The sequence below is a fragment of the Heterodontus francisci genome, chromosome 6, assembly GCF_036365525.1.
Source record: "Heterodontus francisci isolate sHetFra1 chromosome 6, sHetFra1.hap1, whole genome shotgun sequence".
Lineage (NCBI taxonomy): Eukaryota > Metazoa > Chordata > Chondrichthyes > Heterodontiformes > Heterodontidae > Heterodontus > Heterodontus francisci.
The window spans coordinates 52,268,911-52,845,626 of NC_090376.1; the positions used below are offsets into that span (position 1 = coordinate 52,268,911).

Below are 576,716 nucleotides of genomic sequence, written 5' to 3' on the forward strand. Positions count from 1 at the left end.
AGACTGTCAGCCAGGACTCAGTTAGTAGCATTCTTGCCTCTGAATCAGAAGGTAATGGGTTCAAATCTGACTCTAAGACTTGAGCACAAAAATCTATGCTGATACTTCAGTGCAATACTGAGGGAGGGCTACACTGTTGGAGGTCACAGAATTGTTATAGCGCAGAAGGAGGCCATTTGGCTCATCATGTCTGCACAGCTCTCTGAAAGAGCAACTCACTCAGTTCTATTCCCCAGCCTACTCCCTATAACCCTGCACATTCTTCCTTTTCCTATAACTGTCTAATTCCCTTTTGAATGCTTCAGTTGAACTTGCCTCCACCACGTTCTCAGGCAGTGCATTCCAGATCTTAACCACTCGCTGTGTGAAAACGTTTTTCCTCATGTCACTTTTGCTTCTCTTACCAAATACTTTAAATCTGTGCCCTCTCGTTCTCGATCCTTTCATGAGTGGGAACAGTTTACCTCTATCTATTCTGTCTAGACCCCTCATGATTTTGAATACCTCTATCAAATTGCCTCTCAGCCTTCTCTTCTCCATGGAAAACAGTCCTAACTTCTCCAGTCTGTCTTGATAACTGAAATTCCTCATCCCTAGAACCATTCTCGTGAATCCTTTCTGTACTTTCGCCAATGGCCTCACGTCTTTCCTCAAGTGCGGCGCCCAGAATTGGACGCAATACTCCAGCTGAGGCCGAACTAGTGTCTCATACAAGTTCAACATAACTTCTTTGCTCTTGTACTCTATGCCCCTATTAATAAAGCCCAGGATACTGTACACTTTACTAACTGCTCTCTCAACCTATCCTGCCACCTTCAATGACTTATGCACATATACACCTAGGTCCCTCTGCTCCTGCACTCAATTTAAAATTGTACCCTTTATTCTATATTGTCTCTCCATATTCTTCCTACCAAAATGAATCAGTTCACATTTCTCTGCATTGAACCTCATCTGCCACCTGTCTGCCCATTCCACCAACTTGTCTATGTCCTTTTGAAGTTCTACACTATCCTCCTCACAGTTCACAATGCTTCCAAGTTTCGTATCATCTGCATACTTTGAAATTGTGTCCTGTACACCAAGGTCTAGGCCATTAATATATATCAGGAAACGCAAGGGTCCCAACACTGATCCCGGGGGAACTCCACTACAAATCTTCCTCCGGCCCGAAAAACATCTATTAACCACTACTCTTTGTTTCCTGTCACTCAGCCAATTTCGTATCCATGTTGCTACCATTCCTTTTATTCCATGAGCTGCAAGTTTGCTCAAAAGTCTGTTGTGTGGCACTGTATCAAATACCTTTTGAAAGCCCATGTACACCACATCAACAGCATTGCCCTCATCAACCTTCTCTGTTACCTCCTCAAAAAACTCCAGCAAGTTAGTTAAACATGATTTTCCCTTAAGAAATCCATGCTGGTTTTCCTTCATTAAATCGCATTTGTCCATGTGACTATTGATTTTGTTCCCAATTATTTTTTTTAGAAGTTTTCCCACCACAGAAGTTAAACTGACTGGCCTGTAGTTGCTTATCTTTACACCCCTTTTGAACAAGGCGTAATGTTTGCAATTCTCCAGTCCTCTGGCACCACCCCCGAGTCTAAGGAAAACTGAAAAATTATGGCCAGTGCCTCTGCGATTTCCACCTTCACTTCCCTCAGTATCCTTGGACGCATCTCATCCAGCCCTGGTGTTTTGTTCATTTTAAATACAGACAGCATATCTAATACATCCTCTTTACCAATTTTAAACCCCTCTAGTGTCTGATTTACCTCCTCTTTCAACATTGCCTGGGTTGCATCTTCTTCCTTGGTAAAGACAGATGCAAAGTAGTCATTTAATACCTCCGCTATGTCCTCTGCCTCCATGTGTAAATCCCCTTTCTGGTCCCTAATCGGCCCCACTCCTCCTTTTACTATTTATATGCCTATAGAAATCTATTGGATTTCCTTTAATACTAGCTGCCAGTCTCTTTTCAAGCTCTCTTTGCTTCTCTTATGTGCTTTTTCACTTCCCCTCTGGACCTTCTATATTCTATCTAGTTCTCAACAGTATTTTCTACCTGGCATCTGTCATAAGCGCACTTTTTCTTCTTTATTTTAATCTCTACCTCTTTTGTCATCCAGGGAGCTCTGGATTTGTTTGCTCTACTTTTCCCCTTCCAGGGAACATACCTTGACTGAGCCTGAACTATCTCTTCTTTGAAGGTAGCTCATAGTTCATCTACTGCTTTTCCTGCCAGCTTTGACTCCATTTTATTTGCCCCAGCTCCATTCTTACCCCATTGAAGTTGGCCTTCCCCCAGTTAATTGTTCTTTTCCATAGTCAGCCTAAACCTTATGATACAATGATCACTATCCCCTAAATGCTCTCCTACTGATATTTGATCCACTTGGCCCACTTCATTCCCAAGAACCAGGTCTAGCAGTGCCTCCTTTCTCATTGGACTAGCAACATACTGTTGTAGAAAATTTTCTTCAACACACACTAGGAACTCTTGCCCCTCACTGCCCTTTACACTACTACCATCCCAGTCAATGTTTGGATAATTAAAGTTCCCCATTATAACCACCCTATAACTTTTGCACCTCTCTGTAATTTCCTCGCAAATTTGTTCCTCCACGTCCATCCCACTATCTGGTGGCCTATAGACAACACCGAGCAATGTAATTGCACCTTTTTTGTTGCTTAGCTCTAGCCAAATTGATTCTGTTCTCGAACCCTCTGGAACATCCTTTTTCTCCAGCACTGCAATGCTCTCCTTAATCAATACCACCACCCCTCCTCCTTTTTTCCCTTTCCTATCTTTCCTGAACACCTTGTATCCAGGAATATTTAACACCCAGTCCTGCCCTTCTTTGAGCCAGGTCTCAAGGGGAAAAGTAGAGCCACAACATCATATTTCCACACGGGAATCCTGTACCTCACCAGTCTTATTAACCACACTCCGGGCATTCACATACATGCACATTTACACTGATTCAGACTTTATTACATTCTCCGTTACTCTGACCCCACCCAATAACGTACTATTCCCTACTCTCATGCTATCTCCCCCAGTATTCTGTGCACCTTGGTATTCCTCTCTGATACTTTCTCCTGGTTCTCACACCCCAGACAAGTTACCAGTTTTGCTTCCCTCCAATCTAAGCTCCCTCTCAGGTTCCCATCCCTCTGACAATTTAGTATAAACCCTCCCCAACAGCACTAGCGAATCTCCCTGCGAGGATATGTGTCCCATTCCTGCTAAGATGCAACCCATCTATCTTGTACAGGGGTCCCACCTGCCCCAGAACCTGTCCCAATGTCTCAGAAATCTGATGCCCTCCCTCCTACACCAGTTCTCCAACCATGTGTTCAATCGCTCAATTCTCCTATTCCTATGCTCACTTGCACATGGCACTAGGAGTAATCCTGAGATACTGCTTTTGAGGTCCTGCTTTTTAATCTCCTTCCTAACTCCCTAAACTCTGCTTTCAGGACTTCATCCCTCTTCTTACCTATGTCATTGGTACCAATGTGAAGCACGATCTCTGGCTATTCACCAGTCCCCAGAAGAATGTCCTGCAGCCACTCCATGGCATCCTTGACCCTGGCACCAGGGAGGCAACACACCATCCTGGGGTCACGTTTACTGCCACAGAAATGCCTGTCTGTTCCCCTAACTAACAAATCCCCTATCACCACTGCTCGTCCACTCTTCTTCCGCCCTTCCTGTGCAGCTGAGCCACCTGTGGTGCCACAAACTTGGCTCTGTGGTGCTGTCTTTTGGATAAGCTGTTAAACTGAAGCCTGCTTGGATGGATGTAAAAGATTCCCCGGCACTATTTCAAAGAAGAGCAGGGGAGTTATCCCCAATGTCCTGGCCACTATTTATTCCTCAATCAACAGCACAAAAACAGTTTATCTGGTCATTGTCACATTGCTTTTTGTAGGAGCATGCTGTGTGCATATTGGCTGTTGCGTTTCTTACATTACAACAGTGACTACACTTCAAAAAGCATATCATTGACTCTAAAGTGCTTTGGGACATCCTGTGTTTGTGAAAGGCTCGATATAAATGTAAGTCTTTTCTTTTTTTTTACAAATATTCAATTATTTATTAACCCTTCTCTGTGAAAAACAATCTTTACAGCTCCAATTTATGTCACTTTTTGAAAGCAACTTCCAAAATTTGCATGAACAAAGTCTACATGCCTAACAGCTATTATATAATCATGATTTTAATTAGAAAGAGAAGGAAAGAACTTGCATTATACAGTATCTTTTGCTCTCAGAATGTACCTAAACTCTTTACAGCCAAAAGATGACGTCTGAAGTGCAGTCACTTATTATAAGGATAATTAGAACAGCCAATTTGCATGCCTTGGGGCACCACTCACACAAAGCAAATGCAGATAATCTAGTTTTGAAGGTGTTGATTGAAGGATGAGAATGGGAGAGAGATTGTACTGGAAATAACTCACACAGAAACTCTACTTAATCGGCCATGCTGTCTCACTCTTTATTCAATATAACCTCTCAACAGAGAGAGCAGTATTACGAAATTATCAGCTCTTACCATATTCTACAGAGATGTATCATCCAACTTCCAAAGGATTGGGCTGTGAATAGTGCCATGGAATATTTTACATCCACCTCATCAGCTCGATGGATCCTTGGTTTAAAGTCTCATCCAGCACCTTATTCAGTACTGCACTGAAATGTCAGTCTAGATTATATATTCAGTGCAGTTGAATACCACCACCTCCTGACTCACAGGCAAAAGTGCTACCAACAAAACAAAGTTGACCATTTGAAATTAGAAGCTCTATATTAGGTGTGAACTAGTGCTGCTTGCCAGAGTGCTTCCCTCTGTACTATCTGGTCCATTGAATGTGTCCTATTTAGTCATGTTGCAACTGGGCAACATAATCCTCTGTGCTCCTCACCCACTAGCAGCTATGTAATATCCTGTCAGAAAGCTGACCCAATGTGATCAGTGAAACCCTGTGTGATTCTTGTCTTCAAACCAGCCCCAATCCTTTGGAAGGTGTATGACACAGCTCTCTCCAACATGGCACCTCCATTTGGCAGCAGTTGAACATTCACAAGGTGCACACTGCACTTACAGTCTTTGTCACTGGGACCTCTGCTGCAAATGTCCCTGGAAATGTCATATGCAGAGTTGTGAATCCATCCTCCAATGGCCTGTTAGTGCAACTAGTGGGCTCCTCCCCCGAGGTGTCCTCTGCAGCACACAGTCTGGCATGGCCCTCAATCCCTATACTGGTGCTTGATATTAGCAAGCTAGATTTTTTTTTTAAAGGGCATATGAAATGTAGAACACCAGGCTCTATGCAATCTGACCCACTGGCCAACGATGTCATTCATCTCAAATGCCCCCAAAAATAGCACCTCTTGCTCACTAATTCTCTGTCTGCCACCTAACACGCTCCCTTCTGGCTCACTTTCTAACTCTCCCCAAGGTTGATGTCTCTGAAATGGTACTTGGGAGAGATTAAGTGATTAACAGCATGTAGTGTGAAGTACTGGAAGTACCAGTTGTGCTCAGGAATGTAGATTCTTCTCAGGCAGATTTAGAGAAGGAAAAGAGGAACACAAATTACAGAGGTATCCAGATGAGCAGAGTTCACACATAATGTCCAGATTTTGCACTCAGTTTGAATGGTGCTTGCTGCTGACCTGGAAGAAAGCTGCCCACAAAGATCTAGCGATCTCTGTGCCATAGACCTCCCCCTTCCCAACAGCACTTTACATCTGGTGTCAAGTCAAGGAGATCTCCAGGCGTGCAGCAGCAGTGATGTCGGGAAACAGGGTAAGGAATCAATCACATTGAAGTATTCACATACAGGAAACCAGGAAGCTAAAAGCACTGAGTCCCTTTACTTTTAATTAAAACTTTCAGGTGGAAAATTAATGATATATGATTGGATTAAGATAAAAGCTAAATTAAAGATAAACAAACATCAAAAACATATTATTTTAATGGAGAATTTTGACATTCCGCAAATATAAAATTAGCTTCCCAGGGCCAGTGAGGCCGTTTGGCAGTAATAATGAAGTTAGTAACCACTAAAAACTCAGTTACACATCATTCAACAAGATGCAACTTTTTCAAGGAATTTTACCATGAGACCAATAGTGTAAGAGTGCAGGTTCTCATCAATTCACAGAAATCCCATTGATTCCAGTTTGGGAGGACCTGAACTGCACACCCTCTGGAGAAGCACAGAATTGCTGACAGCAAATTCTGGATTTCCATGTTACTCTGCATTACGTGTGGACTCCAGAAGTTGCTGTAAGTCTCAGTGGAATAATGACAGCAAAAACTGACCGTTTCATTGCCATTACCACTGCAGAGTCTGGGCCATTGTACAGCATAACGAGTGAGCTGAGGATTTCATGATGGCAGTATTGGTACATTGATGACTGTATCGCTGCCGTTTCCTGCTCCCGCCCCGAACTGGAATACATTATCAACTTTGCTTCCAATTTCCACCCTTCTCTCACCTTTACATGGTCCATCTCTGACACTTCCCTTCCCTTCCTCAACTTCTCTGTCTCCATCTCTGGGGATAGGTTGTCTACTAATATCCATTATAAGCCCACCGAATCCCACAGCTACCTCGACTACACTTCTTCACATCCTACTTCCTGTAAAGACTCCATTCCATTCTCCCAGTTTCTCCATCTCCGACGCATCTGCTCTGATGATGCTACCTTCCATGACGGTGCTTCTGGTATGACCTCCTTTTTCCTCAACCGAGGATTCCCCCTCACAGGGCCCTCAACCATGTCCGGCCCATTTCCCGTACCTCTGCCCTCAACCCTTCCCCCCCCTCCCAGAACCGTGACAGGGTTTCCCTTGTCCTCACTTTCCACCCCATCAGCCTCCATATTCAAAGGATCATCCTCTGCCATTTCCACCACCTCCAGCGTGATGCCACTACCAAACGCATCTTCCCCTCCCTTCCCCTGTTAGCATTCCGAAGGGATCGCTCCCTCCACGACACCCTGGTCCACTCCTCCATTACCCCCACCACCTCGTCCCTGTCCCATGGCACCTTCCCCTGCAATCGCAGGAGGTGTAATACCTTCCCATTTACCTCCTCTCTCCTCACTATCCCAGGCCCCAAACACTCCTCTCAGGTGAAGCAGCGATTTACTTGTACTTCTTTCAATGCATTCGCTGCTCACAATGTGGTCTCCTCTACATTGGGGAGACCAAGCGCAGACTGGGTGACCGCTTTGCGGAACACCTCCGCTCAGTCCGCAAGCAGGACCCTGAGCTTCCGGTTGCTTGCCATTTCAACATTCCCCCCTGCTCTCATGCCAACATCTCTGTCCTGGGATTGCTGCAGTATTCCAGTGAACATCAATGCAAGCTCGAGGAACAGCATCCCATCTACTGATTAGGCACACTACAGCCTGCTGGACTGAACATTAAGTTCAATAATTTCAGAGTACGACAGCCCCCTATTTTACTTTCATTTTTAGTTGTTTTTTCTTTTTTTCTTTTTTACATTTTTTACAATCTTTTTTTTTGCATTTATTTCATTTCATCTTAGTTTGTTCAGTTTGCTTACCCACTGTTTTTTTTTCATGTTTGCACTTGCTGCTGTTCAATAATTCAGTCCGTTAACACCTTATCTGTACTAATGCTTTGTCTTTCAACACACCATTAACATATTGTTTGCCTTTGCTCCATGACCTTTTGGTCAGCTATGTGGTCTTGTCCAATCCACACCTTCTCCTTTGTTATCTCTTGCCCCACCCCCACCTCACTTGCTTATAACCTGTGACATTTCTAATATTTGTCAGTTCCGAAGAAGGGTCACTGACCCAAAACGTTAACTCTGCTTCTCTTTCCACAGATGCTGCCAGACCTGCTGAGTGGTTCCAGCATTTCTTGTTTTTATTAATTGAGGATTTCATGATATGTTTTTCAGAAAATAATTGCAATGTTATAGAGTCATAGAGAGATACAGCACTGAAACAGGCCCTTCAGCCCACTGAGTCTGTGCCGACCATCAACCACCCATCCTACATTAATCCCATATTCCCTACCACATCCCCACCTTCCCTCAATTCTCCTACCACCTACCTACACTAGGGGCAATTTACGATGGCCAATTTACCTATCAACCTGCAAGTCTTTGGCTGTGGGAGGAAACCGGAGCACCTGGCGGAAACCCACGCAGTCACAGGGAGAACTTGCAAATTCCACACAGGCAGTAGCCAGAACCAAACCTGGGTTGCTGGAGCTGTGAGGCTGCAGTGCTAACCACTGCGCCACTGTGCTGCCCCAAAGGTGTTTAATAGGGAAAAAAGAAAATCTAAGAGGTTTACAACAAATCTGTAGCTGACACCTGCTCTTATATTTTGCCCTCTTTGTCACCCCATACAGCTTCACTACCCAGAATTTGAAGTGCTTCTTCCTAATATGGGGTGAGAAGTCAAAGATTTGGTGGTCACACCTGCCCTAGCTCTCTTTTGACTATTATAAATTGTCTTGTCCTTGGAAGAAAAAAACAAGTGAGATAATTAACTTTTGTTGGCATGATATACTGTAAAACCCAGGTATTGATATGCAGCCCCTAAAAGGTGCGATGAGTGCTTCCAATGTTTTGTTAAATTTTGAGGATTTGTGTTTTAAAATGGAAAAGGAGTCATAGAAGCATAGAAAATAGGAGCATTCGGCCCTTCAAGCTTGCTCCGCCATTCATTATGATCACGGCTGATCATCCAACTCAGTAACCTGTTCTCGCTTTCCCCCCATACCCTTTGATCCCTTTCGCCCCAAGAGCTATGTTTAACTCCTTCTTGAAAACATTCAATGTTTTGGCCTCACCTGCTTTCTGTGGTAGCAAATTCCACAGGCTCACCACTCTCTGGGTGAAGAAATTTCTCCTCATCTCAGTCCTGAAAGGTTTACCCCGTATCCTTAGACTATGACCCCTGGTTCTGGACTCCCCCACCATCGGGAACATCCTTCCTGTGTCTACCCTGTCAAGTCCTGTTAGAATTTTATTGGTTTCTATGAGATCCCCCCTCATTCTTCTGAACTCCAGCGAATATAATCCTAACCAACTCAATCTCTCCTCATACGTCAGTCTCGCCATCCCAGGAATCAGTCTGGTAAACCTTTGCTGCACTCCCTCTATAGCAAGAACATCCTTCCTCACATAAGGAGACCAAAACTACAAACAATATTCCAGGTGTGGCCTCACCAAGGCCCTGTATAATTGCAGCAAGACATCCCTGCTCTTGTACTCGAATCCTCTCGCTATGAAGGCCAACATACCATTTGCCTTTTTTACCACCTGTTGCACCTGCATGCTTACCTTCAGCGACTGGTGTACAAAAACACCCAGATCTCGTTGATATTCCGCTCTCTCAGTTTATAGCCGTTCAGATAATAATCTGCCTACCTGCTTTTGCTACCAAAGTGGATAACCTCACATTTATCCACATTATAAAGCATCTGCCATTCATTAGCCCACTCACTCAACTTGTCCAAATCACCCTGAAGCCTCTCTGCATCCTCCTCACAACTCACCCTCCCACCCAGTTTTGTGTCATCTGCAAATTTGGAGAAATTACATTTAGTTCCCTCATCTAAATCATTAATATATATTGTGAATAGCAGGGTTCCTAGCACCGATCCCTGAGGTACCCCACTGTTCACTGCCTGCAATTCGGAAAAAGTCCCGTTTATTCCTACTCTTTGTTTCCTGTCTGCCAACAAATTTTCTATCCATCGCAATACACTACCCCCAATCCCATAGAGTCATAGAGTTATACAGCACAGAAACAGGCCCTTCGGCCCATCATGTCTGTGCCGGCCATCAAGCACCTAACTATTCTAGTCCCATTTTCCAGCACTTGGCCCATAGCCTTGTATGCTATGGCGTTTCAAGTGCTCATCTAAATACTTCTTAAATGTTGTGAGGGTTCCTGCCTCTACCACCACTTCAGGCAGTGTATTCCAGATTCTAACCATTCTCTGGGTGAAAAAAATGTTCCTCAAATCCCCTCTAAACCTCCTGCCCCTTACCTTAAATCTATGCCCCCTGGTTATTGACCCCTCCGCTAGGGGAAAAAGTCTCTTCCTATCTAACCTTTCAATGCCCCTCATAATTTTGTATACCTCAATCATGTCCCCCCTCAGCCTTCTCTGTTCTAAGGAAAACAACCCTAGCCTTTTCAGTCTCTCTTCATAGCTGAAATGCTCTAGCCCAGACAACATCCTGGTGAATCTCCTCTGCACCCACTCCAGTACAATCACATCCTTCCTATAGTGTGGCGACCAGAACTGTACACAGTACTCCAGCTGTGGCCTAACTAGCATTTTATACAGCTCCATCGTAACCTCCCTGCTCTTATATTCTATGCCTCGTCTAATAAAGGCAAGTATCCCATATGCCTTCCTGACCACCTTATCTGCCTGTGCTGCTGCCTTCAGTGATCTATGGACAAGTACACCAATGCCCCTCTAACCTTCTGTACTTCCTAGGGTCCTACCATCCATTGTATATTCCCTTGCCTTGTTAGTCTTCCCAAAATGTATCACCTCACACTTCTCAGGATTAAATTCCATTTGCCACTGCTCCGCCCATCTTACCAGCCTATCTATATTGTCCTGTAATCTAAGGTTTTCCTCCTCACTATTTACGACACCACCAATTTGCGTGTCATCTGCGAACTTACTTATCATACTTCCTATAGTCATGTCTAAATCATGAACGTACACTACAAACAGCAAGGATCCCAGCACCGATCCCTGTGGTGTACCACTGGTCACAGGCTTCCACTCGCAAAAACAACCCTCAACCATTACAGTCTGTTTCCTGCCACTTAGCCAATTTTGGATCCAATTTGCCAAATTGCCCTGGATTCCATGGGCTCTTACCTTCTTAACCAATCTCCCATGCGGGACCTTATCAAAAGCCTTACTGAAGTCTATGTAGACTACATCAACTGCTTTACCCTCATCTACGCATCCAGTCACCTCCTCGAAAAATTCAGTCAAGTTAGTTAGACATGATCTCCCCCTGACTATCCCTGATTATTCCCTGCCTCTCCAAGTGGAGATTAATCCTGTCCCTCAGAATTTTTTCCAATAATTTCCCAACCACTGATTTTAGACTCACCGGCCTGTAATTACCTGGTCTATCCCTGCTACCCTTCTTGAATAATGGTACCACATTCACTGTCCTCCAGTCCTCTGGCACCTCTCCCGTGGCCAGAGAGGATCTGAAAATTTGTGTCAGAGCCCCTGCTATCACCTCCCTTGCCTCACACAACAGCCTGGGATACATCTCATCTGGGCCTGGGGATTTATCCACTTTTAAGCCCGCTAAAACATCTAATACTTCTTCCCTTTCAATGTTAATACGTTCAAGTGTATCGCAGTCCCCCTCCCTTCTCTCTACACCTGCATCGTTGTTTTCCACTGTGAAAACAGATGAAAAGTGATCATTTAAAACTTCACCTATGTCCTCCGGCTCCACACACAGATTACCACTTTGGTCCCTAATGGGCCTTAGTCTTTCCCTGGTTATCCTCTTGTCCTTAATATACTTGTAAAATGCCTTAGGATTTTCCTTTATATTGACCGCCAATGTTTTTTCATGTCCCCTCTTCGCTCTCCTAATTACTTTTTTAAGTACCCCCCTACACTTTCTATACTCCTCGAATGCCTCCGCTGTTTTCAGTGCTCCAACTCTGCTGTAAGCCTCCTTTTTTTCCCTGATCCAATACTCTACATCCCTTGACATCCAGGGTTCCCTGGACTTGATGGTCCTACCCTTCACCTTAACAGGTACATGTTGGCTCTGAACCCTCACTATTCTCTTGCGCTTTAATTTTACATGCTAATCTCTTATGTGGGACTTTGTCAAAAGCCTTCTGAATGTCCAAATAAACCACATCCACTGGCTCCCCCTCATCAACTCTACTGGTTACATCTCGAAGGATGCTAATAGATTTTTCAAGCATGATTTCTCTTTCGTAAATCCATGCTGACTCTGTCCAATTCTACCACTGCTCTCCAAGTGCTCGGCTATAAAATCTTTGATAATGGACTCTAGAATTTTCCCCACTATCGATGTCAGGCTGACTGGCCTATAATTCCCTGCTTTCACTCTACCTCCCTTTTTAAATAGTGGGGTTACATTAGCTACCCTCCAATCTGTAGGAACTGTTCCAGAGTCTATAGAATCTTGGAAGATGACCACCAATGCAGCCACTATTTCTAGGGCCAGTTCCTTAAGTACTCTGGGATGTAGATTATCAGGTCCTGGGGATCTATCTGCCTTCAATCCCAACAATTTCCCCAACACCATTTCTCTACTAATAATGATTTCCTTCAGTTCCTCCTTCTCACTAAACCCTGTGTTCCCCAACATTTCTGGTATGATATTTGTGTCCTCCTTTGTGAAGACAGAACCAAAGTATTCACTGGAGAGCGTGCAGAGGAGGTTCACTAGGTTGATTTCGGAGTTGAGGGGGTTGGCTTATGAGGAGAGACTGAGTAGATTGGGATTATATTCATTGGAGTTCAGAAGAATGAGGGGGGATCTTATAGAAACATATAAAATCATGAAGGGAATTGATAAGATACAAGTAGAGAGGATGTTTCCACTGGCTGGTGAAGCTAGGACAAGAGGGCATAGCCTCAAGATTAGAGGGAGCAGATTTAGGACTGAATTAAGAAGGAACTTCTTCACCCAGAGGGTTGTTAATCTATGGAATTCCTTGCCCAGTGAAGTAGTTGACGCTTCTTCAGTAAACGTCTTTAAAGCTAAGGTAGATATCTTTTTGAACAGTAAAGGAATTAAGGGATACGGTGGGAGCGCGGGTAAGTGGATCTGAGTCCACGAAAAGATCAGCCATGATCTTATTGAATGGCGGAGCAGGCTCGAGGGGCCGGACGGCCTACTCCTGCTCCTAGTTCTTATGATCTTATTTAGTTGGTCAGCCATTTCTTTGTTCCCCATAATAAATTCCCCTGTTTCTGATTGTAAGGGACCTACATTAGTCTTCACCAATCTTTTTCTCTTCACGTACTGTAGAAACTTTTACAGTCAGTTTTTATGTTCCCCGCAAGCTTACTCTTGTACTCTATGTTCCCCTTCTTAATCAATCCCTAGGTCCTCCTTTGCTGAATTCTAAACTGCTCCCATTCCTCAGGTCTGTTGTTTTTTCTGGCGAATTTGTATGCCTCTTCCTTGGGTCTAAGCTATCTCTAATTTCCCTTGTAAGCCATGGTTTGGCTATCTTTCCTGTTTTACTTTTGCGCCAGACAGGAATAAACAATTGTTGCAGTTCATCCATGTGCTCTTTGAATGTTTGCTATTGCTTATCCACCATCATCCCTTTAAGTAATGTTTCCCAATCCATCATAGCCAACTCGCGCCTCATACCTTCATAGTTTCCTTTATTAAGATTCAGGGCCCTAGTCTCAGAATCAACTACGTCACTCTCCATCTTGATGAAGAATTCTAGCATATTATGGTCGCTCATCCCCAAAGGGTCTCGCACAAGTAGTTTGTCAATTATTGCTCTCATTGCACAATACCCAGTCTAGGATGGCCTGTTCTCTAGTTGGTTCCGCAAAGTATAGGTCCAGAAAACCATCCCGTATACACTCCATGAATTCCTCCTCTACGGTATTATGACTAATTTGATTGCCCAATCTATATGCAGATTAAAGTCCCCCATAATTAGAGATGATCCTTTATATATCTTTTCTTTTTTCTTCAAGAATTAGCAAGTATTTTGGCCAATGTATTCTTTTTTTGATTTTTTTGTCCTATAGCTTTAAAGAGTAAATTTCAATTTTTTTTGGTTAACTGGTGTATGTGTGTGTGTGAGGAGCTAAGGTTTGTGTGTGTGAGGGGCTAAGGTAAAAAGGGAACTTTTATATTTTGATCTGTGTGTTTATGCTTTTCTTCATTACTGCTTAAGACTTGTTTTATAATAAACTGACAATTTTGTTGTCTATTAAAGAAACTTGGTTGGTGTGTTTTATTCTGTTATAAAAATAAAGTCTATGATTGACCGTATTGGTAAGTGGGAAAAAAATTAAATATATGTTGTTACCTGAGGAGAATTGGAACTAGAATAAATAGTGCACTCCTCCCGCCTTGGGAGTTAATTGGGGGCTCTTTGCAGATAATCCAACACTGACAGCGTGCAATTGTAAGTGGGGTGATACTAATTGAAAAGAGGGGAAAAAAACAGGTTTCTTGTGCAGTAGATTAAAGTTTACTCTACCGGAAAGTCTGTGACTGTCGGTTGCTGTGACTTTTTTGGAGAAGGAGGATATATCCCTGAATGATTTGAGAAACTTAACCAAGGCTAGGCTAAAGGATTTGGCAGAACTGTTGGTGCTAGAGTTAAAATCAGGAGCTAAGAAAGCAGACGTGATTGAAGTAATAGCACACCATTTGAAATTGGAAGAAGAAGAAAGCAAATCAGAGGTAGTGCAGTTGAATTAGCTAAAATTCAGTTGCAGACTGAGCAGGAACAGGAAATAGAAAAACTTAAGCTTCAACAGAAAAAAGAAAAAGCAATAGAATTGAAAACACTTGACCTTGAAAGAGAATTGACAATGAAGTAGCTTGAATTTGAAAAAGAGGAAAGGGAAAAAGAGAGAGCATTTCAAAGAGAAAGAGAAGGAAGGGAATTTGAAGTCAAAAAGACGTAACTAAGACAAAGGGGTAGTCTTGACTCCAGTGAAAGTTCTGGTGGGGAAAGATCTGCTCCAGCTCAGGACCCAGTGGGGAGCTGTTTAAATTTGTGCAAGCCCTCCCTAAGTTTGAGGAAAGGGATGTAGAGGCATTTTTCATTTCTTTTGAAAAGATAGCCAGACGGATGAAGTGGCCAAAGGAAAGATGGAGACTGCTTATGCAGGTTGATGGGCAGAGCTCATGAAGTCTATGCCATACTTTCTGAGAAAGCTTCTGCAGACTATGAGATGGCAAAAAAGGCTATTTTCACTGTGTATGAGTTAGTCCCTGAAGCTTACCAACAGAAGTTTTGAATCCTCCGGAGATTGTCTGGACAGACTTATATAGAATTTGAGAAGGTAAAGGAAATTAATTTTGATCATTGGATACAGGTGCTAAAGAAGGAGGCTATATATGAGAACCTTAGGGAACTAATTCTCCCGGAGGCCTTTAAAAATTCACTCCCTCCATGAGTAAGAACCCATGGAGAGAATCTGAAGGTTTCAACGGCCAGCCAAGCATCAGAAATTGCTGATGATTACGAGCTTGTTTGTAAGCCATAACCCTTTGTCCGTCACCCCCACAAACCTGAGAAGGATAGAAGGTGGGAAGGTGAAAGGAAGGCAAGTAGCCAGGGACAAGAAAGGACACTTAGGAATGCCCGAGGTTCTCCTCCTCAGGCCAGAAATGAAGATGCTGAGGGTGAAAGTGAGGTCCACAAGCCTAAGTGTTACCACTGTCACAAGGTGGGATATCTTTGTGCAGAATGCTGGAAGTTGTGGGGTAAACCCACGGGACCTACTGGTGTCCACAAAGAGAATGCAGAGAAAGGGGCCCTGACCGAGAGTACTACAGATCAGGTTGTAGCTCTGACTGCAGCTGTAAGGCTAAATACAAAAACCACTGCGAGTGCAGCAGTGAATAAGATAGTTGAGAGTTATAGGGAATTCTTGTCAAAAGGAAAAGTAACTCCTTATCCCTCAAGTGAGGCAGGTAAAACTATAGTTATACTTAGGGATAAAGTAGCCACCAAACTCTTTTGCTGGGTAAAGGCATAACTTTTCCACCAGAGAGCGTACTGAATGTCAAGGTTTTAGTGAATGGTACTGGCGGCAATTATATACCCGTACCTTTGTATTGGGTGCACCTAGATTATGACCTAATGTCTGGAATGGTAACTGTAGGAATTGTCCATAGTTTGCCAGTAGACGGAAGTGACCTACTCCTGGGGAATAATTTGGCTGGAGAGAAGGTAGCAGCTTCTCCAGTTGTCATGGAAAAATCAAATGAAGTTAAAGAGACCAGAACAGTTGCAGGAAAAGGTTCCAGAAATTTTTCCTTTATGTGTAGTAACCTGAGCAATGACTAAACAAGTTCCATTGTCGGAGGTAAAATTAGCACCCCAGTCAGGTAGTCGAATATCTGAAACTTTCTTTGGGGATTTGAATAATCCAAAGGAAATGTTTAATAAGTCTTCTCTGATCAAGGCTTAGCAAGCCAATCCAGAGTTAAATAAAGTGGCACAATGAGCTCTAACAGAAGCTGAGGCACAAGGAGTTCCAGAAGGCTACTATATTAAAGATGGGATTCTGATAAGGAAGTCCTCACAGACCTGCGGAAGAAGAATGGACGGTTGTTCATCAGAAAGTGGTACCGCCAAAGTATCGTCAGGAACTATTAAGGATAGCCCATGAAATTCCTATAGCGGGACATGTGGGGACCCGGAAGGCCCAATCACATATAAGTCGACATTTTACTGGCCAGGTCTTTCCAAGGACCTGGTGCAGTTTTGTAAAACATGCCATAAGCGCCAGATTGTTGGAAAAATACAACCTGCCATAAAACCGACACCTTTAATTCTCATACCAGTTTTTGGGGAACCAGTTAGTAGGGTGTTGGTAGACTGTGTAGGACCTTTACCAAAAACAAAAGCGGGGCACCAATATATGCTCACTATCATGGATATGGCTACTCAGTTCCCAGAGGCCATTCTCTTGAGAACAATTTCTGCTAAGGTAGTGGTAGAGAAGTTAACCCAGTTCTTCTCTAGATATGATTACTGATTGAGATTCATTTGGATCATAGTTCCAATTTTATGTTTAAAATTTTCAGAAAGTCATGGGTAATTTGGGTATAACACAGTTAAAGTTTTCAGCATACCACCCACAGACACAAGAAGCTTTAGAAAGGTACCATCAGACCCTGTAAACAATAATCAGGGTCATGAATATTCCCATGATTGGGATAAAGGGCTAGAATTTCTTTTGTTTGCCACTAGGGATTCACCTAATGAAAGAAAAATTCAAAGGAGAGGACCATCCGTGGTTACCTAAAAAAGTTAAAGATTGTATCAAAATTAAAGAAAAAGCACATATTTATGCAAAGATGGGTGGCAGGTCAGAAGATAGGATAGAATATAAAAAACAGAAAAGAATGACTAAAAGATTGATAAAGAAGGAAAAATTAGAGTATGAGAGAAAGCTAGCTAGAAAAATAAAGACAGATAGTAAGAGTTTCGATAGATATTTAAGAAAGAAAAGAGTTAACAAAGTGAAAGTTGGTCCTATAGAAAGTGAGTCTGGGGAATTAATCATAGATAATAAGGAGATGGCAGATGAATGGAACAGGTATTTTGCATCGGTCTTCACTATAGAGGATACAAGTAATATCCCAGAATTAGCTGTAAGTCAGGAAATGGAAAGGAGGGAGAAACTCAAGAAAATTACAATCACCTGGGAAGTGGTACTGAACAAATTGTTGAAGCTGTGGGCTGACAAGTCCCTGGGGCCTGATGGACTTCATCCCAATGTCTTAAAAGAAGTGGCTAGTGAGATAGTTGCTGCGTTGGTCTTAATTTTCCAAAATTCCCTTAATTCAGGGAAGGTTCCATGAGATTGGAAAATAGCAAATATAACTCCTTAATTCAAAAATGGAGGGAAACAGAAAGTAGGAAACTACAAGCCAGTTAGCTTAACATCTATCTTATGGAAAATGTTAGAAGCTATTATTAAAGATGTTATAGTCGGGCACTTTGAAAAATTGAAGGTAATTAGTCCGCATTAACATGGTTTTGTGAAAGGGAAATCATGTTTAACCAATTAAATGGAGTTCTTTGAGGGAGTTACATGTGCTGTGGATGAAGGTGAACCGGTGGATGTATTGTACTTAGATTTCCAGAAGGCATTTGATAAGGTGCCACATCAAAGTTTATTGCAAAATATAAAAGCTCAATATGTGGAGGTAACATATTGGCATAGATAGAAGATTGGCTAGCTATCAGGAAACAGAGAGCAGGCATAAATGGGTCATTTTCTGGTTGGCAAGATGTAATGAGTGGTGTGCCACAGGGATCTGTGCTGGGGCCTTAACTTTTTACAATTTATATAAATGACTTAGAGGAAGGGACTGAAGGTATGCTTGCTAAATTTGCTGATGACACAAAGATAGGTAGGAAAGTAAGTTGTGAAGAGGACATAAGGAGGCTACAAAGGGATATAGATAGGTTAAGTGAGTGGGCAAAGATCTGGCGAATGGAGTATAATGTGGAAAAATGTGAAATTGTCCATTTTGGCAGGAAGAATAAAAAAGAAACATATCATCTAATGGTGAGAGATTGCAGAGCTCTGGGATGCAGAGGGATATGGATTCCTAGTGCATGAATTGCAAAAGGTTAGTATGCAGGTACAGCATGTAATTAGGAAAGCAAATAGAATGATATTGTTTATCGCGATGGGAATTGAATACAAAAGTAGGGAGATTATGCTTCAGCTATACAGGGCATTGGTGAGACCACATCTGGAGTATAGTGTACAGTATTGGTCTCCTTATTTAAGGAAGGATGTAGATGCATTGGAAGCAGTTCAGAGAAGGTTTACTAGACTAATACCTGGAAGGGGCAGGCTGTCTTATGAGGAAACAGTGGACAGGCTAGGCTTGTATCTGCTGGAATTTAGAAGAATAAGAGGCGACTTGATTGAAACATATAAGATCCTGAGGGGTCTTGACAGGGTGGATGTGGAAAGGATGTTTCCCCTTGTGGGAGAATCTAGAACTTGGGGTCACTGTTTAAAAATAAGGGGTCACCCATTTAAGACAGAGATGAGGAGAATTTTTTTCTCTCAGAGGGTCGTCAGTCTTTCGAACTCTCTTCCTCAAAAGGAAGTGAAAGCAGAGACTTTGAATATTTTTAAGGCAGAGGTAGATAGATTCCTGATAAGCAAGGGGATGGAAGGTTATCGGGGGTAGGTGGAAATGTGGAGTAATCAGTTCAGCCATGAACTTATTGAATGGTGAAACAGACTCGAGGGGCTGAGTGGCCTACTCCTGCTCCTAATTTGTATGTTCGTAATGAATCTACTGGTTTTAGTCCTTTTGAATTAGTTTATGGATATGAGATAAGAGGTCCTCTAAAACTAATTAAAGAAAGTTTTTAGAACAGAGGGACAAATCTTTTGTGTTAGATTATGTATCTGTGTTCTAGGAACAGCTCACAAGAGCTTGCAAAGTAACTCAGGGACACCGTAAAGCTTCCCAAACTACTATGAAGAAATGGGCAGATAAGCATGCCAAGACCTGAACATTTCAACCAGGGATTGAGGTGTTAGTATTACTGTCTTTACAAGTTGAACCGCTGAAAGCATGGTTCAGTGGTCCATATAAAGTGGTCAAGAGAGCTGGTAAATTATTTGATTGACATCCCAGATCACTGGAAAAAGAATTGGCTGTGTCGTATCTATATGCTGAAACAATATTATCACCGGGAGGAGGATAAGCAAGCATAGGTATGTCAGGTAGCAGGGACAGAGAAGGATGAAAAGGATAGTGACAGTGAGGCAGAAGGAGGCCTGGACAATTCTTAAATTGAACCTCCTACTATCCCCTTAGCTAATACCGAATTGTTAGGGAGATTGGACAGCATGCTTTCATATTTAGATGCAGAGCAACGAGAAGACCTAACAAGGCTACTCACAGCATTTAAAAGAGTCTGTAGGGACAAGCCAGGATATACAAACTTAGCCACACATGGTGTGGATGCAGGGGAATCCTTTCCTATAAAACAGCATCCTTACTGCTTAAGTCCAGAGAAACAGGCCCAGGTAAAAGCAGAAATCCAATACATGCTGGAAAACCACCTAATTGAACCCAGTCAAAACAGCTAGAGATCCCCAGTAGTATTTCTTGCCTAAACCTGAAGATTCAACAAGAATCTGCATAGACTACAGAAAAGTTAATGCAGTTACAAAGGCAGACTCCAACCCAATTTCTCGCTTGGAAGACTGTTTTGACATAGTGGGCAGTGCCACGTTTCTTATAAAAATAGATTTGTTAAAAGGATACTGGCAAGTTTCTTTAACATCCTGACCTAAAGAAATATCGGCCTTTGTCACATCAGATGGTTTTTTCCAATGCTGATTGATGCTATTCGGGCTAAAGAATGCCCCAGCAACCTTTCAGAGACTAATGAACCAAGTGGTAGCCTAACTGTGTAGTTTACCTTGATGATGTGCTGGTATACAGTGACACTTGGAAGGACCACTTGGAACAACTAGAAGCTCTGTTTAGGAAATTACAATTGGCTGATTTAGTAATAAACCTTGCCAAAAGTGAACTTGTAAAAACGAGAGTAACCTACCTTGGACATATAGTAGGCCAAGGACAAGTGTTGCCAAGAATAGCGAAAGTACAAGCATGGGTGGAGTTCCCTACCTTGAAGCCCAAGCGAGAAATCATGAGGTTTTGGGGATGTGTGGTTTCTACCGCAAGTTTGTACCAAATCTTAGTACTATAGCTGCTCCACTGACAGATTTAATATAGAAAAAGAAAACCAAGGTAGTGTGGCTGGGGGCGTGTCAAGCATCTTTTGAGAGGCTGAAAGCTATTTTGATTAATTAATCAGTGTTGACTGCTCCAAATTTCACTAAGCCTTCAAGGTAGCAATTGATGCTAGTGACCTGGGGGTTGGTGCGGTCCTGTTACAAAACGATGAATCGGGCATTGAAAGGCCAGTGGGATACTTTTCCAAAAAGCTAAATCGACACCAAAAAACTTATTCAACAGTGGAAAAAGAAATCCTAGATTTATTTTTGGCTGTTAAACATTTTGAAGTCCATGAGTTGGATTTTACCAGCCCCTTGGCGTTGTGGATCATGGCGGAGAGGCCCATAAAATGCTTGTGGGACCAGCCCACCACAACCCATGACACTGAGAAGTCCCACCAGATATTAGCGGTGGCGGCAAGGCCTTGGTGCAGTCCCCCCGGCAACAAGTGGCGGGGCCTTCATTAAAATATTGAAATGAGAGTAATAAAAATGATAATTAACTTACCTCCTCCCAGTGGCTGTCACACGCTGATTTTACCGCTGCTGGCCGCAACTTGCACGCCTTTGGAACTCTGTACAGAATTCCGAGGCGAGACACTGGTGGGGAGGGGGGTGGAGTCACATTATCTGGGCGGCGGGAGCGGAAAAAAACTTTTTCATTGGCTGTGGGGATGGTAGGAAGGGGTTTAGAGTCAAAGGAAATAAAGTTTGGGGGGGAAATGCCGTTACTAGTAACTAAGTTTTTTGGGGGGATAGGCCCAAAAATTAGCTATTTATGCATTGGTAGGGGGGGGGGGGGCGGTGGGAGGGAGGATCACAAATGTGGACAAATCTTTATTTAATTTTTGATAGAACCAGCACCTTTAAAAATTTAAATATCTCCTGAAGGGCTTGAAGCCCTTTAAAAATGGTGCTGGCGCCTGTGCGGTGGCGCCGGATGCCGTTGCCAGGGATGCAGCAGCCACTCCCTCTATATCATGTTAAAATTCAGCCCTGTATCCATCACGACTACAGAGAGGCAGTATATACTGATCATAACTCCCTAGCCCTTGTGGAAAAATTTAAAAACCAGGATACCAGACTATTCTGATGTTCGTTACTATTGCAAACTTTTCACATTATCCACATTGTAGGTAAATATAATTTAATTGTAGATGCTTTATCTAGAATCTAACTTAGCTTTGAGTTATCTGACTGCAAAGATGGTACAAAACAGAATTGTATTAACTACAGATGAATGAATATTAGTGTGTAAATGTGTTTAAAAAATTTTCATCTTTTTTTCCCACACTTTGTAATGAAACACATTTAAAATGGCGTTTCATTCCTCCAAGGGTGGAGGTGTTACGAGTACTTCCAATTTTTTTTGTTAAATTTTGAAGATTTAGGTTTTAAAATTGAAAAGGAGTCCATGGATTTTTTTTTACAAGGGTCACTGAGAGGTCTGTGTTATAAACAGTTACTGGAAGGCACCTGTCTTCAAATAATTACCCAGCAGGGGTTGCTTTTGACTTGGGGAAAGATGTTTACAAAGAAGTGACAGGTCAAAATTTATAGGGGTCAGGTGGCTTGATTCTTGTGGCATTGTTTTTGGTTCCACTTTGGAAAGTGGATTGAGATACAGACAATGGTTTGAAAAGACAATTGGAGAAAATTTGCCAAGGGATCAAAACCCAGCTCAGTCTGTTCCTGTTCTTTGAAAAAGCCTGCCAGTTTTCCATCTCTTGAGAATCTGAGAAGCAAGTGTAAGAAACTGCCTGAAACCCCTGTTGCTGCATTTTCCCTGGAAAGCCTTCCCAAACTGATCTTCAACGTCGCCTGACAAGAACTGTTCTAGGAAAATCCAAATGACAGCTGTCTATACGTATTAGGGACGCCAAACCAAAAAGGACTTCTGACATCTTTTCATATCTTCTCTTTTTTCTTCAAGAATTAGCAAACGTATTTTTTTTTGGTTTTTTTGTACTAGAGCTCTAAAGAGTAAATCTTTTTTTTTTCAGTTCACCGGTGTGTGTGAGAAGCTAAGGTAAAAAAGGGAACTTTTCGATCTGTGTGTTTATGCTTTGCTTCATTACTGGTTAAGACTTGGTTTATAATAAACTGATAATTTTGTTGTTTATTAGAGAAACCTGGTTGATGTGTTTATTCTGGGAGAAAAATGGAGTCTCTGGTTGACCATATGTAAGTGGGAAAAATTTAAATATATGTTGTAATCTGTGGAGAAGTGGAACTAGAATAAACAGTGCACTCCTCCCGCCTCAGTCGTAACAAGGGTAAACGACAAGTGTATGCGCCAAGCATTTACATTCTACGAATGGCTTTTACTGTGGTAAGAATTTGAAAGAAGAAAGGTTTACAGGTAAAGGCTAGGGGTTGTCAAGGGCATTGAGCCACCTCATGGGCATATATAGTAATAGCAATTAAAGTAGTTTAACACATTGTGATGGGGAGGATGTTATTGCTTAATTTCGTGCATTCTTGGAAGGTCTAGTTGGTTACATTTAATAGCTGACTTAGCCTGCAGCAGTTGAATTAGCACCAACTGACTTGGCCACACGTTCCCATGGGGAGGTCCCCTTGGGACCCTGTGGCAGTCCATGCCAACAGAGGCTCTCCTTCCTCTGCTTCACTTGCTGCAACCACACTTCCACTACAAACCTATGGTCTCGCTGCCCTTCTGCAGACTTAGCAGACATCTTAGGGTGAATTTTCCTCTAGATTCCGATGGCAGTTCATTTTTGGCAGAGCAGGAGTTCTGCTCACCCGACACCAGCGCCTTATTCCCAGATGAATTCCTGGGATCAGAGTCATTATCATAATATCAGAAGGCTCTTGGCACTGTTTATGCTGTTGGCTGGTAACCTGCCTCAGTGAGGGAGGGAAGTGGCTGCAGTAAAGAGATCCAGGACCTTGACAGATGACCAAAAAATAAATCAGAAGATGTTTACGATTTTTAAACCTCCCAACTTGCCCAGTGTAATTGACCATCTTAATCAACTGCACTAAGCAAAAGGCCCTTTGAAGTCTAAACCCACCTGCTAGCACCTGAGCAACGTTTAATGCTAGGAATGCCTCTGTATTCCCACAGTCCAGTGTTGCTATGAGGTAAATGATGGGAAATATGTCTTCTGATGTTTTCCCAACATTTGGAGTCAGTGTTGGGACCACTGCACTTTTTGGTATATAGTAATGTCCTGGACTTGGATATATGGGGCATAATTTCAAAGTGTGCAGATGGCACACAACTCAAAAATGTAGTAAGTATTGAGGAAGCTAGTGACAAACCTCAGGAGGACATAGACAGACTGGAGAAATGGCTAGATACATGGCAGATGAAATTTAACAGAGATGTGTGAAATAATTCATTTTGTTAGGAAGAATTAGGAGAGGCAATATAAACGAAATGGTAGAATTTTAAAGCGAATGCAGGAACAGAGACACCTGGGGGTGTACATACTAAACTCTCTGCACGTAGCAGGACAAGCTGAGAAGGCTGTTAAAAAGGCATATGAGATCCTTTATAAATAGAGGCATAGAGTACAAAAACTAGAAAGTTATCCTAAACCTTATAGAACACTGCTAGACCCTAGCTGGAGTACTGTGTGCAATTCTGGGCAGGAAGGATGTCAAGGCCTTAGAGAGGGTGCAGAGGAGATTTACTAGAATGGTGCTAGGGATGAAAGACTTCAGTATTGTGGAGAGACATTGTTCTCCTTAGAGCAGATAAGGGTAAGGGAAATTTAATTGAGGTATTCAAGATCATGAAGGATTTTGATAGAGTAAATAAGGAGAAACAGTTTCAAGTAATAGAAGGGTCGGTAAACAGAGGTTACAAAGTTATGGTAATTGGCAAAAGAACCAGAGGTGCCAGGAGGAAAAGAAAATTATGAAGTGAGTTGTTATGATCTGGAATGCACTGCCTGAAAAAGTGATGGAATCAGAATGAATAATAACCTACAAAAGGGAATTGGATAAATACTTCAAATGGAAACATTTGCAGAGTTATAGGAAAATAACAGGGAAGCGGGACTAATTGGATAGCTCTTTCAAAGAGAATGCAGAGGCATGATGTGCCGAATCTTCTGTCGTGTAGCATTCTATCATTCATTACAATAGGCCTCCCATATTTGGGTGGACATATTGTACACTCAATGTTACTTTCAGTGTGAGAAAATAGAAGTAGTGTTGAGCACTGGACAGTCATATACATCCTCCAGCCTTCCTACTGCAGTTAACCTGGGGAGATTGTGTTAATGCAAAGAAACATCTGCCTTCTTCTCGGAACATTGTTTCAAGCAAAACAAAATGACAATGATGCCTGCATGTTTAAGCTGCGCAGCCCTTTAAATCTTGCAGCACCAATATGTGAACCTCCATATGCTTGGAGCTTGCCCAAAATATTATGAAGCTGACCTTGGAAATTAAGGAAGGCTCAATGCCCATGAAGTTGAGCAGGCATGCATCATGCTGTACCACTTTGCCTGATTTGAAAATCTAAGCTTGCCTATTCAAAAGTTTATTATGTCCAAATTATAAATGAGAATTTTAAATCTGATTTTTCTATTACAATATGTCCATCATCTTGAAATTTCCCATTCCAATCGTAGGGCTCTGACTACTCCAAGTCATTCAAGGACATTGCCGATAGGGGCTTTGATCTTGTACTTACAACCACAATCCTGCCTCTGACTGATAGGATCCTTTTCCATCTCAAGAAGAAAATACTAAATTAGACAATTGCATCTTCTTTTCACCAATTTTCCTCTCCCTCATCTCCTGCTCAAGGGACAGTTATTTACATGGGAGTCTTGACTGTGAAAGTTGACAGTCTATTTGGCTGAAAGAGATCGATCATCTCTTCAATCATAATCAATATACACATCTTTTCAACAGGAATCATTGGATAGGGTTAGGAACCATGTATGGTTGGATGGTTCCCCTCCCTAACCCATGAGCTCTGGGGCCAATTGTTACTCCTCTGAGAACAGCCAACATAACACATACTGGGATAAAATTTGTGATCTTGCTGACTTTTATCACATGGGTACTCACTGAATGAGTTCACTGAGTCACTGGAAAAAGTGAGAATTGCATCATCAAAGAAAAATCTGCTCAAACCTTATCAGTGGATCAAGATTGAGTTGGATTTAACAACTGATTCTCACTTCTAAACAACAACAACTTGTATATGTATAGCACATTTAAGGTAGTAAAATGTCCCAAGGTGCTTCACAGGAGCATTATTTAGGTGATAGTTTTAGGATAAAGGGTAACAGATTTAAAACAGAGATGAGGAGAAATTACTTCTCTCAAAGGGTCGAGAGTCTGTGGAATTCACTACCCCAGAGTACGGTGGATGCCGGGACATTGAGTAAATTTAAGGAGGAGATAGACAGATTTTTAATTAGTAATGGGTTAAAGAGTTATGGAGAACGGGCAGGAAAGTGGAGTTGAGGCCGAGACGAGATCAGCCATGATCGTATTGAATGGCGGAGCAGGCTCGAAGGGCTGAATTGCCTACTCCTGCTCCGAGTTCTTACGACCTTTCATTTGTTCATGGGATGTGAACATCGCTGCCAAGGCCAGGATTTGTTGCACATCCCTAATTGCCCTTGAGAAGGTGGTGGTGAGCTGCTTTCTTGAACTACTGCAGTCCATGTGGTGTAGGTACACCCAGAATGTTGTGTGGTAGGGAGTTCAAGGATTTTGACCCAGCAACAGTGAAGGAACAGCAACATAGTTTTGAGTCAGAATGATGTATGGCTTGGAGGGGAACTTGCAGGTGGTGGTGTTCCCATGTGACTGCAGCCCTGGTTCTTCTAGGTGGTAGAGGTCGCGGGTTTGGAAAGTGCTGTTGAAGGTGCCTTACCGAGTTGCTGCAGTGCATCTTGTAGATGGTACGCACTGCTGTCACTGCGTGCCGGTGTTGGAGGAGTGAATATTTAAGGTGCTGGATGGGGTGCCAATCAAGCGGCTGCCTTGTCCTGGATGGTGTCGAGCTTCTTGAGCGTTGTTAGAGTTGCACTCATCCAGGTAAGTGGAGACTATTCCATCACACTCCTGACTTCTGCCTTGTAGATGGTGGACAGGCTTTCAAGAATCAGGAGGTGAGCTACTCGCTGCAGAATTCCCAGGTCTGACCTGCCCTTGTAGCCACTTATTATTATATGGCTGGTCCAGTTAAGTTTCTGGTCCATGGTAACACTCAGGATGTTGATGGTGGGAGTTTTAGTGATGGTAATGCAGTTGAATGTCAAGGGTAGATGGTTAGATTCTCTCTTGTTGGAGATGTTCATTGTTTGGCACTTGTGTGGTACAAATGTTACTTGCCACTCATCAGCCCAAGCCTGAATGTTGTCCAGGTTTTGCTGGATGCGGGCGCAGACTGCTTCAGTATCTGAGGAGTTGTGAATGGTATTGAACACTGTGCAATCATCAGCAAACATCCCCACTTCTGACCTTATGATGGAGGGAAATTCATTGATGAAGCAGCTGAAGATAGTTGGGCCTAGGACACTACCCTGAGGAACTCCTGCAGCAATATCCTAGGCTGAGATGATTGGCCTCCAACACCCAAAAACCATCTTCCTTTATGCTACGTATGACTCCATTCAGTAGAGAATTTTCCCCGATTCCAATTGACTTCAATTCTGCTGGGGCTCCTTGATACTACACTCAGTCAATTGCTGCCTTCATGTCAAGCACAGTCACAATCACCCCGCCTCTTGAATTGAGCTCTTTTATCCATATTTGGTCCAAGGCTGTAATGAGGCCTGGAGCCAAGCGGCCCTGGTGGAACCCAAACTGAGCATCAGAAAGCAGGTTGTTGCTGCTTAAGTGTCATTTGATAGCACTGTCAGTAACACCTTCTGTCACTTTGCTTATGATTGAGAGTAGACTGATGGAGTGCTAATTGGCTAGTTTGGATTTGTCCTGCTTTTTGTGGACAGGAAACTTAGTTGGGTAGACGCCAGTGTTGTAGCAATACTGGAATAGCTTGGCTAGGGAGTGGCTGGTTCTGGAGCACAAGTCTTCAGTACTACGCCGGGATGTTGTCAGGGTCCATAGCCTTTGCTGTATTCAGTGCATTCAGCCGTTTCTTGATTTCACATGGAGTGAAAGGAATTGTCTGAAGACTGGCACTTGTGATGCTGGGGACCTCATGAGGAGGCCAAGATTTCTCATCCACTCGGCCCTTCTGGCTGACAATGGTTGCAAACGCTTCAGCCTTGTCTTATGGTCTGACGTGCTGAGCCTCCCCATCATTAAGGATGGGGATGTTTGTGGAGCCTCCTCCTCCAGTTAATTGTTTAATTGTCTGCCACCATTTACTACTGGATGTGACAGGACTGCAGAACTTTGATCTGATATGTTGGTTGTGGGATCACTTAGCTCTGTCTATCTCATGCTGCTTCCACTGTTTAGCATGCATATAGTCCTGTGTTGTAGCTTCACCAGATTGGCACCTCTTTCAGCTATGCCTGGTGCTGGTCCTGGCATGCTCTCCTACTCTTTCAACCAGGGTTGATCCCCTCTCTTGAGCTGTTTTGTTCTATCCCATTTAGCATGGTGGTAGTGCCACACAACATGATGGAGCGTGTCCTTAGTATGAAGAGAGGAATTGGTCTTCACAAGGATTGTACGGTGTTCACGCCTACCAATACTATTGTGGACAGATGCATCTGTTACAGGTACATTTGTGAGGAGGAGGCCATGTAGGTTTTCCCACCTGGATATGTGGCTGTCTATTCCATCATCTAAGTCATTAATAAATACTATGAATAGTTAAGGCCCTGACACAGATTCCTGTGGAATGCCACTAATCATATCCTGCCAATTATCTACCCATTATCCCTACTCTCTGTCTCCTGCCGCTTAGCCAATCTCGTAACCAGGTAAATAATTTGCCCTCAATTCCATGAGCTTCAACTTTAGCTAACGATCTCTTATAAGGTTCTTTATCGAATGCTTCCTGGAAGTCCAAATAATATCCATAAACATTTCACTGTCCAGCACTTTAGTCACCCCTTCAAAAAATTCAATCAGGTTCATCAGACATGACCCATCCTTTACAAATCCATGCTGGTTCTCTCTGATCAGCTAAAATTCTTCAAGGTGTTCAGTCATTCTATCCTTAATTATAGACTCTTGTAATTTCCCAACAGATGCCTCTTTCACTTTTCTTAAATAGTGGAATAACATGCGCAGTTTTCCAAACTAAAGGAATAGTTCGCGAATTGAGAACTTTGGAAGCTAAAAACAGATAATGCTGGAAACTGCCAGACCTGCTGAGTATTTCCAGCATTTTCTGTTTTTATTTCAGATTTCCAGCATCTGCAGCATTTTGCTCTTGTATTAGAACTTTGGAAGATCATGGTGATGGCATCTGCACCTACTTACTTTAAAACCCTTAGATAAAAACCATCTAGTCCTGGGGGTTTGTCACTCTTTAGTGCCGTTATTTTTTTCATTACTGTTAATTTGCTTACATTAGTTATTTTGGTGAGTCACCAACCCTGATTCAATATTTGTTTCCTTGGGATGTCTGGCATGCTATCCTCTTCCTCTACAGTAAATACTGATACAGAACAATTATTTAACATGTCTACCATTTCCTTATTTTCGTTGATAGTATCACCATTATCAATTTTAAAGGGGCCTACATTGCTCTTGACCACCCTCTTTCCTTATATTTTTAAATGATTTTGTGTTGATTTTAATATCCTTGCAAGTTTCTTTTCATATTCCCTTTTTGTAGCTCTTACTATATGTTTTGTAGCCATTGCTGTTCTTTGTATCTCTCCCTTTGCCAGAATCTGTGCTATGTTTTGCATTTTTGTATGCCTTTTCTTATAATTTTATGTTAACCCTTATTGTTTCTGTATCACATTAAATTATTTTTTGAAGATCTCCCACTGATCTTATGTCATTTCACCCATTAACTGATTTGCCACGTTTACTGTGCACAGTCTCTGTCTCATCCCATTGAAATCAGTCTTACTTAAATCGAGAAGCTTAGTAGTTGTTTAGTGTTTCTCACTTTCAAACACAATCATCTATGGTCACTATTGGATAAATGTTCACGCACTGTTAGACTGTTAACTAAAATGTGGCTCATTGCACACTATTGAATCATATATAACAGCTCCCTAGTTGGTTATTGGACATATTGCGGCAGAAAACTATGCTGAACACTCAAGAGATTTGCTACCTTTCTGACATGAGCTTGTCTGATTATCCCAATCCTGATGGAAGTTAAAATCCCCCATTAAAACCACTCTGCCTTTACTATGTGCTTGTCCAATCTCTGAATTAATACATTCTGCCATTTCATAGCTGCTACCAGAACACAGTCTTAAATCCTTTTCTATTTCATAATTCTACCCATAAAGCCTCCACTGTTGCTTACATCCCCTTATATCATCTCTTATCATAGCAGTAATTTCATCCTTAATCACGAATGCTACTCCTCCCCCTCTACCAGATTCCCTATCCTTCCTGTAAACCTTATAACCTGGTATATTCAGTTCCTAGTCCCGACTGTCTTGCAGTCATGTCTCAGTAATGGTTTTCATGCCGTACCCTCTAAGTTGAAATCATTTAATTAGTTCCTTATACTCTGAGCGTTTGTACAAAGAACACTTTTTTGGGCCACATACCCTAACTTGTCCTTCTGCTCTGATGTTTTTCCTCACTTCCTCTTCTGAGTTAATTACATTTTTAAGTTTTCCCTTTACCTATATTGCGAATGCACAATTTCTGACAATTTCTCTACTCCCTTTTCATTTGTTTTATCATATCCTGATCACTCTGTGAGAATGTCCTGATATCAGTCCTTAATTACCTTTTACAAGTTTAAACCTGTGTCCCCTCGTTCTCCTCTTGCAGTTTCAGTTAAAGGACTTTTCCAGTGTTGTCATTTATATAGCTCTTTAAAGGGGTCCATATATCTTTGAAGGTGGCAGGAAAATCATAGAAACATACAAAAATTTACGGCACAGGAGGCTGTTCAGCCCATCATGTCCATGCCGGCCGAAAAAGAGCTATCCCGCCTAATCTGACTTTCCAGCTCTTGGACCGTAGCTTTGTAGGTTACTGCACCTCAATTATCAGGGTCTTGTTAACCCTGAATGCTGTTGCACCTTGAGCATTCTTATCCCACCACAAGCCTGACTATTTATAAAATTTAGGTGTTGGTGCAAGTGCACCGCAGGACGAGGGCACGGTACGTGCGGAGTAGCCTGTAAATGATCACACTGCCACCCGAGCACAATCATTTAAAAAAGTGTCACGAAATCTTCCTCCTAGGCCTGGGTCTGGGGCCCCGCCCCCTTTTGGAATGCCAGCGCAGCGACGCGCGCGCGGCCACGTGACCTGAATGGAATGAAAACAATGCAGAGCGCGGCTGTCAATCAGGAGCGTTCCGAACTCCGGCCCACATTCTGAGAGGGAAAGAGTGAGGAGAAGATAGAGTCTGATCCAGAGCCTGCGCCCTGATACAGGCTGCATTTAAAATACTACACACTCATTTCAGAAACATCAAAACCTGATATCAGGACCGGGAAAACCAAGTCAACTAAATTGCGAAGTAAGGATAAACTTAAATCTCAGCACACATCTTTACGCAGTTAAATTGTATTACTGTGTTTCTGTCATATATGCATACGTTTTATTATCTAGGATCTATATAAAATTTCTTGGCCAACATGCTACTGCTGAACTATTCTGTGAGACAAGCCATTGTGTTCTATCTTCCTAGAGTATTACACCGTGATGCTTGTTAATAATTTATATGAGTTATTGTTGCAGACTAACCAGGTTTATAATACGACTTTTGTTGGTGAATTAGAACTTTTTCAAAAAAATTCACAACATGCTGCAGCTGGCAGATTGAAATGTATTTTCTCCCTGCTGTGGAATGCGGTTGCTCGGTACGAGGTACGTTCCATTGGCTCTGCTCCGCATAACTTAGCGCAAAAAAAGAGAAACTCCAGCGGTTCAAGACTGCTATCATTTACTCCATTAATGCGGGGACAGATTTCTCGGCAGACGTTCTGTATTACGGCACAGTTAACGAGAGGGAGAGTGCGAGCCATTTCTTCGATGGCAGTGGTAATGTATTATTTAAATTCCTTCTTGTGCTGTCACGTAATAAAAAAAATTCTCTCTACTAACTTGAAGCATAGTTTCTTTTTAACTGCAGTCTCAGCGACGTAATGCAGAGAAAACATCTTTCACAAACTTCTTCGGCTCTAATCAGTTCGAGGGTAGATCGCACTTTAGCAGAGTTCGTGTGTCGCCTTTGATTTTTTTTAAAACACGGTAACGATTTCAGAACACTTTTTGAGGCCGTCCAAAAGACTCAACGATGACAGCTTGGGGTAGCTGACGGTGTCTGCTGAATCAGGGCCGCAAAATAGTCAGCGCTGAAATTTGCATGCTTTCGGGAGTCTGTCATCGGTAATTCTGGATGTCGGGTTAGGTATATAGCGCAAAGCTTCATGGAGTTTAAATTCGCTTTCGGACTCTTTTTAGATTAGACCGTGCACATTTCCGATTGAAGTCTTTTAATTCCTAGCTACCATATTTTTGGTGTTGATCTAAGAAACTGCAACCAAAAGGGACGGATTAACATTTCAAAGAGTCAAATATTGTTGGAAAAGGTGCTTTGAAATGATCGATTCTTGTTTAACCCCTCTATTATTTTGTTTTAACTTTAGCATCTCATATTGACTAAACACCGCAGTTAACATTAATGTTCATGTTAGTACTGTATCTGATACATATAACGACGGTCCAAACCTTTAATGTATGTATGTATTGTATAATTACTGTTTTTCGTCGCAGCAATCTGCAAACATGTAATCCAAAATGGTGTTATTTTATGATATATTTCTGCGAGCCGATATGTTAGTTTACATTTTGAAAACAAATGCGTGACTTTTCCTTGTGTATACACCCAACATAAAGCAACATTTTAGTGAATGCCATTTTGATTGGTGTGTCTTCCTGTTGTCTTGAAAAATCACAAAGCAGCACTGTTGATAGCGATCACTTTGTACTTGGGAAAACTTGATTACTATTTTTTGAACAAATTAACTACCGCATGCTTTTCACCTGCAGGATAAGTCCCTCTGTATGTTACTATTTTCCCCCTGAACATTGGTGAGCATTTCCGAGATGTTTACAACGCAAAACAACTTCTATATACACAGTGGTATTATACATTATTAAACTAACTACAGTTATTTGAAATGAAATCTTTATATAGTCGATTGTATAAATCATTTTAAATAATTATAAAATTTATATAGTTAGTTAATAATTGGCCATTCTGATAAATTTGTTTAAAAAGTAATGATTTAATTTAGTGCTGTTGAGCGCATCAGAATAACCTGAGCAGTACATACAATACAATAAGATTAGGGTGGATAATGTGTTTGCCGATTGCTGTCACAGAAGACAATAATTTACAATACATATATGACATTTTTGATAGTCATTATATGTATTAAATGCGGTACTGACATCAGCATTAGTGTAGGTGCTGGTATTTACTCAGTTAAACTGTCAGCTGACATGGTTTTCATCATTTGTAACTAAAATGTTTAAAATTGTTTGAATTAGTTTTAAGATGTTTCTTTTGCTTGTTTTAATGATATAAATGATAACTACAGTCCATGTAGATTTTGTCAGCTATTTCCATTTAGTTACTAGATCCCAGTGGAATACAGAATTTCAAACTGGGGTCTGTGAATCCTGGGGTGCAAAGTTCATCAAATTTCTGGTGGGCTGGGCATTGTCATATCATGCTCCTGAGAACAATATCTGGAGACTTTTGTATTTTTTGTATTTGTTGACTTATTAGCAAGTTATGTCTGTAGCTGTATTTCTGTTACGCCCTGTGGGCAGTGTTTTCCTGTGGGTAGCTAATACTCTTCCAGCAGTTAGGACAGGGCATCAGTATCTCCTACTTATTGCTTGGTGATTAGGATGCAAAATGATTGTTACAATAGATACTGAGCAGTCATTGTGTATGGAGAGCTTTAGTAAGAAAGTTGTAGAAAATAGGGAGGCAAGTATAATATGGTTATTCATTGATGCCTAAACATATATGTTTGTATTTGTTTATATAATATTTGGCTTTTAGGAGAAGGATTCTTTTGTGTATTAGGTATGCAATTACAAATTGAAGAGGGAATACTCAACAAAATCGATTTAAGACAATTTTGTCAACATATGTTAGAATTTTGATAGAGACAATTAAAAGTGACAGTAACCATATCATTTATTAAATATTTGAATTCTTCAAAAAATACCTGTTTTAAAAAATATTTTGTAAATCTTTATGATTTAATTGTGATTAAAGTATGTTAGAGGTATTGTAGCTTCATAAAAAAATTAAACACTATAATCAAGTCCAATAACAAAATGTATACCACTTTCTTAAAATAATTAGCAGGCAGTTAGCACTTGTTAGCTTGTGAAATGTAAATACTTTTAATTACTTAACAAGTATAACAAATTGTTTTGTTTTCCTATTCAAGTCTTTGCAAGTTGTCGCCCCCTTGATTGACACTACTGAACTGTTTCATTCAGGGTTAAAGGCAAAAGAAATTGAAGGAATATTGCAATAACTTGCCTATGCTTGTTATAAAATGCACAATTTACATTTTTTCTACACAGTGCCTATAGCGAAATGAAAATGCAAAAATATAAATACTGTTCCATTTTTATAAATTGAATATTAATAAAACAAACTGGCAATTGTTTTAAATTCTGCATTCTAGCTACACAGCTCCTGACCAGGAAAATGCAAAACTGACTGCTTTGTGTATTTGAGTGTCACATTCTATTGAATGGTCCTCCTTAGGTTATATTTTATATGTACACAAACCTCGTGAGATAATTGTCAACTGCTGTTTAAAATATTAAGCAATAATCCTTTTTTTCCTCTTTGTGATTTTATTTGTCTGGTTGTGGTGGTTATTGATGTCTTTTTGTGGAGTCTTTCTGGAATTGTAATTTATAAGGTTCTTTTTGGCATCCTGTTAGGAGAAGTATTCACACTGCAATCCAGAGGGCAAAGGTTCAAGGTCTTGCATTCCCTGATAGTAAAATTTGGCACTTTTGACTATGGTGAGTTTTATTCTTTTGTAGTGTGGCCACTTCAGAGGAAGGAAATAACTAACATTGTCTGCTCTGGCCCAGTACAAGTATTTCTCATCCCTGTTGACCAGTCACAGACAGCATATCTGGCAGTTGTTGAATAGTGGGGAAACTAGATTATATTCCTCTTCTTTCCGCTGCACATAATGACATGTTCCTGGGGACTCCTACCTTAATTTTAAAAAGAGAATGGCAGCTACCCAAAGGAAAACATGCTGTAGTTGCAGAAAGAGTTACTTTATGAACATACAGCAACCAAAATAACATGTTAGTAAATCAACAAATATAGAAATAAACATAGGATACCAAATTAGTGCTCAGTGTACGGATGGCCCCAGTCAGATAGGAACCTGATGACTTTCCAGATACTGTATGATCTGCAGGGATGACAACAAAATGTGGGGAATGGGAGGTACTTCACACTGCATAGTTAACCAGTCTCACTTAGTGTTCTGATGTTGAGAAGTCTAAATGCAGAGTATTAGACTTGCTTGAGGTGTGGTAATTAATTTTTCATATTTTCTCCAATGTTGGCTTTTTAAAACAAATGGCTGAGTATGGGAAATACAAATCTATTTCTTCATAGAGTCATTTATGGTACAGAATGAGGCCATTCAGCCCATCGAGTCCATGCCTCCTCTCCATGGAGCAATCCAGTCAGTCCCACTCCTCTGTTTGATCCCTGTGGCCCTACAAGTTTATTTCCTTCAAGTGGCCATCCAAATTCCTTTTGAAGTCATTGATTGTCTGCACTTCCACCACCCTTATGGGCAGCAAGTTCCAGGTTATTACCACCCCCTGCGTAAAAGGTTCTTCCTCCTATTCCCCCTGCATCTCTTGCCCAAAACCTTGTACCATTAGTTAATGGGAACAGTTTTTCCTTGTCTAACTTATAATTTGTCATAATCTTGTACACCTCTCTTAAATTCCCCTCAATCTCCTTTGCTCTAAAGAGAACAACCCCAGCTTTTCTAACCTAACCTTGAAACTAAAATTCCCCATTCGTGGAACTATTATGGTAAATCTCCCCTGAACCCTCTCAAGGATCCTCACATCCTTCCTGAAGTGTGGTGACCAGAACTGGATGCAATACTCCAGTTGGGCCTAACCAGAGCTCTATAAAGGTTCAGCATAACGTCCCTGCTTTTGTACTCAATGCCTCTATTGATGAAGCTCAAGATCCCGTATGCTTCACTAACCACTCTTTCAATATGTCCTGCCACTTTCAAAGATGGATGCCCATGCACCTCCAGCTCCCTCTGTTCCTGAACACTCTTTAGAACTGTGCCGTTAAGTATTATTGCCTCTCCCTATTCCTTCTGCCAAAATGCATCACCCCACACTTGTCAGTATTAAGTTCCATCTGCCACTTGTCTGCCCATTCTGCTAGCCTATCTGTGTCCTATTGCAGGCGGTTCATACCATCCTCAGTGTTTGTCACGCCTCCAAGTTTGATGTCACCGGCAAATTTTGAAATTTTACTCTGTATTCCAAGATGCAAGTCATTTATATATAGCAAAACAGTAGTGGTCCCAGCACTGACCCTTGGGGAACACCACCATCGACCATTCTCTAGTCTGAGAAACAACCATTTACTACGACTCACTGTTTTCTGTCCTTAAGCCAATTTCAGTTAGACACTGGCCCTCCTATTCCATGAGCCTCAATTTTGTTAACCAGCCTATTTGGTACCTTATCAAACGCTTTCTTAAAATCCATATAAACAACAACCACTGTATTCCCTTCATCAACCTTCTCTGTTACTTCATCAACAAATTCAATTAGATTACTTAAGCATGATTTACAAGGCACAAGTCAGGAGTATGATGGAATGCTCTCCACTTGCGTGGATGGGTGCAGCTCCAACAACACTCAAGAAGCTTGACACCATCCAGGAAAAACAGCCCGCTTGATTGGCATCCCATCTACAAACATTCACTCCCTCCACCACCGACGCACAGTGGCAGCAGTGTGTACCATTTACAGGATGCACTGCAGCAATGCACCAAGGCTCCTTAGACAGCACCTTCCAAACCTGCGACCTCTACCAACTAGAAGAACATGGGCAGCGAATGCATGGGTACACTACCACCTGCAAGTTCCCCATCCTGACTTGGAACTATATCGCTGTTCCTTCACTGTCGCTGAGTAAAAATCCTGGAACTCCCTTCCTAACAGCACTGTGGGTATACCTACCCCAAATGGGCTGCAGCGGTTCAAGAAGGCAGCTCACCACCACCTTCTCAAGGGCAATTAGGGATGGGCAATAAATGCTGGCCTGGCCAGCGACGCCCACGTCCCATAATGAATTTAAAAAAAAATTTCCCTTTACAAATCCGTGCTGGCTCTCCTTAATTAACGCGAACCTATCCAAGCGTCTGTTAATGTTTTCCCCGATTATTGTTTCTAAAACCTTATCCACCACTGATGTTGAACTAACTGGCCTGTATTTGCTAGGACTGTCCTAACACCTTTTCTAGAATAAGGGTATCACATTTGCCACTCTCCAATCCTCTGGCACCTCCCCCATATCCAGGGAAGATCGAAAGATTATGACAAGCCCTTCTGCTGTCTCCACCCCCGCTTTCTTTAGCAAACTGGGATGCAAGCCAGGTGATTTATTTACCCTAAGCATAGCCAGCCTTTTTAGTACCTTCCCCCTCTCAATTTTTGCCCTATCCATTGCCTGTACTCTCTCTGCTTCTACTGATATTTTGTCAGATTCCTCTTCCTTAGTGAACACTGATACAAAGTACTTATTAAGTGTATTAGCCTTGCCCTGTGCCTCAAGGCATATATTACCCTCTTTGTCCCTAATAGGCTCCACTCCACTCTTACTACCCGCTGACTATTTACATGCCGGTAAAAGATTTTTGGATTACATTTTATGTTGACTGCCATTCTATTCTCATGGTCTCTCTTTGGCAGTCTTATTTTCCTTTTCACCTCCCCTCTCAACATATTGTATTTGGCCTGGTTCTCACTTGAAGAATTTACCTGACTTAGTCCACTTGGCCCATCTTATTTCCCAGCACCAAACCCAGCAATGCCTTCTTTCTAGTTGGGCTGAGAACATACTGATCAAGGAAGTTCTCCTGAACACATTTCAGAAATTCCTCCCCCTCCTTACCCATTCCTCTAATATCCCAATAGATATTAGGGTAATTAAAGTCCCCCAATGTCACCACTGTATAGCAGGTATGAAATTCACCCTTTGTTTTTTGTTTCATCATAATCGCTATCCGCCTTGTCAACCTGTTTTTGGTTCTCTTACCTTTCACCCTTGTTGCAATGTTCCTAGCCTGTACATGAAGCATCTCTTCCTTAAAGATAACCCATTGTTCTGATACAGCATTTCCTGTCAGTTTTTGGTTCCATATTATCCTGGCTAGATCCCTTTTCATCGTATTGAAACTAGCCCTCTTCCAATTTAGCGTTCTACCTTATTTCGTTCCTTGCTTTTCTGCATTATTAAGCTAAACCTTATGATACAATGATCACTCTTACCCAAGTACACCCCCACAGACACTTACTCCACTTGGCCCATCTTATTTCCCAGCACCAAACCCAGCAATGCCTTCTTTCTAGTTGGGCTGAGAACATACTGATCAAGGAAGTTCTCCTGAACACATTTCAGAAATTCCTCCCCCTCCTTACCCATTACTCTAATATCCCAATAGATATTAGGGTAATTAAAGTCCCCCAATGTCACCACTGTATAGCAGGTATGAAATACTACTTTTGAATAGCATTGCTTTTCTCAGATATGGGGATATATAGGGGCCTTAACACCCCTGGCTAGGAAGGAGTAGACATCAGCCAGAATTCCTGCTTTCTGATTGTTATCCAGTGTCTCCTGTTGCAAATTATGCCAATGCAGTCACTTGGTGAGGTCAAGGTGAAGCTTGGCTGTGATATCCTCCATAGTCACATCGCCTGCCTCGGTGCCTTGGCCCATGTGTAAATAATGGCCATGAGGGAGCTATCCAGCGCTGCTGACAAATGTATAACCGTATCCCATCAAGAGACAGCATTTTTATGAGAGTAGGAAAGAAGGGGGGAGATATTAGAGGGGGATAAACTGTGCTCTTAAATATTCAAGTAGTCAGTTACCCTACTGATGAATATAAGATGTTCTCAGCAGCTTTCAAAATATACACATTTTTCACAGTTCAGGATACTGTAAAATCTTCATTGTGAATATTCTGAAATAGATATAGACAAATATGTCAAAATGCATAACATTTCAAAATATTCTCGGAAAATCAGAATTTGCAACCATGGTTTTTTTTACTGTAGTCCTCAGAAGATTCATATATGTGTATGTGTAAGTAAGCAACAAAAAGAGATGGAATAAAGTGAATACAATCTAGTGACTGTTCAGTCAGCAATTTCGCATTTAATTTTCTGTTGTCACAGATTACATCATGTGTGACTGTGGAAAAGGTAAATTCTCCCTCCTTGTCCTTCTTGACCTGCTTGCAGCCTTTGACATGGTTGACCACACCATCCTCCTCCAACACCTTTCCACTGTCATCCAGCTGGTTGGGACTGCATTCTTCTCTATCTAAGAGCATCCAGAACATCATTCCCTCTTGACTGATCCCCCAAGGATCTGCCCTTGGCCCCTCCTATTTCTCATCTTCAAGCTGCCCCTTGGCGACATCATCTGAAAGTACAGTATTAATTTTCACATGCATGGTGATGACACCCAACTCTACCTCATCACCACCTCTCACGACTCATTCACGGTTGTTAAATTATCAGACTGCTTATCTGACATTCAGTACTGGAGGATCAGAAATTTCTTCCAATTAGTCGGATCATAAGATCACAACATAAGAAACAAGAGCAGGAATAGACCATTTGGCCCCTCGAGCCTGCTGCACCATTCAATAAGATCAGGGCTGATTTGATTGTGGCCTTAACTCCAATTACCTACCAGACCCCATAACCCTTGACTCCCTTGTAGATCAAAAATCTGCATAACTCAGCCTTGAATACATTCAATGACCCAGCCTCCCCTGCTTTCTGGGGAAGAGAATTCCAAAGATTGACAACCCTCAGAGAAGAAATTCCTCCTCATCTCCATCTTAAAAGGGAGACCCCTTATTTTGAAACTATGCCTCCTAGTTCCAGATTTCCCACGAGGGGAAACATCCTCTAAGCATCTAACCTGTCAAGCCCCTCAGAATCTTATATGTTTCAATAAGATCACCTCTCATTCTTCTAAACTCCAATAAGTATAGGCTCAACCAGCTGAACCTTTCCTCATAATATAACCCTTTCATCCCAGAATATTGGGAAGACTGAAGCCATTGTCTTCAGTCACTGCTTCAAACACCATTCCCTAACTACCGCCTCCATCCCTCTCCCTGACAACTGTTGGAGACTAAACCATACTATTCACAACCTTGGTATCGTATTTGACCTTGAGTTGAGCTTTCAACCACATATCCACGCCATCACTTATCACCGCCTATTGCCACCTCCGAAACATCGCCTGACTTTTCCTCTTCCTCAGCTCATCTGCTGCTGAACCCCTCATTCAGGAATATCAGGAATAAAAGAATGACTAGAGTTAGATTAGGGCCAATCAAGGATAGTAGTGGGAAGTTGTGTGTGGAACCAGAGGAGGTAGGGGAAGCGTTAAATGAATATTTTGCGTCAGTATTTACAGTAGAGAAAGAAAATGTTGTCGAGGAGAATACTGAGATTCAGGCTACTAGGCTAGATGGGATTGAGGTTCACAAGGAGGAGGTGTTATCAATTTTGGAAAGTGTGAAAATAGATAAGTCCCCTGGGCCAGATGGGATTTATCCTAGGATTCTCTGGGAAGCTAGGGAGGAGATTGCAGAGCCTTTGTCCTTGATCTTTATGTCGTCATTGTCGACAGGAATAGTGCCGGAAGACTGGAGGATAGCAAATGTTGTCCCCTTGTTCAAGAAGGGGAGTAGAGACAGCCCTGGTAATTATAGACCTGTGAGCCTTACTTCGGTTGTGGGTAAAATGTTGGAAAAGGTTATAAGAGACAGGATTTATAATCATCTTGAAAAGAATAAGTTCATTAGCGATAGTCAGCACGGTTTTGTGACGGGTAGGTCGTGCCTCACAAACCTTATTGAGTTTTTCGAGAAGGTGACCAAACAGGTGGATGAGGGTAAAGCAGTGGATGTGTATATGGATTTCAGTAAGGCGTTTGATAAGGTTCCCCATGGTAGGCTATTGCAGAAAATACGGAAGTATGGGGTTGAAGGTGATTTAGAGCTTTGGATCAGAAATTGGCTAGCTGAAAGAAGACAGAGGGTGATGGTTGATGGCAAATGTTCATCCTGGAGTTTAGTTACTAGTGGTGTACCGCAAGGATCTGTTTTGGGGCCACTGCTGTTTGTCATTTTTATAAATGACCTGGAAGATGGTGTAGAAGGGTGGGTTAGTAAATTTGCGGATGACGCTAAGGTCGGTGGAGTTGTGGATAGTGCCGAAGGATGTTGTAGGGTACAGAGGGACATAGATAGGCTGCAGAGCTGGGCTGAGAGATGGCAAATGGAGTTTAATGCGGAAAAGTGCGAGGTGATTCACTTTGGAAGGAGTAACAGCAATGCAGAGTACTGGGCTAATGGGAAGATTCTTGGTAGTGTAGATGAGCAGAGAGATCTTGGTGTCCAGGTGCATAAATCCCTGAAGGTTGCTACCCAGGTTAATAGGGCTGTTAAGAAGGCATATGGTGTGTTAGCTTTTATTAGTAGGGGGATCGAGTTTCGGAGCCACGAGGTCATGCTGCAGCTGTACAAAACTCTGGTGAGACCGCACCTGGAGTATTGCGTGCAGTTCTGGTCACCGCATTATAGGAAGGATGTGGAAGCTATGGAAAGGGTGCAGAGGAGATTTACTAGGATGTTGCCTGGTATGGAGGGAAGGTCTTACGAGGAAAGGCTGAGGGACTTGAGGTTGTTTTCGTTGGAGAGAAGGAGGAGGAGAGGTGACTTAATAGAGACATATAAGATAATCAGAGGGTTGGATAGGGTGGATAGTGAGAGTCTTTTTCCTCGGATGGTGATGGCAAACACGAGGGGACATAGCTTTAAGTTGAGGGGTGATAGATATAGGACAGATGTCAGAGGTAGTTCCTTTACTCAGAGAGTAGTAGGGGAGTGGAACGCCCTGCCTGCAACAGTAGTAGACTCGCCAACTTTAAGGGCATTTAAGTGGTCATTGGATAGACATATGGATGAAAATGGAATAGTGTAGGTCAGATGGTTTCACAGGTCGGCGCAACATCGAGGGCCGAAGGGCCTGTACTGCGCTGTAATGTTCTAATTCTAATTCATGACTTTGTTACCTCTAGACTTGACTGTTCCAACACACCCGTGGCTGGTCTCCCACATTCTACCCCTCTGTAAAGTTGAGGTCATCCAAAACTCTGTTGCTAGTGTCTTTACCCACACCAAGTCCTGTTCAGCTATCACCTCTGTGCTCGCTGATATATATTGACTCCCGGTCAAGCAATGCCTTGATTTTAAAATTCTCATCCTTATTTTCAAATCCCTCATTGCCCTGCCCCTCCCTCTATCTGTAATCTTCTCAAGCCCCACAGCCCTCCAAGATATCTATGCTAATCTAGTTCTGGCCTCTTGAGCATCCCCGATTTTAATTGCTCCACTTTTGGTGGCTGTGCCTTGAGCTCCCAAGGCCCTAAGCTCCGGAATTCCCTCCCTAAACATCTCCAACTTTTTACCTCTCTTCCTTTAAGATGCTCTTTAAAACCTACCTCTTTGACCAAGCTTTTAGTCAACTGCCCTAATATTGCCTTATGTGGCTCAGTGTCTAATTATGCTTTTTAATGCTGCTTTAAAGTGCCTTAGGGCATTTTATTATATTAAAGGTGCAATAGAAATATAAGTTGTTGTTGTTTTTGTCGCAATCTTATTGTGACCTCTTCTACATTTCAGGTTATGATGCCTATAAGAATGAAGTCAAAGTAAACTTTATGTTGAAAAAAATTTAAGGACCACAAGTAGGCATCAGTAAAAGGAATAAAACTACAATGATTACAGAAAACTAAACGTTAACTTTCTGAAAATCTTTGCAGCACCAGAAACCCAAAGACAGCTTATTTATGATAAACAAAAGTTGGTTTTGTGATGAGGCCAAAGACATTTCCAGCCACTTTGTATGCTGGAAACAGCCGCCAGAGACTGCAGGAAATTCGGGAGGGGTTGAAGCAGCCACATAAACCTTCAGGTCAGGCTTTAAATGTTGGCTCTAACAATGAAACCCAGCTTGATCCGAAATCCACGGTTGGAAAGGATGCCACCAGACAGCAGCAGATGCGACCTGTCCCAAAATTTGGGCCTTATCAGAAAGCTCTCCGAGAAATCAGAAATTCCCTGATGCCGTTTGCAAATGAGTCGGGTTCATCTACCAGTGTTGAAGTAAACAGACAGATGCTTCAAGAATTGGTGAATGCTGGATGTGATCAGGTATGTCACATAGATATGACTTTTTGCTGTATGTCATTATTTTATAAGTTTATGCTTCATTCTTGAAAGTTTTGAGTTCTGCTGGGTAGCAGAAAATATACTGATCCCAGATATCCATGGGGCCAGCTGCAAATTCAGGGTGTAATTTGGCCAAGAGCTCAGGAAAAGAAATAGGGCAGGACTCAGAAATGCTGGATCCTAGCCCAGTCTTATGAATTTCTGTCAGGGCCTGTTGTGTGGAACTCTGTCTGCATCATATATGGGCGATGACGTCTGAGGGGGCATGGCTACCAGGAAGTGAATTCTGACACTAGGAATTTTCTCAGAGATGTTCTGCGTTCTGCTATGCAACTAGGATGAACCCAGCATACAGGTCAACTAAGGGGTCGAAGTGGCCATGATATACAGGCTTGAGACTTGGCCTGAAAGATCTCAGAAATTGTCTCCTCTGACAAAGAGACCTGATTATTTTTGCCGCTGCATTTTCTGGAAGTGGGGTGCAGACAGTGGTTTACTCTCCCCCCACCACCTCCTCCCCAACCTCACTAAGCAAGCATTCGATGCTGCTTATCCCACCTCCTTTGGTGGGTACCAAAAGCAGATCAACAGCAGTGTGCTGCACTTGTCACTGCCATGTAAATGAGCTGACGCTGGATACTCAGGACTGGAAGTCACTGGAGACTTCTGAGTGTACTTCTGCCAGCAGGCCACGCCTGAGGATTTCCGAGGCCATTGTTTCATTAAACAATGCCTCATTCCCAAAAATTGTGGTTAGAAAAGAGATTTTTCCCTTCTCTGATTTCCCTCCCCCAGGATACAAGTGCTCTGTGGGTGCCTGCCAGCTGTCCTCCAGTATCTCATCCAAGTAATTAATCTCTATATAAGCCTAGACAGTGGATGTTGGCAGACTGTTTAATTGTGGGAGTCATTCTGTCTTCTTTTGACCTTTTCACATGCACAACAATCACTGGATGGTGATCAGGAATGAGAATGCTACTGATGTTATACTTTTTCCCCTAATCTGGGAAGGTGAAGCCAGCCGGAGAGTGTCTGCCGCTGTTCTGCTGAGATTAACAAATTCAGCATAGATTGGAGTGAGTTCTGGGGCTTTTTGGTCTGTGTGGCTCGGCACCACTTCACACAGTACATTTAATGCCTAAGCTTTGGGGAGTCAAAAGAAGTGTTCTAAAAGGGTTGGAATTCTGTTCAAAAGATTCATAGTGTTTTCTTTGTATATTTGCTAAATAACTCCCAATTGGAGAACTTCACATGCAGGATGTTGTCTGTCATCACTTGGTATTAGTCTGTGGTATATCCTGACTGTATGATTGCAAAACCTGCACATGCGTGGATCCACTGTCATGCAGTCTTCCCATGAACTCATTTGGTTTTTTTACTCTTAGTTGCTGTTTACTAAGAGAAATTTTATATATCACTGTTGCAGAATTCCAAATGCATGAACATTGACCCTGTCATTGTCTTATCATGAAGTTCTGGAATCCTGTCTATGTATTTTCTGTTTTACATTTTTCATTGATTGTATATTACTTTAGGTCTCTTCTGTAATTGGATAAGGTTTAAGAACTGAAGATGTTTGCTGAACCTTGATTTCATCATATTACTATAGTTTTATCTGAGTTGTGTTTTCTATTACTAATAGATAATAACACATCTCCATTTTGCATGTTGTCCTAAACATTTTCTTGATGTTGATTGAACTTAGGTTAAAATGTAAAAAAAAAGCTATTAAAGATAAATATTTTTAAAATATTTTAATTAATTGAAGAGAAAAATGACTTTTTCCTAATATTGGCAAAATATATATACTTTGTGAAGATACTCTTGTACTACTGGTTATAATTTATATTTTACTTTCAAGTCAGGTATAAAATGTTGGTGTTTGAGGAACTTTTATACGTTCTTCCTATATATTCACTTTTGCTCTGCTAAATATAAAATGGATCCATACTGTTTGCACAATAGGTTACATGATTAGCATTTTAAAGGTTAGCAAGGACTTTTGACAAAGCTGCTCAAGTTTTAGATTATAGAAAAAAAGACGCTATCGTATTATCTTAAGTTATACTTGTCTTGCTAAGGACATCTAAGAGCCGTGTTTTGGTCTGGAAAGAGGGAAAGGGAGGAAAGGTTTCATCCATTTTTTATTCTTTCATGGATGTGTGCATCGCTGGCAAGGCCAGTGTTTGTTGTCCATTCCGAATTGCCCTTGAGAAGGTGGTGGTGAGCTGCTTCTTGAACCAGTGCAGTCCGTGTGGTGAAGGTACTCCCACAGTGCTGTTAGTGATGAAGTTCCATGTTTTTGACCCACCAACAGTGAAGGAATAGCAATATAGTTCCAAGTCAGGATGGTGTGTGGCTTGGAGGGCAACTTGCAGGTGGTGGTGTTCCCATCTGTCTGCTGCCCATGTCCTTCTAGGTGGTAGAGGTTGTGGGTTTGGAAGGTGCTGTCGAAGGAGGCTTGGCAAGTTACTGCAGTGCACCTTGTAGATGGTACACACTGCTGCCATTATGTGCCGGTGGTGGAGAGAGTGAATGTTTAAGATGTTGGATGGGGTGCTGATCAAGGCTTTGTCTTGGATGGTGTTGAGCTTCTTGAATGTTGTTGGAGCTGTGCTCATCCAGGCAAGTGGAGATTATTCCATCACACTCCTGACTTGTGTAGATGGTGGACAGGCTTTGAGGAGTCAGGAGGTGAGTTACTGTACCAGCCTCTGACCTGCTCGTAGCCATGGTATTTATAGTTAAGTTTCTGGTCAATGATAACCCCCAAGATGGTGATGGTGGGGGATTCAGCGATGGTAATGCTATTGAACATCAAGGGGAATGGTTAGGTTCTCTCCTATTAGAGCCTATTAGAGATGGTCATTGCCTGGCACTTAGATTGCATAAATGTTACTTGCCACTTATCAGCCCAAGCCTGAATGTTGTCTAGGTCCTGCCGCATGCGGGCATGGAATGCTTCAGTATCTGAGCAGACGTGAATGGTACTGAACCCTGTGCAGTCATCAGCAAACATCTCCACATCTAACCTTATGAAGGAGGGAAGGTCATTGATGAAGCAGCTGAAGGTGGTTGAGCATAGGACGCTACCCTGAAGAATTCCTGCAACAATGTCCTGGAGCTGAGATGATTGGCCTCCAATGACCACAACCATCTTCCTTTGTGCTAGGTATGACTCCAACCAGTGGAGGAGAATTTTCTCCTTGATTCCCATTTACTTCAGTTTTGCCTTTGCTTCTTGATGCCACACTCCGTGAAATACTGCCTTGACGTCAAGGGCAGTCACTCTCACCTTGTATTTGGAATTTAGCTCTTCTGTCTGTGTTTGGACCAAGGCTGTAATGAGGTCTGGCGCTGAGTTGCCCTGGTGGAACCCAAACTGAGCATTGGCGAGCAGGTTATTGCTGAGTAAGTGCTGCTTGATAGCACCGCCAATGACACCTTCCATCACTTTGCTGATGATTGAGAGTAGACTGATGCGACGGTATTTGGCCAGATTGGATTTGTCCTGCTTTTTGTGGATAGGACATACCTGAGCAATTTTCCACATTGTTGGGTAGGTGCCAGTATTTTAGCTGTACTGGAACAGCTTGGCTAAGGGCGCTGCTAGTTCTGGAGCACAAGCCATCACGACTACAGCAGGGATGTTGTCAGGGTCCATAGCTTTTGCTGCATCCAGTGCGTTCAACCATTTCTTGATATCACGTGGAGTGAATTGAATTGGCTGATGAATGACATCTATGATGCTGGGGAACTCAGGAGGAGACCGAGATGGATCATCCACTCGGCACTTCTGGCTGAAAATGGTTGTAAATGCTTCAGCCTTGTTTTTTGCACTGGTGTATTAGGCTCCCCCATCATTCAGGATGGGGATATTTGTGGAGCCTCCTCCTCCTGTTAGTTGTTTAATTGTCTACTACCATTCACGGCTGTATAAGGCAGGACTGCAGAATTTTGATCTGTTGGTTGTGGGATCATTTAGCTCTGTCTGTCTCATGATTTGGAGAATTCCAAACCCATTCCTTTCTTAAGAGTAAATCTACATGGGATTTACACCAGCATATTAGCGAATTAGAAGGTCTTGCACCAACATTGTAATCTGTCACAATGAATTTTGGCTAAATAGTTAAAAAGAATTTGACCCTATGTTTTTAATTACATAGAATAATCTTATAATTCTTAAAATTATGTACAATGTATAGCACACCCCTCTTCATCTAACCCTATCAGCATAACCTTCTGTTCCTTTCTCCTTCATTTGTTTATTTTAGTTTAGAGATACAGCACTGAAACAGGCCCTTCGGCCCACCGAGTCTGTGCCGACCATCAACCACCCATTTATACTAATCCTACACTAATCCCATATTCCTACCACATCCCCACCTGTCCCTATATTTCCCTACCACCTACCTATACTAGTGGCAATTTATAATGGCCAATTTACCTACCAACCTGCAAGTTTTTTGGCTTGTGGGAGGAAACCGGAGCACCCGGAGAAAACCCACGCAGACACAGGGAGAACTTGCAAACTCCACACAGGCAGTACCCAGAATTGAACCCGGGTCGCTGGAGCTGTGAGGCTGCGGTGCTAACCACTGCGCCACTGTGCCGCTTCCCCTTAACTGTATATATGCAATATGCCACAACTACTCTTTGTGGGGTAGAGAGTTCCATGTACTATCTACTCTCTGGGTAAAGAAGTTCCTTCTAATTCCCTATTGGATTTATTGGTGGCTATCTTATATTTAGAAACCCGAGCTTTTGTCTCCCGACAAGTGGAAACATATCTTTTATGTCTACCCAATCAAACCCTTTCAGAATCTTAAATACCTCTATCAATTCATTCCTCAGCCTTCTATTTTCTAGAGAAAAGAGCCTCAGCCTGTTCAACCTTTCCTGATAGGTATAACCCAGGGTTGTCCAACCTTCTTGCGTGGGTTGGAGGCGGGCCCATTACAATTTTGTCTTACAACGAGAGCCAGTGAGACCATTTTGGAAAGATAAAGGCATTAAAAATTTATCTTACTATTAATCAAAACAACAACAAGCATGCATTTTTGTGAAGTAGCTTTAAATGAGAAGATTAATTTATTGACTTACTTTTATGTCACTATGCTGGACACTGATTTTGTGAGATACCAGGCATTTTTTTGCTTGCACAAGTAGACAATGTGTGCCCGCACACTTGTAGCGATGCGGAGTATTCTGGATAGATGTCCATCTGTCAGGAGTGATCTTGATCACTCTGTCTCCATCTCTCTCGCTCTGTCTCTGTCTCTCTCTCTCTGTCTCGCTCTCTCTTCCCCCTCTCTGTCACCCCTTTCTCCGTCCCCCCTTTCTCTCTGTCTCCCCCCCCTCTCTCTATCCCCCCCTTCTCTTCTGTCCTCCCCTCCCACCCCCCCGGTTCCGCATTCTGTCTCTGTCCACTGCCCTCTCTGTCCCTCCTCTCTCTCTCTGTTTACCCCTCTCTATCTCTCTGTTTACTCTTCTCTGTCACTCTCCCCCTCTCTCCCTCCCCCCTCGCTGATAGTTGCAGAGAGCAGGAAAGCTCAGCTGAGCAGCTTTGTGGTTGGCCAGTTTTTTTTTTAAATCGCAAGTCAGTTTCACAGCTAATAGGTGCTGGGAACGGGAACAGTGGTTTCCAAACTTCGGACAGATTCGTGGTTTCCCAGCGGGTTTCGACTTTTTTTTAAAGCCTGCCGGAAAACCCCAAATCTGTCCGAAGTTGGGAATTATTCCCGCTCCCAGCACCTGTCAGCTGTGAAACTGACTTTTGATTTTTTTTAAAGAGCCGGTCTGGCAGAAGAAGCGAATGGGAAATTTTTCATTTCTGAAATACATCCACGGGCCAGATGGAGGAAATCTTTGGTATAACCTCTCAGTTCTGGTATCATCCTTGGAATGACTATCTTTAATAAGAAGCTACATGGGCCTTCAATACCTGGAAGGAATTTTTTTGCATGCAGTTGCTGTTTTCAGGAATCTAAAAAACTTTGATAGAATGCAATTACATAGTTGGTAAAATTACTATACAGTTTTGTCACATGGTGCATGTAGGACAATACATTTAGGGTTGTTGAAAAAGGTTCTTCACATGTTGAGAAACCTGTTTATGTGAAAATGTTGAGGTTAATGGCAGTCTTTCTAAATTCTTTCAAATTCTGATTTGAACAAAATCAACTAGATATGCTGTTTTATTAGCACAGAACAATCTCCACAACAGGTAGCAAATCAAATCAAATTCTATCAATACACTCACTATATTCATAATTTTGTTTCAAATACTAACGTCCATGACCAAAATGTTTTGTTCCTTGTACGATTATTGTAATCTCAAAGTACAAAAAAAAACCCTTCTCATTATTCCAAAATACAAAAATTAATTCTCTACTACACTTTATCCTGCAACCCCAACAAAGTCCATCCCATGTAACTAAAACAATTATTTCCTTGATAGTATAACACATTGGCTTAATCTTAGCTAAAATAAATAACATTAATGTCACCATCATTGTACTTTGTGATGCACCATCCAATCCATCTTTTGGATGAGATGTAAAACCAGGGCCCTCTCAGGTGGACATAAAGAATCCCATGGCACTATTTGAAGAAGAACAGGGAAGTTCTCCTCAGTTTCCTGGCCAATATTTATCTGTAACCCACACTGCAAGAAATAAATGATCTGGTCAGTAGTTCCTTGCTGTTTGTGGGATCTTGTGTGTAAATTGGCTGCCATGTTTCCTATGTTACAAAAGCAGTAACACTTCACTGCTGAAAAGCACTTTGGGATATCCTGAGATTGTGAAAGCCACTATGTAAATGCAAGTTCTTTCTTTCATTAATTTTTCACAACGATTGTATCACATTTTAAACTCCCTTCCTTCAGCAACAACATGAAGATCCTATGCCTTGAAATGATGCTATGAAGGGAGGTGAAGAGAAAATTTGTATTTGTCCAACATTTCAAGTACAAAGCAAAAAAAGTGTCATATGATGCCAAGATACGCTGAGATAATGTTATTTTAAGATGGTGTAGCCGTAGATCTGTGCTGCCAGATTTAGTATTAAAAATATGAATTTATCAACTTGAACTCTTGGGAAGCGATTGCAACGGCATTATAGCTGCTTGAAAGTTGTTAGTAACCAAAAACAAAGTAGCCCATTGCATTTTCTGTGATTTGTAGTAATCCCAGCAGTGCAGCTACAGAAATGAGTCAGGAATTAATTCAAATTAGAAGACTTATCAATAGTTCAACAATACTGCGACCACATTTAAGCATCAAATAAAATACAGATTGTGTAAATTTATGTGATTTGGTAGTGGTTCACGTAGTCTATATTATTTTCCCTGTTTTCTCCTCTCATTTGTAATATACCATTAAACATGCAAAAGAATTTTTAAGAAAAGTGAGATGCATTGCTATAGCGGTAGATTTTTGTTCTTATCGTGTGGGTGTTAAGCATTGCCTGGGCGGAGCGCAGAAAAGCAAAGATGATGGGTGGACTGCATGCCAGTAACAAAATAAACAAGATTTTCTTCCATTTAAGTGAATGGAAGGAACATCTGGCAGATTATGCTACTGGTGAGGAATCCTCCCTACCAGATTTTTCTTTTGACACGCTGTATAGGAGATGATTAATGCTCAGTGCTTAAGGACATCCCAAGGCACTCACAACCACTTAACTACTTTTGAAGTGTAGTCACTATTGCTATGTAGGCAAACACTACAGCCAATTTATACACAGCAATATCCCACAAACAGCAAATAAGATGGATGCTCAGTTAATCTGTTTTAATGGTTTTGCTTGTGGGTGAAATGTTGGTCAGGACACCAAGAGAGCCCCTTGCAGTTCTTGGAATAATGCCATGAAATCTTTTACAGCCACCTAAATAAGTGAGTACAGCTTCAGTTTAACGACTCACCTGAAAGGCAACATCTCCAATAATGCAGCACTCTGTCAGTATTCCTCAGAAGTGTCAGTCTAAATTATGTGCTCTGGTCCTGGTAGAATCAAAGGGAAAGATGTTTGTTATCTGTTGAACAAAGTTGACGTTCATTTGTACAAGTTAATGGGAGAAAAATTATATTCAAAATGAACCACAAAGCCTGCAGAAGGGGCTAATACATGTGTGCAAAAGATTTTGCTGACTTTATCAGCTGGAAAAATGTAATGTTCATTCTGCCCCTTTGCAAATTTTCCACCTGAATTTAACTTTTTTCCTTTCTTGACACATTTTACTCTTCCATTCTTACCTGACATTATTAACTCCTTGCTGAGTAGAGTTCCATGAGCATCAATCACCCTCCATCTTCTTCTTCTTTGGCCTCCTTGTCTCGAGAGACAATGGGTAAGCGCCTGGAGGTGGTCAGTGGTTTGTGGAGCAGCGCCGGGAGTGGTTATAAAGGCCAATATTAGAGTGACAGACTCTTCCACAGGTGCTGCAGAAAAAATTGTCGGGGCTGTTACACAGTTGGCTCTCCCCTTGCGCTTCTGTCCTTTTTCCTGCCAACTGCTAAGTCTCTTTGACTCGCCACACTTTAGCCCTGCCTTTATGGCTACCCTCCATCACCTTACACATTTGGCCATTCATTATGTTTGACTCTTGACAATGTGCAATGCTAGGCTATTTGACCAAGACAGTGGAGCCCAATTCTGTTCTCACCAAACTTATACACGCACACACTTCCAGCAGATGTCACTGATTAATGATCGGAAACCAGAAACCTAGTCAGTTTTCCCTCCCTGAGACAGCGGCAGTGAAGCTAATCATAGTGCACTTACAGTAATAGCTAAATCAGCATAGGAATCATACGTAGGATGTTCTTAATCCAGGATAGTGTAGGAAAGAGCCATTGAAGTGGATGATCAGCCATGATCGTATTGAATGGCAGGGCAGGCTCGATGGGCTGAATGGTCTACTCGTGTTCCTATATTCCTATACTCAGTGGGTAAACATGCTAAGTCATTGAGATGTCAGATTAACCTTGTTTAAAATGAAAACTGAACAGCTTCTGGAAAATCTGTAAAAGTTAAACTGAAAATGAAGAGCCCTGTCTTTGCAGTGTTCAAGTGTGTCATTGTTGCACAATTTTATTCTACTGATTTGGAGAGCATAATGTTATAACTGATTTCCTTCCCAGTATTGTTAATGAACTGCATCCTTGCATTTTTCAGCATTTACCTCCTTTTAAATGAGAATTCTTTCACAGTGGATTGCAGTTAGCTTTAGTGGTAGAGCATTTTTTTAACTAGCTAACAGAAGTTAATTTATGTGTAACAGTTCAGTCCTTGAGTGTCAATTGTTTTCAAATAATTTCTGTGACATGATTGCATAAGTTAATATTTGCAGCCTAGTTTTGAATAAGACCTCTTATTTGCTCACCAGAAATTATGAGGCCAGACACAAAGTGATGATAGAGAATGTCATTGAACTAAACAGGAAAGGTCTGGTATAAACTTCATGAATGTTATGTTACATTTCCTCTTGCATTGCTGAATTTTACAGATGCATAGCTTAGGGAATATGTGCAACAATTCCTACAAACCACAAAAAATACTTCAAGGCTGCTAGCAAATGGATAATCACTACCTGAATTAATTAGCAATTTACAGAGAGAAATGGATGACATTTTAACAGGAAAGTTATTGTTTGGTACTAGGCTGTTAATTGGGTCTTGGAATTTAGTAACTCAGTTGGCAGGATGGCTATACTTTTATAGCGGTTGCATTGGAACTGTTTGCCAGAATTGGATTATTGTTTGTAGTTTTTTTATTGCAACATGTTTTTCATCTCATTTGACACTAGCTTGTTTCAGGAAAGCATAAGCAATATTTTCAGCATGATATCCAATATATTTACAGATTTCTGGGAGAAAATGTTTGTATGTCATGTGTTTGTACCCCATGCCAATTTCCTGTCCTTTTCCCTCTCCATTCCTGAAGCCAGTGATGGGATCTGGTTCCAAGGGCCATGTTCCATCATCCTGGTTTTTAGTACCTCACCCAAATGACCATTCTTCATGTCTCAGTCTAAGCAATGAATATTGCCAGACTATTCATTTTGGGGTGTGGTGGGAGTGAGAAGATTGCCACAGTCAAGCTTAATGCCCGCCCCCCCACTTTGAAGGCTGCACGCATGTGTTTTCTGTCAAAGGTCACTCAATAATAAATAAGGAGTAGGTACCCTGGCTGACTTAGTATATTAGGTTAGGGAGAGGGAAAAATAAGGTCAATTGTAATGTTATCATAACTACAACCAACAGCACCCCATTTGAGATCAGGTGTTGCAGTAAATGTATCCACACAGATTAAAATAATGAAGTTAAATCAGACAATTAAATTGACAAAGTACTTAGTTGACACATGGCTCAAGATGATCAAATAATGGTCTATGTTTTTGAGAGACTAGTGCCACAAGCCACACCAATTGCATACAACGTTCCTGCAGGGATGCTGATTAACGAATTAGCATCCAAGGAACATTTTCCCCTTCAAAAATAGTCTATCATTTGATCAAAGTTTTCTGGACCTGGGATACAGACAAATTGTGCAGCTATTTCAGTAGTGTCTGCAAACTTATCACCACTTTTAAAAGACATGCATACATGCCTAGTAGGATGAAATTGCTATTTTTGTCACTGTCGCGACTGTCCAAATTAAAAATATTTCCTGACGATGAAATGTGTGATATAATGGTCAGGAATTTCCTCAGAGCTGCTCCCGCTCCAGTGTTGGGAGAATTTACTTGTGTAAACGGGGTTGCCGCCATACTTCTGCTGAAGGCAGCATGTTGGAACGGGGCATTTCCGAGGAAATTCCTGGTCATTGTTTTAAAAACACAGATTTGTAAAATCAAAGCATGTTTTTGAGAAAGATGTGTATAAAATGGGTAATCAGTATTCTGTGAATGCGATCCTATCAGGACCATAATAAATTATCGGGCATAGCATTTGGTTTTGTAAGCAAAACTGACTATAAAGAAATGCATTTAGCTAGATACCAGCCCCTGGTAGCTTGCTTTATAACAGTATCTGAACTGTAAGATTTATGTATTTTCTAAGCTATGTGGATTTAATAGCGTCATAATTTCTAGAAATTTCAAACATATGTTATGATCTGGAATGCACTGCCTGTAAGGGTGGTGCAGGCAGATTCAATAATAACTTTCAAAAAGGAATTGGATAACTACATTTATTTTCATTTATTCATTCATGGGATGGCCAGCATTTATTGACCATCCCTAATTGCCCTTGAGAAAGTGATGGTGAGCTGCCTTAGTGGCTTTCTGGGCCATTTAGCAGGGCAGTTAAGAGTCAACCACATATAGGCCTGACTGGATAAGGACAGCAGGTTTCCTAAAGGACATTAGTGAACCAGTTGGGTTTTTACAACAATCTGATAGCTTCATGGTCACAATTACTGATCCTACCTTTTTATTCCAGATTTATTTAATTAACTGAATTCAGTTCACAAGCTGCCATGGTGGGATTGGAACTCAGGTCTCCAGATTAGTAGTCCAACCTGTTGATTACTAGTCCAGTAAAATAACTACTATGTTATCGTACCCGAACTTGAAGTGGGGAAAAAGTTGAAGGGCTAAGGAGAAAGAATGGGGGCGGGGGACTAATTATGTAGTTCTTTCAAAGAACCGGTAAAGGCATGATGGGCTGAGTGTCCTCCTTCTGTTTTGTATCATTCTGTGATCCTCTGATATAAGTGTCTTCTAAGCTTATTTACTCCTGCAACTTTTTTTTACTGATATCACTTGAATCTTGGAAGATTTGTGCACCTATCCTCAATTCTGAATCATGTATAATGAATAATATTTATACAAACTAATTTTGCATTGTCTTGAATATTGTTTTTGTGAGGTGATCAAACAGAAAGCAATCCCAGTTGCAACATATATCTTTGTGAGCTACATAACTTGGAATGTTTGCAGCTATTGCAGAACAGGAAAATGTAAATAAATCCAAGGCTAGAATGTAAGCATGACAGCTGGAATTCTCAGGTCCTGTGAGGCATCCAAGAGCATTTGGAACTCTTGTTCTGGTGTAATGTACATCTCATATTGGATGGTGCTTTCAAAAGTTCTAGAAAAGTATAATTTCACTTTTTTTCTAAAGGTCTACTGCACGTACAAGTTGAAGAACACCATTCATTACTACTGTATTAAACATTACAGTCTGAATATAATGCTTCATCTTATGAGTACAATATGCTATAATGTCAACTCATGAAAAGCCTGTTTTGTGTCAATTAAGCTTAACTTTGAATATTAATATTTAAATATAATATTAAGTTATATTGAAAATACATTAACAGATAAACTAATGTCAGATTCTTTGGAGACTTATCATATTTGACATATGCCTTGGAAATGGCATTTTACTACATTAACTGCCGTAGCATTAAACATGGGGTCCAGACCAAGTGCACTGTTCAGGTTAAATGGGAATAGAGGGATAATTAGACTAGGGTTAAGGATAGGATTGTGAAACTAGAGGCCAGGAGAGGGAGGTAGAGCACAGTGTGGTGAATGGGAAGATTGAGCAAGGTTAGAGCCAAGAGAGCAGGAAATGCGGATATCTGTAGCTTAGTAAGAAACCCAAGGAGAGAAGAGGCCCTGTGGGGGTGGGGGGAAAGAATCAAGGGACCACCAGAGAATGCGGCAGGGTGCTGAAGACCAGGGAAGGGGCTGCATTGCTGCAACCAGTGACAGCAGAACAGGAAGCCCAACTAGAGTGGATGTGAGGGAGGAGAGGCAGTTTGGGAGAAAGGATAGGAGTGAGATAAGGAGAGAGGGAGGAAGTAGAGGGAGATGTTATTAAGGAAACCTGTGTTAATTTCTTGAAGTTTAATTTTAAATATGCATCTGTGTTGTCAAAGCTCTGAATATGATGGAGTGGTGGCAGAGGGCGAATCATTGATAGTGTCTGGCAGCACTGGGTTATTTTTGCATGGGTCAAGGCTGGCATGCTGTTCACAAAGATTTCTGTTGTGGGATGGGCCATCAGAAATTATAGCCAGGACAAGGGCTAGGGCACAAGAACTGGTTGGGCAGCTGCAGTCTGCAAAGATTTCGACCCAGGTTGGAAGCTAAACAGCAAAGGCAGGCAGGGCAACAGTAAAGGAGGATAAAGAGGGCTGAGAGGAGAAAGGAGCAGGTAGCCAGAGGAATGTCCTAGCGTGGGAGAGGATATGGCTGATTTCTGCTCTAAGTAACACACCAAGCATGATCGTTAGGCCCTTATGCCGGGATATGACTGCCACTGCATTTTGAATCCAATGGGTGTGAATTTGGTCTTTGACAGAAGCACAAAATGGCCGATATCAAATCGGCAGCCTGTCTTACACCTCGTCCGATTTTCTTTTGTATTGATTATCCTAGCCCCTCATCACCAAATGGCAATGGCCCAAATCACACCATCTGCCAGAGAAGGAAAAAACCCGAGACTAATTTAGGAAAAGTTCTGTGAAATTCCTCTCTGGATCCTTAGCAAAACTACAGGAGACCGTGGTAACCTATAACTCCTTTGAACCCAGCTAACCTGCAATTTACCCTTTATAACTGGAAATCTCTTACTCTTTCAGCAATTTGTTCAGCTCCCCATTAAAAGACTGTGGGGAATCCATATTCATTGTGTAATTTGGTTTCAGAGGGTGAAGACTGTGAAAAGAAATACTTCTTAACATCTATCTTAACTATTTGGGAAAGAAGACATTAACCTTTTTTTTTAAAAGAGCATTTGCAAAGAGGGGCATACGTCATATTGAAAGTATTGTTCCCATCACTTTGCTTCCCATTTATACTTGGAAAAATAATCAAGTACATTGAATTGGGAGTACAGTCTACAAGCAATGCATAGTAATCAGGTATGCTAAAAAATGTTGAGAGCTAAAATATATTCACAAATGTAACTTCTCAATATTGCTTGTATTAGACTTGCATCTATCCCTGTTCACCCATCATGCATATCCTTGCTAAGTTAGGGCCAACTTCAGTGGAGTGGGAACAGATCTGGCCCAAGTAAATTGGAATGAAAGATTGGAAGGCAAAAATGTAACTGGACAATGGGCTGCTTTTAAAGAGGAGATAGTTCGGGGACAGTCAAGATACATTCCCACGAGGGAAAAAGGTAGGGCAAACAGATCGTGAGTTCCTTGGATGGCGAAAGAGATAGAGAGTAAGATGAAGCAGAAAAAGGGTGCATATGACAAATATCAGGTGGATAATACAAGTAAGAATCAGGGTAAATGTAGAAGGTTCAGAGGGAAAGTGAAAAAACAAAGAGAAGCAAAGAAAAAGTATAAGAAGAGACTCACGGCTAACATGAAAGGAAATCTAAAAGTCTTCTATAGGCATATAAATAGTAAAAAGGTGGTAAAAGGAGAAGTGGGGCCATTTAGGGACCTAAAAGGAGATTTACACATGGAGGCAGAGGGCATGGCTGAGGTACTAAATGAGTACTTTGCATCTGCCTTTACCAAGGAAGAAGATGCTGCCCAAGTCATGGTGAAAGAAGAGGTAGTTGAGACACTGGATGGGCTAAAAATTGATAAAGAGGAGGTATTAGATAGGCTGGCTGTACTTAAAGTTGATAAGTCACCAGGACTGGATGAGATGCATCCAAGCATACTTAGAGAAATAAGGGTGGAAATTGCAGGAGCACTGGCCATACTCTTCCAATCCTCCTTAGATGCAGGTGTGTTGCCAGAGGACTGGAGAATTGCAAATGTTACACCCTTGCTCAGAAAAGGGTGTAAGGACAAGCCCAGCAACTACAGGCCAGTCAGTTTAACTTCGGTGGTGGCAAAGCTTTTAGAAATCATAATTCGGACAAAATTAATCGTCACATGTACAAATGTGAACTAGTTAAGGAAAGGCAGCACAAATTTGTTAAACACAAATTGTGTTTAACTTGCTTGAGTTTTTTTGATGAGGTGACAGAGAGGGTTGATGAGGATAATGCTGCTGATTTGGTGTACTTGGACGTCCAAAAGCATTTGATAAAGTGCTACATAACAGGCTTGTCATCAAAGTTAGACCCCATGGAATAAAAGGGACAGTGGCAGCATGGATACGAAATTGGTTCAGTGACAGGAAACAGAGAGTAGTGCTGAACGGTTGTTTTTCGGACTGGAGGAGGATATATAGTGGGATTCCTCAGGGGTCGGTGTTGGGACCCTTGCTTTACTTGATATATATTAATGACCTAGACTTGAGTATACAGGGCACAATTTCAAAATTTGCAGACGACACAAAACTTGGAAGTATTGTGAGCTGTAAGAAGGATAGTGGTAAACCTCAGGAGGACATAGACAGGCTGGTGGAATGGGTGGACAAGTGGCAGATGAAATTTAATGCAGAAAAGTGTGAAGTGATTCAATTTGGTAGGAAGAATGAGAATAGGCAATATAAATTAAAGGGTCCAATTCTAAAGTGGGTGGAGGAGCAGAGGGACCTAGAGGTATATGTGCACAAATCATTGAAGGTTGCAGGACAAGTTGAAAAAGGGTTAATAAAGCATATGGGATCCTGGGCTTTATAAATAGGGGTACAGAGTACAAAAACAAATAATTTATGATAAACCTGTATAAAACACTGGTTCGGCCTCAGCTGGAGTGTTGTGTTCAGTTCTGGGCACCACACTTTAGGAAGGATGTTAAGGCATTAGAGAAGGTGCAGAAAAGAGTCATGAGAATGGTTCCAGGGATGAGGAACTTCAGTTATGTGGCTAGGTTGGAGAAAGTGGGGCTGTTCTCCTTAGAGAAGAGAAGATTAAGAGGAGATTTGATCGAAGTGTTCAAAATCATGAGGGGTCTGGACAGAGTAGATAGGGAGAAACTGTTTCCATTGGCGGAAGATCCAGAACCAGAAGACACAGATTTAAGGTGATTGGCAAAAGAAGCAACACTGACATGAGGAAAAGCTTTTTATGCAGCGAGTGGTTAGGATCTGGAATGCACTGCCTGAGAGTGTGGTGGATGTAGATTCAATCGAGACCTTCAAAAGGGAACTGGATAATAATCTGAAGAGAAAAAAATTGAAGGGCTACAGGGAAAAGGCGGTGGAGTGGGACTAGTTGAGTTGCTCTTACAGAGAACTCGCACAGACAGAGTGAGCTGAATGGCCTCCTTCAGCACTTTAACCATTCTAGGATTCTACAATTCTATGAACTCCTGGTACCTCAGTACTTCAAATTTAAAATTCTCATCCTCATGTTTAAATTCCTTCATGGGCGTTTGTGAGACCATCAGAAAATCTTTGCATCCACTCACGTTAAGAGGCTGTGACTTAGAGTTATGGCATTCCCAATAATTCCTTTGACATTTTTAGCTATTTTGATGTAGTTAAAGGAAGAGCAATATGGAATGGAGCAAAGGAAGGTGAGATAGCATTTGAGGGGGAAGTGCTCCATAGATTATTAGCCCTTTCTGAAGAATTTGGACTGAATTAATGGGCTGAATTTTTCTGCGTAATGGCAAATCCCACAGTCGGGCTGGAAAGCAGAGGCAACCTTGCTTTGGTGGGCGGTGGGCGGGGGGACCCAGGGCGGCGGGACCCAGGGCGGCATATTGCCGCTGACGGCCAATTAACAGGCTGCGGCCAAGAGCTACCATCCAATTAAGCATGGCCGACCACCCCCCCATCAGAGGGCTGGCAACTCAGCATTGCCATTGCTAACAGTGGCCATTTCTGAGGTTGCAGCTCCAGGGAGAGGGCACCTCAATGGTGGAGTGCCCTTGAAGAGAGTTGAGGTAAGTTTGGGGAAGCCAAGGCCTGGCAGCTAGGCGATGGTGATTGGTGGGGGGTGGGGGCATGGAGCACTGGCGACACCGTTGCTACAAGGGTGGTCATTACTGCTAGGGTGCCCCTCTGTGAGCCATTCAGTGCCCACTGAGTTTCACTGGGTGGTCTTCCCACACAGTGGCGGGCCCTCCTGACCCGGGAAAAATGCCCGTGCAGGCAGCAAGTAGCACTTAATTGGCCACTTAAGTGGTTCAAATTGGCCACCCAGTGGGCGGCCAAGCTGTCAACTTTCTCACCGCTGGCAATATGGCATGGCAGCAGGAAGACGTTGGGCTGCCTTCCCCTGCCATTTTCCCAGCCCTCCCGCCTCCTAACCCATCACTAATGGGCTGGGAAAATTCAGCCCAATGTTTCAGGTCTATGATCTTTCTGAGTTCTGATAAAAGGTCACAGACCTGAAACATTAACTCTATTTCTGTCTCCCCAGATGATGCCAGACCTGCTGAATTTTTCCAGCATTTTCTGTTCTTATTATAGTACAATAAAACTTTACAATTTTATCAAGTTACTGGGTTCTACAAATTGCAGGGCAGAATAGATGGCACGCATCTGGATTGTGAGCTCTGGTAGTAAAATTTCTAAACTTTCTGAATAGAAAATGTTTGCAATTGCTGAATCTACAGATCCTGTGTGATCAGAGGCAAAGAATTCTGCATGTCAATGTCAGATTTGCTGAAATTTGCCATGTTATTCCTTAGGAATTCTGCCCTCCTTGATTTCTTCAGGGAAAAAATGTGAAGTTTTATGCGTGACAAGGCATACAGCCGCGGCCATGGATGATGACCCTGCAACTGAAGGACGCTACAATGAGGGGCATGCTTCTGCAGTTTGTAACTGAGAGAACTGTCAGTTGTCCTATGCTACTTTGTTAGAACTGGAAGAGCTCTAATATGTTCCCAGGCTGTTATCCTATGCCTAACACATCATGCGAGATAGTCACTAAATCCCTGAAGCCACTGTGCTGTGAGAAGGAGAACATGCAGCATATCATATTAGAGGATTAATTGTCTTGATCATGGGCTGCGTTTGTTATATACTATGCTCCGAATAATAGTTCTGGCACCAGAGGGGGATTTTGCTGCTAAACTAATGGCCAATGGAATGTTTTTGGTCAGGACATTGTGTGTTTTATTTATTGCTTGGATGGGAGGCTGGGGACCACACAAGTGTTGCAACTGCTCTCCAGTGAAATGGTTGGCTCTGTGAAGTGTCATGTTGGTTAGCTGTATGTAAACTATATGAATAATTCTTGTAAGCGCCCTCCAAATGCATAGAAACCTGACCCTGGGATAATACATCCTGCTCATTGTTGTGACATAGAAAGTTTTGTTAGAAGACTGTGGAATGCCTGGTTAACTAACTGTTTGAGTGGTTTATGAAGTATAAGCAGAACTACATCATCAGTGTTGTTTGTGGAGGAGTGCATAGCTGTTGCACAATCCACAATAACGTAGGCTATGGATTACTGATAGATTGACAAATGAACTGTTTGTCGAAATTCACTGTTTTATTCTATTCATGGTAGAATGATGTTTCATACCTACTTAAATTTATCTATTAAAGTATTTTTCAAGGAAATAGTTCATGCACTAACATTATATGGCAAGACAGAGGGGCAGGTGACTGACCAACATTCAGAACTATGCTGGAGGAACCCCATAATCACCTATGAGGTGGCACTCAAGAGTTGACTGGGTGGCGCACCCTTTGCTTCGCAACCTGGGATGAATCTCTGCTACCTGCACCTTTCCAAGTGGCACAGGTGAAATTAGGATTTCTGCATATATAAAATAATGGGCAAAAATCTTACTGTGACACAGTGAGACCAGTTTTCCTCATTTGAAACCTGTTTCTGGAGAAAAGGGCAATCCAGAGGCATCCTGTGGCATGTGAACGATGTGGGAGTGATATCAGAATGCCTCCTGCATCATTTCCAGTATTTCTGCCAGGTAGACTGCTGGAGGGAAGATTGCCCAAAGTAAGTGGGTGTTACAGGTCAAAAACAGGTCAAGAAAAATAACTTTCTATGGGCCAGCAAGGAGGAGCAGAGATATTTTTGACAGCAGCTATAAAGTCCAGAAGCTGGTGAGAATTTGCATTGGTCTAGGCCTTTTAGTTCTGCAGCAGTACGCAACTTCTGTCCCCTAAACTGGGATATCTGCCCATTCATGGGCAGCATTCCCACCTGCATGAAGACCAGCCGTGCAAATGAGCTGAACCTGGAAATGTATGTCCAACAACAATATTCATTTAACAAATGGCATATAAACAGAAATAGATAACATTCATAAAACGTAAGTCACTCTATCTGCATGGAGTGATCTTTAAGACCATGGGCAAGCACTCTCGCTTTGATCTTCTGAGTTTCCATGGCAGCAGGCAGTTTGGAAAATTGGCAGTTGACCTTGTATAATGATTTTAACTCTGTTGCCTTTCTGTTTCAAAGGCAACTTGAAGCAATAAAATTAGGCCACACTGATGGTATTATTTGAAGGAGAAGAAAGATTCTTGTCTCTTAGGAGAACAGGGCATTCAAGGCCACTGGCCCCACTGAAAAACTCCCTGGCAGCATAGGTGCACCTTTGGCCTGCATGTCTTGGCATCTGTTTGCTGTTCCTTGGCAGCTACCTTCACCTTGAAGGAAAATGTGCTGTGCAGGAAAATGAGAGCATGCTAATGGGCAATGGTTCTATTCAGTGCTTCAATTGCTATCTCCAAGACAATGCAGTAAGTCTCGACATAGGTTTGTGCCATGCTTGAAAAGACCAATGAAAAATTAAAGCCTGTAATTACCTTTACATTCTTTATGATAGCATCAAACTTCTTCCTCATTTGGAACTAGGTACAAAGGATGCAAGTATCTATATTAATTAAGTGGGTGATCTCAACCCATGTTGTTAGCAGCAGAATTTTACTAGTGGGTGGGCTCCACCCCCAAAAAGGACTGCCCTCCTTTGGTGTACTTCCTGCAACAGGATTTCCACCCAATCTACATAAAAATGTTTGAAACAATGGCCGGAATTTTACAGCACCCCAACGAGCTGGTTGGCGGCAGGGGTGGGGGGAGTGTGGCGTAAAATGGAGTGGGAGGCACCGGGAGACCTTCCCGACCCGCTCCCGCCACTTTACGCAGGGTGGCGGCGGCGAGAAACAGCCCGCCTGCCCCAGGCCAATCAAGGCCCTTAAGTGGCCATTTAACGGCCACTTAAGGGCCTTCGCCCGCCTCCACGCGGATTTTACCCTGTGCCCGATCTGGAGGGCCACCCCCGCTACCCCAACCACCCCCAAGACGCAACGTGGCCCCCTTCCCCCCCAATTGACTACCCTTGCCTCACCGGGGCCTGACCAATTACTCCCCGGCGAGGAATCCAAAAGTTACCTTCCTTCCCAGTTTCTCAGCATGCTGGGCTGCATTCCCAGCAGTGGCGCTGCTGGGACCAAGAGCTGCCGGCTCGCTGATTGGTCGGCAGCTCTATTAGGCGGGACTTTCCTATCTCAAGCGGGTGGATGTCCCGCTTCACACCAATTGAAGCCCGGGGACCCGCAAAATACGGGTCGGATCCCCAGGCGAGGTAGAAGGGGTTCGCCAGCGACTTTTCAGTCGGTGGCCAGCTCCCGTCCACCTCGGGTAGAATTCCGGCCAAAAGGACATAGACAAGTTGGTGGAATGGGTAGACAGGTGGCAGATGAAGTTCAATGTGGAAAAATGTGAAGTGATAGATTTTGATAGGAAGAACATGGAGAGACAATATAAAATAAAGGGTACAATTCTAAAGAGAGTGCAGGAGCAGAGGGACCTGGGTGTATATGTTTAGTTTAGTTTAGAGATACAGCACTGAAACAGGCCCTTCAGCCCACCGAGTCTGCGTCGACCATCAACCACCCATTTATACTAATCCTACACTAATTCCATATTCCTACCACATCCCCACCTGTCCCTATATTTCCCTACCACCTACCTATACTAGGGCAATTTATAATGGCCAATTTACCTATCAACCTACAAGTCTTTGGCATGTGGGAGGAAACCGGAGCACCCGGAGGAAACCCACGCAGACACAGGGAGAACTTGCAAACTCCACACAGGCAGTACCCAGAATTGAACCCGGGTCGCTGGAGCTGTGAGGCTGCAGTGCTAACCACTGCGCCACTGTGCCGTCCTGTCATTGAAGGTGGCAGGACAGGTGGAGAGCGCGGTTACTAAAGCATACAGTATCCTGGGCTTTATTAATAGGGGCATACAGTGCAAGAGCAAGGAGGTTATGTTGAACTTGTATAAGACACTTGTTCGGCCTCTGAAATGAGAACAGAAAGTGCTGGAAATACTCAGCAGGTCTGGCAGCAACTGTGTAGAGAGAAACAGAGTTAACGTTTCAGGGCTGTGACCCCTCATTAGAACTGGCAAAAGTTAGAAATGTAACAATCTTTGAGCATGTGAAAGGGGGGTGGGGAGAAGGACAAGAAGGAAGGACTGTGATAGGATGGAGGGGGAAGAGATTAAATGACATGTCCTTGAACAGAATGCAAATGAAGTGCTAAATAGTTGTAGTGAAAGACAAAGCACAAGTCCAGAGAGAGTGCTAGTGGTAGAATAATGAACAGCTCTATGAAAGCAAAAACATAAAAAATAAGTTTTAAGACTAGCACAGGGTTAAAAAATAAATATTTTTAAAAAAGAATATAGAAAAATTTTAAAATAGAGCATTAAATAAGAGTAATAAATAAACAAAAAATAACGGGGCTCATCGTCTAAAATTATTGAACTCAATACCAAGTCCCGAAGGTTGTGGAGTGCCTAATTGGAAGATGAGGTGCTGTTCCTTGAGCTTGCGTTGATGTTCACTGGAATACTGCAACAGACCGAGGACAGAAATGTTGGCATAGGAACAAGGTGGAGAATTAAAATGGCAAGCAATCGGAAGTTCAGGATTATGCTTGCGGACCGAGCAGAGGTCACCCAATCTGTGTTTGGTCTCCCCAGTGTAGAGGAGACCGCACTGTGACCAACGAATACAGTATACGAAATTGAAAGAAGTACAAGTAAATTGCTGCTTTACCTGGAAGGAGCATTTGGGGCCTTGGATGGGGAGGAGGTAAAAGGGCTGGTATTACACCCCCTGTGATTGCATGAGAAGGTGCCGTGAGAAAGGGAAGGGGTGTCGGGGGTGATGGAGGAATGGACTAGGGTGTTGCGGAGGGTGCGGTCCCTTCAGAATGCTGACAGGGGAGGGCCTCAGCTGGAGTATTGCATCCAATTCTGGGCGCTTTAGGAAGGCTGTGAAGGCATTAGAGAGGTAAAGATTCACGAGAATGATTCCAAGGATGAGGAACTTCAGGTATGAAGATAGATTGGAGAAGTTGAGTGTTTTCCTTGAAGAAGAGAAGTCTGAGAGGAGATTTGATAGAGGTATTCAAAATCATGAGGGGTCTGGACAGAGTAGATAAGGGGAAACTATTCCCACTCGTCAAAGGATTGAGAACAAGAGGGCACAGATTTAAAGTAATTGGTAAAAGAATCAAAAGTGATATGAGGAAAAACTTTTTCACGCAGCATGTGGTTAAGGTCTAGAAACCCTGAGAGTGCAGGATCAATTGAGACATTCAAAAGGGAATTAGACAGTTATATGAAAAGGAAGAATGTGCAGGGTTATGGGGACAAGGCAGGGGAATGGCAGTAGGTGAAATGTTCATTAGGAGAGCCATTGCAGACACAATGGGTCACATGGCCTCCTTCTGCGCTGTAACAATTCTGTGATTCTATGAAAAGCAGGTCACAGACTGGGAATTCTGCAACGAGTAACTCACCTCCTGAACAACCCAAAGCCTGGCAACCATCTACAAGGCACAAGTCAGGATTGTAACAGAACACTCTCCACTTGCCTGGAGGTGTGCGGTTCCAACAACACTCAAGGAGCTCAAATCATCCAAGACAGTGCAGCCTACTTGATCGGCACTCCCTCCACCACCAGTGCACAGTGGCAGCAGTGTGTACCATCTACAAGATGTACTGCAGCAACAGCCGAGGCTCCTTCGACAGCATATTTCAAACTTACGACTTCTACCACTAAGAAGGACAAAGGCAGGAGACGTATGGGAACACCACCACCTGCAAGTTCCCCTCCAAGTCATTCACCATCCTGCTGTTCCTGGGGAGACCAAATGCAGATTGGGTGACCGCTTCGCAGAACACCTCCGCTTGGTCCGCAACCATGTGCTAATCTCTAACTTATTTTTAATGTTTTCATGTTTACTAATTCTCAGGCAAATGTTACACAGTTTAACAATATTATTTTGGGGAATTTTAAAGGACTATAATTTATAATGAACTGCTGCAACTCCTGTAAAAGAAAATTCAAAAACAGAAAAGTAATCTGTGCTGGCAAGTCTGCTAATATTCTTACTCCTTATTGTACAGTGAAATGGCTATTTGTAGAATTTGAGTGGGGGTCAGATTGGATTTGGCTGTGGTGCCTCGCATGGTCAGTATGCCTGTTTCACTCACTCTCTGTGATTGCATATGAAAAATAGGTACTTTGGTGAGGTGCTGGATGACTGATGTGGAACTTTATCCCAGTGTGAATTTAGCATCTTCAGCAGAGGAGGAAACCTGAAGGACAGAAAAAGACAATTTAAAATTAATCTTGTCATACTTTTGTATCTTTTTTATGTGCTTTATGATTCCCATTAGATTGTTTAAGAATTATACTTCATAGATCATGCCCCATTACCCAGCCAAGCAGGCAGACAAAAACTTACACCCAGGCCTTTGCCAGTGCTACTTTTTAACTAGCATCTAGGAGGAGTTCAAGAGTGAAACATTCAACAAGTTTCTGGAACAATTTTTTAGCACACCAATTTGCTGTACAGTACTTTTGCAATAATTCATCAGTATGGTATTCTGTTCCAGACCATGAATAACAATGCTCAAAACAATCATCTTTACATTTGTGGGATCTGGAAAAACCAAAACATCTGTTGTCAAAGTAAAGCTGCAGTCAACTGTCTACAAGTATTAACACCAACACCAAATGCAGATAACAGAAATGTTAATCAACAAATCACTTCAGGTTTGAATAACAGTTAAATGGAATAATTAGGAATAACATATGGTGGATGACCTCAAGACGTTCTAGGCCTTAGGGCCTGCCTACAGACTGGTGATTCACCATGGGAATACCCCATCTCTAGCCTACACACTGCAGCATCCCGACTTGGGCCAGGCTAGTCTAGCCCAGTTGGCTCTGTGATACTTAACAAGGGCATTGGCTGAGTGAGCGATGAGGAGCAGGCATTCTGTCTTCAGCACTCCTAAAGCTCAGCTTGAGAATAGAGTGCAGGAGAGAAGTGATGCTATGGAAACCTTTTTCATCACTGGTCCCTATAGCCATGGTGGAAGCTGTCAGAGCTGTCACCAGAGGCTCCATCCGTCATGTTCATGGAGTTGACCATTTGCACGAAGCCCCGGTACAGGTTATAGCTAGATTCCTCCAAGCTCTCAGCCACTCTGCGCAAGCTTGCAGGCAGGTTTCCCAGTGCACCTAGCATTCCCTGTGTATGCTCAAAGCGTTCTTGGATAGTCTGGGCATTTGAAGTCAGCATCTGGATCTTCTGCAGCAGAACAAGTATGTGATCTCGCATTACAGCAGTCTGGCACCTATGGTGTCCTATACTCCTGCCCTCGCCCCTGCTTACTTGTGCCTGCTAATTCCCCATGTGAAGGTTAAACCTCTAGCCTACCCTTTAAAGCATGTGTACTGTCAGTCTCTGAGCTGGTGCTTGCTAGGATCAGGTCAGGTGATGTAGCATCTTCAGGAAGACTACTGTCCTCTTTCTGAACTGGCACTGGAGCCTCATGTATGAGAAGGAGGTGGGGTGAAGTGTGGTCCAGTGATAGTAGGAAAGTGAAGGAAATGGGGAGGAGAGTGTTATGATTAATGGATTTGCAGGTTGGGTAGGTGTGAGGAGAGAATAGTTAAGGTGAGAGGTAGGATTCTGAGTACATAGATTTCTGGGAACATAGAGCATAAGAAATAGGAGCAGGAATAGGCCATACGGCCCCTCTAACCACTGATATGCTACCTCAACTTTACTTTCCCAACCTATCCCCTTAATTTCCAAAAATTTATCGATCTCAGTCTTGAATATACTATTCTTACCTTGACAACTTTGCTGAGATCAATACTTTTTTTTGACAATGTCAGCCATGACTTGGGATCTAAGCTCTTGAGCGTTAACCTCTGCAACCTCTTTCCACTAGTGGTGTAGGTGTTGCCTGGAAGGCTTTCTCATCCTCCCCCATCCCTGGAAAGAGGATTCACTCCCTCTGAACCAAGACACTAAAGCAGCATAGGAGAACCTGAGGGCCCAATCTGCAGGTCTTGCAGCAATTTCTTTCCCTACAAGCATTCCCTGAGGTTTGCAGCTCCCCTTCAAGAGGTGTAGGCTACCTTAAGTATCGTCAAAGATACCCAGTTCCCCAAACTTGCCTCCTGCAAATAGTCGTGGAGCCAAAAAGCAGACTGCATGTCTGACCCATGGTAACGAGCTGCTAGTGCCAATTTTACATTCTCCCTGTGTCCATGTGAATAGGCATGTATCCTGCTCTCTGTGCACCTGTCAAATTTCTAGACCAAAGCTCAAATGACTGTAATGTTTGAAATTTGAATGAAAGATGTTAAAAAACTGCAAATGTGAAATCTGACAAAAACGCTGAAAATGCAGGAAATGCACTGTTTGAAACAGAAAAGATAGGCTAGTGTTTTGGTTCTAAGTTTTCATTAGAACTCATTTTACATAGAAATTCCAATGTTCTGTTGCCACTGGAAGATAAACTGTTTCAAATATACCATATTAAATCTTAACCTGCTTCATTATAGACGCATGCTAAACAAAAATGATCACTTAGTTAATCCCAAAAACTAAAGTAACACCCTCAGTGGATACCTATCGGCTTCAGAACTGACCTCATTAGTGACAGAGATAAAATACATCTCCCATGAAAGAATGTTATTCATTATCACATTAAGATCGTGCTGGTATTGACATTAATTGCATCTCAGATCCCTATCATTAATCAATATTTTGGCTCAATGAGTTTATGCAATGAGCAGGTAAACCATACAGATCAGGAAGGAGTCAGGTTCAACTCTTGTGTGAGCTAGCTGATCCAAAAAGCGTGCAATAGGCCTGAAATAATTAACCTCAGGGCTCCTGGATTGGCAGGGCAGGAAAAATATCTGCCAGTGCTCTAGTTGCTGATCTGTATCTTTTATCACTATTGGAAGTGTATGTATGTGGGCAGGATCAGGCTCAGTTGTGATGCCCCTGTGGCTGAATACTCACACATGAATAACAATGATTTGGGCGAGGTATTGAGGAGTTACTAATGCTCAGGGAACTGTACCTCAGCAAAGCATCACAGCATTGAGAAAGATGGGAGAAAATTGGCAACAAAAGAAGAATCAATTGAATAAATGTCATCAGAATATGTAAATTAGCCCCTGTGGGTTTATTGAACACAAGAACACAAGAAATAGGAGCAGGAGTAGACCATATGGTCCGTCTAGCCTGCTCTGCCATTCAAAATGATCACGGCTGATCTTAGAATTCAACTCCACTTTCCCGCCTGCTTGCCATACCCCTTGATTCCCTGAGAGACCGAAAATCTGTCTATCCCAGTCTTAAATATATTCAACGATGGAGCATCTACAACCATCTGGGGTAGAGAATTCCAAAGATTTACAACCCTTTGAGTGAAATAATTTCTCCTCATCTCAGTCCTAAATGATTGGCCCCTTATCCTGAAACTGTGCCCCTGTGTTTTAGATTCCCCGACCAGCGAAAATAATTTCTCAGTGGCTACCCTATCCAGACCCTTTAGAATCTTACATGTTTTAATGAGCTCACCTCTCATTCTTTTGAACTCCAGAGAATACAGGCCCAGTTTACTTAGTCTTTCATCATAGGACAAACCCCTCATCCCAGGGACCATTCTAGTGAACCTTTGTTGCATTGCCTCCAAGTAAACCCTTTCTTACATGTGGAGACCAAAACTGCACGCAATATTCCAGATGTGGTATCTTCAAAACCTTGTACAATTGTAGCAATACTTCCTTATTCCTGTAATCCAATCCCCTTGCAATAAAGGCCAACATGCCGTGTGCCTTCCTAATTGCTTGTTGTACCTGCATGTTAACTTACTACATTCCTTGTACAAGCATACGCAAGTCTCTTTGAACATTGACACAAGTTGCACACCTTTTAAAAAATGTTTTGCTTTTCTATTCTTATGATCAAAGTGTATAACTTCATACTTCCCTACATTATACTCCATCGGCCATCTTGTTGTTCACTCACTTAACCTGTCTATATCTCTTTGCAGCCTCTCTGTGTCCTCCCACAGCTAACCTTTCTACCTATCTTTGTATCATCAGCAAACTTAGATACATTACTCTCTATTAGTATTATTTATTATTGGGGATCATGAATGCCACATATTGGTTTTATATTATTTTCTCATTGCAACCCTTTGTCCTGTAGCTTACCCAAGAAATCACTAACTATAATTACACAACAGAACGATGACTAAGTGTTAATCCTGTACTTAAAGGTGGAAATGAAGTGACATCTTCATTTATCGCGGTAACTGATGTGACTAGCAGTTTCCGAATAGTTATCATTGCAAGATATTCATTCTCGAATGGAAATTGACTTACTTCAGGAATACTATACCAAGCTTGCAGTGTGAACCTGTAGCATTCTGTTGCTTTACGACTAATCACCAAACACGTAAGACTCGATTTTCTGACTGCTTTTAGCTGAAAGGATTCAACAAACACTGAGCTGGGGCCAGTTCTGCTTGCTGAAGTAATAATTCTGGCCCCAACCCAGGGTTTGTTGTAATCTTCACCTATTCTTTCTCCTCATCCCATTCCCCATTTGATCAATGATGTCCCAACATATATAGAAATACTTTAACAAAAGACCCTGTCTGTGGTCTCTTGTCCCAGGATTTGCAAGACCGAAATACTGTCGCTGAAATAGCAGTGGAAGCTGGCAATATAGGCAGTTGTTTCACAGTCAAGAGAAGCAAGGGATACTACATTTTATAAAAAATGGTGGCCAGATATGTGGATCCTACCTTATGGGCCCACAAACCTGTGTCACCATATCAGCATGAGTGTCGGGATGCGCCCAACTATAACCTCAGGCTCTGACACTAGCAGGAATTGTAGGGTTAGTGAGCAGTACCCCTATTAGGATGCTCTGGTTGGTGTCTGCACCACTAGGGGTACATCCCGGGTACCAGCATGCCCAAGAAAGCAGACATTATGACAGGTGATGCCAGGCCTGGGGTGGGGGGGGGGGGGAGCAAATTTCAGAGCTCCCTGCTCTCCAGAAAAATGACTTGTGCCACATTGTCTGAAGGGGGTCAAAATATTTATAAAAATTTTCGGCATTATTTGGAGGTTCAATCTACAATTCAGTTTGGACTCCCAGGTTGGCCCCACACCTGCTGCTTGGCAGGCCAGTACACTTAATCCAGCCCATTAGTCTTTCATCAGGTCAGGGATGAGGAAACTACTGGCCTGGGGTGTCATGATTGTATGTGTGGGCTTCAGTATTAGAGAATATATGGTACTTTGGAAGGGAAACTGCAAGTAACTTTCTGCTTTGGGGAAAACACCTGACCTGGGGTTGTTGTAAGGTCAGATAAGTTTATGCTGCTGTAGTGAGAAAGTGAACTGAACTCTACAGAAGTCTTCAATAAAACACTTGTTAAATCTGTGTTAAAGTTAAAGCTGTGATTTCAAGTGTGATTCATTTCAGCCTGAGATGTGACATTGGCAACGAGGTTATAAAGACAAATGATACAAAGGTAAATTCGGAGATATTTAGGTTTGTGTCATGGCATTTGCTGGAGCTGATATGTCTGCAGTCCGGAAAATTGAGCCGTTTGATCCGATGGGCGATGCCACTTCTGTCAGTGTGAAATGGAAAGCGCGGCTAAGGATCTTGAAGTGTATGCTGATGGTTGTGGTTTGATTTTGGATGGAGCAATAGAGGGGCAGAAAGCACAGCGATGCGCCTTATTGCTGTTCAGTACAGGTACGTTGGTGAGGGAGACTTTCAAGACGTTGCCTGACACGGGAGAAAAGGTGGATTATGAACATGCAGTGAAAGCTTTGAAGGACCATTATGTGGTGATGCCAAATGCCACATTTCAAATGCATGTTTTCCATCAAATGAGACAGAAAGAGGGGGAAACAGTAGCCCAATATGTGACTCGTTTGAGGCAGGCGTCGAATGGATGCAATTATGTTGTGATGGATTTGAATAGCCAGATAATGAATCAGGTGGTCCAACATTGCAAGTCGGATAAGTTGAGGCGTAGGCTGCTGGAAAAAGGGGATGACACGTTGGATGACACTTTGAACTTAGCGGCTGCATTGGAAGCAGTGGATGGACAAGTTCACAGCATGAAACGTGGTCCCATTTCCGTCATCGGCACAACATAATCTGAGGTTAATCGAGTGACACAATGGAATCCAGGTATGCGTAAATGTAAACAGCGAAAGTCTGAGAATGTTTCAGATGTGGCAACTTGGGGCACTATGGAAGAGATGATTGGTGCTCTGCCAAGGGAAAGATATGCAGAAAATGTGAGGGCAGTGACCATTTTGCCAAGAAGTGCAGAAGCAAAGCTGAACAAAGTGGCAAGCCTGGCAAACCATGTAAAGGAAAGAGAGATGGAAGTAGTACAACTGTGAGATGAGTTGAAGAAGATGCAGAGAGTAAGGAATGATTAGCAATTGTGGATACATGTTTTCTGTCAATGGAAACAACCATGAGAAAGTTCCAGTGATTGTTGGGGGTGTTGAAGTGAGTAGATTCAGGCAGTGACAGTAATCAGCAGAGCACTGTGGGAGGAACTGAAGGCAAAGAGAATCAAGTGCGCTTTGCGAAAACGTGTCAACAAGCTTTATCCTTACACATCTAAAACCCCACTTCAAACTATTGGATGCTTCACAACGAGTGTAAGAACTGGAAACTGGAGTGTAGAGGCAGAATTTGTAGTGATTGAGGAGGATGGTGAGCCTCTTCTGAGTAGAGAAACTGGCCAAGCCCTGGGGGTGCTACACATTGAATTGAAAGTGAAAAGCTTCGGGAGGAGTTTGGACCAGTGTTTCAAGGAATTGGGAAGTTGCACAACCGCCAGGTGAGATTAACAATTGACGAGAACGGGAAGCCTGTAGCTCAGCCTGTACATAGAACACCTTTTGGTCTGAGAGGGAAAGTTGAGGTAAAGATCAAGGAACTGGTTGACCAAGACATCGTAGAGCTAGTAGAAGGACAAACGTACTTCACTTGAGAAGGTAGCTGAATCATTCATGCAGTTTGTGGCAGTTCATGGTACACCGAGAGCAATAACAACTACAGAGATTGAAAGAGAGTCAGACAAAGATCCAGAATTGAATGCCATCCAAGCTGGAAATTGGGAGAATTGCCCATTCAGAGCATACATTATAATACGAGATGAACTGTGCACAGTTGGGAAGTGTATTCTCAGAGGTAACAGACTTATAATGCCACAAAAGCCTACGCCTAGATTAGTGATGCTAGCTCATGAGGGTCACTTGGGAGTGGTTGAGACTAATAATCTCCTGGAGCATAGATTGCTAGACTGCTGCGAGTACCTGCATGCACTTTTTGAGCACTGGTATCCGCAGTCATGACAGTAGCAGTCTGAGCCTGCATAACAACAAACATGGATCCCATGACCTCAGCTTGAGTTTAAATTGCAACATTGAGAGGTTGGGTGGCTGCTGCCTTTGCTACAATGGAAGCTGAGACATCTGCCACCAGACGCTGTATCATGGCTGGGTCCATAAGGCTGTCATGGAGTTCACCACCACTTCCATTCTGGAGAGGATGGACTCTGAGCTCTGTACAAAGCCATGTGCCAAGTTGGAGACAAGCAGAGTGGGACAGGAAGGGACAGAGAGTTTGATGGTAATAGTGTGCTCTTTATCTGAAAGCACAAAGAATTTGTAAAAGATAGATGAACTAGCAGCATAAATATAGATAACTGGTTTAGATCTAATTGCCATTACAGAGACATGGCTACAAAGTGACCAAGGTTGGGAAATAAATATTGCAGGGTATGCAACATATCATTTTGGTGGTGCCCTCTCACGCCGTTGTTGTATCAGGAACTCTGGTCACCACATTAGGATTAGGAAATGTCGTTGGCCTCTCTGGAACCTATGTTTCTTCCTATGGATAGCAAATTGTCTGCCTGCCAACAGCATCACTGGCTTGGACATCTGGATTGCTAGATGTCAGCTTCAGCTCAGCTCCTACATCTGGTTCATCTGCTGTTTTGTCTTGGCCACCCTGATACATTTTAACACATGAAGAATTTCTGTCATACAGTATTCCTTCTGGCAACTGCACAGTCACACTGTTTCCCTTCTTGGCAATAACCATGTACGGCTTGGGATAATATGGTGTATTCACCTTATTCAGACTCTCCCGTCTCAGCAATACTTCATCACCTGGCATCACATCAGACTATTACAGACTGCCTAGGTCTCCTTCTGTGGTCTACATAAAACTTTGCAGCACCTTTTTTGTCAGCATCATGATCTCGAAACTCCTGAACAACTCTAATGTCCCTCAGCTCTGCTGGGCTCTTTGCTGTCATCATGTGTGTAGTTGCTCTATACATGGTGACATATGACAACAACACCTACTTCAGCCTGAGCAATCCTTATCCATTTCTCTAAGGATTGGTTTTGTCTTTCCAGTTTCCTATTTACCTGTGGCCATTTAGGTGTTACTCTGTGATGGTGAATACCTGTGACTTGCATGTAATCTGCAAAGGTCTGTAAAATGAATTGTGGCCCATTGTCTGAATACAAAGTGACTGGTAGACCATGTTTTGCAAATATTTCAGTCAATGCAAACACCATTTTCTCTGCCATTGTAGACTTCATTACCACATACTCATAATAATGGCTGTAATAGTCAATCACCACTAGTATGGACTCTCCTGATGGAAATGGACCTAAGAAGTCAACCGCTATATCCTCCCATGGTCCAGCCGGTAACAGTGTACTGCGTACTGGTTCTGGTGGATTGGATCTACTGACAAGTTGACATCCATGACATGTTTGGACAAACTGTTCCACATCTTTCTCCATCCCTGGCCATCATACTTTGGATCGTAAGTTTTGCTTGGTACAAATCGTGCACCACAATCTCCGTGCCTGCTAATTGAAATTTTGCCTCTGTGACTTTGAGAGACAGTTTTCTGATGCAAATTCCAAAATTTTCATTGTTACTACATTACCTGTGTCACAAGTCTGCTGATGTGCAGCTTTTTGGAGAAAATTCTAACAAGAACATGAGTTATATTGTGGAGCATTTAAACCAGGGGTATCCAACCTTTTCATATGGGGGTCACATTACAATTTTTGTCCTACATAGGGGGCCGGTGAGAACATATTGGAAAGATAAAGGCATTAAAAATTTATCTTACCATCAAAACAATAACAAATGTGCAGTTTTGTGAAGACTCTTTAAATGAGAAGATTAATTTATTGACTTTCTTTCTCGTCACTGTGTTGAACACTGATTTAGTGACATACCTGGCAGTATGTTTGCTTGCATAAGTACTCAATCTCTGCCCACAAACTTGATGTAGCGATGTGGTGTATTCTGGATAGATGTCCATCTGTCAGGAGTGATCTTGAGCTCTTTCTCCCCCTCTCCTCACCCCCTCCTCCTCCTTCTCCCTCTCACCCATTTCCCTCTCCCTCTCCCCCTCTCTCACTCCGCCTCACCCTTCCTCCTCTCTTCCCAATCCCTCTGTGTGTCTCTCACTCCCTGCTCCCATTCCCCATTCCCTGCCTCCCACTGCCCACTCCTCATTCTCCACTGCCCTCTCCCCCCTGCCTGCTCCCCAATGCCCACTCCTTGCTCCTTGCTCTCCAGTCCCCACTCACAGTAAATGTATATTATAGAGGCAGGCTGTGAACACCGCCTCTCCGCTGGGTGCAGCCATATTGTGTGGGAGCAGGGCCCTAACAAACCTGTAGCTGCCCGCCGAGGTGCCTGACATTCCGGCAGTTTGCAGCCATGGGCCAAATGGAAACCTTTGGAGTGCCGGACTCTGGCCCGCAGAGTGTATGTTGGACAGTCAGGGTTTAAACTAACTTGGCAGGGGTGTGGGAACCAGAAGATAATACAAGAGAGGAACACCAAGGTGCAGAGAATTGGAAGAGACAGATAGCACTAGAGTAGGAAATAGCAAAATATTAGGTGGAGTCAGAGTGAGAGTGTTAGTACTCGAGAAGGGAGTAGTTCTGTATTAGATTGGAATGGACTGAGAAGGACTATGAGGAATGCAAAGACAGGATTACAATGCATGTGTGTAAATGCACAAAGTGTGGTGAGCAGGGATGGTGAGCTACAAGCACAAATTGCAGTATGGAAATATGATGTAGTGGCAATCACAGAGACATGGCTTAAAAATGGTGAGGACTGGATGCTCAATATGCAAAGATATAAAGTGTTCAGAAAAGATAGAGAAGGAAAAAAGGGAGATGGGGTGGCAGTTCTGATTAGGAAAGACATTGCAGTGTTGGAAAGGGAGGATGTCCTTGAAAGGGCAAGGACAGAATCCATTTGGTTAGAGTTGAGGAGCAAAAAAGGGCATGATAAATCTACTCTGGGTATTCTATAGGCCTCCAAATAGTGAGAGAGAGATAGAGAAGTAAATGTGCAAGAACTATAGAGTAGTGATATTGGGATACTTTAATTACCCAAATATCGATTGGGATAATATTAGAGTAAACGATAAGGAGGGAAAGGAATTTCTGAAATGTGTGCAGGAGAACTTCCTTGATCAGTATGTTCTCAGCCCAACTACCAAACAGGCATTGCTGGATCTGCTGCTGGGAAATGAGGTGGGCCTAGCGAACCAAGTGTTTGTGGGGGGGCACTTGGGTAAGAGTGATCATCATATAACGTTTAGACTAGTAATGCAGTAAAGCAAGAATCACAATAAGGTAGATGGTCTAGATTTGAAGAGGACTAATTTCAAAGCAATGAGAAGGGATCTAGCCAGGGTAGAATGGAGCCAAAGACTGGCAGGAAGAAAACAAGAAATGCTGGAATCACTCAGCAGGCCTGGCAGCATCTGTGGAAAGAGAAGCAGAGTTAACGTTTCGGGTCAGTGACCCTTCTTCGGAACTTCCGAAGAAGGGTCACTGACCCGAAACGTTAACTCTGCTTCTCTTTCCACAGATGCTGCCAGACCTGCTGAGTGATTCCAGCATTTCTTGTTTTTGTTTCAGATTTCCAGCATCCGCAGTATTTTGCTTTTATTTTACTGGCAGGAAGAGCTGTATGAGAACAATGGGTTATGTTTAAGGAAGAGATGCTTCAGGTACAGGCTAGGAACATTCCAACAAAGGTGAAAGGTAGGGGAACCAAGACCCTCCTTGGTTGATGAGGGAGATAGAGATAATGATGAAACAAAAAAAAAGAGGGTGTGTGAAGCATGTCAGGTGAACTCATCAAGTGAGAACCAATAAACCGATATATAATATATTGAGAGAGGAGGTGAAGAGAAAAATAAGCCTGGCAATGAGAGAATATGAAAATAGAATGGCAGTCAACATAAAAGGGAACCCAAAGATTTTCTACCAGCATGTAAATAGTAAGCGAGTAGTAAGGGGAGGAGTAGGGCCCATTAGGGACTTAGAGGGTAATATATGCTTAGAGGCAAGGCTAATAGCCTTTATGAGTACTTTGTATCAGTGTTCACTAAGGTGATGGAGGCTGACAAAATATCAGTAGAAGCGGAGAGAGTAGAGGCAATGGATAGGATAAAAATTGAGAGGGGGAGGTGCTAAAAAGGCTGGCTATGCTTAGGGTAGTTAAGTCACCTGGTCTGGATGACTTGCATCCTAGGTTGCTAAAGGAAGTGGGGATGGAGATAGCTGAAGGGCTTGCCATAATCTTCCAATCTTTCCTGGATATGAGAGAGGTGCCAGAGGATTGGAGAGTGGCAAATATGACACCCTTATTGAAGAAAGGGTGTAAGGACAGTCCTAGCAACCACAGGCCAGCTAGTTTAACATCAGTGGTGGATAAGGTTTTAGAAACAATAATCAGGGAAAATATCAATGGACACTCAGAGAGGTTTGAGTTAATTAAGGATTTGTTAAAGGTAGATCATGCTTGACTAATCTAATTGAATTGTTTGATGAAGTAACAGAGAAGGTTGGTGAAGGGAATGCAGTGGATGTTGTTTATATGGATTTTAAGAAAACATTTAATAAGGTACCACATAAAAGGCTGACAGCATAGTTCTGTGCAGAGCCGGTATGGACTCGATGGGCTTCCTTCTGTGCCAAAAATGACTCTATGACACGATTGATGATGCAATTTTAAAAAATTGAAATATGATTGCTTTCCTTCCTTTCTCAAAGGCAATGACTAAGGTGCAGTGTAATTCCACAGTCAGGGTCTATGCTTCAGAATCACATCATGTGAACATAAAACTTAATAGGGCAGCTCACCACCATCTTCTCAAGGGTAATTAGGGATGGGCAATAAATGCTGGCCTAGCCAGTGATGCCCACATCCCATGAACGAATAAAAAAAAAACAATTGCCACATTTTTAGTCAGAAGAGGAGAAAAAAATGCATCCTTTCACTATCCTATCTTACCAAAGAGTTTACCAAACCAGCAACTAACACAGCCTGCAGCAACTGTAAGTGTTACTTACCTATCCACTTTGTTATGTAACTGCTTCCTAAACACAGCCAATGTTGGTCATCTCAATCTGAAAGTTATTATTTTAGTTCTACATTTTAAATTGTTTTTGCTTTTAGGAAATGGCAATCCGAGCGCTCAAGCAGACTGGTAGCAGAAGCATAGAAGCGGCTTTAGACTACATAAGCAAGATGGGCTATCTGGATCCTAGGACTGAACAGATCGTAAGAGTTATTAAGCAAACATCACCAGGTAAACCCACAACATCAATTCAAACAAATAAACTTAACGCTGCCTTGTAAAAAGTTGCATTCCATTTTTTACATTGAGAATTGTGGAGATTACATAAGGCATGATTTTCTGTTCCCTGTCCACCACTTTTGGCTGAATGTGGGGCAAGTATGGGTGGGAGATCCAGGGAGCCATTCTGCTGGTGGCCCATTAATTGGCACCACATTTGGGATTTTCCACCAGAAGTAATTGCTCTACCAAAGAGCTGGCACAGAATGGGCCATTGTAGCATCATTGGATGTAAGGAACATCAGCATACTTCTGCTACGGCAGGCAGAAGGGATTAAAACGTTCCGCCACTGGAGTGAAATCACAAAATTATCTGTGATATGTATTAATAGCCTTTTGACATTTATGTGACTGATTTATCACATGCAGGTAGCAAAATGTAGCTATGCTTTCTGTAGCTTACAATACATACAGGTAGAAATAGCCTTTGGGAGGTGGCTGTTACTTGTATAATTACATAGATTCTCAGCAATCTGTTACTTTTTGTAACATACTGAGAGTACTTGAGGTATCACATAAATTGTGACAGGAAAACCCCAGGTGTGATGCTAAGTTTATGCTGAGTTAGCTAACTGCAACTGGGGTGGCCATAGCAATGTTAGAGTAGGCCTCATTGGCCTTGGGTGCAGAGAGGAAAATTAACATAGGTTGACAATCCTAATAGCTATCCAGCAACCCTGCTGGAATCATAGAATCATAGAAATTTACGGCACAGAAGAAGGTCACGCAGCGCACCATGCCTGGGCCTGCCGAAAACAAGCTATCCAGCTTGATGCCACTTCCCAGCTCTTGGTCTGTAGTCTTGTAGGTTACAGCACTTCAGGTGTATGTCCAAGTACTTTTTAAATGGGATGCAGGTTTCTGCCTCTACCACCCTTTCAGGCAGTGAGTTCCAGACCCCATCACCCTCCTCAACTCCCCTGTAATTCATATTGATCTAATAGTCATTTGGGAGTACAGAACTTGAACATTGCTGAAAATAGAAACATGTTGTTGAAGCTTTTCGCCTTGCACTCATCAGGACAATCTGAAAGAATACCAATATAAGGAAAAGCAACAACTTTATACTGTATGAGAAGAGAGTGCTGATTGGTTGACAAGTGAACTCTGATTGGTAGAGGCATTGCCATGGAGAATGCACCAGTTTATGGTGACTAGTCCCCAGACTCACTCATGCCTAGGGGCTACTTCACTATGAGATTATTAATTAATCCTATCTCGTTGCACAATACCAGGTCTAGTATAGCCTGCTGTCTGGTTGGCTCCAGAATATTCTGTTAGAAGAAAATATCCCGAAAACATTCTATGAACTCTTCATCTAGGCTACCTTTGCCCATTTGATTTTTCCAGTCTATATGTAGATTAAAATCCCCCATGATTATCAATGTACCTTTCTGACAAGCATCCTTTATTTCTCTCTTTATACCCCGTCCTACCTTGTGGTTACTGATAGGGGGCCTGTACACTAGAGCGTGGCTACCCGACCCGAATCTGACGGGACCCAACGATGTGTCAGGTTCAGGTTGGGTCGGGTCTCTCTTCCGGGTCCGGCGTTCGGGCTTAGGTCAGGCTGGGTCAGGCCAGCTCAGACACAATGACAGCCAGGACGTCAAGGCAGGAAACACTGTGCACTAGTCTGCAGTGAGCGATTCCATCCAAGGTAGAGCACAACCTCTTTAATCAATTTTATTCCAGTGGTCGGGTCGGGTCGGGCGCAGGAAAAAAATGAAAGGACTCGGGCCGGGTCGGATCTGGTTCTGTCAGGCTTGGCTCGGGTTTCATTTAATCTTTTTGCCTTTATCATTGCTCGTCTCGGCGCAAACCGCTTCTCCATCCTGGTTTCCTGAACTTAGGTCATGCCTCTCTATTATGCTAATACCATCATTAATTAACAGAGCCAGCCCTCCACATTTTCCTAGCTTCCTGACCTTCCTAAATGTCATGTACCCTTCAATATTCAGGCCCCAATCTATGCCATCCTTTAGCCATATCTCTGTAATGGCTGTCAGATCATACTTATGGCAGAGAGTAAGAGGGGGAAGAGGGAGGACAGAGAGAGAGAGATGGGAGCAGAGAGTGAGAGAGGGGGCAGAGAAAAAGAGAGGGGGCAGAGAAAAAGAGAGGGGGCAGAGAGAGGGCAGAAAGAGGGGGGAACAGAGAGGGAGACAGAGGGGCCTGACATTCGGGGCAGAGCAAACCCTCCCTTCATCAATGCCCACCTGGATCTAATGCTGGAGGCAGTGAAGGAGAGGCAGGATGTCCTCTTCCAGAGGGTGGCAGGAGGAGGCCACCTTGTCATGCAGTAGGGGCACCTCTCTGTTCAGTATTATCACCCTTTGCCCCCCCCACCCTTCCTCCTCCTCTCTTACCTCCTGTTCCTCCCCTAATGAACTGTCTCCTTCCTGGGCCTCAGGGTCCACACCTCTCTCTGGAGGGCTATGTTATGGAGACCACAGTAGACCACCACAAAGACCGAGACCCTTGCAGGAGGGTATTAGAAGGTGCCACTCGACCAGTCTAAGCACTGGAGTTGCATCTTCAGAAACCTGATGGCCTACTCAATGGTTGGCCTGCTGAGCAGGTGGCATTGGTTGTCTCACCTCTGTGCTTCTGTGAGACTCCTGTAGAGGCGTCAGTAGCCATCTCCTCGAGGGATTTCCCTGGTCCCCTTGGATCCAACCTTGCACTTTGGGGGATGGAGTTAAGTACTGAGGCAGCCTGGATCGGCGGATGAAGGAGTCATGGTAACTGCCAGGAAAGTAAGCACACACATAGAGGAAGCTCCTGTTGTGGTCACGGACCAGTTGGATACGGAGGCAGTGGATGCCCTTCCTGTTGATGGATCTCACTGACCGGTTGCTGGGTGGCTTGATGGCCACATGGGTGCAATCGATGAGGCCCTGCACCTGGTGGAATCCAGCGGTGGAGGCTGAACCTAATGCTCTCTGTCCCTGCGCAGGCCCATCTGTGTCAAAGTGAGTGTAGTCCCTGCCCTTCTGAATTTAGCATCCATGACCTGCCTGAGGGCCTGATGAGCTGCCAACTGCTAAATGCCATCTAGGTCCACAGCTGATCCCTGAAATGACCCAGTTGCATAGAAGTTTAGGTGAACGGAAATCTTGACGGCTGCAGGTAGGGGACTGCCACTGGGGGCCGCGAGCCCTCAGCTCATCATGGATCAGAGCACACAGGATCGAGACCATCTGCTTTGATAGGCGCAGGCTCCAATGGCACTGGCGCTCTGTCATTTGCAAGGATCTGACTCTTCGGCTCTGCACCTGATGTCTTGGGTAGTGCCTTCCTCACCTTGTAGCACCCCCGCGCTATGCTCCTCTGACCTTCTGTTGTCAAGGAGGTTGCATCTGCCGCAGATCATCCTGGCTGCTCTGTCCAATGTCAGAGTAGCCTGTTCCCATCTAAACTTCCTCAGCTGGGCTTTGTTCGTTCACCAGGCCTTCCCCTGTGAACCCCACAGCCCAAGCGATGCCAGCGCCCTCATGTCCCTCTTCTTAGAAAAGAAGTCTTACAGCTGCAGCAGTGGCCACTCTGTGGCACTTTTGAAGCAGCTGAGCTTTTTTCTGGGCCTCTGCAGTCTTTTAATCAGCCCTTCCCATTGCACTCATGCCCGTCCCCCAGTGTTCACATCTGGAACACCCTGTTGTGTTCCCCCCATGGTTTCCTCCGTTCCCAAACTTAAAAAATTAAAACCTCCAGCTAACAAGCCTGTTAACGAGGTTTTCAATGAGCTCAACAGGCAATTAATTGGAGGTGTGCGCCCGACCTTTAAAAATGGCGATGTGTTCCAGAGACAGCGGACCCCAGTGCTGATCTCTGTGAACGCGATATTCAAATTGTGCTCCCCTCCGCCCCCGCACTCAGTGGGCTTTAAAAGTCCGGAATGTTGAGCTGCCATTTCTGCCCTTCTTTAAGCCATGTGTCAGTAATAGCTTTGATATTATACTGCCAAGTGTCTAACTATGCCCTCAGTTCATCTGCCTTATTCACTAGACTCCTTGCATTGATGTATATATCATTAAGTACTGCCAAATTCCTTTGTTGTCTACTTTCTAGCCTTTGTTTCTTCTGCTTTCCACACGCTTACTAATTTTCTGTCTTCCATTTCCAGCTTTGCACCTTTCCCTGCTGAATATACACTCAGGTTCCCATCCCCCTGCCATGGTAGTTTAAACCCTTCCCAACAGTACCAGCAAACCTCCCCGCAATGATACTGGTTCTGACCCTGTTCAGGTGTAACCCATCTGGCTTGTACAGGTCCCATCTCCCCCAAAACCAGTACCAGTGCCCCAGAAATCTAAAGCCTTCTCTCCCGCACCATCTCTGCAGCCACACATTCATCTACAATCCTATTTCTGTACTCACCAGCATGTGGACCTGGAAGTAATCCAGAGATTACTACCTTTGAGGTCCTGATTATTGATTTCTTTCTGAGCTCCCTACAATCTGCTTGCAGAATCTCATCTTTCTTTTTACCTATGTCATTGGTATCAATATGGACCACGACCTCTGGCTGTTCACTCTCTCCCCTCAGAATGTTCTGCAGCAACTCAGTGGTTTCCTTGACCCTGGAACTAGGGAGGCAGCATTCCATCCTAGAATCATGTCTGCGGCTGCAGAAACACCTGTCTGTTCCCCTAACTATTGAATCCCCTATCACCATTGTTTTTCTGACTTTCCTCCTACCCTCCCTGCACAGCTGAGTCACACATGATGCCGTGGACTTGGCTCTAGTTGTATTCCTCAAAGGAAGCATCACCTACACCAGTAGTCAAGGCTGAATACTGGTTAGCGAATGAGGTTCACTCAGGACATTTTTGCACTACCTTCCTGTTTCTCTTTGTCTAACTGGTAGTTACTCATTCCCTCTCTGCCTGCACACTCTTAAGGTATAGGATGACCACCTCCTGAAACGTTTTATCCACGTAGCTCTCAACCTCGCAATGCACTGCAATGACAGCAGCTGCTGCTCAAGCTCAGAAACTTGGAGCTCAGGCTCCTCCAGCTGAAGACATTTCCTGCACCTACATTTCCTGTAGCCGTCCAGGACATAAGAAGCGTCCTGGAGTCCCCGCATAGCACAGGATGTTTCGATGGGACTGAGATGCCCTGCCATGCCTCTATTTATTACACTACTGTCTAAACTGACCAGAACTAAACCTAAGATTTATCCTTGATGTGGACAAAAAAACTCACTACCTACTCACCAATCAGCTCCTTCCCTTGTAATGATGTCATTAAGTGCTTTTTACCTCACTCCTGATGTTCACGCTCCCTTACCTCCGGGCTCTCCCATTCTTGAACTAATTGATCAGCTGCTAAAATACTAAAACACACAAAAAATGGTATATAGAAACTTAACCTATATACTTGTCTTAAACCCCTCCAGTTCTGCTCCTCCTCCATCTGTGTTGATTTTCATGTCACTCTGATGCCACTTTTTCAGTTTCTCCTGTGTTTGATTTGGTCTGCTTCCACTCCTTTATCTCTTGCCTCCGACCTCTCGGCGACCTTTGAAAGAAGTGCCTAGGTGGACGTTAGGTGACAACAAGATCAGACTTGACTGAAATGCTTCGCACAACTAAATAGTCTGACAAATCTTTTGTGAGACACAAAGGTGATAATGGCCACTTGGACGATGAGCCAGAAGGAAGTTGGCTCCGTGGAACTGTAACCCAGCAAGGAGTCAAAATCTTAAAGGAGAGGAGGGGAGACAAGACAATTGGCAAGAGGGGACTGAACAAGTAAATAAATAATCTTGAGAGTTAAATTCTGACAGTTATGGGGTTTTGGATGAATATTCATAAAGTATGTTTTATCTGTATAAAACAGGAGAAACTGTGGGATTTTTTGCTTCAAGGTTTTGTTTGTGTCTATCCATTTTGGAATTTGTGGGCAGATTTTCTACTGGGATAAAGAACTTGCCAAAAATTTAGGCACAAGTTTGTCAGTCTTCCAAGCTGCTCACCATTTTCCATTAATCAATTTTAATTTATTTATTGTTATTTAGAGATACAGCACTGAAACAGGTCCTTCGGCCTACCAAGTATGTGCCGACCAACAACCACCCATTTATACTAACCCTACAGTAATCCCATATTCCGTACCACCTACCTACACTAGGGGCAATTTACAACAGCCAATTTACCTATCACCTGCAAGTCTTTGGTTGTGGGAGGAAACCGGAGCACCCGACGAAAACCCACACGGTCACAGGGAAAACTTGCAAACTCCGCACAGGCAGTTCCCAGAATCGAACCCGGGTCCCTGGAGCTGTGAGGCTGCAGTGCTAACCACTGCGCCACTGTGCCACCCTTAATGGAATGAAAAGCGTGAGCACCTTGTCCTGAATTTGTGATAAAAACTTCCACCCTGCCAGGCTCCTGGACCTGGATGCTGAAGAGCTGTAAAATGTTGCTGCATGGCACCATGGTGTATGGCACTCTGACAAAATTGATACTAAGCCAGGATTTGCTACTAAAATGCAAAAGTTTCTCACATGATTGGGAAAATGTTTTACGGGAAAAAAATGAAATTAATTTTACTGGTTTATACATTTTCTATTTAATTTTGCATCCCTAAATACCACCAACACTATTACAGCAGTAACATCAGCCCCTATTCTCCAACCAGTGAAGAGCATTAGAGGTCCAAGACCTGAGCCTCAGACAGCTGTGGTACCTTCACATCCAGCATGGTTACAGAATCAAGGTACAACAACAATGACATAATAGACTACAATCCATTGGCAGTAGGTGGAGCTGCAGCCTATATCCATGAGCCTGATGATTAATTTTATTTCAGTGCAGATTTTTGCCCACATTCTATGCCATTCCTTGACTGACTTGCTCTCAAGCCTCTGCTGTTTTTCTGCTTTCGGAAATATGAGAATGGCTCAGACTAACATACATGTACACACACAGTTCTAGCAGGATCACTGAACAGCAATCAGAATTGGAACTGCTGCTCAATTTTTAAATTCCCTATCCTGAGAGTGCTTAAGCTAATTGTAACAACCCTACTGCTGCTCCCACCGAGGTATTACTTGGAATTAAATCTGGGACTATCCTGGTACATATTACTCAGCTACTCACTGAATAAACTCACTAAACCACTGGAGGAGTCTCTATTACCTTTAGGGCATCAGGCCATCTTAGGGTAGTACAAACTGACTAGAAACTTGGGGCTGAATTTTATTCGGGTGCCGCGCTGTGCGGTGGTGCCCTTTAAACTCAGCGGGGTGCCTGCATTTAACGGCCGCCGCAGAGCCCCCGCGATATTATGCGCGGGGCTCATTAGCATCACGGCGCAAAGCCAACCTCCCCATATTACGTGGGGAGAGGCGGGACATTTGGCGCAATGAGAGACCTTTTGACAGCTGTGCAGCAGGTGCTGGGGCCCTATTTTAAGCGCCCCAGCACCTGCTTCCTGACAGCTGTCAAAGAATACTTACCTGACTGCTGAAGAGTGGGGCTACTGTCAATCTGGCAGCAAAGCAGAAAGTGCTGTAGAAATCCGGCAGGTCAGGCAGCATCTGTGGAGAGAGAAGCAGAGTTAACTTGTCCAAGTTCACAGACCTGAAATTTAACTCTGCTTCTCTCTCCACAGATGCTGCCTGACCTGCTGAGTGACCCCAGCACTTTCCGCTTTGCTGCCACATATCTACTCTGCTGTGTCCCAGTGTCCTGTGAAGTTGCGAACCTCTTCTTCCACTCAAGTGTAACATTCCTTCTTATAGGTTTGCCGCACCTGGGTGAATAATCTTAATTTTTCACATTCCAGGACGTGAGACTTAAATAGACCAAAAAAGCTATCACAGAGGTTTACAGAGAACACACTGACACAAATGGGAATGCACGGGTGTCACAGCAATGTAAATACGTCTTTCACTAAATGTTCCTCACCAACATGTGTGTCCTTTTCTCTGTGTGAATGATGTGTGCCAGCATGTAGCGCAATGTCACATCCCTTTGCACCGTTGGCCCTTCAGGAGAGCCAAGGTATGCAATAACATCATTGCCATGCCACCATTACTCATGAGCGCCTCCACAGAAATGCTGAAGATGTGGACTGGTATACACCAGGTGAGCGAGGGTGATGTGTGGCTCGCAGAGCTCATGTCGGTTCCTATGGAGCAGACAGCTTTGTCTGATAAGCTACTGCCATACATCCCTAGCTCACTGCTAGCCCTGTGTGCAGAGCCTGGGTGCCATCTGCCCTCCCATGCATCTTTCATCTTGTAGGTCCTCAGCGTCCTCATAGTCCGAGGAGGAATCCTGTTAATGCCTCTCCTCATCGTGCCAGGCCTGGCCTCTATTGTGTGCACAGTTGTGCAGAGCAGCAAAGAAAGGAACTGGCCTTTTCAGCCCTTAGTACAGGGCATCACCTTATCCATCCAGGCATTGGAAGCGCTTTCAGCATGCCGATCTCCTGCTCAATGGTGGCTCTTGTAGCTCAGTGGCTGGCGTTGTATCTCTCCTCTTCAGCAGTGGTGGGGTCTCTCACTGGTGTCGGGAGCCATGTCTGCAAGGAATAGCCCTTATCTCCAAGAAGCCACCCCTCCATCTGAGCCAGTTCAGTGAGCAGCGGTGGCAGCTGTGACTGGCGCAGGTCCCAGGTGTCATGGCAGCTGCCTGAGAAGCGGTCACAGATTTGTATGAAGCATCTGCGGTGATCACATACCAGCTTCAGCTAAATTGAGAGGATTTCTTTAATGGTGAAGTCTGCAGGTGGTAGCCTGGCAGGAGGCCTGATGGCCACATGAGTGCAGCCTATGAACTTTACAACCTATGGTTGTCTGGCAATGGTGCCGAGACCAATGGCCTTCTGGGCCTGGCTGTAAGAGTCCATCCTAAAGCGGACACTGGCCCTCCGGTGCAGGGCATTGGTGATCTCCCTGATGCAGCGGTGCACTGCTGACTGTGTGACCCCACAAAGGTCTCTGGTAGGCTCCTGAAAAGCTGCTGAGGCATCAAGCTTGAGAATCACTGTCACTATTAGGACCAAAGGCATAGGATGTCCACCAATGCCCATGGGCTGCTGGTCATCTTTGAGCAGGACACAGAGACATGTCATCACCCTCTCTACATGCACAATCGCCTCTGACACTGGTGCTCTGGCATCCGATGGCATGTCATGTGGGGCCTGTAGATGCACGGCAGTCGTAATAGCGAGCTCCCCTTGGAGGCTGCTGCTCACAACCGGGGGCTTCTGTGTGGATCACACCTGCCTGCTGATTTTGCCTCTGGCGCATACGGATCCTCAGAAGCAGAGGATCACACAATGTAAGATAGGCCATACCTATTTCCATGTGATAAATAATTTTGAGCACTTCATGTATTTGAAGGTTCCTAACAGGCAGGAATTGGTGTTGACGGGTACATCAGCTGCTTTCATGGGTCAACTATGTGGCGTGCCATGGCATTGCCCATCTTGGTCAACACTGGGTGGCACAGCATGATCACATCAAGGTCCTACCAGTTGAATCGATTGCTCCCACCATCCATATAACCTTAATGCTCCTACCCTTTCTGGCACCTTCCCCACACACAGGGTGACTAGAATGCCATTGCTCCTTCACAAACACAAACAAACGCAGAGCATACACTGTTTACGGAGAGAGGGTACACATTACCTCCCTTCATGCCTGCAGAGCTTTCCCTCCAGTAATCCCAGACCCCCTCCCTCCTCCCTTCCAGTATGCAGAGTGAGATCCCTGAATATCCTCCCTCCCTCCTCCCTTCCATAATGCAGAGTGAGACCCCTGAATAACAGAACTTATTTTCGCTGGCGACAACTTATGCCTCTGAGGACCCGCTGGCTTTTCCAATCATGAACGGGATGGCACGTGACTGCCTCCCATTCAGCGAAAAATCTGGAGGTGTCCATGGAAAGGGGGCAGGCTGCATAATCTGCAGAGGTAAGTATCGTTTAACATATTCTAATTCTGGTGTTGCTGCATGCAGCAGGGGGGCCCCACTGGGGTCCCCCCGCTGCCGGTAATTTGTGGCGGGCCCTTCTCGACGTCTTGGGTTGAGGCGGGCCTCTCTCCACAGAATTTTACCAGCCCCCATGCAGCGATCCGCGGCGTCGAGGGGCTTGTAAAATGCAGCCCTTGATTTATTTTTAGCCATTTTCCAGCCTTTGATAACTGCAAGGAATGGATTGTGATAATAATGTCATCCCATTTGTTTATTTTAAGGAAAAGGTATTGGACCACATCCTCTTGATCGTAGGCCAAGTTTCGAAGGATCAAATGACTCTTTGTCCACCTATCACCAGATGGGCAATCCAATGTACGAAGTAGCAGATTCCGGAGCCGAGGGTGGAAATATACATAGTGATCTATCACGGCAATATGCAAATACGCCCAATATCAACTTTTTGGTTGCTACTGGACAAGCTATGACTGTCAATACTCCAGGGCAGAGGTGCTCTCCCATAGGACCTCACTCTGCAATTGGTGGACAGAATCCTTCATCAAATGCTATTTTCCCATCCACAACCTGTGATATTAAACATCAACAAAAATCATATTCAGCCAAAGGAGAAACAGGCCAACCTCTTCAAATGATGAATTACACTCTCTCAAATCACAGCAGCCAACCAATTACATTGCAAGGCCCTCAAGTGTCAAACAATCCACATTATATGAGGCAGCATTTAATGGCTCAAGGAGAAAACAGTGTCTCCTTAGGTTATGCTGTCCAAAGAAGCTCATCTTTCCAAAATAAGATGCAACAAGAGGGAAATTATGGAAACCTTCAGAATAAAAGCCCTGTTACTCAAGGCATTCCTGGCCATACTTTCCAGCAGCCTCCAACAGTTCTATACTTGCCACAGTCCCATCATAGACAACAAAGTCCTACATCTCCTCAAATACAAATGTTGTCAAGCATAGCTCCACCATTTGGAAATGAGTTTTCAGAACTCACCCCAAATATGATGACACCCTCAAGAAATAGCCTGAACATGGATATTTTTGATATTAACCCTTCCCAGGTACAACATTGGCAAGTACCATCTCCATCAAGGAGGGATTCCTTGCAGAACACTGGACTAGAAACATTGCCAAGACAAGCTGGCCATCTTAGGCCAGATGCCCAAATTCCAAACCGAACTAATTCATTCAACAATCAACTGCAGACATCACCGTCAGTGAGACAAGTTCAAACTAGCAAAACGGAATCATCCCTAAATACCACCAACACTATTACAGCAGTAACATCAGCCCCTATTCTCCAACCAGTGAAGAGCATTAGAGTTCCAAGACCTGAGCCTCAGACAGCTGTGGCACCTTCACATCCAGCATGGTTACAGAATCAGGGTGCAGATAACAATGACATAATGGACCAAAAACCATTGGCAGTAGGTGGAGCTGCAGCCTATGTCCTTGAGGCTGATGATTACACTATGAAAGAGCGTAGATGTCCTCCACCACCATATCCAAAACATTTATTACTTCAGAATAGTGCAGAGCAATTTGATACTAACTGTCTCTGCATGGGTGTGGAGCAAGGTATTCGTGGTGTTCACAGTTTGACATGCAATAAAACTGAGGATAGCAGCAATGAGAAAAGTGAGAAAAATAGCAAGCCTAACAAATCGGAGAAGATGGGAAAGGACAAAAAACGCATTCAAACATCACCTGTACCAGTTCGCAAAAATAGTAAAGATGAAGAGAAGAGGGAATCGAGAATTAAAAGTTATTCCCCTTTTGCTTTTAAGTTTTTCATGGAACAACATGTGGAAAACATCATGAAAACATATCAGCAAAAATTAAACAGAAGGTTGCAGTTAGAGCAAGAGATGTCAAAGGTATTGATTTTTAACATTATGTGAAATTATAACTAGTCTGTACATTTGAACCATTTAATGCATATACTTTACTCAAACTAAATCGTTTCTTTAATCAGCCTGTTCTTTGAAGTGAAGATTTCAAGAGTTTAGTTTTCAAAGGTAGCATGCTACACCATGGAGTGGTTGGAAGCATATTTGAGTCTCCACTTGACTTAATTCCTATCACAGATGTATCATTTTGGATTAAGGTAATAAATTGAGGCCTATAATCTGCTCATAGGAAAAATCAGCAAGAAATTTGTTCCCAGGCTGCAGTTGCACATCTGCTGTTGGCCGTTTCAGAACACTGATAGAGGTCTGAGAGCTGATCATGCTCTTGGCACCAGTAGTTTATGACAGAATGTCAGTCATTTGGATGAGAGCCCGATTTTGCAAATGTGGTAAAAACAGATCAGGTGGCCCATGGCATTAGCTGATCCGCAGCTAATCTGATGAACCATGTTGGATTTTGCTATAAGAGGTTCTTCTTCCCTAAATTGACTAAACTGTTGGCAAATGAAAAACTAGCCCAGAGAGCTTGCCCTGTAGCACATGTAGAAGGGAAGCATAAAATTTGTCATGGCAGCAGTTCTTTAAGGGCTGCAGACTATCATGAAAGGGGAATTGGCAGTGGGGATTGAAAAGTGGACTAATTGTTCACCGGCACAGAGGAGAAATTTGGGTGAAGCTGGTTCCTTTACTGAAGGGGTGGAGGTGGCAGCTACAGGAAGGGTGCCCAAAGAAGAGTCAGTCAATTTGGGGCTGAAGGCCACTCTCTAATAAATGTAAAAGAAAACTCTTTACCTGCATTGAAACTATGTTCTCGTATTAAGATGTCAGTTATATTTTTCTTCCCTTCATTTAAGATCTTCCCCATGAAATTGTAATTCTCCTGCTCCTAGGACTTTCCTAATGCCGTCTGTAGCTGGCGATTGGAAACAGGAGGTTTATTCATGACTGTCTTACTTGTGATTTTCCTTTCCTCTCTTGAAGGCAACAGCTGATGCTGAATTATGTGTTCACAGGACCCTCCAGTATCTGAACTATTTTGCCATTCTTCTTATTAAAGTAGTAAGAGTGCTTAGAAAATGAGTAGTAGCATGCCATTCAACCTTTGTGGCATCACTTTAAATCCTGCAGCGTCTTAAAGGGATAGGCATTATAATTTTTGAAATTTGGAAGCAAGTAAGATTATAATCAAAATATGCCAGGAAAGAGTACAAGTGAATGCTCTGATCTTTTGTTGGGGCTTAGAAATTCTACTGGAAGAAGGGAGGTAGAGCAGGGGACCAGTCTTCAGCAGTGAGTTTTACGCTCTTCTGCTGTGCCTCACTTCTTCCAGTAGCTCAAAGGGCTAGAAGCAAGTGCCACTGGTATGAAAGTGCATCTGGACACAGTGCTGAAAGTTTAAGACCTTGCCAAGGCACAGGTTAGGAAAACCCACCATGACCAAAAATACCATCATGAATGTCCATGATGCACTGGGTGTTCTTAGCACCCTAAGCCTTCACCTGCAACTGTTCCTTCAGTCACAGCCTTATGCATGTTTAGCCTGGATGAATCCATCAAAAGTAGCTAACTGTTGTATGTACATATCATTACGTTGCATGCTGACACTACAGCCCCAGTTTTAACCCCTCATGCCTGACAAGAATGGGGCGTTCAGGGAGTTAAAATCCTTGCAGCAACCTACTCATCTGATCTTTGCTGGCCCTGCACTATTTTAACGGGAACTTTCTGACTAGACAGTGAGGTCCTCGTACTAGGTACATGAGGACCTTGTTGAATTCAGAAGTCAGGGTCTGATGATGTCATTCAGACCTCGATTATATTTTAACTCTGGTCAGCTACATTGTGCACCCGATGCTGATCTCACTTGAGCCCAAAGGAACAGCTGGCGCAGATGACACTGGAAAAGCTGAGTAATTTTTTTTAGTTTTCTAGTGGGTCAAGTGGAGTGGGGTGCCTAGCCTTCCCTCCTTCAACCATGAATACCAGTAATGCCAGGGTTGGGCAAAATTTAGGCCTGCTATGTCGACCACCACCCACCCCTCCAACCTCAGCAGTTAAAATCATGGCTTTGTTTATTACTGCTTTTCATCTTAACAGTGGGATATTTTTAGCTCTTTCTACTCTGCTTTCAGGAGAAGACAACCATTTCAACAGAGAGAGAACTTACACAGCACTCCTAGTTATTTACCTCTAACACTAAACCAAGAACACAAGAACATAAGAAATAGGAGCAGAAGTAGACCATTTGGTCCATCAAGCCTGCTCTGCCATTCAATATGATCATGGCTGATCTTGGGCTTCAATTCCACTTTCCTGCCCGCTCCCCATATCCCTTGATTCCCTGCGAGACCAAAAATCTATCTATCCCAACTTTAAATATATTCAGTGATGGAGCATCCACAACCCTCTGGGATAGAGAATTCCAAAGATTCACAACCCTTTGAGTGAAGTAATTTTTCCTCATCTCAGTCCTGAATAATTGGCCCCTTATCCTGAGACTGTGTCCCCATGTTCTAGATTCCCTGACGAGTGGGAACAATCTCTCAGCTTCTACCCTATCAAGCCCTTTCAGAATCTTGTGTGTTTCAATTAGATTGCCTCTCATTCTTCCAAACTCCAGAGGATATAGGCCCAATTTATACAGCCTCTCATCACAGGGCAACTCTCTCATCCCAGGAACTAATTTAGTAAATCTTCCCTGCATTGCCTCCAGTGCAAGTATATCCTTTCTTAAATGTGGAGACCAAAACTGCACACAGATGTGGTCTCACCAAAGCCCTGTACAATTTTAGTAAGACTTTTTTATTCCTGCACTCCAATCATCTTGAAATAAAGGCCAACATGCCTTTTGCCTTCCTACTAGCCTGCTGCACCTGCATGTTAACTTTTTGTGTTCCTAGTACGAGTACCCCCAATTCTCTCTTAACATCACTTACCAGTTTCACACCTTTTAAAAAATATTCTGCTTTTCTATTTTTACAACCAAAGTGAATAACTTCACACATCCCTACTTTTTACTCCATTTGCCATCTTGTTGCCCACTCACTTAACCTGTCTATAACTCTCTGCAGCCTCTCTATGTCCTTCCCGCAGCTTACCTTTCCACTAAGCTTTGTATCATCAGCAAACTTAGATACATTACTCTCTGTCTCTTCATCCAAGTCATTAATATAAAGTGTAAATAGCTGAGGCCCCAGCACTGATCCTTGCTGCACTCCACTATTCACTGCCTGCCAACTTGAAAATGCCCCATTTATGCCCACTCTCTGCTTCCTGTCTGTTAACCAATCCGTGCAAATATATTATCCCCAACACCATGAGCCCTCATCTTGCCTATTAATCTTTTATGTGGCACCTTATCAAATACCTTTTGAAAATCCAGGTATACTACATCTACTGGTTCCCCTTTATCTACCCTACTAGTTACATCCTCAAAAAACTCTTAATAAATTTGCCAAACAGGATCTCCCTTTAGTAAAACCATGCTGACTTGTTCTAATCATACTATTCTCTTCCAAGTGCAATGTTAAGACTTCTTTAATAACAGTTTCCAGCATCTTCCCAACAACTGATGTTAGGCTAACTGGCCTGTAGTTCCCTGTTTTCTCTCTACCTCCTTTCTTGAGGTAACATTTGCCAACTTCCAATCTGATGGGACCATTCCTGAATCTAAGGAATTCTGGAAAATCATAGCCAGTATATCTACTATCTCTTCAGCTATCTCTTTTAGAACCCTAGGATGTAGGCCATCTGGTCCCGGGGACTGGTCAGATTTTAGTCCCTCAAGTTTCTCCAATACTTTTTCTCAGCTGATATCAATATCCTTAATTTCCTCACTCTTTTTAGCCCCTAGGTTACGGCCTACTTCTGGTATGGAACTTGTGTCTTCTACTATGAAGACAGACACAAAATATTTGTTCACTGCCTCTGCCATTTCCTCATTCCCCATGATAATTTCTCCTGTCTCTGCCTTTAAGGGACCAACGTCTACTTTAGCTACTCTCTTCCTTTTCATGTACTTATAAAAACTCTTACAATCTGTTTTTATATTACCGGCTAGTTTACTTATTCTATTTTTTCCCCTTTTTTATCAACTTTTTGGTGGCCCTTTGCTGGTCTCTGAAACACTCCCAATTCTCAGACTTGCTACTATTTTGTGCAACATTTATTAACCTCTTCTTTTAATCAAATACTCCTTAACTTTCTGAGTGAGCCACAGATGGGTCTTTCTTGACGAGTTTTTGTTTTTGAATGGAATGTGCTTTTGTTGAACCATTTGAATTGTTTCTTTAAATGTTTCCCACTGTTCATTTACCGCCATACTTTCCAGTCTGTTTACCCAATTAACCTTAGCCGGTTCTCCCCTCATACCTTCGTAATTGGCTTTGTTTAAGTTTAAGATTCTTGTTTCTGATTGAAATATGTCACTTTCAAACTTAACGTGAAATTCAATGGTATTATGATCACTATTTCCCATTGGATCTTTTACTGACATTGCTTATTAACCCTGCTTCATTACACAATACGAGATCTAAGATAGCTTTTTGCCTAGTCAGTTCAACAACGTATTGCTACAAGAAACTGTCACAAAAGCATTCTACAAATTCATTTTCTAGACCACTGTTGCCAATTTGGTTGTTCCAGTCTATATGCAGATTAAAATCCCCCATAATTATTACATTATCTTTTTTATATGCTCAAACAATTTCTTGTTTAATGTTCTGTCCAATAATATAACTACTGTTAAGGGGCCTGTAAACTACAGCCACCAGTGTTTTCTGACTCCTGCTATTCTTAATTTTCACCCAAACTGATTCTACTTCATGATCTTCTGAGGCTAGATCCCTTCTTGTTAATGTCCTTATGCCATCCTTTACAATCAGGGCTACCCCTCCTCCTTTGCCATTCTGTCTGTCTCTTCGAAATATTGTGTACCCTGGAGTATTCATTTCCCAACCTTGATCTCCTTGTAACCATGCCTCGGTAAAGGCAATTAGATCTAGATTATTTACCTCTATTCGTGCCACTAGTTCATCTATTTTATTACAGATGCTTCATGCATTCAGATAAAGGAACTTTAATTTATATTTTTATCTCTATTCCCTGCCATGACTATATTTGCCAATGTACAATTTTTGTTAAACTCTTTGTCCCTTCCTGTACCATTCTGTTGGGAGTTACCCACATCACTATCCTGCACAGATGCCCTGATGCCTCTCTTTGGATTTCTAAATTTCCCTTTGCCCAAACCCTTCCCCCCACTCTGTTAGTTTAAAGCCCTGTCCACAGCCCTAGTTATGTGATTGGCCAGGACACTAGTTTCAGCCCGGTTCAAGTGAAGCCCATCCCAACAGAATAGCTCCCTCTTCCATGAGTACTGATGCCAGTGCCCCAAGAATCAAAACTCCTTCTTCCTACACCACTCTTTGAGCCACGCATTTAGCTCTTTAATCTGCTTGACCTGTGCCAATTTGCGCGTGGCTCAGATAATAATCTAGAGATGATTACCTTTGATGTTCTGCATTTTAGTTTGGACCCTAACTCCTCAAATTCCCTAAGCAGAACATAATTTCTGGTTCTACCTATCTCATTGGTTCCCACATGGACCACGACAGCTGGATCCTCCCCCTCCCATTTCAGGTTCCTATGTAGCCATGAGATGTCCTTAACCCTGGTACCGGGGCAGGCAGCACAGCCATTGGAGCTCCTGATCGCGTCTACAGAGAAGAGTATGTAACCCCCTGACTATACTGTCTCCTATCTACCACATCTATCTTCACTCCCCCCACTGGAATGGCATCTTTCAGCATGGTGCCATGGTCAGTCTGCTCATCCACCTTGCAGTCCTTCTCTTCATCCACACAGGTAGCAAGGATCTTGTACCTGTTGGATAAGATCAAAGGCTGAGGCTCCTTCATCATTACATGCTGATTCCCCCTACCTGCCTCACTCACAGTCACACCCTCCTGGCCCTGACCATTGGCCATGTCTAATGGCCTCCCTGCTCTAAGGAGTGGAACAAAGTGTCCAGGTAACTCTCCCCCTCCCTGATGCGCCGCAATGTCTGCAACTCAGTCTCCAGCTCAGCAATTCTGAGCCAAAGTTGCTCAAGTTACAGACACTTACTGCAGACATGGCTGTCCGGGATTGCAGTGCATTCCACAGATTCCCACGTGCTGCAGTTGCAGCACAACACCAGCCCTGCCATCTCTGTACAACCTTATTTTTATAATTAGCCAATTAGTTAATAATTCAAGCTGAAATAATGGAAAGTTGCACTTACCTACCTTGGAGTCAAAGGAGGATGACTCACCAACTGCTGGAGGCTGAAAAAGATAGGAAAAGGAGCTCCTCGTTCCCCCTCTGCACCGAATTCCCACATGCATCAAATTTCCTACTTCACTCTGGCAAATGTCTCATTCAGGAAACTGTCTTTTCTCAACTGCGTTCTCTCACTGCCTATCCTACCCTTAGAAATCCTGGGATCGCAAGGCATAGACAGCGCAGGAGATAGGGAAGTAGGAGAACGCCTGCTCACTCAGGGTTGCTTTTTCATCTCATCTAATTCTGACTACAAAACATATAATGAAAGCCACTATCAAATCACTTTTTCTACTGAAATCTGTATGTAAAGGCAGCTCATTGTAACTTCTCTTCCTTTAGGTATGACAGAGCAAGTAGAGTTAGACCCCAATAGATCTTCACAACACACAACAATTTGAATTTATATTGTGCCTTTCATGTGATAAATGTAACTCACTCTATTCCTCACAAGTACTAGCTCAAATGTGTATCCACTTTGAAGATTTAGACAGTGAGCCAGAGAAGATTGCACTGGATAACACACATGGCATTAATGAGCATGATTATCTGGTGATAGCAGAGGAACCTGGTGTTCGGTGGGCTAGTTTGCATCTGAATCTTATGGACCTGATATTAAAACGTAGAACTCTTTCTGAGCATCAAATGCTAGTTCGTTCATTGGCAACCATGCTACGTCATGTGCTGCAGATGCTGACCTTGGTACATGCTTGCATGGGCCCTGCTTTGCTGCTCAGTTTTACTGCAGTCCACTTTGGAGTGTGTGGCAACTCTCTACGGGAACCGCACATGCCACAGGCCCTAAGGGTAGTCGATACTTCTCCTAAGGAATTATCAGAGGGGTGTTAGGGTATAATTGCAGCCCTTTGGACCTTCAGGAATATTTGTCACTCAGTAAAATTCACAACCTTCTCTTGCTGTTGTCAGTTGTCCCTGGGGAACATTGGCTACTTGCTTTACACTTGGACAGCTGATTGGTTCATGTTGATATGTCCCCAGTGACAGCCTGAAAGCATACAAGGTAAAGGTGGTTGTGACATTGGACATTTGCTATAACTTTGGTGAAGTTTGTATATTTGCCACAACTGTCATGGCACCCATTACTAAATCAAAGCCTCCACTGTGCCTATGATGAAAGGCGGTATGTCTGTAATCCTAGTGTGGGGGTACTGGTGGGTCCAGAGCATCAATGATGTAGCCTGTATTACCTGACATCCCTATTAGTCTTCCTTCAAAAACCAGAGGTGCAAGGGGAATCCCGTGGGAAAAACCCTTGTGATGCTATTGTAGCTGCAGTGTAATAATTTTTCAAAAGCTCTGAACAAGTAAGTTGTAGAAAAATGGCTCTAGAAAGGCTTGCAAGGCTCTTTGTCAAAGTTCTTTCAAAGAATACCTCAGTCCTTAGCAACCCTGAGGGCCCATTTCATATGAGTAGATCATGCCATACAATGCACATATACAAATGTCAGGAAAATAAATGGATATCAAAATGATGTTACCTGAACATTGAATTGTTTCAGACAGGAGCTTCTTTCACCTGATAATCCCTGTTGCCTGCTGTCCTTCCGGACATTCATGTAATGCACAAAAGAGGAAGAGATCTGGCACAACAAATCTTCACCTCATTTTCCAATTGGTAGGATTCACTTTGCTGACAGGAAAACATACCCTTGGATAAGGAGAGACTTGTAGTGAGGTGGAATGTCCTCCCTGGTCAAAAAGCCTGCCAGAATCCATTAGTCAGGCCCACATGTGCAGAATAACAATGGGAAGGACCTGAGGACTGCCAGTATGATTGACCATCCTCCAGCAGGAGTCAGTGAGGGGCGAACTTAGAGGACAAAAGTCAAAACAAATATTTTTCATATTAGTTCTCATTTGTTCTCTTAATGGTGATAGCAAATAATTGTTTCTCAGAAACTGAGAACTCCATATACTTCTCTTCCAACAGAAGTTACTGAATATCAATCAAGAACTTTGACTTTGGCAGATATTTTTTCTTCCTTAGACTTGAGACACTGAGACCAATTGTAGCACATCTATTGCTGCTCCATCTGAGATCCCAAACTGGGAATTGAAGCTGAAACTTTCCTGGTCATTGGCTCTGTATTACTGGTTGGCATATTTGCCCAATGAGCCATCAAGGGAGCTAACTGTAGTTTACAGTAGAGGACATACCAAATATCCTTTCAGTTCTTTTGTATAGTTTTAAGTTTTTTCTGATACAGTTCACCTATTTTCAAATAATTTATAATATATGACTTCCAAAGGCAGGACTATCAGAGGCAGAACAGGAACAGATGAGGAAAATGCTTAATCAGAAAGAATCTAATTACAACAGACTGAAAAGAGCAAAAATGGACAAGTCACTGTTTGTAAAAATTAAGACACTGGGAGTCGGTGCTTTTGGGGAAGTCTGCCTGGCTCAAAAAGTGGACACCAATGCTCTATATGCAATGAAAACCCTACGGAAAAAGGATGTACTGAGTCGTAATCAAGTGGCTCATGTGAAAGCAGAGAGGGATATTCTGGCTGAAGCTGACAATGAATGGGTAGTCAAGCTCTACTATTCCTTCCAAGATAAAGACAGTTTATACTTTGTGATGGATTACATCCCAGGTGGAGATATGATGAGTCTCTTGATACGAATGGGAGTTTTCCCAGAGTCATTGGCAAGGTTCTACATTGCAGAACTGACTTTAGCCATTGAGAGCGTCCACAAAATGGGATTTATTCACAGGGATATTAAACCTGACAACATCCTGATTGATCTTGATGGGCACATTAAACTCACAGACTTTGGTCTCTGTACTGGATTTAGGTGGACTCATGATTCCAAATACTATCAGAAAGGTAAGTCCTGGTTATATAATTTCTAATATTATCCTTTAGTGCTTTACACATTTTGCCTGTACTAATAATATGATTGAATTTTTTTTGTATTTGTTTATTTATCTCATAATAGACCAATATTGTACTTGTATTGTTGTACTTGTTTGAGTTCCTAGCATCAATTTACTTACTCTCTACTTGTATGAGTTTGTTGGTTTGTCGAAGAAAGATCTTTAATCCCAACTGTATGAGGGGATGGAAATAAATTATCCAGCTTGACCTGCATGATCTAGATTCCTGGAGCAGTGTTGACAAGAATTATGGAGTAGTCCGTGTTCTATGAAGGTCTCAGATGGAGGGAGATTATAGAATCATAGAGTGTCCAGTAACTTCTCCACATCCATTGTCAAGGGTGCACTGTGATGGTTTGAGAGAATCTGTTACATCAGAATTTGGAGAGGACAAAGGAAAACTAATCATGCTAGCTTTTCCGTCAACTAAAAGCATTTAGTGCTGAGGACTGCTCCGTTCAAACAGCAAGGTGCAGAGTGACCATTTTAGGCACTTATATTAGGTTATCTTGTTGAGGTTAAAGGTGTTCTTTCCTTATATATTGGTTGTGGAAGACAGATGCCAAGATGGGTTCCACTGTTCTTCATTTATGTTATTATTTGCTTCTGCTCTCCCATAAACACATTGGAGGTCAATTCCAAGCAGACTACAATGGGCCTGCAAGAGGATAAAGGCAAGTGACAATATAAACCATGTAAAAGATTGCTCTTGACTTTTGAATTTTTCCCACAAATGTAAAAACATATTTAGATTTGGTGGCCCTGAGGATATCATCGTGGATTTGAAAATTGATATGAGCTGGTTCTATGTAACAGTGGGCTCACATCATGGCGACGGGGGTCTCGACTACCGACAAAAGCACTGGAGAGAACCCCACGCTGCCTCCTCTGGGGAAGGCCCGGCACATCAAGTGCCAATTAGACACTTAAGTGGACAGCGGCAGGCTTTTCCTGGGATCAATGACCCCGACGACAGAAATCCCGCCTGCTGAGAGATGTCAGCCAATCAGAGGCTGGCAACTCCTTTACTGAGCAGTGCTACCACAGTAGTGGTGGCTGCTGCCGGTAGAGCACTCAACCGAGGCCCTGGCACCAGGCCACAGGTACGTCTCAGTGGGAGGGGTTTTGCGGGGTGGGGGTCATGGGGGATAGGGGCATAGGAGGGCAACAAGGACAGTGGGGTGGCTCTCAGCGGACCCCCCCCATTCCCGATGCCGGGTCCCTTGTTCAGGCACTAAGTGCCTTTAAACAAAGGAAATGCCCCCCATGCCACCCCCTTACTGGAGCTGACATGCAACCCGCATGGGTTTGCTTGGCATGCTCCCTGTGCGGCAATAGGCCCACCCACTGCTGGGCTGATTCTGCCAGTGGTGGGATGAAGCCCTTAATTGGGCATTATTTCCCCACTTAAGGGCCTCAATTGCCGGCGGTGTGGGAAGGCCTTCACAGATTCCGACCACCCCCCCCCCCGCCCCACCACCATCCCGCCCCATGATATGTTCTCCCTGCTTCCAAACCCAACGTGGGGGAGAGCATAAAATTCCCTCCCAGATTACTAACCTGTGACCTGTACCACCTAGAAGGACAAGGGCGCAGATGCATAGGAACAGCACCACCTGCAAGTTCCCCTCCAAACCATACACCATCCTGATTTGGAACCATATCGCCGTTCCTTCACTGTTGCTGGGTCAAAATCCTGGAACTCCCTTCCTAACAGCACTGTTGGTCTACCAACACCATAAGGACTGCAGCGGTTCAAGAAGGCTTCTCAAGGGCAATTAGGCATGGGCAATAAATGCTGTCCTACCCTGCGACGCCCACATTCCACAAACGAATATTTAAAAAAACTAATGCTGGAAATGTACATTTTGGGTTCTGATGAAGAGTCATCAATACACTAACTTTCCTTTGCCTTTCAAATGCTGAATAGCCTGTGCATTTGTAACATATTCTGCTTTTCCTATAAAAATATCCCCTGTTACCAGTAAGACTTTTTTCTATGCTACTTTGGGCTATGTGGGATGCACTGAACTCAGAGCACTCAGCAGGTACCGGGGACCCAGATTTTTCTGATAACAGAATACAAGATTCATAAAAATTGATTGCTCTCAAAGGTAAAATCACCTTCAGATTCAAACTAGGTAGCAGTAGGGGCACTACAGTTTATTAATGACGGACTAACCGTCTTGTAAGAGGTTTGCCACTAATTGCTGTGAAACAACTGCTGGAAGTGTGTCGGGGTGTGAGGTGAAGATGGGATCAGGTCAATGAGACTGTAACAATAAATTTAAAATAATGACAGAAAGAATTAAAGGAAGTTACAAAAATGCTTTTTCTCTCTTTCCTATTCCGTCTTTTCCTCTTTTGCTCTTACTCTCTTGCTCTTTCCCTCTTATTCCTGATCTCTCACTTTCTCTCTTTCTCCTCTTCAGGCTCTCTCTCTCTCTCTTTCTCTCTCTGTCCCACCACCCCCCTCTCCACCCCCCCGCACTGTCTTCCTCTCCCCTCCCCTCCCCACCCCCGACCCCTGGTTAGAATGTGGAATTTTCTGTCACAAACCTGTGTTGCAGCATAGAGTCATTACAGCACAGAAGGAGGCTATTTGGTACATTGAGTCCATACTGGCTCCCTGTAGAGCAATACAATCAGTCCCATTCTCCCACTCTATCCAAGATTCTATAGACTCTGGAACAGTTCCTACAGATTGGAGGGTAGCTAATGTAACGCCACTATTTAAAAAGGGAGGTAGAGAGAAAGCAGGGAACTATAGACCAGTCAGCCTGATGTCGGTAGTGGGGAAATTTCTAGAATCCATTATCAAAGATTTTATAGCCGAGCACTTAGAGAACAGTGGTAGAATCGGACAGAGTCAGCATGGATTTACGAAAGGGAAATCATGCTTGACAAATCTACTAGAATTCTTCGAGGATTTAACTAGTAGTTGATGAGGGGGAGCCAGTGGATGTGATTTATTAGGACTTTCAGAAGGCTTTCGGCAAAGTCCCACATAAGAGATTAGCATGTAAAATTAAAGCGCATGGGATTGGGGGTAGTGTATTGCGATGGATAGAAAATTGTTTGGCAGACAGGAAACAAAGAGTAGGGATAAATGGGTCTTTTTCCGAATGGCAGGCAGTGATTAGTGGGGTACTGCAGGGATCGGTGCGAGGACCCCTGCTATTCACAATATACATTAATGATTTAGATGAGGGAACTAAATGTAATATCTCCAAATTTGCAGATGACACAAAACTGGGTGGGAGTGTGAGTTGTGAGGAGGATGCAGAGAGGCTTCAGGGTGATTTGGACAAGTTGAGTGAGTGAGCTAATGCATGGCCGATGCAGTATAATGTGGATAAATGCGAGGTTATCCACTTTGGTAGCAAGAACAGGAAGGCTGATTATTATCTGAACGGCCATAAACTGAGAGAGGGGAATATGCAGCGAGACCTGGGTGTTTTCGTACACCACTCGCTGAAGGTAATCATGCAGGTGCAACAGGCGGTAAAAAAAAGGCAAATGGTATTTTGGCTTTCATAGCGAAAGGATTCGATTACAGGAGCAGGGATGTCTTGCTGCAATTATACAGGGCCTTGGTGAGGCCACACCTGGAATGTTGTGTGCAGTTTTGGTCTCCTTATCTGAGGAAGGATGCTCTTGCTACAGAGGGAGTGCAGCGAAGGTTTACCAGACTGATTCCTGGGATGGTGGGACTGACGTGTGAGGAAAGATTGAGTCGGTTAGGATTATATTCTCTGGAGTTCAGAAGAGTGAGGGGGGATCTCATAGAAACCTATAAAGTTCTAACAGGACTTGACAGGGTAGATGCAGGAAGGATGTTCCCGATGGTGGGGGAGTCCAGAACCAGGGGTCATAGTCTAAGGATACGGGGTAAACCTTTCAGGACTGAGATGAGGAGAAATTTCTTCACCCAGAGAGTGGTGAGCCTATGGAATTTGCTACCACAGAAAGCAATTGAGGCCAAAACATTGTATGTTTTCAAGAAGGAGTTAGATATAGCTCTTGGGTCTAAAGGGATCAAAGGGTATGGGGCGAAAGCCGGAACAGGCTACTGAGTTGGATGATCAGCCATGATCATAATGAATGGCGGTACAGGCTCGAAGGGCCGAATGGCCTACTCCTGCTCCTATTTTCTATATGTTTCTATGTATCCCCATAGCCCTGCAAGTTTATTTCCCTCAAGTACACATCCAATTTCCTTTTGGGATCATTCATCATCTCCACTTCCACCACCCTTGTAGGTAGCGAGTTCCAGGTCATTCCCACTCGCTGCGTAAAAAAGTTCTTCCTCACATCCCCACTGCATCTCTTGCCCAAAACCTTAAATCTGTGTCCCCCCAATTACGTGTACCATCAGCTAAAGGGGACAGCTTTTCTTTGTCTACTTTATTTAAACCTGTCATAATCTTGTACAGCTCTATCAAATCTCCCCTCAATCTCCTTTGCTCCAAGGAGAACAACCCTAGCTTCTCCAACCTAACCGTGTAACTAAAATCCCTCATCCCTGGAACCATTCCGGTAAATCTTCTCTGCACCCTCTCAAGGATCCTCACATCCTTCCTACTAAAGTGTGGTGACTGGAATTGGATGCAGCACTCTAATTATGGCCTAACTAGAACTTTAGAAAGATTCAACATAACTTCCTTGCTTTTCTATTCAATGCCTCTATTTATGAAGCCCAAGATCCCATATACTTTGCTAACTACTCTCTCGATATGTTCTACCACCTTCAAAGATGTATGCACATGATCCTCCAGGTCCCTTTGTCTATGTACACTTTTTAGAACTAGTTGATATTGCCTCTCCCTATTTATTCTGCCAAAATGTATCACTTCATACTTCTCTGTATTAAATTCCATTTGCCACTTGTCAGCCCATTCTGCGAGCCTATTTATCTTGTATTGCAGTCGATTGGTATTATCCTCACTGTTTGCCACACCTCCAAGTTTGATATCATCGGCAAGTTTTGAAATTTTACTCAGTATTTCAATATCCAAATCATTTTTATATATCAAAAAGCAATGGGTCCTCGCACTGAACCTTGGGGAACATCATTGTCTACCATCCTCCAATCTGAAAAACATCCATTTACCACAACTTGCTGTTTTCTGTCCTTAAGCCAATTTTTTTATCCAAGCTGACACTGACCCTTCTATTCCATGAGTCTCAATTATGTTAACCAGCCTTTTATGTGGTACTTTGCGAAACATTTTCTTAAAATCCAAATAGACAACATCCATTGCTTTCCTAAAAGCAAAATACTGCGGATGCTGGAAATCTGAAACAAAAACAAGAAATGCTGGAATCACTCAGCAGGTCTGGCAGCATCTGTGGAAAGAGAAGCAGAGTTGACGTTTCGGGTCAGTTCCGAAGAAGGGTCACTGACCCGAAACGTTAACTCTGCTTCTCTTTCCACAGATGCTGCCAGACCTGCTGAGTGATTCCAGCATTTCTTGCTTTTGATCCATTGCTTTCCCTTCATCAACTTTCTCTGTTACTTAATCAAAAATTTCAATTGGATTCGTCAAGCACAATCTGCCTTTTACAAATCCGTGCTGGCTCTCCTTAACGAGCTCAAACTTTGCCAAGCATCTGTTGATTTTTTCACCTGATTATTGTCTCTAAAACTCTAGTCTCTAGTTATTAGCAAGATCCTTATACCCTTTCTTCAATAAGTGTGTCACATTTGCCACTCTCCAATTCTCTGGCACCTCCCCGTATCTAGGGAAATTTGAAAGATTATGGCAAGCCCTTCTGCTAGCTCCTTTAGCAACCTGGGATGTGAGCAATCAGACCAGGTGAATTATCCTGTCTAAGCACAGCCAGCCTTTCCAGTATATCCTTCCTATGAATTTTCATCCCATCCATTACCTCTACCATCTCCGCTTCTACCGATACTTTGTTGGCATCCTCTTCATAGTAAACATCGATACAAAGTACTCATTAATTATTCTAGCCTTGCCTGTCCCTCTCAGCATATATCACCCTCTTTGTCCCTAATAGGCCCCACCCGGCCTCTTAGTACCTGCTTACTATCTACATGCCGATAGAAGAATTTTGGGTTCCCTTTTATGTTAACTGCCATTCTATTCTCATTCCTTTTGACAGTCTTATTTTCTTCTTCAACTCCCTTCTCAACTTATTATGTTTGGCCTAGTTCTCACTTGAAACATTCACCTGATATGCATCATACACCTCTTTTTCATTTCATCATATTTTCTATGTCCCTCATCATCCAAGAAGCCCTGGCTTTGGTTCCCTTAACTTTCGTCGTTTTTGGAATGAACCTAGCCTGTACCTGAAACATCTCCTTAAAGATCATCCATTGTTCCGTTACAGTTTTTCCTCTCAATCTTTGGCTCCATATTACCCTGGCTCGATCCCCTCTCATCCCATTGAAGTTAGCCCTCTTCCAATTTAGAAGTTCTGCTTTAGATTGTTCCTTGCTCTTCTCCATTATTAATCTAAACCTTATGATCACTCTTGACCAAGTGTACCCCCACAGACTCTTAGTCCATTTGGCCCATCTCATTCCCCAGCACCAGATTCAGTAATGCCTCCTTCCTAGTTGGACCAAGAACATACCGGTCAAGGAGGTTCACCTGAACACATTTCAGAAATTCCTTCTCATCCTTCTCCTTTACTAACATTATGCCAATCGATATTTGGATAATGACCCCCAGAATCACCACTGTATAGTTCTTGCACATCTCTGTGATTTCCCTTTAGATTTGCTCTGCTATCTCTCTCTCACTATTTGGAGGCCTGTAGAATACCCCCAGTAGCATGATCAGCAGAATCCACGGGGAAATTAGATAGATGCTTTGAAAAAGAGAAATATTAAAGGTTCTGAGGAGAGCAGGAGAGTGGAAATAGACTAGATGGTGCATGTGAAGGAAAATGCCAATCCAGATTTTCTATAACATTCTATGATTCCAGAACCAAAGGGAATCTGGTGCCCATATAACCATAACCCTGCAGTCAACACCATCAAGAAGGAACCAGAAGAGAAAAAACAGAAAAATGGCAGAGAAAAAAATCTTATTAGTAGCATAGGGGCATTTTAGAGTAAAGGCCAAATATGTTACAAACACACAGGTTAATCAGCATCTGAAAAGCAAAGATAAGTTAGTATATGGTTGACCCATATACCTGGTTTTCTCCGGGTGCTCCGGTTTCCTCCCACAAGCCAAAAGACTTGCAGGTTGATAGGTAAATTGGCCATTAGCAATTGCCCCTAGTATAGGTAGGTGGTAGGGAAATATAGGGACAGGTGGGGATACGGTAGGAATATGGGATTAGTGTAGGATTAGTATAAATGGGTGGTTGATGGTCGGCACAGACTCGGTGGGCCGAAGGGCCTGTTTCAGTGCTGTATCTCTAAACTAAACCCTTCATCAGAACCTAAAATGTGCATTCCAGCACTTCTTGTTTTGTTTAGAATTTCCTGCATTTGCTATTTTCCTCTTAAACACTTTTGGAGCAGTTGATTGGGAGTAAATCATCATCAGAGCAATGTAAACAAATCCTGAATTGCGTCTGACCCATTCCTGAGCTGACAAGCTTGCAGTGATTAGTCACACAGTGGAAGAATATTACATCAGCCAGCACTGTCACCCCACTCCTTTATGAGCATGTCATACAGTACGATTAACAAGCCTTTCACGGCATCAGCCACAGCCCTAATGCAATGCAACAAAAGATCAGGATTGGGTTGATAATATTGCCTGAACATCACGCTGGCACCTATACCCAGATGGGTTGACCTTACTGAATAACCCCAAAGTCAGCTCAATTTCATAACTTACTGCCACTCCAGGCATGTCTCTGATGGGGCAGCAGGAACTCCAGGGCTACATTATGGAGTGCCAACAACCACTGAAGGTCTGCTGACTGCCCATTGTGCACTCACTGGGCTCAATTTTATTCTTCTGCAGCCGGGAGCGGCGGTGAGTGAAAAAATGGTGGCCCTACACCACCGCGATATAGTGTGCGGTGGCTCATTTAGATACACAGGGCGGGCCACCCAACTCCCCGCCCCCCACAAAACTATGTTGCGGGGAAAGCCTCAGCGACGCCATGAACGGCATCAGTGGCCTCTGCGCAGGCGCTGGTGCCATTTTTAAAGTGCTGCCAGACCTGTGCAGAAACTGCAGAGTTGAACCCCGTATCCCTCCCCACTACACTGTAAATAAATTTCTGACCCTTCTCCTCCCCAATACACTGAAAATAAATTACCTTCCTGTTACTCCCCTCCCAAAAACACATTGAAGATTTGACTCCTTCCCCCACCCCCCTACACCAGAAATGCAGAGTTGACCACCCCCCCCCCCATGGAGGATCGAGCCTGGCAGTCCCGACGTCGGGCTTCATGGCGGGCCCCTGCAACCTTCCAACTCCCCCTGCCATGGAGCCCGACATCTGGAGTTCAACAAAATCCTGGCCACTGTTACCCAGTGTTGGGGAAGGGATCAGGCACAGAGCAAGGGTGACAAAGGCAAGAGTACTGGAAGAGGCAGCAGTGCCCAATTTTTAAAAATTTTAATATCGCATCTTCTTCAGCACTCGTTCCAAACTGTGATTGTTTGGTTTTGTACTGCTCAGGTTTTCTTGCTGCACTACAGGGTGGGACAGAGCTACTGACCCCATGGAGATAAGCTGAGCATCTTATGCAATTTATAGGCTTCAATCCTCCACAATTTTCTGGGAAGTGGGCATCATCATGTTGTCAGCTCATGTATTTCTGAGATGAACGTGTACAATAACACAATGCTGAATAACTTTGTTATGATATTGGATTTATTGTCTCTTTCAGGCAATTCCTCTCTAATATATGACTTTAAAAAACCATATATTGCATTAGGACTGTTCATCTTGTATTCCTTAATCTGTATTTTACACCATAGGTGGAATTTTATGCTCTCCCCCAAGGCAGATTTGGAGGCGGGGAGAGATAAAATCGGGTGGGATGGAGGTGGGAGGGACACTGCCACCATCCCGCCTCTGCCGAAATTTAGTCCAGGGCAGGAAGTCCTGTGAATGGCCTTCCCGCTTGGCTGCCAATTGAGACCCTTAACTGGGTAATTAATCCCTAATTAAAGTCCTCTTCCCACTGCGGGGGAGGGTGCGGGGGTTGGGGGGTGGTAGTTTCCCTCGTTCAAAGGCACATAGTGCAAGGGAAGGGGGTTCAGCAGCAAGGGCAGGGGGTGGCCCTCAGCGGGCGCTCCCCCTTCCCGATGCTGGGTCCTTAGAGTGCCTTTGAATGAGGGACCCAGCATCGAGAAGGGGGAGCGCCCGCTGAGAGCCACCCCCAGCCCTTGCTCTGACCCCCCTCCCCGTGACCCCCACCCTGTGAGTCCCCTTCCACCCTGACCTACTTTAGCCTGGTTCCAGTGCCGCTCTTCGGTGTCTGGTCGCTTCAACTGCAGCAGCAGCTACCACCTCCGCGGTCGTGCTGTAGTTGCCAGCCTTTAATTGGCCGGCAGTTCCAGCAATGGGGTCCTAAACCCTATGGAAAGCCCGCCGCTGTCAAGTTAAGTGCCTGATTGGCACTAAATTCGGTGGGCCTTCTATACAAGAGGCGATGCAGGGATCTCGGCGTCAATTTCCCCAAACGCCGAGACCCCCGCCGCCAGCATAAAAGTGCACCCCATGTGTCAGTCATTTAAATGGAAGATAGAATTTGGCATGAAACTTAATGTAATCGACTTGAAATGCAGCTGCCATTTTGAAACTGTTCATTTTCCCACCCCCAAAATTCCAGTGTAAATAATTATTTTGATTAATCCAATTCAGTAAAGTTATTCACATTGCATTCTGACAAGAACTTCAATTTTCATGGTTTGGTTGCAGGAGATAAATATCTAGACTCAAGTTAATAAAAAAAAATTGGAACTATAAGCAAAATATTTTGCTGTGATAGTTAATACTAAGAGTGACAAAGTTTTGGTTTCATCTGTTTTATTTCCCAATTTAAAAAAGGGAGCCATGCCAGACAGGACAGCATGGAGCCAAGTGATCTCTGGGGAGACTTGTCTGACTGTAAGTGTGGCGACAGGTTAAAAACCCTCGAACAGATGGCTGCCCGACAGCACCAAAGATGCCTAGCCCACTCGTTGGTTGGAACTCCAAACTACATAGCTCCTGAGGTTTTATTACGAAAAGGTTAGTGCCACAGGGTTTGTTTGATTTCAGTATATTCTTGAATTAAATACATAGCAGCAAAGTATTGGAGTCAAAATTCCTCAGCCATTCTGACAGACTCCATCCTAACTCTGACAAGAGTCCATCAGAATGGTCACAAACCTCAGATTTCCCTGGTCCCAGCAACAGGGCCTAATTTTTGGGATGCATTGGTGAGGTGGAGCTGCCAGCTCCCCCTACAAGATCATTGATTGATATAAGGGGGCAAGGCTGCGGAAAAAGACATTCCCTTCCATCTCAGTAAACACTGGCTGGAGTGTCATAACTTTGACAAGCGGGGCACTGTGTATGAGCCCTCAAACTGCCAAAGGTCCACTTCTCCTGGCCCCTCTAATTTTAGTGGGATTACCAGTGGAATTCAGCAGCAGGCATGTATTTGCCAGGATTGTGCTGCTAAAGCAGTTCCAGTGTCTTATTTGCAAAGTAACCTCAGGAGGCAAAATACTCCATTCTTCAAATTTACAAATTGGAACATAAGAGCATAATAAATATGAACAGGAGTAGGCTATTTGGCCCTTCAAGCCTGCTCAGCCATTCAATAAGATCATGGCTGATCTTTGACCAGAACTCACCTTCTGCCCAATCCCCATATCCTTTCATTCCCTTAGAGTCCAAAAATCTATCAAACTCAGTCTTGAATAAACACAATGACTGAGCATACTGACCATGACATCACTTTTTGAGCTTTTCCCTCCATTTGTCTGGTATCAGCTGCTGTTTTCTATCGCTGCTTCTTGATTTGCCCTGATTTTCACGAAGTTCCTCACCAGCAGCATCATAGGGGTCGCCAGTGACCAAAAGCTGAACTGGACCAGTCATGTCAACACCTTGGCTACAAGAGCAAGGCCGAAGCTGGATAATCTGCCAGAAATAGCTCACTTTCTGACCTCACTATGCCTCCCCACAAGGCTCAAGTCATTTACTACTGATCTGGATGTACTCAACCGGGAATGGGCTATAAAGTGTGGCCCAAATCTCAAAAACAAATGACATTTTTTAAATCACTGCCATTCCACAGCTGTGGTCAAAGCAATCAGTAGAGACTAGGTCATAGAGTTATTATGGCACAGAGGAGGCCATTTGGCCCAGCAAGTCCATGCTGGCGCTCTGTAGAGCAATCCAGTCAGTCCCATTGGCCTGCTGTCTCCCCATAGCCCTGCAAGTTTCTTTTCCTCAAGTGCCCATCCAATTTCCTTTTGAAATCATTGATCGTTTCCGCTTCCACCATCTTCGTAGGCAGCGAGTTCCAGTATGTTACCACTTGCTGCGTAAAAAAGTTGTTCCTTGCATTCCCCTCTGCATCTCTTGCCAACAAGTATCAAATCTAAAACCTTCCTGGTCTTTATGGCTTCTTGACTCAAGTGTATTATTGTAAGGTACATGAAAAGCCCAATGAACACTCATTTCTTCTGTCCTGTACTTTTGGGTCTGGCATTGTACTTGATTTTTCCCCAAAATGCAGTGTAATGCTGATAGTGCCTGTAACTTGTGGAAGCAGATGGGACAAAAAATGTTCAATGATACAAAGAAGAGCCATCGAAGGGATCAGGCTACAGTTGGTACATTCAAGGCAACACAGGCACTATCAGCATTTTGGGGAAAAATCAAGTACAATGCCAGACCCAAAAGTACAGGACAAAAGAAATGTGTTTTTTAGACCTTTCATGTACTTCACAATAATACACTGAGTCAAGAAGCCGTAAAGACCAGAAAGGTTTTAGATTTGATACCTGTTGGCAAGAGACGCAGGGCGATGCAAGGAACAACGGTTTTACGCAGCGCGAGTGGTAATGTACTGGAACTCGCTGCCTATGAAGATGGTGAAAGCAGAAATGATCAATGATTTCAAAAGGAAATTGGATGGGCACTTGAGGAAAAGAAACTTGCAGGGCCACGGGGAGAGAGCGGGTCAATGGGACTGACTGGATTGCTCTACAAAAGTTCAGCATGAACTTGATGGGCAAAATGGCCTCCTTCTGTGCCATAATGACTCTATGATTATGGAAAATTAAGCAAAATAAAAACCCTCTAACAATATTTATATGTTGCATGAAATAAGCGTTCACAGTTACTTTGCAAATGTTTTGGATTTTTTTAAAGTCATATATCTAAACTGTGCTCATTGACTTTTTTAAATTAATCTTGTTTATCTTTTCTATCTCTTTCATCCCTTTATTATTTCTCTTTTCATCCCTTAATGTAATACATAACCTACACTCTTCAGCATAGTTGAAAACATCTGGTCAGGTAAATGGAACAAATCTACCTACACTAAGGAGCATGAGTAACAACTGTGGCTAGTGACACTTTTATTTCCCTCGCATTCAATGCATATAGAAAGAATTGGCATTTAGATAAGGTCTGATTGTAATGTCCGACAGTGATGGTAGTGGATTGGCTGGCTGTTGCACATCTCGCCTGATTTTTGAGTCAATGCAGAAGGAAGTATCTTGAAGAAAAATACATCACCAGTTACATCTGCCTGCCTCTTATCCTCCTTCATCACCTCCTGACTTGATAATACAGTGCTTTTCTGGCTAGCCTCCCATCCTCCATAAACTTTAGCTTATCCAAAATTCTGCTGTCTGTGTACTATCCAGAAATAAATCCCACTCACCCATCACTCCAATCCGCAATAACCTACTGTTGGCTTCAGTCTGCAAGTGCCTTAAACTTACGATGCTTAATCTCATGTTTAAATCCCTTCATGAACTGTGCTTTCCTATTTCTGTATCCTCCTTCAGACGCCTCCCCATTCCTCTGATTCTGACCTCTTGTGCATCCTTTGTCCTACCCCCTTTCCCCCATAATTGGGAGCTGTGCCTTCCGTCAAGCCTTCAAATTCTGGAATTTCCTCTCTATACCCTTCCTCCTCCTCCCTCTTCTACTTTAAGACCCTCCTTAAAACAGCTAACATTTGAAAATGCCTATCACAGCACCACCTACAACAGAAAGGTGTATGCTGTTAATTGAGTTTTCAATGAAATGCATGTCCCACATACTGAATTTTATAACAGATGTTCAGTCCATTGTACCTGTGCCAGCTATTTGTTAAAGGAATTGAAAACTAATAGCACTGTGCCATTCTCTCTCTGTAGCCCTGTAAAATCATTTGCTTCAAATAATTATCCAATTTTCCTTCAAAAGACGATTCAACCATTACCCACTGCAAAGCATTCCATGCTGCAACAGCCTTCTGTGTAAACAAAGTTCTTCTATTCCCCTTCCTCATGCTTCTAGTACTAATTTTAAATTGATGAAATTCTTTCTTCCTCTCCTGAAGATGCTGACACTTGCTGGGTATAGTTCCAAGGGCACTGATTGCTCTTTGGTATCTCGCCTAAGTGTTTTTTTTTCACATGTATGCCTAGATAGTAAATATCATCAGCCTGAACATGCTGGAAAGGGCAAATAGCCAAGTCTGATCCTTTCTTTGTGTGATGTTCACACATGTGCAGGGCTACGGGAATCGAACAGGGGAGTGGGACTGACTGAATAGCTCTGTGGAGAGCCGGCATGGACTCGATAGGCCGAATGGCCCCGTTCTGTGCCGTATATGACTCTATGTGCATTTTTAGCAAAGATCACCAGGTAGTGATCAGGAGCAAAAGCCTTGGTCAAGTTTTACTCCCTAATACAGGTGTACTGAGGCCACGCAGTGGCCCTACCTCCACCTGGACTGAGATCAGCTAATCCAACACAGATTGAGAACTGAATCTGCAACCTTCCTGGACCATGTGACTCAGTTCATAGAAAATCTCAAATTGACCCTATGGAGGCTGATTTTCCTTCCTCCACTCCATTTTTCTAAGCACACCTGAAGTGCACATCACTTGACAGGACCAGAACCAATGTTTCCTCTAAGTTTTTTTGATGTGCGTAGCCTATTCCTTGAAATGTGCTGGCCCTTTAAAGGTTTTTGCGTGGCCTAGCATGTGTGGTAACCTATAGGGGCCAACTTGTACTTTCACCAGAAAACACGTGTATTTGTGCTTTCAGGTCATTATAATGGTCCCAGCAGTTCCACAGCTCAGAATGCCATTGGAAGGGTCTTGCACCGAAAGGTAGGGGAGGACACTGTAGAGCTGCTGTAGACCTGAGAGGCCTGCATCAGCCTTAATGGCCACCACCTATGAGCCTTGTGGCTGCCCTTCTATTCATCTCTGGAAATCTCTAAAGGTGTGTACAAAAATAGTAGCCAGAAAGCTTCGAGGCCCAGTGATCATCTGAATGGTCCTGGGGAAAAACAACCTGCCTTTTTGGAGCTTTTAAGAATTTTCTGCCCTTCTCGGATTTTTTTTTCAGATCTTTTCTCTAAAAAAGAGAAGGCTGAGGGACGAACTGATATGGGTCTTTAAAATTATGAAGGGGTTCGATAAGGTAGATGTAAAGAAAATGTTTCTACTTGTGGGAAGTCTAAAACTAGAGGCCATAAATATAAGACAGTCACCAATAAGGAATACAGGAGAAATATCTTTACTGAGAGGCTGGTTCAAATGTGGAATCTGCTATCACATGGAGTAGTTGAGGCGTATGTATAGTATAGACATATTTAAGGGGAAGCTAGATAAATACATGAGGGAGAAAGGAATCGAAGGATATATTGATAGGGTGAGGCATACTCAGGTGGCAGGCGGCTCAAGTGGAGCATAAACACCAGCATAGGTCAGTTAGGCCAAATGGCTTGTTTCTATGCTGTAATTCTATGTAATTTTATGATCGGAGGGGTCTGGAAACAAACACTAAGACCTGTTTGCTACGGGTATAGTTACATTTGGGTCTCTTCCAAGCAGAGATCCAGGAAAATGAGAGGAGAGGCATGGTGACAGCACTTTCAACTCATTACCACAGTATTAACATGCCTGTTCCAGACACAACTATGCTCTGTCCTTCTATCCATCTCTGGAAATCTCTAAAAGTGTGTATGAAGTGCAAAAGACATGGGCACCTGACATCACCAATCTCTGCCTCTTTTTCCTCTGGATTGTGTCTAGAAAATGTGTATCATAAGTAAAGTTCAGAGGAAAATCAACGCTCATATATCCATCCAGCTCGCCTTAAATTAAAAACAACAGCTTTTCCTATGTCGTATTCTATTCCTGACTGAGAGGCTAAGCAGGCAATCTGTTTCCTCATTTCTGAAAATGTGATTATTGATCCAACTGCTAACAGGTATTTGCGAGCAGACATGGGCCATACTTAATTCTTTGTCTCTTGTTGTGTAGAGAAATGGTGTATAACAAGTGGTAGAGGGAGGAACTATAACATAAATAAATATACATCATAATTGTCATCTATATACAGATTTTGATTATAGACCAATTCTGTTGAACTTTTTACATTGAATTTACAGCACAGAAACGTGCCATTTGGCCCAACTGGTCTGTGTCAGTTTTAGCATAGTTTTTGATATAAATACAAGCTAATTGCCCTATTCCAGTCTCAGTCATCTACTTGTTTTTACTTATATATGAGGATTGTCTGAACTAATAGTGTCTCCCTTTCAGGGTACACTCAACTTTGTGACTGGTGGAGTGTGGGAGTTATACTCTTTGAGATGTTAGTGGGACAGCCTCCGTTTCTTGCTCCAACACCTGCAGAAACTCAAATTAAGGTAGGTACCTCGAGCAGTACGTCATTACCCTCTTTAAGTATTGTTCTTAGATTGGTACATAAGAACCGATATTAAGGTGCTTGGTACAGTATCTCATAATGGTGTACTATATGAGGGAATAGTAGTATTGTGGTAATGTTACTGGACTAGCATTCGGGAGACATGAGTTCAGATGCCCCAATGGCAGCTGGGGGAACTTAAACTCAATTAAGTAATAAATCTGGATTAAAAAGCTAGTCTCAGTAATGATGAACATAAAACTACTGGATTGTCCTAAAAACTCAGTGTCCTTAAAGGAACGAAATCTGTTGTCCTTAACTGGTCTGGCCTACATGTGACTCCAGACCCACAGCAATGTGCCTGACTCTTAACTACCCTCTTAAATGACCTAGCAAGCCACTCTGTTGTATCAAACCACTACAGAAAAGTTGAATAAATGGACGGACCACCCGGCATCGACCTAGGCACTGGAAACGACAAAGGCATACCCTGCCCAATTGACGCAACAAAGTCCTCCTCACTAACATCTGTGGACTTGTGCCAAATTGGGAGAGTTGTCCCACAGACTAGTCAAGCAACAGCCTGACATAGTCATGCTCATCGAATCATACGTTAGACAATATTCCGGACTCCTCCATCACCATCCCTCATTATGTCCTGGCCTACTGTCAGGAAACACTCACCAGAGATGACAGCAGAGGTTTACAGTTGGGAGGAAGTCACCCTAGGAGTCCTCACCATTGACTCTGGACCCCATGAAGCCTCATGGCAACAGGTCAAACATGGGCAAGGAAACTTCCTGTTGATTACTGGCTGCTGCCCTCCATCAACTGATGAATAAGTACTCCTCTATGTTGAACATCTCTTGGAAGAAGCACTGAGAGTAGAAAGGGCACAGAATGTACTCTGGGTCGGGGACTTCAATGTCCATCACCAAGAGTGACTCGGTAGCACCACTGCTGACCGAGCTGGACGAGTCCTGAACGACACATCTGCCAGACTGGGCCTGCAGCAGGTGGTGAGAGAACTGACAAAAGGGCCTTTCTCGCCTATCTCCCCTCATACTAGCTTTGAGCTTATCTTGTCCATGAGACCCAGCCCCTGCTCCCTCAATCCTATTCCCACTAAACTGCTGACCACCCAACTTTCCATCTGGTCCCATGTTAGCCGATATTGTAAACGGTTCTCTCTCATCACATGCCATCACATCCCTCTCTCCTTTGAATATGCCATCACTCCTCTCATCAAAAAAAAACCCTTGACCCCACCATCCTTGCAAACTACCAACCCATCTCCAACCTCCCTTTCCTCTCCAAAGTCCTCGAACATGTGGTTGCCTTCCAAATCCGTTCTGATCTTTCCAGGAACTCCATGTTTGAATCCCACTAATTAGGTTGCCACACCTGCCATGGTACCGAAACAGTTCATATCAGAGTCACTAATCACATCCTATGTGACTGTAACAAATGTAAACTTTCCTTCTCCATCCTTTTCGACTTGTCTGCAGCCTTTGACACAGTTGACCACTCCATCCTCCTCCTACTTCTCTCCACTGACATCCAGCTGGGTGGGACGGCTGTCAAATGATTCCATTTGTAGCTATCTATTTATAGCCAGAGCATCACCTGCAATGCCTTCTCTTCCTGCTTCCACACCGTTACATCTGGTGTCCCCCAAGGATCTTGGCCCCCTCCTATTTCTCATCTACTTGCTGCCCCTCGGCGACATCATCTGAAAGCACAGAGTGAGTTTTCACATGTATGCTGACGACACTCAGCTCTCCCTCACCTCCACACTTCCACTGTTGCTAAACTATCAGACTGCTTATCTGACATCCAGTACTGGATGAGCAGAAATTTTCTTCAACTAAATATTGGGAAGACTGATGTCATTATTTTTGGCACCCGCTCCAAACTCCATTCCCTAGCAACTAACTCCATCCCTGTACCTGTTAGAACCTTACTTTGTTCTTGGACCAGACAATAAGAATTCGGACAAGGAGACACCTGATGTAGTGATATCAGGATGAATTATTAACGGCTAAAAGATTAATAAATCCAAGGCAGTCAATATCCTAGTCCAGGTGGCCATTATTTTCCACCGGCTCTAGTAGCACAGATGGCTCGTGACTCCTCTTGTCTCTCCCTTTGTCATCTTCAAATCTGTGTGCCGAACCTCTCCAGGTCTGTTCTTTTATTCTTTGTAGCCAGTGGCTCCTCCTGTGCACTGATTGGTTGGTTCATACATATCGCTGCTTCGATTGGTCCTGCCATTTCGTTTGTCAGTACTTCCATTTGTACATTCATCATGATTACATGCGCAAAACAATGTGTCCTTGATACACAAACAGTCCATTATAACCTTGAGGTCCATTAGATCATATATTTCCAGCGAGACTCATCCTGCTTTTCTGTTACATTTTGATCACAACTTGTTACATAGTTTTCGATATCTGTTCTTTTCTTTCCCTTTATCTGTTTATGTTATTAGTGCGCATCACAATGTAATTCCGGTTGACTGAAACTTTACAGGCAGCATTTTTGTTCAGCAAGATACACAGCTAAAATTAACTATTTATTTACCAAAAATTGATACAAAACATATTTGAAATTATGTAAAACTCATAATACAAATGATATAAAAATGACACAATCAACATTTCTTACAGTCCCCAACTTGAGGATGAAATGTGGCATTGCATTGATTCCACACAATTAATTACTTTTCCCCCTAATAAGGTAATTTCATTCAGCATTTGACCTCTGAGGGTAAGTCTTTTGGTAACACATTTTAAACAAAACAATGCAAGAATAACAAGTGCAATCAATATGACTTGCACGTGGTCTCCCACCATTGACTCTCTCCCAGTTTTTTGATTGCTTCTCCTCTTTGTTCATTGTTCTGCCTCATCTTCACTAGATGTTTTTGGGATGTCGTCGTTCTTTCTGTTATAGATTTCAGATTGAGAGACAGAGGGTGTATGGGATGTCCAAACTAAGCTACCCCCTTGCAACTCAAGGTTCATTCCTAGTTCCGTGATATTGTGAACTGGTACAGGAAACAAAACACTACGTCCTATCTGGGTGGTGTGGGTGGGTTTGAAGCAGAATGTGGACTTCGAGGGGCACCATGTTGTTCCATGTTTCATTTTCAGAATGTTAGTAGTGACACAGTAGATTCCCTTGTATAGGTACATGTATCAATTATACTGTTCTCCTCACTTCTGTACACCCATATCACTGTTTGGTTATTCCGGGACTAAAACAAACCCGCAAGCTGTTTTCCCAGGGTTCCTGACATTGCATTGACACATATAAATTCCTCCTCTTTCTGAACAATTCGAGGCTCGGGCTCTCACAAGTGTAATCTCAACAGATCAAGATGGTTGGGTGGGATTTACAGGATACATGAACATCTTGTTCCAGGTTCTGTTTGATCTTGGGGACCATGACAGTGAGGGTGAAATGTCCTGGAATTCTCATTAGCCTTCCAGTCAAAGAACAAAGAACAGTACAGCACAGGAACAGGCCATTCGGCCCTCCAAGCCTGCGCCGATCTTGATGCCTGCCGAAACTAACACCTTCTGCACTTCCGGGGCCCATATCTCTCTATTCCCTTCCTATTCATATATTTTTCAAGATGTCTCTTAAACGTCGCTATCGTATCTGCTTCCACCACCTCCCCCGGCAGCAAGTTCCAGGCACTCACCACCCTCTGTGTAAAAAACTTACCTCGCACATCCCCTCTAAACTTTGCCCCTCGCACCTTAAACCTATGTCCCCTAGTAACTGACTCTTCCACCCTGGGAAAAAGCTTCTGACTATCCACTCTGTCCATGCCGCTCATAACTTTGTAAACCTCTATCATGTCGCCCCTCCACCTCCGTCGTTCCAGTGAAAACAATCCGAGTTTTTCCAACCTCTCCTCATAGCTAATGCCCTCCAGACCAGGCAACATCCTGGTAAACCTCCTCTGTACCCTCTCCAAAGCCTCCATGTCCTTCTGGTAGTGTAGCGACAGAATTGCACGCAATATTCTAAGTGTGGCCTAACTAAGGTTCTGTACAGCTGCAACATGACTTGCCAATTTTTATACTCTATGCCCCAACCGATGAAGGCAAGCATGCCGAATGCCTTCTTGACTACCTTATCCACCTGCGTTGCCACTTTCAGTGACCTGTGGACCTGTACGCCCAGATCTCTCTGCCTGTCAATACTCCTAAGGGTTCTGCCATTTACTGTATACCTCCCACCTGCATTATACCTTCCAAAATGCATTACCTCACATTTGTCTGGATTAAACTCCATCTGCCATTTCTCCGCCCAAGTCTCCAACCGATCTATATCCTGCTGTATCCTCTGACACTCCTCATCATTATCCGCAACTCCACCAACCTTTGTGTCGTCCGCAAACTTACTAATCAGACCAACTACATTTTCCTCCAAATCATTTATATATACTACAAACAGCAAAGGTCCCAGCACTGATCCCTGCGGAACACCACTAGTCACATCCCTCCATTCAGAAAAACAGCCATCCACTGCTACCCTCTGTCTTCTGTGACCGAGCCAGTTCTGTATCCATCTTCTGTGACCGAGCCAGTTCTGTATCCAGTCATTGCCTGATAGGGTGACAGTCTGAGATTAAGCCAGTCCGTTCGCAACCTTGGTGTCACATTTGACCCTGAGATGAGCTTCCAACAACATACTTGCGCCATCACTAAGATCACCTGCGTAACATCGCCCAACCTTGCCCATCTCAGTTCATCTGCTGCTGAAAATCTCATTCATGTCTTTGTTACCTCTAGTCTTGACTGTTCCAATGCACTCCTGGATGGTCTCCCACATTCTAGCCTCTGTACACTTGAGGTTATCCAATACTCTGCTCCCCCTGTCTTAACTCACACCATCCTGTTCACCTATCACTCCTGTGCTCAGTGAACCTACATTGGCTTCTGGTCAAGCAACGTCTTGATTTTAAATTTTCTTCCATGTTTTCAAATCCCTCCATGGCCTTGTTCCTAAATCTGTAATCTCCTCCAGCCCCACAACTCTCCAAGATTCCTGCATCCATCTAATTCTGGCTTCTTGAGCATCCCTGATTTTAATCATTGCACCGTTGGTGGCCTAGTTACCTAGGCCCCACACTCTGGAATTCCCTCCCTACACCTCTGTGCCTTTCTACCTCACCTTTCCCCTTTAAGACACTCCTTAAAACCTACCTTTTGGTCATCTGATCTAATAACTTACGTGGCTCAGTGCCACACTTTGTTTTATAATGCTCCTGTGAAGAGCCTTGAGATGTTTTATTATGTTAAAGGCGCTATATAAATATAAGTTGCTGTTGGATGGGTTTTCCAGTTCCAGCTTCTGTTTGCTGTCAAAGGATCTGTGTTTGTGCCTGTGGTGGGAGGCACAGTTAAAATAGTTGACTGAAAAATAAACCATTGCTTCTCAGCTAACACTTGGTATAAATTAATCTAAAATTTGGTGCTGAAATAATCCTATGCCTTATAATTTTTGTTCCTCAGGTAATAAATTGGGAGAGTACACTCTACATTCCACCACAAGTAAAGCTTAGTTCCGAGGCAACAGATCTCATCACAAGGCTCTGTTGTGGAGCCAGTGACAGAGTGGGTGGAAATGGAGCAGATGAAATCAAGGCTCATCCTTTCTTTACTTCCATTGATTTTTCTGAGGACATCCGCAGACAGCCAGCACCCTATGTCCCAAAGATTAGCCATCCCATGGACACTTCCAACTTTGACCCAATAGAAGAGGAGAGCTCATGGAATGAGAGCAGTGATAGCACCAAGACATCTGACCCATTAACTAGTCATGTTAGTGGCAACAAGCATCCAGAACACGCATTTTATGAGTTCACCTTCCGAAGATTCTTTGATGACAATGGTTATCCCTTTCGGTATCCAAAACCCTTGGACAGTGGCGAGCCCAAACAAAATCAGCCAGATTTGAGCCAGAGGGATTCTATTGACCATCGTGAAAGCTTTCAGCCTGTATATGTTTAAAGAGTATATGTAACATTTTTTGTAAATTGTTGTTTTTATTTTTTTTTTGTTCCAGCATTTGAATCAGTACAGTCTATAAGATTGATGGCTGAAAGCAGAAAGCACTTACCTTGTCTTAGTGGCATATTGTGCCCTCTAGGGATGACTGTTGAGCTCCTGCTGCTAAACGTTTTCTTTTTAAAATGTGCGATATTTAGCATCAGCACTAATTTTATAGCAGAGAGTAGAACTAGATAGTAAGTAGACAACAAACTCTGAATACATCTAGAATATATAGACAGGATTACAAATATACAGAGAAAGCTGAAAGAAGTTTTGAAAACTGGCTAAGTGCAATAATATGTAAATCAATATACTATGTTTTTATATATAGTGCCATTAGTAACTGTAATACAATAAATGTACAATTATCTTATAAACATTCTGTTAATTTTATAATAATCTATATTGAAAGGTCTGGAGCAAATTACATTACACTGATGCTGCTTTATGTCCTTGTATGATACATTCAAAGTATTTTTCAATACAAAACGTGAAAAGAGTGATTTGATGAGTGGATTATGCATCTTGATATGCGTTTGGTGTGTGGAACTGATGCATGAACAGTATTTTCTTCTTTTCAGTTAAACTAGTTTATGGAATACTTTTAAACCACAGGCAGGTCCTGTGTGAGTCAATTCATTTATATTAATTAAAAAATATCAAGCTCCTTCTTGAGAAGCTATTATGTTAGTCTTTATTATGCCTCTTTAGTACTGTCACTAATTTTATAATCTGTGTCCTTTGCGTGTTCTCCATCTCATAAGGTTTTTACATTTTTTTTCTATCCACAGTACTGATACATTTTTAAGATGTTATGGTAGTCTTACTAAGCCATTTCTTCAGCCTTTTTACAAAATAATCCGGACACAGAATGTTTCTCTGTTAATCAGCGTCAAATGACTACGGTCCAGTGAAAAGTATGTTGTAATAGTCTGAATGTAAAATTATTGACAAGGTACTATTATTAGATACTGTCTGAGAATGTTGTAATTATTTATAAAAGATAAACTTTTCCACAGATGTATAATAACTGAGTGAGTCCTGCAAAGTAATTGATAAGTTTCTTAACTGCACTTAATTCATTTTCATTTATATTGATAAACACCAAAATTATCAAATTTATCTTACATTCTAACCTTTATGGTATATTATTTTAAAAATTAATTTGGACATAATCAAAGAATAATGGATGTGTGTATACTCTGTGTTACTTGAATATCAATTAGATGATAGAGTTTGGTCCATTAATCCTAGTTTCAGTTGTTAAGATATTTACATATTCATTATTCCGTCACACCTGTTGGAATGGCTCAATGTATGGAAATAAAGTGCAAGAATAAGGCTGTACACAGGTTGGGTTCTTTATAGGTAGTTGGAACACCGACCTAGACACATCTCACGTTTAGGAATACTGATATTTTCATCCTTTTTGGTCAAATCCTCAACTGTGCGTAAAACTTCTATCTTGTGGCTGAATACATCATCATATCATGCCATCATGTCAAAGTCTTCTCAATCAACTCAACAATTAACAATTGATAAACCCCATATGCTACTATTTATTTAATGAGATGTAATTGGATGTAAATTTAATTTCAAATCTTGATTTGATTTCTTTCAAGATCTGCCCAAATATTAAATAGTCAATTTAAAAGAGGTATATTCTATTGTTGCTGTTTCCACTTTGACACATTTTTCGGGGACCTAATAACAGCTGTTTTTTTTAGGGGTTAGATAAACTTCCTTGATTTTTCAAAGATAAAATGATGTACAGATAGCAACTATTGACAAGCCAGTGTAACAAAAAATTACTAGTTAATATTTAGTTTTGATTTAAGGCAAAAAAACCTACAACAGTTGTTAAGTTGACAGTTACAATATTAGTGAAATAACATTCAGTGAGATTTTTGTTGTAAGTATTGTTCAACAATTCATAAATGCACAAACATAAGTATTCAGTCTGCATCCTTTTGCCGTTTTGTTTCCTGATGACCAGTTATGTCAATTTTTCTTCCCCCAGTTTTACTACCCTTTTCTCCCCTCTTCAGACAATACTGAATTACGTTGAAATATTGTTCTACAAGTGCTGAAAATGTTACAATATTTTACCCAACTGGCCATTTTCAAGTGGGAGCATAAACTGTAAATATTGAAAGAATATTCAATATCACCATGAGGAGGGTGGTGTCACAGCTGGCATCCTATCTCATGCCCTTTCCCACACGATCACTAGCTACTGATCAGGAGCAGGATTCCTGGCTGCCCTAGCTGACGATGTTATGGCCAGTTGCAGAACTCATACTGCTGCCACAGCTAAGTCAGTGCAGACCAAGGATTAAACCTGCTACCTTTCTGGCGTATATGGCTCAGTACAACATTACACAGTGCCATTTGCTATCCTGTGCTCTGTTAAAGAGATTAATACTTCATGAGAAATTTGAAATAAAACTGAATAGCATTTTGAAAAGAAATGCAGGCGACTGGGTGCAGGAAACAGCTCAAGAAGTACAATGGGAATGTGTGTATATATTGAGCGGTGTGGATGGAGGGGTTGGGGGCAGCAGGAAGTGTGCTAGAGAAGAAGTACATAGGAAAAGGTTACTATCCAGAATAACATTCTGTGTCAAATTACAATGTAAGGAGGTTGAATACTTGAAGATATTTCTGTTATGCAATCATCATAAAATATGCCCAAATCTGATTTGGGGAACTGATCACTATTTAGCTTAATTGCATATATGTTTATTATAACACTTATATTTGGCTGTATAACATATCAAATTCTGTTATTTTGAAAAACTTGGAGTATATATGCAATGTGAAGATAACAATTAGTAAATGTCATTGTAAACCTTATAGAGCACACACAATCTTTTCTAAAATAAAAAGCATATGGTTTTCATCAGACTTTATGAAAAATGTTACCTATTTTGTATGAACTTGTTTACAATTATGTATAAAAGGGGTGTTCTGAACATCTGACAATTGTGTTGTTCTGTGACAGTCTCTTTTTGATTATCCAGTATTATTGATTTTATAACTTTGTCAATTATACCTAACAGACAAACTTTCTCATGTTACGTTTTTCCTCAGGAATTCAAATATAACTTTATTTATTAGTGTAATATGAATGCCATTTTGGATTCTTGTTTTGGCAAAACCACAAAAGTAAAAAAAATAAAATGTTTTCTGTGCCTTTGTGACAATTTGTAAATGAGTTAAATAATTTGAAAAGATCCATAACAGTTCTGTTGCCATTGTATTTAATCATTTGAATATATTTTATTGACACTGGAAATTGGATATACTGTATCTAGAAGAATATGCTTATTTTAGAAGTTATTTTTTTTCATTGCACTTTGCACCATTTCTGACCAAGAGGGCAGAGCAGTAGGCAACCAACTCTTCTTCTGCCACCTATTTCACTGCATAATTGATTACACGTGAATGCCCTGGTGTGATCCTGTTACTATTTGTTTCCTATCTCCATCTGAGAGGATGTACCTAGCCTTTGCTCAGCAATTTTTCAACCACAACACTGATGATTAACTATGTGATTAAATCACAGTGTAAATGTCTGCATTGTTACATAAGAAATCATGAACATCAACTTCCCTGATGGCTTATTAAATGTACCATCTGAGATATATAGATCAGGAATGACCCAGATTTGCTCCCTGGTCTGCACTGAGTCAGCTGACCTCAGCCAAGGTGGCATCAAGAATATTACAGTTGGCCTCAGAATAATAGAGGCAGGCAGGGAGAAAAATGATCAGAAATGCCCATTGCTATCTAGTGACATCTGCTGGAAATTCATATGTATAGCTAGCAGGTGAGGACACATCAGGGTTGTCCTCTAGAATCAAATAATGACTGACACTTGTGGGATAATTTTCCAAACTTGTTCTTCCGGTGGAGAGCCTTGCTGATTGGGAACACGTTTGGGAATAAATGGTTGAAAAGTTTGTGCACAAATTTCATTCTGCACTCCCAGCAGTCACAGTTTCTCACCATGTGTAACGGAGCCTGTTGATTTTCCATTCAGTTAAATGAATAGAAAAAGTGAGCGTGTAATTGTTCCTACTGATTTTCTTTGATATACTGCACACAGGTAATATTTTTATCCAATTGCAATAAAGGTATTTAGCAACAACAAAAAACTGCACTAAATGAATATTTACGACAGAATAGAATGCCAAGTCTACAATGAAAAAGTGAACTTTAAATTGCACAGATCTGGGGATTGGATTATTTGCTCCCAGCTCTTGGGCTGCAGGACCAGAACAGCGGAACAGCCAACCCCATTCGATCTTCTGGAGTTAGCACTTATTTCACATGCATGGCGAGCTCCCAGCTTGGAATTGAGCCTTGCACTGAAAGCTTGCACATTATCAACTCTTAATGGCAGTCAGGAGTTAAAGAGATGCAGCCACTTACAGTTACGTGTCATAGTGAGTATAAAAAAATTATCTTTCCAAAGGCTTTGTGTATCTTGATATAGTAGCTGCTTGCCCAAAAGATTTCTGGAGCAAAAAAAAAACTGAAGACAGTGGAGTACAGAAAATACATGAAAGCAAGAAATGTATGTAAGTGATGGAGCAGTGCAGCATCCAAACCGCTTTTTGATGGCCATTGAAGTGGAAATCCAAAGAAGGTAATTTGCAAGGCTATGGGGAAAGAGCAGGACAGTGTGAATAGTTCTTTCAAAGACCTGGCACAGGCATAATGGGCCAAATGGCCTCCTTCTGTACTGTAAGATTCTACCACACACCATAAAGCAAGTGTGGAACATTCCTTTGCCACTCCAGTGTCCTCGTCCCAGAGTACAGCAATACAGCATCTCTGGCAGGAGGTGGCAGCCGTAGTCATTACTGTGCACACTCCTTTTGATTGATTTGAGTGATGGTAATTTACAAAATGGTTGCATCCTAGCTCCAATATAATTTGATGTGGTACTACACTAATATGAAAGGTTGCATTGTCAGAACCGATACAAAGGAGATGAAGAAACTGGGAGAATGGAATAGAGTCCTTATGGGAAGTGGGGAGTGGAGTGTGAACAATTGTAGTTAAGGTAGCTGTGGGAGTCAGTGAGCTAATAGTGAATATTGGCTGATAGCCTAGCCCCAGAAATGGAGAAAGAGAAGTCGAGGAAGGGTAGGGAAGAGATGGACCATGTGAAGGCGAAAGAAGGGTGGAAATTGGAAGCAAAGTTGATGAAATTTCCATAATAAAGCAAAATACTGTGGTTGCTGGAAATGTGAAATAGAAAACAGAAAATGCTGGAAAATCCTCAGCAGGTCTGGCAGCATCTGTGGAGAGAAACAGAGTTAAGGTTGCAGGTCTGTGACCTATCATCAGCACTGGCAAAACGTTCTTGCTTTGAGCAAGAAAATGGGGGGGAGTGGGGAAGAACGAAAGGGAAGGTGTGTGATAGGGCGGAGGACAGGAGAGATTAAACACCAGGGATGTCAAGGAGCAAAAGGCAAAGGGAGTGCTAATAGTTGTAGTAAAAGACAAAGCATTAGTCTAGAGAAAGTGTTAATGGCAGAAAAATGAACAGCTCTGCCTGTTACATTTCTAACTTTTGCCAGTTCTGGTGAAAGGTCACAGACCTGAAACGTTAACTCTGTTTCTCTCTCCACTGCTGCCAGACCTTGCAATGTATTTCCAGCACTTTCTGTTTATATTGATGAAATTTTCAGTTCAGGGCAAAAGCAGGAAAAGGCACCGATACAGTCATCAATGTACAGGAAAAAGAGGTGAGAGGGGCCTGAGTAGGCCTGGAACAATGAATGTTCCACATATCCCACAAAAAGACAGGCATAGCTCGGACCCATGGGGGTTTCCATAGCAACACCTTTTATTTGGAGGAAGTGAGTGGAATTAAAGGAGAAGTTGTTCAATGTAAGAACAAGTTGAACTAGGTGGAGGAGGGTGGTAGTGGATGGGGACTGGTTGGGCCTTCGTTCAAGGAAGAAGCGTCCTGGTGGGGGATGAATGTGTAGGGAGATTGGACGTCCATTGTGTAAAGGAAACTGTTAAAGAGAAGGAGGGCATCGGAAGAGTCAACAGATGTAGGTGGGAGAGACCAGACAAGGGAGAAAAAATAAGTTGAAGTAGAAATCAGTTCAGTGGGGCAGAAACAGGTTGAAATTATAGCTCTATCAGGGCAGTCCTGTTTGTGCATCTTGGGAAGGAGGTGGAAGCAGGCTGTTGGGAGTTGGAGGACTATAAGGTTGAAGGCAGTGGAGGGAGGATCTTCAGAGGAGGTCAGTGACAGTCTTGGAAATGATGCCTCGATGTCCGTGGTGGGGTCATGGTCCAGGGGAGGTAGGAGGAGGTTTCAGAGTTGGCATTTGACCTCTGCTAGGTGCAGGTCAGTATGCCAAACAACAGCATTGTAATGAGCCATGGTTATATCACATTTGGAGTACTGTGTACAGTTCAGGTCCCCATATTACAAAAAGGATATAGAGGCACTGGAGAGGGTGCAAAAAAGATTGACGAGGATGGTACCAGAATTGCAAGGGTATACCTATCAGGAAAGGATGAACAGGTTGAGTCTCTTTTCTCGTGTAAAGACAAGATTGAGAGATGACCTAAGAGGTTTTTTAAAATTATGGAAGGTTTTGATAGAGTACACAGAGAGAATGTTTCCACTTGTGGGGAAAAGCAAAACTAGAGGCCAATCAATACAAGATAGTCGCCAAGACATCAAATAGAGAATTCAGAAGAACATCTTTACCCAGTGATGAGAATGTGGAACTTGCTACCACAGAAGTAGAGGCGAGTAGTATAGATGCATTTAAAAGGAAGCTAGACAAGCATATGAGGGAGAAGGGAATTGAGGATTATGCTGATAAAGTTAGATGAGGAATGATGGGAGGAGGCTTGAGTGCAGCATAAATGCCAGCATGGACTGGTTGGGCTGAATTGCCTGTTTCTGTACTCTATATCCTATGTAATTCTCCACAGCAGAGAAGAAATTGTTCAGTAATTTCTTCTTTCCCATTGCAGCTCCTCTGAAGCTTAGACCTGTGACAAATCACCAAACACCTTTGGATCTGTTTTGTAGCAACTTCATAAGAATTGCAATAGGATCTTTAATATTTTTGACTGCTGTCTCCACAAATGTATTATGGCTCAATTGCCATTAAACATCAACACCCAGCTTTAACATGAAAAGCACCCCATAGCTGACTGTGCTATGTTTTGATGAAAGGTCATTGATCTGAAACATTAACTCTGTTTCTCCACAGATTTTGCCTGATCTGTTGAGTATTTTCAGCATTTTCTGTTTTTATTTTATGACCCAAAACACTTAATTAATAAGCACATGGATGACAAATGCCAGGAAAGAATAAGAGTGAATGGAATGTTGGTTAAAGAGATGGGTTTTGTAAAAGTTTTAAAGGACAAAGGAGTTTGGAGGAAGAATTACAAAGAATAAGACCCAGGTGTCTGAAGACTCTGCCACAGATGGCAGGCTGAAGGGAGAGGAATACACACAAGAGACTGGAATAAGAGTAATAAGTTTAGAGTTGGTATAGTGCTGGAGGCCATTACTGAGATAGGGTGGAGTGAGACTACAAAAGGATTTAAAATTGAGAATGAATATTTTCAACATGAGGGCTTGGAAGATGGGAAGCCTACATAGGCCAGCTAGAACTGGAGTAATAGGCAAGCAGGACAGGATGCATGCAGCAGTTTTGCACAAATTAGATTTTGAGAGTGGAGGCCAGTTAAGAACATTGGAGTAGTTGAGCCTGAAGGTAACAAAGACAAGTATAAAGGTTTCAGCAGTAGAGGGGTTGAGGTGGGGATAGAGGCAGAAAATGCAGAGGTGTAAATAATCAGTCTTTGTGAAGGGAGAAAATATGGGATGTAAAGAACAGCAAGTTTGTGAACTGTCCTGTTCAACTTGAAAAAATTGGAGGTGGAGGGTGAGGAAGAATCAGTGGAAAAAAGCAGAATTTGCTTTGTTCTTCCTAATGTTGGGTTAAAAGAAGTTAAGAATTATTTGAGACTGGACCCCAGACAAGTACAGGGAAGCAATTTACACTGAATACTTTCCACATCAGCAAGGAGTTAATGTGTTTCATAGAAATTGCTTAGCGGCTCAGTATATAAACAGAATTGTTGGCAGAGCGTGAAGGCAGGGCTTTTTACCTACCCTCTTTGTTTGGAGAAATTATACTTAATATGGGAGTATCTAAGAAGAAAGAAAAAAAATGTAGGCGAATTAGTTTGAATATTTTCCAATTTAAAAGTGGCAGGGGCAAACACTGTTTTGCAGCAAGTTCTGGTTCTCTGCTCTAGAAAGCTATAAATAAGGAAAACATAAAGACAGGGGCACTGAAGCGAATTGTCACCTATGTCAGCAATGCTAGGTAGTGAAGCCAGGACCATCCTTATGCACTGTGTAAACTCATTCAGCCACCAGGTGAGCTGGAATTCCAAGTGAGAACTGAATCTACTCAGAAAACTTATTTCATTCCAGCTCTTAAAAAAACAGGAAACAAAAAAATGGAGCGACAAATACTGAAATTTGGCGAATAAATGCACGTGTTGCTCCAGCTACTCTTGAACTTTGCCAGTATGAATGGATGGATGGAACGATCCCTCTACCCATCCTTGCTTCTGCTTCTGGCCTGCTTGGGCCCCACCGCTTTATCCCACAATTCCCCGCATGGCGCGTCACTCAGAGAGACCATGATGGCGGCTCATAATGCACCAGAAGTGATAGCACAGCTGGAAAGCGCAGCCAAAGTTTTAATGGTAAGGCCTGCTCACCTCTCTCCTTTCTCTCTCTGTTCACATGGTGTGCCGGCAGCTACCTGTTCTGTTTTTATTGTTTGCCGTAGGTTACATGGAGCTGACAGGATGGGGAGTGAAACGCTGTGCGTGGCGCAGTCCCCCCAGACCGGGGTTTCATTAAACTCTCCACCCGAGAGCGTCGGTAGCTCAGCTCTACTTTTATTTCTCTGCTTTAATCACACATACTTCTAGCTCCCAATTATTACATGAGGCATTTTAAAGATTTATTGTAATAAGGGAGTTATTGAAATTCATGCCAGGTTGTTTGCTGTCATCAACAGTGGTGATGTTGGTATTTTTGAAAAATGTTTTGAAGATTTTTTTTGACTTGCAAGTCAGCGTAGCCCATGGGGGGGGGGGGGAATAAATTTTCTATCATTTGTGCAAATTGGAATTGTGATGCTTAAATCGAAACTTTTAGTGAAATACTGTACTTGGGCTTTAAAATGGCGTTTTATCTCAGGTTAAAGCTCTGGTGGTTCTTGGTGAGACGTTCCCCCCCGCCCCCGGCCAGGTACACCACGGATAGGTGGTTAGGGGTTCAATCTAAATCAATGTGTCCACTGGCTGAGGAGTTGTGAAATGGGGACTTTATTTTGTGCTGTATAAAGTCATTTGAATTATAAGGTTAACGCTATCATATGAATTAGGATTCTAAACACCATGACTCATTGATTGCTCTAATGTTTGAATTGTTAAAGGAGAGCAAGAAACTAAGGAGCACATGCTCATGGAACTAATATGGCATACCCTGTCTGGTCTTTAATTGTATTACTGTATTGTATTATCCAAAGGAAAAGGTGTCTTGACTGTTTTAAAATGCATACGATGTCAAATTGTTACTCTTTAGATTCCTTCTTCTTCTTTGGCCTCCTTGTCTTGAGAGACAATGGGTAAGTGCCTGGAGGTGGTCAGTGGTATGTGAAGCAGTGCCTGGAGTGGCTATGAAGGCCAATTCTAGAGTGACAGGCTCTTTCACAGGCGCTGCAGATAAAACTGGTTGGCGGGGCTGTTACACAGTTGGCTCTCTCCTTGCGCTTCTGTCTTTTTTCCTGCCAACAGCAAAGTCTCTTCGACTCGCCACTCTTTAGCCCCACTCTTTATGGCTGTCCGCCAGCTCTGGCGATCACTGGCAACTGAATCCCACGACTTGTGGTCAACATCACAGGACTTCATGTCGTGTTTGCAGACGTCTTTAAAGCGGAGACATGGATGGCCGGTGGGTCTAATACCATTGACGAGCTCGCTGTACCATGTGTCCTTGGGGATCCTGCCATCTTCCATGTGGCTCACATGGCCAAGCCATCTCAAGCGCCACTGGCTCAGTAAGGTGTATATGGTGGGGATGTTGGCCCCCTCAGGGACTTCTTCGAGGACTCTTCAGATTATAACTATAATAATTTAAATGCTTACTTATATTTTGATATAATTTAGATTTATTTGCATATTGCTTTAAGTTTATTTAAGTGTATTTTTTCATTCACCAATTTCTTCCTTCCCATGCCCTCTGAAAGAGATTGACTCCTTAATGTTATATAGTTGTTCGGTGCTGGTCACCCTCCAGGCCCTTTTCCCATTGTCTTTTGGATGCGACGGTAAACCCTTTCAGGTGGATGTATAAGATCCGATGGCACTATTTGAAGAAGAACAGGCGATTTCTTCTGGAGTCCTGGTCAACATTTAATCATTTAACCAAAACACATTATCTGGTCATTTATTTCGTTACATTTGGACCTAGACTGTAGTGTTTCCCTAGATTACAACAGTGACTATGCTTCAATTCCCGTAAAGTGCATTGGGACAGTCAGAGGTTGTGAAAGGTGCTATGTAAATGCAAGTTATTTCTTTTTAATGCCTGTTATTCAAACATGAGTTGAGTGATAGCTATAATCCATTTCTCTTCTGACTTTCGATGACCTTGAATTCTGGGATTGAGTCTCTGAATTCTGCTAGGGAAGATTTGACCACAGATGATGTGCCAGTGATTTCCTTGCCTCCGCTACTAAAGTTGCAAACAAACTGAAGCTAAAGCCTGCTACTAAGAAGCTCCCTATTAAGGTAATTGTAAAGGGAAGGAGTGTTGTTTGTTGAAAGCAGGGTGCCCTTTTGGAGTAATTGATCTCCTGCAAAGGTAAATTATAATGCAATCTGTTGTGATGCAAAGGCATAATTATTTAGAAAGGTGAAGTAGGACCAGTGGATTGTATTTATTCGCAAGTGTGTCCATTGACACATTAATCATCCTGAATAGTTTTTCTGTTGGCTAAAGTCTGTCGTGAGTGTTGGTCAAAAGATTGCTTTTGACCTTGTGCCTCAAGTGGTTCTTTTGAAGAAGGTGGAAGCAATGGAAATACAAGGTCAAATCTTAGATTTTATCTGGGCTGTATACTCCAGCTCCAAGATGTCTAACAAAGGGGTATCTGTCTTTTATAGGCATATAAATAGTAAAAGGGTAGTAAGAGGAGGGCTGGGGCAGATTAGGAACCAAAAAGGTGATCTATGCATGGAGGCAGAGGGCAGAGCTGAGATACTAAGAGTACTTTGCATCAGCTTTACCATGGAGGAAGATGCTGCCAAAGTTGTAGTGAAAGAGGAGGTGGTTGAGATACTGGATGGACTAAAAATTGATTGAGGAGGTATTAGGCTGGCTGTACTTAAAGTTGATGAGTCACCAGGACCAGATGAGATGCATTTGTGGATGCTGTGGGAAGCAAGGGTACTGGCTGTATTCTTCCAATCCTCCTTTGATACAGGGGTGGTGCCAGAGTACTTGAGACTTGCAAATGGTACGCCCTTGTTCGAGTGTGTAAGGAGAAACCCAGTAACTACAGAACAGTTGGGTTAACTTTGGTGATGGGAAAATTTAGAAATGATAATCCAGGACAAAATTCTTAACAGTCACTTGGACAAGTGTGGATTAATTAAGGAAAGCCAGCATGGATTTGTTAAAGGCAAATAGCGTTTAACTGACTTCTTTGAGTTTTTTGGTGAGGTAACGGGGAGGATTGATGAAGGTAATGCAGTTGATGTAGTGCATGTAGACTTCCCAAAGGCATTTGATAAAGGGTTTCAATTTTGCTGGCAAGCCTCTGGAATAAAAGGAAAAGTAGCAGCATGGATGCAAAGTTGGATGAGTTTTAGGAAACAGAGTAGTGGTGCACTGATGTTCGGACTGGAGGAAAGTATACAGTGGGGTACTAGGAGCATTGATACATATTAAGGACCTAGACTTAGGTGTGTAGGGCCCAATTTCAGAATTTGCAGATGCCAGAGAACCTGGAAGTACTGTGAGGAGGATAGTGATGGACTTCAAGAGGACATAGGCTGGTGGAAAGGGCAGACATGTGGCAGATGAAATTTAATGTAGACAGTGTTAAGTCCTTCATTTTGGTAGGAAGAATAATGATAAGCAATGTAAAATAAAGGCTACAATTCTAGAGGGGGTGCAAGAACAGAGACCTGGGGTGGGGTGGTGGTGGGTATGTGTGCACAATTCATTGACAGGGTAGATTGAGAAAGGTTGAAATATGGAATTTTGGGGCTTTAAAAAGAGGTCTGGAATACAAAAGCAAGGAGGTTATGATGAACCTTTATAAAAATCTGGTTTGGCTTCATCTGGAGTATTGTGTCCAGTTTTGGGCACTGTACTTTAGGAAGGATGTGAAAGCTTCAGAGAGGGTGCAGAAAAGATTTACAAGAATGGTTCCAGGGACGCAGGACTTTGGTTATGTGGATAGATTGGAGAAACTGCGGTTGTTCTCAGAAGAGAAGATTGAGAGCAGATTTGATAGAGGTGTTCAAAATCATGATGGATCTAGACAGAGTAGATAGAGAAAAACTGTTCCCATTGGCCGAAGAGTCATAAACCAGAGAACGCTTGAGTTAATGTGATTGGCAAAAGGACCAACAGTGACATGAGGAAAAACCTTTTTACGCAGTTAGTGGTTAGGATCTGGAATGCACAATTTGAGAGTGTGGTAGAGGCAGATTCACTCGTGGCTTTCAAAAGGGAATTGGATAAGCACGTGAAGGGAAAACATTTGTAACGCTGAAAGGAAAGAGCAGGGGAGTGGGACTAGCTGTGTTGCTGAGAGCCAGCACGGAAACGATGGATTGAATGGTCTCCTTCTGTGCTGTAACCACTGATTCTATGGTAGATGAGATTCTTGTTGATACTTTCTCTGAAAAGAAGAGTGAGGCAAGGTTATACACGGTCAGTCATCCTGTTTGATGTCTTCACAAATGATGGCATAGTACAGTACTGTCTCAGGATGTCTGTTCCATGCCTTTCTGAAAATGTTGCGAAGCTCTAAAGCCGATGATATTGTGTTGCTGGAAGAAACACTTCGGAATTTAGTGTGGTCCGCTCACCATTTTGAAGACTGGTTATTCCGTAGGTTGTGGTGGTATCTTTCAAATGTATTATTGTCTTGCATGGCTCAAGAGGAGGTCTTCAACATGTTGGTCGTTAAATACGAGGTGCATCTTTCCCAGTTGTTGTTATTGGTACCTAGGGATCCTGATGGATACCAACTTCAGCCTAGTCACAGTTACCTGGGATCATATTGAGAAGGGTTAAAGGGCGCTTTGGTCTGTGGTAATGAAGTACTTTAGAATGTTTTGAGATCATGAAAGGCTCTATATAAATGCAAGCTTTTTGTTACTGAAAAAATTTGAGAAGGCAAAAATGAAGACAAAATGCAAGTTAAGCTTTTAGCTTATTAGACGTCCAAACTGTTTTAACATTATTCTACATTCTGATTGATGTTTTCCTTTGCTTTGTTTGTCTTCTAATTTTGATTACTACTTTTCTGTTACCAGTTTTGCTTCCCTCCAATCTGAGCTCCCTCTCAGGTTCCCATCCCCCTGCCAATCTAGTTCAAACCCTCCCCAACAGTAGTAGCAAATCTTCCTGTGAGATTTAGTCCCAGTCCTGCTAATATGCAACCTGTCCATCTTGTACAGGTTCCACCTGCCCCAGAACCGGTCCCAATGCCTCAGAAATCTGATGCCGTCCCTCCTACACCAGTTCTCCAGCCACCTGTTCAATCGCTCAGTTCTCCTATTCCTATGCTCACTAGCACGTGGGACTGGGAAGAATGTCCTGTAGCTGCTCCATAACATCCTTGACCCTGGTACCAGGGAATCAACATACAGGGTTACGGCCGCAGAAACACTGTCTGTTCCCCTAACTAATGAATCCCCCATCGCTACTGCTCTTCCACTCTTTTTTTTTTCCCCTCCTGTGCAGCTGAGCCACCTGTGGTGCCATGGACTTGGCTGTGACTGCACTCCTGTGAGGAACCATCGCCCTCACCAGTATCCAAACCAGAAAACCGATTCCGAAACCCGGAGCTCGAGCTTGTGCAGCTGATGACACTTCTTGTTGATGTGTTTGTTTAGGACACATGGTGCGTCCATGACTTCCCAAGTGCCACAGGCTGTACGTTCCACTTGGCCGAGCTGCCCTGCCATACCTTAACTTTACAGACTATTTATTATAAGTAGAATAGCTCAGCAGTTACTCACCAACCAGCTCCTCCCACTGTACCGAAGTAAAAACCAAATGCTGGAGGATGAAAAGGAAGACCTCTTTTTCACCCCCCCACCCCGCACCTTAACCGAACTCCTCACTCTCCAAACTCGTAACTGCACACTCTGCTTACAATTTGCACTCCACAGCATTCAACCTGGTTTGATCATGATATTCTTGCCAATGTAACTCATTCAGCATTGTGGCTGTATTTGCATGGTTTCATTCTCTTGTATCCACACCTAGCCAATAAAGTCCCTCTGAATCTGTGCATGGCCTGCTTGTCTTCCTCCATCTACATGCTGCCCCTCTGTAATGTCATCTGTGGACATGGGGCCAGTTTCCATGTGCATACTGATGACCTCTTAACCACCTCTGGTAGTGTAGCATCCATTCTTGGATGAGTCATTTCCTCAAGCATAACGTCAGGAAGGTTGAAGCCATTGTCTGTGGCCCCTGCTATCAACTCCACTCCCGATCCCTTGCCAATCACTATCTCCGATTCAACCAGACTCTTCAGAACATTGGCATTTTGTCTGACTCGGAGCTTAGTTTCAGACCATTTATTGTCTCTTCCACAAATACAACTTATTTTCATATCTGCAACATTCTTTGCTATTGCTTCTATCTCTGTCCATTTGCTAACACCTTGATGCATGCCTTCATTGTCTCCTAACCTCGACTCTCCATAAACTTCAACTTATCCAAAACTGCATGTGGCTCCCTGCCCTGCAATGCTTTGATTTTAAAATCCTCATCTTAAAATCTCTCCATAACCTTGATCCATTGGATATCTGGAATCTCCAGCCCTTATGCCCCCTCACTGCTTTTCTTCCCCTGTGGCGCTGCCCCCCCCCCTTGACTAAACACAGTTTTCTCTGACCTCTTATCTTGCCTTTAGCACTGTTAACCGAACCTTCAGCTGCCTGGGGCTGCTGTCTGGAATTTTTTAACGAAACCTGGTCGCCTTCCTCTTTTTAAAAACTTTCTGAAAGTTTCTTTTTGATCTCTTCTTTCTGGCTCAGTGTCCTAATGCTTGACTGAAATGTCTTGGGATATTTTTAAAGGATGCTATATAATTGTAAGTTGGTGTTACTTTCTGGTCATGGTTGAGTGAGGTATGTCCCTTCAACAATTTGTATTTATGTAGTGCCTTCAATGTAATAAAAGTCCCATGGCACGTCACAGGATTATAAAACAAAATTTGATACTGAGCCACATAAATTAGGGCAGATGAAGGAGGTAGGTTTTAAGGAGCCTCTTAAGGGAGGAAAGAGGCAGATAGTTTTAGGGAGGGAATTCCAGAACCAAGGGCCTTGTCAGCTGAAGGATCGTCAACCAGTGGTGGAACAATTAAAATCAGGGATGCTCAAGAGGCCAGAATTAGATTAATGCAGATATTTTGGAAGGTTGTGGGACTGAAGGAGATTAGAGGTCAGGATGGGTGAGGCTATGGAGGAAATTGAAAACAAGGGTGAGAATATTAAAATCAAGGCATTGCTACACTGGGAGCCACTGTAGGTAAGCAAGCACATGTGATGGATGAACAGGGCTTGGTGCAAGCTAGGAAACAGGCAGCAGAGTTTTGGGTGATCTCAAGCAAGGGGGTGGGGGTAGAACATGGGAGGATGGCCAGGACAGTGTTGGTATAGTCAAGTCTAGAGGTAACACGGGCATGGATGAAGGTTTCAGCAGCAGATGAGCTGAGGCAAGGAGAAGGAGCCTGGCGACACTATGGAGGTGGAAATAGGCGGTCTTGGGGATGGTGTGGCAATGTGGTCGGAAGCACATCTCTGGGTCAGATATGATACCAAGGCTGCGAAGGGACTGGTAGATAATGGCTGATCTCATTGTGGTCTTAACTCTATTTTCCTTTCTGCCCCTCATAACCCTTGACTCCCTTGTAGATCAAAAAGTTGCAGATCAAAAGGGGTTGGCGGTGATGTAGCGGTAATGTCACTAGACGAATAACAGAGCCCCAGGCTAATGTTCTGGGGACATTGGTTCAAATCCCACCATGGCAGATGGTGGAATTTGAATTCAATTAATAAATCTGGAATTAAGAAGCTAGCCTAGTGCTAACCATGAAACCATTGTTGTAAAAACCCATATGGTTCACTAATGTCCTTCTGGGAAGAACATCTGCTGTCCGTACCTCGTCTTGCATGCCCTCTGAAATGGCCTAGCAAGCCACTCAGTTGTGTCAAATCGCTACAAAGTCTAAGTAAAGGAATGAAACTGCACGGACCACCTGTCATTGAGCTACGCACTGGAAAGAACAATGGCAAACCCAGCCCTGTCAACCCTGCAAAGTCTTCGTTATTAGCATCTAGGGGATTGTGCCAAAATTGGGAGAGCTGTCCCACGGACAAGTCAAGCAACAGCCTGATGTAGTCATACTCATGGAATCATACCTTGCAGACAATGTCCCAGTCACCATCATCCCTGGGTATGTCCTGTCCCACCAGCAGGACAGACCCACCAAGGTGGCGGCATAGTGGTATACAGTAGGGAGGGAGTTGCCCAGGGAGTCCTCAACATTGATTCCGGACCCCACGAAGTCTGATGGCATCAGGTCAAACATGGGCGAGGAAACCATCTGCTGATTACTGCCTACCACCGCATCCCCCCCTCGGCTGATGAATCAGTGCTTCTCCACATTGAACGCCAATTGGAAAAAGCACTGAGGGTAGCAAGGGCACAGAATCTACCCTGGGTGGGGGACCTGCTGGCTGAGTCCTAAAGGACATAGCTGCAAGACTGGGTCTACAGCAGGTGGTGAGAGAACCAACAAGAGGGAAAAATTTGACTCATCCTCCCCAATCTACCTGTCGCAGATGCATCTGTCCATGACAGTATTGGAAGGAGTGACCACGGCACAGTCCTTGTAGAGACAAAGTCCCGTCTTCACGCTGAGAGTACCTGCCATTGTGTTGTGTGGCATTACCGCTGTGCTAAATGGGATAGATTTCGAACAGATCTAGCAACTCAAAACTGGGTATCCATGAAGCGCTGTGGGCCATAGCAGCAGCAGAATTGTATTCAAGCAGAATCTGTAACCTCATGGCCCGGCATATCCCCCACTCTACCATTGCTGTCAAGCTGGGGGAACCAATTCTGGTTCAATGAAGCATGTAGGAGGGCATGCTAAGAGCAGCACCAGGCCGACCTAAAGTTGAGGTGTCAGCCTGGTGAAGCTACAACACAGGACTACTTGCATGCCAACCAGCGGAAGCAGCATGTGATAGGGCTAAGTGATCCCACAACCAACGGATCAGATCTAAGCTCTGCTGTCCTGCAACATCCAGTCGTGAATGGTGGTGGACAATTAAACAACTAATTGGAGGAGGAGACTCCACAAATATCCTCATCCTCTACAATGGGGGAGCCCAGCACATCAGTGCAAAAGGCAAGGCTGAAACATTTGCATCAATCTTTAGCCAGAAGTGCCAAGTGGATGATCCATCCCAGCCTCCTCCTGAGGCCCCCAGCATCACGGATGCCAGTCTTCAGCCAATCCGATTCAATCCACGTGGTATCAAGAAATGGCTAAAGGCACTGCATACTGCAAAGGTTATGGGCCTTGACAACATTCTGGCAATAGTACTGAAGACTTGTGCTCCAGAACTGGCTGTGCCCCCAGCCAAGCTGTTGCAGTACAGCTACAACACTGGCATCTATCTGGCAAAGTGGAAAGTTGCCCATTTATGCCATGTCCACAAAAAGCAGGACAAATCCAACCCAGCCATTACTGTCCTATTAGTCTACTGATCATCAGCAAAGTGATGGAAGGGATTGTCAACCGTGCTATCACGTGGCACTTGCTCAGCAATAACCTGCTCACTGATGCTCAGTTTTGATTCTGCCAGGGCCCCTTCAGCTCCTGACCTCATGCACCTGGTCCAAACATGCACAAAAGAGCTGAACGCCAGAGGTGAGATGAGAGTGACTTCCCTTGACATCAAGGCAACGTTTGACCGAGTATGGTATGAAGGAGCCTAGCAAAACTGAAGTTAATGGGAATCGGAGAGAACGCTCCGCTGGTTGGAATCATACCTAGCACAAAGGAAGATGGTTGTGGTTGTTGGAGATCAATATTCTCAGTCCTAGGACATTACTGCAGGAGTTCCTCAGGGTAGTGTCCTCGGCCCAGCCATCTTCAACTCCTTCATTAGTGACGTTCCCTCCATCATAAGGTCAGAAGTGGGGATGTTCGCTGATGATTGCACAATATTCAGCACCATTCACAACTCTTCAGATACTGAAGCAGCCCTTGTCCAGATACAGCAAGACCTGGACAACATCCGGGCTTGGGCTGATAAGTGGCAAGTAACATTCACGCCGCACAAGTACCAGGCAATGACTATCTCAAACAAGAAAGAATCTAACCATCTCCCCTGTACATTCAATGGCGTTACCATTACTGAATCCTCACTGTCAACATCCTGGGGGTTACCATTGACCAGAAACTGAACTGGAGCAGCCATATAAATACTGTGACTACAAGAGCAGGTCAGAGGCTGGGAATTCTGCGGCAAGTAGCACACTACCTGTCTCCCCAATGCCTGTCCGCCATCTACAAAGCACAATTCAGGAGTACGATGGAATACTTTCCACTTGCCTGGATGGTGCAGCTCCAACAACACAAGAAGGTCGACACCATCCAGGGCAAAGCAGCTTGCTTGATTGGCACCCATCCACCACCTTCAACATTCACTCCCTCTACCACCGATGCACAGTAGCAGCAGTGTGTACCATATACAAGACGCATTTTAGCAACTCACCAAGTTTCCTTCGACAGCACCTTCCAAACCCGTGACTTATACCACCTGGAAGGACAAGGGCAGCAGAAGCATGAGAACACCACCACCTGCAAGTTCCCTTCCAAGCCCCACACCATCCTCACTTGGAACTATATTGCTATTCCTTCACTGTCGCTGGGTCAAAATCCTGGAACTACCTTTCTAACAGCACTCAAGGTGTTCCTACACCTCAGGGACTGCGGTGGTTCAAGAAGGCAGCTCACCACTACCTTCTCGGGCAAGTAGGGATGGGCAATAAATGCTAGCCTAGCCAGCGGCGCCCACATCCCCTGAATGAATGGAAAAAAAATCAGCCTTGAATATATTCAATAACCCAGACTCCACTGCTGTCTGGGGAAGAGAATTCCAAAGATTGATGCCTTCTGAGAGTAGAAAGTCCTCCTCATCTCAGTCTTAAAATTGAGACCCTTTTATTAAGGGATATGGGATTGTGCGGAAAAATGGCATTGAGGGTTGAAGATCAGCCATGATCTGGTTGAATGGCCTACTCCTCCTATTTCCTGTGTTCCTTTTATTTTGAAATTGTAGCCCCCCCACCCCAGTTTTAGAGTCTCCCACGAGTAGAAACATCCTCTCAACATCTACCCTGTCAACCCCCTTCAGAATCTTGTATATCACCTCACAAAACTCCAATGAGTATAGGCCCAACCTGTTCAAACTTTTCTCAAGACAACCCCTTCATCCCAGGAATCAGACTAGTGAACCTTCTATGAACTGCTTCCAGTGCAAGTATATCCCTCCTTAAGTAAAGAGACCAAAACTGTACACCGTACTCTAGCTGTGGTCTCACCAGTGCCCTGTACCGTTGTAGCAAGACTTCCTTACTTTTATACTCCATCCCCTATGCAACAAATGCCACCATTCCATTTGCCTTCCTAGTCACTTGCTGTACCTGCGTGCTAACTTTTTGTGATTTCATCTACAAGGGCACCCAGACCCTTCAGTCTGCAGAATGCTGTGATACATTCTCCATTTAAATTAATATTCTGCTTTTCTATCCTTCTACCAAAGTAGATGTCCCCACATTTTCCCACATTAAACTTCATCTGCCAATTTTTACCCATTTAGTTAACCTATATATGTCTCTTTGCAGACACTTTGTGTCCTCCCCACAACTTGTTTTCCTACCAATTTTTGTATCGTCTGCAAATTGTGCTACAATACACTCAGTCCCTTCATCCAATTCATTAACATAGAATGTAAATACTGTGGATTGCGGTGTATAAGTCTACTTTTGAAGCCTCCAAATATTGTTGCAAAAACAGGGGTTGACTTGTATGCCGAGTATAAAATGTGATCCGCCGGTGTGGGTGGTTGACATTTTGAGATGTGAAACGAAATATAACACCGGTAATTCATATTCAGTTAATGTGGTGTGGTTTACTGAACAAATTAATTCTACAAAGATACCTTTAATGACCATCAAAACATTTTTGCCACTGCCTGACGAATCGCTGGAAACTGGTAATTTTGGCATTGGAGTCTTTTGGTAGTCTCTGAGCAATCTTGACTTTCTGCTACAACACTAGACATTTTTGTTCTGTAAAGTGACTACACCAACTCGCTGTTGCTCTGAAATCTTTACTGGACTCTGGGTTTGATTAGGCTCACTTCAGCATGTATACGCACATTGTATTTCTGGTGACAATATCACCATTCTGACAATTTTTGAGGACCCATTCCAGTGCATGCTTCTCAAGATCAGGCCGGTGACTGGTCCCTGTTCTCATGGCACATTTGGTCTTGGGCCTCATCTTCTCATCTTCAGGGCAGATTCCTCCTCCTTCCATTCTTGCACCAGTTTTTTGCCAACACCGAATTCCCTCTCTGCAGCACAGTTATTTGAGTTATTTGTTTTGCTGGAGGACCCACGCGGGGTCTACTCTGTGTGGACGTGTCTTAAACTCCTGTGCATCTTTGCAATACAGTCCATATTGCCTGCTTGATTCCTTCAGCCCAATTATAAGGTAAGTGAAACATGCATTTGTGGGGCGAAAAAATTGAGGCTGAATACTAATGCAAGTATAGCATGTCGGGGCTGAAAAGGTCAACTTATACACAGAGTATATGCAGAAACACTTTTAGGTTTGGAGAAACGGGGTCGTCTTATACACTGGGTTTACTTATACGCTGCGATCTACAGTGGTTTGAGGCCCCAGCATTGATCCTTCATTAGCTACAGCTACTTCATTAGCTACAGTTTGCTCGCTTGAAAATGCCCCATTTATCCCGACTCTGTTTCCTGTTACCAATCCTCTATCCATGCTAATATATTACCCCAACACCATGAACTCTTGTGTGTCATGCTGTGGTGGTGGTCTGCCTGAGGGCAGGTCCTCTGCTTTTTTTTTCCTCCACCAGGAAGAGGAGCATCAGGGAAGAGGGTATATGAGGTGGTTTCCCGTTGTCTTCCTGAGACCGGAACAGGAATTGAACCCTCGCTGTTGATGTTCTGAACCATATGCTAGCCATCTAGCCAAGTGAGCTATCCGGTCCCCCTTGTCTTGTGTAGTAACCTTTTATGTGGCACCTTGTCGAATGCCTTTTGGAAATCAAGTACACTTCATTTACTACTACTTCTTTGGCCTCCCTGTCTCGGGAGACAATGGGTAAGCACCTGGAGGTGGTCAGTGGTTTGTGGAGCAGCGCTTGGAGTGGCTATAAAGGCCAATACTAGAGTGACAGACTCTTCCACAGGTGCTGCAGAAAAAATTGGTTGTCGGGGCTGTTACACAGTTGGCTCTCCCCTTACGCTTCTGTCTTTTTTCCTGCCAACTGCTAAGTCTCTTCGACTCGCCACACTTTAGCCCCGCCTTTATGGCTGCCCACCAGCTCTGGCGATCGCTGGCAACTGACTCCCACGACTTGTGATCAGTGTCACGGGACTTCATGTCGCGTTTGCAGACGTCTTTAAAGCAGAGACATGGACGACCGGTGGTCTGATACCAGTGGCGAGCTCGCTGTACAACGTGTCCTTGGGGATCCTGCCATCTTCCATGCGGCTCGCATGGCCAAGCCATCTCCAGCGCCGCTGACTCAGTAGTGTGTATAAGCTGGGGATGTTGGCCGCCTCGAGGACTTCTGTGTTGGAGATGCGGTCCTGCCACCTGATGCCAAGGATTCTCCGGAGGCAGCGACGATGGAATGAATTGAGACATTGCTCTTGGCTGACGTACGTTGTCCAGGCCTCGCTGCCGTAGAGAAAGGTACTGAGGACACAGGCTTGATACGCTCGGACTTTTGTGTTCCGTGTCAGTGCGCCATTTTCCCACACTCTCTTGGCCAGTCTGGACATAGCAGTGGAAGCCTTTCCCATGCGCTTGTTGATTTCTGCATCTAGAGACAGGTTACTGGTGATGGTTAGAATTAGAATTCGAACATTACAGTGCAGTACAGGCCCTTCGGCCCTCGATGTTGCACCGACCTGTGAAACCATCTGACCTACACTATTCCATTTTCATCCATATGTTGAGCCTAGGTAAGTGAACTCTTGAACCACTTCCAGAGCGTGGTCACCGATATTGATGGATGGAGCATTTCTGACGTCCTGTCCCATGATGTTCGTTTTCTTGAGGCTGATGGTTAGGCCAAATTCGTTGCAGGCAGCTGCAAACCTGTCGATGAGACTCTGCAGACACTCTTCAGTGTGAGATGTTAATGCAGCATCGTCAGCAAAGAGGAGTTCCCCGATGAGGACTTTCTGTACTTTGGTCTTCGCTCTTAGGCGGGCAAGGTTGAACAACCTGCCACCTGATCTTGTGTGGAGGAAAATTCCTTCTTCTGAAGACTTGAACGTGTGTGAGAGCAGCAGGGAGAAGAAAATCCCAAACAGTGTAGGTGCGAGAACACAGCCCTGTTTCACGCCACTCAAGATAGGAAAGGGGTCTGATGAGGCACCGCTATGCTGAATTGTGCCTTTCATATTGTCATGGAATGAGGTGATACTTAGTAGACTACATCTACTGGTCCCCCTTTATCCATCCTGTTTGTTACATCCACAGAGAATTCTAAAACTTGATTTCCCTTTCACAAAACCATGTTGACTGTGCCTGATTGTATTGTGATTTTCTGCATGTGAAGCTAACTAGCCTATAGTTTTCTGCTTTCTGTTTCTCTCCTTTCTTGACTGGAGGTGTTTCATTTGTGGTTTTCTAATCCACTAGAATCCTTCCAGAAACTAGGGAATTTTGGAAGATTACAACCACTGCATCCACTGTCTCTGCAGCCACTTCTTTTCAGACCTTCAGATGCAGGCCTTCAGGTCCAGGGGACTTGTCAGCCATCAGTCCCATTAATTTTCCTAGTACTTTTTCTCGAGTAATATTGATTTTTGTTTTAAGTTCCTCCCTCCCATTTGCCTCCTGATTTTCTACTATTCTTGGGATGCTTTTTGTTTCTCCTACTGTGAAGACAGATACAAAACACTTGTTCAAAGTCTCTGCCATTTCCTTATTTCCCATTATTCCCAAGTCTCGTCCTCTAAGGGACCAACACTTCAGCTACTCTCCTTTATATACTTGTAGAAGGTCTTACTGTTATATTTATTGCTAGTTTACTCTCATTCTGATTCTCCTTTTTTTTTTTGCCATCCTTTGCTGGTTTCTAAAATTTCCCCAATCTTCTGGCCAGCCATTAATCTTTGCTGCATTTTATGCCTTTTCTTTCAATTCAACACCATCCTTCACTTCCTTAGTGGATGATGCATCTTTCTCAATGGAATATATGTTTGTTGAGAGTTATGGAATATCTGCTTTAAATGTCTTGGCTTTTAACTTATTTTCCCTGTCCACTTTAGGCAACTCTGTCCTCATATCCTTGTAATTGCCTTTATTTAATTTTAAGATGCTAGTTTCAAACCTGAATTTCTCTGCCTCAAACTGAATATGAAATTCATTGTTCTGATAAGTCTTGCTTAGAGGATCCTTTATTATGAGGTAATTAATGAATCCTGTCTCATTACATATTACCAGATCTAAAATAGCCTGCTCCTGGGTTGGTTCCAGTACATATTCTAAAAACCTGTCTGAATACATTCTATGAACTCATCTTCTAGGCTACCTTTGCCAGTTTGATTAGTTCAGTTTATATGAAGGTTAAAATTGCTCATGATTATTGCAGTACCTTTCCTACAAGTCCCTGTTATTTTTTAATTTGTACTCTGTTCTACAGTGTAGCTGCTGTTGGGGGGGCCCATAAACGTCTCCCTTTTCTTACTTTGCTCTTATCTCCACCCAAACACATTCTACATCTTGATTTTCTGAGCCTAGGTCATTTCTCACAACTGTACTGATCTCATCTTTTATTAACACAGCTACCCCAACTCCTCCTCTTCCTTTCTTTCTATCCTTCCAAAATGTCAAATATGCTTGAATATTCAGTTCCCAGCCTTGGTCACCTTGCAACCATGTCTCTGTAATGGCTGTCATACTCATTTATTTCTATTTGTGCTATCAATTAATCCATCTTGTTAAGAATGCTGCTGCATTCAAATAAAGAACCTTTAATTCTGTCTTACTATTTTTCCTTACTCTGACCTTATTTGCTGGTGCACTCTTATGTTTGTACACTCTCCCTTCCTGTCACACTCTGGTTATTGTTGCCCTGCACTATTACCTTGTCCTTACTCGTTAACTTTCTAAATTCATTGTTTCCTGACAACGCAGACCGATGGCCTATGTCATCCCAAGTACATCCACATTTGCTAGCTTGTCAGCATTAATCCCTGCATCCACATCCGCCTGCTGACATCAGTATGCACTTTATGTTACCACATGATGAGCGAGCGGCGGGGGGAGGCAAGCGAGTGGGTGGCGGGGTGGGTGCAAGTGGTGAGAGGGAATGAATAGTGAGGGAGCGGGGCGCCGAGCGGCAAAGCGAGTGGTGAGTGGGGTGGATCGAGTAGCGTGGTGTGTGGGTGCATGAGCAGTGAGCGGGGTGCCAAGTGTGGGACGGGGGGATGAGCTGTTGGATGAGGGAGGGAGTGCTGTCGGGAGCGGCGCAGTCGGGCGTGACGAATAGAGAAGCGGGCGTTGAAAGGGGAAGGGGGTGTTTGCGTTTTGTACCAAATTGAGCAGTGCCAACATTATCACTGGCAGCTGCCTTAGACATCGCAGACAGTGATGTTTGTCAATTGCACATGCAGCAGTAGTGTGCCACCTAGTGGCATTGTCAGCAAACGTCCTTATAAGTTTCCCCTCACCTGAACACTTCTTCCCCCATCCACTCAGCAACCCACCTATTAAGTTTAAAGCCCCCTCTACAGCCCTAGTTATACAATTGTCAGGACACTGGTCCCAGCGTGGTTCGGATGAAGGTTGTCCCCGCCCCATGTATCGAAACCCATTTCTCTCTCTCCAATCTTTGAGCCACGCATTCAACTCTCTGATCTAATTTACCTTGTGCCAATTTGCTTGTGGCTCAGGTAGTAATGCAGAGATAATTGCCTTTTGTGGTTCTGATTTTTAATTTAGCCCCTAGCTGCTCATATACTCTCAGCAGAACCTCTTTCTTGGTCTGACCCATGTCACTGGTACCTACATGGACCACAGCAACTGGATCCTTCCCCTTCCACTTCAGAGTTCCTCTCCAGCCCAGAGGAGATGTCCTTAACCCTGGCACCGGGCAGGCAACGTAGCCTTCGGGAGACACGCTGTTGCTGCAGAGAACAATATCTATCCTCCTAACAATACTGTCATCTCCTGCAACTACATCCCTTTTTGCTCTCCCCAGTTGAATGGCTCCAGGAGTGCTGAGGTCTGTTTGCTCATCCTCCCTGCAGTCCCTGCTTTCATTCACACGAGCTCCAAGAACCTCGAATCTGTTGGACAAGTGCAAGGGCTAACGTTCCTCCATTGCTGCCTTCTGGATCCCCATGTCTGCCTCACTCATTGTCACACCTTCCTGTCCCTGAGGACGGACCAAATCTGAAGTACCTAGCCTAAGGGATGTGACTGCATCCTGGAACAAAGTGTCCAGGTAACTTTCTCCCTCCCTGGTCCATTGCAGTGTCCAAATCTTGGACTCCAGCTCATCAACTCTGAGCCCAACTTCCTCAAGCTGCAGACACTGTAGATGAGACAAAGAAGCAAAGGATGGGCCTAGCGTTTGTGTAATTGAGGTAGCAGAGTCTTTACCAACAGTTGCTGTCTTTTTAAAAAAAAAAAGGCACTGGTGGTGATCCAAAATTATTGAAGTTGATGTTGAGTCTGGAGGGCTGCAAAAGTGCCTAATTGAAGGGTGAGAAGCTGTTCCTTGAGCTTACATTGAGCTTCAATGGAACAGTGTAGGAGGCCAGAGTGAGATAGGGAACTAAAATGACAGGTGACTGGAAGCTCAGGGTCACGCTTGCAGACTGATCAGAGGCGTTCTGCCAAGTGGTCACCCAATCTGTGTTTGGTCTCCCCAGTATAGAGGAACTGCAGCAAGTACAGCATACTAAATTGAAAGAATATAAGTAAACCGCTGCTTCACCTGGAAGAAGCATTTTGGGGCCTGGGCGGTGGGAAGCGAGGAGGTAAAAGAGCAGGTGTTGCATCTCCTTTGCTTACATGGGAGGGTGTTGCAGGAAGTGGGTGTTGGGGGTTGAGTCATGGAAAGAACGATCCCTTTGGAATGCTGACACGGGAGGATAAGATGTGTTTGGTATCTTGGAGGTGGTGGAAATGGGAGAGGATGATCCATTGAATGTGGAGGCTGCTGGATTGGAAGGGGAGGACAAGAGGAACCCTATCATAGTTCTGGGAGGGAGGGGAAGGGGTGAGAGCAGAAATGTAGGAAATGGAATGGACAGGCTCAAGGGCCCTGTCAATCATGGTGGGGAGGAATCCTCGGTTGAGGAAAAAGGAAGACATTTGTGTAATTGAGGTAGCAGCGGCTTTACCAACAGTTGCTGTCTTTAAAAATAAAAGGCGCTGGTGGTGATCTGAAATTGTTGAAGTTGATGAGTCTGGAGGGCTGCAAAAGTGCCCAATTGAAGGGTGAGATGCTGTTCCTTGAGCTTACATTGAGCTTCAATAGAACAGTGTAGGAGGCCAGAGTGGGATAGGGAACTAAAATGACAGGCGATTGGTAGCTCAGGGTCACTCTTGTGGACTGATCGGAGGCGTTCTGCGAAGGAGACTGAGAAACTGGAAGAATGGAATAGAGTCCTTTATAGAAAGCTGGGTGTGAAGAAGTGTGAACAAGGGAGTTGATGGGCTTATTGTGGATTTTGGTCAATAGCCTATACTCAGAAATGGAGGTAGAGAAGTCAAGGAAGGGAAGACTTGGAGATGGACCATGTGATAGTGAAGGAATGGTGGAAATTGAAAGTAAAGTTGATGAAATTTTCCAGTTCAAGGTGAGGGTCCAATAGGCATCAATGTACTGGAAAGGTGTTTGGAGAAAGTGAGTGGAATCAAAGGAGAAGTTGTTTAGCCGGAGAAGTTGTTTAGCCGGAGAAGTTGTTTAGCCGGAGAAGTTGTTTAGCCGGAGAAGTTGTATAGCCGGAGAAGTTGTATAGCCGGGCGGAGGAGGGTGCTGGCAGTTGGGGATTGGTTGCGCTAGATTGGAAGAAGTGGAGGCCATCATGGTGGGGGATGGAGGTGTAGAAGGATTGGACTTTCAGGGTGAAAAGGAGACGGTTAAGGCCAGGAAACTGTTTAAAGTGGTAGAGGGTATCAACAGGATTGCGAAAGTCTCTCGACAATTTCCTATATTTTGATTGTAATGGTGCCATTTCCTGCTTGTACTTTCAATTTAGTATCCTGTATTTGATGCTCACGATGTGTTCTCCTCCACCAACTGCAGATTGGGTGATCGCTTTGCGGAACACCTATGTTCAGTCCAAAAGACTTGCAGGTTGGTAGGTAAATTGGCCATTAAAAATTGTCACTCGTATAGGTAGGTGGTAGGGAAATATAGGGACAGGTGGGGATGTTTGGTAGGAATATGGGATTTGTGTAGGATTAGTATAAATGGGTGGTTGATGGTCGGCGCAGACTCGGTGGGCCGAAGGGCCTGTTTCAGTGCTGTATCTCTAATCTAATCTAAGTGTGACCCCAAGTTCCAGTCACCTGTCATTTTAATTCTCCACCCCACTTCCGCTCTGACCTCAGCCATATACACTGAACCAATGAAGCTCAACATAAGCATGAGAAACTGCATCTCATCTTTTGATTAGGCACTTTACAGTCTCCTGGACTTCTACATTATTCAGATCATAACCACTGCCCCCATTGTTTCAAAGAGCAGCTGTTGGTACCGATCCTGCTATTCCCATTTACACCTCCTCTAGACCCATCCTTTGTTCTTGTGTTACTACCTTCCCCTTTTGCCTTGCACTGCGATCCTTTTTTGTCATTTAATTGCTCCTGCCTTCCTCCCCATCACAGATCTTCCCTTTAGTTCTTTCCTTCCCTCCCTGCCTCTGTACTTGCTTAAAACCTGTTACATCTCCAACAGTTTTTAGTTCTGAAGCGAGATCATCAACCTGAAATGGTAACTTTGTTTCTCTCTCCACAGATGGTGCCTGACCTGCAGAATATTTCCAGCATTTTCTGTTTTTATTCCATTTTAACTTTAGGCTGTTTCTTATGCTATTGCTATGGAGGTACGCTACGTTTATCCCTTCGAATGGCCTCCATTATTTTACGTCATGCTTAACTTGAAGCTAATGGACCTGTAGTTGCCTAGGTAAAATTCATTGTCCCTTTTCAAATTAAAAACTTAATTTGCTTGCCCCCATTTCTGCAGTGCCTAACAATTCCTTTTGTGATGATTATTGTCTTTCAAATGGATTTCTTGGTTTGCTTCAAGTCCTGATAGATTTCTTGATGGGCATTAAAGATTTTTGTGTTGGTTGTCTCTTAAAGGTTTTGGGGATTGTGAGTTATGGGGTGGGATACTAAGTTACATGGGCCAGAATACAATAGGTCAGGAAAGGAGTGGAGAGAATCCTCTTAATGCTAATGGACGTTGCTGGGGAATGGTAGGGTGAAGTTTTAGCTCCCTACTTTAATATATTTCTTATTTCAGCTTCACAGTTGCAGGGAGGGAAGAAAGTCATGTGAAGGCCTCTTCAGCAACTAGCAAACCTGTGCCCTCTGCAACCTAGAAGGTCAAGGGCAGCAGGTGCTTTGGAACACCATCACCTCCAAATTCCCACCAAGTAGTACATCATTCTGACTGGAAAATATATCTTTGTCCCTTCATTATTGCTGAGTCAAAATCCTGAAACCCCAGCACTGTGGGAGTACCTTCACCACATGGTCTGCAGCAGTTCATGAAGAAGGCTCACCGCCATCTTCTCGAGGGTAACTATGGCTCAGCAATAAATGCTACCCTTGCTAGTGATCCCCGTATCCTGGGAATGAATAAAAACAAAAGTGACTGGCTTGTGTAATTTTGGACAGTAATCTGAGTTTGGATTGTATCGCACCATAGTCTAATTCTGGCTGATACCAGGTGACTCCTCCATGTGGGGGTATCGATCTGGAGCAAGAATTCATTCTCCTCCACCCCGATTCCTAGCCCAGATACATTGAAACTAATTGTAGAACCTGTACTACTTTCCTTGTTGAAATCAATCAACTACGCACAGATCGTGAATTAAATTTGAAATCTTACCATGGCTTAATACCACACTGGGTAGTGACTGGGAATTTATTTATATTTACTGGTCTACTCTGGAGAAGTGTTGTCACCATTTTAAACAGCTATTAAATTCACAGACATTGGAGCTAATATGAATGCCTAGTTCTAATACTTGTTTATAAATACAGAGAACAATAATTCAGATTTGCTTTTGCCTTAATCAGGACTGCAAGGATAAGGTAGACTGTTGAAAGTCTGGTTGGGTATTCCTGTAAAATGTCTGATTCGGGAAGCTTTTATAATGGACCAAAAGATAGTTCTCAGTACCTATAATTTCTTTGAGGCTGTTTGCGTGGAAAGTATACAATTTAACACGTAAGGACACTAAATATTTAATACAGAAGGTTTGAAGATAAACTGGCTGTACATGTGACTTTCTTTTAAAATATCTCAGTTTTTGTAGTAGCCAGTTCAAAATTGAAGTCAATGTCAGGTGTCGCAGGTAGCTTTTGATGGGTAGCGCCTGCTGTTACGGGTTTGAAGGGAAATGGTTTTGGGAAGTCATTACTTGCTCAGTAGATAATTCAGCTGAAAAATAGTCATGGTTGTAGCAATGTTTGTGAAATGAAATATCGCAAGTGTATGAAGGGATTGCTTTTTGATGCTGAGGTAAGTTATAATAAATCCTTGGTGCTGCATATTGTTTCAGCTCTCTACCAAACTGTACATTGAGATGTTGAAAAGTATAAAAATGTTAATGTCCCTATCATACTTTTTGTGACTTGATGGGAAATGTGTATTAAGCATTCTTTGCACATCTAAGTATCCAAACTTTGCCTATTGCTTACTTGTTTTAGTAATTGTTCCAAATTCACTAATTCCTATACAGAATCCTCAAAAAATGCTTCGGAGCTGACAAAGAATATGGGGTTGTTCAAAAAATAAGATCAAGACTTTTTGTTTTGTCTTATGAATCATTTCCATCCATATTGAGATTGTTATGATTATAAGGGGCTGTGTATGCTGTCTCTACTATAGTGAAGATGTTGTTAGCACTGATATCCCTGTAGCGCACAGTTTTGAATTCAAAACTTAAATGTTAGATCTGTTGGATCCAACTTGTTGGATTCCACATTTTAGTAGCCATACTATTCTTTGGAGTAACTGTGCATTTATAAAGTTTGCCTGCCTTTGATTTAGGTAAATTTAAGTAAAATTCAACACTGTTTAAAAACAAAAATTGGCCTACATAAGTACAATGAGAGAACCACTTGCTCTGTTGGGTAAACCTGAGTATGAAAGTTGTGTGGTGGAGTTCTTGTAAATATTGACACTCCTGGCACCCCTGTCCTTCTAAGACAGTGTTCACAACCTAAAGGAAAGCATGCTGCCACTGCAGAAAATGATTATGTACACTGATAAATGAATAAATAAATATAGAAGTTGGACGATAATTTGATGACACCCCTCTTGCCCTGGCTCAGGATTTGCTTTGTGAATATCCGAGGTTCAGAAACCCTAGTTTGAAAATCTGATGCTTTATCGTAGGTATCCACTCTATTTCATCGTGCTATAGAGCAGCACTGGCAGAGACCTGCTACCTTGACTCAGATGGTATGTGGCATAGAGTGAGGAGGGAGAAAGTGATAAAATACAGTAATAGTTTTGCCCTTTCAAAAAAAAACGCACAGCCCCTTTTCTAACAAATTTTGGAAATTTTTTCATAATTCTGTGCTGCAGCCATTGTTGAATCTTAATCAGAATACAGTTTTTAAATACAGGTGAAGTGGCAGATTTAACTAATGTTCCGGCCCACAAGCAGACTTTTATCCCTTAGGCACTGTATGAGTCATAAATTGGTTACAGCACAGAAGGTTGGGGGGGGTGGGGGGTGCCATTTGGTCCATTGTGTCTGTGCCTGCTCTTGGCAAGAGCAACTCAGCTAGTCCCAGTCCTTCACCCTTTCCCTGTAACCCTGCAAAGTTTTTCTGTTCACATACTTATCCAACTCTCATTTGAAAGCCACGATTGGATCTGCCTCCACTACACTCTCAGGCAGTGCATTCCAGATCCTAACCACTCGCTGTGTAATAAGGTTTTTCCTCATGTCGCTGTTTTGCCAATTACCTTAAATCCGTGTCCTCTATTTCTCAACCCTCGGCCAGTGGGAGCAGTTTCTCTTCATCTAATCTGTCTAGACTTCTTATTTTGAATCTTCTCTTTAAGGAGAACAACCCCACCTTCTCCAGTCTATCCATGTAACTGAAATCCCTCATTCCTGGAACCATTCTTGTAAAACTTTTCTGCATCCCCTCTCAAACTTTCATGTCCTTCCTAAAGTGTGACTCCCAACATTGGACACAATATTTCAGTTGAGGCCAAACCAGAGTTTTATGAAAGTTCATCATAACTTCCTTGCTTTTGTACTCTATGCCTCTGTTTAAAACCCAGGGACCCGAATGCCTTTTGAGATACTTCTCAACCTCCCCTGCCACCTTCAAAAATCTGTGCACAAATACCTGTAGGTCTCTCTGTTCCTGAACCCCCTTTTAGAATTGTACCCTTTATTTTGTATTGCCTTTCCTCATTCTTTCTACCAAAATGTACCACTTAACACTTCTCTGCATTAAATTTCTTCTGCCACGTGTCCGCTCATTCCACTAGCCCATCTCTGTCCTCCTCACAGTTCATAATACTTTCAAGTTTTGTGTGATCTGCAAATTCTGTAATTGTGCCCTGTCACCCAAGTCTAAGTCATTAATATATATCAAGAAAAGCAATGGTCCCAGTACCTACCCCTGGGGAACCGCATTGTGTATCTTCCTCGAGTCTGAAAAACAACTGTTAATATGATAGAGATTAGTATAGTAAGCTCTCAATGGGGGTCTGTAATTTACTGCCTTGGAGACTAGGCCCCGAGGTTGTGCTTGCACAATTACACTTAAGGGGAGGGAGAAGATGAGGGTTTGTTCTTTTCACAAGTATAAATTCTAATAGTATTCATGGTTGCATAGCTAAGTTTTCTAGAAGCAAATAAACATCTGTAGGTCAGCCACTTTTATTGTTGCAAGTATTTTAGAGGTTTTAATGTTTGAACTGTACCCTTCTTAAATACTTAATTCTAATTAGCATCCACATTTGCAGGTGAATACCCAACACATTCAGGTAATATTCATTCTGTGTATTATTTTGGCCAAGGCATTAACTCGCAAGATAATTCCTGTGTTAATTTGTGGATCTGTAAGGTAAGCAGAGATGAGGTGAGGGATAAAATGAAAGACTTCTTGAAGGTTGTGTAAGAGTTTGATGAGTAAAGTTGTTTTCACTTGTAGGAAGAGCAAAACTAGGGACCATAAATAAGAGTCATTAATTAATCCAGTAGGAAATTCAGGAAAAACATTTTTACCGAGTGAGTGGTTAGAATGTAGAATCTTCCACCACAAGGATTAGTTGAGGCGAATAGCATAGATATATTCAAGGGATGCTAAGTAGTTGAGGGAGCAAGGAATAGAAAGTTATGATAGGGTTAGATGAAGTGGGGAAAAAAGTAGGCACGCATGGATTGAGCATAAACACTGACATGGACTGTTTGGGCTGAATAGCCTGCTTGTGGACAGAAGAATGTCATGCCAATGGTTTAAGAGTTTTCCCCCAATATCTCCAACAGCGATTTCAAGGCTCGTGCGTGCACTAACATGAAATTACAGAGCAAATTCTAGGCAATTGTGTAGAGTTAGAATTGTGAATATGGAGAGCACTACTTTCCCTACATATCTTTTATTCTTCCTTCCTTGGATAAGTTTTGAATTACATCCTTGATAGCATTTATTTAATAGAAATTTAGTGTGACTCTTGCATATAAGATGCGATGCAGCAACTCGTCAAGCCTTTCGATAGCACCTTCCAAACCTGTGACCTCAACCATCTAGGACAAGGACAGCAGACGCATGGGAACACCACAATCTGCAAGTTGTCCTCCAAGCCTTCCACCATCCTGACTTGGAACTATATTGCAGTTCCTTCACTGTCGCTGAGTCAAAAACCTGGAACTCTGTTCCTCGCAGCACTGTGGATATACCTACACCGATGGATGGTAACAGTTCAAGAAGGCAGTTCAAAGACATTGAGGGATGGGCAACAAATATTGGCATTGCCAGCGGGGCTCACATCCAGTGGATGAATAAAAAAACCTCTCATCATGAAGCATAGAACACATTAGCAAGAGATGATAACTAAACGCTACTGTGAATACAATCCTGGTGTTTGATTGTGAAATAATTCAATTAAGTACAGTGCCATTGTTACGTCTGCAATTATATTGTACTTTCTTAGGTGTAGGTGCAGTTTGAAAACTACAAGAAGCTGATGTGAAGAATACTCTTTAAAATCAAATTTATGATGATTCTGATGAAAGGTCACCGACCTGAAACATTAACTCTGTTTCTCTCTCCACAGATGCCGTCAGACTTGCTGAGTATCTCCAGCACTTTGTTTTTATTTCAGATTTCCAGCTTCCACAATATTTTGCTTTTATTATGACATTTCTTCCCTTGCTTCCACTTCTCCCTCCTATTGAAGTGGGGTGTATTTTTGGTAAAAAGGGAGTTGTATGCCTCCGATACTAATGGGCATAATTCTATTGGTTCATGTTATTTTGTTATTTTAAAATTCCAACATTACTTGAATCTAGCAACAGTAATTGTAATATGCTAACTCCAAAGTTGTAGATTAGGTTGTCCCTGTTGGTGTGATTTTTATTTGAGTCTTTCACTGTGTGAAGCCTTGCACAATTTGTTCCTGTTTTAGAAACTTGATAGCAAACCTAAAACCAGTCTGACAGAATTCTTAACATATAAGGGCAGCGCAGTGATTAGCACTGCAGCCTCACAGCTCCAGAGACCCGGGTTCAGTTCTGGGTACTGCCTATGCGGAGTTTGCAAGTTCTCCCTGTGACCACATGGGTTTCCTTCGAGTGCTCCGGTTTTCTCCCCCATGCCAAAGACTTGCGGGTTCATAGGTAAATTGGCCATTTGTAAAAATTGCCCCTAGTGTAGGTAGGTGGTAGGAGAATTGAGGGAAGGTGGGGATGTGAGAGGGAAAATGGGATTAATGTAGGATTAGTATAAATGGGTGGTTGATGGTTGGCACAGACTCGGTGGGCCGAAGGGCCTGTTTCGGTGCTGTATCTCTCTGACTCTATAATTATTTATTGAAGTTTTTCAGTTAGCTGGCAGATTTGAATCAAGGAGAAATCGGTCACAGTGTGTGAATCAGTTACTTTAAATCTACACCTCCTGGTTATTGACCTTTCTGCTAACAGAAATAGGTCCTTCCTGTCCACTCTATCTAGGCTCCTTAATTTTATACACCTCAATTAAATCTCCCCTCAGCCCATCTGTTCCACAGAAAACACCCCCAGCCTACCCAATATTTCCTCATGACTAAAATTCTCCATACCTGGCAACATCTTCATAAATCTCTGTAAGCTCTGTAGTGCGATCACACCCTTCCTGTAATGAGACAGCCAGAACTGTTCGCAATACTCCTAGCTTCAGTCTCATTTTATGCTGTTCTAGCATAGCCTTCCTGTTATACTCTACACTTTGGCCATTAAAAGAAAATTTCTCATGTGCCGCCTTAACCACCTTATCTATCTATCTATCCTACTACCTTTAGGAATCTGTGGACTTGAGCTCCAAGGTCCTTCTGTTCCTCTATGCTTCTCCATATTCTACCATTTTTTGCCATCCCCAAATGCATTACCTCACACTTCTCTGGATTGAACTCCATTTGCTACTTTTCTGCCCACCTGACCAGCCTATTATCTTCCTGCAGTTTGCAGCCGCCTTTTCTTCTTCAATCATACGTATTATCTGCAAACTTATTAATTGCGTCCCTACATTTAAGACTAAATCATTGAGATATACCACGCATTATAAGGGACTAAGTCCTGCAGAACCCCACTGGAAACAGCCTTCCAGTCACAAATACCCATTGACCATTACTCTTTGCTTCCTGGCCACTGAGCCAATTTTTTATCTAACTTGTCACTTTCCCTTGGATCCCATGAGTTTAGAATTTTCTGACCAATTTGCCAAGCTGGACCTTGTCAAAAACCTTGCTAAAATCAGTGCAGACTACCTCAAATGCACTACCCTTATCGACCCTCTTTGTTACTTCCACAAAAAATTCAATCAGTTGCCGTTGAATTTCATCGCGAAATAATGCTAAGATGACTAAGAATGTTAAAAAGACAAGCCTAAAGGCACTGTGTCTCAATGCGCGGAGTATTCACAATAAGGTAGACGAATTAACTGCGCAAATAGATGTAAATGGATACAATATACTTTCGATTACGGAGACATGGCTGCAGGGTGACCAAGGATGGGAACTGAACATACAGGCGTATTTAATATTTAGGAAGGACAGGCAAAAAAGGAAAGGAGGTGGAGTAGCGATGTTAGTAAAAGAGGAATTCAATACAATACCATGGAAGGATATTAGCTCAGAGAATCCTGATGTGGAATCTGTATGGGTGGAGCTAAGAAACACCAAGGGGCAGAAAACATTGGTGGGGTTGTATATAGACCCCCAAACAGCAGTGGTGGTGTTTGATGCCATCCTCTACAAGAAATTAGAGACGCATGCAATAAGGGTGCAACTGTAATTACGGGTGAATTTAATCTACATCTAGATTGGGCAAACCAAATTAGCAATAATACTGTGGAGGAGGAATTCCTGGAGTGCGTATGTGATGGTATTTTGGACCAATACGTTGAGGAATCAACTAGAGAACAGGCTATCCTAGACTGGGTATTGTGTAATGAGAAAGGATTAGTTAACAATCCTGTTGTGCGGGGTCCCTCGGGGAAGAGTGACCATAACATGATAGAATTCTTCATTAAGATGGAGAGTGAGAGAGTTGATTCAGAGACTAGGGTCCTAAATCCAAATAAAGGAAACTATGAAGGTATGAGGCGCGAGTTGGCTATGATAGATTAGGGAACGTTACTTAAAGGGTTGACAGTGGATAGACAATGGCTAGCATTTAAAGAGTGCATGGATGAATTACAACAATTGGTCATTCCTGTCTGGCGCAAAAATAAAATGGGAAGGGTGGCTTAACCGTGGCTTACAAAAGAAATTAGAGATAGTATTAGATCCAAGGAGGAGAAATATAAAATGGCTAGAACAAGCACCAAACCTGAAGATTGGGAGCAGTTTAGAATTCAGCAAAGGAGGACAAAGGGATTGATTAAGAAGGGGAAAATAGAGTATGAGAGTAAGCTTACAGAGAACATAAAAACTGACTGTAAAAGCTTCTATAGATATGTGAAGAGAAAAAGATTAGTGAAGACAAATGTGGTTCCCTTATAGTCAGAAACGGGGGAATTTATAATGGGGAACCAAGAAATGGCAGACCAATTAAATACATACTTTGGTTCTGTCTTCACAAAGGAGGACACAAATTACCTCCCAGAAATGTTGGGGAACATACGGTCTAATGAGAAGGAGGAACTATATGAAATCAGTGTTAGGGAAATTGATGGGATTGAAGGCCGATAAATGCCCAGGGCCTGGTAATCGACATCGCAGAGCACTTAAGGAAGTGGTCCTTGAAATAGTAGATGCATTGCTGGTGGTTTTTCTAAATTCTATAGACTCTGGAGCAGTTCCAACAGATTGGAGGGTAGCTAATATAACCCCACTATTTAAAAAAGGAGGCAGAGAGAAAACAGGGAATTGTAGACCGGTTAGCCTGACATCAGTCGTGGGGAAAATGCTAGAGTCCATTATAAAAGATGTAATAGCAAATTACACGATCGGACAAAGTCATTGTGGGTTTACGAAAGGGAAATCATGCTTGACAAATCTACTAGAATGTCTTGAGGATGTAACTAGTAGAATAGATAAGGGAGAACCAGTGGATAAGGTCCCACATAAGAGATTAGCCGTGCAAAATTAAAGCACATGGGATTGGGGGTAAGGTACTGACATGGATAGTGAACTGGTTGGCAGACGGGAATCAAAGAGTAGGAATAAACGGGTCTTTTTCCAAGTGGCAGGCAGTGACTAGTGCGGTACCGCAGGGATCAGTGCTAGGACCCCAGCTATTCACAATATATATTAATGATATAGATGAGGGAATTAAATGTAATATATCAAAGTTTACAGATGACACAAAGCTGGATGGGAGTGTGAGCTGTGAGGAGGATGCAGAGAAGTTCCAGTGTGAGTTGGACAGGTTGAGTGAGTGGGCAAATACATAGCAGATGCAGTATAATGTGAATAAATGTGAGGTTATCCACTTTGGTGGAAAAAACAGAAAGGCAGATTATTATTTGAACGGCAATAGATTGGGGAAGGGGGAGATGTAGCGAGACCTGGGTGTCCTTGTGCCACCAGTCGCTGAAAGTAAGCATGCAGGTGGAGCAGGCAGTTAAGGCAAATGGTATTTTGGCCTTCATAGCGAGAGGATTTGAGTACAGGAGCAAGGATGTCTTGCTGCAATTATACAAGGCATTGGTGAGACCACATCTGGAGTATTGTGTGCAGTTTTGGTTTCCTTATCTGAGGAAGGATATTCTTACCATGGAGGGAGTGCAGCGAAGGTTCACCAGACTGATTCCTGGGATAGCAGGACTGATGTAGGAAGAGAGATTGGGTCGATTAGGCTTGTATTCGCTAGAGTTTAGAAGAACAAGAGGGGATCTCATAGAAACCTACAAAATTCTAACAGGATTGGACAGACGAGATGCAGGAAGGATGTTCCCGATGGCGGGGGAGTCCAGGATGAGGCGTCACAATCTAAGGATAAGGGGTAAGCCATTTAGGACTGAGATGAGGAGGGACTTCTTCACCCAGAGAGTGGTGAACCTGTGGAATTCTCTACCACAGAAACCAGTTGAGGCCAAATCATTAAATATATTCAAGAAAGAGTCAGATATAGTTCTTGGGGCTGAAGGAATCAAGGGATACAGGGAGAAAGCAGGAACAGGGTACTGAGTTTAGATAATCAGCCATGATCGTATTGAATGGCGGTGCAAGCTCGAAGGGCCGGATGACCTACTCCTGCTCTTATTTTCTATGTTTCTATCTGCCACTTAAATCGCCCATTTACAGATTTTATCTAATTTATTTTGTGGGTGCTTGGCTCCCCTTCACCCCGCAGTTTGGTATAGTCTGACTTTTTTCTTCTTTGTTCTCTGGGTGTGGTGACACTGGAACTGAAACGTTTATTGCACATCCCGAGTTGCCTTGAGAAGGTGTGGTGAGCACTTTCTTGAACCACTGCTGTCTTTGTGATGGTGGTGCTTACAAAATTGTGCTAGGTAGGGATTTCCAAGATACTGACCCAGAGATGATGAAGGATCAGTAATATATATCTCTAGTCTTGACGAGGACTCTTCATAAGGTGGTCACTTCTACCAATGCTATTTTGAACAGATATGTCTAGGATGAGGTCAAATAGAAATGACAACAATACCGCTCTTGTCCTAATCAGTGGTGGAGGTTACAGAAAAGGGAGGTGTAATTGAAGTAACTATGGTGAGTTGCTGCTGTGCATCTTGTCCATCATGTGCACTTCAGTCACAGTGCACTTGTGTTGGGGGGTCGATATTGAGATGTGTGGCGTGGGCACCAGTCAAGCGAACTGTTCTATCCTGGATGGTATCTAGCTTCTTGAATGCTGTTGCAAGAAATGAATATTCTCTCCCACTCTGGATGTCAACTTTGTGGATGGCGGAGAAGCTGTGAGGGGTTAAATGCTGAGCCACTAATTGTAGACCAGTCTGTACGCTGCTTTTGTAATCAGTGTTGGTATGGCTTGTTTAGTTCAGCTTCTAGTCATTGGTGACCACAAAGATGTTGATTGTGGTGGTCTTGGCAATAATGGTGTGTTGAAGGTCAGTTAGAGATGACTGGGCTTTCTCTTCAAGATGGCAGTTGTTACATGTGATGGGAATGATATATTGGTCATTTTGCGACCTAAACTTGGATGTTATCCAAGTCTTGTAATCTGTCATGGCCTGCTTCATTATTATCTGTGAAAGGAGCTTAACACTAATCATAAACAAACAAATCCACTCCTGACAGTATGATCAACGGAAGGTCATTGAGGAAGCAGCAAAAAATGGTTCGACTGAGGATGCTTCCTTGAGGATCTCCTGTGCGCTGTGATGATTTTCCTCCAACAGCCGCAGCCGTCTTCCTTTGTGTCAGGTGGGACTCCAGCCGTGGAACTTTTCTGTTGACTATCATTGGCTTCAGGTTTGCTAGAGCTCTTTGGTGCCATTCTCATTGGAATGCTACCTTGATATAGAGGACAGCTGTTCTGACTATTTTGTATTGGATATCTGAATCAAAGTCATTAATGTAGAATAGGAGCAGTCGGGATCCCACCAATGATCATGGGGAACACCATTCAGTGCTTTCTTTCCCCTCTTTCTCCGCACCCTGACATTACTCATTTAATGAGTGCTTGCTACTTTTCCTTTAATTAGATTTTTGAGCTTCACTACAAATCTTGAGCATGTAATCTAGGATGACACTCAGCACTGAGGGCACACTGCATTGACAAAAGTGCTGTCCTTCATCCATTCCTTGCATGAGTTGCTTAACTGAGGGCCGGTCTTCTGATGGTTCGTATTGGTGTTACAGATCCCATGGCACTATGCAAAATTAATTGAGTTAATCCAGTGTCTTTACATTCCTTCCTCAACCAGCAGAACCAAAAATGGTCACTCATTTCATTGCTGTTTTTGGCTCTTGTGTGGTGCAAAATGGCTGCTGCATTTGCCTAGATAAGTCACTACACTTCAAAGTAATTAACTGCCCACATGATGCTTCCAGGAAACATGATGAGGCATTGTATGAATGCAAATCTTTTTAAAAAAATTCTCCTTGGGTCATTTACTGTTCTTTACCAATGCTAGAAGGTAAATTTAAAACAGCCTGGGAATGAATTATTCTCCTCTTCCACCCCTCACCTCATCAGCTCAATGTATCTGCCCCAGCATGCAACCTTTTATCAGGTGCTCAGTTTGGAGAGGAGCACATCTCTATTCCACCACTTTATACTGTTGCATATGTTGTTTCAATGCACTAACATGGTAAAACAGGCATGTACAAATAGAAAATATTAGTGACTTATGTAACAAGAATTTAACACTCTGTTCATACTTCAGAAGCAGCTAAATGTTCTGTCTCTGCTTGAAACATTTGTTTTGCTCTTCCCTGTTCTGTGTAGTCTTTCTGATGTTGAATGCCTTTGTACAGAGATTTTCAGCTTTCAGCTGTGGTGACATAAATTGAAGGTGAAATTCTTAAATAAAAGCAAAATACTGCGGATGCTGGAAATCTGAAATAAAAACAAGAAATGCTGGAATCACTCAGCAGGTCTGGCAGCATCTGTGGAAAGAGAAGCAGAGTTAACGTTTCGGGTCAGTGACGCTTCTTCGGAACTGGTTCCGAAGAAGGGTCACTGACCCGAAACGTTAACTCTGCTTCTCTTTCCACAGATGCTGCCAGACCTGCTGAGTGATTCCAGCATTTCTTGTTTTTATATGTGAAATTCTTAAATATAGCAGCTGACGTGTACTTTGTTTCAGCTGCACCGACTCCTGTGACATGGGTCCATAATTGTTTGGGAGTTATTAGATAGAGAGTGGTGTCAGCAGCAGCTCAGTGGTAGTGTTCCTGCCCGAGTCTGAAGGGTATGGGTTTGAGTCCCACTCCAGGCACTTGAGCGCAAAATGTTGGCTGTTACTCCACTGCAGGACTGAGGGAATCCTGCAATGTAGGAAGTGCCATCTTCAGCTGAAACATTAAACCAAAGCCCTGTCTGCACTGCTGTGGATGTAGAAGGACTCACTAACAAATTGGTCATTATCACCCTTTGTGATTTGTAGGACCTTGTACACAAATAGGCTACTGCGTTTCCTACATAATAGTTACAACACTTCTAAAAGCACTTAATCGGCTGTAAAATGCTTTGGGACATCCTGAGGTCATGAAAGATGCTTTCTTTGAAGAGTTTGTTTTCAGGCAGCATTTTGTGTGCCTCGGGGATCTGTATTATGGCCTCAGCTTTTCACCATATAACTTGGATGAAGAAATAGAGAATTATATATCCAAATTTTCAGATGACAGTAAGGAAATGCAGTGCATGTGGGCAGTCTGAGTGGACAAAACTATGGCAGGTAGAATTCAATGTGAAGAAGTATGAGATCGTCCACTTTGGATCTGAGGAAGACAAATTGGTATATTAATGGTGAGAGACTAGAAGCAAAGGGATTTAGGTATCCATGTACACAAATCATTAAAAGGTACAGGTACAAAAAGTAATCAAAACATTATTGGCCTTATCTCAAGTGGGTTGGAATTCTAAAGTGAGGAAGTGATGCTTCAGCTATACAGAGCCTTGATCAGACCTCATCTGGAGTATTGTGTTCAGTTTTGGCCACTGGACCTCATGCATTACATATTGGCCTTGGAGGCAATACAGCATGGATTCACCAGAATGATACCAGGGCTGAAAGGATTAAATTATAAGGGTAGGTGGCATACACTTGATTTAAATTCCCTAGAATTTAGAAGGTTTAGGGATTGTTTAATTGGGGTATTTAAAATGATAAAGAGGTTAAGTACCAATAAACTAGGGGCAATCCAGATCGAGAGGGCATAGTCTTAATATTACAGCAAAATTTAGGGGTGAAATCAGGAAGCATATTTTCAATTGTGTATAGCAAACATACAGTAAAGCATGTGAACATAGGAATAAGGAGCAGGAGTAGGCCATTCGGCTCTCAAGCCTGCTTCGCCGTTTGATAAGATCATGGCTGATCTGACTCACTCTACTTTCCTGTCTACCTCCATACCCTTTGTTCCCTTGTCGATCAAGAGTCTATCTAACTCAGCCTTAAAAATGTTCAATGACCGTGGTCACCTTGTAGCCACGTCATACATATCAGGTCATACATATTTATTTCTATTTAAGCTGGCAATTCATCCGTTTTGTTATGAATGCTATGGGCATTCAGATACAGAGCCTTTAGTTCTGTCTTTTTACTATTTTTGCAAACTCTGGCCTTATCTGCTGGCACACTCTGTCCTTTTCTGCCACACTCTGAATGTCATTATCCTTATTGTTACCTTGCTCTCTTGCCTTGTCCTTTCCCTTTTAATTTACCACATCTTCCCTCACGTGATCCCTCGCCCCCACTATTTAAAGTCCTCTCTACCTCCCTAGTTACACGACTCGCTTTGCTCTAAATCTCTTGTATTTAATCTTGTATCTGTGGTGCCTAGTTTGTGACTCCCACCCCCCCACTGTGCAAAACAATTTGCTTCTATCTACCTTGTCTCATCTTCATAATTTTAAACACATCTGTAATGTAATCCTGTGATCTGCATTGTCCTAACAAAAAAAGGAACCGATTTTGAGTTTTTTTTGTTATTTCCTCACGAATGTACATTAGACCCTTAAAAAGTCTCCGTATCCTTCCTATAGTGTGGAACCCAATGTTACACACAGTACTGTCAATTACAGTTTTGTATAGGTTCATTATTACTCTTGGCTTTTATATTTATTCTTTAATTCTTGATAAAACCTAGAATTTGATTCACTTTTTATGGCTTTATCAACCTTTGGCGTTGCCTTAATGTCCTGTCAACCTAAACCTTCAAATCCTCTGCTGTTGCACAGCACTCAGCCTAGAATATAATTATTGCTGTTTCATTACCAAAATACATCATCTCACACTAACTGACATTGAATTGTATTTGCCACTTTTTAGCCTATTATATCAATGTCTATTTGCAGTTACCTTTGATTTTTCAAGAATGGACTAAACCACCTTTTTTGGTATCGCCTGCAAATTTTGACAGTACTCCCTCTGGGCAAGTCATTTATGTACACAGTGAACTTAAGTGGTCTGAGAACTGAACCCTGTGGGACATCATTACCATCTTTTGTCAACTCTGGAAAAATTACTCTTTTTTTTTTATATTCCTCCTTGGGATGTGAGCACTAATTGCCCATCCTGAATTGCCATTGAGAACTGGTGGTGAGCACCTTCTTGAACTGCTGCAGTCCATGTAGGTATACCCACAGTTCTGTTAGGGAGGAAATTCCAGGATTTTGACACGGTGGCAGTGAAGGAACGGTGATATAGTTCCAAGTCAGGATGGTGTGTGGCTTGGAGGAGGACTTGTATCCCATGCATCTGCTGCCTTGTCCTTCGAGGTGTTGGAGGTCGCGGGTTTAGAAGGTGCTGATGAAGGACACTTGGTGAGTTGTTGCAGTGCATTTTGTATTTGGTACAACTGCCACTGCACCGATGCTGGACGGGGTGCTGATCAAGCAGGCTGCTTTGTCCTGGATGGGTGTTGCTCTTCTTGAGTGGTGTTGGAGCTGAGTTCATCCAGGCAAGTGGAGGATGTTCCATCACACTCCTGACTTATACCTTGTAGATGGTGGACAGGCTTTGGGTTGCACAGGAGGTGAATTACTTGCCACTGAATTCCCAGCTTCTGACCTTCTCTTGTCGCCATAGTATTTATATGGCTAGTCTGGTTAAGTTTCTTGTCAGTGGTAACCTCCAGGATGTTGATGGTGGGGGATTTAGCGATGTCAATGCCATTGAACGTCAAAGGGAGATGGTTAGATTCTCCTGTTTGAGATAGTCATCGCCTGGCATTTATGTGGCGCGAATGTTACTTGGCCACTTATCAGCCCAAGCCTGAATGTTGTCCAGGTCTTGCTGGATACGGGCACAGCCTGCATCAGTATCTGAAGAGTTTTGAATAGTACTGAACACTGCATTCATCAGCGGACGTCCCCATTTTTGACCTTATATTGGAGGGAAGGTCATTGATGAAGCAGCTGAAGATGGTTGGGCCTAGGACACTACCCTGAGGAACTCCTGCAGCGATATCCTGGATCTGGATTGGTAGAGGGCATTTTCCTTTGTGTGAGGTATGACTCCAACCACTGGAGAGTTTTCACCCCAGTTCCCATTGACTTCAATTTTGCTAGGGCTCCTTGATGCCACACTCAGCCAAATGCTGCCTTGATGTCAAGGGCAGTCACTGTCACCTCACCTTTTGAAATTCAGCTCTTTTGCCCATGTTTGGACCACGCCTGTAATGAGGTCTGGAGCTGAGTGGCCCTGGCAGAATCCAAACTAAGTATCAGTGAGCAGGTTATTGCTGAATAAGTGCTGCTGAATAAGTGCTGCTTGATAGCACTGTTGATGACTCCTTCCAGCGCTTCAGTGATTGAGAGTAGAATAATGGGGCAGTAATTGGCCAGATTGAATTTATCCAGCTTTTTGTGGACAGGACATAGCTGGGCAATTTTCTACATTGACGGGCAGATGTCAGGGTTGTAGGTGTACTGAAAAAATTTGGTTAGGGGCGTGGCTAGTTCTGGAGCACAAGTCTTCAGTGCTACAGCCGGGATGTTTCAGAGTCCAAAGCCTTAGAGATATCCAGTGCCTTCAGCCATTTCTTAATACCACGTGGAGTGAATCGAATTATCTATTTTCTCCAGTTTGCTATCCTGTGCCTAATCGCATACCCCTTAATCTTCTCTAGTCACTTCCCATGTGGTACTCTGTCAAAGGCTTTCCTCAAGTTCATGAGCGCAAATGTGCTGCATTTACTTCATCAAATATGTTACCTCCTTTAAATAATGTTTTGGTGGTGATGGAGGAATGTTGAGTAAAGCATTCGGGTAGCTGTTCTCCTTTTCGAATAGTTTTACAGGATCTTTTGTGGCCACCTGAATAGGCATAGGCAGATGGGGATTCGATTTAACATTTCATGTGGAAGATGCCACCGATGATGTAGCACTCGTTCAGTACAAGTGTCAGCCTGGATTGTATGTTCAAGTCCTGGAGTGGGGCTTGAAATCAAATTTCCTGACTTGGATGAACCAAGCTGGTGAGCCTAGTGGTCAGTGCTGACATCTGGTGTGACATGAAGCTATTCTGATCGACTGTGGCTTCCTGGGCTAAGGATCAACTATGTTCTTCCTCCTGTGAGCTATCCAGTAATCTCTGTTAGAAAGTGTGTGTCGAGGTCCAGTGAGAACAGGAGTGGGTCAGCTTCTTTGAGGAGCATTGACTTTGGGGAGTAAAGGTGAATGAATGACTGTCTGTCTGTCTCAGGTGTGTCTGCTGCTCTCTAGAATGATGCACAGACCTGAGTTCCAGCTATCACTCAGTCTTGCTGCAGATTTGCTTTTGCACACAATGTGACCTGTTGTGTTTATCCTTCCAAAATGAAACAGGAATTTAGACTGAGCCCTGTTTATGGGAGGGGGATTCTTAGCATTGTTGCAACTTGAATTAGGTGCTGATCATAACTGTATTTTACTTGCCTACACCAAAATGGTTGCTTACTGAGATGGCAAAGGAACAGAAATGTAGGCTGCTTCACAGTGACACCTGGTGGCTAGAGCCTACAATTTTGTGCAGACTGTACTAGTGTGGCATTACATTTTGTGCTCCGAGCTGTTTTAGCAGCTAATATTATGTGGAGTTCAAGATTGAAAATCCCAATTGCAATGCCAGCTACAAGTGTAACGTGCACTGCTGGTAAATTATAACTAATGTTCCCTCTAAACCACATGGGAACTCGAAAGTTCTTGCATAGGCTGTGCACAAGTCTGTCGCCTAAATTTACTGTGCGTGCATGGCTGCGCAAAGTAACGGGCCCGCGCACTACAAAAAAAATTGAGGGTATGTTGCTTATTAAGAGTTTTCCCATTGAGATAGTGTGGCATGGAATATTTCAGTACAATTTGAAATGTTAATGGCTATTGATGAGTGCCATAGACTTCAGAATAGGTTGCCTGACTAAATTTGATTACAGAATTCAAATCTAAAGCACATTTGACTCGTACTGGTTTGCAATTTAAAAAAAAAAAGAGATCCACTAACAAACTAAAATTACTGCAGCGTTGTACAAACATACATATGTTTCAAGTAACTTTGTAAAAAAGCCTCTGCCTTAAGCTCCCTCTGTATGGGAGAGTACATTACAGATTGCGACCATACATTGACCTTGGAATGAAATCTTTATTCCATATAACTCATCACATTTATGCTGTTGACTGTTCATTACTTCACATATTGATTTTTGTCTAACTTTCAGTTGTGACAAATGCTGGGGGATGGCATAACTGAAGGCAATGGCAACAGGGGAAAGAAAAGTTTAGGGTATAAGATAGCAAGATAAAATAAATCCATAACCTGAACTGAGATGTAGGTAATAATGGTGTGATATTTGTTGTTTGTAACTTCAATCCATTCTTTCCCATTTCTGACTCTCTCTTTCTTCCCTCACTTCTTCATCCGAAAGTGCTGACGTCTTGGTGATCTAGGGTGGGGGGGGGGGGGGGAGCGACGCGGGTCGGGGGGGGGGGAGGGGGGGTGCGGGGAGGTAGCGGAGCAGCCGGAGAGAACAGCGAGGTGAGGGAGGGAGCGGAGCTTGACGCATGGGTTAGCATTGCATTGCTGTACGTGTAAAGCGCATGCGCAGAGGCCGACCAGGCGCGTTGCCCGAAGATGTACATGTCACGCGATGACGACATTGGCACATGTGCTAACCAGTCCTGGCATTCGGAACGCAGCGCACGTGCAGAGAGCAGGAGACTGCGCATGTGTGCACCTTGGCGCAGCCTGATGACGTCAGTGGCCGGCTGCGTTGTCAGGAATCACTTTGTGTTTAAAACGGTAACTGTCTGTCCAAACTTGTCAGTGTAATTACACTCTTTCCCCAGCAGAGTTGCTGCAGCATCACAATTACAAGATGTATAATTATACTGTGACAGGTTTACATAGGCAATTTCCATAATAAATATGGACACTGGAAATTATAATAGAAATTTATAAAAGTGGCTCAATGGAGGACCTTAACATGGAGACTGAATTACGTCTAACACCTTGGTTCAATTAATCCCTGGCCTCTAAACCTGCTTCACCCAAAGCAAAGATAAAGCGAGATTATAATTTCTACAGCCAAGTAGATAAATTATAAACAAGAGACTCCTGGTGGGACAGTTAGAACTAATGTGGCCAAGTTTCAACTTAGTTCACATGGCATAATGGACAAAAGGCGCAGAGACCAGCAACACCAGATCGCTGCTCTATTTGCATATGACACACATTTACTCTGGGCCTGGGGGCTGTTATAATATTCAAATGACCCACAAGTAACCTTATAAAATCTATAATCTTACCCACTTTTTTTTCATGTTTGCACTTGCTGTTCAATATTCAGTCCGTTAACACCTTTTCTGTACTAATGCTTTGTCTTTCAACACACCATTAACACATTGTTTGCCTTTGCTCCTTGACCTTTTGGTCAGCTATGTGGCCTTGTCCAATCTACACCTTCTCCTTTGTTATCTCTTGCCCCACCCCCACCTCACTTGCTTATAACCTGTGACATTTTTAATATTTGTCAGTTCCGAAGAAGGGTTACTGACCCGAAACGTTAACTCTGCTTCTCTTTCCACAGATGCTGCCAGACCTGCTGAGTGTCTTGTTTTTATTTCAGATTTCCAGCATCTGCAGTATTTTGCTTTTATCTTATAAAATCTATGTCTCTTCCTGGCTTTAGCACTTGCACACCATCAGGTGAAAATCATAGCGACTTAATGTTTAAAGTTGCCACATCAGCTAAAATATTTAACACCTTGAACATAGAAAAACAGCCCAAAGTGCTACAGGGAGCTATAAGGACAAATGTAGACTTTACCAAAGGAGGAGATATTAGAAGGGGTGACCAAAACCCTGGTCAGAGATGGGTTTTAATGGAGGGACTTAAAGGAAGAAAGAGAGAAAGTTTAAAGTAAGATAGGTGCACAAGAAGCCAGGAGAACAGAGTTTGAGGGGGTGGTGAGGATGTTGCACATGGATGGATTTAAGCTCTAGGATAAGAATTTTAAATCTGAAGCATTGGGAGACCAGGAACCAAATTTAGATCAGGTGAGGACAGGGGTAATGTCAAGCAGGACTTGGCATAGGTTAAGTTACAGGCTGCACTATTTTGTGATAGGCTGAAGTTTATGGAGAGTGGTAATATAGTCAAGAGCACAACAGAATCATTGAGTCTGGGGGCGAGAAAGGCATAGAGTTTTAGCAGTAGATGGCTGAGATGGGGACAGAAGCAATATAATATTACGGAGGTGGAAGAAGTTATTAGTAAAAATGAGCATGCCCAAATTACACATTTTACCTGCAGTTCAAATTGCAGTCACTTTCTCTAACTTTTTTTTAAAAAAATTCATGCGGGCATTGATTGCCCATCTCTAACTGGCCCTCAAGAAGGTGGTGGTGAGCCGCCCTCTTGAACCACTGCAGTCCTTGTGGTGTAAGTACCCCCTGCTGTTATGGACAGAGTTCCAGGATTTTGGCCCAGCAACAGTGAAGGAACGGTGTGTGTCAAGTTGACAACTACTTTAGTTCACAATTAAGAGCAACATGAAACTTAATATTGCAGAAAACACATGTTGTACATTATGTAATTGTATCTAACAAAACTGTCCTGCAGATTCCTGGTAGGTAATTACATTTTTAAACCAGGTTATTAATTTTCAAGCAAACTACAGGATCTCCTGATTGCTCAGCAGGTTTATTAACAAGCTGCATTTATCCATCATTTTTCATGTAGAAAAACATTCCAAGGCACTTTGCAGAAATGTAATCAAACAAAATGGATGCCAAACCAGAGACAGAAATATTGGGGAGGGCGATATTACACTTACTGGGCTTAGTCAGATAGGTGCGTTTTAAGGAGGGTCTTATGCCAAGTGGCTGAGCCATACAAAACAAGGAGATCTCAGATCCAGTCACCATGTTTGCGCTTAGCCAATAGAAGGGCTGATGCAATTGATCAAGGCCCTTAATCGGGACGGGGGGAACAAAAAAAACAGTGATTCCTGACGATGCAGCCGGCCACTGACATCAGGCTGCGCCAAGGTGCGCACATGCGCAGACGGTCTCCTGCTCCAGCCTTTTAAACATGGCCATCGGAATTTATAATGGAAAAAATTCACGAAATGTGGCCACAGATGCAAGAAATATTGATCATCTGTTTGATTCCCACATATGCATGGTCGGTGGAAGAATGGCAGGGTCACAACTAAAGCATCTGCTTTGGGGTCATTGATTTCACGTTTCACATTGCCCAATCTAAGGCACCATTAGACACGCCCAGCCAAAAGCTAGTGAAAAGCGCTGCTAAGAATTTGGACAATGACTTTATATACCATATTGGTCTACTGCACTGCTAGTATTTTATAATTTAAAGCAAAGAAGGAAACTATTGTACCTGTACCAGTGCTAGGTCTTCAACTGCAGCTATCTAATCTCATTTCTATGACCTTTCCCCATCTTTTTATAGAATTTTACAGATTAGGAGGTGGTTTTTGGCCCATTGCACCCATGCTAACTTTTAAAAGAGCTAACCAGTTAGTCTCTTGTCATGCGCTTTCTCCCTATTATTTTTTTTCTTCAAATATTTATTTTCTAAATTAGTGCATTTCGTGCTGTAATAACTTTGTGAAGGAAAACTCTCCTTGCCTCTTCCTTTTGGTAATGATTTTTAAATTTATGCTTTCTATATAATCCATCAATGGAAATATTTCTTCCTGCTTTATCTTATCAAACTCTTCATAATTTTGAAATCCTATCAGGTAAAAGAGCCCATGTTTCCCCTTATACCTAAAGTTTCATTCCAGGTCTTTGGCATTCTTAAAAGCACCCAGACTGGACACCGTATTCGAACAGTGGCCTAACCATTGATGTGTATATGTTTAGCGTGACTGCTTTTGTAGTCTATGTTCATTTATTATAGATCGATAAATATATAAATTATATATATATCTATAATCCCACATCTTTTTTTGTTTGATCAATTTGTCTCCCAATGTATCTGAGCTAAGTCTCTTTGCTTTTCTACTTGCTTCAACGATTTATCAATTAGCTTGTATGTTTTTTCTCTTTTCCCCCCCCCCCCCCCCCCCCCCTCAAAATGTATCACATCACATTTCTCTGCATTTAAATTTCAGACGTCTGCCCAAACACTACTGTTAGCTTGAACTTTAGTTGAATATTCGCTTGGGAGAAAAATGGTGGCCTTTTGTGGGATAGGAAATAATTAGCAGTAACTTTTAGGAAGAGGACTGCATCATTACTGGAGGTGTTTACAGTTAATGTTTGCCAGAGCCACGATGTTTACATGGGATAATCTCTCAGACAAAGCTGCTAGTAAGAACGCACATGGATTTCATTAAGTCAAAAATAAGAATAACACAATTACTGCTGCTTTGAATTTTGGACAGATATGACAATAGTGCATTACAGTTTAGTGTCTTCTGCGATAATGTCAGCTTTGTTGTACTAATGTTTCTTGTAACAGGGGATGCCAGTGCGATGAATTAATTTTATTGCCCTTAGTTCTATACTTTCCTTCTAACTAGATTTTAACCTTAACTGGGAACTAGTGTGATATATGCGGTGGTTATCTTTTTTCCCTCCCTCATGTGGAGACTAGTATATCTGTCTTTGTTTCCCTCCTTCGCCAAAACAATGGCTTGGCTTTGTTCAGGAATGTACTTTTTTTTTTAGAAATTATGTTGCTGCATTGTTTGTCTCATAAGTTGGTCCTGCTGGATCCATTTTGTCCTGCAGCATGCTATAAGTCAGTAAATCAAGGAGCTGAAGCCCCTTTTACAATGTTCAGATTCTAGGAGACGCAGTCTTATCCCTATGTCAAAGTCATGGACGTTTTTTCTCTGGGTCTATGATTATTAGAATATAGGAATTGGGTTATAGTAGTTTGTCCTCCAGAATTTGACGTAAACAATTAACAGTGTAAAAATGCCCGAGATGTCACAAATTGATGTCTTAAACGCAATATTTGTTCGTGAGCAGCAGTTTATGATAGTGTAATACATCGGAACAGTGATTTCTTAATGTATCCCATTTTTGTTTTGTCATTAAGATGCTGTGGGAGACCTTGGACTGTTGGCGTTGATTAACACATGGGAATATGATATTATTGCTATCACAGAGACATATTGAGGGAAGGGCAGGACTGGCATCTCTATTCCAGGGTATAGAATCTTCAGGCGTGACGGGAGGGGGGTGGTGTAAAAGAGGAGGTGGCATTGCACTATTGATCAAGGAGTCAATTACTGCAGTAAGGAGGGATGATATCTTAGAAGGTTCTTCAAATGAGGCCATATGGATTGAACTTAAAAACAAAAAGGGGGCAATCACTTTGTTGGGAGTGTACTGCAGGCCTCCAAACAATTAGGGAGTGATAGAGGAGCAGATATGTAGGCAAATCTCAGAAGTGTAAAAATAATAGGGTATTAATAGTAGGGGATTTCAACTTTCCCAATATTAACTGGGATAGCCTTAGTGCAAAAGGCTTAAAGGGGATGGAATTCTTAAAGTGCATCCAGGCAAGCTTTTTGAGCCAGTATGTAGAAAGTCCTACAAGAGACAGGGTGGTACTGAACATAATCCTAGGGTATGAAGCCGGACAAGTGGTGGAAGTGTCAGTGGGGGAGCATTTCGGGGATAGTGACAATAACTCTAAGATTTAAGGTAATTATGGAAAAGGACAAAGATGGACTGGAATTAAAGGTAGTGAATTGGGGGAAGGCCAATTTCAATATGATAAAACAGGATCTGGTCAAGTGGACTGGGAGCAGCTACTTGTAGGAAAATCTACATCAAGCCAGTGGGAGTCTTTCAAAAAGGAAATAGTGAGAGTTCAGAGCCAACATCTTCCCGTAAAGGTGAAGAGTAGGACCAACAAGTCCAGGGAACCCTGGATGTCGAGGGATATAGAGGATTGGATAAGGGGGCAAAAAAGGAGGCTTATGGCAGATTCAGAGTGCTGAAAACAGCGGCGGCACTAGAGGAGTATGGAAAGTGTAGGGGGGTACTTTTTATAAAAAAAAAAAGTCATTAGGGGAGTGAAGATGGGGCATGGGAAAACACTGGCGGGCAAGATAAAGGAAAATCCCAAGGCATTTTATAAGTATATTTAGGGCAAGAGGATAAGCAGGGAAAGAGTAGGGGCCCATTAGGGACCAAAGTGGCAATCTGCGTGTGGAGCTGGAGGACGTAGGTGAGGTTTTAAATGATTACTTTTCATCTGTGTTCACTATGGGGAAGGACGATGTAGGTGTAAAGATCAGGGAGGGGGATTGTGATATACTTGAACAAATTAGCATTGAAAGGGAAGAGGTATTAGCAGTTTTAGCGGGCCTAAAAATGGATAAATCCCCAGGACCAGATGAAATGTATCCCAGGCTGCTATGTGAGGCAAAGGAGGAGATTGCAGGGGCTCTGACACACATTTTCAAATCCTCTCTGGCCACAGGAGAGCTGCCAGAGGACTGGAGGACAGTGAATGTGGTACCATTATTCAAGAAGGGTAGCAGGGATCAACCAGGTAATTACAGACCAGTGAGTCTAACATGAGTGGTTGGGAAGCTATTGGAAAAAATTCTGAAGGACAGGATTAATCTCCACTTGGAGAGGCAGGGGTTAATCAAGGATAGTCAGCATGGCTTTGTCAGGGGGAGATCATGTCTAACTAATTTGATTGAATTTTTCGAGGAGGTGTTTAGGTGTGTAGATGAGAGTAAAGCAGTTGATGTCGTCTACATGGACTTCATTGAGGCTTTTGATAAGGTCTTGCGTGGGAGATTGGTTACGAAGGTAAGAGCCTGTGGGATCCAGGGCAATTTGGCAAATTGGATCCAAAATTGGCTTAGTGGCAGGAGACAGAGGGTGATGGTCAAGGATTGTTTTTTGCAATTGGAAGCCTGTGACCAGTGGTGTACTGCAGGGCTTGGTGCTGGGACCCTTGCTATTTGTAGTGTACATTAATGATTTAGACGTGAATATAGGAGGTATGATCAGTAAGTTTGCAGATGACATGAAAATTGCTGTCGTAAATAGTGAGGAGGAAAGCTGTAGATTACAGGATGATATAGATGGGCTGGTAAGATGGGCAGAGCAGTGGCAAATGGAATTTAATCCTGAGAAGTGTAAGGTGATGCATTTTGGGAGGACTAAAAAGGCAAGGGAATATACAATGGATGGTAGGACCCTAAGAAGTACAGAGAGTCAGAGGGACCTTGGTGTACTTGTCCATAGCTCACTGAAGGCAGCATCACAGGTAGATAAGGTGGTTAGGGAGGTTATGATGGAGCTGTATAAAATGCTAATTAGGCCACAGCTGGAGTACTGTGTACAGTTCTGGTCGCCACACCATAGGAAGGATGTGATTGCACTAGAGAGGGTGCAGAGGTGATTCACCGGGATGTTGCCTGGAGCATTTCAGCTATGAAGAGAGACTGGATACGCTAGGATGGTTTTCCTTAGAACAGAGGAGGCTGAGGGGGGACCTGATTGAGGTATACAAAATTATGAGGGGCATAGATAGGGTAGATAGGAAGAAACTTTTTCCCTTAGCGGAAGTGTCAATAACCAGGGGGCATAGATTTAAGTTAAGGGGCAGGAGGTTTAGAGGGGATTTGAGGAAAGCTTTTTTCACCCAGAGATGGTTGGAATCTGGAACACACTGCCTGAAGGGGTGGTAGAGGCAGGAACCTTTGCAACATTTAAGAAGTATTTAGATGAGCACTTGAAACGCCATAGCATACAAGACTACGGGCCAAGTGCTGGAAGCTGGGATTAGGATAGATAGGTGCTTGATGGCCAGCACGAACGTGGTGGGCCGAAGGGCCTGTTTCTGTGCTGTATAACTCTATAACGTGGGAAAATCCCCACTTTGGTGGGAAGAATAGAAGAGCAGAATATTATTTCAATGGAGAGAGACTGCAGAATGCTACTGTAGAGGGAGCTGGGTGTCAGAGTAGAATGTTGGCATTTATTGCAAGGGGGATGGAGTATAAATATAGAGAAGTTTTGCTACTGCTGTACAGGGCATTGGTGAGACTATACCAAGAGTACTGTGTACATTTTTTGTCTCCTTACTTAAGGATATACTTGCATTGGAAGCAGCTCAGAGATGATTCAGTAGGCTGATTCCTGGGCTGAGGGAGTTGTCTTATGAGGAAAGGTTGCGCAGGTTGGACCTGTACTTATTGGAGTTCAGAAGAATGAGAGGTGATTTTATTGACAGACATGATTCTGAGGGTGCTTGATAGGATAGATGCTGAGAGGATGTTTCCCCTCATGGGGGAATCTAGAACTAGGGTGCACAGTTTAAAAATAAGCTGTCTCCATTTAGACTGGATGAGGAATTTCTTCTCTGAGGGTCGTTTATCTTTGGTATTCTATTCCCCAGAGAGCAGTGGAGGCTGGGCCGTTGAATATATTCAAGATTGAGTTGGACAGACTTGATCTACAAGGGAGTCAAGGGTGATGGGGACAAGCAGGAAAGTGGAGTTAAGGCCACAGTCAAATCAGCCATGATCTTATTGAATGGTGGAGCAGGCTCGAGAGGCTGAATGGCCGACTCCTATTTCATATGATCTTATGATTAATTATCTGTGATAGCAAGATACATTCTACTACTGATGCAGGGTTTATAGTAGCTTCTTTGTATTAATCATAGTTTGTAATCTTTTTCATTTTAAGAAGAGGATGTTTTTGATGTACACCTGGAAAATGGAAAGAAACATGTAGAGTTCCAGTCAGATTCTACCATTTGAGCTTTGCATAGATAATAATGGAAAACTTGGAACAATTTCTTGCATCACGTGGTAAATAAGATTGGTGAGCTGCAGGCAAAAATAGGCACGTGGAAATATGATGTGGTGAAAACTGAGACCTGACTCCAAGAGCAGGACTGGGAACCAAATATTCCTGGATATAAGGTGTTCAAGAAAGATAGGGAAGGAAAAAAAAGGAGGAGAGGTAGCAGTATTGATTAAGGAGAATATTACAGCGCTGGAGAGAGGATGTCGTGGAGCGGTCAAGGACAGAATTTACAAATTTGTAAGGAAATTGCAGAGAGAATTGCAGAAAACTATAGTGTAGTGATAATGGGGGGACTTCAGTTATCCTAATATAGACTGAGATAGGCAGAGTGTAAAGGGCAGAGAGGGTGAAGAATTTCTGAAGTGTGTTCAAAAAAATTCTGATCAGTATGTTTCTGGCTCAACGACAAAGGCATTGCTGGATCTGATTCTGGGGGATGAGGTGGATCAAGAGTCAGTAGGGGAACATTTAGAAAACAGTAATGCATTATAAGGTTTAGATTTGCCATTGAAAAGGACAAGGAGCAATCTAGTGTAAGAATACTTAATTGGAGGAGGACCAGTTTCAGTGGAGTGAGAACCGATCAAAGATTGGCAGGCAAAACTATAATGGGACAATGGGCTGCCTTTAAAGAGAAGGAGTTTTGGGTACAGTTGAAGTACATTCCCACGAGGGCAAAAGGTAGGGTAACTAAAGCTAGAGCTCCCTGGATGACAAAAGATTGTGTAAAATGAAGCAGAAAAAGGGCGCATATGACAGATTTCAGGTTGATTCTATATTCAGTCTGGTTCTCATTTATATACAGTTCAGAGGGGAAGTGAAAAAGTAAATGGGAGAGGCAAAGAGAGAGTATAAGAGGAGACCGGCAGCTAAAATAAAAGGGAATCTAAAAGTCTTTTATAGGCACATAAATAGTAAAAGTGCAGTGGTAAGAGGAGGAATGGGGCCTATTGGGGACCAGGAAGAGGATCTGCGCATGGAGGCAGAGGTCATGGCTGATGTACTAAATGAGTACTTTGCATCTGTCTTTACCAAGGAAGATGCTGTCAAAGTGATAGTGAAGAGGAGGTAATTGAGATACTGAATGGACTAAAAATTGATGGAGGTTGTTGGCTGTACTTAAAAGTTGATTAATCACCAGGACAGGATCAGATGCACCCGAGGCTGCTGAGGGAACTTAAGGTAGAAATTGCGGAGGTACAGGCCATAATCTTCCAATCCTCCTTAGATGCGGGAGGACTCTAGAATTGTAAATGGTTACACCCTTGTTCAGAAAAGGGCTCCTGACATCATTACAGCCTTGGTCCAAACATGGACAGAAGAGCTGAATTCAGGAGGTGACGTGAGTGACTGCTTTTGACATCAAGGTAGCATTTGACAGGGGGCAAACTCTCCACTGATTGGAGTCATACCTAGCACAAAGGAAGATGGTTGTGGTTGTTGGAGGTCAATCATCTCAGTCCCAGGGCATCACTGCGGGAGTTCCTCAAGGTAGTGTCCTAGGCACAACTATCTTCAGCTCCTTCATCAGTGACCTTCCCTCCATCATAAGGTCAGAAGTGCGGATGTTGGCTGAGGATTGCACAGTTGAGCACCATTCGCGGCTCCTCAGATGCTGTGTCCATATGCAGCAAGACATGGACGACATTCAGGCTTGGACCGATGTGTGACGCAAATGTAACTTGCCACTTAAGTGCCAGGCAACGACTATCTCCTCTTGACATTCCCATCGCTGAATCCCCCACTATCGACATCCTAGGGGTTACCATTTGACCAGAAACTAAACTGGACCGGCCATATAAGTACTGTGGCTGCAAGAGCAGGTCAGAGACTGGGAATTCTGTGGCGAATAACTTACCTCCTGACTTCCCAATGCCTCTCCACTATCTACAAGGCACAAGTCAGGAGTGTGATGGAAAGCACTCCACTTGCTTGGATGAGTGCAGCTCCAACAACATTCAAGAAGCTCGACACCATCCAGGACAAAGACCCCATCCACCACCTTCAACATTCACTCCCTCCACCACTAATGCACAGTGGCAGCAGTGTGTACCATCTACAAGACACACTGCAGCATCTTGCTAAGGTTCCTTCAACACCTTCCAAACCCACGACCTCTACCACCTAGAGGGACAAGGGCAGCAGATGCATGGGAGCACCACCACATGCAAGTTCCCCTCCAAGCCCCACACCATCCTGACTTGGATCTATATCGCTGTTCCTTCACTGTGGCTGGTTCAAAATCCTGGAACTTCCTAACAGCACTGTAGGTATATCTGCACCACATGGACTGCAGCAGTTCAAAAAGGCGGCTCATCCACCACCTTCTGAAGGGCAATTAGGGATGGGTAATAAATGCTGTCCTAGCCAGCAACACCCACATCCCATGAAAGAAAAAAAAAGTTGGCTGAGTGACAGGAAGCAGAGAGTAGTGGTGAATGTTTTTGTTTTTTGAACTGGAGGAAGGTATACATACAATGGGATTCCCCCAGAGGTTGGTTCTAGGTCCAGTCCTACACAGGCCCCCTCCCCCAACTCTTTTTCCGGTACATTGATGACTGTATCGGTGCCGTTTCCTGCTCCCGCCCGGAACTAGAAAACTTAATCAATTTTGCTTCTAATTTCCACCCTTCTCGCTCCTTCACATGGTCCATCTCTGCCACTTCTCTTCCCTTCCTCGACTTCTCTATCTCCATCTCTGGGGATAGGCTGTCTACTAATATTCACTATAAGCCTATTGACTCCCACAGCTACCTCAACTACACTTCACACCCTGTCTCCCGTAAGGACTCCATTCCATTCTCTCCGTTTCTCCGTCTCCAACGCATCTGTTCTGATGATGCCACCTTCCACGACAGTGCTTCTGATAAGTCTTCCTTTTTCCTCAACTGAGGATTCCCCCCACTGTGGTCGACAGGGCCCTCAACCGTGTCTGGCCCATTTCCCACACCTCTACCTTCACCCCTTCCCCTCCCTCCCAAAACCTCGACAGGGTTCCCCTTGTCCTCACTTTCCACCCCACCAGCCTCCAGATCCAAAGGATCATCCTCTGCCACTTCCAGCGTGATGCCACTACCAAACGCATCTTCCCCCTCCCTTCGCCTGTCAGCATTCTGAAGGGATCGTTCCCTCCGCGACGACCTCGTCCCCTTCCCACGGCACCTTCCCCTGCAATCGCAGGAGTTGTAATACCTTCCCATTTACCTCCTCTCTCCTCACTATCCAAGACTCCAAACACTCCTTTCAGGTGAAGCAGCGATTTACTTGTAGTTTCAATTAAGTATACTGTACTTGCTGCTCATAATGTGGTCTCTTCTACATTGGGGAGACCAAACGCAGATTGGGTGACTGCTTTGCGGAACACCTCCGCTCGGTCCGAAAGCATAACCTCGAGCTTCCGGTTGCTGACCATTTCAACACCCCCACTCTCATGCTCACATCTCTGTCCTGGGATTGCTGCAGTGTTCCAGCAAACATCAACGCTAGCTTGAGGAACAGCATCTCGTTTACCGATTAGGCACTCTACAGCCTGCTGGACCGAACATTGAATTCAATTATTTCAGAGCATGACGGGCCCCCCCCTTTTTTTATGTTTATTTCTTTTTTTTCCTGTTTTATTTGGTTATTTTATTTTAGGTTTTTTTAGTGTGTTTAGTTTGTTTCTACCGTGCTTACCCAACGTTTTTGTTAAATTTTTTTTTAATGTTTGTGCTTGGAGTACTTTGTGCTTTACAGTCTTTTCACACCCTCTCTACTAACGCTTTGTCTCTCAGCACACCATTAACATACCGTTTGCCTTTGTTCCATGACCTTCTGGTCAGTTATTCTCTGGGACCTTGTCCTATCGACACCTGTTTTGTTATCTCTTGCCCCACCCCCCTGCTTTACTTAAAATCTTTTCTATTTCTAATCGTCAGTTCTGACGAAAGGTCACTGACCTGAAACGTTAACTCTGCTTCTCTCTCCACAGATGCTACCAGACCTGCTGAGTATTTCCAGCATTTCTTGTTTTTATTTCAGATTTCCAGCATCTGCAGTATTTTGCTTTTATTATATTGGAAGTATTGTTAACTGTGAGGATAGTGATAGAATTCAAGGGGACATGGGCAGGTGGAATGGGCAGGCATGTGGCAAATGAAATTTAATGTAGAGAAATGTGAAGTAATCCATTTTGGTAGGAAGGACAAAGAGAGGCAAACAGGGTAGAATTCTAAAGTGGGTGCAGGAACAGAGCACAAATCGTTGAAGGTGGCAGGATAGGTTGAGAAAGTGGTTAAAAAGGGATATGGGATCCTGGGCTTTATAGATAGAGGCATAGAGTACAAAAGCAAGGAAGTTATGATGAACCATGATAAAACACTGGTTCAGCCTCAGTTGGAGTAGTATGTCCAATTCTGGACACCATGCTTTAGGAAGGATGTGAAGGCCTTGGAGATGGTGTTGAAAAGATTTGTGAGGATGGTTCTGGGGATGAGGGACTTCAGTTATGTGGATAGTTTGGAGAAGCTGGGGTTGCTGTCGTTGGAGAAGAGTAAGTTGAGAAGAGATTTGATGGAACTTTTCACAAGCGTGAGGAATTTAGACAGTAGATAACAGAGCACATCTCAGTGGGATACCTGAATTACTGTTTCAAATATCAAATTACATTATTTGAACATCGTTTTTGCTAGTTTCTATTCCTACAGTTATACTTTGAGATTGAACAGCTAATTTAATTTAAAAAGAAACCCCATCCACTGTGCCAGTTTGATTTGTTAAATACTCCTGAAATTCCAATGTATGACATTTCTGATATATGGAGCTGTTACAGATCCAATGATATTAGCAGTTGTTTTGAGAAACTTAATTGTAGCAACTTTCTTCCTCCTTTAAAAGTAGAAATGTCGAATATATTCAATTTGGTCTTTGTTTATATTTTATTTATCTCCCATGTTTTCTCTCCCTCATTCATGAAACTGCTGATTTTTAATATTGAAATCCATATCTACGATTGCTGGGTGCTTTCTAAAGTCTCACCTGTGGTCTTTGTTTGGATGGTAAGCATGAGTTGCAACTCACAATTGATAGTTTTGGCTACAGACAGGAGTAAAACTGGCTGAATGATTGAGAAATTTCATGATTAAAATTTCACGCTTAAAATTAAAAATAAGAAGAATCCGGAGGGAGAATTGCTAATTAAATATAGTGGTGGAGGCACCAAGAGTGGTATTAGCTAATGATGTTGCTTTTCTTCTCTCCCATATGCACTCTTGTGATATGAAAATGACAGTTCTTCCACTCAACTTCCTGCTGGCTGCAGCTACTGATTTTAAGCTGCAAAGGTGCATTTAAAAGGCAATTCTTCTTTATGATTATGCATTAACTGATGACTCAATAAAATGAAGTTATGTAATCTTGTGGCAAAGTTGTATGAAAGTGTAGGCCTTGAAGTTTTGATTTACTTTAGATTTTTCAACTTTGCAAAGCCACCCAGTTTGGCTGTAGAAGACTTTTCTATGTTCTTAATGGATCACTTTAAGGCCAGTTGATTTTGTCTTTAACTCCATCTGGGCAAAGCATTTGTTTGATTTTCAAATCTTTTCAAGAATCCTTTTACCCCACTCCCTTCATCGCAGTAGGGAAGCAGCTGAGTACCATCGAGTACCTTCTCTCAATAGTTCTGTGAAATGGTGAATTTGGTGGAATTAAGAATCCAAGCTGCATTTTTCATTCTCTGGTGACATGTTGATACTGCAATGCACAATACCACTTCACTGTCCCCAACAATATACTATCAGCTGAATTGGGTTGAAATGGCCTGGGCATGCCATTAATATGCTGTTTGAACCTCATTCGCAGTATACTACGAAAGAGGTGTGCAATGGAAAATGAAAGAGGGTAGAACGGAGGTTGAGAATTGGTGCATTTATTTGTATCACAGTAAAATGTGTGCACGTTAAATTTGCATCAGGTGGTTGAGTTAGTTTAAATTATTGTAGCATGACTCTAGCTTAAATTTTCCCGATTGGAAAATTGGGCAAACATATTTTCCACACACAAAGCATCAGCAGCAGGTCTGGAACTGCAAGATCTTTATTGGAATAAGTAAATTAGCCTCCCACTGTCCTACATTGAATTTCCCAACATTTTTCAGTGGAAGATGTTCATTCATAATTACATCCATATGAGATGACCATCTTGAGTGCTAGATAATGGTAAATATGCAGAAGTTAGCAAAGAGCATAGTAGTGTTAATGAGTTAATAAATGACTGAAAAAGTTTTTTTTTCTACTGGCATTGAGTTTTCCTTAGCCTTTGTATAAATTTTTTTCTATTCATTTGTGGGATGTAGGTGTCGCTGCAAGGCCAACATTTATTACCTGTTCCCATTTGCACTTGAGAGGGTGGTGGTGAGTAGCCACCTTGAACTGCTGCCGTCCGTGTGGTGTAGGTGTTCCCACAGTGCTGTGGGTAAGGAGTTCCAGGATTTTGACCCAGTGACAATGAAGGAATGGCGCGATGTAGTTCCAAGTCAGGATGGTGTGTGACTTGGGGAGCTTGTAGGCTGCCCTTGTTCTTCTAGGTGGTAGAGGTTGCTGGCTTAGAAGATGTTGAAGAAGCCTTGCTGAGTTGCTGCAGTGCATCTTCCAGATTCGCCTGCCAAGATGACATCAATCATGTGCAATCATGTTATACCTACGTGGCAGTGCCTGTGGATTACTGTCCTCACGGGTCTGGCTCACCAGACAGCCAGATGAAGAGTTGTGCCATCTGGTGTAAGGGCACCTGCAGCTGGCATGCAGCATAGAGCTGGTGTGGTTAGTGACCAAACTGGACAACTGTGACCTGAAACCTGCATCCACCTCTTGCAATGCTGACCTATAGTGATGCTTTTGAGTGGCAAAGATGGCCATCTTCCTCTCAGTAACCTCATGCCACTCCACCTCTGTTTCAGCAGCCATCTGTCACTTTCCTGCAGACTTCTACTGGCATTTTCACTTTGGTTTTGCCTTGCTCTTTTTACCCGTGCACCTTCAGGTTTGCCAAAGGCTTCTAATGGTTGAAATGCCTTTTGAGCCTCTCCTAAGTGGTAAGCATTTTTGTCATTCCTGTTCTGACACTTTCCTTTAGTTGTCAATAATTCACCTGCATCACAATTGTCTATACCCACTGCACTTTGTTTTATTCATTCATGGGATGTGGGCATTTCTGGCTAGGCCAGCATTTATTGCCCATCCCTAATTGCCCTTCAGAAGGTGGTGGTAAGCTGCCACCTTGAACTGCTGCAGTCCATGTGGGGAAGGTACACTCACAATGCTGTTGGGAAGGGACTTGCAGGATTTTGACCCAGCGACAATGAAGGAACGGCGATATAGTTCCAAGCCTACACCACCTAATTCGTATGTTTGTCAGGATGGTGTGTGACTTGGAGGGAACTTGCATGTGGTGGTGGTGGTCCCATATATCTGCTGTCCTTGTCCTTCTAAGTGGTAGAGGTTTGGGAGGTGCTGTCTAAGGAGCCTTTGTGCGTTGCTGCAGTGCATCTTGCAGATGGTACAAACTGCTGTCACTGTGTTGGTGTTGGAGGGAGTGGATGGGGTGCCAACCAAGTGGGCTGCTTTGTCCTGGATGGTGTCGAGCTGCACCCATCCAGGCAAGTGGAGAGTATTCCATCACACTCCTGACTTGTGCCTTGTAGATGGTGGGTGCACAAGCTTTGGGGAGTCAGGAGGTGAGTTACTCGCCACAGGATTCCTAGCCTCTGATCTACTCTTGTAGTCATGGTATTTGTATTGCTTCTCCAGTTCAGTTTCTGGTCAATGGTAACCCCCAGGATGTTGATAGTGGGGGATTCAACGATGGTAATGGCATTGAATGTCAAGGGGAGATGGTTAGATTCTCTCTTGTGTGGCGCGAATGTTACTTGCCACTTATCAGCCCAAGCCTGGACTTAAGCAAATTTACTCCAAAGGTATGCATAATCATATCAGCTGACTACAGAAAGCCTTGGTTGAGCTTATTTCCTATTTCAAACCATTCAGGTATAAGCTATCTTATCACTCTTCCAGATAAAAATAAGTTAATCACTTGCCAGTGCTGCTTACAAATCATAGCAGTCATCCTTGCAACTGAAACAAATTTTAAACAATGTGAATGACTTTGAACTTGCATTTAGGGGTGCAAAGGTATTAAAAATAAAGACCCCAGGTCTCCTCATCAAAAATAGAGCATCGGTTAAACATAATATTAGCTATGTTGTGTTCCGTTAAAGAGCTAGAGATGTGAACTAGGCTCATGATTGCAGTGGTTGCCAGACTGATGTGGTAGGAAGGAACTAATCAAATGATTGAAAGAATAGTTTAGTTTAGTTTTAGTTTAGAGATACAGCACTGAAACGGGCCCTTCGGCCCACCGAGTCTGTGCCGACCATCAACCACCCATTTATACTAATCCTACACTAATTCCATATTCCTACCACATCCCACCTGTCCCTATATTTCCCTACCACCTACCTATACTAGGGGCAATTTATATAATGGCCAATTTACCTATCAACCTGCAAGTCTTTTGGCTTGTGGGAGGAAACCGGAGCACCCGGAGGAAACCCACGCAGACACAGGGAGAACTTGCAAACTCCACACAGGCAGTACCCAGAAATGAACCCGGGTCGCTGGAGCTGTGAGGCTGCGGTGCTAACCACTGTGCTGCCCAAAGTGTGCCAAGGTAATCTGCCATTTTTGATGGAGACCATTGAAGAGAACTAGTTAGCCATAGCGGTTCTCGTGGGTCAAATAAAATATTACTTTTGAAAATGGGGAGCTTTGCAGGGCTCTTGTATGTGGTTGTGTAAACTTCCATTTGACACAGCACTGTGTAAAGTTTGGAGCGGAAATATTTTGAGGTGAGAAGTGAACAAGCAGGCTAATTGGAGCAAAGTATAAATAAAGAAAATAAAAGATGCATTTTGAATTTTAAAGACTTCAAAACAAAATGGTGGGCAAATTTCAAAGAACCAAGAACTATATAATTAACCTCATTTACTCCTGACTATATGAACTTTTTGTCTTTATATTTTTGAAAGAGTGCTAATGATATTCAGAGGTCTGCTTTCTGACCGAGATCTTCTGCGTGGTGCAGTTTAATATGCAAAAGCAAAGCCAGAATGAGTGAAGCACCTTGAGTTAGTGAATCTAGTCATCTCCCTGATGATTGGGTCTTTTCCAGACCGTTCTTGAGATGATGTCTTCAATTTTTTTTTAAAGATTACAAATAATAAATAATGGGCAGGATTTTACAGCCCCCTGGGAGGTCCGTGATGCTTCCAGTGTTCCGGACGACTACATCTGCAGGAAGTGTACCCAGTTGCAGCTCCTCACAGACCGCATGGGTCGGTTGGAGCGGCAACTGGATGCACTTAGGAGCATGCAGGTGGCAGAGAGCATCATAGACAGGAGTTTTAGAGAAGTGGTTACACCCAAGGTGCAGGCAGATAGATGGGTGACTGCTAGAAGGGGCAGGCAGTCAGTGCAGGAATCCCCTGTGGCTATCCCCCTTTCTAACAAGGATACTGTTGTGGGGGAGGATGGCCTATTAGGGGAAAACAGCAGCAGCCAGAGCAGTGGCACCACGGCTGGCACTGTTGTTCAGGGAGGGACAAAGCGCAGAAGAGCAATAGTTATAGGGGACTCTATAGTCAGGGGCACAGATAGGTGCTTCTGTGGACGTGAAAGAGACTCCAGGATGGTATGTTGCCTCCCTGGTGCCAGGGTCAAGGATGTCTCTGAATGGACAGGGGGCATTCTGAGGGGGAGGGTGAACAGCCAGAGGTTGTGGTACACATCGGTACCAATGACATAGGCAGGAAGAGTGACGAGGTCGTGCAGGGGGAGTTTAGGGAGTTAGGTAGAAAGTTAAAAGACAGGACCTCTAGGGTTGTAATCTCGGGATTACTCCCTGTGCCACGTGCCAGTGAGGCTAGAAATAGGAAGATAGTGCAGCTAAACACATGGCTGAACAGCTGGTGTAGAAGGGAGGGTTTCAGATATCTGGACCATTGGGATCTCTTCAGGGACAGATGGGACCTGTACAAGAAGGACGGGTTGCATCTAAACTGGAGGGGCACAAATATCCTGGCTGCGAGGTTTGCTAGCGTCACTCGGGAGGGTTTAAACTAGTGTGGCAGGGGGGTGGGAACCAGAGCAGTAGGACAGCAAGTGAAATAAATGAGGGGGAACTAGTAAATAAGGCCAGGTAGACTAAGAGGAAGAGCAGGCAGGGAGAAGTTGCGGAGCACAGCGGGACTGGTGGTCTGAAGTGTATTTGTTTCAATGCGAGAAGTATAACAGGTAAGGCAGATGAACATAGAGCTTGGATTAGTACTTGGAACTATGATATTGTTGCTATTACAGAGACTTGGTTGAGGGAAGGACAGGATTGGCAGCTAAATGTTCCAGGATTTAGAAGCTTCAGGCGGGATAGAGGGGGAAGTAAAAGGGGTGGGGGAGTTGCATTACTTGTTAAGGAAAATATCACAGCTGTACTGCGGGAGGACACCTCGGAGGGGTCGTGCAGTGAGGCAATATGGGTAGAGCTCAGGAATAGGAAGGGTGCAGTCACGATGTTGAGGGCTTTCTACAAGCCTCCCAACAGCCAGCGAGAGGTAGAGGAGCAGATATGTAGACAGAATTTGGAAAGATGTAAAGGTAACAGGGTTGTAGTGGTGGGTGATTTTAACTTCCCCTATATTGACTGGGACTCGCTTAGTGCTAGGGGCTTGGATGGGGCAGAATTTGTGAGGAGCATCCAGAAGGATACTTGTGCATAAGGATAAGAGTAGTCCTCGGGTGAAGGTGCTAAATTGGGGGAAGGCTAATTATAACAATATTAGGCAGGAACTGAAGGATTTAGATTGGGGGCGGCTGTTTGAGGGTAAATCAACATCTGACATGTGGGAGTCTTTCAAACGTCAGCTGATTAGAATCCAGGACCAGCATGTTCCTGTGAGGAAGAAGGATAAGTTTGGCAAGTTTCGGGAACCTTGGATAACGCAGGATATTGTGAGCCTAGTCAAAAAGAAAAAGGAAGCATTCATAAGGGCTGGAAGGCGAGGAACAGACGAATCCCTTGAGGAATATAAAGACCGTAGGAAGGAACTTAAGCAAGGAGTCAGGAGGGCTAAAAGGGGTCATGAAAAGTCATTGGCAAACAGGATTAAGGATAATCCCAAGGCTTTTTATACGTATATAAAGAGCAAGAGGGTAACTAGGGAAAGGGTTGGCCCGCTCAAGGACAGAGATGGGAATCTATGTGTGGAGCCAGAGGAAATGGGCGAGGTACTAAATGAGTACTTTGCATCAGTATTCACCAAAGAGAAGGACTTGGTGGATGATGAGCCTAGGGAAGGGAGTGTGGATAGCCTCAGTCATCTCATTATCAAAAAGGAGGTGGTGTTGGGTGTCTTGCAAAGCATTAAGGTAGATAAGTCCCCAGGGCCTGATGGGATCTACCCCAGAATACTAAGGGAAGAAATTGCTGGGGCCTTGACAGAAATCTTTGCATCCTCATTGGCTACAGGTGAGGTCCCTGAGGACTGGAGAATAGCCAATGTTGTTCCTTTGTTTAAGAAGGGTAGCAAGGATAATCCAGGAAATTATAGGCCGGTGAGCTTTACATCAGTGCTAGGGAAATTATTAGAGAGGATTATTTGGGACAGGATTTACTCCCATTTGGGAACAAATGGACTTATTAGCGAGAGGCAGCATGGCTTTGTGAAGGGGAGGTTGTGTCTCACTAATTTGATTGAGTTTTTTGAGGAAGTGACAAAGATGATTGATGAAGGAAGGGCAGTGGATGTTATGGGGTGGCGATCCGCCCCAGCCATTTTAATGGAGGGGTACGGCAGCACTGCAACATTTTTGAAGCTTACTGCCGAGATCATTGGTGAGTTTATACAATCCAGCCCAATGTTTTAATTTGTCTAATTGCTTTCAATATTTTCTATTCCTTTTATTCTGTGTGCTAAACTGTCTTCATGGTTAAAAAATGGGCTGAAAGTCTGTTTCCAGGTATCTGAGCTCTGTAACTAAACAGTGGAAGGCACATGAATGAATGACTGACTGAGTTTGTGTACTTTTCTTCCTTAACAACAAGTAACATTTAGATAGCTCCCATAACCTTCTAGAGTGTCTCAAAGAGCTTCACACGAGGGGCAGGAGTATATCAAGTAGGGAGGGGAGAAGAAAACGAAAGTACTGTTGACAAGAGACTTTCAATGGAAGGCAAAGAAGTATTCGGAGACAGTTTCAAAGAACATGGTTGTACTGACTAAAGGAGTGTGACCTGCACTAGTGAAACAGAATAAGTGGGCGATAAGTAGTAATACTGAGTAACAGCATGGAGGGTGTGGACTGTGATATATGATTGACGAAGTTTTCTCAGGTAATATAGAATGAGATCTTGGAGGGACCTGAAAACAAGATCTAGGAAGTTATACACTGGAGTAGAGAGCCACTAGAGTTTGGGACGGTGCGATGAGGCAGTGGGGTAGATTGGGGAGAAGGGGGAGGATGACAGAGAGGGAACAAGAAATTAATCAAGGTGATGTAGGTATGGATTAGATTTTTGGCAGCAGAGGGAAGGAAGGTGAAGGTGCAAGTGGCAGTGTTCCAGAGAGCCAGAATGCTGTCTGGGTTCTGTTGGAAACTCTGGACTCTGCTCGACATCTCTGGTGTGGTGTGTGTAGTGGAGATGTGGGAACTTTATGGGGATTCAAAAATGTTTTAACCATTGTGATGAAGTGCAGGGGAACATGAGTATTAATGTCAGTCCTTTGCAATTAATTTTTATGTGGTTGAATTTTTTGTGGCACATTTGGGGAGGAAATGTAGTTTGCACAAAAATAACTGAAGCAATCATTGATCAACAGTGATTTGAGTCTGCAAATATGTTACGGAATTGATAAATCCACATTGCAAATGAAATCTTGTTGCCTCATTTCTGTTAATTTGTTTAGTAATGCAGCAGATACAGTATGTGTCTGCACTACTGATTCTCGGGTAAAGAGGGGGCTGTAGGCTGAAATATTGAATTTATTTAGGTGAAGTTGTTAGACTGTATGAGAACAGTTGAGTATTCCTGTTCATCTAAAGGGGTGTCGATTATTTTATGCCCTTATTACGTAATTTGCTTCAGCAGCTGCTTTCAAAATAGGTTAGTACCAAATTGCCGACTAATAGTTCAATTTAGTTTGCGTTTACATAAGCACGGGTGAAGGTGCTAAATTGGGGGAAGGCTAATTAGAACAATATTAGGCAGGAACTGAAGAATTTAGATTGGGGGCGGCTGTTTGAGGGTAAATCAACATCTGACATGTGGGAGTCTTTCAAATGTCAGTTGATTGGAATCCAGGACAAGCATGTTCCTGCGAAGAAGAAGAAGGATAAGTTTGGCAAGTTTCGGGGACCTTGGATAACGCAGGATATTGTGAGCCTAGTCAAAAAGAAAAAGGAAGCATTCATAAGGGCTGGAAGGCGAGGAACAGACGAATCCCTTGAGGAATATAAAGACAGTAGGAAGGAACTTAAGCAAGGAGTCAGGAGGGCTAAAAGGGGTCATGAAAAGTCATTGGCAAACAGGATTAAGGATAATCCCAAGGCTTTTTATACGTATATAAAGAGCAAGAGGGTAACTAGGGAAAGGGTTGGCCCGCTCAAGGACAGAGAAGGGAATCTATGTGTGGAGCCAGAGGAAATGGGCGAGGTACTAAATGAGTACTTTGCATCAGTATTCACCAAGGAGAAGGACTTGGTGGATGATGAGCCTAGGGAAGGGAGTGTGGGTAGCCTCAGTCATCTCATTATCAAAAAGGAGGAGGTGTTGGGTGTCTTGCAAAGCATTAAGGTAGATAAGTCCCCAGGGCCTGATGGGATCTACCCCAGAATACTAAGGGAAGAAATTGCTGGGGCCTTGACAGAAATCTTTGCATCCTCATTGGCTACAGGTGAGGTCCCAGAGGACTGGAGAATAGCCAATGTTGTTCCTTTGTTTAAGAAGGGTAGCAAGGATAATCCAGGAAATTATAGGCCGGTGAGCCTTACGTCAGTGCTAGGGAAATTATTAGAGATGATTCTTCGGGACAGGATTTACTCCCATTTGGAAACAAATGATCTTATTAGCGAGTTGCAGCATGGCTTTGTGAAGGGGAGGTCGTGTCTCACTAATTTGATTGAGTTTTTTGAGGAAGTGACAAAGATGATTGATGAAGGAAGGGCAGTGGATGTTATCTATATGGACTTCAGTAAAGCCTCATGGCAGACTGGTACAAAAGGTGAAGTCGCACGGAATCCGAGGTGAGCTGGCAAGATGGATACAGGACTGGCTTAGTCATAGATGACCGAGGGTAGCAGTGGAAGGGTGCTTTTTTGAATGGAGGGATGTGACTAGTGGTGTTCCGCAGGGATCAGTGCTGGGACCTTTGCTCTTTGTAGTATATATAAATGATTTGGAGGAAAATGTAGCTGGTCTGATTAGTAAGTTTACGGACGACACAAAGGTTGGTGGAGTTGCGGATAATGATGAGGATTGTCAGAGGATACAGCAGGATATAGATCGGTTGGAGACTTGGGCGGAGAAATGGCAGATGGAATTTAATCCGAACAAATGTGAGGTAATGCATTTTGGAAGGTCTAATGCAGGTGGGAAGTATACAGTAAATGGCAGAACCCTTGGGAGTATTGACAGGCAGAGAGATCTGGGCGTACAGGTCCACAGGTCACTGAAAGTGGCAGTGTAGGTGGATAAGGTAGTCAAGAAGGCATACGGCATGCTTGCCTTCATCGGTCGGGGCATAGAGTATAAAAATTGGCAAGTCATGCTGCAGCTGTACAGAACCTTAGTTAGGCCACACTTAGAATATTGCGTGCAATTCTGGTCGCCACACTACCAGAAGGGCGTGGAGGCTTTGGAGAGGGTACAGAGGAGGTTTACCAGGATGTTGCCTGGTCTGGAGGGCATTAGCTATGAGGAGAGGTTGGATAAACTCGGATTGTTTTCGCTGGAACGACGGAGGTGGAGTGGTGACATGATAGAGGTTTGCAAAGTTATGAGCGGCATGGACAGAGTGGATAGTCAGAAGCTTTTTCCCAGGGTGAAAGATTCAGTTACTAGGGGACATAGGTTTAAGGTGAGAGGGGCAAAGTTTAGAGGGGATGTGCGAGGCAAGTTCTTTACACAGAGGGTGGTGAGTGCCTGGAACTTGCTGCCGGGGGAGGTGGTGGAAGCAGGTACGATAATGACGTTTAAGAGGCATCTTGACAAATACATGAATAGGATGGGAATAGAGGGATACGGTCCCTGGAAGTGCAGAAGGTTTTAGTTTAGGCAGGCATCAAGATTGGCGCAGGCTTGGAGGGCCGAATGGCCTGTTGCTGTGCTGTACTGTTCTTTGTTCTTTGTTCACTTTGTGTCCCTCCCAGATGTCACAAGAAGCTTCATTGTTTTAAAAAAAAATGAAGTGCAATTACTTTTGAATGGATTAACGGTGTTGCCAATTTACTCAGTAAGGTTTCAGAAACAGCAAGATGAGTAGCCTGTTTTTGATTATGTTGGTTGAGGGAGAATTCCCAGTCTTTTCCTTTTGCGTTGTAAAGTGTGATCTTTTTCGGTCTACCAGATCGATGGGAAAAGACAGTCAGGGGCTTAGTTTAAAGTCTCATGGGAGAGGTTGCAGTTCTGACATTGCAGTACTCCTTCAGTACTGCAGTGAAGAGTTAAGAGCATTTAGTTTTCATTTTGGTTTAAATGGTTTTGCACCATCACTAAGACCACGTATTTCCACCTCAGTAACATTGCCCAACTTAGCTCATCTGCTGTTGAAACCCTCATTCATGCCTTTGCTACCTCTAGACTTGACCATTCCAGTGCACTCCTGGCTGGTCTCCCACATGCTCACCCCGTAAACTTGAGTTCATCCAAACTCTGCTGCCCGCTTCTTAACTCGCACTCAATCCCATTCACCTATCACCCCTGTGCTCGCTGATTTACATTGGCTTCTGGTCAAGCAATGCCTTGATTTTAAAATTCTCATCCTTGTTTTCAATTCCCTCCCTAACTCTGTAGTCTCCTCCCCACAACCCTCCAAGATATCTTCGCTCATCTAGTTCTGACCTCTTGAGCATCTCCGATTTTAATCATTCTGTCGTTGGTAACCGTGCCTTCAGCTGCTTATGCCCTAAGGTCTGGAATTCCCTCCCTATACCCCTCTGCCTCTTAACCTCGCTTTCCTCCTTTAAGAAACTCCTTAAAACCTACCTCTTTGACCAAACGTTTGGTCATCCTGACCTAATACCTCCTTTATGTGGCTTGGTGCCATATTTTGTTTTATAATGCTCCGGTGAAGCCCCTTGGGGCATTTTATTACGTTAGATGCTATATAAATAAGTTGCTGTTTGAGGCTGTAAAAGCAGTGATCCTGGTTCCGCATATTGTTTTCTTTTGCTCATGCGTGTAGCTGTAAATTTACAGTATTAGACTTGTATGACAGCTTCAGCATTTCTGTTAATGATTCAAAAAATGTATAGCTAGGTTATAGAATGCTTGCATTTAGTGTTTGCTGATTTTCATATTCAATGAAGACTGAACAGTCAATTGTAATGAATAACTTATTTTCCCCTTCCCACAGGCACCCCCATCCATGGTCAGTCACGAACAACGTCAACATGCAGAACACATATTCCTGTCATTTAGAAAATCAAAGTCGCCATTTGCAGTATGCAGACACATATTAGGTAAATCTGCCCTGTTTCTGTCTACTTAAAATTAAGATTACTAAAAGTCTGATAATTTTCTGTTTACTGCTTTATAAATCTTTTTGTAAGTTTGCCTATAGCCCAGAGGAAATTTTCCATTCATCAGTTGTGAAAACATACTGAAATGTGTGAAATAATGGAGCCTCTGCTTCAGAATTTTTTTTTTAATGGGAGTGTGAAATTTGATATTTTTTCTCTCTCCATGTGTGTCTAGCTGAGCCATACACCTGCTACAGTATGAAGGGTTAGGTAGGCATCCTTCTGTCTGCCTTCTGCCATTGATGATCTTCTGCTAGTCATTAGATGTAGCCTGATAACTTCCCCATTGCTTTTTTTCTTTCTCCCTACCATGGCTAGGCACATATCTTTCACTCAACAGTTCTCCACACCAACATGGCTAAGATTGGAATGTGGCGAGAGTTGAATTTGTTCCTCCGCTCTGCTGTAATAGATTTGCTGCTGCAGCATGTGTAAAGACTTTGTTTCCATCAACGTGTAGCTATGTCTTTGAATTTTGAATACTGCCCGCAAGTGTGAATTAGTATTTGCTTTTTATATATCCCATGGGCAATAATATTGACAGTTCTGCTTGTCAAATGTTATGATTTAAGTTCACAGAAATACTAAAATGATTTAAGCTAGTGAACTGACTAGTTCTGCTTGCTGTAAGATCTTGTGAAATAAGTTTTATCTCATCTTGAAACTCTTACAATGCACTTTGAGTTGGAAATTATTTGTGCGGTCACTAGGATGACTGTGGAAAATAGTAAAATTCATATTGGTACAGTAGCAGTTGCTGTTCTGATATTGCAATTAAAGCACATCGTTGGAGCAAAGAGAAGGGACTTGCACCTGACCTGGAAATTCTTGGCTGACTCTATGAAATATGAATTAACCAAGTGGAGCAACTGTTAGTTCTGTGAGTGAGACTTTGAAGTTCGATAAAACTAAATGTACAGAGCTTCAGATGTCAAATAGTGGTAGATCTCAATCCAAGTAACTGTGCATAGGGCCATCAACAATGAGTTTGTTTTATCAGCATAATTTAAAATGCTTTTGTACACTATACTTTAGGAAATAAGTAATTTCTCTCCCCTACCTGTGCTCATCTGCCATATCACTTCCTGACTCAGCTGATTAATGGCCTTGCCCTGAGTGTCCACTATTGTGGTTCTGTAGACATCTGGTAGAAAGGGTATGAAAATACTGAATTTAAGCGTGTGTTCAGTTTTCCTTTGTACTTGGGGCAAATGGCTTCCTCGGCTGTCTAGCTGAGAATGGCACCTCCCATGTGAGGAATTGTGGATGTATACCTGGGACGCAACATGTTAATGTGGTTCAATTCCTGCTATTCTCATTTCCTGTTTTGGTATAAATATTGATGCATATTGCAGTTCGTGAAACATTTCCCACAGTTATTTCTAATGTGGAATTTGCCAGTGTTATACAATCCTATATAATTAATTGATTATAAAAAAGATGATTGTCTGAATTTTTTTTGCTGTCTTTACAGAAACAAGTAAAGTTGACTACGTTCTTTTTCAAGCTGCCACAACCATAATGGAAGCAGTTGTGCGTGAATGGGTACTCTTGGAAAAAAACAGCATTGAGTCGCTACGGACATTCCTATTAACTTACGTCTTACAAAGGCCTAAGTGCGTACTATGTAAATTGGGTCTTGGGATATAATGAGAATTCATTATTAAAGTAGAGTACTCCAGCAGTTGTCCGAAGACTTTCACAAAATAGTTTTTCTTATTGTTGGAAGTGTTTTGACTTCAGAAATTCTGTTGTAGTTAAGTGGTAAATTCAAGTTTACAAATTATATTTGAGACTGCCTATAAGAATGTGTGCTAGTAACTGCTATTCGAGAAAGTTAAAAAGGAGAGAAAATCAGATCATGCTGTGCAAATTACTAATTAGTTGTCATCCTGATCTATCTCTTCATAATGTTACCAGAAGATGGAAGATGTAGCAAGTGGTGATCTGATGGAATCAGATTATATTTTTGGAAGGAAATTTCTGTGATGCTCCAGCATTCCTGAAATCCATTAGGGTTACAATGTAATATTGAATCAAAATGATGTCTTTAAAGTTAATCCAGTTTCCATAAGGAGAAGAATGTGTCTTCAGTACTTCATAATATGTTCAACAAACGGCAGTGAAAATGGTATTAGCCTATAGTATTCCACTGGCAAACGATGGAAGTGTCTCCTAATGAGGTAAAATTTGGTGTGTGAATTGTCTTAAAATGCATTTGCTGATGGAAACTCTCTGTCACACATTGTACTCTAACATTGTATTATATTAGGAATTATTCAAGTATGTTACCTGAACTTGATTTTTGATTTTTCCTTTTGTAGTCATGTATTTCTGGTTTGTTTGGAGTATGTTTCATATGTGATACATGCTCCAATTGATTATTATAAGCCAAGCGCAAGTAAGCAGTTTATCAGGTAACCATTAATTTGAGTCTGTTTAGTGAGTTTTCTTTTAAGCATTAAGCCAACAAATCAGAGTGGATTTTATTTCTGGGGGCCTGCCAATTTAATGCTCAGTTATATCACAGATCTTACACTGCAGCAGTGTGGTCTTCAGACCACTCCGAAGACCAAACCTGCAACTACCAACGTTGATCTGGTATCACAATGCAGTTGGAACCCCACCTGAGAAAAGTAGTCCCAGTGCAATAGTACTATTGGTACATTGCAGTTTTAAAAAAATACTATGGATTTTTTTTTAAACAAAACCCTCAGTTTTAAAAATTGTTAGAAATTTAACTGCCAGTTAAATTTCTCTTATTTGAATACATGTTTGTAGAGCTTTGCCTTTTCTCCTTTCTGTAGTAATTTGGTACAGATGTCAGGAAGTATTCCTCGCCACTGAGGATGATCTCCAGCTGGAAGAGTCATTGAAGCAACTGTACTCATTTAAGAAATGACTAGGTGCTGTAATGAATTGGTACTCTGGAAAGTTGAGAGCAAATAAGCTGAAGGACCATTCATGTGAATTTCTTTTAATATACAGTTCTTTTGATACATTTGATACATTGTTGATCATCGTTAATCAGGTTAATGGTATAATCTGCCATAATTTTCTCTTGAAAGTCGTTAATGTTTTTGTTGTTTCTTTATAGCCTTCAGAAATATGTTCGAGAGCAGATATTATTAGCTGTAGCAGTAATTGTAAAGCGAGGGTCATTAGACAAAACCATTGTCTGCAACAGTATCTTCCATGAAGTCAGCCACTTAATAAGCAGTGGTAACCCAGCAGTGGTAAGTACTCATTGATGCCTTTTGGTTTTTTGCATTGTTGTGGTTATTGCTACCTTTGCTAGTGGTGCTTTATTTTTGTGCACTTCTGTCAAAACGCAGATGGTTTGACTTCTGATTATTGTCTTTTTCTGTCCACCAGCTCTCTGCTTGTAGCTCCTGCAGGGGCAGGGAGAAGAAAATCCAATATTTTCTACATTTGGCATTAATTTCCAATTGCCAAAAATTGAATGTGGGAGCAATATCCTAATGCATTCAAGATGAAGAATTGGTGGAAGCTCTACAACTTCTTCGCCATCTCCACCCAGTCCTCATTGTATCCAGCTCTTCCATGAGACCCAAATTCAACCCTTCCAGCCCCAGCTGCCTCTCCTATCTGACATTGTCAGTTGTTCACCTTGACTTCATCTTGTTTTAGCTCCCAGATATGCTCTGGATGGGTGCAGCTGCAATAACACTTGAAGCTGAACACAGTCCGTGCCCTTGCTGATGACCTCAATGTTCACCGCGTCCATCACTGGCACATGGTGGCTACAGTATGTAGAACCTGTAAGATGGACTGCAGAAAGTCACCAAGAAAGGTTGCTTGGACAGCATCTCCCTTTCCCTGCAACCTTTCGCACCAAGAAGGATGAGAGAAACAATGTCATGGGAACACCATCCACTCCAAATTTCCCATCAGGTCTCACCATCCTGACATGAACGTATATCGCAAATTCTTCATTGCTGATGGGCCAGTATTTTGGAATGTCCTCCCCTAACACCATCGTGGGAGCACTAGCATCACGAGGACATCAGTGGTTTGTGGAAAGTGTCATCTCCGGCCATATGTCCCCTCTGCTGCTCTATTACTGGCCTATTTCCCATTCCCTGCTGCCTCCACTCCACCATCAACAGTTGCTCCTTCAACAGCTCTGCCACCATCCTCTGGAACTGTCCCGCTCTGTGTCCATCCCCCTTAAAATGCTTCGAGCCTTTTCTATATATGAAGAGCGCTCCAAAAATGTAACTTGTTGCTCCCCCTTCTTTGGCGCTGTTCTATCGCCCACCCCCCGCAAAAGTACTGTTATCGCTTTCCTTGCTAAAACACTCATTTTCCACTCTACTGTCCTCTTCAACTACTCCATCTTGAAACCCCTCCCCTACCCCTCCCCTTTCTCAAATACCTGAATATGTAATCGCCACGCATATTAACGCACCGCTCTTTCCTGTTTGGGTCCCTTCAATCTGATCTCAATTCCGCCCATAAACTCAAAGATCGCCCTGGTAAATGCAGCAAATAGTATCCTATAAGACTGCAACTTTGGTGTTTTATTGCTTCTTGACCTCTCGATGGCCTTCGAGTGGTTCAACCAAAGCCTCTTTTGCATTGTTCACTTTTGTGACGTGATTGCTAGAAGGTTGTATTTCTGTTTTTTCCAACGTAACCAGTGCACTATCTGCAATGGCTTTCCCTCCCTTGTCTACTCAGTCACCTCCAGTGTGCCCCAAGGTTCCATCTTTTGTCCCTCAAATTTTTCTTTTAATATTATACCACTTTGTTCAAATATTTGAATTTAGTGCTAATTTTCAGCTGCCAGTCATTGCCAGTACACTTAGTAAAATTTTGTACTATAGTGTTTACAAGCATCCAGTGGTAGGTAAACACATACTGTTTGCCAATGGGACATGCTTGATGGACTTCAGTTTTTCCATGATAAATATATTTGAAGTTAGCAAAACAAAATGTTTATCTTTTAAAGGGCATTAGAATATTAACTTTGCATCACCCTATATGGAGGAGAAATGAGCATTATCAAAGCTTCTTCAAAAATAACTTGCTGACGGAAGATATTCTGATGTGTTCCTTTCAAAAAATGCTTGGAAGGATCACTATTCCAGGTCTCCTCGTAAAATACAAATGACATGGGGGACAGACCTGGATATTTGCTATTCTACTGAGCAGAATTGGCCTTCCTAATTGCGTGCTGATTCTGCAATACCAACATCTTAAAGGTCATCACTGACTGTTTTATTGCCAACAATCTTGTGTCTCAATACTTTGATGCAGAATGGTACATCAGTGTATCATATTAGTTGATGTAAAAAGCAGGTGATATGTACTGTATATTATTCAACCTAATGTTGGATAGTCTCGAAGGAAGTAATACCATATTAGATAGGAGCAGACTAAGAACCACTACAAGAAATACAAAGACAGGTTTGGAATGCATGAATGCAAGAGCACAAAGTATGGTGAATAAGGTTGGTCAGCTACAAGCGTAAATAGTTGTGTGGGATTATGATGTAGTGGCAATAACGGAAATGTAGCTTAAAAATGGTGAGGACTGGGTGCTTACTATTCAAGGATACAAAGTATTCAGAAAAGATAGGGAAGGAGGTGGAGTGGCAGTACTGATTAGGGAAGACATTGTTATATTGGAAAGAGGATGTCCTTGAGGGGACAAGGACAGAATCCATTTGGTTAGCTATCACGCTACTTGGGGTATTCTATAGGCCTCCAAATAGTGAGAGTGCGCTAGAGGAGCAAATCTGCAGGGAAATCTCACAGATGTGTAAGAATTATAGAGTGGTGATATTGGACTTTACCCAAATATCGATTAGGATAATGTTAAGAGAAAGGAGGGGAGGAATTTCTGAAATGTATTCAGGAGAAGTTCATTGACCAGTATGTTTATCGTCCAACTAGGAAGGAGGCATTGCTGGATCTGGTCCTGGGGAATGAGGTAGACCAAGTGTCTGTTGGGGAACACTTGGGTGAGAGTAATCGTTATTTTATAAGGTTTCGATTAGTAGTGGAGAAGAGCATGGAACAATCTAAAGTTGAACTTCTAAATTGCAAGAGGGCTAACTTCAATAGCATGAGAGGGGATCTAGCCAAGGTGAAATGGAACCAAAGACTGATGGGAACAACTGTAACTGAGCAAAGGTTGATCTTTGAGGAGATGATGTTTTAGGCACAGGTTAGGTACATTCCAATAAGAGGGAAAGGTAGGGGAACCAAAGCCAGGGCTCCTTGGATGACGAGGGAGGTACAGAATATGATGAAATAAAAAAGAGGGTGTACGATGCATGCCAGGTAAACAGTGAGGATGGTACCAATTGACTGCAACAGGTCATATATAGGCTAGCAGAATGAGCAGACAAGTGGCAGATGAAATTTAATACAGAGAAGTGTGAGGCGATGCATTTTGGCAGAAGGGTTAGGGAGAGGCAATATGGACTCAGTGGCACAGTTTTAAAGGATGTGCATTAACAGAGGGACCTGGGGATTCATATGCATGGTTCTTTGAAGGTCACAGGACATATTGAGAAAGTTGGACTTCATAAATAGAGGTATTGAGTACAAAAGCGGGGAGGTTATGCTGATCCTTTATAAAGCTCTGGTTAGGCCACAACTACAGTATTGCACCTAGTTCTGGTCACCACACTTTAGGAAGGATGTGAGGGTCCTTGAGAGGATGCAAGGGAGATTTATCAGAATGGTTCCAGGGTGAGCATTTAGCTATAATCTTAGTTTGGAGAAGCTGGTGGTCTCTTTAGAGCAAAGGAGGTTGAGGAGAGAGGTGTATGAGATTATAACAGGTTTGGTTCAGGTAGACAAAGAAAAGCAGTTCCCATTAGCTGATGGTACAAAGACTAGAGGGGCACAGATTTAAGGTTTTGGGCAAGAAATGCAGCGGGGATGTGAGGAAGAACTTTTTTTTTTCCACACAGCAAGTGGTACTGGCCCGGAACTCGCTGTCTTCAAGGGTGATGGAAGTGGCGACGATCAATGATTTTGAAAGGAAGTTGGTTAGGAACTTGAGGGAAATAAACTTGCAGGGCTACAGGGATAGAGCAGGGGAGTGGGACTGGCTGGATTGCTCTACAGAAAGCTGGCCTTGACTCGTTGGGCCGAATGGCCTCCTTCTGTGCCATTATGACTCTGAATGTGTAGCTGAAGTCAGATCTGCTTCAGAGGTTTGGATTCCACTCCAAGATCGGAGTAAATATTTCTGCACTCTTTCCACATAGGAATTTGCTATGAAACAGCTGCACCAAATGGAAGTTTACAACTGTAATATAAAAGAGACTTTTGAGCATTTATCAATGATAATTGAAATGTACCAACTCCAATCTACACTTTTTCCATAAGCACAGTAACTTTACTATTTGAATAAGTGAAGTATTTGATGCTGGAACAGACGTCTCCTTAAAACAAATTTCCTATTACATCTATAATTGACAACCATGGTTATCATAATTTTATTAATTACTTTGTCAAATTGGGCATTGACTATATAAAGGTATTGTCATCTTATCACCAGGAGCAAGAATTTCCACTGAATACTTATATGTGGCAAAAATGTAAACGTGTTTATAAATAATGGGGTTATAGTTTTGTTACACTGCACGTAGGAAATCCACCAGCACCATATTTTGCCCTACACCCCGCCCCAATTTCAGGTTCTCCGTGTCTTAGTGGAGAATGAATGTAAGCTGATTTTAGATTTGCTTATCACAAAATTAACTCTCTTGATGGCTTTTGCTGATTTAAAAAAAAAAGCTGCTAACGAGTTCTGGCTTTCAAATTGAAAGTGACAAGATTATGAACTAGCTACTCGTGGCTGTGAATCAACCATAGTTTTCACAGAACCAATTGCTTTATGAAGTGTGTTGCATCCGCACAAACTTGATGAGGCATTGTCCTTTTGTGCCTTGTTAGAATTTGGCTCCTATTCTGTACTGAAAAGATATAACGCTTGTGTATCTTTATATTCTGTGACTGGGGCCTGAATACACTTAGACTCAACTTAAGCTACCAAGGTCAAGGTATTATTCATGAGTGGCATTTCTGAACTGAAATGTTGCAGCTGACCCAACAGCATTACTTCAGCTGTTGTGTGCAGCTGTATAAATAGAAACACACTGGTAACATACTTTCAGTGTATAGTGATTAACTAGGTAGGAAGACGCACAGCAATTTCCCTCTAGACATTGGCTTCACAGACAGCTTTGAACATCAACACTTCTAAGGACCCCACCTTGGCACCATATGGTCTGGGCTTCTAGCCAGTCACTTTGAAGTTGTAACAATGCTGACAATGATCTTGGGATAAATCTACAGGGGGAGAGGAAGCATTGAGATTGATTCAAAATTGTCATTCCAAGAATGTACCACTTCTCCCCCTTGTTGCGTGACTAATGCATAATTTCATACATTGTGTGGGCAACATTAAAACTATAACAAAGCCATGACACTTTTTCAATCATCTTGTACACCGCTGCATTACCTTTATAAATTACTAGGAAGGAGCAATTTGAAATCTTTTTAGTTTTCTGCCAGTGTCTATTGATTAGAGAAAAATTGGAACATCGTGTATTGAAGTACAGATGAATTATTTGTAGGATTGGCATTCATAGGTGCAGACACGATGGCATGAATGCTTTTTTAACACTATCCAGAGCTCCCTTTGCTTCAGCTGTTGTTTTTGCCAACTTTGTGGACGCCTCTCCCTTTTCCAGCTCTTAAGTGCCAGCAAGTGTTTTCAGCTCTTCTGCCTCTGGTCACCACTGCAACCCATTCTCCCTCTGTTCTATTTCAGTAGTAGAACCTTCAGCTGTCTTGGCCTGACACTATAGAACTCTTTTTTCCCTAAATCAAGCTGCCTTTCCATTCTTTGAAAGACCTTCTCAAAACCTATCTTTCGACAATGCCTTTGGTCAACTCCATAATCACTTTTTGTTTTAACTTTTTTAAACACTGTTATGACCAGATGAGAAAGAGGTCTAGGGTTCCCTTTCAGCCTCCACCTGGTCTTACTGTAACAGGGTTTAATTTTTAAACACCCCATGTTTTCAGCTCCCCTTGGTGAATCCTTGTTCACTGCTTTCCAATTATAAGGTAAAGAAGCTAGCATAAAAAGGCTTTCTTCGGTTTAAAGAAGAAAAGTTGAAATTTATTAAACTTAAACTCTAATTCGGTTAATGCCTACGGATACACGACACACCCACACTAGCATGCACATGTGATACAGACGGGCAGAAAGAGCAGAAGAAAAATAAAGTGGAAAAGTTTGAGGCAATATCTGAAGAGGGTTTTTTGTTGCTGTGCTTTGAGCTCGCTGTAGAGTCCTTGATTGTAGGTAGATCTTGCTTTTCGTTGGGGCCCAGCATTATTCTTCAACCTTATTCACAGTAGGAGACTTCTCTCTCTTGGGGTTCACGTGTCTTCAGTGGATTCAGAGGCTTGTGAGAAAGAGATGGGAGCAGACAGGAGAGGCTGTGGCAAGCCAGCTAGGAGAAGTCTTTTCAATCCAGGAGCAAACAGCTTTCTGCAGGCTCTCAGTTCAAACTCAATTCAGAAACCCCGGTTGCCAAGCAGGTTAGTCATGTGACTAACTAGTCTGACCATGTCTTGACTCTGTGTATTGCATGTCAGGGAATGGTCCATTGTCCTTTCCAAGCACTGTCTGTTAATATGCAAATGTCTTTTTTCCAGCCAAGGTCTGGCAGTCCTTGAAATAGACCTTCTCCTCTTCCCAGCAACAATTTGAAATATTATGTTCATGTGGTGAAATTAATAATGCCTCATCCTTGGCAGGTGGGGGTCTGCATGACAACATCTTGGAGCAATTACTACATTGAAGACGCTAATGCAAATTATTACTTTCTTACTGAATTACAGTTTCACTATTCTGTCTGTGACCGAGATGCAGCTTTTGACACAGTGGATCACACCACCCTCATCCAACGTCTCTCCTTCATTAAAAGCAAAATACTGTGGATGCTGGAAATTTGAAATAAAAACGGAAAGTGCTGGAAATACTCAGCGGGTCAGCCAGCATCTGTGGAGAGAGAAACAGAGTTAACGTTTCAGGCCGATGACCGTGCATCAGTTCAGATGAAAGGTCATCGACCTGAAACATTAACACTTTTTCTCTCTCCACAGATGCTGCCAGACCTGCTGAGTATTTTCAGCACTTTCTGTCTCCTTCATTGTCCAGCTTAATGACTTCCTTGGTTCCACTCTTAACCTATTTAAATATGGTCAGACGCAGTCCAGCATTGGTTTCCCTTTTCCGCCCTTGCACCATTATCTCTGTAGTTTGCCAAAGATCAATCTTTGCCCCCCCCCCCACCCCCTCAACTTCCTCACTTTCATGCTGTTCCTTAAAGACTTCATTGAAAATGTGGTTTGCTGTCTCCATCATCTCTCTTGCTCCCTCCACTAGCTTGGTGGAGTTAGATTGCTTGTTTGACATCCAATCTTGTAAGAGCAACAATTTCCTTCAGTTAAACATTGGGAAGACCAAATCCATCATCTTCAGCCCAGTTACAAACTCTGAAGCCTCACCACAGATTCCTTACCCCTCCCCAGACATTGTCTCAGGTTCAGCCAGTCTGTTCACAACAGTGGCATCTTATTTGACCCTGAGCTGAGCTTCTGACCCCAAATCCTCTTTTTTTTTTAACAAAGATGGCTTACTTCCACCTCTGTAATATTGTTCATTTCCCCCCATTTCTTAACCCATCTAATCTCCAGATTCAACTATTTCAGTGCTGTCCTGGGTGGCTTCCCACCCTTCATCCTTCATTAACTTCAGCTCATCCAAAATTGGCAGCCATCTACCTGTTACCTTTCACCTATCACCCCTGTGCTCGCTGATCTATATTAGCTCCCAGTCCCTAAATGCCTCAGATTTAAATCCTTTCATGGCCTTGACCCTTCTTAGCTCTTTAACCTACTCCAGCCTTTCAATCTTTTGCAGACTCTGCATTCTTCTCGCTCTAGCCCGTGTGCACTGTACCGCACCAACCCCCCAACTTTTGTGTCACCAATGATAGTTGTGCATTCAGCTGACGAGGCCCTATTGGTTCTGCAATTCCCTTCCTAAACCTTTCTGTTGTTTTCTTTTGAGACCACCTTTAAAGCACACCTCTTTGACCAAGCTTTTAGTCACCTCTCCTAATATCTATTTAGCTCTGTTATCTATTTTTGTCTGATTAAGCTTCTGTGAAGTGCCTTGGGATGCTTTCCTACATTAAAGGTGCTTTATAAATGGAGTTTGTTGGTTCTTCTGATAACTTGCCCAACAGCAATTAATCATGAGAGACCTGAAAGTGCCAGAAATACTCAGTAGGTCTGGCAGCATCTGTGTAGAAGGAAGCCGAGTTAATGTTTCAGGTCTGTGATCTTTCATCAGAACACTTCATGTGCTATTCGTCCAATGGGGTTGTCATATGCTCCGATGTCCATACATGCACACTTCTAGCAAGGGATCTCTGGATAGAGGTTAAGACAAAGAAATCTGTCTCGCTTTCCCTTCATGCAGGACAATGACATCAATTATAGTGTCCCAACTGCCATTCTAGCTGAGATCTATGAACTTAACTTATGCCGTGGATCTCTCCGTAGTTATTGATTGGATAACCTTACTAAGCTGAATGGGGCAGTGTTATCTCTTTCTTGTAGCCTTGGTGCCCAAACTTATTAATAACTCAGCATTTATATTCTTAGCAAAATTTTCTTTCTTGTGAATAGTGATTTTTTGGGGGGAAAATTTGAATCTCGAGTTAAATTGCCCTATGTGCTGTATATGTCTGGTTCAATTTCAACCTGGCTCAGATGATCACACATATACCTCTGCATGTTGGGGATTTTGGTTAGATCCCTGATCCAGAACTTGAGTTCATAGCTAGGCTGACACTCCAGTGTTATACTACCTCAGTAGTTGCTGTCTTCCAGATGGACATTAAAGCAGTTGCAGATACAATGATGGTATTCAAAGAGCCTGGTGTTCTTCCAGTAGTCTCGTCAACGTTTCTCTCTCTAACTAGCAACATGAACACAAGATGATTAACTGGTCACCGCTGGGATATTGCTATGCACACAATGACTGCCATGCTTATCTACATAACTGTGGTAACTCCTACTGAGATGTGCACATTTTGCTTTCCAATTTCCAGTTTGCATTATAGATGAAACCCAGATAACATCTGTCATACCAAACCAGTGCTGATCATGCCTATTTTATAGAACCTCTGATCCAACGTTAAATATTTCTTCAGTTATCTTTAATGAAAACCATACAAGGTCAACACAGCCCATTCCTGCATTTTTCCTAGACACATTTGCATATTCTGGGAGTCTAACTACATATGTAAAAAATGATTATCAACTGTATTTTATATGCCGATTTACTTCCTGAATGAGTAGTTTAAGCAGGAGCTTTTATTTTACCTAAGGTTACGAGCCAAAATCCCAAACAGTGGCTTACTTGAGGGCTGCTACTCACACTATAAGGGAACTGCATGTTAATTTTTGAAACCGAATGCATGGTGTATATATCTAGAGCAAGTGTTGCACATGTTGTATTGCGTTCTTGCCATGCTTTTCCCATCATGCTATTTACATCACATCAGCCAGGCCTGCTTAAAAACCTTCCTACATTAGAACAGTGACGGCACTTCAAAAGTACTTCATTGGCTATAAAATGCTTTGAGATGTCCAGTGGTCGTGTAAAGTGTGATATAAATGCAATCCTTTTTTTTCTCTCGAGTTGTTCTAGCTCTTTCTTTATGATAGGTGGCACTATGGCACTGTTATCTACAGCACCCCTTGCCTGAAAGTCAGGAAAGTTAAGACTATTGTCTGTTGCTGCCTCTGGCATTTCATTCTATCTGTTTCAGGCTTTTACCACTGCTTGACCCTTCTCTCCCTCCTCCTTGCCTCTTACTCCTCTAATCCCCTCCTAAGCACTATTGCTTCCAACACCCTCCCGTGTCCCCCTGCATCCGCCCCCCACTGCCTCTTCCCCTTTCGTTCAAGCTCTTGGGACTTCCAGGAGGATGATGCCAAAATGCACTATTGAAATATTTGTTGTCCATGAAGATTTATTTAAGTTGTAGCTACTGCAATTGAAATTTTAATATTACTTGAATTTGTCTTGCAGCAGACATTGGCCTGTTCAATCCTAACAGCATTATTGAGTGAGTTCTCAAGTTCCACTAAAACAAGCAATATTGGCCTCAGTATGGAGTTCCATGGGAGCTGCAAAAGAATGTTTCAGGTAAAGTTTGTGTGCCGATATGCATCTTTATAAAATTAAATATACTATATCTTTTAAGAAATAATAAAACTAAATATCTCCGTGGACAAACCTTTTATGTCTGACCGTATTTGAGTTGGACCATTATCCCTGACTTGAGATCTGAAACTTTTTGTAATGACTTTATCCTTGAATATTTAGTACAGGTTGCACGTCCAAAATCTGGCTGTCCGAAAACTGGACATTTTTGAAAATATTTCATTTGATATGTGAATTAAATGAAATTCGGACTTATTGCCCAAATACAGGGACAATTCTGCTAGGTGCTAATTCCAGTTCCCGTGCTGCGAGTCGACCCGAATGACTATCGCCTCACCCAAACTGTCCAACCTGAAAAAATTGTACATTATTGGCCTGTAAGGCAAAGTAGGACAGTGCATTAGTTCCCAGCTGTACCATGGGTTGCATGATTTGCACCAAGTTCAGTTCCTTGTCTTAACTGTGTGCCATTATGGAAAGGTTCCATGTGGAGACGAGACATTTTCCTGCAAGGAGGAGGGAAAAATAATGAGAATCATCCTGACCAGCCTTTCTGCACTTCTTCATGGCTTATTTTAAATTGGGAGAAGCGGACTGCTTACTTTCTCTTAGATGGTGTAAAGAACGATGAGACTTGGTGCAATGGGAGGCAAAATCTTTCAAAATGGTAGAAGTTTCAGCTTTCTCGTGTGTCTCCATATTTTATGGTAAGTCACACAATGGTACTGTATTAAGAGGAAGAGCAGACCAATATACTTCTCCAATATAGAGATGAAGGAAGTTCTAACAATCTACATACATTTAAGAGGATAGGCACTTGTCCAAAATCCGGGAAGATCTGAAATCCAGCATGGTCTTGGTCCTGAGGGTGCCAGATTTTGAACATTCAACCTGTAGTTATTTTTAAAGCATTGCATTTTAATACTTATTGTCATGTAGCATTCATCCTAAGATAATCACCAGGCCAGGGTACAAGTGTACAGTGGACTTTGGTCAGGGTGCATTTGTCCCCTGGACGACTTGTCTTTTCACTTTGTTGTCTTAACTGATATACAGGCATGTCTGGAAGCTGCTGCAACAGTGACAGAAAAACTGAGCTAGGCCTGAGAAGGAGCTAAATGTTTTAAATTGACTAGTAGGAAACTAAATAAAGGTCAGGAGAAGCTGGAGTGACCTTGGCTATCTTATCCTCTAATGGTTTGGAAATATGATCATATAAAGAATCACTTATTGGACGATGCCAATCAGCCTGTCTTGTCTCTCCTGCTGGCTCTTGATGCTACTGGAGTTATCTACTGTAGTTATATTTTACTGCACTTCCCTTGTACCTTTTATTTTCTTATGGAACGATCATGTACTCCTATATAGTCTTGTATATTGTGTTTTAACTTTTCATGTTCATATTCCTGAGAGAATGTTTTACCAACTCTTCATCTCCTTCTCAATCATGTAGCCTGTTTTTGGAGATTTCATTTGGAGTCCCATGTGTTCTTATGGTTATTTGGTTTTTTTTGGGTACAGTTCTGTAAGTGCCAGTTACCCTCTGGCCCCTCAGCAAATGACCATTGTTTATTAATAAGCCTTGCATTTGAATGCCAGAAGACTATTTAACCACAGGCTGCATTGCAGGAGAACCCAGTCCCATCTTTATTTGATGTCTATGTGCACTTCCAGCAGGATTGTTAATTAGCAATCAGAAAAGAGAACCCTGCCTAGTTTTTCTGCCCTGAGCTCAGGGGGCACCAAGGACAGTTGCAGTTCCCTCCTTTTATCCTGGCTGAGATCAGCTAATTCAGCACAAACCAGGGAATGGCCATTGCAGTGTCCTGTTCTGTATAGCCCAAACATTCACTTGGTTGATTAGGTTAGCTCCCTTTCCCATGGCAGCTGATCCACTGGGGGAAGGCGCTAGCCTAATCTACTAGAAACTCTAAAGTACTGTCTCCATAATGCTGCATATTGCCTAACTGAGATAGGAATGAATGAGAAAAGAGGGAAATGCATGCAGAAAACGAACAACAATTTAGCATTATACTTTTACATGCAAGCACAAACATGTCAGACTTTAAAAGCAGTTTCCCAATGATGCATGTTCTTTTCATCTTTACTATATTTTCTGAAAAAATTATACATAGTAATGTGCAAGCAAATAGACAGGATCACTATGGTAGAAAATGTTTAAGCCTAGCTTTGTGAAAAAAAAAGTAGAATCAAAATACTTTTATTAGTATTGAATTTAACTAGATCATGTGTGTGTTTATTTTTGTTCCTGTTACCCAAAATACAGGAAGATGACCTTCGCCAAATATTTGTTTTAACGGTTGAGGTGCTTCAGGAATTCAGCCGACGGGAAAACCTCAATGCTCAGATGTCTTCTGTGTTTCAGCGTTACCTTGCGCTAGCTAACCAAGTCTTGAGCTGGAACTTTCTTCCACCAAATTATATCCTTTCTTAAACTTCATTTTTTTATTTTGTGTGTTTGGGGGTGGGGGGGGGGGGTGGTATGTGGTGGGGGAGTGGAAGACGTATTGTGTTCATTTGTTTGTTTTGTAATTGGAGGGACAATGAAGGTTGACTGTGCTTTAGAGGATTTTTTTAAAACCCATTTTGGTTGCAGTGAAGTGCCACTATCACTAAGGAGAGAAAGACGCCACCTCTAAGTGATACAAACCACAAAGTTCTTGAGTGAAATTTCTGTTCTGCACTATTAGTTGATATCAGCCACAGTGGCAAATGGACACTGCAGTTGACCTCTGCAGCCTTGGCTGGAGAAGGGTAAATGATCTGGAGTCTCAACTCCAGATTAATGATCTCCGATGGATTTTTTTTTTGTGTGAATAATTGGGTGAGAACAAGATTGGATTTCACTGTCATGGCCCCTTCCCAAAATCAAATAATCAGCCAGCATTCAAATCTGAAAATAGGGACTTGGGTGGAGGGCAGTACCCAAGCAAGCAATCAATATCTTTAGGAGAAGAGAACAAAAACAAATTGGAAAAGCAGAGGAGAAAACATGTAAATTCCACAGGTTGGCATTTTTTTTCATTAATGATTTCATTTGGTTGTTAACCATTTTAATAGTTATGGTGATAAAAAACCTATATCACACAAGATTGAAAATTACTTAAGTGCACAGTCAAAATTGATTACTATAAAATGTTGGATTTATTAAGTACAAAATGTCCAGGTCTAGCACACAGTAGAAAAAATGCTGTAGTCCCTTACCTTGGATTGCGCTATTATAGGCAGAAATTATATGGTATCTGTTAATATTGCAACCTCGTTTAACTGAGTAACTAGCTATTGCGAGTTCTTTGAGAGTTGTTACGAACTAAATAGCATAGTAATCCTATAGTGCCAAAATTGTCATCAGTACATTAGTATGAATTGTCTTACTAAAAATAACAGGATGTGACTGCTAAATATTGCGGCTGGTTAAAATAGGGCCAATAAATCTAACTGCTTTGAAGAGATCACGAGTTGTCTCGTGCAGTTCTGATCATTTGAGGTAAGTGAACATGTTAAGATTTGATCATTTTGCCTTTAATTCCAAATTGTTATGATGTCTGTAATTTAATACCTGTTCACCTCATTACTTTGAAGAATGTTTTTTTTTCAACTGTTTGACTAAACCAAGAAACATGACTTTTCTGCACGTGAACAGTTGTCTAAAGTGATCATGGAGAATTTTCACATCTTTATTACATCCCAGACATCCTAAGTGACCTTTGTTGTTTTATTCAGCAGTTGGTATTCAGGTTAAATATTGGTTGTATGGATCCAAATTTCATTTTAAACCATTTAAGCAGAGCTTTGAAAATAATTATTTCTGATTCTTCTTTTGATGTTTATGGGGCATGGGATTTTGTTTTAACTTCAATTCAATTTGTAAAATATGCTGAAACTTTAAGTGCGGTTATCTGTGGTAGACGGTTATAGCTTGAACTATAATTTGTAAAATAATTGCATTTGAAATGTTGGTGTAACTTGTGACTTAAAAGGGTGCAAAACTACTGTCATTTAGACTACTACCAGCATTCTTGGCCAAATGAGAGCTAGATTTTGCCAGAGCACAGTGAAATCTATGGAATGCCTCCCAAGTCAAAAGAGCCAAACAATGCATGAGTGCAGCAGGCACAAGCTATATATAGGTGTTCCTTTCAAGTGGGATGCTCTTCAGCTGTGCTTTTTTTTTAAATTATGTGCACTTCACAGTTTTCTCTAAACGTATAAAGTAATTATCACGTAACTTCAGCCAGGGATAAAATTTGCCAGACCTCCAGCAGCAATAGTCGAGATATTGCTAATAGGTATGTAGGATTTTTACGATATGTTTAGATTTCCCAGCACAAAATCAGTTTGACTTCAGAGATTAAAGCCTGATCCATTTGAAACAGCATGTAAAAATTAATTTTTGTATTCAATAAAACATAGTTATATCTTTTTTTAAACAGTCAAGCAGCAACTTTGCATTGTTCATGTTGAATAACTTTTAGTGGAACTAAAGTATTGATGTGAAATTATGCTGGTCATTTGACAATCTTTTTAAAAATAAAAAAATTGCTTTAAATTTTAAGTCAGCTAAAAATAATGGCAATCAGACAGGTGTAATTCTGCCTTTTGTTCTTGTTGCTGTGTTTGTAGTGCTTGTGTGTTGCCCAGTCTTTTATACCAAAATGAAAATCCAATTATGCTGGCATATCTGAGATTCCATGTGTGTGATTTTGTGCTACTTTGTGCTTTAAGTCTCTGCATTTTGTAACAACTAAAATACATTAAGTAGCTTTTGTGTTTTTCAATTGAGAACAATCGCATTTGATTCCAAGGTTTATCCAAAAAGTATTTAAAAAGGATTCGTTAAAGATGGCCTTTTGCCTTCCTTGAAATTACAACAAAAAAGTTACAAATGTTGAGTCTGCACATGCTACAAAAAAAAGCTTGTGTTTATATAGTGCCTTTCACACCTCAGGACATCCCAAAGTGTTTCACAGTCAATTAAGTAGTTTTGAATTGTAGTCATTGTTCTAATGTGGGAAAATGTGGCAGACAATTTGTGCACAGAAAGCTCCCCAAAACAGCAATGAGATAAATAACTAGACCATTTCTTCTTAGTGCTGATTTTAGGGATAAGTGTTAGCTACTGGAAGAGCTTCTTTGAATAGTGTCATGAGAATTCATCTTTTCTGAGAGGGCAGACCAGTTTAATATTTCATATGAAAGTCTGCATCTTTGAAGGTGCAGCACGCCCTCAGTAGTGCACTGAAGTATTCGTCTTGATTCTGCGCTCAAGTGTTTAGAGTGGAGCATGACCTCTGACTCAGGCAAGAGTAGCACCACTGAGCCAAGGCTGACACCTGTTGTACGTACATTTGCAGCATCAAAAGAGTGCCACAGACTAACGACTGTTTAAAACCTCAGCGAATATTAGAAATGGTATTGGGGCATTTATGGAAAAATACTGTACTATCACTCATAAATCATGACACCTGTTAATTAAAGCTCCTGTTGCGGTCCCCCGCCCCCCTCCCCACTGCCGCTCGTCATTTCAGATACTTTGGTCATCCATGTGATCATATCACAATGGAATGCCACATGATTGTAATCGAACTTTTATCTTGCGACCATTCGTGGGTCTTGTTTCTGAACAGTTAAATGCTTTTATTCCTTGGCCTCATGCTGCAGTTATTCCATGTATTTAACATGGCTTAAAATTTATTTCCATTACATTCTCCCTCTGAACTCATCTTAGTTGTAGCTAAGAAGTATTTTCCTCCAGTAATGCTCCTCTATTGACCTTGACTCCAGATAACTGGGCAGGCATTATATAGCTATGTTTGAATCCTCCCAAAATGTGATGTTAAAGCCAACAGAATCCTGGCGGGAGACACTTCTGGACAGCAGAGTTATGGATCTCTTCTTTACAGTAAGTAGTATTCTAAAACTATATGCAGTAATTGTGTTGAAGACCAGGAGAAGCTGTACCATTGTAATTTCTGCATTATGTTTGTTATTGATCATGTGTTATGGTAGAATAGGTCTTCCCCACCCTTGAGAGGTTTTTTTGGTAAATTATTTAAATATTTGCATACTTTTGCAAGAAATTATAATGTGGTAGTGTGTTTTTGTTTGTGTATCTTTTAGGTTTGTTCCAGAAGATGTGTTGTATATGATGCTAGATGACACACACAGCTAATTGTGCCTGTGAATGATAGATTGATGCTAATTTTGTACCACAGCTTACTTGGTAATCTGCTATACCATTATTATTTAGACAAAAACAGTTCAGTTTAAATCCTGTAACTTTTACTGCACGATACAAATGTGAAGTAGTTAAAAAATGTCATATTAGATTCTGCAGTGTTCTCTTTTACCTTGAAGTGCTGAACTGTTAATCCCAAAATTTAATATAGCTGCTAATATAATCAGCTGAGAAACAGACATTTAGTCAAAATGACAACCATTTCTTTCCGCTTCAATTACTTCACTGTTTCCTGTAGGACGTGCTGCACCATTACCTGCAAAATTTACAGAATTACTACTATTACTGCAACACAAGTGTCAAGAGTACTTCAGGGACAGAATAAATCCGAGCTGACCAGAATGTTCAGAAAAAAATATATACCTTGAGACTCCCGTTGAAACTTCTAGCTATGTGTGTCGTCCATCCATCGATATTTTACCTTTACATTTTACCATTAATATCACTTGGATATTATTAGATTTACATCTAAATTCAAAAATTGCTTCCAGTCTTCAGATACTGTGTTAGTTAGAAAAGGTATTTTGGGAGCCAATCATACATGCTACATCTACAAACGCTGACTTGCCTCAGTGACTTAAATATTTAAAGTACGTGATAACCTGTTGTCAGATGCATGGATTTTATTTTTGTAATGAATTCTAAGGGAGGAAAAAGAACTGTATTAGGATTCTGCTACCTGTCCTAAAGTTCTAGAGTTTTTAAGTATTGGATACATATCATTTTAGACAATATATATTGTAATGTGTTTTCAGCTTTGCAATAATACAAAATATCGTGCCATTTCGATATGAAGTCATGTGAATTGTATTTTGACATGAGATATAAGACGAGCTCACGGAGACACTATAGGCAATACATTATGTGCAAAGCAAAGTTTAAATTGTTGACAGTTGGTGAAACTGATGTTTGCATGCTGATGGGTGGAGCTTTCTATATGTGTTCAAGCACAATGCACAGTGCTCCATTTTGCTTTACCAGAAGATGACTAAATTTCTCATAATTGTGATCTGGCTCCGTGGTGTCAGTAGAAGATACTGATTTTGTTGTTGGAGTGAAAATAACCCTATTGTACTTCTTTGTGAAGTGCAATGTTTGGATTGTCTCATAAATGGAAAAATCGCTTTTGAAACATGATCATAGGGAGTCAGTGATGTGCCAAAGTTGTACATTGTACTCTTCAATGTTAACTAAAGGTGCAACAATGTTTCAGAATTCCTAAGTGATTGCTAACTTTGTGCTTTAGCTCAAAACACAATGCAACCCGTGAAAGACCCTTAAATAATTCAAATGAGGTGAATTAAGTGCCTCCCCATTATTTGCGGTAGTTAGGTGTTCTGATGGCATTGAATAATAAGATTTTGCATTTGCTGACAATCATCACTATTGGATATATATGGAGCATTGGACACTGCCCAGAGTACACATTTGCTCACGTGTTAGCTATGTTCCGAATCATTTTGGCGAAACGATAGAAAGATTATCTTGCTGCCTGTGACATTTTGGATTGTGACTCTTTTTTGATGCATTCTGGTGATTTGATCATGTGACATGACTGCAGGCTATTCAGTCGTGACTGTTCACGGGATGCTTAATCACGTGGCATTTGATCACATGATACTTGCCTGCTGTTTGCAAATTTGATTGCGTTTACCTGAGTTGAATGTCTCAGTATCACCAAGCCCTGAAGAAAATATTTGACTTTGTTTTATAGTAAGATGGATAACACAATTTATCAGAGTGCAAAAGGATAGAAAGATTTAAGGAAAGTAATGCTTAAATAAAAGCTACTTCTGTGATGTTTCTCTTTGCAATCAGTAAAGTAGAAGCACTAGTAAATACCACTAATTCAACAAAAACATCATTAAATTTTATGACTTTTTACAATGTACAAGTTACAAAAATAGTAAAACACAAACAAACCTAATTCAATTCACTAACTTCTAGACCCCAGCCGCTGAAACCCAGCATATTAGGGTTGAGGCTCAGACCTTGGAGAAGCACCAAGACTACCTGACTTCTGCACAAAAAACATATTGTACAGTAGCGCACATTATAGATAAAAGTGAACTCCCCTTCCCTCAATTTGTGTTGCTCTTTCGCCTCTCCCTTAGTTAGAGTTACTCTTCCTTCCCAGTTTGTGTTGCTCGCCTTCCCTCCCCCCGCCCCCCGTTTGTGTTGCCTGCCCTTGCTGCCTATCCCCTCAGTTTGTTGCAAGGACAAAAAAAAATTGCTAGCAAAAAAATTCAGGACCACATTAGCCATTTGCAGATTGGATTCATGTTACCAAACTTCTGGATGATAGAACAAGCAGCTGAAGATTTGATCAGTTAAAATGTGGGCAGAAAAGGACAATTCGGGATGGGCAAAATATCCTGGCCTTGTCAGCAATGCTTATTACCCGAGGACGAATTTAAAAACAAGACAAATTTCGAAGATGATCTTAAATAGAGGTTAGATGCATTGAATGTTTGAGGAAAATATGGATAACAAAGGCCTAAAATATTCAGCTATTCAGACTCATGGTACAAAAAGAGGCCCTTCCATTCATTCAGTAAGTAAGAAACTCAAAAGTTCAAACTTCCAGTGGCTGGTTGGACTTTTGTAAAGTCAATATCAATATGTTTACTGGTATGAATGCGAATGTAGCGCAGGAATGCTATCAGTAGTGATCGGCTGTGAACTTAGACATTTTAACATGGATGAAACTAATTATGTTTTATCATGTGATCCTAGATAAAGCCTGTTTTTCAAGGGGAGTATTGTAATTTCAGGAAGAAAGTGGCCGCCTGTACATGGCTTATCAGACTGGTCCCATAGGTGACTGGTATGGATAGGTTGCTATCTGTCATTATCCCCTTTGAATGCTTTACACTTTCTTCCATGTTTTAATATTTTTGTGGCATTTATATTTCCTGGTAATGCAGTAAAACTGATCTATATTCAATGTATATTTAACAATACATTTTTTATTATTGGCAACATGCCAGTAACTTAAAGCTGCTTTAATTTCTTATCCTTGACGATTAATGCTAAAACAGATGTCAGTACTTACTTGCCAAAGCTGTTTGCAATTTGCCACCAATTTATATTAAATAAGCAAGCACAATAAAATCAACAATCTAGTGATAGATTGGCTATCACTACTGTAGTATTTTGTAATAGTAATGCAGAACGATCAGTTTCAGTTCTCAAACTAAGATGTCATTAAATATAACTCTTTCCTCTGGCCTCACTTGCTCAATTTTGACTTTTACTTGGGCAGTGTTCTGATGTGTGACAGACAGATATACAGGGGCATTAATTTAAAAAAAGGACTTGTCTTGGTTTAAAAAAAAATGTTGACTTGTAAAGCATGAAACTCTCAAATTTGGTCCAATAACAATACCATGTAATTGCTAAGTTTAGTATGTCTGATTTTACACAATTTGCACCATTGTATTCATTTGCCAATTTGACTATTGTCACTATTGACATTCATATGTAGTGAATTGAGACCAGAACTGGCCCTCAAGAGGTCATGTGTATAGGCACCAAATGCCATTGTTTTTCAGATTTTTGGTGAGCCTCAGGCAGTTTGCTATTAGTTGAATGGTTGCCCATTTTTTGGCAATCTAATTACAAATTTCCTTTTTCCTTATGACTCTCTAGATATGAGAAAAATCTGTTCAGTGAGCAACAGCTTACCCAACTTTGCATTGATTTTTATCTGGGGTGATCTAGATGATGAAGCATAATAACGACTAAGAAACCTCTTTGAAGTCCTAACTTTTAATACATATACTGAAATTTAAAGGGGGAAGTTTGAATTGACATGGTTTCTTTTCTCGTGTAGGTACATCGTAAAATCAGAGAAGATTCTGACATGGCCCAGGACTCCTTGCAATGCCTGGCACAGCTGGCCTCCATCCATGGACCTATATTTCCTGATGAGAGAGCACAGGTTGATTACCTGGCACATTTTATTGAAGGATTGCTCAATATGATTAATGGGTATGTTTAGAAGTTATAAAGCAGCAGGATGAATCTTTGTGTCCTCACAGAATATTTAAGGAATAATTTAGTTCTATGATAGTTTAATCCCAAATCAAAAACTATAAATATAAATCAAACTATAGAACTCTGGAGACTTTTTTTGTAAAGCAAATGTTTCTTTTTTGTGTTTTTGATTATTTTGATTTATGTTTTGTGGATGTTGACTTCAAGCCCATTTAATTTTCTAGGATAGAAATCGAGGATTCTGAAGCTGTGGGAATTTCCAATGTAATGAGCAACTTGATTTCAGAGTTCCCACGCAGTATCTTAACTGCCATTCCAAGTGAACTATTTTCTTCCTTCATAAACTGCCTCACACATCTCACCTGCTCTTTTGGACGGAGTGCTGCCCTGGAAGAAGTAGTGAGTATTTTTTCATGTTAGTGTAACATGTTTTGCCTTAATTTCTGACTTGAAATCAAACAGAGACTGGACTACTGACACATTTCTAGTGTTTTCTGGTCTCAAAATTGCAACTTTTAGTCCAAAATTGATTGATTATAGAATTAAAAAATGCATGGACTAGCTAATTCTGAAAGAATCTGAATGCTACCAGTACGGTTTTGATATTAATCCTAGTATATTTTCCTATATAGTAAATTACATAACCAAAGAGCTTTGATGCATGTATTTGTGTGACATACTGTTTTGTTCTGAAGAGAGAGAAATTTATTTTATTACAACATTCTTGGTTTTTAATAGTTTGACATCATGGCATACTAGTTAGAAGGGTTTGCCAAAAAAAGGTTCAAAGTGGAAATTGGCTCTGTTTAATGGAGGGGGTAACATATTAGTATGGATAGAAGATTGGTTAGCTAACAGGAAACAGAGTAGGCATAAGTGGGTTGTTTTCAAGTTGGCAATCTGCAACTAGTGGAGTGCCACAGGGATCAGTGCTGGGCCTCAACTATTTGCAATCTATATCAATGACTTGGATGAAGGGTCCGAATGGATGTTTGCTAAATTTGCTGATGACCCAAAGATAGGTAGGAGAGTAAGTTGTGGAGAGGACATAAGAAGCCTGCAAAGGGATATAGGTAGGTTAAATGAGTGGGCCAAGATTTGGCAGATGAAGTATAATGTGGGAAAGTCTGAACTTGTCCACTTTGGTCGGAAAAATAGAAAGTCGACATATTGTTTAAATGGAGAGAGATTGCAGAACTCCGATGCAGAAGGATCTAGATGTCCTAGTTTGTGAAACACAAAAAGTTAGTATTCAGGTGATTAAGTGATTAAGAAGGCAAATGAAATGTTGACATTTATTGCAAGGGGAATGGAATATAAAAGGAGGTATGTTTTGCTACAGTTGTACAGGGCATTAAGAGACCACATAATATCAGAGTCATAGAGGTATACAGCACAGAAGCGGGCCCTTCAGCCCATCGTCTCTGTGCCGGCCATCAAGCACCTAACTATTCAAATCCCATTTTTCAGCACTTGGCCCGAAGCCTTGTATGCTATGGCGTTTCAAGTGCTCATCTAAATACTTCTTAAATGTTGTGAGGGTTCCTGCCTCTACCACCTCTTCAGGCAGTGCGTTCCAGATTCCAACTACCCTGTAGGTGAAAATTTTTTTCCTCAAATCCCCTCTAAACCTCCTGCCCCTTACCTTAAATCTATATGCCCCCTGGTTAATGACACCTCCGCTAAGTGAAAAAGTTTCATCCTATCTAACCTATCAATGCCCCTCATAATTTTGTATACCTCAATCATGTCCCTGCTCAGCTTTCTCTGCTCTAAGGAAAACAACCTTAAAAAAACAAGCCTTTTCAGTCTCTCTTCATAGCTGAAATGCTCCAGCCCAAGCTACATCCTGGTGAATCTCCTCCGCACCCTCTCCAGTGCAATTGCATCCTTCCTATAGTGTGGTGCCCAGAACTGCACACAGTACTCCAGCTGTGGCCTAACTAACATTTTATACAGCTCCGTCATAACCTCCCTGCTCTTATATTCTATGCCTCGGCTAATAAAGGCAAGTATCCCATATGCCTTCCTAACCACCTTATCTACCTGTGCTGCTGCCTTCAGTGATCTATGGACTACATCAAGGTCCCTCTGACCCTTTGTACTTCCTCGGGTCCTACCTTCCGTTGTATATTCCCTTGCCTAGTTAGTCCTCCCTGTGTGAAGTTTGCAAGTTCTCCCTGTGACCGTGTGGGTTTCCGCCGGGTGCGTTTCCTCCCACAGCCAAAGACTTGCAGGTTGATCGGTATGTTGGTCATTGTAAATTGCCCCTAGTGTAGGTAGGTGGTCGGGGAATTGAGGGGATGTGGTAGGAATATGTTCAAATAATGTAATTTGATATTTGAAACAGTAATTCAGGAATCTCACTGAGATGTGCTCTGTTATCTACTGTCTAAATTCCTCACGCTTGTGAAAAGTTCCATCAAATCTCTTCTCAACTTACTCTTCTCCAAGCCCCAGCTTCTCCAAACTATCCACATAACTGAAGTCCCTCATCCCCAGAATCATCCTCACAAATCTTTTCCATACCAAATCTTTTGGAGTGGCGCAGTGGTTAGCACTGCAGCCTCACAGCTCCAGCGACCCAGGTTCAATTCTGGGTACTGTCTGTGTGGAGTTTTCAAGTTCTCCCTGTGTCTGCGTGGGTTTCCTCCGGGTGCTCCGGTTTCCTCCCACCGCGAAAGACTTGCAGGTTAATAGGTAAATTGGCCATTGTAACTTGCCCTTAGTGTAGGTAGGTGGTAGGAGAGTGGTAGGGAATATGGGATTAATGTAGGGCGGCGCAGTGGTTAGCACCGCAGCCTCACCGCTCCAGCGACCCGGGTTCGATTCTGGGTACCGCCTGTGCGGAGTTTGCAAGTTCTCCCTGTGACCGCGTGGGTTTCCACCGGGTGCGTTACCTCCCACAGCCAAAGACTTGCAGGTTGATGGGTAAGTTGGTCATTGTAAATTGCCCCTAGTGTAGGTAGGTGGTAGGGGAATTGAGGGGATGTGGTAGGAATATGGGATTAATGTAGGATTAGTATAAATGGGTGGTTGATGGTCGGCACAGACTTGGTGGGCTGAAGAGCCTGTTTCAGTGCTGTGTCTCTAAATAAAAATAAATAAATAAAATAAAATGCATCACCTCACACTTCTCGGGATTAAATTCCATTTGCCACTGCTCCGCCCATATTACCAGCCCATCTATATGGTCCTGTAATCTAAGGCTTTCCTCCTCACTATTTACGACACCACCAATTTTCGTGTCGTCTGCGAACTTACTGATCATACCTCCTATATTCACGTCTGAATCATTAATGTACACTACAAAAAGCAAGGGACCCAGCACCGATCCCTACAGTACACCACTGGTCACAGGCTTCCAATCACAAAGACAACTGTCGACCATCACCCTCTGCCTCCTGCCACTAAACCAATTTTGGATCCAATTTGCCAAATTGCCCTGGCTCCCATGGGCTCTTGCCTTCTTAACCAATCTGCCATGTGGGACCTTATCAAAAGCCTTACTGAAGTCCATGTAGACTACATCAACTGCTTTACCCTCATCTACACATCTGGTCACTGCCTCAGAAAATTCAATCGAGTTAGTTAGACATGATCTCCCCCTGACAAAGCCATACTGACTATCCCTGATTAATCCCTGCCTCTCCAAGTGGAGATTAATCCTGTCCCTCAGAATTTTTTCCAATAGTTTCCCAAACACTGATGTTAGACTCACTGGCCTGTATTTACCTGGTTGATCTCTGCTACCCTTCTTGAGTAATGGTACCACATTCGCTGTCCTCCAATCCTCTGGCACCTCTCCTGTGGCCAGAGAGAATTTGAAAATGTGTGTGAGAGCCCGTGCTATCTCCTCCCTTGCCTCACATGACAGCCTGGGATGCATCTCCTCTAGGCCTGGGGATTTATCCACTTTTTAAGCCCACTAAAACTGCTAATACTTCCTCCCTTTCAGTGCTAATATATTCATGTATGTCTCAATCCCCCTCCCTGATCTCCACACCTACATCGTCCTTCTAGAGTATTGTGTACAGTTTTGGTCTCTTTACTTAAGAAATGATATAATTGCATTGGAAGCAATTCAGAGAAGGTTCACTCAACTGATTTCTGGGATGAGAGGGTTATCTTATGAGGAAAGGTTGGACAGGTCGGGTCTGTATTTATTGGAGTTTAGAAGGATAAGAGATGATATTGAAACATCTAAGATCCTGAGGGGACTTGACAGGGTGAATGTTGAAAGGATGTTTCCCCTTGTAGGAGAGACTAAAACTAGGGGGCACAGTTTAAAAATAAGGGGTCACCCATTTAAGACCGATGAGAAGAAATTCTTTCTCTGAGGATCCTGAGTCTGTGGAACTCTCTTCGCTGGAGAGAGGTGGAGGTAGTGTCATTGAATGCTTTTAAGGCAGTGGTAGACAGATTCTTGATACCCTCGGATTCCCTTGTTTATTGGGGTAGGCAGGAAAGTGGAGTTGAGTCCACAAACAAATCAGGCATGATCTTACAGAATGGCGGAGCAGGCTTGTGAGGCTGAATGGCCTACTCCTGCTCCTAGTTTGTATGGCTTGACTGGTTATGGCTGTGTGTAGCTGAGCCGTACATACCTTTTAATAGGGAAAACCTGATGCTGTCTTCATACAACTGCTAGCCATCTTACTGTAGCATTAGCAGAAGGTTGAAAGCATTCTTAAAGAATGGTATGTAGTGGAAGTGAGAGAAATAGTGGGTATGAAGAGCAATTGAAGAAACTTTAAAAAAAAAAAAGTAGCTAGATTTGTAAGTGAACAAGGTCCAAGTGTTGCGCTGAGTTGATGGGGTGGCATTAAGTGTGCAATGAATTGTCTCAGTGCCCTGGATTGTTGATGGAAAAATTGGTTGCCTGTCAAAAATCAACTATTGCTGGGAGTACATGCATGTAGATGTTGAGTGAAGGCAGGATTAGAATAGACTGTGATGTTCCCTGCAGTTGAATAACCTGCTGGCACTCAGGCTAAACTTAATGTGAAGAGTGACTATTTCCACAAGGTACCGGAGAATGCCCAAGTCCCATTAAACCATATCCCAGCAAGAAATAATTACCTTCAGGCAACGAGGAATGAAGGAAATTGTGGGGGGAGAAAGATGGGAGGGAAAAATTTGATACAAAATGTTTTATGACTGTGACTTGGTATATTTCACATTGCATGTGAATGGGATCTGGCTGTGCAGAGATGGCTTTCAGTAAGTTTTAACAAGGGAGTTTGAAAAGCTTAGTAATACAACAGATTGCGTAAAGCAGTAATCACAGAATCTCAGAATTATTACAGCACAGAAGGAGGCCATTTGGCCCATCGTGTCTGCACCGGCTCTCCGAATGAGCAGTTCACCTTGTGCCATCCTTCCACCTTCTCTCTGTACCCCTACACATTCTTCCTTTTTAGATAGCAGTCTAATTCCCTTTTGAATGCCTCGATTTGAACCTCTCTGCACCACACATTCAGGCAGCGCATTCTTGACCTTGACCACTCGCTGTGTGAAAATCTGTGCCGCCTTGTTCTTGATCCTTTTACGAGTGGGAACAGTTTCTCCCTATCTACTCTGTCCAGATTTTGAATACCTTTATCAAATCACCTCTTTGCCTTCTCTTGAAGGAAAGCAGCCCCAACTTTTTAGTTTTAGTTTAGTTTAGAGATACAGCACTGAAACAGGCCCTTCGGCCCACCAAGTCTGTGCCAACCATCAACCACCCATTTATACTAACCCTACACTAATTCCATATTCCTACCACATCCCCACCTGTCCCTATATTTCCCTACCACCTACCTATACTAGGGGCAATTTATAATGGCCAATTAACCTATCAACCTGCAAGTCTTTGGCATGTGGGAGGAAACCGGAGCACCCGGAGGAAACCCACGCGGACACGGAGAACTTGCAAACTCCACACAGGCAGTACCCAGAATTGAACCCGGGTCGCTGGAGCTGTGAGGCTGCGGTGCTAACCACTGCACCACTGTGCCGCCCATCTTCTCAAATCTATATTCATAACTGAAGTTCCTCACCCCTGGAACCATTCTCGTGAATCTTTTCTGTACTCTCTCCAATGCCCACACTTCTTTCCTAGAGTGCAGCGCGCAGAACTGGACGCAATACTCCAGCTGAGGCCGAACTAGTGCCTTAAACAAATTCAACATAACCTCCTTGCTCTTGCACTCTGCCCCTATTAATAAAGCCCAGGATACTGTATGCTTTATTAACTGCTCTCTCCTGTCCTGTCACCTTTAATGATCCAGGTCTCTCTGCTCCTGCACCCCCTTTATGTTGTACCCTTTATCTTATGTTGGCTGTCCGTGTTCTTCCTACCAAAATGAATCACTTCACATTTCTCTGCATTGAACTTCATCTGCCACCTGTCTGCCCATTCCAACAATTTGTCTGTCCTTTTGAAGTTCTACACTATCCTGCTCACAGTTCACAATGCTTCCAAGTTTTGTATCATCTGCAAATTTTGAAATTGTGCCGTGTCCACCAAGGTCTATGTCAATATATAGCAGGAAGAGGAAGTATCCTACAACACTGACCCCCTGGGGAACTCCACTCCAAACCTTCCTTCAGCCCAAAAAACCACTACTCTTTCTTTCCTATGTCATGCCCGCTGGAAGTGTGAACACAAGAAGTAGGAGCAGGAGTAGGCCATTCAGCCCCTCGAGCTCAATAAGATTCAATAAGATCATGGCTGATCTGTCCCAGGCCTCAACTCCTCTTTTGGGCCTGCTCCACATAACCCTTGACTCCCGAGATTTCAAAAATCTGTCTACCTCCTCAAATATAGTTAGTGGCCTGGCTTCCACAACACTGAGGTAGAGAATTCCAGAAATTCACCACCCTCTGAGAGAAGAAATTCCTTCGCATCTCAGTTTTAAATCTGTGCCCCCATATTCTGTAACTATGTCCCCTAGTTCGAGATTCCCCCACCAGTGGAAACATATTTGTCAACATCTACCCTGTCAAGCCCCCTTAGAATCTTGTATGTTTCAATAAGATTACCTCTCTTCTAAACTCCAATGAATAGAGGTCTAACCCGTTTAGCCATTCTTGATAAGACAACCCCTTCATCCCAGGAATCAGCCTCGTGACCCTTTTCTGAACTGCCTCCAATGCAAGTATAACCTTCTTTAAATACGGGGACCAAAACTGTACGCAGTACTCCAGGTGTGGCCTCACCGACACCTTGTACAGTTGTAATAAGACTTCCCTATTTTTAAACTCTAACCCCCTAGCAATGAAGGCCAAAATTCCATTTGCCTTCCTAATTACCTGCTGCACCTGCATGCTAACTTTGTGTTTCCTGTTCAAGAACATCCAGATCCCTCTGTACTGCAGTATTTTGTAGTCTTTCTCCATCTAAGTAATCTGCCTTTTTATTCTTCCTATCAAAGTGGATTACCTCACACTTTCCCACATTGAACACCATCTGCCAAGTTCTTGCCCACTCACTTAACCTATCTATATCCCTTTGCAGATTCTTTGTGTCCTCATCACAACATGCCTTCCCACCTATTTTTTGTATCGTCAGCAAATTTGGATACTCTACACTCTATTAATGACTTGGAGGAAGGGACAGAGATAGTAAATAGTTGAGGCCCGAGCTCCAATCCTTGTGGCACCCCACTAGTTATGGCTTTCCAACCTGAAAAAGACCCATTGATCCCGACTCTGTCTTCTGTGTGTTAATCAATCCTCAATCCATGCCAACACATTACCCCCAATACCCTGAGCTCCTATTTTGTGTTATAACCTTTTATGTGTCACCTTATCGAACACCTTCTGAAAATCCAAGTACACTGCATCTACTGGTTCCCCTTTATCCACTCTGTGTTTGTTTTATCCTCAAAGAACTCCAGCAAATTTGTCAAACGTGATTTCCCTTTCATAAGACCACGTTGACTCTGTTTGATTACATTATGTTTTTCTAAATGTCCTGCTATTTCTTCCTTAATAGTGGACTCTAACATTTTCCCAATGACAGATGTTAAGCTAACTGGTCTATAGTTTTCTGTCTCCCTCCTTTCTTGAATAGGGGCATCACATTAGCAGTTTTCAAATCCGCTGGTACCCTACCGGAATCCACTGAGTTTTGGTATATTATGACCAATGCCTCTACTATCTCTGCAGCCACTTCTTTTAAAACCCTTGGATGCGGGCCATCAGGTCCTGTCTTTAGTCCTATCAGTTTGTCCAGCACCTTTTCACTCGTGATAGAGATTTTTACAAGTTCCTCCCTTCCATTTACACCTTGCTCATTTATTATTGTTGGGGTGTTTATAGTGTGAAGACCGATGCAAAATATTGGTTTAAATTATCTGCCAGTTCCCTGTTTGTTAATTCCCCAGTTTCATCCTCTAGGGGTCCCACACTTACTTTAGCTACTCTCTTCCTTTTTCTATACCCGTAGAAGCTCTTATTGTTTGTTTTTATATTCTTGCCAATTTACTCTCGATCAATTTTCTCTCTTTATTAGCTTTTTAGTCATCCGTTGCTGGTTTCTACAAAAAATTCCTAATCCTCTGGCCTACCACTAGCTTTTGCCGCATTATGAGCCTTTGTTTTTCATTTGATACTCTCCTTAACTTACTGTTATCCACGGATGGTTCATCATTTTCTTCGAGTCCATCCTTCTGACCGGAATAACGATGATGCAACAATCATGGACTAACTCTGAAGAGTTATGAAAAATGGACTTTGTCTTTAAAAAAAAAATGAACCCTTGTTTTAAAAGGTGAACGATGGTCCAAAATGAAGAAAAGGGGATTGGCCTTTTGTGTATTCAAACTGGCTGACAAAGACAAAGGACAAATCTTCAAAGCCAAAAGGTGTTAATGAAACCCATCTTGCAACTGTCCTAAAAACATTCCAGAGTTGAATGTCGTCTTCTGAAACAAAGGAGGTGTAATGTAGCCACGTCCTGGGCAATTGTGCAATCACCACGGGGCAGAGAGGAGAATGTTTCCTACTAGGAGGTGAGAGGTGATGCAATTTTACCTTATATATAAACAAAAAGACCGAGAGAGAGAGACTGACCCAGAAGGTGAAGCTACTTGTAACAGCTCAAGTTCCAGCCTAGCCAGGTAGCACAGTGCCCTGCTGAAAAAATCTGAAATTCTACAGTATACAGCAGTGAGAGCTAGAAGTAACCCACCATCTTCAACAGGTCCTTCAATCAAGAGAGAAATCTACAATTGTCCCAGGCCTACATCCATATAGAACTTGATTCTCAAGAAAATTCAATAGGTTTATCGTAACCATTCCCCCCACTAAAAACCACCTTCCTTTTTCCTTTCTCTGTTTCTTCGTGTGTGTTGTGTGTGCGCGAGCGAATACGCAAGTGGATGTTGCGACCATTTCAGGATAAGGCATATTGATCAATAAACAATTGACTTTGTTTTTTAAAACCTATAAGAAAACCTGTCGCTGTCTAGTTATTTGTAAAATAAAACGCCAAGAGGCTAAACTCTACTACAAATACTCTTGCTGTGGTCTCGTGGGGAATGGAATGGTGGGAGCACTCGCGTCACACAATGTGGCCACAATGCCTGTCATTCAGCCAGTTTCATATCCAGGTTGTTACTGTCACTTTTTTATTCAGTGAGCTATAACTTTCCTCACAAGTCTGTTGTGCAGAACTGTATCAAATGCCTTTGGAAATCCATGTACACCACATCAACAGCATTGCCCTCATCAACCCTCTTTGTTTCCTCTTCAAAAAAAAAACTCCAAGTTAGCTAAATGTGATTTTCCCTTGACAAATCCGTGCTGGCTTTCCTTTATAAACCCACATTTGTCCATATGCCGATTAATTTTGTCCTGAATTATTGTTTCTAGAAGTTTCCCCACCACTGAACTTAAACTGACTGGCCTCTAGTTGCTGGGCTTATCTTACACCCTTGTTCAGAAAAAGGGTGTAAACATTTGTAATTCTCTAGTCCTCTGGCACCACACCAAGTCGAAGGAAGGCTGGAAAATTATGGCCAGTGCTTTCGCAGTTTCCATTCTCTTCCCTAATTATCCTTGGATGCATCTCATCTGGTCTGGTGCTTTATCAACTTTAAGTATATACTATTTAATACCTCCACCTTATCCATTTTAAACCCTTCTGGTGTATTAATTACCACCTCTTTCACTGTAGTCTGGGTAGCGTCTTATTCCTTCGTAAATACAGATGCAAAGTATTAATTTAGCACCTTGACTGTTACCCCTCCTCCATGTGTTAATCCCTTTTTTGGATCCTAATCGCCCGTATTGCTCATTTTACCACCTTTTTGCTATTTATATGCCTATAGAAGTCTTTGGGGTTCCCTTTTATGTTAGTTGCCAGTCTCTTATCATACATTCCCTTTGCTTCTCTTAATCTCTATCTCATTTGTCATCCAGGGAGTTCTAGATTTGTTTGCCCTACCTTTCCCCTTCGAGGGAATATATTTTGACTATGCTTGAACTATCTCTTCTTTGAAGGTAGCCAATTGTTCAGTTACCATTTTTCCTGCCAACCTTTGATTCCAATTTATTAGGCCCAGATCCATTCTTAACCCAATGAAGTTGGCTTTTCCCCAGTTAGTTATTCTTCCCCTGGATTGTTCTTTGTCCTTTTCCATAGCCAACCTAAATCTTATGATACAATGATCACTGTCCCCTAAATGTTCTCCTACTGATATTTTATCCGCTTGGCCCACCTCATTCCCAAGAACCAGGTCCAGCAATGCCTCCCCCCTCATTGGACTGGAAACGTACTGCTGTAGAAAATGTTCCTGAACACACTATGAACCCTTGCCCCTCTCTGTCCTTTACACTACTACTATCGTAGTTTATATTTGGATAATTAAATTCTGCCTTTTAACTACTCTATACAGGTGTTTTTCCATTTTGGAAAATTTAGGAGTAGCATATCGCTATGTGTGAGAATATTGATTGTCTTCGTAGTTTGTGTCGATTGTACATGGTTCTTAATTCTTGTCATGCTAGCTTCATCTCTTAATTTTACTATCAATTTGTAAAATTTAATGTTGACATTCTGTAAAATATCAATCAATATTTGCTGTACTTTTGAGTATCATCCACATTTGGTTCTAGTTCTGGATGTGTTAACTAATAGTCCCTGCTAATTTGTTTCTTTTGGTAACATTCCTACCTACTGAAAAATGTATTTCTAACATGGCACACATGAAAATGAATGTGTATGATTTTGTAGTGACAGGAAATTAAGAAACTAGGATTAGGAGTCAGTTGGGCATGTCTTTTGACAACTTCCCAAGAGTTTGAGTTTCCAATATCATTCAGGATTCTTTTCCAAAAAGGAAGGATTAATGGGAAAAAACTGATACGGTCTTCGTACAACTGCTAACCATCTCACAGCATTAGCAGAAGCAGGAAGGCATTCTGAAAGAAGGATGCGGAGTGGGAGAAATTGTGGATATAAAGAGCAGTTGGAGAAACTTTTAAAAATGATTTGTAAGTGAACAAAGTCAAATTCACATTCTGTAGTACAGACAAAAGAAAATTCCTATCCAGTGTACATTGGTACCATTACAAGTTTGCTCAGACAGTGTTGTATTGGCGGTGTCTTTCATGTAAGTTGAGTTGCACCTTTTTAATGTGTGCACCTATTCTGCAGAATTTGCAAAACATGTTAGAAATGCAATATTGTAAATGTGAACTTTAAACTATAAAGACTAATGTTTCTTCAGGGCGTTCTCACTCCAGCTGCTATTGGTGTTTGTAAAATAAATATATCCTACTATAAATAAGACTTGAGTTAGTTTTAATAATCCCTGGATTTTAACTCCTAAGCATGCTTGTTCATATCTGCAGCATATTTTCCTTTCTAATAAGGTTTCTGGAGAAAGAGAAAGCTAAAAGTGACATGATGCATGAATTGAATTCATTATTTACTCACTCGAGTATGTGGAAGATTCAAGCTGTTAACTGTGGAATCTTTACTTAATACTTGGGATTCCTGCAATAAGATGGCTTTATTTAGAGAATTATTTACTTTTATAAAAGCAAAATACTGCGGATGCTGGAAATCTGAAATAAAAACAAGAAATGTTGGAACCACTCGCAGGTCTGGCAGCATCTGTGGAAAGAGAAGCAGAGTTAACATTTCGGGTCAGTGACCCTTCTTCGGAACTAGCAAATACGAAGAAGGGTCACTGACCCGAAACGTTAACTCTGCTTCTCTTTCCACAGATGCTGCCAGACCTGCTGAGTGGTTCCAGCATTTCTTGTTTTTATTATATTAATTATTTACTTTTGCCTTTTGTATCCTGTTTTTACTCTAGGCATAAACTGTACAAACAGTGTCTCCTTTGTGACTAAATTCAAACTTCATTTAGGAGTACAAAGTGCTCAGTATTTCTTCATCACACGTTTTATGAAGGAATATGAATAGTGCAGTGCAATTCTGTCTAGTTTTGATCATTGGTATTGAGAGAAACATTCCGATTGATTATATTGCGGAAAAAAAAAAGTTTTTACGGTACTGATCTTGCTTATGGGCTTTCAGGAAAGTGGGGGAAATATTTAAAGCTTATAGTCGTGTAGGTATTCTTGCAATACTGTTTTTGTTTGGAGAAATGGATGTTCATTTGCTTCTATACATCTACTTTCCATTCAATTGAATAATTTACTAAAGAGTGACTGATGCAATGTACTTATTTATAGCTGGACAAGGATGACATGGTGTATATGGAGGCGTACGACAAACTGCTCGAGTCGTGGCTTACACTCGTACAAGACAACAAGCATTTCCATAAAGGGTTTTTCACTCAACATGCTGTACAAGTTTTTAATTCCTACATTCAATGCCATTTGGCAGCACCAGAGGGCACAAGAAACTTGGTGAGTCCTCCATCAAGGTTTACTCTGTTTATTTTCCTTCGCCTTTCCTTTTCTGATATAAAAGATGTAGAGCATTATATTTTTCAACCAGCAAAAGATTTTAATTGTAATAGAGTAGCATATCTTTCTTTCATCCCCTCTGGCCATTTTTGTTTCAGAGGCATCCAATACTACCTGAATTTTATTGGTGTTTTGAAATAATCTTGCAATTCATATGAAAATGTTTTGCTTTTAATGATGTGGAGGTGCTTTGTGTCAGATCATTCAATCTGCAGAAGAGACTGCATTTGATTTGAAATTCCTCCTTTGCCCATTCATTTTTCCTCCCTTATTCTTTTCCCATGTCTCTTGAAGATGTTGGATCCAGGGGTGCATATGCATGGTCACTAGGTTTCCTCCAGTGTCTCAGCCAAGTAGCTATTTATCATGTGAGCCTTAACAAGTGACTTGCCAGGCTATTTGACATTTTGGGGGTATCACAGCTGAACATGATCCTGTCCTCCTGTGTGACACTGTGGCATGCAGTTTCTGGGGTGGGGAGTGAGGGGTCAATGGACAGCAACAAGGGTGATTTTTGCTTCCTTAATCCTGGAAGGTTTAAGCCAAATGTACCACTGCAACTGCTATTTCACCTGAGACTGGGTAACAACACACATTGGAAATTAGACCTGGAAATGTGTGGGCAGTCTGGCTGCATTGCATGCTAACTTTACCAACTAAGCCATATGGGAAGGAGTTTTTAAACTGGAAAAATCAAGTGTGCAATACTTGATAGCCTAATTTTATGTGGCAGGATACACTGGGCTAGCTTTTATGCTAGAGGTGGGGCTCCCAGCGCCGGGCCAAAAAGGCGGGGAAACCCTGCCTCTTTTCAGACCCTGGAGCGTTCCTCTGGTCTTTTGGGGTGAAAGTTTGAGACTGGATCCCCGTCCCTTTAAAGACTTAATAGGGACAGGGATTGTACACCCAAGAACTGTCGGCCAATCACAAATACTGCAGAGGCCTCGGACCCAGGCCCAACGCTAGAACCCTGAAGAAGAGGTAGGTGAGGCGGGATTGCCGGGGCTAGTCCGGAAGGCCCCAGGGGGCGGGGGTCTTGGAGGTACAGTTGTTCCTGATGGTGGCTCTCCGTGGGCCACAAATGAAGAACCCCCACCCCCAAGCCTATAGGGAAGGCACCTTGTTCTCCAAGGCGTCCTCCCCGTGTGGCAGAGCACCCCCCCCCCCCCCCTCCATGCCGCTGGTAAGATCCCAGCAGCGGCGGGAAGAGGCCCTTATTTGGTCTTTGGGCAGGAAGGTTGTCGTCAGCTTATCCCGGGCCTATGATTCCATGACGGACGATTCTGCCCTGGTTCTCCACCCACCCCAACCCCCGCTACAAAACCCACATTGGGATGAGAACAAAATCTGCTGAAGATCAACTCTCCTGATTAATTTTTCAGTAAATAATTGCCTCTTGTGGATCATTAATTATAACTCCAGCTTGTTTTGTTCTCCGTGATGTGTTTCTGAAGTTGGATGTGGTATTGCAGCAGAGGTAGAGATTGTTAAATATCTTTTAACAATAGACATTTCTTTCATACAATAAACTGATGTAGACTACAGTTGAGTTCTTGTCATCAAATACCAGATAACTTTCACAAAAGGGACATCAAACTTAGAAACTTCTGAATAACTTCTCTTTATAAAATCGTGGTAGGTTTATCTTGGTGAGGTTATCCTTCGGTGCTTAGTTTGTGTATGATCAGCTAGGTCAGGTGTGTGCTTCAGCAGTTACTGAGAGCAGTATTTTTATGTGATAATTTACCCAAGGGCTGTATATGCAAATCCTGAATCAAGTAATCATCCCATAATTCTGGGAGGCAATCCTGTAAAGATTTTATGTACTTGTATGCCTTGGTTACTGATAAAGACTCCATCTAAACTGTAGTTAATGTAAGGTAATTTTCTGACTTTAAGTTCTGGCACAACGTGGTGGATTTCCCTACCTTTTAGTGCTATCTTTTGGTGTCATCTTGCCTCAGTGATATTACTTTCGCCTTGGAGTCAGAAAGTTGTTCATGAAAAATAGGTTTCAAGAACACAAGAATTGTTCATCATGCAACCCATTGTAGGTGAATTCTCGAATGTGAACCTAGGTTGTGTTGGAAGAATTTGTGTATAACGTTCCTTTTGGATGTCAGCGTGACTAACTTCATTTGTAAGTTGCAGCTTGAATTTGTGTCAAGCTGCAGTATGGTCATTCATAGTAAATATTCAAAGAGCTATAAAATTGTCTGAGGAGTACTTTGCATTGGGCAGTACTCGGAGAATAACAGGTCATGAGGAAACATTTTGTGGTATGCATACTTAGGGCAGTTATTTGATATTGGAATCTTTAAGACCGCTTTGCTTTGGCAGCTTTCCTGAAGTCTTCCATCTCTTTCCACATTTGGAGCCAGGTTCTCTGGCCATTGCTATATTTGCCCATCCACTTTCTCTGGCTGTACACTTTGAACCATGTTTTTCTGAGTAAGCTAGGCATGTATGCCAAAGAGAGCAGCTATCCTTTGCCTTACTCACTCTAATATGATTTTAAAGGTAGCATTGGTGAATGTGTGTGCAAAGGTGAGGAAACTCCATTTTGTCAGAATACTGCAACTTCAGTCCCTTTCCTTTGTACTTTTCTTGCCTTAACACCAATGAATGGCTAATGCAGCGTTTTGAAATTCCGGTCAATGTATGAATGCTCCCTCAAGCTGCCCACTTTACAAGTGGGAACTTGCTCTGATTATGAAAATTATAATTAAATTTTTACCGTCAAGCCAAAAAGTCATTCTGCCTATCACACAAATGAGTAATGTGGCATATGAATTTCAGTGTCATTGTGCTGCTAGGTATATAGGCTGTACATCCCAAAGACTGGTGGATTGCATCAAACAGCATGTCCTTTCCACTGTTAGCAGCGGGAAAGGTACAGACGGTACCCAGCCAGCCCGTGCTTGCAAAACTTGAAACACTGTATCCAACATTAGATGTGATTCCGTGTTTGGATAACATTTGCTAAATAATTCTCAGTGTGCTAAGAATTAGGCTGACAACCAATTTAAGATTCAGTCGGGTTCACTGGCGCATTTGCCACATATTAATACACAGGGCCCTGTTCTTTTTAGACAGAAAGAACATGTACATATTTTGTTTAGCTGAAACAGGTGCAATGTAAGTGTTGGCCATTCGCTGGTTCATTCCTCAGGGCAGTGTCTTGACCAGAGTCAGGCTGCCTGATTTAAATTTCATGTACTGGTACATTCTCCACGGCAATGCCTCGACCAATCAAAGTCCACGTGCCAACAAATCAGCACTGTCTTCTCCTACAGTATAAATTTGTTGCTTTCTCTTACATTTGTATTCTTGCGAATTGTCCTAATAAGTGCAAGATGAAAAGCTTCAACAAAATGTCTGTTTTCAGCAATATTTTAATTTATTTAGATGGAAAATTTCTGGTAAGAACAGCCGTGTCACAAAATATAGCAGGATCTGCCACTTCCCACTCTCTCTGGATTGCACAAAGACATGAATTTCTACTTTGACTTTGTTTTCAATTTATTGCCACTCTCCTAAAGCTGTTTAAATCTTGCTGCGTTATACTTCCATGTGCAGCAGCAGCAGCTGCCCTCTGTTACCTTTCCCAAACAATCTTTCATGTTTGAGCCTAGATGGTGTGTTAGTAGTTTATTCAGTTCTACAGAAACAACAGCCGATTCCAGTCCTTTCGTAACAAGGTAACATCATGTGGCCAGGAGTTCTACTGATAATCATCAGGAACCTTGGTTGTTTCTTTTTCCCCTCCTTAGCCTGGGGTGGTACCCAGCTGAGATCTACTTCAGGACAGTCTGGGAATTGAACATGGCACCCTCCATCTTGTTGGTTTAGTATTACACTGGGCATTGCTGTTACCTGGCCACTGGGGAAACGTCAGAGATTATTAAGGGGCAGGATATCTTCAACTTCCTGATTAGAACTTAAAAATTTTTCATTGTATTGTAAAGGTTAATTTTTGGATAACTTCATTCAAGGAATCAGCGATAACTAAATGGTTATAATTTTATGTAGGCTTCAGAAATAAGACATAAGAAAAAAAGATTTGCATTTAGATTATGCCTTATCACAACTTTGGGTAATGTCTCGGCACATTAAAAATGTTTTTGAAGTGCAGTTAATTGTATTAACAATTTTCACAGATTTTTCCCCAAAAATATACTTTTTTTTTTGATTAGAGATACAGCACTGAAACAGGCCCTTCGGCCCACCGAGTCTGTGCCGAATATCAACCACCCATTTATACTAATCCTACACTAATCCCATATTCCTACCAAACATCCCCACCTGTCCCTATATTTCCCTACCACCTACCTATACTAGGGGCAATTTATATAATGGCCAATTTACCTATTAACCTGCAAGTCTTTTGGCTTGTGGGAGGAAACCGGAGCACCCGGAGAAAACCCACGCAGACACAGGGAGAACTTGCAAACTCCACACAGGCAGTACCCGGAATCGAACCCGGGTCCCTGGAGCTGTGAGGCTGCGGTGCTAACCACTGCGCCACTGTGCCGCCCTACAAACATAAACATAAAATTTGTTAATGTTCAATACAGATCAGTTTCTTTCAATACAGTTCATGAGGTGCCTCATTGCACTTACCATTATTTTTACACAGCAAGATTCAGCAAACAGCAGTAAACTGAATAACCAGTTAATCTGCTTTTAGTGGCAGTGAATGAGAGAGGAATGTTGACTGAAACACTTGAATGTCTATATGCACAGGTAAAACCTCTATTTTAATAGAATAGTACAGCAAGAAGGAGGTCATTCAGCCTATTGTGCCTCTCCTGGCTCTTTGAAAGAGCTATCCTTTTAATTACCTCCTCTTTATATATTTTAATCTTCAATGTCTCTTTTACCTCTTTTTACTGTGATACTGAGAGTATCCTCTTTTTTTAATGAAGACAAAGTGGGCATTTAGTACCTCAGCCTTCTGCCTCCACACGAAGAAATTGTTTGTTTCCTAATTTGCCCCACCCTTCCTTTGACTCCTTTTACTTGAGTATTGCTGAAAATAGAGACGTGTTGTCGAAGCTTTTCGTCTTGCACTCATCAGGACAATCTGAAAGAATACCAATGTAAGGGAAAACAACAACTTTATACCATGTGAAGAGAATGCTGATTGGTTGGCAAGTGAACTCTGCTTGGTAGAGGCGTTGCCATGAAGAATGCACCAGTTTACGGTGACTGACAGTTAACTGCCAAACTTTTTGAAATTTAAACGAGGCAGCTTGACTCTGGTCAAGGCATTCTCCTGAGGAATGAACCAGCGAGTGGCTGTCACTTATTTTGTTTAGCTGAAACAGGCGCAATGTTTGTACATGTCTTTTCTGTCTGCAAGGAACAGGGCCCTGTGTATTACTATATGTAACTTCCAGTACATGCAAATGCGCCACACTGCGCGCCCTACTGACCATCTTAAATTGGTTGTCAGCGTAATTCTTAGCACACTGAGGATTATTTAGCAAATATTATCCAATTACGGAGTCACATCTAATGTTGGACACTGTTTTGAGCTTTGCAAGCATAGGTTGGTTGGGTACGGCCTCTAATTTGTCCGTTGCGAACAGCCAACCAATCAGCACTCTCTTCTCATACAGTATGAAGTTGTTGTTTTCCCTTACATTGGTATTTTTGTGGATTGTCCTGATGATGAGTGCAAGATGAAAAGCTTCAACAGCATGTCTCTATTTTCAGCAATACTCAAGTTCTGTACTACTAAACGACTATTTGTATCTTTTTACTCTTTACTTGCCATCCAAAGGTTGGTGCTCCTTTAATACTGTACTAAAGTGCTATCTTGGGTTTGGTTTTTACATCCTGGAGTGGGATTTGAACGTCTGATTCAGACGATTATCCTATCAATTGAGCTAAACATAACTATTATGTTTTTTTTTGACACTTTGTTTTAAACTTTTTTTGTTGTATCCTTACTTATGTTATTTAAGGTGTTCTCTTAACCGTAACAAAATATTCACACTTATAAGCTTGGCTTCCCCCCTTCATGATTACAGAATATTGTATTTCCTTTGCATGCAGTTAAACCACTGAATGCTAAATGAAACAAGCTTGAATTTGACCAATAATGCTAACACGCTTACAAGTATTGATCAGGGCATTTTCCATAAAATATCTTTCTGACATTGGGGATTCTGTTTTCTTAGTTTGTTAACACATATGAGCAGCATCCTCTAAAATGAAGACCGAGTCAGTAATAAATTCAACCATACAGAATTCTTACCAAGTATCATTGCAAACATTCCAACATATTCAGAGAATGCTTTCTAGTGGTATCGCACTTGTGTAACACTATCATTTATGTAAGGAGTAGAATGGACATATACTCATTGTGAATATGTTTTCAGCTGGATATTTAATTTAAAAAAAGGATTCTTTTGAGGGGTTTAAAATCCCAGGCCACTCTGATCAATCAGATTCCGAGATACAAGAATGTCTAGGTCATTGCTGGCGATGTGTTATTTTATGCACTTGGGTGTTCACTGAGAGAGATTGCTTGGATTCCTGGCATGTTTGTGAAACTGATCTTGGCAGTCAAGTCAGTCCTTCCTGCTGAAACTTTGAATTTGTTCCTTTTATTTTGTTGATTTTTTTGTTAATATGTTCACATATTGGAATTTCTGCCTAAAAACAAGAATTACAATTTCCATATGCACTATTTAGATGGATGATCTATAACACTGGTTGCTGCAGTAAACCAACATCAGTACTGTTATTAACTATATTTAAAAACTTATGAATATTAGGAAAAATATCTACAGATTTCGGTTGATGAAGTAACTCATCATGACTGAAGTCACAATGGGGTTATCTGTATCATAAATAGCGAGGTGTTTATCAGAATCTCCATGCTGATCATGTAATGTTTTGTGTATGTAACAAATTTCTTTGGTGTTTACTTAGCTGCACATTTTATTTAGTTTAATGGTAGCTATTATAAGTGTCTTAATATTCCCCATTATGTCATGCAAACTGCCTCTCACCTTTTCTTCAAAGGTGCCTGGCTATCATCGTGAAGTCAAGTACTTATATTATATTTCACTATCTGACTACTGATTTCAGTATCTAGCCCTGCGTTCCATGAAACATTTATACGAAACTGAAGATTGTTGGCTTGTGATCTTAGTTAACACTTGCTGTACCGTCAGCTGTAGTGTAGTAAACGGTATGTGTGCACACAGTGCCCTTCTCAAGATCCTGACTATTCAGAGCTTAGACTATAATCATTACTTTTAGATGATAAATGCATTTTCTGCTAAAATTTAAACTTGCCTAAGCACAGAAGGGTGGTATATCTTGATCATTTAATAGGAAGCCTGGGAAACTGATCCACATTCACAAATTTTGCATTTCTTAATACTTCTGCTATGCTCTTTCCTAATGTGTAACATTTTTAAGTAAACATAGGTGATACTGCGAACAATATTAAAATGCATGTTAAACTAATCTAGTTCTGGGCTCTGGTTATTTCAGAGAATGTTGAATATGAAAAAATTTCAAAAAGCTATCCTCAACAATCTACCACATACCTTCCCTAGCTGAAAGGCAGACCTATTCCAAGGATTCTGCTAATGCTGCTATGTAAACAGGTCACCAGGAGGTGCTAAGATGAGGCCCAAAATTATTCTCCAGTTCAGTTTTTTGCCTCAAAAGAAAAAAAGCTGCATTTATGCATGTTCTGTGTAAGCTCTGGTCTCCATGAAGCATTATACCTTTAGAGCATGGCTGAGTGTAAATTGTGTGAAACTGTAAGCAGCGTACCATGTCTTTGTATTTTTACCCAGGATAAATTATACCCCACAATGCAGAGAATTTAAGTTTATATTCTGTATTAATCGTTGTAGTTGTTGACTGGTCTATGGTGCAGTTATACTGCTGCTTCTGACTCTGTGGTCGTGGTGCCAGATTCTGATTCACTTGTGTACTAAAGCTAAGCAGTGACATCACTCCAAGCCCTTTCAATTCATTTAAAGTTCACACATACTGCAGTATAACTCCAGGCTAATGCAAAGTTGCATCTTAAAAGTACATAATGGACCTTGTGGATTCGTTTAACTTTTCATGTATTTTATTATTAGTTCATTAGCTTCTGGGGGAACAGAGCTCTACATAGAGTTTCATTTCCACCTACCCAGTGAAACATTGATCAGTATGCTGTATACCAAGGATTTGCTAACTCTGCATCACAGCTGGGAAATACTGGTCTTGGTTCAGTATTTGCTGTATAATTGAATCCTTAAAAGCTGACGGGGAACCATTTGTTCAGCTGTGTTGCTGGATCTGACACAACTTTTTGAAAGCAGATGAGGTGTGCACATATAATGGTACTTGGAGTTATGCTATGTTACGAGGATTTCCATTTTTGTATTAAAACCTGGGATTCTATATTTTTTAAAAACTGAAAAGTATTTCAGTGGACATTGAGACGTATGGAGATAGCTGAACTTTATGGATGCTTTTGGAAGGAAGGCAGGGTCAACGAGAGGTTCCTGGTTTTGACCAGTAAACAAATAATAGAAACCAGGTAATTTCAAGGAAACCAACAGGAGGTTTGACCTCAGAACTACCCTTTTTGTGGCGAGAGATTTTATGACTTGGCATGTGACTTGTTCTGGAAGGTTTTGGTTTCATTTTTGAACTGTTTAAAAGCCAGTGGGTTTGGACTAAAGCAGGCGATTGGAATTTGATTTGGACCTGCCTGGAGATCAGAAGAAGAACCAGAAAAGTATTACCTCTCTGTAAAGAATCCTTGCTTTGAAAAGCAAAAGCTTGTTTAATGTGGTACTGTTTCCTCTTGCATTTTCGAAGAAACCCTGAATTTGCAGAAATCTTGCATCCTTAAGAAAAAAAGGACTTTTGCATGGAATGTGAGAACTGACACCTGTTGCTACACCCCTGATGGAAGACCTATGTGAAGCCTTCTAGTGTTGAAGTTCTTTGAACACCTACCCATCACAGACTGTTCATCCACCTTTTTTTTGGGCGGCGCAGTGGCGCAGTGGTTAGCACCGCAGCCTCACAGCTCCAGGGACCCGGGTTCGATTCCGGGTACTGCCTGTGTGGAGTTTGCAAGTTCTCCCTGTGTCTGCGTGGGTTTTCTCCGGGTGCTCCGGTTTCCTCCCACAAGCCAAAAGACTTGCAGGTTGATAGGTAAATTGGCCATTATAAATTGTCACTAGTATAGGTAGGTGGTAGGGAAATATAGGGACAGGTGGGGATGTTTGGTAGGAATATGGGATTAGTGTAGGATTAGTATGAATGGGTGGTTGATGTTCGGCACAGACTCGGTGGGCCGAAGGGCCTGTTTCAGTGCTGTATCTCTAATCTAAAAAAAAAATCTAATCTCACCTCGCCTGGAAAGACTTCTAGTGGCATCCAACTATTTGACTTTGGGACACCTCGCCAAACAAAAGAACTTCCTTCCAGATCATGGCAGTCTAAAGTTGTTTTTATTACTTTTATTCCTATGAAACAGTTGTAAACCAAAATCCCTTTTTTTTTGCTGGTTAACCGGTTTTTGCATGTATGTGCGTGTGCATGAGGGCTAGGGAAAAAAAGGAGCTTTAATATCTTAATTCATATATATATTTACTTAATTATTGGTTTATACTTGGCTTTAAAATCAGTTAATTTTGTTGTTTATTAAAGAAAGCTGTTCATGTGCTTTATTCTGGAGACCAATAGAGTATCTAATTGTCTGTTTTCGGTAAGTGGGAAAATTTATTGACATGCTATGACCTGTGGAAAAGTGGGACTGAATTCACAGTGTACTCCTCCTGCCTTGTTCGTAACATCTATGACAGTTGTAAACAATTTAAAATGTGTGTTGTGCAGCAATGTTGATGGTGTTAGGTAAGACGGGGTTTAGTCATTGAACACAGTGTGCTGATCCATTAGCTGCATCTGCTTGCCAATGGCTTTTATGTTTTTTTCAATCTCAAAATTTTTTTTAGACGTAGTGACCACTGCATTGGATTGAAAACTTGTGTTGTTGTCTCTATGTGGTTTGTTGTATACAATCCTTGAAAGAACTGGGCTCAAAGGGAATGCCTTGTTTTTAAAGATATGGGAGTAAAAAATACAAATTCATGCTGACTGCAGACTCCATGCGGTTCTTCTGGTACAAGTGCTCCCTAGTATTAATACATTTATTTTATATTTGCACAAATTATATTAATTGAAACACCTTTCTGCTTGTGGCATACAGAGCCATAGAATGATGAGGTTTGAGTTTGTACTCTCAAAATCTTTTAGTAATCTTATTCAGGCTGCACAGTGAACAACAACTTATTTATATAGCGCCTTTAACGTAGTAAGACATCAAGGCACATTAGAGCATTACAAAACAAAATATTACACCAAGCTACATGAGATATCCAAGCAGATGACCAAAAGCTTGGTCAAAGAGGTAGTTTTTAAGGTGTGTCTTAAAGGTGGAAAGTGAGGTAGAGAAACCGTGGGGTGCAGGGAGGGTATTCCAGAGCTTGGGGCGGAGGCAGCTGAAGGCACAGCTACGAATTGTGGAATAATTATAATTAGGGATGCTCGAGGTCAGAATTAGAGGAGCAAAGATTTCTTCGAGGGTTGTGGAGCTGAAGGAGATAAAGAGAAATGGAGGGGTGAGGTCATGGAGGGATTTGAAAGCATGGATAAGAATTTTAGTATAAAAAAATTTCCTTGGCCGGGAGCCAATTTAGGCCAGTGAGCATGGGTGTTAGGTGAAAGGGACTTTGCTGCTTGTATCTTTAACTTGCATCAAGTCTTGGATGACCTCACGTTTACCTAAAGGAGGGTAGAATGTGAGACACCAGCCAGGAGTGCATTGAAATGGTCAAGTCTGGAGGTAATGAAGGTAACGAATGAGGGTTTCAGCGGCAGATCAGCTGAGACAGGGAAGATGTCGGGCAATGTTGCGGAGGTGGAAATGTACAGTCTTAGTGATGGTGCGAACATAAGATGGGAAGCTGATCTTGGGGTCGAATGTGACCATCAAGGGATACTGGAATAGTGCAGGAAAATGGTGTTGAAGTAGCTGATCAGCCATAATCTCATTGGGGGAACTGGCTCAAAGGGATGAATGGCCTCCTACTCCTATTTCTTATTATTGTCATGCAGGCCCCCACCTGCCAAGAATGAGGCACATATATTTTGCCACATGGGTATTAAATTTTAAAATGGTTGCTGGGAAGAAAAGAAGGCCTATTACAAGGGGTTGCCAAGCCTCTGGCTGGAAAGACATCAATTTTTTCATACTAGCAGACAGTGTTGGAACAAAGGAACCAGTCCCTGCCCCAATACACAGAAGAGACCTGGTCAAACCAGTCGGTCATGTGACCATCTGCTGGCCAACTAGGGGAGTTTTAAATTGGAGAAACAGAATTTGAACTCTGAAAGCTGTTTGCTCCTGGACTGAAAAAGACCCCCCTCCTGTCTGCTCTGATCTCATTCTCACCAGCTTCAGAATCCATTGAAAACATATGAACCCTGAGAGAGAAAAGTCTCCTACAGTGAACAAGGTTTAAGAAGAATTCTGGGCCCCAACGAAAAGCAAGATCTACCTACAAGCAAAGACTACAGCGAGCTTGAAGTACAGTAACAAAAATCCCTCTTCAGAGATTGCCTCAAATCTCCAATATTTTTCTTCTTTTTTCTGTCTCCATTTGCATGTGCATATTGCATGCTAGCCTGCGGCATGGCGTGTATCCATAGGCGTCAACTAAATTGGAGTTTAAGTTTTAATAAATTTCACTTTTCTTCTTTAAACCTAAGAAAGCATATTTGTGTTGGTTTCTTTGCCTTATAATTGGAAAGCGATGAACAAGGATTCACCAAGGGGGAGCTAAAAACATGGTGTGTTTAAAATTAAACCCTGTTACAGTAAGACCAGGTGAAGGCTGACAGGGAACCCTAGACCTCTTTCTCACCTGGTCATAACAGAAATTTGGGTGCTAGCATCCAGAATTGACCCACAGACAAACAAGAGAAATTGGAAGAGGGAAGCCAAATTGTTCCCAAGCAAAGAAGAAAGAGCAAGTTTTCAATACAGGTTTTCTTGTGGTTGTATGTGATTGAATATGAACATGTCTGCAACTGAAGCTAGTAGCTGTCCAAGCCAGTGTGAAGTAACTTGGGATAAGTTAAAAGCACCGTCTATGGAGGAGTTGAGGAAAATGGCTGAGTAGTGTGGGATCACTACATGGCAAGGCTAGGAATTCTTAACTCCTAAGGCTAGTGGCCAACCATTTTTCCCTTAAATCTGAAGAAGCAGAAACAAGGTTAGAAACAGACCTAGACAAAGCACTGCTAGCAAAGATACAATTGGAACAAAGGAAACTTGAATTCGAAGAAAGAGGAGAGAGACAGGAGAGGGAGAAAGAAAGAGCCTTCCAGAAGGAAAGTGAAGAAAATGAAAGGCAGGAGAGAGAAAGAAAGAATATTCCAGAAAGAATGCGCAGAAAGAGTGTTGAAGTGGCTTGCGTTAACTAGGGGATGACAGAGTAACCCCAGTGAAAGCATGGTGTTACAACCAGATGAGAAAGGTGTCTAGAGGTCTTTTGTTGTCTTCACCTGGTCTTATTGTAACAGGGTTTTATTTTAAACAGTGTTTGGAGCTTCCCCCACTTTGTTCACAACTTTCCAATTATAAGACAAAGAAACCAATTCACACAGGTTTTCTGAGGTTTAAAGAAAAAATATGAAATTTTATTAAAAAATTAAACTTAAACTCTGATATGGTTAACGCCTAGGGATATACGACGCGCCCATGTGATACACACATGCAAATAAGGACAGAAAAGAGGAGAGGAAAATATAGTAGAGAGGGGTTTGAGGCAATATCAGAAGAGTTTCTTGTTTACTGTGCTTTGAGCTCACTTGATTGTAGGTAGTCTTACTGTTTGTCGGGGCCCAGTATTGTTCTTAAACCTTGTTCAAGTTAAGAGACTTTTCTCTCTTGGAAGTTCACGTGTTTTCACAAGATTCAGTTCCGTGGGAAAGAGATGGAGGCAGGCAGGACTGGAGAGGAGGTTCTGTTCCAACCGGGAGCCAGGAGCTTTTCTCAATTCAAATCCTCTGTTGGAAGTTCAAATTCAAAACCTCCAACAGTCAGTCAGTCATGTGACCTAAACTGGTCTTACCACTTCTTTTGTGTATTGGGGAAGCAACGACTGGATCCCCATTGTTCCAACACTGTCGGTTACTATGCAAATGTCTTTCCAGTCAGGGGCTTGCAGTTTTAACTTTTACTGTTCATGCAGCAAAATAATGTGTGCCTCAGTCTTGACAGAGGGGGGTTTGCCTGACAATGACCACTATGGAGGAGCATAATTCAGGGCTGGGTACAGAATTGTTAAAACTAGCTCATCTAACCCCAATATTCAATGAAGAAGATGCAAGAGCATTTTTTGAGTCGTTTGAGAAACTGGCAAGGGAGCTAAAATTCCCAGTTGAGACCTGACCTCTTTTACTGCAAAGCAAACTAACTGGAAAAGCCCATGAGGTTTATTCCCTGTTGCCAGATGAGAGTTAATCAAATTATGAACTGACCAAAAATGCTATCCTCTGGGCATGACAGTTAGTTCCTAAAGCCTATCGCCAAAAGTTTGGAACCTTCAAGAAGCAAGCTAATCAAACTTATCTGGAGTTTGAAAGAAGTAAACAGCTGGCTTTTGACCAGTGGCTAAGGGTTCTTAAAGTACAGCTCAGCTATGAGAATCTCCGAGAAGTAATTCTATTCTAGGAATTTAAACAGTCTCTCCCACTCTCCATAAAGACCCATGTAGAGGAGCAGCGGGTCCAGAGAGCCCGGCAAGCGGCCGTTCTGGCTGATGAGTTTGCTTTAATTTATAAGTTGGTTTCCCAAGGGAGGACCTTTTTCTAGTCACCTCCACAAGTCCGAAAAGGACAAAGGGTGTGCAGGTGATAGAAGCCCAAGCAGTTCTGGGAGAGAAAGGAAAGCAGACACGGGGCCCTCCTATAGCCAAAAAGGAAGGTGCTGTGAGCAAGTGTGTGACCCAGAGACCTGTGTGCTTCCACTGCAATAAAGCAGGGCATTTAAAAGCTGACTGCTGGAACCCAAAGGGGAAACCGATAGAGTTAATCAGGGCACACCCGCTCAGTGAAGAAGGGAACCTGATGAAAAGCACAGCAGAACAAATTGTGGCTTTAACTACAGTAAGAGTGAGACCCAGGAAGCTTACAGCTGCAAGTGCAGGAAAAGTTAATAGGATTCCTAAGGGTTATCAAGGTTTTATGTCTGAAGGGAAAGCAACCCCATACCCCTCGAGTGGGGCATGCAAGCCTCAGGGACATGGGCCACTAAGTTCCTTTTACTGGGAAAAGGCCTGACCTTTCCCCCAGAGAGTGCAGTGAACACCAAAATGGTGGTGAATGGTATTGGAGGACAGTGTAAGCCTGTACCTGTACACTGGGTGCACTTGGAGTGCGATCTAGTTTCGCGACCGGTGGCCGTAGGGATTGTCCCTAGTTTGCCTGCGAGTGGGGTTGACCTCCTAGGTAATGATCTGGCTGGGGTGAAGGTGGTCGCCTTCCCAGTAGCGAAAGAAAGACCGCAGGAGGTCAGAGAGACAGGGCCATGGCAGGAGATGGCCCCCTGCAGTTTCCCTGAATGTGTAGTGGATCAGGCCGTGGTCAAACCAGCTCCCCCAGAGGAGATTGCATTGGCACTGCAAGCAGATGACCATGAGGTCTGCCTGTCCTGAGACTTTCTTTGGAAAGTTAGGAGACCTAGGGAATGAATTAAATATATTTTCCCTAGCTGAGGCTCAGCGAGCCAACCCAGTATTGCGAGAGTTAGCACAGGCTGCCCAGTCTGAAAGTGAAACGGAGAGAGTCCCTGATTGTTACTATTTAAAAAATGAGGTACTGATAAGGAAATGGAGTTTTCCTCACAGACCTGAGAGCAAGGAACGGACAGTAGTTCACCAGTTAGTGGTGCCACAGAGGTACTGGGGAGAAATATTAAGGGCCCATGAGAATGCACTGTTTGTACATACTGGTATACGAAGGACCAAAAACCCACATAAGACAGCAGTTTGACTGGCCAAAACTCCACAAAGATGTGGTGGAGTACTGCAGGAATTGCCATATGTGCCAGGTTGAGGGGAAACCCCAACCTACAGTGAAACCTGCACCCCTAAATCCTGTGAGTGTTAGGAGGACCCTGCAGCAGAGGGCTGGTGAACTGTAAGGGACCCCCGCCAAGAACAAAAGGGGACAGGTAGGCACAAAGCTGGCAAAAATTTAGAAAGGGAAGGGGAAAAAGTGACCAAGAGGACAGGTTAAAGGAAGTCTGGGAGGAATCCCAGATGAAAACCCCTACTGTCTGGTCAGCCAACCCTGAAAAATTTGAAAAGTTAGACCCCACATCATCTTATGTAAATGCAGACACTAGAAGCACCCCACCAGAGTTGCTAACCACATTTACAGGCACCTGCAGAAACAAAGAAAGACCTCTAGGGGGCAGAGAAACCGTGAGGGTGATTCATCACCTAGTGGAAGTCCCACCGGAGGGACAGTAGAATCTGCACACATACCTGCAGGCAGGAGTGGCCCAGAGAGCAAAGGGGAGATTAATAAAGAATCCTCCCCCACAGTCAGAGAAAAAGGGAACCACCCATCCCCTGGAATCAAAAGCCTTTGCATGACTCAGCAAAGCACTGAAAGTGAGTTCAGGATAGATCCGCCCACTACTGAATCTTTTGGGAAAAAATTCCAATTCCGGGCTAATTAAATCTAACCCTTCCCCCTCCCACCCGCCCTTTGACAGACCTCAACAGGTCAGTCATGGCAGTCATGGCCATGGGCAAACTGAAGAAAAACCTTCCCCAAAGAATCACTTGTTTACTGGGATGCCAAAAAGGGGCAATTAAAGCAGCACTGGCACCAAGAAAAGACCGGCAATTTTAATAAGCTTTAGGATTTATAAGTGAATGTGAGAAATGCATGTTTTTTTCCTGTATCTTATATATTTTCTCTCGATCCTTTTAATGAAATGCACTTTTCTTAAATGGCATTTCATTCCTCTGGGTGTGGAGGTGTCATGCAGGCCCCCACCGGCCAAGAATGAGGCACATTAATTTCGCCACATGGACATTAAATTTCAAATTGTTGGGAAGAAGAGAAGGCCTGTGACGAGGGGTTGCCAGGCCTCTGGCTGGAAAGACATTTTTGCACATTAACAAACAATGCGTGGAACAAAGGAGCTATCCCCTGCTCCAATACAATCCACAAACAGACGTGGTCAAACCAGTTAGTCACAGACTAACCTGCTTGACAGTCTGGGGTTTTTTCTGAATTGTACAGTTTTGAGCTGTTTGCTCCTGGATTGAAAAGTCCTCTCCTGTCTGCTCCCATCTCTTTCTCACGGAACTCCAAAACCCACTCGACACATGAACCCCAAGAGAGAGAAGTCTCCTACAGTGAAAAAGGTTTAAGAAGAATACCGGGCCCCAACGAAAAGCAAGATCTACCTGCAATCAAGGACTTTACAGTGAGCTTGAAGACCCTTAACAAAAACTCTTCAGATATTGCGTCAAACTTTTCCACTTTATTTCTTCTCTTTTCTGTCTCTGTTTGCATGTGTGTATCGCATATGCACACTAGCATGGGCGCGTGTGTTTCGTAGGCATTAACCGAATTTGAGATTAATAAAATTTTTCTTTTCTTCTTTAAACATAAGAAAGCCTGGTTGTGCTGGTTTCTTTCGCTTATAATTGGAAAGCAGTGAACAAGGATTCACCAAGGGGGAGATAAAAACCTGTTTAAAATTAAAACCTGTTGCAGTAAGACCAGGTGAAGGCTGAAAGGGAACCCTAGACCTCTTTGTCACCTAGTCGTAACACTGGAAAGATGGGATGGATTTGGCAGGTGACCATGCTCAAAGAATTTGGCGAGGAAAGCGATGTTGGAGATGAAATGGTAGTTTGCAAGGATAGTGGGGTCGTGGGGTTTTTTTTTTTTGAGGGGGTGGTGATGGCAGATTTAAAGGAGAGGGTCAACACCTAGAGAGAGAGAGAATAGTTAACAATATTGGCTAACATGGTGACCAGGAACGAAAGTTGAATGGTCAGTTTAGTGGGAATAGGATTGAAGATAGGTGGGTCTCATGGACAAGATGAGTTCAGAGGGTATGAGGGGAGATGGGAGAGAAACCGGAGAAAGATGTGAGTTCAGGGCTAGGGCTGGGGGAGTATTAGAGGAAGTTTGGCTAAGTGAAGTACTGAATAGGAAAAGGGGCAATGTGAAAATACATCATGCCTCATGCTTATCCCCACCACCTATCAAACTATTTAAAAATAACATTAGTGAAATTTTGGGAATTGGTTACTTGTGTGTTGTCTGTTGTAAGAACAATGAGGCAAAAATAACTGGTCGAGTTGAAGAATAAAAAGTTTTCATATTTTAATTATATATTATTACCATAGACCTTTACATTGAAGATTTTTACAACTTTATATTCCAATATCTAATTTGTTTGTCTTTATACAGACCACCAATGGTGTAACAACACGTGATGAGGAAGAAATCAGTGAAGTACAAGAAGATGACAGAGAGATGTTCTCAGACCAGTTGGCTAGTATAGGCATGCTGGGGAGAATAGCAGCAGACCACTGCATACCTCTTCTTATAAGGTAGGTTGCTAATTTACTGTCACAAGAATTTGATACACATTTGACTTCAACATCATCTAGGAATCTTAAATTCATATGACCATCTGTGTTGTAGTGTTTTTGGGAAGTGTCCAAAAATGAGTTTTAAATGGAATTGGTTGCGGTTATGAACTTGAGGCAATAGAATCTTGATAGTATGTTCTGGGAAGTGGTACTACTTCCATTTAATCTTTCCTTGACCAGCCAGATTGAAAAGGTATCAATTTTTTTTTTGCCAGTTCTTTTCTACATCCCTTCCTGAAGACATTGCTGGGGTACAGTACCATTGGTGGCAGTCTGTCTCCAGTACCATGCCAAAGTGGCAATTATTATTGTGTCAGCCTTAATGGTGAGTGTTGCTGGGCTATTCATTCATGGGAAGCATCATAGCTAAGCTGGCCTAACCTGACACCTACACATCACACTTCAGGGTTTGCTGGAGAGTAATTATGAGTGAAGACCGTGACCTATTTTACCATCCTTAACCAAGGCTAGTTGTAACAACTTATATTTTATAAAATACCTTTGACATAGAAAAAAATACAAAGGCACTTCACATTCTCATTTTGAAGTACCTTACTAATGCCCTAACTCAGATCATCTAACTCAGCAGTCTGAGGATTGAATCTGGAACATTTGGAGCAGAGAACAATCCAGCTCTATGGGGAGAGCAGGACAGTGGGATTATTTTGGGTTTCTCTGGAAGAGAACCGGTATAGACACGATGAGCCAAGTGGTGGCCCACTGTGTTGTACACTTCTATGCATCCGTCAAATTAAACTGGCTGCAGTACTGGCTGAGCTCTGAATTCCGATCAAGAAATGTTAGAAATCTTATATGAAATGTCAGCCTTTTCTTGTCCCTTTGGTGTGTACGTATAGAAGAATGAACTAGTGTAGTTAATGGGATTGGGACAGTCTACTGGCACAGACTATTAGGGATGCAGTGAGGATGTAATCCGATCCTATCAAAAATGAAATGGTGCTGTAGCCCGGACAACTCCAAACAAGTATGCTCCCTGTAATGTGTTGGACCTGATGAGCTTCAGGAGCTGAACAACTTACAAGATTCAGACAGCAAGAGGAACATCATTTAGAGGTTTACCAAAAAAATGTTGTCCTGAAATCGAAATAAAAGTAGAAAATATTTGGAACAGGTCAGTCAGCATCTGTAAAAAGACAGGTTATGATCTGCTGAATATTTTCGATTTCTAGCATTTGTTCTTTTCTTTATTAAGTCATTAAATTGATAGGTTAATGGACATCATCATCTATACCAGTGATCTCCAATATGTTAGCCACTAGCCACATGTAGTTAATGGGGAATCCAGATGTGGCTAATTGCTTTTTTGATTTGTAAATTAAAAAATGAGTAATAGACATCGTTGTTGGGCATGAGATCTCAGTATTCATGTTTGCACGGCATGTGTACTTTAACTTTTTTGTCTGTTGGTAAAATGCTGCGACAAAAAAGCAGAATGAATGTTTTTTTTAATCATAGCTTGTGCTTATTGGTTTCCTGCTAAAATGGTGTGTAACATGGGTGAAAATGCTGTACTTCATCATGGAAACTACAATGACATTGAGTGGGGAGCTATCATTATGGTCAGCTCCGCCAATCACACCTGCTGAAGGCTCGAAGAAGAAAGAGTTCAACCACAGGGGCGGCGCAGTGGTTAGCACCGCAGCCTCACAGCTCCAGCGACCCGGGTTCAATTCTGGGTACTGCCTGTGTGGAGTTTGCAAGTTCTCCGTGTCTGCGTGGGTTTTCTCCGGGTGCTCCGGTTTCCTCCCACAAGCCAAAAGACTTGCAGGTTGATAGGTAAATTGGCCATTATAAATTGCCCCTAGTATAGGTAGGTGGTAGGGAAATATAGGGACAGGTGGGGATGTGGTAGGAATATGGGATTAGTGTAGGATTAGTATAAATGGGTGGTTGATGGTCGGCACAGACTCGGTGGGCCGAAGGGCCTGTTTCAGTGCTGTATCTCTAAACTAAACTAAACAATAACGAGCAGTTCAAACAGGACATGTAACGGCAAAGGACATGCAACATCCAACTGTGTTCGAGATGGAGATAAAGAGCGAGGGTGGGTCTGTCGCATCTCATTGTGCAAGTCAGCATTCTCAGCAATCATTATGATGAAGTAAAGGTGTCTCTTGCAACTGCTAGACAAAAGTCTAGAAACTGTGCGGTCTGATAAATACATACCAGAATTCCAACTTCCAAAGAGAAAGACTAATGTTTAGCATTGAATGGTGCCAGATATTAAATAAATATATTTGTGAAGTACTGTGCTTAAGGCATATTCTACTAAAATTAGTGCATGAAGCTGAAATAGTTTCTCCATAGCCTATGGCTAGTTAACACTTTCTATTGGACAGTACTGATCCGTGTAAAGATAAATGATTCAGGACTGAAGGGATGATAGATTTATAAGTTGGATCAAGTTGTAAATAGGATTATTCAATAAATATGTATACTCTGTATACTTTAAGCTTTGTACAAACTAGAGCATGTTATAATGAGAATGATGAAGGGATAAGTGATAAATGTTAATTTTTGATTTAATTAGTGTTGGTGTAATGCCATGATAAATCTTTGTTCCTTTCTTTCTCCCATATTCATTTTTGTTGGAATCCTGTTCCTGTGTTTGTCAGTGTTGCTTCATATTCATCATTTTAAGAGCAGAGCAATAGCAGCCAGGGTGACTTGTCCACCTTGCACCAATGCAATTGCGATAGCCAGTCATGGATCCTGCATCTTGCCCCTCTGTGTACAGTGTGCTACAGCCAATCTCTGGAATAAATATCAATCACTGTTTTTTAATAACCTTTAGAGATTCCTTATGTACACATTTAGTGATTAAATCCCTTTGTCTTAATTCTGTAATTTGATAAACTGATTTTTCTTCTGATGCAGCTTATTAGAAGATAGAGTTACAAGACTTCATGGCCAGTTACAAAGGCAACAACAGCAGTTCCTTTCATCACCAGGGCCAGCATCATTGGATAATAAAGTACTGGATGATTTGTATGAGGATATTCATTGGCTACTTTTAGTCACAGGTAGGTTCACTAGTTATATTTTAAATATATTGACTAGATAACGTTTTAATGGTTATTTATGATATTCGTTTTTGAAATGGAGTGTCTGCTGACAACGCAGCCAAGTGCCATCATCGCTGTGTTCTGAACTGCGCACATGTGCGGAACGCATTCATCCTTGCGCATGCGCAAAATGCACCCGAGCTTTATCATCTTGCCAGTACTGATGCGTGTGAATACGTCATTACACAAAAGGACATCAGCCTCCAGCACGAGTTTTGGAAAGTGGCCTCAATTTTCGCTTCTCTTCCCTGCTCGCTCGCTCCCACAATCAGCACCTCAATCGCTGCATCTTTTCCCCGTTCCCTCCTGCGCCCACCTGGTCACTTGCTTCCCGCCTCACCTCAAGCACCCCACTCACTCTCCTGCCCACCCCCCCAAACTTCTCTGGGCAGGGAGTGAACGGAAGGAGGGAACGGTGACCAGTCAGGCGTGGGAGAGAATGGCAGGATGGAACAGTGAGAAGGTGGGCTTGGGAGAGCAGGAAATTTAGGCAGCGATCATGGGAGCAAGTGGGGATCAGAAGCGGTGATTGTAAGAGGGTACTGTTGTAGAGGGGTGGGTGGAGGCAGTGATCATGGCTATTGAGGATTGAGGGGATTTGGGTTCAATTCTCTTTTTGTGTTGAATTAGGCAGCGCCATCTTTATTACTGGCAGCTGTCTGAGACGGCACTAGCAGTGACGTTTCTGTCGATGAGGCTACATTTGTGCATGTGCTACTACTGTGCCATCTAGTGGTTGTGTTGTCTGCAAACTCAGCCTTACTGCAAAGGCTGTGTACTGTAAAGAAACTGACTTGGGAAGTTCTTTAAAAAGACTGAAACTGAACTTGCTAGCCACCAAGCATGCCAATTTTCTTTTAACCGTTGGTATGTTCAGCACTCTCCTTAGAAATGATTATTTCAGATTTTGTGTGCTAATGTAACAAGGTACTGTAGAGTTGCTAGAAAGTCCAAATGGGCATGTGCTGGAGTAGACCCCATTTTAGCTAATTCAGGAAGAATGCTGTGGTGTGAGATGGCTACCTCTTATAAGCATTTCAAGGAGACAAATTATTTGAAGAAGGAATGTGCACTGCAAGTTTCAGATTGTAAAAAGCAATGCTATGTTGGATTTGGAGCGTTGGTTTGAATATCTCAAAGTTTGCAGGCAGGAAGTTAGACCTTTTCAAACAAAAGTACATTTTAGCTTTGGCGAATCTTGGAAAACAGTGCATTGTGGTGGGGCAAGTCTGCTTTAAACTGTACTCTTCCTTGGTTGCATGTGCTTTTCTCTGTTTAATGAAATAACTTGTTACATGAAGAAATTTAGTTTGGTTCTATGTACATTGTAGCTTTCAATATAATGTGAAATTAACTCATAGAATGCTTAAAAAGTACTTGTAACATGGTATCTTTGTTGATGTTGCTAGGCTACCTCTTAGCTGATGATACTCAGGGAGAGACTCCTCTTATACCTCCAGAAGTAATGGAATATTCCATTAAGCATGCCACTGAGGTTGACATTAACACAACACTTCAGATTTTGGGTTCCCCAGGGGAAAAAGCCTCCTCCATTCCAGGATGTAACAGAACAGATTCTGTGATTAGGTAAGAGTTTGTTTTAAATATGGTTGGAAGAAAGGTTGTATAGGTGGAAAGATTTTGAGTAAAAGCTACTAAAGTTAGCAGTAATCACTTAAAAAAAAAATCCCTTGTTCCACCAAAAACCATAGGGCCTATCGATAGTATAAAGTTTTAGATTAACTTTTAAAGTTCAGTCCAACCATTTATTGTCCTGGAGTTCTGATGGCAACTACTTTATTTCAAACATTATGAATAAGCACTTCACAACTTGTTTAAGTGTTACAAATGGCAAACTTGTAACATTTGATAACTATTCCGTAATAGTGCTGTGCATGGATTAGCTGGTGTTCTTGCTCTTTTTCTTAAAACACTGTTTTTGCAATTAAACAAAAATTCCAATTAAATGCTTATTTAAAAATTTGTAGGGCTTTACATTTAAAGCTGTCTTACAGATTTATAGCTTATTTCTTTTTACATTGGTTACTATATTAGAAAATTAACTTTATAGAAACAGATTTTGATTTTAAATTTGATTTTGCACTTTTCCTTTTTTCAGTTCACTTGTCATTGTTTTATTATGGGCTGCACTTTAAACTGCTGGGACTTCAATGGAACAGAAAATAGGTTGGTGGGGTGGTGGAGGCCACGTATAACAGATGGCCAATCTGATATTGCCTGTTTTACATCCCAACTGAAGTTGAAAGTTCCGATCTATGTATTTATAGTTATACCCTCCACTCTGGAGGGCAGCACAATCTGTCTCTTACAAATATCTGCAAACTGCTCTCACCGTGTAATTGTTAGTAGGGTGTTAGCAATTTAAGCAGTCATTTGGATGCATCTTTTCCATCTCTTTGAAATTAAACGTTTGATTTCTGTGCAACAGTCCATCTTGATTCTAACTCCTACAATGTTTCAGCTGTTAAATGTCTTGTGTGATGCTGAGCAATACAAACAAAGGTGGTTCTGAGTTTGATCTTAGCCAGTACAGTGGCAGGGCATTATCATTGGCTGCAATGAGGGGCACATCAGCCATGGTTCTCATTTTTGATTGCTATGTGTGGAACAAGAACAGAATTGCTCAAAGTACGCTCAAATAGCCAGCTTACACTTGAAGGATAGCATTCGGCAGTACCACAGCTTGTCCCTACCTTTAGGAGAAATTGGGATATAATTTTTTAAAAAGGATTGAAAATATAAATGTATTAAAGTGTATCTTTAGTGAAGTTTAGACTTCTTTGAAACTGTAAGTAAACCTGTGAATTAACATTCAACTGATCTGAAATGCTTATTTCCAGGTTGTTAGCTGCTGTTCTGAGAGCTTCAGAAGTTGAGTCTCGAGCCACAAGGGCAAACTTGACAGAACTACTCAGTCCACAAATGGGAAAAGATATTATGTGGTTCCTGAAACGATGGACAAAGGCTTACCTTTTAGTAGATGAGAAACTTTATGACCAGGTCAGAAATCAGGTGTTTCCTGTGTGTTCAATATTAAATGCATTTGTAGATTTACAAACTTTTGTTTCTTAATCAATTTTATGGACTTTCCTTCAGATCTGGTCTTCCACATCTATACAAGTACGTTCACTTAATTATTTTTACATTCTTGTGCATGCCCCCTAATTGGACCTGTAATCTGTGCCAGTTCCTCCCCATATCTGGATGAGTATTCTATCTGGTAGGTCACTGCATCCCTTTGATAACTTCGAGCTTTTATGTAGACTCTGGTGCATGGTGCGCTATATTTTTCACTTCTGTGTTTGGTACCAAATATACATCAGCCCCAATATTGCTAATTTTCCTTGATGGAAAAAAAATCCATATTCAGATCAACCCACTTAATTTGCTTACTCAGTTCAAGAGTGAATATATTGATTTTTAGTGAAGAAATGCCTGAAATTGCAGTCCAGGTAGGGCCAGTTCTATGTAATAGATAAGGTTGATTTCGAGTACGTTTGAAGAATTTTTCAGCTATCCCTTTTCCAACAAAAGCCATACTTTTGGGTCACTGTTTAGACTGAAGTATTTTTAATTGGTGTACAGTGTCTGAGTCACACATTCCAAAGGTGCCTTGGGCAGTATGGGTATCTTCTCTTGGAAATAAAATGACATAACCTATTGAAATTGTTAGTATAGTTAGCAAGACTTTGGATTTCCTGAATTGTCTGCATAAAGTCATCCAGTTTATTACAGAACTTAATTTATATTGTATCAAGTCTACAGCACAGAAACAGGCCATTCAGCCCAGCTGGCCTATGCTGGTACTTACGCTTCACATGAGCCTCCTCCCACCCCTCTTCATCTAATCTTCTCAGCATACCCTTGTATTCTTTTCTCCCACCTGCTTTCGTACTGATCTAGCTTTCCCTTAACTGCATCGATGCTATTTGCCTCAACTACCCTTTGTGGTAGTGCAAAAGTGAACTATTGTGGATGCTGGGAATCTGAAACAAAAGCAAAAAATGCTGGAAATACTCAGCATCTGTGGAGAGAAAAACAGGAGTTAACGTTTCAGGTCTGTAACCTTTCGTCAGAACTTCCTTCTAGTGGTGGATTCCATGTTCTTACCACACTCTGGATCAATAAGGTTTCTCCTGAATTCCCTAATAGATTTATTAGTGACCTTTTTTAAATATAATTTTTGAATCCCCTATAAGTGGAACCATCTCTATATCTACCCTTCTTCATTTTAAAGACTTCTGTCAGGTTATCACTCCACCTTCTCCTTTCTAGAAAAAAAGTGTCCCAGTCTTTCCTGATAGCTGCAATTTCTCAGTTCTGGTATTCATCCTTGAAAACGTTTTTTGTACTTTCTCCAATGCCTCAATATCCTTTTTATAATATGAAGACCAAACTGTTCAGTCTTGGAATTTCTTTTCACATCAAAGAACTTTCTTGTGTTTGAGCAACTGCCAGATGATTATTGGGGCCTAGTCACAAAATAGCCCCTTTTTTTCTTTTGTTAGATGATTTTGTATCCAACAGTTTGGTTTGACTGTTTGACCAACGTTCTCAGTTTTCTATATTACTGGTCAAGTTACACTTTATATTGTGAAATTTTGTCTCGTCTTCTGCCCTTTATGAAGGGTTAAAAGAAATAACTGAAGAAGATATGCTAAAAGGGTCTTTCTGGTGACTTATTTATGTTTTCTGATTGAGTTAGAAGTCTCAGCCACAGTGAATCTTGAGAAGAACAAAATAGTGGAGATCAGAATATGTTGTAGCGCTTGTAATTGTGTAAACAAGATGAAACTGTCAGCTTAGCTTAGTTGGGAGTGCTGACTGCAAGCCTATGGATTTGAGCACCTCATTAAGATTGACGCTTCAGTTCATTTATTGAAGTGCTACATTGCTGGAGGTGGTCCTTTTGGGTAATAAGTTAAACTGAGATCCTATCTACCCGTTCATTTAGAATTAAAAAGATCCCTTGGTATTTTTCAGAGGAGCCAGAGTTTACCTTGGCTAACGTTCTTCTCTAAAATTAAATTATTTGGTCTTCCATTTACTTATTGTTTGTAGGAACTTACTGTGCGCAAATTGGCTGCCACAAAACGGTCATTGCACTTCAAAAGTAGTAAATTTTTGTTAAGCCCCTTGTGAGTTCCTTAAGCTATGATGAGCTATATAACTGTAAGTTTCTTCATGAGAAATTGTGTTAGAACAATAGTAGTGCAAAATAACTCAAGTAGAAAATTTGAGATTAGTTTAAAAATTAGTGAATTTGACAAAACAAAAAAAACTACTGAAACACAAATAAATTGAAATATTTACTTGTGCCTTCCCAAGGACTCCAAGGTAGTGGTGCACTGTCCATTATTGGATAATTTTTGCACAGTCCCCTGTTAGACCCAAGAGCTGAATGGGCATCAATACTAATTTTTTAAAGCAAATCCTCTCTTCCTCACAGATCAGTTTACCTTTAAGTACAGCGTTTGGTGCAGACACTGAAGGCGCTCAGTGGATTGTTGGGTACCTTCTAGAAAAAGTTATCAGTAATCTCTCGGTGTGGATTGCAGAGCAGGACCTGGCAAATGACACAGTTCAACTCCTTGTAACACTCGTAGAGAGGAGAGAACGGTGAGTACTTGGTGGAGTGGATAATAAGAATGGAACAAAACCCATCGGTCACCACGATTTAACAGCCAACTCTCAATAGTAGCCGATTTTTCTCAGAATATTCTAATTGATACACATTTTGCCTCTTGTCTATTCATGTTGCCACAGTTACCAGTAGATACTAGTTTTTCAACTATTGAATGGTATTTAAAGGGATAAATATCACTGAAATCATGGGACAAGAGGTAGTCCATTTGGCACTAGCCTGTGCTGAATTTAGACCTCTCTTGAGGGCTGATTTTACATGGACCCATTTTCCTGCTTTCTCTCCATTCTCATATTCTTCGTAAGTAGTCATCACGTACCCTTTTGAAAGCTGTAATTGCTTTAGCATTATCATTGTGGAAAAGCATTCCACATTCTGATGATTGCACAAAAAAGATTCTTATCACTCCATTTGTGTATTCTAGTGTATACCTTGTATGGCCCCTTGTCTTTGGATTTGCCAATGGAAATAATCAGTGTTTACCTAGTCCTCTATTTTACCATTTCAACCACATACAAAATTTGAGAAAATACTTCTCCTTAGTGACTTTCCTCATAAATCAAATCCCTCATCCTGGTAAGCCTGTGCTGCACTTTCTCCAAGGCTGTTATATCCACCCCATTCCTCTCCCGCCCCATATTGAGGAACCCAAACCTGCACACACTATTTCAGATGTGACCTAATAGTTATTTTGTGTAGAATTATCATGACCTTTTTTTCTCTCTCATTCAGTCCTGTTTGATATAAACTCCCAAATTATATTTATTTTCTAATATGTTTATGGAAACCTTTGCAATTTTTTTCCAAAAGCTCTTGTCTTTTTTTTGTTTTGATTTGTGTTATGTTCCAGCATAAGTACCTTTCAGTCATTTCTTCAAAAAATTACTTACCCACACACTTTCTCACTGAAATGACTTATGCGCTGAGGGATTAGTTTGCTGGAAGTAGATGATGCTGTATTTCAGTGCTTGGCCTCAAACAGATGGCCAGCATTCTATAATATAAATTTTTACAGAAAATTAGGTTGCTTTTTTGACAATCATCCATACAGCCATCCAAGGCTTTATCTGGAGTATTGATTACATGAACATTTAACTTAGAACTAGGAGTAACACATTAAGTAGCTTATTGACTGAAATATTTAAAGTGTATGTGCGTAAAAGTTCAAAGTGTGCACAGCCCAAAGATTTTCTAAAATCATAATTGAATGTTCAAAAGAATTGTAGCTTTAAACCCATGACAAAAATGTATTTTTGAAAGATTAGGCCATTTCACTGGGCATTGCAGTTCTTTTCCAACCAATTAAATCATGCAATGAAATATAGAATTCTTGATTTTTAAAGCACTTACTTTGTTCAAGATTTGAATGCCAATTATAGTTAATTGTAAGGTCATAACTGCATTCCGATAACTATAATTCCTTCTTTGCACATATTTTATAAGTAGTGTTAATTGATAACTATTTCCTTTTAGGGCCAATTTAGTAATAAAATGTGAAAGTTGGTGGAATTTAGCAAAACAGTATGCAAGTCGAAGTCCACCACTGAACTACCTTCCTAGTAGTGTACAACGAACATTGATGAAAGCCCTGGTTTTGGCAGGGTTTGCTCATGTGGATACAGAAACAAAGCAACAGTATTGGACAGAGGTGAGAATTTGTATATGGATTTAAGTTGATATTTTGTCGAAAGTTTTCTGTGGGGTTTCTAGCATCTCTAAGGTAAGTATTTAATGTGATAGAGTAAATGTCTCTGAAAGAGAATACAGACCAAGAAGGTTCTAGGTTCAGTTTCTGGTCTCCACTAAATCAGCTGATCTCAGCTATAATTCACTTTACTACTTCCATATCCAGTGGACCTGCTGGAACATCTATGAATGTCAATAAAGGGTAGGATCAAGCTATGATATCCTCCATAGTCCAATCAGCTGCCAACACTGACTCCCTAAAATTCATGGATTGGAGGATGTTGTAAGTCAGCAGCTATGTCTGTGGGACCAAGAATATCTTACTGATTCCATGTTCACTGAAGTTCCATTGGTAGCAGCCATATGTAAATGACGGTGGTGTGGATGTCATCTTGTCACTTATCCTAAATTCAATTACTGCTGCCTTCTCGTCCACCCTTTAGAATGAGCACATGGTTCAGCGAGGTGGATGAACTTGGTTAAAGGTTTCTTGCTCAGGTGGGATTTGCTTGTTCAAGACTTTTGGCCATATCTTGGGGCTCACTCTAGGTATTGCAATTTTTTTTTTACCTCTTATCCTCAAGAAATCTTCCAGTGCATACATTATCTTCCTTGGAAGCGTTTTATTTCAAAACCATTGCTGAGCTGGAATCTGAGGACTGCAGAATGGGAATCCACATGCTGGTCGAAGAGGAGCAGCAGGAGGCTGAGAGGAAAGCCAGATTAATCAGACAGCACCAAAGGAGAGCTACATCTTCCCAACACTACCCATGCAGCAGGATATATGGGCCAGACACAATTATTGAGACATTTCTTAGAAGCTCTGTCTCAGAGGTTGCACTTCAGTCATGAATCATGGAAGGAACTCTGTACATTGCTGCAACCAAATCTGAAACCAAGTCCCATGGCAGGCACATCTCTGACTGTGTCAAACGAAATAACCACAGGTTTAACTTTTATGCCTCTAGCTGATTCCATGAAGCCACAGTGGCTTTTACCGTATCAGCCAATATGCTGTGCATTCTTCTGTAACGCAAATTATTGATCGTCTCTGTGCCAGGACATCTCTGATCATACATTTGACAGTACTCCACACTGATGACTGAGGCCACTGTTTTTTTCAGAATTGCTAGATTTCTCAGGGTTGTGGAAGCTGTTAACTGCATTCATGTGGCACTACATGCCCCAAATGTAAAGCCTCATTAAGATGAGCTGCAAAGGCTTCCATTCCATGCTCTACATGTCATTTGCAATGACAGGCACAGCTTCTTGCGCACAAATTCACGATATGCTGGGAGCTGTCATGGTATCGTTATACTTTGTCCTGTGTCTCAGCTGTATCACAACAGTGGCAAGGGACAGGATGGATTCTGGGTGACAAGGGGTTCTCACTACTCCCACAGCTCTTGACACTTCTTTGTAGGACCCACAGTGCTGCAGAAGAGTGCTACAATGAAGACAACACAAGAAATAGGAGCAGGAGTAGACCATATGGTCATCAAGCCTGCTCTGTCATTCAAAACTATCATGGCTGATCTTCGGATTCAACTCCACTTTCCCGCCCGCTCGCCATACCCCTTGATTCCCTGAGAGCCCAAAAATCTGTCTATCCCAGTCTTAACTGTATTCAATGATGGAGCATCCACAACCATCTGGGATAGAGAATTCCAAAGATTCACAACCCTTTGTAGTAATTTCTCCTCATCTCAGTCCTAAATGATCGGCGTCTTATCTTGAGACTGCGCCCCCGTGTTTTAGATACCCCGACCAGCAGAAATAATCTGTGTCTTTCCCATCCCTTTAGAATCATATATGTTTCAATGAGATCACCCCTCATTCTTCAGAACTCCAGAGAATACAGGCCCAATTTACTTAGACTCTCATCATAGGACAGTCCCCTCGTCCCAGGGACCAATCTGGTGAACCTTCGTTGCACTGCCTTCAGTGCAAGTATGTCCTTTCTTAAAAGCAAAATACTGTGGATGCTGGAAATCTGAAATAAAAACAAGAAATGCTGGAAATACTCAGCAGGTCTGGCAACATCTGTGGAAAGAGAAGCAGAGTTAACCTTTCAGGTCAGTGAACCTTGTTCAGAACTAGCAAATATTAGAAATGTGAAGGGTTTTAAGCAAGTAAAGCGGGGGTGGGGCAAGAGATAACAACGGAGGTGTAGACAGGACAGAGAATAACCGTCCAGAAGGTCATGGAGCAAAGGCAAACAATATGTTAAAAGTGTGTTGAAAGACAAAGCATTAGTACAGATAGGGTGCTAGTGGACTAAACAGCCAGAAATACAAACATGAAAAAAAAACGTGGGTAGGCAAACTTAACAAACGAAAATAAAATAATGTAAACACAAAAAAAAAGAAAAAATAACTAAAAATAAAAGAAAATGGGGGCCCGTCAGGCTCTGAAATTATTGAACTCAATATTCAGTCCGGCAGGCTATAGTGTGCCTAATTGGTAAATGAAATGCTGTTCCTCGAGCTTGCATTGATGTTCGCTGGAACACTGTAGCAATCCCAGGACAGAGATGTGAGCATGAGAGCAGGGGGGTGTGTTGAAATGGCAAGCAACTGGAAGCTCAGGGTCATGCTTTCGGATTGAGTGGAGGTGTTACGCAAAGCGGTCACCCATTCTGCATTTGGTCTCGCCAATGTGGAGGAGACCACATTGTGAGCAGCGAATACAGTATACTACATTGAAAGAAGTACAAGTAAATCGCTGCTTCACTTGAAAGGAGTGTTTGGGGCCTGGGATAGTGAGGAGAGAGGAGGTAAATGGGCAGGTATTACACCTCCTGCGATTGCAGGGGAAGGTGGGAGTAATGGAGTGGACCAGGGTGTCATGGAGGAACGATCCCTTCGGAATGCTGATGGGAAGGGAAGGGAAGATGCGTTTGGTAGTGGCATCACGCTGGAGGTGATGGAAATGGCAGAGGATGATCCTTTGGATATGGAGGCTGATGGAGTGGAAAGCGAGGACGAGGGGAACCCTGTTGCGGTTCTGGGAGGGAGGGGAAGGGGTGAGGGTTGAGGTGCGGGAAATGGGCCAGACACGGTTGAGGGCCCTGTCGACCACAATGGGGGGAATCCTCAGTTGAGGAAAAAGGAAGACTTATCCGAAGCGCTGTCATAGAAGGTAGCATCGTCAGAGCAGATGCGTCTGAGATGGAGAAACTGGGAGAATGGAATGGAGTCCTTACAGGAGGCAGGGTATGAAGAAGTGTAGTCGAGGTAGCTGTGGGAGTCGCTGGGCTTATAATGGATATTTGTAGACAGCCTATCCCCAGAGATGGAGACAGAAGTAGAGGAAGGGAAGTGTCAAAGATGGACAATGTTGAGAGAAGGGTGGAAATTAGAAGCAAAGTTGATAAAGTTTTCCAGTTTGGTGGGAGCAGGAAACGGCACCAATACAGTCGTCATTGTACCGGAAAAAGAGTTGGGGGAGGGGGCCTGAGTAGGACTGGAACAAGGAATGTTCGACATAGGTGAGGTGAGAGTGACTGCCCTTGACATCAAGGCAGCATTTGACCGAGTATGGCATCAAGGAGCCCTAGCAAAACTGAGGTCAATGGGAATCAGGGGGAAAACCCTCCGCTGGCTGGAGTCATACCTAGCGCAAAGGAAGATGGTTGTGGTTGTTGGAGGTCAATCATCTGAGCTCCAGGACATCACTGCAGGAGTTCCTCAGGGTTGTGTCCTAGGCCCAACCATCTTCAGCTGCTTTATCAATGACCTTCCTTCAATCATAAGGTCAGAAGTGGGGATGTACGCTGATGATTGCACAATGTTCAGCACCATTCGTGACTCCTCAGATATTGAAGCAGTCCATGTAGAAATGCAGCAAGACCTGGACAATATCCAGGCTTGGGCTGATAAGTGGCAAGTAACATTCACGCAGCACAAGTGCCAGGCAATTACCATCTCCAACAAGAGAATCTAACCATCTCCTCTTGACATTCAATGGCATTACCATCACTGAATCCCCCACTATCAACATCCTAGGGGTGACCATTGAGCAGAAACTGAACTGGAGTAGCCATATAAATACCGTGGCTACAAGAGCAGGTCAGAGGCTAGGAATCCTGAGGCGAGTAACTCACCTCCTGACTCCCCAAAGCCTGTCCACCATCTACAAGGCACAAGTCAGGAATGTGATGGAATACTCTCCACTTGCCTGGATGGGTGCAGCTCCAACAACACTCAAGAAGCTCGACACCATCCAGGACGAAGCAGCCCGCTTGATTGGCACACCATCTACAAGCATTCACTCCCTCCACCACCGACGCATAGTGGCAGCAGTGTGTACCATCTACAAGATGCACTGCAGCAGTGCACCAAGGCTCCTTAGACAGCACCTTCCAAACCCGCGACTTCTACCGACTAGAAGGACAAGGGCAGCAAATACATGGGAACACCACCACCTGCAAGTTCCCCTCCAATCTACACACCATCCTGACTTGGAACGATATCGCCGTTGCTTCACTCGCTGGGTCAAAATCCTGGAACTCCCTTCCTAACAGCACTGTGGGTATACCTACCCCAAATGGACTGCAGCGGTTCAAGAAGGCAGCTCACCACCACCTTCTCAAGGGCAATTAGGGATGGGCAATAAATGTTGGCACAGCCAGTGACACCCACATCCCATGAATGAATAAAAAAAAAAATCCCACAAAAAGACAGGCATCACTAGGACCCATGCGGGTACCCATAGCAACACCTTTTACTTGAAGGAAGTGAGTGGAGTTGAAGGAGAAATTGTTCAATGAGAACAAGTTCAGCCAGGCGGAGGAGGGTGGCGGTGGATGGGGACTGGTTGGGCCTCTGTTCAAGGATGAAGCGGAGAGCCCTCAAACCGTCCTGGTGGGGGGATAGAGGTGTAGGGAGATTGGTCGTCCATAGTGAGGAGGAGGCGATTGGGGCCAGGAAACTGGAAATTGTCGAAATTGTCAAAATGGTTGGTACCTTGTAGAGGCTCCGTGCCAACTTTCAGACACTTGTTCCTACCTCCCCCTGGACTATGACCCCACCACCGAACATCAAGCGACTGTCCACAGGACTGTCACTGAGCTTGTCTCCTCTGGAGATCTTCCGTCTACAACTTCCAACCTCATAGTTGCGCAACCCCTGGCAGCCTGCTTCTACGTCCTTTCCAAAATCCACAAACAGGACTGTCCTGGCAGACCCATTGTGTCAGCCTGCTCCTGCCCCACTGATTTTCTTTCTTCCTATCTTGACTTATCTTTTCTCCGCTGGCCCAGTCTCTTCCCACCTATATCTGTGACTGTTCTGATCCCTACGTCATTTTGAAATTTTCCAGTTTCCTGGTCCCAACCGCCGTCTCTTCACTATGGACGACCAATCTCTCTACACCTCCATCCCCTACCAGGACGGTTTGAGGGCTCTCCGCTTCTTTCTTGGACAGAGGCCCAACCAGTCCCCATCCACTGCCACCCTCCTCCGCCTGGCTGAATTTGTTCTCACATTGAACAACTTCTCTTTCAACACCACTTGCTTCCTTCAAGTAAAAGGTGTTGCTATGGGTACCCGCATGGGTCTTAGTTATGCCTGTCTTTTTGTGGGATATGTCGAGCATTCCTTGTTCCAGTCCTACTCAGGCCCCCTCCCCCAACTCTTTTTCCGGTATATTGATGACTGTATCGATGCCGTTTCCTGCTCCCGCCCCGAACTGGAAAACTTTATCAACTTTGCTTCTAATTTCCACCCTTCTCTCACTTTTACATGGTCAATCTCTGACGCTTCCCTTCCTCGACTTCTCTGTCTCTATCTCTGGGGATAGGCTGTCTACTAATATTTATTATAAGCCCACTGACTCCCACAGCTACCTTGACTACACTCCTTCATACCCTGCCTTCTGTAAGGACTCCATTCCATTCTCCCAGTTTCACCGTCTCCAACGCATCTGCTCTGATGATGCTACCTCCCATGACAGCGCTTCTGATATGTCTTCCTTTTTTCCTCAACTGAGGATTCCCCCCACTGTGGTCGACAGGGCCCTCAACTGTGTCCGGTCCATTTCCCGCACCTTTACCCTCACTCCTTACCCTCCCTCCCAGAACCGCGACAGGGTTCCCCTTGTCCTCACTTTCCACCCCCTCAGCCTCCATATCCAAAGGATCATCCTCTGGCATTTCCGCCACCTCCAGCGTGATGCCAAACACATCTTCCCCTCCCTTTGCCCTGTCAGCATTCTGAAGGGATCGTTCCCTCCGTGACACCCTGATCCACTCCTTCATTACTCCTATCACCTCGTCCCCTTCCCAAGGCACCTTCCCCTGCAATCGTAGGAGGTGTAATATCTGCCCATTTACCTCCTCTCTCCTCACTATCCAAGGCCCCAAACACTCCTTTCAGGTGAAGCAGCGGTTTACTTGTACTTCTTTCAATGTAGTACACTGTATTCGCTGCTCACAATGTGGTCTCCTCTATATCGGGGAGACCAAACGTAGACTGGGTGACCACTTTGCGGAACACCTTCACTCAGTCCGAAAGCATGACCCTGAGCTTCCAGTTGCTTGCCATTTCAACACTTCCCCCTGCTCTCATGCTCACATCTCTCTCCTGGGATTGCTGCAGTGTTCCAGTGAACATCAGTGCAAGCTCGAGGAGCAGCATCTCATTTACCGATTAGGCACACTATAGCCTGCTGGACTGAACATTGAGTTCAATAATTTCAGAGCCTGACGGGCCCCCATTTTATTTTTATTTTTAGTTATTTTTTCTTTAAATTTTTTTTGTTTTATTTTATTATATCTTGGTTTTTTCTGTTTGCCTACCCACTGTTTTTTCATGTTTGTATTTCTGGTTGTTTAGTCCATTAGCACTCTATCTGTACTAATGCTTTGTCTTTCAACACACTTTTAACATATTGTTTGCCTTTGCTCCATGACCTTCTGGACGGTTATTCTCTGTCCTGTCTACACCTCCTTTGTTATCTCTTGCCCCACCCCCGCTTTACTTGCTTAAAACCTTTCACATTTCTAATATCTGCTAGTTCTGAACAAGGGTCACTGACCTGAAAGATTAACCGCTTCTCTTTCCACAGATGCTGTCAGACCTGCTGAGTATTTCCAGCATTTAATTAGTGTTGACTCCTGTCAACAACACTGGCTGAATAAGATTTGTATATTTTATTAATGTATTCAGGATGCATTATAAATATTCAGATTTAAACACTAGAACACAGTCTGTTTAACAGGTCTTTCAATTTGAAGGAGAGGATGGGAAATATTTTGGAGGAACAGCCATGAAAATCCACAGCTATGTTGTGCTTGAGGTTTTGGGGTTTTTTTTTTTCTGAGGCTGATTCTGACCCCTCTCAATGTCCACACTGTATAATCTTCAGTTGCATGAGCCATAGCTAATTTTCTTCTATACAGTTCAGGGTGCCAAGGCCAACTTTAGCATCCCATTGCAGCCCAGGTTGTGATTCACTAATCCATAATCTCCCGAGCATGGTGGCTTGTGCTGAGATGGAGATGGTTTTGATTGATGATTGACATTTTAAAAAAATTCAGTGGCTTAGTGGTTTGGATTTAAGAACTGGTGGATTTTTTTTTAAGACAGTTATCTGTGGGGAAAAATTCTTTTGTTCAACTTTAATCCCCTTCTTTTCTGAAGGTGTTGACGTCGGCTTGGTTATGGTTTAATGGACATCCGTCAACCTTCCCTTAATGGCCACTCTTCGTGTGTGGCCTCTGGTAGTCAGTGTTGGCAAGCTGTATAATTATGGAGGACATCACAACTATGCTGTTTGCTCATAAGTTTCACCCCCCCCCCCCCCCCCCCGGCACACACGCACACACACACGCGCACACCCCCCCCCCCCCCCCACCGACACGCGCACGCACCCCCCCGACACGCACGCACGCACCCCCCCCCGACACGCACGCACGCACCCCCCCCGACACGCACGCACGCACCCCCCCCGACACGCACGCACGCACCCCCCCCGACACGCACGCACGCACCCCCCCGACACGCACGCACGCACCCCCCCGACACGCACGCACGCACCCCCCCGACACGCACGCACGCACCCCCCCGACACGCACGCACGCACCCCCCCGACACGCACGCACGCACCCCCCCCCGACACGCACGCACCCCCCCCCCGACACGCACGCACCCCCCCCCGACACGCACGCACCCCCCCCGACACGCACGCACGCACCCCCCCGACATGCACGCACGCACCCCCCCCGACACGCACGCAAGCACCCCCCCCCCCGACACGCACGCACGCACCCCCCCCCGACACGCACGCACGCACCCCCCACCCCCGACGCACGCACGCACACACACACTCCCCCCCGACACACACATGTTTGTGTCCTTTCTTAAATGTGGAGACCAAAACTGCACACAGTACTCCAGATTTGGTCTCGCTAAAAGCCTGTACAATTTAGCAAGACTTCTTTATTCCTTTACTCCAATCCCCTTGCAATAAAGACCAACATGCCATTTGCCTCCCGAATTGCTTCTTGTACTGGCATGTTAACTTTCTGCTTCCTTGTACAAGCACACACAAGTCTCTTTGAACATTGCCATTTACAAGTTTCACACCTTTGAAAAAAATATTTTGCTTTTCTATTCTTATAACCAAAGTGCATAACTTCACACTTCCCTACATTTGACTCCATCTGCCATCTTGTTGCCCACTCATTTAACCTGTCTATATCTCCATGCAGCCTTTCTGTGTCCTCCCCACAGCTTACCTTTCCACCTACCTTTGTATCATCAGCAAACTTAGATACGTTACTCTGTCTCTTCATCTAAATCATTAATATAGATTGTAAATGGCTGAGGCCCCAGCACTGATTCTTGTGGCACTCCACTATTTACTGCCTATCAACTTGAAAATGCCGCATTTATGCCCACTTGTTGCTTCCTGTCTGTTAACCAATCATCTATCCATGCTGATATATTACCCACAACTCCATGAGCCCTTATCTTAGAATCATAGAAAGCTTAAGACACAGAAAGAGGCATTGCCTGTCAACCTTTTGTGTGGCATCTTATTGAATGCCTTTTGGAAATCCAGATATACCACATCTACTGGTTCTCCTTTATCTATCCTACTAGTTACATCCTCAGAAAACTACTAAATTTGTCAATTAGGATTGCCCTTTTGTAAAACCATGTTGGTTTGTTCTATTCATACCGTACTTTTCTGAGTGCATTGTTAAGACTTCATTTAATAATAGATTCCAGCAACAGATAGGCTAACTGGCCTGTAGTTCCCTGTTTTCTCTCTCCCTCCTTTCTTGAAAAGCGGTGTAACGTTTGCCAACTTCCAATCTGACGGGACCTTTCCCGAATCTAAGGAATTTTGGAAAATAATAGCTAGCGCATCCATTATATCTGCAGTTATCTCTTTTAGAACTCTAGGATGTAGGACATCAGGTCTTGGAGGTTTGTCAGGTTTTAGTCCCTTAAGTTTCTCCATTATTTTTTCTCTGATATGTATTTCCTTAATTTCCTCACTTTTTAGCCCCTACTTATAGTATGGAACTTGTGTCTTCTACTGTGAAGACAGACCAAAATATTTGTTCATTGCCTCCGCCATTTCATCATTCCCCATGATAATTTCACCTGTCTCTGCTTCCGAGGGACCAACGTTTACTTTAGCTACTCTCTTCCTTTTGATATATCTATAAAAGTTCTTGCAATCTGTTTTTATGTTACTGTCTAGTTTACTCTCATTCTATTTTTTCCTTTATCAACTTTTTGGTGGCCCTTTGCTGGTTTCTAAAACACTCCCAATCTTCAGACTTGCTACTCTTGTTTGCAACATTGTAAGCCTTTTCTTTTAATCTAATACCATCCTTAACTTCCTGAGTGAGCCATGGATGGATCTTTCTGGCTGAGTTTTTGTTTTTCAAAACATTTTGAATTGTTTAACGGTTTCCCACTCTTCATTTACCGCAAATCTTTTAGTCTATTTACCCAATTTACCTTAGCCAGTTCTCCCCTCAAACCTACGTAATTGGCTTTGTTTAAGTTTAAGATTCTTGTTTTTGGTTGGAGCATGTCACTTTCAAACTGAACATGGAATTCAATGGTATTACGAACACTGTTTCCCAGTGGATCTTTTACTATGACATTGCATATTAACCCTGTTTCATTACATAATACTAGATCTAAGATAGCTTTATCCCTAGTTGGCTCCACAACACATTGCTCCAAGAAACTGACCCAAAAACATTCTACAAACTCATCTTCTAGACCACTCCTGCCACTTTCATTGTCCCAGTCTAAATGACGATTAAAGTCCCCCACAATTATTATATTGCCTTTGTTACAAGCTCTAATCATTTCTTGTTTAATGCTCTGTCCAAAGGTATAACTACTGTTAGGGGGCCTATAATCTACTCCCACCAGTGTTTTCTGATTCATGCTATTCCTGATTTCCACCCATATGTCATGATTATCTGAGGCCAGATCCTTTCTCATTAATGCCCTAATGTAATCCTTTACCATCAGTGCTACCCATCCTCCTTTGCTATTCTGTCTGTCTTTCCAAAATATTGTGTACCCTGGAATATTTATTTTCCAACCCACATGTAACTGTGTCTCTGATGGCAATTAGATCTAAATCATGTACCTCTATTTGTGCCAATAGTTCATCTATCTTATTGTGGATGCTTTATGCATTCAGATAAAGAACACATATGAAGCACATATTAAGACAACAATTAGAATTGAGCAAGACCGTTGAATGCTCAAGAAGGTTCTGCAGTATGCGCAATTTTGCAAATCATGATAGCATGTTGTGTGATTCACAAGTTTGTAAACAGGAATAGATTGATGATAGATGTCGCAGGAAATGACCAAGAGTCTGATGGTAACACTGCTGATGTTGCCAACCTGATCCTTGTAGAATAGGAAGCAGGTGCAGTGCCAACAGTTGCTAGATGCCTTTGAGACAGATCTAATTGGCGCCCCTCCACAGATGAATAGAGAATTTTCAGCTCATCAAAAATGTCCCTCCTATCACCAAGTTCTTTATGGAAATCGTAACTAAATCTAACTAAAATCTTAATCCTGAGGCTCAACATTAGCACATTGTCTACTTTTTCTCTGTTATCGTGCAGGGACTGTTTGGTGTTTTGGATATCTTGTATTACATATTCCAGTTATTTATTACCACTACTTACAAAAATATTATTTTGTTTTGTCATTTCACACCTCCTGTGCTGATGTGGGCTTTTTTCTGCCCGGTTCTGACTATTCACCTACATTCCACGTGATGGCCTTGAGTTTCAGATGCTGCAAAATATTATCAACTTCTTGGGATGGAGGTGATCCTTCTCTTAGCACCCTTAATCCTGGGATAGACCTGAGAGAGGCTGACTGTTTGTCTGGGCTCCTTGGATGGAGTGCCCCACTGTTCTGCTTCTGTGAAGGCAAACCACATTTGAGGCGCAAACAGCTACATCTCCACTTGCACTGGGAACAAGATTATGGTTATCGGAGATGATTAGGAAAATAGACTGCACTGAATCTGAAAGATCTTTGAATCCCTGAGAGGGAGTCAACTAAATATCCTTTAGTTACTTTTGGAATGCTGCGCTGTATACTTCGCAATCCAGTTGACGTTGTAATCGACAGATGATCCCCAGAAGCCAGCAGTCCTTCATTCAGTATCTCCACATTAAGTTGACTGACTTGATGGGGGGTGGTTTGTATATGCTCATGCACCTGCTGCTTTCTTTCTGCTGCATATGTGACTGATGCTCTGCTGGCATCCTACTCTTCTTGGCTGAACCACTGAGATCAACATCCATATGCTTGACAGTCAGGGACCGTTGCACCTCTGCTCAACTCCATCAGGCGCCACTTCTCCACCTGCATCCTCTGGCTTCCCTTGTGCTCTGTGTCTCACGACATGTCAGTTCCTCATTTACTCAATCAGTGCCCCCTAGAGTGAGTGTCTCTGATTATTAAATGTGAGAGGAAAGATGAAGGACGGGGTGGGTAAGTGGTTGCAGGTTGCCAGAGCTAGAGGGGCTGAATAGGTCTTGTTTAGTAGTTTCTCAGATGTATCCTCGCTTGTAGCCTCTGGAAGAAGAGACAGTACTGTTAAATTTGGTCTGCTTATGCAACATTCTTTCTAAATAAGCTATTTTGTTTTAATATCAGGAAAGTGTTAGGTGAAAAGATTGAAAAATACATGAAAATATTAAGTAAGAAAAGAGATGCATTAATTTGAGATTTCTACATCTCCATCCTGAGCTGCCAGGGTAGAGTGGAAGCCAATTATTGCCATTGCTTCATCTTCGTATGCTGTTAAATGTCATATGTTGGCATGTCCTCCTCCAGTGGCCTAGAGATCTCTGGCATGTATTGCCTTCTCCTGCAGAAGAAATGCTTGGTGTTACTTGGCTGCAGCAGTCTCCAGATCCTGCAGTTACTGTCGGTCAGGATTCGTGGATGACCATTATGGTGAGTTTAAGGGAGCAAGAACCTTGGCTGTGAGACTTCAGTGTGCTGGCAAGCTTTGCAGGACGTGACACATTTGATGTGAGTGCTGCTAAGTGACTTTGTTTCTCGAACAAGAAACATGGTGCTATGCAATTACTTCATCTTTTGAATGAGACATAAATTGAGGCTCTGTTTTTCCCCCTCAGGTGGCCATCCAAAGCACTGTTGAAAAAGACATGCGAGTTCTGTGATGTCTTGGCCAACATTTGTTCGTTTATCTGTTTTAGTGAAATTGGTTGAAGAGTCATTTATCTCATTACTGTTTGTGGTAACTTGCTGTTTGTATTTCCCTACAGTTAAATAGTGACTACAATTCAGATGATGTACTTTTTGGGTGAAGTGCTTTGGGACATTCTAAGGATGTGAACAGCACATATAAATGGAAGTTTTTAAAAAAAGAAGAATGACTAATGTAGGGAAAACCCACATGTCATCGTTATCTGCCCTATTATTCACTTGAAATGCTCTAACTTTTGATGATAGTGAAGTCATTAAATTTCTTACTGCACGGAAATCCCACTCACAGCTACAATTGCCTCCTTTTGCATAGCCTAGACTGCAGTATGTGATGGTTTCTGCCCTGATAATCCAACTATTGCATCTCTCTCCTCTAATTTGGACCAGCAACACCTCAACCTTAAAGAAGTTAGATACTTGCCTTTTCTCTTCTGTTGCAACAGCATTTCAGTCCTTCCAAGAGCCTGCCCAGCTATTAACTGCATGGACTGTAAGTTGCACGCTTGATCTGCTCCCATTCCTGAATTTTCCAGGCTTTCTTGGCATACCTGGCCTTTGTGTCAGCTGTGGCTCAGTTGGTAGCACTTGCCTCTGAGTCAGAAGGTTGTGGGTTCAAGTTCCATTCCAGGACTTGAGCACAGAAATCGAGGCTGACACTCCATTGCAGTACTGAGGGAGTGCTACACTGTTGGAGATGCTGTGTTTTGGGTGAGATGTTAAACCAACGCCGTGTCTGCCCTCTCTTGTGAACGTAAAAGATCCCATGGCACTATTTGGAAGAAGTGCAGAGGAGTTATCCCTAGTGTTCTGGCCAATATTTATCCCTCAATCAACATTGCTGTTTGTGGGAGCATGCTGTGTGCAAATTGGCTGCCACGTATCCTACAATACAACAGCCACTACACTTCAAAAGTACTTCATTGGTTGTAAAGTGCTTTGAGACATCCTATGATTGCAGAAGGCGCTATATAAAAGATTTTTTCTTGTTGGTATGTCAACCACCCATATTCTGCCAACATTATTGAAATTAGCTGATTTGTGAAGGAGTCAGGCTTCTCTGAATTCAGGAAAATTCCTACTCAGCCACACTTATACCTCTGTATCCAGGATCCAGGAATATCTAGGCTGAAGTATCAAGAATGGCCCATTGGGTGAGGTACAAGTCAGCACTGTGGAAATGTACCCAATAATGAGTCTCTGCCTTCAGGAGAGATGGGAAAATCATTTGACAAGTTAAGTGCAGATTTAAAGCAATTGCTTCTCCTTTTAAAACAACCTTAGATTAATTGAATACCTAATCATATGCAAAGTTAAAAGTTTTGAAAGATTTATCTTTGTATCAAATGATACAGATCCCCTCACGTGAGGCATTGGCTAATATTAAGGAGGGTTGCTGTAATCAATTAGAGGGGAGGAGGTAGCGTAGTGGTAATGTCACTGGACCAGTAATCTAGAGGCCCAGGCTAATAGTGGGGACATGGGTTCGAATACCACCGTGGTAATTGGTGAAATTTGAATTCAAGTAATAAATCTGGAATTTTAAAAAAAAGGTAGTCTAATGATGACCATGAAACCATTGTCGATTGTCACAAAAACCCATCTGGTTCACTAATTCCTTTTTAGGGAAGGAAAACTGCTGTCCTTGCCTGGTCTGGTCTACATGTGACTCCAGTCTCACAGCAATGTGGTTGACTCTTAAATGCCCTCTGAAATGGCCGAGCAAGCCATTCAGTTTCTCAAAGACAATTAGGGATGGGCATAAATGCTGACCTAGCCAGCGACACCCACATCCCATGAATGAATGGGGAAAAAAAAGCCATTTCAGTTTCCTGTCTGAATATCGGATACTTAAAATGTGAAATGTAAATACAACGGCAACATCTCAGGCCAATTGCTTACTGTGCGTTTTGTCATCTAAAGGTGGGTAGCTCGATAGCAATGCTACCCTTTTGTTGTCACGTATGCCTGATTTTAATCTATAGTTGAGTGCTGCAATCAAGATTTGCTCCATTATAAGCATAAGCCTGAACATTGGGTCTGCTGATTCATTACCATTGATCATTAGATACTTGAAGATAAATGGTGCATGAAAACCATTTGACATCAGCATTATTTGGAATTTTTGTTCATTTCATGCCATCTGGTATTCAATAGAAAGAAAGGCTTGGGGCAGCATCACTAGCATTGAATTCAGAATTTTTAAAGACTTTGGCTTTAGGAGTTAGTATGTTGCAGTGGGAAAAGCAACATCAAGCATTATGCATACATGGGATAAGAGCAGCTTGACGGATTTGATCTGGCAGTCATGTGGCTGAATCTGATTTTTTGTGTTAGGCCATCGTAGTGATTCTTTGAACTCAACTTGTGGATAACGAAGAATACATAATAAATCCTAACCTACTACTTAGGACCTAAGCTCTGGAATTCTTTTCCTACACCTCTGAGCAAGCCTATGGTCATCTTACCTAATACCTCCTTATGTGGCTCGATGTCATATTTTGTTTTATAATGCTCCTGTGAAGTGCCTTGGGATGTTTTATTTTAAGGTGCTATATAAATATAAGTTGTTGTTACGGTGCAAATCCATGTGCTTCAGACTCAAATTAGAGTATGCTGTCATGCAAGCTCCCTAGCTCTCTAATCAAGGAGATCAAAACTAGAATGCAAATTTGTAGTTTTAAGAGTCTTGTGATATGCAAGTTGAGCTGTCATACAGTTGTCCATTTGAGGACTTTGGATATTTAATTTATCTGTAGAAATCTGGCAGAACTAATTTCTAATCAGAAAGTTTCCAAGTAGATCGCACTTCCTCTTATTTTGATCATCTCCAAGGGAGGGTCATAGCATCATGAGGAACAAAATTTGATTTATGTTTTTTGAAACCCTTATCTCAAGATGAGCAATGTTCCATAATGACTCATTTTTATCATATATTTGTAAAATATATTTTTCTAGGTTCTCCAGCCACTCCAACAGCGATTTCTTAATGTTATAAACCAAGAAAACTTTCAACAGATCTGTCAGGAAGAGGAGGTGAAGCAGGAGATCGTTGCTACACTGGAGGCACTTTGTGGAATAGCTGAAGCAACACAGATAGACAATGTAGCCATTCTCTTCACCTTTTTAATGGACTTTCTCACTAATTGCATTGGTTTAATGGAAATTTACAAGAACACACCTGAGACTGTTAACTTGATCATAGAGGTTTTTGTTGAAGTCGCACATAAACAAATCTGTTATCTTGGAGAGGTAAGTAAAATCTGTCAAAGCTACTTTCTTCCACATATCTTCACTTGTTAAGACTTTTTTTTACTGGAAAACAACCGGATTGTTTATAATAAAAACAAAGTGCTGGAAATATTCAGGTCTGGCCGCATCTGTGGAAAGAGAAGCAGTGTCAATGTTTCAGGTCTGTGGCCTTTCTCCAAAACTGGATGGTTTATAACGGGGTTGTCCAACATACAGCCAGGATACGGCCTGCTAAACATTGCCATCTGGCCTGCGGATGTAATCTGTTCCCAGGGCCATGCCTCATCCTCACCGTGACTGGAGTTGAGAAATTTCCCTTTGTCGGACTGACTTTTAAACTATTGCTCTGTCAGTTTCACAGCTGACATCAGGAACAGTCGATTCCCAACAGACTCTGGGTTTTCTGGCGGGTTCTGACTTTTTTAAAAAGCCCACTGGAAAACCCCGAGTCTGTTGGGTAATAGCTGCTGACATCGGGAAGAGCCGTCAGCTGTGAAACTGACAACGACCTTCTGCATCTGTGTGACAGAGGGGAGGGGGGAAACGGGGAGAGGGAGGATGGGGAGAAATGGGTGGTAACAGAGGGGAGGGGAGAACAGGGAGGGGGGGTGGAGAAAACAGGGAGGGTGGGATAGACGGAGTGGGGGAGGGAACAGGGAGCAAAAGGGGGAGGGAGTGGGGAACACTGGAGACAAGGGGGCTGGAGAGGGGCAGAGAGCGAGGGATGGAGGGTGGCTGGAGAGGGGCGGTGAGGGAGGGGGAGGGTGGCTGGAGAGGGGCAGAGAGGGAGGGTGGCTGGAGGGAGGGAGGGCGATAGGGTGGCTGGAGGGAGGGAGGGCGATAGGGTGGCTGGAGAGGGGGAGGGCGATAGGGTGGCTGGAGAGGGGGAGGGCGATAGGGTGGCTGGAGAGGGGGAGGGCGATAGGGTGGCTGGAGAGGGGGAGGGCGATAGGGTGGCTGGAGAGGGGGAGGGCGATAGGGTGGCTGGAGAGGGGGAGGGCGATAGGGTGGCTGGAGAGGGGGAGGGCGATAGGGTGGCTGGAGAGGGGGAGGGCGATAGGGTGGCTGGAGAGGGGGAGGGCGATAGGGTGGCTGGAGAGGGGGAGGGCGATAGGGTGGCTGGAGAGGGGCAGGGCGATAGGGTGGCTGGAGAGGGGCAGGGCGATAGGGTGGCTGGAGAGGGGCAAGGAGGGAGGGTGGCTGGAGAGGGGCAGGGAGGAAGGGCGATAGGGTGGCTGGAGAGGGGCAAGGAGGGAGGGCGATAGGGTGGCTGGAGAGGGGCAAGGAGGGAGGGTGGCTGGAGAGGGGCAAGGAGGGAGGGTGGCTGGAGAGGGGCAGAGAGGGAGGGTGGCTGGCTGGGGAGGGGCAGAGAGGGAGGGTGGCTGGCTGGGGAGGGTTAGAGGGAAGGGAGGGTGGCTGGCGAGGGACAGAGGGAGGGAGTGAGAGGGTGGCTGGAGAGGGGCAGAGGGAGGGAGGATGAGAGGGTGGCTGGAGAGGGGCAGAGAGCGAGGGAGGGTGAGAGGGTGGCTGGAGAGGGGCAGGGAGAGAGGGTGGCTGGAGAGGCAGTCAGAGCCATTTACTTACGGCACAGAAGGAAGCCATTCTGTTCATCGAACCCATGCCGGCTCTCAGTGGAGCTATGCAGTCCGTCCCCGTCGCCCTGGCCCGGTCCGTCCCCGTAGCCCTGCAAGTCTCTTTTTGTCAGGTGGCCATCCAACTTTCTTTTGAAGTCATTGTTCATCTCCACTTCACCACCCTTGCGGGTAGCAAGTTCCAGGTCATTATCACTCGCTGCTTAAAAAAAAAGTGCTTCCTCATATTCCTCCTGCATCTTTTGCACAAAACTTTCGATCTGTCCCCTAGTCCTAGAGGGGTGGGGGGAGGCGAGAGAGAATGAGACACACACACAGGGGTAATGGGGGGGAAAGAGATCAAGGTCTCTGCTGAAAGATGGACATCTACCCAGAATACTCTGCATTGCTACATCAAATGTGCAGGCAGAGACTGACTATTTATGCAAGCAAAAGCAATGCCAAGAATGTCACTAAATCAGTTTTAAATATAGTGACGAGAAAGTAAGTCAATAAATTAGTCTTCTCATTTAAAGCTTCAGCAAAATGCACATTTGTTTTTATTAGTAAGATAAGTTTTTAATGCCTTTATCTTTCGAAATTAGCTCACCCAGCCCCCCCAGGCCAAGCAAAAATCATAATGCGACCCTCCGCCTGAAAAGCTTGGACAACCCTGGTTTATAATTTGCATTGACCCACAGTTATTGTTTGTTTCCTGGTCCATGGGAGGAATATTTCAGACTATTTTGATATGTCATTGTAAGTCAGTAAGACATTGGTCCAAAAGTAAAGTTTTAGCCTTTTACTCAGCCGGTCTGGCAGCATCAGTGGAGAGAGAAACCTGAAACATTAGCATCTTTGGAGAGAGAAACAGAGTTGCCAGTCCTGCTGAGTATTTCCAGAACTTTGTTTTTATTTCAGATTTCCAGCAACTGCAGTATTTTGCTTTTATTTTGCATCTGCGCTTGTGCTAATTCAGGAAATTTGCATTATATGGACAACCAAAGATTGGCTAGTTACCTCTCTGAAAACCACAGTGTCATTGTTTTACCATATGCAAATTCAATGAGGCTTTCCTCATTATTTCAGTGTCTATTTTATTTCAGATGTCAGCTTGGTGATGCAAGGGTTACTGATGAAATTGTCCAACTTTATTGTTCTGGAAAGTACTAAATGTTGAATAATTGCAATGTATTCAAATGAGAAATCACCTCCTTGCACAAAGTCCTCCAGTGTCTTAAAAGAACAAAGATCCCTTCTCTACTTGTGAAGATCACAAGGCAGGCTTGTGAGTGTGCTTCAGTTGGCCTTTAATAGTGAACACACTCACTACTGATCTCTAAAGTGATAATGTTTTAAATTCAAATGTGTCAAAAATGCTACAACAGTCAATCCAGTGGAGATGGTCAAACAAGGGAGTGGTTATCCACAAGAAAGATGGGGACTTAGTCGTGCAATTCATAGAGGCAAATCAGGATGTCCCCTTCTCTCCTCCCAGAAGCCACAGAATTGCTGACAATATGTCCCATTTCTTTGTACAATACAGTTAAAAGTTGTGAATTAACTGTCCAGGTACCTTTTAAAAGAGTTGGGGGTTTCTGCCTCCACCACCGATTCAGGCAGTGAATTCCAGACACCCACCACCTTCTGCATGAAAAACTTTTTTCTCATGTCTCCTCTAATCCTTTTACCAATCACCTTAAATCTGTGCCCCCTGGTAATTGACACCTCCTCCACTAGGGGAAACAGGCCCTTGCTTACTCTGTTTAGGCCCATCATAATTTTGTGCACCTCAATTAAGTCACCCCTCAGCCTTCTCTGTTCTAAGGAAAATAACCCTAGCTGATCCAATCTTTCCGCATAGCTGCAACTTTAAAGTCCTGGCAACGTTCTTGTAAATCTCCTCTGTACTCTATCCAGAGCAATTATGTCCTTTCTATGATGTGGTGACCAGAACTGTATGCAATACTCCAGCTGTGGCCTAACCAGCGTTTTATACAGCTCCAGCATTACATCCCTGCTTTTGTATTCTATACCTTGTCCAATAAAGGAAAACATTCCATATGCCGCCTTAACCACTCTATCTACCTGTCCTGTCACGTTCATGGACCTGTGGACATGCACGCCAAGGTCTCTCACCATTCTACCCCTCTCAATAATGCTTTTATTGTGTTTCCAATCTAGTTGAATGTTTTTAGGAGGTCACAATTAGGGTAGATAAGGGATTGTCTATAGATGTTAGCTGTCAGGATTCCAGAAGGCATTCGATAAGGTTCCACATAAATTATTAAAAATCAGTGCATGGAATTGGAGGTAGTAGCTTTTTGACTTGGGTTGGATATTGTTTGGGAGGTAGGAGATAGAGAATGGGGATAAAAGATTGGCAGAATATGACAAGTGGTGTATTCTGGGAATCCATTTTGGGGCCTCAGCTTTTCAACATAATTATTTAATGACTTGGCTGAAGGAATAAAATCTTGTATATCCAAGTTTGCAGATGACACTAAGTTAGGAGGGACAGTAATTAGTGCAGATGGGAGAAGGAAGTTGCTAAGGGACATAGACAAATTAAGTGAGTGGGCAAAACTATTGCAAATCGGAGTTCAATGCGAGCAAGTGAGAGATTATCCACTTTGTACCAAAGAAAAATAAATGGGAGTATTTTCTAAATGTGAAAAATTAGGAACTAGATTTGGGAATTCAAATGCACATAATAGGTATAGTAGACTTGTGCAAAAAGCAATTAAAAGGCTAATGGAATGTTTGGCATTTGTCTCAAGGGGGCTGGAATACAAAAGGGAGGAAGTTATGCTTCAGTTTTGTTGAGCTTTGGTCAAACCCCATCTGGAATACTGCATTCAGTCTAGGCATCACGCCATAGGAAGGATATATTGGCTTTGGTGGAGGGAGTGCAACCCAGATTCTTCAGGATTATACAAAGGCTGAGAAAGTTGAATTTTAAGGACACATGGCATAAACTTGGCCTGTATTCCCTTGAGCATAGGAGATTGAGGGGTGATCTGATCGAGGCGTTAAAAATTTTATGATTTTGTAGGCTAGATCCAGAGAAGCCATTTTCTTTGGACAAATCAAGAACAAGATGACATAATCTTAAAACTGGAGCTAGGCAATTCTGAAGTGAAATCCGGAATCACTTTTTCCACTCACAGGGTAGTAGAAATTTGGAACTCATCAAAAGTCTGTGGATGCAAGGACATTTGGAGCTTTCATGACTGAGATATATTTTTGTTGGGCATGGGCATCAAGGGATAAGGAGTTGAGGTGCAGATCAGTTGTGATCTAATTGAATGGTGAGCAGGTCCGAGGAGCTGAATGGCTAATCCATTCCTATGATTCAGTAATCTGTTTTTTACATTAGCAACCATATCATTATTATGATGGATAACTGTCATTAAAAAGTGGAATATTCTCTCCCAGTGATGTAGTGCACATTATTCACAAATAATGTGCCATTGATGCTGTAAGGCTCAGTAGCTTTGGAAGCACGCCAATATGATTGAGCACCTCCACTTCTTATACAATAATAGTACTCAGTCCCATGCTGCTCATACAACTGCCTCTGAAAAATTTCCGAGGGCTTACCAACAGCAGCTGAATGCTGTATTTCCAAATGCTGAAAAGCTTGACCAGCTTCATGCTGTTTGTTGACACCTCAGCATGTATAATTCATAAAGATTGCACGTTCCTAAATCCAATCCACCTGAATACAAATTCCAGATAGCTGGAATTTACTTTCCTATTTGTGACCTTTATTATTGTTCTATCCACCTCACTACACTTTGTTCCTCTCACCATAAAATCATTCATTGCTAAATGGAAGTGTTTTACAGTGTTGCAGATGGTCACTAGCTTGTATGTTGATATATGGACAAAATATTGTTGGTGGAAGACAATGCATCATGTATCAGTACAAAATGTCAGTTCCAGAAAACCATATGCTTTGTAAGGACAACTCTTAATGGTTACATCAGACATTGTGTGCAGTGCCACTTCCATCTCAATTTTACCACACACCTCTCCTTGGACAGGGGCGAGCATTGAAGTTTAAAAGTCTAGGCCTTATTTCCTAAATTTTAAATTTGTGTTTGCTTTACTGTTTCTAGAATGACTCAATAATCCATCAAGGAGCTGAAAGAATTTACTGCTTCATTAATTGTTTGTGGATCCAATTATAGCCTCTTAACTCCCAAAACCGATTCTGTACTGTAGTCACTTACCTGGCTAAACGTTTTACCATGTTCCCCGCCAAGGCAACTTGGTGGCAAACAGTCATCATTACCAATTTCCATCTGGATCTTCTAGCATTTTTCCCCACTTCATCCTCTTCCACCTTCTTGAAAACCCTTGTTTTAACACCTTCCTAAGTTCAGTACTTTTTAATGTTTTTGCCAACATCCCCTAGCTTCTCAGTCATTTACAGCACAGAAGGTGGTCATTCGGTCATCGAGTTGATGTCTCCTTTAGTCTTGTTACCAAACAGCTTTTAATTCTCTAATTACAATCTTCCCCTAGCATCAGTTTGGCTCAGTATGTCTGTGTGAGATGTTTGTAGTTTCCCCAGAAGGTGCACAATCTTGGTGTCCTACACCTGCTGATCTTCAAACTCTGTAGCTTAACTGTAACTAAGAATATATAATTCCACCTCTACAGTATTACCTGCCTACACTGCTACTACTGAAACCCTTATCCAAGAGCTTTTTAAAAAAATCTCAATCAACTTTTCAAATGTCATCTCATCAGGTTCCTGAGTTTCTCTCAAAACAAACTTCAAAGCTTCCAAAGTCTGTCTCACACATCCAGTCCAAGACTAAGTTCTGCTCTGTCTTTGATTTCAAGGCCTGTGTCCCAATGCACCTAATTCAAAATTTTTGGCCTTCTTTACAAAATTCTTTTGTGGCCTTGCCTATCTTACTCTGTAGCCTCCACTAATTCTATATCACAGACCCTTTGTCTTCAGCCTCAGTGCATCATCTACCCCTTTCCTGATATTCCTTCCTTTGGTATAGATCTTTCAGTCATCCAGATCCCCCGAAACCTAAATCTCCTTGTGTTGTAACTTTCCTTGTCAACTTTAAAAACCTCTTGAAAACAGTTTGACTGTGCTAGGCCAACTTTCTAATTCTCCCACTACTTTTCGGTGAACATTAGATGAAATGCCTTTGAATGTTTTATTGCAATCAAGTTTTTGTACAAATGCACGTTGTCTTACTGTTCCTCGGTAATTTGTGGCACAGAAGAGAGTCCATTTTGCCCATCGAGTCCATGCCAGCCCTCCACATAGCTATCTATTCAGTGCCGCTACCCTGCTGGATCCCCCTAGCCCTGCAAGTTTATTTTCTTCAAGTGGCCATCGAATTTCCTTTTGAAGTCATTGATTTTTCTCTGCCTCCACCAAACTTGTGGACAGAGTTCCAGGTCATTACCACCCGCTGCGTAAAAAAAAGTTCTTCCTCATATTCCCCTTGCACCTCTTGCCCAAACCCTTCAATCTGTTTCCCCTGGTCCTCGTACCATTAATTAATAGGAACAGTTTTTCCTTGTCTAACCTATCCAAGCCTGTCATAATCTTGTACACCTCTATTAAATCATCTTTTAATCATCTTTGTTGTAAGGGGAACAACTCCAACTTTTCCAACCTAACCTTGTAACTAAAATCCCTCATCCCTGGAACCTTTCTGGTAAATCTCCTCTGCACCCTCTCCAGGACGCACTCTCTCATCCTTCCTAAAGTGTGGTGGCCAGAACTGGGTGCTGTACTCCAGTTGTGGCCTAGCTTTATAAAGGTTCAGCATAACATCCCTGCTTTTGTACTCAATGCCTCTAATTATGAAGCCTAAGATCCCATATGTTTTACTAACCACTCTCTCAATATATCCAGCCATCTTCAAAGATCGATGCACATGCACCCTCAGGTCCTTCTGTTCCTGCACACTCTTTAGAACTATGTCATTAAGTATTTATTGCCTCTTCCTATTCCTTCTGTCAAAATGTATCACCTCACACTTGTCAATATTAAATTTCATCTGCCACCTGTCTGCCCATTCTGCTAGCCTATCTGTGTCTTGTTGCAGGTGGTTCATATCATTCTCACTGTTTGCCACACCTCCAAGTTTGGTGTCATTGACAAATTTTGAGATTCTGCTCCATATTCCAAGATCCAAGTCATTTATATATAGCAAAAAAAGCAGTGGTCCCAGCACTGACCCTTGGGAAACACCACCTGTCTGCCATCCTCCAGGCTGAAAAACAACCATTTACTACAACTCGCTGTTTTCTGTCCTTAAGCCAAATTTTTATCCAATTTAACACTGACCCTCCTATTCCATGAGCCTCAGTTTTGTTAACCAGTCTTCTATGTCATAACACAAGAAATAGGAGCAGGAGTAGGCCATTCGGCCTCTCAAGCCTGCTCCGCCATTCAATATGATCATGGCTGATCTGTCGCAGACCTCAACTCCTCTTTCATACCAGCTCTTCATAGCCCTCAACTCCCCGATATTTCAAAAATCTATCTACCTCCTCTTTAAATACACTCAATGATCTAGCCTCCACAACTCTCTGGGGTAGAGAATTTCAGACACTCGCTACCCTCAGAAGAAATTCCTTTGCATCTCAGTTTTAAATGTATAGTTTATTCTGTAACTATGTCCCCTAGTTTGAGACTCCCCCACTAGTGGAAACATCTTCTCAACATCTACTCTGTCAAACTCTCTCAGAATCTTGTATGTTTCAATAAGATCACCCCTCATTCTTCTAAACTCTAATGAATAAAGATAATGAATAAAGGCCTAACCTGTTTAGCTGTTCTTGATAAGTCAATCCCTTCATCCCAGGAATCAGCGTAGTGAATCTCTTTTGAACTGCCTCAATGCCAGTATATCCTTTCTTAAATACACGGATCAAAACTGCAGGTACGGCCTCACCAACACCCTGTACAGTTGTAACAAGACTTCCCTATTTTTAAACTCCAACCCCCTAGCAATAAAGGCCAAAATTCCATTTGCCGCCTTAATTACCTGCTGCACTTGCATGCTAACTTTTTGTGTTTCATGCGCAAGAACGCCCAGATCCCTCGGTGCTGCACTTTTTTGGAGTCTCTCTCCATTTAAATAATCTGCCTTTTGATTCTTCCTACCAAAGTGCATGACCTCACACTTTCCCATATTAAAACACCATTTGCCAAGTTTTTGCCCACTCACTGAACCTATCTATACCCTCTTGCAGATTCATTCTGTCCTCATCACAACATGCCCTCCCACCTATTGTTGCATCGTCAGCAAATTTGGATATATTACATTCTGCCCCCTCCTCCAAGTCACTAATATAGATAGTAAATAATTGAGGCCCTAGGACTGATCCTTGTGGCACTCCACTAGTTATGTCTTCCTACCTGAAAAAGACCCATTAATTCCGACTCTGTCTTCTGTGACTTAACCAATCCTCAATCCATGCTAATGCATTACACCAATACCGTAAGCTCCTAGCTTGTGGAATAATCTTTTATGTGGCACCTTATTGAATGCCTTCTGGAAAGCCAAATACACTACATCTATCGGTTCCCCTTTATCAACTCTGGTTATATCCTCAAAGAACTCTAGCAAATTTGTCAAACATGATTTCCCCTTCACAAAACCATGTTTGACTCTGTTTGATTGCGTTAGGCTATTCTAAATATCCTGCTATTTCTTCCTTAATAATGGACTCTAGCATTTTCCCAATGACCGATGTTAGGCTGACTGGTCTATAGTTTCCTGCTTTTTGTCTCCCTCCCTTCTTGAACAGGAGCGTCACATTAGCAGTTTTCCAATCTGCTGCGACCCTCCTGGAATCCATTGAGTTCTGGAATATTTCGACCAATGCCTTCACCATCTCTGCAGCCACTTCCTTTAAAACCCTTGGATGTAGGCCATCGGGTCCTGGCAACCTGACTGCCTTTAGTCCTATTAGTTTGTCAAATACTTTGTCCCTCATGATAGAGACTGTTATGATCTTTCCTCCTATTAGCTCCTTGCTTATCTGATATCTGTGGGATGTTTATAGTGTCCTCCACTGTGAAGACCGATGCAAAATATTGGTTTAAATTATATACCTTATCAAATGCTCTCAAAATCCATATAAACATGTACCGCATTCCCTTCTTCAACCTTCTCTGTTACTTCAATAAAACTCAATTAGATCAGTCAAGCATGATCTACCTTTTACAAACCTATGCTGACTATTCTTAATTAACGTGAACCTCTCCAAGTATCTGATTTCTTCCCGAACTATTGTTTCTAAAATCTTACCCACCACTGATGTTAAACTAACTGGCCTATAGTTACACCTTTTCTTGAATAAGGGTGTCACATTTGTCACTCTCCAATCCTCTGACACCTCCCCCATATCCAGGAAAGATTGGAAGATTATGGCAAGCCCTTGTTTGTTTTTCATCTTTATGCTTTTTCATTCTCCATCTTTTTACTTGTTGCTTTTTTTTTCAATCCCAGTATAAGATCGACACAGGCTTAACCCCAGTATAAAATATAGTACTCATTTCAGGATTGTTTAGTTCTTTGTAGAACAAAATGTTTCTTAAGGTAGAATGCTGATCATCTGGAAAGCTTAGAAAGACAAAATGGGGAATTTCTTCTCACTTCTGCATTTAGCTTATTACATTAAAGAAAGGTAGGGAAAGAAAGGAGATGGGGTGGCTTTATTAAGGAGAACATTACAGTGCCAGAGAGAGAGATGTCAAGGTTAGACCTAAGAAACAGAGGTACCATTACAATGCTGGATGTATTCTCTAGGCCACCAACTAGTGAGAAGGATATAGAAGAATAAATTTGCAAGGAAATTACAAAGAGTTGTAAGAATTATGGAGTAGTTATAATGGACTTTCTATATTCTAATATAGGCTGGGATAGTAATAGTGTAAAAGGTAGAGAGGGGTAAGAGTTTCTAGAGTGTGTTCAAGATAATTTTCTACAACAGTATGTTTCCAGTCCAACAAGGAAAGAGGCATTAGGCAAGATCACAGACCTGAAATATTAACTGTGCTTCTCTCTGCATAGATGCTGCCAGACCTGAGTATTTCCAGCATTTTTTGTTTTTATTGCCAGTTCTAGTTCTGGGGAATGAGGTGGATCAAGTGACTGTAGAGGAACATTTAGAGGGCAGTGGCCTGAGCATCATTAGATTTAGATTAGCTATGGAAAAGGACAAGGAGCAATCCAGAGTGAAGAAAATTAATTGGGGAGGGGCCAACTTCAATGGAGTGGGAACAGATCTGGCCCAAGTAAATTGGAGTCAAAGATTGGAAGGCAAAAATGTAACTGAACTGCTTTTAAAGGGGAGATGCTCGGCACAATTAAGGTACATTCCCATGATGGGGAAAGGCGGGGCAAACAGATCCAGAACTCCCTGGATGACGAGAGAGGAAGATGAAGCAGAAAAAGGGTGCATGTGACAGTTGTCAGGTGGATAATACAATTGAGAACTAGGCTGAATATAGAAGTTTCAGAGGGGAAGTGAAAAAACAAGTGAGAAGCAAAGAAAGAGTATGAGAAGAAATAAAAGCAAAATACTGCGGATGCTGGAAATCTGAAACAAAAACAAGAAATGCTGGATTCACTCAGCAGGTCTGGCAGCATCTGTGGAAAGAGAAGCAGAGTTAACGTTTCGGGTCAGTGACCCTTCTTCGGAACCGAAGAAGGGTCACTGACCCGAAACGTTAACTCTGCTTCTCTTTCCACAGATGCTGCCAGACCTGCTGAGTGAATCCAGCATTTCTTGAGTATGAGAAGAAACTTGTGGCTAACATGAAAGGGAATCTAAAAGTCTTCTGTAGGCACGTGAATCGTAAAAGGGTGATAAAAGGAGGAGTGGGGCCAATTATGGACCTAAAAGATTTACACATGGAGGCAGAGGGCATGGCTGAGGTACTAAATGAGCACTTTTGCATCTGTCTTTAGCAAGGAAGAAGATGCTGCCCACGTCATGGTGAAAGAGGAGGTAGTTGAGACACTGGATGGGCTAAAATTGAAAAAGAGGAGGTATTAGACAGGCTGGTTGTACTTAAAGTTGATAAGTCACCAGGACCGGATGAGATGCATCCAAGGATACTTCGGGAAGTAAGGGTGGAAATTGTGCGGAGGCACTGGCCATAATTTTCCAGTCCTCCTTAGATGCAGATGGTGCCAGACGACTGGAGAATTGCAAATGTTACACTCTTGTTCAAAAAAGGGTGTACAATGCAATGTCGAACCTGGAGATGCAGCTGCACAGTGCCCAGAAAAACCTGTTGTTCTTACAACAGGAGCACGCCAACACACTGAGGGGACAACACACGGAGATCCGCAAACTCCAGCAGCATTGTTCGGACTTGGCCTTTGAGCTGACTATGACATCATCACCCTGCGACCAGACTGGGAATGGTGATTCAAGAAGTGAGGAATTAAGAAAAAAGTATGAAGAACTTGAATCTCAGCTAAAAGCCAAAGAAGATGAAAATAATGAATTATTTTATGGCCCAGCAACCACAGGCCAGCCAGTTTAACCTTGGTGGTGGGAAAGCTTTTAGAAATGATAATTTCTATTGTCAAATGACAAAATCTATTAGTCACTTGGATAATGTGGATTAATTAAGGAAAGCCAGCACAAATTTGTTAAGGGCAAATTGGGTTCAACTAACTTGCTGGAGCTTTTTGATGAGGTAACAGAGAGGGTTGATGAGGATAATGCTGATGATTTGGTGTATGTACCTGGACTTCCAGAAGGCATTTGATAAAGTACCAATTAACAGGCTTGTCAGCAAAGTTCGAGCCCATGGAATAAAAAGGACAGTGGCAGCATGGACACGAAGTTGGCTGAGTGAAAGGAAACAGAGAGTAGTTGTGAACAGTTGTTTTTTGGACTGGAGGATGGTATATAGTGGGGTTCCCCAAGGGATCCCTGTTTTTCTTGATGTATAAATGACCTAAAATTGGGTGTCTGGGACACAATTTCAAAATTTTGTAGATGACACAAAACTTGGAAGTATTGTGAACTGTGAGGAGGATAATGATAAACTTCAAGAGGACATGGACAGGCTGGTAGAATGGGCGGACAAGTAGCAGATGAAATTTAATGGAGAAAAGAGTGAAGTGATTCATTTTGGTAGGAAGAATGATATAAATTAAAGAGCACAATTCTAAAGGGGATTCAGGAGCAGAGGGGGACCGGGGGGGTACATGTGCACAAATCATTGAAGTTTGCAGGGTAGGTTGAGAAAGTGGTTAATAAAGCATATGGGATCCTGGGCTTTATAAATAGGGGCATAGAATATAAAACAAGGAACTTATGATAAACCTGTACAAAAACTGGTTTGGCCTCAACTGGTGTACTGAGCACCACACTTTAGGCAGGAAGTTAAGGCATTAGAGAAGGTGCAGAAAAGATTCACGAGAATGGTACCAGGGATGAGGAACTTCAGCTATGTGGGTAGGTTGGAGAAGCTGGGTCTGTCCTCAGAAAAGAGGAAGTTAAGAGGAGATTTGATAAAGGTGTTCAAAATCATGAGCGGTCTCGACAGAGTAGATAGGGAGAAACTTCCCATTGGCTGAAGGATCCAGAGCCAGAGGACACCGATTTAAGGTGATTGGCAAAAGAAGCAACAGTGAAATGAGGAATAACTTTTTTATGCAGCGAATGGTTAGGATCTGGAATGTACTGTATGAGATGGTTGCGGAACATTCAATCGAGACCTTCAAAAGAGAACTGGATAATTATCTGAAGAGAAAAAATTTGTAGGGTTACGAGGAAAAGGCAGGGCAATGGGATTAAGTGAGTTTCTTTTAGAGAGCCGGCATGGTCACGACAGGCCAAATGGCTGCCTCCAGTGCTGTAACCATTCTATGATTGGAGGATCTAATCTGACTTTGGACCCATGAAGTTTCATGACAACAGGCTAAACATGGGCAAGGAAACCTCTTGCTGATTACCACCTAGCACCCTCCCTCAGCTGATGAATCGGTACTCCTCCATGTTGAACACCACTTGGAAGAAGCACTGAGGGTAGCAAGAGCACAGAATGTACTCTGGGTGGGGGATTTCTATCACCAAGAGTGGCTCGGTAGCATCACCACTACTGAACAAGCTGGCCAAGATCTGAAGGACATATCTGCTAGTCTGGGTCTGCAGCAGGTAGTGAGAACCAACGAGAGGGAAAAACTTCCTTGACCTCGTGCTCACCAATCTACCTGTTGCAGATGCATCTGTCCATGACAGCATTGGTCGGAGTGACCACCTCACAGTCCTCGGAGAGATATGTTTTATTATTTGTTCATGGGATGTGGGTGTTGCTGACAAAGCCAGCATTTGTTGCCCATCCCTAATTGTTCATGAGAAGGTGGTGGTGCGCTGCCGCCTTGAAGTCCCGTCTTCACACTAAGGACATGCTTCATCATGCTGTGTGGCACTACTAACCCATTTAGCACAATGGATTCAGAACAGATCTGGCAGCTCAAAACTAGGCATCCATGATGGCTGTGGGCCATCAGTAGCAGCAGAATTGTATTCAACCACAAGTTGTAACCTTCTGGCTCAGCATATCCCTCAGTCAACCATTAACATCGAGCCGGGGGATCGATGAGGAGTGTAGGACAGCATGCTAGGAGCAGCACCAGGCATAAGAGAGGTGCCAACCTGGTGAAGTTACAACACAGCACCATGTATATGCTATAGACCGAGCTAAGCGACTTCACAACCAACAGATCAGATCTAAGCTCTGCAATCCAACCACGTCCAGCTGTGAGTGGTAGTGGACAATTAAACAACTAATCAGAGGAGGAGGCTCCACAAACATGCCCATCCTCAATGGTGTGGGAGCCCAACACGTCAGTGCAAAAGACATTTTCAACCATCTTCAGCCAGAAGTGCCAAGTGGCTGATCCATTTCTGCTGCATCTGAGGCCCCCACCATCTCCGATTCCAGTCTTCAGACAATTTGATTCACTCCACGTGATATCAAGAAACATCTGAAGGCACTGGATATAGAAAAGGCTATGGGCCCTGACAACATCCTGGCTGTAGTAGTGAAGACTTGTGCTTCAGAACTAGCTGCGCCCCTACCCATTAATGTGGAGAATTGCCCAGGTATGCCCTGTCCACAAAAAGCAAGACAAATCCAATCCCCCTAATTACCACCACCATCAGTCTATTCTCAATCGTTAGAATAGTGATAGTGCTGTCAATGACATGCTCCATCGAGCGACACTTACTCACTAATAACCTGCTCAGTTTGGGCTCCGCCAGGGCCACTTTGCTCCAGACCACATTACAGTCTTGATCCAAACATGGAAAAAAGAGCTGAATGGCAGAGGTGAGAGTGACTACCCATGACATCAAGGCAGCATTTGACCGAGTATGGTATCAAATTGAAGTCAATGCGAATCGGGGGGGGGGGGGTAGGTGGGAGAGAACACTCCACTAGCACAAAGGGTTGTGGATGTTGGAGGCCAAACATCTCAGCCCCAGGACATCGCTGCAGGAGTTCCTAGGCCCAGTCATCTTCAGCTGCTTCATCAATGGCCTTCCCTCCATCATATGGTCAGAAGTGGGGATGTCTGCTGCTGATTGCATAGTGTTCAGTCCCACTCGCAACTCCTCAGATACTGAAGCAGTCTGTATCTGCATGCAACAACACCTGGACAACCTTCAGGCTTGGGCTGATAAGTGGCAAGTAATATTTGCGCTACTCAAGTGCCAGGCAATGACTATCTCCCCTTGACGTTCAATGGCATTACCATTGCTGAATCACTCACCACCAACATCCTGGGGATGACGATTGACCAGAAACTGAACTGGACCAGCTACATAAATACTGTGGCTACAAGAGCAGGTCAGAGACTGGAAATTCTGCAGCAAGTAACTCATCTAACTTCCCAAAGCCTGTCCACCATCTACAAGGCACAAGTCAGGAGCATGATAGAAGACTCTCCACTTGCCTGGATAAGTGCAGCTCCAACAACACTCAAGAAACTCAACATCGTCCAGGACAAAGCAGTCTGCTTGATCGGCACCCCATCCGCCGCCGCAAACATTCACTCCCTCCACCATGTGGCAGCAGTGTGCCATCTACAAGATGCACTGCTACAACTCGCCAAAGCTCTTTCGACAGCAGCTTCCAAACCCGCCTCTGCCACCTAAAAGAACAAGGGCAGCAGACACATAGGAACACCACCACCTGCAAATTCCCCTCCAAGCCATACATCATCCTGACTTGGAACTATGTCACTGCTCCTTCACTGTTGCTGGGTCAAAATCGTGGAATTTTCTCCCAAACAGTACTGTGGGTGTACCTACACCATGTGAACTGCAGCGGTTCAAGAAGGTGGCTCACCACTACTTTCTCCAGGGCAATTAGAGATGGGTAATAAAGGCTAGCCTAGCCAGCGATATCCACATCTCACAAATGAATTAAAATAAAATCTATGCTTGGCTCTGTCTGCCTTTTGTATCTGTTAGCTCATTTCAGTGTAAAGACGGACGTTTGGTGAGGTAGCTGCGGCCAGACGACCAGTGGGGTGCCCAAAGCTCTGCTTCAAGGATGCATGCAAGTGTGACATGAAGGCCCTAAATGTCAACTATCGTACCTGCGAGTCACTAGCTGGTGAAAGAGGGAAATGGTGACACATCCTGTGGACTGGTGTGCACTACCACAATGACTGGTTGCTATAGCAGCTTGGCAACAGGTGTCAACGTCAAAAACAACTCTCAGCGTCACTTGGCAGCTTCACGCGCAGCACTTGTGGCAGAACCTGCCTCTCAAGGATTGGCCTTCACAGTGATTAGCAAAGGTGCACCAAGCGAAGACACCCCACTTAAATTGTTTGTTTGCTGCTTGTCCATCTTTCATAAATGGAAGGATGCCAACCAACTTGAACAGACTATACACCTATCTCATTTGCTGCTTGTGGGACCTTGCTGTACTGCCGCATTTGTCTATGTAAAAGTGACATCACTCAGGTTATTCTTTGGCAGTAAAACATTTTACAATGTCTTGATGTAAAAATTGCGAGATAAATTCTTAAGCACATTACAAATGACAATGTTTAATCCAAAATAATAGGATAAGCCCCCATCCTTTATTTTTAATTGCCTATAAAGTTAAATGTTTTAAAATGTGCATGTGTTTTATGCGAATATAAGTAATTCCACAGCAGCTATGATGCTTGTGTCAAGACTTAAAATGGATTCACATCTCATTTCTATGTTTGCCAAATTCGTAGCTGAGTTTCTCTTATAAACGGAAAGAAGAAAATTCATTGCCTGTTTAGATTGTTGTAGAGAAGGTTTACAGTAAGTTTTGAAATTATTCAAACAGAGCTAACGTAATGTTTTAATTTTCAGTCAAAAGCAATGAAGTTGTATGAAGCTTGCCTGACACTACTGCAGGTTTATTCTAAGAACAGCTTAGGCAGGAAACGGACTGATGTAGCAGCAGAAGAAGAGCAGTATCAAGACTTGTTGCTCATTATGGAACTTCTGACTAACCTCCTATCAAAAGAGTTTATAGACTTCAGTGACACAGGTATGCATTAGCTGAGTACTATAACTTGAGCACTATAAAATCAGGTTTATGATAGTTGAACATGACTTGTACAGTATAGGAAGTACTTCACATGCACAGTGTCTCTATTTCACGAATACCACATGTGTAAATTATGACTACCTTTGTTAGAGTGCTAAATTACAGTAACGCACATTGCAATATTAAACTTATCCCATAAGTCTATTTGCATTCGGGAATACATCTTATGATTGAGGCCACAATGAACTTCCGTGTTGCTTGGGTCTGAAATTAACACTTACGGAATAAAGGTGTAGTATTGTGCTTTTGAAAGCAGCTAATCTTCACTATATCTGGAAATACCATAAAGCTGCTATAATGAGTGGTACAAAGCATTGCAGCAACAAAATGTCGTGGTATAAAGTAGTGGGATCTGGATTCAGGTCCACCATTTCCCAAGCTACTGATCTCTGCTGTGCCACTTGGGGGAAGAGAAAAAAATTACTTGTTGCCACAGTATTGTGGGATTGATTCAGAATGAGGAGCAGATCCACCAACCCACCCTTGCATCCACACTGAGACTGTAGCTTGTAATCTGGAATTTATAAAACTATTTTGTGGATGCAGGAGCATTGTTTCTGATTTTTTCTTAGTTTAGGGATCTTGCTATTCTCAGCAGTGCTGTTTAATGCTGAAACCTCAGAACACTTGTAAATATTAACTTGGAATGATGAGGCGGAAGCAGAGCTTTTGGCTATTTCATCAGATCTCAGAAGTCATTGTGTAAACCTTTATAAACAAACTGTTCCAAAAATATGTTAAAGCAATCATTTTTTTTAAACATAGGGCCAAACTAATTGTGCTTTTTAATTGATCAATTAAAAACACCAGAATCGTTCTCGAAGTTTACCTCCGTTTTCCAGCAGGTGATGTTGCCTTACAAAATTATAGCAAACAGCCTCCTTTCAGGGTTGCTAGAATTAATTGAAATGTTACATGAAAGCTTCTTATGTCTCTTCCCAGCCCACCAATGAATATTACATATTTCAGTGACTGCTGATCACTTAATAAAGAGCACTTATTTTAAGCCACTTTACACTATATTTCCTGTATAGATGAAGTATTCCGTGGGCAAGAACCTGGTCAGTCTGGAAACAGATCAGTATCAGCTGCTGATGTAGTCCTTTATGGAGTGAATATTGTACTGCCACTTATGTCACAAGACTTGCTAAAGGTAATGTTGCTATTTTTTTAATATGATGACAGACCAGTGGAAATTAAGTAATCACTGTCCCTTTTCTAGTTCCTATCACTGAAGACTAGTAGCACATTTGCATGGCTTATTAGAGTGCAGAACAGTATAGACGAATAGAACTAGAGACCTGTAGAATTTAAAATCATCAGGCCATGTAATGATACAGATATATGGGGGTGGGGGCTGTAATTGGTAATTTTTAGTTCTGGGAAATTTTATGGACGAAGTGTCTTGTTTTTACAATCCTCCTAGGTGTTACGGACAAGTGGGAGATGGTGTGGGTGACTTCCATTTTTCACCACTCAACTGACCACAGTTTTTTTTAAAAAAGTGTTTCAGTCCCCAAGTGTTTCAAGGGTCAAATAAACAGACGATGACAGATGTCCTTGTTGGTTTAAAAAGATAACTATTAAACAATACTTGAAAATCTTCACAACCTCACTCACTCACACTAGCACATGCACAAGAAAAGTAAGAGATTAGAGGATAGCATGCATTTAAGTCTGATTGTTGTAAAAAGAGTTCACTTTGAAACCTCCTTGGTTTTTCGGGAGGAATTTTTAACAGCGCTGCAGGCCTGATGTTCCTTTTCTTGGTTCACTGAAGTATTGCAGATTCCTTTGTTTAAGACTCAATGTCTGTGGACAGTCTTGTTAGAATTTCTTGGATGGGGAGTTTTCAAGGTCACCTTTTTCAGTCTCGGCCTCAGTAGTTTAAAGATGTTACTGGCAGGGTCTTATTCTTGGCTGGAGTGGATCTCTCAGCTGTTGGCTTTCACTCTCTCTTTCCAGAGAAATCCCTTTTTTTTTGGTTTGGTTTAGGTCTGGTGACTATTGATGCTCTCCCCCCTTGTGTGTTCATACAATGTCTTTGAACATGGGGCCATTGTTACACAATGGGGTTTGAATGTGGCTTAACTTGATAAAGTGGTGTTATGTCCCATCTATTATCTTGGCTTTGAATCTGGAATCACCCTGTCTGTGAAGGTCTTTGCCAACCCAATTCTTGAAGATAGGAGCCATTTAGCATTGAATGGCTTGTTTAGCATCTGAATGTGCCTTCCCCAGAACAGTCCAGACAATGATATTGGGTTTATTCCCAACAGTCATGATGTATATTTGGAGTACAAGAGGGGACACCTGACCTCTTACTCCATCTTGTCTGCAGCAAAATGTGTCCAATTTTTGGAGTTTAATTCACCAGTTCATTTGTACATTTCACTTTAGTTCATAACTCTTCCTTTCGTAAGCATGACTGTGTATTAAGCTTAATGCATATTTTCAAAATTTTTTTTTTTGCCATGACAGTTTCCGTCATTGTGTAACCAGTATTACAAATTAATTACCTTCATCTGCGAAATATTTCCTGAGAAAATACCACAGCTTCCTGAAGAACTTTTTAAGAGTCTTATGTACTCCTTGGAATTGGGCATGACCTCGTATCCTTTTACTGCCATTAGAATGTCTGCTTTGTGGGAATTAGGACATTGACATAAAATATTTGGCTTGGAGTGATGAGGTGAACTGGGGCAGTGGCGGTTGCTGCAGTCTGCAAGTTTGTGTTATTTATCAATGCAGATCTGTCTGATATTTTTCTGTCCAGAGATTACAAGAATCTTTATATGATTATAAGTAATACATGTTGGAGCATGGCTACCCGACGGGACCCGACGACATGTCTGGTTCGGGTCACGTTGCACTTCCGGGTCTGGTGCTCGGGTCGGACACACTCTATTACCACCTCCGGTAACTGGCTCCAATGTTAATGTACTTTTTGGACTAGAAAGGTGATTTAGTTTTTTTTTAAGCTTGTGCAGATAAGTAACAAAGTGAAAAATGGAAGCTAAGTGAACTGATGGTTGGGTCGGACGTGGGAAAAAATGAAAGGGCTCTGGTCGGGTGTGGTTCTGTCGGGCTCGGGACGGGTTTCATTTGCAGACCCGAGCCAGCCTTTAATACATGTAACGTTCCACAAGTAGCCATCAATAGCTTCACCCTTATCTATTGTAAGTTCCAGTTTTCATTTTGGGCTTAAGATGGAAACCCTAAAGCTTTGCATAATTTCTTCTGCAATGTTTTTGACGTCCTGCCTTTAATCTTCAGCATTTTACTGAACTTCAGTGAAACTGTAAACCTTTCAACAGGATAATAGAATAGAAAGTAGGTGACCGTTAAGTAGTCACAAATAAGATTGCGGATTCAATGTCTTCAATGAATTTCCGTGTACTATTGAAGATGGATTTGAGCAGAGCACAATTTATTCCTATAATTCTTAGCGCTGCAAGAATCAATCTATATAACTTTACTGCATTCATGATACTTTGAATAATTTTATTTGTTCATTCACAATCGATGCCATTTAAATTTTTCACATATAGAGTGTTTTCTTTTAAACTTTTCACATGAGAAACTGGATAGCTGTGTGGAATTTCTACATGTTTCCTTAACCCTTTCTTTTAGAATGACTTCTGAAGTTTCCCAACTCTGTTTAGAAGCCCTCACACCTTTGGCAGAACAATGTGCCAAGGCACAAGAGGCAGAATCACCACTCTTCGCTGCAACCAGACATTTCCTTAAGGTACAGCTTATCTTGGTGAAATGTCAGTAGCTAATACTTCCGATCACGTTTGTGTGGTTACAGTGTAGTGAATCATAGTGAATTGTTCAAAAAAAATTGCTCATATCCAAGCGGCTTAATTAAATTGACTCTCTGTTTTCAGATTACTTTCATTGAGAAAGCATTTTAATCTTGTGCTCTGTGATTAAAATTCTGTTTGTATTGTGGAATTTTTGTCACATTTATGCAATAACTAATATTTACTCTGTTGTCATGAGTCTGTCGTTTTCAGTCACTTTGCAAAACGTATTCTTGGCCTTTTAAATGGAAATTGGAAAACTCCACTTTCTTTGAAAAAAAAAAAGTCACATGCAGTTGTTTGCCAGAGTTGAAATGTTAGCACTCTTGGGTTACATTCTTTGATATTTGTTTTTCCTCCACTCATCTCACTGAGGGAAGTGGGAGGTGAAGTCATAGACAAAAATCACCCTTTAGTTTCATCTCAAATCCTGCAACAGTCATGTGATCCCCACCTCAGTTTCATATTTTATAAATGACCTGCCTGTAACTAATTCCTCAGTTTGTTCTTTTCCTTCTGCTGTTAACCATAGTAGTTAGCTGCTGCTTTGTAATTAGACCTGTTGTTACTACTTGGGTGTTGGCATCCTCTTGATCTGAAAGGTTTTTCACACATTGCAGGATTTAATTCTAAAAATTTGGAAAATGACTTGCCTAAACCGGGGTTTAAATGTTAATTTCCCCATTAAAAATATCTTGCCCAGTCACAGATTGATCTAACATGAAGATACCAGTCAAGGTGCCATGACTATCATATATGATTGGGGAGAAATATGATTTTGTTTTAGCTCTTGGTTTAAAACTTCAGCAAAAGTAGATATTGTGGAAGCTATGATGCAGTTTGCTCTCAAAGCTGCACTCTCAATTTTCCAGCATTGTATTGTCGTGGACTTTAAAATTCCAACTGGCAGTGTGGTCAGGGGCTTTGGTTGTTAGCAAATACATAAACCATTGATCTGTATTTACTCTGGCACTTATGATTCCAAATAGGTCCTTCAGTCTCCAAGGAATATCCTGACCAGTACCATTTTAAGTTCCTACCATGCAGAGCTAAAATCAACTACAGGAAGTCATTTGAATTCGTTCGTATGCTCCTTCAAGAAATCCATTATCATGAGAATTTGATCTTTCACACAACATTTGTGACCTAGTCAATGTTTTGGTTTCAGCCAACTCCTTGAGAAGACATTGGCAGTAATTATTCAGCCACATTGACTGGACGACACATTCTGCTCAGTTGACACTGAAGAAATTAATCTTTAGCATCTTTCTGATTCAAAATGGGAAGAGGGTGAGAGTATCTGCCCATTACCCTCACATTTTGGATCAAATCTGAATTCTGGACCTACTGGAGTTACCTATCTGAGCTTTCTACTTTCATTTCTAAAGCTATGCAATACAAGGGTGAAAAGCTAGTTACAGATCCATCACTGGCATTACTAATATAACAATTTGAGGTGATATGTTAACAAACCAGGACAGCCACCTTGAAGGTATTAGTTTAAGTGCTGCACTTTTTCTCTCATATTAATATGCATGTACTAAACTTAACTAGTGACAAAATTTAATCTCATTGTGCTTGGAATGTATTTAATGCTGTGGAGTTTGTTTGTCATTACAGCTCGTCTTTGACATGCTGGTATTGCAGAAGCACAATGCAGAACTTACTGATGCTGCAGGTGAAGCATTCTATACACTAGTATGTCTGCATCAGGTAAAATTGCTTTAAAAAAAACTTTCTCTGTCCTTTCCCTTTTTCAAATTAACCAATCTCATTATATTTTCTCATTTGCTTTTTGAGAGAAATTAAGTCATCCCATCCATGTATTTCAACAGGCTGAATATTCAGAATTAGTTGAAACCCTTTTATCAAGCCAGCAGGATCCACTTATATATCAACGATTAGCAGATGCTTTCAACAATCTTACTGGAAGCAGCACTCCCCCCACCTTGGACCGCAAGCAGAGGATGGCCTTCCTAAAAAGCCTTAAAGACTTTATGGCAAATGTTGGTGGTCTTCTGTGTGTTAAATAGACTCGAGCTGCAAAGGCCATTGTTGAAGAATGCACTGTAAAGCATGGAAATCAAAGTTGACTGAATTTTTATACCTGTTTCAAGGCTGTTGCCTGCCATCTTGGATTTTAGACTCTCAGGATATTTGGTCTAAGCCTACCACATTCAGACAGAAGGATGAACCCACCACTATTCAGTTGCCAGTATTTCTTAGCCATGATTTGTTATGTAATCTAATCGTTTACTTAAAAAAACAATGAAAATTGTGTATTTTAGAGAATTCCAGTATGTGTGGATGAATGGGCACAGTGAATGAATCCAGTGCCTTTTTCATGTCTGGTTTAAACCAGCTGCCCAAATGGCCAGAGAAACTGTCTTATTGCTTATATTTGAACCCTTGCTTGGGGCAAATCACTGTACACAAAATATACAGCTATAAATGTTATGGCTGAAATTAGCTTTATTTTTTCCAGCATATGGATTTATTTGTGACCTAAAGAAAACACCAAATTGTAGCATCCAAATCTTGATTTTCTTTCCAGATCAGGCAGTGATCACGTCGAACACAATACTTCAGATTCACTTTGTACTGCCTGTTCAGAATAAAGTATATATTTTTGCTTCCCAACCGTGAATTTTAGGAATTGTAACCAGTTGCCTTATTTTCTGTAAATATGAAAACTTTGTGTTCTGAAAGACTGAAACTGGATTGCCAAAGTGGCAACTTTTATGCTTTTCTTTCTTGCAATTTCCCCTTCCTCTAAAGAAAAGTTTGTCACTGTTTGGTGTCAAGAGTAGTGTTAACATTTACACAAGAATGGAAGTCGTCATTTTGGATACTAAAATTATCATTTAATTTCTACATTAAGGCTTAAAGGGATTTTCCTTTTAAACAAAACAAAACTTTATACCTGAAGTGTCACACTGCTAGATTCTTGTGTTTATTTGAGCAATAATGAATTCTAGGGTGTGAATTCTTTAATAATGCACACCAGGATAAACTGGGCATTAGTTTAAAACTCTAGTTTATGCGGTTGTGCAGTCAATCAATCTTTTAACACTTTTAGAATAAATGTAAAACGCAGTAGGGCATTTTGTTTGTAACAAATTCGCCTTGACTTGCCTTTGGTCAACAAATCACAATGTAGATACATAAGTAGCTGCATATTAAAATACTGCACAGTATATTCAGGACTCCAAAATGAAAAATTAAATTGATCAGGATGAGACAGTTCTGAGTATGAACATGCAAATTAGTTTTCAATATATGGATGAAGTGAACAAAGCTTACGGTCACACCATTTAAAAGGTGAAATGGAAAATGCACAGTTGGTCGATCAACATCTGAAAGAGAAAGATGGATAACATTTTGGATGTGATCCAGTTCTAATGAAAGCCTCTGTCCAAAATGTTCACTTATCTTTCCCTTTTCAGTGTTGACTAACTTGCTGTGTATTTTCAGATTTCTGGTATTGATGGTTTTTCTGTTCTCCTGAGAAGAGAGAGTATCCTCTTTGATGAACTTTGTACAGGTTGTATGTCAAAACTACTGAATAATAATTGTACTTGGTTTAGTTTCATTTGAAGGCCAGCAAACCAGTTAAGTGGAATTTTGTATGGGTCCGATAACACACTCAATTTAAAATAAAATGTAAGTAGCTAATGGAATTAAAGTTGCTGCTTTTTTTGTTTTTTACTTCCTGGTATATCAGATCTAAACTACTGAGGGGAAAAATATAATACATTTGAGAGTCTCTGCAGACTGTGCTGTAGATCACTTTTCTGTAGGGGACTATTTTATTTTCCTCTTTAATATCCTCCAAAACTCCATTTCTCTTCAAAATACCCTGTTTATATTTGAGGTTCTTCCTTTCGCTGGCCAATGGCACAATTTACCACTGTTTTGCCACTCACCTTCTCAGAACTTCAAAATTCAATGTACAAAGTGAACATTTGAACTGGCCTTCGCAATATCATTATTTTCAGCTACTTTCTTTGTTTTAAATTAAGTTTGTACCTAATTCTGCAAGCTGGCCAGTAATCTGGTTATAGAACATTTCAGGAACCATATTGATGTATTGCATTTTTCTTTTTTGATTAGTCAAATTATTACAGCATGCCATGTTTGTACATCCAATCTAAGAAAAGGTGAGTGATCAGTAAATCAGAGTGCTTGAAATGAGCATCCTTACCTGGTGGCCTATATTTAACTTGCATATTTTATTCCCTTTTGCCAGTCTCCCATTAAAATGCAGTAAATGGTACAATGTTGAACACTGCAATAACTTGAATCAATCTTCCTTTTGTTTTAAGTAGACACAGTGGAAATTGGGAATATATTTTTGGGTGCACTGGAAGATTGAGATATTTAAATCAATTAAGTTTGAAGGAGTTGCACGCGTACAAGTTGTGCATTGTAGGAAGACCAACAAAAATGCAAAGTCTTCAACTAATTTAAGCACAAAATGCAGCTTAAAATATTGCCTATCAAAAATGAGCATTGGTTTTTCCTGTTTTTTTTCCCCCACCCCTTCCCTTCATGTTTAGCTTTGGAAGATATAATCTGATGCAGTTTACCCACCAATAATTATTTTATTGGTGTGCAAGATGATGATCAGCACACTGAAATAATGAATCTTAATCACCATATATGCTCTGTAGCAGAGTAACTATTCCTTTCATGTATACAAATTAGTGATAAGGCAACCTGGCTGTAAGTCTGAATTCTGCATTTTGTATCACCAGACTAATGCAAATACATTCTGAAGACCAAGATTCTTTCCTTGCTCTGATGGAATTAGAGTCTATTGTGATGACTCAAACACAGAAAAATTGGGTGGTAGAGCAAGGGATGCATTGTACAGATTTACTTAGCATTTGCTTAATGTTGTATTGTGTTTGAATGTAAAAGTTCAAAGGATGGTAGGACTCAGTATGTATTCTATGCCCATAAAAATTTATATATTGAATATGCCATTTTATCATGTTACACAAATAGCTTCTATACTATACAAGGTTAAACTGCTGAAACTATTTTGTTGGCTCAAGTAATCATAAAATTTAAATTAAATCACACAAAGCCAAGTTGTGCTAAAAACAATTAAAACTTGTATAAAAATAAATTATAGGTAAAGAATGAATGCCTCTTCATTATTGGCTTTTATACTTTTGATATTTTTGAATAATGCCACATTTTAGTTGTAATTCCATGGTCTCAGCCCTTATTCTGACCAGGAATATCCAGGACTGTTGAACAAAGTATTTAACTATGCTGTGAAATACTGCAGGTCAAAAAAAATAAAATGCTCTGTCAATTGCTGCCATGTGACAACTACTGTGACCTTTTTAATTCATCTGGAATCTGTCTTGAGTGAATCATAGCTTTTCTTGTTGTGTAACCAGTTCATGGGTGGTTATGCATAGTTAATAGCTGTGATGCATTTAAATAATTAGTTTCGTGTTTTGTACATTGTTTTGTACTTTTGTGATTTATTTTGTCATATATTACATCCCTAATGTGTGCAAGCATCATTTTATGTAATTATTTTATAGAAATTTTGACCATTTACATTTTTTTTAAATTGCACATAAAAGGAATTGTAAAAGTTTGAGGATATGTTTTGGGGACGTCTGTCTCACCTAAAATGTATCATATAAGTGTTCTTATAAAACTTTTTAATGTTTTGGTGCAGTTGAGTTCAGTACAAATTCTGACTATTGCATAGTCTACCCTTCTTGCATAGTACAAGATACATTTTTAAAAAGTAAAATACACATGGAATGTTTCTCTGTATATATGCGGTGACGACCAAATAAACTTTGGCTGCTGTTTAAATCATCTGTCACCAATAAAAATTGGTTTTGTTTCTAGGCTTACTCACACCACATTTAAACAGCAAATAATGAGTTAAAACATTTTTAATCTGTTCTGTACAATTTTTTCCATGCATGCAAAGTGACACCAATTATAATTAACACTAAATTAAGGGTTAAAATATCCATTTATAATTAAGGATGTAATATTGATAGTAACTTGGAATTCTGAGGAACATTGTAAAGTAAAACAGCTGACAGTTCTTTGAAACAGAATATTTTTGATTTATTAGTAGAAATCATCTTTATTTATACATTTGCCTTAAGGCAACTTTTGTGAACTCTGTTAGCAAGCCTCCATTCAGCATCTGTTTGCAAATAATTTTGTCATTAATTCTGTTTGGCATTTAGAGTAAATTGACTTATGACTTGCGTAAGTGTATCTAAATTATATCCTATAATGACCGTCCCTGATTTCTTGCAATGAATAGGGATAATGAGAAATCAAGTCTGTTACAAAATTTGCTTGAAAACTCTTGAAATACAGCTTAGCAGCAAATTCCCAAAATGTACTACTAATTTTGTGATACTTGCTAAAATCCAAGGATAGTTAATAAATTAGAATACCTTTCAGTTCATTATTAAGTGTTGCAACTTGAGGAACCATATATATTGGTTAGACAGTAATGGTGGGATCCTTGGAAGAGATTGTGATGATTTTCAAATCCAGTATTTTCTAAGCAAGCCAGACCTATTACTGAACTGGAAGTCACATTTAAAGTGGTTCTATTGCAATTTTAAATGGCATTACAAATCAATTTAAATCTATACATTTATTCAAGCTTCAACATTGCAGTACACCTCAGACCATACATTTACCATTGGCACATTTCATTAAAAGCATGTTGAGTAGAACAATACTATATTAGGTGTATATCTGTAAACAACTTCTTAAAACTACTTAAGAGTTAATTTCAAATGTGATTTACTGTATTACAAGCAAGGACTTTTAAACTTCCAGTGTCAAATTGACAACGATGTGCAGTGCCATATTGTGATCAGTCACATCAGTTAAAGTTAGGATGAATTTGCATTAACTGGTGCCTTTCACATCTTCAGGACATCTCCTAAATGCTTTACAGCTAATGAATTACTTTCAAAGTTAACCATTATAATAATGAAGGCAAATATGGCAGCCAGTTTGCGCACAAAAGCAATCAATTAATATGTTTTAGGTAATGTTGATTAAGGAAAAAATGCTGACTAGGACATCAAGAGAATTCTCCTGCTCTTCAAATAGTACCATGGTGTTTTCCATCCACCTGAGCAGACAGATCGGGGCTCACTTTAATGTCTCATCCAAAAGGCAGATCTCTGATAATATAGTAAACAGTGCATTGAATTGACGGAGTACATTATGTGCTGAATTCTGGAGTAGGGTTTAAACCTTCTGTCTCTGGTGAGAGTGCTACCACTGAGCTAAGGCTGACATTTCCTTTGGATAAAACAATACTATGACAGTCCATTCCCTGTTATGCCAATTAGGTTGCTGCTAACTTTGACTCCCTCCAATTGATTTTCTGCTGGTGGGTTAACTTGTTAAGCAGTTTTTTCCCCTCAACTCATTAAGTCTTGTATATATTATAGAAAATTTAAAAAGTAGGAAATTTGTCCTGCAATACATTCTGCAATTGTATAAAAACTTTAATGTCACCTAATCTTTTAATTTTCACAGGTATTCAGTTTTATGAATACAGCTAATTATGGTATAATTTTTGCATTCTTAAACATTTTATCAACTTCATCAAATACTATGTTGCCCATTTTTAAACTGACAGCTAAAATGTGTAGATTGGATTTTAGATCATGCAATTCCAATTTATTTTTCCCAATTAATTTGTTTCTACACATAGATCTTTTTGCTGCCTAACTGTTCAGTGTAGAAATGGGCTGCAGGAAGAGGGTCAGAATACACTTAATGAACTATAGAACCATCCTTCAAGAGAACTGTCAGTTATGTTCGTTCATTAAACATACTTATGTGATATTACTCAACATTTACTTAACTTTTGGATAGAAAATCAAAATTATTTAGTGAATGTTGGCAATAGTATTGCCAAGTGAGCAATAATCTAAATATTAGTAGAATAATGGAAAATATTCTAAAACATTTGAGGTAGTCTTGGAAGTAGACAGTGTTACTTCAAAGTAGACGAAACCTTGAATTGTATCTGACAGTTGCTTCAAAAGTAGTGAGTTTGTTAAAGGACACTTGGTTCTATTGCTGTAAATGAATGTTTCTGTATGCTTTATAAGAGTTAATGAAGATGCAGTTGGTGTGATGCAAGAGAATTTTTTAAAAGACTGCCTACTCAACATTCATTCCAGTTTTTGCTTTCATTTCTTTATTGGTGATTATTACCTTGACATAACTACCCAGGTTGATCACAAAATTAAAATAACTTTACAATTAACCTGTACCTGTTGTGAACCAGTGATACAGAAAATTTTCTATATTAAAAACAAATGATTTTTTAAAGTCTGCTTTAAGAAGGATTTATCTGAACATTGCTGCATTGAAATTCTTGTGTTTAATGGGTTGCTGTCAATTTAGTTGAATGAAACTTATGTAAATCTCCAACTGTATATATATAATTGGTTTAAATCTGTCGACCAAAATGTTGAAATTTTGATTTTTAATGAAGGTAGCTATCCCATATAATTTGTATGTTTATATATTGGAAAGGAAGAAATCTCATCTGAAAAAATAAGTATAGTTCCAAACTGCAGTTCTAAAAGAAGACGTGAAAATTTACAGAACTATCATAATTGCAAATTTATTTAGATTTTAATGAGATTTTCTAATAAAATGTATTTTAATACCTCCTTGCATTTAGTAATCAGTTGTATTTCTGCATAAATTTGACACAGAAGGAATGTCTTCTGCTGGAAACTGTAAGTTTGAAACACTCCCTGGGCTGAATACCCTGCCAATACTAAAATAAAAGCAAAATACTGCAGATGCTGGAAATCTGAAATAAAAACAAGAAATGCTGGAATCACTCAGCAGGTCTGGCAGCATCTGTGGAAAGAGAAGCAGAGTTGACTTTTCGGGTCAGTGACCCTTCATCGGAACCCTGCCAATACTAACTATCTAGGTTCATTAGTAAAAAGACCAACTGGGTGAAGTGCTGGAGAGCTGTTGCCACTTATGGAAAGGAAAAGAGAACATTTTATAATATAGCATTCCTGGTGTAGAGCTTTCCATGATGGGAACACAGATTGGGACTTGGGTACGGTTGGATGGACAGAAAACCATGCAGGCCATGAATCTAGCATGCTGACCTCTGCATCCAGATTCCTGATATACTTCCCTGTTGAGTGGAACTTTGAACCAGGACAGCTCACTCATTAAATTTACCCCTCAAATTGTGTGTGGAATAAGAGAAGAATAGTGATTTTTGGATTCCACATTCAATTTCTTGGATTTTGTCATCATTCTGAAACCGTTTCAAAGAAAGACTTGCATTTATATAGCCTCTTTTATGATCTCAGGACATCCCAAAGCACCTTACAGACAAATTAAGTTTTTATTGGTAATGTAGGAAAGTTTCATTATTGCATTAATAGTAAGATGGGCGGTTGTAAATCAGAAATGTACAGCACAGGATGCAGCCATTTAGCCCATCGTGCTTAGTCCCACATTCCCGTTTTTTGTCGGGTTCCTCATCCTCAAGTACTTGTCCAACTCCCTTTTAACATTATTTATGGAATCTGCTTCCACTATTTCAGGTAGAATGTTCCAGATGACACAACTGAGTGAAAACAAAAATTCCTTATCTCCCTTTTAGATCTTTTGGCAATGATTTTGAGTCTAGTTATTGACCCACTCACCAGAAGGAATAATATTTCCCTATGTATACTATCAAAACCTATCTTGAAAACCTCTATTAGGTCACCTCTTAACCTTCTCTGTTCCAAGGAGAACAGCCCTAACTTTTCCAACCTGTCCTTATAATGAAGTCCCTTATCCATGGTAACTTCCTGGTAAACCTCCTTTGTCCCCTTTCTAATACCATCACATCTTTCCTGAAGTGCAGTGCCCAGATTTGTCAACAATACTCCAGCTGAGACCCAACGTTCTAGAGTTCTAGCATAATCTTTGCTTTTCTATTATATGCTTCTATTTATAAACCCAAGTAACCCAAATACTTTTATAACCACCTTATCAACTTGCCCTTTAAGGAATTGTGTATCTCTGCTCATCAACACTTTTTAAAATGGTGTCATATCAGCGTTGGCTGTGGCTCAATTGGTAGCATCCTTGCCTCTGAGTCACAAGGTTCTGGGTTCTAGTTTTACTTCAGAGCTTGAGCACAAAAACCCAGGCTGACACTCCAGTGCAGAACTGAGGGGGCACTGCATTGTCAGAGGTATTGTCTTTTGGATGAGCCCCATCTGCTTGCTTGGGTGGATGTAAACGATCCCATGGCACTATTTCGAAGGAAAGTCATGTCCAAAGTCCTAGCCAAAATATATCCCTCAATCAACATCACAAAAACAGATTATCTGGTCATTATCACATTGCTGTCTGTGGGAGTTTGCTGTATGCATACTTGCTGCCTCATTTACTGCATTGCAACAGTGACTACATTTCAAAAAGCACTTAATTGGCTGTAAAGCACTTTGAGATGTCGGTGGTTGTGAAAGTTGCGATGTAAATGCAAGTCTTTTTTTTTTCATTTATAGTGTACTGTCTTTCCATATTATTCCTCCAAAAGTACGTCACTTCACCCTTCCCCATACTGAACTCCACATGCTACACTTCTGCCCATTACACCATCTTGTCTGTTATCCTGAAACCTACAACTATCCACATTATGATCTACTTTGCCAAGTTTTGTATCATTGGCTAACTTCATAATGCTTCTCCCGACACCCGAGTCTAGGCCATTTAAAAAAAAAAATTGGGGAACATCACTGCAAATCACCTCCCAGTCTGAAAAACATCCACCTTTTGCTTCCTGTCACTGAACCAATTCTCTATCTGTACTGCCACTTTTTTCCCTTAATTCCTGGGCTTCCATCTTCCTAATAAACAACATCTAATTGTTTCAAGATTATAATTCTGAAACTTTACTTATGATTTAGTTGCTATTGTTACAGGTATATGGAAATTTTAAAGTAGTTGTTCCCACAATTCATCATCCAATTTGTGCTACACCAAAATCTGCTTTTTCCTGAGCTGAAATCCATTTCTCCACTAGCTTTTGGACTTTAAGGTGGCCTCCACTTTTACTGTCACTTTGTGCAAAGACTATCAAAGACAGTCCAACGACTGCCTCTATTCTGGTAGCTGTTCTGCTTCTGTGACATCAGTTTTCTCCTTCTCTGCTGGAAATGTTTCACACTGCTGAGTTAGCTGTGATCTGTTTTTGCTGGTTCCCATCTGGTCTGGATTCTGCTCCATTGCCACTGATACGAATTCCCCTTTGCTGCTTTAGACTTGTTTCTCGTAGCCTGACCATTCGTCCTCCTGAACTTTTTCATCCTTTGCTGTATTGGATTGGGAACATATGAATTAGGAGCAGGAATAGGCCCCTCGAACCTGCTCCACCATTCATGAAGCTCATGGCTGAACTGATTACTCCACATTTCCATCTACCCCCGATAACTTTTCACCCCCTTGCTTATCAAGAATCTATCTACCTCTGCCTTAAGAATATTCAAAGACTCTGCTTCCACTGCCTTTTGAGGAAGAGAATTCCAAAGACTCACAACCCTCAGAGAAAAAATTTCTCCATCTCTGTCTTAACTGGGCGACCCCTTATTTTTAAACAGTGACCCCTAGTTCTAGATTTTCCTACTAGGGGAAACATCCTTTCCACATCCACCCTGTCAAAACTCCTCAGGATCTTGTACGTTTCAATCAAATCACCTCTTGCTCTTCTAAACTCCAGCGGTTACAAACCTAGCCTGTCCAACCTTTCCTCGTAAGACAGCCCACCCATTCCAGGTATTAGTCTAGTAAATCTTCTCTGTACTGCCGCCAATGCATTTACATCCTTTCGTAAATAAGGAGACCAGTACTGTACACAGTACTTCAGATGTCCAAGCATAACCTCCCTACTTTTGTATTCAATTTCGCTTGCAATAAACTATAACTCCATTAGCTTTCCTAATTACATGCTGTTCTTGCATACTAACCTTTTGCGATTCATGAACTAGGACACCCAGATCCCTCAGCATCTCAGCTCTCCAATCTCTTACCATTTAGATAATATGCTTTTTTATTCTTGCTGCCAAAGTGGAGAATTTCACATTTTCCCACATTATACTCACATTCCTCAAGCTACCACCATTCCTGAAAATGTATGCTTCTCCCCTCCCTGCAGCTGTTCCTCATACCAGATCTACTATGGCTGACTCTCCACTCCTCGTCCCTCTATTTTCCACTGGACAACCTTCAGCAGTGTGCTCAATGATATTCTGCCTCTTGAACCAATCATGGATTCACCTCCTTTCCACACCTCTATGAATCTGGACATTGGATTATGAATACTCCAAGCTGATCTCACCATGCTTTCAAGTCAACATCTCACCACAGGACCTCAGACTTTAAGTTTGAGCTCTTTCATATCTTCTCACTGTCCTCAGTTTATAACCATGTCACATTTCTCCTAATATTTTCTGTGCTATGTAACTTGAATTCGCCCTTTCCGTTTGTATGTGCATTTTGTCTGCACCTTTGGACCCAAGTCCATTTCCATCTCCTTTTTTCTCTTGGGCCCTTCCTCCTATCACCCAATTATGACATCTTTTATTTCTTCCCTATAAGGTACTTTGCCCATCTAATCCCTTTACAAACCCAAGAGCACTACACTTACTCCCAAATTTCCTGTCACCATTCCAGCTGGAATCTCTGTCAGATAAGCCCACAGCTACCCCTTGTGCCTCTCTTGGCATTCTTTGAAGAGCTCATTGCGGCAACCTTGTAAGCTGCAAACCCAACTGCTCCATCCTCATTAATCTCCCCATGCCTACTGGGACTTGATCTTAACATAAGAAATAGGGGCAGGAGTAGGGCATTCGGCCCTCAAGCCTGCTCCACCGTTCAATACGATCATGGCTGATCTGATTGTTGCCTTACCCCCACTTTCCTGTCTGCTCTCCCATAACCCTTGACTCCCTTGTCAATCAAAAATCTGTCTAACTCAGCCTTGAATAAATATATTCAATGACCCAGTCTCCACTGTTCATTGGGGAAGAGAATTCCAAAGATTACATACCCTCAGAAGAAATTCCTCCTCCTCCTCCTCTTCATCTTAAATGTGAGAACCCTAATTTTGAAACGGAGCCCCCTAGCTCTAGATTCTCCCACAAGGGGAAACATCCTCTCAGCATCTCTCCTGTCAAGCCCCCTCAGAATCTTATGTTTCAATAAGATCACCTCTCAATCTTCTGAACTCAATGAATATAGGCCCAACCTGCTCAACTTTTCATCATAAGACAAACCCCTCATCCCAGGAATCAGCTGAAAGAATCATCTCTGAACTGCTTCCAATGCTACTATGTTCCTTCTTAAATAAGGTGACCAAAAATGTACATAGTATGCAAGGTGCGATCTCACCAATTCCCTGTACGGTTGTAGAAAGACTACTTTTCTACTCCAACCCCCTTGCAATAAAGGCCAATATTCAATTTGCCTTTCTAATTACTTGCTGTGCCTGCACGCTTTTTGTGATTCATGTACAAGGATACCCAGATCCCTCTGTTTCGCAGTATTCTGCAGTTTCTCTCCATTTAAATAATCTGTTTTGCTATTCTTCCAGCTGAAGTGGACAATCTCACATTTCCCCACATCTGCCAAAATTTTGCCCACTCACTTAACCTATCTATATATATATATATATATATCCTTTGCAGACTTTGTATCTCTCCTTACAACCTGCTTTCCTACCTACATATCAATTAAATTGGCTATAATACAGTCGGTTCCTTCATCCAAGTCATTAATATAGATTGTAAATAGTTGAGGTCCCAGCACTGATCCCTGTAACACTCCATTAGTTATAGTTTGCCATCCTGAAAATGACCCATTTGTCCCTACTATGTTTCCTGTTAGCCAATTTTCTATTCATGCTAATATATCACTCCGAACACCATGACCTCTTATCTTTTATAGTAACCTCTTATGTGGTATCTTATCGAATGCCTTTTGGAAATCCAAATACACTACATCGACTGGTTCCCTTTTATCCCCGCTGCTTGTTACATCCTCAAATAACTAATAAATTAGTCAAACATTATTTCCCTTTCACAAAACCATGGTAATACTGCATGATTGTATTGTGATTTTCTAGATGTCCTGCTACTACCTCTTTAATAATATTGTAGCATTTTTCCAATGGCAGGCGTTAGCCTAACTGACCTATAGTTTCCTGCTTTCTGTCTTCCTCCTTTCTTGAACGTAAGTGTTATATTTGCAGTTTTCCAATTCTCTGGGACCTTTCCAGAATCTAGGGAAATTTGGAAGATTACAACCAATGCATCCACTATCTCTGCAGCCATTTCCTTTAAGGCCATCGGATGCAGGCTATCAGTTCCATGGGACTTGTCAGCCTTTAGTCAAAGAACAAAGAACAAAGATAATTACAGCACAGGAACAGGCCCTTCGGCCCTCCAAGCCTCGCCCTATTAGTATTCCCATTATTTTTTCTCTAGTGATGGTGATTGTTTTAAGTTCCTCCCTCCCTTTTGCCTTCTGATTTTCCACTATTCTTAGGATGCTTTTTGTGTCTTCTGTGAAGATGGATACAAAATACTTGTTCAAATCCTCTGCCATTTCCTTATTTCCCATTATTAATTCAACAACATTCTTGCCATCCTGCTCACCTGACCCACCACTGCACCCTCAAGCAGTGATCAACTGTCACTGTCCCCTCCAAATTTCCCTCTAGAATATCTGTTCAGTTATCAACAAGGCCCTTGACATCCAGTGTTAATGTGGATGACTGCCTAACACCCTCTATGACTGCAGTGTACTTTCCCTCCTTGGCCTCTCTGCAGCCTTTGACCTGATCACCTACCACCTACACCTTCCTCCTCCAACACCTCTTGTCCAGCTCAGAGACTTTCCCTGCTTGGTTCCACTCTTATCAATCTAATCACAATCCCAGCATCTCTAGTTTTGGCTTCTGTTCCCACCCCTGTGCCATTATCTATGTGTCTTGGCTCCCTCCTCATCCTTATCTACATACTGCCCCTTGGCCGAAGACATGGAGTCAGATTCCATAGGTAAGTCGATGACACTAAGCTCTATCTCCACCACCTGGACCCCAGCACTGCTTGTCTGTTGTCAGACTGTTTGTGATTCATCCAAGGTTGGATGCTAGATAATTTCCTCCATTATATATTAATGAATGGGGAAAAACTAGAAGGTACTTTGTTTCATTTTAAAATTTCTGTTAGATCACCTGTAACAAGCATTGCACTTAGTTTGAGATTTGAGTTAGAGTAATTCTGTACAGTGTTGTATTCATAATTAAGATCGAGTGAGTTATTTTTGAAGAAAACAGTTTGAAAACCTATGCACCTAGTGTGACATAGAATATAGTCAGCAGATCTTTGGATAAGCTGGTTTACAGAGGATGGAAGGCCAGACAAGTTGAGCCTTGAGGTAATGAAAGCACCAATGAAAGTCTCAGCACAAGATGGGCTGAAGGGGGATGGAGGCAAATGTTACGCATGTGGAAAGATAGCTTTATGATGGACTGTGTATGGGGTTAGAAGCTTAGCTCTGGGTAATCTTCTGATTCAGCCGAAGACAATGGCTGGAAGGGGGATGGAATCAATGGTGAAGATATGGAATTTATGATGGGGTCCAAAGACGATGGCTTGAGTCTTCCTAGTAATTAACTACAGGATATTGCAGCTCATCCATATCTGGATATCAGACAAGAAATCTTGAAATCAAAGCTTTTCATACAGTGGACCCTTCTTGTACACATTCATCTTACTTCTGACATTTTTAATCACACCTATAGTTCCCTCATAACTATCTATGGCAACAGCATGCTGCTTAATATAAATCAATTATTTACAACCTTTTTAAAAGTTTCTCATTGTCTCCATTGCTGCTGTAATATGCCGTGGGAGAACCATTCCATTGCTGCTGTGGCCAGATTCTGAACTGCCCTATGCCAGCCCACACGGGTCTACCAGCCCACATTGTTTTTTGGTTGTTCCCCCACAGTTACTCTTTGCCTATGCCACAGCCTGGACCTTTGAGGTAATCTTTTCTGGTCTGGACTTAGTGAACATAAGGACTTTAAAAATGTAAGTGCTGGTTTCCAGCCCAGACTGGAAAACCTGACAAGGGCAGCTTGTGAGCTAGGGTGGAGTCTCCATAAAAGTTTGGTTACACCGTTGACACATAGGGACAGGTGCCAAAGATGAAGGATGATGCTATTGGGCTTAGCAGAAGCAGAGGAACTATAGTTCAAGTGTGGGAAACTGCCAGCTTAGGAAGACAAAGTATTACGTGGAGAACACATGATTGGGGAGAGGGGGATAGTGGACATGAACAGTTGAAAGAAGATGTAGAAGAAACAGATGAGTGTAGACAGAGATGGGAAGGGTGCTGAAATTTAGGTGTCTACGTAGGAAACAAGCAGGGTTGAGACAAACAGGAATGGAAAAAGAGGGAATTTTTAAGAGGAAGAAAAGGACAGGACCAAGTGGAGAACAGGAGAGGAAATAGTCATCGAGTTATACGGCACAGAAACCGGCCCTTCAGCCCATCATGTCCATGCCAGCCATCAAGCACCTATCTATTCTAATCCAATTTTCCAGCACTTGGCCCGTAGCCTTGTATGCTATGGTGTTTCAAGTGCTCATCTAAATACTTCTTAAACGTGAGGGTTCCTGTCTCTACAACCCCTTCAGGTAGTGTGTTCAGATTCCAACCACCCTCTGGGTGAAAAAGTTTTTCCTCAAATCCCCTCTAAACCTCCTGCCCCTACCTTAAATCTATGCCCCCTGGTTAATGACACCTCCACTAAGGGAAAAGGTTTCTTCCCATCTACCCTATCTATGCCCCTCAATTTTGTATACCTCAATCAGGTCCCCCCTCAGCCTTTTCTGCTCTAAGGAAAACAACCCTAGCCTATCTAGTCTCTCTTCATAGCTGAAATGTTCCAGCCCAAGCAACATCCTGGTGAATCTCCTCTGCACCCTCTCCAGTGCAATCACATCCTTCCTGTAGTGTGGTGACCAGAAATGTACACAGTACTCCAGCTGTGGCCTAACTAGCATTTTATACAGCTCCATCATAACCTCCCTGCTCTTATAGTGTATGCCTCGGCTAATAAAGGCAAGTATCCCATATGCCTTCTTAACCACCTTTTCTACCTGTGCTGCTGCCTTTATTGATCTGTGGACAAGTACACCAAGGTCCCTCTGACCCTCTGTACTTCCTAGGGTCCTACCATCCATTGTATATTCCCTTGTCTTGTTAGTCCTCCCAAAATGCATCACCCCACACTTCTCAGGATTAAATTCCAGTTGCCACTGCTCCGCCCATCTTACCAGCCCATCTATTTCGTCCTGTATTCTAAGGCTTTCCTCCTCACTATTTACGACACCACCAATTTTCGTGCCATCTGCAAACTTACTGATCATACCTCCTATATTCACGTCTAAATCATTAATGTACACTACAAATAGCAAGATCCCAGCACCCTCCCTGCGGTACACCACTGGCCATAGGCTTCCAATCGCAAAAACAACCCTCGACCATCACCCTCTGCCTCCTGCCACTTAGCCAATTTTGGATCCAATTTGCCAAATTGCCCTGAATCCCATGGGCTCTTACCTTCTCCCATGCGGGAGCTTATCAAAAGCCTTACTAAAGTCCGTGTAGACTACATCAACTGCTTTATCCTCTTCTACACATCTAGTCACCTCCTCAAAAAATTCAATCAAATTTGTTAGGTATGATCTCCCCCTGACAAAGCCATGCTGACTATCCTTGATTAATCCCTGCCTCTCCAAGTGGAGATTAATCCTGTCCCTCAGAATCTTTTCCAATAGTTTCCCTACCACTGATGTTCGACTTACTGGCTGTAATTTCCTGGTTTATCCCTACTACCCTTCTTGAATAATGGTACCACATTCGGTGTTCTCTAGTCCTCTGGCACCTCTCCTGTGGCCAGAGAGGATTTGAAAATTTGTGTCAGAGCCCCTGTTATCTCCTCCCTTGCCTCACATAGCAGCCTGGGATACATCTCATCTGGGGCCTGGGGATTTATCCACATTTAAACCCGCTAATACCGCCTCCCTTTCAATGCTAATTTGTTCAAGTATATCACAATCCCCCTCCCTACATCGTCCTTCTCCATAGTGAACACAGATGAAAAGTAATCATTTAAAACCTCGCCTACGTCCTCCGGCTCCACACACACAATACCAATTTGGTCCCTACTTTTTCCCTGGTTCTCCTCTTGCCCTTAATATACTTATAAAATGCCTTGGGATTTTCCTTTATCTTGCCCGCCAGTGCTTTTTCATGCCCCTTCTTCGCTGTCCCAATTAATTTTTCAAGTACCCCCCTACACTTTCTATACTCCACTTGGGCCTCCGCTGTTTTCAGCGCTCTGAATCTGCCATTTGCCTCCTTTTTTTTCATTTTTCCCAATCCTCTATATCCCTTGACATGCAGGGATCCCTGGACTTGTTGGTCCTATTCTTCACCTTTACGGGAACATGTGCAAAGGGGCATCAGAGGAGCGATATGGGGAGCACTGACAGTAGAAAAGATTTGACAAAGCAAGAAAACAAAAAAGCAGAAATGACACACAGAAAACAGCACAACACAGAATCACAAAGAACACACACACACGCAAAGACTACAAAAAGACAATACAATGAAAATGAGACATGCTGCCAGCAACATGAAGACAACATAGGCAATACATCCAGCAACTTAATGTGATCAATGATATTAAATGTCTTGCATCTGGAACAAAAACATTTATATAGTGCTGTTCACAACCTTAGGAGCACTTTCCAGTCAGTGAAGTACTTTTGGAGTGTTGTCTCAATGTTGTAACGCAGGAAATGCAGCAGCTAATTTGCACACAACAGGCTCCCCACAAACAACAATTTGAAAATGACTATCTTGAGATAATCTGTTTTAGTGATGTTGGTTGAGGGATAAATATTGGCCAGGCCACCTTGTTCTTCTTTAAACTAATGCCATGGAATCTTTTACATTGACCTGAGAGAGCAAACCTTTTCAGAATTGTCTATGTTGTCTTTTAAGTCTTTGGTAGCGTCTCATCTGAAACACAGTATCTTCGCCACCTTCAGAACTGAATGCAAGCATATTCAGTTGCTCACACTTGTTTCCTGTGTCACAATGTTGTCATGCTTGGGTTTCACTTCTGTGTGTTACTTTTAACTATAAGGCTGACCATTATATCTGCTTTTTAGTCCCAATTCTAGCTGTTACTGCTAATCTTCTAAAGGGCTTCTCCCAGCACTTCTTTCACTTTAATATTTGAAATTAACTTTATATTTCTTATGTAAGATATTATCCTACTGGTACCTCCAAAGGCCTCTCTCCATTATAATTGCTTCCTGCCAGTGCCATCTGAAACATTAGAGTTAACCTGCGACCACTCCAAAGCAAATCCACAGCCCTGGCTTAATCCCTTACTCACATTGAGCCACTCACGAGCAACCCAAAACTGGCCATCTCTCTCCCATGACTTGCAGTTTGTGAATGGAAAGTACAGCTCTCAGGTTCCCATTTCCCTGATATACCACACCATGCCATCCAACACCTTTCTCCTAAGAGAAAAATAGTTGCAGAAGAAAAGGGAAAGAAACATCAGAAGAGAGAGACAGAGAAAGCAGCAGCATATGGAAGATCATAGGTTTAGGTGATATGCTCTGACATGTCATGAAATGTTGCAGCAATACTTGCATTTACCATCTTACCATGTCTCTGAAACATCTCAAAGCACTTTACATACTTTGAACTACTTTAAAGTGCAGTAACTGTTGTTACAAAGACAGGATGCCATTGATTTTTGCATTACAGCAAGATCCCACCAAACAGCGATGAGGTAGATTGCTTGCTTTTAGTGTTTGTTGAGGAAAAGATGTTGGCTAGGCAACTCGGACAACACCTGGCTCCTTGAATAGTCATTAAAATTCACCTGAAACATAAAACAGGAAGATGAGGCCAAATGCTCTACGAATAAATATCCTACATGATACTGAACCATATTGGTCAGAAAGATAGAAGATTCAATACCCAGTTTGCACTGTTAGCTGGTCTCAGTAAGTGTAGATATAAGGGCACTTTTCCTCAGCTTCTCTGTATGGTAAAGGAAGAAATCAACTTAGTTTCCTGCTCCAGATTGCTATTCATGCTTTCACATGAAGATAGGATAGGGCTAACTGTGATCCCACCTCCACATCCTCCTACAGCCAGATGATCTGTTGACACTGCCATAAAGATGAGGCTCACTGATGAAGAATGGTCATTTGGGTGAATTAGAGACTTAGCCCTCTTCTATATAAAAGAACAGGCAGGTCACCCTAGTACGAAAATTAATATTTTCAGTGGCTGCAAGGTTGACGTTAGTTAAATATAAAAAGAGCTGGGACGGGCAGTGCAATTTAAACACCCAGTGTACTGATTATGCCACAGATAGGACACGGGTTTGGATCTCAAGAAGTGGACATCGGGGGGAGAAAGAAAATTAGAGGCAGTCACCTCGAGCTGCTGTTTCATATTTCATCTTATACATCAATAAAAAATGAAAAACTGCAAATGTTGAAAATCCGAAACAGAATTTCTGTTTTATGCCCATTAATTCAGTTCTCTGTCCTAGACCCTTCACCGCAAACTCGCACTCAGCTCGTGACCTTTCACCTCACGCTCTGCGTCAGCGACAAGAAACTTCCAGCCGCGCATTCCAGAACGCGCACGTATGTTATTGCGTCACTTCCTCACGTCATTCGCCGCTGTTTCACGATTGGCATGCATTCAGTTAGAGGCCGGAATTTAGTGGCTACTTCTGGCACTGCCCCCAGCGAGAGGAGCTAGGATGGACGCTGGCCTGGGAACAGGTAAGTGGAATCGGGCCCTGCCGTCAACCCCCGGGGGGGGGTTAACCAATGGGTCAGATGTTGGGGGGGTTAACCAATGGGTCAGATGTTTGGGGGGGTTAACCAATGGGTCAGATGTTTGGGGGGAGGGTGGTTAACCAATGGGTCAGATGTTGGGGGGGTTAACCAATGGGTCAGATGTTTGGGGGGAGGGTGGTTAACCAATGGGTCAGATGTTGGGGGTGTTAACCAATGGGTCAGATGGGAGGGGGGGGGGGTGGTGGTTAACCAATGGGTCAGATGTTGGGGGGGTTAACCAATGGGTCAGATGTTTGGGGGGAGGGTGGTTAACCAATGGGTCAGATGTTGGGGGGGTTAACCAATGGGTCAGATGTTTGGGGGGAGGGTGGTTAACCAATGGGTCAGATGTTGGGGGGGGGGGGGTTAACCAATGGGTCAGATGTTTGGGGGGAGGGTGGTTAACCAATGGGTCAGATGTTGGGGGGGGGGGTGGTGGTTAACCAATGGGTCAGATGTTGGGGGGGTTAACCAATGGGTCAGATGTTTGGGGGGAGGGTGGTTAACCAATGGGTCAGATGTTGGGGGGGGGGGGTTAACCAATGGGTCAGATGTTTGGGGGGAGGGTGGTTAACCAATGGGTCAGATGTTGGGGGGGGGGGGTTAACCAATGGGTCAGATGTTTGGGGGGAGGGTGGTTAACCAGTGGGTCAGATGTTGGGGGGGGGGGGTTAACCAATGGGTCAGATGTTTGGGGGGAGGGTGGTTAACCAATGGGTCAGATGTTTGGGGGGAGGGTGGTTAACCAATGGGTCAGATGTTGGGGGGGGGTGGTGGTTAACCAATGGGTCAGATGTTGGGGGGGGGGTGTGGGTTAACCAATGGGTCAGATGTTGGGGGGGGGGGTTAACCAATGGGTCAGATGTTGGGGGGGGGGGTTAACCAATGGGTCAGATGTTAGAGGGGAAAGGTCATTTGCTGTGGGACATGTATGAGTACAGGATGCGTTGGGATTTGGTTTTGCTCTGCTGGTGTTAGGGGTTCAGCTGTCAGTTAAATAAATAAAATAGGCGAGGTGGGAGGGGCTGTATCTCACTATGTTATACTGTGAAATTAAAAACTGGAAATACTCAGCAGGTCTGGCAGCATCGAGAAACAGAGTTAATGTTTCAGGGTGATGACCTTTCTTTAGAACTGGGAAAAGTTAACTCTTTCTCTCACCCTTAGACTTGCTGAGTATTTCCAGCGTTTTTTGATTTTGTTTCCGTTCCAACATCTGCAATATTTTGCTTTTGTATTCTACAGTGGATGCTGGAAATACTCAGCAGGTCAGGCAGCATCTGTACAGAGAAACAGTTAATGTTTCAGGTGACTTTTAGCAGAACTGCAAAATGTTAGAGATGATCTGCTTTTAAAGGAAGTACAAAATCATCATATAAACTGTTACATCCCTGACATCCTACAATTCTGATGAAAGTCGTTGCAATGAAGTATTAACTGTTTGTAGCTGCACAGATGCTGCCTGACCTGCTGTGTATTTCCAGTATTTTCTGTTTTTATCATTCAGGAAACCCCTAAAATGCAGTGAAACAGCCAGAGAAAATGAGTTTGTACCAGGGATTTGGTTTGTCCAACTAGTGTAGTGATTTAAATAAAAACTCACATTTTTTTATTTGTTCATGGGATGTGGGTGTCGCTGGCTAAGCCTGCATTTAATGCCCATCCCGAATTGTCCTTGATGCAAATATTGGTGCTGTGTGTGAGGGAGTGCAGCTCTTTTAGTCTAATAACCTATGGCTGCTAGTGGTGAAAAAGTACGTGTTGTAACAGAGGTTGCTTTCTCCCCTCCTTATGACTTTTTGATGGTGTATTGTTTCACTGATATTGGGTGTCAGATCAAATGTCTGGTAGTCCTGTGTGTAATATTAATTAGCAAGTGTTGGTAGGCTATTTGATCATGCATCATAGTTGAGCTTGTTCCTGTCATTACCAGGCATGCGATAACCAAAAGAGTGACCAGGAATCGGAGCCCTGGCAGATTCCCCTCCCTACAGCCGTTAGACACTGAGAACAATTGCTAATCAGTGCACGATCAACTCTTCTGTCTGAGGTTGGTGCAGACTGGGATCAAACCAAGTAGTTTAGTCAAAGAGGTAGGTTTTAAGGAGTGTCTTAAAGAAGGATAGAGAGCTGGAGAGGTTTAGAGAGGGAATTCCAGAGCTTAGGGCCTAGGCAGCTGAAGGCATGGCCACCAATGCTGGAGAAATTAAAATTGGGGGATGCTCAAAAGGTCAGAATTAGACGAGCGCAGATATCTCATGGGTGTGGAGCTGGAGGAGTTTACAGAAATGGGAAGAGGCAAGGCCATGAAGAGATTTGAAAACAAGAATGAGAATTTTAAAATCCAGGCATTGCTTAACTGGGAGCCAATTTAGGTCAGTGAGGGTAGTAATGATAGGTGAACGGGACTTGGTGTGAGTAAGGAGACAGGCAGCAGAGTTTTGGATGATCTCAAGCTTACAGAGGGCAGAATGTGGGAGGCTGGCCAGGAGTGCGTTGGAATAGTCAAAACTAAGGGTAACTGGCATGGGTGAGGGTTTCAGTAGCAGATGAGCTGAGGCAGGAGCGGAGTCAAGCGATGTAACGGAAGTATTAAGGGATATGAGGTAAAGGTAGATATATGGTGTTAGGTCGCAGATCAACCATGATTTAATTGAATGGCAGAACAGGCTCATACAATCATAGATTGCTCTCCAGGTATTTTTTCTTGTTTGATTCCACGGCTTCTGATTGGAAAGCAAGTTGGGTGCCTCCAGAAGTGGCTAATCAGAGCAGCTTTGTCCATAATGGGGTTGGAGAAACCAGCAATTTGATACAAAAGGAGAAGCAAAAGTGGATCTGGAATTGCAGGAGAGACAGAGACACAGACATATCTTGAGGGGCAAAATGACCTAGTTCTTCTGTTCCTATGTTCCTAAGTGAAAATAGGCGGTCTTTATTGATGGCGTGGACATGTGGTCGGAATCACATTTCTGAGTCAAATATGTGAACAGTCTGGTTCAGCCTCAGGCAGTTGCCAGGGCAAGGGATAGAGTCTGTAGCGAGGGAACGGAGCTTGTAGTGAGGACTGAAGACAATGGCTTTGATCTTCCGAATACTTAATTGGAAAAATTACTGCTCATCCAGTACTGGATGTTGGCTAAGCAGTCTGGTAATTTAACGAAAGTGGTGGAGTTGAGGTAGAGCAGGGTGCCATCGGTGTACATGTGAAAACTAATGCTGTTTTCTTCAGATAATGTCGCCAAGGGGCAGCATATAAATGAGAAATAGGATGGGGCTGAAGATAGATCCATGAGGAACACCAGAGGTAACAGTGTGGGAGTGGGAAGAGAAACCATTGCAGGTGGTACTCTGGCTGCGATTAGATAGATAGGAATGGAACCAGGTGAGTGCAGTTTCACCCAGTGGAGAGGCATTGGAGGAGGATGGTGTGGTGAACCGTGTCAAAGGCTGCAGACAGGTTCCGAAGGATGATGAGAGAGAGTTAACCTTGGTCACCGTCACATAAGATACAATTTCTGACTTTAATAAGACCCATTTTGATACTGTGGCAGTGGCGGAACCCTGATTAGAGGGATTCAGACATGGAGTTACGGAAAAGGTCAGCACAGATTTGGGTGGTGACAACACATTCTAGGAGTTTAGAGGAAAAAGGGAGGTTAGAAATGAGGCAATAGTTTGCAAGGATGGTGGGGTCAAGGGTTGGTTTTATTTGAGGAGAGGGGTGATGATGGCAACTTTGAAGGAGAGAGGGACAGAACCTGAGGGGAGTGAACATAGAAACATAGAAAATAGGAGCAGGAGTAGGCCATTCGGCCCTTCAAGCCTGCCATTCAATACGATCATGGCTGATCGTCCAAATTCAGTATCTTGTTCCCGATTTCTCCCCGTATCCCTTGATTCCTTTAGCCCTAAGAACTTTATCTAACTCTTTCTTGAATATATTTAATGATTTGGCCTCAACTGCTTTCTGTAGTAGAGAATTCCACAGGTTCACCACACTCTGGGTGAAGAAATCCCTCCACATCTCAGTCCTAAATGGCTTACCCCTTATCCTTATGTTGTGACCCCTGGTCCTGGACTCCCCGCCATCGGGAATATCCTTCCTGCATGTAGTCTGTCCAGTCCTGTTAGAATTTTGTAGGTTTCTATGAGATCCCTTCACATCTAAACACTAGCGAATACAAGCCTAATCGACCCAACCTATCTTCATACATCAGTCCTGCCATCCCAGGAATCAGTCTGGTGAACCTTTGCTGCACTCCCTCCATGGTAAGAATATCCTTCCTCAGATAAGGAGACCAAAACTGCACACAGTACTCCAGATGTGGTCTCACCAAGGCCTTGTATAATTGTAGCAAGACATCCTCGCTCCTGGACTCTAATCCTCTCTCTATGAAGGCCAACATACCATTTGCCTTCTTAACTGCCTGCTGCACCTGCATGCTTACTTTCAGCGACTGGTGCACAAGGGCACCCAGGTCTCGCTACACCTCCCCCTTTCCCAAATATCGCCATTCAGATAATAATCTGCCTTTCTGTTTTTGCCACCAAAGTGGATAACCTCACATTTATCCAGATTATACTGCATCTGCCATGTATTTGCCAACTCGCTCAACCTGTCCAAATCACACTGGAGCTTCTTTGCATACTCCTCACAGCTCACACTTCCACCCAGCTTTGTGTCATCTGCAAACTTGGATATATTACATTTAATTTCCTCATCTATATCATTAATATATATTGTGAATAGCTGGGGTCCTAGCACTGATTGTTGCGGTACCCCATTAGTCACTGCCTGCCACTCGGAAAAAGACCCATTTATTCCTACTCTTTGTTTCCCATCTGCCAACCAGTTCTCTATCCATGTCAGTACCTTACCCCCAATCCCATGTGCTTTAATTTTGCACGTTAATCTCTTATGTCGGACCTTATCGAAAGCCTTCTGAAAGTCCAAATAGACTACATCCACTGGTTCTCCCTTATCTATTCTACTAGTTACATCCTCAAAAAATTCCAGTAGATTTGTCAAGCATTATTTCCCTTTCGAAAATCCATGTTGACTTTGTCCGATCATGTCATTGTTTTCAAACAATGGTGCAACTCTAAAGTGTGCACAGAAACAGAGGGAGCTGGGGATCCATGTGCACAGATCCTTGAAGGGGGCAGGACATATTGAGAGTGGTTAACAAAACATGTGGGATCTTTGGGCTTTTTCAATAGAGAATTATTAACAATATCAGCTAATATGGGGACCAGGAAGGTATAACTGGGTGTTTGTGTTAATATGTATTATTTGATGTATACTATGCATCCTTTTGATTTCTTCCAGGATAATTAGCCTCAGTATGAATGACAGTGATGATGATGATACTCAGTTGTCAGCCCATACTTTGGCTGCCCTGCAAGAGTTCCATCTGGATCAGCAGAAGAAGCAATATGCAGCGTTCAATAATTCTGTTGTTGGGTCCATAGAAGAAGACTGGGTAAAATACTGATGATTTGTTTTTGGGTATCTATTCCTGAAATACAGCTTGAACAATATTACATAGGTAACATTTTCTGGCACATGTACGCCACAGTACTGTGGGTGGGCAGTGTTGTCATTAGAATTTTATTTAAGTATAATGGCAAGCTGGTGAATAGTGTAAAGCACAAAATGAATTTACTTTATACTAATTGTAGACTCACTTATGGTGACCTCAAAGGATAGGTGGTGTAGGTAGGTTAAGGCACATTGTTGGGAGAGTAGAGTGAGCTTTACTCAGTGTGCAGCCACTTACATGAGTATATTTACTGACTTTTGGTGGATAGAGTTGTGTTCCATTCCCATGGACTGATACATCTCATCTTCATCAAAACAAAAATTCTTTAAAAAATTACTTTTGTTGAAAACAAAATATCCTGAGCCCTACCATACATTAAAAGAAATCTCCCATGTCCTGTATATTTTTATTTTCCAATGATCTCTTTAGACTGCATGTTACTAGTTCTGTGCCATTGAAAATAATTTTGTTTATTCAGAAAATAAATGTTTGGCAGAACTTGGAGATCATTTTAAAGTGTCCTGCTTTTTAATTTGTAACATGCAGCGTGGGCTATTCATGTGAATATTGTCTCAATGGCTTAGCCCATCAGTATTATTTATTTATTTATTCAGAGATACAGCACTGAAACAGGCCCTTCGGCCCACCGGGTCTGTACCGACCATCAACCACCCATTTATACTAATCCTACATTAATCCCATATTCCCTACCACATCCCCACCATTCTCCTACCACTTACCTACACTAGGGGTAATTTACAATGGCCAATTTACCTATCAACCTGCAAGTCTTTGGCTGTGGGAGGAAACCGGAGCACCCGGTGGAAACCCACGCGGTCACAGGGAGAACTTGTAAACTCCACAGAGGCAGTACCCAGAACCGAACCTGGGTCGCTGGAGCTGTGAGGCTGCGTTGCTAGCCACTGTGCCGCCCAAATTAGACTTTGTTGTTGTAGCAGTTGTAGAATCAGCTAGAATATTGCTATTCTGGGCAGCACATTTTAGAAAGGATGTAGAGGGAATTTACCAGTATGTTTGCATTTTTTTTATCAATTCATTTTAAAATATGTCCATACATAGAAAACATACAGCATCCTTTATTTTGTAATCTTTTTTGGTTTTAAATTTACTTTTAAATGTTTTTGTTGTTTAAATGTAAATACTACTGCTTCGATAATTCAGTATGAAAGGTCTCAATCAACCTGAATATATGCTTTCTAGCATTTGTCTTCAATAACCTCTCTTAATACAATTGCTTTTGGAATCAGTAGCAGTTCTGTTTTAGGTTTGCTCCTCAGGCATAGCTCTATGTTTAAAGGGAAAGCATATTGTACTAAATTGTTTCATAATCCTAGACATTATAAAGGGAGAGACCTCTACAACATTTATTTCCTTTGACCCTATCAGCATTTAAACTGTTGACTGGGGACAGTGTACAAACACATTTTTAGACTTTTTTGTTGTTGTAGCAGTTGTAGAATCAGCTAGAATATTGTTTGCTATTCTGGGCAGCACATTTTAGAAAGGATGTAGAGGAAATTTACCAGAATTATACCACGGTTAAGGGAATTCATTTATGTGGAGAAACTAGAGAAGCTCGGATTGTTTTACTTTTGAGCAAAGAAGGCTAAGTAGAGATTTAATAAAGCTGTTCAAAATTGAATGGTTTTGATAGAGTTGATAGGAAGAAACTGTTTCCACTGGCCACAGGATCGGTAATCAGAGAACACAGATTTAAGATCATTGGCAAAAAATCCAGGCGTTAGATGAGGAAGAATGTTTTTACTCAGCGAGTTGTTAGGATCTTGAATGCATTGCCTAAAAGAGTGGTGGAAGCAGATTTAATAGTAACTTTCAAAAGGAAATTGAATATTTGCTTAAAAAGGAAAAATTTGTGAGGTCCTGTGAGAAGAATAGGGGAGTGGGATTAATAGCTCTTTTGAAGAGCCAACACAGACACAATGGGGTTAATGGCATTTTCTGTGCTGTATAATTTTGAGATTCCTGCTCTTTCCCCATATCTTTTGATGGCTGAACAATGCCTTTGGTGTTGAAAAAGCATTCTGACTTCTGACTCTTTCAGGCTCTGATATTCCAAGTGTTGCAAATTCTTTTGAACATTGACTTCTGCATACATGCTCAGATGATGTTTTGGTAGTTTTTGCTTTAAGTTAACTTCTTTAGTTGTGATTTTAAAGAGTTCTTTTGGCCGATGTATCAAACTTGATTGTACTTTGAATATAGTTGTGAAATATTGGCACAGAATTATAGTTTTAACATTGATTTTTGACTGCATCGTACAACTTCTAAGTAAGATTACTGATCAGTAATGTTGCTAAACTATAATTTCTATAACTATTTTTAATAGCAATTAAGCCAGTTTTGGTACAGCGATGAAACTGCTCTGCGGCTAGCCCAGGAGGCAATTGAAGCTGCAGGAAGTGACGGCAGGTATGTATGCTTTTTCAGCTGTACAAGTAGCTTAATGCTACTTGGGTGCATTATTTTAATCAAGAAGTGAACCAATGGCTTTCCAAGTTCATGCAAGTAGTAGCTGAGACATGTGAACTGTGAAGGTTCCATATTCGATTCCTGGTATTGTGTTCAATTTACTGATCCATGCCAGAATGGCAGAGGTGTTACATATAGACTCAGCACCTATGATTTAAGGAGAGGAAAATTGTGCTGATCCCTATCCAGGGATCAGTGTTGGAAGTGTTGACATCGGCTGAGGGCAGAATTGGCTTGAATCTGATATCTTCGGGTATTTCCTGCCAACACTCGTCATCAAGGCTCACATATAAAGAACGATAACTTGATCATGGTAGCAAGGGTATTATGGCTGATAGAACTAGACAACAACAAAGAATTGATCTCATCAACAGAGAAGGGAAGAAATATTGCCAAAACAAAAAGATCAAAACTAAAGCAACTGTGTAATTCATGTGCAAACAATGGCTATTGTTTTAGTGTGAGGTAATTCTGAACAAAAATTTTAGGTTATAACACTGATGAATAATGCACACGTGTAAGGATACAGTGGCATTTGCATAAGAGAGTGCATCTTGGACTCCATTTTTATAATTTATCATCCAGTTATATAGGGAATATAAATTCTCCATTTTTGTACTACAGTTTTTGTGTAGTGCTAATTATATCAAGTATTTGAATGTGGTAGTGGTGCAGTGTGCAATGCTTTTATTTTCACACAGTGACTGATTCAGAGAAGAAAATGTTAGCTTTGTGCTAAATCATTAAGCTACTTTATTTTCTATCAGGATATGCTGGGGTATGATTCCAAAAGAAGGTGTCGTCCCTCTACTACCTTGCCCATGATCATTGTCCATGTTGAATTTTGTGGGGATATTTAACTATGACAGAATCTCAGCAGAGCTCAATCCTGCCCCTACCCAGCGTCCACATTTCTAGAAAGGGTTGCTGGTTAGCAATCAGGATTGGAACTTGTATCAAATTTTTCCCCCTTATTTTTGGGAAGAGTGAGGCTTCTAGCTGAAACTGGATAACTCAAGTCTAAATATGGGACCTTCCTGGTCTTTATGGCTCAGTATCGTACTCTGTGGTAAAATTACCTACAGAACCCATCAGAGCCCAGGCAAAATTCTTCCAGGCCTTTGCAGTTCAGCCACTTAATTATCCACTTGAAGTTGTATGGGTCAACTTTCCCTCCAAATATCAGAAACCCTTCTACTCCATTCTTGAAGCTGAGTGGAGGAACACTACTCAGTGACCCAGAACAGCAACTCGTCGTACCACCAGAAATATCTCAAAAATGGAGCAACTTGAAGAAAAAATCTTCATTAAGTGCCATTTTTCTTCTTTTCTGGGTCACTGGTGGAACTCCTAAGAATATGAATTGGAGAATTCCAAGCTGTGTTGCATCTTGTGACTATTTAAACTTGGTTAAAAATGTCAATCTATATACAGAAGTGATGAATTGATGAATTGTGTTTTATTCATGTAACTTCTATTTCAGAATAGCTTGCATCAGTACCCCAAGTGTATATCAGAAACTGAAGCAGCTTTGGAATGGAGAGTTCTCTGCTGTTCTGTTGGAGTATGACAGGCGGTTTTCTGTTTATGGAAAGGAGTTTTTTTTCTACGACTATAACTACCCTATGAATTTACATGAAGATCTCCATCCTCACAGTTGTGATATAGTGATTGTTGACCCACCCTACCTTTCAGAGGAGTGTCTCAGCAAAATCACACTAACAGTCAAATATCTAGCCAAAGGAAAGGTTCTTCTTTGTACTGGTATGTGGACATCTTTCAGTTTATTGTGTTCATGGAAAAGCATTCATCAATTTATAGCAATTAATGGTAAATGAAATAAAAACAAAATCAGCTGGAAATACTCAGCAGGTCTGACAGCATCTGTGGAGAGAGAAGCAGAGTTAACATTTCAGGTCAGTGAGCTTTCATCAGAACTGGCAAAGGTTAGAAATGTTATAGGTTTTAAGCAAATAAAGCAGGGGTGGGGCAGAAGATAACACAAGGGAAGGTGTCGATAGGACAGAGGGTCACAGAAAATAACTGACCAGAAGGCCATGGAGCAAAGGCAAAGGGTGTGTTAATGTTATGGTGAAAGACAGAAAGGTGTTAAATGACAGAATAATGAACAGCCCTGGCCAAAAGCACAAACATGAAAAAAAGTGGGTAGGCACATGGTTTAAAAAAAAATGAATGATGAAACAAACTAAAATAAAATAATTAAAAATAAAAAAGGGGGACACTTTTTCAAACACCAGGAGGGAAATATAAAGCAGTGAAAGTGAACAAGGTAAAAGAGACAAACGAAAATCCTGTCACAGAAAAGAGCAGAACTTCTTCAAGGTAGACATTTCTGGAAGAGAAGTGGCAGTGAATTAAACACTAAAATAAAAGCAAAATACTACGGATGCTGGAAATCTGAAATAAAAACAAAAAATGCTGGAAATACTCAGCAGGTCTAGCAGCATTTGTGAAGCAAGAAGCAGAGTTAATGTTTCAGGTCAGTGATCTTTCATCAGGACTGGCAAAGGTTAGAAGTGGAATAGGTTTTAAGCAATAAATCAGGGGTGGGGCAAAAGATATCTCTCTTGCGTCATCCTGATTCCCATCCCCCTGCCAATTAGTTTAAACCCTCCCCAAAAGCACTAGCAAAGTGACCCGTGAGGACATTGGTCCTGGCTCTGTTAACGTGCAACCCGTCTGGCCTGTATGGGTCCCACTTCCCCAGAACTGGTCCCAATGCCCCAGGGATCTAAAGCCCTCCCTCCTGAATCATCTCTCCAGCCACACGAGAACAAAGCAGATGAATTGTTCTCCTATTTCTACACTCACTAGCACATGGCACCAGGAGTAATCCAGAGATTACTACCTTTTGAGGTCTTGCTTGTTAGTCTCCTAGCTCAGTAAAATCTGCTTGCAGGACCTCATCTCTCTTTCTGCCTATGTCGTTGCTACTGATATGGACCACGACCGTTGGCAGTTCACCCTCCCTGCCCCCTAAGCCACCTCACAGTGCTCTGCAGCTGCTCAGCAACATCCTTGAACCTGGCAACAAGGAGGCAACATACCATCCTGGAATCACATTTGTGACTGCAGAAATAACTGTCTGCTCTCCTAACTATAGAATCCCCTATCACTCTTACTTTCCAGTCTTCCTCCTGCCCCCCTGTACAGCTGAGCCAGCTGTGGTGCCATGGATCTTGCTCTGGCTGCACTCTCCAGAGGAACAGTCATCCTCACTAGTATTCAGAACTGAACCAACGCAAAGAAATCTACTTGGCCTTGTCATCACCAACCTACTTGTCCCCGACACATCTGTCCACAATAGAATTAGTAAAAGTAACCACAGTCCTTGTGAAGGTCACCTTTTGTCTTCACTGTGCGGACATTCTCCATCAGGTAGTGTGGCAGCACCACCTTGCTAAGTGGGGCAGACTAAGGACAGGTTTAGCAGCCATAAACTGGGCACCATTTAAAGCCATCAGGAATTACGGCATTGTATACTGCCAAAATCCCTCAGTCCTTGATCTCCATCAAGCCAGGAGACTAACCATGGTTCAAATGTGGAATGTTGAAAGGCATGCCAAGAATAGCAGCAGGTCTGCTGATCTCCTACTTCCAAAAACTTGATTTGAAATCCTTTCATGATTTTGCCACATTTGACCTCTGCAGTCTTCTTAAGCTCTGTGTTCTGTACTCTGAACTTTTCTTGACTAATGTGTGACTATTCCCCCTTCTTCTTCCCCATGGGTGACCAAGCCTTCAGCCACTATTTCTTTGCACTCTGCAACTCTCTTAAATTTCACCTCAACTTCAAAAGCCTTCTGGAAACTTACATCGTTGGTCACTTCCCCTAACCTCTCCCAAATTCTTGTTCATTGCTCATGATTCCTCCTAAAAAGTGCCTTGTGATGTTTCATTATTTGAAAGATATAATATAGATCTGAGCTTATAAATATAATGTATCCCAGGCTGCTATGTGAGGCAAGGGAGGAGATTGCAGGGGCTCTGACACACATTTTCAAATCCTCTCTGGCCACAGGAGAGGTGCCAGAGGACTGGAGGACAGCGAATGTGGTACCATTATTCAAGAAGGGTAGTAGGGATAAACCAGGTAATTACAGGCCAGTGAGTCTAACATCAGTGGTAGGGAAACAATTGGAAAAAATTCTGAGGGACAGGATTAATCTCCACTTGGAGAGGCAGGGATTAATCAAGGATAGTCAGCATGGCTTTGTCAGGGGGAGATCATGTCTAACAAATTTGAATTTTTCGAGGTGACCAGGTGTGAAGTAGTTGATGTTATCTACATGGACTTCAGTAAGGCTTTTGATAAGCTCCCGCATGGGAGATTGTTCAAGAACAAAGAACAGTACAGCACAGGAACAGGCCATTCGGCCCTCCAAGCCTGCGCCGATCTTGATGCCTGCCTAAACTAACACCTTCTGCACTTCCGGGGCCCATATCCCTCTATTCCCTTCCTAGAATAGAAGGTAAGAGCCCATGGGTTCCAGGGCAATTTGGCAAATTGGATCCAAAATTGGCTTAGTGGTAGGAGGCAGAGGGTAATGGCTGAGGGTTGTTTTTGCGATTGGAAGCCTGTGACCAGTGGTATACCGCAGGGATCGGTGCTGGGACCCTTGCTGTTTGTAGTGTACATTAATGATTTAGATGTGAATGTAAGAGGTGTGAACAGTAAGTTCGCAGATGACACGAATATTGGTGTCGTAAATAGTGAGGAGGAAAGCCTTAGATTACAGAATGGTATAGATGGGCTGGTAAGAAGGGCAGAGCAGTGGCAAATGGAATTTAATCCTGAGAAGTGTGAGGTGATGCATTTTGGGAGGACTAACAAGGCAAGGGAATATACAATGGATGGTAGGACCCTAGGAAGTACAGAGGGTCAGAGGAACCTTGGTGTACTAGTCCATAGATCACTGAAGGCAGCAGCACAGGTAGCGAAGGTGGTTAGGAAGGCATATGGGCTACTTGCCTTTATTAGCTGAGGCATAGAATATAAGAGCAGGGAGATTATGATGGAGCTATATAAAACGCTAGTTAGGCCACAGCTGGAGTACTGTATGCAGTTGTGGTCGCCACACTATAGGAAGGATGTGATTGCACTGGAGAAGATGCAGAGGAGATTCACCAGGATGTTGCTTCGGCTGGAACATTTCAGCTATGAAAAGAGACTGGATATGCTGGGGTAGTTTTCCTTAGAGCAGAGAAGGATGAGGGGGGACCTGATTGAGGTATACAAAATTATGAGGAGCATAGATAGGGTAGACAGGAAGAAACTTTTTCCCTTTAATGGAGGTGTCAATAGCCAGGGGGCATAGATTTAAGGTAAGGGGCAGGGGGTTTAGAGAGAACTTGAGGAAAACTTTTTTCACCCAGAGGGTGGTTGGAATCTGGAACAAACTGCCTGAAGGGGTGTTAGTGGCAGGAACCCTCACAACATTTAAGAAGTGTTTAGATGAGCACTTGAAACGCCATAGCATACAAGGCTGCGGGCTAAGTGCTGGAAAATGGGATTAGAATAGATAGGTGCTTGATGGCCGGCACGGACATGATGGGCCGAAGGGCCTGTTTCTGTGCTGTATAACTCTATGACTTTAATGGCTAAGTGAATAACAATGTGCTGAACTATACAGAAGAGGAAAATCCCAGATTTGATCCCCACTTTCCCTTGTCCTTGTTCATTTAGCTGGTTTTAACTGATGTCAGCTGGGACAGTGCCGTGAGTGCTTCAGTTAGATTCAGTGGCCCTCAATTAGAAAAGAGGAAAAATCAACCAGAGTTCCCATTCCTGATTGCCATCCGTTGACTCTTGGTGGAAAATAAATGTTGCTGAATGTTGGGTGTGGACAAGATTGGGCTCAGCTGTGATACCTTAACTAGTTAAATAGTTTATTAAAATTCTCTGTCAAGGTTCAGGATGGTCACCTAGGTGTGGTATCTATTTATAATATATTTGACATTCTCTATTTTTCAGGTGCAGTCATGGAGGATCTAGCAGCAAAGTTAATTTCTGTGAAAATGTGCAAATTTCTCCCAGAGCACAATGGGAACTTAGCAAATGAATTTCGCTGTTACACAAATTATGAGTCCAGCTTAGATTTGGACACCATCTTTTAAATGTTTAACAATGAAAAATTAATGGCTGTATCATACATTAGTTGGAAAGACACTGATTGCTACCAATGGGGTGAAGGACACCTTAAGCAGGCTACCACAGTTTGAGATTCCTTATCCATTTTGTTCATGGAAAAACTTGTACTGTTAAGATTTTTTTAAATGAAAACTTGCCTAAAAGGGGTTAGCTTTACTTGATGGCCCTATGCTGAGTTGTGGATTGATAGGCAGAAGAATGGTATTCACAATGAGATGCGAAGGTCTGTGCGACCCCTTTCTAAGTGGACAAGCATACTCATGTTCTTTATTTTTGTAATAGTATATGAACAGAAGTTATACTGATTGTGTAACCAGTGTATCTTATCATTCCCTGTTTTCTGTATGTTTTGTAGAATGTCAAATAAAGCAGCTTACAAATCAAACTTATCCTTGTCCCACCTGATAACTTGAGTTCATCTGCAAAGAGTTTGAAGAAGTATACATGCAGAAACCACAGCTGTTTAACCCAGAACACAATTAACTTTTATTGTTATTGTCCCCCTACCATGCTAACCTATATGTGTTGGCATCCTACCATCTATGAAAGATGATGGACACACAGCAAACAATCCATTTAGGTGGGGTGTCTTCTCTTGGTGCACCGTTGCTGATGGCTGTGAAGATCAATCCTTGAGAGGGAGCTTCTGCCACAAGTGCCGCGTGTGAAGCTGTCAAGTGAAGCTGAGTTGTTTTTGACAGCACCTGTTGCTGTAGCCACTGGTTGTCGTGATTGTGCACACCAGTCCACAGGATGTGTCGCCGTTTCCCTCTTTGGTCAGCTAGTGACTCCCAGGTGCGATAGTTGACATTTAGGGCCCTCGTGTCACACTTGCAAACATCCATGAAGCGGAGCAATGGGCACCCCACTGGTCGTCTGGCCCTGGAAACCTCACCATATGGAAGGTGTTTGGATATGCGACCATCTTCCAACCTGCGGACGTGTCCGATCCACCGAAGCCGCCTCTGTTTGATTAGTGCCAAAATGCTTGGGAGCTCTGCCTTTGAGAGGACTGCTGCATTTGTGATTTTTGTCCTGCCAAGATATACCCATAATGTGCCGCAGACAGCAATGATGGAAATTATTGAGTTGCTATTCCTGATAGTTGTAAGTCACCCATGTATCACAGCCATACAGCAAGGTGCTGAGAACACAGGCCTTATGAACCATCAGTTTTGCCCAAAGGGTCAGCTTTGTGTTATCCCATGTGTGTTTCGCGAGTTGGCCAAAAGTGATAGCTGCTTTCCCTATGCACGTATTGAGCTCTGTATCAAGGGACAGACTGTCTGTCATTGAATTTTTAGAACATTACATTACAGCGCAGTACAGGCCCTTCGGCCCTCGATGTTGCGCCGACCTGTGAAACCATCTGACCTACACTATTCCATTTTCATCCATATGTCTATCCAATGACCACTTAAATGCCCTTAAAGTTGGCGAGTCTACTACTGTTGCAGGCAGGGCGTTTCACGCCCCTACTACTCTGAGTAAAGAAACTACCTCTAACATCTGTCCTATATCTATCACCCCTCAACTTAAAGCTATGTCCCCTCATGTTTGCCATCACCATCCGAGGAAAAAGACTCTCACTATCCACCCTATCTAACCCTCTGATTATCTTATATGTCTCTATTAAGTCACCTCTCCTCCTCCTTCTCTCCAACGAAAACAACCTCAAGTCCCTCAGCCTTTCCTCGTAAGACCTTCCCTCCATACCAGGCAACATCCTAGTAAATCTCCTCTGCACCCTTTCCATAGCTTCCACATCCTTCCAATAATGTGGTGACCAGAACTGCACGCAATACTCCAGGTGCGGTCTCACCAGAGTTTTGTACAGCTGCAGCATGACCTCGTGGCTCCGCAACTCGATTCCCCCTACTAATAAAAGCTAACACACCATATGCCTTCTTAACAGCCCTATTAACCTGGGTAGCAACTTTGTTAATCCAAGGTCGCAGAATTTGCTAACCACTTCCAGTGGGATGTTACTTAGTGTGATCAGGGGTGCAGATACAACATCTTGTCCCATGACCATAGTTTTCTTGACACTTATAGTCAAGGAGAACAAGTTACAGATATGGGAGAGACAGTCCGAGTCTTTGTAGCTGAGTTTCATGTGAGCGACTAGCGCAGCATCATCAGCGTAGAATAGTTCTCTAATCAGGACGCAATGTGTTTTTGTCTTCGCTTTCAATTCTAGAGTTTGCCAACTGACCTAGTGTGCAATTAGACTCCTTCCATATCTGCAGGGAAAGTGAAGGTCAGGAACATGGAGAAGATGCCAGAGTGGGGGCTCGGACACAACCCTGTTTCACTCCATTCTGCATCTGCTATCCTTGTCCTTCTAGGTGGTAGAGGTCGCAGGTTTGGTAGGTGCTGTCGAAGGAGCCTTGGTGGGTCGCTGCAGTGCATCTTGTAGATGGTGCACAGTGTTGGCACTGTGTGTCGGTGGGGAAGGGAGTGAATGTTGAAGGTCGTGGATAGGGTGGCAATCAAGCAGGCTACTTTGTCCTGGACAATGTCGAGCTTCTTGAGTATTGTTGGAGCTGCACCCATCTAGGCAAGCGGAGAGTATTCCATCACACTCCTGTCTTGTGCTTTGTGCCTTGTAGATGGGGGACAGGCTGTGGGGAGTCAGGAGATGAGGTATTCACTGCAGAATTCCCAGCCTCTGACCTGCTCTTGTAGCCACAGTATTTATGTGGCTGGTTCAGTTCAATTTTTGGTCAAAGGCAACCCCTAGGATGTTGATAGTGGGGTGCTTCAACAATGGTAATGCCATTGAATGTCAAGGGGACATGGTTAGATTCTCTTGCTTGAGATGGTCATTGCCTGGCACAAACATCCTACCTACGTCCACCCTGTCATGCCCTGTACGAATTTTGTGAGTTTCAATGAGATCACCTCTCATTCTTTGAAACTCTAGAGAGTACAGGTTCAGTTTCCTCAATCTCGCACAAGACAATCCCACCATTTCCGGGATTAGTCTGGTGAACCTCCGCTGTACTCCCTCTGGCACCTATACTCTTCCTTGGTTACGGAGACCAAAACTGTGCACAATAGTCCAGGTGAAGCCTCACCAAGGCTCTATACAACGGCAGCAAGACATCTTTACTTCTGTACTCAAATCCCCTTGCGATGAAGGCCAACATACCATTTGCCTTCCTTATTGTTACACCTGCATGCTAGCTTTTAGTGACTCATGAACAAGGACATGCAGGTCCCTTTGGACACCAACGCTTCCCAATCTCTCACCATTTAAGAAATATTCTGTCTTTTTGTTTTTTCTACCAAAGTGGATAACTTCACACTAATTCACTTAGTATTCTATCTGCCATATTCTTGCCCATTCACTCAGCCTGTCCAAGCCCACTTGAAGCCTCCTTACATCTTCCTCACAACTTACATTCCCACCTAGTTTTGTATCAGCAGCAAATTTGGAAATATTACCACTAGGCCCCCACATTCAAATTATTTTTATGGATTATGAACAGTTGTGGCCCTAGCACTGATCCTTGCAGTACTCCACTAGTAACAGCCTGCCATCCTGAGAATGACCCATTTATTCCTCCTGTCTGTTAACCAATTCTCAATCCATACTAGTATATGCCATGTGCTCTAATTTTGTTTACCAACCTCCTGTTTGGGACCTTATCAAAAGGATTCTGAAAATCCAATTACACCACATCCACTGGTTTTCCTTTATCTACGCTACAAGTAATATCCTCAAAAAACTTGCAACAAGTTTGTCAAACATGATTTCTCTTTCACAAATCCATGTTGACTCTGTCCAATCATATTATTTTCTAAGCATCCAATTATAACATAATTTTCCCCACTACTGATGTCAATCTAACAGGTCTGTAGTTCGCCATTCTCCCTCTCCCTCCCTTCTGAAATAGTGGGGTTACATTTGAGACTTTCCAGTCTGCAGGAACCTTTCCAGAATCTATAGAATTTTGAAAGATAACCATCAATGCATCCACTATCTCTGTAGCTACCTCCTTCAACATTCTGGGATGTAGCTCATGTGGTCCTGGGGATTTATCAACCTTCAATCCAATTAACTTTTCAAATACTACCTCTTTACTAATACTAATTTCTTTCAGTTCCTCAGTTGCACAAGTTCCTTGGTTGCTTAGTATTTCTGGGAGATTTTCTGTCTTTTCCTCTGTGAAAACAGACACAAAATGATTGTTTCGTTTCTCTGCCATTTCCCTATTCTCCACTATAAATTCTCCTGTTTCCACCTGTAATAGGTCCACATTTGTCCTAACTAATTTTTTCCTTTTCACATACATAAAGATGCTTTTATAGTCCGCCTTTATGTTTCTCACTAGCTTGCATTCATATTCCCTTTTCCATTTCTTTATCAGTTTCTTGGTCATCCTTTGCTGGGTTCTAAATTGCTCCCAATCCTCAGGCTTACCACTTTTATTTGGCATCCTTATACGCCACTTCCTTTGATCTGATGCAATCTTTAATTTCTTTTGTTAGCCATGGGTGATTCACCTTTTCCATTGGGTATTTGTGCCTTTGAGGAATATATATCTGCTATAGACTATGTAGTACTTCTTTAAATACTAGCCATTGCCTGTCTATCATCAAATCTTTTCGTGTATTTTCACAATTCACCATAACCAACATGCCTCTCATACCTTCAGTTTTCCTTGTTCAGATTTAAGACCCTAGTTTCAGAATGAACTATATCACATTCAAAGTTAGAATTTCACATTATCATATTATGGTCACTATTTCCCAAAGGCTCCTTTACAGCAAGGTTGTTAGTTAGCCCTTTCTCATTACATAATAAAATGTAAAATAGCCCAATCCCTAGTTGGTTCTTCAACGTACTACTCCAGAAACCCATCTCGTACACACTACAGAATTCATCCTCCACAGTATTAGTGCTGATTAGATTTACCCAGTCTATATGTAAATTGAAGTTGCCCATTATTACTGTATTATTCACATCTCTAATTTTATATTTATACTGTGCCCAACATTACCACTACTGTTTGGTGGCCTATAAACAACTCCCATCACGAACATACAAATTAGGAGTAGTAGTCCACTCAGCCCTTCGAGTCTGCTCCGCCATTCAATAAGTTCATGGCTGAACTGATTACTCCACATTTCCACCTACTCCCGATAACCTTCCAACTGCTTGCTTATCAAGAATCTGTCTATCTCTGCCTTAAAAATATTCAAAGACTCTGCTTCCATCACCTTTTGAGGAAGAGAATTCCAAAGAGTCACCACCCTCTGAGAGAAAAAATGTCTCCTCACCTCTGTTTTAAATGGGTGACCCCTTATCGTTAAACAGTGACCCCTAATTCTAGATTCTCCCACAAGGGAAAGCATCCTTTCCACATCCACCCTCAGGATCTTGTATGTTTCAATCAAGTCGCCTCTTACTCTTCTAAATTCCAGTGGATACAAGCCCAGCCTGTCCAATCTTTCCTCATAAGACAGCCAGCCCATTCCAGGTATTAGTCTAGTAAACCTTCTCTGTACTGCCTCCAACGCATTTATATCCTTCCTTAAATAAGGAGACCAGTACTGTACACAGTACTTCAGATGTGGTCTCACCAATGCCCTGTATAGCTGAAGCATAACCTCCCTACTTTTGTATTCAATTCCCCTTGCGATAAATGATAACTTTCCATTAGCTTTCCTAATTACGTGCTGTACCTGCATAACACTACATTTTGCGATTCATGCACTAGGACACTAGATCCCTCTGCATCTCAGAGCTCTGCAACTTCTCACCATTTAGATGGCGACCCTCTGTTGACTTGTCAGCCCACAACTCCAACAATTTGTTCAGTACCACTTCCTTGGTGATTGTAATTTTCTTGAGTTGCTCCCTCCCTTCCATTTCCTGACTTACAGCTAATACTGGGATGACATCATAGAATCAATGTGAGTTGATCAGCTCTTACCTACATATCACAAACCTGGCTAAATGCAGAGGATGGAAATTAAGTTAACATTCAGAGATATAGAGTGTTTGGATAGGATCGAAGGAACAGTAAACAAGGTGGTGTAGCCATTTATGTCAGAGATAACCAGGAGCGACAAGTGATATAAAAATGTATACTGATAGAAATCTATTATGTGAGTAAATCTAAGCTCCTCGGGATATGCTACAGACTACAACATCAACACAAAGGGGACAGTTAGCTCCATGAAGGGTTAAAAAGGATGTGTGAGAACAAGAAATTAATTTTAATGGACAACTTCAATGTTAAAATGGAAAAACTCAAGTGGTTTAGAGTCAAGAGTTGGTAAATATAAATCATGACTGCTTCATGACTCAATGCATAAGGAAGCCTTATGAACAGGCCGAACAGTGGCAAATTAAGAAGCTCCTAAAAACCTATCTCTTTGACCAAGTTTTTGGCCATCTGCCCTAGTAACCCCTTATGTGGCTGTGTCAAATTTTGTTTTATAATGCTCCTGTGAAGTGCCCTGGAATGTTTTATTCTGTTCAAGGCACAATATAAATACAAGCTTTTGTTCCGGTATATACCCAATTACCTATTGAAAGTTCTATTGAATCTGCTTCCATCACCCTTTCAAGGCAGTGCATTCCAGAGCATTACGACTCACAGTGAAACACAAAGTCAAAGTCAAACACACTTTTATAATTCGTGGAGCAAGTTCAAATCTGTAAGCAGGGATTACACTTGTTCCTCACCAGAATCAATAGGTATATATCTGCTGGCTAGTAACCTGGATATAACAATAAGAGAATTGTACTATATTCGATGATTACTGAACTTCAGGAGAATGGTCTTGTTTACAGACTATGTATAAAGCCCTGCTGCCTTTTGCCTCCTCTGTCTTCTGAAGCAACAGCGAGAAAATGATTGAGTGCCTTGAGTTATTCCGTACAATCGTTATGGTCCTGCATGAACTTTAAACCTACCTGGTTCCTAATATGTAATAAATTTTATTTAGTTGTAAATGAAGGTCTTCAGTACATTCTCACAACTCTATTTGATTAAGTGGTGAATGATTGTACCGATTATATAGTTTATCAATAATGTCTGACAATGGCTGCATCGTGGCATTAATTCAATTATGTGATTGAGACACTGCCACACGATGATGTCTGGATATTTACTTCAAAGACACTGACTAAATCCTCTTTTCTGCCCAATATTGCCCTACCATCATCATGCAACTAAACTGTCCTGCAAATGTCTGCCATTAAATCCATGACTTTCAAAACACTCATAGTTTCAGTTTCTGATCAGGAATTGCTTGTTTTGTTAGTATCGCATCCAAAATATATTACTGGACGCAGATTCTTGTTCTTGTAGGGTGGCACAGTGGCGCAGTGGTTAGCACCGCAGCCTCACAGCTCCAGCGACCCTGGTTCAATTCTGGGTACTGCCTGTGTGGAGTTTGCAAGTTCTCCCTGTGTCTGCGTGGGTTTCCTCCGGGTGCTCTGGTTTCCTCCCACATGCCAAAGACTTGCAGGTTGATAGGTAAATTGGCCATTATAAATTGCCCCTAGTATAGGTAGGTCGTAGGGAAGTATAGGGACAGGTGGGGATGTGGTAGGAATATGGGATTAGTGTAGGATTAGTATAAAAAATGGGTGGTTGATGGTCGGCACAGACTTGGGGGGCCGAAGGGCCTGTTTCAGTGCTGTATCTCTAAAACTAAAAACTAAAGATTCTATTCAAATTGATATCTTAACCTTAACCTCCTTTAGTCAGGTTGCACATTTTCTTTTGCACCTTCTCGGTGATGTGATCACTGATTTCTGTTGTAACACGAATGTAGTCCAATTCCAAGATTTGGGTCCATTTATTTTCTACAGTTCAATTAGTTCTGGATGGTTCAAATGTGGAAGATCATTCTTGGTCAGATGGTGTGAAATCCAATTCGGCTGTACACATTCGTTTTTACCGAAAACTTTCACCACCCACTTGACAGTGATATACCCTGAGTTTTGAACACTCCGGCAGTATGCCAGTTTATCCAAGTATGGTCATTCTCTGTAAAATTTCTACATAGCAACTGTTCATACATCTGTCAGTTGTCAGTTCATTCTACAGCGTCATTGCCACCATCTTTTAAGTCCAAAATTGCTTAGAGTTTACTGCTTTCTTGTCCCTGCCCCTTTTATGATGCAGCCATTGTCTCACTTGACGAGCATGTGCTACATCCACATTGCATTACTGTCGTCACAGAAGTGCAGCTACAGAAGTATAGATGTATTTTATGACCCAGCACACATTATATTCAGAAACTTTGAACTGCAGTCCATGCTGATTAATAAAGTATTAGAATGGTGTTCTTGTCACGACATTCCTATTTGCTGAGACTCAAAAGTGAGGAAAAAAGATTGCTGTCTAAGATTTGCCTGAACAACAGTACTTTTTGAAGAGAGAAACTCCCTGCACACCTTAGTTTGACTTTCCATAGCCACCACTGATGCTGATAATTGAATCCATGAACTGAGTAGTTGCCCAGCAGCTGCATATATCGGACAAGGCATGGATCCCAGATGGCCAAAGGCCAAGAAGTCCTGGGGAGAAATCGCCTTGATCATTTCGCCATTAGACAACTGGTATGGTGAGAAGAACAAATAAACTGAACACATGCATGTTCATTTTCATTTTACCACAGAGCTACTAGAATAATTAGAGTGATCTAGTTTTATGTCCAAAACTACCGTTACACATCAATTCTGATCTTACATTTAATAAGAAAGTAATATTCAGAAAAAGTACAGAATGAGATTATAATGTAAAAGTAAACAGAAATTATCACATGCCTTCAATCCTAAATACTTAAGTATCTTCCTTAGCCATAAATGAAAAATTAAACAATCAACACCGATATTCAAATGCAATTATAATTAGAGATATTTGTGTGTTTATCTTTAAACACACATTCCAATGAGCCATAGAACTACAGTTTCTTCAACATACCACAATTTTTTAAAATATCAAAAATATACAAGTTTTATATTTACAAGTAACTACAGTTAACTATTATAATGTAATAAATAACAGATTAGTAAGTACATTAAAGCAAATACAATTTAAAAATATAAAAATGAATACATTTAATGTATACAATAACAACGCAAAAATTAACATACATCAACTACAAATGTGACATTTGTTTGGTTTTTAACCTCACTGGGTGCAGTCATTACTCTGGCAACAAATCATCTCCTAGTTCTTCATCTGCAAATTCATCTTCTTCAACCCGTTTTCGAGCTGCAGTTCTGGGCCGTTCTATTTGCGGTCCAAGTGGATCCACATATGAAGCATCTATTATTACAGAGAGCAACTAAAAAATCTAGTTTAAACAGCACATATTTTACTAAAGTATTATACAGGTCAATGCAACTGTTCAGGAAGAATTGTTAAATGTCCCTCATGTATGTTTGAAATCAAAATGAATCTGTCAGTCAAAAATATTGCTTAAAAAATCTTACACTTAACCTACAGAAATGATTAATTTCATATTCTGTTTTTGGTTCACAAATTAGAATTTTGGCTGTGGGTTAATAAAGTTAATTGAAACTGAATCTGAACTCTGTGGATTATTCAATTGGTTTCAAAGTTAAAGCCAAAGTTCAATCAGAAACCCGATAAGCTTTACTTTTGCTGATATAAAAATGAAAGCCAAAGACTTGAACCCTGTCCACTAATAAACTACAGCATAGATTCAAAGCCATCATGCAGGTCAATTCAATTTTACTAACTTGTAAAGTTAACAGTAAAATATAAATGTTATGAACTAGGACACATTCCCATTACATGGATCATTATAAATAACACAGCACAACCTGCATTGACAATTAAGCAGAGGCCTGCAGTTAAAATATCTGCTTAGAGATAAACACAGTAGAAGACAGGCAATTCAAATATACAATATCAAAAAATGCAAAGCAGCATTTTTATAAATTGCCACCAAATGACTAGCGATGAGCCCAGGAAGTTCATTATAAAATTAAGTAATGGGTAAAAATAATTCCCATTACTTGTTAATCGCCTGTGGTGTTGCACGAATTGGAACATTTGCCTCCATTACCCTAACTGGAAATCTATTTGAAATGCCTATTATCTGAGTAAAGAAATTATTCCAGGCATTAGTTTACTTTGATCAGTTTGAAGTTTTATATTTTAAAATGTAGCCTTTCTCTAACTCTACAGCTCTTCTCTGCTTTCCCTCAAGAAGAGTTAGAGCTATTGTAGCCAACATCGCTTTGGTTATCTTAAGGCGACACCATTTTTGCAAGAGCGCAATTGGGGAATCTCTATGAACTTGAGAACTATGCAGGTGAGAATATAGTTTTTGATTGAGCCACCCAAGCCATTCAGATCAAAAGATAGCCATACGAAAGGCAATCCACTGGTCCTCATGATAAGGTGGTGTGATTCAGGCTAATGACCTGACCATTTAAAAATGTTTTTCATTGCAGAAATAATCCAGAGGCAAGACAATTCTCAAACAACTGCAGCAGTCATTGGACGCAAAATTCATTTGCCTCGATATTTGGACTTGGGGGCTGTGATTCAAGATGTCCCTGCTGGAAATGAAGTAGGTAATACACAAAATTCGTCCAACCATCTCATTTCCATTATTGTAGCCTAGCCATGCATGGCTCCCACATACCTCTGGTCTCCATTTCAGTGCAGGCATCCTCTGCACATTCCAGGGGTCTGAGCAGGATTGTTCAGAAACCATATGCTCCAGGTAGCCTTCCCTTTTTAAAGGCATAATTCCTATAAAAGGGAAGTTCCAGCAACACACTGCAGGCTGCTGGATAATTGTTTTTCAATTCAGGGAGAAGCAAAGACACACTAAGAGAAGGAGAGGGCTCCCAAATTTTGTGATGCCACCCTGGGCTCACTGTTGAGAGGTCCAGGTCAGGAAGGGGACCATGTTTCCGGGGGAGGAGGGGGGTGCAGGAAGCCCTCCAAAGTAACCATGCAAAAGGAGAGGGAGCAGGTGGCAAGGATCATGAATGCCCAGAGCATGGCACCACAAACCTGGCAGTACTGCCACAAAAAGTTTAGTGACCTCACTTGGGTGGTCAAGGTGGGTGAATACATCTGCACCTTGCAGTGATATTGCTTTAAATGCCTGAACACCTAGTTAACATACTATTAAATATGGAAATAGTTTGGTATACATCATCACAGGAAGTGATGCAAGCTAGCATGTGATATAATAGTTGGAGCAGTATTAGTCAGCAGGCACCACGTGTATTGAAGAACTCTCCTGTAATTCTGTAATAAAGAATCCTCTGATTTGCTTACCAATCATTGTCACAGTGTTTGGTATGTTTGTGTTAAAAACCAATAACACAATATGGTGATAGTGGAACACAACAGGGTAGCAGCGCAACACAGGGCCAGATTTGAGAAACACCCTCGAGAATCAGTACTCCAAGAGAGCACGTAACCAAAATGGGGAGTTTTGTTGAATGGTAGTCGGCCAGAAAGGCAGTATTCTGGCAGGATCGGGCTCAAGAGAGGAAAAAAGAATCGATTCGGATCGGGGCTGCGAGACTGCACTGCCATTAAGCATCATGGTTTTCCCGCTGTTACAACCAGGTGAGGAAGTGTCTTAGGGGTCCCTCTCAGCCTTCACCTGGTCTTACCATGACAGGGTTTAATTTTAAAAACACCGTGTTTTTAGCTCTCCCTTGGTGAATCCTTGTTCACAGTTTTCCAATTATAAGGCAAAGAAACCAGCTCAAACAGGCTTTCTTAGGTTTAAGGAAGAAAAGTTTAAATTTATTAAACTTAAACTCTAATTCAGTTAATGCCTATACATGATGCACCCACGCTAGCATGCATACGTGATACGCACATGCAAATAGAGACAGAAAAGAGCAGAAGAAAAATAAAGTATAAACGTTTGAGGCAATATCTGAAGAGTTTTTGTTACGGTTCTTCAAGCTCACTGTAGAGTCATTGATTGTAGGTAGATCTAGCTTTTCATTGGGGCCCAGTATTCTTCTTAAACCTTGTTTGCTGTAGGAGACTTTTCTCTCCTGGGGTTCATGTCTCTTCAGTGGATTTGGAGTTCCATGAGAAACAGATGGGAGCAGACAGGAAAGATCTTCTCAGTCCAGGAGCATTCTGTTTTCTGCCCAAACTGTTGGTACAAATTCAAAAAACTCAGGTTGCCCAGCAGGTTAGTCATGTGACTAGCTGGTTTGACCATGTCCGTTTGTGTATTCAGCCATCTTACCAGTCAACCTGGAATGCGAGCTCCCCCACCTTCAACGTCTGATGATCAAAAGTCCATTTGGGTTGAATGTGTCAGGGAATGGTCCTTTGTCCTTTCCAAGCACTGTTTGTTAATATGCAAATGTATTTCCAGCCAAGATTTGGCACTTTTTTTTAAAGCAAGTCCTTTCTTCACTTCAACAACAGTTTGAAATTTAATGTCCATATGGCGAAATTAATATGCCTCATGCTTGGCGGGTGGGGGCCTGCATGACACTGCCAAAAGAGCTTTGTGGGCAGAGTCTCTCCAAGCAGATGCTAAAAGCCCACGCTGCAGCCACAGAGCTCAGGGCGTGGGAGAGGTCCAGTGCTGCAGACACAGTAGACCTGCATTGTTTTTTCCTTGAAGGAAAGCAATTGAAAGGAAAATAATTTATGGGGAAAGCTCTGGAAAAAGAATTCTTGTGAACAAGAAATTTTGACACAATGACCACAAAATATCCAGTTATGAATTGGGGAGGCAGTGACATAGTGGTAATGTCAGTGGACTAATAATCCAGAGCCCAGACCAATGCTCTGGGGACATGGGTTTGAATCCCACTACGGCAGATGGTGAAATTTGAATTCAATTAATAAATCTGGAATTAAAACTAGTCTAATGGTGACCATGAAACCATTGTCGATTGTTGTAAAAACTCATCTGGTTCACTAATGTCCTTTGGGGAAGGAAATCTGTCCTTACCTGGTCTGGCCTACATGTAATTCCAGAGCCACAGCAATGTGTTTGATTCTTAAATGCCCTCTGAAATGGCCTAGCAAGCCATTCAGATCGAGGGTAATTGGGGACGGGCAATAAATCCTGGCCTAGCCAGCGATGCCCACATTGCACAAATAAATTTTTAAAAAGTCCTACATGAATTTCAACTATTTAGACAGCCTATGGAGTTATATTTTTTTAGATCTTGCAGTCACGGAACTCGACAAGCAAGCAATAAAAATAAAGATAGCGATTGGCAATGAAGGTTTCCATCACATCAATACTTCTGGACTGTCTGCAGGAGACCAGAAAGACCAATCCAAACTCTGGACAGTGCCAGAAGATCAACTGAGAGTCAAGGCCAATTTCAGGATCCTTTGACTCGAACTGATGGCCTATAGACAACAGCCAAAAGAACCTACTGACCAATGTGTCAGTAGATGTCAAGAAAAAGGCAAAGATTGCGATTTCTCAGAAGCTGAACTCTCCGAGAGGATATTCGAGCTAATAATTGCATTAACTCCAACAGAGGCATTCCAAAAGGATCTGTCTGATAAGAAAAAAAGATATGACATCAACAATCAGAGATGACAAGAAATACAAAGCCACAGCTGCAAGCAGGCAATGCATATAAGTGCTTGGAAAAGCAACGACCATTGGTGAGGTAGGCAAAAAACCTTGAATGTGATAAGTGTTGTCCAGTACATCAGCCATGTAACTGTCCTGCATTCAGAGATACCTGCAAGGCGTGTGGTCTAAAGGGACACTGAGCAAGACAGCCTAATAAAAAGCAGACGTTGCCTAGTGGCAGGAATAAAAAAGGGTTTTCCAAGTACCAGTTCAAGCACAGGCATATCCAGGGTAGGCAAAGACCTGGGCACCAAAGGAGGCACTGAAGGTGAACAAGCTTTCCATACGGTGACAGTCACACAGCATATGGATGCAATCACACAACTGGAAGCTTTCACCACAGTTGAAATTATATGTCCTAACAAAAAGGACAAGCACATGCTATGACTGATTATTGATACTGGGGTAAGTGCCAACCTTCTACCACTGCGGATACTCAAAGACATATACCTAGCGAAGTGGGAGTCTATGTTACAACCAACAGGCACTGGACTCACTGTATATAATGGTTCACCAATCTGCTGTGTGGGATTATTGATGTTGAAGTGCAGATATGGTAGTTTTCCATGGTCACGACAAGTCTTCTATGTTGTTGACACCAATGGTCCAGTGGTATCAGGACTACCAGCATGCAATGAACTTCGAATCGTGATGATTCATGAGATCAGTAAAGTGCCAATGCTAGGTAGTTAAGGCATGTGTGAGCCCATTAAGTCTATTCAAAATTTGCAACAGAAATATCTGGATAGATTTGATACCATGAGCAGTTTTATAGGAGATACTGTTCTTCACCTGAAATACAACGCAATTCCCTCCATTGATCCACTACGGAAGTGCAGTTGTCCACATAAGGGACAAGGTAAAGGCTGAGCTTGACACGATGGAACGACAAGGGATTATTTGCCATGTTCAGCAACACACTGATTGCTGTAGCTCTACAACCACTGTAATTAAGAAAGATGGTACCATTAGAGTACACCTGGATCCCAGAAGATTAAATCAAGAATTTAAAATATGTTTTCACAAGATTCCTACTTTAGAAGAGCTTAGCCCAAGGTTTGCTAGAGCCAAGTTTTTCTCGAAACTTGGCGCAAAACATGGATACTGGTCAGTTCACCTTTCCGAAGGTTCAGAGAAACTAACAACTTTCAGAACACCATTTGGGAGGTATTGCTTTCTACGGTTACCATTTGGTCTGTCATTGAGTCAGGACTTGTTCCAACAGCATATAGATTGCATTACTGAGAGTGTTCCTGGCTGTGTTTGCATTGCGGATGACATAGTGGTCATGGGAAGTACCAAGGAAGAGCATGACAAGTATCTTCACATTCTAATGGAGATGGCTAGGAGAGAAGGTCTTGTGTTTAATAGCAAAAAGTGTGCTATCAATTTGAGTCATATTACTTTTTTCAGTTCATTCTATTCTGATACTGGAATATGGACAGATCCCAGTAAGGTTGAAGAAGTACAATCAATGCCTACTCCTCAAGATAAGGAAGGTTTACAGAGGTGTTTGGGCCTGTTTAACTTTTTAGTACTATATACCTCAAACTTCTCTAAGAAAGCATCATCACTGCAAGAACTTCTCAAGAAAGATATGCCATTCTTGCGGCATGAAGATCATCAGCTCGCATTCAATTCGTTAAAACAGTCACTTTCTGCTGCAGCATGTTTACAATACTATCACCCAAGGAAAGAAACTATACTCCAAGTAGATCCTTCACAAAAAGGTCTCAGAGCATGTCTGTTACAGGGAGGTAGACCAATTGTGTTCGGTTCTGTAAGTTTGTCACCTACTCAGGCAAACAACTCGAACACAGAGCAAGAAACACTAGTATTACTAGATTCCATACCTATTTGGGAAACGCTTTGTTGTTCAGACTGATCACAAGCTATTGGCAATAATTTGGCAAAAACTACTCACCAGCGCGTCACCTCGACTTCAAAGACAACTAAGTAAAGTACTGGGGTGCGATTGTGAGGTTCGATACAAACCTGGAAACCACATAGATACGTCTGACATATTGAGCAGGCTTTCCAACTCCAATAAGACAGAAGATGTACTGTTAGATGTACAAGTGGACCAAGTAGATGTGGAACTTGAAGATGTGTATAACATTGATCTAAAGTGATTTGGACAGACAAAATGCAAAAAGCTCCAGAGAGCCTTCCAAAGATCCTATGCTAAGGGCATTATGACAGCTCATCATCACTGCATGGCCTGATACAATACAAGAGGCTCCCACAGACCTCAGAACATTTTGGCCATATCATGACAAACTAGGTATATCAAGTGGAGTCATTTTTAAAGGCAGACAAGTACTGATACCAAAATTGCTTCATCAAGATATCCTTACCCAATCACACCAAGGTCACATGGGCATTGAAAGGTCAAGACGACTTGCAAGTGAGACAGTTTATTGGCCAGGGATCAATAATGATATAGAACGAGCAGTGAGGATGTGCGATGTATGTCAAGAGCACCAGCTGAGCCAACACAAAGAGCCACTTCATCCTCATGATGTTCCATCACATCCATGGTCAAGAATAGCCACTGACTTATTTACCGTCAAAGGTGACAACTTCTTACCTATTACCGACTACTCCTTCAATTTTCAACATCAGTAGCAAACACGATGAGTGCAATTTTCAGTCTTTTTGGTTCCCCGGAAGAGATACTGTCAGATAAAGGTCACCATTAAGCCATTTGAAGACATGTATGCAAAGTGGGCTATAAATCACATTGCGTCTTCTCCGCACTATCCAAGGTGAAACGGACTAGCAGACAGGATGGTGTGGACGGTAAAGTAATTAATTTTGAAATATAAGGAGACCAATCAAGACATTCAGATAGCAATGTTGCACTTTTGAGCAACACCACTAGACACAGGATTACCATCCCCAGCGAGATTATCTTCAGAAGGCAAGTCAGGACAACTCTACCATGTCATAATTTGATCAGAATGTCGTCAGTCCAAGACATATTATTGGTAAGACAAGAGAAAATGAAAATCACACATGACAAACATGCAGGTGTGGAGTTGCCTCCTCTGCAGATCAGAAGAAGGTCAGAGTGATCCACCCGCAAGATAAGACATGGTTCCCTGTGGGAGTGTCCAAGATCTGTATTAAGCCATTGTCATATGAAGTAAGCGAAGGGAGTGACATTGAGGAGGAATAGATGTCAGCTGAGAGAGGTATCCAAATCATCCTACTGAACACTCCTGTGACGTCAAGAACACGCTCACAGTCAAGTTCTGATAGTGGAGTTAAGGAAGATGACACATACAACAATCAAAACAATTGTTAGTGTAGACCTGCGAATCAAGAGAAAATAATTGACAATTCCAGAACTCAGCAAAGTTTCACTGTTACCAAAGCAGGTCGAGTCAGCAGACCACCTGTATGTTTCAGAGACACTTGAAAAATTAATGTGAGAGTCCATACATGTGTAAATATTGTTCTCAATTATCCTATTTCATTACGTATATAGCTTGTAACTTTTCTGTTTAAGGAATGGGGGATGGCGTGATATTCTTTTAACTGCCTGAATACTAGTTAACATACTACTGAATATATAAATAGTTTGGTACACATCACCACAGGAAGTGATGTAAGCTAGCATATGATACGGTAGTTGGAGCAGTGCTAGTCAGTAGGCAGCACATGTATTGAAGCGCCCTCCTGTAATTCTGTTATTCTGTAATAAAGAACCCTTCATTTAGCTTACCAATCATTGTCACAGTGTTTGGTACGTTTGCATTAAAAACTAGCAACAGAACAAACATCACATCTCACATCCACCGCACCACATACCTTTCACACTGCTCAATGCATCACAGCCCCATCACTCACCAAGCAGCACTCTCTGACGTTCAGGATTAACCCCAATATCCTTCTACTGAATCTCACACACACACACACCTTCCGATCATGTCAGTCATGCACACACCTCCAGCTATGGCAGGCACCTCACCCAAACACACAGGGAGACAATCACTGACACTCTGCTCTCTTTTCTACAGGAGAAGGTTGTCCACAACAGGCAGGAGAGGCAGATGACAAGGGGAGGACCACCAAGCCACTGAGGGGATGGATCCTTGAACAGATGGTCCTGAGGATTATGGGCAGCAAAGCCACAGAGCCAGTGGCATCCTGCGCTGCCAGAGGCCATGGTTGCACACCAGTTCTGCTGCAGGGGACTCAGATGAGGAACTCGTTGGAGCAAACAATAGGAAGACGCTGATGAATACGCACACCGAAATGCTTGGTGCATTTGTAGGCCTGCCAGTTAGCCTCCAATCACTGGCGAGAAGCATAGAGAACTCCACCATGGCACAGGGCATCACAGAGCTTGGAGCCCATCTTTTCCATCAAGGAAATGATGGTCACCTCCATGGCAGCACTGTCAGTCAGACCCATGATGAAGTGTCTGCTGACCACTCTCTCAGCTTCCACTGAAGAACAGATAGAGTCCTTTGGATGTATCAGTGCTGCGGTGGAAGCTCAGACAAAGGTCAAGAGATCCCTGGCTGCTGCCATCCATGCACAGACAGCTCCCATCATGAACGTGAATCTCAGTGGTTGACAGGGCATGCAGGCTCTCACAACACAGTGGCGCAGTGGTTAGCACCGCAGCCTCACAGCTCCAGCGACCCGGGTTCAATTCTGGGTACTGCCCGTGTGGAGTTTGCAAGTTCTCCCTGTGTCTGCGTGGGTTTTCTCCGGGTGCTCCGGTTTCCTCCCACAAACCAAAAGACTTGCAGGTTGGTAGGTAAATTGGCCATTATAAATTGCCCCTAGTATAGGTAGGTGGTAGGGAAATATAAAGATAGGTGGGGATGTGGTAGGAATATGGGATTAGTGTAGGATTAGTATAAATGTGTGGTTGATGGTCGGCACAGACTCGGTGGGCCGAAGGGCCTGTTTCAGTGCTGTATCTCTAAACTAAACTAAACTAAACAGTCCAAGAATCTGTGCTCCAGCAGATTACGAAGACTGGTGAGGTTCCACCCTGTGGGAATGAATGGCACTGTGGTGCACGAACCTGCTGTCCCTTCTCCGGATGACAGCATTCGTGCACCCACCACTGCCTCTCAGCCAGTGCTCTTTCTGTTGCCTCCCATCCCAGACTGCTGCCACCCATGCTGAGGGGTTGGAGTCCAAAGCCAGGCCCTCAAAGTTCAGAGCTGCTCAAGGGAGTCCTAAAAAGGTCATCTGCAGTTTTTCCCATTGAAAGTCAACAGCCTCACACCTGCCATGCTGCAGCCACTGGGGTAGCACTACCAAGGAGCACTAAGCCAAGCATGGACACCTACAAGGCAGGGAATAAGGGGATGCACAATGGTGATTAGTTCTGTCTGTTTTGTGCTTTTAATGTATCATTGGATAAAGTTGTTGCATGAAGGTTTTTGCTGTTGTTTTATTGAATCATGGACTTTGTGATGGGGAGTCAGAAATAAATGTACTGTTGGGGAATGGTGGGCACATGTTGGGGGTGGGAAAGTTCCTTTTAACTGAGGTGAAGCCTCACTATGTGGTGTCTCGCTCCACCTAGTTGCACACGGTGCATGTGATTTCCCCTCCCTTGCTCCTCCTCCCGACGATCCCAGGAGGTAGTGACTTGGCTCTCATAATTGTGAGGTTGTGGAGGACGAAGTACACGACCACAAACATCTTGGGTGTGTACTGCAGGGATCCCCTGAGTGACCTAAGCAGCAAAATCTCGGATGGCAAAAACGGGTCATCAGCTACTTGTAGCGGGGATAGCCCTTGTTGCCAACCAGTCATCCTGTTGTCTGTCCTGGAGGCCTGCAGATGGTGGGGATTGCTAACTTTCGCAGATTGAAAGCATAGTGGGTGCAGCAGAATGAATTTCTTGCTGCAGTCGCACACCAACTGCACAGTGACTGCAAGGTAGCCCTTGCAGTTACAGTATTGCTCCCTGTTGATGTGGGGTGTCCGCAGTGCGACATGCATGTAGTCAATGGTGCTATCCTGACGAACTCACGTACCCTTTCATTCTGGTCTTTCTTTCTCAGGGAGAAGAGGATGAAGTCCCCTCTTCTCCTGTAGTTCTATCACCTCCCTCATGCTTCTGTGGTCAGTGAAATGTGACATGTTGCTAATGTCATCAGCTGCCACCTGGAAGGAACCAGTTGTGAAGAACAAAAGGGTGATAGTGATCTTCACAGGCACTGGGAGGGCCATCCTCGCTGTGGTTTAGGTTCCAGGTCTTCATAAAGGAGGTGACACAACTCCATCACTAACTCTATAATGAAGCAGACACTGCTGAGGCACTTCTCCTGGTTTGTCCCAACATAGGAGTGGTGCTCCCGAAAGACCTTCTCGATGTAGGGATTTCTAAGGAGGATGCTCCTTATCCTACCACTTCACAGAAGTTCCCCTCTCTGCCTCCTCCTCTGCATATCCTGCTGATGTTGCAGAGCAAGTGGCAATGCAATTACTGCACCCATACCTATGCAAAGCAATGTAATTTTCTGCCATTCTGTGGTCAGCAAAAAGCTTCAAACTCCTTCAGCAACTCACCACAGTCCTTCCACCCACTTTGAGCACAGGTAAGTCAAAATCACCTCAGCTGCAAATTGTTGAGTGGCCCTTTAAATAGCCCCAGAACAGAGCCCATCTTGCTTCCTAACACCCGTTGTTTCAGGAGTGAATAGGAAAGCATTTCCTGCACATCTGTTGGCCAGTTTTAATATTCGTGCACTGCATCAGTCCACTGACATCTGTGATGTCATAATCTCACTCTTTCAACCTCTTCAGGTTGTGCAGGGACACACATGCACGTGTCACTCCAGTTGCCCCATACCACGTGGGCCAGCTGTGTCTCCCACACTTCAACTTTGCAGGTATATCTGTGTAGCACTGCTAGAACCAGCACTACACAAATGAATTTCGCGGCCACAAAATGTCACAGACTGTTGCAAAATCTTATCAGAAGTGTTACAGGTGCTACAAGCAAAATGGCAGGGCATTTCAATTTTAATAAATCATAGTAATATCATAGATTGTTTTACAGATTCTAGATACAAAAGGAAATTTTCTCCTTAATGGCAAAAAATCTTCCTTTAATTAATATGAAACACCTGCTACTCACATAGAATACCAAAAGTCTTACACATGTGGGAAGTACAGACCTATTTATTCACTTTGCCTAATGATCACTGTACAATGCAATATGCTTTTCTGCATCACCAGTATGTATAAAGAGAGACTCTATACACAACATAAAGAAAAGGAGAAAGAACCATGTACTTGCCTATATCTTTATTAATGCTGGTTTCATAAGGATCATTAACCCCAGGCAGCGACTTCAACTTGGCACTCATCCGTTCTCCTTTGGCACTAGTAACATAGTTACTTTGTCCATTTTCTGAAATAATGCAGGACAGGCTGAAATGGAAATATGCTCACAAAAATGGGAAGTTGAACCCATACATTAATTTTAAGCAGGTGCATTGGCAGTCTGAGGGTAGAAATTCGTCTCCGGTGGTGGCACAAAATGGGTAGTATCTGATTAGCAGCCTGTTATACACAGCACCTACGACCCATTTTATGTCACCACCTGAGACGAATTTCTACCCCTCAGAGTAGTAATACTTTACGCTAAGGTCTATAAGGTGTCTTCTGAAGCTAGTATAGCTAACATGCCAAATGACTATTCTACAGGTTTCAATCACAACTTTCTCACTGCGTGAATATTGTATTTTCAAAATCAGTTACGGCTGATTAAAGATAATTTAAAAGGTCAAATAAGCCATCGATGCAAACTATTATATTGAAAGGTTATCAACAGAGAATTCTCTACCACTGGCTGGGTAGGACTCAGATAAACTCAGACCTATTAGAATTTCTGGGTAAGATTGCAAAATATGATCTATTTGAAGGTAGATTACTCTACAAACAACAATTAAATTGGCAATCTCAAACTCCAAACAATCTATATTCAATCCTCTGGTACATCATATGAGGAAGTGGGTCTTAAGTGTTGTACTCGCATAGCATTTCAAAACATAAATATATAACAGAGAATACTAATCAATGAGAAGCCCAATTTAAATGAACACATTCCTGCATTTTGCTAAGTTCTTGCATTGTGCACAAGTTCAAAATGATGCATACTTTATTCATGACGGTAATACAATATGCAAGATTGTATCATGTCGATATTCATACTTCCAACATCTGTGAGCTTGGATGAATTTGAAATTTCTAAAAACATTATATAATAATTTTACACTGCAGTTTAAAAAAATACACATCAAGTAAACGACAGATAAATTACAAGCTAGCGGAACCCCTAAAGATTGGGAATGTATTTCATAACTCCACACACGTATGTCATAATGACTTCAGGATCTCATATATATGTCCTAGCCATTTTAATAAACTGAAAGCATACCATAGAATCTAAATGCTTGAAACCAGAGAACTTGATACCGCAGTGAATTATCACAGTGCCCTTTCAATTCTGAGAGTTATGTTTAAATGCAATCCAAATTGAAGCGATTAAAGTCATCTGTGCTCATTAGAAGGTTCCTATATGAAATGAGCTACAAGTATTTACTCACTTTCTACCAGATGAAGCTGACAGCAGAATTTATGAATAAATTGGCAGAATCATTCAGAGGTTTCAAGCAGTAGAAGTAATAAAATTACATTATTTTGACAAGGTTCATGATATTTGTTGCTGTTGTGGGATCTGAATAGATGATGCAAGTGTATACCTCTCAGCATAAAGTACTCCACACCTATATAATATTCAGTAAATGTCATTTAATAGAAGATACCATTGTACTTTCCCCACACTCTCTTTCTCCTCTAAACACAGCGCTTATGTTGATTTCCAATCATATTATCATCTGTCAGTTAGACAAAAACTAAGCAGAAAAATGAAGTGTTTATTTTGGCTACTGCAGAAATAGAGTCATAGAGTTATACAGCACAGAAACAGGCCCTTCGGCCCATCATGTCTGTGTCGGCCATTAAGCACCTATCTATTCTAATCCCATTTTCCAGCACTTGGCCCGTAGCCTTGTATGCTATGGCGTTTCAAGTACTCATCTAAATATTTCTTAAATGTTGTGAGGGTTCCTGCCTCGAGCACCCCTTCAGGCAGTGTGTTCCAGATTCCAACCACCCTCTGGGTGAAAAAAATTTTCCTCAAATCCAAAAATTCTTCAATATTGTTCATCAGAACACAGTTTTCAGGAACATTACTAGCTTGAGGAACATTTGACTACCCCACTAAAGTATAATTACAACTATTCAAATAAACAAGCAAGCAAAGCTTTGAAAGAAGGTGACCAATAGGGAATCTCATAGAAGGATACAACACATTAAGAGGAATTAATAAAGTTAATTCATAGCACTATTTCAACATATTCCAGGATACTAGAATGAGGGGGCATAAGGTAAAATTGGTGAAAGGACAATATAGGATAAATATCAGGAAGCATTTCATGAAAAAAGTTATCAATTGGAATGGTCTTCCATGTAGGGTAATGGATGTTAAAACTTTTAAGAGACAGTTGGATCATGTGATGAGGGAAATTAACATACCAAACCTCCTTCCTCCTGTCTGTCCAGTGATTTTGTGTGGATATATAAGACACAGGTTCTACCACTAGAAGGCACCACAACCAAAAATTTGTGTTTTAAAACCTAATTAAAGGTTCAGTTAAATGTGAATTTAAGCAAAGTCTTACGGCATCCCAAAGCACTTCATAGTCACTAAGGGACCTCTGAAGTGTGGTTACTCATGAATCAATCTGCGCACAGCAAGGTATCACGAACAATAATGAGATAACCAGATCATCTGTTTTAGTGATGTTGGTGAAGGATTAAAGGTTGGCCTGGACACTTGAGAGAATGCCCCTGCTCTTCTTCCAAATAGTGCCATGGGAATTTTTTTACACCCAAGAGGGCAGATGGGGCTGAGTTTAATGTCTCACCCGAAAGGTGGCATCTCCAACAATACAGCACTCCCTTGGTACTGCGCTGAAGTGATGGCCAAAGTGTCTGAAGGGTACTTGAAACCATAACCTTCTGACTCAGAGGCGCAGCCAAGACAAACTGCTAAGGTTCGAGATGGATTTTCCAGACACAGTAGCACACTGTGCATTTATCTACTGAGACCCTGGGACAGACTGGAATTCTTTGCTTGCATTATGTAAATGTCTGTCGTGAATGGAATGCTTTATTTCACAAAGATTATATTCAGGACTAAGGAAGAAATTAAAACTTGGGGAGGCACAGGGTTGGTTGGCATCCTTCCATCTACGAAAGATGATGGACATGCAGCAAATAATCCATTTAGGTGGGGTGTCTTCTCTTGGTGCAGCTTTGTTGATGGCTGTGAAGACCAACTCTTGAGAGGCAGGTTCTGCCACAAGTGCTGCAAATGAAGCTGCCAAGTGACGCTGTGAGTTGTTGTTTTTGATGTCGGCGCCTGTTGCCAAGCTGCTGTAGCAACTGGTCCTTGTGACAGTGCACACCAGTCCACAGGATGTGCCGCCATTTCCATCTTTCGTCAGCTAGCGACTCCCAAGTACAACAGTCAACATTTAGGGGCTTCATGTCACGTTTGCAAGCATCCTTGAAGCGGAGCTTTGGGCGCCCCACTGGTCGTCTGGTCCCGGCTACCTCACCATACAGAATGTCCTTGGGTATGTGACCATCTTCCATCCTGCGGACATGTCCAATCCACCGAAGCCGCCTCTGTTTGATTAGTCCCAACACACTTGGGAGTTCTGCCTTTGAGAGGATTGCTGCATTTGTGATTTTATCCTGCTAGGCTGCAGACAACCAAGATGAAAGTTATTGAGCTTCTTTTCCTGGTAGCTGTAAGTTGTCCATGGTTCACATCCATACAGCAAGGTGCTGAGAACACAAGCCTTAGAAACCATCCTAAAGGACAGCTTGGTGTTATCCCATGTGCATTTTGCAAGTTGGCCAAAGGTGGTAGCTGCTTTCCCTATGCGTATATCGAACTCTGCATCAAGGGACAGACTGACTGTCACTGTGAACCCAAGGTAGCAGAATTTGTTAACCACTTCCAGTGGGGTGTTATTTAGTGCGATCAGGGGTGTAGATGCAATACCTTGTCCCATGACCATGGTTTTCTTGACGCTTATAGTCAAGGAGAACAAGTTACAGGCATGAGAGAGACAGTCCATGAGTCTTTGTACCTGAGTTTCCATGTGAGTGACTAGCGCAGCATCATCAGTGAAGAGGAGTTCTCTGATCAGGACACAATGTGTTTCTGTCTTCGCTTTCAGTCTTGATAGATTGTCGAGCTTGCCATCTGACCTAGTGTGCAAGTAGACTCCTTCCATAACTGCAGGGAAGGCAAAGGTCAGGAGGATGGAGAAGAAGATGCCTAACAGAGTTTATTCCTACTCTTTGTTTCCCGTCTGCTAACCAGTTCTCTATCCATGTCAGTACCTTACCCCCAATCCCATGTGCTTTAATTTTGCACGCTGATCTCCTATGTGGGACCTTATCGAAAGCCTTCTGAAAGTCCAAATACACCACATCCACTAATTCTCCCTTATCTATTCTACCAGTTACATCCTCAAAAAATTCCAGTAGATTTGTCAAGCATGATTTCCCTTTTGTAAATCCGTGTCGACTTTGTCCGATCCTGTCATTGTTTTCCAAGTGCTCTGCTATTACATCTTTTATAATGAACTCTAGCATTTTCCCCACTACTGATGTCAGGCTAAACGGTCTATAATTCCCTATTTTCTCTCTGCCTCCTTTTTTAAATAGTGGGGTTACATTAGCTACCCTCCAATCCATTGGAACTGTTCCAGAGTCTATAGAATTTAGAAAATGACCAGCAATGCACCTACTATCTCTAGGGCCACTTCCTTAAGTACTCTGGGATGTAGATTATCAGGCTTGGGGGATTTATCGGCCTTCAATCCCATCAATTTCCCTAACACCATTTCCCTACTAATACTGATTTCATACAGTTCCTCCTTCTCACTAGACCCTATGTTCCCCAACATTTCTGGGAGGTAATTTGCGTCCTCCTTTGTGAAGACAGAACCAAAGTGTGTGTTTAATTGGTCTGTCATTTCTTTGTTCTCCATTATAAATTCCCCCATTTCTGACTGTAAGGGACCCACATTTGTCTTCACTAATCTTTTTCTCTTCACATATCAATAGAAGCTTTTACAGTCAGTTTTTATGTTCTCTGCAAGCTTACTCTCATACTCTATTTTCCCCTTCTTAATCAATCCCTTTGTCCTCCTTTGCTGAATTCTAAACTGCTCCCAATCTTCAGGTTTGCTGTTTGTTCTGGCCATTTTATATTTCTCCTCCTTGGATCTAATACTATCCCTAATTTCTTTTGTAAGCCACGGTTGAGCCACCCTTCCTGTTTTATTTTTGCGCCAGTCGGGAATGAAAAATTGTTGTAATTCATCCATGCGCTCTTTAAATGCTAGCCATTGCCTATCCACTGTCAACCCTCTAAGTAACGTTCCCCAATCTATCATCGCCAACTTGCACCTCATACCTTCATAGTTTCCTTTATTTAGATTCAGGACCCTAGTCTCTGGATCAACTCTCTCACTCTCCATCTTAATGAAGAATTCTATCATGTTATTGTCACTCTTCCCCAAGGGACCCCACACAAGATTGTTAACTAATTCTTTCTCATTACATAATACCCAGTCTAGGATGGCCTGTTCTCTAGTTGGTTCCTCAATGTATAGGTCCAAAAAACCAATATACGCACTCCAGGAATTCCTCCTCTACAGTATTATTGCTAATTTGGTTTGCCCAATCTATATGTAGATTAAAATCACCCATAATCAGTTGCACCCTTATTGCATGCGTCTCCAATTTCCTGTTTAATGCCATCCTCTACATCACCACTGCTGTTTGGGGGTCTATATACAACCCCCACCAACGTTTTCTGCCCCTTGTTGTTTCTTAGCTCCACCCATACAGATTCCACATCAGGATTCTCTGAGCTAATATCCTTCCTCGCCATTGTATTGATTTCCTCTTTTACTAACAATGCTACTCCACCTCCTTTCCGTTTTTGCCTGTCCTTCCTAAATATTGAATACCCTTGGATGTTCAGTTCCCATCCTTGGTCACCCTGCGGCCATGTCTCCGTAATCACAACTATATCATATCCATTTACATCTATTTGCATGGCTAATTCGCCTACCTTATTACGAATACTCCGTGCATTGAGACACAATGACTTTAGGTTTGCCTTCTTAACATTCTTAGTCATCTTCATATTATTTCACACCAGGCCCTATTTGTTTCTTGCCCTTGATTTCTATGCCTTCCACTTTTGCCTGCTTGTTTCCTGTCTTTCTTTTCTATCCTTATTTCCTCCTCCTCAGTCTCCCCACTCAGGTTCCCATCCCCCTGCCACTCGAGTTTAAATCCTCCCCAACAGCACTAGCAAACACCCCCGCGAGGACATTGGGACCGGTTCTGGGGAAGGTGGGACCTGTACAAGAGGGACGGGTTACACCCAGGCTGGAATGGAACCAATGACCTCGCGGGGGCGTTTGCTAGTGCTGTTGGGGAGGATTGTACTGCTTGTACAGGTCCCACCTTCCCCAGAACCGGTCCCAATGTCCCAGGCATCTAAATCCCTCCCCTCTTGCACCATTTCTCCAGCCACGCATTCATCTGGTCTATTCTTCTGTTCCTATACTCACTAACACGTGGCACAGGAAGTAATCCTGAGATTACCACCTTTGAGGTCTTGCTTTTTAATTTAGCTCCTAACTCCTTAAATTCATCTTGCAGGACCTCATCCCTTTTTCTACCTATGTCATTGGTACCGACATGTACCACGACCACTGGCTGTTCACCCTCCCCTTTCAGAATGTCCTGCAGCCGCTCTGAGATATCCTCGACTTTAGCACCAGGAAGGCAACATACCATCCTGGAGTCTTGTTTGCGGCCACGACGCCTGTCTGCTCTCCTTACAATTGAATCTCCTATCACTATGGCTCTCCCAGTCTTTCCCCACCCACCCCCCCCGCTGTGCAGCAGAGCCATCCGTGGAGCCACGAACTTGGCTGTTGCTGCTTTCCTTTGGGAGGCCATCCCCCCCAACAGTATTCAAAGTGATAAATCTGTTTGAGAGGGGGATGGCCACAGGGGACTCCTGCACTACCTGCCTGCACCTACAACTCCACCTGGTGGTCACCCATCCCTTTTCTGCCTGTGTAGCCATCACCTCGGTGTGACCACCTCGCTAAACGTGCTATCCATGACATCCTCAGCATTGCGGATGCTCTACAGTGAATCCACCCGCAGCTCCAGCTCCGTAATGCGGGTAGCCAGTAGCTGCAGATGGATACACTTCCTGCACACATGGTCGTCAGGGGCACTGGAAGCGTCCCTGATTTCTCACATAGCGCAGGAGGAGTACAACACGCGTGCGAGCTCTCCTGCCATGACTTACCTTTAGATTAATTAGTTACTCTCTATAAAAAATACTAATTACAGTAGGGGCCTTGTTCTACTCCAAACACTACCTAATAAACTATAGTTCTTAATAAATTACACTAATTTTTTAAAAAAACACACTTTAGTAGTACTCACCTTATCACTTATACGGTAGGTTTTGAGGCTTTTTAAAAAAAAACTTTCCCTTTTTTTTTAAAGCTATTTAAATGCACTAACAGCTGTTACTTACCCAACCAATCACCTTGACTGCAGCGAAAACAACCATAACAAAAGGCAGATGTATCACAAATCTGACCTTCATGATTTTACAAAGCAAAATCAGATTTGGACAAACATTACCAGAGTATGAGTGACAAAGTTATAAATTATCCATACCTAATTAATGCTCCACCAATCCTGGATACGTAGTTTGTCAGAAGATACAATGGCAGTGTCAGGGCTGGTTGATCCGTATGACATCAATATTTATAGAATGCAAGTTCATGATCAATACTTATTTAGCTGCCTATTTGCCAACCCACATAGGTAGTCTGTTCGCAACTTTGGTGTCACATTTGACCCTGAGCACATTCCAACCACATGTTCGCGCCATCACTAAGACTATTTTCACCTCCGTGACATCACCTGACTTCGCCCTGTCTCAACTCATCTGCTGCTGAAACCCTCATTCATGCCTTTGCTACCTCTAGTCATGACTACTCCAATGCATATCTTGCTGGTCTCCCAAACTCTACCCTCTATAAACTTGAGGTCATCCAAAATGCTGCTGCCTGTGTCTTAACTCACACCAAGTCCTGTTCACTTATCACCCCTGTGCTCGCTGACCTACATTGGCGCCTAGTCAAATAACGTCTTGATTTTAAAATTCACATCCTTGCTTTCAAATCCCTCCACCGCTTCGCCCCTCTCTATCTCTGTAATCTCCTCCAGCTCCAAAACCCTCCAAGATATCTGCGCTTATCTAATTCTGGCCTCTTGAGAATCCCCGGTTTAACTGCTCCACCATTGGTGGCTGTGCCTAGGCCCTAAGCTCTGGAAGCTCCCTCCCTAAACCTCTCCACATTTCTACCTTTCTTTCCTTCTTTAAGACACTCCTTAAAATCTACCTCTTTGACCAAGCTTTTGGTCATCTGCCCTAATATCTCCTTCTGTGGCCCGGTGTCATATTTTGTTTTATAATGCTCCTGTGAAGTGCCTTGGGACTTTTGATTATGTTAAAGGTGCTATATAAATACAAGTTGTTCTTGTAGTCATGCCCGAGTCAAATATGAGATTGAAAAGTGCAGAGGCACTTATTGCAATATTGTTGCTGATTTTTTCTAATTACTCATCATTTTACTCCTTGTACCAAAATGTAATGAATCTGCACTTTTTTGCATCCTACATTTGAGTACTGAATGATAAATTTGTAACTTGTAGGGAATTTCCTGCTAATATTTGATCCTGCTTACAGGGATTAGACACATTTAGTGATGTTAGTATTGCAGAGGAATTCAGATAATGATTCTCAAGGTATTCTGAACAAATAAACTTGTGACCATTCTTTTATCTGAAGAGGAATCTAAACTTGGATCACTGAGGTAACATAGGATGATTTTCAATTCTTGGGTCTCTTATCTTTCTGTGTTAATGATTTGCAGCCAAGTAACAGTTCACATTAACTGACAAAACACAACAATTTAGATTTATATCGCATTTTTAAAATTACAAAATATTCTAAGTTGGGGAAAGAGTAGAAAGTATAAGTAGGAATTGAGTGAGAGGATGGGAAGGTAGCGCCAAAGAGATAGGTTTTAAGGAAGCTTTTCAATGTAAAAAAAGATGTAGCGCAGTAGAGGGTTTCAGGGAGGGAGTTCCAAAGTGTTGGCAAATTGGCCGAAAGCTCTGCCACAAATAGTTGAGTAGAGATAGAGGAAATGTGTAACAGAGCAGAAATGGAAGAGACCTATTGGTAAAGAAGACTGAAGAGGTACAGCTTGTGGAAGGGTTTGAAAATGAGGATTTTGAAATCAATGCACTAAGGGATGGGAGCCAGTGGAGACTGGAAAGGAAACTGGGATTTGGTGCAAGAGAGTATGTAGGCATGGAATTTCTCATTGAGTTTGAATTTATGTAGGATGAGGTTTGGGAGTCAATCAAGGAGGAGCAAAATTGAGTCTGGAGATAACAAAGAAATGAATGATGCTTTAAGTGACAGTAGGGGTGAGTTAGAGATAATGACAGGAAATGTTTCAGAGGAGAAAGTAAACATTCTTGGTGCTGGACTGGATATGGGGTTTGAGGCTGTCCACAAAAGGCAGGACAAATCTAATCCAGTCAATAATGGTCCCATTCGTCTACTCTCAATAATCAGCAAAGTGATGGAAGGTTTGATAGTGCTATCAAGCAGCACTTACTCAGCAATAACCTGGTCACCAATGCTCAGTTTGAATTCCAGCAGGGCCATTTGGTTCATGGACAAAATAGCTGAATTCAAGAGGTGAGGTGAGAGTGTCTGCCCTTGACATCAAGGTAGCATTTGATCGAGTATAACATCAAGCAGCCTCAGCGAAATTGAAGTCAATGGGAAGTGGTGGGGGGGGGGGGGGGGGGGGTGAAAGAAGAACTCTTCAGTGGTTGCTGTCATCCCTAGTACAAAGGAAGATGGTTGTTGTTGTTGCAGGCTAATCATCTCAGCCCCAGGATATTGCTCCAGGAGTTCCTCAGGGTACTGTCCTCGGCCCAACCATCTTCAGCTGCTTCATCAATGACCTTCCTCCAACATAAGGTCAGAGTGGCGATGTTCGCTGATGACTGCAGTGTTCAGTACCATTTGCAACTCTTCAGATACTGAACCAGTCCGTGCCCGCATGCAGCAAGACCTGGGCAACATTCAAGCTTGGACTGACAAGTGGCAAGTAACATTTCTTGCCGCACAAGTGCCAGACAATGACCAATTCAAACAAGAGAGAGTCTAAATCATCTCCCATTGATCTTCAATGGCATTACCATCGCTGAATCTCCCACCATTAACATCCTGGGGGATCACCACTGACCAGAAACTTAAATGGGCCAGCCATACAAATACTGTGGCTACAAGAGCAGGTTAGAGTCACGGAGTTCTGCGGCGAGTAACTCACCTCCTGACTACACAAAACCTGTCCACCACCTACAAGGCACAAGTCAGGAGTGTGATGGAATACTCTGAACTTGCCTGGATGAGTGCAGCTCCAGCAACACTAAAGAAGCTCTAGAAGATGCACTGCAGCAGCTTGCTAAGGCTCCTTCGACAGCAACTTCCAAACCCGTGACATCTATCACCTAGAAGAACAAGGGCAGCAGATGCATGGGAACACCATTTCCTGCAAGTTCCCCTCCAAGTTACACACCATCTTGATTTGCAACTATATTGTTGCTACTTCACTGTCGCTGGGTCAAAATCCTGGAACTCTCTCCCTAACAGCACTGTGAGTGTACTTATACCACGTGGACTGCAGCAGTACAAGAAGATGGCTCACCACCACCTCCTCAGGGGCAAATAGGGATGGACAATAAACACTGGCCTTGCCAGTGATTCTCACATCCACGAATAAATAAAAAAACTCAGCTCAGAGATTGAAATGATCTTCAGCAGGTATCCGAGAATGGAAAATAAGATCAGAAGCCAGAGCAGGAGTATCTGATGGAGGCTGAATAGAATGGCTTCAGTCTTGCCACTGTGGAGCTGCAAACAATCAATGGATTCATATTAAAGAAAAAGTCAAACAGCCTGGTTACAGTCACATAATTAAAGATCATATTAAAGAGGTAATGCTGGGTATTATGGGCATACAGGTGAAAGCTGATCCTTTACTAAGACTGAAGGGCAACATATAAATGAGAAATAGAAATGAGTCAAAGATAGAATCTCTGTGCATACCATAAGTAACTGTGTCGGGAGCATGGGAAGAGAACCCAGTGTAGGAGATTATATGCTAAATAAGGTCAGAATCATGAAAAAACTGTGCCATGGAGGAGAGGCTTTGGAATAGGACGCTTCTCAAGATCTACACAGAAGCAAAGAAGACAAATCACAGTAATTGTAGTCAGGAATCTATCGGTGACTTTGACAAATGTGTTCTCAGTGCTATGAGCAGGACAGAAGGCTAACTGAAGGTATTTGACTAGCGATTGGCCAGTATGCAGTTGGGCGACGATGATGCATTCCAAAATCTTAGGGAAGAAAGGAAGGCTGGAAAAGGGATAGTAGCTAGACAGGATTGGAGGGATTAAGGGTGCTAGCCAAATGATATACTATGTCTCTGAGTATAATTTGTGTTCAGGCCTGTCAAAACAGACACAACTACACATGCATATTTTAAAATCAATTTAATCTTTATTAATGTATGATAGACCAAAAATTCCAGCAAAACAGCAGCATGACCATAGCAATAAGAGGATACTGCACTACAATCCCACTAATGGAAACCTTACCAACAGGATACAATGATTATCTGTCCTGGGAACAACACCAATAAAGGTTTTCTTTCTTCTGTAGAGGGTTTAATGTGGCTCTCTGCCCAGATGGATAACCTTTCCCATTATAACATTTCTTATCATTGCTATGTTACAGTATCTGCTGCAACTCCCTCTCTACTTTCACATGAACTTTATTACACTTGTCTGAGCAGATGGTGCCCCAATGCTGCTGATGTCATTGCAATTAGCACTGGAAACATCAATGACTATTCACTAGCATATTCTTTTCACTTTCTGATGCTATTTGACTGTAGCAGTCAATCAAGTTACACATCTACAGACCCCTTTCATACATCCAGCCTCAGCACTTCCCACATGGGCATTTACACGCTATCTGATTTGTTCCCACAAAAGCTTCATTCCAAATGACTCAGACATTGATTAGCTATTCTAAAACATCATGGTTAAAAACAACAGTATTGTTGTTCTTAAACAAAAAAGCTATTATTTCACACAATTACAATAAAAATACACAGCAATATTACACTAACAGTTCTCTTTGAAGAATCAATCAGACTTGCTGAAATGTCCCTGATTAACACTCTTCATCCTGGTCTCTGACATTTATCCAAGGTGTCATACAACAAAGGGAGACTTTCTAAGCAGAGGTTTTCAATCATGGGTTACAATGCCTACAGAAACAGAGCAGCAGATAGAGTTGATGACCATTGGGCCAAGGACAAGTGGCTGAGTGATCTGGAGCTGATTCAGGAGAGTCAAAGGAGTAGGAACTAGGGGGAAAATTTGGAGGCTGGGAAAGAATATAATCGGGCAGGATGGTGCGAGGGGAGGGACCCCACCACCTTCTTGCCTCCACCCAAATTGAGTCCGGGATGGGTAGGCCTGTGAATGTCCTTTCCACCCCGCTGCTAATTGAGGCCCTTAAGTCGGCAATTAATGCTCAATTAAGGGCCTCATCCTGCCGCCGGCGGAATTAGCCCAGCAGTGGGCGGGCCTTTTGCTGCACGGGAGCACGCCAAGCAAACCCATGCGGGTTGTTTGCGGGCTTTGGGGGGTGGGGTGTCCATCGTTAAAAGGCACCTTAACGAAGGACCCAGCATCGGGAAAGGGGAGGCCCGCAGAGAGCCACTGCCGTGCCCTTGCTACCAACCTCCCTACAACCCTCACCCCCACGATTCCCATCCCGCGAAACCCCTCTCACCCTGACTTATCAGTGGCCTGGTTCCAGCGCCTTGGGTCGCTGGTCTACCGGCAGCAGCCACCGTCTCTGCCGTGGTGCTGCTCAGTTAAAGAGCTGCCAGCCTCTGATTGGCTGGCAGCTGTCAGCAGGCGAGTCTTCTGTCGTGGGGGTCCTTGATCCCAGGGAAGGCCCGCTGTTGTCCACTTAAGTGCCTAATTGGCACTTCTGGCAGGCCTTTTCCAAAGGAGACAATGTGGGGCTCTTGTCAACACTTTTGCTGGTGATCAAGACACCCGTTGCCAGGACAAAATTCCAGCCTGGGTCTCATGGCAAAGAAATGTCTGGTGGAAGCTAAACAGAAATAGAAGATACTCTAGGGTGTTGAGAGGCCACACCAGGGATGGGGAAAAGTGGTTTGGGTGTGGTCAGCAAGGACAGAATGGATGGAAGAAGTGGACCCAGAGGAGTCGCCTCAGTTTTGGTGATAAAGAAATCAATGATGGATTTCATAGCCTCCTTCTAAGCTGTAAAATTCTACTTTATGATTTTAATTAATTAAATCTCAAGTTACATGTTCTGCATCTCACTAAGATCTTTGATAAAATAGTCAAGTAACCAGATCTGCTTTTTAATCATTATATGCATCTTTACATTTTGAGGAGAAAAATGCACACAGAGCTCAGTTAGTTGAATTCAACATTCCAAAACCATACCATCGAATCATAGAATGATGCAGCACAAAAGGAGCCATCGAGAACATACCTGCTTTCTGTAGATCAAACCAGTCAATTCCATTCCATTGCTCTATCCCCTTAGCCCTGCAAGTTTATTTCCCTTAAGTGCCCATCCCATCCAATTTCCTTTTGAAATTATTCATCGTCTCTGCTTCCACCACCCTCATAGGCAGCGAATTCCTGGTCATTGTCACTTGCTACATGAAAAAGTTCTTCCTCACATGCCCCCTGTATCTCTTACCCAAAACCTTCAATCTGTGTCCCCTAGTCCTTGTACCATCACTCAACGGGAACAGCTTTTCTTTGTCTAATTTATCTAAACCTGTCACAATCGTCTACATCACTATCAAATCTTCTTAACCTCCTTTGCATCAAGGAGAACAACCCCAGCTTCTCCAACCTAACCTGGTAGCTAAGTTCCCTCATCCCTGGAACTATTCTGGTAAATCCCCTCTACATCTGCCAGCTCTTTGGAAGAGCTATCCAACTAGTCCTACTCCCCTGCTCATACCCCTGAGCCCCACAAATGTTTTCCCTTCAATTATTTATGTAATTTCCTTTTGAGAGTTATAATTGAATTTGCTTCCACCACCCTTTCAGGAAGTGCATTCCAGATCACAACATTCACTGTGTAACAAAAAAAGTTTCCTCATGTTGCCTCTAGTTCATTTACCAGTCACCTTAAATCCATGTCCTGTGGTTATTGACCCTTTTGCCATTGGAAACAGTTTCTTCTTATTTATCAAAACCCTTTGTGATTTTGAACACTCCTATTAAATCTCCTCTTAACCATCTCTGCTATAGCAGAACAACCCCAGATTCTCAGGACTGAATTTTCACTTTGGAGGTGGGAAACAGGAGTTGGGACTGTTTCTGTGTCCCGAACCTGCCCCTGGGGGAAACTGTCACTCTTTGGGATCTTCACAGAGGCACCCCCTTAATTGGCATGGAGACAGGTTCCCTGACCAATTATGGGCAGCGGATGGACTCTCAAAGCTGGAAGGCCAATCAGAGGCCTTCCAACTTGAGAGGAGCAGCAACCTGCAATAGAGGGTAAGTAATTTAGAAGGGCGCTTCAAGATGGAGGCGCCCTTTCACCAACCTTTTTTAAAACTTTAAATAAAAAAGATACAGTAGTCAGCCCACCACTATGGGGCACGGGGTGGGGCAAGAATCCCTCTACATTTTACAGCATGTTCTGTTTATATGTCTTGTTACTCTTTTGTGTTTAACCTTGCTTTGTGTGGGTTGGAATTCGATGATGCACATACCTTTGTTGTGAATCAGAGTGCAATTAAGGCAAATTTTGTATGACTGCATGTTGTTTATTTGAATTGCTTAAATCTGTGTATGTCTCTTGTCTCCAATTTTAATCGCTACACCATTGGTGGCCGTATCTTCAGCTGCCGGGACCTAAAGCTCTGGAATTCCCTCCCGAAACCCCTCTGCCTCTCTCTCTCTCTCTCTCCCCCCCTCCTTTCAGGCACTCCTTAAAAGCTATTTCTTTGACCAAGCTTTTCATCGCCTATCCTAATATTTCCTTATGTGGCTCGGTGTCAAATTTTGTTTTATAATCACTCCTGTGAACCGCCTGAGGATGGTTTACTCCATCAAAGGCACTGTATAAATGCAAGTTGTTGTTGTTGTTGATTTCCACTGCAGGAAGTAATTGGAAATGGGTTGAGGAATCTAAAACATGGGGGCACAGTCCCAGGATAAGGGGCCGATCATTCACGACTGAGATGAGGAGAAATTACTTCACTCAAAGGGTTGTGAATCTTTGGAATTCTCTACCCCACAAGGTTATGGATGCTGCATCGTTGAATACATTTAAGGCTGGGATAAACAGATTTTTGGTCTCTCAGGGAATCAAGGGATATGGCGAGCGGGCGGGAAAGTGGAGTTGAAGCCTAAGATCAGCCATAATCGTACTGAATGGCAGAGCAGGTGCGATGGGCCATAATGGTCTACTCCTGCTCCTAGTTCTTGTGTTCTAGTGTAGAGGACAGTCTATATCTGCACCCGCTCCCAGGCAGGCAGGGAAGGCCTCTAGGATAATCCCAGTCAGCCTCCTTTAAGTCTGCTTAACAAAGCTCTTAAAGAGACTAATTGGCTGCCCGCCTCATGGTGGGTGGGTAGCCCATTTGGCCTCGAACCTGCCTTGGAAAAAATGTCTGTCAGTGGGAACTGGGTCAGGAAACCAGCATACTGGCCGGGGCATTCCCACCCTCGGTGGGGCCTGAAATTTCAACTCTCAGTCTCGCCATATAACTGAAGTCTCTCATTCCCTGGTCCTATTTCAGTAAATCTCCCCTGCATGCTTTCTAAAGCCTTGACATCTTCCTAAAGTGTGGTGCCCAGCTGAGGACTATTCATGTTACAAAGGTTGAGCAGAACTTCCTTTCTTTTGTACTCTATGCCTCTATTAATAAAGCCAAGGATCCCATATGCTTTCTAAACAGCCTTCTCAACCTGTCCTGCCACCTTTAAAGATTTGTCTCTCTGTTCCTGCACCCGCTTTAAAATTTTATCATTTAGTTTATATTCCCTCTCCTTATTCTTGCTACAAAAATTAATTACTTCACACTTATTTGCATTAGATTTCATCTGCCACCTGTCTGCCCATTACACCAGTCTGAGACTATCCTCCTCATTGTTTACTAAATTTGAGTTTCATGTCATCTGCAAACTTTGAAATTATGCTCTATATACCCAAGCCCTGGTTATTAATATTTATTACAAAGAGCAGTAGTGCTAATACCCTGGGGAAACCACTGTAAACTTCCCTCCAGTCTGAAAAACAAACCACTCTCTGCTTCCCGTCCTTTGTCAATTTCATATCCACACTGCCACTACCCAATTAATCCCATGGACTTCCATTATCTGGTCCTTTGTCAAACACTTTTCAAAGTAAACAACCACAACATCAACTGCACTACCCTCATCCACTCTCTCCATTACGTCAAAGAACTCAACAGGTACTGGTAATAGCAGAGTAGGAACATAGGAGCAGGAGTAGGCCATTCAGCCCCTCGAGCCTGCTCCACCATTCAACTAGATCATGGCTGAAAACAATGAAGCAAACAGATGTAAAACAAAACCTTGGCTTTAAAGGGACAAACCAAATATATTGGTAAATGAAGCCTGTAAAAGAGATACACAATTATGCTAGTCAAGAATATAAAACGAGCACCTTCTCAACTGACTATACTGTTCTTGCAGCCCTTTGTCATAGAAAAATTGAGACCACCATCATTCTACATCCCTATTAAGCTTTTAGATCCAAATTGCATTCACTAAATTTATAGTCCATTTTATCTACTTGAATCAGGACTCCCTTTAAAGCAACTGTACACTTGCAAATTACACAGATTTAGGGTGATTGGCAAAAGAACCAGAGGCGACAAGAGGAAACTTTTTTTACATAGCCTTGTTGTGTTCTGGAATGCACTGCCTTAAAGATTCAGATTCAATAGTAACATTCAAAAGTGAATTGTATAAATACTTGAAGGGAAAAAAATTATACAGCTATAGTGAAAGAGCACACGAGTGGGCTTAATTGGACAGCTATACCAAAGAGCTGGCATGATGGGCCGAATGGCTGCTTCATGCTGCTTCATTTTATGATTCTATACTACGGTTTGGCTGCCATGTTATAGAGTTTGAGAGACATTTACAGCATAGAAGGAGGCCATTTGGCCCATCTTTTAAAACCTTCATCCAAGAAAATGGCTTTACAGTCTTTTTTTTTGAACATCATTATGGTTATTTACAGAAACTATAATTGTTTCCGTGGGCTGACTTTTTATAGCTCACCGTCGAGCTTCCAAGACAATGCAGCGCACGCATGAGACGTGCACCATGGAGCTGCCGCGATATTTCGCATGGCAGCTCATTAACATGGAGGGGGCGGACCGCCCGTCCCCAATAACATAGAGGAGGTGGGCACTCTGTCCCCAGCAACGGTGTCCGGCGCCACCACACAGGCGCCGGCATCATTTTTAAAAGGCTTCAAACCCTTATAGGTCATCACCATTTTTAAAGAGGAATGGATAGTACAGTGAGATGAAAACATTTAATAAAAGATCGTAGCCCCTCTCCCAGCCCCCCAATGACCACACTATTTCTTTATTGCGCTCTCCCCCCAACCTTGAAAATGTTACCCGCCCCCCCCCCCTCCCCACCAGTGTTACACCTCGGATCTCCGAATGGTGATCCGAAGGCAGGGGACTTCTGGCCACCGGCCGGAATATCGGCATGGGACAGCCGTTGCTGCAAGATAAGTAATTATTCATTCACTAAACTTTATTAACAAATTTAAATTAAGGTTTTCTTTCCTCGCAGCAGCAGGCCACCCCGAGGCCTCGCTGCTGCCAGTAAAATGGGATGGGGCCTTCCTGGCGTCGAGGCTTGTGGTGGGCCTCTCCCGGTAGAATGTTCCAGGTCCTTCAACCACGACCCCTGACATCGGGGGCCTGGTAAAATTCAGCCCCATGAATTTCTTATTTAGTGATCTTGGTTATTGTTGCAAGGTTATAGTTCAATGCTACTTACTTGGTTAAATTACAAATTTCTGCAATTCCTTTTTTAAACCTTTGCTGCTTCCATTTGCAAGGATAGCTATTAACATAAAACAGATCATTAATCTGCTCAAATTATTTTCTTTTGCTCCCAAACCTCGTGAACAATGATTTTTTTCCCTAAGACTTTTCAGGGTAGACTAGCCCAATAAATAAATTAAAGAAAAATAAGTTGGCTTATAAAATAACAACTAAAATTATGTAACAGCAAAGCAGCCACCCTCTTTGAGCAGAACAGTAAGATATAGCAACATAAAAAGGTTAAGAAACAAGTAATATTTTTGGTAAAATTGAAAGAATAATCAATGTTATACCGATAGATGATGATTCAGGGTGCAATTCCTGTCTTCACTAACTTCTCTAGTGGAAAAATAGGCATGAATAATTGCAACATTTCATCACTTTATGCTCACATTTACTTTTCTGCAGTAGTTAGTAAAGAAAGAAATTTCATCACCACACAGATTTAAAACTAACAGATGAAAGGATTAAGATTCTCCAGACTGCTCAAGGAAAGAAAATTGTACAAACTAACTTAATCAAAATACATTTTCAGAGTAATAAAAAAATATTCTGGTACACCTACCACTACCAGCACTGCCTTCTCTGCGCCCACGTGCACTGCCATCTCTGCCAGACTTCACACGCTGTTTTAAAAATAAAAGTGCAAATAAATGCCGTTTCATTGTAAAAAAAAAGACTTGGAGAAAATGCTCTGTCTGCCATTGCCAAAAGTTTTTAGTGTGAAGCAGTCTAGCCTCCCACCTCTATTCAATATAGATAGTGAAGTGTTGGGATGGCTCCTGGACAACAAAGAATTCCTCTTGCTTTCACAGCTTATGACCCCATTTCGAGTACCCTTCTCATCAGCTGAACATCACTACAATCAGATCCATACTTTAACTAAAGTAGCCACTGAGTGGTCTAAAGGAGATTTGAATTAAAGGTCTTGCTGGCTTGATAGATCTAGTGGTCTCTTCTTCTGTCCCTAATCTGTGCTGTGATAGTTCTGTAGTAGAGGAGGAAATGAGCCAAGGATACAGCACCAAGAGAAAATGACAAAATACGAGACAGCTCTGCTCTTTAAAGTGCTGTTGCAGGTGCAGATGCATCTTTGCACCCATTCACCTGCACCAATTATTGATCAACTGATTTAGCCATTCTCTCCCATGAGGGTGGACTACCTCCACAGGAACTTCATAGCCTGCTTCTTGTATGGGATTAGTAAACATATATCCTGGATGTCAGGAGTTTATGAGCCAGTTTTTTTCCTTGGAATAAGATTCACAGCATCAAGTAAGGCAGGGATCTGAGAGTTATTTCTCCAAAGGCAACAGTAGCACCTGGGAAGTATCAATCTTGTTCCTAACTGGTACAGGTCAAAAATGGTGACAACTTGGTAGTCGAACTCATAAGAAAGGCTGGTGAAAAGCAGACATATCACACTAGTGGAGAGGGATTTTCTCTTGATTGAAGGTGAAATGCAATGGCTAATTAGATATTACATTAGATTATTACTGTTGCATGCATTTTATGGCTTTGCACCACTCAAAGTATATTAGACTTGATTTTCTGCACATTGACTATGTAAGAGCAGGCATTTTCCCACACAGTGCACATTAAAATCAAGTAATTGGGTCTCATAAGTGACTTAAAAAGGGCATACTACATTGACGGTATGTAGTCCTTCCTTACCTGTTCTCTTAACTCTTTCATTTTTTCAACTTTCTTAAGTCTTGTGGCATATTCCTGAACCTCTTTCAGTCCCATATCTGTACAAAGGCGAACTAGAAAGCGCAGACCTAAACAAAGAATTAGTTCAAGGCAAACAAAATCAACACACCTTATTGCTGCACTGGAAAGAGCAGACAAAAAAATTCACAGAGCAGCAGAAAATTCCTCAAATTAGTAGGCTTTCCTCTGAGATCCCATATTAAAACAAACGAGCAAATTTACTGATATGCGTACATGCAGATGACACATCTGTTTCATTACAAAGTCAATGGGGTATTTAACATTGGATACAGTCCCATTTTTCTGTGTGAATTGTGCAGTAATGAGTCAAAAATTGAAAAGGAAAACTTTGCACTGATTCTGTGCCGGAGGCCTACCTGTTGCAATTTTCAAGTGTTTCTTCATATAGGCAGCCAGCATGTGCACCTAAAACAAGCTTCATTAAAATATTTAAATTGGGGTTCTAAGATGCGTTTAGGACCCAGATGCAGTGTTGACTCTGCTCAATAGAACTGAATGGCCAAAACCACCTATGTTTTAGTTTAGTTTAGTTTAGAGATACAGCACTGAAACAGGCCCTTCGGCCCACCGAGTCTGTGCCGACCATCAACCACCCATTTTATACTAATCCTACACTAATTCCATATTCCTACCACATCCCCACCTGTCCCTATATTTCCCTACCACCTACCTATACTAGGGGCAATTGCTAATGGCCAATTTACCTATCAATCTGCAAGTCTTTGGTTTTAAGGGACCAGTGCAGGTTGCTCCAAAAAGGGAAAATAACAACTTTGCCAAATATTACCAGGAGCACGAATACCCTTCTGGCCCACAAAAATGCCCCCATAACCACTCCCCAGATTGCTTCCGCCAGCTCAGCTCCAAAGAGGAGTGGCTGTATTTCTGCCCCCACCCCCTCCCACTGATGGATGAGCTGCCTATAAGCATTTGTACAATGGTGACAGCTTGCTATTGATAATAAAATGATGAATGATTATGAAATTGGATCAGGCACATGCTGGGGTCATCAGACGGGTCTCACAGATGCACTGCCAATCATCTCCCTGATTTATGCAAAAAACATCCCCCAATGCAGTTCTACTCTACATTAAAACAAATTACATGGATTTGTTGGAAGCTAACAAATGGGGAATCAAATGTACAATTTATGTATTTATATTTATTATTGTAGCTACAAAAGATTTCAACTATAAAATTAGGCGCACTAAAACCGCCAACAGGAAAGTTTCACAAGCATTCACATAAGTTTTTAAACACATTAAAGAAATGTTAATAGGGAAACCAGATCCAATGTCTATCAACAATTTCTGATTTTGAGAACATCTCTTACATTCAACATTTTCGGGAAATTTCCGGTGAATGTCTTTGTATGTTTCCAATGCCTTTTGATAGTTACCTATATTAACAAAGTTAACCATAATATGAAGACTATATTAGTCACAGGCAACTTTATAAATGTAGGAATTAACACTTTCTTAAAATTAACACAAAACATGTGTTTGGTTAAAACTAATTTGAATCTATCTATCTAAAATATTGCACACAAGAAAATGTCAAATATTGTCGAGCACCACCTCAAATTTAAAATTACCATCCTTGTGTTCAAATTTGTGCCCTGTTCCCCCTCCCCCCACCCTTGCAACCACTTCCAGCCCTCCAAGAACTCTGCGTTCCTCCAATTCTGATATCTTGGGCATCCCCAATTTCTCTGGCTCCTCCATCGGCAGCCGTGCTTTCAGCTGATTAGGCCCCAAGGCCTGGAATTCTCTCCTTAAACCACTTCACCTCTCTCTCCTCTTTTAAGATGCTCCTTAAAACTTACTTTTTTGACAAAGCTTCTGGTCACCTCTCCTGATATCTCCTATGTAGCTCAATCTCAAATTTTGTGTGATAATGCTCCTGTGAAGTGCCTTGGGACATTTCACTACGTTAAAGATGTTATATAAATGCAAGTTGTTGTTGCCATTGTAACTTTGCAGATGGTAACATGTAGCAAATTAGCATTATATAAGAATCTGCAAAATACTGTAACAACGTGAACCTCTAAATGAACTTAAAGGAAGTTAGCTATCAGTATCCTTTAAAATGAAAAAGGTTTTTCTTTCTATTGACGGGTTACACCTTTTTTCCCATTGTTTCCTCCATCGGCATGTGCACCAATGTGCAGCTGCTGTGGCAAAGAGGTTGAGGTGGTTAACTGGCTCACAAGCTGCTGCCAATAATGCTGTTGACTCTTCAACAGGAGACAGGGAAGAGCAGCCTGGTGGAAACTCTCGATCTAATTTTTTTTCTCTTTACAAGGACGTGTATAGTCTCCGATCAGTGTGCCCCTGTGCATCTGGCTAAAAACAAGTCAACTGTGTTGGGAAAATGGAACTTGTGTACTTCCATTCCTTGGCCCCATATATGCAACACTGTTATGTTATTAAGTTTAATGCCCTTTTCTTTCTATTTTAGTTTAAAAAGGTATATATAAATTCAGAGAACTCATGAAAGGAATTAACCCCAGGACAAATATAGTTATTAGCCAAGTTTGCTTCAGAAATCTCTTTCAAACAACAAAATTTATAAAGAAGATTCTGATGATGAAACTACTTTATGTCCAGTCTGTCAACTACATTTTTTAAATATTTGTTTATGGGATGTGGGGGTCATTGGCATGGCCAGTATTTATTGCCCATCCATAATGGCCCTTGAGAAAGTGGTGCTGAACCGCCTACTTGAAGCACTCCTATCTGTATGATGAAGATACACACACAATGCTGTTAGGGAGTTCCAGGATTTTGACCCAATGACCGTGAAGGAACGGTGATATATTTCCAAGTCAGGATGATGTGTGACTTGCAGGTGGTGGTGTTCCCATGCACCTGCTGCCCTTGTCCTTCTAGGCAGTAGAGGTAGTGGCTTTGGAAAGCGCTGTCGAAGAAGCTTAGGAATGATCCCAGCCAATGCAGAGTTTTCTCCGATTCCCATTCAGTTCAAAATTACTAGGACTCCTTGATGTCACATACAGTCAAATGTCAAGGACAGTCATTCTCATCATACCTCTGGAATTCAGCTCTTTTTTCTATGTTTGAAGCAAGACTGTAATGAGGTCTGGAGCCGCGCGATCCTGGCCGAACCCAAACTGAGTGTCGGTGAGCAGATAATTGGTAAGTAGTGCCACTTGATAGCAGTATCGATGACACCGTCCGTCATTTTGCTGATGATTCAGACTGATGGGGTTGTAATTGGCTGGATTGGATTTGTCCTGCCTTTTGTGGACTGGACATACATGGGCAACTTTCCACTTTGTCGGGGAGATGCCGGTTTTGTAGCTATACTGGAATAGCTTGGTTAGAGATGTGGCTAGTTCCAGAACTCAATTCTTTTGCAGTCAGAATGTTGTTGGGGAACATAGCCTTTGCTATATCCTGTGCATTCAGCCATTTCTTAATATCGTGTGGACAGAACTGAATTGGCTGACTATTGGGATCAGTGATGGTGGGGCTTCAGTAGGAGAGTGAGAAAGATCATCCACTTGGCACTTCTGGCTGAAGATGGTTGCAAAAGCTTCAGCCTTGTCTTTTCCATTCACGTGCTGGGCTTCGCCATCATTGAGGATGGGGATGTTCATGGAGCCTCCTCCTCCTGTGAGTAGTTTAATTGCTCACCACCATTCATGACTGGACGTAGTAGGAGTGAGGAGCTTTAATCTGAACCGTCGAATGTGGAATTTTTTAGCTCTGTCTATAGCATGCAGCTTCTGCTATTTAGCTTGCATGTAGTCCTGTGTTGTAGCTTCACCAGATTGCCACCTCATTTTTAGGTACGCCTGGTGCTTCTCCTGCATGCTCTTCTACACTCGTCATTGAACCAGAGTGGATCCCCTGGCTTGATGGTAATGCTAGAATGAGGGATATGCCGGGCCATGAGGTTACAGATTGTGGTGAAATAGAATTCTGCTGCTGTTGATGACCCACAGTGCCTCATAAATGCCGAGGTTTCAGTTGCTAGATTCATTCTGTACCTATCCCATTTAGCATGATGGTAGTGCCACACAACACAACGTAGGACTATGCAGTGGTCACCTCTTCCCAATACTGTCACGGACAGATAGAAACATAAAAAATAGGAGCAGGAGAAGGCCATTCAGCCCTTTGAGCCTGCTCTGCCATTCATTATGATCATGGCTGATCATCCAACTCAGTAGCCTGTTCCAGCTTTCGCCCCATACCCTTTGATCCCTTTCGACCCAAGAGCTACATCTAACTCCTTTTTGAAAACATTCAATGTTTTGGCCTCAACTGCTTTCTGTGGTAGCGAATTCCACAGGCTCACCACTCTCTGGGTGAAGAAATTTCTCCTCATCTCAGTCCTGAAAGGTTTACCCTGTATCCTTAGACTATGACCCCTGGTTCTGGACTCCCCCACCATCGGGAACATCCTTCCTGCATCTACCCTGTCAAGTCCTGTTAGAATTTTATAGGTTTCTATGAGATCCCCTCTCACTCTTCTGAACTCCAGCGAATACAATCCTAACAGATGCAATCTCTCTTCACATGTCAGTCCCGCCATCCCAGCAATCAGTCTGGTAAACCTTCGCTGCACTCCCTCTATAGCAAGAACATTCTTCCTCAGATAAGGAGACCAAAACTGCACACAATATTCCAGATGTGGGCTCACCAAGGCCCTGTATAATTGCAACAAGACATCCCTGCTTCTGTACTCGAATCGTCTCACTACAAAGGCCAACATACCATTTGCCTTTTTTACTGCCTGTTGCACCTGCATGCTTACCTTCAGCAACTGGTGTACGAGAACACCCAGGTTTCGTTGCATATTCCCCTCTCTCAGTTTATAGCCATTCAGATAATAATCTGCCTTCCTGTTTTTGCTACCAAAGTGGATAACCTCACATTTATCCACATTATACTGCATCGGCCATGCATTAGCTCACTGCCTCAACTTGTCCAAATCACCCTGAAGCCTCTCTGCATCCTCCTCACAACTCACCCTCCCACCCAGTTTTGTGGTCATCTGCAAATTTGGAGATATTACACTTAGTGTAATCTAAATCATTAACGTACATTGTGAATAGTTGGGGTCCTAGCACCGATCCCTCCGGTACCCCACTAGTCACTGCCTGCCATTCGGAAAAAGACCCATTTATCCCTACTCTTTGTTTCCTGTCCGTCAACTAATTTTCTATCCATCGCAATACACTACCCCCAATCCCATACGCTTTAATTTTACATGCTAATCTCTTATGTGGGACTTTGTCAAAAGCCTTCTGAAAGTCCAGATAAACCACATCCACTGGCTCCCCCTCATCAACTCTACTAGTTACAGCCTCGAAGAATTCTAGTAGATTTGTCAAGCATGATTTCCCTTTCGTAAACCCATGCTGACTCTGTCCGATTCTACCACTGTTCTCCAAGTGCTCTGCTATAAAATCTTTGATAATGGACTCTAGAATTTTCCCCACTACCGACGTCAGGCTGACTGGTCTATAATTCCCTGCTTTCTCTCTACCTCCCTTTTTAAATAGTGGGGTTACATTAGCTACCCTCCAATCTGTAGGAACTGTTCCAGAGTCTATAGAATCTTGGAAGATGACCACCAATGCATCCACTATTTCTAGGGCTATTCCTTTAGGACTCTGGGATGCATACCATCAGGCCCTAGGGATTTATCGGCCTTCAATCCTATCAATTTTCCCAACACCATTTCTCTACTAATACTGATTTCTTTCAGTTCCTCTCTCTCACTAAGCCCTGTGTTCCCCAACATTTCTGGTATGTTATTTGTGTCCTCCTTTGTGAAGACAAAACAAGTATGCATTTAGTTGGTCAGCTATTTCTTTATTCCCCATAATAAATTCCCCTGTTTCTGACTGTAAGGGACCTACATTTGTCTTCACCAATCTTTTTCTCTTCACACACCGATAGAAACTTTTACAGTCAGTTTTTATGTTCCCTGCAAGCTTGCTCTCATACTCTATTTTCCCCTTCTTAATCAATCCCTTGGTCCTCCTTCTAAACTGAATCTAAACTGCTCCCAATCCTCAGGTCTGTTGTGTTTCTTGGAAAATGTATATGCCTCTTCCTTGGATCTAATGCTATCTCTAATTTCCCTTGTAAGCCGTGGTTTGGCCGACTTTCCAGTTTTACTTTTGTGCCAGACAGATGCACCTACAACAGGTAGGTTGGTGAGGACAAGACCAAGTAGATTTTTCCATCATGTTGGTTCTCTGACCACTGCTGTCAGTTCAATCTGACAGCTGTCCTCGGCCAGCAATGGTGTTACTAGGCTACTCTTGGTGATGAACAATTATGTCCCCCACCCAGAGTATATTCAGTACCCTCAGTGCTTCTTCCAAGTGGTGTTCAACATGGAGGAGTACTGATTCATCAAGCTGAGGGAGGGTGGTAAATAGTGATCAGCAGGAGGTTTCCGTGCCTGTGTTGATCTGGTGCCACGAGACTTCAGAGTCCAGAACCAATGTGAAGGACTCACAAGGTCACCTCCTCCTGACTGTATATCACTGAAATGCCACCTCTGGTGGGTCTGGCCTGTTGGTGGGACAGGGCATCCACATGGATGGCAATGGAGGAGTCTGAGGCATTGACTGAAAGATATAATTCTTTGAGTATGACTGTTGCTTGACTAGTCAGTGGAACAGCTCCCCCAATTTTAACACTGGTCCCCAGACGTTAGTGCAGGGATAACTGGGCTGTGTGTACCTTTGTTGTGTCCAGTGTCTAGGTCGATGCCGGTGATCTGTCCAGTTTTATTCTTATTAGAATTTATTGTGGCAATTTGATACAACTGCGTGTCTTGCAGCTGAGAGGTAATTTCAGACAGCAATTAAGAGGCAACCACATTACTGTGGGTCTGGAGTCATACACAAGTCAGACTGGGTAAGGGCAGCAGATTTCCTTCCCTAAAGGAACCAGATGGGTTTTTACGACAACGCGGTAGTTTTATGGGTACCATTAATGATACTAGCTTTTTTAAAAAAAAGTTCCAGATCAACTGATTGAATTTAAATTGCCTAGCTGCTGTAGTGGGATTTGAACTCATGTGTCTGGATTAGAAGTCCAGTAACATAACCACTATGTTACTGTACCAATTACATGAATATTATATCATCCAATCCCCAAGTATTACTTTGTTCCTTGTAAGTTTTACTATTCAGTGTGACAGGTCAAGTCAAAAACGAAACATTATTTACAACATTTCTTTGAAACTCTTGCTGTCATTTTTGTTTCAAGTACCAAATATATTTTGAGATTGAAAGGTTTCGAATCTGAGCAATATAAATGACAATTTGATGCTTAACTTACCGCTTCTTCTATAACAGCTAGCCACCATTAATTGCCATTTGACTTGAGTAGGTCTGCAATAAAAACACTTGTAAAACATTATTTTTAATGCCCCTTTCTGGTGACTGCAGAATTGCGTGAGAAGTATTATTAATTAATTTTGCATAGTTTTCAATTATAACCAGTTCCTGTTCAGGGTTTTAAATATTTTTTCTACACTTCATTTCTTAAATCTACTGTATTGTATTTTCCCTCCATCCCCCCCACTAGGTCTCCTTATACAAAAGCAAAGAGTCGTCGCCATTTCCAAGCCTCAGACAATGTTGCTTTTCATCTTCTTTGTTGTGGTATGCAAAAGGCAGGGAGAGGAGAGATGACAGACGATCTGATCATCCTCCTCTACCAATTGTTTAAGTACCTCACACAATTCCCTGACTGAAATAAAGGGCTCACCACATGGGAGGCACATGTATAAACACTCTCCTAGCCTTGTTTAGCGCTGTGTACACCTTTATAATGTTTAAAAATGGTTAATAAATAAATATATAAATACATCAGAAATTCACCATTAAATAAATAAATAGTAATATCTGACAAGTTTCTAAATAGCAAATCTCTGCTGGGACATTTTAAAAAATAAAACAGATTTCTGATGTGTTTGTGGGAATCTGCACAACATCAAAGAGTTACCATCTAACTAAAAAGTATGACTCTAAACTCTATCTAGGAACTCCTGAACTGCATGTTTGAACCTAGCACTGTGCGAGTTGCACAGTAATGCCATTAAAATGCATCTTAAATTAACAAAAATTCTTAATATAGCATGTTCATAATAAAGCAAAGAGATTGGTCGATTTTTAAACTTGTTATTGAATAACCTTCTTCTAATGGTTCAGCAAGTAAATGTAAATCAGAAAGGTCAGTGTCTCCAAGCGAAGCAGGAAAAGTAATTTTAGAAAGAGTCAGGGTTCTCATTTTCTGGCTGTCCATTAAGTACATATATGTGAGTGTCAGCTGGGGAGAGGCTCAGCCTTGGATATGATACTTTTAGCATCTCTGTAATGATTCCAAGTTTGGCTTAGTGGTAACACATTTCTGAGTCAGAAGGTTGTGGCCCAAGACCCATTCCAGAACTTGAGTGCATTACCTAGACTAACACACTTCAGATTAGTTCTGGGGAAGTTTCTGTACTGTCAGAGGTTTTTCAGATAAGATCAAGGCCTCCTTAGCCTGTTTAGATGGGAGTAAAAGAACCCTTTTGAAAACCATTAGTTTCCATGAGTAATAGTCAGAGAAGTTAGCATTTGCATAATTGGTGACTTCTTGTTATGACTAATATGAAATACAACACAGGATGTCGAAGACAAAATATTTCTTACTGGATAAGTGCTGCCCTTTCAAAGTACTGAATAGCTTTTTCACAGAACTGTGTGTCAATGTAGTAGGCTCCGAGCCATTCAATGCCCTCGATGTTAGATGGAAAATACCTAAATGACTGACAGAAATAACAGTAAACAAAGCAAGGGTTTAAGCATTACGTGTTCATTTTAAGTTTATCCAATTTGCTTCAACCACCAAGATTTTTAATTCTCTCAGGGACACAAACTTGAATTTTATGAATGTGGGTTATTACATATTTAAAACCACACCACTTATTTCCCAAAATAATGTCCTGTACTAAATTAAATTATTTTCCTCAAAAAGTATTCATTAAACAGACTAAATTAGATGCCGAGGGTGTTCAAAAACACATCGAGAGGATAAATGTCTCTACCCACTAAGCTACAAGACGGCAGGCTACAACAGCCTTAAATTCACTAAAAGTCATCAATTGTTTGGAATAGCATAATACACTTAGGCCACTTGGAGGTCTGTTCTATTAGTGCAAGTAGAGCAAAGTGCCATCCCATATCTTGGGGACGAGGCCAGGGCAGGCTATTGGCACCTACAGAGTTGCATCAGCAACACCTGCTACAACTGACCCTTGTAAGGCAGAGTGGCCGAAGGTTGCTTTATATATGTTGAGAGTTTCCTTTATAATTTTTTTTCTATTGTTGTATCACATTTCCAATTTCCAGCTGAAGATATATTTATTTTAGGATACAGAATGTGAAGGAATATTCATTTTTTGCACAAGATTGCAGTATTACCAGGTTTGTTTTTTCCAAGCATGACTTAATACAGTAGAGAAAAAAATATCAAGTTCATGATAACTGTTCCAATATTATTCCATTTAATTAAGTTTTCACTTTTATCTTAATCATAAAAAGTACTAAAACTTACATTTATATAGTACTCATGTGAAAGGTCATCTTAGAATGTTTTTTAAACAGAAAAGTGGGAACAGATCAAAATAAGGTTGAGGAGGGTCTGTGGGCAAAAATGAACCATAGGTCAAAGAGGTTTTCTTTGAAGGAGCTTTTTGAGAGGTAGCAAGGTGAAGTGGCTTTAGGAGAGAACGTCAGAGAACAGTACAGACAGCAGTTTACAAAATGTTATTATAAATATTGGCTTTGCAAGCTGCTAACGATGATACATGCTGGTTCTAAAGGTTTTTAATCCATGTAATCTCCATTTCTGCTCTAGTTGAATGCTAAAATCTTTCTCATTTTCTCTTTTCTTGTACACTTATCTCATAACTTGCATTCACTGGCCCTGAACTCCGCGTGATTCTCTCTAACTGTTGCCATAATTTTGGTAAAAGATTGGCAGAAACCCTGCAGAAAGGGCATACATGACCATTTCTCTGGGAGAACTCACGCAACAATTCCAGGTGACAATAAATTTATAGTATTTTCTCACTGATTAACAATTCAATGAATAAGACAGATATCAAATTTAAAGCAATTGCACTGATTTTTTCAAATTGAAGTTGATGAGTAATGCTGTAATACTTTTAAAGTATTATTTATAATGAATTTGGGGTTCAGTTTTCCAAGTATTTCACTTAACTCTTGTGCTATTACTTTGGGGTTCAGTTTTCCAAGTATTTCACTTAACTCTTGTGCTATTACTTTGGGGTGAATCACAGAGGTTTGTGCAGACTCAGTAGCTTTGAGGAAAATTTCAGAATAATGAGGACAACACACACACATCGAATTCATCCCCTAAATATATTTTTTCTGAGTTAATGTACTTCTCCTCTTCCCACCCCCTCCACCCTGCTCCAAAGCAAGATGAGCAGAACACTTGGAAGAGCTAAGTACATACATGCTGAACAGTAAGAGATTATAGTGGGCAGAAAATTAAAGCTACTTGCAGAAAATTAATTTGTATGTTCAGATACATGAATAATCAGTTTAATCAATGGACCTGATCGGAGACACCAGCAGCGATGGCAGAGAATAAGACAGAGAGAGCAGGGGAACAGTGAGGACCTGCTCAGACACTGGCTGCAGTGGCAGAGGATAAAAGAGAGAGCACATGGTGGAACAACATGGACCTGATTGGTGTATTTCCAAAAAAAGCAAGGAGTGATGTCAGAAGACAGCAGGTAGGCGATTGATTAGTGAGTATTAGGATTTTTTTATTTTTTAAACTAGAGCAGTGGTTTAAACAAGGACTGGAAACTATGAAGTACTGTATTAAATTTATAGCTTAGCTAGTTAAACTAATTAATAAAATTTCAGTTAGGGTAAGTATAACTGCAAAGGAGTTAATAAGGGTATTAGCACGGAGCAGGTTTAGAGGCATTAATTAAAATTAAACAAGATACTAACTATATTCTAAAACAGAGAATAGAGATTTTTTTAGATCATGGTGGGGCAGCTGAGATATGTTTCTTGCAATTCCTGTGCAATATGGCAAATTCAGGACACTTTATGTGTCTTGAGGACCACATGTAGGATGTGTCTCCAGCTGCTTGAGCTCGAGCTCAGGATTTCTGAGCTTGAGGGTCAGTTGGAGTCACTATGGAGCATCAGGAAGGATCGGAGTTTCCTGGATTGTGCCTTCCAAGAGGTGGTCACCCCACAGGCAGTGAGCGTTCAGGATACCAGATGGGTGGCCATCCAGAAGATTAGTAAGAGGCAGGAGGTGAAGGAGTCTTCAGGGTGTGTGCCATTCTCAAACCAATACTCAGCTTTGGAGACTGTTAGCAGTGACGACACCTTGAAGGAGTCCAGTCCAGACAATGACAGAAATGGGCAAGGGACTTTTTATTTTCTATGTTTCTATGGGAACAGGCTACTGAGTTGGATGATCAGTCATGATCATAATGAATGGTAGAGCAGGCTCAAAGGGCTGAATGGCCTACTCCTGCTCCTATTTTCTATATTCTATGTTTAAATTCTTTCATGGGATGTGAGCATCACTGGCAAGGCCAGTATTTGTTTCCCATCCCTAACTGCCCTTGAGAAGGTGGCGGTGAGCCACGTTCTTGAACTGCTGCAGTCTATCTGGTGTAGGTACACCCATAATGCTGCTAGAAAGGGAGTTCCAGGTTTTTGAACCTGCGACAGTGAAGGAACGGCGATATAGTTCCAAGTCAGGATGTGTGTGGCTTGGAGGGGAACTTGCAGCTGGTGGTTTTTTTCATTTGTTCGTGGGATCTGGGTGTCGCTGGCTAGGCCAGCATTTATTGCCCGTCCCTAATTGCCCTTGAGAAGGTGGTGGTGAGCTGTCTTCTTGAACTGCTGCAGTCTTTGGGGTGTAGGTACACCAACAGTGGTGTTAGAAAGGGAGTTCCATACTTCCCATGCGTTTGCTACTTTTGTGCTTCTGGGGGTAGAGGTTGCGGCTTTGGAAGGTGCTGTCGAGGGAGGCTTGGCAAGTTGCTGCAGTGCATCTTGTCAATGGTACAAACTGGTGGAGGGACTGAATGTTTCAGGTGGTGGATAGGTGGTAACAGAACAATGGGTGATCTTTAATGAGGAGATATATCAGGTAGAGACTAGGTACATTTCAACAAGGGCAAAAGGTAAGGGAACCAAAGCTATGGCCCCTTGGATGATGAGGGAATATAGAGTCATAGAGAGATACAGCACTGAAACAGGCCCTTCGGCCCACCGAGTCTGTGCCGACCATCAACCACCCATTTATACTAATCCTACATTAATCCCATATTCCCTACCACATCCCCACCTTCCCTCAATTCTCCTACCACCTACCTACACTGGGGACAATTTACAATGGCCAATTTACCTATCAACCTGCAAGTCTTTGGCTGGAAACTGGAGCACCCGGCGGAAACCCACGCGGTCACAGGGAGAACTTGCAAACTCTGCACAGGCAGTACCCAGAACTGAACCCGGATCGCTGGAGCTGTGAGGCTGCAGTGCTAACCACTGCGCCACTGTGCCGCCCTATGATGAAACAAAAACAAAAGAGGGTGAATTCTTCAAGCAAGAACCAGGCCAAATGCAATAGGTTGAGAGGAGAAGTGAAGAGGAAAATAAAAGATTGGCAAAGAGAGAATGAGAGAATGGAATAGCAGTTAACATAAAAGAGAGCCCAAAAATCTTTTACCATCATGTAAATATAAGCGAGTGGCAAGAAGTGGGGTGGGCCTATTAGGGGCAAAGAGGGTGATATATGCTTAGAGGCACAGGGTAAGGCTAGAATACTTAATGAGTACTTTGTATCAGTGTTTATTAAGAGGATGCTGATAAAATATTGGTAGAAGCAGAGATGGTGGAGATAATGGATGGGCTGAAAATTGATAGGAAGGATGTACTGGAAAGGTTGGCTGTTCTTAGAGTGAATAAGTCACCTGGACCAGATGGCTTGCATCCCAGGTTCCTAACGGAAGTGGGAGTGGAGATAACAGAAGTGCTTGCCATAATCTTCCCTAGATATGGGGGAAGTGCCAGAGGATTGGATGGTGGCAAATGTGACACCCTTATTCAAGAACAGTGTAAGGACATTCCTAGTACCGGCAACTACAAGCTGCTCAGATTAACATCAGTGGTAAGGTTTTAGAAACAATAATCAGAGAAACAAATCAACAGGCACTTGGAGAGATTTGAGTTGATTAAGGAGAGACAGCACAGATTTGTAAAAGGCAGATTGTGCATGACTAATCTGACTGAATTTTTTGATGAGGTAACAGAGAAGGTTGATGAAGGGAAAGCAATGGATGTTGTCTATATGGATTTTAAGAAAGCATTTGACAAAGTAAAAGGCTAGTTAACAAAGTTGAGGCTCATGGAATAGGAGGGCAAGTGTCAGCTTGGATTAAAAAATGGCTGAAGGACAGAAAACAGCGAGTCTGGTTGCTTTTTTACATTGGAAGATGGTAGACAGTGGTGTTCCCCAAGGTTCAGTGCTAGACCACTGCTTTTTTGCTATATATAAATGACTTGGATTTTGGAATTCAGAGTAAAATTTCAAAATTGGCACATGATACCAAACTTGGAGGCGTGACAGACAGTGAGGATGATATCAATCAACTGCAAAAGGACATCTATAGGCGAGCAAATGGGCAGATAAGTGGGAGATGGTATTTAATACAGAGAAGTGTGAGGTGATGTATTTTGGCAAAAGGGATAGGGCAATACAGACTTAATGACATACTTCTAAAGAGTGTACAGGGAGAGAGGGACCTGGGGGTTCATGTGCATAGATCTTTGAAGGTAGCAGGACATATTGAGAGAGTAAAGCATATGGGATCTTGGACTTCATAAATAGACATATTGAGTGCAAATGCAGAGAAGTTATGCCAAACCTTTATAAAGCTCTGGTTAGGCCACAACTGGAGTACTGCGTCCAGTTCTGCTCACCACACTTTAGGAAGGACGTGAGGGCCCTTGAGAGGGTACAGAGGAGATTTACCAGAATGGTTCCAGGGATGAGGGATTTTAGCGAAAAGGTTAGGTTGGAGAAGCTGGGGTTGTTCTCCTTGGAGCAGAGGAGACTGAAGGGAGATTTCATAAAGGTGGTCAAGATTATGACAGGTTTAGATAAGGTAGACAAAGAAAAGCTGTTCCCATTAGCTAATGGTACATGGACGAGGGGACGCTGATTTAAGGTTGTGGGCAAGAGATGCAGGGGGGATGTCAGGAAGAGCTTTTTTTTTACGCAAGTGGTAATGACCTGGAACACGCTGCATATGAAGGTGGTGGAAGCAGAGACAATTGATTTCAAAAGGAATTTGGATGGGCATTTGAGGGAAATAATCTTGCAGGACTAAGGGGATGGAGCAGTGGAATGAGATTGACTGGATTGCTCAATGGAGAGCCGACATAAGTTTGATGAGCCAAATGGCCTCCTTCTGTGCCATAATGACTCTCTGAAATCATCTGAATTTCAGACCATACTGATGTAGGAGTGGTCAAATCTGACATCTTTGTTTTACTCAATTATATATTTAATCACTGCAACAAAGAAAGAAGAAATTATGACCTTTGAACATACAAAAAAAATCAACAATCTCTATTGCAAATAGTGAAAAGTGATACATAAAATTTGCCTAAAACATCATGACTTGAAAACATCAGGGCCTTCTGATGCAGTCTTGCCACATCTCTAGTTCTCTAGAAGTACAGTAGAAGGCTGGTAATTTCTGGCAAGGGATGGGGAGGGGGGTGCTTTGTTTACAGCAGAACCTTGGTCAGTCCTAAACATAGTCTTGTGCACCAGAGGGGGCCAGGGCCAGAAGTGTAGACATTATACATAGAGAGTCCCTGCTTCCTTAATGGTATCTGATGAGTGTGGATGCCAGTGAATGCAGTGAGATGAGGCATACTGTTCTCTTGAAGGGCACACATAGGCCCTACCATTGGGATTCAGGCCACTTTTGTGGAGGGAGAAGATGGGGGGGGGGGGGGTGGTGGTTATGGGGACCATGGGGAGAGAACAGGTCACTGCTCAGATGGCAACAGGCACCAAAGCCTGTGTGGGCTGGTGGACGTTCATAGTGACGCAGGTGTTTGCAGGGCTCCTGATAGTTAAGTGCCCTACCTGTGACCCTGCATACCCTGACAGGGTCAGTGTTAGAAGGCATTTCTGGCCACAATCCTCACTGCTAGTATCATATATGCTGAGCAATTTTGGGGCCCACACTTTTAACTTGATCATTCACTGACACTACTGGTTTAGTAACTGGTTATAAACAGGCCTCAGATGAACTAGTTTCTGTTTTTCCATTGCTGGTTGAGTACCTCATAATAGTACTGGAAGGCCTGGGACTTGTCTCCCTCATTGTCGTACAGGTCCCCTAATTTAGCAAGTGCCTGTGGGTCAGTGGGGGCAACACTAATTAACTGCATGAGCCACTCAATGGCTTGGGTTAGATCTTCCAACATTTCATATCTTAAACAATTGAGTCAAGGATCAGCTTTTCTTTCAAAGTGACAAGCTCTACTGTCACATGTGAATATATATCCCGTAGCAATGCTTTCAGTGTAGTTTGATATTATTGTCACTTTGAGTTGACTAAATAATACAGTAGCTGAGTTAAATGTCAACATAACGTAGCATTCATAGGCTACAATCTGGATGCTGCAATAAAATTATGTGAAGACAAGACAGCAATAAAAGTGGCACCAAGTAGCAACTGAGAATGAACAGCACAACAAGCAAACAATCAACAAGCAAAAAGTGACAAATACTAGAAATTAAAAATACCAGAAAATGCTGCAAACATTCAGCAAGTCAGTGAGCAAGAAAATTAATGAGATAGAAACATGGAACAATTGAGGTCACTGCTTATAAAAAGGCAGAGATGGGCCATTTGCAGAATACCAAGAGGGGCACAAAGGATTGCTCTGGGCTTATTCAAGGGAGATGAGAATCTGGAATATCTGCAGAAGAGTAGGATTGCAGAGAAGTATTGAGATACTTCTTCATCACTTCTCTGCCATCCTATTCTGCCACAGATGTGAGGAGAAAAGATAAGTTAATGTTTCAGGGTCAACTCTTCATCAGAACTGAAAAAATGTTAAAAGATGAATAGAATAAAAGGGGGAGGAATGGCAACACATCCATCCCACATTGCTGCTAAGAAAATAGGAGCTAGTTTGCCATCTTTAATTTCTCTTCGCTTAGGTACTTTATCCTACATCATTACTTATTCGCTGCCATTCTACTCTTCTGCAGACGTTCCAGACTCCAATTCTCCTTAATAAGCCCTGAGCAACCCTTTGTGCTTCTCTTGGCATTCTGCAAAGGGCCTGTTGCTACCTCTTTATAAGCAACTACCTAAATTGCTCCATTCTTCTCCTTCATCTAACTTCCTGCCGAACTACCCACCCGGGCTAACCCATCTCATCCAACTCATTCCACTCACCACTATGTCGTTGGACTCTACCAATCATCACCAATGCATTTTCCTCCAGAATGTCCACTCACTCATGAATAAGGCTTTGCCATGCACAACCTTATTGTAGATGATTGTATTAACATGCTGCTTTTGATTGAAACTTGGTTCACGGGTGACGACACCTTTCCCCTTACTGAAACCTCTTCCCTCAGAATAAGAGGTATTCCATTTAGGACAGAGATGAGGAGGAATTTCTTCACTCAGAGGGTGGTGAATCTTTGGAATTCTCTGCCCCAGAGGGCTGTGGAGGCTCAGTCATTGAGTATGTTCAAAACAGAGATCGATGGATTTCGAGTTATTAAAAATATCAAAGGATATGTGCGGGAAAATGGCATTGAAGTAGCAGCCATGATCTAGTTGAATGGCAGAGCAGGCTCCAGGGGTCGAATGGCCTACTCCTGTTGCTATTTCCTGTGTTCCCCTTGCTATACCTTCTACTACCTGCCCCAACCTATTTATGCTTTCAGCCACCAAGATCCACACTCTCAAATTCCCTCCCTAAACCCCTCCAGCTCTACACCTCCCTCTTTTCTTTTAAGACTCTCCTTAAAACCTATCTTTTATGTTGGAGTGACAAAGACGGCAAAAAAAATATGACAAATGTGAAGGCTGGTGGGATGAAAGTTGAGAACAAGGGTTATCAATCACAGTTAGTGTGCAGGTGGAATGAAAGAAGATGATTTGGAAATGTGAAAGGTAATTTTTAGTTCTAGTTTCACTATTTTATCTTTATGCTGCACAGTTCATGAACTCTCTAGGACATGGTTCCACCCTCATTCCTTCTTCCTGTTAACATTTTTGATCTCACCAGCTCCTTTGAACTCAAAATGGAACTACCACCTCTCTATTGCTAAAGCTATCCTCTAAAAAATACAAGCTTTTTTCATACAAAACACCTCCCCTACAAGAGAAATTTGAGGAGCTCCTCTTTGTTGTTATCTTCCCACAAGCAAAAATGTTAAGAGTGCCCAATTTGTCAGCTTCAGATCAAAACTTATACAAGTAAGATATTGAGAGATGATGTGATTGCGGTTTTTAGGATTCTAAAGGGACTAGATAATGCAGATCACCTTGTCCAGAATAGTAGAACCAGAGGACATTGCCTGTGTTTGAAGGGGGTAAATTCAAAACTAATCTGTAGAAACCTTATTTTATTGAGTCAATGATAAGTCTATGAAACAACAACTTGTATTTATATAGTCCCTTTAACATATCCCAAGGTGCTTCATAGGAGACTTGTCAAACAAAATTTGACACTGAGTCACATAAGGAGATGTTAGGGCAGATGACCAAAGAGACAGATTTTAAGGAGTGTCTTAAAGGTTCCCTAGGGAGACGGTGGAAGAAAATAATGAAAATGCTTTCAAATTAGATCGATTTCTTTCAGAAAATATTTTGGGACATCATTTATGAGTAATCTGAGACACAACATATGGTGAGTGTAGCATGCTTGGGAGGAACAGGTGACTTTGAGCATATGATTACCAAAGCTTTCCACTACTGCAGCGGGAGGGGGAAGGCAGAGGAATTTCCTCACCTTGTGTGAATCTGTTGCAGGTTAATTAATAGAAATAGATTGCCATGATTATTTTACAACTCAGTTCTTTCTGTACTGTGTGACTACCAAGATGGTGGAAGGGGAACTAGATGTACCTTGCTTTTTTTTTTAATCTCTCAATTCCTATGTTCCGATGAAATATCTTGTTCACCTGATTCCAGATGTGAGCAGTTTCATGTCTCATTTGGGGTTGCAGGCCTGGCGGGGGGGGCGGGGGGGGGGGGCGGGGCGGGGTTGGTGGTTTCCAAAACTGCAACAAGAAGCCTCTTGTGTGAAATGTTTGTTCAATAACTTTCTCATGTTGGCACTTCAGACACTGGATAACACCATGGTCAAAAACTAACATTTGGGTGGATTTAGGTGGTAAATATACAACAAATATCTAATTATGATCAGATGCTAAGGTGCTTCCATGGACATTAAAACTATTAAGAGGCAGAATCCAAGTTCTAAGGTGATCACCATGTCCTCATGCCAGGAAGTAAAAATACTATTTATCAACACTAATAATTGGTTGTAGTAGTCTACAGTTCAGTTCACTTCAGTTCCATTCAAAGAATGTAGACTCTTAGCCTTTCCTATACAGGCAAATTCAGCTTTTAAGTAAAGTTACCATTATTGTAGCAAAGGAATGTGATCTGGTCCTTGTTTTGTGCCCTGGAACAGCAGCTTCTCATGTCAGAGTTTTGTTTGCAAGACATCTCCATCACACAGCATTGATAATCATATGTGCAAAGTCACCTGTTCCTCCTAAACATTTACCATATACACTTACCATATACCATGAATCTATCTACTTCTACCATCTCATGAGGGTGCCAGTTCAACAGACATGCCACTCGTTCACTGAAACAATGGCGCCAACATTTATGGGAAGTGGGGACCATGTGGGAAGTGCAGGGAAAACCAGTCAAGACTGGTATGCTGAAGTCCTGCTAAATATAACAGCAGGGCCTCGTTATAATTTTTTTCTTCAGTTTTCTGCCGGGCAGGAAAAGCAGCAGCAGGAGGTTGCAGCCGGGAATCCTTGGGAGCAGTCCCCAGCAATTGCGATTTCTGGGCCAGCTGGAGATTGGGAGGAGGGGGGCTGAGGGTGTCAGCTGCGATCACCAGTCAGGCGAGTGATCAGGGCTTAGGGGGGTGTCGCCAATCACAATAGGCTAGAAAGAGACTGCAATAGGCAGCAGGGAGGCTAAAGGCTTCCTTGAGGAACCACAGTATACTCCTGCATCTCCTAACCGACCAGGTATGCTATAAAAAGCACTTAACATCTGGAACTGGCAGCACCTAACTTCCTTTTGCTGCTGGGATTCCCAAGCCCTGAAAAACCCAACTGGCAGCAGTAAGATTGTAATCAGGCTCCCAATTGTGGGAGACCTGCATACCTTGCAAGCTGCCATCATAAATACAGTAATGGGCATACACATTGGGTTGGGGATGCATTCCCTGTTAAAGGTTTAACCTCCCCATCTCCAGCTGTCATGACTGGGAGGATGGATGTTTAATACCAAGGCCCACGTTTCCACAGATTTGTTTTGAATTTACCTGCCGCCGCTGCCCCCTCCACCAACACCCCCAGCTTCAAGGGCAGGCCATGTTCTCTGGTTCTACTGTTCTGGACAAGGTAAAACAGATTTCCAACAGATTATCTAGCCATAATCTCAATATCGCTTGTGGGACCCTGTTGTGCACATTTTGGCTGCTGCATTTCCCTACACTACAACTATGACTATGCTTTAAAAAGTACTTAATTGGCTGTGAAGGGTTTTGAGTTATCCTGAGGTTATGAAAGGTGTTACATAAGTTGAAGTTCTTTCTTATCACAGTAGGCAATTCGTTTACCCACTAAGCCATCAGGGAATCTACAAGGTTTTCCCAAAATACTAATGCAAACATCGTTTGGTGAAAATTCCATAGCTGTTCAAATGAAGCCTCTACAGTCTCAAAGATTTGGAAAGGATACAGATTTGCAATCTGGTACATAACTTGAGCACTGTTCCTCATGATTGCATGCAGCTTCAAGAAACAATCCAAAGCTTCCTCCAGTCTATTCAACTTCTTGTAAGTAAGACCTGGATTTAAAAAGTACAAGAATGTAAAGTAGCAGCAAACTGGCAAAGAGCATTGGAGCATTATTGCGTGATACTATGAAATGGTGAGATGAAGCGATAATGTTAGTCTTAGTCATAGAGAGATACAGCACTGAAACAGGTCCTTTGGCTCACCGAGTCTGTGCCGACCATCAACCACCCATTTATACTAATCCTACATTAATCCCATATTCCCTACCATCCCTCAATTCTCCTACCACCTACCTACACTAGGGGCAATTTACAATGGCCAATTTACCTATCAACCTGCAAGTCTTTGGCTGTGGGAGGAAACCGGAGCACCCGGCGGAAACCCACGTGGTCACAGGGAGAACTTGCAAACTCCGCACAGGCAGTACCCAGAACCGAACCCGGGTCGCTGGAGCTGTCTGAATCTATCTCATGATAAGGATTTGTGCCTGTAAGCCTCACACCATAAAGTCCCAAATCTTAACTGCATCATTTTTGAAAGGTGCAAAGCAAACACCATGTGATTTTTGCAGAGAGGGAGAGTCATGCATGGATCACTTACAGACACCTCTTAGAGGTCATTCACAGCTACATGAGTGGAACTCGGAAAGAAAGTCAGCCTCCCTTCCCACTGGGGAAGGATGGGCTATGACACAGGAGATGACCCAGTTGGTGAAAAGAGGGGGGAAAAAAAGTGCTATCCTCAAAATTACATCATGTTATAAAGCCATTATAGCCAAAGACTATGGACGATTGCGAATTCTCCAACAATGGCATCTGATTTTCCCTCTGTGACTATGTGGAAGCATCAGCCCTCCACTTCCCAAATGGTTTGGTACTTTATTACCAGAGAAAATTTGTTGGACCAAACTTATATCCCATCACTCTGTGCACTAGTTTGTTAAACATTCTGTGTTGCCTAATCAAAATTTGTTAACATTTATATCCTTGTGTATTGGTGGCTAAACACTTGTTTTGATATAGATTGGATCCAGTTTGTCTTTTATTAAAAAGTGCGATATGTCCCGATTGTTGGTGCACACAGTTGCAATAGGATTTTCACCAGGTCCATATTAAATATTCCAAAGGTTAATGGCTGATAGGGAGACAAAAAATACATGGTAAAGGAGCTTCCACATTAATGACAGACAGACAGATGCTTATTCACATTTACCACAGAACACTGTGATCAGATTCAAGATCCAGTCATTTGCCTTAAGAATTTCTAATACAAATAGAAATCAATAAAATATATGTCATGGAGAAACTCAAATAATTACAAGTCTATAGTGTGACTAATTTAGATGGAATACAGTCTCAAAACTTCAAGGAAAAGACAGGCAGAACGGAAAAGGAGGAGGAATAGCCCTGATATTAGAGGATGATGTAAAGACAGTAGTGAGAAAGGATCTTGGCTCAGATGAATAGGAAGTAGAATCAGTATGGGTGGCAATTAGGAATACCTAGGGTCAGAAAACACTGGTGGGAGTAGTTTATAGGCTTCCCTGATTGGCAAAGGTGGTCTGGAAGATGAGTTTGTAGAATGGTTTTAGAAACGTAGAAACATAGGAAAACAGAAGCAGGAGTAGGCCATTCGGCCCTTCGAACCTGCTCCGCCATTCAATATGATCATGGCTGATCATCCAAACTCAGTAACCTGTTCCCGCTTTCTCCCCAAATCCCTTGATCCCATTATCCCTAAGAACTATATCTAACTCTTTCTTGAATATATTTAGTGATTTGGCCTCAACTGCTTTCCATGGTAGAGAATTCCACAGGTTCACCACTCTCTGGGTGGAAATCTCTCCTCATCTCCGTCCTAAAGGCTTAACCCTTATCCTTAGACTGTGACCCCTGGTTCCGCACTCCCCCGCCATCGGGAACATCCTTCCTGCATCTAGTCTGTCCAGTCCTGTTAGAATTTTGTAGATTTCTATGAGATCCCCTCTCATTCTTCTAAACTCCAGTGAATACAAGCCTAATCGACCCAATCTTTCTTCATATGTCAGTCCTGCCATCCCAGGAATCAGTCTGGTGAACCTTTGCTGCAGTCCCTCCATAGCAAAACATCCTTCCTCAGATAAGGAGACCAAAACTGCACTCAATACTCCAGATATGGTCTCTCCAAGGCCTTGCATAATTGCAGCGACATCCTTGCTCCTGTACTCGAATCCTCTTGCTATGAAGGCCAACATACCATTTTCCTTCTTAACTGCCTGCTGCACCTGCATGCTTACTTTCTGCGACTGGTGCACAAGGGCACCCAGGTCTCGCTGCACCTCCCCCTTTCCAATCAATCGCCGTTCAGATAATAATCTGCCTTTCTGTTTTTGCCACCAAAGTGGAAAACCTCACATTTATCCACATTATACTGCATCTGCCATGTATTTGCCCACTCACTCAACCTGTCCAAATCACACTGGAGCTTCTCTGCATCCTCTTCACAGCTCACACTCCCACCCAGCTTTGTGTCGTCTGCAAACTAGTATATATTACATTTAATTCCCTCATCTATATCATTAATATATATATATATATTGGAACAATACGCTGTGGAACCAACTAGGGATAAAGCTATTTGAGATCTAGTATTGTGCAATGAGGCAGAGTTAATTAGTAATTGTTTGACAATACAATTGAATTCCACATTAAGTTTGAAAGTGACATACCCCAGACCCAAACAAGAATCTTAAACTTGAACAAAGTCAATTACATAGGTATGAAGGGAGAGCTGGCTAAGATTGATTGGGTAAATACATTAAAAGTTATAGCACTAAATAAACAGTGGGAAACATTTAAAGAAATAATTCAAAATGTTCAACAAAAATACATCCCATTAAAAAACAAAAACTCAGCAAGAAAGATCCATTCGTGACTTACTAAGTAAGTTAAGGATAGTATTAGATTAAAAGAGGCTTATAACATGGCAAAGAATAGTGGTGAGCCTGAGGATTGGGAGTGTTTTGGAAACCAGCAAAAGGCCACCAAAAAGTTGATAAAGAGGGAAAAAATAGAATATCAGAGTAAACTAGCCAGGAATATAAAAAGATTGTAACAATCAGGGGAAAAAAATCAACTGGAGCAGTTTGGGTTAATTAAGGACAGCCAGCACAGATTTGTAAAAAGCAGATCATGCTTGACTAATCTAAACAAATTTTTTGATGAAGTAACAAAGAAAGTTGATGAACGGAATGCGGTGGATGTTGTCTATATGGAATTTAAGTAAGCATTCGACAAAGTACCACATAAAAGGTTGGTTAACAAAATTGAGGCTCATGGAATAGGAGTCAGCATCCAATTGGATAAAAAAACTGGCTCAAGGACAGAAAACAGCGAGTCATGGTAAATGGTTGTTTTTCAGACTGGAAGATGGTAGACAGTGGTGTTCCCCAAGGGTCAGAGCTAGGACCATTGTTTTTTTTGATATATATAAATGACTTGGATCTTGGTATACAGAGTAGAATTTCAAAATTTTCCGATGATACCAAACTTGGAGGTGTTGCAAACAGTGTAGATGATATGACCCACCTGCAATAGGACATGGATAGGCTAGTAGAATAGCCAAAGAAGTGGGAGATGAAATTTAATACAGACAAGTGTAGGGTGATGCATTTTGGCAGAAGGGATAGGGTGAGGCAATATAGACTTAATGGAACAGAGGGACCTTGGGGTGCATGTGCATCAATCTTTGAGGTGGCAGGGGATATTGAGAGAATCGTTAGCAAAATATATGGGATCTTGGGCTTCATAAATAAAGGAATTGAGTACAAAAGCAGGGAAGTTATTGTTAAATCTTTATAAAGCTCTGGTTAGGCCCCAACTAGAATACTGCATCCAGTTCTGGTCGCCACACTTTAGGAAGGATGTGAGGATCCCTGACAGGGTGTAAAAGAGATCTACCAGAATGGTTCCAGGGATGGAGGACTTTAGTTACAAGGTTAGGTTGAAAAATCTGGAATTGTTCTCCTTGGAGAAAAAGAGATTGAGGGGAGATTTGGTAGAGGTGTACAAGACTATGGCAGGCTTAGATAAGTTAGACAAGGAAAAATTGTTCCCATTAACTGATGGTACAAGGACTAGGGGATGTAGATTGAAGGCTTTGGGCAAGAAATGCAGGGGGGGAACGTGAGGAAGAACTTTTTTTTAACACAGTGAGTGGTAATGACCTGGAACTTGCTGCCCACGAGGGTGGTGGAAGTGGAGACAATCAATAATTTCAAAAGGAACTTGGATGGGCACTTGAAGGAAAGAAACTTGCAGGACTACGGAGATCAAGCGGGAGAGTGGGACTGTCTCCACTGATAGTTGGCATGGACTCGATGGGCCAAATGGCCTCCTTCTATGCTGTAAATGATTGAGAGCTTTTACACACATAAAAAAGGAGAGTATCTAAAGTAAACATTGGTCCCTTAGAGGTAGAGACAGGAAATGGCAGAGACGTTGAACAAATATTTTGTGTCTGTCTTCACAGCACAAGACACAAATTACATAGCAGAAATAGAGGTGTAATCAAGGGGCTAATAAGAGTGAGGAACTTAAAGTAAATAATATCAGTAGAGAAAAAGTATTGGAGAAAATTAAGGGACTAAAATCTGACAAATACCCAGGACATGAAGGCCTACATCTAAGGGTTTTAAAACAGGTTGGTGCAGAGATGTGCTGGCTATGATTTTCCAAAATCTCCTAGATTCTAAAATGGGGATCCCAGTGAATTAGAAGTTAACAAATGTAACACCACTATTCAAGAAAGTAGGTAGAGAGAGAAAACAAGGAACTACAGGCCAGTGAGGATTTCCAAAAGGCATTTGATAAGGTTAATACACAAGATAAGGGCTCACTGAGTTGGGGATAATATATTAGTAGAGATACAGGATTGGTTAACGGACAGGAAGTAGAGTAGGGATAAACGGGGCATTTTCAAGTTGGCAGGCTGTGACTAATGGAGTGCTGCAAGGATTAGCCCTGGGACCTCAGCTATTTACAATCTATATTAATGACCTAGACGACCAGACATCGAACAATGTATCTAAGTTTGCTGATGATACAAAGTTAGGTGGAAATGTAAGTTGTGAGGAGGACACATAGAGGCTGCAAAGAGATAGAAACAGGAGAAGTGAATGAGCAACAAGATGGCAGATGGTGTATAATGTGGGGAAGTGTGAGATTATTCACTTTGGTAGCAAGAATAGAAAAGCAGAATATTTTTAAAAGGCGTGAAACTTGTAAATGTAGATGTTCAAAGCAAGCATTTAGGAAGACAAATGGTGCATTGACCCTTATTGCAAGGGGATTGGAGTACAAAATAAGAAAGTCTTGTTACAATTGTACAAGGCTTTGGTGAGACCACACATGGATTACTATGTGCAGTTTTGGTCTCCATACTTAAGGAAGGATATACTTGCATTGAAGGCAGTACAACAAAGGTTCACTAGATTGATCCCTATGATGACAGGCTGAGTAAATTGGGTCTATAGTCTCTGGAGTTTAGAAGAACAAGAGGTGATCTCATTGAAACATACAAGATTCTGACGGGGCTTGATAGGGTAGACAGTGAAAAGTTGTTTTCCCTGGCTGGGAAATCTGGAACATGGGGGGCATAGTCAGGATAAGGGGGCGATCATTTAGGACTGAGATGAGGAACATTTCTTCACTCAAAGGGTTGTGAACCTTTGGAATTCTCTACCCCTGAAGGTTGTGGATGCTCCATCGCTGAATATATTTATGGCTGAGACAGATTTTTGGTCTCTCAGGAAATCAAGGGATATGGAGTGGGTGGGAAAGTGGAGGTGAGGCTGAGTATCAGCCATGATCGTACTGAATGGCGGAGTAGGCTCGAGGGGCCATGTGGTCTACTCTTCTATTTCTTATGCTCTTAAACTAATCAGAAAATAAGAGGAATTCGAGCAAATATTTTAGGAAATCCAGAAACACTGAAGTCACACAAGGACTGGAGGATAGTAAATATCCTGAAAGTCAAAAAGGAACTAAGACATAAACCCGCAAATTATAGACCAACTAGCCTAACATCTTTAGTAGGAAAAATGCATGAGCTCATTCAATGGAATACTGGAAATTCTCATCGAAAGAGTGCAGAAGCATTGAGGTAGTTGATTTAGAAACAATGGGTAATGCTTTATTTTCCAGCTGGAACTCTTTGATATATTGAGGAGGTAACTAAACTAATGGACGACGACCATCTGTAGATACATTATAACTTGGATTTTCAGAAGATATTTAATAATATTTAATAATAAGATGATAAATGAGGAAAATTTCATCTGGGTGCAATGGCTAGCACAAATCTGTTGTTCATATTATTCATAATGGCTTGGAGGAGAGTATATTTTGTGTTATCTTAATATGTTTTGCTTTTCACAATAGTATAAAATTTGCTCTAGTAGATACTGAGCCCAGGTGACAAAATATGAAGGAGATAAAAAGGTCTGAACGAGTTAAGCAGATGGGCATGTGCTTAGCAGAAAATGATAAGCTCTGAATGAATGAAATCACAGAACAATTCTAAATAAATAATGTACACTGAGTCAACTAAATGTTGCCATTCTTGGCATAAGAAGGGCACTAACGATATTAAAGGACTAATATTCAGAAGTCATAAGATTTCCCATTATCAGTAAGTTAAATAGACGCTCAACTGCAACTCACCCAAGTTATAGAGTGCCTCAGTAAAAGAAGAATCATTCCGCAGGGCTTCTTTATAAAACTCTGCGGCTTTCTCATAGTCACCACGTGCAAAGACACAATTTCCTTTATTTGTCAATGCTGCTGGATTATATCGATCAGCACTCATAGCAAGATCTGCGTATCGGTCTGCAAGTCCAAAATCATTTTCCTGCACAAATCCAATGAAAATTAATTCTGCTTTGCATGGCCAACTTTCAGTTTTCTCGTATTTACTTCTCACGCAATTACAGGAGATTCACCAAAGCCTTGTTTCAAACAGAAGGCATTAGTACAAAAAAGTAACATTTTGCACTATAGTCACAACAGAAAAATATGTGCAGGTTCAAAACTTCCTCATTATAGATCATGTTAATTCATGCTTTTATTTATTAAATTTCCCACAAAAATGCCCAAATTTTAAATAAGACTGTCCAGCTATTTAAACTCAGTATTCTACACTGAACCAATCCCACTAACTCTTGGTTAGGGTAAGTAGGAGAGACTAATTCCTCTCTACATAAGTATATTTCCTGCACTAGCTGATTATTGAGAAACATCATTGGTGACAGTAGAAACTTTCAACTATAATTATTCTACCCTCTTTATACAATGATGATGGTGAAGACAAGACTGAAGGCATGAAGATGGGTAAACATAAATTAAAAGATTTTGAACTCACATTATCTACCTCTTCAGTTGGAAAAATGTGTTCCATTTTGGAATCTTCAGGGTTTTTTTGTTTTTATATAAAGACATTTTAAATTTAAAAATACATCAAGAATTGAACCTGGCATAAAAACAGAAAATGCTGGAAATACTCAACAAGTCTGGCAGCATCTGTGGAGAGAGAAACAGAGTTAACATTTCAGGTCTGCAACCTTTCTGATGAAAGGTCACAGACCTGAAATGTTGGGCTGAATTTTCCTAGTCCCATGGCGGCAAGCTTGGAGGTGGCGATCCGGAAAAGTAGGGAGGGAGGAGCATCGGGACGGCCCTCGATGCATTCCCATCGCAGAGGAACTTTCATGGGGTGGATGGACACCCAGATTCGCTGCCCGCACCATCGAGGCAGGCAGCCAATTTACATACTTAAGGCTCCAATTAGGGGCAATTTTGCCGGTGGCGGAATGGACTCTCCCTCCCACCGCGTACAGAGGCTGCTCATTCATTGGAGGCGGCCTCCCTGCGGTAGTCCGGGGGCCTATCAGAGCCAGAGGCTCCAGCCCCCGGAGAGGAAGCCGCGGGCATGAAAGGCAGCCCCTGCGGCCCCAACAATCCAACAGGATGGGGTTTCCCCCGCCAAGTTATCTACCACTTTCCCTCCTCTGATTTATTAATTTAATTTTACGCCTCTGAGGCATATGTTGAGATGCCCTCGAGGTCTCCTATCTGCCTCAGAAGTGCCCACCTCTCTCAGTCGGACTGCTGAGGACTGCGAGCGCAGAGGCGGCCAATCAAGAGGCCCCTTCTGGGAATACTGCTGAGCCACTCTCGCTGCTGACAAGTGGGGGCTTGGGACGCCCATTTGGTCCCAACATTGAGGCCCAAAGCGCGCAGGAAATGTTTTTATTATTCATTCACGGGATATGGGCATCACTGGCTAGGACAGCATTTATTGCCCATCCGTAATTGCCCTTCAGAAGGTGGTGGTGATCCGCCTTCTTGGACCACTGCAGTCCATGTGTGGTAGGTATACCCACAGTGCTGTTAGGAAGGGAGTTCCAGGATTTTGACCCAGCGACAGTGAAGGAACGGCGATATAGTTCCAAGTCAGGATGGTGTGTGGCTTGGAGGGGAACATGCAGGTGGTGGTGTTCCCATGCAACTGCTGCCCTGGTCATTCTAGTTGGTAGAGGTTGCGTGTTTGGAAGGTGCTGTCGAAGGAGCCTTGGCGCGCTGCTGCAGTGCATCTTGTAGATGATGCATCGGTGGTGCAGGGAGTGAATGTTTGTGGATGGGGTGCCAAACAAGCAGGCTGCTTTGTCCTGAATGGTGTCGAGTTTCTTGAGTGTTGTTGGGACTGACCTGCTCTTGTAGCCACGGTATCTATGGGGCTACTCCAGTTCAGTTTCTGGTCAATGGTAGCCCCTAGGATGTTGATAGTGGGGGATTCAACTATCGTAATGCCATTGAATGTCATAGGGAGATGATTAGATTCTCTCTTGTTTGAGATAGTCATTGCCTGGCATCTGGAGATTGTCCAGGTCTTGCTGCATTTCTACATGGACTGCTTCAGTATCTGAGGAGTCGCGAATTGTGCTTAACATTGTGCAATCATCAGCGAATATCCCCACTTCTGACCTTATGATGGAGGGAAGGTCATTGATGACGCAGATGAAGATGGTTGAGCTTAGGACACTACCCTGAGAAACTCCTGCAGTGACGTCCTGGAGCTGAGATGATTGATCTCCGACCACCACAACCATCTTCCTTTGTGCTAGGTATGACTTCAACCAGTGAAGAGTTTGCCCGATTCCCATTGACTCCAGTTGTTAGGGCTCCTTGATGCCATACATGGTCAAATGCTGCCTTGATGTTAAGGACAGTCATTCTCACCTTACCTCTTGAGTTCAGCTCTTTTGTCCATGTTTGAACCAAGGCTATAATGAGGTCCAGAGCTGAGTGGCCCTGGTGGAACGCAAACTGAGAATCACTGAGCAGGTTATTGCTAAGCAAGTGCCGCTTGATAACGCTGTCAACGACGCCTTCCATCACTTTACTGATGATCGAAAGTAGACTAATGGGGTGGTAATTGGCCAGGTTGGGTTTACCCTGCTTTTTGTGTACAGGACATATCTGGGCAATTTCCCACATTGCTGAGTAGATGCCAGTGTTGTAGCTGTACTGGAACAGCTTGGCTAGGTGCACAGCAAATTCTGGAGCATACGTCTTCAGTACTATTGCCGGAATGTTGTCAGGGCCCTTGGCCTTTGCAGTATCCAGTGCCTCCAGTCGTTCTGCCCCTTAACTCTGTTTCTCTCTCCACAGATGCTGCCAGACCTGCTGAGTATTTCCAGCATTTTCTGTTTTTATTTCATATTTCCAGCATCCGTAGTATTTTGCTTTTGTATTATTGAGTCTGGGATCTTCTTTGTCTATGTGGATCAGCACAATACCAGGTGATATACTTAATCACTGAGCAAACTGGTAGCATTCTATAGTTTTAATAAAAGAACAATGAGATTTTATTTGGTAAGTGAATTAACAGGGAAAAAAAACCTATAATACACCAACTGATAAATGTTGGAATTCCAAATGTGGAGTTGCAAGAACCATGCACAGATGCTTCCATATATGAACCATGGAAAAATCATTTCAAATCTGACAAGTTTGTGTATTGCGTCTACTAATAAGAAATGCCATAATTATGAAATATTGCAATATTCTTCAACACCTACCAAAAAGTAAAGGAAAGAGAGATTTGTTGCAGCTGCACTCTTAACCCTGCTATCCTTCTTCTCAAACATTTTCAGAGTCTCCACAGCCTACAAACCAAAAGTGGCAATATATTAATTTAATATAAGAAATGAGAAACCGGGTCTGATAATTGAAAAGATTCATTTTATTTCTGATCAAAGAGTAAACCCTGAATTCCATCTATGTGAAATACAATCTTAGTGCTTAAAAAAAGTTTAATATAAATTGAATAATGACTGCATTAGAATAGGGATGAAAACACACATGTGCCAGATTACAAACATTTAAAACTATATCAATATCAAATATAACATCACACATAAAACTGTTCAGTTTACAGGTCTTGAAAGAATATTCTCATGCATAACACAGTTTCACTCTGCTACTTTCAGTTGTATTCTTCCATGTTCCCCTTGCTTCCCCCCACCCATCCCCACCAATCTGTAAGAATAGGCAGTCTCCATTTACTTTTCAAATTTTAGCTATCTACTAAAGTTATCTGTTGGTATACTAAGATGGGAAGGAAGATAGTGATTGACTAAACTGTCTGGCCTTGAGATTATGCTATGGGAAACAAGCAAACAAAAGCTTAATGCATTTGTCTGAAATGCCTGTCTTTGCTATTTTATCTGGAGCATCAATCCATTGAAAATAACTTGACGCTACTGCTAAAAATCGGAGGCAGTAGTTAAGCACCATACATTTATATCCCACTGACTCATTGTATTTCTGTAAACCAAATTAGAATTGTATTTCTTTGAAGCCCAGTACTAAAATAAAACTAACATTAAGAGAGAGAGAGGCATGGACTAAGATAAAACTAACATTATTTCTAAGATCACATCTAATGCTAATCTATAGTAGACTATAACTTTTACAGCAAATGTTGGAAATTGAAAAGGCCAGACTTGTTAGCTGGAATTCCAGCACATTATTTGAGAAATAAAACAAACATTAATAATAACAAAAATGCGAATTTTTAAATTTCTGAAAATATGATTTGAGAATTACTGCATAGCCAAAACAAAAATTAGACTACATTATGGAAACAAAAAGCTAGACTAAAACTAAACAAAAGCAGAATGCTTAAAATGATTTCTAGGACTGAAACAACAGTCCTATAGATGTGAAATGTGACATTTTATGGAGTCTATCTAGGTGGATGCATGGGTCCTTAGGATACAAGGTACAACCAGAGTTGGATAACCTGATAACTCAGGAATGATGATTTGAGTTCTGGACAGCACCATGACAGAGTTATAAATTACAGCCCACAGGTCTGTTTGCATTTTATTAACTAACTAAATGCAATTGACATGCTGTTTCTGCCTACGACTTATTAGTTTACTGGCATTTTTTAAAATAAAAAAGAACAAAACACATCACAAACCACTTTGCCTGGTATAGTTAGTGTCACATCCACTTTTTATAAGATTTTATACTTATTATTGTACACTGCTGAAATGCAAAGAGACAATTTAGCTAAAAACCACTACTAAGTTGCATATTCTTCCGCCAACTGGAGTATGCAGACCATGCTAAATGTATTTAAGTGAAAATTGGCCCAACAAACAAAATAGAGAAGTGCCATGGCTACTGAACATGATTTAAATGATCTTTAAATCAGGCAAATGTCTAAAGATTTTTAGTAATATCAACTCCAGACATTCTATTTACTGGTCTAGTTGACAATGTCATACAATGCTTCCTAATATGCATTTTGAATCTCTTTGGATTTCAATAAAGCATTCACACTACAAAGAAAGAGACTGACTGCCATAACTTTCCAAAAAAAACCCCAAAGTGTAAAATCAGAGTCAACTGGCTTTTATACCCACCTTGTCATACTGTGAGGTCAAACAGTAAAACAGATCAAGATCGAAGTGGTAGCAAAAAAAAGGAAAAGACTGATGACAAAAATAACAGAAATAAGGCTTTTTATTAAACATGTACCCAATAAAAGCACAGGTAATGCACTGCAAGTAGCTGCTACCAGATGGATAACAGAAAACATGTAAACAAAAATGTGTATACATACAGGACTTACCAACTATATTAATAGAGTTTAAAATTAATACAAGGTTATCACTAACACTTTTTTTACCCGTTAATAGGTTATCACTTATGATGCAACAGTTTTGTACAGACTTAACAAGGTCTTAGAGTGAGATAGTATGTGTGTATGTCCTGGAACATAGAATACATTAGGGGATGGGGTTGTGCACCAGGCTTTCACCTCTGGGACTTGCATTCAAATCCAGACCATACTGATGATATGAAGTCTCTGCCTGCTGCCTGTAGAAGTCTTACATGAAGTGAGTTTAGCAGTGTCAACTAAGATCCTAGTAAGCATAAGCCAACAACACAGTACAGCCCCTAATTTGGCAATATTAGTACTAAATTAACATCCGTACTCAGCGAAGCCACAGGCCGGCTCATATGCTATGGTCATATGCTAAGTTTAGAACTCAGGTACATTGTTGGAGCAAAGTAGAGGCGACTTTATTGTGCATCTAATTTTGCTGTATGCAACCTAGAGTGTTTGATGCTAACACTAGAGGTTAGATTTTTGTCTCGACGGCACAGGTGGTAAAGTGGCAGGGTGATAATGCACATATTATATAGAAGTTGCCTAATTTTCATTCTGTTAAAATGAATGCAATGAAAATCAGACAGTTTATAGAAAGGATAGACAATCTATCTGTGAGATTACTGCTCAGGTGGTGGACGAAAGTGTAATCCTGGGTGTACAAGCCTAAGTGTCCCATTTCCCAGCACTAACTTTTAATGTCACCCAAGAACAAAAATGTTCACACACACAAAAAGATATTGTAACACTCACATAGAAAATTATTGTAAAAAGACAGAGCTGCTTGACTTAGTGGCAGCAAGCTGGCCCTTAAGTGCGAGGTTCATATCCCATTGCAGGACTTGAGCACATATCCAAGGTAACACTTCAGGTCAGTACAGAGGGAATGCTACGTTCCTGATCAGCTGGATATAAAAGATCCAATGGCACAGAAACCACCCAATTTTCCTTTCCATTGAAATCAATGGAAGTTAAAATCAAGAGTCTATATAAAAAGCAGCTGATCTACAATACCAGTTTTATGCCCAGGCGGCAAGTTGAAAATGCTTTGTGTTTCTGGATTTTTACTGGTAACATAGCAATCACAGATGCAAGAGTAGTTAAGTAACTATAACTGTGAAATTTTAGTTCTGCCCTAGGCAGGTGCACTAGGATTACTTCTATGCGTGCTTTTCCTGCATTTTAATATATGATGTAACACAAACTCCACTAAAATTCGTAGTGACTTTCTCTTAGACATATTTCCATAACTACGCCCTTGTGTATTTTAATAAGTCATGTAACATATACCTATACTTTTTTCTATTTTCATACCACTACAATTTTTAAAATGAACAAACAATCCTCAATATACTTAGCAATGGTTTGCAAAAATTCATTCTTAAAAGTCTACTTTAATTGATACTTAAGCACAAAAGTCATTGTGACTGAATTCTAAACTTGGAACCTTTCCTTTGTACCTAAGCAATTAGATGAAAGGGACACTTCCAGGATAAGCTAAAGTATGAGATCAAAAACCCAGAATACTGGCAACAACCAATATAATGTTGACACAGCTCAAAAAGCTGACAACTCATGAACAGCTTCGATGTCTGAAAATAAGTAGCTATATGGGCTTTGTAGTAAGTAAGCAGAATATTCCTTATATGAATTAGAGGAGTAACAGATAAAACTTAAAGGGAGAATCCAAATGTTGAAAGCATAAAATTGGTGATACATTCGTGTAATGTTTAACTACTTTAATACTTCAAAAATTGATAGATATTTAAACTAATAAAAAAGGAACAAAGTGATCTTAAAGTTACTGCAACAGTAACCCTCCCACTTTTAACACCCACCCCCATGCTCCAGTTCACTAAGGCTCTACCTACTCTGAACTCAGTTTACTATGTTCTAACTCCCTAACCTTTCATGGAAATATTTTCTTCTCTTACAACTTTCCCAGTTTGTACGAGCAATACACTCCCTCTCCAACCCAGTTTAATCTGGCAATATTTCTCCACTCTCTTGTTCATGCTGACACTTTCCCTTCCCACTCCCTCTCAACTAATACTGGCACTTGCCTCTCTTCACAATTTCAAAGTGCCACTGACAGCTTCTCTCAACTTTTCCCCAACCAAAACACTGCTCCCATTCGACCCTCTCTCTCTCTCTCTTCCCTTCATTGCCATCATTTCCCTCTCTCTCTCCCCATCATTTCTCTCTTCTTTCTCCTTTTCATTGCCAATGATTTCCCTTTGATTTTTAGTAATTTCACAGGATAATTGCAGATCAGGCAGGGCATTAGCTAAGATCACAAAATACCCTTTGCTGCATCCAATTGCTTCTTAAACGATTCCAGGACTTTAGTTTCCATTATTGTTTCCCAAAGTCTGTTTCATACAATCATTTCAATCTTTGTGTGAAGAAGAAATTCCAGTTATCAGTCCTAAATTGACCTCTTTCTAGAAAGAACTGTGGCCCCTTGTTGCATCTTGCAGTTTAATTTACACTTATGGACAGAAAAAAGGATAGGGTGCTGGTCCATCAATTCTGTCTGTTCAGCCATGTTGCAACTCCCCCCTCATATTCCCCATCTACCAGCAGTCATATAATCTCCCGGGACAGGCAAAAACAAGAAAGAATTCTGGGAAATTACTCTCCAACCCTAAAAGGCAGTTAAAAAGAATGAAGTTCAGGAAATAAACATTGTGGTCATTTTTGTTTTCCAACATCTTTCCTTGGAATATTGGCAGCTAATCTTCATCTACTGCAGAAGCCGGCAACTTATTCCGAAGGTTGATAATCCACTGGGAAAAGAAATACCTCTTCAATCGAGTCTCCCCAAATTTTACACCTTTCTAGAGTAAAGAAACCCAGCTCCCTTCGCTTATCTTAATAGCTAAGGTTTATAGACTAGGTATTAATCTAGTAACCCTCTTCTGACCTTTGTCTTGGGTCTCGATATCCCCCACCATGTGACAGGACCAAAACTGGACACAGTAAAGTAATATCAAGATTTACCTTTTTCAATCCCTTAACTATTTTATACACATTTGCTTTCTTTCATTGCCATTTTTCTACTAGTTCTTGCAATATGGGCGTCACTGCCAAGGCTGCATTTATTGTCCTGAAAAAGGTGGTGGTGGGCCTTCTCGTTGAACTTCCGCAGTTCTTGTGCTGATGGTGGTTCCCTGATGGTGTTAAGCAGGGAATTCAAGAATGCTGAGCCAAAAATGATGAAAGAAGGGTGATTTATGTTTATTAGGATGGTGTAGGATCTGTAGATTTTAGAGGTGATGGTATCCCCATGATAATGCTGCTCTTGTCTTCACTACTAGAGGTGGTGGGGCTAGGAGGGGTACTGTTGAAGAAAGCTTAGTAAGCTGCTGCATACTGCAGCCAGTGTGCTGGTGGTGGTGCATGGGAATACTGAGCTCAGTGGTGGGACACAAATCAAAATAGCTGCTTTAATGGTTTCAAGGTTTGAGCATTATTGTGGCTGAGGTGGGCAGCCTTAAGGAGCTGGATGTAAGCTGTCTTTGTGATGCAAAGGATATGGGTTGTGTTATGGACAGGAAGGAGATGGCGTGGATGACTTCCACTTTTCACCTCTCAATTGATCCTAGATAGTATTTTTTAAAATATTGTTTCAGTCTTTGATTGTTTTAGAGGTCAAATAAAGAGACAAATGACAGGTTTTCTCAGAGGATTAAAAGATAAATCATTTATTAAACAGTACACCAAAATATTCACAACTTCACCCACTCACACATGCACACCCACAAGAAGAGATAGAGATTAGAGGATAGCATGCATTTAAGTCCGATTATTGTAAGAAAAGATTTCACTTTGAAACCTTCTTGGTTTACTGGGAGGATTTTTTTAAAACAATGGTGCAGGCCTGGTGTTCTTTTTCTTAGTTCACCGAAGGATTCAGGTGAAGATTCAGTCAAAGTCGGTGGCGAGAATCCGGTTATGATTTCTCAGTTGGGAGTTTTCCCAGGTCACCTTGCAGTCTTTCCTCGGTGGTTTAAAGATGTCACAGACAGGGTCTTCTTCTTGGCTCGAATGGATCTCTCAACTTTTTGGCTGGCTGGCTTTCTGTCTCTATCTTTCAGTGAGCTCTTTTTTTTTTAAAAAGAAAAAACCTTATCAGGCTTGGTTTCAGTCAGGTGACAATAGACGCTCATGCCTGGTGTGTTTATACAATGTCTCTAAACTTGTGGACGTTGTTACACAATGGGGTTTGAATGGGGCTTATCTTGATAAAGTGGTGTTATGTCCCATCTATTGTCTTGGCTTTGAATCCGGAGTCTCCCTATCTACAAAGGCCTTTGTTAATCCAATTCTTAAAGATAGGAGCCATTTAGCATTGAATGGGCTGTTTAGCATTTTAATGTGCCTTCCCCAGGACTAATCCAGATGTGAGGGGTTTAGTCTCCAACAGTCACTATGTATATTTGCAGCAGAGGTCACCTGACCTCTTACTCCATCTTGTCTACAGCAAAAGTGTGTCCATTATTTGCAGTTTAGGTCATCAGTTCATTTTTACAGTTCATAATTGCTCCAGTTCACTTTAGTTCATAACTGTTCCTTGCGTGACAACTGGAAGCTCAGCTCGGGGTTGACCAGAATACCGAGTTTGTACATAGTCTAGTTCAGCCTAAGACAATGGCCGGAGACGGGCTGGAATTAGTGGCAAGGATATGGGGTTTGTGGAGGCCAAAGACACTAACTTCCACTTTCCCAATGTTTAAATGGAAGAAACTGCAGTTCTTCCAGGACTGGATGTTGGACAAGTAGGCTAACTGCATAGGCAGTAGGTGAATAAAGAAAAATAGTGAAAAGTTGAGCTAAGTGTATATGTGGCAGCTAACCTCGTGTCTGCAGATGATATCACCAAGGGGCTAGACATAAATGAGGAAAGAGAGGAACCCAAAGTTAGTAGCGATTCATCAGAAAGATCGGTGACCTGAGATGTTAACTCTGTTTCTCTCTCCACAGAGGCTGCCAGACTTGCTCAGTATTTCCAGCATTTTCTGTTTTTATTTTAGGTTTCCAGCATCCGCAGTATTTTGCTTTTGTATTAGTGACCTAAAGATAGACCTGTGGGGCATTCCAGAGATAATGGTGTAGGGTGGGAACGGAAGCCATTGTTGGAAAACCTCATGACCAAATAGGTAGGTATGGAACAAAGCAAGGGCAGTCCCACTGAGCTGGACAACAGAAGAGAAGCACTGGAAGAGTATAGTGTGGTTGACTGTGTCAAAGGCCAAGGAAGAGGAGGAGGGTTAATGCACAATGATCAATCATAGAGAATGTCATTTATGACTTTGGTGCTGTGGCAGGGAAGGAAACCTGATTGGAGTGATTCAAATGTGGAGTTGTGGGAGTGATGGGCACAGATTTGGGGAACAAGTTCACAGAATCACAGAATTGTTACAGCACAGAAGGAGGCCATTCAGCCCATCGTATCTGCATTGGCTCTCTGAAAGAGCAATTTACCTAGTTCCACTCCCGTCTTCTCCCTGTATTCCTGCACATTCTACCTTTTCAGATAACAATCCAATTCCCTCTTGAATACCTCGATTGAACCTGCCTCCACCACACTCTCATGTACTGCATTCCAGATCCTAACCACTCGCTGCGAGCAATATTTTCCTCATGTTGCCATTGTTTATTTTGCCAATTATCTTAAATCTGTGCCCTCTTGTTCTCAATCCTTCCACCAATGGGAACAGTTTTTCCATATCTACTCTGTCCAGATCCCTCATTATTTTGACAACCTCTATCAAATCTCCTCTCAACCTTCTCTTCTCCAAGGAAAACAGTCCCAACTTCTCCAATCTACCCACGTAAGCGAAGTCCCTCATCCCCGGAACCAATCTTGTGAATCTTTTCCGCACTCTCTCTAAGGTCTTCACATCTTTCTTAAAGTGTGGCACCCAGAACTGGACACAATACTCCAGTTGAGACCGAACCAGTGTTCTATACAAGTTTAACATAACTTCCTTGCTTTTTTACTCTATGTCCCAATTAATGAAGCCTAGGTTGCTGTATGCTCTATTAACTGCGCTCTCAATTTGTCCTGCCACCTTCAATAATTTATGCACATATTAACCCAGGTCCCTCTGTTCCTGCACCTGTTTTAGAATTGCACCCTTAATTTTATATTGTCTCCCTGCGTTCTTCCTACCAAATGAATCACTTTACACTCCTCTGCATTAAATTTCATCTGCCACTTGTCCGTCCATTCCACCAACCTGTCTATGTCCTTCTGAAGTTCTATACTAACCTCCTCACGGTCACAACGTTTCCAAGTTTCCTATCATCCGCAAACTTTGAAATTGTGCCCTGTATGCCAAGGTCTAGGTCATTAATGTATATCAGGAACAGCAAGGGTCCTAACACCGACCCCTGGGGAACTCCACTACAAACCTTCCTCCAGTCCAAAAAACATCCATTAACCACTACTTTCTGTTTCCTATCACTCAACCAACTTTGTATCCATGTTGCTACTGTCCCTTTTATTCAATGAGCTATAACTTTGCTCACAAGTCTGTTGTGCAGCACATTATCAAACGCTTTTTGGAAGTCCATGTACACCACATCAACCACGTTACCCTGATCAACCTTCTCTGTTACCTCATCAAAAAATTGCAGCAAATTAGTTAAACACAATTTGCCCTTCACAAATCATGCTGGCTTTCCCTAATTAACCCGGATTTGCCCAAGTGACTATTAATTTTGTCCTGAATTATCATTTCTAGAAGCTTTCCCACCACCGAGGTTAAACTGACTGGCCTGTAGTTGCTGGACTTATCTTTACACACTTTTTTGAACAAGGGTGTAACATTTGCAATTCTCCAGTCCTCTGGTACCAGCTCTAAATTTAAGGAAAACTGGAAAATTATGGACAGTGCCTCTGCAATTTCCACTCTGATTTCCCTCAGTATCCTTGGATGCATCTCATCCAGTCCTGGTGCCTTATCAACTTTAAGTACAGCTAGCCTATCCAATAACACCTCCTTATCAATTTTAAACACTTCAAGTGTCTGAATTATCTGCTCGTTCTCCTTGAACTATGCAGCATCTTCTTCCTTCATAAAGACAGATGCAAAGTATTCATTTACTACCTCAGCCATGCCCCCTGCCTCCATGCGTAAATCCCCTTTTTGGACCCTAATCGGCCTCACTTCTTTTTTTACCACCCTTTTACTATCAATATGCCTATTGAAGACTTTTGGATTCCCTTTTATATTAGCTGCCAGTCTCTTTTCATACTCTCTCTTTGCTTCTCTTATATGTTTTTTCACTTCCCCTCTGAACCTTCTATATTCAGCCTGGTTCTCAGTTGTATTATCCATCTGACATCTGTCATAAGCACACTTTTTCTTTTTCATCATAATCTTCATCTCTTTGGTCATCCAGGGAGCTCTGGATTTGTTTGCCTTACCTTTCCCTTTCATGGGAATATTCCTTGACTGTGTCCAGTCTATCTCTTCTTTAAAGGCAGTTCATTGCTCAGTTATTGTTTTGCCTGTCAACCTTTGATTCCAATTTATCTGGGCCAGATCCATTCTTACTCCATTGACGTTCAAGGACTTTGCAGAGAAGGGCGGCACAGTGGCGCAGTGGTAGGGCGGCACAGTGGCGCAGTGGTTAGCACCGCAGCCTCACAGCTCCAGCGACCTGGGTTCAGTTCTGGATACTGCCTGTGTGGAGTTTGCAAGTTCTCCCTGTGTCTGCGTGGGTTTTCTCCGGGTGCTCCGGTTTCCTCCCACAGCCAAAAGACTTGCAGGTTGATAGGTAAATTGGCCATTATAAATTGCCCCTAGTATAGGTAGGTGGTAGGGGAATATAGGGACAGGTGAGGATGTGGTAGGAATATGGGATTAGTGTAGGATTAGTATAAATGGGTGGTTAATGGTCGGCACAGACTCGGTGGGCCGAAGGGCCTGTTTCAGTGCTGTATCTCTAAATAAAATAAAATAAAAATAAATAAAACGGTCTGAAAACATGTGTTTGCTCACCAGGTACTGAACCAGTTAATGTGTGGAAGATTTGTTCATTTGTCCAGACAAACTAATCATTTTGTACTGACAAACAACAAATCTTGTACATGCATTTACGGCCATTACGGAGACGTGGATATCACAGGGGCAGGAATGGATGTTGGATGTTCCAGGGTTTAGATGTTTCAAAAGGAATAGGGAGGGAGGTAAAAGAGGTGGGGGAGTGGCATTGTTAATCAGGGATAGTATCACAGCTGCAGAAAGGGAGGTCGTCGAGGAGGGTTTGTCTACTGAGTCATTATGGGTGGAAGTCAGAAACAGGAAAGGAGCAGTCACTTTGTTGGGAGTTTTCTATAGACCCCCCAATAGCAACAGAGACATGGAGGAACAGATTGGGAGGCAGATTTTGGAAAGGTGCAGAAGTAACAGGGTTGTTGTCATGGGTGACTTCAACTTCCCTAATATTGATTGGAACCTCCTTAGTGCAAATAGTTTGGATGGAGCAGTTTTTGTCAGGTGTGTCCAGGAAGGTTTCCTGACTCAATATGTAGATAGGCCGACTAGAGGGGAGGCTATGTTGGACTTGGTGCTTGGCAACGAACCAGGCCAGGTGGCAGATCTCTCGGTGGGAGAGCATTTCGGTGATAGTGATCACAACTCCCTGACCTTTACTAAAGTCATGGAGAGGGACAGGAGCAGACGGGATGGGAAAATATTTAATTGGGGGAGGGGGAATTACAATGCTATTAGGCAGGAACTGGGGAGCATAAATTGGGAGCAGATGTTCTCAGGGAAATGCACGACAGAAATGTGGAGGTTGTTTAGGGAGCACTTGCTGCGACTGCTGGATAGGTTTGTCCCGATGAGGCAGGGAAGGGATGGTAGGGTGAAGGAACCTTGGATGACAAGAGATGTGGAACAGCTGGTCAAGAGGAAGAAGGAAGCTTACTTCAGGTTGAGGAAGCAAGGATCAGACAGGGCTCTAGAGGGTTACAAGGTAGCCAGGAAGGAACTGAAGAATGGACTTAGGAGAGCTAGAAGGGGACATGAAAAAGTCTTGGCGGGTAGGATTAAGGAAAATCCCAAGGCGTTCTACACTTATGTGAGGAACAAGAGGATGGCCAGAGTGAGGGTAGGGCCGATCAGGGATAGTGGAGGGAACTTGTGCCTGGAGTCGGAGGAGATAGGGGAGGTCCTAAATGAATACTTTGCTTCAGTATTCACGAGTGAGAGGGACCTGGTCGTTTGTGAGGACAGCGTGGAACAGACTGATATGCTCGAACAGGTTGAGGTTAAGAGGGAGGATGTGCTGGAAATTTTGAATGATATGAGGACAGATAAGTCCCCGGGGCCAGACGGGATATACCCAAGGTTTTACGGGAAGCGAGGGAAGAGATTGCTGCGCCTTTGGCGATGATCTTTGCGTCTTCACTGTCCACTGGAGTAGTACCGGATGATTGGAGGGTGGCAAATGTTGTTCCCTTGTTCAAGAAAGGGAATAGGGATAACCCTGGGAATTATAGACCAGTCAGTCTTACGTCGGTAGTGGGCAAATTATTGGAGAGGATTCTGAGAGACAGGATTTATGATTATTTGGAAAAGCATGGTTTGATTAGAGACAGTCAGCATGGCTTTGTGAGGGGCAGGTCATGCCTCACAAGCCTTATTGAATTCTTTGAAGATGTGGCAAAACACATTGATGAAGGAAGAGCAGTGGATGTGGTGTATATGGATTTTAGCAAGGCACTTGATAAGGTTCCCCATGGTAGGCTCAGTCAGAAAGTAAGGAGGCATGGGATTCAGGGAAAGTTGGCTGTCTGGATACAAAATTGGCTGGCCCATAGAAATCAGAGGGTGGTAGTAGATGTAAAGTATTCAGCATGGAGCTCGGTGACCAGTGGTGTTCCACAAGGATCTGTTCTGGGACCTCTGCTCTTTGTGATTTTTATAAATGACTTGGATGAGGAAGTGGAAGGCTGGGTTAGCAAGTTTGCCGATGACACGAAGGTTGCTGGAGTTGTGGATAGTGTGGAAGGCTGTTGTAGGTTGCAACGGGACATTGACAGGATGCAGAGCTGGGCTGAGAAGTGGCAGATGGAGTTCAACCTGGAAAAGTGTGAAGTGATTCATTTTGGAGGGTCGAATTTGAATGCGGAATACAGGCTTAAAGACAGGATTCTTGGTAGTGTGGAGGAACAGAGGGATCTTGGGGTCCATGTCCATAGATCGCTCAAAGTTGCCACCCAAGTTGATAGCGTTGTTAAGAAGGCGTATGGTGTGTTGGCTTTCATTAACAGGGGGATTGAGTTTAAGAGCCACGAGGTTATGCTGCAGCTCTATAAGGCCCTGGTTCGACCACACTTGGAATATTGTGTTCAGTTCTGGTCGCCTCATTATAGGAAGGATGTGGAAGCTTTAGAGAGGGTGCAGAGGAGATTTATCAGGATGCTGCCTGGACTGGAGGGCATGTCCTACGAAGAAAGATTGAGGGAGCTAGGGCTTTTCTCATTGGAGCGAAGAAGGATGAGAGGTGACTTGATAGAGGGGTACAAGATGATGAGAGGCATAGATAGAGTGGATAGTCAGAGACTTTTTCCCAGGGTGGAAAGGGCTATCACCAGGGGGCATAATTTTAAGGTGATTGGAGGAAGGTTTCGGGGAGATGTCAGAGGTGGGTTCTTTACACAGAGAGTGGTGGGTGCGTGGAATGCGCTGCCAGCGGTGGTAGTAGAAGCAGATACGTTAGGGGCATTTAAGCGACTCTTGGATAGGTACATGGATGATAGTAGAACGAAGGGTAGGTAGTTAGTTTGATCTTAGAATAGGTTAAAGGTTCGGCACAACATCGTGGGCCGAAGGGCCTGTACTGTGCTGTACTGTTCTATGTTCTATGTTCTATTTGGTTCACCCACTTTAACTGATTGTCCAAACAAACTGTATCTGCTATAAGCAGAACTCACTGTAACACATGAAAAAGTAGATTCAAGCACCATTGGATCAAAAAATAAGGCTGGCAGAGCTTTGCATGTGGAGGGTGAACTTTTTTTTTTTAAAGAAAATGAGAAAGACTACAGCTACAGTTGGTAACCTAATTTTTTTTCTTCATTTGTTTAACTTCTACACACACATAGAATTACACTAAGGTAATTTTTTACATTTGTTCAGCCTTTTTTGCCATACCCTTTGTAGTCTTTTCTGGATGGGTGACTTGCTGACATAAAACAGTTGGCATGGTTATCTGTTGTTGGCAATAAGTGAACAATGGAGACTAAATCTGAAGGATTTCTGGATTCAGCTTGCAATCAACGAACTTAATCCCAAAATAACAAATGTATTCAGAATGTGGAATGCGTTTGCAGCAACTGAAAACAAATGAAAATGTCAGGAAACCTTTCACAAGCTTTTGAAAAGAATTTGTGTAAGCATGAGGTCATTATAATAAACTGAAGCATAGATGGATAAATTAAAATGGAGATTTACATTTTCCAGCAGGAAACAGGAGGAAAAATGCTAAGTTACAATACCAGACCAACTCTTTGCATGCACTGGGAGCTGAGAGAAAATAAGCTTGCAAAGGGAGGTCTGATTAAGAAGCCCAGCAGCAATAATAACTTAGCTATCTCCTTTACGTGCTGATCACCCTATTGGGCATTGCCTGCACTTTGTTTTATGATTACATAGTTCTTTTGTGTGTTTTTTTAATTGAAAAACACAAATGTAAATAAATTTGTGTCAGCTAATTTTCCAATAGCTTTTTTTCCCATTTGGATAGCAATATTGGATATATGTGGAGGTTAAATAAATAAGAATAAATTATGGTCTATCTTTTGGAAGAGTTTACAAGTATCCAGCAAAAAGAACAATGATGTTGTCCTGTGTTACCTGGTTAAAATCCCTCTGTCTCAGGTAAGTAATAGCTTTGTTAATTTCCAGGTCATTAGCCAGTTCAACATATTGGGAAGCCTTCACCATTTCCACACACCTGCAACAATTAACAATTTAAATTATGAGTAATTTCTTAAAAGCCAGGTTCTTTTCACTCACATTTCAAGTTACAAAGCTTTTGGCGGGGTGGGAGGAAGAAAGGGGGAGAACAAGGAGAGTTTATACTAATCAAAGTGAAGATATCAGTGACGGAGCATGAAATATATTTCCAGTATTTGAATTCCACATCAGGATTAGCATTCCTAGGTTAAATGTACAGTACGTTTCCCACGAGAGAGGAGTAGGGATATAAAAGGAGTGGAGAGCCAAGGCCCGAGACCAGAAGCGGCAGCGGAGAGAGGAGACGGGATATAAAAGGAGCGGAGAGCTGAGGTCCGAGACCAGAAGCGGCAGTGGCGGTGGAGAGAGGAGCTGGTGTATAAAAGGAGCGGAGAGCCGAGGCCCGAGACCAGAAATGGCAGTGGCGGCACAGAGAGGAGCCGAGGTATAAAAGGAGCGGAGAGCCGAGGCCCGAGACCAGAAGCAGCAGCGGCGGCACAGAGAGGAGCCGAGGTAAAAATGGAGCGGAGAGCTGAAGCCCAAGACCAGAAGCGACAGCGGCGGCACAGAGAGGAGCCGAGGTATAAAAGGAGCGGAGAGCCGAGGCCCGAGACCAGAAGCAGCAGCGGCGGCACAGAGAGGAGCCGAGGTATAAAAGGAGCAGAGAGCCGAGGCCCGAGACCAGAAGCAGCAGCGGCAGCACAGAGAGGAGCTGAGGTATAAAAGGAGCGGAGAGCTGAGGCCCGAGACCAGAAGCAGCAGCGGCGGCACAGAGAGGAGCCGAGATATAAAAGGAGCGGAGAGCCGAGGCCCGAGACCAGAAGCAGCAGCGGCGGCACAGAGAGGAGCTGAGGTATAAAAGCAGTGGAGAACCGAGGCCAGAGACCAGAAGCAGCAGGGGTGGCACAGAGACGAGCCGAGGTATAAAAGGAGTGGAGAACCGAGGCCCGAGACCAGAAGCAGCAGCGGCGGCACAGAGAGGAGCCGGGATATAAAAGGAGCGGAGAGCCGAGGCCCGAGACCAGAAGCAGCAGCGGCGGCGGCACAGAGAGGAGCCGAGGTATAAAAGGAGCGGAGAGCCGAGGCCCGAGACCAGAAGCAGCAGCGGCGGCACAGAGAGGAGCTGAGGTATAAAAGGAGCGGAGAGCCGAGGCCCGAGACCAGAAGCAGCAGCGGCGGCACAGAGAGGAGCCGGGGTGTAAAAGGAGCGGAGAGCCGAGGCCCGAGACCAGAAGCAGCAGCGGCGGCACAGAGAGGAGCCGGGGTGTAAAAGGAGCGGAGAGCCGAGGCCCGAGACCAGAAGCAGCAGCGGCGGCGGAGAGAGGAGCCGGGGTGTAAAAGGAGCGGAGAGCCGAGGCCCGAGACCAGAAGCGACAGCGGCGGCAGAGAGAGGAGCCGGGATATAAAAGGAGCAGAGAGCCGAGGCCCGAGACCAGAAGCAGCAGCGGCGGCACAGAGAGGAGCTGAGGTATAAAAGGAGCGGAGAGCTGAGGCCCGAGACCAGAAGCAGCAGCGGCGGCACAGAGAGGAGCCGAGGTATAAAAGGAGCGGAGAGCTGAGGCCCGAGACCAGAAGCAGCAGCGGCGGCACAGAGAGGAGCTGAGGTATAAAAGCAGTGGAGAACCGAGGCCCGAGACCAGAAGCAGCAGGGGTGGCACAGAGAGGAGCTGAGGTATAAAAGGAGTGGAGAACCGAGGCCCGAGACCAGAAGCAGCAGCGGCGGCACAGAGAGGAGCCGGGATATAAAAGGAGCGGAGAGCCGAGGCCAGAGACCAGAAGCAGCAACGGCGGCGGAGAGAGGAGCCGGGGTATAAAAGGAGCGGAGAGCCAAGGCCCGAGACCAGAAGTGTGTTCCAGGTTCCAACCACCCTCTGGGTGAAAATGGTGACCAGAACTGTACACAGTACTCCAGATGCGGCCTAACCAATGTTTTATACAGCTCCATCATAACCTCCCTGCTCTTATATTCTATGCCTCAGCTAATAAAGGCAAGTATCCCATATGCCTTCCTAACCACCTTATCTACCTGTGCTGCTGCCTTCAGTGATCTATGGACAAGCACCCCAAGGTCCCCCTGACCCTCTGTACCCGCTAGGGTCCTACCATCCATTGTATATCCTCTTGCCTTGTTAGTCCTCCCAAAGTGCATCACCTCACACTTCTCAGGATTAAACTCCATTTGCCACAGCTCCGCCCATCTTACCAGCCTATCCATATCGTCTTATAGTCTAAGGCTTTCCTCCTCACTATTTACGGCACTACCAATTTTCGTGTCATCTGCAAACTTACTGATCATACCTCCTATATTCACGTCTAAATCATTAACGTACACTACAAACAGTAAGGGTCCCAGCACCGATCCCTGCAGTACCCCACTGGTCACAGGCCTCCATTCGCAAAAACAACCCTTGACCATTACGCTCTGTCTCCTTCCACTAAGCCAATTTTGAATCCAATTTGCCAAATTACCCTGGATCCCATGGGCTCTTACTTTCTTTAACAATCTCCCATGCGGGACCTTATCAAAAGCCTTACTGACGTCCATGTAGATAACATCAACTGCTTTACCCTCATCTACACCTCTAGTCACCTCCTCGAAAAATTCAATCAAATTTGTTATACATGATCTCCCCCTGACAAAGCCATGCTGACTATCCTTGATTAATCCCTGCCTCTCAGAATTTTTTCCAATAATTTCCCTACCACTGACGTTAGACTCACAGGCCTGTAATTACCTGGTTTATCCCTGCTACCCTTCTTGAATAATGGTACCACATTCACTGTCCTCCAGTCCTCTGGCACCTCTCTTGTGGCCAGAGAGGATCTGAAAATTTGTGTCAGAGCCCCCGCTATCTCCTCCCTTGCCTCCCATAGCAGCCTTGGATACATCCCATCTGAGCGTGGGGAGTTATCCCCTTTAAGCCTGCTAATACAGCTAATACTTCCTCCTTTTCAATGCTAATTTGATCAAGTATAACACAATCCCCCTCCCTGCTCACTATACCTACATCGCCCCTCTCCATAGTGAACACAGATGAAAAGTAATCGTTCAAAACCTCATCTATGTCCTCCTGCTCCACACACAGATTGCCTCTTTGATCCCTAATGGACCCCACTTTTTCCCTGGTTATCCTCTTGCCCCTAAAACACTTATAAAACGCCTTGGGATTTTCCTTTATCTTGTCTGCCAGTAATTTTTCATGCCCCCACTTCGCTCTCCTAATTACTTTTGTAAGTACTCTCCTACACTTTCTATACTCCTCTTGGGCCTCCGCTGTTTTCAGCACTCTGAATCTGCCATATGCCTCCTTTTTTTTCCTTATCCAATCCTCTATATCCCTTGACATCCAGAGTTCCCTAGACTTATTGGTCCTACTCTTCACCTTTATGGGAACATGCTGGACCTGAACCCTCACAATTTCCTTTCGAAATGACTCCTACTGGTCTGATGTAGACTTTCCTATAAGAAGCTGCTCTCAGTTCACTTTGGCCAGATCCTGCTTTATCATATTGAAATCTGCCTTCCCCCAATTCAGTACTCTTGTTTCCAGTCCCTCTACGTCCTTTTCCACAACAACCTTAAATCTTACAGAATTATGGTCACTATCCCTGAAATGCTGCCCCACTGCCACTTCTACCACTTGTCTGGCTTCATTCCCTAGGATAAGTCCAGTACCTCTCCTCCTCTTGTAGGACTCTGTATGTACTGGCTCAAAAAGCTCTCCTGAATGCACTTGAAGAATTCCGCCCCCTTTAAGCTTTTTGCACCAATACTATCCCCTCTAATATAGGGGAAGTTGAAATCCCCTATTATTACCCTATTATTTTTGCACCTCTCTGAGGTTTGCCTACATATCTGCTCCTCTATCACTGCCTGACTGTTTGGAGGCCTGTAGTACCCTCCCAGCCAAGTTATAGCTCCCTTTTTGTTTTTAAGTTCTACCCATATAGCCTCATTAGAGGAACCTTCTAAGATAACATCCCTCCTTACTGCAGTAATTGACTCTTTAATCAACAGTGCAATGCCACCTCCTCTTTTACCCCTTCCCTTGTCACGTCTGAAGATTCTATACCCTGGGATATTAAGCTACCAGTCCTGCCCTTCCCTCAACCATGTCTCAGTGATAGCAATAATATCATATTCCCTTGTGTTAATCAACGCCCTCAATTCATCTAAAATAAAAGCAAAATACTGCGGATGCTGGAAATCTGAAACAAAAACAAGAAATGCTGGATTCACTCAGCAGGTCTGGCAGCATCTGTGGAAAGAGAAGCAGAGTTAACGTTTCGGGTCAGTGACCCCTCTTCGGAACTCAGTTCCGAAGAAGGGTCACTGACCCGAAACGTTAACTCTGCTTCTCTTTCCACAGATGCTGCCAGACCTGCTGAGTGAATCCAGCATTTCTTGTTTTTGTTTCCCTCAATTCATCTGCCTTACTGGTAAGACTCCTTGCATTAAAATAGATACAATCTAGCCTTGCATTACTTGCTTGAGCCCTAACATGTCTACATTTACTCTGCCCTCCAGACTGACTTAGCTTCTCATTTATATTTGATTGTACAACACCCCCTACTGTGCTTCCACTATGTATCCCATTCCCCCCACCAAATTAGTTTAAACTCCCCTCAACAGCACTGGCAAACCTCCCAGCAAGGAGGCTGGTCCCGTTCCGGTTCAGGTGCAACCCGTCCATCTTATACAGATCCTACCTTCGCCAGAAACAGGCCCAGTGATCCAGGAAACTAAAGCCCTCCCTCCTGCACCATCTCCTCAACCATGCATTCATCTGCTCTAACCTCCTATTAATGTACTCACTAGCCCGTGGCACCGGAAGAAACCCAGAGATTACAAACCTTGACGTCCTACTTTTTAATCTGGTACCCAGCTCCCTAAATTCTTTTTGCAGGACCTCATCCCTCTTTCTACCTATCTCACTGGTACCAACATGGACCATGACCTCCTGCTGTGCACCATCACCCTCCAGAACTTTGTAGCCACTTGGTGATATCCAAGACTCTTGCACCAGGGAGGCAACATACCATCCTGGAATCACATCTGCGACCACAGAAACGCCTATCTGTTCCTCTAAACATAGAATCCCCTACCACTATTGCCCTCTTGTCCCTTTTTCTCCATCCCAGCACAGCCGAGTCACACCCCTTAGATTAATTACATCCAATTTGGACTGTGGTCAGGGACAGGAGGGTGTGACTGCGAGTGAGACAGGTATGGGGATCCAGAATTTAGCTTTGGAGGAGCCTCAGCCAGTGCCCTTATCCAATAGGTACGAGGTTCTTCTCCCGATGTGGATGAGGGCACAGACTACAGGGAGGATGAGCGAACTGACCGATGCACCGTGGTTCACAGCGCCATTCAAGTGGGGGGAGAAAACAGAAATGTTGTAGTCATAGGGGATGGCATAGTTAGGGGAATAGATACTGTTTTTTGCAGCAAAGATAGAGAGAGTCCCAAAGGCTGTGTTGCCTACCTGGTGCCTAGGTTAAGGACATCTCTTCTGGGCTAGAGAGGAACTTGGAGTGGGAGGGAAAGGATCCAGTTGTCGTGGTCCACATAGGTACCAACGATGTAGGTAGGACTAGGAAAGAGGTTCTGCTGAGGAACTATGAGCAGCTCAGGGCTAAATTAAAAAACAGAACCACAAAGGTAATAATCTCTCTGAGCCACATGCAAATTGGCATAGGATAAATAAGATTAGAGAGGTAAATGCGTGGCTCAAAGATTGGTGTGGGAGAAATGGGTTCCAACTCATGGGACACTGGTACCAGTACTAGAGAAAGAGAGAGCTGTTCCATTGGGATGGGCTGCACTTGAACCATGCTGGGACCAGTATCCTGGCGAATCGTATAACTACGGTTGTAGATAAGGCTTTAAACTAAATAGTTGGGGGGGCGGGGGGGGGGGGGAGGGTTTAATTGAAGGGAAGTTAAAAAAGTCGAAAAGTGACGAGAGAGCAGAGGTGCAGGGTAGTGAAGAGGCATACATTAATCAGAGTCTGACAGGTAGGGACAGAGAATACGAGCATAAGCGTACAGCAGAAATCAGAACCAGAGTAGGTAAAAATGGTAATAAGTCAAAGCTTAAGGCTCTTTCTCTGAATGCACGTAGCATTTGTAACGAGACAGATGAGCTGACGGCACAGATAGAAATAAATGAATATGATTTGATAGCTATCACAGAGACGTGGTTACAGGATGACTAGGACTGGAATCTCAATGTTCAAGGATATTCGCCATTCTGGAGGAATAGGCAGAAAGGAAAAGGATAGCTTTGTTATTAAAGGAAGGGATCAGTGCAGTTGTGAGTAATGATATAGGTGTAATAGATCATGATGTAGTATCAGTTTGGGTGGAAATAAGGAATAGCAAGGGGAAGAAATCACGGGTGGGAGTGGTCTATAGGCCCCCGAGGAGTTGCCTCTCTGTAGGACAAAATATTAATCAGGAAATAATGGAGGCATGTAAGAAGGGCACTGCAATATCATGGGTGATTTTAATCTGCATATAGACTGGACAAATCAAATTGGCAAGGGTAGCATGGAAGACAAATTTGTGCATCAGGGATTGTTTCTTAGAACAATACATTGCAGAACCTACCCGGAAACAGGCTATTTTAGACTTGGTAATGTGTAATGAGGTAGGATTAATAAGAGATCTCGTAGTTAAGGATCCTCTGGGGGAGTGATCATAACTTGGTAGAATTTCAAATTCAGTTTGAGGGTGAGCAACTCGGGTCTCAAATAAGTGTCTTCAACTTAAACAAGGGCAATTACTGAAATATGAAGAAAGAGTTGTCTAAAACGGTCTGGGAAAATGGACTACAGGGGAAGTCAGTAAATGGGCAGTGGCAGACATTTAAGCAGATATTTCATACCACTCAGCAAACATTTATTCCGGTCAGAAGGAAGGACTCGAAGAAAATGATGAACCACCCATGGATAACAAAGGAAGTTAGGGAAAGCATCAAATCAAAAACAAAGGCGTATAAAGCGGCGAAAGCTAGTGGTAGGCGAGAGGATTGGGAATTTTTTAGAAACCAGCAGCGGATGACTAAAAAACTAATAAAGAGAGAAAACTGATTATGAGAGTAAATTAGCAAGAAATATAAAAACAACCAGTAAGAGCTTCTACGGGTATATACAAAAAGGAAGAGAGTAGCTAAAGTAAGTGTGGGGCCCTTAGAGGATGAGACTGGGGAATTAATAACAGGGAACAAGGAAATGGCAGATAATTTAAACCAATATTTTGCATCGGTTTTCACGGTGGAGGACACTATAAACATCCCAACAATAATAGATGAGGAGAGTGTAAATGGGAGGGAGGAACGTAACTATCTCTATCACGAGGGAAAAGGTGCTGGACAAACTGACGGAACTAAAGACAGACAAGTTGCCAGGACCTGATGGCCTGCACCCAAGGTTTTTAAAAGAAGTGGCAGCAGAGATAGTCGAGGCATTGGTCACAATATACCAAAACTCACTGGATTCCGGTAGGGTACCAGCGGATTGGAAAACCGCTGATGTGATGCCCCTATACAAGAAAGGAGGGAGACAGAAAGCAGTAAACTATAGACCAGTTAGCTTAACATCTGTCATTGGGAAATTGCTAGAGTCCATTATTAAGGAGGAAATAGCAGCACATTTAGAAAAACATAATGCAATCAAACAGAGCCAACATGGTTTTATGAAAGGGAAATCACGTTTGACAAATTTTTTTAGAGTTCTTTGAGGATATAACAAACAGAGTGGATAAAGGGAACCAGTAGATGTAGTGTATTTGGATTTTCAGAAGGCGTTCGATAAGGTGCCACATAAAAGGTTATTACACAAAATAGGAGCTTAGGGTAATTGGGGGTAATGTGTTGGCATGGATTGAGGATTGGATAACACACAGAAGGCAGAGAGTTGGGATCAATGGATCTTTTTCAGGTTGGAAAGCCGTAACTAGTGGGGTGCTACAAGGATCAGTCCTAGGGCCTCAACTATTTACTATCTTTATTAATGACTTGGAGGAAAGGACAGAGTGTAGAGTATCCAAATTTGCTGACGATACAAAAATAGGTGGACAGGCATGTTATGATGAGGACACAAAGAATCTGCAAAGGGACATAGATAGGTTAAGTGAGTGGCCAAAAACTTGGCAGATGATGTTCAATGTGGGGAAGTGTGAGGTAATCCACTTTGGTAGGAACAATAAAAAGACAGATTATTATTTAGATGGAGAAAGACTACAAAATACTGCAGTACAGAAGGATCTGGGTGTTCTTGTACAGGAAACACAAGTCAGCATGCAGGTAATTAGGAAGGCAAATGGAATTTTGGCCTTTATTGCCAGGGGGTTAGAGTTTAAAAATAGGGAAGTCTTATTACAACTGTTAGTGAGGTCACACCTGGAGTACTGCATACAGTTTTAGTCCCCGTATTAAAGGAAGGATATACTAACACTGGAGGCAGTTCAGAAAAGGTTCACTAGGCTGATTCCTGGGAATGAAGGGGTTGTCTTATCAAGAGCGGCGAAACAGGTTAGGCCTTTATCCATTGGAGTTTAGAAGAATGAGAGGTGATCTTATTGAAACATATAAGATTCTAAGGGGGCTTGACAGGGTAGATGTTGAGAATATGTTTCCACTGGTGGGGGAATCTCAAACTAGGGGACATAGTTACGAATAAAGGGGCACAGATTTAAAACTGAGATGCGAAGAAATTTCTTCTCACAGAGGGTGGTGAATCTCTGGAATTCTCTACCTCAGAGAGTTGTGGAGGCTAGGTCACTAATTGTATTTAAGGAGGAGGTAAACAGATTTTTGAAATCTCGGGAGTCGAGGGTTATGCGGAGCAGGCCCAAAAGAGGAGTTGAGGCCTGGGACAGATCAGCCATGATCTATTGAATGGTGGGGCAGGCTCAAGGGGCTGAATGGCCTACTCCCGCTCCTACTTCTTGTGTTCTAAACTACAATGGCTAGGATTTTATGTCAGGGTGGAGGCTCCGCCCACTGTCTTAAAAGTCAGGGGCCGGCCCACCTCCACTGGGCCTGGGAACCACACAGAGATTTTACGTGGCCCAGGCCCTTAACTGGCCTCGCGTGGGAATTCCGCCTCTCTGAGGCAGGAAGCCCTGCCTCTAGGAGCTGCCAGCCAATTAGGGAGCCAGCAGCTCCCCAACTTCAGGAGGATTGTGGATGCCGGTGCTGAAAAAGGTAAGTGGGAATTTGGGCCATGCCGGAGACAATTGTTGGGCCCCAACGAGACAAAGGGGGGGGGGAAGCAGAGGAAATGTAATGCAGTAGGGGCGGCTTGTGCCGTGGGGGTCACTCCATGGGGCACAGGGTGCCCGATCGCGAGGAAGCTCCCCTCCACCCCCCCCCCACAAGCCTGCAAGCAGGCCGCAAGGTTTTACTGGGTGGCTTCCTGAGGGTCCTGAGCTGCCTGCCCGCCACTGGTAATATACCAGCAGTGTGGGAGAAGGCCATTAAGTGGCAGTTAATTGGCCACTTAAGGGCCTTAATTGGCCTGGGGTGGGCTTGCCGTTTTGCACCACAGCTGCTTGGAAAATTGCAGTAGGGGTGGGAAGGTGACAGGAATGACACCCCCAACTCCCACTCAACTTTACGCCCCCCTCCCCCCCCCCCCCCACTTCCAGCCCACTCCTGCAGGGGGCATAAAATTCCAGCCAATGTGTCACAGTGCGATAGCACCAGTGTCAGGTTTCCATTTCCCACATTAGCTTTTGGATGAGGATGCCAAATATATGGTTGTTATGCTGTGGATAGCCATCACAAAGATATTTGGCTTATTATATTTCCTTAGACCTTTATATCAAAGAGAGGAAAAGTTTGGCCCAACAATCTAATCTTCATTAAAACCTAAGATCATAAGATTAGATGTCAGCTTTCTAACCCACTGTGATGCCCTGTTCTCAGATTACAAATATTGCATTGTTGTATTTTAAAGCATCAGTGAAATGGGAATACAAGTTCAAATGTGTATTATAACCCTGATTCCGAAATTCCACCAAAATCAAAGTTGTGCTCAAACAGAGTTTTTGCACCCATGCTGGCAGTGGAAAAAAGAGTTCAAGGTGTCCTCCATGGCTGTTATGTGCAAAAATTAGACAAGTCAGCAGCATCTAAAGAACAGCTGCTGGCTCTTATGGAGGAGTTAAGGATTGCAGTAGCTTAATGGAAGCAAATATTCCTTGCAAAATCTGTACGGTGATGACCATGGGAAAGATTTCAGCATTTAACACTGATTTAATGGAGGACCTTCAGCAGGAACTGCAGCAAAGGAGAAGCCTCCCATTTTTAAGCAGGGGACCAAGCTGCTTCGGTGAAAGCCAAGTAGTGAGTTAATGCAGTACCCTAGATCCATCAAACTTAGGAGCAAATGAAGAAAATGTTTGCTGGTATCAGCAGCATTGCAGCATAGGTATAGCCATTTTAATGCGCATGCTTCCTTTTCACCCAAAGAAGGTATGACACGGATGTCAATTTTTCTCCTCTGCACCCTCAAGGAGAGAACACACAAAGACAATTTACCCTTCCCCTAAACACTTTCCTACAACACAAAGAGCTGGGCACAACTACAGATGTCCACACCTTGCACACTGCATTTCAAAGTTTTGTTCACAAATAGTACTGCCAACAGAAAGTCTAGGTGAAATATTGTTCTTTTTAAAAAATATTAGAGGGGTGAGACCATTTCTGGGTCCCAACCCCGCACTTGCTGTCAGCAGCCTACCTGGCAGATTGTCCCAGAGGTGCCAATTAAGAGCTGCCTTCAGGTCTGCCATCCAATTAAGGATGATGAAAGGTCTAATGTAAGGTCACAGATCTGAAACGTTGGCCGGAATTTTGCGCTTACAGGTGGCTCCGGAGCCGATGCGCCAGAAGCGGATCAGGCCCCTGATCCCGCTCCGCGTCGCCTGGCCGCCAGCATCACATGCTGATCACCTGATCCGCAGTCCCACGGCGTAACTACGAGAAGAAATGGCGCGCGCAGGCGGGAACTTCAGCATCATTGGGGGCAGCGTCACATCCGTGGAAGGCTGATTGTAAGCCCTATATAAAGGAGTACTGAAGTTAAACAGAGCAGTGAGTTCTTCATTAGATGTCAAGGAAGATACAAGTGTCATAAGTCATGGAGATTTCAAAGGCTCCATACCTTGAAACACAGAAAGACTGGGAGACAACAATATGACTGGTAGAGGTGATAGAGGGCAGAAGCAATCGCGTTGCCCCCCCAATTCTCTGATGATTCACTGCAGGTCCTCCTCCAGGCCGTTGAGGAGAGGAGAGACATTTTATTCAGATCAATCGGGAGAAGGAGACCCTCCGAAGTGACCAAAAGGGCCTGGCTGGAGATGGCAGAGGAGGTCAGCAGTCGAGGCATAGTGAGCCATATATGGATACAGTGCCGCAAGCGCCTCAATGACCTGCTTTGCTCTGTACGGGTAAGGAGCATTCCACATTCATCTAATCGTTTATGTGCCATGGGAGGCTTTTTGTGTACTCATGATGCAATGTGGAAGCCCTGTATGATCAATGTTTGGCTGCTGCCTTGAAATGGGACGCATGATGGGCAAGTATGAGATGAACGCTGATGCTGTGGTGTTAAAGTTGCGCCCAGCACTGTCACAGCAGTGAAATGCAACATCAACCCTTTGGGTGACAGCGTCATATGCCACTATGTATAAAATAAGTATTTTTGTTTATTTAGGAAACGAGGGCACACAATGCCCGGGAGAGGTCACATACTGGTGGCGGCGTGGCCACCCAGGCATTCCTCACCAGAATGGAGGAGGATGCCTTAATTATAGCAGGGGAGGAAGGAGGACGCGCCGTGGCAGATGGCGAGGCCGGTGGACCTTGCCATGAGAGTGAGTGATCCAGAATGTGATGTAACACTTCATTATGGAGGGGAGGGCGGGGGTGGTGAGGCTGCGTTACTGTGCCAATGATTTGGTGAATGTCAAATGCACTGAATATTGCCCTCAATTGTAACATCACCCAGATGTAACCATGCTGGGGGCACAAACTCCTGCTTAACTCTGGATTGATGATGAAACTGAGCATAATGCTTTTCCCAACAGGTGAAACACAGCATGTGCCAGCAAGCGACTCCATTGCCCGACCATCCACCTCTGAGGTGGCGGAGGGCGCCTCAGAGGGAGCGCCGTCACATCATCACGACGCACCAAGTACCACAGCAGATACTGACACTTCGGTTGGGATGACTGTGTCTGAGGAATCAATGACACAAACTGGTGTGAACACAGCACAGTTGCCGGGCCAGCCACCAGAGGCAGAATCGGCGATGCATCACACACTCAGAGGAGAATGGGATGCCAGGCCAGTGCAGAGGCACAAGCTGATGACGTTCCTTTGAGATCATCCTTTCGTCGGGCGATGTTGCAGGTGCAGAATGCGCTCCATGGAAATCTGGCGGAGATGCCTGAGACGTTGTGCGCTATGACTCACACTCTGGAGACATCCATCCAGAGTATGAGTTCAACAAACCCACAGACCTTTGAACATCTGGCTTCCTCCGTTGAAAGATTGGGGGCTGCAGTGGATGGACCAGTTCTTCATGCAATTCGGGACCTCAGAGCGAGTGTGGCCTCCCTGGACCAGAGCATCGGAGAGCATAATCTGATGCGACTGCACCAGGTTGAGGCCACTCATCGCTCTGATGCCACCTTTGAGGACCATCCAAGCCTCACGAGGACACAGGGGCAGCAGATCCTATATGGGAGCTCCTCTCAAGGCGTCTCTGATGCATCCTGCAGCTCCTTGCTCCCTCTGCAAGGGAAATGTGAACCGCTAAATCCCGGGGTGATAAAGGATGCTCATGATATTTGTCATGAGAACCCTGAGATGCCAGAGCCCTCACGGTTGCGAGCATGCAGAGGACGTCCGCCAAAGTCATCAAAAGCAGGGCAGCAACAAGATCAGCCACCTGCCTCTGGTAAGTCTGGTGGCAAGGCATCATGCACACGAATGAGCACGCATAAACGGATTAAGAAAACTCTTTAATTTCACTACTGGTGCACTGGGTGACTTGAAATACATTTATTTGATTTGTTAAATAATAGTGTTTGACTAAATTGGAGATTTTACTATTGGACATGTCATTCCTGAAGTCAGATACTACATAGTTAGTCAACTCAATTTGTCTCAAATGTGAGGCCACACACTTGGGTCGCGTCCCTCATGATGTGATGGATTAGTTCATCGCATTGTCTCATCCCCTAAAGGTTAGAGATTTTGCACTGTCAGATTCTCACAATGATTAATGTCATAAAGCAGTTTGAAAGTTGTGAAGATTTATATCATTTCAATTGAAACACGTTCCTATTAGAGAATCCCTTGTTTCTCTAGCACTTAGAGCCAAGTTACATTCAGCTTCCTCTCCATGATCATCATTAGACTGATGCCCATCTTCCTCAACAGAAACGTCGTCATCATCTGATGACACATGGCGTTGACACTGATCATCCTCTAGGGCATCTCCATGTTCAATCGCCAGGTTATGCAAGGCACAGGACACGGCAATGATTCCTGAAACCCTCGATGGTGCGTACTGCAGTGATCCACCAGAGCGGTCAAGACACCTAAATCTCATCTTTAGGAGGCCTATAGTTTGCTCGATTGTCACTCTGGTGGCCGCATGGCTCCCGTTGTATTGTTCCTCTGCCTCACCCCTTGGGTTCCTCACTGGTGTCATGAGCCATGTCTTCTGAGGATAACTAACCCCTGTTGCCAAGTATCCATCCCTCCATTCTGTGTGGAGGACTGAAAATTGCAGGCACCTGTGAGTTGTGGAGAATGAAAGAATCATGACAACTACCAGGGTAACGTGCACACACCTGCATGATTCGCTTCCGACGATCACAGAAGAACTGAACGTTCATTGAATGGGATCCCTTGCGGTTCATGAATGCCCCCGACTGTCCAGCTGGTGCTCTAAGGGCCACATGAGTACAGTCTATCACGCCCTGTACCATTGGGAGGCCAGATATAGTGCTGAAGCCTCTGGCTCTCTCAGCCTGACTGGTGTTGTCCGTCTTGAACGTGATGAAATGGTTAGCAGGTTGAAACAATGCATCAGTCACAACCTTTATGCAATGGTGCGCTGTTGATTGTGAGACACCACACAAGTCTGCAGCTGAGGCTTGGAAGGTGCCAGACATGTAGAAGTTAAGAGCTATTGTAACCTTTAGAGCAACTGGCATTGGATGGCCACCGAGACAGTTTGATGCAACATCCAATGCCAGCATCTCACAAAGAGATGTGACAGTCTCCCGTGACAGCCACAGTCTTCTTCTGCACTGGTGTTCTGACAACTGCAGGTAGTTCAGATGCGTTCGGTATGCCCTTACTACTGGGTAGGCACGTCTCCTGACATTTGGTCACTCCCGGGTGACTCTGCGAACTACTCTCCCTCCAGCAGCATGAGGATGCACTGATGCAGCTTGCTGTACGTTCCCCTGACCATTTGTACTTCTGTCACTCATTGAATCATTGTCCTCCTCATCTGATTATCCACCGCCAGAGTGAACAATTCCCATTGTTGAACAGCAGAACAAATGCTTTGACCACAGGTAATAGTTTCCAGCTTTTGTGACTGGCTCACTTCAGGTACTTCCTTTCAGGCAATAACTAATATTAGATGGGTCCCGATCAGCAGTGCATAACATTCAGATTAAACCTTCTGCACAACCTGTAAGTTACACCCCTTCTTAGGACACACAAATAACATCAGCATTAATGAAGTTCAATAAATACATTTTTACCTCCAACTCCCTCATGATTCAATGCCTGCCGCCCTTTTGAACCTGCAGGGTTCCCGACACGCCCCACGACCCAATTAACAGCTGTAAAATCAGATAGGTAGCGTAAAATCTCTGTCATTTGGATTCTGAAGTACCTTAAGTACTTCTCAATTGATGTTAGTCGGGCGGTGAGCACAAACTCGATCGCGCCCGACTTCCCACGCTGGTTAAAGTGCGTCAGCAGGTAATGACGCCGGGGACGCGGCCCGATGTCATCGCACGCCATTTTTCCCTCCACAAGACCCCGACGGGACCCGATTCTTACTGATAAAATTCCAGCCGTTAACTCTGCACCCCTCTCCACAGATGCTGCCAGATCTGCCGAGTGTTTCCAGCACTTTCTGTTTTTATTAAGGATGGCAGGTGGGTCACTGAGGCTGGATGCTCAATCAGAGGGGCTGCAGCCTTGGAAGGATGGCAGCCCACCAGTAGGGGTGGGTGCTGCCACTGCAGGATGGGGACCACAAGGGTGCATCCACATTGAGGCGCCCTCCAAAGAGGTTTGAATTTTTAAAAAATAAAACCCTCCATAGGATGGACGGTGGCTGCAGCTGTGGCTCGTTTATTTCTGCTGCTCTGGTGATGGGGGGGTGAGGTAAGAACAGGAGGCCTCGTGGGCTACCTGACCAGTGGTCGGCAAGCTGCCTTCAGACACCTGCCAGGCTTGGCCCTCAGTGGGGGAGCCTGTCCGCTGCTGGGAAGATCCTGACGGTGTCCCCAGTCAGCGCACAAATAAACAATTAATTGTTCAAATTGGCTACCCGGCGTTGCCGGGCGGGTCGCCTCTGCAGGTGACGACCCGCCTCCGGCAAAATTGCCAGGAGACAGGAACGCATTGGGCTGCTGGCCTGACACCAGGATATCTGAATTTCCTCTCAGTCCCACCTTCAAGCCCACCCCTGCAGAACCGGGAAAATTCCTTTACCTACATGTTAACTAGTTTACAAAATTATGGCCTTTTGACAGAGATTGCCAAATGCTGCTTGGGGTGTTCAGGTAGTTGCCATGCCATTATCTTTCCAAATGCGTTCTGCTTACAGGTCGATAGTACACACACAACTACAGAGACAGGACCAGGACAGGTAATAGGCCTGCCATGTTGAAACAGCTAATGCACACTTTGTGGCCGAGAACAACGTTTGCTCTAAGCTGCACCACCATATGACAACCCAAAAGCTCCTGCACAGGCTACACACAAGACAACCCCTTTAAGTTAATGTGTGGTGCAGCCCTGCAAAAAACTTTAAAGGGACCACACACACTAAACAAATCACCCACGCACTCAGAAATAAAAAAATTAGAGAGTACATTAGCCGAGAGGCTGTGGAAAGGTTAGGAAGCATGGTGACACCACTTTGCAAACATCTTTCATTTATTCATACCCTTCCCATACCCACTTTCTTAATCCTCAAGCTGCTGCATGAGGAACAACATGTTTTATGATCGTACTTCTCGTCAGCAACGTGTCTTAGGGATGTACGATGAATCTTCTTTTATTTTTCTCTTACTAAAAATTCTTCCCAAGATGAAGCAGCTGCAAATGACACCACAGACCCTAGCACACCACACCTGGTTGTGCCAAGCACTTCTTCCCCTAGAACTAGCATAGATACTAGCACCCCAAGAAGTTTAGAGAGTGGATCTAAGGACGGTGCACTGGGCGAATTACATTTCACAAGTAAACAAGACCAAGTGTAGGAAGCAGAAGAGAAAGAAAATCTAGCCAGTTTGTGAGCCACTTCAAGTGAATTGTAAGGACAAAGGATCGGTATTTTGCTAGACAGGAGTTAACGCAGGTGAAAAAACATTTGCAACATCATTGGAGTATGCCAATAGGTAGCCGGCAACTGCTGGCCCATGAGGCTGCTCATCCATCTTACTGACTCACATTGCCTCCTCAAACCAAAATGTCTCAAATTTTAAATCCTCATCCGCAACTTCAAATTCCTCTATAGTCTCATCTCACTTCACTTATGCACTCTTCTCCAACCATATATGCTGCCTTGAACTCTTTGTTACTCTGACTCTGGCTTCTTGGGCACCCATCCCTTCTGTACCCCACCAATGGCAGCAAAGCCTTTAGTCACCTGATTTTTAATTTCTGGAATTTGGTCTCCACCTCTCTATCCTTTAAAAACCTTCTCAAAGCCCATTGCTTTACCATGTTTTTGACCCCCACTCCCAATCTCTTCTTTCTTGGCTTGGCATCTGTTTCTGACATGACTTCTGTAAAGTGCCTCAGGATGCTTTTTAGTTGCAGGTGCAATATAAATGGAATTTGCTAAAACTGAAGTTGTCCTGGGCACAATACACCGGTGTAATAGAACATTACATTATGTGGTTCAAAAGTGCAAATCACCAAAAACTGAAGCTGATCCAGGTTTAAGAAAGGAATATTGGACCTAGACTACACTCACCAACTTCTTGATAGCAGGTTCAAGAATAATATTAACAGAAGCAGGCCTTCTTTGTTGGAGAACACTGCAACTTTTATAATAATGTAATCAATACCTTACAATTTAGAGTAAATACAGGCATAATTATGCTGTCCAGGGCTTTTAAATATAACTTTTCCTTGAAATTATTTGCTTAAGGCAGTCCGTCCAGAGTTGCTGTACTAATCCAAATTAACTCAGTTCCTACCAGTCATATCCAGCAGCAAACGATGCTTCAATCGCAGGTGCTATCAACTTAGCTGCTGTCATAATAAATCTCTCTGCCATTGCTTTCCTGCAGAATTAAACATATATAGAATATAGCTAGTTATATTTGTCTTTATAATAGAACCTTTAACACAGTTGTAGCATACTCCAAAATGGTTGCCAACAGGTTTTCCTAAATTTTATATCTAATTTCCTCTAAAAGCAGGCCGATGAAAAAAATATTTAATGGTAAGAATTTGATATTTGAAAAGATCCGCTTCTCTGCATTCCTACAAAAAAATTCATCTATATAATTCCTGTACAGGAATATGATATTAGTATAGAAATATTCGTAAAATCAATATCGGTAACTTGGACTGTGATTTGCTTTCTAAGAAATAGCAAGTAGCTGAGAAATATGGTTATTAGCATAAGGAACAAGTGACTTAAAAAAACATTAAACTGTCATTCTTGTCATTGGTTGTCTGGAGTTTAACTAGTAACAGAGATAACTTGCTGCTCCAGAGGTACAAATTAGAAAAAGTAGCATGTTAGTTTTCAAAACAGCAGATGTATGCTACCTTTCTCGCTCCACTTGTCTGAGTGGGTCATTCTTGATGGCTTCAATCACCAGATTCATATGTGGATCATCCTAAAAAATTTAAAAATGGTTTCCAATGAGACAAGTTGACTTTGAAACAAAATGATTACACTACATAACTGCATGCTTATCAGAGTAAAAATGGTTGTCAGAAAAATGTCAACCATAATAAGTTTTTACAATAAGTCAGTGGACGCTTTATCATTAAGTCTGTCCTTGTAAGTACAAAAAAAAATCAGCAAATAAAACATCCCCCACAACATTCAGGTTGCTTCCATGAGTCACTATAACTCAGTTTTAATGATCTTACTCCTCTCCTGGATTTGACGTATGGAATCAAATTCTACAAGAAAGAAAGATGGTGGCCTAAAGCAATGTAGAATAAAGGTAGTCTGTTTAATGTGTTGTTATAAGAAACTGTATCAGCAATGGGGAATTCCTGATTTTACAACAGTGCTCTCAGATCAGAAATTCATACTGGTTGCCGAAGAAGGCAGCAACAGCAAAAGCTGGAGTTGGATGCTATGGTAAAGAGCATATCAGGGGAAGAGATTGTCTGTATAGGTGGGAGAAAAGAAAAGCATGTCTGTGAACTGGATTGAAATTAGAGTTTTTCCATATGAACAGAAGGAAGCAAAAAGAATGTTTTGGAACTGCTGAGTGCTAAAGAAAAACAGCATCCTTGCATATTCAAGAGAAGCAATGTGTCTCTGTCAAGAGTGTCACTGTGAACTTGGGGAGTGAGAAATATTGTCACTGACCTCTGGCAGGGCTGAACAGCCACAGCGAAGTCACGAGGGAGGGACAGAGAGCAACGGGGAGGTTGCAGAGGGAGGGACAGAGAGCAAAGAGGAGGTTGCGAAGGGAGGGACAGAGAGCCACGGGGTCGAGGAAGGAGGGACAGAGAGCCACGGGGAAGTCATGGAGGGAGGGACAGAGAGCCACTGGGAAGCTAGGGGAGGGACAGAGCCATAGGGAAGTCGGGGGAGGGACAGAGAGCCAAAGGGAAGTCGGGGAGGGAGGGACAGAGAGCCACGGGGAAGTCATGGAGAGAGGGACAGAGAGCCACAGGGAAGTTGGTGGAGGGACAGAGAGCCATGGGGAAGTCATGGAGAAAGGAACAGAGAGCCACAGGGAAGTTGGGGGAGGGACAGAGAGCCACGGGGAAGTCAAGGGAGGGACAGAGAGCCACGGGGAAGTCGGGGGAGGGACAGAGAGCCATAGGGAAGTCGGGGGAGGGACAGAGAGCCATAGGGAAGTTGGGGCAGGGACAAAGAGCCATGGGGAAGTCAGGGGAGGGACAGAGAGCCACGGGGAAGTCGGGGGTGGGACAGAAAGCCACGAGGAAATTGGGGGAGGGACAGAGAGCCACGGGGAAGTTGGGTGAGGGCCAGAGAGCCATGGGGAAGTCGGGGGAGCGACAGAGAGTCACGGGAAAGCCGCGGAGGGAGAGATAGCCACGGGGAAGTCACGGAGGGAGAGATGGCCATGGGAAGTCACAGAGGGAGAGTCACTGGGAAGTCAGGGAGGGAGAGTCACTGGGAAGTCGGGGAGAAGTGCATACATCACTCAGGATTGCAGGATCATGTCAGTCAATAATTCTAAACTTGGCACACACAGAACTCAAATTAAGTTATATCAAATGAGCAGTAAGGGCATGCCTTGTAACATAAATACAATGATCTATGAAACAAATGCACTTAAACTGCTGGGAAGCACTGGGAAGTCAGGGAGAGTCTCTGGGAAGTCAAGGAGGGAGTGTCACTGGGAAGTCGGGGAGAGACAGTCACTGGGAAGTCGGGAATATGCACAATGCACAGATCTAACAGCACCCTAATATCATTAAATACCACATCTTAGATGTACACTAGTCTTTCCATCAGTAGATTGGGAAGTGATAATAATGTATAAAACAAAATCTTGATCCAAGGGCACCCAAATCAAGCCACATCAAAGATGTAGGATTCGTTGAAATGGACAGTGACAGGGAAGCTACCCCCATAACTGAGAACAATAAAAATACAAGGTGTATTCAATGTGAAAAAAAGAACAAAAAGCAAAGGAAATAAAGTGTACATAAGAACAAGAACAAAGAACAGTACAGCACAGGAACAGGCCATTCGGCCCTCCAAGCCTTCGCCGATCTTGATGCCTGCCTAAACTAACACCTTCTGCACTTCCGGGGCCCATATCCCTCTATTGCCTTCCTATTCATGTATTTGTCAAGATGTCTCTTAAACGTCGCTATCGTATCTGCTTCCACCACCTCCCCTGGCAGCAAGTTCCAGGCACTCACCACCCTCTGTGTAAAAAACTTTCCTCGCACATCCCGTCTAAACTTTGCCCCTCGCACCTTAAACCTATGTCCCCTAGTAACTGACTCTTCCACCCTGGGAAAAAGCTTCTCACTATCCACTCTGTCCATGCCACTTTGGAAACCTCTATCATGTCGCCCCTCCACCTCCGTCGTTCCAGTGAAAACAATCCGAGTTTATCCAACCTCTCCTCATAGCTAATGCCCTCCAGACCAGGCAACATCCTGGTAAACCTCTTCTGTACCCTCTCCAAAGCCTCCACGTCCTTCTGGTAGTGTGGCGACCAGAATTGCACGCAATATTGTAAGTGTGGCCTAACTAAGGTTCTGTACAGCTGCAACATGACTTGCCAATTTTTATACTCTATGCCCCGACCGATGAAGGCAAGCATGCCGTATGCCTTCTTGACTACCTTATCCACCTGTGTTGGCACTTTCAGAGACCTGTGGACCTGTACGCCCAGATCTCTCTGCCTGTCAATACTCCTAAGGGTTCTGCCATTTACTGTATACCTCCCACCTGCATTAGACCTTCCAAAATGCATTACCTCACATTTGTCCGGATTAAACTCCATCTGCCATTTCTCCGCCCAAGTCTCCAACCGATCTATATCCTGCTGTATCCTCTGACAATCCTCATCATTATCCGCAACTCCACCAACCTTTGTGTCGTCCACAAACTTACTAATCAGACCAGCTACATTTTCCTCCAAATCATTTATATATACGACAAACAGCAAAGGTCCCAGCACTGATCCCTGCGGAACACCACTAGTCACATCCCTCCGTTCAGAAAAACACACATCCACTGATACCCTCTGTCTTCTATGACAGAGCCAGTTCTGTATCCATCTTGCCAGCTCACCTCTGATCCCGTGTGACTTCACCTTTTGTATCAGTCTGCCATGCGGGATCTTGTCAAAGGCTTTACTGAAGTCCATATAGATAACATCCACTGCCCTTCCTTCATCAATCATCTTCATCACTTCCTCAAAAAACTCAATCAAATTAGTAAGACACGACCTCCCCTTCACAAAACCATGCTGTCTCTCGCTAATAAGTTCGTTTGTTTCCAAATGGGAGTAAATCCTGTCCCAAATAATCCTCTCTAATAGTTTCCCTACCACTGACGTAAGGCTCACCAGCCTATAATTTCCTGGATTATCCTTGCCACCCTTCATAAACAAAGGAACAACATTGGCTATTCTCCAGTCCTCTGGGACCTCACCTGTAGCCAATGAGGATGCAAAGATTTCTGTCAAGGCCCCAGCAATTTCTTCCCTTGCCTCCCTCAGTATTCTAGGGTAGATCCCATCAGGCCCTGGGGACTTATCTACCTTAATGCTTTGCAAGACACCCAACACCTCCTCCTTTTTGATAATGAGATGACTGAGACTATCTGCACTCCCTTTCCTAGGCTCATCATCCACCAAGTCCTTCTCTTTGGTGAATACTGATGCAAAGTACTCATTTAGCACCTCGCCCATTTCCTCTGGCTCCACACATAGATTCCCATCTCTGTCCTTGAGTGGGCCAACCCTTTCCCTGGTTACCCTCTTGCTCTTTATATGTGTATAAAAAGCCTTGGGATTTTCCTTAATCCCGTTTGCCAATGACTTTTCATGACCCCTTTTAGCCCTCCTAACTCCTTGCTTAAGTTCCTTCCTACTGTCTTTATATTCCTCAAGTGCTTCATCTGTTCCCAGCCTTCCAGCCCTTACAAATGCTTCCTTTTCCTTTTTGACTAGGCTCATAATATCCCGTGTTATCCAAGCTTCCCGAAACTTGCCAAACTTGTCTTTCTTCCTCACAGGAACATGCTGGTACTGGATTCTAATCAACTGACATTTGAAAGACTCCCACATGTCAGATGTTGATTTACCCTCAAACAGCCGCCCCCAATCTAAATCCTTCAGCTCCTGCCTAATATTGTTATAATTAGCCTTCCCCCAATTTAGTACCTTCACCCGAGGACTACTCTTATCCTTATCCACAAGTACCTTAAAACTTATGGAATTATGGTCACTGCTCCCGAAATGCTCCCTTACTGAAACTTCGACCACCTGGCCGGGCTCATTCCCCAATACCAGGTCCAGAACGGCCCCATCCCTAGTTGGACTATCTACATACTGTTTCAAGAAGCCCTCCTGGATGCTCCTCACAAATTCTGCCCCATCCAAGCCCCTAGCACTAAGTGAGTCCCAGTCAATATTGGGGAAGTTGAAATCACCCACCACCACAACCCTGTACCTTTACATCTTTCCAAAATCTGTCTACATATCTGCTCCTCTACCTCCCGCTGGCTGTGGGAGGCCTGTAGTAAACCCCCAATATCGTGACTGCACCCTTCCTATTCCTGAGCTCCACCCATATTGCCTCGCTGCATGACCCCTCTGAGGTGTCCTCCCGCAGTCCAGCTGTGATATTCTCCTTAACCAGTAATGCAACTCCCCCACCCCTTTTACATCCCCCTCTATCCCGCCTGAAGCTTCTAAAGCCTGGAACATTTAGCTGCCAATCCTGCCCTTCCCTCAACCAAGTTTCTGTAATAGCAACAACATCATATTTCCAAGTACTAATCCAAGCTCTAAGTTCATCTGCCTTACCGGTTATACTTCTCGCATTGAAACAAATGCACTTCAGACCACCAGTCCCGCTGTGCTCAGCAACATCTCCCTGCCTGCTCTTCCTCTTAGTCCTACTGGCCTTAGTTACTATGTCCTCCTCATTTATTTCACTAGCTGTCCTACTGCTCTGGTTCCCACCCCCCTGCCACACTAGTTTAAACCCTCCCGAGTAACGCTAGCAAACCTTGCCACCAGGATATTAGCGCCCCTCCAGTTTAGATGCAACCTGTCCTTCTTGTACAGGTCCCATCTGTCCCTGAAGAGATCCCAATGGTCCGGATATCTGAAACCCTCCCTTCTACACCAGCTGCTCAGCCACGTGTTTAGCTGCACTATCTTCCTATTTCTAGCCTCACTGGCACGTGGCACAGGGAGTAATCCAGAGATTACAACCCTAGAGGTCCTGTTTTTTAACTTACTACTTAACTCGCTAAACTCCCCCTGCAGGACCTCATCACTCTTCCTGCCTATGTCATTGGTACCGATGTGTACCACAACCTCTGGCTGTTCACCCTCCCCCTTCAGAATGCCCCCTGTCCGTTCAGAGACATTCTTGACCCTGGCACCAGGGAGGCAACATACCATCCTGGAGTCTCTTTCACGTCCACAGAAGCGCCTATCTGTGCCCCTGACTACAGAGTCCCCTATTACTATTCCTCTTCTGCGCATTGTCCCTCCCTGCTGAACAACAGTGCCAGCCGTGGTGCCACTGCTCTGGCTGCTGCTGTTTTCCCCTGATAGGCCATCCCCCCCAACAGTATCCAAAACGGTATACTTGTTAGAGAGGGGGATAGCCACAGGGGATTCCTGCACTGACTGACTGCCTGCCCCTTCCAGCGGTCACCCATCTATCTGCCTGCACCTTGGGTGTAACCACTTCTCTAAAACTCCTGTCTATGACGCTTTCCGCCAGCTGTATGCTCCTAAGTGCATCCAGTTGCCACTCCAACCGATCCATGCGGTCTGTGAGGAGCTGCAACTGGGTACACTTCCTGCAGATGTAGTCGCCCGGAAGGCTGGAAGCGTCACGGACCTCCCACATCTCACAGGTGAAGCACTTCATCCCTCTGTCATTTCTAGCACTAATTAGTTAATTAATATAAAATAAATAAATACTTATTAAATCCTTACTAAATTATGATACACTTAACTATATGGTCCCTAGTGCTAGATTTCTACAATAAATACTAGATTTCTACAATAAATACTGCAATAAATAAAGAAGGAATCTATCAAAGTATGAGCTGATAAAATCTCAGTTGTATAATTTACATCTCTTGGTGGGGAGAGTTGGGAAGAATAAATTTGTTAATAAAACAATCTCAACTGAGATCGCTAAGCCTCATACTGACTTAGGCAAGAGAGATAAACTCACATGGTTCTCTGCTGTTTCTACTGAAATACCCCATATCTACAGTCCACTTATTCATCATCTCAAAGGATATTTAAGGAGGCTGAAAATGGAATGAATAGACAGTCTGCTCAACAGCAACTGGATCCAGGCAAATTATGACAGCAATAGAAAGTACTCTGTCCAATCATCCCATGTTCTGCAGCTCGAGGGCATGAGTCAACGACAAGGGAAAAGAAAATCAGTAAATAAATATGCTCCTTTCTTTTCCTTTGTAACATAAGTAACAGACTGGGTGTAATCAAAATAAACTGCATACATCACTCAGGATTGCAGGATCATGTCAGTCAATAATTCTAAACTTGGCGCACACCAAACTCAAATTAAGTTATATCAAATGAGCAGTAAGGGCATGCCTTGTAATGTAAATACAATGATCTATGAAACAAATGCACTTAAGCAGCTGTCATAAGGAACAGGGTCTCAAAGGATGATCTAATTAATCTAAACAACTGCTTGGCACTATTTAATCAACAGTGCAGACGCTAATAGCCCCCAAAGCAAGACTTCCATAATCAGCAATATGAATTTGTGTCCAAATCCCTCACTGCCACACTTGTCTTCTAGTTTCAGACCGTGTCTATACCTCTCATATATATCAGTAGACAACCTGTGGCATCACTCAGGGCAAGTCAGAGGACATGCTGCATTATAAGGGCAAAAGCACTCAATCATGTAATACAACGGCAGATTTTAAACAACCCTCTACCTGGCGGGAAAGATGCGGGTGAGGGGGTTCCGATAGTAGGAGGGGTTACACAGCATTCCTGATGTGTTCCCACCTTCAACCTCTTAACTTATTGTAGAATAGGCATGGGAGAGGTACCCGCTTCAAGTAGGCATGACTTTACATTGCAAAGTTGTGGCCCGATGTCATCATCAGCACCACAATGGCATTTTAACTTTTAGATTATTATATAGTATACACACACATAGTCATTTAACTCAAATTATCTGACCATTTTTTGAGCACTGCATTCATACTTTTCTGTGTTATGTTGTCTAATTAGAATTACTGGATAATTTGAATTTTTGGTGCAAACAATGACTAAATTATCAACAGTAAATTGTATTGTGTTGACATGACAAATATGTACAAGTACCAGATGATTTTTAAAGCAAATGTAATTTCTTTAAAGTGAACTCCAATACTTTGACAATGACTGATGTTGCTATTGCTTTGTCTGTTTGTCAATAAGAGTTCAAAGAAAAATAGCCTTCCTCCAAGTTACTAGCTTGACATATGTCAATGAAATTACTATTATTGTAGTAACAATCCTTAAAAATAATTAAGAGCAAGTACCTACGGCAGAGCCCACAGAATAAAAGAGGAGACACATACTGTTACAGGCTTTCTTTGTTCTTCCTATTAATTTTGACTTTTATACCAGAAATGAGCTCATATTTTTTTTAAAACCCATACAATACATTCCTAGTAAGTTTACACAGATTAGCAGCATGCAGCTGGGACCTAATTGCCATTTAATTCTTAATTTACTTACATTAGGCGGAATGTATTTGTCATCTTCATCAATACCAAGTGGGACCACTATCAGTTTCTGAAATGCTTTCTTCATCTTTTCACGATCACCAATGGCAAAGTAGCACAGAATGAGGTTAAAACTGGTTTTTAAATTTGGACTTTCACTCATAATGTGCTCAAACGAAGTGATAGCATCAGAGTACTGTCCCATTTTGACAAACACAACACCAATGTTCTGCATTATTTTAATCCTATTTAAAAAGAAAATATATTTTAATAAAAAGGAATAAGCTACGAGCAGCTAACGTTCAGTATTAAATTAGCATTCAGTATTACATTGTCTACCTTACGAAAGCCAAAGAATAAAGATTTTATGCAACAATTTTTTCTGTTATTTGGCTAGAAGATTGTAAATTACATTAAATTACAATTGCTATTCAAAATAGCCTTCAGGAGGTATTAAATTCAGGAAGTTCTCTCAACCCTCCTAACTTTGTTTAAATCATCAGATGTTTCCCAATATCCAGTACTGAATCAGTAGAAATTTCCTCCAACTAAACATTAGGCAGACTTAAGCTATTGGCTTCTGTCCCCACCACAAACTCCATTCTCTGGCCACTAACTTCAGCCCTCTCCCTGATAACTGTCTGAAGCTGAACCAGACTATTCACAACCGGACATGTGTTGTACATGATCCAGCGGTGAGTTTCCAAATGTATATCCACGCCATCACCAAGACTACCTACTTCCACTTCCATTGCATTGCTCAACTCCACTCCTGCCTCAGCTTTTCAGCTGCTGAAACACTCATCCATGCCTTTGTTACCTCTAGACTTGGCTATTCTAACACTCACCTGATCGGCCGCCAATCTTCCACACTTCATTAACTTGAGGTCATCCAAAACTCTGCTGCCCGTATCCAAACTCGTGCAAAATCTTGTTCACCCATCAACCCATGCTTGGCTCCTGGTCTGACAACATGTCAATTTTAAAATTCTCATCCTTATTGTGAACTCCCTCCATGTCCTCGCCCCTCCTTATTTTATTAATTCACGGGATGTGGGTGTCGCTGACAAGACCAGCATTTACTGCCCATCCCTAATTGCTCTAGAGAAGGTGGTAGCAAGCCATCTTTTGAACCACTGCATGTATTGTAGGTACACTCACAGAGCTGTTAGGGAGGGAGTTCCAAGATTTTGACCCAGTGACAGTGAAGGAACTGCAATATAGTTCTAAATCAATATGGTGTGTGGCTTGAAAGTGATAGTGTTCCCATGTATCTGCCACCCTTATTCTTCTAAGTGGTAGAGGTCGCGGGCTTGCAAGGTGCTGTTGAAGGAGCCTTAACGAATTGCTGCAGTGCATAGTGCAATGTTACACTCTGCGCTGGTGGTGGAGGGAGTGATTATTTAACATGGTAGATGGGGTACAGATCAAGCGTGCTGCTTTTTCTTGGATGGTGTCAAGCTGCACTCAGCCAAGCAAGTGGAGAGTCAAGAGGGGAGTTACATGCCATAGAATTACCTGCCTCTGTGGCTCAATGTCCAATTTTATTAGATAATGTTCCTGTGAAGCGCCATGTGGCGTTTTACTACATTAAATGCGCTATATAAATGCAAGTTGTTGTTGTTTAATTGTATTCTACACCATAAACACTATAACAATCCCATGGTCACCAACAAAATGCAGCAGCATCACGTATTCTTACAATAAACACTTCAGTGCAAATTTTCTAGGCCAGTAAGTCCAAAATCTTTAAAAACAAAGACTTAGGGTCTTATTAAAAAGAAAAAAATTGGCACCTCAATTTTATAAAGATACCCAGAAATTCCTAGATACAAAAAAATTCTGGCATGCATTCAGAATGACACAACAAATAAAACCAATGCCGTTTGCTCAGGTTCATCCAACAGACCAGTATCATAACCAGTATCAGACCAGTATCATCAATTCTGATGAAAGGTCACAGACCTGAAACGGTAACTCTGCTTCTCTCTCCACAGATGCTGCCAGACCTACTGAGTATTTCCAGCACTTTCTGTTTTTATTTCAGATTTCCAGCATCTGCAGTATTTTGCTTTTATATTAGACCAATATCATATCCAGCTTATGCCTACTATGTATCCTTTACTTAATCTACTTTCTAAAATCAACTGTAAAGTGAAGTATAGGCTAGATATTCCACTCATTATGGCATCTATGTATATTGTTATTTTCAGTTGTTTTGCTTCTCAATGCATATAAATGCAATTTCTGCTTTCTTGGTCACACTTATGTGCTTTGGCTAAAAGTGATAAGCAATGGGACAGATCTTATACTTGTGCTAACCTCTATTCCAAACAACACTAATGCAAGATGTGTGCAATGTAGGCTAGGAGAACTAACATTTAACATTTGTCAGAAGTGAGAATTTTATCCAACAATAAATTATATTCTTATCACACCTTTAACAGAGAAAAATGTCCCAAGGTGCTTTACAGAGGCATTATCAGACAAAAATGGATGTCAAACCATAGAAGGTATCAGGAGGGCGAAGAAAAGCTTGGTCAAACAGATGGGTTTTAAGGGAGGTGGAGAAGCACAGTGGTTCAAGAGGAAATTTCTGATTGTGGCACCTACATTTCTGAGAATGGTGAATTGGTTCCAAATTCCCCAGTACCTCCAATATAGATTGGCAAGGACAGGAGTGATGGGTGAACAGGTCTGGATGAGATGAAGTGCAAACAATGGGAGGCTGGCCAGAAGAGCATTGGAACAGCTGAGCCTGAAAGCGGCAAGAATGAGAGTTCCAGTAGCAGATGGGCGGAAGCAGAGGTGGAAGCATGTGATGTTACAAAAGGAACAGTTATTGTATTTATATAGAGCGTTTAATGTAGTAAAAACATTCCAAGACGCTTCACAGAAGCATTATCAAAAAAAATTTGACACGGAACCACATAAAGAGATATTAGGTCAGGTCAGAGGTAGGTTTTAAGGAGTGTGAAAGCATCACAAAGTCATACAGATTAGAAGGTACGAGATTTAATCTTAGCTGATCTCAGCCATGGCAACAGTTGGAGGCATTACAATTGTCCTCAGCACCTGGGATTACAAAGAAGAAAAAAATAGGAGACCAGAGTTCCAGGTTCTGATTACTATTCAGTAACCTCTGCTGGAAAGCATATGTGTAGATGTTTGCAGGAGGCAGGGTTAGGCTTAGATGCAATGATCTCCAGTCAATTAAGCTGCCAACACTTACTGACTCAGGGGAAGAGCAGAAGAAATTGTTAAAAACAAAAAGCCATGCTAAACACTTACAACTTTTTTTGTGTGGGTAAGGGCAAGAGGCTGCTTCACCATATTAGTTCTACTAACACGCACCTCATCTCCTTATGGGAACTTGATATCTGATCCAGTGCCATTCGATAAAATTTTATTGCCTTAGGATAATTTCTTTGCTTGAAGTAAATATTTGCCATGTTTACCTTCAGCCGACCTACCGGTAAAAGTAACATTTAAAAAAACTTCTATTAGAGCCCTTATGCAGAAGAAAGAATATTAAAATGTTTAAGTTATAGAAACTTAAAAACAGGAATAAGCTATTCAGCCAGTCATTTGATTACCCATGTCAACTCTTCTTAATCCAAGTGCCAGCCATATCCTTATTTCCCAAGTAAGTATCTAAATGGTTAGCAAATTCTGCTACCTTGGGTCCACAGTGAAAGCCAATCTGTCCCTTGATGCAGTGCTCGATAAACGCATAGGGAAAGCAGCTACCACCTTTGGCCGACACACGAAACATGAAGGGGATAACACCAAGCTGACCCTTTGGAGCGAGCTGATGGTTTATAAGGCCTGTGTTCTCAGCATCTTGTGACTTACAGCTACCAGAAAAAGCTCAATAATTTCCATCTTCGCTGCCTGCTGCGCATTATGGGTATATCCTGGCAGGATAAAATCACAAATGTGGCAGTCCTCTCAAAGATAGAGCTTCCAAGTGTGTTCAGACTAATCAAACAGAGGCAGATTCAGTAGATTGGACACGTCCGCAGGATGGAAGACAGTCGCATACCCAAGGACCTTCTGTCTAGGGCCAGATGACCAGTGGGGTGCCAAAGCTCCGCTTCAAGGATGCTAGGCAGCGTGACATGAAGGCCCTAAATGTTGACTATTGCACCTGGGAGTCACTAGCTGGCAAAAGAGGGAAATGGTGACACATCCTGCGGACTGGTGTGCATTTTCACGACAACCAATTGCTACAGCAGCTTGGCAACAAGCACCAACATCAAAAACAACAACTCACAGCATCACTTGGCAGCTTCCCGTGCAGCACTTGTGGCAGAACCTGCCTCTCAAGTATCGGCCTTCACAGTCATTAGCAAAGGTGCACCAAAAGAAAACACCCCACCTAAATGGATTGTTTGCTGCATGTCCACGATCTTTTGTAGATGGAAGGATGCCAGCCATATCTATCTCCTTTTAAACATATCAATTGATAATGCAACTGTGGTCTTCTAGGTAGTGTATTTTCTAGGTATTTTCATAATCTTCATTTGAATATTTGTTTTCTGGATTCATTTTAAACCATTTTAGTACAAATTCTAAGATCATGTATTCTTTTTCTAGATTCACTTACCAGAAGGAACATAGTTTCCTACCTATCCTGTCAATTCCCTTCACTTTTTAAAATCTCAGTCAGATCACCCCTCAACTTCCTCCTTTCCAGGGAATGCAACCCAAGTTTACCCATAGCCAAGACCTTTCGTACTAGATATCAAGCCCGTGAATGGTTGCTTGACTTTAGCTTTCCATCATTTGTATTAATCACCTGGATGCAGAAATAAAGAGTTGTATATCCAAGTTTGCAGATGACACTAAGTTAGGAGACTCAGCAATCTGTGTAGATGGGAACAGAAGGTTACAATGGGACATAGATTAAATGAGTGGGCAAAACTGTGACAGAAGGAGTTCATTGTGGGAAGGGTGACGTTATCCACTTTGGATCTGAGGAAGATAAATTAGAATAATTACTTAATGTTGAGAGACTAGGAGCTGTGGAACAAATGGATTTAGGTGTAATTGCTAACAGCATTTTCCAGTGGGGATCCACAGGGCTCATTACTAGGTCCCTTGCTTTTTGGGGAGTGGTTAGGATCTGGAATGCACTACCTGAGAGTGTGGTGGAGGCAGATGCAAGTAAGGCCTTCAAAAGAGAACTGGTCTGAAGAGAAAAATTTGCAAGGTTATGGGGAAAAGGCAGGGGAGTGGGACTACGTGAGTTGCTCTTGCAGAGAGCCGGCACAGACTCAACAGGCTGAGTGGCCTCTTCTGTGCTGTAACCAGTCTATGGTTCTATAACAATGATTTGGACTTGAATGCAGGGAGGTATGATTAAGAAGTTTGCAGACGATACAGAAATTGGCCGTGTGGTTGATGATGAAGAAGAAAGCTGCAGACTGCAGGAAAATATCAGCAGACTAGTCAAGTGGGTGGAACAGTGGTAAATGAGAGTTCAATCCGGAGAAGTCCGAGGTACTGCATTTGGGAAAGGCCAACAAGGTAAGGGAGTGCACAATAATTGGTAGAAGTTTAGAGGAACAGAGGGACTTTGGAGTGCATGCCCACAGATCCTTGAAGGTGGCTGGACAGATAAGTAAGATGGTCAAGAAAGCAATACAGGATACTTGCCTTTATTAGCTGAGGCATAGATTATAAGAGCTGGTAGATTACGCTTAAACTGTATAAAACACTAGTTAGGTCACAGCGGGAGTACTGCGTGCAGTTCTGGCCACCACACTATAGGAAAGATGTGATTGCACTAGAGAGGATACAGAGGAGATTTACAAGGATGTTGCCTGGACTGGAGAATTTTAGTTATGTGGAAGATTGGATAAGCTAGGTTTGTTTTCTTTGAAACAGAGGAGGCTGAGGGGAGACCTAATTGCAGTGTATAAAATTATAAGGAGTCTAGTTAGAGTGGATAGGAAGGCCCTATTCCCTTGGTTGAGGTGTCAATAACCAGGGGGTATAGATTTAGGGTAAGAGGTAGGAGGTTTAGAGGGGATTCAAGGGGAATTTGTTTGTCCACAGGGTGGTGGGGATCTGGAACTCACTGCCTGAAAGGGTGATAGTGGCAGAAACCCTCATAACAGTTAAAAAGTACTTGGATATGCAATCAAAGTACCATAACCTACAAGGCTACAGACCAAGAGCTGAAAAGTGAGATTAGGCTGGATGGCTACTTGTGGGCCGGCACAGAAACGATGGGCTGACTGGCCTCCTTCTGTGCTGTAAATTTCTATGATTCTACGTGCCTTTAGAAGAATCCATTTAATTCTTAACAATTACATAGAAACACAGGAACAGAGGAGTAAGTCACGCAGCCCCTTTTGACCATCAAAATTTCCCACGACTTCTAAATTGAACACCTAAATTGATTTCAAGGTAGTGTTATGAACTCTACACTTTCTAACATGATTATGTTTTTTAAAATTGTGAGTTTTAAAAGTTTAATATGGAGTCTGGAAGGTCAAGTGACCTCACAACCACTCTGCTAAAGGACAAGACAGATCAAAGACATTTGTTTTAAAAAAAAGTCTGCAGGAGTAATACCTGAAGAACAATGGGTTTTGCCCTCCCAGACGTCTGGTTATAAAACAAGGAGTCAGTGATTCTGAAGATGCAAATGTACCAAACAGCTGTTAACACCTGGGAACAATGGAAGGCCCAGGTGGCTCTGTGAAACCAGACTTCTGGACTTTGCATATTAGAAAAGGACAATAAGCTATTGACTTTTAAGTCCAGATAAATTTAACAGATTTTTTGAAGGCAGACAGGCTGCAAGGAAGACAACCAGCACTTGCAGTATCGAGAGGGAGGGAAAGGACACGAGCCTCTCTCGGAAACCTGATACAGCAAAAGGCTGCGAAGACTTGAACCTGTTTTGAAGTTGAAGCTTGCAAAGAAGTAGAAGACCAGCAGGATCACCGGGAATCACCTTATTCATGATGTCCAAATTGGAAGTGCTCGGAGAAGAGGACATTGATGTTTGTAAAGGTCTGAGAGATCCAACCCATTGCAACTAGGAGGAGTTTGAGACTTCCGACCATAAAGATTGCGCCATCAAAGAGGACAGTGTAATGTATATGTGTGCTGTTATGTTTTCAAGTATTTAATAGATAAAGAAAATACGGTTCTTTGTAAATTGGGGTATCAGCTACTTACAAAGTACTATTTAGTTAATGGGGATTTCTTTTAGTTGTTGTAATACGTCTTAAATTGCAAAATCTTGTTGTGCAATTCATTAAATTGGTCTGGAGGTTCATATCTTGTATTTTTAACACTGAGGTTGTGACAAGTTGGGGGCTTGGGTCTGGGATACAAATTCAAAGACCATAAAATGGATACATTGGAATTTGCTACAATTTAAACAAACAAGATTTCACAATTACTTTTTCTATGCTCATAAGGAAAAGTCAACATGTCTACTTTTAATGCTCAAGCTTTTGCAGAAAGAGAAGATTTGACTCTCAATGATTTAACACAGTTAAAAGTGGATGTGCTAATGGCTGTAGCAGAGAGCAAGCTGGGGTTAGTTTAAAATCAAAAGCCAAAAAGGCAGTAATTGTTGAAGTGTTGGCTCAGCATTTAACCTTGAGGAAGACAAGGGTGATCTTGGGAGCTCTCAGATTGAGGTAACTAGAATTCAGTTACAAATGGAACTTGAAAAGGAGGAAAGGGAAAGGGACAGAGTTCAAAAGAGAAAGGGAAGAGAAAGAAAAAGAGAGGAACAAAAAGAGAAGCCTGGAAATTTGAACTGGGCAAAGAAAAGCTTAGATTACACAGACCGAGTGTGGCAGGAAGATTTCAGGATGAATCCAATTTAACTCCTGGTTTTGATTTGGCAAGCATTATTCACTTAGTGTCTAAATTCAGTGAGGAAGAAGTTGAAATGTACTTTGTGGCCTATGAAAAAATTACTACGAAGTTGCAATGCCCAAAAGAAAGATGGACAATTTTATTGCAAAATGTGTTAGTGGGAAAAGTGTTAGAGGTATATTCAACACTTTTGGAAGAATAGTCAAGTGATTATGAAGTGGTTAAAACTGCAGTTCTCAATGCTTATGAGTTGGTAACAGAGGCTTATAGGCAAAAATTCAGGACTTTAACAGTGTCAGACATTTATGGAATTTAATCGACTTCTCTGTCTCCATCTCTGGGGATAGGTTGTCTACCAATATCCATTATACGCCCACTGACTCCCACAGCTACCTAGACTACACTTCTTCACACCCTACCTCCTGTAAGGACTCCATTCCATTCTCCCAGTTTCTCCGTCTCCGACGCATCTGCTCTGATGATGCTACCTTCCATGACGGTGCTTCTGATATGACCTCCTTTTTCCTCAACCGAGGATTTCCCCCCACTGTGGTTGACAGGGCCCTCAACCGTGTCCGACCCATTCCCCGCACCTCTACCCTCACCCCTTCCCCTCCCTCCCAGAACCGTGACAGGGTTCCCCTTGTCCTCACTTTTCATCCCACCAGCTTCCATATCCAAAGGATCATCCTCCGCCATTTTCGCCACCTCCAGCGTGATGCCACTACCAGTCGCATCTTCCCCTCCCTTCCCCTGTCAGCATTCCGAAGGGATCGTTCCCTCCGCGACACCCTGGTCCACTCCTCCATTACCCCCACCACCTCGTCCCCTTCCCAGGGCACCTTCCCTTGCAATCGCAGGAGGTGTAATACCTGCCCATTTACCTCCTCTCTCCTCACTATCCCAGGCCCCAAACACTCCTTTCAGGTGAAGCAGCGATTTACTTGTACTTCTTTCAATGTAGTATACTGTATTCGCTGCTCACAGTGTGGTCTCCTCTACATTGGGGAGACCAAGCGCAGACTGGGTGACCGCTTTGCGGAACATCTCCGCTCAGTCCGCAAGCAGGACCCTGAGCTTCCGGTTGCTTGCCATTTCAACACTCCCCCCTGCTCTCATGCTCACATCTCTGTCCTGGGATTGCTGCAGTGTTCCAGTGAACATCAACGCAAGCTCGAGGAACAGCATCTCATCTACCGATTAGGCACACTACAGCCTGCCGGACTGAACATTGAGTTCAATAATTTCAGAGCATGACAGCCCCCCACTTTACTTTCATTTTTAGTCATTTTTAGTTATTTTTTCTTCCTTTTTTTTACATTCCTTTTTACATTTTTTACAATCTTTTTTTGCATTTATTTCATTTCATCTTAGTTTGTTCAGTTTGCTTACCCACTGTTTTTTTCAGGTTGTTTTTCTTCAGGTTTGCACTTGCTGCTGTTCAATATTCAGTATATTCACACCTAATCTGTACTAATGCTTTGTCTTTCAAGACACCATTAACATATTGTTTGCCTTTGCTCCGTGACCTTTTGGTCAGCTATGTGGTCTGGTCCAATCTGCACCTTCTCCTTTGTTATCTCTTGCCCAACCCCCACCTCACTTGTTTATGATCTGTGACTTTTCTAATATTTGTCAGTTCCGAAGAAGGGTCACTGACCCGAAACGTTAACTCTGCTTCTCTTTCCACAGATGCTGCCAGACCTGCTGAGTGATTCCAGCATTTCTTGTTTTTGTCCCTCTGACTACTCATCGGGTTGATGTAGGAGCAGCTACACCCATTAAACAGAACCCTTATCAACTCAATCCTGATAAATTGGCTCAGGTCAGAGGAGGTTCAATATATGCGAAAGAATGATACAAGTGAACTAGTCAAAGTAGCTTGAATTCACCAGTGTTGTTAATACCAAAACCGGATGGTTCCAAAAGATTTTGTATTGATTACTGGAAAGTCAATGCAGTAACTAAAACAGACTCTTTGCCAATACAATCCTCAAGACGTGGGATTGGATAAGTGTGAAATTCACTTTTTAATAGCAAAATTAAAAGTCCCCTTGACTGATCAAGCTAAAGAAATTTCCGTCTTTGTGACCCCAGGTGGCCCATTTCAGTGTAAGGTCATGCTGCTTGGTATGAAAAATGCACTGGCCCCATTTCAAAGGTTTACCAACCAGGTTATTGCTGGACTTGATGATCTGTTGGTGCACAGTAACACCTGGGAAGACCATGCTAAACACTTGGAGGCTCTGTTCGACAGGTTAGAGAGAGCCAGTTTAGTAATAAACTCAGCGAAGAGTGAGTTTACTAAGGCTAAGGTCATCTATTTAGAGCATGTAGTGGGTTAAAGTCAAGTTTTGCCTAGGGAAGCTTAAGTTCAGGCGATAATTGACTTTCCAGTCTCCAAGACAAAAAGGGAGATACTACAATTCCTCGGGATGTGTGGGTTCTAACGGAGGTTTGTTCCTAATTTCAGTACAGTAGTAACTCCACTGATGAATTTATTACAAAAGGGGGGGGGGAGGGCGGGTGACGATCCAGCAGACAGAACTTTGTCAAATGGCATTTGAAAAGTTAAAGGCCATTTTAATAAATCAACCTGTTCCAGCGGCACCAAATTTTGGCAAGCCCTTTAAAGTGGCTATTGATGCCAGTGCTACAGGCCAGTTAGCTTAACATCTGTCTTAGGGAAAACGTTAGAAGCATTTTTAAAACGTTATCAAAGACGGTATAGCAGGGAAATTAGAAAACCTCAAGGTAATCAGTTAGAGTCAACATGGTTTTGTGAAAGGGAAATCATGTTTAACCAATTTATTTGACTCCTTTGAAGAAGTAACATGTACTGTGGATAAAGGGGGTGTACTGTACTGTATGTAGACTTCCAGAAGGCATTTGATAAGGTGCCACATCAAAGGTTACTGCGGAAAATAAAAGCTCATAGTGTAGGGGGTAACATATTGGCATGGATAGAAGATTGACTAGCTAACACAAAACAGAGAGTAGGCATAAATGGGTCATTTTCTGTCTGGCAAGATGTAATGAGTAGTGTGCCACAGGGATCAGTGCTGGGGCCTCAACTTTTTACAATTTATACAAATGACTTGGATGAAGGGGTCAAAGGTATGGCTGCTAAATTTGCTGATGACACAAAGATAGGTAGGAAAGTAAGTTGTGAAGAGGACATAGGGAGGCTACAAAGGGATATAGTGAGTGGGCAAAGATCTGGCAAATGGAGTATAATGTGGGAAAACGTGAAATTGTCTATTTTGGCAGGAAGAATAAAAAAGCATATTATGGAAATGGTGAGAGATTGCAGAGCTCTGAGATGCAGAGGGAACTGGGTGTCCTAGTGCATGAATTGCAAAAGGTTAGTATGCAGGTTCAGCAAGTAATTAGGAAAGCTAACAGAATGTTATTGTTTATTGCAAGGGGAATTGAATACAAAAGTAGGGAGGTTATGCTTCAGTTATACAGGGCATTGGTGAGTCCATATCTGGAGTACAGTGTATTGGTCTCCTTATTTAAGGAAGTATGTAAACGCCTTTCCCGTCGGAAAACCCCAAGTCTGTTGCGAAAAGGCCGTTCCCGATATCAGCAGCTGTGAGCTGTGAAACTGACACTGTGATTTTAAAAAAAAGAACTGACCAATCATCTGCTGAGTGTTCCACTCTCTACAACTGTGCGAGACAGTAGGGGAGAGGGGGGAAGAGAGGGAGAGAGAGAGAGAGAGGGGGGGGAAAGAGAGGGAGAGGAGGGACAGAGAGAGAGAGAGGAGGGACAGAGGGGGAGGGACAGAGGGAGAGGGAGAGAGAGAGGGGGGAAGAGGGGGAGAGAGAGGAGGGACAGAGAGAGAGAGAGAGAGTGGACAGAGAGAGAGTGAGAGTGGGGGGACAGAAAGAGTGAGTGGGGGGGACAGAAAGAGTGAGTGGGGGGGACAGAAAGAGTGAGTGGGGGGGACAGAAAGAGTGAGTGGGGAGACAGAAAGAGTGAATGGGGAGACAGAAAGAGTGAGTGGGGGACACAGAGAGAGAGTGGGGGACAGAGAGAGAGAGTGGGGGCACAGAGAGAGAGAGTGGGGGCACAGAGAGAGTGGGGGTACATAGAGAGAGAGTGGGGGTACAGAGAGAGAGTAGAGAGAGAGAGTGGGGGACAGAGAGAGTGAGGGGGACACAGAGAGAGTGAGGGGGACACAGAGAGAGTGAGGGGGACACAGAGAGAGTGAGGGGACACAGAGAGTGCTGGGGGACAGAGGGGGGGACGGGGGGACAGAGAGAGAGGGGGGACAGAGAGAGGGAGGACAGAGAAAGGGGGGTCAGAGAGAGGGGGGTCAGAGAGAGAGTGGGGACAGAGAGAGAGTGGGGACAGAGAGAGAGGGGGGACAGAGAGAGAGGGGGACAGAAAGAGAGGGGGACAGAAAGAGAGGGGGGGACAGAAAGAGAGGGGGGGACAGAGAGAGGGGGGGACAGAGAGAGGGGGGGACAGAGAGAGGGGGGGACAGAGAGAGGGGGGGGGACAGAGAGAGGGGGGGGACAGAGAGAGAGGGGGGGACAGAGAGAGAGGGGGGTCAGAGAGAGAGGGCAGAGAGAGAGAGGGCAGAGAGAGAGAGGGCACAGAGAGAGAGGTGGGGAGAGAGAAGGGGAACAGAGAGGGGGGTACAGAGAGGGGGGAACAGAGAGGGGGGAACAGAGAGGGGGGACAGATAGAGAGTGGGGGCAGAGAGAGAGGGGGGACAGATAGAGAGTGGGGGCAGAGAGAGAGTGGGGGCAGAGAGAGAGTGGGGGCAGCGAGAGAGTGGGGGCAGCGAGAGAGTGGGGGCAGCGAGAGAGTGGGGGCAGCGAGAGAGTGGGGGCAGCGAGAGAGTGGGGGCAGAGAGAGAGTGGGCAGAGAGAGATGGGGTAGAGAGAGAAAGCAGGGACAGAGGGAGAGGGAGAGAGAGAGAGGAGGGACAGAGAGACAGACAGAGGAGGGACAGAGAGAGAGCGAGGAGGGACTGAGAGTGAGTAGACGGACAGACAGAATGAGTGGGGAGGACAGAGAGTGTGAGAGCGGGGGGACAGAGAGAGTGAGTGGGCGTACAGAGAGTGGGGGTACAGAGAGTGGGGGTACAGAGAGGGGGACAGAGGAGAGGGACAGAGGAGAGGGACAGAGAGAGTGGGGGCAGAGAGAGAGTGGGGGCAGAGAGAGAGAGGGGAAACAAAGGGAGAGAGAGAGAGAGAGAGGAGGGACAGAGAGTGAGTGGACAGAGTCAGTGGAGGGACAGAGAGAGTGAGTGGGGGGACGGATAGAGTGAGTTGGGGGACAGATAGAGTGAGTGGGGGGACAGATAGAGTGAGTGGGGGGACAGATAGAGTGAGTGGGGGAGAGAGAGAGTAGGGGGGGACAGAGAGAGTGGGGGGGGGACAGAGAAAGAGAATGGGGAGACACAGAGAGCGAGTGAGGGGACAGAGAGAGAGAGGGGGGGAATAAAGGGGGGGATAGAGAGAGGGGGGGAAACAGAGAGAGAGAGGCGGGCCAAGAGGGAGGGGAGCAGAGAGAGGGGGGACAGTGAGAGGGGGGAGAGGTGGGGGGGGGGAGTGAGAGAAGGGGGAGAGAGAGGGGGGAGAGAGAGGGGGGCACAGAGGAGAGAGACAGAGAGGGTGTGGGGGCACAGAGGGGGGAAGAGAGAGAGAGAGGGGACAGAGAGAGGAGAGAGAGGAGGGAGAGAGAGGAGAGACAGAGAGAGAGAGTGGAGGGACATAGAGTGAGTGTACGGACAGAGAGAGTGAGTGGAGGGACTGAGAGAGTGAGTGGACGGACAGATAGAGTGAGTGGGGGGACAGAGAAAAATAGGTGGGGGGATAGAGAGAGAGAGTGGTGGGACAGGGAGAGAGAGTGGTGGGACAGGGAGAGAGAGTGGGGGGACAGAGAGAGAGAATGGGGAGACACAGAGAGTGAGTAGGGGGACAGAGAGTGAAAGTGGGGCAGAGAGAAAGGGGGGCAGAGAGAGGGGGAAGAGATAGAGGGGACAGAGAGAGTGGGTGGACAGAGAGAGAGAGGGGGGACAGAGGGGGGGGGGACAGAGAGGGAGAGGTGGGGACAGAGAGGGAGAGGTGAGGACAGAGAGGGGAGACAGAGGAGATGGTCAGACAGAGAGTGGGGGCAGAGAAAGGGAGAAGAGAGAGAGGGGACAAAGAGAGAGAGGAGGGACAGGGAGAGAGAGTGGAGGGACACAGAGAGAGAGTGGAGGGACAAAGAGAGAGAGTGGAGGGACAGAGAGAGTGAGTGGAGGGACAGAGAGAGAGTGAGGGGACAGAGAGAGAGTGAGGAGGCAGAGAGAAAGAGTGGTGGGACAGAGAGCGTGGTGGGACAGAGAGAGTGGGGGGACAGAGAGAGTGGGAGGGACAGAGAGTGAGATGGGGGGGCAGAGAGAGAGAGTGGGTGGAAAGAGAGAGAGAGTGGGGGGACAGAGAGGGGGAAAGAGAGAGAGAGGTGGGGACAGAGAGAGAGGGGGGAGAGAGGGGTGAGAGAGTGGGGGCAGAGAGAGAGGGCAGAGAGAGAGAGTGGAGGGACAGAGAGAGAGAGGAGGGGACAGAGAGAGAGAGTGGACGGACATAGAGTGAGTGGAGGGACAGGGAGAGTGAGTGGAGGGACAGAGAGAGTGAGTGGAGGGACACGTAGTGAGTGGAGGAACAGAGAGAGTAAGTGGGGGGACAGAGAGAGAGAGTGCGGGGACAGAGAGAGAGAGTGAGGGGACAGAGAGAGAGAGTGAGGGGACAGGGAGAGAGTGCGTGGGGACACAGAGAGAGTGGTGGGGGTCAGAGAGAGAGAGAGGGGGCAGAGAGAGGGTGGACAGAGAGGGGGGGAAAGAGAGTGGTGGGACAGAGAGCGTGGTGGGACAGAGAGAGTGGGGGGACAGAGAGAGTGAGATGGGGGGGGCAGAGAGTGAGATGGGGGGGCAGAGAGTGAGATGGGGGGGGCAGAGAGTGAGATGGGGGGGTCAGAGAGAGAGAGTGGGGGGACAGAGAGAGAGAGTGGGTGGAAAGAGAGAGAGAGTGGGGGGACAGAGAGGGGGAAAGAGAGAGAGAGGTGGGGACAGAGAGAGAGAGGTGGGGACAGAGAGAGAGGAGGGAGAGAGAGAGGGGTGAGAGAGTGGGGGCAGAGAGAGAGGGGGCAGAGAGAGAGAGTGGAGGGACAGAGAGAGAGAGGAGGGACAGAGAGAGAGAGGAGGGACAGAGAGAGAGAGAGGAGGAAGAGTGGGAGAGAGAGGAGGGGACAGAGAGAGAGAGTGGACGGACATAGAGTGAGTGGAGGGACAGGGAGAGTGAGTGGAGGGACAGAGAGAGTGAGTGGAGGGACAGAGAGAGTGAGTGGAGGGACAGAGAGAGTGAGTGGAGGGACACGTAGTGAGTGGAGGAACAGAGAGAGTAAGTGGGGGGACAGAGAGAGAGAGTGCGGGGACAGAGAGAGAGAGTGAGGGGACAGGGAGAGAGTGCGTGGGGACAGAGAGAGAGAGGTGGGGGTCAGAGAGAGAGAGAGGGGGCAGAGAGAGGGTGGACAGAGAGGGGGGGAAAGAGAGAGGGGGGACAGAGAGAGCAGGGGACAGAGAGAGCAGGGGACAGAGAGAGGGGGGGGGGACAGAGAGAGGGGGGGGACAGAGAGAGAGGGGGGACAGAGAGAGCAGGGGACAGAGAGAGGGGGGGGGACAGAGAGAGAGGGGGGACAGAGAGAGAGGGGGGACGGACAGAGAGAGGGGGCAGAGAGAGAGGGGGCAGAGAGAGAGGGGGCAGAGAGAGAGGGGGACAGAGAGAGAGGGGGACAGAGAGAGAGGGGGCGGAGAAATAGGGGGGATCAGAGAGAGAGTGGGGGTCAAAAATGCACATTTGTTGGTTGTTTTTATTAGTAAGATAAATTTTTAATGCCTTTATCTTTCGAAATTTGCTCACCAGCCCCCTGGGCCAAGCAAAAATCATAATGCGGGACTCCGCCCGAAAAGGTTGCACAACCCTGGTTTATAACCTGAACGATGCAAACAATTCTTGTTCGAATTAAAATTTGTCTCTAAGGACTCTTCTTTTTTTGAATTGAAAAATATAATTCATTCTAGTAAGCATTCAACCACTTTACAGCCCAAGTGTTGTTCTGACAATAGGTCATTGACCTGAAATGTTAACTGTTTCTCTCTCTACAGATACTGACCTGCTGAGTATTTCTAAAATTTTCTGTTTTGATTTCAGATTTCCAGCAACCACAGTATTTTGCTTTTGTATTTGTTGTTATATCTGCTTCACAATACACTGACACCAATTACTGGCCATTGCTTTACTCAACATTAACCAGTGGTAACAGAGGAGACTGTTTTCTAAAATGGCTGTGGCTAAAGTTAATCATCATATTTAGTAATAGTTCTAAGAATATAATAAAAAGCAATGTGTCACTAGCTTCAAGACTCGACAAAAATCACAATATTTTCAACATATACAGATACTTGCTGAAAATAGAGACATGTTGTCGAAGCTTTTCGTCTTGCACTCATCAGGACAATATGCAAGAATAACCAATGTCGGGGGAAACAACTGCATGAGAAGAGAGTGCTGATTGGTTGGCAAGTAAACTGATTGGTAGAGGCAACTGCCATGGAAAAAAGCACCAGTTTACAGTGACTGATAGTTAACTGCCAAGCTTTGTTTGAAATTTAAACCAGGCAGCTTGACTCTGATTGGTTAATGCATTGCCCTGAGGAATGAACCAGCGAATGGCTGTCACTTATTTTGTTCAGCTGAAACAGGTGCAATGTGTGTACATGTTCTTTCTGTCTACAAAGAACAGGGCCCTGTGTACTAATATATGTAACTTCCAATACGTGCAAATGTGCCACACTGCAAGCCCTACTGACAATCTTAAATTGGTTGTCAGCGTAATTCTTAGCACACTGCAGATTATTTAGCAAATGTTGTCCAATCGCGGAATCATATCTAATGTTGGACACTATGTCTTGGGTTTTGCAAGCACGGGCTGGTTGGGTGTAGCCTGTACCTTGCCCGTTGCGAACAGCGGAATGGACATACTGTTTGATATGATCTGCCAGTCTTTGGGAGATACGGCCTATATACCTAACATCACACTGGCATTGAAATTCATACATCACATTACTCATTTGTGTGATAGGCAGGACATCTCTTTGGCTCAACGGCAGCATCCTGTTAGTGGTGAACACCACACATGTTGCCATGGCACAGTAGCAACATGAAGCAGCTAGTTTTACCTGTTGCTCAAACTTTTAGGATACATTACCCTTCCAGGGTAATTTCGTAAGTCTGCACGATATACTGCAAGGAATTATCTGATCAGGGTAACTATTGTCACACAGGATGTCTTTGATTTGCCCCATTTCAACATCAAGCTTGCATGGTGAGCAAATGGCTTGGGCCCTATTTATGAGGTTGTCGATAAGACCATTTCAATGCCAGTGTGATGGTAGGTATATAGGCCGTACGTCCCAAAGACTGGCGGATCGCATCAAACAACATGTCCGTATCAAACACAACGGGCAAGGTACAGGCTGTACCCAACCAGCCCGTGTTTGCAAAATTCAAAACACAGTATCCAACATTAGATGTAATTCCGCGATTGGACAACATTTGCTAAATAGTTCGCAGTGTGCTAAGAATTATGCTGACAACCAATTTAAGATTGTCAGCAGGGCTCGCAGTGTGGCGCATTTGCATGTATTGGAAGCTACATATATTAATACACAAGGCCCTGTTCTTTGTAGACAAAAAGAACATGTACATACATTGCGCCTTTTTCAGCTGAACAAAATAAGTGACAGCCATTCGCTGGTTCATTCCTCAGGGCAATGCCTTGACCTATCAGAGTCAAGCTGCCTGGTTTAAATTTCAAACAAAGCTTGGCAGTTAACTGTCAGTCACCGTAAACTGATGCATTCTCCATGGCAATGCCTCTACCAAGCAGAGTTCACTTGCCAACCAATCAGCACTCTCTTCTCATGCACTATAAGTTGTTGTTTTCCCCTACATTGGTTATTTTTGCAAGTTGTCCTGATGAGTGCAAGACGAAAAGCTTCGACAACGTGTCTCTATTTTCAGCAATTCTCAAGTTCTGTACTACCAAACGACTATTTATAAACAAATATACAATAAAGTGCAGCACAAAACAAAAAACCATCCTGATTATGAATTTTTTAAAAAATGTACTGTACATCAATCTTACCTGCATTATTGAACATTTTGTTTTTTACTATCACCTGATAGGTATTTAATGCTTCTGCATACATGTCATTGGCTGCATATTGGCTGGCTAAATTGAAAAGTACCTAAGGAAAATACAATCAAAAATAAAGCTGTACAATTTTAATACTTGCACTAAAGGATCAACTCAAAACATTATAATTTAAAAAGTATTATCTGCATTGTACTTTATTACAACTCCATCAATACATTCCTAAACAACCAAATAAACTCATTTAATATTAACCATAGCTGAAATTACAGAAAAATTCTCAACATTTTCAATAGCATATGCTTGAAAATGCTATAAAGTATTTGTTTTTAATACATGTAGTTACAAAACCAAGACTTTGGTAATCAGGGTTAAGCATCATATTTGGGCCAGATTTTAATCTCATGAAGCATAGCATATCATTCAATATCCAACTCACTGAATAAGTAAGATCCAGATTGATGTGATCTGAAGATGCTGTTTGCTCTCTCTGTCTCACCAGTATCCTCTCCTTTCTTCCAGCTTCTTTTGCTTTTTCTAGAGCCTGAAACAATACAAAAAGAATTACGTACTGTTTAAAAGTTTGAATCTAAATATCAGATACGTCTCAAAGAAAACTACTGAAAACTCAACAGGCTGTGCATCTATTTTTGAGCTCGTTATAGGACACTAAGTATTAAAAACAAAACTGAGGAAAAATAAGTTAAAATGGTCTGGTCTAGGTGCTAACTCACATATTCCCACTCAGCCAGGTATAAAGTTGCACTGGCAGATGCATGTGAGAAAGGCATCCATTGCATTTCAGCCAGGAAATGAAGCACGTTTAAAAAATAAATACCCTAATATTGGGCTAGGCAAATCAAAATAATTTACATTTGTATAGTACCTTTAATGTAGCAAAATGCCTCAATGTCAGAGACAAAAATAACTGAACAGCCAGCAGTGATAAGACAAGGGTTCAGAATGGTGACAAAAGCAAGGCGGCCCATTCTAAGCGAGCTTTTGAAAAATGGAAGAGCACACGGCATACAAAAAATGGGTAGGAAAGGACCTACTGGTTCAGAAGGCACGTGCCACGCAATTGTTAATGCATTATACATCCCAAACTTACACTCCCCACCCTATCCAAAGTCATGTAATCAGTTGTAAAAGGCAAAAAAAGAATTAAAACCCCCAAGTCAATCAGGGAGGGGGAAAAGAAAATCTGGAAAATTCTTTTCCTACCTCCCCCCAGCGATTAAACCAGTCCAGGAGACTACCCTTGCCCTGATTAACGGTACCTGCCTTTTGTACCAGATTATCTCCACTCCAATCAGAAACAAGACCAGCTCTCACTTGAAGGAATTCAGAAAATCAGCATTCACTGCACAAACCAGCAAAATGTTGTACAGATCCAATACTTATGTTGGATCCAATGTTATTGCTATTACTGAGACTTGGTTGAGGGAAGGGCATGATTGGCAACTAAATATCCCAGGATATCGATGATTCCGGCGGGATAGAGAGGGAGGTAAAAGGGGTGGAGGAGTTGCAGTACTGGTCAAAGAGGATATCGCAGCTGTGCTGAAGGAGGGCACTATGGAGGACTCGAGCAGTGAGGCAATATGGGCAGAACTCAGAAATAGGAAGGGTGCGGTAACAATGTTGGGGCTGTACTACAGGCCTCCCAACAGCGAGCGTGAGATAGAGGTACAAATATGTAAACAGATTATGGAAAGATGTAGGAGCAACAGGGTGGTGGTGATAGGAGATTTTAATTTTCCCAACATTGACTGGGATTCACTTAGTGTTAGTGGTCCAGATGGAGCAGAATTTGTAAGGAGCATCCAGGAGGGTTTTCTAAAGCAGTATGTAAATAGTCCAACTCGGGAAGGGGCCATACTGGACCTGGTGTTGGGGAATGAGCCCGGCCAAGTGGTTGAAGTTTCAGTAGGGGACTACTTTGAGAATAGTGATCACAATTCCGTAAGTTTTAGAATACTCATGGACAAAAACGAGAGTGGTCCCAAAGGAAGAGTGCTAAATTGGGGGAAGGCCAACTATACCAAAATTCGGCAGGAGCTGGGGAATGTAGATTGGGAGCAGCTGTTTGAAGGTAAATCCACATTTGATATGTGGGAGGCTTTTAAAGAGAGGTTGATTAGCGTGCAGGAGAGACATGTTCCTATGAAAATGAGGGATAGAAATGGCAAGATTAGGGAACCATGGATGACAGATGAAATTGTGAGACTAGCTAAGAGGAAAAAGGAAGCATACATAAGGTCTAGGAGGCTGAAGACGCAGCTTTGAAAGAATATCGGGAATGTAGGACCAATCTGAAACGAGGAATTAAGAGGGCTAAAAGGGGTCATGAAATATCTTTAGCAAACAGGGTGAAGGAAAATCCCAAAGCCTTTTATTCATATATAAGGAGCAAGAGGGTAACTAGAGAAAGGATTGGCCCACTCAAGGACAAAGGAGGAAAGTTATGCGTGGAGTCAGAGAAAATGGGTGAGATTCTAAACGAGTACTTTGCATCGGTATTCACCGAGGAGAGGGACATGACGGATGTTGAGGTTAGGGACAGATGTTTGATTACTCTAGGTCAAGTCGGCATAAGGAGGGAGGAAGTGTTGGGTATTCTAAAAGGCATTAAGGTGGACAAGTCCCCAGGTCCGGATGGGATCTATCCCAGGTTACTGAGGGAAGCGAGAGAGGAAATAGCTGGGGCCTTAACAGATATCTTTGCAGCATCCTTAAACACAGGTGAGGTCCCGGAGGACTGGAGAATTGCTAATGTTGTCCCCTTGTTTAAGAAGGGTAGCAGGGAAAATCCAGGTAATTATCGACCGGTGAGCCTGACGTCAGTGGTAGGGAAGCTGCTGGAGAAAATACTGAGGGATAGGATCTATTCCCATTTGGAAGAAAATGGGCTTATCAGTGATAGGCAACATGGTTTTGTGCAGGGAAGGTCATGTCTTACCAACTTAATAGAATTCTTTGAGGAAGTGACAAAGTTGATTGATGAGGGAAGGGCTGTAGATGTCATATACATGGACTTCAGTAAGGCGTTTGATAAGGTTCCCCATGGTAGGCTGATGGAGAAAGTGAAGTCGCATGGGGTCCAGGGTGTACTAGCTAGATGGATAAAGAACTGGCTGGGCAACAGGATACAGAGAGTAGCAGTGGAAGGGAGTTTCTCAAAATGGAGACGTGTGACCAGTGGTGTTCCACAGGGATCCGTGCTGGGACCACTGTTGTTTGTGATATACATAAATGATTTGGAGGAATGTATAGGTGGTCTGATTAGCAAGTTTGCAGACGACACTAAGATTGGTGGAGTAGCAGATAGTGAAGGGGACTGTCAGAGAATACAGCAGAATATAAATAGACTGGAGGGTTGGGCAGAAAAATGGCAGATGGAGTTCAATCAGGGCAAATGCGAGGTGATGCATTTTGGAAGATCCAATTCAAGAGCGAATTATACAGTAAATGGAAAAGTCCTGGGGAAAATTGATGTACAGAGAGACTTGGGTGTTCAGGTCCATTGTTCCCTGAAGGTGGCAACGCAGGTCAATAGAGTGGTCAAGGAGGCATACGGCATGCTTTCCTTCATCGGACGGGGTATTGAGTACAAGGGTTGGCAGGTCATGTTGCAGTTGTATAAGACTTTGGTTCGGCCACATTTGGAATACTGCGTGCAGTTCTGGTCGCCACATTATCAAAAGGATAATGCTTTGGAGAGGGTGCAGAGGAGGTTCACCAGGATGTTGCCTGGTATGGAGGGCACTAGCTATGAAGAGAGGTTGAGTAGATTAGGATTATTTTCATTAGAAAGACGGAGGTTGAGGGGGGACCTGATTGAGCTGTACAAAATCATGAGAGGTATAGACAGGGTGGATAGCAAGAAGCTTTTTCCCCAGAGTGGGGGATTCAATTACTAGGGGTCACGAGTTCAAAGTGAAAGGGGAAAAGTTTAGGGGGGATATGCGTGGAAAGTTCTTTACGCAGAGGGTGGTGGGTGCCTGGAACGTGTTGCCAGCGGAGGTGGTAGACGCGGGCACGATAGCGTCTTTTAAGATGTATCTAGACAGATACATGAATGGGCAGGAAGCAAAGAGATACAGACCCTAAGAAAATAGGCGACATGTTTAGATAGAGGATCTGGATCGGCGCAGGCTTGGAGGGCCGAAGGGCCTGTTCCTGTGCTGTAATTTTCTTTGTTCTTTGTTCTAATATTCTTTGGGAAAGAACTACCTAATATCTAACCTAGTTCTGCCTTTACATATCTTGTAAGAGTGATCCCTGGTCCTCCCTTACCTATTAAGTTGGTCTATAGAAACACAATCCTGCCCGTTCATTATCTTATAAACCTTGATCAAAGCACCCCCAAGTCTACACCTCAAAATATAGAGACATGGTTCTTTCAGCTTATCTGGTAACTAAGATACTTTAAACTGGAACTCATCTTTTGGCCATCCAATGCACCCTTACCAAAGCCTCAAAAAGTCACCCACCATGTGAGGAGACTAAATCTGCACACATATTATAACTGAGGCCTAACCAAGGTCTCGTACAAGAACAAAATGCTATGCTTTGTTTTATAGTGAACTGTCCCGGAAAACACACTTTATTCGCTAAGCTGTAGGTTTACAGCAGAGAGGTAGCAAGACAAAGGAGCTTAGGGACAGCATTTCAGAGTGTGAAATTGATATAGCTGAAGGCTTTACACCCAAAAGTGGGGTGCAATCAAGGCCAGACTGGAAGAGCAGAGTGCATGCAGGAACATATGTTCAAAGAGGGAGCAGCAGTAGGAAGGTTAAAATCATTGAGGGACTTGTAAATTAAGACAAGGATTTTGAAATGGATGCTTTGGGGATGGGGAGCCAATTAAGATTGTCAAGGACAGAAACAATTGGAAGAGTTACAGCATGGTTGGGAAGTTTTGGACGAGTTACATCTTGTAAGGAGCCAAGTTAGGTTACGAATAAGGAGAGCTTTGAAGTAAATGAGATTGATGGTCACAAAGACATAATCATTTCGTGAGCAATGGAGATGAGGTAGGGGTATGATACTATACTAAACCACTGTTTTGCTTTCACTCTCCCCTCTTTCAAAAGTGTCCTCCAAATTTGCTTCTTTGATTATGCCTCGGGTCACCACCACTAAGCCTCTTTTCTCCTCATCGTGCTGCTTGGCATCCAGTTGTTTTTGCATCTGTGAAACACTTTGGGACAACTTGTGTTAAAAGGAGGCATGCAATATTGTGGAAGTGAAACCAGGTTGTCTTAGTGAGGTTGCACAATTTGGGACTCAGCCTGAGTGAGCCGACAGGGAGAGCAATAGAGTTGAAGAGCTGCGTTGCTGGGAACCAAACAGGATTGCTTCGGTCTTCTCAATATTGAGTTGCCAAGAGATGTTATTGGTTAAGCACTTAGATAGTGCAATGATGGGTGAGGAGTGCAAGTGGCAGCAAAGGTGATGATGGGCAGAATCGCCCCAACATAGAAAATAATGAAGGGTCGGGACAATTTCTGGGTCCTGACCCGCTGGCTTCTGCTTTCAGCACAGTGTTGAGATCTTAAGGGAGGCTGTCAATTAACAGGCCGCCTCTGTGTTCGCCGTCCAATAAAGAATGGTGGGCAGGACTGCAATACAGGAGGCCCAAAAAGAGGGCCTTCAGCACTAAATGGCTGGCAGCCCCACCAGAAGAGGTGGACACTGCTGAGGCAGGCAGTTGCCTCAAAATGGAGGCACTCTCAGATGGCTGCGGAATTTCTTTTTTTTAAAAAAGGCCCAGAGATGTTAGGGCCATCAGTATGGAGGGAGATCCCTCCACAGGAACGATTGTGGCCACAATTGCGGCCATTTCAGCCTTGGGACTCCATCATTGGGGGCTTGAGGTGAGGCTCTGACTGCCCTCTGACCTGCTGCTTGGAGGCCACCTGCAAGTTGCTGGACTCAGCAGGGTGCCTGTCCGAAGCTGGGAAAGTTCAGTCGGTGTGGGAGAAAAGGTTTTTTTTTACATCCAACTGAATAGAAAGACAGGGGCTGGATTTTCCCCGCAGGATGCAAAACCCCGACATCAGGGGTCAGAAGCCAGCACCGTGTGGGAAACAGTCACCAGACAGTGATTTTCCCCGAATTGGCCAATTAATGGTCAGAGGGCAGCTGTGCCATCAAATTAAAGACAGTGAACGTCAGCAGGCTGCTTTTTCAGGTAAGTGAGAGACAGCGCCCTCTCTCCAACTTTTTAAACTTTAGAATAAAAAATCTCCTTAGCAGCTGCGCCACCGTAGGGGAGGGAGGACCCCTCCATAGGGCGGCCCATGGCTGCAGCTGAAGCCAGGCAGGTGGGGTGAGTCTCAAACCCTGCTCAGAGCACTGGTCCCCAGAGGCTGCTGCTGGGACACAGCTTCCAGACAGCCAGGCTGTTCCCCAACGCATCCAGAAGCCTGGTTGCTGACTAGAAAATTCCAGTTGACCTCTGACAATAGGCCTTAATAGGTCTCTAAACAGCCTTAAATGGCTACCTGCCGCTTGCTCATGGGCAGCCCTACCACCGCTCATTCAGCCTCCGGGAAAAAGGCCCGGTAGGGGTGATGATGCCAGGAAATCGGAATGCTAGCCAGTGACGCAGGACCTAAATATTCAGCCCAGGGCATTGGTTTAATGTCTCAAAAGACAGGAATTCTGATAATGACAGAATCATAGAATCGTTACAGTGCACAAGGAGGCCATTTGGCTCATCGTGTCCGCACTGGCTCTCTGAAAGAGCAATTCACTCAGTTCCATTGCCCCATAACCCTGCACATGCTTCCTTTTCACATAAATGTCTAATTCCCTTTTGAATGCTTCAATTGAACCTGCCTCCACCATGTTCTCAGACAGCACATTCCAGACCTTAACCACTCGTTGTGTGAAAAAGTTTTTCCTCATGTCACTTTTGCTTCTCTTACCAAATACTTTAAATCTGTGCCCTTGCGTTCTCGATCCTTTCACGAATGGGGACAGTTTTTCTCTATCTACTCTGTCCAAACCCCTCATGATTTTTGAATACCTCTATCAAATCACCTCTCAGCCTTCTCTTCTCCAAGGAAAACAGTCCTACTTTCTCCAATCTCTCTTCATAACTGAAATTCCTCATCCCTGGAACCATTCTCATGAATCTTTTCTGTACTCTCTCCAATGCCCTCACGTCTTTCCTAAAGTGCAGTGTCCAGAACTGGACGCAATACTCCAGCTGAGGCCAAACTAGTGTCTTACACAAGTTCAACATAACTTCCTTGCTCTTGTACACTATGCCCCTATTAATAAAGAATAGAATACTGTATTCTTTATTTACCGCACTCTCAACCTGTACTGCCACCTTCAATGACTTATGCACATATACACCTAGGTCCATCTGCTCCTGCACCCACTTTAGAATTGTACCCTTTAGTTTCAATTGCCTCTCCATGTTCTTCCTACCAAAATGAATCACTTCACATTTCTCTGCATTGAACTTCATCTGCCACCTGTCTGCCCATTCCACCATCTTGTCTATGTCCTTTTGAAGTTCTACACTATCCTCCTCACAGTTCACAATGCTTCCAAGTTTCGTATCATCTGCAAACTTTGCAGTTGTGCCCTGTACAGCAAGGTCTAGGTCATTAATATATATCAGGAAAAGCAAGGGTCCCAACACTGATCCCTGGGGAACTCCTCTACAAACCTTCCTCCAGCCCAAAAAACATCTATTAACCAGGACTCACAAGTCTGTTGTGTGGCACTGTATCAAACGTCTTTTGAAAGTCCATGTACACCACATCAACAGCATTGCCCTCATCAATCCTCTCTGTTACCTCCTCAAAAAACTCCAGCAAGTTAGGTAACATCCCTTAAGAAATCCATTCTGGCTTTGCTTAATTAACTCGCATTTGTCCATGTGACTATTGACTTTGTCCCGAATTATTTTTTTCTAGAAGTTTTCCTACCACTGAAGTTAAACTGATTGGATTATAGTTGCAGCACTTATCTTTACAGCCTTTTTTGAACAAGGGTGTAATGTTTGCAATTCTCCAGTCCTCTGGCACCACCCCCCAGTCTAAGGAAGACTGAAAAATTATGACCAGTGCCTCTGCAATTTCCACCCTCACTTCCCTCAGTATCCTTGGATGCATCTCATCCGGCCCTGGTGCTTTATCCACTTTAAGTACAGACAGCCTACCTAATTCATCCTCTATCAATCTTAAACCCCTCTAGTGTCTGACTTACCTCCTCTTTCAACATTGCCGGGTTGCATCTTCTTCCTTGGTAAAGACAGATGCAAAGTATTTATTTAATACCTCAGCTATGCCCTCTGCCTCCATGTGTAAATCCCCTTTCTGGTCCCTAATTGGCCCCACTCCTCCTTTTACCACCCATTTATATTTACTATTTATATGCCTATAGAAAACTTTGGGATTTCCTTTAATGCTAGCTGCCAGTCTCTGTTCATACTCTTTCTTTGCTTCCCTTATTTGCTTTTTCACTTCCCCTCTGAACCTTCTACATTCAGCCTGGTTCTCAATAGTATTTTCTACCTGGCATCTGTCATAAGCACACTTTTTCTTCTTTATCTTAATCTCTACCTCTTTTGCCATCCAGGGAGCTCTGGATTTGTTTGCCCTACTTTTCCTCTTCAAGAGAACATACCTTGACTGAGCCTGAACTTTCTCTTCTTTGAAGGTAGCCCATTTTTCGTCTCCTGGTTTTCCTGCCATCTTTTGATTCCAATTTATTTGCCCCAGCTCTATTCTTACCCTGCTGAAGTTAACCTTCCCCCAGTTAATTATTCTTACCCTGGATTGCTCTTTGCCCTTTTCCATAGTCAGCCTAAACCTTATGATACAATGATCACTGTCCCCTAAATGCTGTCCGACAGATACTTCATCCACTTGGCCCACCTCATTCCCAAGAACCAGGTCTAGCAGTGCCTCCTTTCTTATTGTATCAGAAACATACTGTTGTAGAAAATTTTCCTGAACGCACTCTAGCAACCCTTGCCCCTCACTGCCCTTTAAACTACTACCATCCCAGTCTATGTTTGGATAATTAAAGGCCCCATTATTACCAGCCTATAATTTTTGCACCTCTCTGCAATTTCTTTGCAAATTTGTTCCTCCACGTCCATCCCACTAGCTGGTGGCATATAGACAACACCGAGCAATGTAACTACATCTTTTTTATTCCTTAGCTCCAGCCAAATAGATTCCTCCACCTCTCTGAGATATCCTTTTTCTCCAGCATTGCAATGCTCTCCTTAATCAATACCGCTACCCCTCCCTCTTTTTTCCCTTTCCTGTCTTTCCTGAACACCTTGTATCCAGGAATATTTAACACCCAGTCCTGCCCTTCTTTGAGCCAGGTCTCTGTTAGAGCCACAACATCATATTTCCACATGGCAATCTGCCCCTATACCTCACCAGTTTTATTAACCACACTCCGTGCATTCACGTACATGCACATTAACCCTGACTCAGACTTTATTATTTTCTCTCTTACTCTGACCCGACGTAATAACTTACTATTCCCTACTCTAGTGCTGTCTATCTCCCCCAGTGTTCTGTGCACCTTGGGATTCCTCTCTGATACTTGCTCCTGGTTCCCACACCCCTAACAAGTTTCCAGTTTTGCTTCCCTCCAATCTGAGCTCCCTCTCCGGCTTCCATCCTTCTGACAATTTAGTTTAAACCCTCCCCAACAGAACTAGCAAATCTCCCTGCGGGGATATTCATCCCAGTCCTGCCAAGATGAAACCCATCTTGTACAGGTCCCACCTGCCCCAGAACCAGTCCCAATGTCTCAGAAACCTGATGCACTCCCTCCTCCACCAGTTCTCCTGCCACGTGTTCAATCGCTCAGTTCTCCTAATATGCTCACTTGCAAGTGGGACTGGGAGTAATCCTGAGATTACTGCTTTTGAGGTCCTGCTTTTTAATCTTCTTCCCAGCTTCCTAAAATCTGCTTTCAGAATGTCATCCCCCTTCTTACCAATGTCATAGGTACCAATGTGGACCACGACCTCTGGCTGTTCACCCTCCCCCAGAAGGATGTCCTGCAGCCACTCTGTAACATCCTTGACCCTGGCACCAGGGAGGCAACACACCATCCTGGAGTCACATTTACTGCCACAGAAACACCTGTCTGTTCCTCTAACTAACGAGTCCCCTATCACTACTGCTCTTCAAGCCCTGGAGTAGAGTTTGAACCCAAAACCTCTGATTCAGAGGAGAGTAACATCACTGAGAAAAGCTAACTGTGTTGAAACCTATCACTTTATGTCTGGAACTGTTGTTCTCTTTAAAAACTGTTACATGTTCAGAACTTAACTCACAGCATAAAACACAGAATTTTGCCTCTACTGGGCTGGTTTTGATCACCTGTGGAGATCAGAGAGAAATTTGCCAGAGTATATTTTCATTCATTGGTCCTATTTTTTTGCCTCTCGCAAGAAATTATATGATTGCTGGGGGTTTGCGGGTGGAATTTGACTGGTTATGATGCTTCAGCCACCACGAGTTGTGGGGCAGCCTTGATGGACCAGCTTGCCTTTTCTTGCCCGTCAATTTTGTATGCTCGTAGAACATTTCAGCAGGCGAGAGTCTTACCAATTGTAGGTCACCACGTCCATTAGCAATGCAACTTTCTTCAATCAACTCATTCACAGTCTTCTCTAAATTCTTAACTTTTTCTTCTGGCCTAACAAAGATTGTATGGAATGCACAATGACACATTTTGGTGAGGGCTGTAATATTTTGCATCAGACAACCAAAAATGTTTTGCATTAAATATTGCTTTGACTCATATTACCAAGTTGCCAAAAATTGATATAATGACCAGTCCTACAACAAAAATATATTTTAAAGGCTGTTCAGAAAATATTCAGGACCATCTTGTTAAATTAACTGAAAGTGGAAAGGAAATATAAATGCAACTATGAATTTGGGACCATTAAAAAGCTGCAGAAAAACTACTTGAGCTCTGGAAGCAAAAAGGAGTCCTATTGTTCCACCTGAATGACAGTTTTCAGCTGCAGGTAGTTTTCTAAATATAGTTATGCCTAAACAGCATATACTTTTTAACAAATAAAAATCATCTCTCATACCAGTAACATTATGTTTTGTCGAGTACAGTGTGTTGGATATTTTACATACATTTCCTGCATTGCTGTACTCTTTACAGAATACAAAGTATTATATCCAAAGAACTAACCCAACCAAATAATGCACAAATCGTGCAGAGCATAATTTAGCCAGATTAGCCTATTGTATAGTATTTATTTTTGTTCTTGGAATGGGCAAGGTTTTTTGTTCACCCCTGGATACACTAAGAGCATTTAGAATCAACCACATAGTGTGGAACTGGAGTGACGTCTAGACCAGACAAGTAAGGGTGGCAGGGTCCCTTCCCTGAAAGACATTCCAGTTGTGTTTTTATGATAATCTGGCAGTTTATACAGTTATTTTCTTTCTTTTGCCAAATTTATTAAAAAAGAGAGCATGCATTTTTATAATGCCTTTCACAACGATTTGTTGGTGATTCACAGCCAACAAAGTACTTTTTATAGTGTGGTCACCGTTGTCATGTAGGAAACCCAACAGCCAATTTGCACACAACAAATTGAGAGATTTTGGTTGAGGGATAAATACTGGCCAGGACACCAAGGAGAATGTCACTGTTCTTCTTTGATTAGTGTCATAGGATTTTTTATGCCTGTCTGAGAGAGAAGACGGGACATTGGTTTAACATCTCATCCAAAAACTGGCACCTTCAACAGTGCACTGCTTCCTCGATACTGCACTGAAGTGCCAGCCTGGATTATGTGTTCAAGCCTCTGGATGCAACAGTGTTACCACCTAATGGAGAGTAAAATTGGGTTGGGTGCAAAACAGTTAACCCAATTCTGTCACTTTTACCACTGAGCTACTAAGCATCATATAAGTGGAGTGCAGGGAGGAAAATGTGGTGAGGAAGCCTGCATACCAGTAAAGGAACATGCCAGATTTTCCTCTCATGAATGGAAGAAAAAGCACGCAGGTTCGATAATAAATGTGTGATCCCCTATCCTACTTTGTTCTCTGTGCTTTGCCCAGACGATGCTTAATGTCAGGGCAGTGAGGATGAAAATGTACCTCAATGTTACAAAAAGATCAGCTTTATTACTCAGTGAATGATTAACTATTATTGACGGGAACATTTATCTATTCCAAGTTAAGATACGCATGTTGTGAAGTAGTTTTGTACGCTAACTTACGTATCTTCATTCTTTGTTTCTAGAGGTGGAGCAGGACCTCTTGATTGTCCAAGTGGATCAAATGCAGAGCCTGATGTAAACAAGATATGAAAATTAAAAAAAACTTATGATGAAATGCTACCTTTACTTTCAAACAGAGTTATCCCAGACAAAATTAATAACGCTGTCATATGGATATGAAAGTTCTAGTCAGGCTAAAGAGGTTGAAAAACAATTTATCCATGAAGATTTATCTTGACTGCTAAAGGAAGAAATTTGTGAGGCATTGACAATCACGAGGAGAGTCAGAAGCAAAATACTGCAGATGCTGGGAATCTGAAATAAAAACAGAAAATGCTAGAAATACTCAGCAGGTCAGGCAGCAACAATGAAGAGAGAAACAGTTAACGCTTCAGGTCGATGACTTTCTGTCAGAACGCAAAGGTTCACTGACCCTAAACATTAACTCTGTTTCTCTCTCCATAGATGCTGTCTGACCTACTGAGTAATTTCAGCATTTTCTGATAATAAAAAAAGAGTCACTGGACACTAGGGATATATCAGTAGTTTGGAAACAGGTCATTATGCCCCATATTGTGAAAAGATGGGATGGGGTTGATGGAAGCAGACGGCTTCTAGTAGTTGAGAAGGCAGTAACTAGGGGCCATAGATGCAAGATTAAATGCAAGAGTGTTAGAATAGATGGCAGGAGAAATATCTTTACACAAGACAGCTATAAGGCTGTGCACTTCCAGAGTTAGTGGTTGAGGCAAAAACTCAGCATCCAAGATTTCATTGGAAGCTGGATGAAGGAAAACCGGTTGAAGGGATATGGTTATGGAATGCGAAAAAGTGATTACAATTATTTGCTTGCATCAGGGGCAAACACCAACACAAACTAGTTAGGCTAACTGGTCTGTTTCTGTGTTGTAAAATCTAGGTATATTCAAAAAGGGTGACAAATCAAAGTCAGGCAACTCCAGACGCAGTCTTACTTCAATACCATGCAAGATAATGGAATCAATTATCAGATGTATCTTAAAGTCTAACTGTACTTAATGACTTAATTAACAGCAGCTAAATATTCTGACTGACCAATCTCTGTAACTTGTTGGAGAAAATAACATCTCATGTGGATTATAGTAAGCCCTGTGACATGTTGTACCTAGACTTCCTGAATCCAACTGAGAATCTTCCATGCAAAGAGCTATTACTTAAGTTTAAAATTATAGGGATTCGGGTAAAACATGGGAATGAATATGAAATTGGCTAAAGGGGAAAATTATGATAACTGTTAGAGGAGTTATATTAGAATTGGAGGAGGTGGGGGGTGAAGGGGGTAGGAGTGGAAACAGTGGGTTGAACCAAGAATCAGTGTTGCGACCATTACTCTTTCTCATTTATATCAATGATGTGGACTCAGAAACCAATGCAAAATAGTCTGAGAGGTAATCGTATAGCGTTGTACAGGATTGGAATCAGCATGGAAAAAGGTAAATCTAGAAAAAGATTTTAAATTGACAGTGTAGAACAAAGGGTTGGGGTCACAAATTAAACGAGCAAAAGGCAAATTTAGGACTATCATCAGGATGCTCTTCTTCACACAAACGGTGATCAACACATGGAATAGACTCCCAGATAGAACATAGAACATAGAACAGTACAGCACAGCACAGGCCCTTCGGCCCACAATGTTGTGCCGAACCTTTAACCTACTCTAAGATCAGTAGAGTAGTAAAAATGAAAATTCTAGAATCATTTAAAGACCAATTGCATATTAAAGTGAAGGGACAATTTTTCTTTGGATGGATGAGCTAAAATAGAGCAGAATGGCTTTCCTGATCCATAATTACCGTGAAATATTAAAAACTAAACGAACCTCTGTAAGCTGCAGAAGAATAGCCAGCTGCACGCACTGCTGTCATAGGTCGAGCAACAGAGATTCCATCCTTAAGATTAAACGTAAGCAACTCAGTCATTCTTCACTTTGAAAATGGATTTTATCAAAGCATTTTACCAAACGTAAATGGAAACAAAATCATAAAATCACTCTTCTTAAAGCACATAAAGATGAATAACATGGCAAAAAACCCATTAAGTGAAAATTCAGAAAACTAGTTGCTGTCCTATGGCCTTGCACACAGATAGTCAACACAAAGATTCATCTTCAGGGTAGAAAGGGTAATTGGAATGGCGGGGGGGGGGGGGTGGAAGAGAAGGGATAAGAAATAGGGTGCATGGGAAGGAAGAGGGCAAAGAGAGGGAGAAGATGGTAGGGGAAGTATCTCAGCAGGGAAAGGATAGGAAAAATGTCTTGCAGGTGGAGAAATAGGAAGTGATCCTCAGGGGCAGAAGAGTGAAAAATGCCTCAGTTAGAGATGGGGGAAAACAGACTGTCCAAAGAGGCTTCTGATTTAATTAATTAATTACCCTTCAGTCCTACAACCCTCTTGAGAACTCTGCATTCCTTCAATTCTGGCATCTTCATCCCTCTGTTGGCAGCCATGCCTTGAGCTGTCTGGGTCCTAAACTCTGGAATTCTTTCCTTAAACTATTCCTCCTCTCTACCTCTCTCTCCTGCTTGAAGATGTTCCTTAAATCTCTTTGACCAAGCTTTTGGTAACCTGTCCTAGTCTCTTCTTTTGTGGCTAGGTATCAAAAGTTTATGCGATAACACTGTGAAGCTCCTGAGGAAGTTCGACTACTTCAACAGGCATGATACGAGATTAAAGGGACAGTGACTGCGTGGATAAAAAATTGGCTGAGGGACTGGAGGGAACTGCGCAGTGATGTTCCCTAAGAGCCTGGTGTTGGGACTACCATTCCTTTTGATATATATTAATGACGTGCACATTGACATTTATACAGCTTATAATTTCATAGCTTGAAGATGATACGCACGCGGAAATGTAGTAAACAGTGAGGAGGATAGTAACAGACTTCAGGAAAACAGACGGATTGGTGAAATGGGAAGACACATGGCAGATGTAATTTAATGCATAGAGTGAAGTGATTCATTTTGCTAGGAAGAATGAGGAAAGGCGATATAAACTAAATGGCCCAACTTTAATTCAGTGCAGGACTGAGAGACTTGGGGATGAAGAATGGCAGGACAAGCTGAAAGACCATTAAAAAGGCATATGGGATCCTGGGCTTTATAAAAAGAGGCATACAGTACAAAAGCAAGGAACTTACATTAAACCTTTATAAAACACTGGATAGGCCCCAGCTGGAGAACTGTATCCAATTCTCGGGACCACACTTTAGGAAGGATGCCCAGGCCTCAGAGCGGCTGCTGAGGAGATTTACTAGAATGGTTACGTGGAGAGACGAGTGAAACTGGGCTTGATCTCCTTGGAGTAGAAAAGATGAAGAGAAGATCTGATCTTCTTCTTCTTTGGCCTCCTTGTCTCGAGAGACAATGGGTAAGCGCCTGGAGGTGGTCAGTGGTTTGTGAAGCAGCGCCTGGAGTGGCTATAAAGGCCAATTCTAGAGTGACAGGCTCTTCCACAGGCGCTGCAGATAAAATTGGCTGCCGGGGCTGTTACACAGTTGGCTCTCCCCTTGCGCTCCTGTCTTTTTTCCTGCCAACTACGAAGTCTCTTCGACTTGCCACACTTTAGCCCTGCCTTTATGGCTGCCCACCAGCTCTGGCGATCACTGGCAACTGACTCCCACGACTTGTGATCAATGTCGCAGGACTTCATGTCACATTTGCAGACGTCTTTAAAGCGGAGACATGGACAGCCGGTGGGTCTGATACCAGTGACGAGCTCGCTGTACAATGTGTCCTTGGGGATCCTGCCATCATCCATGCGGCTCACATGGCCAAGGCATTTCAAGCACCGCTGACTCAGTAGGGTGTATATGCTGGGGATGTTGACCGCCTCGAGGACTTCTGTGTTGGAGATACGGTCCTGCCACCTGATGCCAAGGATTCTCCGGAGGCAGCGAAGATGGAATGAATTGAGACGTTGCTCTTGGCTGACATACATTGTCCGGGCCTCGCTGCCATAGAGCAAGGTACTGAGGACACAGGCTTGATACACTCGGACTTTTGTGTTCCGTGTCAGTGCGCCATTTTCCCACACTCTCTTGGCCATTCTGGACATAGCAGTGGATGCCTTTCCCACGCGCTTGTTGATTTCTGCATCGAGAGACAGGTTACTGGTGATAGTTGAGCCTAGGTAGGTGAACTCTTGAACCACTTCCAGAGCGTGGTCGCCGATATTGATGGATGGAGCATTTCTGACGTCCTGTCCCATGATCAAGATCATCAAGATCAAGATCGGCACAGGCTTGGAGGGCCGAATGGCCTGTTCCTGTGCTGTACTGTTGTTTGTTCTTTGATGTTCGTTTTCCTGAGGCTGATGGTTAGGCCAAATTCGTTGCAGGCAGCCGCAATCCTGTCAATGAGTCTCTGCAGATACTCTTCAGTGTGAGATGTTAATATGCAGCATCGTCAGCAAAGAGGAGTTCCCTGATGAGGACTTTCCGTAAAGACGGGCAAGGTTGAACAACCTGCCATCTGATCTTGCGTGGAGGAAAATTCCTTCTTCTGATGACTTGAATGCTGAATTGTGCCTTTCATATTGTCATGGAATGAGGTGATGATACTTTGGTGGACATCCGATCTTTGCTAGTAGTCTGAAGAGACCACGTCTGCTGACGAGGTCAAAGGCTTTGGTGAGATCAATGAAAGCAATGTAGAGGGGCATCTGTTGTTCGCGGCATTTCTCCTATAGCTGGCGAAGGGAGAACAGCATGTCAATGGTGGATCTCTCTGCTCGAAAGCCACACTGTGCCTCAGGGTAGACACGCTCAGCCAGCTTCTGGAGCCTGTTTAAAGCGACTCGAGCGAAGACTTTCCCCACTATGCTGAGCAGGGAGGTTCCACAGTAGTTGTTGCCGTCACCGTGGTCACCCTTGTTCTTATAGAGGGTGATGACATTGGCATCGCGCATGTCCTGTGGTACTGCTCCCTCGTCCCAGCACAGGCAAAGCAGTTCGTAGAGTGCTGAAAGTATAGCAGGCTTGGCACATTGATTATTTCAGGGGTAATGCCGTCCTTCCCAAGGGCTTTTCCGCTGGCTAGAGAATCAATGGCATCACTGAGTTCCGATTTTGTTGGCTGTACGTCCAGCTCATCCATGACTGGCAGAGACTGGTCTGCATTGAGGGTGGTCTCAGTAACAACATTTTCCCTGGAGTACAGTTCTAGGTAGTGCTCCACCCAGCGATCCATTTGCTTGCGTTGGTCAGTGATTGTGTCCCCTGATTTAGATTTGAGGTGTGGGCGATCTTCTTGATGGTTGGCCCAAAAGCTCTCTTTATGCCATCATACATTCCTCTGATGTTTCCGATGTCAGAGGCCAGCTGAATATGACTGCATAGGTGTTGCCAGTAGTCATTTGCGCAGCGCCTGGCTGTTCTTTGTGCAGTGCTTCTGGCTGCTTTAAGTGCTACAGATGTTAACTCACTGGGGGCTTTCTTGTAGTTCAGCAGTGCAATGCGCTTAGCGGCTATGACAGGTTCCAGCTCTTCAAAGTGAGATTGAAACCAGTCTGCATTCTGCTTCACATGTTTGCCATAGGTGGTCATTGCTGAGTCATAGATGGTGTCTCTGATGTGGGCCCACTTGGTCTCTGCATCCCCTGTGGGAGTGTTTTGAAGGGCTTTTTCAAGTGAATTTAGAAACTTATGTAACAGCTGTGAGTAAGAAATTCTGCTACTGTTGATGCGCGGGCGGCCCTTCTGCTTGGAGTGATGTAGCTTCTTTGGTTTGAGTCTAACCTTGCTGCACACCAGGGAGTGGTCGGTGTCGCAGTCCGCACTGTGGAAGCTGCGTGTGATTTGAACACTGTTTAAAGAGTTCTTGTGATGATGAGGTCCAGCTGGTGCCAACGACGCGATCTTGGGTGCCTCCAAGAAACCTGGTGACATGGTTTAGTATGAAAGAACGAGTTGGTGATGCAGAGGTTATGATAGGTACACAACTCAAGCAGTCTCTGTCCGGTCTCATTCATCCTTCCAATGCCATAGCGCCCAAGGCAGGAGGACCATGAGTCATGGTCGGCCCCAACCCTGGCATTAAAGTCCCCCAGCAGGAACAGATGTTCGGTATTGGGGATGCTACTAATGATATTATGGAGTTCCTCGTAGAACTGGTCTTTAGCTTCAGGTTGGGAGCAGAGTGTTGGAGCATAGATGCTGAGTAGGTGTACTGGACCAGAGGCGGTGAGCAGTCGGATGGACAGTATGCGTTCCGAGCCATTCGAGGGTGGCTCTATCATGCTGAGCAAAGAGTTTCTGATGGCGAAGCCCACTCCATGCTGTCTTGGTTCTTCAGGATCCCTACCCTGCCAGAAGAAGGTGTCGTCTTGCTCTCTTAGAGATCCGCTCGCAGGGCGGTGTGTCTCCTGAAGTGCTGCAATGTCCACATTGAGTCTACGGAGCTCGTTGTTAATGATGTCAGTCTTCCGAGAATTGTTGATTTGTGTAAGGTCTTCCGACAGGCCAGGACACATAGTTCTGACGTTCCAGCTTGCAAAACGAAGGGCTGGGACCTTCTTTCCTTTTTTTGTCATGCTGTTTGGTGCGGTGTTGCAGTCCACTTTTCGGGCAATGACTCTGAGCTCCAAGCACCCATTGAAGCAGGTGGACTGTGGCGGGACAGAACCTTACTGACCGGGGGCTGCCCGGTTTGAGGCGGGCGGTAGCTGTCCAGTGAGATGCGATGAACTCTCCCACCGACAAAGGCAACCTGTGGCGCCCAATCTCTACGCCAATTGAGCTGGACTTATAACCCGTACCTGCTGCCTTCCGTGTTGTTTTTGATAGATTTGATAAAGGTGTGCAAAATCATGAAGGATTTTGATTGAGTAAATAAGGAGAAGTGCTTTCCAGCGGCAGAAGGGTCAGTAACCAGAGACGATAGATTTAAGGTAACTGGCAAAGCAACCAGAGGTGACATGAAGATTTTTTATTTTTATATAGTGTTTTGTGATTATCTGGAATGCACTGCCTGAAAGAATGGAAGCAGATTCAAAATTCAAAAGGGAATTGGATAAATGTTTGATGTGGAAAAGTTTGCAGGGCTACAGGGAAGAGCAGGGCATGGGATTAATTGGTTAGCTCTTTTAAAGATGGCCTCCTTCTGTGCTAAATTGTTCTATGATTCTATGATATAAATGCAAGTTGTTAATTTGAAGAGGCCAGTTTAAAAAAACAATTGAGATTAATATGGCCAGATACCAAAAACAAACAATTAATACCAATTTCTAGAAATTTGAACTGGCACCGATATTTTTTTAAATCAGTTAATCCAAATAGTTTTAAAAACTGATAGGCAGCTTTAAAAAATGAATATGCCACAGTTTTTCTATTAAAAACTTAATTGGCCCAGACTTTCATCTTTCTGTGCAGGCCACAAGTCACAGATGGACGAGCACTTGATTACTGTACAAGCATCCAGATGAAAGTTACCAACATTTGTAACACTTTACGTTGACAATCCCTATCACAGTACCACCTACTGGCATAATAGGTAGTGTAATTAATTTTGAGACCCACTTACCATTTTTAACGTAAAAGTGGTCGATTTCCCAATATGTTGTACATGGGAAATCAACACTATGGGCAATATTTATCGAAGCAGCTCAAGGGTTGGGTGGCTAATTGGACTTGAGTAGGGAACGGAAATGAGGGGTAGGGAAGATGAAGAAGAAGCAACAACACAGTAGGACAGGCGGGGGGGGATGAAGAGAAGAAAGAGTAGGAAGGAGGGAGGAGGGGATAGAAGGGGAGAGGGAAAGGTCCAGAGAGTCCAGATTACGGAGCTAGGGGGGGTAAAGGCACAGGAAGTCATCAAGTGAGTGGTGGAGGAGTTCTAAGGAGAATACAGATCAGCAGGACGGAGGGGTTGCAGGTTTATGAAAGTAAGCTAGCAGAGGATGGGGTGGGGAGAGGGTCGAGGCATGAGAAAGCTAGCCAGCTGGGGCTGGGGTTTCAATGAACAGGAAATCCAGCCAGCAGGAGACTTCTATCACAATGGGTAAACGCTTGAACTGGAAAAGTTTTCAGAGCTATGGGGAAAGAGCAAGGAAGTGGAACTAGTTGGGATAGCTCTTTCAAAGACCAGTACAATGGTCCGATGACCTCCTTCTGTGCCATATGATTCTATGAGCTAAATGTCACCACCAACAGTATTGGGTCACAATCATGAACAAGTTTCTACTAGGAAACTGGAGAACAGAGAAGTAAAGATTATAGAGACAACTTATGTTTTTGTTTTCTGCTACTTTTATGCAAAATAAGATGAGAAAATTGTATCATTGCTTTTAAACACAAAGGCTAATAAGAAATTTCAAAATATAATGCATTTTAAATGTCTTCTCAGTAAAGGCAGATCATGAAGCATGTCATGTAACATTAGGTGTAGTCCCACTCAATTTAATTAAACAATGTACTTTAATTCACAGCACCAGCTACAGGTGCACTACCATTAAAATTGTGAGACTACTGACCATTTTTAATATAATAGATTATGCTGATCCTAAAGAACTGACGAAACCAGAATTCACTCCTCTAACTTTTCCTTCACACAGATGAACATTAACAAACTGAAGTACTTTTAACTGTCATTTTGTAATAAGATAAGATTAGATTAGATTAGATTAGAGATACAGCACTGAAACAGGCCCTTCGGCCCACCGAGTCTGTGCCGAACATCAACCACCCATTTATACTAATCCTACACTAATCCCATATTCCTACCCAAACATCCCCACCTGTCCCTATATTTCCCTACCACCTACCTACACTAGTGACAATTTATAATGGCCAATTTACCTATCAACCTGCAAGTCTTTTGGCTTGTGGGAGGAAACCGGAGCACCCGGAGAAAACCCACGCAGACACAGGGAGAACTTGCAAACTCCACACAGGCAGTACCTGGAATTACACATATCAGAGTGCTTAAAGGAATTAGGTGTAAAAAAAAAGATAATGCACTGATAAAACATAATGGCCAACAAAATATTTAATAGTCATTTGGTAGTACAGAACTTGAGTATTGCTGAAACTAGAGACATGTTGAAGCTTTTTGTCTTGCACTCATCAGGACAACACGCAAGAATAACCAATGTAAGGGAAAACAACAACTTTATACTGTATGAGAAGAGAGTGCTGATTGGTTGGCAAGTGAACTCTGATTGGTAGAGGCGTTGCCATGGAGAATGCACCAGTTTACAATGACTGACATTTAACTGCCAAGCTTTTTTTGAAATTTCAACCAGGCAGCTTGACTCTGATTGGTCAAGGCATTGCCCTGAGGAATGAACCAGTGAATGGCTGTCACTTATTTTGCTTATCTGGAACAGACCCAATGTTTGTACATGTTCTTTTTGTCTGCAAAGAACAGGGCCCTGTGTATTACTAGATGCAGTTTCCAATACGTGCAAATGCGCCACACTGTGAGCCCTACTGACAACCTTAAATTGGTTGCCAGCGTAATTCTTAGCACACTGAGGATTATTTAGCAAGTGTTGTCCAATCGCAGAATCACATCAAATGTTGGACACTGTGTTTTGAGTTTCGCAAGCACGGGTTGGTTGGGTAAGGCCTGTACCTTGCCCAATGCGATCAGCGGAAAGGACGTTGTTTGATACAATCTGCCAGTCTTTGGATGTACAGCCTATATACCTAGCATCACACTGGCACTGAAATTCATGCATCATATTACTCATTTATGTGATAGGCAGTACATCTTTTTGGCTTGACGGCAGCATCCTGTTAGTGGCAAACACCACACGTGTTGCGACTGCATAGTAGCAGCGTTGAACAGCTAGCTTCACCTGCTGCTCAAATTTTTGGGATACATTACCCCTCCAGGGTAATTTGAGGTAGACTGGGCACTTTTCAGGGCCGAAAATGACAGCCTTAGGCCCACTCATAAGTCTGCGCGATATACAGCAAGAAATGATCTGATCAGGGTAGCCATTATCAGGCAGTATGTCTTTGATTCACAATATTTCAGCATCAAGCTTGCATGGTGAGCAAATGGCTCGGGCCCTATTTACGAGGTTGCCGATAAGGCCAATCTTATAACGCATGGAACTGTAAGAATCCCAACGTGTGTATCGACTAATGAAGGTAGGTTTGCAGTAGACTGTGGTAGAGAACCCCTTAGCAGATTTCTCAACTCGTACATCAAGGAAAGGGAGCTCATTTGACTGTTCCATTTCATAGGTAATTAAATTAAAGAATTATTAGCTATATTCCTAGGAATCAGAAACTGCTTGTGAGCATTATCAGCTACACAACAGGAGTGTCCATTCAGTCATAAAGTTGAAATATATTGTACAGAAATGACATTTCGCTTTTCTGTAAAATCTCAAACCAGTGTGAAAAAGCTTCCTGCAATTACGAGGCTGATGTGTCTCATTTAAATCTGATATTTAAGTTAAACTGCCAATTTTTTCTATACATGCTAAACCAAAATAGCTTTGTATCAACACAGTACCACAGTACAATTATGCCTTAATATAACTTGAACAAGTGTAAGAGCGTAATTCTAAGCTTCCAATAGTTTACGAAAAGCAGAACATGATTCATACTCACTGAAATTCCTCTGTAACATAAAACAGCTAGAGGAAGTTAATATAGTTTTCAGGATGCACTTCATAAATGTTACATAACAAACCCATGGCAAACAAAAGTGAAGGGAGGAAAGCCAAGATTATAAACTTGATGATACATAATATTAAACAAACAGTAATGATCAAATGCCGTGATTCTAATTGGGTAGGTGTACCATTAGGGTGCTGACAGCAGACTATCTGAGTTTCAGGAGAGCTGGTAGAAAATAAAGAAAAGCATACAATTCAAAGATACAAGTTCCACAGGCTTAACAACTGGGAAGATAATGTTTAATACTGAGCAAACCTAATGCAATTCTTTTTAAATTCGTTCATGGGATGTGGGCATCGCTGGCAAGGCCAGTGTTTATTGCTCATCCCTAAATGCCCTCGAGAAGGCGGCAGTGAGTCGTCTTCTTGAATCACTGCAGTCTGTATGGTGTAGGTACTCCCAGTGACCATGAGGAACACAGATATATTTCCAAGTCAGGATGGTGTGAGACTTGGAGGGAAACATGCAGGTGGTTCCCATTGTTACGACCAGGTAAGAAAGGGGTTTAGGGGTTCCCTTTCAGCACTCACCTGGTCTTACCGTAACAGGGTTTAATTTTAAACACACCATGTTTTGAGATCCCCCTTGGTGAATCCTTGTTCATCGCTTTCCAATTATAAGGCAAAGAAATGAGCATAAACAGGCTTTTTTAGGTTTAAAGAAGAAAAATGAAATTTATTAAAACTTAAACTCTAATTCGGTTGACGCCTACGGATACACAACACGCCCATGCTAGCATGCATACACGATACGCACATGCAAATAGAGACAGAAAAGAGCAGAAGAGAGATAAAGTGGAAAGGTTTGAGGCAATATCTGAAGAGCTTGTTATGGTTCTTCGAGCTCATTGTAGAGCCCTTGCTTATAGGTAATTCTTGCTTTTCGTTGAGGCTCAGTATTCTTCTTAAACCTTGTTCACTTTGTGGTTCATGTGTCTTCAATAGATTCCGAAGCTGGTGAGAAAGAGATGAGAGCAGACAGGAGAGAGATGTTCTTCTTCCAGAAGCAAAACTGCCTTCTGAGTCCAAAGTCTCTGCAGCAAGTTCAAAAAAACCTGCAACATCAGTTAGTCATGTGACCAGCTCATCTAACCAGTCCTGGCCCTCGTGGATTGTCTTGTCCGAGCAGACCTTGCAACGTCTCCTCTACACACACTACCTGGTGATCAAAGGTCCATTGTGGGTTAAATTAGAGCAGGGAGTAGCCCCTTTGTCCTTTCAAGTACTGTCTGTTAATATGCAAAAATGTCTTTCCAGCCAGTCTGGCAGCCCTTGTAAGAGGCCTTTCTCTTCTTCCCAGCAACAATTTGATATTTAATGTCCATGTGGTGAAATTAATGTGCCTCATTCTTGGCAAGTGGGGGCCTGCATGACACCATCTATCTGCTGCCCCTGTCCTTCTAGGCAGTTGAGGTTGAGTTTGCAAGGTGCTGCTGAAGAAGTCTTTCTTGGTCCAGTTAAGTTTCTGATCAATGGTGTTCCCCCCCGCACACCCTCCACCCTCCACCCCCCCCCCCCCAAGGATGTTAATGCCATTGAATGTCAAGGGGAGATGGTTGGATTCTCTCTTGTTGGAGATGGTTGTTGCATGGCACTGTGTGGCGCAAATATTATGTGTCACTTATCAGTCCAAGCCTGAATCTTGTCCAGGCAGGTACAAACTGCTTCATTATCTGAGGAGTTACGAATGGAACCATCAGTGAACATCCCCCATTTCTGGCCTTATGATGGAGGGAAGTTCATTGATGAAGGAGCTGAAGGTGGTTGGGCCTAGGTCACTGCACCGAGAAAATCCTGCAGCTATGTCCTGGGGCGGAGATGATTGGCCTCAGAGAACCACAACCATCTTCTTTTGTGCTAGGTATGATTCCCTCTGATTTACATTGACTATAATTTTACTCAAGCTCCTCGATGCCGCACTCAGTCAATGCTGCCTTGATATCAAAGGCAGTCATTCTCGCCTCACCTCTGGAATTTAGCTCTCTTGTCCATGTTTGGGCCCAGGCTTTAGTGAGGTCTGGAGCCAGTGGTCCTGGCAGAACCAAAACTGAGCATCAGTGAGCAGGTTACTGGTAAGTGCTGTTTGATAGCACTTTTGACTTCACATTCCAGTACTTTACTTATGATTCAGGGTAGACTAATGAGGCAGTAATTGGCCAGATTGGATTTACTATGCTCTTTGTGGATGGGACATACCTGGGCACTTTTTCACTTGTCTGGTCGATACCAGTGTTGAAACAGGACTGGAATAGCTTGGACAGAGGCTCAGCAAGTCCTGGAGGACAAGTTTTCAGCAGTTCAGCCGGGGCCCATAGCCTTCATCGTATCCAGTGCGCTCAGCCACTTTGTGATATCATGTGGAGTGAACTGAATTGGCTGAAGAAAGGGGTGATCTTGGTGCCTCAGGAGGAGACCAAAATGAATCATCCATTCAGCACTTCTAACTGAAGATGGTTGCAAATGCAAAAAGCCTTGTTTTTTTTGCACTCATTCTTCACTATCAAGGACGGGATGTTCATGAAGCCTCCTTCTCCCACTAGTTATTTGTCCACCACCATTTATGTCTCGATATGGGAGGACTGCAGAGTTTTTATTTGATCCGTTTGTTTTGGGATCACTTAGTTCTAACTATAGTACGTTGCTCCCACCATTTAGCTTCCATGTAGTCCTGTGTTGTAGCTTCACCAGGTTGGCACCACATTTTTAGATGTCCCTGTTGCAGGCCCTGGAATGCTCTTCTACACTCCTTATTGAACAAGGGTTGATCCTCTGGCTTGATGGTAATGGTTGAGTAAATTATATAATAATATATTATATAATAAAATTGAAGTTTACCAGGATGACTGTTTATTATTGAGTAATAATCTGTAATTGGCTTATCCAGAAATGCTGTGTCCAGTAGACAATTAAAAAGAAGTTGATTACTATCTTACCTGAATAGCTCCAGTGGCAGGCCTTCCCAAAGAAGAGGCCAATGGCACCCTTGCCTACAGTTTGAAAAACATTTGTTAAAATACACTTAATATATTAACATATTATACAAAAGAAGTTAATATGAAGATAATGCTGATGCAAGGTTCATATTAAGTGAGTGCTTTGATGCCCGGCTTAATTTCCTTTTATTGTTATTTTAAAAATGCTGCTAGCATAAATCAGGAAAAATACATCCTCCTTAGAAGGAAGAAAGGGAAGCTTTGACAGACCACTGCTCTGCACTGTGTGAAGCACAGGCTGAAGAAAATGTGAACTGGGCACTTTCTCAACTAGAGAAGGTGCAGTGGTTTTCTGTGTGAGTATACTTTACGTGACGGACTTGAAGCAAAGCAGTAGTGTTGTTTTGCCTTACAAGGGTCAATCAGGGTACACCATGCAAGACCTGTGCATGGGTTGGCTGTCGGTCCTGCTTATGCAGATAACTCAGTCCCTAAGAATTTGGGCACAGGCTCCAGTATAGACTAGAGTGGGGCACTTGCACTGGTGGAGCTGTACCCCAGAAATTTTGGGCTAAAGTCTTTCGGTAACATTTATGAGTGTAGTAGAATTACAAATAGTTATCTTATTTGGTTGTATTTCCACTTAACAGAAGCAGAGGACACAAATCAGCCAGTTAGTAGTCAGAATCCAAAATACTGATTTCTAATTTTTGTGTAATTTAATAATGAAATACAGAATTTGCAGTTTTACTATCACAACATGTTGTGAAACAACCAGGTTCTATGCCAAAATTAGGGCTCAAAACATAATTCAAGTGTATGCTTTATAGGGTAAATTTCCAAATCCTTGCTTATGGTGAAGTATCTTGCTTGTCATGGGTGTGCTTTGGAAATCACCCACTGCCTCTGGTTTTCCAAAGAACTTACACTATGCTGAGGCAATGACTCAGAACATCTACCTCTATGTCATACATACCACATCACATGCCCGATGACATGACACCTGACTTCTACAAATGTCATTGCAGTTACCTTATAAAGGTTGGGCTCCCTGTAGTTAAATATTTTTCCTTGTGGTTTTGCACCAGCAGCAGTTGTGCAACAAGTTCCAAGAATTAGGAGGCCACTCGTGAGCAGGGCAAAGGGCAAGACCAAGGGTGGGGAATAGGGGAAACTGGGGTGGGGGGAGGGGTTGGCGGGTGAGGAATCTGAAGGTGGATGAACACTTTGCAGAGGGGAAACCCAGAGGTGGGAGGAACTTTGATTCTACCAGTAACTAATGGAAACTCACTGAAATTGCACTGATAATTAGTGGTAAAGTAGTAACACTCAGATTCCCCTTATAACCATCAGCAATACAACAACTCACTGATAATCTATATGTCACCTGTAGTTGGCATGAATCCAATAACCTGCTGATATTCATCCTGAAACCATAGCCCAAATTACCCTGCACTGCACAGGCTCCCCATTCGGCCACATATAACGGGCCTGATCTCTCTCCTAACTCCTTGCTCATTCTGGATTTGGACTCCAGTTCCATGAAGGTGACAACTGTCAAATGGGAACTTCAGTTAAAGCTAATATGTACTTGGACGGCAAGTGTCAAAACCAGATGGCACAGACCGACCTGAAACAAATCGAGAGATCATACATGACACACCGAGCACAATGTTTCGGGCATTTCTCACATGGCATGCTGTCCTAAATTCAGATCAGCATCAACATTTCTAGTTCCCCATTCACCCAGCAATGATAATAATATCGCACTGTTTACTCACATAAGTTCTCTGGCTTTCATTCACACCTTTACTGGCTGCTCCTTTCAGTGCTGCTCCTACTCAACATATTACTGCTACCGGCTCTCTGGAAAATGTTAGTCTGAATGCCCACCCCCAACCCATTCTCCCTTTCCAGAAATTTCCTCCAATTAAATATTGGGAAGACTGAAGCCATTGTTTTCAGCCCCCACGCCAAACTCCATTCTCTAGCTATCGACTCCATTCCTCTCCCTGGCAACAAGTCTGAGATTAAGCCAGTCACACATGACCCCAAGATGAGCTTTCGACATATTTGTGCCATCACTAAGACCACCTATTTACACCTCTGTAACATCACCTGACTTCGCTCCTGTCTCAGCTCATCTGCTGCTGAAACACTCATTCATGCCTTAGATACCTCTAGACTTGACTATTCCAATGCACTCCTGGCTGATCTCCCACATTCTACTCCCCATAAACTTGACGTCATCCGAAACTCTGCTGTCCATGCCTTAACTTGCACCAAGTCTCGTTCCCCTATCGCCCCTGTGCTCGCTGAGCTACATTGGCTCCCGGTCAAGCAACGTTTTGATTTTAAAATTCTCATCCTTGTTTTCGAATCCCTCCATGGCCTCGCCCCTCTACATCTCTGTAATCTCCTTCAACCCTCCAAGATATCTGCGCTCCTTTAGTTCTGGCCCCTGATTTTAAGTGCTCCACCATTGGTGGTTGCACCTTCAGTTGCCAGGCCCGAGCTCTGGAATACCCTCCCTACACCTCTCTGCCTCTCCACCTCACTTTCCTCCTTTAAGACACTCCTTAAAACCTACCTTTTTGACCAAGCTTTTGATCATCTGACCTAATATCCTCTTTTGTGGCTCGGTGTCATGCTTTGTTTTATAATGCTCCTGTAAAGCATCTTGAGATATTTTATTACATCTATATAGTGTCTTTAATGTAAGTAGTTGTTGTTCCAATCACTTGAGCCCCAGACCTCAGAGCATTAGCTTACATCCCCTATTTCCTCATCTCTCCCCAAGTCCCATTTACTCCAGTTTCCCTCTCTCGTTTGAGTGCCCTTTCCCCATTCTCCATCTTTCCCCAGAGCCCCAATTCCCCAGTTTGCATCTTTCCCCCGATCCCCATTCCCCAGTCTCACCCTGATCCTCCAGTCTTGTTCTCTTCCACCACTCTCGAGCCCCACTCTCTAACCTTATTTCAATATCCCCCAATTTCAAGCCGCACAATTTCAATCTCCTCCCAATTTAAGAGCCCTCATGAATTCAGAGACTCCCTGAATGCCGGCACCTGTGCCTCCCGATTCCCTCCTCACCGACTCCACGCTCCGTGAGGTCACTGATCCATGTGTTGATGGTCAGGTGGCATCACCCAGCCCAAGGTTTTAACAACAGTTGATGATGCCATAGATGGACAGATGGTTGGCGGCGGGGGTGGGTATTGCAGCGGGAATTTTAAACAGCTGATCTTCCGGGCTGCTGGAGGCATAGTTTGAGAGAGGTGCCCCTGATTCTGGGAAACAGGGTGGGAACGCAAACCTGAACAGACAGACGGAGACTCCATTTAACAGAGCCTCATTTAACACCTCAGCTGAAAGATAGAGACTCCAATAATGTGATTTCCCTCTGGTAATGCATACTGAAATGTCAGCCAAGTTCTGAAGTGGAACTTGAACTCACAAACTTCTGAATCAGAGGTGAGAATCCCACCAACATAGCCAAGCTGATAGCTAAAGGATAATTTGGTATGGTTCTGTCCCCAGTTTGGAGCCTCACTAGCATGTGAACAAATCAGAAAGTCAGGGGTACCGTATTGTTTGTAGTCCTATGTCTACTGCTGCATTCAACACAAGCAAGGCCTCACACCAGGAATGGAGCTTCATAGCTATTCCGTTATATTTACTGTAAGAACTTGAAAATAGCTTTCCTGTCTAAACTTCCCTCCAAAAAAGTCATAAAGCTTATGCTTCATCTTACTTTGAAATAATAGGGAAAAATAACTCAATTACTGTTACAGCCTGATGAGGGAAACAATGGGAAAATGTTGCTCAGGTTACTTGACAGAATCATACAGATGCATGTTGGAGATTGTACCTAGTGAAAGTGCTCATGTTGCAGAAGCTGTGAGCTCTACGCACATGTATAGTTGTTAATTTTCTTCAGCTGATAGCGATAGCCCTGAGACAATATAAACTCAAACGCTAGGCTTTTCAGAAAAGTTTCAACCTCCGAGTAAAAGTGTTACCAGAGGGACTCAAAGACACAAAAGAGAACTTTATAGGTTAAGTCAAATGATATGTGAAAAATGTAATTTTAAAAATTTTTTATCATGCTACAAATCTTATTTTTGACATTTTTACTACAGTTATCTGGCTGAAGAGAATAACTGCACCTATTATTGTCAAAAGTAGCAGTTTAACAAAAAATAAAAATTCAAAACTATGCATGTTTTAGAAAAACATGATTACATTTATCCATTAAATTGTCTTTTGTGTCTTTTAATGCCTTTGTTAAAATTTTCGCTTGAAGGTGTCAGGCTCTTTCAAAAGCCTGGGTTTGTACTTGATATTGTGACCTGTGACGAAATTTGAATTGTGCAGTCCCAAGTCTTGAGTGTACCTAGCTTCCTAGGATACATCAGTTCTGTTTAATCAGCTATCATGAAGAATATTTATCCATTAGCTTCCAGCAATTTCTGCAAATAATTTGGAAAAAGCATTTGATAAGAAAAGCTTAAGACAAATTTCAAATTCATATTCTCCAAAGAGGCGCCCATATGTAACAAAGAAGGGAAAATACAGCACTCTGATTACAGAGTTGTTGTTGCCTTTTTTGTGTTCTATAAACTATAGAAAGTGAAGAGTCTGTGGTGGTGGAAGAGAGACTGGGACAGAGGTAAATCAGGACGAAAGGGAGCGAGAGGGCAAGGGAGCGAGAGCGAGAGAGAAAGGGAGCATGAGGGAGCGAGAGCAAGAGAGAAAGGGAGTGAGAGCGTAAGAGAAAGGGGCTGAGAGGGAGCGAGAGCGAGAGAGAAAGGGAGCAAGAGGGAGCGAGAGCAAGAAAGGGAGCGAGAGCGAGAGAGAAAGGGAGCAAGAGGGAGCGAGAGCAAGAGAGGAAGGGAGCAAGAGGGAGTGAGAGAGAAAGGGAGCGAGAGAGGAAGGGAGCGAGAGCAAGAGAAAGGGAGCGATAGCGAGAGAGAAAGGGAGTGAGAGTGAAAGAGAAAAGGAGCGAGAGTGAGAGAGAAAGGCAGCGAGAGGGAGCGAGAGAGGGAGCGAGAAACAGAGCGAGAGGGAGAGATGGAAAGTGAGAGAGCAAGCAAGAAAGAGAGAGGGAAAGAAAATGAGAAAAGAGTGAAGAGAAAGGGGAAGAAAAAAAATTTGTTGAATTTTGAAGGCAGCTAATTACCTCATCTGTCTTTTGTTGAGAAGTAAAACAGATCAATACTATTGGTTTACACCTGTAAGAGAAATTCTAATTTCTAACACCTTGGAGAGAGGGACAAACAGCCAGATACATACAGAAAAAAAATAAGTGAGGATTTCTTTTCTGAGTCTACTTTGATTTCCCTGAACCTTTCCATCACCTCCCACCCAAAAGAAAAGAAACAACAGACAGAGAAGCAAACAGAGGAGTTAACAATAATAACTTGCACGTATGAAGTGACATTCCTGTAGGGAAAAAGTCCCAAGGAGTGTAATCATAGAGTTATTACAGTCATATTGACACAGGGGTCCATTCACCTCACTGAGTCCATGCTGGCAGACAATAATGAACACTGAGCCAGATAAGACATTAGGATATGTGACTAAAAGCTTGGTTAAAGAGAGAGATTTTAAGGAGAGTCTTCAAGGAGGAGAGAGAGGTGGAGATGGGAGATTTAGGGAAGGAATTCCAGAACTTAGGCTGTAGACTATGAAGGCATGGCCACCAATTGATGAATGAAGGAAATCAGAGATGCACAAGAGGCCAAAATTTGAAGAACATTGATATGCTGGAGGGTTGCAAGGCTGGTGTAGGTTAGAGATAGGGAGGGGCAAGGCCATGGAGGGATTTGAACACAAGGATCAGAATTATAGAAACGGGTAGTCAGTGGCTTGGGAGCTAATGTATGTCAAAGAGCACAGGAGTGATGGATGAGCGAAATGGGTGCAGGTTAGGATACTGGAAGCAGAGTTTTGGATGAACTCAAGCTTATGGAAGGTGGAAGATGGGAGGCTGGCCAGGAGAACATTGAAATAGTTGAGTGTGGAGGAAACAAATATGTGAGTGAGGGTTTCAACAGCAGATAAACTGAGTCAAGGGTGGAGATGGGCGATATCCAGTCTTATTGATGGAGGATATGGGGATCAAAAGCTAAGCTCAGGGTCAAAGTGGACGGTGGGGTTTTAAACAGTCTGATTCAGCCTGAGACAGTGGTCAGAAAGGGGGCTGGAACCTGTTGCAAAGCAACAAAGTTTCTGGTGGAGGCAGAAGACAATGGCTTCAGTCTTCCCAATAATTAATTAGAGGTAAGTGTGGCTCAACCTTCAGGGAGAGAAGTTGAAGAGTAGAGAAAGAAAGCCCAGAGGAGCAGAGACAGTGAGAGAAATAGCAATATAAAGAAAGCAGCGTTAAGATAGAAAACAGTCTCCCATTTACTTTGTACAACAACATGGCAATTCACCCGCTCACCCAAAGAATAGGCTAATGTTTTGCTCCATGTAATAAACATTTTTATTTCTGCCAGTAAATTCATAGTGAAGTAAATGGTAGAGGTAAACACTACAACATTTATATATAAAAGATGTGGCAAAGACAAGAAAGTTCTAGTTACTGCACAAACTGGTTCGCTAATGTCCTTTCGGGAAGGATATCTGCCATCCTTACCTGGTCTGGCCTACATGTGACTCCAGACCCATAGAATGTGGTTGACTCTTAACTGCCCTCTGAAATGCCCTAGCAAGCCACTCAGTGCAAGAGCAATTAGGGATGGGCAACAAATGCTGGCCTGCCAGCGACACCCACATCTCATGAGAGAATAAAAAGACATGCAAATGTTCATCTATATTTCATTTGACATTAAAGATACAAATGAAGCACGAATCCAAGAATAGGTGTGCCAGTACTGTGTGCAAAGTTTTCGGCATGCATTAAGGTAAGAAGTATCCCTAGGGAATGGAACATTTTTTCCTCTCATCTTTACTCATAATTACTCATTTTCAGAGATAACGTTCAGATGAAAAATAGGCAAGACTCGCATATGATTTAAGCCCAACTTCAGAAAAATACACATCCTGCACCAAGTAATTTTTTTTCCACGTCCTAGACGAGTTATTGTTATGTTCTGTCTGAATGAGATTCCCATTTGGTGCTGAGATATGGCTGTTTTCTACTATGGGTCACCTTAATAGATACTGGGAAGAAAGTGCTAAAACTAGTCTTACAAAGAATCTTTACAGCCAGAGAGAGATTTCATCCATTAATATAATCTGAATTTTTCACCCAAGTCTCAGACTTGAAAGGACAGTGTGCTAACCCACTGTGAGCCCCCCAAGCCCCCCACCCTTATTTGAAATCAAGTAGTCAGTACTGTAGCTCAACTAGCTGACATTTAACTGATTGTTTGACAAGACATTTTAGATTGCTTTATTTACAAAGTCAAGTCCCATAAAGCAATCTATAAATGCTTTAAAGGATAAGATGACAAGGTCTATCGGAGACTCAACTTGATGTGTCAATGAATGGTACGATCCAGGTTCATATCAATGATTACCCACACAGTAAAGCCCTAATTCAGCTATACCTTCATGGCAAGTTGTCAAGAACAGGCCAGGAGGGAATGAAATTTGGAGACCAAGTCACTTCAACCCACTCTTGCATACCTCTGAATAGCTGGTTACAGTAAAATAGTACAGGCTTGGGAGTAAGTTACCCACAAATCCTCTTAAGTGAGGCATAGTGCATAGTGTGGGGCAATGTGAGAGGTTGTGGATATATAGAAAGGACACAATGAAGTTTAAGACAGTCTTTGCAAATATATTGTGCATACTGGAGATAAAGTAGACTTCACAAAAGGTATAAAGCTCACAGTAATTTACAAAAAATAGCAGCTGGTGCAGTAATCAAATATTTTTCAGTTGATTGCTGACTATTCCACAGTATTGCTTAATATGTTGTACATACCCCCATATTCCCAAAGGGACGTGGACCTGCTGCAGAACTTGGTATTTTTGCAGTCATCTACAAAATAATTGTTAAAATACATTGGGTAACCTCAGGCTTCAAAGATGATTCACATTGGAAAGAGATCAATCTTTTTCTAAATCCCATCAACTTCTGTAAAGGATTAGCACAGACCCATGTCAGAAAAATGCAAACATGTCAAGTACTGAGCTGTTTCAACACCATGATAGATAGCATACAAATGTAAGTATTATTTTTAACCTGTCTAAATTATTAGCACTGATTATATTTAGACCCTCTTTACAAAGAGATATACCCTGGCTTTGTTTTAAATGGCCCATATAAAACAATGAATGAGATCATGCGGACATACTGACATAGTGTGCTGATTCACATAGGTGTCATAGAGCGGTGAAACGCAGGTGAACCCCAGTGATAAACTGCACTGCTGAGTTCCTGAACTCAGCATTTGTCATGTGAGGACATTTTGAAGCATGACACTGCAATATTGAAGGGAGGAAAATAGGCAAGCTGTTCCTGCAGCCCTATGGTAAGCTCGTACATTGTTTCACCAGCAGAAACTTAGAAGCTAGCTGGCTCCTTGGGCATAGTTAAGCCTGGCCAACGAATCCGAGGTGGGGTTGGCAGGAGTTTGCATCTTGTCAAAGGAGTTGACTAACTATATAAATAATTATTCTTGTAATTCACTTACTGGTGGTCTTCTTCCATGGCTAGTCCTCAAAGCTTGTTGAAAAGCTGCATCATTCTCTAGTTCCTACATACAGCATACAGAGGTTATATAATACATTTTTAAAATACAGGGGCAGTGTTGCCCGGTTAGTTCGTACATAACTCTAATTGTGCATGCAATTATTATGTTTTTCTGTATTACATTTTTAAGTACCTCTTTTCTCTGAGTATTCCCTTTAGGGAAAAAATTCTAAATACTAATTAATATAGGGATCTGCTTGACTACTGGTGACAAAAATTATTACAGTTACATTTTGGAAAGGATGATAGAAAATTCTTCATAACTGAACATTCTTTGAGATGGTTATCCAAATATTTACATACAATGCTTATCCAGTATTAATTAAAACACAAAATTATTTGTACAAAAAATACCTTCTCTGTGATCTCAAAATGTTTTAAAAATGTTAAGCTACATTAATGTTGCCTTTGAACTCTTTTTACAGCATTGGAGCAATATTATAGAAAATGTACTTCAATCCCAGAATCAGATATTTTACCTAAGACAAATCAAAACATAGGTTTATCCCACACAGATCAACATAAATACTATATAAACTTGTGTTGACAAATAACTGTTCAAAACAACAGGCTCAAATAACCATACCTCTGTATCATAGGTTGGGTTGTAGTCATTATATCCTGAGTACAGATCCTCTTCATCTAGTGCTGTCAAATGTACATGCTCCATTATTTCAATCTGTGCAAGCAACATAACTACAGTTAAATTTAACATTGTACTACACCCAGGTTTGTTCTTGCAAATTAAGCTTTTCAGTGAAATTATTAGCACTGTCTATCCCACAGCTGATTATGGGCTAGTCTCATAGTGCCTAAAATTTTTGAATTGCAAAATGTAGAAATAATTGATTGAAATTTATTTTTGTTTAAATAGGTTTTCATGCATGAACGAATAGACAAGAACGAGGCAGATGGAATATAATTTGGAGAAATGTGATGTTATCCACTTTGATAGGAAAAATAGAAAAGTTGAATTTTTTAAATGATGAGGGACTGGGAAATGTTGGAATTCAGAAGGGACTGGGTGTATATGAATCTCAGGAAGTTAACAAGCAATTAGGAAGACAAAAAAGCTTTTGTTGCAAAGGGATTGGAGTATGAGTAAAGAGGTCTTACTACAATTATATAGTACTGTGTACAATTTTGGTCTTCTTCTTGCCTTAGAGGGATAGCAGCAAATGTACTTTAGATTGATCCCTGGGATGAGAGGATTGTCCTATGAGGAGAGATTGAGCAGACTTGCCTATATTCCCTAGAAGGTAGAATGAGAGGTGATCTAATTGAAATATATAACATTCTTAAGGGGCTTAACAGGGTAGATGCTGGGAGGATGATTCCCCTGGCTGAGGAGTCTAGACCTAGTGACGCAGTCTCAGAAGAAGGAGCGAGCTCAGGAGACATTTCTTCAAAGGGTTGTAAATCTTTGGAATTCTCTACCCCAGAGAGCTGTGAATGTTCTGTCATTGAGTATATTCAAGACAGAGATTAATAGATTTTTGGGTACCAAGGAAATTAAGGGATTATGGCAATAGGGTGGGAAGGTGGAGTTGAAGTATAAGATTAGCCATGATCTCACTGAATGGTGGAGCAGGCTCGAGGGGCCAAATGGTCTACACCTGTTCCTGTTTCTTATGTTCTTATATGCATGATATCCAGTTGCCTCTTAAGTCATCCTACATAAACTAAAAGGATCCATTTAGCTAACTCTAGGCTCACCCTGAAGGTATCAAATGTGAACAAAGATACACTTCTGTACAACTACTATTTAATTGCACTACATTTATGCCAGGTGAGGATGAGTCTTCATCACAAAACAACTTAATTTTGAATTACAATAGTACAACCATAACTTTGTTCAATGAACACAGCATAACTTAGTTCAACTTAATAACATCAGTCACATTCAGCTTTGGGGATTATATTACATATAAGGTCAAGATACCTTTTTTCAGTTAGTACAAGTAATTAACAGGTTGCTCTTATACTCTTCCTTTAAACCCTGAACTACACTATTAAAATATACAACTTTTTAAATCTGGCAGCAATTCAAATACAGAAGCATACCAGAATTTATTCCTTTTTACATGTATATATTTAGCACACCTTCTGTGATGTTGCTAGTGGTACATTGGAAAACAGACTGTTTTTGAGGTAGTTGCAGCAAAATGTGAAACAAAGTAAGTGTGATACTTATAGGAGATGCTTGATATAAGCAAGACCTTTAAATATATTTACCAGTAGATCTCCTGTGACATTACTCACAGTAAGTCAATGGATACGCAGCTTTATAAAAACATAAAAAATATAAAAATACAGCGTAACGTCAGGGCCACTGAGATTTATGGTGACTAAGTCAAATTTAATTTTTATTAGATATCAGTCATGGCTCAGTTGATAACACTCTTGTCCGAGTTAGAAGGTTGTGGGTTCATGTTTCACTCCAGAGATTTGAGCACAAAAACCTAGGCGGACACTTTAACGCAGTACTGAGGGAGTGTTGCACTGTCGGAGCTGTCATCTTTCGGTTGAGATGTTAAACCGAGGCCCTGTCTGCTCTCTCAGATGGATGTAAAAGATACAAAGGAACTATTTGGAAGAACAGCAAGGCTGTTATCCCTGGTGTCTTGGACAATATTTATCCCTCAATTAATATGACTAAAACAAATTATCTGGTCATTATCACATTGTTGTTTGTAGACGCTTGTGCACAAATTGGCTGCCTTGTTTCCTGTATTACAACAGTCACTACTTCAAAAAATAATTCATTGGCTGCAAAGTGCCTTGGATCGTCCTGAGGTTGTGAAAGGCACTATATAAATGTAGGTCCTTCTTTCTTTGAAAGGTGTTCTGTGAACTTTACCAATCCTTTGGATAATGCATAAGAAAGCAAAGGCATATTTCCTAGATTAGGGGTTCTCAACCGGGGGTCCGCAGCCCTTTGGGGGTCTGCAAAAAAGACTCGAGGCCCCTCAAAAGCTCCCAGTCTCCACCATGCAGGCAATTTAAAGTCGACTTAATGCCAATTCCCAAACATTAAAGTACCTAGGGCACAGAGATTTACCTTCTAGCCCCAAGTCACCGACTGACACAAGCACACTATCACATTAGTCAAGGCACCAGCCCTGCACAGGGCATGAGAAACCAGAATCTGCCACATGGCTTCGGAGGCTCATGACCATCGGTCCAACGCGTGTGTCAAAGAATCAGTGTTCAGTGTCAGTGGGCTGCGCTCCACTTGTTAGTAACAGACAAGAGAAGCAAGAGCTGGTATGACCGTCAACACTCTCACTCCCATCAGCACTCTGTTAGCTCCAGTGACACTTTACCAAATTTAGTGACAGTCTATTCATAGAATCATAGAATGGTTACAGCACAGAAGGGGGCCATTTGGCGCGTTGTGTCCATGCCAACTCTCAGCAAGAACAACTCAGCTACTCCCACGATCCTGCCCTGACCCCGTAGCCCTGCAAATTTTGTCTCTTCAGTGCTTATCCAATTCCTTTTTGAAAGCCACGATTGAATCTGCCTCCACCACACTCTCAGGCAGTGCATTCCAGATCCTAACCACTCACTGCATAAAAACAGTCTTCCTCATGTCACCATTGGTTCTTTTGCTAATCATCTTAAATTGGTGTCCTCTGGTTCTTGACCCTTCCTCCAAAGGGAACAGTTTTTCTCTATCTACTCTGTCTAGACCCCTCATGATTTTGAACACCTCTATCAAATCTCCTCTCAACCTTCTCTAAGGAAACAACTCTTGCTCCTCCAATCTATTCATGTAACTAAAGTCCTTCATCCCTGGAAACATTCTCGTAAACCTGCACCCTCTCTAAAGCCTTCACATCTTCCAAAATATGGTGCCCGGAATTGGACGCAATACACCATTTGAGGCCAACCAATGTTACATAAAGGTTCATCATAACTTCCTTGTTTTTGTACTCTATACCTCTATTATAAAGCCCAGGAACCCATATGCCTTTTTAACCACTTTCTCAACATGCTTCGCCACCTTCAACAATTTATGCACATATACCCCTAGGGATCTCTGTTCCTGAACCCCCTTTAGAATTGTACCCTTTAGTTTCTATTGCCTCTCTTCATTCTGTCTACCAAAATTTATTATTTCACACTTCTCTGTGTTAAATTTCATCTGCAATGTGTTGCCCATTCCATCAGCCTATGTCCTCTTGAAGTCTATCACTATCCTCCTCATAGTTCACAATACTTCCAAGTTTTGTGTCATCTGCGAATTTTGAAATTGTGCCCTGTACATCCAAGTCTAGGTCATTAATATACATGAAAAGCAGAGATTCTAATACCGACCCCTGGGGAACACACTAACAATTCACCACTACTCTCAGTTTCATGTCACTCAGAAAACTTTATATCCATGCTGCCACTGTCCCATTTATTCCATGGGCTTCAACTTTGCTGGCAAGCCTATTATGCAGCACTTTATCAAACGCCTTTTGGAAGTCCATGTATACCACATCAACTACATTACCCTCGTCAAACCTCTCTGTTACCTCATGTTACGACTGAGACAGAAGGAGTGCACTGTTAATTCAGTCCTACTTCTCCACAAGTCACAACATATACTTAAATTTTCCCACTTACCGAAACAATCAGATACTTTATTTGTCCCCAGAATAAAGCACACCAAGCAGGTTTCTTTAATAAGCAACAAAATTATCCTTTTATTATACCCCGAGTCTTAACCAATAATAAAGTAAACCTACATTCGAATTGAAATATTAAAGCCCCTTATTTTTATCCTAGCCCTTACACACACTCACGTACACAACTGGTTAATCGGGGAAAAACAAAAGGGATTTTTGTTTACAGCTGCCACAAAGAAATAGAAGAAATAAAAAAAAACTTATACTGAAGATATGGAAGTCCTTTGTTTTGGCGAGATGTCACAAAGGCGAATCGGTAACTGCCACTAGGAATCTTCCAGAACAGTTCTTTCCAGGTAATGTTGATGAACAGTCTGGGTAGGCTTTCAAAGATATTCAGCACAGAAGACCACATAGGTCTTACATCAGGTGTATAGCAACAAACGTTTCAATTCTTACACATTCAGTGCAAGGTTAAAAGATGCAAGGTTTTCTGCAAACATGTGGGATTTCTTCAAACACAGGAGGCAATAGTACAACTTGATACAGGATTTGCTTTTCAAGAGAGAAAGATGGGCTGGCTTTTCTTCTGTTCTCCTGGCAGGTCAATAAGCAAACTCCAACTGCCTGTTTTTAGCCAAACTAACTGGCTTTTTAACAGTTAAAAATGAAATGAACTGTTCAGCAGCAATCCTGTAACTGCCATAAATTGTAATCCATCATTTCCTTGTAAATATCTGTCCCTTCAGGTTAGAACACAACCCCCTGCTGGGTTCTTTGCAAACATGTGCCTTCTAGTAAAAACGTGTTTATTGGTCAACCTTCTGTTGACCTTCCTTTTTAAAAAAACACCCTAAGTTTAGCTTCTTCAAGATTCCAGTAGCTATGAAATCCTTTTCAGTTTAAAAAAAATATAGATTCTCAAGTTTTAACAAAAAATGGAAACCTTTGTAACACTCTTCAAAAAACTCAATCAAGTTAGTTAAACATGATTTGCCTTTTACAAATCCATGATCGCTTTCCCTAATTAATCCACACTTGTCCAGGTGAATATTAATTTTGTCCCAGATTATCGTTTCTAAAAGCTTTCCCAACATCAAGGTTAAACTGGCTCGCCTGTAGTTGCTGGGCTTATCCTTACATCGTTTTCTGAACAAGGGTGTAACATTTGCAATTCTCCAATCTTCTGCATGACCCCTGTATCTAAGGAGGATTAGAAGATTATGGCCAGTACTTCCACAATTTATACCCTTACTTCCTTCAGCCTCCTGGTGAGCACAGAGGTGGCAGACAGGGTAAAGAAGACTGAAGCGTTGCGGGACCTGCTCAGCCACATGCTACAATCATTCATAGATTCATAGAATGGTTGCAGCACAGAAGGAGGCCAGAATTAGAGGAGCACAGATATCTTGGAGGGGCGTGGGGCTGGAGAAGATTACAGAGATAGGGAGGGTAAGGCCATGGAGGAATTTTAAAACAAGGATGAGAATTTTAAAATCAAGACGTTGCTTGACTGGGAGCCAATGTAGGTCAACAAGCACAGGGGTAATAGGGGAACCAGACTTGGTGTAAGTTAAGACATGGGCAGCAGAGTTTTGGATGACCTGAAGTTAACAGAGAGTAGAATGTGGGAGACTAGCCAGGAGTGCATTAGAATAGTCAAGTCTAGTGGTCACGAAGGCATCGATGAAGGTTTCAGCTGCAGATGAGCCAAGACAGGGCGAAGTCAGGTGATGTTAAGGAGCTGGAAATAGGCAGGTTTAGTGATGGTGCAAATATGAATATATTGCAGGGTCAAATGACACCAAGATTGCAAACAGACTGCCTTAATCTCAGACCATTGCCAGGCAGAGGGATGGAGTCAGTAGCTAGGGAATTGAGTTTGGAGCAGGGACCAATAACAATGGCTTCAGTCTTCTAAATATTTAACAGGAGGAAATTTCTGCTCATCCAGTGGATAAGCAATTCGATAATTTAGCAACTGTGAAGGGGTTGAGAGAGGACATGTGAAAACATACGCTTATACATTCATACGTAAGTATATGCTCAATTATACAACAATTTTTATACAGAAAATATACTTGTCATGTTATTGCGGATCCATGGAATTTTTATAACACGGAATGAACCTGAAGCAAAAAGGTTGATAAAATAACCTCACTGCCCCCTGCCGTCCCACTTGCAATGCCTATAAAACTAAAGCAATCGAGAATGGTGATCGTAAACTACTGATTGTAAATACCTTTCAAATGGCTCGCGCCCTCCGACAGAAACAAAAAATAAATTAAAGCCAAATAAAAAGTTCAAATTCAGTCAAACGGCCGCAACCCCACAACAATCGGACAGCTACCTTCCCACAATACAATGCGCCGGAGAGCCGACCGGTGAACCGAACGAGCTGATTGGACGAGGTGAAGAGTCAGCCCTTGCACACGGATGAAAGGACAGATGTGATTGGCGACCGGCGGTGTTGATGCTGGCGAGCATTCCGTTGCTCAGAGACTGGTGAGTAAACGAACTGATCGCCCGCTGAAGGCCAGAAGCAGAGACAGCAATTGCACCAGTATTGAAGTCCCAGAGAAAGATTAGTCTGATGTACTGGAAGTATGCACAATTTATCTTGCATCTGGTTACCATAACCAAATCCCATAAAGATATGTCCCAGGCAGAATAGTGGGGATTGAGAATGTAGAGATTTGATCAAATGCTTTCTATTCCAGAGTGGATCTCACGGCAAGACAAAGAATCCTCAAGTTGTTATACAATCTGCTAGACACATCAGACTATCAAAAATGCTACTCTGTCCAGCACTCCCAGATTTTCGAATGATCCAGAATGTGATGTTCAAAATCATGAGGGGTCCAGACAGAGTAAATAAGGAGGACATTTTGACAATTTCCAGTTTCCTGGTCCCAACCGCCTCTTCACTATGGACGTCCAATCGCTCTACACCTCCATCCCCCACCAGGATGGTTTGAGGGCTCTCCGCTTCTTCCTGGAACAGAGGCCCAACCAGTCCCCATCCACCAACACCCTCCTCCGCCTGGCTGAACTTGTTCTCACATTGAACAACTTCTCCTTCAACTCCATGCATTTCCTTCAAGTAAAAGGTGTCGCTATGGGTACCCGCATGGGTCCTAGTTATGCCTGTCTTTTTGTGGGATATGTCGAGCATTCTTTGTTCCAGTCCTACTCAGGCCCCCTCCCCCAACTCTTTTTCCGGTACATTGATGACTGTATCGGTGCCGTTTCCTGCTCCCGTCCCGAACTAGAAAACTTTATCAACTTTGCTTCCAATTTCCACCCTTCTCTCACCTTTACATGGTCCATCTCTGACACTTCCCTTCCCTTCCTCGACTTCTCTGGCTCCATCTCTGGGGATAGGTTGTCTACCAATATCCATTATAAGCCCACTGACTCCCACAGCTACCTCGACTACACTTCTTCACACCCTACCTCCTGTAAGGACTCCATTCCATTCTCCCAGTTTCTCCGTCTCCGACGCATCTGCTCTGATGATGCTACCTTCCATGACGGTGCTTCTGATATGACCTCCTTTTTCCTCAACCGAGGATTTCCCCCCACTGTGGTTGACAGGGCCCTCAACCGTGTCCGACCCATTCCCCGCACCTCTACCCTCACCCCTTCCCCTCCCTCCCAGAACCGTGACAGGGTTCCCCTTGTCCTCACTTTTCATCCCACCAGCCTCCATATCCAAAGGATCATCCTCCGCCATTTTCGCCACCTCCAGCATGATGCCACTACCAGTCGCATCTTCCCCTGTCAGCATTCCGAAGGGATCGTTCCCTCCGCGACACCCTGGTCCACTCCTCCATTACCCCCACCACCTCGTCCCCGTCCCAGGGCACCTTCCCTTGCAATCGCAGGAGGTGTAATACCTGCCCATTTACCTCCTCTCTCCTCACTATCCCAGGCCCCAAACACTCCTTTCAGGTGAAGCAGCGATTTACTTGTACTTCTTTCAATGTAGTATACTGTATTCGCTGCTCACAGTGTGGTCTCCTCTACATTGGGGAGACCAAGCACAGACTGGGTGACCGCTTTGCGGAACATCTCCGCTCAGTCCGCAAGCAGGACCCTGAGCTTCCGGTTGCTTGCCATTTCAACACTCCCCCCTGCTCTCATGCTCACATCTCTGTCCTGGGATTGCTGCAGTGTTCCAATGAACATCAACGCAAGCTCGAGGAACAGCATCTCATCTACCGATTAGGCACACTACAGCCTGCCGGACTGAACATTGAGTTCAATAATTTCAGAGCATGACAGCCCCCCACTTTACTTTCATTTTTAGTCATTTTTAGTTATTTTTTCTTCCTTTTTTTTACATTCCTTTTTACATTTTTTACAATCTTTTTTTGCATTTATTTCATTTCATCTTAGTTTGTTCAGTTTGCTTACCCACTGTTTTTTTCAGGTTGTTTTTCTTCAGGTTTGCACTTGCTGCTGTTCAATATTCAGTATATTCACACCTAATCTGTACTAATGCTTTGTCTTTCAACACACCATTAACATATTGTTTGACTTTGCTCCGTGACCTTTTGGTCAGCTATGTGGCCTGGTCCAATCTGCACCTTCTCCTTTGTTATCTCTTGCCCAACCCCCACCTCACTTGTTTATAATCTGTGACTTTTCTAATATTTGTCAGTTCCAAAGAAGGGTCGCTGACCCGAATCGTTAACTCTGCTTCTCTTTCCACAGATGCTGCCAGACCTGCTGAGTGATTCCAGCATTTCTTGTTTTTGTTTCAGATTTCCAGCATCCGCAGTATTTTGCTTTTATTAAATAAGGAGGAACTTGTTTCCATTGGGAGAAGGGTCAAGAACCAGAGGACACTGATTTAATGTGATTGGCAAAAGAACCCGAGGCGACATGAGGAAAATCTTTTTTATGCAGCGAGTGGTAAGGATCTGGAATACACTGCCTGAGAATGTGATAGAGGCAGATTCAATCATGGCTTTCAAAAGGGAACTGGATAATTACCTCAAGAAAAAGATTTGCAGGGTTATGGGGAAAGAGCAGGGGAGTGGGATTGGCTGAGTTGTTCTTGCAGAGAGCTGGCACAGACACAATGGGCTGAATGGCCTCCTGTGCTGTAACCATTCTATGATTCTATACCTGCAGCACCACATGCAGTAATGGATTTGAGAGGTAGACTATGGAGTAGCAGTAGTGTTTCCTATTAGGAGGACTGAAAAATAAATCTAATGATAAGTATATAGTTAAAAATAACTCCCAAGCGGTTTCCCAGATGTGGCCAAATTGTGACTTCCAGGCATGATAATCATGGCACAGGATGTAAGTGTCAAATAAATCTAGCCCATAATGTAATGAGGAGAAAAGTAATTGTTTCTTGAACATTAAAACGTTGATGAAATAAAAAGTAATCATAAGCTTTCTAGGAAGCATTAATGAATCAGGGACTATTAATGCCTCCTCCCTGACCGTCTAGAAGACCCCAATAACTGGTAGCAAACTGAAGTTTTCACACAGCTTCTGCACCAGCCATCTAATTACCTCTCACAGTAAGGAACGGTGCTGTTAACAAACTTAGTTGGTGAAATACCCTTCTCTGGTGCCAGTAATTCTGATCCTCATCCCTCCTCCATTAACATCTCTTAGTTTGTGCTACTGAAATATCAGGCCAATGCCACCATCCCGAACAAGATACAAGTCAGAGTGTTGGACCACTGCAATCTGACAGAAAATCTGGAGCAGCACTGAAAATGTTAGTCTTCTGCTGCCACTTTACCAACCATGGCTCAAACCCCCAGAAAGTTTTCTGTCCTCTGCCCATTCCCCCAACAGCCCTGTTGCTCTCACCCCTCCCAATCATTGTACTTCTCTCCCCATTCCCTTTCCACCTGTTCCTCAACCATCCACTTTTGTTGGCCCTCTCCCCACTCCCTTCCCTTCCCTTCCCTTCCCCAACCCATCTGACCCCACCTCTTCTCCCCACTTCTGCTCTCTCCTTTCTATCTTCCAACCCACTCCTTAAATGATGATTCTGATAATCCCTGTGGCTTTTGTATACCAGTAGATGTGAATTGTAATCTATTTGTTTCTTCTATAAGAGGAGATTCCTCATTGTTATCCACATATGAATTTTCAAAGTCAATCTTTGAATCAGTCGGTTCAGATCTCACTTTTTGAAATTTATTCTCTTCCATTTTTACAGGTTCTTAATTGTTTAAATTTGAAAAGAATGTACCAATTAATTCCAGTTAATCCGACTTCCTTCTGCTTAACTGCAGGCGTATCTTTATTTTCAAGTCCATTCCTTACAGTTATACATTTTGGATTATCTTTTTGAGATAGCAAGTTTAAAATCGCTTCTTTTTGCAACTAGTTCATTCTTTTTTGGTCAAAATCTTCTTTAGCCACTTTGAGAAGGTTGTTCAAATGATTTTTATATTCAAGTAGAAATGTTTGATATTCCTATTTCATCTGATCTTTAAGTTTGTAATCCTTCAGTTTTTCTTGATCCCACTCTCAACATGCCTGTTGGATGTTCAAAACTCTGCGAGTGCAGTTGATAGCTTCTTCATTTTGGACTTCCATTTTCTGTTCTAACACTTTGAGTCTTTCGCAGAAATCATGAATAACATCATCCCAATCACTTTGGGGTTTCAAATAGTCATTTGTAATCTGTCCATTTGCCTGGATTCCTGCTGCAGTATTCTGTGTTGTCTCAGCATTGGTAGGCACCTTTAATTCAGTGTCAGGTCTCCCTTCAGGGTCTGAGGTCTCAGTCCTTCCTGGGGAGAATTTGAGATTCTTCAGGCACTTTTGCCACCTCTGTTAAATCCACTAATGAGGTGGACACATTTGTATCTTTATTTAGTTTCCTCTCTGGCCCAAGAAGATTACAAGTAGGTGAGGGGTTTTTATCTACAGGAACAGTTCCCGTACTCTTGCCCACCATCCCAGAAGATGGTAAAACCATGTCCCCCGTGAGATCATTTCCTAATATAAAATAAGCATGATTAATGGATAATTTAGCCATAACACCAACAATGACAGACCCTTTTACTAAGGCACAATGACACAATGGGATAGGCACACAATTCTCATCGATACTCTGTATCAATACATTTTTATTCAGTGAACCCTTTCAAGAAAAGTCTAAATCTTTTTCTAACATTAAGCTCTGAGCTGAACTAGCACCTTTCAGGATTACAATCTTTTTGAGCTTTTTCTTGGACAAAAATGGAGTGACTTCCTCTTCAAATATAAAATCTTCATAATCCTTCACATCCCTATTTACACCCACAGTAAATAAATTAGACGGTACCAGTTTTTCACCAGCCCCCAATCCTTGGTGCAGTATTCTTTGGAGAAACACTACCCCACACTCCCTAAAGCCAAGGCTTTCAGTTTTAACTTCTAACACTCTGCTTTTTCATGTCTGACCTTATGACAATGAAAACATGTTGGTCTTTTTAACTTGCTTCTATCCTCTATACTTTTTTTTACCACCTTAGGGAGCATCTGTCTTCTCATTTCTACTGTCTCCTCTGTAATCAGGAATCTGTTCAATGTGGAAAATTACCCAAGTATGTTGTCATGCACGGAAGGAGCTGTAAGGAAATAAACAATGAAATGGAAGAATTATGAATTTATAAAGTCAACTATTGAACAAAACCACAAGAACTTTACTCAGAGAGTAGTAGGGGCGTGGAACGCCCTGCCTGCAACAGTAGTAGACTCGCCAACTTTAAGGGCATTTAAGTGGTCATTGGATAGACATATGGATGAAAATGGAATAGTGTAGGTCAGATGGTTTCACAGGTCGGCGCAACATCGAGGGCCGAAGGGCCTGTACTGCGCTGTAATGTTCTATGTTCTATGTTCTCTCAATCTCCCTGCTTCTTCCTCTTCTCCTCCCCATCTCTCCTTCTTTCTTTCCTCCTCCTCCACAGCCTTGGTCGAGTTATCTCCCTGCTCTCTAACATTGTTTAATCTGAATACATTTTGTTTAGTTTAGTTTAAAGATACAGCACTGAAACAGGCCCTTCAGCCCACCGAGTCTGTGCCAACCATCAACCACCCATTTATCCTAATGCTACACTAATCCCATATTCCCACCTGTCCCTATATTTCCCTACCACCTACCTATACTAGGGGAAATTGTTAATGGCCAATTTACCTATCAACCTACAAGTCTTTGGCATGTGGGAGGAAACCGGAGCACCCGGAGGAAACCCACGCAAATACAAGGAGAACTTGCAAACTCTGCACAGGCAGTACCCAGAATTGAACCCGGGTCACTGGAGCTGTGAGGCTGCGGTGCTAACCACTGCGCCACTGTGCTGCCCTTGTCTTGAGTCCCCATATGTAACACCAGAATAATTCCAATAATTCTCTCTTCAACTCTACTTTTTTTCTTTATCAATATCTTATTAAAAATCTTACCTCTGTGCATCCTGGTCCAATTTATCCCCTGCCCTCTAATCCTGCTTGACTTGAAGGCTACGCTTGGTTTTGACTCTGCGTGCAATACCATGGGTGATTGATGAATTATTTAATGAGTTTGATAAATTCCATTGAGACGCACATTATGTCATCTAAAACAAAAGGAAAATACTGCGGATGCTGGAAATCTAAAATAAAAACTGAATATACTGGAAATACTCAGCAAGTCAGGCAGCATCCGTGGAGAGAAAAACAGAATTAATGTTTCACGTCTGTGACCTTTCATCAGAACTGGGAAAGTTAGAAATGTAATAGGTTTTAAGCAAGTGAAAGGGGGAGGGGGGGGGGAACAAAAAAGGGAAAAAATGTGATACAGTGGAGGACAGGAGAGATTAAATGACAAAAGGTTTCATGGTGCAAAGCCAAAGGGAGTGGTAATGGGACAAGTAAAGAAGCGAAAGATGTGTCTAGATGAGGTGTGAATGGCAGGATAACAGCAGTCCAAACACAAAATAAAGGGATTAAGACGAAAAAACAACAAAAAAACCATGAAAAAAAGAAAAAATGGGGGCAGAGTTAATGATCTAAAATTATTGACCTCGATGTTGAGTCCAGAAGGCTGTAAAGTGCCCAGTCAAAAGATGAGGTGCTATTGCTGGAGCTTGCATTGAGCGTCATTGGAACACTATAGCAGGCCAAGGACAGGAAGGTCCGAGTGGGAGCAAGCTACAGAATTGAAATGATAAGCGACAGCAAGCTCAGGGGACACGCTTGCGGACTGAGAGGAGGTGTTCTGCAAAAAGGTCACGCAGTCTGCATTTTATCTCTCCAGCGTAGAGGAGACCACATTGTGAGCAGCGAATACAGTATTTTGAATTGAAAGAAGTACAAGTAAAACACTGTTTCACCTGGAAGGAGTGTTTGGGGCCTTGGATGGTGAGAAGGTAAAAAGGCAAGTGTTGCATCTCCTGCACTTGCATGGAATGGTGCCACAGGAAAGGGAGGAGGGAATGGTCCCTTCAGAATGATGGGAGGGGAGAGGAAGGTATGTTTGGTGGTGGCGTCACACTGGAGATGGGGGTAATGGCAGAGGACGATCCGTTGAATACGGAAGCTGGTGGGGTGGAAGGTGAGGACAAAGGGAAAACTATCGTGGTTCTGGGAGGGGGTGGAAGGGTTGACAGCAGAAGTGAACGAAATAGATTGAAAACAGTCGAGGGGCCTGTCAACATGGTGGTGGGAAATCCTTGGTTCAGGAGAAAGGAAGACATAGCGGAAGCGCTAGTACAGAAGATTCCATTGTCTGAGCAGATGCGACAGAACTGGAGAAACTGGCAGAATGGAATAGAGTCCTTTCAGGAAGTGGGGTGTAAGGAAGTGTAGTCCAGGCATCTGTGGGAATCTGTGGGCTTATAGTGAATATTGGTTGATAGCCTATCCCCAGAAATGGAGACAGAGACGCCGAGGAAGGGAAGGGAAGAGTCAGAGATTGACCATGTGAAGGTAAGAGAAGGGTGGAAATTGGAAACAAAGTCAATAAAACTTTCCAGTTCAGGGTGAGAGCAGGAAGCAGTACCGATACAGTCATCAATGTGCCGGAAGAAGAGTTGAGGGAGGGGGGCCTGAGCAGGACTGGAAAAGGAATGTTCCACATATCCCACAAAAATGCAGGCATAGCCAGGACCCATGGGGTACCCGTAGTAACACCTTTCATTTGGAGGAAGTGAGTAAAGTTGAAGGAGAAATTGTTTAATGTGAGAACAAGTTAAGTCAGTCAGAGGAGGGTGAAGGTGGATGGGTATAGGTTGGGCCTCCGTTCTAGGAATAAGCAGAGAGATCTCAGGCCATCCTAGTGGGAGATGGAGGTGCAGAGGGATTGGACGTCCATGGTGAACAGGAGACAGTGAGGGCCAGGAAACGTAAAGTGATGGAGGGCATTGCAAGAGTCACAGATATAAGTGGGAAGAGACTGGACAAGGAGAGAAAAAATAGAGTTGAGTTAGGAAGAAATCAGTTTAGTGGGGCAGGAACAGGCTGAAACAATGGGTCTACCAGGGCAGTCCTGTTTGTAGATTTTGGGAAGGAGGTAGAAGTGAGCTGTTCAGAGTTGGGGAACTATGAGGCTGGAGGCCATGGAGAGAAGCTCACATTATTAAATTTGTTGGCATACATAGAAACCTAGTCACATATTATTTAATAAAATTGCTGAACTCCAATGACTCTGTAATCTGAAACCTGAAAGTTAAGAGGGATAAGGAGAAAATCAAACAGCCGTAAAAGGGTAAACTAGCAGTCAGGGGAGAAACTAGCATCCCATGGTCCAAGGCCAGGGAATGGCCCAGCAACTGACCTGGAGAGCGGTAGAGGCCAAAAACAGGCTTTGGATTCAGTCAACTTGGCAGAGGTAGGCAGCAGCAGCATTTAAGGAGTGAGAACAAAGGCACTATTTCAAAGAAGAGCGGGGAGTTCTCCTTGGTCTCCCGGCCAACATTTATCCCTCAAACAGCATGACTAAAGCAGGTTATCAGGTCGGAGTTCCGAAGAAGGGTCACTGACCCGAAACGTTAACTCTGCTTCTCTTTCCACAGATGCTGCCAGACCTGCTGAGCGATTCCAGCATTTCTTGCTTTTATTACTTTATAATATTGCTGTTTGTGAGACCCTGCTGTGCGCAAATTGGTTGCTCTGTTTTCTACATTATAACAACAACATGTCAAAAGTACTTTGTTAACTGCAAAACACTTTGGGGGGGGGGTGTTCTGAGTTTGCGAAAAGTGCTGTATGAATGCACGTTCTTCTACTTTCCTTTTTAGATGCAAGCATGTAAAGTTTACACCATCTGAAGAGGAAAATGGGAAAAGTTGAACGTTGTTTTTTTGACATGGCATTGTCATACATGCTACCAGCTAAATCTAATAAACACCTTTGGACTCCAACTGTACTGGTTTTTAACCCTGTATCTGGGCCCTGGCCCACGCTGCTGTTAGCTTGGTGCGCCCGTATCGGGATCTTGCTCTGTGAAGCAGGAGCCGTTAGCCAATGGGGTTGCACGCTGGCACGAACGCTCTGTGAACTTGGCCCTTCCCCCTCCGGACGAGCGAACGAACTCCAGAGACCGTGCTCGTGTCCGGTTTGTGGAACGTCTTAGCCTCACTTAAGCGAAGTAAACATGAGCGACTGTAAAAAAGGAAGCATTTTAATTGTGGGAAGGTAATTGTTCTAATTAAAGTTACAGTATGCGCATATATTGTTCATTAAAATAATATTTGGTCGTTTCTATTTTGTAAAGTTAAAATTTGTGATATGATATTCATTTTTTCAATATTTACCAGTGGAATCGTTGGACGGAGCTGGGCCATGTTGTTTGCAAGCGCAGGGTACAGAGTCACTCTTTATGATACTGTTCAGCAACAGGTCACCAGCGCAATTGAAAATATAAGGTACAGTATGATACATCGTACGAAATTCACAATAGCAGGCCTTCCAATGTACTTTCATTCTTGGACTGTGACCTGCATTTTTATTTTAAAATACATGATTAGCAGTTAGTATGTCGTTTTTTTTAAAGAAAACAACAATGGATGAAGGATTTATGACACAGAAGCTTAAGGGAGCAGGGAAACAATGCCCCCTAAGCTTCAATAAATCATAAGACACGTAGAAGAACGCGAATTAATACTGTGACAAGAATATTAACCAGACGATTCCTGAAACCATTCACGGGAAGTTCTCCCATCAAGGAATTGCTTGGGCTTTATTACCTTGTTTATACCTCGGAATTAGTGATACCCAAACCAAGTTGGCTTGCAAAGCTGTCTTGCATTAACCAGTTTGAATTATATTAGCACTTTGACCTCTCATCAGGATGTTCCCAAACTACCAATCAAATTGATTAATTTTTTTCCAGCATTTCCTGCTTGTGTTTCAGATTTTCAGCATCTGCAGTATTTTGCTTTTATTAGTGATTAATTTTTTTGCTGATTATCCAAATCAGAGAACAAAGTTGTGAACGAACAATTGTTTATTAACCATAGTTAGCAGCATTTAAGGAAATAATTAGTAGAAAGGGATCGTATTCTTCTTTGGCCTCCTTGTCTCGAGAGACAATGGGTAAGCGCTTGGAGGTTGCCAGTGGTTTGTGGAGCAACGCCTGGAGTGGCTATAAAGGCCAATTCTAGAGTGATAGACTCTTCCACAGGCGCTGCAGATAAAATTGGTTGTCGGGACTGTTACACAGTTGGCTCTCTCCTTGCGCTTCTGTCTTTTTCCCTGCCAACTGCTAAGTCTCTTCGACTCGCCACTCTTTAACTCCGCTTGTATGGCTGTCCGCCAGCTCTGGCGATCACTGGCAACTGACTCCCACGAGTTGTGGCCAGTGTCACAGGACTTCATGTCGTGTTTGCAGATGTCTTTAAAATGGAGACATGGACGGCCGGTGGGTCTGATACCAGTGACGAGCTCACTGTACAATGCGTCCTTGGGGCTTCTGCCATCTTCCACGCGGCTCACATGGCCAAGCCATGTGATAATTGACAATAAGTAGCAGGTTACAAAAGCAATTCATTTATGACAGTAATTCAGCAACAACTGCTTGCTGATTATTAGTTGAGATCAGTTACTGGGTGATATAAATTGATGAAATTAATTTTGGATTAGACTTTTTTTATTCATTCATGGGATGTGGGTGTCGTTGGCTAGGCCAGCATTTATTGTCCATCCCTAATTGCCCTTGAGAAGGTGGTGGTGATCTGCCTTCTTGAACCACTGCAGTCCATGTGAGGTAGCTACACCCACAGTGCTGTTAGGAAGGGAGTTCCAGGATATTTACCTAGTGTCAGTGATGGAACGGCGATATAGTTCCAAGTCAGGATGGTGTGTAGATTGAAGGGGAACTTGCAGGTGGTGGTGTTCCGGTGCATTTGCTGCCCTTGTCCTTCTAGTTGGTTGAGGTCGCGGGTTTGGAAGGTGCTGTCTAAGGAGCCTTGGTGCGTTGCTGCAGTGCATCTTGTAGATGGTACACACTGCTGCCACTGTGCGTCGGTGGCGTAGGGAGTGAATGTTTGTGGATGAGGTGCCAATCAAGTGGGCTACTGTGTCCTGGTTGGTGTCGAGCTTCTTGAGTGTTGTTGGAGCTGCACCCATCCAGGCCAGTGAAGAGTATTCCATCACCCTCCTGACTTGTGACTTATAGATGGTGGACAGGCTTTGGGGAGTCAGGAAATGAGTTACTTGCCGCAGCATTCCGAGCCTCTGACCTGCTCTTGTAGCCACGATATTTATATGGCTACTCCAGTTCAGTTTCTGGTCAATGGTAGCCCCTAGGATGTTGATAGTGGGGGATTCATTGAATGTCAAGGGGAGATGGTTAGATTCTCTCTTGTTGGAGATGGTCATTGGCTGGCACTTGTGTGGTGTAAATGTTACTTGCCACTTATCAGCCTAAGCCTGGATATTGTCCAGGTCTTGCTGCATTTCTACACGGACTGCTTGAGTACCTGAGGAGACGCGAATGGTGCTGAACATTGTACTATCATCAGCAAACATCCCCACTTCTGAACTTATTGAAGGAAGGTCATTGATGAAGCAGCTGAAGATGGTTGGGCCTAGGACACTACCCTGAGGAACTCCTGCAGTGATGTCCTGGAGCTCAGATGATTGATCTCTAACAACCACAACCATCTTCCTTTGCGCTAGGTATGACTCCAACCAGCGAAGAGATTTCCCCCTGATTCCCAATGACTCCAGTTTTGCTAGGGCTTCTTAATGCCATACTCGGTCAAATGCTGCCTTGATGTCAAGGGCAGTCACTCTCACCTCACCTCTTGAGTTCAACTCTTTGGTCCATGTTTGAACCAAGGCTATGATGAGGTCAGGAGCTGAGTGGCCCTGGCAGAACCCAAACTGAGCATCACTGAGCAGGTTATTGCTAAGCAAGTGCTGCTTGATGGCACTGTTGATGCCTTCCATCACTTTATTGATGATTGAGAGTAGACTGATGGGGTGGTAATTGGCCAGTTTAGACTTGACCTGCTTTTTGTGTACAGGACACACCTGGGCAATTTTCCACATTGCTGGGTAGATGCCAGTGTTGTAGTTGTACTGGAATAGCTTGGCTAGGGGCTTGGCAAGTTCTGGAGCACAGGTCTTCAGTACTATTGCTGGAATTTTGTCAGGGCCCATAGCCTTTGCAGTATCCAGTGCCTTCAGTCATTTCTTGATATCACGCAGAGTGAATCGAATTGGCTGAAGTCTGGCATCTGTGATGCTGGGGATTTCAGGAGGAGGCCGAGATGGATCATCAACTCGGCACTTCTGGCTGAAGATTGTTGCAAATGCTTCAGCCTTATTTTTCGCACTGATGTGCTGGGCTCCCCCATTATTGAGGATGGGGATATTTGTGGAGATTGCTCCTCCAGTTAGTTGTTTATTGTTCACCACCATTCACGACTGGATGTGGCAGGACTGCAGATCTTAGATCTGATCCGTTGGTTATGGGCTGTCTCTATTGCATGCTGCTTACGCAGTTTGACACGCAAGTAGTTTTGGGTTGTCGCTTCACCAGGTTGACACCACATTTTGAGGTATGCCTGGTGCTGCTCCTGGCATGCCCTCCTGCACTCTTCATTGAACCAAGGTTGGTCTCCTGTCTTGATGGTAAGACTCATTAGCTGCTAAAAAATTAACAGTATTAGATTGCCAAACTATTGAATAGATTAATGTCTATATACTTGTAGTTAGCAATGTTTCCAGAATTTATATGATCTTGTCCTTGTAAGCTGGTGTGAATGAACACAGAGGTCTTATCAGTGCTTCTTGGATTCTCTGCTGCTGGATAAGTTCACCTTTCACACTGGTAACTGTGTCTGGACTAGGTGGCTATATTTGGCTGGTATAGCCATAAAAGTTTAACTTATGTCATACACCGGAATGGGTAATAAATGCCAGCGATGTCGCCATCTTAAGAATAAAAAGAAATTGTATGACGGGAACAAAAGTAATCCCAGTATAAGCCACTTGCAAGCCTTCCCAAACCCAAACAACACCCTAATCCTAATTTTATTTTATTTTTATTTAGAGATACAGCACTGAAACAGGCCATTCGGCCCACCGAGTCTGTGCCGACCATCAACCACCCATTTATACTAATCATTTATCGGCCTTCAATCCCATCAATTTCCCCAACACCATTTCTCTACTAATACTGATTCCCTTCAGTTTCTTCCTCTCACTAAACCCTGTGTTCCCCAACATTTCTGGTATATTATTTGTGTCGTCCTTTGTGAAGACAGAACCAAAGTATGCATTTAGTTGGTCAGCCATTTCTTTGTTCCCCATAATAAATTCCCCTGTTTCTGACTGTAAAGGACCTACATTTGTCTTCACCAATCTTTTTCACTTCACATATCAATAGAAACTTTTACAGTCAGTTTTTATGTTCCCTGCAAGCTTACTCTCCCTGTTTTCCCCTTAATCAATCCCTTGGTCCTCCTTTGCTGAATTCTAAACTGCTCCCAATCCTCAGGTCTGTTGTTTTTTCTGGCGGGGCAGAGTTGGGTGATATTACAGAAGTGGAAATAAGTGGTCTTGGTGATGGTTGGCTATGTGGTCGGAAGTTCATCTTAGTGTTATGAATGCTGGACTTTGTAATATGATTGTGTTTTAAAGATTGTGATTGTTTAAAAAGTTTAAGATGGAGTCCAGAAGGTCAGGTGACCTCACATCCACTCTGCAAACAGACAGGACAGAGGTCTTGGTCTTGGTTGCCAGGTCAACAGAGAACACAGATCAATGACCTTATTTTTGAAAAAAAAAAGAGACTGCAGGGGTAGCAACTGAAGAACAAAAAGTTTTGCCCTCCCAGACTTTCGGGTTGTAAAACATGGTAATTCTGAAGATGCAAATGTACCAAGCAGCTGTTAACACCTGGGAGCAATGTTCTAAGTGGCCCTGTGAAACCAGAGTTCTGGACTTTGTATATTGGAACAGGACAATAAGCTATTGACGTGTGGTTCCAGATAAATTGAACAGATTTTCTGAAGGCAGACAGGCTGCAAGAGAAGAAGCCAGCAGTTGCGGCCTCAAGGCAGGCTGTAAGAAGAGAACCTAGCGGCTGCAGCCTGACAGCAGGCTGTAAGGGAAGAAAAAAGGTTGTGCCCTCGAGAGAGAGAGAGAGAGAGAGTATACCTCTCAAAAGCCTGATAAAATAAAAGGCTGCGAAGACTTGAATCAGTTTTGAAAACTGCAGAGAAGTAAAAGACCAGCAGGATCACGGACGTTCAGGTCGAAATGCTCAGAGAAGTGAGTGAAGAGGACATTGATTTTTGAAAACGGCTGGGAGATCCAACCCATTGCTTTCAAAAAGAATTGTGTGACGTATAAGCATGGTGTGAGGTTTTCAATTAATTTAATAAGTAAAGAAAATGGTGTTCTTTGTAATCTAGGGCATCAGCTACTTACAAAGTACCATCTGATTAATAGGGATTTCTCTTAGTTTAGTAGTTATCGAAGTATTAAAACGTGAAATCTTGTCATGTAATTCTTTAAATTGGACTAGGGTTCTTATCTCGTATTTTAACCTTCACTGTCTCACTGAGGTCGTAACATTGGTCAGATATAATGCCAAAGTTGTGAGGGAGAGAAATGGAGTTGTGGCTGGGGAATGGAGTTTGTTGCAGGGGCTGAAGACAGTGGCTTTCCCTAAATTTCTGCTGGTTTGGTACTGGATGCCAGACTAGCAGTCTGACAATTGAGATCCAGTGGAGGGATCAAAAGAGGTGGCGGTGAAGTAGAGCTGGATGTCATCAGTATGCACGTGGAAACAGACGCTGTATTTTTGGATGATGTCGCTGAGTGGCAGCATGTAGGTGGGAAATAGATGGGGGCCAAGAATATATCATTGGGGGACTTCAGAGCTAACTGTACGGGAGTGGGAAGAGAAGCTATTGCAGGTGATTCAGTGGCTAAGATTGGAAAGTACTAACGGAATCAGGTTAGTGCAGTCCCACCCAGCTGGATGACAATGGAAAGGTGTTGGAGGAGGATGGTGTGGTTAATTGTGTCAAATGCTGTAGAAAGGTTCAAAAGGAAGAGGAGGGACAGTCACATAGGGTGTCATTTGTCACTTTGATAAGTGCTGTTTCGTTCATCAGTGGAGTTCCCCAGGGATCAGTTTTGGGACCCTTGCTTTTCCTGATGTATATTAATGACCTAGACCTTGGTGTACAGGGCACAATTTCAAAGTTTGCAGGTGATATGAAACTTGGAAGCATTGTGAACTGTGAGGAGGATAGTGTAGAACTTCAAAAGGCTGTAGACAAATGGGCAGACAGGTGGCAGATGAAGTTCAATGCAGAGAAATATGAAGTGATTCATTTTAGTAGAAAGAACATGGAGAGACAATATAGAATAAAGGGTACAATTCTAAAGGGGGTGCAGGAGCAGAGGGACCTAGGCGTATATGTGCATAAGTCATTGAAGGTGGCAGGACAGGTTGAGAGAGCAGTTAATAAAGCATACAGTATCCTGGGCTTTATTAATAGGGGCATAGAGTACAAGAGCAAGGAAGTTATGTTGAACTTGTATAAGACATGAGTTCGGCCTCAGCTGGAGTATTGCGTCCAATTCTGGGCGCCGCACTTTAGGAAAGACGTGAGGGCATTGGAGAGAGTACTGAAAAGATTCACGAGAATGGTTTCAGGGATGATGAATTTCAGTTATGAAGATAGATTGGAGAAGTTAGGACTGCTTTCCTTGAAGAGAAGGCTGAGAGGTGGTTTGCTAGAAGTATTCAAAATCATGAGGGATCTGGACAGAGTAGAGGGAGAGAAACTGTTCCCACCTGTGAAAGGATCGAGAATGAAGGGGCACAGATTTAAGGTATTTGGTAAGAGAAGCGAAAGTGACATGAGGAAAAACCTTTTCATGCAGCGAGTGGTTAAGGTCTGGAATGCGCTGCCTGAGAACGTGGTGGAGGCAGGTTCAATTGAAGTATTCAAAAGGGAATTACAGTTACATGAAAAGGAAGAATGTGCAGGGTTATGGGGAGAAGGCAGGGAAATGGAACTGAAGGAGTTGCTCTTTCAGAGAGGCAGTGCGGACACGATGGGCCGAATGGCCCCCTTCTGCACTGTAATGATCCTGTGGTAACAAAGAAGTCTATGAGCTCCTCACACTTGTTGGAGGTGAGGGAGAAGTGTTTGAGAAGGCTGTTTGAAGTGGAGAAAAGAAGCTGGTGGAATAGTGAGCAGTTTTTGCACATGAAAGCTAGACCCAATACTGCTTTATATGGCCAGCCAAATCTGGCAGTGAATGGCTGAATCAATTGTTTGCCATATCTGGTCAAGTCCGCGTCCTTTGACCTTAAGGGAGTGGAAATGTAGGCTGTACCAAGGGAAACGACCAGGGCACTAAAGGTAGAGTGAGGATGTGGTCAAGCAGGTTGGCAGCTGCAGAAATGTCTTAGTAAATGGAAAGCCAAAGGTTAGACAGTTGGGATTTTGAAAGTGAAAGGGTTTGAAGGGGGATGTGAGTGGCAAGCGATACAGGGACATGATCAGAGATGGCCTTAGCTGTGATTGACTTGATGGGTGTGGCAAGGCCACGAGGTGACAAGGTCATGGGGGGTGGCCATAAATATGGGTTGAGGAGTTTATACGGAGGGAGGGTAAGAGGACAGTAAACTCCGAGGAGAGAGAGCATGTTGAGTTGAGATGGAGTTTCAAATCACCAAGGATGAGAAGTTGCTTGGTACAGAGGCTGAGGGAGGAAAGCAGTGAAGACACCTTGGTGAGAAAATTTTTATGATACTTGGGTGAACAATAGCAAATGAAAATTTTAAGTGAAAGGCGATGGGGATGGAACAAGCTGAAATCCTCAGGAGTAGTGGAGGACTGACCCAGGTGTGATTTTGTGGTAAGAGACAGCACCACGATGACAGACTGGGCAGGGCAGGTGATGTATGTATAGTCAGGTGGGAAATCTTCATTTTGAAGGGGAAGGTGTTATCACTTCTCAGCCAGGTTCCTGTCAAGGCCATGATGTTGATGTAATAATTCACAATAAGCTCATGGAGGGCAATGGTCATGCTGACAAGTGAATGGACATTCTGGAGGGAGATGCAGAGTGGGGTGATAGCTAATCTGGCAGAGTCCACAGTCAGCACTGGGAGGGGAGTTGGCCAGGGAGGAGATTGGCAAGAATAGCCTGCAGCAGGCATGCTGGACAGGAAGGTCGGTGAAAGTGTAGAATGGGGCACTTGGGCTTGCTGCTTGTAAGGAGGCAGTGACAGGTGCCTTGATGGCCGTTTGAAGGATGGGAAGAGAGGGAAGCTGCTGGCTTATATAAGAGGGAGTCAAGCCTGGGATGGTGGAAGGAGAGTAGGAAGGTCAAGGAGTACTTTGGGGGAAGGGATTTCTCCCAAGAGAGGAGAAATGAAAGGAGGCATGACGACAGGTGAGAGTGATCTAGGAGGGGTAAAGAGAGAAGAAACAAAAAGGGGTAAGAATAGAAGTGTAAATAGAAGTGATGGGCTCAAGTCCAGACTGGCAGCCAAAACCCAAATGGAGACTAGGAAAACTCAAGTTACATAGGTCTTGTTACATAGCAATTTTTAGGATAAATATGTTATGATAGTAAATGAGGAAAAGAGAGGAGAGAATAGGAGGGAGTCCAGAATTCACTTTGTATTTATATGCTATTAAAGCAGGTCATAGACTGAGTATTAGAGAGGAAAGGGTCTTGGCTTGGAAAATCAAGATGTAGAATCAGTTTGGGTGGTGCTAAGAAATGTCAAGGGGCAGAAAACAATGGTGGGAGTAGTGTATAGATCCCCCAACAGTAGTTGTAGTAATGGACAGAGTATAAATCAGGTAATTAATGGTGCGTGGGGGATTTTAATCTTCATATAGACTGGGGAAACCAAATTTGCAGTTAAAGTGTAGAGGACAAGTTCATGGATAATTTTCGGGATAAGTATGTTGACGAACCAACCAGGGAACGGTCTATTTTAGATGTAGCGTTGTGCAATGAGAGAGGATTCATTAATAACTTTGTAATAAATAGTCATTTCGTAATACAGAACTTGAGTGTTGCTGAAAATAGAGACATATTGTTGAAGCTTTTCGTCTTGCACTCATCAGGGCAATCCGCAAGAATACCAATGTAAGGGAAAACAACAACTTTATACTGTGTGAGAAGAGAGTGTTGGTTGGTTGGCAAGTGAACTCTGAATGGTAGAGGCATTGCCATGGAGAATGCACCAGTTTACGGTGACTGACTGTTAACTGCCAAGCTTTGTTGGAAATTTAAACGAGGCAGCTTGACTCTGGTCAAGGTATTCTCCTGAGGAATGAACCAGTGAATGGCTGTCACTTATTTTGTTTAGCTGGAACAGGCGCAATGTGTGTACATGTTCTTTCTGTCTGCAAAGAACAGGGCCCTGTGTATTTATATATGTAGCTTCCAGTACACTGCGCAACATAAGGGAGGGGGCGAAATACCTGGATGCTTTGTTCTGGAAGGCAGTCACATCTCTTAGAACAGGGTCATCTGTTTTGGTCAGCAGTGAGGGACAGGAGGATGTGATCATGAGTGAGGCAGGTGATGGGACTGCGCAGACAGTAGTGGAAGAGCCTCAGACTTTGCAATTGTCAAACAGGTTTGAGGTGCTCTCAACATGTGTAGACGAAAGCAAGGTCTGCAAGGTGGATGAGCAGACTGGCCATGGCACTGTGGTACAGGAAGCCATTCAACTGGGGGAGCAAAAAGGAATGTAGTGGTAGTAGGGGATAGTATAATGAGGTGGATTGACGCTGTTCTGTGCAGCCAAGAGCATGAGTCCAGAAGGAGGTGTTGCCTACCTGGTGCCAGGGTTCGGGACATCTGCTCAGGGCTGGACAGGAACTTGGAGGGGGAGGATCCAGTTGTCGTGGTCTATGTAGGTACCAACAACATAGTTAGGACTAGGAAAAGAGACTCTGCTTAGACAGTATGAGGAGATGGGCACCAAATTGAAGAGCAGAACCTCAAGGGTAATAATCTCTGGATTAGTAATCATAAGATTAGTGAAATGATAAGTGGCTCAAAGACTGGTGTGGTAGAAGTGGGTTTTGGTTTCTGGGGCAGTGGCACCAGTACTGGGGAAAGTGGGGGCTGTACCGTTGAGATGGTCTGCACCTGAACCGTGCTGGGACCAGTGCGCTCGCAAACCGTATAACAAGGAAGTAGAGAGGGCTTTAAACTAAACAAGGTGGGTGAGGGATCAAGCTTGGGTAGATGTAGCAAATCAAGGGGTAGAGTCAAAGCAGGAGAGCAGAATAGTAATGTGGGAAATGAAGGTCAGAGAATGGCAGGAAGGGACACAGAGAAAAAAACTTAACACACCAACCGTCAAGACTAGATCTTACAAAGATAACAAAAAGACAAAACTAAAGGCTGTGTATCTGAATGCACGTAGCACTCATAACAAAGTAGACAAACTGAGCGCACATTGAAGTAAATAAATATGATTTGATTGCCAATAAGGAGACATGGCTGCAGGATGACAAGGATTAGGTCCTGAATATTGAGGGGTATCTGACATTCAAGAAGAATAGGAAGCTAGGTAAAGGTGGAGAGGTAGCACTGTTAATCAAGGATGGCATTGGTGCAATAGTTAGAGATGATCTTTGTTCAGGAGTTCACGATGTAGAATCTGTTTCAGTTTGGATAAGGAATAGTAGGGGAAAGCAATCACTGTTATTCATTTGTTGGATGTGGGCGTCGCTGGCTAGGCCAGCATTTATTGCCCATCCCTAATTGCCCTTGACCTGAATGGCTTGCTAAGCCATTTCAGAGGGTGTTTTAAGATTCAACCACACTGCTGTGGGTCTGGAGTCACATGTAGGCCAGACAAGGTAAGGACAGCAGATTTCCTTCCCTATAGGACACCACTATTGGGAGTGGTCTACAGGCTCCCTAACAGTTACAATATAGGATGAAGTATACAAGAAGGAATATTGGGTGCTTGTGATAAAGGGATGGCAATAATCACAGGTGATTTTAATCTATATATAAACTGGAAAAATCAGATTGGCAATAATAGTCTGGATGAGGAGTTCATAGAATGCTGTCGAGATAGTTTCTTAGAGCAGCACATTCTGGAACCAACCAGGGAACAGGTTATATTAGATTTGGTATTGTGTAATATGACAGGATTAATTAATGACCTCAGAGTAAAGGCACCTCTAGGTAGCAGCGACCACAATATGATTAAATTTTACATCCAGTTTGAAAGAGAGAAGAGTGGGTCCAAGATGGGTATTTTAAACTTAAATAACGACAACAATGTGGGCATGAAAGCTGAGCTAGCTGAAGTGAACTGGGTTACTAAGCTAGGAGATAGATCAATAGAGATAGATCAATAGAGAAGCAGTGTCAGACATTTAAGGGGATACTTCAGAATACTCAGAATAATTATATTCCTACCACAAAGAAAAATTCTAAGGGGAGGACCCACCATCCGTGGTTAACTAAAGAAGTTATGGAAAGCAACAAACTTGAGGAAAAGGCATATAATTGCGCAAAGATGAGTGGCAGGTCAGATGATTGGTCAGAATATCAAGAACGGCAGAGATGACTAACAGGTTAATCAGGAGGAAGAAATTAGAGTATGAGAGGACGCTAACTACAAATGTAAAAACGGATAGCAAGAGTTTCTACAGGTTTTTAAAAAGGAAAAGAGTAAGTAAAGTGAGTGTTGGTCCTCAGAGTGAGAATGGAGAGTTAATAGTAGATGATAAGGAAATGGTGGATGAAATGAACAAATATTTTGCTTCTGTCTTCTCTATAGAGGATACAAAAAACATTCCAGTAATAGCTGTAAATCAGGAGGTGGAAGGAAAAGAGGAACTTGGTGCAATTACAATCACCAGGGAAATGGTACTGAGCAAACTGTTGGAGCTGCAGGCTGACAAGTCCCCAGGTCCTGATAGGCTTCATCCTCCGGTCTTAAAAAAGGCGGCTAATGAGGTAGTAGATGCGTTGGTGTTAATTTTTCAAAATTTGCTTGATTCTGGAAAGGTTCCATCAGTCTGGAAAGTAGCAAATATAACCCCTCTATTCAAGAAGGGCGGGAGGCAAAAAAACAGGTAACTATAGACCAGTTAGCTTGACGTCTGTCATGGGAAGGTGTTAGAATTGATCATCAAGGAGATTATAGCTGGGCACTTAACAAAACTCAATGTAATCGGGAATAGTCAGCATGTTTTGTGAAAGGGAAATCATGTTTAACCAATTTATTGGAGTTCTTTGAAGGAGTAATATGTGCTGTGGATAAAGGGGAGCCCGTTGACATACTGTACTTGGATTTCCAGAAGGCATCTGACAAGGTGCTACGTAAAAGGTTATTGCGCAAAGTAGGAGCTTATAATGTAGGGGGTAACATATTAGCATGGAGTGAAGATCGGCTGGCTGGCAGAAAACAGAGCATGCGTAAATGAGTCCTTTTCTGAGTGGCAGGATGTGACAAGTGGAGTCCTGCATGGGTCTATGCTGGGGGCCTCAAATTTTTCCAGTTTTTATCAATGACATAGATGAGGGGAGTGATGGCATGGTTGCTAAATTTTCAGATGACACAAAGTTAGGTAGGAAAGTATGTTGTGAAGAGGACATAAGGAGGCTGCAGGCTAATATAGATAGTTTGAGTGAGTGGGCAAAAATCTGGCAGATGGATTATAATGTGGGAAAATGTGAAGTTGTTCACTTTGGCAGGAAGAATAAAATAGCAGAGCATTACTTAAATGGAGAATGACTGCAAAATTCCAGGGTGTTCTAGTGCATGAGTCACAAAAGATTAGTATGCAGATATAGCAATTAATAAAGAAGGCTAATGGAATGCTATCCTTTATTACGAGAGGAATTGAAAATAAAAGTAAGGATGCTATGCTTCAGTCATACAAGGCATTGATGAGACCACATCTCGAATACTATGCAGTTTTAGTCCCCTTATTTAAGGAAGGATGTAAATGTGTTGGAGGCGGTTCAGAGGAAGTTTACTAGATTGATATCTGGAATGGGCGAGTTGTCTTATGAGGAAAGGTTGGACAGATTGGGCTTGTTTTCATTGGAGTTTAGAAAAATAAGTGGAGACTTGATTGAAGTATGTAAGATCCTGAACAGTCTTGACAAGGTGGATGTGGAAAGGATGTTTCCTCTTGTGCGTGAGTCCAGAACTAAGGGGCACTGTTTTAAAATTAGGGGTAGCCCTTTAGGACAGAGATGAAGAGAAATATTTTTTTCTCTGAGGGTGTGAGACTTTGGAACTCTCTGGCTCAGAGAGGTGGAGGTGGGGTCATTGCATATTTTTAAGGCGGAGGTCGATAGATTCTTGTTGGGCAAGGGAATCAGAGGTTATCGGGGGTAGATGGGAGTGTGGAATTTGAAACACAAAGAGATCAGCCATGATATTGAATGGTGGATCAGGCCCGAGGGGCCGAATGGCCTGCGTGTGCTCCTAATTTGTATCTTTGTATGTATGTTCGGCAGAGGGCCCCCACCTCCCTGCCATGTGCGGAGACCGCCAGCTCGTTGTAGGTGGCCTCCCTGTGGCAGGCCTGGGGGGCCAGAGGCTGCACATCCCAATGACTGGGCCACGTAGATGAAAGGCTGCAGTTGCGGTTGCGTCCGATCCTGTTGAGGGGTTTCTCCTCCATTCTGATGTCCCCACTGGCTTCGGGAGTCTTCAGTGCAGCCCTTCTGCGTTAGCTGACGAAGGGTCTCCAGTCTGTTGTGATCCCTGACCTGCCTCAGAAGTGCCCATCTCTCCCGGTGAGGCCGCTGAGGCTCCAGAGCTGGTGGCCCTCTGGGCTGGCAGCATCTGACACCCACCTACCGTCCTGATTAGGATGGCAGTGTGGAAGCAGCCAGTTACCAGGCTGCCACCCGGACGATTGTGCTGCTGGTTCTTTCTGCCAGAAAATGTGGACTTGGGACCCCCATTTTGTTCCGAAGCCCATGGGAAAATCCAGCCCTTTGTATCTGCCTTCATGGTAGAAGATACAAAAAACATTTCTGAAATAGTGGCGCAGTGTGGGCCTAGTGCAAATGAGGATCCTAGGGATATTAATAAAAGTAGTGGAGAAATTAATGGAACTTAAAAGTTGACAAATTCCCTGGACCTGATGGCCTGAATCCTCTGGTTTTAAGAGATAATTAGAGAGAGAATGGGATGCATTGATTTTGATCTTCCAGAATTCCCTAGAATCTCGAACTGTTGCCATAGGTTGAAAGATAGCAAATGTAATCCCTTTATTTAGGAAAGGAGGGGGAGAGCAATAGGGAACTATAGAGCAAAATAAAAACAAGAAATGCTGGAAATATTCAGCAGATTTGGCAGCATCTGTGGAGAGAGAGGCAGAGTTAACATTTCAGGTCAGTGACCCTTCATCAGTACTGGCAAATATTAGAAATGTAATAGGTTTTAAGCAAGTAAAGTGCGGGTGAGGCAAGAGATAACAAAAGGGAAGGTGTTGATGGGACAAGGTCTCAGAGAATAACTGACCAAAAGGTCATGGAGCAAAGGCAAACGGTATGTTAATGGTGTGGTGAAAGACAAAGCATTAGTGCAGAGGGGGTGTTAATTGACAGAAGACGCAAGCTCAAGGGACAGCACCTCATTTGCCGATTAGGGATGCTACAGCCTGCTAGTCTCAACATTGAGTTCAGTAATTTCAGAGCATGACGGGCCCCCCTTTTTATTTTTAGTTATTTTTTTCTTTTTTATTTATTTTATTTTAGTTTGTTTCTACTGTGCCTACCCACTGTTTTTCATGGTTGTGCTTGGGGCCAGGCTGTTCATTTTTCTGTCAATTAACACCCTCTCTGCACTAACACTTTGTTTTTTAGTTTTTTTAGTTTTAGAGATACAGCACTGAAACAGGCCCTTCGGCCCACCGAGTCTGTGCCGACCATCAACCACCCATTTATGCTAATGCTACACTAATCCCATATTCCTACCACCTACCCACACTAGGGGCAATTGCTAATGGCCAATTTACCTATCAACCTGCAAGTCTTTGGCATGTGGGAGGAATCTGGAGCACCCGGAGGAAACCCACGCAAACACAGGGAGAGCTTGCAAACTCCACACAGGCAGTACCCAGAATTCAACCCGGGTCGCTGGAGCTGTGAGGCTGCGGTGCTAACCACTGCGCCACTGTGCCGCCCCACTCACTGTTTGCCTTTGCTCCATGACCTTCTGGTCAGTTATTCTCTGTGATCTTGTCCTATCAACACCTTCTCTTTGGTTATCTCTTGCCCCGCCCCACCCCACTTTACTTGCTTAAAATCTATTATATTTCTAATATTTGCCAGTTCTGACTAAGGGTCATTGACCTGAAACGTTAACCCTGCTTCTCTCTGCACAGATGCTGCCATACCTGCTGAGTATTACTGGCATTTCTTCTTTTTATTTGAGATTTCCAGCATCTGTAGTATTTTGCTTTTATATCAGTAATAGGGAAATTGCTAGAATCTATTATTATTAGGGATGTGGTAACAGATAACTGAGAGCATCATAATATGATTAGGCAGAGTCAACACAGATTTATGACCTAGAAATTACGTTTAACAAATCTGTTAATTTTCTATAACTAGCAGGATAGATAATGGGGAATCAGTGGCTGTAGTATATTTGGGTTTTCAAAAAACATTCTCTAAGATGCCACAGAAGAATTTATTACACAAAATTAGGACTCGTAGGATTGGGGGGTAAAATATTAGTATGGGTTGAGAATTGGTTAATGTATAGAAAACAGAAGAAATAAATGGGTCATTAAACAGGTAACTAGCAGGGTACCACAATGATCAGTGCTTGGGCCTCAGCTATTTACAGTCTATATCAATGACTTAGATGGTGGGACCAAGTGTAAAGTATCTAAGCTTGTTGACGATACTAAGTTAGGAAGGAAAATAAACGGTGAGAAGGAAGAAAAGAGGGTGCAAAGGGATATAGACAGGTTACGTGAGTGGGCAAGAATGTGGCAGACAAGCGGCAGCACAGTGGCGCAGTGGTTAGCACCGCAGCCTCACAGCTCCAGCGACCCGGGTTCAATTCTGGGTACTGCCTGTGTGGAGTTTGCAAGTTCTCCCTGTGTCTGCGTGGGTATCCTCCGGGTGCTCCGGTTTCCTCCCACATGCCAAAGACTTGCAGGTTGATAGGTTAATTGGCCATTATAAATTGCCCCTAGTATAGGTAGGTGGTAGGGGAATATAGAGACAGGTCGGGATGTGGTAGGAATATGGAATTAGTGTAGGCTTAGTATAAATGGGTGGTTGATGGTCGGCACAGACTCGGTGGGCCGAAGGGCCTGTTTCAGTGCTGTATCTCTTAAAAAAAAATATAATAGGAAATGCGCAGTTATCTGCTTAGGTAGCAAAAGTTGAAACGCAGCTTTTTTTTTTAAAAACTGTGAGAGACGGAATTGTTGATATTCAGAGAGACTTGGGTGTCCCTCTACAACAAACACAAAGTTAATGTCCGTACAACAAACAATTGGGAAAGCAACTGGTACGTTAGCTTTTATTACAAGGGGATTGGAGTATAAGAGTGAACAAGTCTTGCTGCAATTGTATATGGCCTTGGTGAGACCACACCTGGATGACTAAGAACAGTTTTGGTCTTGCCTAAGAAAGGATTTACTTCATTGAAACATAAACTACTTAAGGGTCTTGAAAAGGAGTCTAGGATGAGAGGTCACAGTCTCAAATTAAGGGGTTGGTCATTTAGGACTGAGATGAAAAATTTCTTCTCTCAAAAGGGTGTGAATCTTTGGAATTCTATATTCCAGAGGGCTGTGGATGCTCATTCGCGAGTATATTCAAGATGGAGCTCAATGTATTTTTGGATACTAAAGGAGTTCAGGGAAATGAGGATGAAGTGGGAAGGTGAAGTTGAGTAGAAGCTCAGCCTCGATCATACTGAATAGTGGAGCAGGTTCGAAGGGCCAAATGGCCTACTCCTGCTCCGGTTTCATATGTTCTTATTCTGCGGTGAATGGCTCACAAATTACCTTCCTCCCCTCCCACCTAATCGCATTCTTTCCTCTCCAGGACCTACATGAGGGCTGCTGCCCGTGACCCAATGGCCTGAAATTGAAATCATCATCTTTGCTGGCGAGCTGCCTGGAGACACACAGCGGGTGTCTGCAGGTCTCATGTAAATATGACCTGAGGCCCATTATTTGATGGATTTGAGTCTGCCCATTCTGGCTTAGGAATTGTTCCTATTCAAATTGTCAGGGTGGGAAGAAGTAATTCAAATTTGGAGTATAAACACCAGCATAGATAACTTGGCCTGAATGGCCTGTTTTTGTGCTGTAGATTCTATGTAGGTCTATGTAATAGATCTCCTGTTTCTATTGTCATTCAGCAATGACATGCTAATTTGTAATCAGGTGAAACTGAAGGCGAAAACTTAACATCTGTAATCTTTGTGTTTTCATTGCATGGTGACAAACAGTGCTGTTGATAGTAGGGAGGACTTTTTTGTTTTTTTTTGGTCTTCCCTTGCAATGCCCTATTTCCCATTGCAGATGTCAGGCAAACAAATAGTTTCAGACCTCTTGTCAGTGTGCTGCTTTGGTGTCAAGAAGATGGTCTGAATATTTCACTCCCTTCCTGTGGAGAGGTGACTATCTTGTATTTTCACTGATGGCTCGACTGAGATGGAAAGTTTACTCTGGGGGTCCCAGGCACGAATGTGCTTCTTTACGACTCATGTTGGTATGCAAATTCAATGCTATCAAGCTGTTGATAAATCTAAATATTATGTGTTCATTGGCTTTTGAATGGAACTCTGGTGTAGCTTTACAAACACATGAAAATGTGGCCAAGCTGGTCCATGAAGCCTGTCCACGCTCATGATGCCTGGAGAATCATGACTAGAAAAAAGCCCAGGGCTCAAACAAGAACAAAAACACACAAGGCCAACAGAAAGAAGCAATCGAAGGGTGGGGGCTGTGAGGGCTTTTAAAAAGTAACAGTTGGCTGCTAACATAATGTCTAAACTTGAGCAGTAGTCTTGCATTTGTTTGGTTGCTTCTTTATTAGAAAATAATTCTGCAATTCCACAGGTTTTAACTTTCTTGTCTTGCTCTGCTGGTATACTTGTGTGTTATGTTTGATTTCAAAAAAGTATTTTTTAAACTTGTGTATTTTAAACCAGAAGGTTTGAACTTGTGACAAATGGTTAAATTTCATATTTCACTGTTCCATTTTGGATTCCAAATTGATTGGCATTGCAGTTTGAAATTGTCATAGTTAGTAGAGGTTGCTATTTTTGTCAGGAATCATCTCACTCGGGTTTTGTTAAAACAAGCTTTGGTCCCCGTCTGCTGTGGACAGGTTAATAATGAGTTCTGAGAAGGGTCACTGACCTGAAACGTTAACTCTGCTTCTGTCTCCACAGATGCTGCCAGACCTGCTGAGTATTTCCAGCATTCCTTGTTTTTATTTCAGATTTCCAGCATCTGCAGTCTTTTGCTTTTATAGTATTAATGAGGCCCTTGTCTTTAAAATATGTTCTATTGTGCCATCTTGTGGCCAAACATTTATTTGCAATCTAATCTCATCTACTTGAACAGACCATCAATGAAGTTCTCTCACCGGATACCTATACAGCAATACAATGGCTTTCTATCAGTATTTTTAATTGGTATCTTATCCCAGTAAGAAATACAAGCAGTAACAAGTAAGCAATGATTTCAAAACAATAACAAATCAGAAATGTGGCGCAATGAGTTTATTCAATCATTTACAGGGAATAATGTTGATATTCCTTTTTTTATTTTTTTTGCTTCTTGAGTTGCCTGGCTAATATTGTTTTGCAACTGTGTGGTTCACCTACATATTTCCTTATCTTCAGAGCAGTTTATATAGGTGTATATAAAGGTACCCTCAACTGCGGCTCTTCAATCAAATGACCTTTTTGCTGTGATGAGAACAGAAAGTGTCGGAAATACTCAGCAGGCCTGGCAATATCTGTATAGAGAGAAACAGAGTTAATATTTCAGGTCTGTGACCTTTCATCAGTCTTTGTAACAGACTTTGAGCAAGTGAAAGGGGGGAGGGGGGAAGAAGATGGAGAGAGGAGAGATTAAATGACAGATGTCATGGAACAGACTGCAAATGGAGTGCTAAACAGTTGTAGTGAAAGACCAGGTATAAGTCCAGAGAGAGTGCTAATGGCAGAATAATGAACAGTTCTGTATGAAAGCAAAAACATAAAAAAGACTAGCACATGGTTAAAAAATAAACAGACTTCTGGTTCACGTTCTGAAACTATTGAACTTAATATTGAGTCCAGAAGGCTATAAAGTGCCTAATCGGAGGATGAGGTGCTGTTCCTCGAGCTTGCATTGATGTTCACTGGAACACTGCAACAGGCTGAAGACAGAATTGTGGACATGAGAACAAGGTGGTGAATTAAAATGGCAAACAACCGGAAGCTCAGGATCATGCTTGCGTAACGAACAGAGGTGTTCTGCAAAGCGGTCACCCAATCTGCATTTGGTCTCCCCACTGTAGAAGAGACCATACTGTGAGTAGCGAATACAGTATTGTTACGACCGAGGTGGGAGGAGTGCACTGTTAATTCAGTCCCACTTCTTCACAGGTCACAGCATATCAATTAATTTTCCAATTTACTGAAACAGCCAGTTAGATACTCTTTGTCCCCAGAATAAAGCAGATCAACCAGGTTTCTTTAATAAACAACAAAATTATCAGTTTCTTATAAAACCAAGTCTTAACCAGTAATGAAGTAAATATTCACAAATCGAAATATTAAAGCCCCATATTATTATCCTAGCCCTAATGCACGCGCACATCCAAAAACTGGGTAACCGGAAAAAAAGGATTTTTGTTCACAGCTGTTAACAAAGAAATAAAAGGAAAAATAACATACTGAAGTGAAGAGTTGGAAGTCCTTTGGTTTGGCGAGGTGTCCCAAAATTGAATAGTTGGATGCCACTCTGAGTGTTTCCAGGCGAGGTTGATAAACAGTTTTGGGTAGGTGTTCAAAGAAAATCAATTGCAGAAGCTTCGCATATGTCTTCCATCAGGTGTGCAGCAACAGGTGCCAATTCTTACACATTTGGTTCAAATCTTTTAAAGATGCAAGTTTTCTGCAAACATTCAGGATTTCCTAAAACACAGGAGGCAACAGTACAGCTTGATGCATGGATTCTTCAGAGACAGGAGGAAATAGGAATCTGCCACGATTGAAATACAGGGTTTCTTCTCGAGAGATGCAGGATTCCTTTTCAAAGAGAAAGGTGGGCAGTTTTTACTCCTCTCCAGGCAGAAATGACAGCTGACTGTTTCAACAGTTCAAATTGAAACGAAACTTTTCCAGAAACAAGTCACATGGTCACCATAAATCACTCCTTTGTCACTTGCTTGTAAACATCTGTCCGTTTAGGTTAGAAAACAACCCCCTGTTGGGTTCTTTTGTAAACAGGTGTTTTCCAGTAGCTGTTTACATTCCATACTCAGGTCAAACTCAATCCCAAACCTTTTTTTCTTTTTAAAAAAAAAACCCCACAAAGTGCAGCGATCTCCAGATGATTCAATGTCCCTGAAAACCCATTTTAGTTTTTGTTTAAAATATAGATTCCCAAATTTTAACAAAAATGGAACTCTTGTAACACGTCCGCCCTTGGAGAAATGAAAAGCCATTTTTGAATGCGTTTCATTACAATGTAATAAAAGTTAAAAACATTTTAATATTCTCACACTCATCCGCCATTCACTCTACTTGTAGTTAGTACAATTTTGCTTTTTTTTTTAGAATTAGAATTAGAACATTACAGCGCAGTACAGGCCCTTCGGCCCTCGATGTTGCGCCGACCTGTGAAACCATCTGACCTACACTATTCTATTTTCATCCATATGTCTATCCAATGACCACTTAATTGCCCTTAAAGTTGGCGAGTCTACTACTGCTGCAGGCAGAGCGTTCCACGCCCCTACTACTCTCTGAGTAAAGAAACTACCTCTGACATCTGTCCTATAGCTATCACCCCTCAACTTAAAGCTATGTCCCCTCGTGTTTGCCATCACCATCCGAGGAAAAAGACTCTCACTATCCACCCTATCTAACCCTCTGATTATCTTGTATGTCTCTATTAAGTCACCTCTCCTCCTCCTTCTCTCCAATGAAAACAACCTCAAGTCCCTCAGCCTTTCCTCGTAAGACCTTCCCTCCATACCAGGCAACATTCTAGTAAATCTCCTCTGCACCCTTTCCATAGCTTCCACATCCTTCCTATTTGTACCATCTTTACTCATATAACTCAAAGAAAGTTAGATTTGCGATAAAGCATCTGCAATAACATTATTTTTTCCCGAAATATGTAGAGTCTTTAAGTGATAGGGTTGCAATAATAAACTCCATCAGAATATTCTGGCATTCTGGGTTTAAAATTTTTCCACAAAGGTTAACTAAATCAGAGCCCCCCAAGTTGTTTCATGTGTTCCTTCCAAGTGTCACTATAGACCAGCACCTACACAAGGTAAACTGCACGGTTAGGAACACTGGCCACTACTGGGTTCACTGGTCACAGAAGTTTCTTGCATACCTATTAACCTGTATGGCATCACTTGACACTGGAAAAACCCATCCAGTGTGACAAAAGCTGATATTTCTTCAGCTCGGGGTGTTAAAGGAACTTGCCAGTATCCCTTTAACAAATCTATCTTTGTAAGAAACATGGCGATGTCCACTCTGCCAATACAGTATTCCAAGCGAGGAATTGGGTAGGAATCTGCCTTTGTTACTTCATTAACTTTTCTGTAGTCTATGCAAAGTCTGGTTGACCCATCAGGTTTAGGCACTAATACTATTGGTGAGCTCCATCTGCTTCGACTAAGTTCAATTAAGTTGTTTTCCAGCATGTATTGGATTTCTGCTTTTACTTGGGCCTATTTGTCTGACTTGAGTGGTAAGGATGCTGTTTTATAGGAACGGATTCCATTACGTCCACATCATGTTTAGCTAAGGTTGTGACTGGCTTATCCCTACAGACTCTTTTAAATGCTGTGAGTACTGTTGTTAGGTTTCCTCGTTGTTCTGCATCTAAATACGAAGCATGCTGTCCAATCTTCCTAGCAATTCCGTATTAGCTAATTGGAGGTTCAATCTGAGAATTGTCCAGGCCTCCTCCTGCCTCATCCTCACTATCCCTTTCATTCTTAACTGACAAAACCTGTGTTTGCTTAACCTCCTCCCTGTGATAATATTGTTTTAAAATATTGATATAACACAGTCGACTCTTTATCTGGCGATCTGGGGGGCATCAATCAAATAATTTACCTTACCAATTCTTTTGACCACTTTATACGGACGACTGAACCCTGCTTTTAATGGTTCATCCTGTAAAGGTAATACTAACACTTCAGCCCCTGGTTGAAATGTTCGAGCCTTAGCATGCTTGGCTGCCCATTTTTTTCATAATGGTTTGGGATGCTTTAAGATGTTCCTGAGCCTTTCCCGGAACACGGATACATAGTCTAGTACAGAAGATTCATTCATCAGTTCTAAAAACCTTTCTTAGATTAGTTTTAGAGGACCTCTTATCCCGTGCCCGTAAACCAATTCAAAAGGACTAAAACCTGTAGACTAATTTGGTGAATCTCTAGTGGCAAATAAAAGAGGGTCTAGCCCTTTATCCCATTACAGTATGCCCTAATCATTTTTTTTTTGAAAGTTTGATGGTACCTTTCTAAAGCTCCCTGTGTCTGTGGGTGGTATGCTGAAGACTTTGACTGTGTTATACCCAAATTACCCAGAACTTCTTGAAATATCTTGGACATAAAATTGGAACCTTGATCTGACTGAATTTCAATTGGTAATCAATATCTATTAAAGAATTGGGTTAACTTCTTGATTACTACCTTAGCAGTAATTGTTCTCAAGCGAATGGCCTCTGGAAATCGAGTAGCCATATCTGTGATGGTGAGTATATATTGGTGTCCCACTTTTGTTTTCGGCAAAGGTCCTATGTAGTCTACCAACACCCTACGAAATGGTTCCCCAATAACTGGTGTGGGAATTAGAGGGGCTGGTTTTATGGCAGGGTTGCGGTTTTCCCACAATCTGGCACTTATGGCATGTTTTACAAAACTGTACCACGTCCTTGGTAAGACCTGGCCAGTAATAATGTTGACTTATACTTGATTTGGTCTTCCTGATCCCCATATGTCCTGTGTTATGAAAACCCACATGCCAAATGGGAAAATATTAATTCCATCGGTTGGAACCTTGTCTTAGACTTTTGCTGGAAATTCTTACAAATAACTTTCTTTTAAAAAGGCTGGAAACCAAGGTGGCCACAAAAATTTACGTTTGAAACGCCAAAGGATTAGATGGGTGACAACATGACTGATACAACCTAGCAAAAACATTGGGGTGTTTACCCATTAAATTACCTGAAATGGCTTTGTCAACACCGTTGTCAAGAGCCATTGACACACATTGACTTTGAAAGAGTGACTCCAAGTGTGACTGAATAGAAGAGATTCCAGAAGGGCCTCATTAACTCAACAGAGGTTTTGGGAATGTCATATGACTGCTATGCAGCTCTGGAGAGGCTAAGCTTTGTCAGTCAGAAAACAGACAGTAATTGAAAGCCATCAACACAAGAACACAAGAAGTAGGAGCAGGAGTAGGCCATTCAGCCCCTCGAGCATGCCCTGCCATTCAGTAAGATCATGGCTGATCTGTCCCAGGCCTCAACTCCTCTTTCAGGCCTGGTCCACATAACCCTTGACTCCCCGAGATTTCAAAAATCTATTTACCTCCTCCTTAAATACAATTAGTGACCTAGCCTCCACAACTCTCTGAGGTAGAGAATTCCAGAAATTCACCACCCTCTGAGAGAAGAAATTCCTTTGCATCTCAGTTTTAAATCTGTGCTCCCTTATTCTGTAACTATGTCCCCTAGTTCGAGATTCCCCCACCAGTGGAAACATATTCCCTGTCAAGCCCCCTTAGAATCTTATGTTTCAATAAGATCACCTCCCATTCTTCTAAACTCCAATGAATAAAGGCCTAACCTGTTTAGCTGTTCCTGATAAGACAACCCCTTCATCCCAGGAATCAGCCTAGTGAACCTTTTCTGAACTGCCTCCAATGCTAGGATATCCTTTCTTAAATATGGGGACCAAAACTGTACGCAGTACTCCAGGTGTGGCCTCACCAACACCCTCTACAGTTGTAATAAGACTTGCCTATTTTTAAACTCTAACCCCCTAGCAATGAAGGCCAAAATTCCATTTGCCTTCCTAATTACCTGCTGCACCTGCATGCTGACTTTTTGTGTTTCCTGTACAAGAACATCCAGATCCCTCTGTACTGCAGTATTTTGTAGTCTTTCTCCATCTAAATAATAATCTGTCTTTTTATTCTTCCTACCAAAGTGGATTACCTCACACTTTCCCACATTGAACACCATCTGCCAAGTTTTTGCCCACTTACTTAAAGAATCTGCAAAGGGATATAGATAGGTTGTGTCCTCATCACAACATCCCTTCCCACCTATTTTATGTATCGTCAGCAAATTTGGATACTCTACACTCTGTCCCTTCCTCCAAGTCATTAATATAGATAGTAAATAGTTGAGGCCCTAGTACCGATCCTTGCGGCACCCCACTAGTTACGGCTTTCCAACTTGAAAAAGACCCATTGATCCCGACTCTCTGCCTTCCTTGTGTTAGCCAATCCTCAATCCATGCCAACACATTGCCCCCAATTACCCTGAGCTCCTATTTTGTGTAATAACCTTTTATGTGTCACCTTATCAAACACCTTCTGAAAATCCAAATGCACTACATCTACCAGTTCCCCTTTATCCACCCTGTTTGTTATATCCTCAAAGAACTCTAACAAATTTGTCAAACATGATTTCCCTTTCATAAAACCATGTTGGTTGTTTTTGATTGCATTGTTTTTCTAAATGTGCTGCTATTTCTTCCTTAATAATGGACTCTAGCATTTTCCCAATGACAGATGTTAAGCTAACTGGTCTGTAGGTCACTGCTTTCTGTCTCCCTCCTTTCTTGAATAGGGGCGTCACATTAGTGGTTTTCCAATCCATTGGTACTCTACCGGAATCCAGTGAGTTTTGGTATATTATGACCAATGCCTCTACCCATGCCAATTTGATTTGTCCAGTCTATATGCAGATTAAAATCACCCATGATAATTGCAGTGCCCTTCTTACATGCCTCCATTATTTCCTGATTAATATTTTGTCCTCCAGAGAGGCAACTCCTCGGGGGCCTATAGACCACTCTCACCCGTGATTTCTTCCCCTTGCTATTCCTTATTTCCAGACAAACTGATCCTACATCATGATCTATTATACATGTTCAAGGAGGCAGCTTTCTCTCTCTCCATCTTTAGTAAAGATCTAGAGAAGCCTCAGCTGCAATTGGTAAAGCCAAGTCTACAGACCACCACAACCAACACCTAGGGGACGAGGATCAAACCCCCTCTTCTGCCTTCCGGAGCCCTGAGTAGCAAGCCGGAACCATATACGTGGTCCAACAAGGGCTTCAGGTCTATATTTTCAACTAAGGACTCTGGGACTGACAAACTATACTTATATTCTATTTATTCTGGACTCTACTCCAGCCACCCAACTCTGTTTTTCCCTTTGAAATCTTTTTGTGTGTATGTGCGTGTGACACTTGTGTGAATGTGGGTGTGGATGTGTAATTTTAGTAATTTTAACCAGTTTAGAGTGTTAAGGATAATAAATTTACATCTTGTTTAAACTCACAAAACCCTGTATGGTTCTTTGACAATTATATTAGAGGAACAGGAACAAGCACTCAATGAGGTGGTAAATTCAATCACTGTGTAAACAGGATAAATCTTGTTGCGGTCAAACCAGAGAAGGGGCGAAAGGGGGAGAGTGAGACCCCTTCCTTACCTGGTCATAACAGAAATTTGGGGGCTCTGTCCATGATTGTAACCCACAGTCAAACGAGAAATTGGAAGTGGGAAACAAATTGATCTCTATCAAAACAAAAACGTCAATACTGTTTTTCTTGTGGTTTTTGTTTCCTTTTCAAAGAGAAAGGTGGGCAGTTTTTCCTCCTCTCCAGGCAGAAATGACAACTGACTGTTTCAACAGTTCAAATTGAAACTAAACCTCTCCGGAAACAAGTCACATGGCCACCGTAAATCACTCCTTTGTCACTTGCTTGTAAACATCTGTCCGTTTAGGTCAGAAAACAGCCCCCCTGTTGGGTTCTTTGTAAACGGGTGTTTTCCAGTAGCTGTTTACATTCCACTCTCAGGTCAAACTCAATCCCAAACCTTTTTTCCTTTAAAAAAAAAAGCCCCACAAAGTTCAGCCATCTCCAGATGATTCAATGTCCATGAAATCTTTTTTTTTTTTAGTTTTTTTAAAATATAGATTCCCAAGTTTTAACAAAAATGGAACACTCATAACAATATATTAAATTGATCTTTTTGCTGCCTGGTTTGAAAGAGTTTCCAGTTTAAGATTGTTTTTTTCTACAATTTTCTGCTGTTAACATCATCAGTAAACTTTACGTGTATTTATGGTGGCTATTGTTACTTTCTATACTGGATTGAGGAACTGTAGGAGGATGAGGAATAGCAGCAGCCTCACCAACGCCATCAGCAGCTGGACCTTAGAAGAAAGCAGATGAAAGGGGCTGCTAGTAGTAGGTCATATCAGGGTGTACAGGCCAAGAGTAACCTTATTGGATCTATCAAAAAAGCAGTGCAAGAGGAAACTGTACTTCCTCGGGACGTGCTGTTGCAGTCCTGCAACAGGACCTGTTGTCTGCTGGGCTAGTTGGTATACTTGCCAGTCACCACAGCCCTTAATTTTTTTCTCTAACAGATCATTTCAGACTGCTACAAGGGACATCAGCTGCATGTCACAGTCTGTATTGCACACTGCATCAAGCAGATTTGCCGCAGTGACTAGCCACCTTTGTGTTCAGGTTTTCATTGAGTGCATGCTAGGTGGCCTAAGGGCATCATAACATCAGCCAGCAGCATTAATGAATAGGAAAGCCAGTCACTCCATTTTTATGTCAAGGGATGAGCATGTCACTGGTAAGGCCAGCATTTGTTGCCCATCCCTAATTGCCCGTGAGAAGGTGATGGTGAGCCATCTTCTTGAACCGCTACAGTCCATGTGGTGTAGGTATGCCCACAGCGCTGTTCGGAAGGAAGTTCCAGGATTTTGACCCTGTGACAGTGAAGGATGGTGTATGACTTGGAGGGAATCTTGCAGATGGTGGTGTTCCAATGCTTCTGCTGCCCTTGTCCTTCTAGTTGGTAGAAGTCACGGGTTTGGAAAGTACTGTGGAAATTGCAGTGCATCTTCACAGTGTTGACACTGTGTGCCGGTGGTGGATGTGGTGCCAATCAAGTGGGCTGCTTTTCCTGGATGATGTCAGTTTCTTGAGAGTGTTGTTGGAGCTGCACTCATCCAGGCAAGTGGAGAATATTCTATCACACTCCTAACTTGTGCCTTGTAGATGGTGGACAGGCTTTGGGGAGTCAGGAGGTGAGTTACTTGCTGCAGAATGCACAGTCTCTGATTTGCCTTTGCAGCCATAGTATTTATATGGCTGGTCCAATCAAGTTTCTGTTCAATGGTAACCCCCCAGGATGTTGATGGTGGGGGAATTCAGTGATGGCAATGCCATTGAACGTCAAGGGAAGATGGCTAGATCCTCTCTTGTTTGAGATGATCATTGCCTGGCACTTGTGTGGTGTGAATGTTACTTGCCACTTATCAGCCAAGTCTGAATGTTGTCCAGTTCTTGCTGCATGTGGGCACAGACTGCTTCAGTTTCTGAGGAGTTGTGAATGGTGCTGAACATTGTGGAATCATCAGCGAACATCCCACTTCTGACCTTATGATGGAGTGAAGGTCCATCCATGGATGTCCAGTGGCATCACCCCCCCACCCCACCCAATATTCGCCCCATGTGAGGAATGTGATCAGATGGCTGCTAGGGACCAGGCATACTGCCTATCCTGGCTACCGACATCCCTGTGCAAGCCCACCAAACCCCATCAACACATATAACTAAAGCCAGGGGACCATCAGGATCATTATAGAAAGTGCCATAGGGGGAGTTGAAGCAGTGATACAGGTGTTTCAGCTGCTCAAGGATTAACTATAATATGTCCCAGCTAAAATCGCTTGCATAGTTGTGTATTGCAAGGGGGAGATGGTGACATAGCGGTAATTTCATTGACCTAATAATCTGGAGACCCAGGCTAATGCCCTGGGGACCTGGGTTCACATTCTACCGTGGCAGCTGGTGGAATTTAAATTCAATTAATTAATAAAAATCTTGAAAGCTAATTTCTGTAATGGTGCCTATCATTGATTATTGTAAAATAAAATCTGATTCACTACTGTCCTTTAGGGAAGGAAATCTACTGTCCTTACCTGGTCTGGCCTACATATTACTCCAGGACTTGCAGCAATGTGGTTGACTCTTAACTGCACTCTGAACTAGCCTAGCAAGCCACTCAGGTGTCAGGGGCAATTAGGGATGGGTAACAAAGGCCAGTAGTGCATACATCCCATGAAAGAATATATTTAAAAAATGCAAAACATTATAGTACAAAGATGTCTGCATTTGGAGGAGGCAGAAGAGCAGCAGCAGCAAGAATTCTCATGCACAAGGAAGATCAGGGGCAAGGGAATAAACTGACTGAAGAAAGAGAACCAGATCATCACTTTGATGCAAGAGCTGTGAGGGATCAGCTGATTGCTCAGTAATTCCACTGAGCTAATCGTAACTGCTTTGCGAACTTGCACAGAGCCCCTCTGATTAATGAACCTTGATACATCCTTCACCACTCCCGTAAACCTTCATGAAAGAACATTCAAACCATTCTGAAGAAGGGTAACTGACCTGAAACGTTAACTCTGCTTCTCTCTCCACAGATGCTGTCAGACCTACTGAGTATTTCCAGCATTTCTTGTTTTTATTTCAAACCATTCAGGCAACTTTATATCGAAGATATACTCACAATGCAGGCTAACATGTCAAATGCGATAAACTTGATTGGAAGTCAATCATGTTTGCCATTGTTCCTTTCTCATCCAGGTGATCAAATCATAGCCCTTTTCTTAGATTAAGACTTCCTAAGTCTACTACAGCTACAAGTTGCTCCCTTAGCAGCCTCAGCAAAACTGATGGGAGTCTGCTGTTTTTCAAGAAGTCCTGTGCAGAGATCATAGCACCTGGCTGCTGCCAAGGCAAGTAAGGCCCAGCTGATATACTGGCACCATAGCACATATTAGTTGAGGGGATGGCCAAAGAATAGCACATTGCTTCCATTTGCCAGCTTCCATCCAGCACTGCCACTCTGGGTCCGGGACTCAGCACTCCAACTAATATGCGGGAGGGATGAATTGTTTCTTTACAGCTCCTATTATTTCGATTCACCAATTTCTGCATGGTGCCCAGAGCCTGAATGGCATCTGTTTGAGCTACCAGCAAAGCTACAAAGCCTGTGAACATGGACTTTAGTTGTGAGAGCCCCACTGCAGCTTCCCTGGTGGTGATAGCATGTTGAATTATGATATAAACAAATTACATTATGTGGAATGAAATCTTTCTCTGCTGGCTAGTGCAAGGGATTATTGATGTTTTATAGGTGCAGAACATTTTATACAACCAATTGTCTGATTTCGTAGCAGAATTTAGATGTTTAAATTTCACCCCTACTTTGTCTTTTGAAATAACATTCCCAGAGAAAATTAATACATTTATAAATACAGTTGACAAAGCTGCAAAATGTATACATTATGTAATTGTGAAAGAGGACAGCCTTTGCAGTTTGTATATACCTATTTCTGTCTCTAGAGATTTGACACTTGACAGGATCCCATCAGTCAGTGAAACAAAACACGCTATTATCTAATTAAAAACACAATGAGCAATTGACCATTTGTGACCCTTCCCATTCTTCACAATCCAATCAAAGAAGAGCATGATGAAAAACTTCTCTGACTGAGTAAACTATAGTGTTAAGATGTGCTAGTAATTGTATCATGAACACGTGCTATGCCGAATTATTTTTTTAATCCATTGTTTGGAAACCTGAATCAAACTTAGTACCATAGAAAAATTATGGCACAGAAGGAGGCCATTCAGCCTGTCGTGTCTGTGCCTGCTGGAAAAAAACTAGCCGTCCAATCTAATCCCACCTTCCAGCACCTGGTCCATAGCCTTGCCGGTTACAGCACTTCAGGTGCATGTCCAGGTACCTTTATACAAAAAAAAATTAATTGAGGGTTTCTGCCTCCACCACCACTCCTGGCAGTGAATTACAGACACCCACCACCCTCTGCGTGAAAAGATTTTTCCTCATGTCCCCTCTAATCCTCCTAATCACCTTAAATCTGTGCCCCCTGGTAATTGACCTCTCCGCTTGGGGAAACAGGTCCTTCCTGTCTATCTAGGCCCCTTATAATTTTGTACGCCTCTATTAAGTCACCCCTTAGCCTCCTCTGTTCTGAGGAAAACAACCCTAGCCTATCCAATCATTCCTCATAGCTGTAACTTTCGAGCCCTGGCAACACTCTTGTAAATCTCCTCTGTACTCTCTCCAGACCAATTATGTCCTTCCTGTAATGTGGTGACCAGAACTGTACGCAATACTCCAACTGTGGCCTAGCCAGCATTTTATACAGTTCCAGCATTACATCCCTGCTTTTGAATTCTATACCTTGACCAATAAAGGAAAGCATTCTATATGCCTTCTTCACACTGTCTCCCTGTTCTGCCACCTTCAGGGACCTATGGACATGCATTCCAAGGCCCCTCAGTTCTTCTACCCCTCTCAATATCCTCCCATTTATTGTGTATTCTTTTGCTTTATTTGCCCTCCCCAAATGCATTACCTCACATTTTTCTGGATTGAATTCCATTTGCCACTTTTCTGCCCACTCAACCAAACCATTGATATCTTTCTGGAGTACACTGCTATCCTCTTCACTATCAACTATATGGCCAATTTTTGTGCAATCAGCAAGTTTCCCAATCATGCCTCCCACATTTAAGTCCAAATCATTAATGTATATCACAAACAGCAAGGGACCCAACACTGAGCCTGTGGAATGCCACTGGAAACCGCTGTCCATTCACAAAAACATCTGGTGTCTTCTACTGTTTCATGGCCCTGAGCCAATTATGGATCCAACCTGCCACATTTCCCCTGTATCCCCATGGGCTTTCATTTTACTGACTAGTCTGTCTTATGGGACCTTGTCAAATTCCTTACTAAAATTCATGTAGACCGCATCCACTGCATTACCCTCATCAATCCTTCTTGTTATTTCCTCAAAAAACTCAGTTTAGTTAGTAAGACATGACCTTCCCTTAACAAATCCATGCTGAATACCCCTGATTAATCCGTGCCTTTCTAAGTGGCAGTTTATCCTGTCCCTCAGAATAGATTCTAACAATTTACCCACCACCGAGGTCAGACTGACCGGCTTCTAATTATTTGGCCTATCCCTCGCGCCGTTTTTAAACAATGGTACAATGTTCACAGACCTACAATCGTCTGGTACCTCTCCTGTATCTAGTGAGGATTTGAAGATGATCCTTAACGCATCCGCTATTTCTTCCCTGGCTTCCTTTAACAACCTGGGATGCAATCCATCTGGCCCTGGCGGTTTATCCACTTTTAAGGATGTCAGACCCTCTAGTACCTCCTCTCTCATTATGCTTATCATACCTAATATTTCACACTCCTTTTTAACTACAATGTCAACATCAACCCTCTCCTTTTTGAAGTCAGAGACAAAAAACTCATTAAGAACCCTGCCCACATCTTCTGTATCCACACATCTCTGATAGGCCCCACCCTTTCCTTAGTTATCCTTTTGCTCTTAATGTAATGATGATAAAACATGTTGCCATGTGTCTATCTGTGCCCTCAGCTCATCAGCTTTATTTACTATACTCTTTGCATTTATATAAATACCCTTTAACACTGCCAAATTCCTGTACTGCATACCTTTTAACCTTTGCTTCTTCTGTCCTTCAGAGTCACTCGCAAATTTTCTGCCTCCTGTTCCCTGCCCCTGAAGTTGTCCTATCTAAGACTGCACTTAGGTTCCCATCCCCCTGCCAAGCTAGTTTAAACCATCCCCAACAGCACTAGCAAACCTTCCTGCAAGGATATTTGTCTCGGTCCTGTTTAGGTGCAGACCGTCCAGCTTGTACAGGTCCCACCTTCCCCAGAACTTGTCCCAGTGCCCCAGAAATCTGAAGCCCTCCCTCCTGCACCATCTGTCCAGCCACACATTAGTCTGGTGTATTTTCCTATTTCTATATTCACTAGAACGTGGCCTTGGGAGTAATCTGGAGATTACTACCTTTGAGGTCCTGCTTGCTAATCTTGTTCCTAACTCCCTAAACTCAGCCTGCAGGACTTTTTTTTTAAAAAGAGAAAAAGGAAATGATAAAAGATAACTGCTAGCAATGGCCACCAAAATTTGCATCACAATACCTTACATTCAAATAAATTGAGGTGGAAACGTACGTCTGGTAAATCTCCAACCAGAACAAGAGCCTGAGAATTTTGAATGGGCTACCTGCCTCATCTTCGTAACAAGACACTAAAGACAATCTTGGAACATTAACACTGGTGGAGATGGACCACTCAAAGGGTAATTACTGAAACAGTGGGACCCTGAGAGAGATTGGAATTCTTAGACATGATCTAATTAAGTTGTGACAGATAGAATACACTGGGCCATCATGTGACAGACACATGATCTGTGTGAAGCTAACTGTTCTTACTGTCTGCAGGGAAGACAAGCATCTGAAACTGACCAGTAAAGGACCCAAGTGGGGTCTCTCTCTCCAGGCCACCTTGTAAGTTCGGACCCTGCCTGCTGACTGTCACCATCCAAGCCTGCCATTGCTGCAGACAAAGATCCTGTGAAGAAAACCAGCTGTCTCATTGTCTCCAAGAGAACTCTGAACCAGCTGGCCACATCTAAAAGCCGAAACCCTCAAGACCACCACGTTCAGCCGGAATTGGCCATTATAAATTGTCACTAGTATAGGTAGGTGGTAGGGAAATATATAGGGACAGGTGGGGATGTTTGGTAGGAATATGGGATTAGTGTAGGATTAGTATAAATGGGTGGTTGATGGTCGGCACAGACTCGGTGGGCCGAAGGGCCTGTTTCAGTGCTGTAACTCTAATCTAATCTAATCTAATCTAAGACAACTCAGTTACCAAACTTCACAGATTGTATACTCTTTATTTGCTACGGACTCTAATCCAACCAATCTATTCTTCCCCACTCTGTAACCTATTTGTGTTTGTGTTGGAACATAGTTTATTATTATACTTAGATCAGGTTTTGTTTTTAAGTACAATAAAACTAACCCTTGTCTTGTTTAAACTCAAGAAAACCTGTCCGATTGGATCTGTTATGATCTTAGCACACAAAGGGTTAAACACTCACTGGATTGGTAAGCATAAACACTGTTTAAAAGAAATAAACCCTGTTGCAGTCAAACAAGGAGAGGGACAAGAGCCTTTTGACCCCTCCTCAGCAGATCGTAACAATTGGTTGACTCATAGCTAATCCAAAAGGCAGGATCTATTATCTTAGTTTTCCAGCTATGCTCTGTCCATTTTTTGGGGCAGTAAATAGGCAGGTGGGAGGGAGAAATGGAGTAGGGATCAGTTACAGAGAGGGGAGAGAGAGGCAGCAGAGAGAGAGCGGGGGCCCTCTATCTCTATCTACCTTCTATGATCAAAAGGGTATGAGGCAAAAGCTGGAACAGGCTACTGAGTTGGATGATCAGCCATGATCATAATGAATGGCGAGCAGGCTGGAAGGGCCAAATGGCCTACTCCTGCTCCTATTTTTTCTATGTCTCTATCTCTCTCTCTCTCTGACAGTTGCAGAGAGCGGGAACGCTCAGCAGAGTAGCTTTGTGTTTCGTCAGCTTTTTAAAAAATCACAATGTCTGTTTCAATATTAGAATTTTAGGCAGCTTCGGGATTTTATGGCGGGCTTTTAAAAAAAAAGTTGGAACCTGCTGGAAAATCCTGAAGCTGCCCAAAGTTCGGAAACCACTGTTTCCACTCCCAGCACCTGTCACCTATGAAATTGGCATTGTGATTTATTTTTAAAGCCAGTCTGGAATATGAAGCTAATGGGAAATATCTGAACTCTGAAATTACTAGTCGCGGACCTCAAAACGTCCGGAATCTCGCCCCCTCTGCACGCTGCCCTTGAGATGGCTGTGGTGGGGAAGAGACAGTTGCCCACCTCCTTCTGGAATGTATCTTTGCAAAGCAGGTTTGGAAAGAGATGCAGTGCTTTTTGTCGAGGTTCATCCCAAGCAGCTCTGTATCACAGGAGTCTGTGCTCTATGGGGCTGTTCCCAGGGACACATACAGAGATAAACATCAACGGCTCCTGGAGGACCACCAATTTAGTGAAAGACACTGTTTGGTCTGCCTGAAACTTGCTGGTCTTCCAGCACAAAGAGTTGTCCAGTTGTCCAAGAGTTGCAAACTGGCACATTCCAAGGTCCAGGACTATGTGCTGGGGGACGCACTAAAGCTTGGGGCAGCCGCTGCAAAGGCTCAATGAGGAAAAACCACTGTGTAAGGTCCTCCCGTCATAGCGAACTGAGGGGCTGGACACATGGGAAACCCCTCAGGCTGTATACACCAAATATGGGTTTGCCGTAAAATGTACATGGCATGTAAAATGGAATGGAAGGGTTGTGAGGCAACTCACTCCTGTATTGAAGAAAACTGATTTCCTTTGCACTTTTTGGAATGTCAACCAGGTGCTGTTTTGAACTGTTTTGTAATGTATTTTTTTTACAGATTTTTATGAATAAAGTATAGTTTTGGGGAAGAAAGAGAAATCTGCTTCATGATCGAAGGCATCTGTTGCCTGCTTGTAACCTGATCTGAGGTGTCTCCCTGTCCTTTATATTGCTTAACCAACTGCCTCCAGCTGCCTAATCTTCACTTTAGCCATAGTTTTCACTGTATTTGGCTCCTCTTGGACATAGAACAGGGGTAGCCCATATCAACCTTTTGCCTGCAACCTGAGCCAAGGTGTCTTCTCCCCCAAATGTTTGTGCCTTGCCCATTATTTGGTCATCTGCATTTTATATGGTCTTCTGCTCCAATGCCTAATCTTTGAGATTTAGCTGCAGTTTGCTGCTGCTTCCAGCTCCAGTTGTGGGCCAGGGCCTCCCGTGACCACTGCATAATGTTCCCTACTACAGAATCCACCCAATACACTTTAAAACTCACTTCCTGGTTAGAGCCATTGCGTTCAATGGAAATAAAAATTGGGAGATATGAAAAATGGGCTGCTGACTTGCTCTCACCTAAGATCTACCCCTATAGAAACGGCAGCTCCCCGAACTCTCGCCTGTATTTGTCAACAGGTGTTGGAGACCAATCCAATTGCCACTTACTTTCACAATCCGTTGACTTAACTAACAGACACAAGGAGTCAAGATTGCAATTGAGCCGTTGTCGTCTTAAAGCTTCTAAAACCTTGTTATACATAGAACAAACATTGTAGAAAGGAAAATTCAAATAGTACAAACCAGATCTGTGGATAGTTGAGGTGACAGACATTAAAAATATTAGGATATGTAAGGTGATGAAACTTTCTATTTGTTATCTAGATAGTAACATACATTCTGATCTTCATTTAGACAGCAGCTGATTGAACTTGAGAGGACTGGCATGCTGAGAGGAACCTTCAAACCTGAGGAACAAATGCAGCTGATCAGTGCCTGTAGTGATCTTGCACAAGCGGTAGAGGGTGCCATTCACATCCAGGTCAGTGTGTCCATTGGGTGATAATGGTTACTTAGGCACAGACTATGTTTGATTCACCTCTGTCCAGGTCATCAAAGCAGAGGTTTGCCGAGAATTTAATACTCATTTAGGTCCTTTAAGCGCAGTACATGTACGTGAAGAAAATATTTTTCTTTTAACTCAAAGCAAGAGAAAGCCAGGTACTGACTGCAAGGCTCAATGGTACTTATGAAGTAGTCTTCATTGCCGCAGTGCTGGAGTAGACACAATGCGCCAGTGGTGGAGGGGGATAAAGATTAAGTATAGTAGCTGGGATGCAAATCAAGTGGATTGCGTTATTCTGGATGATGTCAAGTTTCTTGAATGTTTTTTTGGCTGCACTCATCCAGGAAAATTGTGAGCATTTTGTCATGCTCCTTCCTTGAGCCTTGTAGATGGAAGAGTCAGGAAGCGAGCCACTCATCAGAATATCCAGCCTCTGCTCTGCTTTTGGAGCCATGATATGTGGTTGGTTCATTTAATTACACCAGATGGCGTAGAGGCCAGATGGGGTGGGGAGCAAGTGATAGTTTATACTAAAGAGATGAACTTGGAGAGTGGTGAGATGAAAATGAAATTGTAGAATGACAGGAGATCAGGGCTAGAGCAGGTTGAAGACTAGGGAGAAGTTGGGAGCAGGACAGAGAGGAATGGTAGTGGTGACAGGCAGTTGCAAGCTTGGTTTCAATCTTAAAGGCAAAGAAATCTGAGCTTTTCTCACTTTGTATTGGAGATCAGGATGGAAGAAATGGGGCAAAGGTGTGAGGAGCCAGATAATCTTGGAGAAAAGGAGCCTCGAGTTGTCCTTGCCTTGCAGAATAATCCTGGAGTAGTAAACCACTTTTGAGGTACTACTTACCATGGTTGACCCAAATATGGCAATGGAAGACTAGACTTGTTTACCAGGTGGACATGAATTTACAGCCCTCTGAATTGAGGAAGTAAAGACGGGAACTTTACCACAGGAAAGGGCAATTTGCATTTTTTATGGTTCTCCCTTCTTGCCTTACTGCCGACTTACTGATGAAATACTAAGAGAGTTTCAGACTTTGCTATTTCGTGTCAGCAGCTATGCTTTTGTTTAGGTTTCTCTGTTTCCCTAACCAACATTTTAATGCATTTTTGCACATTTATCCCAGGTCATCCTTTCTCCCTGCAGGATTTGTAGAGCTTTTCCATCGTCATTCCATTTCTTTTATTCATTCATGAAATGTGGGCATCACTGGCAAGGCCATCATTTATTGCCCATTCCTAATTCCCTTGAGGTGGTGGTGGTGAGCTGCCATCTTGAACCACTGCAGTCTCTATGGTGTAGGTACTCCCACAGTGCTATTGGGTAGGGGGTTTCAGGATTTTGACCCAGCACGTTGAAGGAACAGCAAGATATTTCCAAGTCAGAATGGTGTGTGACTTGGAGGAATCTTGCAGGTGGTGGTGTTCTCATGCATCTGTTGCCCTTGACTTTTTAGATGGTTGAGGTCGTGGGTTTGCAAGGTGCTGTCAAAGAAGTCTTGGCAAGTTGCTGCAGTGCATCTTGTAGATGGTACACACTGCAGCCACAGTGCTCCAGTGGTAGGGGTAGCTAAGATGGTAGATAGTGGACCAATCAAGCAGGGTGCTTTATCCTAGATATTATTGAGTTCTTAAATGTTATTAGAGTTGCACTCATCCAGGCAAGTGGAGAATATTCCAACATACTCTTAATCTGTGCCTTGTAAATGGTGGAAAGGCTTTTGGGAGTCAGGAGGTAAGTCACTTGCTGCAGAATACCCAGATTCTGATCTCTTGTAGCCACAGTATAAATGTGACTGGTCCAGTTAAGTTTCTGATCAAAGGTGAGGCCCCAGGATATTGATGGTGGGGGATTCAGTGATGGTAATGCTGTTAAATGTCCAGGGGTGGTGATTAAGACTCTGTCTTGCTGGCAATGGTCATTGCCTGGCAGATATGGTGAGAATGTTACTTGCCACTTCTCTCCAGCCTGAATGTTGTCCAGGTCTTGCGATAGGCTGCTTCATGGATTGCTTCATTATCTGAGGGGTTGTGAATGAAACTGAGCACTGCAATCATCAGCAAACATCTCCATTTCTGCTCTCATGGTGGAGGGAAGGCCATTGATGAAGCAGGTGAAGATATTTGGGCGTAGGATACTATCCAGAGGAATTCCTGCAGCGTTGTCTTGGGGCTGAGATGATTAGCGTCCCAACAATCGTACCATCTTCCTTTGTACTAGATATGATTCCAGCCAGTGGAAAGATTTCTCCCTGATTTGCATTGACTTCAATTTTACTGGGGTATCTTGATGTCACACTTGGTCAAATGCTGCCTTGATGTTAAGGGCAGTTACTCTCACCTCACCTCTGGAATTTTGCTGTTCTGTCCATGTTTGGACCAAGGCTGTAATGAGATCTGGAGCCCAGTGGTCCTGGCAAAACCCAAACTGAGCATCAGTGAGCATGTTATTGGTGAGTAAGTGTCACTTGCTAGCACTGTCGACGACACCTTCCATCATTTTGATGATTGAGAGTAGGCCAATGGGGTGGTAATTGACCAGATTGGATTTGTTCTTTTTCTGGAGAGTCTGTGCCTGGGCAATTTTCCATTTTTTCCAGTAACTGCCAGTGATGTAGATGTGTTGGAACAGCTTGGCTAGAGGTGTGGCAACTTCTGGAGCACAAGCCTTCAGAACTATAGACAGGATGTTGTCAGGGCCCACAGAATTGCTGTAGTGTGCAGCGCCATTTCTTAATATCAATTGGAATGAATAGAATTGGCTGAGAACTGGTGTCTGATGGTGGGGACCTCAGGAGGAGGCCGAGATGAATCATCAGCTTGACTTTCTGGTTGAAGGTGACTTTTTGCACTTGCAACCTTGTCTTTTGCTTTCTCTTGCTGAACTCTGCCATATTTGAAGATTGGATATTCATGGTGCCGCCTCCTCTTAGTTGTTTAATTGTCCAAGACCATTCACGAATGGATGTAGCAACACTAGAGAGCTTTGATCTGATCCATTGTTTGTGGGATCACTTAGCTCTGTCTGTAGCATGCTGCTTCATGCATGTAATCCTGTACTGTAGCTGCACCAAGTAGGCATTTTATTTTTTAGGAACACCTGGCGCTGCTTCTGGCATGGTCCCCTGGCTTGATGATAATGGACGAGTGAGGGATATGCTGCGCCATGAGGTTACAGATTGTGGTGGATTACAGTTCTGCTGCTGCTGATGGCCCACAGCACATCACGGATGCCCAGTTTTGAGCTGCTAGATCTGTTCTGAATCTAGCCCATTTAGCATTGTAGTAGTTCCACACAACACGATGGAGGGTGTCCTTAGTGTGGATACAGGACTTTGTCTCATGGGAACTCAGGAAATGGGAGCAGGAGTAGGCCATCGGCCCCTTGAGCCTGCTCTGCCATTCAGCCAGATCATGGCTGATCTTCTACCTCAAAGCCATTTTCCTGCACTATTGCAACATCCCTTGAAATCTTTAATATCTAGAAATCTGTCAATCTCTGTCTTGAACATACTCAATGACTGAGCCTCCATAGCCCTCCGGGATAAACAATTCCACAGATTCACCACCCTCTGAGTGAAGAAGTTCGTCCTCATCTCAGTCCTAAATGGCCTACCTCTTATTCTGAGACTGTGTCCTCTTGTTTTAGATTAGCCAGGGAAAATATCCTTCCTGCATCATCCCTGTGTGACCTAATGCCATGAGACTTCATGAAGTCCAGAGTCAGTGTTGAGGCCAGGGCTATTTTCTCTCAACTTCATACCACACTGCTGCCACTTCTGGAGGGTCTGTCCTGCTGATGGGATAGGCCATCCACTAGGATGGTGATGGAGGTGCGTGGGATGTTGGCTGAAAGCTATGATACTCTGGGGAACTTTTATGGAGGTGACGGGGGTCTCTGCTGCCAGCTGGAGAGCTGGACAGTGGCGCAGTGGTTAGCACCGCAGCCTCACAGCTCCAGCGACCCGGGTTCAATTCTGGGTACTGCCTGTGTGGAGTTTGCAAGTTCTCCCTGTGTCTGCGTGGGTTTCCTCCGGGTGCTCCGGTTTCCTCCCACAAGCCAAAAGACTTGCAGGTTGATAGGTAAATTGGCCATTATATAAATTGCCCCTAGTATAGGTAGGTGGTAGGGAAATATAGGGACAGGTGGGATGTGGTAGGAATATGGAATTAGTGTAGTATTAGTATAAATGGGTGGTTGATGGTCGGCACAGACTCGGTGGGCCGAAGGGCCTGTTTCAGTGCTGTATCTCTAACTAACTAACTAAGAGGCCTGTGCTGCCATCTTTGGGGAAGGCCTGCCAAATTATGAACCATTCAAGCACTTGAAAGGCTACCAGTGGGCCTTTCCAGGGATCAGGACCCCGGTGACTTGAATTTCTGACCGCCAAGAGCTGCCGGCCAATCAGGCCAGCAGCTGTCTTGCTTGTTGGTACCACTGGGGTGCCGGTGGCAGCTGCTGGAACTGCATGCAGCAGAGCCCCAGGATCGCAGAGCGACCCAAGCAAAGGTGAGTGATGGTATGGGGGTCGCGGGGGAGGGGTGTAGGGGTATCGCCAGCAAGGACAGGGGAATGACTGAGCGGGGGTGGCCTCACCTTCCTGAGACCAGGTCCCTTGATCAGGCACTGAGTGCCTTTGAACAAGGGACCCTCACCCCCGGGAGATCACAAGCAACCCTGCACAATTTTGCGTCAATAACAGCGGCAGTGGGATGAGGCCCTTAATTGGACACTAATTTCCCCTTAAGGGTCTCAGTTGGTGGTGGGGCAGGAAGGCCATCCATGGGCTTTCCCGTCATGACTTAGTCGGGGTGGAGGCGGGAACATAGCAGGGTCCCCACCGTTATAGAACTTCCAAGTCTGTTTGTGAGGAAGGCACTGAGATCAGGAAGCTTAGGTAGAGACTGTTTATTGCTTGCCACAGAGCTTCTTCACTCCGAACAACACTGCCAGTGCTGGCTGGCTCTTTTTTTATATATATATATACACACACATTTGAATACAATTAACTAATTAACACTCAACGCCTGTTCACCCTGTTACCTTGAAATAAAGGCCTGCTACCCGACCCGATCCCGATGACGTGTTGGGGTCGGGTCGCACTTCCAGGTCCGGCATTCGGGCTGGGGTTTGGTCGGGCTGGATCGGACACGCTCTAGCACCACCTCAGGTAAGTGACTCTAATGCTAATTTACTTTTTGGACTTTAAAAGTGGTTTTGTTACAGTTACTTTAGGTTTGTGCAAGTAAGGAACAAAGTGAAAAACGGAAGGTAAGTTAACTGATGGTCGGGTTGGGCGTGGGAAAAAATGGAACGACTCAGGTCAGGTCGGGCTCTGGATCAGATGGGGTTCTGTCGGGCTCGGGTTGGGTCTTATTTGCAGACCCGAGCAGGCCTTTATCTTGAACTACCAGGTATTTATCATCCATTAACAGAACTTTAGACCCTAACACCCACCTGCCACCATCCTGCTCAATTAAATGCGGGGGAGATCATAAAATACTGCCCACTTATGTCAGGCTGGTCTGTGGGACAGCTCTCCCAATTTTGGCACAAGTCCCCAGATGTTCATGAGTAAGACCTTGCAGGGTTGGCTGGGCTGGGTCTGCCTTTGTTGTGCCCAGTGCTTAGGCCGATTGTGGGTGGTCCATCCAGTTTTATTTTTATCGTCTTTCTTGCAACAGCTTGATGCAACTGAGTGGCTTGCTAAGCTATCTTAGGGGTAGTTAAGAGTCAGCCACGTTACTGTGGGTCTGGTGTCACATATAGGGCAGACCAAATGAATGAGATGGGCTTTATGTTTAATTCAGTAGTTTTATGGTCACCATAATAGATAACCATCTTTTTAATTCCAGATTTATTTCAACAAATGGCTCCCCAGGCCCAGTGGAGGGGTGCTTGCCACCGACTTTTCTGCCGGTGGGCGGGGCCTCCCGCCCAACGTTAAATTCTGACCCATGTCTCCAGATCATTAGCCCAGGCCTCTGGATTACTAGTCCAGTAACACATCCACTATGCTATTGTTCCTGATTAATTTGTTGATCCATTTATGTTCATGCTTGTTTAATTAGTACTTGCTGATTGTATTGTATCTAGATATGTATCGATCCTGAATGTACAACTTTATACTTTTAAAGGTGACCCCCCACCCCCCCCCCACTTGCCCTTTACTAAAGCGTTGTTGAACAAACTCTCCTAATCATGAGTTCCGTTTCCTATGTTTTACTTGAGTCGTTTGAAAATACCTGGTCTAAAAGGGCACTGTCCCCTAATGGCTTCCCTGATGCCTGGAATCATGAAGCAGTCAAGCATTTCATATACCAAATCTGATTCTTAAACACGGGTATTCTCAATTTATGTTTGGGTGATTTGAATTTTCTTTAAAATAACTTTCCTGTTCTCTTATGCAGTTCTTATATTTTATTTTACCTCTGACATTGTGGTCTATAATCTACCCCTGGAGTCTTTTTCACATTAAAGGGTTCAGAATTTCCTATATCTCTGCATCCAAACAAATGCATAACCGCAGCCTAATGCTGGTTTCTGGCACAGAACATCGAGAAAATTCAGGCATAAATGATTTATTCCTCTTTTCGCTCTATGCCAGAATTTCCTTGATACTCTGCGCCAGTTCTTCGAAACCCCCACTGCTCATTAATATAGATCCATTCCCATGTGAAAAAGCAGAAACCAGGAATTTCCTGCAATGATGTTGTTTTAGAATTGGGTGTATATTTTAGTCCAAAGTTTTGGATGCAGCAGCACCCAAAGCCATTTTTTTCCTTACTCAGATTTGCACTGTATTTTCTTTCTCCTTGAATATGTTTTTATGGCATCAGAATAAGTCAGATTAAAAATCGGAAAGCTTCCACAATTGCAGTTTTTATACACGCTTTACCTAATGTGCCTAGATTCCATTAAATTTTAATTTTCATACTTAACGAAGAAATATAAATGGGGTGAGTTCTGTGCTTTCCTCTGATTTCTGCTTATTTATACCAATTTTTGTATGCTGATGTGATCAAGCGTAACTTGCCAAGTCGGCGGTGTCTGCTGTCCCTTGATTCAAGGATGACATCTACGAGTTGCGAGTTTCTGGAGACGCGGTTTCATGTGACTGAACAGGCCGATTCTCGACCCGCAGACCTTTGGACACATGAGGCAGGACATCCTACAAGGTAGTGGGATCCGGAGTGCAGGATTTGCTTTCTTTTCCTTCCTTCTCTGCCGCCGCTCTGCATCATTAAGGCGTTTGGACTCGAAGCATGATGCAGCTTGATGGACAAGTTTTGTCCATGTTTTAAAAGGGCTGTGCCAACCTGAAATCAAAGTACAGTGGCAATATCCAAGTCGGTGTGCCAAGCTTTTTTGTTACCAAGTTCCGTGCAAGTCACAATTGTAACTGCAGTCTAGCAGCTGAGCATTGCAACAACATCTGAAGTAAAACTAACCCTAAAAAATAACAATACCAAGCTTTTATCTGTTGCCGGATGAATTCTTATTACAGCGGAAGTACCTTTTAACTGTTGATTATAGAGTTTTAGCATTTAATGTAGTTATAGCCAAGGAATTTTTGTTAATCTAAGTAGCTTTTTTGTTTGGTAGCAATATCTTGGGTAAACTAATTAATCTCTAAGAAGGGGTTAGATGATAGAGTAATGGAATGTGATTTTCTGTTACTGTTTAGCTGACTATAGTTTACCAGGAAAAAGTTAATTTATTTACTCATGTTTTGGCCACATTATTGGCCAATATGCAATGGCTCTTTCTTGACAACACCTGCAAAGCATCTACATGGTGTGCTTTACATCCTTTCACAAAGCAGTACTGTCTTGATCTGCCAACTCACGACAACAAGCACTTTGATGCTCCAGTGCTCTAGTTTGGCTTCTGCATTGAATTGCAGCGAACCCTGCCTCCTTTTAATAACCACTTTGATGTAATTTATTTATATTTGGAGGATAAATGAATAATGAAAATGATAGATTATATTATACTACAGTTAACAAATGTGGAATGCCAAGGTCAAGAATCTTCGTATTCCTTGTGTAAAAGAAAACTGTGTAACATCACTGTATGAGAAAGGTTATTGTTTATTATCAAAATGGAGGCTAAAAAATCAGTTGCCTCAAAACAGAAATTTTCTGAGAAGGGGAAATTAAAGATTGGAACATGAGAGGAGAGCTAGAATATTATGTATGTTCATTGGAATCTAATGGTTTCAGTTAAACCTCTTGCAAAAGGTTGATTTTTATAATCGAGGGAACATTTACATTTTGGAAATACAATACTTTGCTGTGTCATTATCCTGCTGGGGCAGGTAATTGAGTTTGTTTGACACCATTCTTTGTCAGTTGTTTCATTTATCTTTGCATGTAATCAGTTTTGGCTCTAGAAATCTTCCTAATGAATGGATTGCTTTTTGAGCTTAAAAATGTTTCAACATAATTTTAATAATGCACACCAAGTGCCAGCTTTTCTGAGGTCTGTCTTTAAGTCTGGAGTTGTTTCCTCCCCCCAATTTTTTGTGTTTTTCTGAAAAACCTGTTTAGTACAATTTCTATCCCTGTGCTGCACGATTTTCCTGAGAACTTGAGCTGCAACACGAATCTCACAGTAACATTTTCATTTATCAGTTGTTGTGTTGTGCTGGATGAAGTGGAATAGTGAGGCCTCATTTCCTCCACTATAAATAGGACTCCCACCATGGCAAGAGTCTTGAGTTCAGCTCTGAAAAGTCACAACCTCAGTTGGGAAATCCCACTTCACCATGTAAGAGGCTGAGGATCCTTTACAAGGCCAGCCATTTCAGAACAGTCAGGACCAAGGCTGGGAATCCTCTCTGTTGACCTTTCCTGTTCTTCCATTCACTCTAGCTCCAATCCCTGAACTTTTCCATCTTCCCGCCTGATTCTCTAAGCTTTATCTCTTCTGAGAAATATCTCTTCTTCATTGACTTTTCCCGCTAAGCTATTCTTTCCTTACCCCTATGTTGGCCAGAATCATTAGTGACTTCCTTTGCTCTTGTACAGGTCTCTCTCTTTAGTAGCATTATTGGCACTCTTTTTAGAAAATCCATCGTCAACCCATCTGCTCAGTCTGTCTTAAGACGCCATGTTTGAATCTCTTCAGTTTGGCTTTTTCTCTGCTCGTAGCTCCAAGGCTGTCTTGATTAAAGTCATGAATGACATCCTGTATAACTGTGACCATGTTGGTGTACCCCTCCTTGATCTCTCAGCTGCATTTTGGCACCATCAACTGTTGCAACCTCCTCCCTTACTTACATCCACCGTTGTTCCACTCCTAATTATCTAAATGCAGCCAGCGCATCTATAGCATGGCTTCTCATACGAATTAGGAGCAGGAATATGCCATTCAGCCCTTCTAGCCTACTCCACCATTTGATCTGATTGTGGTCTCAACTCTACTTTCCTGTCTACCTGCTATAAATATGTTTTCCAGAGTGGCTCAAGTATCTGACCTTGCCACCCTCCTCCTCTTCATCTATGTGCTTGCTAGTATTGTCTTTGGGCATTGGACCAGTTCCACAGTTATGCTCATGACACTAATTCTTTCCCTCCTCCACATTCCATTCATCTACAACTACTTCTGTGTTGTCAGACTGCCTACCTGACGTTGTCATGAATGAATTAGAATGTCTTCTAACTGAACATTGGGAAGACTGAAATCATAATTCTTGCCCCTCTGCATAAACGCTATCCATTTTTCATTGGTTCTCCACACACTCTAACCACTTGTTCAGGCTGTTCCTAACCACAAAAAACCTTGGTGTTCAATTTGAGATCAGCCTTCATGGTGCTAAAACATCTATCCCTGACTCAACCCCTCCAATGCACACTCTCTTGGCTTCTCATTCTCCATTTTCCATAAAGTCCCAACTGATCCAAGGCTCAGACACCTAAATCCTGTCCTGCACTAAGAACGCTCTCTTATCAAGCTATCCCCCGTTGGCCTATATTGACTGCTCTCCAATGCACTGAATTTAAAATCCGCACTGTCTTTAAATCCTTCCTCGAGCATAGATGTTGTTTTCCCTCCCACATCATTCGGTCCTCTACTGGGCATTTGTGAATTCCTTTATGCCCTCTCACCCTCTCATTGACTGCAGAGCCTTCTGCCTGCTCAGCCCATTCTCTGGAACTGGGTCTCTAAAATCCTCAGCATCACCACCTATAAAAGCTTTTTTTAAACTAATCTTTTTGTTAAAGCATTTGATTATTTCTCCAAATTTTCTACCATGGCTTAGTGTCCATTTCTTGATCTTAAGGTTTTTTTTCTCTTTCGCCCCTCCCTTCACTGTAGAATGCCTATTGACATTTCTCTGTTAAACATACTGTAAAAATGCAAGTTATTTGGATTCTTCAGTCAATTCATATTTATCACTTCATGGGCTTTGAGGCAGCTTTTTAATAATGTGGTTGCACTCAATAATAGCTTAGAGTGCATCATACTGTGGTCCTTCTAGTGTATTATTCCATACGTTGCTGTGGCTCTTGACTGTCAATGATGTCAGTGATCATACTCCAGTTCCAATCGAGGATACACCAGGATGGTTTGCATAATTGTCCACTCTACTAGGCAGAAAACACATTGACAGTGACTGGCTCATGCTCACACTTTATTGTAAAAAGGCAAGCGTAACTAATGGCCTTCCCAGCAATACAGATTTAAATGGAACGAAAGTTGGACAGATTCTATAATGGGTGGTTATCCACTTTTGCAGATTACCACCCGTGTGGAGAAGACAAAATTTCCTCATTGGTCTTTTTATGCTTCATTGTCACGCCGAGCATTGATTACAATTCTGTGTGCTTATTTTAGGTTAAGTGTCTGAATTAGCAGAATATTGTGGAAATTTCATAAAATCTGTGGTCTAATCCTCTGCAGCCATGCAAAGTGCTATCTTACCTAAGTAATAAGTGAGAGAAAAAAAGAGAGAAACACAATAAACTTATGGAATTGTAACCCTTTCAATTTACAATCAACTGTTGTTAATAGCAAGAAAAACCTAATGAATACTATCACCCTGATTGGAATGTGAGTTATAGAGCTCATTTAGTGATTAACAATGGTATAATGTAAATGTTTTACCTTGTTACATTGTTGCCTCAATTTTCAAGCTAGACCTTTAGTACCAAGATAAACCACAACCTCGACTCGCTCTGACGTAAACAGCATTTTACCAAGTGAACATAAGAGTTCATCCTCGTAGGACTGCCAGTACCGAGTTATGCTTTGGGTGTGTTTATAACATTAGTTTTTATTAACTTCTGAAACACAAGGTCACACTCGGTAAAGTTTCTTGGCATTTCACTAGCTTCAGATTTTCTCAAGATAAACAATAGGCTTCGGCTTTTTAGCAGTTAACTTTTAAATGAAATCTGACTCGTCTAGCTAATTTAACATAACACATAACATAAGCACATAATAAAACTTAAGTAGGATCTGGAGTAGACCATTCGGCCTCTCCGCCATTTAATATGACCATGGCTGATCTACCTCAATTCAACTTTCCTGTCCACTTCCCATATTCCTTGATGCCCTGAGAGATCAAAAATCTATCGATCTCAGTCTTGAATACTCAATGATGGAGTATCCACAACTCTGTAGGGTAAAATGTTATATGGATCCAAGCCAAATGGTGAATAATAAAGCTAGACACAGATCCTTTTCTTGATCGTCAGTTTATTCACAGAATGCGGCATTACATATCTCTGCCTCCTGCTTTCACCCACCCCCACTGGGCTGGATTTTGTTCCCAGTCTGATGTTAGGTTTCGTGGCAGGGAGGCCGGAGAATCAGAGCCGCAGCAGCCGCCACAGAACCCAACGCTGGGTTTGCCGGACCCAATCTTCAAGGGGGCAGGATAGGCTGACGTTGGCTTTCCCACCCAAAGGCCAAATAAGGGCTTGGGTGTGGGGGGGTGGTGGGGGGGGTGGTTGTTGGAAGAGTTCCTCCTTCGTGGGCTATTCATGGCCCATGCAGGATCCCCCTTTCCAGAACCAGAATCACAGTACCCGCCGGGATCCCCCACCCCTGGACCGAGCGCCCACCCCTCCTCGCCGGGCCATCTGGACCAGCCCCAGTGACCCCACCTCACTTATTTTGGTTCTGCGCTGGGCCTGGGTCCACAGCCTTTGCAGTACCGGCAGTGGCCACTGCTCCTGGTGGCGCTACCGATGCGGTTGAACTGCCGGTCCTGTGATTGGCCGGCAGCATTTGGGGGCAGGATCTCTGTCCCTATTAAATGTTTAAAGGGGCGCGGATCGCACCTCCTTAAACCTTGCCCCCAAAAGACTGGAGGATAGCTCCAGCGGGTCAGAAAAAATGCAGAGGTGGGGTTGCCCTGTCTTTTCAGCCCAGCGCCAGGAGCCCCGCCTCCTGCATAAAATGCAGCCCACTGTCCCAGAAGGCTGTCTTTATATCTGCTCCAAGTCATTAATTAAACAATCATAGAAAAACGAGCCACCCAGCCTAATACCACTTTTCAGCATTTGGCCCGTAACCCTGCAGGGTACAGCACTTGAGGTGCACATCCAGACACCTTTTAAATGAGTTGAGACTTTCTACCTCTACTACCCTTACAGGTAGTGAGTTCCAGACCCCTACCACCCTCTGGATGAAAAATTCTTTCCTCATCTCCCCTTAAACCTTCTACCAATCACTTTAAATCGCTGCCCTCTAGTCACTGATGTCTCTGCTAAGGTAAATAAGCCCTTTCTATCCACTGTATCCAGGCCCCTCACAATTTTGTACATCTCAATGAAATTTCTCCTCCGCCTCCTCTGTTCCAAGGAGAACACCTCCAGCCTATCCAATCTTTGTGTGTACCATCTACAAGATGCACAGTAGCAACACACCAAGGCTCCTTAGACAGCACCTTCTAAACCCACGACCACTACCAACTAGAAGGACAAGGGCAGCAGATGCATGGGAACCCACAACCTGCAGGCTCGCTTCCATGCCACACACCATCCATCCTGACTTGGAACTATATCGCCGTTCCTTCACTCTTGCTGGTTCAAAATCCTGGAACTCTGTAACAGCACCTACCCCACATGGGCTGCAGCGGTTCAAGAAGGCAGCTTACCACCACCTTCTCAAGGGCAATTAGGGACGGGCAATAAATGCTGTCCTAGTCAGCAATGCCCACATCCCAGAATCAAATAATAAAAAATAATATACTGCCACGTGTGTATCTGTGCCTTCAGCTCGTCTGCTTTATTTGCTATACTCCTTGCATTGAAGGAGATAATCTTGAGCACTGCCAAACAATGCCTGTGTATCTTTAACAAAATAATTAACCTATCATTAACATAGAAAATTCCAAAGATTCACAACACTCAGTCCTATGATCAACCCCTTATTCTGAGGTTGTGCCCCCGTGTTCTAGATTTCCCAGTCGGGGAAACAACCTCTCAGTGTCTACCCTGTCATGCCCCTTCAGAATCTTGTACTTTTCAATGAGATCACCTCTCATTCTTCTGAACCCCAGAGAGTACAGAACCAATTTACTCAGCCTTTTGTCCTAGAACAACTTTCTCAACCCAGGAACCAATCTAGTGAACGCTCTCTCTACCGTTTTCAAGGCAAATATATCCTTATTTAGATGTGGAGACCAAAACTGCACACAGTACTCCAGGTGTGGCCTCACGAAAGCCCGATACAATTGTAGCAAGACATCTTTACCCTTGAACTCCAATTTCCTTGCAATAAAGGCCAATATGCCATTTGCCTTCCTAATTGTTTGCTGTACCTGCACGCTAACTTTCTTGTGTCCCTCGTACTTTGGTCTTTGCTCTTAGGCGGGCAAGGTTGAACAACCTGCCACCTGATCTTGTGTGGAGAAAAATTCCTTCTTCTGAAGACTTGAACGCGTGTGAGAGCAGCAGGGAGAAGAAAATCCCAAACAGTGTAGGTGCGAGAACACAGCCCTGTTTCACGCCACTCAGGATAGGAAAGGGGTCTGATGAGGCGCCGCTATGCTGAATTGTGCCTTTCATATTGTCATGGAATGACGTGATGATACTTAGTAGCTTTGGTGGACATCTGATCTTTTCTAGTAGTCTGAAGAGACCACGTCTGCTGATGAGGTCAAAGGCTTTGGTGAGATCAATGAAATTCTACTAGTTACATCCTCACAAAATTCCAGTAGATTTGTCAAGCATGATTTCCCTTTTGTAAATCCATGTTGACTTTGTCCGATCCTGTCATTGTTTTCCAAGTGCTCTGCTATTACATCTTTTATAATGGACTCTAGCATTTTTCCCACTACTGATGTCAGGCTAACCGGTCTATAATTCCCTGTTTTCTCTCTGCCTCCTTTTTTAAATAGTGGGGTTACATTAGCTACCCTCCAATCCGTTGGAACTGTTCCAGAGTCTATAGAATTTTGAAAAATGACCAGCGATGCATCTACTATTTCTAGGGCCACTTCCTTACATACTCTGGGATGTAGATAATTAGGCCCTGGGGATTTATCGGCCTTCAATCCCATCAATTTCCCTAACACCATTTCCCTACTAATTGATTTCATACAGTTCCTCCTTCTCACTAGACCCTATGTTCCACAACATTTCTGGGAGGTAATTTGTGTCCTCCTTTGTGAAGACAGAACCAAAGTATGTATTTAATTGGTCTGTCATTTCTTTGTTCCCCCTTATAAATTCCCCTGTTTCTGACTGTAAGGGACCCATGTTTGGCTTCACTAATCTTTTTCTCTTCTCATATCAGTAGAAGCTTTAACAGTCAGTTTTTATGTTCTCTGCAAGTTTACTCTCATACTCTACTTTCCCCTTCTTAATCAATCCCTTTGTCCTCCTTTGCTGAATTCTAAACTGTTCCCAATCCTCAGGTTTGCTGCTTGTTCTGGCCATTTTATATTTCTCCTCCTTGGATCTAATACGATCCCTAATTTCTTTTGTAAGCCACGGTTGAGCCACCCTTTTTTTTTTATTTTTGCGCCAGACAGGAATGACCAATTCATCCGTGCACTCTTTAAATGGTAGCCATTTCCTATCCACTGTCAACCCTTTAAGTAACGTTCCCCAATCTATCGTAGCCAATTCGCGCCTCATACCTTCCTAGTTTCCTTTATTTAGATTCAGGACCCTAGTTTCGGATTCAGCTACGTCACTCTCCATCTTAATGAAGAAGTCTATCATGTTATGGTTGCTGTTCCCCAAGGGACCCTGCACAACAAGATTGTTAACTAATCCTTTCTCATTACATAATACCCAGTCTAGGATGGCCTGTTCTCTAGTTGATTCCTCAACGTATTGGTCCAAAAAACCATCACGTACACACTCCAGGAATTCCTCCTCTACAGTATTATTGCTAATTTGGTTTGCCCAATCTATATGTAGATTAAGGTCACCCATAATTACAGTTGTACCCTTATTGCTTCCTTCTCTAATTTCCTGTTTAATGCCATCCTCCACATCACCACTGCTGTTTGGGGATCTATATACAACCCCCACCAATGTTTTCTGCCCCTTGGTGTTTCTTAGCTCCACCCATACAGATTCCATATCAGGATTCTGTGAGCTAATATCCTTCCTCACTATTGCATTGATTTCCTCTTTTACTAACAACACTACTCCACCTCCTTTCCCTTTTTGCCTGTCCTTCCTAAATATTGAATATCCCTGGATGTTCAGTTCCCATCCTTGGTCACCCTGCGGCCATGTCTCCGTAATCGCAACTATATCGTATCCATTTACATCTATTTGCACGGTTAATCTGCCTACCTTATTGTGAATACTCGGCGCATCGAGATACAGTGCCTTTAGGCTTGTCTTTTTAACATTCTTAGTCATCTTAGCATTATTTCACACTATGGTCCTATTTGTTTCTTGCCCTTGATTTCTATGCCTTCCACTTTTGCCTTTTTGTTTCCTGTCTTTCCTTTCTATCCTTGTTTCCTCCTCCTCAGTCTCCCCGCTCAGGTTCCCATCCCCCTGCCATTCTAGTTTAAATCCTCCCCAACAGCCCTAGCAAATGCCCCTGCGAGAACATCGGTTCCAGTCCTGCCTGGGTGTAACCCGTCCCGCTTGTACAGGTTCCTCCTTCCCCAGAACCGGGCCCGATGTCCCAGGAACCTAAATCCCTCTCTCCTGCACCATTTCTCCAGCCACACATTCATCTGGTCTATTCTCCTGTTCCTATACTCACTAACACGTGGCACAGGAAGTAATACTGAGATTACTACCTTTTGAGGTCCTGCTTTTTAATTTAGCTCCTAACTCCTTAAATTCATCTTGCAGGACCTCATCCCTTTTTTACCTATGTCGTTGGTACCGACATGTACCATGACCACTAGCTGTTCACCCTCCCCCTTCAGAATGTCCTGCAGCCGCTCCAAGACATCCTTGACCCTAGCACTAGGGAGGCAACATACCGTCCTGGAGTCTGGTTTGCGGCCACAGAAATGTCTCTGTTCCCCTTACAATTGAATCTCCTATCACTATGGCTCTACCAGTCTTTTTTCCCCCTCCTGTGCAGCAGAGCCATCCAAGGTGCCACGAACTTGGCTGTTGCTGCTTTCCCCGGGGAGGCCATCCTCCCCCAACAGTATTCAAAGTGATAAATCTGTTTGAGAGGGGGATGGCCACAGGAGACTCCTGCACTACCTGTCTGTGCCTACTACTCTGCCTGGTGGTCACCCATCCCTTTTCTGCCTATGCAGCCATTACCTGCGGTGTGACCACCTCGCTAAACATGCTGTCTGCGACATCCTCAGCATCGCGGATGCTCCACAGTGAATCCATCCGCAGCTGCGCAATGTGGTCAGCCAGTAGCTGCAGCTGTACACCTCCTGCACACATGGTCATCAGGGACACTGGAAGTATCCCTGATTTTCCACATAGCGCAGGAGGGGCATTTAGAGTACTTTTTATGCAAGGGACCTTATTCCACTCCAAACGCTACCTACTACAATCTAAAGTCCCTACCTTTACTTTTACGTCAGCTATTGAAAGTAGTAAAACAGGGTAGAAATACCCACCTGTTCCTACTTACCAATCAGCTGCCTCCCCTTGCAACGCATCGCTTTCTGAACTGTGACGTCAGTCGTGGAACTCTCGCTGTCCCTGTGAGAGTGTGTGAGAGTATGCCTCTTTTAAGCTGCTGGAACTCCCGGTCGCTTGTCCCCTTGCAGTTCCACCTTGGTCTCACTCCTTCCTGCCGCTGCTCTTTTAAACTGTGCTGATCTCACTCAGTTTCGTTCCTTCCCGCTGCCGCTGCTTTTTTAAACTGTGCCGATCTCACTCAGTCTGGCGACCTTATGTCAGGCTAACTGGCCTGTAGTTTTCTTTCTCTCCTTTCTTGAAATAGCACAGGTACATTTTCTAACTTCAAAACTGTTGTGACCGTTCTAGAATCTAGGGAATTTTGGAAAATTATTACTAGTGCATCCACTATCTCTGCAGCTACCTCTTTTAGAACCCTTGGATGTAGGCCATCACGTCCTGGGGATTTATCGGCTTTTAGTCCCTTAAGTTTCTCCAATATTTTTCTCTGCTGATATTAATTACCTTAAGTTCATCACTCTTATTAGCCCCTTGGTTACTCTCTTTCTGGTATGTAATTTGTGTCTTCTACTGTGAAAACAGACACAAAATATTTGTCCAATGTCTCTGTCATTTCCTCATTCCCCATGATATTTCTCCTGTCTCTGCCTCTAAGGGACCAATATTTACTTTAGCTACTCTCCTCTTTATATATGCCTCTAAAAGCTCTTGCAATCTGTTTTTATATTCCTGGCTAGTTTACTCTCATATACTATATTTCCCTTCTTGGAGTATATTACTTTCAAACACAATATGCAATTCAATTGTATTATGATCACTTTTTTCAAGAGGATCTTTTACTATGAGATTACTAATTAAATCTGCCTCATTGCACAATACTGGATCTAAAATAGTTTTATTCCTTGTTGGTTCCACCACATATTGCTCAAGAAATTGTCACAAAAGTATTCTCTAAACTCATCTTCCGGACTACCTTTGCCAATTTGATTTGTCCAGTCTCTGTGAAGATTAAAGTTACAAGCTCCAATAATTTCTTGCTTAATGCTCTGTCCAATGGTTTAACTATTGTTAGGGTGCCTATAAACTAATCCCATCCGCATTTTCTGACCCTTGTTATTTGTAATCATCCATACTGTTACTACTTCCTGATCTTCTGAGCAAAGATCCTTTCTCACTAATGTCCTCATGTCATCCTTTACTATCAGGGCTAATCTTCCTCCTTTTCTATTCTGTCTTTTTGAAATATTGTGTAGCCTGGAATATTTATTTCCCAACCTTGATCACCTTGTAACCATGTCTCTGTAATGGCAATTAGATCTGAACCATTTATCCCTATTTGTGCAGCTAGTTCATTTATCTTATTATGAATACTTTGTGCATTCAGATAAAGAGCGTTTAGTTTTTTTTACTACTATTCTTTGCATGGACCTTATTTGCTGCTGACTGTTGCTGTTAAACTGTCTGTCCCTTCCTGTCCCATTCTGTTTGTCTTTACCCAAATTGCTACACTGCTCTTTTGCGTCAACCTTTTAGATTTCTAAATCTCCCTTCTCCTGACCCCTCCACCCCCCCCCCCCCCACTCCCTTTTTAGTTTAAAGCCCCATCCACAGCCCTAATTACATGATTTGCCTGGACACCGATCCCAGCCTGATTTAGATGGACCCCATCCCAATGGAACAGCTCCCTCTTCCCGCAGTACTGGTGCCAATGCTCCATGAATCAAAACCCCTTCTTCCCACATCATTCTTTGAGCCAAGCATTTAATACTCTAATCAGTTTGATCCTATTCCAATTAGTGCGTGGCTCAGGTAACAATCCAGAGATTAAGGTTCTCTGTTAATTTGGACCCTAACTCCTCAAACTCTCTGAATACATAAATAGATTTGAGTAAAAGAAAAATCAGAGCACATATTGATGCCCCATTGGTTACTGGAGGTCTTTATTCGTTCTTGGGATGTGAGTGTCGCTGGTCAGGCCAACATTTGTTGGTCAGAGTTTCAAAAGTCTAACTGTTGAGGATGAATTTGTTCTTGTCTTATGTGAGTTATTGTCTTGATTGTATAAATGTTTCTAATGGGATCCATGTATGTTATGTACGTCTTTTATTTTCTAGCAGAAACAAACTTATATTAATGAAAAATTCCCTTGTTTTACACTTGAAAAAAGTGGACTTAAGAAGTTCTGTGCTTTGAATGTGCTGTATTTGAGATATTTTGCTATAAATACTCTCAGAAGTTGAGGGAACAATATTGAAATGTACTAATGTTGCTAAATTAGAGTTCAGCAAACTTTGTGAAAAACTGTAGGAAGACATAAATAAGTGAGCAAGGTGGGCATATAAGTTCATTATAGAGGAGTATAAAGTAATGCATTTTCAAAGGAAGTATTGGAGAAGGAAGTACACCTGAATTGATAAGATTTTAAAAGGAGTATAAGAGCAGAGAGATCATGGTGTGTAGACACAGATTGCAGCACAAGTGGATAAGGCCATAAAAAGACAAACGATCCTTAGTTTTGTATCCAGTAGCATAGAATTTGAAAGCAAAGAGGTAATATTGAACTTATGTTGCATTTGGAATATTATGTAATTTTGGAGACCCAAATATAGAAAGATTATGAAAGTAATAAAAAAAAAAGTGCAGTGCATATTCACCAGCATGTTATCAGGTGTGAGGGATTATAGCCAGAAGGAGAGGCTTGAGAAGATAGGGCTTTAGATGCATGGAACACTTTTTTTTAAGAACTGTAGTACTTAAAGGTTTCTAGTTCATGAAAGATCATTACAGTTCTGTTGTGCTTACTGAATGTAGTTGCACTAGTAATTTCATTTCTTGATGCACTAAATATTTGTCTCACCTTCAGTTAATGTTAATAAAGTAACATAAATAATTGAGTAACCTTTGCATCAGCGTGAACTTAAAACAATATCTGAAAAAATATTTTTCTTGTGATGCAAACTAAAAATGAACCAATACTTTACATCACTCTCATTGACTTCAAGAATAATTGAACAGTTGATTTCACCTGACCCAATGCAGCCAATAATAAAACACTGACTTTTGGTCACAAAAAACATTGCTGAACTAAACCACTTTCCTCTAACTACTGTGTTTCTTTCACTAAATTAATAAATAACTCAATTCTTTAACTTTTTCTGTTCTTTTCAATAAACAAAGAAATTAATTTCTTCTTATCCTGTCATTTTGCTACCGCCAGTGCTGAAGCTTCCATTTGAATTAATTTCTTGTCCTTGTTTTTTCTTCTCGTCACCATGCCCGACTCACCAGTTTTCTTCTAGTACCTTACCCAAGTGGCCATTATTCATTTGTGAATGTAGGCAGTGAGTGTTTGCCAGCTATTTAGTGGGAAATATTATAGATGTATCCTCACCTGACATGTACATGCACTTCCCAGAACTGGTCACTGATGGTAATTGGGAGCAGAAGCCCAAGATGTTCCCTAAACCTCCATCCCCCCACAGCCCAGAGCCATTAAACCAATTGTAGCATTCCATCTTCTGCCCTAGCCAACTTGAACTTAAATCTGGAACCATGCAGGTCAATGTGACTTCGTTTCATATTGGACTGTATGTATACTGCCTGAGCCATTGGGAAGTTGGGAGGGTGCTTTTTCATGCCAGTTTAAGTGCACCATCTTTCAAATGCTATGTCATTTAATAATTAATCTGTTCACTTAACCATATTCTCTTCACTAAATTGGTTTCCTTTCAAGTCATTTTCCAAACTCATGTTGCAAATTAAGCTCTGCATTGAAAATACTTAAACTTGTTCTGTTTCCACCTTTGTGTACCCCTTCTGTCTAAATTTGCTCAGTGCTGCCTCCTATGTTCTGTATAATTGTCATCCATAATCCCACATCCCAATATTCCGCTTTTGAGATCACCTAATCCTTGGCAAACTACCATACTTCAATAATCTGTGCCCTTCTCATATTCTTTTGCACACATCATTATTTTCACACATCTGTAGTACTACTCTGTCTCTTGAATGTTTTATTTTCATTCCCTTTTGTCTTGCACTCTTATTTCCGCACTCCTGCTGCTGACAATCACAATGTTGCACAGCTTGCAAATTCAGCACGTGTTCTGCTCTTGCTGCCTATTTTTATGCTTTTCTTGAGTTCTTTCACAGTAAGATAAGTTGTGTAGTGTAAGCTAGCTAACATAATTTTGAAAAAAGTAACATTTATAAAAGTATTTAACCACATCACTTGAAATTTAAAGCATTTATACATAAGTTATATTACTTCCGAAATACAGGCACCAATTTTAACTCCGGACAGGTCTTGGGCAGATGGGTAGCATAGTGTGGTGAGTGCAAAGCTCACGTGCTGCCTCAGGTATTTTAAATCCTGGGTCGTCATATAATCTCACCAGTGGGTTTTCCACTTATTTCGCTGACCTGTTGGGAAACCTGGTGACCAGACTAGCCCAGACATAGCTCACTGGAAGGTGAGGTCCCGTCCTAGTCATGGCAGACTTCAAGAGCTCAGCACCGAGAAGAAACTGATTGCTTCACACAAGCAGTTATACCATCTATTGGAAGGCCTGAAAAGGAATTGCACCACCATGACAGTGTGGAGGAGTCCAGTTCCAGCCTGTGGTGTCAGCTTGCAAGGCAGTCTACATTGCAGTATGTGACTTCCCCCATGGAGTCTGCAGCTGGGCCCTCACGCGAGGAATCAATGTTCACAACTTTTGCAGCATCGATGGAAGCTCATTCATAACGTAAGATATAACAGAAATAGGTCATTTGGCCCCTCGAGCCTGCTCCTCTGTTCAGTAAGATCATGGCTGATCATCTATTTCAGCTACACGATCCTGCACTATCCCCAAATCCCTTTATTCCTGTGATATCCAAAAATTTGTCAATCTCTGACTTGAATATATTCAATGACTGAGCAGTAGAGAATTCCACAGGTTCACAACCCTTTGAAGAAATTTCTCTTCTCAGTCCTAAATGGCTAACCCCTTATTCTGAGACTGTTTAGAGTTTAGAGATACAGCACTGAAACAGGCCCTTCGGCCCACCGAGTCTGTGCCGACCATCAACCACCCATTTATACTAATCCTACACTAATCCCATATTCCTACCACATCCCCACCTGTCCCTATATTTCCCTACTACCTACCTATACTAGGGGCAATTTATAATGGCCAATTTACCTACCAACCTGCAAGTCTTTTGGTTTGTGGGAGGAAACCGGAGCACCCGGAGGAAACCCACGCAGACACAGGGAGAACTTGCAAACTCCACACAGGCAGTACCCAGAATTGAACCCGGGTCGCTGGAGCTGTGAGGCTGCAGTGCTAACCACTGTGCCGCCCTGTGAGCCCTAGTTTTAGACTCCCCAGCCAGGGGAAATGTACTCCCAGCATCCACCCTGTCAAGCCTGTTAAGAATTTAAAAACAGAAAGTGCTAGAAATACTCAGCACATCTGGCAACATCTGTGGAGAGAGAAACAGAGTTAACGTTTCAGGTCTGTGACCTTTCATCCTGTGCATGAATAAAAAAAAAAGCTCTACTTCCTAGGAGTAGTAGAGTTAGATTATTTGGGTGACAGAAGAATTCATTACAATATTGTATTTGGAAGTAAAGTCAACATCTTTTTACATTTGCACCTTTGGTCTATAGTTTTTTCATATAACTTCGTAGTCTGCATTGTTAGAACCCATTGACTTAGAGGTTGCTGAATGGTTTCAGTATACAATGCAGAATCAAGAAACTGGTGAAGGGGCAGAATGGCTGTTAATACAGAGGGGCTTTTTCTGACTTTTAAGATAAGGGGATTGAGGAGACCACCAAAAGCAGCACACTATGAACGACTCCCTGCCTATCTTCAATGTCTTCTCCTGGCTCTCCTCCTTTTCCTCGTCTCCATCCTATTCTTTCTCCTCTTTCAGTGTCTCATCTTGTTGCTGTGCCTCTTCCATCTTCTGTCCTCTGTGCATTTGCCTGGTCTATATTGTAGGGAGCTGTCAGAGTGATCAGGCCACATGAATGTTTCCTTTAAAATGAAGCCTCAAGAGTAACCTCTGCAGTTTTGCTGGTGCTTTACATAGATCTTTCTTGTAGATGTGCTCCAGTGGACCATGATCACTCTCCACTATGAACTTTCTCCCATAGAGATATGTGTGGAACTTCTCATATCCATGCACGACTGCCAAAAGCTCTCTTTCTATGTTGTCATATCTTGTTTTAGCTGATGTTAGAACTGGATGCAAATGCGATTGGCTTTCCCTCTTGTACCAGGGCTGGTCCCAGTCCTTTTGTGGAAACATCTACTTGCAGAGTGACAGGTTTCTTTTTGCTGTAGTATGACAGACTTGTCTCCTTACATACTACCTTTTTGAGTTTTTTGAAACTCCTGTCATGTATCTCTGACCACTGGTACTCTACATCTTCTTTCATCAGCTCCCGCAGGTTTGCTGTGTGTTCTGACATGTGCGGTATGAAGGAGCTTGTATAGGATCAAGCCAAGGAAACTTCTCAACTCCTCTTATCTCTTGGGGGCTTTCATCCCATAGATGGCTGAGATTCTTTCAGGACTCCGCTTGATTCCAACAGGTGTGTACACCATTCCAAAGAACTGGCATTCTGTCATCTTCAAAATGCATTTGTCTGTGTTTAGCTTGATCCCAGCTTTCCTGATTCTCTCCATGGCTTCATATAGATGGTTGTCATGATCTTTTCCAATTACACAATACATCTCGATATCATCTGCTTGGCCGACTGCTGCTTTGCATCCCCTGTATGTCTCGTCTACTTTCTGTTGGAACACATCCTGGCTCACTTTAAGGTCAAAAGGTAGATGCAGGAATTTGTACCGTACAAAGGGTGTGTTGAATGTAGCCAACAGTGAAGATTCAGCATTTAGATTCACATTCCAATAGCCATTTCTGGCATTAAGCTTCATGAAAACTTTTGCCCCGGCCAATGCCGGTGTGATCTCTTCCAGTGTTGGAATAGGGTGGTGATCCCTCTTTATTGCTTGGTTAAGATCTTTGGAATCTAGGCAAATTCTTAGCTGTCCATTTGGCTTCTTTCTCACCATGATAGAATTTACCCAATCTGTAGGCTCTGTGACTCTGGCTATCACCTTTTCTTCCATTTCTTGGAGCTCTCTTTCAAGCTTTCCTTTTAGTTCTACTGGTACTTTACGTGGGGGATGAATCGCTGGTTTCATCACTGGGTCAATAGTGATGTGATACTCAAAATCTTCAAATCATCCAATCATCTCATCAAAATACTCTGGGTGCATTTGTACCAGATTTTCTTTGCTTCTGATCAGCGGGTGCTTTTCATTGGGTGTGCTGTCTTCAACCCTCAATGTCGCCTCCTTCACCTCATGGTTTACTGGATAATCTGCAGCTCTTCGCAACTGCTTAACCTCAGGATAGCAGGACCAACCATCTGTTTCAGTGACATAGAACATACAGTTAACATCTTTTCCTTTATGTGTCCCACTTATTTGGGTTTTTCCTAGCTGTTGGATCTTATTTCCCCCATAAGCTGTTAGCATGATATTGTTCGGTTTCAGAGGAACTTTCCTTAGCTAACCATCATTTTCCAAATTTTCAGGAAAGATCTTCTGGTACAGTCTGAGCGGGATGATACTCTGTGCTCCAGTATCAATCTTCACCTTCAGATTTATCATTTTGGGCTTATTTCTCACTTTTCCTGATCTGAATGGTCGTGTGAATGTCTTTGCTCCAGGAACTGTCACAACCAGACGTTTCGTGCAATTGTATGGTTCCTATGTCTGTCGTGTTCTCAAACCCATTGTCATCTTCAAGGGTATGGATGTTTTGGTTTCTTTCCCTACTCATTCGTCCTGTTACTCTAGCTCTGGTGACTCGTCTGCTACCTTCTTCCTTGGTTCTGCACATCTTTTCCCAGTGATTGGTCTTTCGGCAAGCTCTGCAGATTGTTCCATACACGGGACGTTTCCTTCTGTCTGTGAATTCATGTGGTTATCCACAGCTCTTGCACGTCTTCCTCTCTGTTTGGTGTACATTCTTTCGTTGTGCTTTCACTGCATCAACCCTGCTGCCCTTCTCTTGGCTTAACTGATGCTAGCTGTTTGGGTAGTCAGTGTCTTCATCTGTCTGTTCGTGGCTTCATGTGCTCTGGCAGTGTCTACAGCCTGCGATATTGTGAGTTTGTCCTTACCAATTAGAGCTTTCTGTACTTCAGGATGTGCAGAACCCCAAATTACCTGATGAATCAGTCTTTCAGCTCTGTCTTTAAATTTACATTTTCTGGCTGTATTTTTCAATCTTGTTACAAAATTGTCAATACGCTCACCTAGTTCCTGTCTGAGGCCTTGGAATTCATATCTGTCTATCCGATTTGATTTTGGCTGGAGATGGGTGCTGAATCTTTCAAAAATTTTGTCTGGGTTTCTGCTGTCCTCTTCACTTGGCTCCCAGCTGTTAATCTCCTGCCCACAAAAGGATGCAGCTGACCCTCTCCTCTTCACTAGTTCCTTTTAGAAAACTACTGAATGTTTGGACTTCTCAAATGTCTCTACGGCATCATCAGCTTCCCAATTAATAAGGGGTTCTAGCTGTGCATTCATTTTGCTCCCGGCTGACATTTTGTTTTTTCGTTTTCGCACGATTCATTCAGTTTTTCTTTCTCTGGCCCTAATTTGGGTAATTTTTTTTCCCAATCTAGTTCAGCATTAAATTTGTTTAAAATGTTTTGGGTTCACTCACAGACACTCGCTGTCACAATATTATGTCTCCTGGTTGTTTTGTGGTTCCCATAAGTTAGAAATAATCACACTTTAAACTTGGAAAGGCTTGAGCTCTTTGTTCAGCCACCATGCTGTCTGATACAGGACTGCCCCAGGTTGGTGTCCTGTTAGCCATCAAATGACTTTCCAGTGCAGCCATGAACGTGGCCCCCCCACCCCCGGAACACTTACACAGAACAATTAGTTCCGAGAACTTAACAGATGGTATAACAATGTATAACGGTGTCATTAGCCAAGCGTGGAGGCAATATTCCTTATTCCCTAGCAGGCCCTGGGCTCAAATATGTATACTGCCCCAGAGAGACAGGTGTTCATCTTGAACAGATTGGGGCAATTGGATAGGGATTTAGAAGCTATCACTCATTTCCTACAGGCTGCTCTCCCTGTGATGTTCCTAGATGGGTGGAAATGCGGGGAGATGGATTGTCACAGAAACTGGCAGAGCTGCACAATTCTTCTGTGGTGATTATGTACCAGTTGATTATTGAAGTGTAAGCCTTTCCTGTTGACAAAAGCTTTTGGTTTATCATCTGATGCCTGAATAGCTGCGTGAGTTCAGTCTGTTATATCTTGGACATGCTGAAAGATGACCACTACTACAAATTCCAAAGCACACTCATTGTCCATTGGGAAGGCAATGTACAAAGAACAAAGAACCGTACAGCACAGGAACAGGCCATTCGGCCCTCCAAGCCTGCGCCGATCTTGATGCCTGCCGAAACTAACACCTTCTGCACTTCTGGGGCCCATATCCCTCTATTCCCTTCCTATTCATGTATTTGTCAAGATGTCTCTTAAACGTCGCTATCGTATCTGCTTCCACCACCTCCCCTGGCAGCAAGTTCCAGGCACTCACCACCCTCTGTGTAAAAAAAAACTTGCCTCGCACATCCCCTCTAAACTTTGCCCCTCGCACTTTAAACCTATGTCCCCTAGTAACTGACTCTTCCACCCTGGGAAAAAGCTTCTCACTATCCACTCTGTCCATGCCGCTCATAACTTTGTAAACCTCTATCATGTCGCCCCTCCACCTCCGTCGTTCCAGTGAAAACAATCCGAGTTTTTCCAACCTCTCCTCATAGCTAATCCCCTCCAGACCAGGCAACATCCTGGTAAACCTCTTCTGTACCCTCTCCAAAGCCTCCACGTCCTTCTGGTAGTGTGGCGACCAGAATTGCATGCAATGTTCTGTACAGCTGCAACATGACTTGCCAATTTTTATACTCTATGCCCCGACCGATGAAGGCAAGCATGCCGTATGCCTTCTTGACTACCTTATCCACCTGCGTTGCCACTTTCAGTGACCTGTGGACCTGTACGCCCAGATCTCTCTGCCTGTCAATACTCCTAAGGGTTCTGCCATTTACTGTATACCTCCAACCTGCATTAGACCTTCCAAAATGCATTACCTCACATTTGTCCGGATTAAACTCCATCTGCCATTTCTCCGCCCAAGTCTCCAACCGATCTATATCCTGCTGTATCCTCTGACAATCCTCATCATTATCCGCAACTCCACCAACCTTTGTGTCGTCCGCAAACTTACTAATCAGACCAGCTACATTTTCCTCCAAATCAGTTATATATACGACAAACAGCAAAGGTCCCAGCATTGATCCCTGCGGAACACCACTAGTCACATCCCTCCATTCAGAAAAACACCCATCCACTGATACCCTCTGTCTGCTATGACCGAGCCAGTTCTGTATCCATCTTGCCAGCTCACCTCTGATCCCGCGTGACTTCACCTTTTGTACCAGTCTGCCATGCGGGACCTTGTCAAAGGCTTTACTAAAGTCCATATAGATAACATCCACTGCCCTTCCTTCATCAATCATCTTCGTCACTCCCTCAAAAAACTCAATCAAATTAGTGAGACACGACCTCCCCTTCACAAAACCATGCTTCCTCTCACTAATAAGTTTGTTTGTTTCCAAACGGGAGTAAATCCTGTCCCGAATAATCCTCTCTAATAGTCTCCCTACCACTGACGTAAGGCTCACCGGCCTATAATTTCCTGGATTATCCTTGCTACCGTTCTTAAACAAAAGAACAACATTGGCTATTCTCCAGTCCTCTGGGACCTCACCTGTAGCCAATGAGGATGCAAAGATTTCTGTCAAGGCCCCAGCAATTTCCTCCCTTGCCTCCCTCAGTATTCTGGGGTAGATCCCATCAGGCCCTGGGGACTTATCTACCTTAATGCTTTGCAAGACACCCAACACCACCTCCTTTTTGATAATGAGATGACTGAGACTATCTGCACTCCCTTCCCTAGGCTCATCATCCACCAAGTCCTTCTCTTTGGTGAATACTGATGCAAAGTACTCATTTAGCACCTCGCCCATTTCCTCTGGCTCCACACATAGATTCCCATCTCTGTCCTTGAGTGGGCCAACCCTTTCCCTGATTACCCTCTTGCTCTTTATATACGTATAAAAAGCCTTGGGATTTTCCTTAATCCTGTTTGCCAATGACTTTTCATGACCCCTTTTAGCCCTCCTAACTCCTTGCTTAAGTTCCTTCCTACAGTCTTTATATTCCTCAAGTGCTTCGTCTGTTCCTAGCCTTCCAGCCCTTACAAATGCTTCCTTTTTCTTTTTGACTAGGCTCACAATATCCCGCGTTACCCAAGCTTCCCGAAACTTGTCTTTCATCCTCACAGGAACATGCTGGTTCTGGATTCTAATCAGCTGATGTTTGAAAGACTCCCACATGTCAGATGTTGATTTACCCTCAAACAGCCGCCCTCAATCTAAATCCTTCAGTTCCTGCCTAATATTGTTATAATTAGCCTTCCCCCAATTTAGCACCTTCACCCAAGGACTACTCTTATCCTTATCCACAAGTACCTTAAAACTTATGGAATTATGGTCACTGCTCCCGAAATGCTCCCCCACTGAAACTTCGACCACCTGGCCGGATTCATTCCCCAATACCAAGTCCAGAATGGCCCCATCCCTAGTTGGACTATCTACATACTGTTTCAAGAAGCCCTCCTGGATGCTCCTCACAAATTCTGCCCCATCCAAGCCCCTAGCACTAAGTGAGTCCCAGTCAATATAGGGGAAGTTGAAATCACCCATCACCTGTTACCTTTACATCTTTCCAAAATCTGTCTACATATCTGCTCCTCTACCTCCCGCTGGCTGTTGGGAGGCCTGTAGTAAACCCCCAACATCGTGACCGCACCCTTCCTATTCCTGAGCTCCACCCATATTGCCTCGCTGCATGACCCCTCTGAGGTGTCCTCCCGCAGTACAGCTGTGATATTCTCCTTAACCAGTAATGCAACTCCCCCACCCCTTTTACATCCCCCTCTATCCCGCCTGAAGCTTCTAAAGCCTGGAACATTTAGCTGCCAATCCTGCCCTTCCCTCAACCAAGTCTCTGTAATAGCAACAATATCATAGTTCCAAGTACTAATCCAAGCTCTATGTTCATCTGCCTTGCCTGTTATACTTCTCGCATTGAAACAAATGCACTTCAGACCACCAGTCCCGCTGTGCTCAACAACATCTCCCTGCCTGCTCTTCCTCTTAGTACTTGTTTGTTCCGGCAAGGATAGCATTGATGACCTGTTTGATGCAGTTATGCAGGGCATACTGAGAGATTATGGGGGGGGGAATGTCCCCTGGAGCTGTTTGAAGTGGTAACTTTGACAGCTACTGGCAAAGCATGGCCCCCTGATCCAGTGGACATCAGATCCTGTTGTATCGTTCAGCAACAGTCTGGTTGGTGAAGCCAGCTACCGCCTGAATTGCTCTTCAGAAA

General features: G+C 42.7%; 5 protein-coding genes across 24 annotated transcripts in view; 4 read left to right on the plus strand and 1 right to left on the minus strand.

Annotated features, from left to right (window-relative positions):
• The first annotated feature begins 31,016 nt into the window (after positions 1–31,016).
• lats2 (large tumor suppressor kinase 2) lies at positions 31,017–125,245 on the plus strand. Of its 6 annotated transcripts, none has more exons than XR_010975203.1 (9): positions 31,017–31,151; positions 34,619–34,702; positions 42,685–43,215; positions 78,962–79,094; positions 89,359–90,974; positions 99,599–100,181; positions 110,234–110,416; positions 114,455–114,634; positions 115,963–116,046. XR_010975203.1 is itself a non-coding variant. In XM_068033646.1 (9 exons), exons 3-9 carry the CDS (start codon positions 42,877–42,879, stop codon positions 122,095–122,097), a joined length of 3,459 nt encoding a protein of 1,152 aa, XP_067889747.1. In that variant the 5' UTR covers positions 31,017–31,151; positions 34,619–34,702; positions 42,685–42,876; the 3' UTR covers positions 122,098–125,245. The 6 variants fall into 6 exon arrangements, 5 of the variants coding, with proteins under 5 accessions (XP_067889747.1, XP_067889749.1, XP_067889748.1 ...); XM_068033646.1 differs by lacking the exon at positions 114,455–114,634 and adding an exon at positions 121,600–125,245 and having other exon boundaries at positions 115,963–116,069; XM_068033648.1 differs by lacking the exon at positions 114,455–114,634 and adding an exon at positions 121,600–125,245 and having other exon boundaries at positions 42,825–43,215; positions 115,963–116,069.
• Positions 125,246–130,843: 5,598 nt separating this feature from the next.
• Positions 130,844–304,799, plus strand: xpo4 (exportin 4). Of its 5 annotated transcripts, none has more exons than XM_068033652.1 (23): positions 130,844–130,920; positions 194,314–194,419; positions 195,954–196,095; positions 197,577–197,715; positions 207,651–207,767; positions 210,073–210,226; positions 213,596–213,708; positions 217,880–218,037; positions 218,268–218,442; positions 230,743–230,919; positions 248,530–248,672; positions 251,613–251,758; positions 253,210–253,387; positions 254,662–254,821; positions 257,271–257,440; positions 258,939–259,113; positions 274,853–275,146; positions 292,105–292,285; positions 293,380–293,498; positions 294,827–294,957; positions 295,979–296,096; positions 297,775–297,867; positions 297,990–304,799. In XM_068033652.1, the coding sequence occupies exons 1-23, from the start codon at positions 130,855–130,857 to the stop codon at positions 298,185–298,187; spliced, it is 3,453 nt and encodes a 1,150-aa protein (XP_067889753.1). In that variant the 5' UTR covers positions 130,844–130,854; the 3' UTR covers positions 298,188–304,799. The 5 variants fall into 5 exon arrangements, with proteins under 5 accessions (XP_067889753.1, XP_067889754.1, XP_067889756.1 ...); XM_068033653.1 differs by having other exon boundaries at positions 207,654–207,767; XM_068033655.1 differs by lacking the exon at positions 274,853–275,146.
• Positions 304,800–316,995: 12,196 nt separating this feature from the next.
• eef1akmt1 (EEF1A lysine methyltransferase 1) lies at positions 316,996–331,794 on the plus strand. 3 transcript variants are annotated; one of them, XM_068033658.1, is made up of 6 exons: positions 316,996–317,123; positions 319,114–319,273; positions 322,513–322,666; positions 325,095–325,177; positions 326,721–327,001; positions 331,233–331,794. In XM_068033658.1, exons 3-6 carry the CDS (start codon positions 322,529–322,531, stop codon positions 331,373–331,375), a joined length of 645 nt encoding a protein of 214 aa, XP_067889759.1. In that variant the 5' UTR covers positions 316,996–317,123; positions 319,114–319,273; positions 322,513–322,528; the 3' UTR covers positions 331,376–331,794. The 3 variants fall into 3 exon arrangements, with proteins under 3 accessions (XP_067889759.1, XP_067889758.1, XP_067889760.1); XM_068033657.1 differs by having other exon boundaries at positions 319,114–319,230; XM_068033659.1 differs by lacking the exon at positions 319,114–319,273.
• Positions 331,795–340,037: 8,243 nt separating this feature from the next.
• Positions 340,038–511,186, minus strand: ift88 (intraflagellar transport 88 homolog). 7 transcript variants are annotated; one of them, XM_068033661.1, is made up of 28 exons: positions 511,096–511,186; positions 507,237–507,337; positions 495,707–495,799; positions 495,062–495,124; positions 494,350–494,406; positions 486,411–486,464; positions 474,669–474,738; positions 472,811–472,880; positions 471,165–471,255; positions 460,994–461,098; positions 460,546–460,648; positions 445,843–445,957; positions 442,502–442,733; positions 434,628–434,698; positions 434,048–434,134; positions 416,456–416,555; positions 404,326–404,394; positions 402,469–402,555; positions 399,053–399,239; positions 392,293–392,401; positions 387,612–387,762; positions 380,892–381,007; positions 379,534–379,586; positions 373,536–373,601; positions 372,143–372,249; positions 371,034–371,094; positions 352,297–352,410; positions 340,038–340,711 (listed from the first exon to the last, which is right to left on the minus strand). In XM_068033661.1, the coding sequence occupies exons 2-28, from the start codon at positions 507,258–507,260 to the stop codon at positions 340,590–340,592; spliced, it is 2,577 nt and encodes an 858-aa protein (XP_067889762.1). In that variant the 5' UTR covers positions 507,261–507,337; positions 511,096–511,186; the 3' UTR covers positions 340,038–340,589. The 7 variants fall into 7 exon arrangements, with proteins under 7 accessions (XP_067889762.1, XP_067889764.1, XP_067889765.1 ...); XM_068033663.1 differs by lacking the exon at positions 494,350–494,406; XM_068033664.1 differs by lacking the exon at positions 404,326–404,394 and having other exon boundaries at positions 511,096–511,184.
• cryl1 (crystallin, lambda 1) overlaps positions 504,520–576,716 on the plus strand; it is a 119,564-nt gene continuing 47,367 nt past the window's right edge. The window contains exons 1-3 of one of the 3 annotated variants that reach the window (XM_068033668.1): positions 511,238–511,382; positions 511,505–511,612; positions 546,951–547,077. In XM_068033668.1, the coding sequence (XP_067889769.1) occupies positions 511,342–511,382; positions 511,505–511,612; positions 546,951–547,077 (276 nt within the window). In that variant the 5' untranslated portion in view covers positions 511,238–511,341. Of the gene's footprint in view, positions 504,660–511,235; positions 511,383–511,504; positions 511,613–546,950; positions 547,078–576,716 lie in introns of those variants that run through there. The other 2 variants (XM_068033671.1, XM_068033669.1) reach the window with 2 other exon arrangements.

Excerpts from the sequence above, each read along its gene's own strand:
- lats2 (XM_068033646.1), top strand. The coding sequence starts at position 42,877 with ATGAGGCCAAAGACATTTCCAGCCACTTTGTATGCTGGAAACAGCCGC. Across the intron at positions 79,095-89,358 it reads TATTAAGCAAACATCACCAG|GAAAAGGTATTGGACCACAT; the intron begins GTAAACCCACAA and ends GTTTATTTTAAG. Across the intron at positions 90,975-99,598 it reads TAGAGCAAGAGATGTCAAAG|GCAGGACTATCAGAGGCAGA; the intron begins GTATTGATTTTT and ends TGACTTCCAAAG.
- xpo4 (XM_068033652.1), top strand. The coding sequence starts at position 130,855 with ATGATGGCGGCTCATAATGCACCAGAAGTGATAGCACAGCTGGAAAGC. Across the intron at positions 196,096-197,576 it reads TACGTCTTACAAAGGCCTAA|CCTTCAGAAATATGTTCGAG; the intron begins GTGCGTACTATG and ends GTTTCTTTATAG. Across the intron at positions 218,038-218,267 it reads TTGCTCAATATGATTAATGG|GATAGAAATCGAGGATTCTG; the intron begins GTATGTTTAGAA and ends TTAATTTTCTAG.
- eef1akmt1 (XM_068033658.1), top strand. The coding sequence starts at position 322,529 with ATGAATGACAGTGATGATGATGATACTCAGTTGTCAGCCCATACTTTG. Across the intron at positions 322,667-325,094 it reads GGTCCATAGAAGAAGACTGG|CAATTAAGCCAGTTTTGGTA; the intron begins GTAAAATACTGA and ends TATTTTTAATAG. Across the intron at positions 327,002-331,232 it reads AAAGGTTCTTCTTTGTACTG|GTGCAGTCATGGAGGATCTA; the intron begins GTATGTGGACAT and ends TCTATTTTTCAG.
- ift88 (XM_068033661.1), bottom strand. The coding sequence starts at position 507,260 with ATGAGAAGACAGATGCTCCCTAAG. Across the intron at positions 471,256-472,810 it reads GAAACAAAGAATGAAGATAC|GCCAGAAGAAAAAGTTAAGA; the intron begins GTAAGTTAGCGT and ends AATCTTTGTTAG. Across the intron at positions 404,395-416,455 it reads GACAGAGGGATTTTAACCAG|TCTTTTCCTTTTTTTTGCTA; the intron begins GTAACACAGGAC and ends TTTTGTCATCAG.